General features: G+C 40.8%; 19 protein-coding genes, 2 long non-coding RNA genes and 3 other non-coding genes across 50 annotated transcripts; 16 read left to right on the top strand and 8 right to left on the bottom strand.

The window, feature by feature from the left end:
* Positions 1-11,228: 11,228 nt before the first annotated feature.
* st8sia6 (ST8 alpha-N-acetyl-neuraminide alpha-2,8-sialyltransferase 6) lies at positions 11,229-20,117 on the bottom strand. Its single transcript, XM_034143765.1, has 7 exons — positions 19,794-20,117; positions 17,702-17,794; positions 17,475-17,549; positions 16,642-16,786; positions 12,413-12,525; positions 12,196-12,288; positions 11,229-12,115 (listed from the first exon to the last, which is right to left on the bottom strand). Exons 1-7 carry the CDS (start codon positions 19,892-19,894, stop codon positions 11,638-11,640), a joined length of 1,098 nt encoding a protein of 365 aa, XP_033999656.1. The 5' UTR covers positions 19,895-20,117; the 3' UTR covers positions 11,229-11,637.
* A 15,717-nt stretch (positions 20,118-35,834) lies between these two features.
* Positions 35,835-38,567, bottom strand: rpl19 (ribosomal protein L19). The gene is made up of 6 exons (XM_034143766.1): positions 38,474-38,567; positions 38,004-38,101; positions 37,195-37,317; positions 36,857-36,977; positions 36,202-36,312; positions 35,835-36,024 (listed from the first exon to the last, which is right to left on the bottom strand). Exons 1-6 carry the CDS (start codon positions 38,476-38,478, stop codon positions 35,907-35,909), a joined length of 576 nt encoding a protein of 191 aa, XP_033999657.1. The 5' UTR covers positions 38,479-38,567; the 3' UTR covers positions 35,835-35,906.
* Positions 38,568-43,154: 4,587 nt separating this feature from the next.
* On the top strand, positions 43,155-77,711 carry cacnb1 (calcium channel, voltage-dependent, beta 1 subunit). Of its 6 annotated transcripts, none has more exons than XM_034143768.1 (15): positions 43,155-43,365; positions 48,410-48,496; positions 61,596-61,715; positions 61,914-62,036; positions 63,218-63,354; positions 64,203-64,270; positions 65,845-66,005; positions 68,620-68,700; positions 70,348-70,406; positions 70,518-70,627; positions 71,167-71,175; positions 72,509-72,660; positions 73,251-73,346; positions 73,677-73,862; positions 75,434-77,711. In XM_034143768.1, exons 1-15 carry the CDS (start codon positions 43,276-43,278, stop codon positions 75,974-75,976), a joined length of 2,022 nt encoding a protein of 673 aa, XP_033999659.1. In that variant the 5' UTR covers positions 43,155-43,275; the 3' UTR covers positions 75,977-77,711. The 6 variants fall into 6 exon arrangements, with proteins under 6 accessions (XP_033999659.1, XP_033999661.1, XP_033999660.1 ...); XM_034143770.1 differs by lacking the exon at positions 65,845-66,005 and adding an exon at positions 66,473-66,501; XM_034143769.1 differs by lacking the exon at positions 71,167-71,175.
* trnac-gca lies at positions 47,646-47,717 on the bottom strand. The gene has a single exon. It is a non-coding gene; the product is annotated as a tRNA-Cys (tRNA).
* A 2,141-nt stretch (positions 77,712-79,852) lies between the features above and the next one.
* On the top strand, positions 79,853-84,784 carry arl5c (ADP-ribosylation factor-like 5C). The gene is made up of 6 exons (XM_034143774.1): positions 79,853-80,021; positions 80,720-80,780; positions 80,884-81,031; positions 81,614-81,697; positions 82,732-82,883; positions 83,307-84,784. Exons 1-6 carry the CDS (start codon positions 79,976-79,978, stop codon positions 83,353-83,355), a joined length of 540 nt encoding a protein of 179 aa, XP_033999665.1. The 5' UTR covers positions 79,853-79,975; the 3' UTR covers positions 83,356-84,784.
* Positions 84,785-86,059: 1,275 nt separating this feature from the next.
* trnac-gca lies at positions 86,060-86,131 on the bottom strand. The gene has a single exon. It is a non-coding gene; the product is annotated as a tRNA-Cys (tRNA).
* A 2,340-nt stretch (positions 86,132-88,471) lies between these two features.
* LOC117493287 (plexin domain-containing protein 1-like) lies at positions 88,472-101,625 on the top strand. Of its 3 annotated transcripts, none has more exons than XM_034143775.1 (14): positions 88,472-88,544; positions 95,761-95,924; positions 96,127-96,270; positions 98,927-98,996; positions 99,110-99,232; positions 99,309-99,427; positions 99,531-99,630; positions 100,223-100,318; positions 100,400-100,481; positions 100,561-100,621; positions 100,710-100,830; positions 100,939-100,974; positions 101,070-101,227; positions 101,330-101,625. In XM_034143775.1, exons 1-14 carry the CDS (start codon positions 88,472-88,474, stop codon positions 101,441-101,443), a joined length of 1,461 nt encoding a protein of 486 aa, XP_033999666.1. In that variant the 3' UTR covers positions 101,444-101,625. The 3 variants fall into 3 exon arrangements, with proteins under 3 accessions (XP_033999666.1, XP_033999667.1, XP_033999668.1); XM_034143776.1 differs by lacking the exon at positions 88,472-88,544 and adding an exon at positions 93,536-93,870; XM_034143777.1 differs by lacking the exon at positions 88,472-88,544 and adding an exon at positions 93,536-93,870 and having other exon boundaries at positions 96,130-96,270.
* trnac-gca lies at positions 98,209-98,280 on the top strand. Its single transcript has one exon. It is a non-coding gene; the product is annotated as a tRNA-Cys (tRNA).
* Positions 101,626-102,263: 638 nt separating the features above from the next.
* Positions 102,264-131,447, top strand: lasp1 (LIM and SH3 protein 1). The gene is made up of 7 exons (XM_034143778.1): positions 102,264-102,601; positions 111,187-111,281; positions 116,525-116,609; positions 122,625-122,732; positions 126,183-126,261; positions 127,154-127,251; positions 127,856-131,447. Exons 1-7 carry the CDS (start codon positions 102,533-102,535, stop codon positions 128,027-128,029), a joined length of 708 nt encoding a protein of 235 aa, XP_033999669.1. The 5' UTR covers positions 102,264-102,532; the 3' UTR covers positions 128,030-131,447.
* Positions 131,448-132,688: 1,241 nt separating this feature from the next.
* On the top strand, positions 132,689-134,131 carry LOC117493291. Its single transcript, XR_004556954.1, has 2 exons — positions 132,689-132,980; positions 133,257-134,131. It is a non-coding gene; the product is annotated as an uncharacterized LOC117493291 (long non-coding RNA).
* A 16,709-nt stretch (positions 134,132-150,840) lies between these two features.
* On the bottom strand, positions 150,841-175,619 carry LOC117493292 (alpha-2,8-sialyltransferase 8F-like). Its single transcript, XM_034143779.1, has 7 exons — positions 175,277-175,619; positions 156,821-156,895; positions 156,562-156,636; positions 155,957-156,101; positions 153,925-154,037; positions 153,728-153,820; positions 150,841-153,636 (listed from the first exon to the last, which is right to left on the bottom strand). Exons 1-7 carry the CDS (start codon positions 175,375-175,377, stop codon positions 153,159-153,161), a joined length of 1,080 nt encoding a protein of 359 aa, XP_033999670.1. The 5' UTR covers positions 175,378-175,619; the 3' UTR covers positions 150,841-153,158.
* Positions 165,471-170,475, top strand: LOC117493293. Its single transcript, XR_004556955.1, has 4 exons — positions 165,471-165,953; positions 167,334-167,385; positions 167,899-168,039; positions 168,698-170,475. It is a non-coding gene; the product is annotated as an uncharacterized LOC117493293 (long non-coding RNA).
* Positions 175,620-186,896: 11,277 nt separating the features above from the next.
* On the top strand, positions 186,897-240,147 carry arhgap23a (Rho GTPase activating protein 23a). Of its 11 annotated transcripts, none has more exons than XM_034143787.1 (24): positions 186,897-187,226; positions 214,686-214,886; positions 217,469-217,493; positions 217,865-217,957; positions 219,334-219,412; positions 220,280-220,340; positions 222,151-223,828; positions 227,975-228,130; positions 229,062-229,173; positions 229,278-229,317; positions 229,509-229,646; positions 229,732-230,040; positions 230,125-230,186; positions 230,307-230,431; positions 231,058-231,176; positions 231,274-231,426; positions 231,562-231,640; positions 231,748-231,821; positions 232,245-232,334; positions 232,735-232,860; positions 233,049-233,090; positions 233,842-233,935; positions 236,027-236,058; positions 236,305-240,147. In XM_034143787.1, exons 1-24 carry the CDS (start codon positions 187,173-187,175, stop codon positions 237,745-237,747), a joined length of 5,385 nt encoding a protein of 1,794 aa, XP_033999678.1. In that variant the 5' UTR covers positions 186,897-187,172; the 3' UTR covers positions 237,748-240,147. The 11 variants fall into 11 exon arrangements, with proteins under 11 accessions (XP_033999678.1, XP_033999679.1, XP_033999672.1 ...); XM_034143788.1 differs by lacking the exon at positions 186,897-187,226 and adding an exon at positions 206,000-206,086; XM_034143781.1 differs by lacking the exon at positions 186,897-187,226 and adding an exon at positions 206,549-207,610.
* Positions 240,148-240,763: 616 nt separating this feature from the next.
* hexim1 (HEXIM P-TEFb complex subunit 1) lies at positions 240,764-242,669 on the bottom strand. Its single transcript, XM_034143792.1, has one exon. It carries the CDS (start codon positions 242,318-242,320, stop codon positions 241,229-241,231), a length of 1,092 nt encoding a protein of 363 aa, XP_033999683.1. The 5' UTR covers positions 242,321-242,669; the 3' UTR covers positions 240,764-241,228.
* A 3,092-nt stretch (positions 242,670-245,761) lies between these two features.
* On the top strand, positions 245,762-266,356 carry plcd3a (phospholipase C, delta 3a). The gene is made up of 15 exons (XM_034143794.1): positions 245,762-246,023; positions 255,286-255,453; positions 258,167-258,395; positions 259,853-259,982; positions 260,469-260,694; positions 261,521-261,722; positions 262,346-262,490; positions 262,727-262,879; positions 262,968-263,108; positions 263,211-263,361; positions 263,514-263,630; positions 263,892-264,070; positions 264,385-264,520; positions 264,791-264,940; positions 265,022-266,356. Exons 1-15 carry the CDS (start codon positions 245,933-245,935, stop codon positions 265,162-265,164), a joined length of 2,361 nt encoding a protein of 786 aa, XP_033999685.1. The 5' UTR covers positions 245,762-245,932; the 3' UTR covers positions 265,165-266,356.
* A 781-nt stretch (positions 266,357-267,137) lies between these two features.
* nmt1a (N-myristoyltransferase 1a) lies at positions 267,138-274,669 on the top strand. The gene is made up of 12 exons (XM_034143795.1): positions 267,138-267,295; positions 269,540-269,645; positions 269,988-270,132; positions 270,241-270,359; positions 270,548-270,639; positions 270,837-270,953; positions 271,337-271,507; positions 271,590-271,698; positions 271,794-271,964; positions 272,437-272,601; positions 272,694-272,831; positions 273,101-274,669. Exons 1-12 carry the CDS (start codon positions 267,192-267,194, stop codon positions 273,119-273,121), a joined length of 1,458 nt encoding a protein of 485 aa, XP_033999686.1. The 5' UTR covers positions 267,138-267,191; the 3' UTR covers positions 273,122-274,669.
* An 855-nt stretch (positions 274,670-275,524) lies between these two features.
* On the top strand, positions 275,525-282,007 carry retsat (retinol saturase (all-trans-retinol 13,14-reductase)). The gene is made up of 11 exons (XM_034143538.1): positions 275,525-275,787; positions 276,278-276,460; positions 276,605-276,846; positions 277,730-277,931; positions 278,018-278,215; positions 278,309-278,428; positions 279,579-279,717; positions 280,103-280,212; positions 280,604-280,773; positions 280,977-281,136; positions 281,239-282,007. The coding sequence occupies exons 1-11, from the start codon at positions 275,628-275,630 to the stop codon at positions 281,379-281,381; spliced, it is 1,827 nt and encodes a 608-aa protein (XP_033999429.1). The 5' UTR covers positions 275,525-275,627; the 3' UTR covers positions 281,382-282,007.
* A 623-nt stretch (positions 282,008-282,630) lies between these two features.
* cdk21 (cyclin-dependent kinase 21) lies at positions 282,631-287,212 on the top strand. Its single transcript, XM_034143599.1, has 7 exons — positions 282,631-282,860; positions 283,700-283,832; positions 284,569-284,736; positions 284,944-285,053; positions 285,192-285,242; positions 285,876-286,008; positions 286,621-287,212. Exons 1-7 carry the CDS (start codon positions 282,631-282,633, stop codon positions 286,696-286,698), a joined length of 903 nt encoding a protein of 300 aa, XP_033999490.1. The 3' UTR covers positions 286,699-287,212.
* A 1,253-nt stretch (positions 287,213-288,465) lies between these two features.
* svilc (supervillin c) lies at positions 288,466-313,578 on the top strand. Of its 5 annotated transcripts, XM_034143440.1 has the most exons (34): positions 288,466-288,551; positions 291,443-291,932; positions 293,356-293,505; positions 293,626-293,802; positions 294,711-294,745; positions 296,021-296,082; positions 297,134-297,279; positions 297,954-298,182; positions 298,471-299,012; positions 299,692-299,821; positions 301,262-301,321; positions 301,444-301,506; positions 302,048-302,122; positions 302,208-302,301; positions 302,406-302,480; positions 302,570-302,602; positions 302,698-302,893; positions 303,734-303,900; positions 304,368-304,487; positions 304,578-304,714; positions 305,435-305,582; positions 306,971-307,116; positions 307,241-307,416; positions 308,208-308,352; positions 308,670-308,988; positions 309,132-309,283; positions 309,877-309,979; positions 310,445-310,652; positions 310,753-310,886; positions 310,967-311,122; positions 311,675-311,818; positions 311,902-312,014; positions 312,220-312,336; positions 312,540-313,578. In XM_034143440.1, the coding sequence occupies exons 2-34, from the start codon at positions 291,667-291,669 to the stop codon at positions 312,627-312,629; spliced, it is 4,908 nt and encodes a 1,635-aa protein (XP_033999331.1). In that variant the 5' UTR covers positions 288,466-288,551; positions 291,443-291,666; the 3' UTR covers positions 312,630-313,578. The 5 variants fall into 5 exon arrangements, with proteins under 5 accessions (XP_033999331.1, XP_033999333.1, XP_033999334.1 ...); XM_034143442.1 differs by lacking the exon at positions 301,444-301,506; XM_034143443.1 differs by lacking the exon at positions 293,356-293,505.
* Positions 313,579-314,070: 492 nt separating this feature from the next.
* Positions 314,071-320,592, bottom strand: tmem98 (transmembrane protein 98). 2 transcript variants are annotated; one of them, XM_034143447.1, is made up of 7 exons: positions 320,512-320,592; positions 318,073-318,310; positions 317,184-317,315; positions 316,600-316,633; positions 316,407-316,522; positions 315,503-315,562; positions 314,071-315,114 (listed from the first exon to the last, which is right to left on the bottom strand). In XM_034143447.1, the coding sequence occupies exons 2-7, from the start codon at positions 318,201-318,203 to the stop codon at positions 314,913-314,915; spliced, it is 675 nt and encodes a 224-aa protein (XP_033999338.1). In that variant the 5' UTR covers positions 318,204-318,310; positions 320,512-320,592; the 3' UTR covers positions 314,071-314,912. The 2 variants fall into 2 exon arrangements, with proteins under 2 accessions (XP_033999338.1, XP_033999337.1); XM_034143446.1 differs by lacking the exon at positions 320,512-320,592 and adding an exon at positions 318,828-318,911 and having other exon boundaries at positions 314,893-315,114.
* A 71,514-nt stretch (positions 320,593-392,106) lies between these two features.
* kcnj19a (potassium inwardly rectifying channel subfamily J member 19a) lies at positions 392,107-408,349 on the bottom strand. The gene is made up of 3 exons (XM_034142421.1): positions 407,449-408,349; positions 396,043-396,259; positions 392,107-393,147 (listed from the first exon to the last, which is right to left on the bottom strand). The coding sequence occupies exons 1-3, from the start codon at positions 408,118-408,120 to the stop codon at positions 392,489-392,491; spliced, it is 1,548 nt and encodes a 515-aa protein (XP_033998312.1). The 5' UTR covers positions 408,121-408,349; the 3' UTR covers positions 392,107-392,488.
* A 4,348-nt stretch (positions 408,350-412,697) lies between these two features.
* znf281a (zinc finger protein 281a) lies at positions 412,698-423,081 on the top strand. 2 transcript variants are annotated; one of them, XM_034143413.1, is made up of 7 exons: positions 412,698-412,822; positions 414,484-414,937; positions 416,647-416,748; positions 417,030-417,150; positions 418,077-418,160; positions 418,267-418,385; positions 419,112-423,081. In XM_034143413.1, the coding sequence occupies exons 2-7, from the start codon at positions 414,533-414,535 to the stop codon at positions 420,699-420,701; spliced, it is 2,421 nt and encodes an 806-aa protein (XP_033999304.1). In that variant the 5' UTR covers positions 412,698-412,822; positions 414,484-414,532; the 3' UTR covers positions 420,702-423,081. The 2 variants fall into 2 exon arrangements, with proteins under 2 accessions (XP_033999304.1, XP_033999305.1); XM_034143414.1 differs by having other exon boundaries at positions 416,647-416,742.
* A 3,895-nt stretch (positions 423,082-426,976) lies between these two features.
* On the top strand, positions 426,977-443,386 carry si:ch211-198m17.1 (mucin-2). Of its 2 annotated transcripts, XM_034144038.1 has the most exons (14): positions 426,977-427,168; positions 435,345-437,870; positions 438,309-438,500; positions 438,839-438,937; positions 439,054-439,163; positions 439,250-439,308; positions 439,395-439,528; positions 439,615-439,749; positions 440,540-440,582; positions 440,759-440,796; positions 440,884-440,971; positions 441,387-441,573; positions 442,119-442,151; positions 442,487-443,386. In XM_034144038.1, exons 1-14 carry the CDS (start codon positions 427,117-427,119, stop codon positions 442,613-442,615), a joined length of 3,825 nt encoding a protein of 1,274 aa, XP_033999929.1. In that variant the 5' UTR covers positions 426,977-427,116; the 3' UTR covers positions 442,616-443,386. The 2 variants fall into 2 exon arrangements, with proteins under 2 accessions (XP_033999929.1, XP_033999930.1); XM_034144039.1 differs by lacking the exon at positions 442,119-442,151.
* A 26,770-nt stretch (positions 443,387-470,156) lies between these two features.
* mpp3a (membrane protein, palmitoylated 3a (MAGUK p55 subfamily member 3)) lies at positions 470,157-493,234 on the top strand. Of its 3 annotated transcripts, XM_034142328.1 has the most exons (20): positions 470,157-470,312; positions 478,575-478,640; positions 478,759-478,877; positions 479,097-479,174; positions 479,606-479,686; positions 479,890-480,027; positions 480,340-480,421; positions 481,674-481,759; positions 482,546-482,620; positions 483,420-483,616; positions 484,614-484,678; positions 485,540-485,560; positions 486,552-486,593; positions 487,711-487,776; positions 488,585-488,740; positions 488,910-488,990; positions 489,440-489,533; positions 489,948-490,056; positions 490,291-490,419; positions 491,223-493,234. In XM_034142328.1, the coding sequence occupies exons 2-20, from the start codon at positions 478,604-478,606 to the stop codon at positions 491,400-491,402; spliced, it is 1,836 nt and encodes a 611-aa protein (XP_033998219.1). In that variant the 5' UTR covers positions 470,157-470,312; positions 478,575-478,603; the 3' UTR covers positions 491,403-493,234. The 3 variants fall into 3 exon arrangements, with proteins under 3 accessions (XP_033998219.1, XP_033998220.1, XP_033998221.1); XM_034142329.1 differs by lacking the exon at positions 487,711-487,776; XM_034142330.1 differs by lacking the exons at positions 486,552-486,593; positions 487,711-487,776.
* The last annotated feature ends 1,076 nt before the right edge of the window (positions 493,235-494,310 follow it).

Below are 494,310 nucleotides of genomic sequence, written 5' to 3' on the forward strand. Positions count from 1 at the left end.
TAGATAAAGGTGTGCTCTCCCTAGCTCTCTCGCTCGCTCTCTCGCTCGCTCTCTCTCTCCCTAGCTCTCTCTCTCTCTCTCTCTCTCTCTCTCTCTCTCTCTCTCTCTCTCTCTCTCTCTCTCTCTCTCTCTCTCTGTCTCGCTCGCTCACAGAGGCTGTGTGCTCCTCCGTGGCGATGACGGCTTGCGTTAAAAACAATAATAAACATATTTGTAAAGTGGGGGGACACAAACGGGATTTCGAAAAGAGCGGGGGACATTTCCCCCCTGTCCCAGGTGGAAATTACGCCATGCGTGTGTGTGTGTCAAGTGCAATAAATATATATGCAAGTTGCAACACACAGAGTAAAACTCTGCCCCTCATGTGTTGTATAGATTCTGCCAGAAGGAAAATCAGCGGGGAGGTGCCACATTGCTTTTCGTCCCGCAAATCAAGCAAGAACGTGATTGGTTGATATTCATTGTGGGGGTGGAGGGGTGTTAGATAGATATAGAGTTGTAGTAAGTAGATAGAGTTCGCTATGATTTAGGTTTTCGTTTATGCATAGGGTAGATTCTTTTAATTACATTTCCTTTTTTGTTTTGTGTATTTTATACATTTTGGATTTGCTTGGCGAGCAATTTTTAGAACATGCCCCGCGGGCGACTCACGTTGCCCCTGCGGGCGACCAAGTGCCCGCGGGCACCGTATTGGCTACCCCTGGTTTAAAGCATAATAAAGACAATATATAGAGAGCATAATGTTTTTAATGCAATGCAGTCTCGCAACGTATGCTTCAGCAGAGAATGGCCCGCGGCGGGAAGCATTCGCTCGCGATCTCAAGAAGCCTATGGACATCCCGGAAAGTTGAAAATGTACGCTAAGAGCCGCCCCCCTTGCATTGGAAAAAGACCACAGGGGACCTTGACATAACGTCAACATATGCCGACCTGGGAGTGAGGATGTGTTGATCCAAAATAGGAATCGAACGTGTCCAACGTTCAGGCGAGATATTTGGTAGTGGGTGCTTGAGAAGACTAAATATTTATCTGCAGATCCCTATAAAGTATATTCAATTCTCGTTATTCTCTAATAGTTAATTAAAAACTGTATATAATGGCTATTTTGCACATCCCTTTCAAGATTTCAAAATGTTCTAAGGTTTATTGACATATCATATACACAACTACGGTGTAGTTATGCAATGAATGAAAAACTTGGGTCACAGGTTCCTCAACAGTGCATTACAAGACATCTATCGATATCTGTGTACCTCCACCATTAAACATATTCTGCACATTTCTAATACTATCTACATACATCTTATAAGAGTATAATTAATATGTATAATATCAGTTAAAATAAGTGCTTCAACATAGTTAACATTGCAGGAAAGTTGATTGTCATGTTCCAAAACAAACCATGCAATATATTAGACGTTAAGTACTTTGTCAGGCTTAATATCTGTAGATACCCCCAAAGCTTTTTTCTTATTTAAAAGAAGACCTTAACCTAAAGTATTCTTTAATGTTTAAATAAAGCCTTATTAGTTTGTCTGTTTTGCACATCCTCCTATCAGGCACTAAACTGTTTTATTGTAGAGGTCACTTACAGTATCTTCTTGATATTTTCTATTCTATATTATTTATATCATTGACCTTCCACTTTCCCAATATATTAAGAGTATGTACTCTTAATATTTAAATGTTTTCATCAAATATAACACATTCAAAAGTGCTTTACAAAAATGAAAGACATTAAGAAAAAGGCATTTTAAAACAGTCATTAAAAAGCAACACAATCTACCTGCATTGCAATTACTCTAAACGTGTAATAACGTGCTTTAACCAGTAGGAGGTGCGGGTTAAAAAGCTGTCAAGTTTACAGTGTTAACAAAATAAAATATACTGCTGTTTCTGGTTTAGTTTACGACGGATATATTCTGTTATTGTTTTCAAATCAAATCAAATCAAAGTTTATTTATAAAGCACATTTAAAAGCGATTTTTGGTCGGGCCAAAGTGCTGTACATGTAATAAATACTACAATCACAGAAAAACACATTACTACAATCACAATAAAAGACAATAAATTACAACAGATATATAAAAAAACACAGGGAAAAGTCAGGAGTCGTGCTCCGCTCTGACTAAAAGGCCAGGGAGAAGAAGTGTGTTTTAAGAGTAGATTTAGATACCCCTAGGGTCTGGGCCGACCTCACATGCAGGGGCAGAGTGTTCCAGAGAAACAATTGGAGAAACATCACAGGGATTAATGATCGAGTTGAGGACATTAAAAAGAACCTGAGGTTTATGGCTGTTTTTGGAGATTAACAGAGAAATGTGCTCTGTTTTGGCTGCTTTGACTGCCGTCTGGTAGTCGGAAAGGCAAGCACGAAGGATTTCTAAGGAGACATGGAGCTTATCCTTTTTCCATTTTCACTCTGCACGCCTGCAGCGCGTCTGAGAGCACGAGTACAGTCATTGAGCCACGGCTCTGAGAGAACTTTGGTGCGTCTAAGCGTAAAAGGAGCAACAGAATCCAGTATTAGGGTACATGTCGAGTCAAACATGGAGATAAGCTCATCAGCACTAAAAACACAGTTCACCTCTAATTTACAGATCGGAGAAGCATTAAAAACATCAGAGAACTGTGAGGCAGTCAAGGGGTTAATCAAACTCAGACGACGCGCAGGGGCACGTGATTCGACTCCTGCGGAAGGGATCGAGGTTGTAAACAGAACCGGTAAATGGTCTGAGATACACGTTGCTGCACATATTTCATCCACAGATACAGACAGTCCAAACGATAATACTAAGTCCAAAGTGTGTCCTTTTTCGTGTGTTGGGCCAGCCTCGGACTGAACGAGAGCAAAAGAATCAAGGAGATTTAAAAAGTCCCTAACCAGAGGTTTGGACTCGCAACACACATGGACATTGAAGTCTCCGGAGATCAAAACACGATCATATTTCACCATGATCCCGGACAGAAAGTCAGAAAAGTCATTTATGAAATCCTTATTGCACTTTGGCGGACGATACACGACTGCGCAGAGTATAGGCGAGGCCGGGTTCAGTTCACAAAGCTGCAACTCAAAGTTAGCATAGCTAGTTACAGGGTGAAGCAATCGGCATTGGAGGCTAGCTCTAAACACTGAAGCTATGCCCCCACCATGGCCGGTGGCACGGGGGGAGCTGAAGAATGTACAGTCAGGAGGAGTCCTTATTATTATGCTGTTTAAACCAATTATTTAAATGTGTGTGTTAAATTCGGCATCATGTAAGTTGTGCTGACAGGTACACACACACCCTGCTACCCCGCAGCGAGGCTCCCCCCGCCCTCCTGTTGATAGTTCACCAGCGTCAAGCTCCTCAACCCCCCCCCCCCCCCCCCCCCCCCCCCCCCCCCCCCACGCTGTTAACAATTAATTTTTTTAATGGCACTTCATATCAAAAAGGTTGCCGACCCCTGCCTTAAAGGAAACCTATCATGCTATATTTAAATGATATATTGTAGGGCCATACCTATATAAGGTATATTTATACGTTTCTGTTTTCGAAATACCAAACAGATCATGCATTTTAGCCATGCCTCATTTCGCTCTATGTGTTGTATGCTGTCTACGGGTCTGATTTTGTGAGCTGCAGCTGACCACGCCCCCCTGCAGGAGAGGGGAGCCGCTCTGATCAGCTGCTGGGCTGTCAGAAGAGGGGGAGAAAAAGAGATCTCCGTCCTCCGTGTTTTATCTAATCGATAGATTTATGATTCAAAAATTATAAAAGTAGGGTAGACATGTTGATATTATCCGGCTGAACAAAACGTGCATTTATCTAACAGGTACGTTTATTTTTATACGTCTTATTTACAGCTATTTTCTAAAATCCTATGGAGAAATCTCATTGCTTTTTTGTGGAGGGAAGCCATGCGCAGCTTACTTCCGGGTTTTAGGACGCGTCACTGCAGCTCTCTCGTCTCCTCTTCACACACCACACTTTTCGCGGCACACGTACTTACAGCCGATCAGCTCTGAATTATGTGAGATGACGTATGGTGGGGATGGCAGCTCAGTGCCCCTATGGTCATTATTTTTTTGCCACACACATTAAATAGGAAAATACTCTGAGCATGCGCAGTGTAGTTTTTACAGTCACCGTTCACTTAGACAGTGAGAGGGAGGGGCATGATCAGGTTTTGTCCCACATGGCTCTAAACAGCTCAATAGGCACACACTGTAGACACTAATTAGAAGAACACAGACTAAAACAGCAATGTACAGACGAATCAGATGATTAAACATGATCTTAAAATATATTTTATATATTTTTTTATTATTTTTTTGCATTTTTTGTAATCATTATTTGTAATACTTTCTGCTGACACTGGGTGGGGCTGTGCCTCACCTGCCCCTAATGACCAGTCGCCACTGCATGCGGTACCCGGAACAAAATGGACCAATCCGGAAGAGCTATGGCCACACCCAGCGGCGCTGGCCGCACCCTCTGCCAGCCTAACATTTACTGTTGGAAGCTCTGGTTCAGTTCACAATCGATCCAGTCATGCCAATGCCAAGGACCTGTTTCCTGAAATGTGAGGAGAAATCTGAGCTGTTTGTCCTACCGACGGAAGAACCACGACGAAGTCAGTGGTTGAAATGTCTTTTTAACACTGTTCCTTCAGAGGTTCGAAGAACGTTACTGTGTGCGCGGCATTTCACAGACGAAAGCTTCCAAAACATTGCCCAGTTTGAGGCCGGATATGCGCAGCATTTGAAACTGAAGGACGATGCTATTCCTAGTTTGTTTGGACTGTTTGGAGCAGGGGAAGATTCGGGTACACAACCTGTAAGTTTGCATTGTTATTTGTGTATTTATCAAACAAGACTGTTTAAATGTGTAAACTGTGTCGGACTGCTAAGCCATTGACACAGTGCTAACTGTGCTAACTAAGTTGCTAGCGTTTCCATATATCAACTCTAATATCAGCAGATGGCCTTACATACATGTATCTCATAGCAGGAGAATGTCTGCATTCACACACGAAATACTCATAGACAGTATACTCCGGGTGATTTGCAGTACGGTCAGTCGCGAAACGTAATTGCATTATAGCTGGCGTAGCGTGTATGCTACCGAGCTAACCAACGGAGCTAGACATGGGTTTGCTCGGGAAAACATTTTTGTTATGCCAGCTACAATGAATGTAGCAGACTACCCGTATAAGATTGCAATTGTAAACACGTTCTTGCTAGCCTAATATGAATCACTAGCTTTTGTTCATAGTGGTTTTATTACACTAAACAAGCCCAGCTTACTGGGCTAACGACGTTGCTAGCGTTTAAATATATCAACTACAATGTCAGCAGATGGCCTTACATGTTTGTCATGGCAGGAGAATGTCTGCAGTCACACACGGAATACTCATACAGTATACTCCGGGTGATTTACCGTACATTGTGACAGTACATGTACATACTGCATGTATAGCCAACGAGGCTAGCTATACATGCTAGCGGAAAACAATGTATTCATGCCAGTTACAATGAATGACCGAACGTAGCAGACTACCCGTATAAGATTGCAATTATAAACACGTTATTGCTAGCCTAATATGAACCACTAGCTTTTGTTCATAGTAGTTTTATTACACTACATTATAGTTGCCGTTCCTCCGAGCTAGCGTTCATATCGTGTTAGCTACCAAAGTAAACAAGAAAGCTAGGTTAGCATATTAGCTGGCAAGCTTACTGTGTTGATTATATAGATGGATTAGATAGATCCACACTCCTACCACAACTACTACTAACGAATCTAAAACAACTAAGTTTCTCTAATATTTTGTGATTTGCATTTGATTTCGTCCAGCCAGATCCTGCCGGACAATACATGACGGGACTACCACACTGATGCATCATCCTAAAAAGCCCCGGCTGCGATAGGCAAGATGCCGACAATGGGGAGGAATTGATGATATACCGTGTATATATGTATATTTATGTTCATTTTGTACATTTCTAAAAATAAAGTTTAATGGAAATACTTAGTAGGCCTATCCTTTCTTCCCTGAATTATTTGCTCCTATAACATATCATTCATATATAGCAAACCATGATTTGATTTCTCATCAAACAGTAGTAGTTTATTACAGGTAAAAATAACTTACTCTTTGTTATGACCGGCTCGTAGGCCACAACGGAAAGACAAGGAGACATACACGAGTTTACAAAACCACGGCACATTTATTGTGGTAAATGCAGAGATAGGTGGTCGAGGGGAGAGAATCGCCGAGTTCGTCCTTCTGCAGCCGCTTTGGAGAGAGACAGGGGCCGCCGTGTGACTCCGGGCAGCTGGGCTTAATAGCACCTTGGCTCCGGCCAGGTGTCCGTGATCGCGCTGATTAGCCTCTTCAGCTCCACCCCATCGTAAGACCTGCAACACACCTGCACAAAGGCCCTGGGGCTGTCACACTCTTCTATAACAACAGTTGTAGGTACAGTTCGGTTAGTTAGCGTTAGTTATTTCTGTGACGTCATAGAAGTGTTCAAATCTGGATCAGTTTTTATCAGATCCGTTGCAGCCCCTTTTTTAGAGATTTGGGTATGGAGGAAAATAGAGAGGGTTGTGTTTTCTGACACTTGGTGAGTTCCCTGGAACACCGGGGACACATATTCATGTATAAAAGACGTACAAAAGTGCATTTTGCATGATAGGTCCCCTTTAAGATGGACCACCACGCTTTCCCCATCGTCTAAAGCGCTTTCGGCGATGCAGGATGCAGGGCAACCGGCGCAGGTAGGTGGGAATATCCGACAGTAGAGTGGGGGGGGGACGATTTATGGTTGCCAGATGTAGGTTTGGGCAGCAATATCAACTCCAGTGAGGGTCTGAGGTGGAGGAGAGCTTGGCGATCGTAGACGAGCAGAGCAGAGACATTCTGACAAACATAAAACAAAAACAGGATAGCTAAAGGTAGAGAGCTGAGGGAGCAGCGAGCCGACACAAGCGCCATCTTCCCACACACTGGTCACAGCTGTACGGTCTCTCCGTAGTGACGCGAAAGGCTCGTTTTGATATTTGTAACACAAAAGCGATGTAAAAAATCCACAGCAACACAGAAAAGATGGTCTTAACATGACCCAGCGGTAGGGCTGTGCAATTAATCGTATTTTAATCGCAATTACGATTTTGGCCTGCCACAATTACGAAAACAACATAATCGAAAAAAACTATTATTTTGCTTTGCTAGGTTGTGACTGCACTGCAACATATTTGATCTAATTTATTTTTATTTATCATATTTATATATGTTTAGTAGCTTGTGGAAGTGCGCTCCAAAATATTTGTTGATCTTGTTTATTGGTATTTATTATTTTGATATTATTTATTTAAATGTGAATATATATTTATCATTTATTTAATCATTTTTGTATTGGTTTTTCAGTTGAATTATACATTCAGGGTAATCAACAGTTAAAAATATACTGTTCAAATTATTATTTGTATTTGTTTTAAAGTTCAATAAATGGATGTTTTCAAAGTCAATGAATAATCTTATTTAATAATCGTGATATCAATTATTGACCAAAATAATCGTGATTATGATTTTTGCCATAATCGCACAGCCCTACCCAGCGGTCTAGTAGTTAATAAAAAACAATAATATCAAAACAAATTATTACTACTAACTTTATTGTGAAATTAAAACAGAACGGTAAAAGAATAGTTTCCGGTCTATTCTGAGACCCGATCTCTGTAGATAAATAAAGAACTACGACAGATGTGTAATATTTAATGCAGCCAAACCATTCATTACAATGCATTCATGTGATGACTTTCAAAGAGTAAAGCAAGCACTGCTGAATAAAGTATGATTTTATCTTTTACGAAACGTTTTTTTTCATATGGAACGCAGTTGGAGGTCAACCAATCACAGAGCTTGAGGCAAAGCGAAACAATAGCTGAGGATTCTGGGTAGTGTAGTGTCTTCGGCCATCCTAAACTCTGAACAAATATTTGTTTCTCCGAATCGAAGGGGAAAATTACAAAAGCATTGCACACAATTTAAACCAATCAATGTTGTGTAATTAACAAGGATAATCTGGTGTTTTTGAGTTGATGAGTAGTGCAGATATCACTGTAAAATCAATCGACAGTAAGGAGAATACTGACTTCCCGGTGTAAAATCCTCCGTTATCCAATGGGAATGGACGCTCACATTGCTCTCTGCGTCCGTAATACATTAAAGGGGACATGATCAAATAGTAATATAATTATCTTTTAAATAACGTTAACGACAAAGGAGCCTCATTCACTTTACATTGGGGTTGTTTGCGTGGTGCAGACACGTAAATGTAGCAAAGTTCGTGACTCCACCACGCACTGCGGTGTTAAGGAGTCGTGGTGGAGTCACGCATTCTGGTGAGACCAGGTTGCACCTCTATCAGCTGACGCCAACAGACAGGAACAGGGAGACAAAACACTGAGAGCACAGCAGCCAAGGTTGCAGGTGCCTGTGCTCAGTCAGGACAGTATGAACTGATAAACTGGGTCAAAGTTATGGGCCTTGGAAATTATTTCCCCAACAAGAAACATATATCATGCCTGGGGAAAAACAAACAAAAACCTGTTAAAACAGGTTGTTGGAACAATACTGACACGCGTACCTGTTGTCCACAATGATCCAGAAGGCAGTGGTCAGCAGGCTCCCCAAACAGAGGAGAGTGATCATCAAAGAGATGGATAACTTCTCATGGTGTTGCTTCATCCCGATCTCTTTCTGCAAACACACTCGTCCCCTCACCTTCTGCCCACACACACCTTGTATCTAGATGTCAAACTTTGGATTCTCTGCTCTCCCCTCAGTTTGTAGCCTATCTCTTGCCTCTTTTCTCAGGCAAGTCCTCTGTCTTCTTTGCACTTTGTCTGTGTCTTTCCCCTTCTGTTTGCGTCAGATGGGTATAAGAACTGATATCCTAGTTTGTTGAACTACTTTAGTCTTCGTCATGTGTCTTTGGTCCACCCATCTTCTATATGTCCGCCCCCTCCATTTTTTTGGATACTGGATACTCATGCAATACAATGCATCGTGAGGTGATAGTAGCAATACAGATAGAGGGTTATTAAGGAAAGTTAACCATATGTGGCATATCATTGCCATCAGGCCATCAGGATAACTGTAAATGATTCATGTCAAAATATTATATTCAGGGAATACTTTCTTCTTGTGGAAATTAGACCATACATAACATCTGCCTTAGTGTTGGGAGAAGGAATGGAAAGGAAGTGGTTCCAGACTTCATTTCAGCTCTCTGTTATTGCTTTCTCTTTCCCTCTGGAGAATTGGTGCCCTGGCTCCAGTGATGCTGCTTCCACCCTAATAAGCCACTGGTGATTTACTGAGTTTCCCAGTCAGTCCTTGGCGGCCAATCAGCGGCCCTCCTTTAATTCTTCCAAAGTGCAAACTATTTTTAACTATTTTTCATTGTCTTTTGTTGAAGAGAAGCAAACGAAGCAAGTTATACATGGGTGACAGGCTCAGAGTGATGCTTTACAGTTGGAGCCACTAGAGGGCAACCCCCTGTCAAATGAGGGAGCACTGAGAAGTGAGGAAGGGATGTTTTGTGGAGGGGAATGGGGGTTGATCAACTGTCCAGGTAAAACAATTGCACTGTAGTGACTGAAATGAGAATAAGCCAATAACCAACTAATACATTATGAATCCATGCATTTTAAATACATTTCCCAGTTTAATAGTTAAAATGTGGTTTTCAAAAATGATCTATGTGACGTAAAATAAATTAAATCAAGAAAAGAATGCATATAATAACTTTGCAAAACTATGTTAATAAATCAGTGGATTATGTGGTTTTTCAGGCGAATGTGTGGTTTGTATGCAGAAATTACAATGCATTCCAATGTGAAATCTTGGCAGGCACTTCATTGTGCAAGCTGAGATGTCTGGGGGGAAAAAATGGTTGCCTGGTTAGTTGAATGAATTGAATAAATTCCACTCCAGCAACAACAACAACTTTTTTGTAATAAATATTTATTCATTGCTTCACTTTGACTTCATTTTTCCCTCGCATCACGTGCATTAAAAAAAAAAAAAGAATCACACAATTCTAAAACTGGCTTTCCGATAGTTTTCAAGTTTGGTCATCGCTTGTCAAATGTTAAGACTTCATAAGTATCAACATGAAAGACAATACTCCCAGTTGCATAAGACCCACTTTAGGTTTTGATGCAAATGTGACTTCTTACCCAAAGATGAACATTTTCATAAAAAGTGCACAATTCACAATCATTATATCACCTTATATTTGAGTCAGTCATTGATTTAGCAATTACATAAACTTGAAAAGTATTAATTTCCAAACGTTCATTGTATTAACATGTGAATGTTGCAATCTCATGACCATACATATTTTTGTCACTGTGGTAAGAAGGGGTAGCACATTGTAAAACAGGCTCAGCAGAGTGACTTTTGTGAGGTGGGACCTCCTGTGTTTGGTAGTGTAATTATTACTGTTTCTTTCTGTTGTGTCTTTGTTTAGTCCTTGGTTCTGAGACAATAGGGTCCTCTGATGACCGCAGGTCCCACAGAGGGCAGCCCTGATGGTTCGTAGTTGAGGCTACTGGGACACAACCTATGAGGTATGAGGCTTAAATTGTGCCTTAATACATCCAGCAGTGTCAGTGACGTGTAGAGGAAAGAACATTGTAAAAATCATCTTCCACAACCAGCACCAGACAATCTTCATGTTAAGGAGGTATTTCATTAAAAAACATTACGTTTGATGCAAAACAAGGCACTAAACCCTCCCAAGGTTTCTACAAAGGATTCCATTTAAAGGTCACCTATTGTGCAAAATCCACTTTTTCATGTCTTTTATACATAAACATGTGTCCCCTCTGTGTAATGGGATTCTAAAAGTTTCAGGAAAAAAGATTCACTCACTTTTTGTCCTGATCCATTTATATAAAAACCTGTCTGAAAATGAGCTGATCAGATTTTGGCCACTTTATGATGTCATAACGATTTTTTTGGCTTGTGTAACTATTAGTCAATCACCGTCCAAGGTAACCCCCCCCCCCTTATCACCTGAACCTCCTCCTAGAGCACCATTGTGTTCTTATTAACCAAATATCTCTCAGAGGGGCGTGGGGAGTGGCTCCTTATTTTCATCTAAAGTAACAGACAGAGAATCAGCACTTTTGAAACAGGGCTGAAACAGAGGGGTTTATGGGATGCTACAATGCACGATCTGTTGGGTATTTCAAGCCAAATGTTGTGTATATATCTGAGACCTATTATATATTGATGACAAACAGTATAATAGGGGACCTTTAAATCAAACCAACTCCCTCCAGACTCCAGCTGGAAAAATGTTGGTAATAAATACATTTTTACATACACCACAAGACTGTTAACATAATGCTACAGTCTTAAGATTGTTTCTTTTTTATATCAGTGCAAATGTCCTGGTAAATGACTCAGCATTACATCTAAATTCACAAATCTACCTTGCTTGAACACACCAATTCCATGTTTCAGCCAGAATACATATGTACATTCGTTCAAAATGATATGAAAAACGTCATGAGTGACTGGGCTACAAAAGGCACTTTGACACTGTCCTGCCAGCTAATTTGGACCTGGGAACTACTTTTCACCTGGTTGACAGTCTCCCAAGTGAAGCTTGAGCACCCCCTGACTGTGCAGCTGCAACAAGAGGTCAAACTCAGCAGGCATGGAGTGAAATTTAGTTTTAGTTTGTCTGTCATCGTAGTAGTGGTTAGTCAGTGCATGGAGTCCATGTGGGTGATTACCGAAGGGCCAGAATCCGTACAGATGCACGTTGGCACAGTGTTCCAGCGCTATGCTAGCCATGATAATGCCTGTGCTGAGGCGCACTGCTCGTAAGCCTCGGGAACGCCAGAAGAGGGCCAGGCTCTGAAGGTACTCAGGGTTGAAGAAGATGGGCTGGATGGGACTCTCAAAGTCCTCAATGCTGTATACTGCCCTCATGCACACAGGAGTGTTGTGGCCATAGGAGAAGGCGGGAAGAAGCAGACGGGACTTGCCGTAGCTATGTAGACTCTCCACAAATGGACGCCGACGCCCCATTAGAGCCCCATACCTGAAAATAAAAAGGATATGTCAAGCAACAACACAAGGAGAACACTCTATTGGTGCAGTGAGACTAATTTATTTGCTTACTTCTCTAGGAAAATGCTTGGGTTGGCTGTCACAATGTCAGTCTTGGTGCCCACATGTTTCTCATAGCCTTTTCCTAAAGGAGGTAGGTTGCACCTGAAAAGACAGCAAAAACGATATATAAAGATTCTTTCATAAAATGAATGACCGAGACAAGTTTATTTCTGTCGATGACATTTTCATCAGCCTTTCAGTCCTCTAATATTAATAGCTTTCTCACCTGATAACAAACTGTGCTGAATCGATGATGTCTCCACAGCTGCTGTTTGTCAGAATCCCTCCATTCCCGACAACAGCACACGTGTCCCAAGTTTTATTAGGGAACGGATGCTCCTGGAAATAAATCCAGCAGGAATTGTATTACAAAACAAAAAGCTTTTCTATTTGTCATTAACTGTGGTTGAAGGATGGAATTATATAGCCAGAGGATTAGGATTAAGTACAATTAGATGAAAATGCACAAATTCTTTCAGACTTGAGATAAGTTTAGCTGCTATTAAACCTTTATAGAAATACTGGTTGGATTGTTGGAACTAGTCTCCCCAAAAACCTTCAAGACACCTGAATAAAGGGCCTTTGTCCAATCTGTACCTCCTCGAAACCAACAATAGGTGCGTTCACACCGTAGTACTTTTACCCCGTACTTTTCCCGTTTAGTTCCGTTAGTACCCCTTATGTCGCGTTCACACCAAAAAGAGTACTTAGTGCCGGGAACTTTTACCCATATTTCCAGTGCCTGCTAGAGAGGTGGTACCAAAAAAGTACCAAAAAAGTACCAATTTCTATTGGCTGGGCGAATTGCAAACCACGCCCCGTAAAACTCCCAAAAAGTTTTTGTGAAGCCGCCATTTTATTATCCTCGCATTAGCATTATTAGCATTAGCATTAGCCCAGCGCAGAAACGCAGAGAGACTAACTTATGGCAACACAAAAGAAAACATGGGAGCGGTGGAGATGAGGAGGTGTCGGCGTTCTGGCGATTTACTCGGAAGGCTTCAGTAGAAGCTGCTGGGAGTCCCAGCAGCTTCTACTGTAAACCGCCGTTTACACGAGGACAAAACGGCTTGTATCTGCATAGTTTCGCGTGCGTATAGCCCTATTATTTACACGAGGCCGATAGAAACGGACCCCACAAACGATAACGGGTCCCAAGGTGGATAGATTTGCAAACGAAACTCTCTGGGGGGTCAACCGAGTCCGTGTAATCACCTCTATACGAATATTTCCTGAAAAAATAATGATAGCCCCACCTCTCCCGACCTCTGCTGCTCACTGCTGTAGCATGGCCAGTAGCCATCTGTAACGATCAACTATCAAAAATAGCTGTGTTAATTAAACGCACAAGGGGTTCTTGAATGAAATAATATTATAAAAGGCAAACCAGAATTGTTAACGCCCAATATACTCCTTAAACAAAATAAACAGAGTCAGATTTCATGCATTGATCCATTATATTCAGTGGCGTTTTTATATGTACAAAAGTGGTGGGGCACAAACAACTTAGATGTCTATATATAAGCTTCTGCAGTGACGTGCAGTGAGGTTCATGGCTGGTGAGGCACTGGCACTGACTCTTCAGGTTTACAAATATTATATTTTGACCTAAACCAAAATATAATATTATTTTCAAAAGCTTTTTTTGTCTGATGCTTCGATTCATTTTAAACAGACAGTTCAACAAAAGGATACCCAAAAAATGTAATTTTATCATTTAAATATTGAATTGTTCTCTCTTAGTAAGATCCCATTTTCAATAAAATGGCGGTCTTACCTTGACTTGAAGATGAAGTCCATTTTCCTATCCTTCTGGACAAACATTTCTATTACTTTTTTGTAAAAGTCCTCCTTATCTTCTTGTAGTTTCAAAAGTCTATCATAAATCTAATCCATAGATTTATGATAAAAAAATTATAAAAGTAGGGTAGACATGTGGATGTTATCCGGCTAATCAAAACGTGCATTTATCTAACAGGTACGTTTCCCACAGATCTTATTTCGAGCTATTTTCTAAAATCCTCTGGAGAAATCTCATTGCTTTTTTGTGCTTACTTCCTGGTTTTAGGACGCGCCACTGCAGCTCTCTCGTCTCCTCTTCAAGCGCCACACTTTTCGCGGCACACGTACTTACAGCCAATCAGCTCTGAATGATTTGAGATGACGTATGGTGGGGATGGTAGCTCCGTGCCCCTCTGGTCATTATTTTTTTGCCACACACATTACATTACAAAATACTCTGAGCATGCGCAGTGTAGTTTTACAGTCACGTTCACTTCACAGCGAGAGGAAGGGGCATAATCAGGTTTTGTCCCACATGGCTCTAAACAGCTCAATAGGCACACACTGTGACTGTAGACACACTAATTAGAAGAACACAGACTAAAACAGCAATGTACAGACGAATCAGATGATTAAACATGATCTTAAAATATATTTTATATATTTTTTTTTTTTTTTTTTTGCATTTTTGTAATCATTATTTGTAATACTTTCTGCTGACACTAGGTGGGGCTGTGCCCCACCTGCCCCTAATGACCAGTCGCCACTGATTATATTGACAATTTTCCAGCCAAACAACACAAACAAAATTAAACAGTCCGCTCTGCGATACACCAAAATTGTCTTTACTGCCTAATCCAGGCCATTATTGTTCATTGCTCACCCGGTGTTTGTAGAGAATATCTCTCTTTCTGAGCGCGTCCTCTCCACGGAGACGTGCTTCTTGGTCGGTCGATGCAATATCCACAGATTCGGTTTCTTTCAGTTAACTTCCCCGTTGCATTTATCCATATATTTACATGCTGAGGAAATTACTATATCCCGCTGAATACCAGCAATCGCCACACACAAAATAACGATAGCCCCACCTCTCCTGCTCACTGCTGTAGCATGGCCAGTAGCTACTGTCAGTAGCTACTGCTAGTGCTACTGCTACTGACCATGCTACAGATGTTAGTACAACATCTACAGCTCCTCTACCACAACCATCAGCAACAAGTGGACATGGAGAATTACATTAACTACTACATGTTGCTAAATCCACCGCGGGGCATAAACAGAAGGGTAGCCATGGCAACATTGCTGCGGGGCTGCTACGGGGTCTTCTTCGCTGCTTTTGGCGGAAGTTACAGCGCCACTTACAGTCCTGGCATATGTACTACAGCGTTTCCAGCGGTCTCGTTTGAACAGACACGTTAAATGAAACGAATGCATGTGAACGGAAGACTTTTTTGAAAGCGCATACTGTGCATAAACGCAAACGTTCCCGTGTGCACAACGCCTAAGTGCCGGCACTAAGTACGGCAAAGTACTTGGTGTGAAAGCGGCTATTTACATAATCACAACCATTTCACACCTAAGGCTGAGTGAGAAGCAGACCCTTAAAGAAAGGGGGTAGATATGGTATTGTTTAAATATGGAGATAACGGTCCCCTGTCTCTCCTTGAAGGTATTCTCAGGGTGCACTCAATTGTTCACATGGACATTGATAGAAAATGTATAGAAAAAGTAGATCTAGAGCAAATAACCTTTCTTAACTTTTTCCATCTGGCCAGTCACGGTAAATTAAGCACACTACCACACTTAAACTTTCAGATGACAAAGTTATTTTGAGTCTGCTTGATGACAATCAGTCATCGCTGACTGTTTGTTTATGTATAGTGATGCGTCACTTCCTGAGACTGAACATGAAGAGACAAATAAAAAAGGTCCAAATTACTAGATCATATGAGAAAGAGTTGAGGGTGTCAGTAAGAAAGTCTGTCCCAGTACTTTTCCTATGATATCTCTCTTGTTCCTGAAGCCTATTACCGGGAACCTGTAACTGAACATATACCTGCCCGCCTGCACTCTTTCCGCCTACCAATCCCTGTTAATCCTAGTGTTATTTCTCAGTAAATGTATCTTACTTCATTTTATTAACAAATCCTTTCACAGTTCCTGTCTGACCGATTGACTGTATACACTTGATTCCTATTACTTGCTGCCTCGTCCCCACCCACCAGGACAGAGTTACAAGTAACACATACTTGTGCAGTATTTGACAATACATTGAAACTTTTCTCAAACTTTGATGGATTTCTGCAAAATACATAGATTCCAGAGGATGAATTCTCATAACGTTTAGTGATTCCCTTTTCATCTATCACGACAAGCAATCCTTACCTACTCAGTCACTCAACCTTTGTCTACTGACGTGTATGGCAGCAACAAAGGATTTCAAAGTCCAGCAGCTCAGTTTGAACTTATTCTGCAAATCTAGCTTGAATCTATTCTGTATTTTCACAAATGTGAGCCCCTAACTAAACCAGAGAGTCAACATGTGAGTAAATACATGACTTATGGCAAAACTAGAGCTAAGTAATAAATCATCTCTGAGGTAATACATTTGGAACAATGAAGGCAATAAGCAGCAGATTTTGTGGTTATATTCACAAACGAGAAACAACATACCTTTGCAAAGGTGCTGAAAAGTTCGGGGGTCACCTTGAGGGTCTTCTTCTTATCTCCATCGTACACAATCTTTGATCCCACTGGAGTGTTGGCCTGGGTAATGATGGCCCTGTCCAAACCATGGCACTGACTGCTCAGCTGAGAGCTGGGGAAACACAAGGACTTTGTTAAATAACTTACAAGAAGGTCAGGGGAGTTAAAGACAGAACGCTTCATAATTTACACAAGTCAGGCAGTTTGTTCAGGTTATAAATACGAAGATTCTAATTTCCTGTAATGTTTTTAATTGAATAAAGAGACCCAGGTTGGTAGAAGCAGTGTTTGGTCCTTCAGGGGAAGTCTTTCTGTTTTTCCATAACTCATATGACCTTAAAACATGTAGCTATAATTTCAATGTCATGTGTTCCTCTGCTTTTATCTATACTTCTATTCTCACTTCTTCTTCTTGCTTCTGACTGTTCTGTACTTATTTTTAACCATACAAAGAGCAAAACACATTCTACAAATCTGTTGATTTGTCTGTCAATCTTTGAAACTAGTACACTTTAATTTGATGCATTGCATTTATATTTAAAAGACCAGTTTTAATATTTCAGCTTTTTGTGTAACATGTCAATCAGGTGAGTTGACCCAACAATATGGTGTTGGAGTTGGGTAATGATAGTTTATTGAAGTACTCCTCTTGAGCTCGGCTTAATGTACAATTTATTTGAACTGCCTTTTAAATCATATTGATTGTACATCCCAGGGACATGTATAAAAACATATACATGGTATAGCGGTTGTTTTGTTGTTTCCAAAGTTAAAAATAAAATACCTGTGTCATAGTTTACCTGAATTGTTGGTAATTGTTTTCCTGCTTCCTCCAGGTTTGAGAGTAACGCTCTATTACTTTGTTGATGACCTCTCTGTGTGACCCACACACACACACACACACACACACACAAACACAAACACACAGTCAAGTGTTTTATCACTGTAGTGCTGTTTTGTCTTGATATGATTCAAGCATGAACACAAAGCTCCTCTGAATAGAAACAGTAATGGTTTTTGCCCTCACCTGCAGCCTTTACAAGGGTCAGAGGGGTCAGAGGGGTCAGAGGGCTCAGGGGCGCTTTTCTTTTTAGGATGCGGCCTCTGAGGTTCCACATTACTGCGGAGTGAACAAGAGAGAAACAGGACAGGTAAGGAAATAGGCAGGTGTCAGACAAAGATTAGTTATTTTTCTATCGGTTGTATTGATTAATTCCATGCAACTTTATGTTAAAGGAAGCAATCTTAATTAAAGGGACAGTGTGAAGGATTTGGCATATAACTTCCAGCACCTTTGCCTTGCTCATAGGCCATGGCATCATTACACTCCTTAATTGAAGGCCCTATCCAGAGCCAGTGTATGATTTGTCCCTTTGCTACTGTAAAACATGACAGGTGGAAGAGGACCCGCTGCCTATGGTATGAATGGCCTAAGGTAAGGAAACATAACTACTCTTAGCTGTCTTGATTAAAGACTACTCAAAACATGTTTTTGAATTGTATATTACATTTCTGCCAATGGATCCCCCTAAATACTACACACCAGAAATGTAAAGTAAGGGAGTACAAGCAGTAAATGCTTTTATACAATCAACTAAGTGGTTAAACACAAAGTTCTATGTGCATGCACTTCTAGCTTCAAGCCACATTAATGTTATATTTTGTGTGGTTCTACTGTTGACATGAGGTAGAGCAATGGTAAGTCTCTTCTCTTAATGAACAACCAATGTACACACACATGTGCAGAGACCTTTGCTACTTTGGTATATATTAGCAGGAGATTTGTGCACCCTGGTCAGAGTTTTGTAATGTCTGTAATCTATGGTATGTTTCGCATTTACAGTTATGTGTCCTCTTCTTTTCCTGTTATGAAGTATGCAAAAAGTCTTTGATAGAGGGTGTTTATGGGTATTGGTTGTTGCGCCAGCTCAGAAACAGGACAGTTAAGGTATTCTAAAACTGCCTCTGATATAGCACTTCCAATGAATGAATGAATGAATGGGGTTTCAGGGTTAGGGTTTTGGCCATTTGTTACAAAAATTGCTTTTCACTTTCTTAACATAGATACTTAACAGAACACCATTTAAAAATAAATTAACTTCAAAAGTGACGTTTTGCAAATCAATTTTCCACATTCTCCACTATTATTATTACAATTAGAGTGCTTAATATTTTGAGATGAATCAATTAATTAAAAGCACAGATACACATGGTCTCATAAAGCTTATGACATGCAACAAACAAACATGTACAAATATGGAAATACAAGATTCAAATTGAATCCACATTCGATATTTGTCTTGTAAAATATGACATACAACGTAAAATAATAATATATGTATATATATATATATTTATTGTAGTAATAATGATATAATCTATTTAAAATTGTAAATGTATTGTATGTAGACATACATTTAGATGTACATTTTGTTGAAAGAAAAAAAATATATATGTTAATAATTTAGTTTTTGGGAGAAGGGGTGGGATTAAATAAGTGTAAACTTCTTCCCACCCCTTTTCGGATGTGTAATTAGGTAGATCATTTGTTTATATATAGCCTGTAAGTCAATAATATTTTTGTTTATGAATTTGACACTGCTTAAGTTTGTACAGTATAATCATTTTCATGTTTCATTTAATTATTATTATTATTTTTTTGTATTATTGTTTTACACGTTAGAAATAAATCAAATCAAAATAACACATTGAAATGTAGCCTCTGCATTTACCTTATCCTAGGTATCAGGAGCATTGTGGTGGTACTATACAGCACTAGGGAAACAATGTGGCGGTCGCGTACCTTGCTAAAGGGGCATCTCAGCCTGGAGGTGAACAAGCACCTCTCAAAGTACCAGTCAATACTCTACACCTGGTACGATCAGAGACCTGAACTGACAACTCATTTTGTACTAATACACTTTCCATAGTTTTGTGTCTTTTGACAAAAAGAATTACATGAGTTGTAAAACATGTGTGGTGTGTGTGTTGTGTGTGGTGTGTGTGTGTGTGTGTGTGTGTGTGTGTGGTGTGTGTGTGTGTGTGTGTGTGTGTGTGTGTGTGTGTGTGTGTGTGTGTGTGTGTGTGTGTGTGATTGAAAAAGGTTGGGAAACACTTACTTGTTGTCGACCATATACCAGATGACAGTGGTCAGCAGGCTCCCCAGACAGAAGAGAGTGATCACCAAAGAGAAGAATGACTTCAAGAGCTGTCCCCTCATACCTTTCCACTCCTGCTAACTTCACCCGCTAACCCCCTCACTGTCTGTCTCTCTGTCTTTCTCTCTGCTTCACCTTGATGAACACTCACCCAATGTCTGCTTTCTGTTATCCTCTCTCTGTTTCTTGATTTCCTTTCTCCCTCATTGGCGCTCTCTCTCTCCTTGTCTAAAATGACATACACACACACACACACACACACACACACACACACACACACACACACACACACACACGCACACACACACACACGCACACACGCACACACACACACACTCTCTCTTTCTCTCTCAATAGGTTTAATCTTTTGCCTCTCAGTTTTCTTATGTTTTTTTTTTACCTTACTCCCCACTCTTTATCCTCTTCCTGTCTGTCTGTCTGGTTTGACTCAGTGTTTCTGCTCTTCCTTCGGGTGAGTGAGAGAACGCCTCCTCAGTTGCCTTTCTCCGTTTTCTGCCTCTTGTTCAGGCAAGTTTTCTGTACTCTACTTTGTCCTTCCTCACTTCCTGTTTGGGTCCAGGTCAGCTGAAAAGAAACCAATCTTTTGTTGCTCCACATCCTACTTTAATCCGTGCCATGTCTCTTTAATCCACACATCTTATTTCCTCATGTGTTCACACAGTCAAACTCACAATCCTACAGTACTTTCCACCCTTGTGCCAAAGCTCTTTCTATTCTCCGCCCCCAACCCAGAGCCCCAGACTTCCCTCTCTGCTTTCCCCTCCCTCCCCCAGCCATCCTCCGCCCACACCCCTTAAGCCCCTCTCCCCTTTGCACAAAAAGGAGGCAGTAACATGAGTGCCCAGTACTGAATTAGCCCACAGTTTGCCTCTTGGCAAATGTGTTTTTTGCGTATCAGGAGATGTATAAAACCAATATGGGGCAAAGCAAGTGAGGGGCAGAGACTTCCCATCCAATCAGAATGACTGCTTAAACCCACCAAACTCCTACCAACACACATAAGCTTCTTTTATTCCTCACTTTCTCAGTGAGAAGTGGGAGGGAGTTGGAGGTTGGGGGCCAAGGAAGGGAAGTCTCCTCTCAGCTTAGATGGGAAACTTGCTTCTAACATGGCTGGCTGTATCAAGAGAGTAACTAACTATAGTAGCAGCCGGCGGAAGTGAGGGAAGCAAACATTTATAGGAAGTCAGACAGAAACAAAACCACAGAGAGGTAGGGAGTTGATACCCAGAAAAGTTGAGATGTTTGGCTTTCATTTGGGGGCTGTTGCCAGCTATCAAATGAAAGGGAAATAAAATCAAGGAAGTTGTGCTCCATTGGGATTATGGTAGATATGTTGCGTATATGGTATGCACTTCCCAATAAACACCAGTAAACAGATGGCCACACCTAGTTCTGTTGCATTCATTCCACCTGGTTTTAGTTTCAGTGGAAAACTCCCCGCTGGGCTCCTTAAAATAAAGCAAAAAATGCCTAGTAACTACATGCTGATTAAGCTAGGCTGTGCCACAGCAACCCTAACCCCAACAAACTCACAACACAAAAGAGCTCTTGGAAAGTTTTTATTTTGGCAGAATAAAGGGGTTGGCAGAAGAAAGGGGTTTGTAGAAGACGTGTTTGGGTCGTATGAGGCTGCTTTTTTGCGACCAGACGGAATGAATAATCAATAGAGAAGGTTGTGGAAGTAATGAAATCAGACTAATGGTGCCAATAGAGAAAGTACTTAACCTGTTCCTTACCTCAAACACATAGTCATGTAATGGTACCTTCCCTGACTCCAGTGAGCAGCAAAGCCTCTCGTGGGGATATGTGACATGTTCGTGATAGTACAGGTGTTAATTGTCATAGTACGCAAAAATCACTTTCTGATGTCAGCAACCAACAAGAAGTTATTCTGGAGTAGAAAAAAAAGGAAAACAGACAAGAGATAACAAACTCACCTCTGAAAGGGAGTGAGTGAGTCACACATATGCATGACCTCTCATCATGAGACACTAGCAGGAATGTGGAGCGAAATGTGGGAGAAAATGGCTTTATCCAGAATAGAAATTCCATAAAAAATAACAAGGCTGCAGGCAAGAAAATGGAGCCACTGCCCTGGAACAATTGTAGCTTAGAAGAGGTACAGCAATAAAACCTTTGCTTCTCTGGTCTGTTAAATCAAATATCAAGACGTCTTTCTCCACAAGCCATCCTGCTGCCTCCCAAGCACAACAGTCATTAGTTTATCACAGAAAATGCAATTTCCATCCAGAGACTCCATACGCTACTTAACCACATTAGAGGCAAATAAATGATTTTTCAAGATGACATACATAATCTTGTAACACAGGTGATTTCTCAGTGTTGTGCAGCTCTTGTGTGCCTGTAGGAAGCCCTGGGTCTCTCTTACTCAGCGTGGATAAATCATGCAGGAGCTAACTTTTATCGATTCAGCTGATAGTCAGCACTGAGGAGGCCGGGCAAAGTATGTGAGGTGACTAGGTTTGAATTTAGCATTTGCCAGGGTAACAAACCTTTGTGTGGTGTGTGTGTGTGTGTGTGTGTGTGTGTGTGTGTGTGTGTGTGTGTGTGTGTGTGTGTGTGTGTGTGTGTGTGTGTGTGTGTGTGTGTGTGTGTGTGTGTGTTCCCCAGATGCTCTTGACGGGAAGTCTGATCACACAGCCTGCTTAGGGTAAATAAGTACTTCCTCTAAAGAGCCCATGTGACACCATCACAAGGCAGAAAGCAGAACAAAAGTCCCATTGTCACCTATACAGCATCCACTAAATATGTCATCCCCTCCTCTACCCCATACATACAACCCCCTCCTTCAGCAGTGATGAAGCTGCTGCCAGCTTCTTCTAAAACACAGGTTACGCAATTTTGAATGAAGTAAATTGCACAAGAGACATATCCAGGCTCGCCTCTGTCTCTGCTCAACATCTCTTAACAGCGGTGGTTTCCCTAGAAACGCAGCATGCTTCCTGTCAAGATGTGTGTTAGGTGCGTATTTGTTATTTTTGTAAGAAGAAAAAAGGCAGTTGTGATGCGATTCTCTGTTTTGCTTCTCCCACCTAGTATTACAAAACCCTCAAGTTAGTTTGTTTCCATACGCTGTCTGACTTAGACCTGTTGCCTGTAGGTAACAGGTTGCGTGACCTGGTAAAGTCTACAGTGACCAAGTGTGGAGACCTATCATAGGCAGACCACACTGAACTCAAGTTCGACAGACTTTTGATCCACTGTGAGAGAGGGATAAATCAGCAAAGCCAGGGGTTGTTTGGGAAACGTCTACATGACTCCTCTCTCAGGATCAGATGTTTTAAAACCTTGGGGTTGGAGACAAATCTGTATCCTGCATAATGTGTGACAATGTTGTGCATTATCACCAGCATTTTCTTCTCAATACCCCATCTGATGAGGCTTGTCTAAAATCCATGAGATTCCAGGAGCTCTGAGTTACATGTCGAAATAAAGTTGTAGGATTTCACCAGCTGTGACTCTTTATATTGTCCTCACCCCCACCTCACATAATGGCTGTGACTGGAGAATGGCTTCACGGGGAGGTGTGATGGAGTAGGCGGGCCGGAGGGGGGCAGTAATGGGGTCATGTGGTCAAGGGACAGCTGATCCCGGTGCATTCCTGGGCTGCTTAGCATGAGGCCTGCTGCCCTCGTGCCTGAATGTCTCATAAGAACTCACACAACCAAAACACATACCTGACAAATGTTTTCAGCACAGGAACACTGTGCACAAACCACATTAAGATATGTGGCGCACATACAGTCACTTAAACGGTCTATGTCAGTTTCCAAGAACACAGGATGCTTGAGGTTATTTACTGGCGCTGTCTCTGTGGTTGAAAGTGATACCAGGTTCATCTTCATTGCAAATGTCAATAATTAGCATAAATCTAGCCGTTGGATGAACAGATGTGTTACCATTTTATCTGCGATACCCAACTACTTGAAGGTTACCAGCACGCTCCAATATATTACTTACCAACTTATTACTTAGAAATATGGAACCTACAATTTCAAATCAACATTGCTGTAAAACACTCATTTTAAAGCCAAAATGATTACAACATATTTAACCCTTTTTTCTTACTCCCTACATATCACAGGTGTGGATCACCGTGATTTCTGAAGACAAATGTACAATGCTCATGAGTAGGGTGACCAGGTCCCAACAAACCAAATGTGGGACAAGGAGTATGTTTGTGTGGGACAATGTGGGACACCCTCTCAACACCCCCCCCCCCCCCCCCCCCCCCCCCCCCCCCCCCCGTTGAAAATGTACTAGCGGTGATTATTTGCGGTACCGAGGTGGGCCGGTCGAGAGTCCCGGGCTGATTTGTAGTCCCAGTCCGCCGCTGCCCACGGGTAAATGTCTTCCCAGTCTTTGTTGTATGTGCATCTTCTTCTTTTCTTAGCTGTAGTTTCAGTTTCCTCCATTTTCCATAACCTGCTGCGTCGCCTGCGTTATTGACTTTCATTGTTGTTGATTGGCGGGGCCGCGGCGGTGTGTGTGTGAGTGAGTTACTCTCATTGGTTAACACTTGACCAGCACCCGCCGTGTCTTACAGTTTGATTGACAGCAAACACAGCTCCGTGATGATAGCCTTCCCTGCTTTCTCAACAGCCATTGGATAAATCTGATTTTAGAAAAGCGTTTTAGCCAATCAAAATGAAATATGCGGGACATCGTCTCAATTTGCGGGACGCACCAAAAGTCGTGAAAATGCTGTGCAGTCCCGCGCAAAGCGGGACATCTGGGGCCTCATTTATAACGCCTTGCGTAGGATTGACGTAGGAAGGTTGCTTACGTAGTACAAAGCACAAAAATAGGTACATACATTTTCCGCCATTTTCCGATTCACAAAACATTGCGTACCGGCGAGGGAAGTGCGTACGGCACTCCCTACGCCTGTTTCCCTTTATAAATCACAATCGACTCGTAACGCCCATATTTGCCTATACATAGTCAAAGAAACGCCCATTCATTCATTCATTTTGACTGACTGCATGAAGAAGATCGCAGGAAATTACGATAGAACAGCTAAAAAAGACATCTCACACCGTGTCAGATTTAGGTGATTGTGGGGAGGTGGAGATAAATCATATTGTTTGGTGGATGCAGTTTGAACCAGAGTAGCAGCATGGAGGTCGGATCGTCACCAAAATAAATAAATAAGTGGTCCGAAAAAAGTTAATGACAAAAAAAATACACATAACCTTCCTCAGGCAGTGTGTTTGTCCCGGGGACAGGAGACACCCCCTTGATGAGAAACTGTAAGAAATGATCGGGGAATCCCTCCGGAGTGGAGTCATGACGACTGGATCTGAATTATTTTTGTTGTATTTGGTGGTTTGTGTTCCAGCTGTCGATCAGCAACTATATATCCATAATCCACCAGTTAAAGGGAATACAACTAATGGATTGTGTTATATTAGCTGTACAATTTACCACATATGGTGTTCTTAGTTTCCATACCTCCTGTGTTTTACGAGCGACTTATCAAGTCTTGGCAAACGGCATAAAACACGATTAAACGTGATAGTATATAAAACCATGCTCGTATCTACAACCTATAGAAATGCAAAACGGCGTCAGTTTAGACGTTATTCTGTCCTCCTGCTTACCGCATCATTTATGAGAAAACATTTCATAACATTAACACAACATATTCGAGGTGGTTTTAAATAACATATCCGTATTTATTTATTTCTCCAAGTTATGTTTTTGTGTGCACTGAGGAGTCCCAAACAGGCGTTTGTTTAATCATTTAAAGATTGGCTTTAATCAATGTTTGAAAATGAATTCTTCATATTTGATAAATGAGAGGTAACATTTTATTTATGGTATTATTTCCACATATTTCTCTCCATTCTTCCTTCTGCCAACGGTGTCGCAGTTTCTCGTCTCTCCCGTTTGTGTGCTTAGTGCGTACGCATGGGTTAGAGTTTGCGTGGAGGACAGCACATTTTCCCGTCAAGTTAGTATTTTATAAATCGCAAACATTGCGTAGAAACTGGCGTACGCCATTTTTTGAGCGTATATCCCTTTATAAATGAGGCCCCAGGTCACCCTACTCATGAGATCCATGGCTAATATTTGACCTTTAAACCTTAGTTTAGATATTTTTCATACCAGCTGCAACCACTAGATGGCAACAAACCTTAAAGATAACCGATTACAGTGTGATTTGATGTTCAAATCATTATTACCTTGTTTTAATTAAAAGTGGTACTTCCTTAAGTTTTCTTTAGTTGAATCAACTAAGTTTGAGAGACATTCAAAGTCTCTGAAAGTCATCACAATGTGCAGATGTTCACAGCTACATTTATATTCCTTAGAAGGAAAAATACAATTCATTTCAACTTCCTTGGAATCGGAGGTCTGATTGCAAGGTCTGATAGACATCTTCCTTTGGTGAACAGCAAGACTAGCCCTGTTACCAGGGTCGGGATACCAAGAAAGCCTTTCAACTCAATTTAATATTAGAAATAAAAATGTTGAATTAGTTTAGCTAACCTCACTTTAAGATAGATACAACCACAAACGTCATACTTTTAATAAAATTGGTTTGGTCAATGGAAAATAGCTAAACAGATAAGTAGCTGTTACATTTTCATCTAGCGCAGTGGTAGATAAAGTACTCAAATCTCATATAGAAATAACAATGTCAAAATTGTCAATACAAGTAAAAGTCCTGCTTTCAACTTGACATACTGCTGGGTATAAGTCCTTCATAAAATATTTTGGTTCCCTTGTCTTTTAAAGGTCCCATGTCATGGCCATTTCTACTGATCATAATTCCATTGTTGAGGTATACTAAAATAGATTTATATTGTGCAATTTTCCAAACTCACATTGGTTTCTCATACAGCCAGTGGCGGTTCTAGAACATTTTACATGGGGTGGCAAAGGGGGGGCATGAGGTCATGCCAGGGTGGCATGGGAGGGCGGACAGTACGTGGTATTTTATACTGTATATATAACCTATTTATTGTTAAATCATGCCCTAACACACGTGTTCTTAATGCACAAGAGAAACAAGGTGTTCAGACAAACAAACAAAAATATAGTATAAAACAGCTCAATACTCATGATACCCTATAATTCTGTTTACTGTAAGTACATTAAAAGTACTTAGTTATAATTAAGTAAACACATGACATCACCCATCTCTTAAGAGAGCTAAAGGTGACCTGTGCAGCAACACATTTCAATAAATATTTGTCAATACTAAGAGCTGCTAGATTGTGCTGCTGTAATGGAATATTACAGTGTGTGGTAGTGTTACCACTGAACAGGTCTCTTGAAAATGAGACCTTGTGAGATTTTACACCTGTATAAATAAAGGCTAGATAAATAAAATATGTATGCAAGAAGAATAAAAACATACCATGTGGTCCAGCTGGAGTCTCATCTGCCTCCTGATCCCTGCCTCTGTCCCTCTTTCTGACACTTCATCTTTACACATACATTTCTTCTTCTTCACTAATGTCTTCATTTCCTCCTGGCTTCCTCCTGCTCTGACCCTCCTGGTCTCTTCATCTCTCTTTTCCTTTTCCTCTTTCTACTCATCCTGATCACTTCTCAGATATGTATTTTTGTTGTTGTTGAATCACTCCAGCTACTCTGGCCTGCAAGAGTCTACTTGTGAAAAGCACTGGTACAAATGCTTGTATAACTTTACACGTTAGGGCCATGTAGCTAATAAGTAGCATATCATAAATATAACATCTGAAAGTATTTATCAACGCACACAGGCAGCTGTGTTTAGACCCATTTTGACGGTAAAGGATGTATCCTGGTTTAATTTATCTGGCTTCATAACTGTGATGTGTAATTTGCGTGGATTAAATAGTAGGCCTACCGCATAGTTTAGCAAATAAAGTGATCGATCTCCCAGCTAGCGCTGTCTGCGTAGTATTTTGTAACGTAACGCCCCAAACAGCGACCGTCTGTTAAGGCCCTGACACACCAGGCCGAAATCGGCCGTTTTCGTTAGTCGGACGACGAAGCGTGCCCGGTTGCCCAAACTCAATTTGGTGTGTCCCGCACAAGCAGCAAACTCTGGGGAAGAGCCGGGACGCCAATACGGAAGTGCCACAAACTGCAGTTCATATATTGGCCGATAGGCGATGACTGCAGAAAGGAGCAATTTCCATAGACCCCCATGTTAAAATGCCCAATTTCACAGCAGAAAAAAAAAAGTTTCTAGCCCTGGATGCAATAAATATTATTATGTATATAGTTAGATTCCACCTTCATGATTATGAATCTGTGAGTGAATTGTTTTATAACATGACCCTTTTATTTATATTAGGTCTTAAAGTTTTTGCATAAATTAGGGCGTGGTCACATTGAGTGACAGCTCTGTCAAGTGACTGCTGCTGTTAGCTTCTTGTCTCTCTGCTAGCTGCTCCGTCTCCTTGAAGCTACAGGGACTCTGCCTGCTCAGTTCATCCAGGGAACACAACTTGACCCCGGCCGTGTTTGTTTGTTCTTCATGCTTATATATCGGACTATTGTGACTCGCTTGCGGTTAAAACAGACGGTGCATGAATGCCGTTGTGCGGTAAGTGAAATTCGAGTACTTTATTTATGTGTTTATGATTTCAATCAGCTACGTAATGAATGTTAAGGCTTGGGTTTGCGTGTAAGCGAGTGGTAGCTACATCGGTGCTAACGATGCTAATCTTAGCCTCCAAGTTAACTTAAAACCATAGACTGTATATATAAAGGTTAAAACGAAATAGACAAGTGTTAAGCGTTAAGTGGGATAATACTGTAGAACAAAAGGCTTCTGTTTGAGGTTGATAAAATAAGGTCATCCTTGTAACTTAGAGAGATATTTTATTATGTAGGTAGGAACTGTATGCATCGCTAAGGTTAATTTAAATTGGCTATGCTCAAGTATGTAGACAAGCTAACGTCGAAGTAGTGTATGTGAAATCAACCTCACAATAAGATGTGTGTATATTACAATTATTAATGTCATATTTCAAGATGATTACTTAGATATTACAATATGGTTGGTTGAGCTGGAGTTCATTATTGAGCTTACACGTTAACGTCACAGTCATCTGAAGAACGAACCCAAACCTTGTTGTTTTTATTAATTGCATTACCAAATTGGTATCAAATAAACAGTAAGCATTGGTAACACAACTTCCAAAGTTACAGTAAAATAAAAAGGACCCTGACTCGGACAATACACAATCCAACATGTTCAACAGAAGATAATAAGTTATATTGTTTGTACACATGGTTCTTTACATATATATCTGTTTGTTTAAAGTGTCCAGGTGATGCAGACAGGCTGGACCAGAGAGTGAGAGACAGAACTGGACTCCTCACAGCAGTGAACTTCAGCACAGGTACAAATACTCTTTTTTCATACTGTACAAAGAATCAAGAAAGATATTGGTTTAAATAAATGAAGTATTGACTTTAATACACTGCTATACATTCCATTAAACAATACTAAATACTAGATCACCTACACATCAGTGAAGTTGAGGGTTTTTTCCATGCAAAGGGTTACATTTAGATGTTAACAAGCAATATGACTGTCAGCTTTCTAATTGAATGTATTGAAGGCAAAGATATTTAACGCATAGTGACAACTGCTATTTATCTCTCAATATTGTCTGTAAAAACGTGGTAAAAGTTATTCTTTCAGTGAGACAACAGAGCAAGCTTGTTTTAATAACAGTTAAATATTATTTTGATAATAAAATACATTTCAATGTTGATGAATTTCATACTGTTCATTCATAATCTAATTGTCTTTGTAGCTCACTGTTGAAATAAAAAAAAACATTACAATTACAAAATAATTATATCTACAGCCCCTAAACACAAGCACACCTCTTTCATAAATAACACACTTGTTCTGCAATAATATGTTTTATGTTTCCTGTAATTTTTGTTAGGAAAGGACATGCCTGAAAGACACGACTCAGCATCTCCTCTTTCTCCGAGGGTCAAGAAAAACATCCAATAGGAAAATTAAAAGCTGATGTTATGAGATGTTAAGACCAGTACAGGACATTCACTAAGAAACTATTTTTATTGTGAAAACACAGTCAGCTGATCGAATGCACCTATTTCCACATCTACACTCCATCAGCTGATTATTTCTATTTACCTCACTTCATGAGCTTCACAACATGTACCTTGTACCGCAGAGTTTGCAACACAAATAAATGGGGCCAATCTTCAGTCGGATGTGAATGTGTAATCTAACATTTTCAGTAAGAATAATGGACAAAAGGAGTGCAAATTCAATTTATTGAAATGTGAACCAAAAGTTAATCAAACATGTTTTAAATAAAAAGCACATATAGACAGAAGGTGTAAACCTATTAAATGTATAAGTAAACACATTTAGTCAAATAAAGTGACAGACTAGGCCTGATCAGGTGGTATCAGCTATGCATGGGCTCCTCCATCAGGTCTGGTCCTCCTCACAGAGGAAAGACCCTCAGTCCTCTCCGGCCAAACCAACAGACAGGACGTCCATCACACGGAGGTTTCTCTCTGAAGTCTCTGCAGCTCTCTGGACACCACGCTGTCTCAATCCATCCACACTGAATATGAGAGGGGAAAAATGAAAATAATAAATGCTTTAGACAATAAGAAATATAAAGTTGACTGTTGAGTTGCTCAGTTTTTTTAGATTGTCAATACTATTACTGTATAACTAATATCTCAGGTTAAGAGGCACCTTCAAATAAAGATTGGTCTTTAAATACATTTTGTCTTTTGAATTGTTTGTCTAAAGTCAAGGATCTAGAACTGGTACTTGTAGTTTTAATGATACAGTCTGGTTATAATGCTGTTTGGAGGAGGCCTCACAGGTAAGAGCACTAACTAGCTATCATCACATGTACCTTAGCTTAACTTAAATATATTAAACGTATAATTAAGTGATGGCAAAATATAAATAACTAATGTCATGCAAACATATTAATATTTGCTTGATTCCAGTGTTTAATTTAGCACAATTGCATACAAACGTTAAGGGATTTTAAGATTCTGAAGTATTATGCTAAAAACTAAATTTAGATTATTATTTATAGCTTTGCTGAATAGTCTCATGTCCGCTTACCTTAGAAACGTAAAATGCGACGGCAGTGTGCAGATGGGGAGCAAGTTAGCTTAGCTTGGTAGCTTCAGCTAGCTCTGGAACTTCCAGCCCGGTGGCAGCAGGTCCCGCCTCGGCTCCGCCTCTTTGCCCTTACGGCCCGTCCACACAGCAGCGTTAAAAAAATCTTGGAGGTGGGCGTATCTGAAGCTTGGGGATTTTTTGCGAGCAAGGCACCAACAACCAATCACATGAATCTCCCGCCCCCGACATACGAAGCAAAAAAGTTTGAAGTAAACTGGATATAAACTCCCCAAACAGGCGAAAACATACCACTGTCTCTGCCACCTCCCTCCATGCCTGGCTCCTCCGGTTTATATCCCGGTAGGTAAATAGGGACTGGTCATAAAGCACCGGGTGATTCCCTACCGCTAATTTCTCCTCCATTTTTTGGAATATGAGGAAATGACCTGCGGTATGTCTCTCCCAGCATACATGCGGTTTGATTGGCTAGCGCTTGAACTGTCAGATTTGCATACACGGGATTTGATTGGCTGACGCTTCCACCTCAGCTTCAAAAGTTGAACATTGCTCAACTTTGAATCCTGAAAATCCTGAAAATCTCCGCTCGCCTGCCCACAATGCAGTTCGGCGACAAGTGAGGCAAAGTGACGTCACCCCATTCAAAGTGAATGGGCAGAAGCGTTTCAAGATTTTTTAACGCTGCTGTGTGGACGGTCCGTTATTTGGAGCAGGCTGGAGCAGGCGCGAGTGGAACTCTGACGCCACTGTCGAGCCGTTAGTGGCCGACTCCGCCTACTAAGGGCTTCTCGGCAACTCTGCAGAATCCTATGGGTGACGTCACGGACCCTACGTCCATTTATATATACAGTCTATGGTCCCGCACCGTCGGCCGTGACACGCCTTAAGGCCGCTACACACCCACCTGAGACCAAAGAACGCGTACTTTTCGTCAGCTTCGTCGCCTGCGTCGGCTATGCCGCCCGCTACGCCGCCCGCCTACGAACACACCGCAAAAACTTCAGTCGACGAGTAGCAATAACTGTCCTTACCAGCAGGCAGCGGTAGTGTGAACAGCCAATCAGAGTGATTGCTTGGGCCGACTTTCTCTGACCTCCCGCGGCCGATTCAACATGTTGAATCGGCCGCGGGAGGCATCGGGAGGTGTGAAAAGGTGCCGTTGTAGGTACCATATGTGTTCGGCCTACCAGATGTGTTCGGGGTCCGTTACGCTTACCAATGACGTCACGCATTGGCTGTACGGTAACCCAAGAGGACATTTTACACGGTCAAATTCCGAATGTATTGAAACTCCAGACTCAACGTAAGAGCTTGAGCCTCTTCGGGGGGTGCTAACATTTAATCATACACTTCATTCTTTACTTTGTCCGTTATTATATGTAGAAGATATTACTTTTTTCTCCGTCATGTTGTTTCCATAGCAACAACTTCAAAATAAAAGCATCTAAATAGATTTGTGTTCTACACACCAAAATACGTTATTTGAACACCCCTCTCGATCGATTTACAAGAAAAATTAGTATGGCCCGCCCTAATACACCAACGCAGTTTTTAAAGATATACATTTTTCAACACAGAATCATTTGCCAAATTACACCATATCCAATCATTTTACGAGTCAGAAAATGCTATCTGTTCATTGCAGTTATTGTTTATTGAATTAGATTACCATGAGCTCAACATAATTATGTAGAGTACAAGTCCACAGCCAAGAAAATGTTATTTGCATATCATTTTATTTATGAATATGGAATTATGGAATTCTAACACTGGAATTTGTTATTATTTACTATAACTTTATTATATTATTCGGGTACAGCCCTACTGTACCAAAATATCCGAATATTCGTTCGTTGGAGTACTATTCGGGTTTCAATTTCGTTATTCAGATATTCGTTTTTGTTTTTTTTCCCCGTTTTTTTTTCAAATTGAATTTATTGTCAACGTAAGAGCTTGTGCCTCTTCGGGGGGTGCTAACACTTAACCATAAACGTTATCGTTTACTTTCTCCGTCTTTATATGTAGATATTACTTTTCTCCGTTAATCTCTGTCACGTTGTTTCCAAAGCAACAACAACTTCCTGTCAACTGCGCTAACTCTCCTTCAAAATAAAAGCATGTCCATAAATAGGACATGCCAAATTACACTTAACACATAGCCTATACAACTGCAACGAATGTAACAAACACAATGCGATATCCTTTTCAATTTCAAAGAACACAAATTGGGTTACATTAACAAATAACTATAAAACAATAATACTGTAGAATAACAAAATGAATGCCGTGAATACACTGAAATACACGTGTTGAAGCGGTTCGCTGCTGATTACTACGGTTGCGTTCGAATACTCCAAAAAAACAGCTCCTAAGTTCTAACCCTATCGTCTATTCCTTGACCTCGGAGTGAAACGTCATGGGGTTAAGGAATAGTGGATAGGAGAATTCAAAAGGATTTAGGAGAAGAGACTGCGGCACTTTAGAGAATCCGACTGCACTTTCACTATCCGACGTGTTTATGATGCGCCAGCAGAGGTCATAAATGTGCGCCTGCTGCTGTGGGGAAACTATGGAAACTACAGTTTTCTATACAGCGGACTACAACATGGATGTTTAATAAGAACGAGGGACTACTGTAAACTCATCTAGAGACTCTGCACCGTGCTCTGATGCTGTTGTTTTATGCTTTATGAACGGGGACAACAGAGAAACATATTCTTCATGACCAAAGTTGAAATTGAAATAAAAAAGGAAAGTGAAACTTATGCTCGTCATCCTCTCCCTCCGGTCCACATTAATACAAATGATCCCAATACATATGATTGTATGAAAAGATCTTAAAATCAATACAAATGTATTTATTATAAACGTTAGTCCTTAACATCTATCACTGTGTATATCACCATTCAAACATCTTTTAAAAGTTGAACAAACCCCACACAGCTCAGTAAAGACTGTGAAATGTTGACTTTATTTGATCATTTCAGTAAAAACTAACGTTCATATTTCTCTTTTTGATTATAATACTGATGAACGTTCAAAACAAAGCACTTTGGCAACTTACCACATACGTTTTAAAATGCTTAATAAGCACCGTAACTTTCATGATATCATTTCTCGTTCATAATCGGTTGTTTCCGTGAACGGCCGACTGTTGTGTGACGGCAAATGCTGCGGCTGCAAGGCATTGTGGGGCAGCATTTTCTCCTCTCCTTTCGGTTAGGGAGGTCCAGTGGTTCCTAGGCTAAAGGAGGTTATAAAGGAAGTTTGAAACCTCCTTTCCTTTTAATTTAGAGAATTCGAACGGCACTTATCATGGCTGCCACTGAGGGACTTCCGGGTCATTTCACTCCGTTAGGAAGGTTCCTAAGCTAAATGGACTATTCGAATGCAACCTACGATTCCGTACAGCCAATCACAATGGGTGACGTCATTGGTAAGCGACGGACCCAGAACACATATGGTAGGGCGAACACATATGGTACTGACACCGTAAAGACACGACGGTGCTGGACACACCAACCTGAGTAGGGCGCCGCGAATGCCCGACTGCCTCTGACGGCCTCTGACTCCCAAAATCGGGTTGGTGTGTAGCCAGCTTTATTTGGCCTTTCACAGGCAGTCGGACAAAGAAATCACTCTGATTGGCTGTTCAGCTAGCGAATCAGTGCAGTGGGGTTTGAACCTGTGACCCCCTGATCCCAACACCAAGGCTCTATCCACTGCGCCACACGCCTCCTAACAAATGGAAAAAGAGAAATCTCCAACGAGGCGTTCTGGGGCAGCATAGACAGGTCTTTTCTGTGTTAAGAGTTTTACTCGCTACAGGGTGTACTTTGAGGGTTTTTTACTCTGCAGACCGTTTACATGCATAAAAACCTTCATAACACACAAGGGGACGGGCAGGGGCGTTTCCTGGACCTGGAAACATTCAGGGCTTAGCCCACAGTTCATTAAGGTACATTAAGGTACCGGGCGCTACAGTGGAGATTTCTACTGCAACACTCCCCACAAGCACAAACACAGTGCACCTGCGACTGTTACAATGAAGGCTCGATAATCAGCTCGCCACATATAGGTGTAAGCAGGGGTAAAGTGCTATTTTTTATAAGTGGGGGGCGGACCTAACCTACTCTAGGGGGGTCCTCACCTCCTCTAGGGGGGTCCGGGGGCATGCTCCCCCGGGAAGATTTTGTTTTAAATATTGAAGTTAAAAGCATCAATCTGGTGCACTTTGAGAGCAAAATTAAGAGAACATTTTTTATTTCAACACCAATATGAAACAGAACTGTAAACAGATTTTCTTTTTCTTTATGGATATTTTACAAATCACTCCCCTGTGACTGTGTAATGTAAGGTAGCTTCTAGCTTCATGTCGAACACTGACAGTAAGTCAACATTTTCCAGAGGATTTTTTTAAATCACCAGGTAACGCTAAAAACCTTTAAGATATAGAAGGCAGCCGTTTTCAGTGGAAGATCCACTGAAAACGACATAGTATGCACCAAATGAATCAAGACACAATTAGTGACTAGCTGGTGAACAGTAGATATGAGGTAAACATTAGAGTCAATACAGACTAATAACACAGCTCTGAGTAAATATTAGATTTATTCCAGGTGGCCAAAATATAACTTTTTATTACACTAAAATTAGATTTTTATAAGATGTAAATTAGGTATTTATAGCAAAACAAAGCTAATTAAGATGAGATTAAGCTTTTCTTAAACTAATGTATGATTGTCTCATTCATCTCATGATTACTATGGGTGTCAGCCTTCCAGCTTTTCAAACTATTTGCCCCCGCTAATCAGGTATTCACTTCATGAGGAAAGAAAGTACACATGATCATCTGTGTTTTTATGTACACTTTTATTGTCAACACTTGACAGGTGGCAGTGTCAGGCAGGATTGACGGATCCACATTACTTCTTGGTCTCCTCCTCCAAGGTCTTGATGAACTCCTCCTTCTTGATCTGGAGACGCTCCTCTCTGCGCTTGCGGGCCTCCTTCGTCTTGTTACGACGAGCCTCGGCCTGATCACTGTAGATAGGCAGAAAGATGTTAGTATGTAACCATACATTTTAACATCAACACATTGAGTCGATGGTATAGTCCTTACTGCATAAGTTAAAGATTTTTATCTAAACACTTTCAGAATAAATGCAGCTTTTCTGTGGACAGGAAAAAACAACAACACAGGGGTGGTTTAAGACTTACGACAGGAGCTTTCTGCGAGCCTTGTCTGCCTTCAGTTTGTGGATGTGTTCCATAAGGATGCGCTTGTTCTTGAACACGTTACCCTTGGCCCTCAGATAGAGGCTGTGGTACCTGAGAGACAGCGAGGAAAAACAAATATTAAAATAATACCATAATACACAAACTGATTACAAAAGGGTTGTCAGGTGCACCAAATATTTTATGTGGGCTTGTGTGTAATACCAGCATTGTCAACGAGCTTTACTGAGCTCATCTCATGATTTGCCAACACCTTCAGAGGAATGGTTAGTGTAACATAGGCCCAGGGTCACAGCAGAATGTCATGATTAGAGATTAGTAGTGGATACCAATACCAAGTAAATTTGACAATTTGTTATACCAATTCAATACCATGAACAACAAAAAAACAACAAGCTTCTACATTCCTTTGTTGCAGTACTGTTTGTATACTGTTTTGAAACAGGTTTAATCCCATGTCCAAAATCTATTTCATATTGCTATCACAAAAAAAAGCGGATTAAACGAAACCAGATGTATACGAGCCATTTTAGAAAAATTGAGCCAACAACCTTGGACTTTAAAATAACAAGACATGCCAAGATGCTGGCCACATCAATAAAGACAGACACAACTAGTAAAGATGTCCTGAACCTACATATGCCTGTCGATCTTCTTGGCCTCCCTGTAGCGACGCAGGAGACGACGCAGGATCCTCATGCGGCGCATCCAGCACAACTTCTCTGGCATACGAGCGTTGGCTGTACCCTTTCTCTTACCTGGGAAAGGGGATTAAGTCCAGTCAAGTTACCTTCACTATCATAATATTAAGAAGTCTGACAAAACAATCATTCCACAAGACTTGCTAGTAAATATTAAAAACATTGCACTGCTAATTAATTCAGAAATGTAATCAAATCATAATGTAAATATTAAAATAGAAAGCCTGGTGAATGACTTTCCTCTGCAAAGTATAACATGGCGATTTAAACTCACCAGTTCCCATGTGTCTTCCCTTCCGACGTGCCAGCGTGTTCTTGCGGCAGCGGGCACGGGAGTGGACCGTAACAGGTTTGCGAATGATAAGACCATCCTTCACCAGTTTACGGATCTGCTGGCCTGAAGACAGAAGGAAACAAGTGAGCTACTGGGATGCAGCGATTCATCATCAGGAAAGAGAAAAAAGTATGTTACGTTGCTCATTATTTAACATTTTTTAGGAATTAGTTCATTTTAACAATCAGGAGTACATCATTTTAAGAGGCATGGAGACGCAATTTAGTGCATTTAGAGTTATCGGAGAAATCTCGGTATATCAAATTGAAACAGTACTGTTTTCATGTTAAGAGGGTCCCATGTTATTGAGCTTTTATATGTTCATAATATGGCTTAATGTTTTCAGGAATGTATGTTTCTCTAGGTCAAATGATGACCAGCCACCCAAAGGTTAGGCACGTTATTTTTGAACCATTTGTCTGGTTCTGGATAAAGCAATATAATAACTATTAAAGTACACTTTAGGTATGTTATTACCTTTTGAGCTCCTGTTTAATGATGTTAGCGTCAGTGACTACTTTTTTACTCGTCAAAAAAAATTGTTTTAGTCATACTTGACTCAATATAGTTGTGAAGAAACTTTGACTTGAGTACCGTTTTGTTTACTGCATTTAAATCTGTATTCGCACCATGTAACAATGGGAACATGCATTTATTAAGACAGGTCACCTCCAATTTTTAGTAGGCCTAAGTGGTGAAACATATAATACGACTAGCAAACTAAAATGGTGACTTTTTGCTTTACTTACGAGAGTTGGCGTTGGCGATCTCATTGGTCTCGTTGGGATCCAGCCACACTTTCTTCTTGCCGCAGCGAAGGACGCTCGAAGCCAGCCTCTTCTGGAGCCTGAGCACACACACATAACTCAGATTAGATACCCAATAGTTACATTATCGTATTCTGCTTTCTTTTGTGTATCAAACGTAATGTCAAAATTGAAAGGTTTCATGACTGTCGATGAAAAATGGCAGTGGCTAAAATCGCCGTTAGCCGCGCAGCTGACAGCCAGCCGGCTTTACAACATGGCTTCTCAGTCTGCTACAACGTGTTACACAAGGCCGCGTTAAAATATATGTTTCTGTTTTAATAATTACACCAAAGCTTTATCTGACGATGAAGAGGGAATGCATGTGTCTTATTTTATTGATATGGGGTTTACATATGTGCATTTTAACAGTTAAACGATTAGTTTTTTTGTTCATTCGGCAATGGTCCTACCTCATGGCTGCTACTTCAGTAGGAAAAGGAAGGTTTGAGAGACGGACTGGAACCTACCATTATGGAGGAGAGTCCATCTCTGAACGCGAAACATCTCTGTGTTAACCTAGACCACAAATGGCATTATAAATAATGTTTTCATTAGAAGTAGTGCAAATGTTTGGACTTACGTATAGATAAGATTGGTGGAAAAGGATACCGACAATGGAAATGTGGAGATTTGAAATCTATGATCACCCCTCTTAAATAGAATGGTACAGATCAGTGTTTTTACAGTGCATTATGGGTAAGGTTGGGTGCATTCTGCTGTCTAACACATGAGGACGCTGTTGAATCCAGTTTCCAGTTTAAACTAAAAAACATAACATTACACGTTATCAGGAATATTTACAGTAGGCATATGTTTTATACAATGCATTTGTACAATGAGGGCCAATATTCTTAAATAATAATATAACATTTCTAATTTTACCCTTTTTTTGTGTAATACTTGATGTAAAGCCTTCAACAACCTTCAAAAAGAGATGATAAGGTTGCACAATGTAAATAAAAACACAACAGTATAACTAACAATTGATGCAACTCAATAAACAATACCAAATTAGAGGGTTATTTTATTATTATATTGTAATCTGTGTTTGTTTACCATCATAAATCGATGCTAAATGCCTTCCTGACTGAGAAAATAGCATAACTGCATATTATGATATGCCAGTTAAAATTTAGTTTAAGAAAAAGTTGTGTACAAATTCATAAATACACATGTTAAAAACAAATACATTTAAAATCCATAATATGCCGATATGCTAAGGTGTTAAAAAACAACTTTCCAAAATACGAGCAAACACAAAAAAAAGGACATGCAACTTAAACGGCTTTCTAAAAACACAGTAGATCAAAACCCAGATCTGTTTAAACATTGGAAAAGGACAAATAGATGTTAAAAGCACTAGATTTTTTACCATACATTTGAACTAACTCGATACTGTTATGGAAATATAGGGTGCTATCTAACAAGAAAGTAAAGATAAGACAAAAAGACATAGAGTCTGAACTTTAATTATTTATTGTAAAATTCAGCCTTTAAGAGTGTGAAATACACCTTTTAATAAATAAAGAGATTAGAACAATTAAATATTAGGCTTTCAAATGGCCTGTATTCAAAATAAAATGTGAGTTGGCTGCTAAAATAGGATTAACACCTGACAGTGTTGCATCCTTGGCTCTCCCGCAGCACCCCATCGCCATGGCAACACTGCACGCTCAACAGTGTGGGTGCAAGAGTAGTACTTCTTCACCTCAGGTAACTCAGAAATACCAACTGAAATCATCAGCTCCGGGCAAAGTATTTAACTAAAGTACCGGATCACCTCCTACCACAGCTTAAAAAGACACTGCTCTCCTCTTCGCACAGAAATGTGCCGCTGCGTGAGTGACCAAAAGTATTTAAACCTTAAAGAGGTTGAACTATATGTCTACTGAAGAGAAGGATCACTTAACTTTATTGCATTTTTATTCCTCTTTGAAGAATCATGAATGCAAATTATCTAAATATATATGTTTTCACTGATTACATAAATCTTGGTATTTGATGATAATAATTGAATGGTGCATTTTGTATGTCATGTCATATGTGTAATGTGTCCCGTCCTGTTACGGACCCCAGGAAGATTAGCAGTCCCCAATGTCTCAGCTAATGGGGATTTTGAAAATGGATAAATCAAGCAAAAGGGGTAGCGTGCGCTAGCAGGGGAGAGATGAAGCCACACTGGAGGCTGGGGCTTTTAAGTCCTGTGTTGCATCGGGCCCAGGTGCTCCAGATGTGGCTCAGGGACTGCCATCAGACTCCTTTGATGCCTTGAAAACAACAGAAGCACATTCAGCTGATGCAGTGCACACAAGCAGACTATAAGCAGGGGCCGCTATACCAAAGTGTCATAGTGTCTATTTGAACACTCAAGCTAGCGTAATCAGGTTTACAAAAATAACTGAATATGTTCGTATATATAATGTGCAACACATTCCCAGGATACTCAGAAACACGCATGGAATCATGTTCAATATGATCGAGAAACTGTAGTGTTACATGAGGTACAAATAGCATCACATTAGGGTTTAGGCATGTGCAGGCGAAACAAATTATAGCTACTGCACACATTTTTCATGTTGCTTATTTGGATTTCATTGGAATGGATCTTAAAGTTGAATAGTGAATGATTTAACACTTCAGAGGTGTGTTGTGCTAGTTGTGGATTGAGCCAAATATCTATACAGTAAGTGCAGGTCCCTTTAAAGCTGAATTCATTCATCTATATGTCACTGTGCTGCTGACCCTTACCAAGGTGTTGTGACTTCATTGAATTATGAACAAGTATTTGATTTGATTTGAACTCAAGTAACTTTTTTAAAATGTTGATCAGTCAACTATTGGTATTATTTTATTATTTTGGTTTCTTTTAAAAATTCCTTCTGATCTTATTTTTATGTATATGTATATGTTTTTTTTTCTAAATCTGTATAATTTATGTGACTGTTGTAAACATTTTTACTCATGATGTCATATGCTTATCTTTATGTGTATGGTGCATGTGGCTGCATTACCAGGGTTGCTCATGCATTGTGCTACCACCTGGAACCAAATGTGGTATACAAATAAAGTTCTGCTTACTTGCTTACTCACACTGCATGGTAGGTATTCATCAAAGCATTATGATCTAAGGAGACAAAATCAACAACAAAGATGAGAGAATAAATACAATATTGAAGCATATTTTTTTCATAGTCTTGACCCTTGCATTTCTTGTCCTAATTTCCCATCCTGAAACTTGAGTTTTAATCTATTACAAGAAGTTGCAAAGAAGAGCATCAGCTAAATGCCAAATATGACTGTTTATCCACTTATTTTTCTTTAGTAGCAGCAAAGAAGAGGAAAATCAAGTGAGCAGCTGAGGACAAACTCAACCCTGCACCCCCCTGCTGCACATTATGTTTTTTCTTGGAGGAAGATGTCGACCAGCTGCTGCAGGAGAGTCACAGTGACTCTAATATCATCGTTTTCGAAGAACACCCTGCATCTGTTTCTTTCCTTTCATTTTTTTAAGAGGATAACCATCAATGCTTCCTAGATATACTGATACGTCTGATTGCATCTATAATTAACTTTTGATGTCAATGTTATTACATTGATATATTATCACAGTAACCAAAAGTTATGTTTGCTGTCTTGAGCCACAAAAGCACTGTCAGAAAAGCTGTGGCCCCTGAAAACAGCTCCTCATTCTTGACATGTTAAAGGGACCCAGTCATGTCTGCCCCTGCTAAAAAAACTCAGGCACCTAAGTTAAAATGTCAGTTATAGTGCAGGGTCCTTGGAGTTTGGGTGTTTTGCTCTGGGCCACTTCAGAATGACTGCTGCCACAAACTAACTGTGAATTTGTTCTCCCCCCCATTAAAGCCCCTCTAGGACCTCGAGTTTCTGGATTCCTAATGTGGCGACAAGCGGCTTGGCCTGATGGTCTTTGTACCTCCATCACCACGGCTGCTCTGTTGTTCTTTCATCAATCGATAAGTGAAGGTGGGGTCTGTTCAGCGGGGCGTGGACCTCGACTCCCAGCTGGAGTCCATGGAGCGCACACAGGAGACAGAACCAGCGTCAAGACAGGCAGAGGAAGACTGACTCATTCCGGTAGTAAGAGGAATCTGCCTTCAAAATTAAAGCATGTCTGTTAGAAGACTGTCAATTTGACTTTTGACACAACTGCTCTGACGACTAATGGTTCCATTACTTTTGATATGATGTAATTACTATTACTTAGTGTCACGAGCCCTAGCAGTGATAACTTAAATCATGGTATGAGTTATATAATTCAAAAAAGGAATAGGCTTAGTCCCAATGATTCTTGAAATGTGTAAGTATACGTATATAATCGGCAACAAATAATTCACTGTAAAAGTAATTTATCATGCAATCTTCAAATAAAATTCAGTTTTCGCCCTCTCAAACGTAGAGATTTCCTGCTTTTCTCTGTTTTATATCATATTAAGTAGTCTGCTGACTTATTGTTGATGTAAATTATTTTTGGTTGAAGCCCTATTTGTAAGTCAATTCAATATCATGAAAAGAAACAAGAGTGACATAAGTGGTTGGTTTAGTTTCCTCACACAAATAATGTTAAAACAAAAAAATATTTGCGAAACTGAAGACTCTAAATTGTTAAATGTTTGATGTTAATGAGTCAGTATATTTTTGTGTACACCTCTCGTGGTATAGTAAACTCCACATAGTGACAATAGGTAAATATTATAATATAATATATTTAAACCTGAGGCAGCTTGTTGGTAGTCTTCTATTTATTTGTTTGCAAAAAACAAGAAAATAGAGAACATTTCACCAGTTACAATGAAACAATCTTGAAGTTACAGGGAGTAATGATCTGCATTACATTTAAATAAAGCAGTATTCTATTTAAAGGTTAACATAAACATGCTGACGTTTTTTAAATTATTATATTTAGGCTAGAACAATTAATTGCACGTTTCTCAGCTATTGAGTTTACAATGCTAAATATTTTTATTTTGAAAGCTCCAGCCGGATGTGCCAGTGCATGATTCCGTTGACTTGACTCTAGTGTAAAAGCCTGGTGCGCAAGTGTGTAACGCTATAGGCTGGAGGAAGGCAGCTGTTGCCATTATTTTTACCAGCCAGCTCAGATCAGCGACTCATCACTCCCTGGAAAAAAATGAGTTGGTCCTCAGCATCATAAACACACGAAACTGAAAATAGATTTAAAAAAGTTAAATCAATGGTACAGAAAAGTAGTATGTCCAGGACGCCTTCGACCTCAACCCAGGAGATCCAAATGGACATGTTCGACCATCATCCACACACACAGGTAAGAAGCAAACAGCAGAAACGGAGGCAATATCGTGACAGGGAAACAAAAAAGACTGCGCAAACTAATGTGCATTTATGGGAAAAAGGCGTTTCGAGGACGGTGAGGCTGTTTCACTTCCGAGGATTAACAGGTTGTTCAGCAATTAAGTCGCCTCATTTGCTTTCGGGAGCCCAACATGCTCGTGTTCGCTGCACTGATTGAAAGCCGAATTGTATCCGAGGAAGCTCAAATTGATTACATGTTCTAGTTTGTTTGTTTTGGATTTAGATATTTGTTGATTTCATCCTCGGTCTTGAGTTGTGTTGGGTTTAATTAGTCTCTATGTGTAACCATATGTGAGGATATGATGTAACGCTGGTTTTATTGCCGTGTTATCATTGGGTCCTTGACAAAACCACGCCTATTTTTGATTAATCATTGATTAATCAAGTAGATGGTACACTAAATGTTGATCTGCCCTGCTGGAGGAGAGATGCATCAATGTGGATAGACATGAATCCCACAGAGATGCTATGTATTACGTTTTCAAACCTGACATGACCAGTAAAGTAATCAATTTGCCATTATTTTAGGAAATAACTCTAACACCCTGCATCACCCTCAGAAATTCAACTTGATGAGGTAATCTCTCCATTTATTTTTCAACTTTCGATGGTGTCAGTCTATTTACATCTACAAATATGCTGTGACTATTAGAAAGTGACAGGATATTGTGGGCATGTTTAGTCATAACAGTTTAAATGGATGAAAAAATAAATGATGAGAATATCTAGAACAACACACCCACGCCTGAGCTCAGTCAATGTCTCTTTGGAGAAGGGGAAAAAAACCAACACCTCACCACAGACAACCAACGCTTCAAACCATGCCAAGTCCTGCTCTCTCCTCTTTACTCCCACTCTTCCCAGCTCCTTCTCATCTCTCAGCTCTCCAGATTCCTTCCGCATCCACTTTGAATGTCCCACTATCTCCATCCTGCTCTCACCATCTCACCTCGTCCTGTCTGTTTTAAAAAAATCAGATCTTTATCTGCTGTGAGGCTTTGGTGAGAAGCAGATGGACCCCCTCCTTTAGCCAGGCAGCTGGAAATGGTTTGTTTCATATTTGTGTGTGTGGCAGCTCTGATCAATTAGATATAAAGTTCATCCAGACCAGCAGCAGGTCATGCTGGTATATGTATTTATAACTCTGCTGTGGAGAGACAAGCAGGGAGCGACATTTCTAATATCCTGAAGGAGACGGTTTGAGTTTTCTACCAGAGAAAAAAAAAGATATTGGGCAAAGACATGATCCAAATTCAGCGGCAGTGTCGCTGAAGATTGTGTTGTTGAGCATCGTCATCTTGAAGATAAGGGGTTTATATTTTAAAGTTGTGACATCGTGTAACCAACCAACGTCCAACCAGCTGCATTTGTAGACATGTTTTATTATTGTCTCACAAAATACAAACAGAAAACAGCCGTTTCAAATCGCCTCCAAACCAAACACAGGTATAAACCAACAATTTACTAATGCACCCCTGAAACAATATCAGTCCTTAGCATTATTACTTTCTCTCAATATTCACATAGAAACCATCCAACGTTATTACTTTAGAACCGTGATGAAAAATAGGAGACATAAGATAAATGTGCTTTTCTTCCTTCTCCATTTTTCTTTTTTTTATCTTTTGAAAATAAAATGTTTAAGTGAAATTGAGTACCTTTCCACAGTCGCCCATGTTTCCACATATTCTGTCTTATTGCTTTGCCACATTAAACCACTTTTTCAGTTTAATTACTCCAAATATTATTTTTTTCCAGGTGTGTGTATTTAAACCAACCCAGCTTTTCATGATTACCATTTTTGCGATCATACAGAACTAGACAAAAAGGTATTTTGCCTCCAAGCTCCATGCTTCTCCGTTTAAAGTCTCCTGTTTACACACAACACCCTTTTTAATTGTACACTTAATCTGGGAGGATGTTTACCAACAGGAAGCCTCCCCTCCCTACTTCCTCTGGCATTTCCCTGCCCTTTGCTGACAGTAGCTCGCCCCATCATGGCTCTGATCATAGAGGCATGCACACACATCATATTTAATATAATTGTGAAATTCTGACAGCAGTGCACACGTTTATCTCCGCACAATCACCAGAACATCCTTATAAGAAACTTCATTTTTTGAACCACATAGGTCCTGTTTCATAATTGAGCTCTTATCTATATTGATAACAGTTTATTTGACAGCTTAATAAAAAGATATATCTGGTGGCACCACAAAATCTCCAGCGGGATAAACATTCACTGTGTAATTATCTTATCTATGTCAGTTATTTTCAACCTTAACTTTCCATTGTCAACTCTTATTATACTGAAGTGGATTATGGCTTTGTAACTGCAGTGTGTTCATCTTTGTTCTGAATATATGGCTGTACTGGGAATTTGTTTACAACCTGTTCGATTGCTTGGTCGTGTTGCAACCTTTAGCAATTAGGATGGTGAGTTAGATCCCGTTTACATTAGAGATTTGTGCCTGGATATCTTATCTGGATAAGGTGAAAAACACGTTAAAGGGATAACTCGGATTGTTTGAAGTGGGTTACACGTAGAGTGGATGGCGGTCAGCATGCACCCAGTTTGGAGAAACAGACAGGAGTTACGGCTCAGGATCTAAGCTACCAATGCCTACCTTAAAAGATATTCAACCAATTTAAGTAAAGACTGTAGTTTTTCAGCTTTTCTTTTCTGTTAGACAGCCCTTTCTGACAGGAATCCAAAGCCGTTAACCGTGTCTGTTACCGTGTGACTTTGGTAACCCTTTAGTCCACCAAAATAACCGATTAACCAATCAAAGCAGTGGTTCACCGGCAACACCCGTCCAAGTAATATTACTTTGTTTTTCAAAAGAGACCGGGGACTTTGAAGAGAACAGCTACTGTATACCGTCGGACAGGGGTGTCGGACAGCAAGGTGAAGCGGTGAAGATATTTTTTTTGGTTTTGTCTAATGCTTATATGAGGCAAAATGAGTAATGGTAATTTTATTATAAGATTGTATTGCTAACCCGTTGAGCTGAAAGGGGATTGCTTTTCCTCAAATTCAGACATGTCTAATCTGTACGTTGAAATCTTACCATAATACATGCAGCATCAGTGATGTCCTTAACAAGCTGTGGTTGAATCAGAATCAGAATCGTTTTTATTACCAAGTAGGTTTACACATACGAGGAATTTTCTTTTGTATATATATAGAAAATGTTACCATACCTAGAAATGGTGGCAAAAAGTTAGATATGTTTTTAAAAAATCATCAGATGATGTTATGTTAAAAAAGCACAGAACTAAACGTATCTTAGAATATGTCTAAAAAGCCATGATTCTCTGAAAAGATTTAGTGTAGAAGTAAACTCTTTAAATCGTTTTTTTTCTATGTTTTTAGTATCAGTTGCATCTTATCCATTTACATGTTTACATATGTTCACCTCAAGTCCTTTGATATCATAGCTATTAACTGTACTTGCAGATGTTTTCCACACAGTAGTTGTTGTTGTGTGTATTACTGTTATTTTGCTGTGGAACATCCTGCTGTGTATTTGTCCTAACCATCAGCAGCAGTAAATCAAGCATGGCACACAGGGCTGGATCTATTATTTTAGCGCAACAGGAGGTTTAATAGAAATTCAAAAGGACTCCCAAGCTCCATTTTTGGATGGGAGTGTATAACAGATGTTATAACAGTGTGATTATATATTAGCTTGTGTATATTGGTGCTGATATAACAGGTTATGCATGTTTAAAGTAATCTCAGGTCCTCTGCCTGCCCTCTCTAGGTGACATTGATAACAAAACGCTTAGTTGGAGAGAGCTTACTGTTGGCGGGTTGTTAACACATGTTTAAAGCAGCTGCTGGGTAATATGCAGGGTTGATAGACATCATCATTGTCAACAATTTAAAGTATCACATTTTAGTTTTAATCATTTTAAGGTACTTCACTGTCTTATAATTCCTGTAAATAACATATATTTGGGGTTTTGGATCAAGTTGGACAAAACAAGCAATTTCAAGGATAAAAGCGTTAGCAAAAAAAAATGTAATGTAAAGATGTTACCTTGTTGCTCTGTAAACAGTAGTGGCTTATTTGAAAAATGTTCCATTTAAAAAAAAAATGTTAGTTTCAGAACATAAATAAAATAGTGGCTGTCTTTAAGGAAAATAATTGCAATGTGTATTTATGTATTACATAAAATTGTTATTGTATTGCCTCTTCTACTGGGGCGTCATATGTAATAGAAAAGAGGGGGCATCCGGATTTGAACCGGGGACCTCTTGATCTGCAGTCAAATGCTCTACCACTGAGCTATACCCCCAGTGCTCCAAATATGCAAGTACACAGGTATATAAAGGGCCATAGAGGTGTTACGTATGTTTTGGAAATAAGACACTTTATCAATATCACATTTTCAATTCAAGACATTTGTGGTGTGACACCCCCTCCTGTAAGTGCTGTAAAATGAACACATTTGCCATGTCTATTTTTTAAGCATTATCTTAACCAGCACTTTTTTTACATTGAAAGAACAACACAGCCAGTCTCCTGATGAGCTTCCAACAAATGTAATTAGTCGGGATTGTGTAACCATGGCAATGTGGGTAGGGTGGGCTCATAATGCGCTGTGTGGCCTCTGCCCAACCCGGATAGGCCATTTGCAAGGGGTCTGCCAATCAAATTACAAGGTCCCAGTTTGCATCTGAACATGAAAAATGACGAGTAATGAAGGCTGTTCGTGGACACTCAGGATACATTTAATCTGGTCGACTTCCTCTCCAGTCTGGGAGCAGCGCTGCTCTATCTCTGGTTCTATCTGACTGCCTGATCATATTCAGAAGCTTTAACAAATGCTATGCCGAATGTTAACTGCTGTCATGCTCCCCGGAAACAAGGTTAACTAAGAGATATGTCAAGAAAGATTATTTTGGAAACACTCAATGAAACTTTCTGTGTTTTTCTCTTTATTTCCCAATCCCCCTCTCCCCTGCCCTCCAACCTCTCCAATTGCAGGGAAAGTATGGCAAGAGGAAGAGCCGATTTAAGCGCTCTGATGGAAGCACCTCATCTGACACCACCTCAAACAGCTTTGTCCGACAGGTAACATTTCACACTTAATCCTTCCTCCAGACCACTAATCCAGGTCCTAGACTGAGTCTTAGCTTAATTTTTTAATGAAGACTCGTATAAAATGTTAATGGAGTCAAAGTGAGGTCTTTGATGCTGGGAATTCAGCAGCCCATATAGACTGTAGTTTAATTATTATTTTAGACTCTTTTTCTTTCATTTTAACAACCAATTTCAAGCTTTTCAAATGTCTAGAGTAACTGCTTTTTCGCTCTTTTATATAATTGAAAAAAGTAGTACAACTTTTTGAAGTCTGAAGCATTCACACAGTAGGCTGAAGGAAGAACTATAATCTTTAAATAACAAACTTGCTAGCACCTCTGAACAAAGCAAAACTGATTTTACACTAGAGTTTAAAGGGTTTATTTGCCACATTTTAACCATGAACTGTTATTAACACATTTGTTTTCAAGTTTTGTTTATCTGGCACATGGCAGAGCTGTGCTGATTTCTTACAACATGAAACACTTTTATATTTGTTTCTGTATTTTGGTCGTATTTTTCCCTCTTCACCTGTGTGTTTGTCACAGGCAGCCCACATACCGTACTGTATCTCACACACTGAAATGGCTTTGATAACATTGCTGGTAACAACAATAGAACCCCTGTGACTGCAGTTACACATATATATTGAGTTGGAAATGAGAGACTCATCCGAGATTTCTCTGGGACTCTAAATGTAATTATAATCCCCATGTGTTAGACTCAACCCACACTACGCCTCTCTGACCCTGACTCCACCCTGGTCTGTGGATGTAGATCCATTTATTGGCTCTGTCTTGAGAAGCTAGTATAACCTAGTAAGCATCATTTTCCCGAGCTTTGTCAGACAGGTACACTTTTGGCGCATTTCCACTACAGCGCGGAGCGCGGTTTAAGCGTGCCCGTCTTTGGTTGCGTTTCCACTAGGCGTAGTTCCGGCTAGCGGGTACTTTTTCACAGTTTTCTGGCTCTCCAAAATCGAGGTTCTTTCCGGCCCAATAACCGGGCTGAGTATGCTAAACTAGTGAGAGAATCGCTGGCAACTACAACAAAATGAACATATTTGACCGTGATTTAATTGTAATACACGTTTCAAAATGATGCCGAAGTAACAACATACTGATACCGGTTAGTAAAAACCATGAATTAATGCTTTGACAAGTCTGCAGACAAGACGGCAGGCGAAACACCTTTTAAAATGCGCGTTGTCTAAATGGAGATCGGCTAAGCTAACGTTGTATATGCTCCGACCGTCCAAACTCACAACAACGGCCTATACAGACATAAATAAACCAGCGACTGTATTCTCCATGACACAGGCAGTCTGTGGTTTGTACATGTTTAACTTTTGTCTAGTTTCTGAACAGATATGAGGAGCTGTGAGCTTGAGTGCTAACAGCTAACGGCTGATGTTGGTTTTGTGTTTCGCATTGAAGATTACGTCACGGCTCCGCCTACACTGCGTTACTATTGTTACTACCCCAGTTCCTAAACTGTAATGGAAACGCAGCATAAAGTGAGCCTGGCCTACCAAGGCCTAACTATACCGTACTAAGCTGTGCGAGGCCCTGCAGTGGAAATGCGCCATTTCTCTCCCCGGCTAGTACAGGAGGCGGGGTTAAAGCATCACAGCTCGAGGCCTGAACCACAACCCTGTTTGAACATAACATTTCTCAAAGCCACGCTGCATGGCAGCTAAACGATTCCCCTTTTCTCTCTGACCTCATCATTTGTGAGAGGAAATGATTTGGCCCGTGCTGAATGACATTTACCTGTTCAGTACTGAGGTTGCCTTAAAAGAAAATGAAGAAAAAAATCCCAGGGAGCTGAACTCTCCTGCGGTTTCTAAAGGTTAGCTGCATCTTCGCCAACACACATTACCCCTCCCACTGCCTTGTCCTTCATTAACTCTGAGACTCTGCTTGTTGAAGGACCACGTGCACTGGGGCCGGCAGGTTAGGCAGGAATTATAATCTCTTACATTGTATAAGAAACTCATTAGCTGCATAGTAAGGATGATTTCATACTTCCTCAGATAAAATTCCTTCCTGTGTCTCGTGCTGTCGCACAGCATTTCAATCATAAAGACAAAAAGTGGAATTGTAAACATTTGAAATGCTGTACAGAAACCAAACATGTATTAATTTACTAGTGGGAGTGTTTGTACATTTGAATGTAGTTTCTGAAACCCTGTTAAGAAAAAAAACGTCACAGGAAAAGAAGCACTAAGGCGCCCTATAGGTTTCTGTACATAGCCTTTTTTAGCCTCCCCTTGAACAACGCAAAGCAGAGCCCTGTATAGGCTTTACAGTACACCTACGCCAGTGCAGACTCACTCACCACACACACACAAATACACGAGAGCCACAATCAGCCAACGGTAGAGCTGGCTGGTACACTCAGCCTGGTTTCCATGGAAACCAGGCCACTGAATCTCCCTCTGTGTGCAGGCACAGTGGGATGGAGAGACGAAGGAAAGGATGTTTGGATGGGTTTGTGTGTGTGTGTGTGTGTGTGTGTGTGTGTGTGTGTGTGTGTGTGTGTGTGTGTGTGTGTGTGTGTGTGTGTGTGTGTGTGCGTGTGTGTGTTTGTGTGGGTGCAACCTACATGTTTGTGCAGTGCTGGTTTGTGTGTCCAGTTCAACAAAAACACACTCCGTCTTACGTCAGAGAGACTGTCTGCTGCTGCTGTGTACAATAGGTGACATGTTTGCTGTTGAGTAGAGATGTAACGATATACCGAATATCGCGGTATCGCGATAAATAAACGTCTCAATACCGTCGTGAGACTGACAAAATCTACCACGATATTACATGTTTTTTTTTGTTTTTTTAAACCTTTATTTAACCAGATGGTCCCATTGAGATCATCGATCTCTTTTTCAAGGGAGACCTGTCCAACATGGCAGCAAATAGGTTACAACATGAACATAAAACAACAGATAACACAAAAGGACATCGTATTTACAGGGCTACATTTACATACCTAGAGACATTGACAAGTACCAACAGTATATTTATATCTTTCCCTGTCAATAAGCCTCACCTTCTTGGCAAAAACTGTATTGTTTTTGAAGTGGTGGAGAGACAATGCACAGTTTTACCCACTGCTGTCACCCATGGCCAAAGCATATCTCTCTGTCCCACGGAGGTGGCGTTAGACCTTTTCGCTGTCAGCGAAAAGCAAAAACTCCCAGACATCAATGATCTGTATGGCAAAGTACGGTTTGGAAACTATATCATTTCCTTTTGGAGGGCATGCATAACACGGCAAACACCAGAGCCTCGCTGCGGGGGGAAACTTTGGCGCTGTTCCGAGTTTGTTCTAATCTGTCAAAATGATAGACTGCTTTCCGATTTTTCCGTCATTGTTAAAAAAAATATTCGGTTAACGCGACCACTGCTGTCCCAGCAACATCAGTACCAAGCGAGAGAGTTTTTTTCTTTATTTTTCAATATCACGATAAATACTGTACCGTGGACTTCTTATCGCGATATTATCGTTCCGTGAGTTTTTGGTATCGTTACATCCCTACTGTTGAGTATATGCTGAAAGACATTATTACATTTACTTCAAATTGTATATTTGCTCTATTCAAAATGTAATACACTTTAGAATTATAACATGAAACCAAATCATGTCATGATGAACACATAACAGATGTGTCCCACTTCAGCGGCTTGATCAAGAACATAAAGGAGGGTCCTTCAAAAAGACGCAAAGAGGTAGAAGATGCAAAATTCCTCTTCAAACAAATCACCAAAACAAAATCGATAAGACGACAAAATAAATCAGGGGTAATATTAATCATACAGCATTTAATTAACTTAAGAATGATCTGTACCACCCTGTAATCAGCTTAATATTCAGCCTGATAACATAAACCAATAAACACGCAGAGTTTAGGGTTAGTTGCCATTCATTGTTATCTGCAGTGGGTTATCGGTGGTCGACTTAATCTACCACCATTTTCTGGTTAAATGCGACATTGTCACAGTATATTTGAAAGATCCCCTAAGCGCTCCATCAAAGAACTGACCATGGTGCAGTGGATTATTGGATACTCTGTGTTGATAAGGATGTGTGTACTCTTAATTTTAGCATAAAGCTTTGTTTCTCAGTCCCAACTTTGATTTATCAACTCGAAATATGGAGGATTTATCCTCTAAATTGAGGTATAGCTGTTGCTTGTTGTTTTTCTTCTCTCTCTGCTGTAATTGCTCTATTAAAGGAGTAAAATGCCATGCATTTAAGTTATAGATGTGGTGTGATAAGTGGTGTAATTTATAAGGAGTTTATGTTGTTTTCATTCTTATGTAAAACACAAACGTTTTTGCTTCAATAAAAAAAAAACTCTGGGCAAAGAAGCATTTTAGAAGTCCAATAACTAAAAGTCTTAAGACTCTGAAAACTGTATTGTATTGACCAGATATTTGACCCATCGAACAGTGAAAGATTTAAATTACCAGAATACCAAGAAACATAATTTTGCCTCTAATGCTTTCTAGACCATTATTGCGTCTTGGCTTGGCTGCCATATGTGAAAGGTCTCGAGGTTTTAGATGCTGAAGAGAAGATCAGTCCTCCTGTCAGTCGTGCCATATGAACCTCAGCGGTGCTCCAGTTGCTGCTGTGTCTGGCCTGGCGAGGAGCCAACTGGTCCCCATTTGACTGTCTTGATCAGCTACTAATACAGAGAGGAGGAGGAGGAGGAGGTCAGGTGGTCAGGTGTGTGGTCGTTGAGAAGCCCCATACAATGTGTCAGAGGTCGCCCTCTAGTGGACATACTGTTCCCCCTTCACTACCACCCCTCAACCACACCTATCTGCGTGTTCACCATTTATTTTAGACTTTTATCAGCCTTGATTCCAAACAGTTGTTAGTATACAATAAATAAATGCATGTATTTTATCACACATTAGTAGCAGACCATTCTAAAATGTATGTAAAACATATTGGTGATTATGTACAACGATAATTTACAATTTGAATTCTACAATATAGAATTTAAAAGTCAAGAGATCGTGCATTTCCGTATTTTCTGAAAAAAGTGTGTATATCTGTACTAAATGTTACGTTTCGGTAGGGTGGTTTAATTAGGATTGCATGAAGGGTAAACATCTAGTTTGTGGAAAATGGTAAAACAATTGTTGCAAAACCAAAAAAGGTTATTTTACGATTTTTTCCTTTTTAGGTAACGTAAATGACAGCTGGCTGTAATAGCCGCCCTGATTCGTATGTGAAAAGTTAGGCCAAGTTCCAGACTCACAAACACACGGTTGGCATCGGCATATTGGGTGCGTTATAAATGTACATATACAAGAAACACTCCATTACAGAATTAGGGATAGTACAAATTAACACATGAGATCAGTGGAATGCAAGAATAGAGATTATTCATCAGCCATTAAATTGAATTTTGCTTAATGATGCTGTTCTTTATAGGTGCAGTTTTTTGTGGTGTGTGTGTATATATATATATATATATATATATATATATATATATATATATATATATATATATATATATATATATATATATGAACTGAGGGATCTTAGGATAGAGGGTGTCCCATGCTGTACTGACTGTAAAACCACTTCAGGCCATAATATTGGGCCACATAAATACATATGACTTGATGCATGTAGGAGAAATTCAAGATAAGTTCTGAGAAACAGTTTATGTGACATTGATAGAGTACAACCTTATCAGTTTTTGACTTTGTGAATCTTAGTCTAATCAACTTTGGAGATCAATGCCAACCTTCAGTTCTAATCATTTCTCTAATACCCCTTTTCCGGCAAAGAGACAGAGAGAGGGGCTGGGAAGAATGGGATCAGGTCAGAGGCCGAGGGGAATGAAGCAAAGGGAGAGAGAAAGGGGAGGGGGGTTTCCCTGGGCACTGCCACAGCCCTCTTCCACGTCAGTCAGGGCATTGAATGGCTGACGGCTGCATACCAAGCCTCCTTCTGGGTCTTGGTGCGTTCATGTCCCTGTTTCTGACCGGCCAGGGCTAAATATATTTCCCCAGTTTGCAAATGTAGCACAAGTCCTGCAACCCGACCCCCCCAGCCAGCCCCTGCTCCCTTCCTCTACACAAGGTTCACGTTGGTGGAGGGGTGGCTAAGTGTGTGTGTGTGTGTGTGTGTGTGTGTGTGTGTGTGTGTGTGTGTGTGTGTGTGTGTGTGTGTGTGTGTGTGTGTGTGTGTGTGTGTGTGTGTGTGTGTGTGTGTGTGTGTGTGTGTGTGTGTGTGTGTGTGTGTGTGTGTGTGTGTGTGTGTGTGTGTGTGTGTGTGTGTGTGTGATGTGTGTGTGTGTGTGTGTGTGTGTGTGTGTGTGTGTGTGTGTGTGTGTGTGTGTGTGTGTGTGTGTGTGTGTGTGTGTGTGTGTGTGTGTGTGTGTGTGTGTGTGTGTGTGTGTGTGTGTGTGTGTGTGTGTGTGTGTGTGTGTGTGTGTGTGTGTGTGTGTGTGTGTGTGTGAAGGGGTTGGAGGTTAAGAGAGCGCTCTCCTAGTTTCACACATACTGCACTCTTTTCTGGCTCTCTCTGCCATCCCACCACACAAACATACATACACACACACACATGTACACTTCTGCACTTGACAAGCTAACAGACAGATACACACACCAGTGACTGCTATCTCACGCGCACACACTTACACGCACACCCACATAACTCTGTCTGTGGACTCTGGCGTTGCCCCCTTGGTTTGCCGTGGTGCGGCGAGCGTGGCAAACGAGGTATGGAGCGGACTGAGAGGATTCAAAGGCCCGTCATGGTAAGAAGGCTCTAGATAAGCTTTTTGCTGCGTCTGACTGAACTGGAAGCAGTGTATGTGTGAGTTTATCTGTGAACGTGTGGATCTGGATTGAATTTTGAAAGTTCAGCAGACACTGTTGCCCTGAGATACAATGACAGGAGAATATAACTTGTGGCCCGTATCCTGATAGAGCTGTACCTCCATGTCTGCGTCTTTCTTCGCTCTTTCGAGTGTGATTCCATTTTGGGCCGGGCCGCAGCTGCTGGAAAGGCGCTGCGTTTTTAATTAGACTTCCAGTCCCACCGGTTGCTCCTGCTGCTATTTGCCCTGCCTGCAACATGGCCATTTCAGGGGGCTTCCTTGACTGCTGTCTGCCTGTCCTGGGCTGGACCTTCTTTTAGTTTTGTTATTGCAGTTGGCTGGGCTAAAGCACCATTCTATGTTGTGTGTTGTTGGCTAGAGTTTCAATATTTTTGCAAATATTTAATTCAGGGCTCATTTTATTTCATTTTCAATGGATTCCTATTGTGGTGATTAGGACTGCAATGTTAACGTTTTAATTATTGATTGAAATGATGAATCTATCAATTGTTGTGCAACTATAAGCCTTTGTCTATAAAGTGTTGGAAAATGAGTATATGATATGAAACAGGTAAAACCAGCACATTTGAGAAGCAGGAATCAGTGAATGTCTTTAAACTATTGATAAGTGATCAGTGCAGCAGTGGGGATGATGGAGATTATGTTACATAATTAGTCGTTTAAGTTTCTGATGTATATATTGAATTGTAATCATTCAACAAATGAACACAGTCTTGCCAGTTATGTCCTAAATTAATATTGTTAAGTTGATTGACTGTTCAGTTCACCTCTACCTTATACATGCATTTCCCTACATTATGTATATCATGACTTAATTTGGGTATTGAACATTAGAACATCTTAAATGTCTATCTAAATAAACGTAGACAAATATCAAGTTGTCAATGCATACTTGGTCAGATAATACCTCTTTTGATAATATGAATCTTCTTAATTTGATTTTATAACTTAGGCTATGTTTTTGTACAGCTTGTGTTAACACAACATTAAGTTACTGATGCATTGAGAAGGCTGGAATACCATACTAAATGAAAAAAGTGTGTTGGGTTGGCAGTGGTATCAAAACATTTGAAACGATTCCCAACCATAATCATGACTCATCTTGAGTCCTGAAAATTATTTAGAAGCCCTAACTTTGTTCCTGTATGTTGAATGTAATGAGATTGACTGAAATGTATTTCTAAGGAGCAACTTGTTATGGAGTCCCTCTTTCACTTATTATCTTATTTGTGAAAATGGGGATTTCTAATGAGTTCAGTACATGACTCATCTTTTTAGTTATCTCCACACGGTCCATTTGGTTGCCATGACGCTGCTGTGACTGGAAATAAAAGGACTAGGGCCATTTACAGCCACCTGCCATGAGATTAATGGCAGGAAATATGTCCTTTGTTATTCCTCAGTTTGTACATCTGTCTGCTCCTATGAGGCTTTTTCCCCTTTCCTTCCCCCTTTGGCCCCGTTTTCTTTCCCGTACCTGTCTTCACTGAGCTAATCTCGCTCTGGATGTGATGTGAATACACACAGCTCGACTGGTAATGCGTTCTGGTTTACTCTGAAAAGAGACGTTTGGTTCTTATCCTTCTTCTTCTCTGAAATGTTTGGTGACAGGGGCCAAGATAAAGCAAACAGGATCATTTTCTCACTTTTCCTTTTTTTTCACATGATCTGAGCTGATAAGGATGGAGATATGTTTAGCTGCTTGATTATCAGGGTAGGGGGTTTTGTGTTGTGTGTCTCAGATGGTAATCACATCTTAGTCAAACATTGTAAAGTCTGACAACCACGCTGTGATGCTCCTGTTGTTTATGGCTTTAGCAGATTTAAAAATGTAACCTCTACCCTGTTATCTGGCATGAACATTTGACTAGTTTCCCTCTCTTTACAGTCTTTATAAAACAAATAAATGATCTGTGTCTTCCTGATCTGATTATCTGTTCCTATAACACGAAGACAAGACATTTCTTAGTTTTATAAAGACCTTAAAGAGGGGGAAACTAGTCCAATTTGCATGCTGGTTCAGTATCTTCATAATCATAATCATGTTTATCGCAGCTGTATGTATACGCCAAATTGCAAATCCACTTTACCACATCCAACTCCCTTTTGTCCGCTGTCTCTTTAAAAAAAAAAAAAAACATTTACAAAGGGGCCATTGCATCAGAAGAAACAATGCAGACCTGTCTTTTACTTTATTCCATTACCCCCTCCACTCTGTCGGTCTATTTGACCTTCTCCAATTATTCCATATTAATGCTTAGAAATTTTACACAATATTTGCTGAGTTTCACCTTGTTTATTACTCCTTTTTTAATACTCTGGGGTTTATGACAACTCAGTTTGTTAGGTAGATTAAATAAATTCTTTGTCTACTAACACTCATTGATTTTGTCGACTCATCGACTTGTTGATTTAATCAAGTTTCTTCACAAAGAATCACGCAAACACACCTGTCCTGTGTTTAACAGACAGATTCTCAGAAGGAAATGTTTCAGCATGAAAATGGTACATTAAAATTACTTATTGACTGAAGAAATCTTAGTTCAACTATGAATTTTTTTTATATATTACTCAGATTACTCCACTAAGAACATGGATATTTCCCTTGAAAAAGTGTTATCCTCCAAGTTATTGACCATGCTGTGGCCTCACAGCTGTAACAGCATGGAAATATCATTCATCACCTTTTAAAAAGCTTTTATGAAATGTTCCCCACTGCTGATTTCCCGCCAGGGTTTCTTTTCCACCACTGACAGCGGTGGAAGAAGTACTCAGATCTTTTACTCAAGTAAAAGTAGTTTAAAAACAGTGATAACATACAAGTACAATCCCTGCTTTCAAATTGTAACTGGGAGCGATCAAGACCATTAGCATGATAATCTACTTGATGAACAAAATCAGATAGATTGAACAAAATAAAAAAATACCCATTATAAAAAATCACCCCCTAATTTCAGAATTATATTTATTTGACCATTGAATTATCCTAATTATCGTGTTCATCCCTCCATGACACATATTGCATGTTTGTCCGTCTTATCAGAGGAATCCCTCGCTCGCTCTTGCATTTTTCACTTATTAATTGGGGTTTTTAGGGGGGGGACATTTTCTATTTTGGCTGTAAGGTTCTAAGGACAGATGATGTAGCTTGCTGTATGCATTTGGAAGCCCCCAGACAAGTTTGTTATGTGTAAAATTGGGCTTAATAATAAAAAAGTATTCCATTTGATCACTTTAATGTTGCAGCTGGAAAGTGAAGCACCTTTGTATTACTGGTGAGTGTAACCTATAATAATATGTGATCATTTAGTATATTTTATAATAATAATACAGGCTGTGAAGAAACTAAATCCGTCAATTTGTGGTAAAAGCATGAAGTAACTTGAAATAGAAATACTCATGTAATCAGTTATAGTTATAGTCCACCACTGAATATTGATCCATATAACTGCTTTCCATCTTCTTTACTGATGCAGCTCTCACTGCCTTTTATAAGCCGCAGAGATGGTTACTATGACACTGCTGGGGTCTCTGGTATGGCACAGCCAATAGGAAAGCAGCTCAGCGATCAGATGACCTGAAGCTATTTTGAACAGGAGCTGTATGTGAAGTGAAGCAAGCAGCTAAATTAGAGACACAACCTAATGGCATGAGAGGTGAAGAAGGAGAAGAGAGGGAAGGGAGGAGAGTGTCAGAAATGAAAAAGTGGAGGACATTTTTTCTTGCTTGTTCTGTCCGTCATCGCGCTCTGAAATGATTTCAGGGGCAGGGAGTAGAGAGGTTATTGATCAGTCGCTGTTTTCTCCCCTCGTTCACATATATATTATTTGTATGTGCTGATGAATGCCCCTTACTGTTTCCTTTTCCTCTGATTGTATGTGACATGAATCAACTGGATGACTCACATACACGTATTTGTCCACTATCACACTTACACTCACAAAGGGTAATCCCTCCCACTCTCTTTCGCACTACATGTTGCTGCATCACATGCTGTAGTGAGCTGGTTTGTCACATGTTGTTTCAGACGTCATTCTTTATTCTTCAAACATATTCCTGTGGGTTTCCCATCAAGGTTTGTTAACCTTCACTTAGTCAGCGATTATGGTTTTGATGACTCACAGCTGGTTAATGGGGGCGGCTGTTAATGTGCTCATTAGATGCTGCATGCCACTCATAAGCTCATTCCTCCTACCTGAGGGATGCCTCCTCCAGCATTTGAGTGAATGTAACAGGAAGTGGGGATGGTTTGTGGAAGCCCGAGGACGCCTTGAGTAGCTAGCCATCGCCTTGGCAACAGGGAGTGTCTGCATTTAATGTGCTGTTACCAAGTCACAGAGCCTTGAAGCAACAGGTGGCCGAGCTAGAATCAACATTTGTGTTTATTGTTTTCGTTTTAAATCATACAGAGATGCATGGATGGTAATCAAAGGTATAGAGGCAGTTTCATCACACATACATACATGTGCAAACACGCTGACGCACCACACACATGTTTCACTCATCAACATATGACCAGTCTTTCTCTCTGGATATATTTAGACCTTCAGGCGCACTCGGCTCACAATGTTTCTCTTGAGGAATGACATCAAGGACTCTTTCATTGATTCTTCTCATGGCATTTTACTTTTATCCCACAGTTGGCTGTTGAAATAGAGACAGAAAGAAGGCTGAGAAAGAGAGGGTGATGACCTGCAACACAAGTCCCCCTCCAAATTCCAACCAGGGATATTGCTGCTTTAGTGTATTGTCTTTACCACAAGGCCCCACTGGGACATCTCACATTTCTTTTTATCTTTATAATAAGCATACAAAACAATTCAGACAACAGCAAGTTGGCTGCAATGAACCAAGAGTATGGCGCAGGGCTGGGTATCAAATCTCAGGACTTAAAAGAGTACTGCACTGATTTAGTATCGCTTTAAATGCTCGCTATGACACTTGGGCATGTATACTTTTCCTTTCCTTTAACAAGTCTTGATGTTAATTTGCAGGTTTTCCAATTCAAGATTTTATTTAAGGTCTTCATTTAAGGCGCTGGGCAGTTCGAAGTATTTTCTGAAATGGAAAGAAAACATTAGAACATGTTTATATTAATTTATATTACACATTAAGGTATCAGTAATTGTATTGTTTTGGTATAAACACTAAAACTCATGGTCTCATGCAAAGATTCGTTACAATACGCAGCCCTTGTGCAGAGATATATGTGTTGTACTCTACTGAAATCTTGGTGTTGTCTGACTAATCATGCAATGGGAATTTTCATCATCATTGCATATGGTGTATGTCATCTTTGCGCATTCTCACCTCTATTTTAATAGCCCACACCTAGTGACTCACTTGTTCTGCCTGGCACATTCAGCTGTCCGCATTCTTGTCGGCACCTCCTACAAAGCGCCAGGCAGCCTGTCAGCTGAAAAAATTAAAATAAAACAGCAAGAAGAGAATAAGTGGGATTGTTATATAAGTTGAACACTCAAACACTTGAGAACAGAAGTTCAGGCTGCCTCCCTCTCTGCTGAACAGTACAGTAGGCTCCCAGTAGGCTCCCAGCAGGCTCGGGTTTTTATTGTGGTATGGGTGTCTGGATGAGGGTCAGCAGAGTCAAGTTACTGTACATGAGTGGTGGATGTGTTGGAAACTATAGCCACTTCATGTGAAATGAATAACCCCACTAATATTATAAAGAGTCCACGGGTCATTTTTTTTTCTCTCTATCTCTTTTTCTGTCTCTACTTGACACTTCCACACACTGAATATGTTGTACTTGTGCAAAAAACTAAACTGCTTGGCCTCACTATAGCTGCAGTGGAAATGTTGGCCTGTTGTTATGCATCAGCTCCACCTCAAATTACACAGAGTCAGCTTTCATGTAGTATGAAGGCCGAGGCCCCCTTTGTGTCTTTGTAGGTTATGCTTCTTAAAGCAGGCTTGACATTTTGACCACAAATGAAATTGCAAAGGCAGAACCACAATCGTTCTTCTTCACGCTCAAGACGAGAAAGGTGGATTTAAAGGAACAGGAGAACACTGGGAAATCTTAAAGATGAACAAAAAGGTTGTCGGGTTAGACAGCAGACATTCAAACATATACCCAGACTGCACTGAGTTCATCACAATTGACTCAGTGTACTCCGGTTGATGCTCCCTCCAAGGGTTGATTCCTAACAATGTTGTCCTTTTCTCCTCCTTACCTTTATTTAAACTTGTTATGCATTTCAGGGCTCGGCAGACTCCTACACGAGCCGGCCTTCGGACTCAGACGTGTCCCTGGAGGAGGACCCAGAGGCTCTGAGGAAGGAGGCTGACAGACAGGCCCTCGCCACGCTCGAGAAAGCAAAGGTCAGCGATAAACTGTTGTATCTCCACCCGTAATGGGAAGTATTAGTTTAATAGTCATTCTTATTGCATAATCTTCACATCAATGTTGTGTTTTGACACTAATGAACCTCATCCCCTCGTTCAAAGGGACACTAAACTCTGTGTTGTATTGAGTTAGCATCTGTATACTAATATCTGTGTTTCCCATCACTGCTCCAGACCAAACCGGTGGCGTTTGCTGTGCGGACAAATGTCGGTTACAACCCCGGCCCCAGTGATGACGTTCCTGTGCAGGGCATGGCCATATCCTTCGAGGCCAAAGACTTCTTGCACATTAAAGAGGTATGAACTTCTCCGACTCTCCAAGGAGAACACACCTTGGTATGGAAAAGCACGTTTTGGTACGGAAAAGTATAGCACTAGAGCTGTTACTGTAGTTAGAAGTAAAAGTCTGTACTGATTCATCCTGAACTAAAGGTAAGTCACAGGCTGCAGGATTGTGTAGGGGGAAACAACAGCAGGTCTTGGAGAGTCAAACAATTGGCAGTGATGATGGGATCATGTTTTATTGCAACTCACTGCACCGTCTCCTTCTGTCAAAACCCTACCCAGGCCATGAGTGGGTGTAAGCACTAACAAGAGCTGCAGAGCAAGGAGAATTGAGTAAAACACATTTGGCGGAATAAGGAAAAAAAGTAAAGTGATACAAGTATTGTCCTACTTTCTGAATACAAATATTTTGTTCAATTAGATAACATTAGTTTACTGACATCAGGCATAAAACTTATTTGCAAGAAAGTGTGCCTCATTGTGCTCAGGTTCACATAGGGCTACTACTTGATTCAGCAACCTTATATTGCAATAGTGCAACTGAAAGCCTGCATTCTAACTTTCCCAAAACAGCTTTGAGGGTAAGAGGAAGAATACAAAGCACATTTAGAGTAGGCAGTCATGAAACAAGCAACACAAATCATTGCAGACTCAACATCCTCTCTTCTCTGAATACGAACCTTTGCCACCAGGAGGAAGACTTTGTGTGGCAAAGTGCAAAACCACATCACTTAGCGATGTTTGGTTCATGGTTTGACTCAATGAGGCTGAACCTAAGTGCATTTGTGCAAAACAGCATTTTTGTGCTAAGCACTTGTGCACTTCAATTCTACCAGTTTTTGGTGTTTTCATGTTATTTATGTAATGTTTGGTCATTTAAGGCAAGATTTCCATCTCAGAAAAAGTCAAGTTTACTCTAGTCTAATCTATTCTACTACAATTGATTGTACTTTAGGCTTTCTGTACTATGAACGGTACAGTTCTGTTCTATGTTTTTCTTAACTTTAAATATGATATGCTGTTATTATTTTATTGTTAACGATGTCTACATTTATGAAATTGCATACAATTCATTGTTCCTTGCACTGTCCATGTTATTTCAAATGTGTACCTTTTAATTCAACCCAGTGATAATGCATGTGAAAAGAAAAATGCTGGTACATCATTGGTTACAGATGTCTGTCTCTTTGCAGAAATACAACAATGACTGGTGGATCGGACGTCTGGTGAAGGAGGGCTGTGAGGTGGGCTTCATCCCCAGCCCGGTCAAACTGGAAAACACCCGCATGCTGCAAGAGCAGAGGATGAGACAGAACCGACTCAGCTCCAGGTAACTGTTGAAGTCCCTCAGCAGCTCCAGGATCAGCGTCACAAACAACAACCACACTTTTCAAAACAGGTCAAACCTGAGTCACACATCACCCACCAGGCAATGTAAATCTTCCTTAAATAGACACAAGCACTGCAGTGAGTCACCGTATTCCACTACAACTACAATATGTATATACTATAGATTTCTGAAGTGTAGGTTTTTTATTTTATATTTTCCAGGAATGTATGTGTGTGCTTGACTATCCTTCACACACACATCATCAACACATATAACAATAACAAGGGTTGATGGGATTCTAGTATATCATTTTTACAGGGAGTTCACTTCATTTCTTTAAGCTGGGGGAGGTACTTTATTTTTGGCAGGATTGGGAAAACATTCCTTAATAACCTTTAAGCTTATTCTAATTGAAGTGGTGCCACGGGGTATGTTGTTTTCTGGAAAATAAAGGAGATTTTCTAAAGTCTGAAAACTGAGCCAAGAGGAAATGCAGAATACAAATGTTCTCTCACACAACTTGAATTACAATAATATTGTGGAACTGTAGCTTTATGAAGCATAAAACACGTCGCCTACCCAAACTTTAATTACTTAGATGACATTTTTCTCAAAGTCAGAAGCTCATTCTGGCTTTTTCCAAATGTGTTCTCTTCACTATTTGTTACCAGAAGGCCAATACAGCACTTTAAACTATGAGGAGCCCCCTCCTGGCGGGAGAAAACCTAACATATATTATTTGTTGGTAAAAAATAAACGTCCTGATGATTACTGCAGTATTGTGAAGCTATAATTTGGTCTTTACTTTACCACAAAAATAACTTTCGCTTTTTCTTCTCCAATAATAGTAAATCTGGAGGAAGCTCCAGTCTGGACGTTGCCACGGGAACCCGCAGGCCCACCCCACCTGGCACAGGTGAGGTCAAGGGGGTCTCCCTCTCTTCTGTCAGAATAGTGACTGTGTGCGTGTTTATGTGGGTGTATGTGTGCAATCCTGACACAGCGTGATGAGACAGGCGCCTGATATTTAGATGAAGATTTTAATTGGCTAGTTAGTCAGGCATGATGATGAATCACGGCACATCTCAGTGGGTTGCTCTGTGATGTGAGAGAGGTCTTAGGAGGTCTGTCATTAGCACACAGGACGGCACTGAAATAGAGCTGAGAATGGACCTCACTCATTTAACTTGACAAGTATGTCTGGCTTTTGTGTGTGCATCGCCAGGACGACAGAGAGCTGCTCGATATCCAGAGAGACAGCCAGAGATAGAAGTGCAAACATGGGGAACATACTTTGATAGACATTAAGATTTTAATTAAATAGAGCAACTTTATTGAACAGAAAACCTGTATACCGGAAAGCACATCTGTCTAATATACCTAGTTCACCCTAAAGTAGGTGATCTCACCTAAAGAAACATTTTTGACATTTTAGGAATCATGCTTATTTAGACAATGGATTATATTTGGATAATGGATAGGTGTTTTTAACTTGGCTTTGATGATATTGGATCATTGATCATTAAATCATTCTATCAATCCAGATTGTTGGATCCTTACACACACACACACACACACACACACACACACACACACACACACACACACACACACACACACACACACACACACACACACACACACACACACACACACACACACACACACACAAATAAACAGATGGCTCTGTTCAAAGGTAAATCTGGCTATCAGCACCTCTAAAGGTCACTAATTAAAATAATAAAACACGAAACCAGAGTATGTTTTTTTACACTGAAACAGATGAGATAGAACATGTTCATTATTGAGCTTTAGGGGTGCTTGAAGATAGTATTGTTTTTAGACAGAACCAGTTTAGCTGTTTGATATTAGAGTGGTATAATTCTCCTCATCTCTCAATTTTCACAAAGCAAAAAAAGTGTGTTTCACAAAGCCCTACACACTTCCTTTAAAACTGGACACCTGCCAGCCTTGCCTGCCCTTCCCCCTCCACACCTGACACCCGATTCACCAACTATAATCCCAACACACATCTATTTCCAACACCCATCTTCCCTCTCAGCTTGATTCCTTCTTTCCTTTCTACTACTTTTCTCGATTGTGCAGCCCCTGCTTTACACATCGACACTCCAAGTTCTGTTGCTTTCTGTCCACTGAATCTATTCTGTTCATGCTATTGTACCTTTCATCTGTGCCTTGCTTAATGGAAATCTGGTCTGTTCTTTTTTTAAACTCTTTCTATGTTGTTTCCACTTTAAATCATATAATATCACCTTGTTTTGATCTCAATATATACCATCTCTTCCATGCCTCTTTCTGGATGCATTTCACATTCTCTTGACTCTTTCCCCTTTTGCGTTTTCTCCTCTCTGATGTCTCCTATCTCATCCTGTTTTTACTTTGCCCTTTTTTGCTCTCTCTCTCTCTCTCTTCTTTCCCTTCTTCCTTGTCTGTTTTCGTCTTCTCTCTGCACCATCCCCCCTCCGTCAGCTCACATGGATATGTCCAATATGGCCTTTGACGTTGACCCCCTGGACCTGGATGCTGAGGAGCCCCCTGAGTCCCAGGGTGACCCTCGCTCCTCCAAGGGCATGTCAGGCAGCGTAACGTCCCCTCAGGCCAACGCCCACCGACTGCCCTTCTTTAAGAAGGTAACATTAGGGCTACAGGACATCGCCAGACCCCCTCCTGCATCTGTCCCCTCCAAGATGTGTTCAGCTCTAATCTCCTCTTCCCCTCTCACTAACCGCTCACAACTGAACTTTCCCTGCCTCACCTGTAGCTGGATCAAAACCTGTTTAGCCCCTCAGGCTCTGGTCTTGACAGTAACACTGATATATGTATGTTTGTTTGTTTGTTTGTTTGTTTGTTTGTTTGTTACTGTGCCTGCTAGCTGGGAGAGGCATTAAACTAACTGATACACTCTGAAATGGCTGCTGCTGCATATCCGTCTGAATCTATTTTAAAATGAAGCCACAGGAGGCATTCATTGTAAACTCTGTTTTAATCAATAACAGCTTCTCTCCCCACTAATCCTATCATGTCAATAACTAAATGTGCTTTTGTGTTTTGTGCTTTCTTTTGTCCCTTCTGGCTTTTGTGTGGAATGGTACTGTAGGTGGTCCAGCTAAACAGAAACAGAAGTCGGTGAGTGTGGTTCGATCTTAACCCCAACCTCTCACATTTCTGACTCCTCGTCCTCTGTTGTGTCATTGTCCCATTTTCTTTCTTGTGGTGGTACGCAATCAGTCTGCGGAATATTGGCATATTGGCATATTCACAGGATAATATATATATATATATTGTATATCACGGTTTGTCATTCCCCAGAGCTTGTCTCACAGCTGTCAGTGTGCAGATGCAGGCGCAGCTCCATCCCAGACCCTGTTAGTCAGAGTGTAACAGTAATACATCCTGACATGCTTTCATTTCCATTTATGACGGATGATTTAAGCGACGGTAGCCGACAATCAGCAGTTTTCATGCTTTTCAGCACAATTTGAATCACACGTTAAGGCTGCAGAGCAAAGACATGTTATGATAGGAGTGACAGACATTGGCCTTTAACTCATCATTCAATTACTGCAATGTAGACTGGATATCTGTGAACCACAATATCTCAACATTAGCCTTTTCTAACAGATTTTAAAACAAAATCGCTGTGTTCCCACGGTTCCTTAAAAAGTATAAATATACTTATGTATCTTAATGGTATAGGATAATAGGATCTTATGAATTGACATTTTATCTGCGATTGGGATGTACTGTCTGTTCGATTGCAACAACATTTGGAAATGTTTTACACTAATATTTAAGCAAAACTGTCCATAATTTCCCAAAAATATCTATAATTATGGCTGTTGTAATGTTTAATTACATTTCTTTTTTGAGCAGCAAAACATTAATTTTTGCTGCTCAAAAAAGAAATGTGTTCACTCTGTTTTTTTAAATACAATATCTGCAATTTGTATTTTTTTGAAAGATCTGATGTTAAAGAGTGACAATAAAGTGTAATATTGAACTATCATCCAGATCTATATTATGTACACCCTCCTCCATTACTCACCACACTAAATTGTGCTCCTGTTATTCCGAAGCTATTGTTATGTCCAGTGCTCCTGCTCTGCCCCTTAAGAGACGAGAGCCATTTGGAAACTTTTAAAATATGTATTTTTAGCTTCTGTGAATACGAATGAGGTGAAATTAGCTTCCGTTGCTCCGCTTTATGTAATGTAATGTAGTGGAGCGGAGCACTCCAGCACTATCTCCTGCTTGAAGAGCCTCACAGCGGACATGGACGAGGGGGCGTGCTTGGAATACCAATCTAAAAAGAAATCCATCCAATTTCAATGTTCACAAAGCATATAGGACTGTTTTCACCCCACTCTCATTGAAAACCGACGGCTTCCAAATAGGACAAATGCTTATGAAGTCCTTAAAGATGAATCATTCCTTTCATGTACAAATAAGCCTCAAGTTCATGTGTCGCATTATAGATTGTGTTTGTGTGTGGGTGTTCTATATGAGTCCCTTTCATGCTTATAGGTTTATCAATCTTTTGTGAAAATGGCTTAATGAAATCCACAGGCTGAGGATGTACAGGGTTCTTTAGACGGGATAAAGACTAAACTGAACTATGGAGAAAACACTCCGATTTGTTTCATTGTTTGTGTGTACGGGTTTTATAAAGCCTTCACAGACATTTGTGCGATGAACACATTATGGTTGGTTTCAAGCTTAAATTGGAATTGAGGATAAAAAAAACAAATAGAAAAACATACAGTTTAAATCCAAATGGAAAAGGAAGTGCATTCTTACTATAAAACTCTCAATTCAGCATTTATTGGCAGTAATACATTGACAGGTGCTGATGCACAACAAAAAAAGGAAAGTGTGAAGTGTGACGCCTGTGTTAGAGTAGCAGCTCGTCCACGAGAGCTTTCCTGACACCCTAGCGTCTGGTGGTTTAATTATGGACACTAATTATGTAAGAATGCAGACTAAGAAATAGAAGCGAGTGCTTTCAGAGAGAAATTGATCCCCGTCTCTGACCATTCATAGCCAGTCAATAAAACCAATGGACTCCAGCATCTAAAAACCCACAATCCATCAGTCTGACTGCTCACAGAGAGGGCTTTTGGGTTGAGTTAATGTGGATTTATGTGTGAGTGTACACCTTTTCGAGCTGTTTTAAATGCACGCGCAGACGCAACGTAACGGCCTCGCTCACCCTAATGTTTGTGCTCTCTTTTTTCTCCGGCTCAGATGGAGCATGTTCCCCCCTACGATGTGGTTCCCTCCATGAGACCCATCATCCTAGTCGGACCATCACTCAAAGGATATGAGGCAAGGAGAAAAATAAGCAAAATTCTATGTACCTTTATTTAACACTAGAACTGCCAGAGATTTTTTATACCTAAAACCGCCACCTGGGTCAAATTGACCCGCTATTAGAATGCATTGATTTTCAAGGTAAAATGTTCTTTTATTGAACAGAGAGTTTTGATCGCACAGGGATGAAACGTATACCAATATAATCTGTGGACTCTCAGGGCTCGACATTATAAATGGCCCGCTGGGCAGGAAGCATTATTTAGACACCGCGGCCAGCATAACGTACTTTCAACTCGCCCCACAGCTGTTTGCTGCGGAGCGCAGTGCGAGCAGTCTCCCGTGAGCTATCTCTCTCTCTCTCTCTCTCTCTCTCTCTCTCTCTCTCTCTCTCTCTCTCTCTCTCTCTCTCTCTCTCTCTCTCTCTCTCTCTCTCTCTCTCTCTCTCTCTCTCTCTCTAACTATCTATAACTATCTATCAATATATCTATCCATCTATCTATCTCTCTCTCTCTCAATCTATCTCTCAATCTATAAGGAGGAACCGCAGTAGACAAAAGGCATTGCTATAGCAACACGTCATGTTTATATGAAAAGGGGTGGGGTCAATATGACCCGCTTGGCGGAAATAGGTATAAATGGCAATTTTTTGGGTGATTTCTTCAATCTGACTTCATATTGACAATTTTTAACAACAGAGGGTGGTACATAACACACTTTCAGGAAAAGTCACGGACTGGGAGACTTTAATATTTTATTGAAAAAAAGTTACATCAAATATAAAACAGCTCGGGGTCAAATTGACCCCGTTGGCGGTTCTAGTGTTAAAGGTGGGGTAGGTAATTTTGGAGAAACCAGCTCGAGTGCGTAGAATTTGAAAATACACAACCGGAGAAAATCTGCCACTTCCTTACAGAGCCCCTCCTCCAACACACACGAACGCGCACATGACCAATGAGGGCACGAGATAAGTTTGTGCACAGATGGAAAGCTGACAGGCAGGTAGGCCATCCAGTTATTTTAGCCGGGCTGGCTAAAATGATTGGTCGTGCTTTTTACAGTATTACGGCTTCCACAGATGACATTTTGTTATGGATTTTTTGTCAAAGCACTTAAGATATTCATTGCTATCGGGATGTTAAGAGCATTCCATGGAATATAACAAAAAGTGTATCTCGAGCCGGTTTCTCAAACTTACATACCCCACCTTTAAGTACTGTAATAATTGCAATTTTGAGGTAGTTGTACTTATACGTTATATTTCCTGCTGCTTTGTACTAATACTTCACTACAGTTCACAGGATTTTTATATATATAAAACAAGTAATTTAACAATTGTTATTACAGGTTAAGATAAAACTGAATTAAAAGTCACAAACTACAATGTAGCAACAAGTGATGAACACATTAAAGCTTAAATAATTATTATCCAATTATATAATACTATTCTCAAATTTGCCTTTTTGGTACTTGTGTGAGTTTATTTTGATGCTATTACTTTTGTACTTTTAGTAAAATCTTGAATGCAGGACTTTTACATGTAACAGTGTACTTTTTATTATGCAATTATAAAACTTTTTACACCTCTGCCAACATTTATTTGTCTTACATCAATGTTTACTATTATAGTTTGTTGTCTTATGTCTGATGTTTCGTCTCTAGGTGACAGACATGATGCAGAAAGCTCTCTTTGACTTCCTGAAACACAAGTTTGAGGGCAGGTAAGAGTGAGACCATCTGCTCTCTGCAGCCATCATGTACTGTACGCTCTGCTTTAACTGGTTTCTGTTTGCCAACCCGGTAATGACTGCTGTACTGGATATCCGTTTCAGGATATCCATCACCCGGGTGACAGCGGACATATCTCTGGCCAAACGCTCAGTCCTCAACAACCCCAGCAAACACACCATCATTGAACGCTCCAGTACCCGATCCAGCCTGGGTAAGACTACATACAGCCACTTTGGATCTGCACAAATCACAGCCAAACAAAAATGCCATTAACTTCACAGTTCAGACATTCATTGGACTCTTATTTTGTTGTTTGAATAGTCATAAAGCACTTGATAAAATATTGCAGTGCAGAACAAGCAAACGGAAAATATTTATTTTCCTCACATCATGTTGCAGAACGTACATTTTAAGTGTTTTCAATGTCTGTGTTTCATATGTTTACTGCTTTCATTGTGTTTCTTGATAGAAAGGTGGAAAGATAGATAGATAGATAGATAGATAGATAGATAGATAGATAGATAGGTGGAAAGATAGATAGATAGATAGATAGATAGATAGATAGATAGCAAAGTTGGCAAAATCCTTCAAAGAAAGTGTAAATGTTCCCCCCTTTTATACCCCTTTTTGTCTGAGTCTGATCTGGTCTCTCTCTTTCTTCATCCTGTCTTTTCTGCCCATCACCCAATCTTCCTTCCTACTCTCCCACCTCCCATTTTCTTCTTGTTCTTCTACTCTGTATTGATTCAGACGTACTGGGTACGTATGCTCTCCTTGCAACAAAACAATGAAGCCTCTCCTTCCTCACTTCCCTTTTCTTCTCACTTTATTCATCATTTGCTCATACATCATTTGTCTGCTCGTCTGCTTGCCTGTCAGTTTCTCTGTTCCTCATACTTCTGTTTGACAGCCTGTAGTCTCTAACAAAAGAAAAAGTATTACAAAACCAAAGCAGGGAGAGATCTGTGGGAGGGCAACAGGGCGGCTGGCAACCGCTCTAAACTGAGCGGGAATGAGCAGAGATGGAAGCCGATACTTTCCATACTGCTCTCCCCCTTTTTTTGACTAGGATAATCCATACTGTCTCTGAGCAATCATACAAGGATAGCCTCTATAAAAGCTGGACCTTGCCTCATGCACTCTTTCTGGTCATGGCAGGGGAACATGTTTCTCTGTGAAGTTAAATCCAAATTTGCAAAAGTCTTTGTTGAGGTAATGAAAACCTTGCCAGCTATTTCTTTATATGAGTTAAAGTTCATGAGTCTTATCACTCGGCTGAGGCCCTGTTTTTTTGCCTCCATCTTGAATTCTTTATGCTTCAGCCCTCTGGAGGCTGCTGCAGTGTGTGCAGCCCCGGCTCTCTGCAGATTGCCTTGCCCCCGTTATCTCTCCCTGGCACTGGTTTGGCAGCGCCCACGCCTCAGAGGGGCCGAGGTTTGCCCAGACAGGCGAGGTTTCCAATTCTTGTTTTCAGTTTTAGTCTCTCTCCTTACACGTCAACAGGCTGATAAAAAAAACACGGGTGGGGGGACTGTGCTCAAAATGCTGAATAACAAGCTCTTATAGGCTGTTGTTGAGGAACAATGAAAACAAAACACCCAAGCAGTGCAGAGACTTGAGTGGTTCACCTGATAAAATAATGACTGCTGTGCCCATTAGCGCTAATAACAACTAATGTTCCACCTAATTTGTTTTGAGAGGGTGTTTTTTTCTGTTTTATTTACATGGTGAAAAATCGTGCTCTTATTACAAGTGATTACAAGGCATCTCATTCTTAAGTGCCTCCTTCCTTTGAAATAAAGAAAGATCAGAAGAACATAAGGTAATGTTGAGAGGTGGCAACAGAATGAGGATGCTGCTCTGTTCCATTTAGCATTGCATAAATGGAACTTAACTGTGATCCAATCTAATTCATACGCTTGGAAATGTTTTTTTCTAAAATCTTAATCATGCATGATTTAGTACAAACATGTTGGTTATGTACTTATGGCTGATATACACGGCTACATCTCCTCATAGTTAGCAGAAGATTACACAATTGTTTTGCCTTCTCGCTGAACTTACCTGTGTGTTCTGTGTGCTGGGCCTTCAGCGGAGGTGCAGAGTGAGATCGAGCGTATCTTTGAGCTGGCCCGCACTCTCCAGCTGGTCGCCCTGGATGCAGACACGATCAACCACCCCTCTCAGCTGGCCAAGACCTCCCTGGCTCCCATCATTGTCTATATCAAAATAGCCTCACCTAAGGTATGGCGATACATGAGTCTTAAATCAAAGCCCTATTTATGAGTTTCATTTGTTAGCATTACCCTTGAAATGTAATTATATTCTGTATAAAAGTGCTGTAGGAATAAGTCTTTAACCCAGAAATGAGTTTTTGCACTTCTGGTTTCCTCAACTCAAACGCTCTTGTGTTTGGGATTCGCAAATGTTAAAGGTTTGATGTCTAAAAGAAGGTTTGTGTTTAACACAGGCTTAAGAAATGTTAAGATTTTGTTCTTTTAGATAATATATGTCCATAAATGCCCTTGTGAATGTTGAAGCTTTAAGGTGTCATACAAAAATGGTTTCTAAATTAGGCTACAGAGGCTGTGAGGGTCATCTAACATACTCAAACAGGCAAGGTTATCCACTTAGTGGTGATCAAGTAAAGTCATGCAACCTTTTTGTAGCTTGTTTATAGTTTTTGGTTATTACATTTACCTGTATTGAAGGAACCAGACCAATACTTTATCTCTGCAGCACTATATTTTGTTAGCTGGATTACATTTGCCTACCTACCCCTACCTATAACATTGCTTTATTAGATTCTCTGAAGGGTTTTTGTCTCCCTGCAGGTCCTCCAGAGGCTCATCAAATCTAGGGGGAAATCCCAGGCCAAACACCTAAATGTGCAGATGGTGGCAGCAGACAAGTTGGCCCAGTGCCCACCTGTGAGTATGCTTTGTGACCTGAGTAATAAAATAACACTTCCTATAATATAGATAGGAAAGGAACTGCAAAGTTTGGTGTATGTTGGTGCTATAAGGGGAAGATTTTAGAGTATGAGAAAAACTTGTTTTGTTAAAAGAGCCTTTTAAATGTATTTTACAATTCTACACATTCTGCGATACAGTACAGGTGAAAATAATAAATGTTTTCGATCCCAAATACTCTGCAAGAAGACATTATAGAAACAAAATAATTGAAAAATTGAAAAGTGCAAGAAGATTATGTTTTTGCCTGTATTGTCTCACCTTAATAGTAATTGTATTTCTGTGCAGGAATTGTTTGACATCATCCTGGACGAGAACCAGCTAGAGGACGCCTGCGAACATCTGGCTGACTACCTGGAGGCGTACTGGAAGGCGACACACCCCCCGAGCAGCAACCCCCCCAACCCTCTGCTGAACCGCACCATGGCCACAGCAGCTCTGGCCTCCTCCCCCGAGCCCGTCTCCAACCTGCAGGTACAGGTGCTCACCTCCCTGCGCAGAAATATGGATATGTGGCCTGACATGGACGGTCCTTTAGCCAATGAGAGGAAAGAGGAAGAACATGCTCTCTGAAGTCCAACATAGAGGGCAGGGGGGGGGGGGACTCTGGTACCTCAACCACAACCCAGCAGCCTGAAGGAAAAGTGCATTAAAACCCTGTCGATGCTGTATATAGAAACACATACACACTAGCACACCTGACACGTAAATGAGCCAAATTCACACACATGAACAGCTAGCTTTAAGAACACCCACAAGAGAGATTACATGTATGTTAGCAGGTCAGCGTTACCTTGCCAACGCTGTTTAAACTGTGAGAGCAAACCACACTGGACTTAAAGAGTAACTCAGCTCTGCCGTTGGGGGCCCCTCCATATTGCTGTAATGAAGAGTAAAAGGATATCTGCTGCCCCCCACCCTGCCCTCTTTAGCTCTGTGGCCTCCTCTCGCCGCCACTTTTTCTTCTCTGGGAGGCTGAATCCAGATTGCTGTCTTCCTCCGTGTTGCTATGGTACCGGCCCGAAAACAGCAAGTCATGTCCGCCTCTTCAGACAGAAACGCTTTGTTTCGTTGGAGGCCGTTGCTAACACTGTGTCCACTTTAATCTTTTTATAATCCAAATATTAATTTGGTGTGTCTCTACTCATAAGTTACGACTGGCTGCACATTCATTTATATGAGTTGCACATTGTCATAGATATTTGTGTCACCCGAGCAGCAGAATTTCAACAAATGGCTTAAAACATGTTTTATATTTAATTCTACCATTTTTATTGATGCTGTCTTAGAAGCATCAACAAAAAAGTCCAAAATAACATCCAGAAACCGTTGTTGTATTTTTTAAATTTACGTGAAATTGTTTCAGTCTTAACATCATGTGCTGCAGAGTTAAATTAATAACTATATAATAGTTATTTCTGCTTTATTTCTGCCATGAGGTCAATCTGCCAGAAGGTGGCACTGTCATGTTAGATATTCAGACTGCTTGTGTGTGTGTGTGTGTGTGTGCAAAGTGAAAACCAGGAATGTGTGAGTGTGTGATATAAATAGGTTGATGTCAGTCATGAACACTAACGCTTTCAGAACCACAGGTCCTTCAGCGGGAACATCACGTTCTGTGTTGAATGCTCTGCCTCCTGCTAACTAAAGCTGCAACAAATAGTGGATCGATAGAAAAAGAAATGCCAAATATTTGTACAACCTAACCTAAACACTTTTGCATGTAACTATGGCAGAAAATGCTGTTTTTCAGCCTCTCTAATAAAGAGTTGTTTTGCTTTTCTATGTTAAATGTTATATTCAATTAGTAGCTCTGGGTTTTGACAAAACAAGACATTTCAAAAATATAACCTTTGACCTTTGAGAAACTCAGACTGACCAATTGGTTAATAGATACATCCACAAAAATAATTTGCAGTTTAATCTATAATGAAATTAGTTGGTTTCAGTCTTAATGCTAAGCCTGCCTACTAACCACTGACAGTTTGGTCTTGCTCTGCTGTTTGTGTCTCTGCATGGTTGCTGTGTGGCATGTCTGGCTGCAGGGGCCGTACCTGGTGCATGGGGAGCAGAAGCGAGACGGGCCCCTGACAGAGTGTGGCGGGAGCGGCACCCTGCAAGACTATCAGACAGACCTGGGAGGAAAGCCTCAGCAGCAGCAGCAGCAGCAGCAGGCGTACCTGCGCTCTTCTCGGGGCCAGCTGCGGGGGGGCAGCGGCCGGGGGCTTTCCCGGCAGGACACCTTCGACTCTGAGACCCAGGGCAGCCGGGACTCCGCCTACACCGAGGCCGGCGACTCCTGCATGGACATTGAGACTGACCCCTATGAAGAGCCCGAGCCCTACCGAGGGGGAGGGGGCAGCCGCCTCCACCTGGCGCAGCATCACGGCAGGCAGGCATCCTGGGAAGACGAAGGTGCCGAACCGGACCAGGAGAACCTGAACCACCCTCCGATGCCGAGCCAGACGCAGCCACACGGACGCGCCAAGCTGAGGGAGCGCTACTGCCAGGAGCCTGTGGACACCGGGGCCAACATGAGCCGCAACAAGAACCAGGACGACTGGGGGAGGGACGTCTACATCCGCTGAGCATCACCACGCAGAGGGAAGGAAGCTACTGGACAGACTGAGAGATGGGGGAAGGGTGGGGAGGGTTTCAGGTATTGTGTGGGTTGGGGGCCATGCCAGTCAGGCTGACAAATAAATCTGTTTACATCCCAGTGCAATGTAAAGAGAAACAGATGCCATTCATCAACTTCTTGCAATTCAATTTATTTATGTTTAGAAAAAATTATATTGTTCTGTTTTTTGTTTCCTTACTGCATGAATATCATGTATTTCTATACTGACAGCACGAGGACAGTAATTGTGAATCTCTGATTGTGATCGATCTCTCCTTCAGTTGTAGTGTGTGACGGCCGGTAGAGCTGTAGTCTGTCCTGTCTGTCCTCTGCAGTCTTAAACAGGGTCTAATGTCACTGTCCCCACGTACAGCACAGTGTCAGGGTTTCTCTTTACCTTAATCTCACTCAGTGATTTTGGATTTCAGAAGTTACAAGTCCCTCAGCTCCACGTTCTTATCACCCAGACCTTAAAAAAGAAAGTTGGTGGAGAAGTTGCCATATTTTAACACAACAATTTATCGATGTTGCTATGTTCATGCTTGATAACAACAAAGAGTACACTCCAAAGATGTTTACTTCTTCTTCCCTGACCTGGTTCAGCCACTGCACCCGTCTGTCTGACCTAGTCCTCCCGTTTCTGTTTTCCTCTTCCCTGTGGGTCCCGAGAGCGCCTGCAGGATTCATTTTCTAACGTGGTGCAAATTCAAAGCAGCACTGCTATTGTAGTTGTGTGAATGAAGTGTCCTGCCTTAGTCACTCGCACCCTAAAACATCCTTATTTCAAGAAATCTCCAATCACAAGTGCCGGAATGTCTTGCCAAGCCATGTCCACCCCTGCCACGGTGGGATGTCTTAACTCTTGTTACTCTCATCCCATGTTTGTGTCTCTTCGTGTCTTGTGGCTTCTCTGCACCGTAGCTCATGCTGTGGCTCCAGCACGTTGCTCATGTCGTTACTTTTCCTTTGCACCAGCTTTGTCGTCTGTTTTTCAGGGCTAATGGTTATATATAAAAAAAGTGCTTGTGTGTGTGGTAAATCACTCCTGACTTCCACCCAAACAGCTAGCTTTTCTGATATTAAATACCACTTTCTTCTTACTCTTGATTTCTGACTGAAATAGTGTTGTTTTTTCCTGTGAACATTTGCTTTATTTTTATTTTAAATCTTCAGTTCTTGTGAGGTATTGAGATGAGTATCAAGTGGGGTGGGGGGGTAGGACCAGCTTTGGTCTTCACTCAGTTATCTATAATGGAGAGTCCATGAATGTCTTTGGTGGGCCGCTTGGGCCCGCCCGTCTTCAGTTGAATAAATAAATATTAAATAATGATCAGTAAATAATGTTATTGTTGCGTTATCGCAATTGTTAAAAATATGAACTAACATGTATCATTGGTGCCTGATTGTAGCTACATTTTGCTTTTTCTGCCTTTCATTTTTAATCTGTGGATAAATTCGTATTTTAATTAAAAATGTAATCAGAAAATGCAATTGTGTCACTTAATTGATACGGTGAGATGTGAAGACACACTTCACAGACGCACAACCTGCATGTGTATGTCAACATGTGTGTTTGAGTGATGTATTTTATGTCTTAGAGCTTATAGTTAGGGGAAGTCCATTCGATACAATTGATTAATATTTGTTTCTCTTCCTCGTAAACTGAAACTACATCTTCCTTATTTCATTCACATCATTATTAAAACCAAAGATGGGAATCAAATCATTCTATGTCTGATATAAATCCTAATTTCTCCATGCTCTTAGAACCAGTCAAAAATGCTTTTATTAACTGCAAAACTTAAACAAAAGCCACATTGTTTGATTCCTGAAAACACACAGAACCTTTAACAGAACATGACAAGAACAGAAAATGCTCTAAGATTGTTGTCACTTTATTGTTTTCACATTGATATACACTGAAACTGTTACCTCCTAAGCTCTCTGATTGCATCGATGACACCCGAGAAGTCTTCGGGTCGTGGAGGAAACGCTTTGAGAAAGCCACATAAGTCAAACGTTCTGCCGGTCCAGGATGTGGTTTTATTTTCTCATGTTCAGTGTTTTTGTCATGTTATCTGCAGTGGAGGAAATGTCACAAACACGGACACTGTTTCCATCTGATAACTAAACGTAAGTGTTATTTAACAACATGTGGAGGCTAGAGCCCAGTGTAAAAATACTATAAGACAGCTCAGTGGAAGAAGTATTTATATGTTTTTTCTTCAGTAAAAGTATCAATGTCACACTGTACAAACACTACAAGTAACGTGATTTTAGTGAAGAGAATAAAAACACAGCAAGTATTAAAAGTACTCATCATAAAGAATGACCCCTTTTAAAAATGTTTAATAATATATATTATATTGTGATCTCATATAGTATAAAATGTTCCATGTTTCTTCTGAAATATAATGAAGTAGGAGTATAAAGAAGCTTCAATTGAAATAGTTAAGTACAGTGGAGTTGCTTTCAAGTTTCATACTCATGAGCAAATCAAAATGTTCATTCAGTATTTATTTAGAGTATACAAACGGCAGAGTCGCACACTCACAGTACAATGACTCTTTGTGTACATTGAACATGTCTAACAAATAAACAAAAAAATAACAATATAAATGTAACAATCAAAATCAAAATGTATCAACTGAGGAAATAAACCAAAAACTAAAATGTTATTGTAATAGATTGTGTTTAAAATGTGGGTTAACCTCTTAGGTAGATAAGGAACTGTACAAGTTGAATGTCCTCACTGAACAAAAAAGGTATTCTGGGATTGTTTGGTATTTAATTTAAAGAAATGAAATGGCCACAAACACTTTAAGTTGTGCTAGCTATTACAATGTTTGGTTAGGGTATATTATTTTAGAGTGCAGTAGGTTAGTACTTGGAAAACACCTTCCCGAATGTTGGAAATCACGGGGATTTTCTTTAAATACCAGTTTTGCTTTCTGTTGCTTCATAATACAGACAGAGGAAGGAACCTAGTTTTCCTTCTACTCCATATATGGACAGTCCATGTGTGTCATTAGTTGCGTCATCAGTCCACTCCTGTCGTCGGTGTCTATGTTGCCTTCACGTGTTCCTGAATAAACTCTTACTTATGAGCTACAATGGTAAAGTAGGATTGTTGATACATTTTCTTTGAGTTTAAAAATATGAAACACCTTAAAGGCTATTAGTCAAATAAACCTGGAGGACTGGATCTACTGTATGGATGTTGTTGGAAAAAATATGTTTTAAATGTTCAGTAGCTACGAACCGGTGACGCTGTGATACTGTTGAAGAGACTTTAGAAACATATTTTTCATTCTAAACTGATAATAATTTACACTTAAAGCCTATTTAATGGTTTGAAATTATGTTGAGCTGTCATATAATTTAAAAGAGATGTGAGGTTTTAAATCTAAGCAACATGTGTATGTCACGCCTTGAAGCTAAGTGAGTAAAAAAAGAAACAACTACGCTATTTATAAAATAATATGTATTTATTTTATTTTCAATATCCTATATTTCATATACGACGTCTACATTAATCCTTATTTGATCATATAAAATATAATTAATTACATAGGCTGACCAACTGGTGTGAATACCACCTTTATTTTTAACCAAAATGTTGTATTGTTTCAATCAATATTTATTGCTTTATTTACTCTATCAGCTTTGGCTAGGTATAGCCTACAAAATAATCAAGTTGTAATGTAAAGCCAATAATATTTGTGGTAATTCAGACATTTCCAACGGCACATGAACGCACCATTACTATGCCCTTCGTCCGTGAGTCACATTTTTAAGAGGGTTTCTAGGCGCCACCCACTCACGCAATGGAGCAGTAGAAAGCGATATCACATAAAGGAATTCAGGTTAGTTTGCTAGTCAGCAGTTTACACTGAAGTGTGTCTCCATCAGGTCGGGTTTACTGGATCTTATTGTGTTCGTTGCTCACATCTCACACTTGTTGAATATGGGATTTATTCTGACCAAGATGCTGTCTGTCTTCGGTGACACAGGTAAGATAAAGTTCATTTCAAACGATATTTGGTGTCAAGTGTTGTTACTTTTAAAACGCTCTCCAATTGTTTAAGTATAGCATATCCTGAAATAATATGTTGAAAATTGACTAAATAACTATAAATAACTATTGTTTTCATGTTGCCTATCACAATAACACAATCATTGGTGGAAAGTCAGTACAGTAACGTTACCTTTTAATATACATGATTCAACTCTTAATTATGATGATGTGTTTTTATAGAAAAAGCTACCTTTGAGTCTATAAGGTAATTAAAATAAGCTACACTTTTACGGGTTGCAACATAACAGAGATATCTATATTAATACGATTTTCATAATTCATAATCCTATCCAATTTATTTAGGCCAAGATGTCGTTCAGCACTGGTCACTGGTTAACGTTTCTTCTCTTTTATCACTAAACATATGAATGTTCTTTTATTCAGAGTGACTTACAGTAAAAGTAACTCTGTCAGCAGTTGATACACAGCACATACCTGGTATTGTTGCCATGCAGTGATGTAACAACTTTACTTTGAATAACAGACGTCTGTCTGTCCTTTATCTTATCTGTGTGTACTTTTTCTCTTGTTTTGCTCTGAAATGAACTATGCAACTCAAGATTAGAAGTGTGTTCTAATGAGAATGAAAACATGTTTGCACTGGGTACATATAATCTACTTTTCTTCCCTCAGAGCACAAAGTAATCATTGTGGGTTTGGACAATGCTGGGAAGACAACCATCCTTTATCAGTTGTAAGTGATTTAGCACAATTTTTCGACTTAAATAGTGTCATATAACCATAATATATGCTGAATATCTGTATTTATAATGTGGTTTTTTTCTCTGCACAAACAGTCTGACAAAAGAAGCTGTGCACACATCACCAACCATCGGCAGCAATGTTGAGGAGATCACCGTACGTAAAACACACTTCTTGGTCTGGGATATCGGAGGACAGGACAACCTTCGAGCCAGCTGGTACTCGTACTACGGCAACACAGAGGTACGGATCACTTCCTGTCTACAGCAGCACAGATAAAGGCACTGAATCACAATTTACAGTAACAAATAAATCATAAAGGTCAGAAACATGACATGTTGCTGAGGCATTTATCCAACGTCCCCCCCCCCCCTAAAAACACATTGAATCTTGCTTTTGAACAAGAATTGATCATTGACTTGGTATGATATCAGATATCCAAGTCAGAAAAGGAAAGCATTTATTGGCTTGTGTTGATGTAGCTTTTGCCCATTAACCTATATTTTTTTATTTAATTTGGGGATAAACCCCTTAATGCCTCATCTTATTTCTAACGGTGGCCCTTAAATAATGAAAATATTTAAAACCAGTCAACAACATAACACAATACACATAAGCGTTCTCCTGCAATGTAGAACACAATAATAAAAAAACATTTGTCAAAGTACAGAAAAAGTTACTTATCACCATTACATAATCACCTATAATATATTACATATGTCTGCAGAAGGTTTCTTGTTCCCCCCTCCTGATAATACAAGCTCTGATAATATGAGGTTTATGTGACTGTGTTGCTTAAATCTGATTTAATAACTTCTCTTTCAGATTGTCATTCTGGTTGTGGACAGCACCGACCGTGAACGTCTCACACTCACCAAAGAGGAACTGCACCAAATGCTTGCACATGAGGTACAAATCAAGCTGTGTTGACAGATGTTTGTTATTTCATGAGTAACAATCATTATGGTCCAGATGTTACCACAAATCAGTCTTTACATTAGATTAGATTACAGCAGCACAGAGGTGCAGAGGTACTTTTGGTTCTGCATTCAACATGTTAACTAGTACAAAAAGTCTTGACATCATATTATATGTTGTAAAGTACTACTTATGCAGAATGGCTATTAGAGTCAGGATAATGTATGTTACTGGATTGGATAATATGGATGCATTTTAATGTTCTCATTTTTATTTAAGGTTTTATTTCTTTGCTAATTTGGCTCTTTTATTATCATTTTCCTTTTAGTTTGTTATTTTTGTTCCTTGATGCCTAGTTTTTTTCCTTTATTAATTTAGTCAGATATATTTTTAATGATGTGTTCAATGATATTCTAATTTAAAACAAAGGTTGAATGATATGTGGGTCTAATTTAAATTATTTTACATGCGGCTTGTGAATTTCCAACCACTGATGATCACATGTTATCTTATCTTAATGTATAATGCTACATCCTAATTCATTTTTGTATTACTTATTTGCATTGACAATCTCAATCCACAAGGAAACTTAGACAATCAATGTTATGTGGCAGAGCAGGAAGTTTGAAATGCAGTTAATTATCATAAAGCAGAAAGGAGCAGGAACTTAAATAACTATAACTAACGTATACAAGTACCTCAAATTGTACTGAAGTACATTCCGTGACAGCAGCAGGGTTAATACTTGACGTAAAACCCTTTTGTTATTCTGTCTAGATGTCAGAGATACCCACCTGCTTTTACAGTAACTAATTAAAGCCGTGACACAACGTGATGAGGAAGTTTTGGCTCAGACTTTGTGAGTCAGCGTGTTGACATGTGTCTGAATTTTCCGCTGACGTTTATGTTCTCTGTTCTCAAAAGTTGACGTTGGGTCATATTTGGAGTTTCCATTGGAAACACTTCAGCTCTTTAGATACAAATACAGAAAGCAACATTGGTAACCCTTCTGCTTTTTTTTTTAGGAACTACAAAATGCAGCTCTTCTTATTTTGGCCAACAAACAGGACGTGAAGGGCTCGATGACGGCAGCAGAGATCTCGCAGTGCCTCACACTCGACTCCATCTCATCACACCCCTGGCATGTTCAAGCCTGCTGCGCCCTCACAGGGGAAGGGTGAGTCTGCCTAACGTACCTCACACTTTCTCCTCCTTTCTGCTTTCATTGTTCCTGGAAATGCTTTTCTCAGGAATAACCCATTGGAATGTAACTTTTCAAGAACACAGAATAATAAGACAGTAAGACATTGTAAAACTGAGACTTGTAAAAATGTATAAATATTGAAATAAATGTAGAAGTTGCAGAGAAAAAAACAGTTAACAAAATAAACACAGCAGAAAAAAGTGATGACACAAATGGAACATACATGCAAACAAACACAAATTGTATATCAATTGTTTACAGATAGATTATTTCAAACATAAAAAAGCTTGCTTAGCTAGAGTTAGTCTGAACAACAACATGTGTTTAGAAACATTTCATTCTGTATTAAATATTTCCGTCACTCAAAATGCTTTCTTTCTCTCCGTTCTCTCCCAGTCTACCTGCCAGTCTGGACTGGATGAAGTCTCGGGTTGTTGCAAACTAGAAGAACGCACTCCAATGGATGAAACGTCCTCAATCTGAGCCAACATAGAAAGGCCCTGCAGAGGCCTCAGTATCTGTATATTGACTGTTTTTGGGGCAAAGTCCTCTGAACACGGCATCTGTGATAGAGCCTGCTGCGCCGCGCCACACCTTTACAACCAAGGCTTGAGGGTGGAGGAGCAAAGGAGAACCCTGGGTGATCCTAGAGTCGGTTAATGTTCACCATTATCTATAAATGTGTACTGTTTTTGTACTGTTAAAGAAGTGCTTGGATATATTTTAATATCCATCTTGAGGCAATAAAAGGCAGATTTATTTATGGAACACATTTAAGACACAAAGCAATTCAAAGTGCTTTACATAAAACTTCAAAGCATTAAGACAAAGTGCATAAGAAACATACCACAAAATACATTTCAATACAATTAAAAGCCGTCATTAAAGGGCCAAGAGGATACAAAATAAAACAAACTAAAAACAGGAACAGAATACAACTGTAAATGTAACAGTGCAGTGTGAAGTTATCACATTGAACAAAAGGCAGCGAAACACAGCACAGTCTCCAGGCTTGATCTAAAGACCTCAGGGTTAAAGCGGTCCCAGATATTTGGTCCATAAATCTTCATTGCTGAACTCCAAGTTGTTCTCAGTTGTGGTGACGTAGATGAGAACTACTAGGGAGTGTTAATGTCCTAAAGGGACCCACATAGAGAGGCTCCCTGACCAGATATATCACATTCCTCGTTTCTGTCACAATGGGCTTCTTTCATTTCACTGGGGTTATTTTTAAAAGTATAATCATTAAAGTATCAATAATGTATTCATTACTGGAACTAAACAAGTTTTACCAAATATGTGACAACCTACACAGAGGTTGTAGTCCGGTTTATCCCATATTTTAATGTCATCAAGCTAATCCAGTGCCCTTTTATTCCTCTCGTGCCAACACATTAAGCCTTAAGTGAGACAACCATGATCTCATCTTGACCTTTGATTCTCGTCACCAATTACTTTCTCTGTTAGTTAACATGAACTACTCCTTTTTCAACCTAAATAGTACCTACACTAGTTACAAAACAGCTGCCTAGTATTAAGCCTCTTCCAATGGAAGACTTTTACACAATAACTGTGGTGAAACTTTACAGCACATACCGTACCTCCTGTGGCCAAAGAAAGCCTGCAATATTAGGATACAAGTCTGCCCCTAATGTATACATTGTTATCAAACGCCATTGAACAACAGAAGTATTTTGTCAAGACATAAACATGTTTAGTAAATTATTTCAAGAAAACAAAGCTCTTGAACTGTATATTACAGCAAATTCCTGAATAGGAAAATGAGCTGGCTGCTAAGTACTATGAGTCGTATTTTTCAAGTATGTATACTGTATTGTGTAATTGCCTTTTTTGAATAAACAGTATTACAAATATGCAGTGGATGTGTTTTCTATCTTGCAGCTGTGATACTAGACTCTGGTCTACTGTAGCATATAAGCTCTATTATATATATCCTTTATTTAAGTAAAAAGTCTCATTGAGATAACAATCTCTTTTTCAAGAGCGACCTGGCCAAGAAGGGCAGGATGAACAAAGTTACAACAGATAAAACACAGACAATACAGGCAGACGAATACAGTGGTCGTAAAACACAAATTAAATGGCACATTAGCCAGTCGATATGCAATTAAAAGAAACTATTATAAATCATTAAAAACTGGCAAAATGTAAAACAACTTCAATTATGGGATATACGAGATCACATCGACCAATGGATTCTTGTTCTCTGTCCTTTAGATGGACTTAAACTCCCCCATAGTGATCAAATCTGAGAGTTTCAACTCCTTCTGTATATTATTCCATGCAGAAGGGGCAGCATATTTAAAAGCTTTTTTACCCAGTTCTGTTCTCACTTTAGGAACCAACATCTGAATAAAATCTTGGGAGCGCAGGCCATATAGACTTTGTTTTTTACACATATAAGAGGGAACCAGCCCAAGCAGAGATTTATATAAAACCCAACAAATGGGAAAGTCTGCGTGAAGACAAAGATGGCCAATTAGCAGCAGCATACAAAGTGCAGTGGTGTACACGATATCCACATCCAGTAACAAAACGTAATGCACAATGGTACACAATATCCAAGCTCTTTAGGCACTGGTCAGAGGCATTCATGTAAAGCAGATCACCATAATCCAAAACCGGTAAAAACGTTGCAGAGATCAAATATTTCCTTGTCTGAAAGGAGACACAGGATTTTTCTCTGTTAAAGAAACAGAATTTAATGTTTTGCTTTGAAACAACATTTTCAGTTTGTGACTTGAAAGATAAGTTCTGATCAATAATAAAACCTAGATATTTGTATGTAGTGACTCTTTCAATGTCAGTCCCTTGAGCAGTACAAATCTTGGGGAGAATAGAAGTTAACTTTATGCCATTTGAGAATATCATGAGTTTGGATTTGTCTGCATTTAATACTAACTTGTGTTGAGATAAATGGGATTGAATAACATCAAAGGCAGACTGGAGGAAATCAAGACTTTGCTTTATAGAAGAGGATGAACAATAAATAACAGTATCATCTGCATATTATTTTTGTTTGTGCTACACAACTATAGGTAATCTTAAAGAATGAATAATTAGTCTTTAAGAAATGGTAGCCTTTTTTCTTTCGAAAGTAGATGAGGAGAAAAAAAAATTGACAAAAGAGGGGGCATCCGGATTTGAACCGGGGACCTCTTGATCTGCAGTCAAATGCTCTACCACTGAGCTATACCCCCTTGTGCTCAGTAGATGTGGTGTGTTTGTTATTTAAACACTATTGACATCTGAAATAAATATGACTCCGTATAAATCGTGATCGTTCATATTATGTTTACTTTAACGAACTGATTTGTATTGACATTCGTGTCGTAGTCTTTAAATTGTATTTGTTAAAGGTACAAACCTGTCTGACCACATGGGGGAGAACTGAGCCAAGATTTGTGGCGATGTTCCGAGATGCTGACTTCTTGTCGGAGATCAAAGAATCCACCAAATTGAACGACAAATACGTCGTTTGGTATGTAGCCTATCTATGGAGGACAAAGCACAATAGAAGTGTTTCCTGCTCAGATGCCATCGGAATGACGTAATTGACTGTCCCGTCCACAACGTAGTAATTTCACAGAAAACAATAAATACCTTTTAATGAGACAACGCTATGATTAAGGTTTAGTCAGGTTGAGAAACTAAATGGACTTGGTTATGCTTAGTTACAGATCGTATTTCGGGTTAAATAGGTATTTAGGAAGGGTAAACAGTGGATTGAGTAAATTACACCTTGAGTAATTCAGACTTTTCGTTTGAATGATTACAATTAGGCCTAGTCTTAATAGTCAAGATAGGGTAACCCTACATGATGTTCTAAACATGAACAACATTTGCAACTAAAAGGTCGGTAGCCTACAAAACAACTTGTTGACTAAGAAAGTGGTCAAAACCAATCTAGCCTAGCCTATATGTTGACACAAAATAATCAAAGGCTAACTAAACATTCAAACTAGTGCTGTCATGTAAAAAGTAGGCTACATTTAAATAAATTAAGTAACTAGAAGCTTTCCTGCTGTAGAATACATAAGTACAATTGTGCAGTACTTGTAGGTAGGCTACTTGAACATAAGGTCTAATTTAGTATTTCAATGTTAAGCTACTTTGTAAGCCAACTTTTACTAGGCCTACATCTCAGAGGTAGATAATGAACGTTTTGCTTCACTCCACTTGGGAATTTAAATTACTAGTAAGTCTACTGCAGATTAAATACACATTTTAAATATATGTTAATATAGATTAAGCAGCCCAGCAATTGGCTATATAAAAACAAAAATTAAATCCACCATTACCAGCAGTGCAGTAATCAGTTTATGTCATTCAAATCACTGTCTGCAACCTTTTTTCAAGAACTTGAAACAAAGTAGTATTGCATGTTAACACACAGTTTTACAGTGGTTGAACAACAAATCCTAACGCATAAAGGCTTAAGTTACCACATGGAAAGGGTGATCTGACTGCAAGAAAATGTAGGATAATCTTAATGTAGCATAGAGTTCAAACTGATAGTGACATATTTTAGGTGGGCCTAAATAGACCGCCATCTACTGCAGGTAATACAATCACAATCTCAGAGTGATACATTATTATCTGTTTTTCCACATTTTGGCTTTTATTTGGATTATCCCTATCAGCACATGAACGAACAAGTGATGCTATGCTGAGTAAGTAAATCTAAATTGAAAGTTATTCCAACCTCTGTGTATTTCTTTGTTTGTTTAAAGCCATGACCTAATAAAAATGACACCTGCTGCTGCACATTGTACACTGTGCGTATGATATTATGAGATTAGGCACTGATGGACTTTCCAGCTGTGAATCCAATAAACAGTCAGCTGCCATTTTCTTTGCCAAGGACTCTGTATTTGCTCTCGAAACAGATACAAATTATGAAAGCTGTGGTTGAGTGGTGCAACAGCGCTTGTAACATACATGCCATTTTAAACTAAATGTACTTTACTTCTGGAAATTAAACTGCAGCAAAGAGACGTTTCTGTTCATTTTGGTCACAGAATATTGTTGTTAAAGTCAAGACAATGTATTAAGGAGTCATTTACAGACTTGACATGGAATGTATAATATTATAACTAGCATTTTTGTTTTGTTGTGTATCATGATGATAACCATGTCTAATCTCAGATGTCAGATTGCTCAATCCTCAGAGCCGGTTTGGACAGAAGGAGGCGCCATTCCCACTGCTGACAGTCAAACTCCAGTACATTTTTGAATCCCAAAGAGAGTAAAGCATAATTTTTATCAAATATAAATTAAAACTTGCTATCCAGGCCTTTAAAGTGTTCAGATGAAATACTTTCTCTTTTATGATGCAAAGCCTCATCAGCTGATCCTCGTGTGTTTACAATTACCACGACAGCATTGAGGAGGAGGAAACAGGGGTGGTGTGAGGAGAGAGAGGGAGATTTGGAGGGAGGACGAAAGATTCAGAGAAAAGTTGTTTTTGCAAAGAGAAGAAGAGGAGGGAGAAGAAAAGAGGAGCTGTTATTCTGTTGTTCTGTCTTTTTCTGGCCAACATGTGTTTCAGTTTGGTGATGCTACTTCTCTGTCTCTCCCAAGCAGAGCTGGGAAGAGTTCAACAGCAAACAGGTGAGCCTCCATCATCATTGCTTTAATATCTCCACCTTTCCGACTGTCTGGTCGTCACGGCGTCAAGTCACAGCGTCAAGTCACAGCGTCAAGTCACAGCGATGCTTAGGTTTACAGGTGTAAGTGTGCCTAACAGTTTTCTTTCTCTTGTGCTTAATTGGTACTTCATATTTTAAAGAATTGCAAATAAACACTGCATACATTTAATTTTACCTAATTAGTTAGTTAACATTCTTATTTATCATTTTGTATAATAATGTTGTGCTATTTTAACTCACTGTAGACCGCAGAGGAGTAGGAGTCTTTGTGGAACAGCAAACATGCATGCCATGCCCTTTTTATTTTACTCACAAGAATGAATGACCCAGTTTACAATAAAGTATACAATAAAAAATAACCCACAAACAGCTCGTCTCAGGTTTAAAATTAGATATTGAGTCTGTTTTTCTTCTTGACTCCCGGACCCTCCTAGACTCTGGCATAAAATGTCTGGAGGCTTTTCAAGCTGTCGGAGAGTAGATTTATCAGTTACCATCTTTGTTTTTTGAAATATATATCTATATATAAAGGTAGTTGAGGGGTGCAGAGTGTTATGCAGGAAGTGAGTTTGCTTTGGACATTCATATTAATTTATTTCTAGTTTTGAGGAATTTGACTGGTCACTCTCCTCGTATTGTTCTGCAGAGTGAAATGTGTTGCAGATGAAAACACGATACGACAGGAAGTGGTCAGATATATGCTTGCAGGATAAGGGGTCAGCTGTTCTGTATTGACCTAAAATATCCTCCTTTCCTTTGCCTAATTTGCTCTTAATTGCCTCTTCACTCAACATTATTTACTGCCTAGTTTTAAAAAATGACTCTGTTCCCGAGGGGGCCATCTACACCATCTGAACCAGTCTGTAATAACACCAAGCCCCAAGCAAAAGATAAATTGTGTACCCGCCAATGACCTCAGTGTTTGGCCTCTCATCTCTTGTCCTGCTGAAAGGTTTGCTTAACAAATAGCCTGAAGCTGATCCAGACAAGTTGGAGCTAAACTTGAAAAATGAGAAACAAAGTTAAACGTATTGTATTGTAAGACTGGAGTGGAGATAGGATGTTGTGGTCTGTGGATCTTAAATGTAATCTTTATTTTTATAAAAGTCAAAGGCAATTTAGCTTGTGATAATCAAAACATTCTTGTGTTTAAGGAAAAAGAAAGTGGCAAGAACAAAACGATTTATGTGCCAACAGCCGAGCAACTTGCTCTTTGAATCATGTTTTACTTTGGAACAGTGTTTGTATGGGAAATGGTTTTGGCCTGAACTCAGTCTCCATTTGTTTTATTTGTCTTATCGGACACAACAATTTGAAATGATAATGTTCTGCTTATCCATGTAGAGATATTGTTTCACCATAACAAAAGACATGTGAAGCAATCAGTGTGCTCAGGTTCTCTTAACAAAAGTTGACCGAAATGGGATGTCCATACAGTTTAGTTGTTGCAGTTTGTTAGGGACAACATCATTTAAATTGGTCCTTTTTAAGTTTCCTTATTCATTTATTCTCCTCTCAAATAAATAATGCCATTGTGAGTGTTTCTAGTATGTTACTTAGAAATAATAAGTTTAAAAGTGTATTCAGAAAGAAATACATTGCAGAAAACACGAAAAGAAACACAATATAATTATATACAACCAACTGAGACACTACAAACACCCAAGCGGATAAATTGAGGTTCAATATATATATAAAAGGCCAGGGCATTCCCCCCCTAGAACCAAAAACATAATGAAACATTCATAAAAGAAAGGTTTAAGAACGGATTTAAAAGATATTCACTGAGATTACATTTGAGAATTGCACATCTGCAATTCAACCACATGCCTGAAATGAACTATGCATGTTTATTGCGGGTGATGCTGAGCCTCTGCTCAGGAAGGGTGTGTTCTCTCAGACCGCTCTGTCCTGACCGCTCACAGAAAAAGGCAGCTAAATGTCGTGGTTTAGATCCTAAAGGAATGGGCAGAGGTCAGTTTCCTGTCCAGATCATCTGCCCTTTCATTACATTTGACAAAAAGCATTTCCTGTTTTACCTCACCGGGTCTTTATACTTGTCATCCTTTGCTTCAGTGCTGCCTCAAATCGTTTTTAAAGTGTTTACACCCTGAAACAAATATTTGAATTTTGCAAACCACTAGGCCAAGGGCAGATTTAGCCAATTAAAGTTTTCTCACTTTCTGAGTCAGACCAAAACCATTTCTACACTGTAACAGTGAGGCATGGTTTAGCTTTTGTAACCATATTGTGCTTCTCTTTACATTCATACCCACACTTTATTTTGCTCTTTTTCTCCTGCTCTAGTAAAAAGGAGCAGATATAAGAAACTAATCCAGGTTCATCTTGACATTTATAAACCACTTAGGTTTCTTTTGTTATTTATGTACTAAATATCTAAATATCAAGAATTAAGATCACTCCTATGTCAAAATCAAATGTCAGTTTGAAAGGTGAGTTTCATATCATCAGTTAATGTTGCCTGCCATTTTGTGTGACTTGTTATAAGATACACATCAGTAACATCATTTTTTATGGAAAGAGATGAGTTCAGAGTGAGATTTTATCAGTTTGTTTTGGTCAGAAGAGACGATATGACTCCCATCTCACTGTTTTGATTATCTGCCAGGGATTGCAATACTATTGCCTGTGAGACTGATGGCCTGAGTAGATATTAAAGCCCCAGCTTTATGTTCAGCGTCTGCACCCCTCCCAGCTTTTCATTAACCAGAATAATGTTTATCTGCTGCACTGCAGACCATTTATCCTCTTACCTCATATAAATGCCATAACAGGGCGGACCCAGCCCTCAACAATCACACATCTAGGTTTATTATATGAGCTGCCACAAATGCATTGACGCACCACTTAATTGAATGAAAGGGTGGAGAGAAACAAGGATAAATAAAATAAGCTCCCTATGAGGTAAAGACTTGTCACTACAGCCACTTGTTAAATGACTCATTGTAGTTTTGACGGCTGGAAGACATCAGTGTTCTAATTGTGTGAATTCAGAGTGATGTTTAAAGCAGGCATCACCAGCAGAAGTCCCACACAGTCTGAACTCTGGGGGTTTGGCACAACGACATAGTTTAGAGACCAACCGGCCTATGTTTCCCTACCACACTCAGAAATGCAGGCATCAAACCAACTTCAAATTACATTGCAGTGGCAGGATGGGAGCTGCGCAGGCTGTTGGAACCCATAAGGAGTTGTTTAAAAGCTAAATATGTCAGATTGTGTACTCGTAAATGTGTTTTCTTGCCAATGATAAGACAAATGCTTGAATTGAGCTTAGGCCTCCTGATTTGAACTGTGTTTTTTTTAATAAACTAGGATTACGTTCTAGTCTGTTAAATTGGCTAGTGAAAGAGTTGATGGAAGTATGTATGCATGTGAGGGAGTTTGCTGTTTTCTTTTTAGGCTTGACAACATGTGTAAAATAGCTGAATTTAAAGCAAATGCCTAATTCAGATGGCAGGTCAGTCTGGTCCTAACCTAAAAAAAAAAACTTGGTTTCTCTTTATGTCCCTTTTGAGAACACAAGACACCTTGTATTGTAGGTTTGGTTAGAGGTGGAGTTCATAGTCATTTAATGTTTTTCACACCCATGAGCTACACCCTCATCCCTCATATAATTATTTTATACTCGGTTCAACAAAACCTCAAGATCCAACTTAAACACACTTCAATGAATGTGCACTCACGCACAAGACTTTACTCTTTCTGGATTCGTGTTTTCTTTTGCATGAAATGTTAAACAGAAATCTGTGCTAGCTGACTTTTATCTGTCATTTCACAAGAAGATTAAATAATAAAAATTAAAATAACCTGAACTATTTCAAGACCAAGAGCATTAGTTTCTTTATGATTGCTTGAGCATTTTGTCTTTTTTTAAACATACACATTTCCCAGACATAAGAACACCTCAGTTATTTTGCAAAATGAAACACTTCATTCCAAAAATCCAATGTTGTCAACGCATGGCTTACAGTTAAACGATCTGATCCTATTTAAAGGACTTACACACTGCTGTGCTCAAACTAAAACACTAAACATTTGAACTTCCTAGCAATAGTCTTGGTTTCATTTTAACATAAAATTGTGAGAGTAAAGTATATGAGTACATTGACCAAACACAACACACATGAGCAGTTACTGCACCCTGGTGAAACTTTATTTCCACATTGTAAAATAAATCAACATATTCATGCATTTAAAAAAGTTACATTGTGCACTTAAAACTCCAATCATCTTTTAAATAGAATATAATACATAAACACAGCAATATCATTTGGGACCAAATAATAAATCATGGGTTATAGTTTTTACTATCAAAACGGAGATTTGGGTCCTGCGAAGTAATAAGGTTGGACTGAAGCATAGGTCTTCTTGATTGATACTCAACAATTAGGTGTTTGCCAGGTGGTATTGGGCATGGCATTTTGAAATGGCAAACGAGTGATCTTATGTCACGTTTGTTGAGAAATGTGTGAATTGCAAAAAGTTCCATGTTGATTTTCAAATTTAGCACAAAAAAATGTTTTTGTTTTGGAGACTTGAGCTAATGTATTGCTCTCAAGAGTCAGAAATCAATTGTTTTTGGTGAATTGAAATAAACTTAGGCAGAGTATGAGAGAGGATGTAATTAAAAGTGATTTGAATCTGGTGTGTGTAATACGAGAGCTGGACAAAGACGTTTTTTAAGTAGACAAACCTGGCAATGGTTATGTTAATGTATGCTTGTTTAAAACACTTTTTTTTTAAATAAATGCAGGCGTTCGGTTTAAAAAAAAAAAATGGGATCACATAATTATGGAGGAATACCACCTGGTAGCAAGAAAGGTACACATGCGTTTGAACGTTTTCAATATTAACGTTAAAAGCCAAAAGTTCTTCACATCGTGTCTAAATCATAGACTATATATATATATATATATATAAGGTCTAAATCTAAATGTTTAGTTAGTGCTTCATGTTCCCTCATGTCACTTTGAGAGAAGCTAAGGGGCGGGTCTTACGGTGCTGCTAATGCTAACTAGCTTTTAGATGTAGATATAAGAAGCTAGCGTTAGCCTGATATCGACAGAAAACAACAACCACAGTGAGGATTGACACGTTTAAATCCAGGGTTTACATGTGTTTGAGCCTGGGATTTCTACTGGACCACTGAGGGCCTGGTAGAGTCACCCTGCTCAGTTTTATTCTGCTCAGTTAGCATGTCCCGACATGAAATCACCGGAGCAACAGAGACGAACTCTTCGCGGCAGCCAAGCTGACCACGGCAGGTGATTCACGGTGTTTATGAAGGGAAACTGAACACGACGGAGTGATTGTCGTGGCTTTTTTAGTTCTTTAACGTTACCAGCACCGCACCAAACACCTCCTGTAGTTCCCTGGAAGCCAGACAAGAAAACAGAAAACGTTAAGTACAGGAGGCCGCCCATATTTAGGGTTAGATGAGACACCCCGCGAAATGTCGACGCTTTCTCGGGGTTTATATAGAGAGGCGAAGTCCCTCCCCTTCCGGTTGAGCTCCATGGGACCTTATTTCGGAAAAGTATGTATTAAATCAATGGAGAGAGAAAGATTATCTTTCGATCCCGTTTGAATTGTGCCACGAATTACACATATGATGTTTGTCAATTTAAAAGATAATTTTGCAAGTCAAAAAAATAAAAATGTGTCGTAAAACTGTGAAGTAACACTTTGTTTGTGTGAAACCGCTCAATGAACTACATCTCCCGTCTCGCACCACACACCAAGACGGCCGTCACGTTGGCACATTTCACTTCTTTCTTTCAGAATGAGGCGAAAAGTATTAAAAGAGGTGAAAATCACTACTCTTGGCATGTTGAGAGCTGTACATACACAAAAGGGGAGTTAGTCGGTTCCGTAAGAGCCAGCATGCGGGACCGGGATTCTGGGATTTGTAGTCTTTCTAGTTGCGTATTTTTCATAGTCTTATATTTCAACAGTTTTGTGACAAACTATGACTTTTTTTACATGGAAATTATTTTTTTAGATTGACAAACATCATATGTGTAATTCGGAAGTAATTAAGTAGATGGGCGGGACTTCGCCGATGTGTGACGTCATTTGTCGGCTACCGTGGTCTACCTAAAAAACTCGCAGCACCATAATACTCCAGTAAGACCATGGATGGATATATTTTAAATGTACTCAAATATTGTGTAATTTATATAAGAACAATTTTCATCTACTTATACTTTGTTTGATTATTGCCATGCTACTATACTTCAACTCAACACTTTGCAAGTCAATATAACACTTAGGCAGTACAGTGTACAATTTTGAGGGACTTTACCCCAGTATTTCAGTTTTTTGCCACTCAGTACTTATCCAACCTCTGCACTTAGGCAATTTATGATTAAGAAACAAGGAAAATATTTTGAAGTTAATAGATGTAATATATCAATAATCCAAAAAAGTAGCTGGTTAAACTGATTTAGTGACCAATTACGTGGTTTCTGCAGACAATTCGATGCAGAAAGAAAGTCCTTGCAATGTAGCCTACAGCTCTATCAGTGACCGAGGTTATACAAGGACCAGGATAGGTCCTTGATGTAGGCCTACCAGCAGTCTTGAATTTTCAACACTCTGAAAATCATAGTGTGATGCTAAAATAAACTCAGAACATCAACTAGGAATATGCGGCTTTCAAAATATGGATTTGAAGAAATCCAAACCATCAATTAAATCACCAAGAACTTTAAAACAAAAGTTACCTACCCCAGTGCTTACTAAATATGATTAACATTGTTTGTAAGATTTGACTGTTCATTCCGAGCTCATAAAATGTTATTTGTATTGTTTCTGTCTTTGTTTATCAGTGGCTTTAACTGACAAGGTCGAGAATGAATATATCAAAACACATTGTAATATCTGATTTGGCTGAGTGGTTGATCCCTCAGCCTAAACTAGTAAACTATTTTAAGAGACTGAATAAAACTGGCATCTGAAATGTATCCCAACAGTAATGCTGCCAGAGTCCAAAAAATATAGGCTCATGTGGGCTTTTCCTTTTTTCCTTTCTCCTCTCTTCTTAGAATTTCAAATGTATCATATGGCATGGAAGAAAGATGCAAGCGATTATACCATCACAATCTATGGTAACGGACATAACATACTAACCTGATATTCATTGTTGTGGACAGATGATTGGTACAGTGTGATCTCAGAGCATAGAGAGTCCACTGGAGGTGACAATCATCCTCACAGAGCGCAGCGGTCATCTTCAGGCCACATGAGGATAAGCAGGGCGGTCCTGGGTGGAGGGCTAACCATCAACATCCTGCCAGACAACACGACACGTGTAGTGGTGAGAGCTGAACCGCAGTGTTTTATGACTGTAATGGTTTGTGGCATAGATTATGTGTTTGGCTTTTTGACATGTTTTATTTGTTTTGGTTGGAGTTAAACACTGCCCTGTTTTGGAAATAGAGTTTATGACAGCATATGAGTGAACTCTTGATTGTCACACATTACAACTTCTAATCCTCTGTGTTTTTCTTGTGTGTAAGGAGGATTCTGGGAAATATTACGCATGGCGTAGCTTTGGCCCAGAAGACCAGCGCTCACAAGAACTATGGGTAGATATGAGTGACGTCCGACATGGTCAAGTAAGAGTCCATGGCATTCTGTCAAATGCATACAAACAGGCTGTGGTGAGTACAACAGACAAAAAACACAAGCATATTCTTACTTTTTCTGTAGGTTATTGGTGAAAAGTATACATATTAATATATCCTCTGTGCAATTTGCCTTTTATATCTGCAGTCGAATGCTCTGCCACTGAGCTATACCAACACAACTGAGGTGCTTAGTGATAGGCTTGTAATAACCTATGGTTATTAATGGTTATAAATAACACAACACATTTAAAAACAATTGTGCATCTCTCGCTTCTTCTCATCAACGTAACATATGAAGGTAAAAGTAACACAGGTATGACACATTTTGTAGATATGACCATTTTTTTAGATATGACACATATATGGGAACCCTGATTTTAGGGGATTTCTTCATCTGCAGTCAAATGCTTTTTCACTTGCATAAACCCCCTATGACAATGTTAGTCTTTTCAACTAACATTGGTGGCATGGTACATTTAATTGGAATGAAAATCAATCCGTTTTTGTTTTTTTACTTAAACAGTACAATATTAAGAGTAAGAAAAGGTTTGTCTCCTTAATTCTATTTGTTCACACTTTTAGAAATGTCATACCACAGCTATTTCTTCCCACACAGTTAACGGGGCACCCAGCGTTAATGGGGACCACATGCAGTCAAATGCTCTACTGCAGAGCTAAAGACCTGCTATGAGTTAAAATTATTAATCAAAATTGTTTTATAAATGACATATAAACACATTCAAAGAGAAGACCTTCACATAAATGCAAAATGTGTGCAAGACCAATACATCTGTATTTAAAGGACCTGTGTTCTTGTGACATATTGGTAGAAAGTTACTTACTGTTGTTCAGTTAGTTGTCAAACATTTATATCCTTATTGTACTTTTCCAGACTGACACGAATTAACAACTGTCACAGGGATATGGCTGAGTGGTGGTGACTGAAGATCAAGACATCTAAAGTTTAAATCTGGTGCCCCCTACATGTGACATAATGCAGCATCTACTGCACAAGTGCAGCTGCATTTCAAGTGTGGAAAAAGCAGGGGGCATCCAATTATGTGCAAAATTTATAATACACCAATACATCTGGTCAATTCATAGAATCTGGAGACACATTGGGATTTATCCAGATACCACAAAAACAAGTACACAGTCAGCTTCTGATTGTACATTTCTCAAATGAGAAAATCCCAACATTTTCTCCCAATACTTTATTTTTAGGGTATGTCAGGATGTTCAGTTTGAAATATAAGGTAGGGGAGCTAATGGACCAGGGAAATGTCGTTACTTGCCGAGAGCTTCAGGCCTGCCAGAGGCTGTCAGCACCAACCGAGTTCTGACCTCTCGTTGTCCAACATCTGGCACCTGAGCCAGACATACATCTCACTTTAATATAAAAAGATGTAGTGGATCCAGAACAGGAAAGGAAAACTCCTAAACGCTAAAACATATGTAATGGAAAAAATGTATTCTCCATTTGGAAAGAGCTTTAAATAAAACATGTTCAGGTTATACAGTTTAGGAGTAAACTGTTTTTACATTAGATTTATACATATTTGAAGCTAAGAAGAAAAATGTGCTTGCCTTTTTGGAAAACAAAAGGTACTGGTCATGTGTTTTTATTATATTAAATTACAGCTAGAGCTGCAGTCGAGGGTTATCATTTGTATCAATGGTAACAGCAGGGCCAGTATTCCCTTTGCTCTTTTGATTATTGACACTCATAATAGAGTTTGAATATCTGTTTTGAGAAATTCACACTCTGTTACCTCAATGACCTGCTCCTACGTAGCCAAGTTGTGTCTATGTTTTAACAAGATCATTGCAGTTGTTACATCAGATATTATGCTGAGGAGAGTGTTAGTCACAGCTGTCTGCTTTTAAAAGCTGAGTCAGAGCCTCCTAACGCAAACAAGTGCCTGTTCGTTTACAAATGCTAACAGTGATAACAATGTGTCAAAGAAGCATGGGGGTATAGCTCAGTGGTAGAGCATTTGACTGCAGATCAAGAGGTCCCTGGTTCAAATCCGGGTGCCCCCTCATTTTCAGTATGAACCGAGTATTTGATAAATACATTCAGTCAGTCAGATTTCATATCAATTGTTCTAACACGCATTATCAAATGATATTCAGTTCAGTATTAACCCTGAAAATTGCAGTCAGGCCAATTTGGCGTTACATGGTTGTTGATGGTGAGTGTTTGCTTTTAAGGCTGCAGGAAAGTTGACAGTTTTCGGATAACAATGACATAAAAGCAGCAACATTGGATAACTTGCTTCATTGTTTTCTGTAAATCCCCCCTGTGTGCGTAGGCATTTGAATTGATTTGAAAAATAGAGAGTATTGACTAAATGTTGATGTTTCTGAATGGATTGATAGTATAAAAAAAATGGTGGGTATATATTAATATAACTCTTAGGGATATAACAAAACTCTTTACATAAAGGTGTTAGTGGAGTAATTAAATGAGTGGTGCTCTACTATACAATGAGGGAAATCAAACAAAACATAGCGCCTGCAGCCTCTTTATTCTATCTCAGTGCAATACAAACTTGGTTTTCTCCTTATTTTCCTCCTTGAAGAAAATTATTAGGATGCTTTCAACTTTAAAACGCTAGCAAACGTTTGAGCTATACCCCCAATGCCTCATTTTATCTCTGACTGCTTCTATCCACTCTCTTTGCAGAGGGTTGCCCTGTCGTTTGACTTTCCTTTTTACGGACATTACCTGAGGCAGATCACCATAGCAACTGGAGGTACTGTTTTTTTCATTTTATAACAGATGTGACCTTTCCTGCATGCGTTCAGAGCAGAGAAGTGTTTTGCAGATCATACTCAAAATCTTACATCTTTGTCCGGCCATGTTCAGGCTTTATCTTCACAGGGGACATTACTCACCGTATGCTCACGGCCACACAGTACATCGCCCCTCTAATGGCAAATTTTGACCCCAGCTACGCTAAAGAATCTACTGTGCAATACCTGGACAATGGTAAGATACGACCACATATTTGATCATGATTGCCCAGTAACATATCTGACACATTTTTTACGTTCCCTGTCTTCAGGTGAGGTGTTTGTGGTCCAGTGGGATCGGGTCAGACTCCTGGGAAAAGAGTCAGAAGGAGATTTTACGTTTCAGGCTGCTCTTCACAAAACAGGAACCATCACATTCAGCTACCGAGATGTGAGTGAGACACATCTCTTTTCTGCTCTCAGTAGCTTTCTAAAATGGTGCTCTTTCATTTTGCTGCATGCATAAGCGGTTCCCTTTTTCGTCTGTCTGTCAGATACCTCTGTCTTTAGATGTGATCGGTTCAGCTGAGCATCCAGTAAAGGCCGGTTTGTCTGATGCTTTTATGGTCACGCCAGTTTCTCCTCAATCACCAGGTCGGCAATAAAGTTTATGCAAATACGTTACATTCATATTTGTATCTGTTTTCATGATTGTTTTGTGTTATCCTGCCATTGAACCAAACCAGATTAGGATAATAGAGTTGACGTTGAACTTTATCTCTGTCCATTTAAACTCTTTATACTGCTGCAACTAACAATTGTTTTCATTAGTGATTCTTCTGTGAATTATTTCCTCCATTGTTTGGTCTTTAATACAAAAAAGTAAGAAAATGTCGATCCCTGTTTCTCAAAGTCCATGGTGATGTCTTTAAAGGACTTATTTTTTCATTTTGAAACCCAAATATTTTTACTGTAATATGATATAAAACAGATAGAGAAGGCAAGGCAAGTTTATTTATATAGAAATGTTAGAAGGAAATGATTTCAGAGGGTGGAATCAGCATTATTTATCTGTTGACTACAACATAAATCAATTATAAAAACAGATTGCTATTTTTTTTTAAGACTGTCTTATCATTTTTTGACTAATTATTGCACGTCTACTTATATTAAAGACATTAACCACATATTCTGGATACATAGTACTGTATGTGAAAACCTGACAACAAACCTGTTATCGATTTAGATGCCAAGCAACGGACAATTTATGAGTACCATCGGGTCGAGATAGACACTACAAAGATCACCAGCTACTCTGCTGTTGAATTCACTCCTCTGCCTAGTAAGTGATTATTATTAAATATAAGTCTCTGTTCAATATGTTGGATATGTTATAATATGTAACCTCCTTCTCTTTATTCAGCCTGTCTACAACATGATAGCTGTGAGCTCTGCCACTCATATAACCAAACCTCTGGTTGTAGCTGGTGCCACGTACTCCAGAGGTGAGCAGTACATTGCGATAGCCTAAACATTCATATAGTGCTGTTTTACCTTTATAAATATACATCTGATGCGTTTTAGGTGTTCAGATGGCATGGATAGACACAGACAAGAATGGTTGGACTATGCCTGCTCAGAGGAGGTAATGTGGACAACAAGAATAAATATCTGCTTATTTGCCATTTTTAAGCCTCATGCATAAAACATATTGCATTATTGTATATGGGCAGAGCAAAAATGCAACCTGTGAGGATTACTCCAGGGTTGACAGCTCCACTGGTTCCTCTATCACACCAGAGATCGAGAATGTCACCTCACTGACTCCTCTACAAAAAGGCTGTGAATGTGACGGTAAGGCTGAGCTATTCTTAGTATTTTTCCCCCAGATTTTGTCGCTGAATAAGAATAGATTCAGCCATGAAATAAGTATGGAAATGATGGCTTTCTGTTTTCTCACAGATGAGACCAAACGTCATATATTTAAGACTGGCAACGGTGAGTTATTATTCTCAGAAACAGAATGAGAACAAAAAACTAAAATATAGAGCCCTTTGAAGAGGTATAATAATGGGGTTTCATCTCTATTACAGATGTGAAGACAGATTCTTCAACCAAGAGGGACAGGTTGGCTAACACAGGAGTGATAGCTGGTATAGCAGCTGCACTGGTTTTAGTGTTGGCTATGGTACTGGTAGCTCTTTACATCAACTACCATTCAACTGCTGCATCACCACTTTACCTCATCCAGGTGAGCACTGAATGTGTCCGACACCTGCCCTGACAGGAGCCATGTGTGCTTAAATTACACATATCCACCAAACATAATTTTTTACGTTTCTTTTTTTTTTAGCGACGCAATAACTACTGGCCATCCTTGAAGTTTCAGAAGCAACAGCCTGGTTACACAGAAGTGGAAGGGGAAGGTCATGATAAAGACAGCATTGTTCAAGCCGGGCCATGTTGAAATCATGGATGGAACCTAAAATATTCAAATTGAACTTATTTCTACAAACATCCAAATATATACATTTGTGCAAAACCAGTTCAAGTATTACATTCATATTGTTGTTTTTTAAGATGTCAGGACAACATTTTTGCAACAGTTTTTGTAGATTAAAGCTGATTTTTAATTATTTAACGATTTCATTAAACATGTATGTCTCTCTGGGTGTGCTTCAGTTTCAATTCCTGTTGCTTTTGGTGGGGAATTTTGAGTACCTTCAACTTTGTTTTGCAAGAACACACTGCACAGTTCCTGAAAAATACTCCAGTTTTAATGTCTGCAGTATTTTATATTTGATTCTGGAGTACTTGATGCTGTACATAAAAAGGGTGAAAATCCTTATAGAAAATACCATGCATGAGGCATATTTAGGGAAACAGACAGTACAGCCTTTTTGTCAGCAGGTGTCCTCCTAACCACATATATGACATGGACATCAACTAGGACACGCAGTGAACGTGGCATATGTGTACAAATATGATTTGAGATCACTGTATTGGTAAAGCCCCAAAAATCTGCAACAATGAAGATGATCGCATGCGTTTGCTATGCGAGCACAGATGGGAAGAGGACAGTCGTGTTGAACATGCACAAGGGTGGATCTGGATTACAACACAGAACTTGGACTGTGTTGCGATGGTATTTCAGTTTCAGTTGAATATGCACGATTTATAGGTGATGAAGTTCCTCCGAATTAATGACCAAATTATTAAAATCTTTCTTCCAAGTAAAACATTGAACCTCCCACACTGCTTCTTCCCTTTCTGCTCGGACACGCGCCGCCGAGGGAGGGAGAGAGAAATAGAGAGAGAGGGGGAAGCGGGAGTGCGCTTTCCGTGTCTGGTTAGTGGACTGACAGCCAGCTGTGCGGCTACAACGACAACAACAACCTCCTGGATTTTCTACATACAACTAGATTAGTGTTGGTCTGTTACTGATCATTATCGTGCACTATATCTAGTTTTTGAAGTGAGGACTCGACAGCATAAAGCTAAAAGCAGTATCGTCGGCGGTTTCCGTGCTAACTAGCTAGAAGAGCATTCCTCCAACATGAATCCGTTGTGTGGCAGATGTAATCTAGTCGTATACCCCACGGAAAAAGTGAATTGTCTGGACAAGGTAAGAACGTGAAAATGTCGCCTTACTTCTTACTCTTTGTTTAAAAATACTCCTTACACCCCTACATTCTTTTGTACGTTTTCTACACGCATTCTGCTCTGCTAAAATGACACCCTTCACGTATTTTTGTGAATGAATCGAACACCCCAACAGGACAGGTATTTCGCTAGCAAGACAAGCTAACGGCTAGCTTAACGTCTGGGAGGCGATGTCACAAGACCCGAGCGCGGACTAGAAGCAAAATATCGTGTTGATAATGGACAACTTTAACAAAACAGAATATATATATTTTTTTCAACACGACAATGATTCAAGGCTACGGTATTGATTCGCCCTAAAACCAGCGTCTCACGGTGCTTCCGACAGCCTGGTTTGGGCCTGGCTGGAATCACTGCTTAGAAGAAAACTGATGTTTAGCTAACGTTTCTAACCTCAACACATCTAGTTGTAGGATTTACCTTTACAAATACTTAACGATTCATGACTTTCGATGGAATGAAATAGTCCAATGTCGTGGGCAGCATGGACAGATTTAGACATGTCTGTGTCCAATTCACCGGCTAATCCAAGTCAGGGATCATTAGAGGAGCCGCCTCGATTACTTTTCAGTCAAAAGCAGATTCCTAATCTCAGCCAAGGTGTTAATCTCATCAATATTACCCGTAGGGACTCCTATGTCCAGCTCATTAGATCACATGTGAGCTACAATTCCAGTTAACATTGATACATCACAGCTTGTCATTGGAGGGAAATGTGAAATAAGTCCTGCATTTACTGAATGCTGTTGCACTCAGACTGTAACTTTGCAACAACATACATGTAACACACACTCACTTTACTAGTTGGGTGGGGTCTATTGTTTGTCATATGAAGAGTAATGTTTATGTATTTTGGCCAAAGCAGTGCTTTGGGCAAGTAGATAATTTGTCTAATGGACGTCTGAATGGCTATTGAAAATCAATCCCTGTTGAGACTTGCTTATCTGACAGGGAAGGTGGAGAAAGAGCACACAAAGCACATTATCTAAAGTAACATCACTACTTGATTGAATGCAATATTTCTCTCTGCAAAGATGTGTTCTTGAATGCACCATGAGTAATGTTCTCCCAAATTGCTCTGGACTGGAATTGATTTATCTCAGAATCCCTCTCACACTTGAAACAAATACAAGTCATGTTAGCATGTTAGAAGACTGGCATTTATGATAACCAAATTGCCACAAGTACAGCCTGAATGTGCGTTGGTATCTGGCCTGAAGTCGAGTGCATTCCAGCAGACAGACACTCCCATAAAGCGTGCTCTTGTCAGGGGCCTGCTGTGTCGTCTCCCTGCTGCTCTGAACCCATACAGGAGAGTAGCCTGCCGTCTGTCTTCGCTGCCATTCTGCATCAGTGCTCACCCCTTCAGACATGCCAACAAAATCACCCCTTCGCCATCTCCGTGGCGCGCACACATACAGACACTACCTTTCTCCTTCTGTTAAAAGCAGACAAGGCTACATTGGCTGGGGATTTTTCCATGTGCTAGGCTAGCTCAGGTGAAGGCAAAGGGGAGTTGAGTGTTCTGCCGCTTCCTCCATTGGTATTCTGAGCTACTGATGAATGGGTACCTTTACCTGACAGTGTTCTTCTATAACATCCCCCTCTGTGGGGCAGAGAGTTTGAGCCACAGAGGCTTGTTTGTCTGTCAGCTGCATTCCACTATAGCAGGGCTGGGCCCAGCAGAGGGAGCGGGCAGCAGAGCACATGTAAAGACAGGAAGTGAATTTTGGTTGAGCTGTTTGCCTTGTTATTTGGCTTTCCTTTATTTCTTAAGAGACTGTTGATAGTAAGGAGTTTTAAGCTGTAGTTTTTGGATAAAAAATCAGGCTCATATCAGTTTGGTTAGTTTTTGTTGCTTTTGAACTCCAGCCAATACAAACTTGTTACAAGGAAGTGATAAAGTAGTTGTTTTTACCAGCGCCCTTAATGCAACCCTTCGAAATAAAAATGGTCATATTTAGGTTAATGTGCATTGTCTGGAGGATTGCAATGATTTGTATGTGTGTCACAAGATTAACAGCCATTTCCTGCACTCAGGAAGTGTGTATTTTCAAGATAAAGTGGTTAAAGCTTAAAGCTGATCTCTCACTGAAACACTCGACTCTGCTCGAGTGTCTGTGTACTCACCATCTCTACGAGCTGTCTGCCTTTTGCATGTGTGAATCACAGAGCCTGTCCCTACCTGCAGGTGAAGAGAAACAGATTTATTAATATTTAACTGTGCTGTCAAACTGATTCCAGAGTGGGTAAATCAGCTACTATTTCAAGTGAACGTAGTGTTTTCAAAATCTATAAATAATGTGAGAAATGACTTCTTCTGAAAGCTCATCCTTCAACAAGTATGAAGCCTAAACACAGTTGCTTCTGGCTCTTGAATTCATGTTTTGGCTTTTGAATATGTTAAATGTCAAAACATCTTGATAAGTGTTTAGACACACTATTGGTAAGATTCATTCTGAGGCAAGACCTGTTTGCTTGTTGCAGACGCTGCTTTTACAAAACAAAATATCTCCCACATGGCACCAAGTATCATAGATAAGAAGATACAATACAAAACAGCTTGTCAGTGGAGGAGAAGGTCAAAAGAAATATGGATGAATGGACAAAAGCCAGCTGGAGGTTATTTTCCTCATATCAGCATGTCAGCGGTGAAGGCTTTTACAATGCAGACAGACAAGAAATATCACTGTTTTCATGATTCTGCTGTCTTGGTTTTCTTCACTTATGTTGAACCAACAATTTCAATAGGCAGGTTTTTTTTATTTAGTCTTTGAGTTGAGCTGGTAGCAATAAAAGGGACTGCACTTCTTGGTTCACATGATCTTGAATGTTCAGACACAGCTGGCATTATCTACAAGTGTGTGTAGAAATCAGATTTCATACACCATTCGCTTCACACTCTGATGTACCTGACACATACGGTCATTCTGTACTCTAGCTTTCACAGTTACAATTGACTCGGGTTCATTTTTATTATTTAGCTAACAAATTGGTTGCTGTGTTATTTGGCTTCCATGTGGGGTTTCTGGTTAAGATGTGTGCCCCAATTGTGTTGCTGCCTTTCAATCCCAGGAAATTGCTGCACAAGAGGGTTAAAGGTCAGAAGAGTACAGTATGAGATTTGTGCAGCTCAGAACAGTCTTTACAGCACGAGTGATTACATCATGCTTAGTCATGTGAAATAAAATCCTTAAAATGGGCTTATTCGAAATCACAAATGTTTTTATCTCATCGTACGAGTCCTTCATATATTCCTTTCTGTTTCTATTTTAGTATAGTGCAAATAGAGCTATTTTACAACCAGTATTCCTGTGTAAAATGGGGTTTTGCCTTCTGCTGATCCAGTTCAAACTCATTTCCTCTGACTCCGGTTTTAGAGGAATTTGTCTACCGCCTTGCCTATGTTTAGAGCTGATTCATGTTGTCCTTAAGCCTCAAGAGGTGAGGAATTTATCCAGCCACTACCAGGCACCTCCCTTCAATGACTCACAGTCACAAACTCATATGACTGTTAAAATCACCTGACGTGTTGACTCCACAGTGAGCAGCCAGGTACTTCTCCTTTGTGCCTTTTATCAGAAAAAGGAACTCGTCGACATGTTTGCTTTCCCAGACCAACAATCTGGCCTCTCTGTTGCTTTGCCTTAAGCAAATGCATAGAAGGCCAACGGAAAGTGATAATTTAGCCAAACGACATGGCAATATGATGCCATGTTTTTTCAAATGAATTCATACAGATAATTTATAACACACCAGAAGTGATTGACATTTCACCTTTACTGTGCTTATGTGTTATTTTTCTTCTTTTACTAATGTTTTGTCTGTACGGCAGCAGGATGTGTATTTTACTAAAATGCACATCACAGATTGGAGTGGTTTGGAAAGTGTGTTAAGTGCATACTCCACTCTTTCCTAGTATGTCTGTTCAAATCACTGTCTGCCTGCATACCAGCAACCATGCCTTTGGCATGGGTGGAAATGAATGGCATCAGGTAGGCTAATAATGAACCAGCATGCTTTAATGAGTTAGTTTCCTCTATTAGCAGCACCAGCCAGATGTGGCTACTTTGTCTTTAGGCATGTACTGTCTTACGCAAGAATAAACTTTCACACATACACATAGTAAGCTGCTGTAATGCCTTACTGTGCGTGTGTATGCTGATCTTTTGTATGTATCTAGCCACCTTTGGTTTAAAATAAACTTCTGAGTCCAAGAGCCATGAGAGCCTCCTTTGAGCATTGGGCCTAATAGCCTCTTAGAGCATGAAACAAAGTGATTGAAGGGAATTGCTACTGATCTAGAAAAAAGTAGTTATTAAACATTTTCATGAAGGACCCCTAGGGATGTCCTTCACTGCTATAAGGCGCTAAGTTCCTCTGATGCTTAATTTGGTGACTCACAGATGACTGGATCATGAAAATCCCCTTAACACAGTCTAAAACTTCAGTCCATTCTTTTTTTATCTAAAAATAAAACAATATTGGGAAGGGGGCTTCTGGTCAAATCAGTACGCCTTCTTCTTCAAAACAATGCTTTGTTTTGCTGTGGCTAGTGCACTAAAAGAGGTAAGAAATCTACCGTGTTTGGATTCGACACTAACACAGATAAAGGAAGTGGTAACAACCCTGCATCATTTGAATGCCTTAAACCAGTCCCTTTATCAGTCAGTAGTTAGCGTGAGACTATGCTTATTTTCAGACTCTTATTAACTGTAGCTCTGTGTGTCTGATGTGTGTGCACACAAACATGGTGTCTACAAATGGCCACAGGGCTAACTTGTATTTGGTTCTCACCAAGAGGGAGCGATGAGGCTGACTGAGCATTTCTGCTCTTGACTGGAGTCTTGCATCCCAGCTTACATGCATGCATCATGCAGCGAGACTCATAACCTACATACAGTACTACACACATGTACACACACAGTTATTACTCACACACGTATAGACAAGCGGCTACACATGTGCCCTTGAGCTGCGCTGATGCAGGGAGACAGTGCTGTTTTGTTTTTTTATGGGTGTTTTATTTCTAGAGGACTCTGCAGTGTCCTCATTTTCCAGCTGAATGCCAGATCCTGCCTCGGCACCCAAGGGCCAGGTTTTCCTGGATCTAGAGGAGGATAAGTGCTGGATGGCCTCTGGAACACACATTTGGGATGTTTCCCGCCCCTACATTGCTGCTTGTCCCTTCCTCTCCCTTTGGCATCAGTATAAGTCCCAGACCATATTCCTACTTGATACTGTATTTTAAGATTGTATCTAGGTTCAGATGAGATAATTAGCGATTCACGCTTGGCATTAGATTAGTATTAAATGTGACAACGTGTCCTAAGGATTGCTGCGGTATACTGGTTTCGATGATGATTCTGATATTTAATAAATGAAATAATGATTTAATTTGAATGATACACATAGGAAGACATGAAGAGCCTCTTACATCATTTGTTATTTGTCTTTATCACACGCAATTGTACCCCAGTTGCTAAAAAAAAAGAGACAAAAGGCAGAATTGACTAAATAAGTTAGACGGACAGCATTATTATTATTTCAACATTTCTATAGGCACTTCAATAATATCGTCGTCTTAAATTCTTCAAGCAAGAAAAATTGTGTAGTGAAAATCTGATTATATTTGACCTCCCTCCGAATACAAAAAAAAGAAGTGGCTAAATACTGACTGAATAATACTAAGTTCACCAGGAGATCCTTTTTTAATTTGTCAGTGAAAATGCACTTACAATTGAATATAAACACACTCCACCAGATGTAGTGACCACATGTGGCCTGAGTGCATTTTGGCACCTGTGTTTAGCTTGTTGCTTCTTCCAAAAGGCTATTTAGCCGGATATCTGTTCACCTGAGAGGGCCTGTGTTATCAATGTGAAGATGACGAGGGTTGTCCTGGTAGAATGTGGGTTAGCAGGTTGGAATAGTTTGCTAAACAGTTGACTTCAGCAGGCTTGGTCACTGGAGTAAACCTAAGGTCAATATTTAATTTAGGGAAACAACAAGAGTGCCAAAGTCCAAGCTCACTCAGCTGATAGGCTCACATTTCTTCTAAACGCATTTGCATCCACACTACTCCTGTTAGCATTACACTGTGTTAGCTTATCCCTGGTCATCATTGAGAAGGGGCTAATAGTCTGTGGAGAACATTACGCTGTGTAGATGAAGCAGACGGTTTGCATGCAAAGAGGGCAGCGACCACAGCTGCAAATGAGCGTGAAGCTGGAGGAAATGGAATCTGCCTGCACTGTGCTGTTGTTTGTAGAGATTTGCCATTGCAGTACTGGCCAGAACAATGGAGAGGGAGAGCAGTGGAAAAAGTAACATGATGTGTCCATCTGCAACTCCCTCAGGCCCCGATGGGTTGTAGTGGGATAAGGAGTTTGGATTTGAAGGCTTGGCCCAGTGTGTTTGGCTGTTGATCACAGCTCCACTGAACAGTACCCAGGCTCCTCTTGTGTATGCATTAGAACAATATTGCTGGCCCACAGCAACAAACACCCAAGTCAAACGCGCAAACACTTGCCTGTTGTCATTGAACACCACCTTGGGTGGTCTGTTACAACCAGACAGAACAGACAAGACTGTTCTTAAAACCAGCCTGAAGCCATAGGAAAAAAGTGTTATGCCCATTGTGCTTTGTGTTTGGTCATGTTTCCATAAATAGTGCTGCCATCATTGTGTCCATATAGGCGACTTCACAATGGAGCAAGTACCAGCTGCAACCGCACTTACAGATTTGGGGAAGCAATCATGTGTTTTGGCATTCTCACTTCTTGATCATACAAGTACAACAAACGTTTGAGCTAGTCTGGATCAAAAATAGTTCCATCTGGCTATAGCATACGAGTTAAACATTACGTTTTCCTGTTGTTACCTGAGCCGATTACTACGAACTCCAGACAATGTCCAGGGAATCAAGTGTTGACATATGTTTGGGTTGTCTAACCGCATTGAGGCTAACTACCTTATTCCATTCTGAATATCTGTTTCGCAGCTTTGCAATTCCTCTTGAAAAACACATTGACATTATACACACTGAGATAATGCTTAAGCTTGATACGTGGTACAATATAAAACCAGCTTTATAATAAAAGAGAAGCTTTATTGGTCATGATTGAAGGCTTTATATTGCAAAAAATGACACTTTGAGGTGTTAATTAAATGAAATCTTCCTTCCACACATCCCCTTGTCTGTCACTTATTTTGCAGCCCCACTTTTACTTATATCTAGTCCACCATGATTGTGTCTACTGTCCATCTGCAGCTTTCACAGTCAACGTCGACATCCTGGTGATTTATCCATGCTGTAAAACATACTACAGTCTATCACTCTATGCGGGGAAAACGTTTGTAATTTGTATTATCATAAATGGATGCGTCTTACCCCAGGAACACTGTGTAGAATCAAACATGCATGTGTTAGTTAGTGAGTGAAACATTGAGAAAGTGAGCTTGTTCTTTGATGTGCAGTTTCTCTGTTTTGAGTCATATTGTCTGTGCTGTTTGGAAAATTGTGTGTGTGAGCAATTGGTGTAGAAGTTAATAAAGAGCGGGAGAAAGAATGAGCGTAATGCCCGAGCACCCTGAGGCCATGTTAATAAGGACTCTGTCTTGGTTTCCCCTCCCATTTTCTCTCTTTCGTTGTCTTTGCACTCCTTTCTCCCTTCCCTTGACGATAGCAGGAGCAGCCAGATCATTGCTCCACTCTCTGGCAATTTCTCTCTTTTGCCCACCCCTCCCTTCCTCTTGCTCCTTCCTTTCATGTTTCCTCTCTCCTTCCAGTACTTTTCTTTCTCCGATCCTCCCTCCCTCAATCCCTCTTTGAACCCTCAGGCCACAGAGCAGCCCAGTGCCAAGAGAGAAAAGGGAAGGAGGCGAGAGGGCCTGCGGGTGGGAGGAAGGGAGAAAGGGTAGTGAGAGAGATAGAGGCATGGCTTCTCGTGAAGATGGTTAGAGCAGCTACAGGGAAATGCAGGCCTGCAGAGATGAGCATACAGAGTCCAAAGGTGCTAAATTCAGAGCTAGCACAGTCCCTGCATCACCAAGCGAAAGTAACTTCTGCTAATCTGTTTGTTTTCACACATACAATGGAGCTCAGGCAACAACAAAAAAAGTGTGAAAATGGATAAACCCCAGATTAGATGATAGAAGTAAAGATTCATACTTGTTAATCACAAACTTTACAGCTACCTCCTTACCACAAACACCAGCTCAGTGACCTAATCTACTTATTAATAGTAACAATTCAAGCAACCAAAAGCGGATGTTCAACGGCAGCATACACAAACTACTGTGTTTCCACTTTGCTTAGCTCTTTTCCACACAGTCTTAACAGTCACTATTCTTTCTGTCTTCTGTATCAAGCTCACGTCCCTGTGAAACCTCAAGGGAATAGAAAAGAGTTCTGGCCTCACTCACTCACTCACTTCGCTTTCCTTTGCTGTATGGGTGTTCTTATGTGTGTGTGTGTGGCCTTTTTTGGATCCAAATGAAGGTGAAATAAATGTCTAAAATCTCTCTTTCCTTCGTTTCTGACAGTACTGGCATAAAGGATGCTTCAGCTGCGAGGTCTGCAAAATGACTCTAAACATGAAGAATTACAAAGGCTTCGAGAAGAGACCTTACTGCAATGCGTAAGTTGTCCCCAAGTTGTCATTTTGTGTATGTCAGTGAGCATGTCTCATGTTTTCACGCTCAAATGGTTTATCATGCATCCCAAAGCCGCAGCAGTGTTTAATCTGTCCTCAGATGGAAATAGGACTCTCCAAATGTGTGTGTGTGTGTGTAATCATGTTGCAACCCAACTAAGGCCCCTCTATCCCTCCTCTGCTGTTTATCAGTGACTATTCCAGCCCCCCCCCTTAGAGAGAGGGCCTATATGTGGTGTGGGAAAGTGCCTACCTCCCTCCTCCTCCGTGGGGAAAGGGGGGGTATCAACAAAGGAAATTCCTTAAGTTCCTCTACAGTGACACGGGCAGAAACACTGAAAACTAGCATGTCCACTCACGCCCCTGCACTCACACTAAAGACTCATCTGGAATCCATGGAATCCCCCTCTGCCATTACGTGTGTGTGTGTGTGTGTGTGTGTGTGTGTGTGTGTGTGTGTGTGTGTGTGTGTGTGTGTGTGTGTGTGTGTGTGTGTGTGTGTGTGTGTGTGTGTGTGTGTGTGTGTGTGTGTGTGTGTGTGTGTGTGTGTGTGTGTGTGTGTGTGTGTGTGTGTGTGTGTGTGTGTGTGTGTGTGTGTGTGTGTGTGTGGTGTGTGTGTGTGTGTGTGTGTGTGTGTGTGTGTGTGTGTGTGTGTGTGTGTGTGTGTGTGTGTGTGTGTGTGTGTGTGTGTGTGTGTGTGTGTGTGTGTGTGTGTGTGTGTGTGTGTGTGTGTGTGTGTGTGTGTGTGTGTGTGTGTGTGTGTGTGTGTGTGTGTGTTGGAAGAATGCAGAGAGAAAAAGGCGTTCATGTTCTGACAAGCTCTTTTGCCTTTTCTCCTGAACTGCCATTTTATTGGCAGTAAATTAAATCAAGACGTCATGCTAGCATTCTCAGCCCTAGTGGAAACTCGAAGTATGCTAGCATGTGGTCAGCTGTTTTTTATTGGGAATTTGCATCCTTTCAGATTAAAACCAGGGATTTATGATATGTGCCAATTCTGCAGAAAAGTTAAATGTTTTAGGTAACTTTAAATAAATAAATGTTGTCCCTGGTTAAGTAGCAGAGATACTATGCAACATTCTTTTTATCTTGCTGAATTGACCAATTTTTAATTATTTACACCGTTGCAGTTGACTTTGACATGTGAAATTGTCTCCTGGGAAAGGGCCAACGGTGCTTTATTATTGTAGAGTGATTCTATTCGCTAATAAGCGCCCTTAATCTTTTAACAATAAAAGCCCTACACCCTTGGCTCACCACTTACAGGTGTTTATTTAGTCGCTTTGACATTTCAGTTAATGATAAACTTGAGTGTTACCACAGCAAATTCTCAGTGTTTTTCCACCCATCCTCACCTAAATAAAGCATAAAAGCTCAATGACCTATGTGCAATTATAATAAAATATAAAATGATGAAGTATTTTAAATATGATTTGTAATAGTAACCATCTCTAGCCTGAAATCTCTCTGTGACCTTCCTACCTCCGTTCTTTCACTTCAAGGTGTTTCCCTCTACAGCAGGTGTCGTCATACTGTCACCTTTGTTTCCACAGACTACAGTTTCTTCCTCTTCTCCCTTTCCTGCCTCCAATGCTTCCTTTGCTCCCCGCGCCAGCAGAAGCAAGGCCCTTCAGAGCCTGTTTATTATGCCTCCTTCCGTTTGTTTAAAACAAGCCTTGTTGGAGTAAACATCATAAGTGGAAGAGCCTCCCGCTTCAGGAGAGGAATTCAGGCTATGGTCTCTGTCATTATTCTGTGGGATAGCTACTTTACCATTACTCTTCTATATTTGTCCTCAGTAATTGATATAGGCGTTGTTTGTTTTCACTGTATTCCCACCCACCTCTTCCCTGATTGTCCCATCCCCGTTTAGATCCTAAAGTCACACCGGGGATTGTGGGAGATTTAGGAGAAGAGATAACATTCTTCATTTCCCAAGGAGACCGTGGGAGATATTGGCGGGCGCTACCTTAATCACTGATAGTCCAGAAATTAATTTAAACATCAATGTGGTGTTATTAAAGCTTGTCACAAATGTCTTGAGTTAGTGTTATCAATCAGACGATGCCTGCTGGTTTTATTCCATTTAACACAGTCTTGAATCATTTGTTGATAAATAGTTAGTCAAGATTAAAGCCACTTTTACAAGATTACCGGACAGCGCTTCCTGGGCTGTGCTGCTGTATGTATATAATTAGCCTGAGAAAGAGCTTTACATCATTGAAAGATATATGAGCCTCTTTGTATAATGGATATTGCCAGTCACTGTACAGCAGACAGTTCTGCCTGTTGCTTTCAACGCTGCCTCTACCAACTACAGCTCCTCTGCTGTGATGTGTGGTTTTTTACGAGACTTCTGTGCAGATTAGGGCTGTGCGATTATGGCAAAAATCATAATCACGATTATTTTGGTCAATAATTGATATCACGATTATTAAAAACGATTATCCATTTACTTTGAAAACATCCATTAAAAGATGGACTTGAAGTATAATTCAACTGAAAAACCAATAAAATAAAGAAATAAAATAAAAAAAACAATTACTTTTAAAAAAAAAAAAAAAAAAAAAGAAAGTTTATGAAAATAATAATCGTTTTTATTTCGATTACGTTGTTTTCGTAATCGTCGCAAGCCAAAATCGTAATCGAGATTAAAATACGATGAATTGCACAGCCCTAGTGCAGATTTGACATGTAGATGAAATGTTCCCGCTGAATGATGCATTACAACCTTTCCAGGTCTCACATGGTCAAGCCAGCCTCAACATCTCCTGGTCCCTCTATGCAAACAGGCCTCTCCTCCTGCAAAGTAGGCGGTTTGTGTGTGTCTGTGTGGTGTGCGATTACACATGCGTGCCCCACTCACCCCTCCATTTTGATCACTCCCTTTTAGCGTTCCCAGGGCTAACTGAGTTTGTGCATGTGTCACCCACTCACGTCTGCAACTTATTACCTTGTTATGCAACCCGACAGATAGATGAGTGTTCTTGTGACTCACACATTGCCTCAACCAAAACGCAGGCATGGTCGTTGCAAACACTCAAGACACACACTTCACCATCCCACTTAGTCATTAAATGTAAATCTTCAACCCTGTTGTGTGTTTGTTTGTGTAGCAATTTACTGACCCGTAAGTGCTATGACGGTTTCCAAGGACACATCGATGATGACAGGATTGCTGTTAACATATATGCGGGTTTCGAAGGTGTGTACCTTGAACGCACACCCCTCTGCTTCAGACAAGTGGGGGTTTTAGACACAGTGATGCTCTGTGAAAGGAAGTGTGTTTCCACCACAAACCAGACACACCCAACCCAGATACATATTTACATCATTATTAGGTAACTGGCTTTGAAAAGGGGGATCATACCCAAATAATTGAGATAAAATAGACTTAAGGAGCAACACTTATGGAAATCATTTAGAGACTTTTGCTAAATTTGAACCATTTAGATTAATTTCGTGTTGCTCTCGAGTCTCGACACAAATATGTATATATTAGATGCATCTATAGTGTTCAGAAACGGCCAGTGAGCATTGATAAGCCTTTAGACTTAAAGAGTTGGTTCTTGAGAATCAAATCACCCTCATTAATGAATGGAACATGGGAAATTGACCTGCCTAACACACATAAAGATAACCATTCATGAAGTGTAGATTTGTTTGCCATCTAGCCTTGTTTTGCATGATGTAATATATCCTTAAGACAGATAAGACTTTGATGTTCATATAAAACAGAGTGGTGTGTCTGTTCTTTGAAGCACCTCTGTGATTAGATATGTCACCACAATAAAAGAGTAGCTTCATTTGCATTATTTGATCAGCTTGCTCCAGCCTGCCCTGCCTCGACAGCTAGCAAACCACCACATCTCAATGTTGCAGATAGCTTCCCTTTCAGGAAAATAAGCGTTTGAGTGTTAGCAGTTGTGAAAGACGAGTGTGAGCGTGCACACACCTGCATGCGTCTGTATGGATGAAAGCAGGGATCAAGTGCTTGGGTTTGTTGTATATCACAGAGCTTGAACACTTCAATCATCTTCTCCAGCTGCATTTATGTTCTTCTCCCTACTCTTTGAAATGTTTTTTAGGTTGTGGCTCCTCTCTTTTTTTTTTAACAGTACTTTAAGTAGAATATGACAACCACAATCCCTTTGTTAAAGTTGTTATATCCCTTAATCACATCAGGATGAATGCTAATTCAGTGTTTTGACCATGTAAACATATTGCCTAAATGGGTTACATACTGTAACAGGGAGTGGTTGAGGATTTTTGAGGTCACACAGCACCCTGAGGCATGCTGGGAACTGCAGTCCATATGAGCTGTGAGGAATATTCCTCTCCTGGATTTAAGCCATGCATTTCTTTCTGCCTTAAGGATCATTCTGAACTGGCAGGCAGTGTTATTTGTGGCCTTGAAGGCTACTCGTGCCCAGAAGCCTCCAGTGTTTTAAATCACTGACTTATGCCTTACACGGACAAACCACTGACAGCATTTAAGGCAATCGATATCTAAACATGCAATGAATGGCTTTTGGAAGCATGCTTCTTGTACAGTGGTGCATGATTGCTTACGTGTGTGTGTGTGTGTATATAATACATTTGTTTTTCAGGCAGAATTTTTCCTCCCAAGTAACACAAGGTTTGGGTGGTTATGGTTCCGTGACTGTCAAGAACATTCCCAGAATCCATTCAGAAAAAAGGCCGTGCTTACACGCTCTGCTGGAAGGGGCTGCCCATGACGTCATTCAGCTCGCCTACTGTCTCTTTGACCCTGTTGCTGTGTCTGTTGCGTGCTGTTTCTCTTCCTGTGAACCCCCATAGGGCTATGCCAGTGTGTGTGTTTGTGTGTGTGTTTGTTTGTAAGCACGGAAAGCCTTTTCCACACCTGCTATGGCTCGCTCCCAAAACTCTGCAACATCTCATCCCCCCACCCTGCCCCTCCCTGCACTTCCTCTTTCTCAGGCTACCTTGGCTCCCACTAACAGAGCATTGTATGTTATACTGACATGCTTTTTGTCTACAGGGGCTCCTAACTCAACCTCAGGACCACCTTGAATAACAAATACCCTCACTGTGGGGCCACAGACTGCACACTGCTTGAGTTATGCTGTTTTTTTCTCTTAGAGGCTTGGGCGTCACAGTGGGAGTCTCGGTAAAAAGCCGGCATCTGCCTGTATGTGTTTACTGTGTACTGACATTCTTTCCCTTTTTGTCTGCTTATTTTTCAGACACTACCCCAAGTCAAACTTCACCTGTGTGGCTGACACTCCAGAGAACCTCCGCCTCAAACAGCAGAGCCAGATGCAGAGCCAGGTAGCTTTCTTTCTCCCTCTGCTAGTAGCCTCTCGTGGCTTTGAAACAGATACAGACACACACACCCGTTGTTTCCCATAAAGGACGATATAGAAGGACATGCTTAACACCAATTGCATGACTTAAAGGTAGGGTAGGTAATTCACTTCAGAAACACTTGTTATATTCCATGGAATGCTCTTAACATCCCGATAGCAATGAATACATTAAATGCAGGTAGGCTGGATGGCCTATCAGCCTTCCATCTGTGCACAAACTTATCTCGTGCCCTCATTGGTCATGTGCGCGTCCGTGTGTGTTGGAGGAGGGGCTCTGAAGGAAGGGGCAGATTTTTTTCGGCTGCGTACTTTCAAATTCTAGCGCGCTCGAGCTGGTTTCTCCATTCTTACCTACCCTACCTTTTAAGTTAACCCAAAACATTTATCTGGGAGTAATTACTTTCTAAAAGCCAACTTCCAGATAAAACAATCACTATAATTAAGTAAGTGCCTGCACACAGTTGGAAGATGGACCCAAGAAGTCAAATAGGAAATTGATTCACGAGACTTGTGAGAGGGAGGGACAATGATCATGTAATAATAGGATAATTAGGATGTTTTGGAGACAAAAATAGGTAAACATTTCTACCAAGAAAGAATAAAATGTGGCTTCATGTTTGTGACACAAAACCCCAGCGAGGAGCAATCCTAATACAATAAGGTTGGTTCAGTTACTGTAGCTTTGGATCCCTAGCCAGCTTCCTGTGTTATCTGTTCAGTCTTTAAATAAAAACACTAGAATTGGAAATATCAAATAGGATATTGCTTAAATGTGTTATGCAGTCACTTCCATTTCCTTTTAATCGCCAGTTTAAAAAAAAAAGAAGAACACTTCTTACGTAAGAGTTGCAGCATAAATGTTCCTAGTTTCAAGCCCATTTACATTTCTACTTTGAATAAACTGGCAGAAGTCTTGCCTTTCAGTTGAGTTCAGTATTCTGCCTAAGCACAGAATTTAAGGTGGGGTTTGCCATTTATATACAATGGATAATTAATGATAATTTAATAATCCTAGTTTAAACGGTACTCTTACAGCCCTCGGGTTTCACTCTGCTGCTCTCAGCGGCGTTAAACTGTCTGGCGGTTATTCAGATGTTTTTTTATGATGGTTGCAAACTACATTATGGCCTTTAATAAATGTTGTGCTGTTCATACCATACCATGTTTGCTGTGGCCCTGTACAGATGCACTATTACATTTATCCGTTTCCTTTTTAATGTGCATTCTAATGCAGGACCACCCACGTGTACCAATCATGGATCCTCCCAAATTACCTCTAAACCTATGTTTCTTCAAATAGCCCCCAGTCGTAGGTCCCCGGTCTGTTTTGTAACCACAGAAAACACTGCTATGGCTCTCCAGAAGCTTTAATAACAAAGACCCAAATATATATTATCCAATTTGTAAAAAAAATCTCATCAGACCAAAATATCCATCTGAACTGGGTCATGTGTTCTTGCCTTGATAGAAATGGCTCTGATGGAGTCAGAGAGATTTGTACTCACAGACTTTCAACAATCTTTTTAGATAAAGATAAACTGTATAAGATGTTATAAGAGCTGGCAAAGTTGTGGCAGCCAGGCTTCAACACTGAAGGCAGTTGGGAGGTTTCACTTCTCTGTTTCATGCCAGAATGTCCCTGGTGCGTTCCTTTAGTGTTGTAGGAACTTATCTACTAATGTGATCACTAAAGTAACCACAGAAGAAGAAGCCACATGCAGCATTTTAATGCAAAAATCCACACAAATCTTGGTTTTAGCACAATTCAGCAGAGAGGACCCCTCAAATTCAGTCATGTTTGACCTCATTAATCACTCAAAAGCTCAGCAAGCTCCTTGAGGGACTGATGTATAAATCTGGATGTTGGAAGCATCCTCTGGGGAAAGCTGAAGGAGAGGCTTGTTTTCTCAGCATGTCGTAGAAGAGAGTGTTACCCAAAGAACAGGCAGGGCTTATCAAAGAAAGCACATCCCCTCGTCTTATCTGGGTGTCGGTGTCAAACATTACTGATGAACCTGTGTGTGTGTGTGTGTGTGTGTGTGTGTGTGTATATTGGGGCTGGGTCAGTGGTCATGTGGGGAGGGGGATAACTGAGGGATTGAGGGCCAGATGGTGTTTTTCTACAAGCATCCTAACAGCCCCCAACAAACACTCGAGCATGCACCAAGAGACAGTTATTATACTAATGGTTTATCGTAGTCACAGGCCCAACACTGAGATTATCAACACACAGAAGATGTTTGTGTTTGATGAAGGATTTGTGTAATCATGAATCAAGACCTAAGCACTCTCTATAGCAGTCCTGTTAGCACAGTGGTATTTGTTGACAGGAAACTATGATGTCACTAAAAATAACATCAGCATTAAAGGAGTAGATTAGTCTCAAAAGATACAAAATCTAGAAGTTCCCTTCAAAAAGATAACACAGTTAAAGTAAACGGAGTCCTCGCTTGATAAGAACGGCTCAAAGATGATTTTGGGGATACAGAAATTGATTAATAATGGGCTGCTTGTTTCAAATAGACCCTTAACCTGTTAAGCCCCGAGCCTGTTTTCCAGGTCACAGGCTCGAAAATGACATTCCCAGAACAAATGACTATAACTTCACTTATAAAAGGGGTACATTAATAATCCTTTTTCTCAAAGCAATGATAAACCTGTGAGTTGGATGTAGAAAATTCAGAATCAATATAGTATAGTGTCCGTCCAAAATAAAAACATTACTTATAGTGAAAACCACCCTTGAATGATGGGATAGTAGACTAAACGCTTTAGGAATCCAAACTATAACATATAATAAGTACCCTGTATCAAGATTGATGCAAAACAAGTGACATTTGACCTTTTTAGAGAGGTTTAGAAAAAAACAAACACTTCTGGGGTCATTTGGGTGCATTTTCCATATCTATGGTCCCCCTTGGTCGATTTTGATGATTGACATATCTTTTTAACCGCTAGAGCCAATAGAATCGAGGGGAAGTTCCACATACACACACACGTTATCAAATAAGGAGTGAGAGTGATGCGTAGCCAGAATACCCAAAACAGGAAGCTGTCATACACTCTCGTAGCTATCATAGCAGCTAATATAAAAACTCAGTTTTTGACATAAAAATGGAATGATGGATTATCAGTAATCATTTCAAAGTGACACAGACACATTGGATTAACCTATGGATTAACCTTCAGCCGCGTTTTTCTCGTTTTAATGCTATTGAACACAACTTTTGATCAGAAACGGCAAACGGTAAGACATTTCTCCCGTTTTTGCTCCATAAAGCTACGTGTTGTGATGTCTGTGTTTGCTTCTCATTCGCGAGTTCTGATCGCTCAGTGATGATACTAATACCTCTAGAATCTGTGGAATCTCAGCTTGCTAGCTGATATCTTGTTTGTGCAGATCCGATAAGTAATAAAGTATTTATACCTAGAGTTATGTGCTAAGTGCGGTAGCATTTTTTCGCTCAGGGCTAATTTAGACGCTTCTTGTTTCGGTAAAAATGGTTCGTATTGTCAGTTAGCTGAGTTTCTTCCCGTTAAGTGAGTATGACACATTCATAGTTTATTAAATGTTAAGAAGCCCTGAGACACAGTTTTGTGAAAACAAATATGGGGCTTAACAGGTTAAAGAAAAGTAAATTTTTAGAAAACGTCCCGTAAACTATAGAAGAAGCGTTTTTCAAAATCAAATCAAATTTGTTACACTATTAACGTTTCTTTGAGTTAAGTTGTGTTTGGATGATTTAAGCCTCTTGAACCATGATGCTTGTGTGCCATAGTGTTATGGTTATTCTTCTTGAATGTGTTTGTGTCAGCGTAAGGATGTTGAAGGTGTTTGTGGAGCAATGTGGCCATCTAACCCCTCACCAATACAGCCGCTGCGTTGCTAGGGGAACCCTATTGCTATGGTAGCAGGGTAGAGGTTTGTCACACCTCATTACAAGACTTTGCATGAGGAAACGGAAAGAAACAACACGGAGAGAAAGACAGAGAGAAATAAAGAACGAATTTGGGAGGAGGAGAAGGGAGAGCAATGAGGCCCACATGAGCGAAAGAAAAAAAAGAAGAGACAGGAAGGCACCAACAGAAAGAGAAAGGGAGGAGTGCAGGGTGAAAGAGGAAGAGATAAAAGTAAATCCCTAGAGGAAGGAAAGCTAGAGGAATGCAAATAGAAGCAGAGAGACTGATTATAATGAGGAAGAGCTCCAGCTCTATCGACTATTCTGTCGCTGTTGAGGCAGTAAAATATGAATGAATGAAAACGGAGCACCGAGAGAAGGCAATGTGGGTGGGGAAAGAAGCAGAGGCATGATTGGAGGAGAAGAAGCTGTTGCATAGACCTCAAAAAGACAAAGGAGGTAGACTGAGAAATACAAATAGGGGGAGGATCATACGCTGACTGATGAGAGCGGAGCGAGAATGAAGGACAAAGATGTGTCATGGCCACATTAATCTTCATCATGACTTATCTTTTATGCGCAGGCTTGAGGGCCGTGTATAATTTCCCGTGGAATAAGGATCAGCCATAGTTTTAACCCAATTTCTCAGTGGTCGTCACGTGACGGCACATATGAACGTATCACACACCAACACACACATTATCTGTGAATCACAGCCCTGTCATGTCAGGAGAGGAGAGGAGAGGAGGATTGGTCAGCAGTCTGTTCAGCAGTGTCAGGCATTATGTGGACGGCAGGGAGGGGAAAGCAAACAGGGAGGGAGGGAGCTTTGTTTCCTGGTAATGCTCTGTGCAGGCAGACTACATTCTGGGAGGGGAGCAGGAAATTGGTGCAGTCACCATGCAGGCGGGAGTAAGGGTTAAGTTGGCGAGGGGAGGTAGAATCAGAAGATTTGTCATGTTGAAATGTCATAGCACGTGCCAGGGAGATGAAATGTGTGTAGCTGTTTTCTTTCAAAATAAAACCTGCACCTGACTTCCTGTTTCAGGTTTGTAAACTAGTGTGTGAATATGGAGATCAGCCACAGGGCAGCGGTGGGGGGGGCTTTGTGCATTGTGATACTCATCTTTCGCTGCATGGGCTGGACATTTCCTCCTCTGCCCTTAGGTCAGGATAGGGTGGGGAGGTTGGGAACAAACACACATAGACAGCGTTTGTTACACACTACCTCTCAATATGACCATATATGGTTGCTGGTACCACGTCCTGTATGTAAGGCCCTCACAGCAAACAGGAAGTGAACGTTGCCACAAAAGACTACGCAATAGATGTTGGGCCAACCTTACTTTGCTTGCAATCTTATAACACACACTCACGCACACATACATTGCTAATTCCTACTTCAGTCATAGTTTTTTTATAAGAATTGTTCATCTTCTGTGTCTTTGAAGAAAATTGGGATTGTAAGGTCAACATGTTAATAGTAGCACAAGTATTTTTTTCATTAAATATGGGCTGGAATTGTATGGCAAACCCCAGTCAAGGAAATACTTGCATAATGAGAAACGTGCTTCTTTTCACTAGAGTTGATGTTTCAGCATGTTGGTGTAATTGTTTCAACTTGTAAAAAAGATAGCCGTAAAACTTTTTTCTTCCAGCTTATTTATTCCCTTTTAAAAAACTTTATTCGGCTAAATATAATCCTTTATAGTGTCCAATTAAAACTCAGGTTGATTGATAAGCTGGACTATTCTTCTTTATTATTTATTTATATTTATATATTTGTGTATATACTTTTATTAACTACATTATATATTATGAAGAGCATTACGTAATAATACATGTATTTCAAACAAGCAGAAAAATATCAGTAAGACATGATTTCTAATCTGTATATGTTGAAAGAATCTAGGTCGGAGCATATATAAATAATCATTGCGCGCGTTTGTTGGATTTTCCTTGTTGACTCTCACAAACGCATTATAACTGGCTGTACATATTTATTTCAGCTAACATATTGCACACATGTTTTTTAAACACTTGTTTTGTTTCTAACATGAATGCTGTTTGTTCCGCAGGTTCGCTACAGGGAGGATTTTGAGAAGAACAAAGGGAAAGGTTTCAGCGTGGTCACAGACACTCCAGAGTTGCAGAGAATTAAGAAAACGCAGAACCAAATCAGCAATGTAAGTGTCAGCAACACATTCATCAAGTAAATGAACCCTCATTCGTAACAGAAGAACTTCTTATCTTTAGGTATTTTGACAAAGACTAAACATTGGTGTGTGTTTATTAGTTTCTCTATATCACTTGTCATCTCTTTGGCAAAATGGTCCTTAACATTTGTTCTGAGGAAAACAACTGGTCTGTATGAGTTCAATACAAATGTATTTAGCTTTCTGAGATTGGCTGAACCTGTTTCACCTCATCTCTGAGAGCTTGAGCAGAAAAAGATAATCATTTTCATAATATTTTTCATGTTGCTTTTTTTCATGTATCTTTCATCCTCCCACTTGGTCACAGTGACCTCAGTAAATGTCAGGCTTCCTCTGCTCACGCCGCTTCTCATTTATAGTAATGGAATTCTCCTCAAATCGCTCTCCACATAGATGATTCTCCTCCACTCTCCCTTCCACTCCCCCTCAGCTCCAGTTATTGATTTGCCATTTCTCTGTAAATACAGAACAGTGATGTAGAAAGGCATGCAGTGTTTACTTTTTTTCCCTTCAGACTGCTTAAGTCAGCTGCAAAGGCCTTTTCCCCCCACATTAAACAGACTCTGACACAAAGCGTACGTCATTAGACATAGCCAGCTTATTATTAATGGCATAATTAGTGTGGAGGGTGATGGGTAATCACTGCTTTCATGTGATGAAAGACTTTACCATGTCTAAGAAACAAGGAAATGAAGACAGAGAAGGCATCGCATGGAATATAATATTTATGGCGGTGTGCACAAATGCCACATCAAGATAAGATGAAGGGCATTATTGTGGGATGGATCAGGCGCATCGTGATGCATTTGCAGTCGGACTTGATAAACGAAAACCTCTGCTTGCGGTTAGTGCATCACGACAAACATTGAGCCAGCCCTCCAGATGAATGCTACATCTTTCTCACTTTTCTTTCTCTTTCCTGCACACTTAAAGAAATGCAGCACATCACTCTTCAGAATGTCAGCAATGTTAAGCTTTTCACTTTACTTGTCCTAACTTGCCTCTCTTGTTAAGTCTTTTTCATGATTCTTTACTCTTGGTCGACACCTGGGCTCCTTATGATAACTCAACTATGAACAGTTATGTCGTCAACAACCTTTTGTCCCCATGGTTAAGATGAGAGAATACACAAGACGGCCCTGACGTCACAGAACACCAACTGTGACAACATCAACATGCCCAGAACAATTTACTATAACTTCACTTCTAAAAGGGGTACATTAATAATCTTTTTTCTCAAAGCAATGATAAACCTGTGAGTTGGATGTAGAAAATTCAGAATCAATATAGATTATTTTTATTTTAAAGTAAATTCAGATTGAACATAGTAGTGTCCGTCCAAAATAAAAACATTACTTATAGTGAAAACTACCCTTGAATGATGGGATAGTAGACTAAACGCTTTAGGAATCCAAACTATAACATATAATAAGTACCCTGTATCAAGATTGATGCAAAACAAGTAACATTTGACCTTTTTAGAGAGGTTTAGAAAGAAAAACCCACTTCTGGGGTCATTTGGGTGCATTTTCCATATCTCCGGCCCCCCTTGGTCGATTTTGATGATTGACATCTCTTTTTAACCGTCAGAGCCAATAGAATCGAGGGGAAGTTCCTAAATCCACCTACACGTTACCAAATAAGGAGTGAGAGTGATGCGTAGCCAGAATACCCAAAACAGGAAGCTGTCATACACTCTCGTAGCTATCATAGCAGCTAATATGAAAACTCAGTTTTTGACATAAAAATGGAATGATGGATTATCAGTAATCATTTCAAAGGGTCAACAACCTTTTGTCCCCATGGTTAAGATGAGAGAATAACAAGACGGCCCTGACGTCACTAAACACCAACTGTGACAACATCAACATGCCATATTATAGAAAAATGTAGTTTAAAAGTAAAAACTTTACAATAATCTTTCTTTGCTGCAGAGCTCAGTCCATCTCTCTCCATCTTTCATTCTGACAATTGTGCTTCTACAATGTAAAAAAAGCTTTCTATATGTTTGCAAATTGGGCGGTGCATTAACTTTAAAACAGGCACTCTCTAGAAATAGCAAAACTGCATTCATAATCATTCAACCTGTGTTTCACCAGATAATGATAAGATCAAATCTTATGCAGATCTGATGACTCAAAAAGGACACCGGACTTGGTGACTAATTCTGTAATACTGAAAATAACTAAAATGTGATGACTGATTGAGTTGTTATCTAAAACCAAAAAAGCATATTTGACGGTCACCAGAATGTCAGCAATGTTAATCCTTTCACTTTTACTTGTCCCAACTTGTATGTCATTTGTTTATTTTTTTGCCTGGTTTTCACTTCTGGTCAACTACTTTTTATTTGGTTCATACAGCTAAGATTGAGAAGAACAATAGTATGGGGGGTTTAGTTCAATCAATAGCCTGGGCACTTCCTGTAAACACACCAAACACACATATACACACCAAACACACACACACCATCTGTTCGATCTGCGCCTTCAAAACAAACCAAAATAATCTCCCTCACACACTCTCACTTAGCATATTGCACTTGAGGACAGTCACTGTGTTCTCTCAGTCCCTCGCTTTACTGTCCTTGCACAAACACTCAGTCATCCATTCTGAGAACACACTCCTCACACTCCTCGCTAACGCCGGCGGCACAGTGGGCTCTTTGAGCGCGGCTGTATGTGTGGACAGCATCAGGGTTGTAAATCTTGACCGAGGCACTGTAAGTCAGTCTGTTATCAGCCTGGTAATAAGGGGGACGGGTTATTTAGTGCAGTAGAGCAGTCACTTTGTTTCAGTTTCACCAGTGTTTCATGTTGTAACTCTGGGAGCTCAGTTGGAGAGGTTGTAGGTTGATGAAGAACTTTGTAGCTGGAACTGTAGTGCAGGTGCTTTTCTGTTAATAACTTCAGGATAAAAAAAAAAAAGAAGCTCTAAGGACAGTTCCACTTGAGAGGGTAGTAATGAACATGATTATAGTTGCTTCTTGCTATGCCTAGTCATATGACCCGCCTCCTTCTTCTCCTCTCACCGTTTCCTCTTGCAGTCTCATTCTCACCCCAAGCCTCAAGCTTCTAGTCGTTTCCCTTTTTTCACTTCACCTGTTCTTCCTGATGTGTCAGCGAGGGTTGCTATGAAACTCTGAGCTCGCAATACTTCCGGCCGCTGAGATGTCATTTCCTCTCGGTGTCAAGCTGCTCTCCGACTCCGAGGCTATGCTTGCACACGTAGGGCAAGGCGCCCCACCTTTCACCACAAACACATGGGTGCTGGAGGGCAAGTGGGAGACCTCTGGTGGATGAACAATGAACTGCAGACTGTAAAAGCTTCCTGGAAAGATATTCTCCTCACCTGTAGATTTGAAGCTTTGAAGATTTGTGTATTCTCCATCTTTATATGTGACCCGTTTGTCTCCTGCAGATTAAGTACCATGAGGATTTTGAGAAGAGGAAGATGGGAGGAGAGGTTCCATTTCAGAAGCCGAGCAACCCAAGCCCAGGTATCCCTTCTAACACACACATTATTAATATTTAAAAATACCAAAAAACATTTATCAGCATGCATGTTTAACTTTCACTAACCAAACAAAACAGAATTTTAAAGATGACCAGGACTTTCTGTATAAACATTACATTATACACAATTCATACAAGATACTAGATGGATTCTGATGTAGGCCTATCAGGAGGTCTCTGTTTTCAAACCTCGAGGAATGGGCCGAATGAGTGCTTTCATGTTCTGAGAAAAGTACAGCGAGTAGGCCTATCTACATTTTTCTTTAAGCCTCTTGCCTTGTCTGTGCTTGGCTCCAGCCCGGCCACAGGCTGAGTGAGCTCCCAGGCTGGGTGTTGCCTCGTCACACCGCTTAAGGATCTTGGTTGTAACTTGTTCTCTTCCCTCCTCTGAGTTCACTATCTGCGTTGCTGCAGAAATTGCTTTATTAAAAACTCATGAAAGTCATTCTAATGAAGCATAATCTGACGATAAGTGTTTAATCTAAGGCTATCCCTCAAGCCAAAAAGATGGTTTGCTGAAAACTGGCATATTTTAAGTCATAATTATGAATATTTTGTTAGAGTGTTACTTGAGGTATAAGGAAGGCAGTGGAAAGGTTACAGCCAAGTATTTGAATGTACCTGCTGTTTGTATTTAGAATGATACACTTCATTTTGAGAGATATTGTTTAGTAGGATGTGTTACAAGAATACCCAGAGTCACTGAATGGCTGTCGAAGAGTCAATGCAGTGCTCAGACAGGACTAAATACATGCTTATGCTTCATATGAATAGAAATCCTTATTCTACTACGAAAAATAAACGGTGTAGTTCCCAGTACATCAGATTTCTGTGCAGCTATTGATCTGCCCTCCACTTTCCTTCGTGCTTCACCAGGAGCTTTCCAGCCGCCCGCAGCCTCTCAGAACTTCCACTATGAGCCGGCTCCTGAACCCGTGCAACCGGCGGCCGCCGCCCCCCCGCCCAGCTCTGGGGTAAGTCCTCCATCGTTCTCCCGTCTTTTGCTTCCGGTGAACTCTAATTACAAACTGACACCTTGATGAATTCAAAACCTGAACAGAATGTTGTAAATAAATGTTAAACAGAAAGAAATCTCGCCAACACTTCATCATTTGCATTGATGAGTAGAGCTGAACCGATTAACTAATTACTCGGTTGGCAACTTTTTATTGCTTTTTCAATGCTTATTAAACTAATGAGCACTTATTTGGTTAACACAAGACTGTTGCATGATTCTTTCTGGAAAAATGCAGGTTTACAGATCTTCCGATTAAATCAACAAATTAGTTTGTCAAGAAAAAGTTGGATGTGTTTTAAATTGTCTTTATTCAGGGATACGTTTTGGATAATCATCTAATCCTTAAGCTTGTCTTGTCGAATATTGTTTTAGCCTTCTATCCCTTCTTGTTTTGTACTATTAAGCAAATCATAATGGATTTCTTTGGGCAATTAACACTTAAAAAGTATGTAAGCCATATTTTGAAGGTACAAAAAACACTCTTACATAGAAGATTCTAGCCGTAGCAGACCATACCTGTGTCGTGGGGAACTAACTGAAGTACCTGTTGTTTTCCACAGAAGCGATACAGGGCAGTGTACGATTACGCTGCTGCTGATGAAGACGAGGTTTCCTTTGTGGACGGAGATGTGATCATAGATGTGCAGCAGATCGACGAGGGCTGGATGTACGGCCGCGTGGAGCGCACCGGCCAGCAGGGCATGCTGCCCGCCAACTACGTGGAGGCCGTCTGAGTGAAAGGGAGAGAAAAAGAGGGAGAGAAAAAGGAGGAGGTAGAGAAAGGGAGGGAAAGAAGGAAAGGAAAAGCCCAGTGCCATCTCATCTTAACGCTGCTTCCTCTTGATTTTACTCCTGTTCCCTGATCTGTCCTGTGAGACCCTGAAACCCCCAACCCCCCCTTCTGCGTCCCTGCTCTACTCTCACTGTTTCACCACAGACACCTTCTACCTTTGGTCTGTCTGTCCTTCTCTGTCTGTCTGCCTGCCTCTTTGTCTGTCTGTCTGTGCTGAAGTCTGTCTCTGTTTGGATGTTCCTCATCCTCTCTTGTCTTTTCCCAAACCTGGCTCCGCTCTCAAGTGCTGTCTCAAGTGGAAAAATGAAAGTCTTAAGGATAAAACACACAGTTCATTGCAGTATGGCAGGGGTCATGCCATGCCACACAGCTCCATCCTAGCTATAGCACTTAATCCTAGCACAACATCATGCAAAACTTAAGAGGAAGAAACAGTAAAATATCCCCTTTTCCCCCGAGAGACAGTCGCCACAGCTGAAGACGTTTATTCTGTAAAGAAATTAGGTTTAATAAATGTGGATGGGTGTGGCATATTATCACAGGCTTGTTTTTTTTTTTTTTTTTTTCTCATTTAGCATCTTTAGATCTTGGCCAGACTGGAAACACAGTGCAGAATCTCTGTGTATCAGAAAGAAGCTTGAATATGTTTGACTTGTGTACATTCCTTTAACCTCTAGCCCTGTTGCTGGTGCACCAATCAGCCAGTTATCAGTCTTAACAGAGAGGTTTTTAATATATTTATCGATTGACACACATCTCGCCGTTGTGTGCTCGGGTAGGCACCCTCGTGTTCAGCACTGCATTGTGGGCATCGTTGTACAACTGGAATTGTAGCCTAACTGAAGAGCACCTCCTGTAGTTGCCTTTCTCGGGCTCGTCGGATACAGGAGGGATCAGGGACAAGTTAGGGGACATTATCAGTCCATCTCTAGCAGCCACACTGAATACTTCACCTCAGTCGGCGTGGATGCACCCTTATTCCTGTTTTTTGCAGCCTGAATGCCTTCAGTCCTGAGTGAATCACAAAGTTAAGGTGATCAAGGTTATACTGTTAGGAAAAAGGAGATGGGAACATGTCCTTCCCCCTTTTTTGCTACAAAATCACCAAGAAAACACATTCATAAAAGAGAAGGCCAAGCACAACTCTATATTGTGATTTTTTTCCTTTTCAATCATTCCACTGTTTTTGTGAGTGAACATTCCAACCTTTGTTTTCCATTTAATGTGAGAGAAATTGTCGAATCCTTGGCTGTGGTAAATGTTGTTTTCATGCTGTTCTTTCTTTTTGCCTTTCTTTTTGCCTTTCTTGTTATTGTTATTGTAAAATAATTATTTTCAAAAAAAAGTCAGTGTATCAAATTAATTAACCTGCAACTCGATTTATGAACCAAGCCAGACTTGTGTGGTCGCAGTATTAGATCAGTTTTGGGATTTTTCAACCTGCAGTTTCAGGTCAGACCGGTGCTAGCAGCCGGAATAAAGAATCATCCAAATGCTTGCATGTTCATGCCTGTCTCTGATAAGTGGATTCTCGTTTATGCTCTTTAATATTCTGGAGTTTCAAAAAGAGAATCATGTTACCAAATGGCGTTTAAAATCAGCCCTGGTCTTTAAAACTTCCTAAAGCCAGGCCTGTCACCCGCCTGTCAGGGTTTGAGCAATGATGTCAGACACAACGTTTTGTTCTGTCCACCTGCCAGGTGAATCCCAAAATCTGATCACTGAATCTGCCGAGATTTACGAGCATTTGGTCAGTGTTGGTCAAAAAGATTTAAAGGATGTTGGTTCATAAACACAAAATCAAGCATTTAAGTTGCTGGCTATTACACAGAAATGCTGTATCATTCCTTCACTCTAAATACTTTGTTTCTGTGAGGACCTTTTTTATATGATTTAAAAACAGATATTGACCATTACTCAGTGGTGTAAATAATCTCACAGGCCCCTGACCATACACATCTCTCCCCGTTTTCTTGCTGTTTTCTTCTCCTGTGATGCACTGTGACTGTCACAGACATGAGCGATCAGGGCGGTTTCTAAGGTGGGTTGGGGGTGGCGGAAAAAAAGTTCAGCTTTATTAAAAGAAAAAAGGCTCTCACTATGTAGCTAGATGGCATTGTACAATTGTATATGTATCATAAAGGTAAGTTAGGGAAATGTTTTTACAGGTCATGGTGCTCTGGGAAGTAGCTTGCCTGCAGATTAGAGTGGTTCATATTTTTTTGTGAATGTGGCTGAGGGGACGTAATGTGAAAAAATACAGTTTGGTGCAAGTTGGTGTTGAACATTAATAACATTCTAACTTTCTAATGTGATTAATTGTGACAGTGCTGAACAATAAATCAGAAAAGAACACCTGACAAACACACCAAACACAATGAACACACTGTATGTATGCCTGTATTTTGCATTGACCTACACTTGACAACAGGACAAGTTTATTTGCAAAACAGATGCTTGATTGAAAAGCTGTTTTAGAGCTCATGGTTGTGTTTTTCTCTTGAGTAAACTGAAGAGTTGGTGGTTGGGCTTCAAGTGAAACTATTGCTGTTCCTGGCTTATGATGATGTTTGCTCAGATATATTTAAAAACAAAGCTACTCGGCGGATTACATCCAATCAAAACGTTATTTTGTCTCAAGGGGCTTGGATTTGGACACTTTGTTTTCTGGATTAAGTGGAAAAAGTGGCCAGAGACGGGCCAGTGTTGAGTAAGTGTCGTTAAGGATGGATTTGTTAAGTCAAATATGAGCATTTGGGGATGTAAGAATGCGGGGCTGGGGGTGTGACAGAGCGCTGATCCAATGCTCTGTATCTCCCAGGCTGTGAGGCAGGGCAAGTTGTTTGTCTGACCTGGATATTAGTCAGGGGTAACCACTTGCGCCAAATACTGCTCTTCTGCTCTGGCATCACTCATCTACTGAACTGTAACCTCATATCATAACCCTGTTTCCATTCAGTTTCTGTCTAGTACCCTTTCCATCTGTCTGCTGAGACCCCTCTTTACTTCAGCCTTCATCGTAGGCTCCTGCGCTTCTGATAATTCATTCCCCGCTTCTATGATACTGGTTATATACTGTAGACTTTGCGGAGTGAAATCATGTAATCCACAATCGGGTTTAGCATTCAGACCATTTTGTGCATTCCATCTTAAATTGTTTTGTTTTTTGTATAATTTTGTTATTTTTTAAATAAAAAAATAAAGATACCATATGCACATTGACATACACGTGTATTTAAAACTCATTCTAGATACATGGTCAGAATTAAGGACCTGATATCATCTTGTTGCCCTGTTACAGCACTTCAAATTGTACTTATGATTCTGCAGATTCAATAAAATGTCATTTTTTTCTCAAACCGTTTATACTACGTCTATTGTTGTACAGAAGAATAGTCGGACAAATGCAAAAGTCTTCTGAAAACCTGTTCTATGTCTATTAACCTTTTAGTGATAATGCTGATTAAAGACACATTTATTAAGAAATATGAACACAATATAGAAAATAAGAGGCCCTCTACAAGACAAGAGCTAAAGATAAGGTCATAAGGCAGTAGGAGCCACCTTACTTGATATTGTGATTATTCAAATGTGCTCAAATTTACAATTAATCAAATAATAAATACAAAAAAACACAATATACAGTGAACGTGGAGCATTTTGGGCCCCTGGGAGTCTATGGCTCTTTGGCCAGCTGCCCACTAGTAAGCCTTGCTTTGGACCAAAGCTGTTTGTAAGCCTCCAGTCCCAAGATGAAGAGTACAAAGAATATTAGGGATAAGTTTTGTTTAAAGATAAATCCGGGCAAAATAGTTGATTTTTATGTAAGACTTGCCCTGGCAAAGCTAAGAGTGATGCGTTTCACTGAGTTTCCAGTATTGGGTACAGCCATCTGAAACTCATTCAGCCTACTGTAATGCCAAAAGTCTTCATTGAATCATTCATTTATCAAGGTTTAAATGTTTTAAGTGAGGTATTGATGCAACTTTTTAAAACAGTTCATGGAGTTATGGATTTATTGTTTTACTTTGTTTTAGGCCTATAGCTTAGAGAAGGGTCTACAAATAAACTGGCAACAGGAGTTTTTATTTGTATTGTCAGTTTTTTTATTGTGCCAAAAAACGCTCCCTAAAAACTTTCAAATAGGCTTCGGTCAAGATTAATTTAAGAGCCAAAAGAATGATCCCGAAGATTCAATAACAAAAGAAGGGGATACATACATGAATAGAATAACGGGACATTGAACAAATATTACATTTTGATTAGATAATATACGGCGACAAAGTAAATTAGAAAGATATCATGTATAACAAGAAATCCCCCTCCATTCATGGGAAACATCAAACCGGAGTTTAGCCTGTCAGGTCATACTTGTTTTTTCTGGTTTGTGAATTGCCCTAAAAAAGGACTCTTTCAGGTGACAATATCAAACATTGCGGTTGAATTGTTTAATGTTTATTGTGAATTGAATTGGGGTATATAACATCTCGTGGAAAAAATCTACCTAAAAGCCCAAACGCGGGGTGAATAAAACCCTTTCTCCCTACCTTCGCTTCCTGCTCTGAGGGGGGAGGGGTCGACTGAGGCTCGAGATCCCCGAACGGTTCCGGAAACAGCCGATCTCCTGCAGCGGTGGTAGTGCTTCTGTTTTGCTGCGTGTCATTGCGTCTTCTCCACCGTCTATCTCTGACAATATTTCAATCATGGTGGACATTTTGTTGTTGATGTTTTTCGCCATCATGGGCCTCGTCTTCCTTTCCTACATTATCTACCTGCTGTGATGATGAAGAAGATGAAGCGTCCTGCTCGGACACACAGGCGGCCGGTGCACAGGCTAACACAGGATGTGTGTTTTTCCTCTCCTGCATCCATGGTCTTCATCATTGACACTGGTAAGGCAGCGTTTCATAGAATATAACAAATGTGACATCATGCATATAATATCAAGCGAAAATCGTACACGGTGTGGTGCTTTCAGAAAAAAATACAGGGAGGATATTCCTTGGGAATGTATGGTTATCCATGCATATGATAGCTATAGCAGCCTACTGTATCTTTAATATATTGGAAATTATCACACAATTTTAATAAAAAAGGCTAACAATGTTATTCATCAACAATAATAAACTAAATAAAAAATGTCTGATATCAGCTGTCATCTGTTTCAGGGAGAAGAGCCAGGGTCCAGCCATGATGGCCTCCCTATTGGAGCTCTCATGTAGGAGGGAAGAGCAATCCAGCTGAGGGCAGAAATAATGGACTGAAGTGGAAGCTCTTTTTTTCCCTTCTCTGTCTCCTATTTGCACTCTACCATCACCACCCTGTTCCTCCTTTAACCTCCTTTTTATGTCAGGATCCTCCAAATAAATGTCACTACAAGAGCTCCCATTTACCTTGATGCAATCAGTCCAACCAGTGTATTTTTTATACTTACTGTTGTGCATGTTTCTCTTTAAAGGTGGAGAAATATTACCTCTGCACGTCCAATGAATCCGTAGACATGGATGCAGGACAGTTTGTTGGATTGAGTGTAATACAGGTGTAGAATTTGCCTTTTTAACAACACTGTGAGCTAACTGTTGGCTCTAATTATAATATGTTTCATTCAGTATTATCATATTATCTTTATTTTTGTTTTGTTTTGCCAACTCTTGTTTCATCAAACAGTTGGAGAGCTTATGCCTTGTTGAGTTGCCTATTGGCTCAGCCTTGATATCAGTGTGTTACTTTAAATGTGTTTACAATATGTTCTGCTCCTCACTACAATCAAAATGTCCCGTCAGGTTAAAAGGGAATGTGCCAGTTATACTACTCAAACTGTTTTGTAACTGTTTTTGTATATACTGTACATTTGGCTGCAAATTACATCCGTGAGGAGCAATGGAGTCATTTCAGAAATACATCTACTGTGTATGCTTATCAGTTTTATCACCTCTTATACATTATGTTTCACATATAAATTATGTTAAGTTACTGAAGCACTAATGATTTACTTGATGAAAGTATTTAACATGATATGTCAAATAAAGATGATTTCAGTAAACCCTGTTGCTTCCTGCTTAATTCATTAGATATTTTTTATTTTGCTAACAAAATGAATCAATCATTTCTGTCAAAGGACACATTTTGCTGCACAAAGAACTGCTCACCTTTCATGCTTTAATGAGCCATAAAGTCAGTGTGATCCACTAATAAATGCAAATATATATTTTTGTTTTACTTTTCCGGCATTTTGCCATGTTGGAAGTGACATTACAGATTTCAACACCAAATACGTGGGGAAAGAGGCCAGTATGGCTTTCATCAAATGACATCATAGAGACTGCGAAAATATTGCGTTTGAAATTACTCTTGTGTGTTTATAGATAGCGAGACTATTGTGTTCAAAATCATTTCTATTGCACTTTACAGCCACAAATTAATTGATTTCTAAAGGCTAAAATCTGCTCCAGCAGCTTTATGTTTAAGTCTTTTATGGTAGTTATCATGTCCTGTGTAGTGCTGTATATTTGGTGATATCCAAATTAAAGACCTATGAATTAAGGACTATTTTTCGCACAAAGCAGATGGTTGCCTCTATAAGAAAATGAGAAAAATAACTACCTGGGACATAATCTCTTCAAACGAGGGCTGATGCATGTTTGTAAAGGAGTACACACAATGCATTATATTAAATATGTAAGTAATCTGTTTAATATTTCCTGTCAAATTAACGCACTGGTGTGGTTGTGTGAGCAGCCCTTGTAGCAGGTTCAAAGCTACATGCTGTCCTGCAGATGGTGCTGTTTATCCATTGTAGGCAGTGGAGAATCAGCTGATGGCATTGTGTCCATACAGTAAATAAACGTGTCTCTTTCCAGATGTAAGAACAGGTGAAGTAAGACAGGATAAGAGCAGTGCGATTTCAATTCCGCAATCACAGTTAGTTAAAAAAACGAGTTTATTATGTTTATTAACAGTATAGGAGCACTTGGAATGAATGTTTTTGTATGTATTTAGCTTAATAACTATTTCTTATGACTCTTTTTGTATAGTATTTTAAATAGATATATTTTGTATACTACAATACATCTTACATTCCCCTTTTTTCTTTTATACCCATAAAGACTATTCAACCTAAAGTCAGTTTTATTCTGGCTCGATAAGGAGATCATTTTATCACCATTTCTTAGAGACAGGTTGCCCCTCTTGCTCTCTGAAGACTCGCCAAATTGACAGTACAGCTTCATTATTTACATTTTTTGCGAATTTTATACAAACATACTGTACTTCTAACCTTTAAAAAAAATGCCTTAACAATACGTATTCTGAAAACCAAATTTTCCGTAATTATATTGTTACACATTTTACTTTCTTGCCAAGTTAGAGGAGAAGATTGATACCACTTTGCAGTAGCAGCTGGTTAGCTTAGTTAAAGACTGCAAACAGCTCTGTCTCACGGATATAATCCTGCAAAGAACACCCCACACAATTATAAACTTTGCTTCAGTTTACACTTACGTTTTAAACAAACAAGATATAACATGGAATCATTTGTTAAATAGTACTTGTTTGAGCTGCTGTGAGGCGGATTTGGTCACCTCAGGGCAGAGCCAAGCTAGCTGCTCCCCCTTAGTTTCCAGTCTTTATGCTAAACTAAGCTAACCAGCTGCTAGCTTTAGCCTCATATCTACCGTACATACATAAAGTGGTATTGACCTTCTTATATCTAACCAAACTCCCTAAATCATGTTACCAAAAATGTTGAACTATTCTCATTATGTGTATGTGCCACCTTCCTCCAAAAACCACTTAGCTTAAGTTTCTCTCACATGTGTGCAGTCAGACCCACTGTGGGAAATAATCGGAATTCCTCTGGTGCTGATAGTATAATCTACTACTCTCAGTTTTACAATACACCCGCTGTTCTATCAGAGCACACACACACACACACACACACACACACACACACACACACACACACACACACACACACACACACACACACACACACACACACACACTCTTTAGGTCGATCATATCAAATAACGCTGCAGAATTATACATTTGAGGGTGTTCAAGAAAACTGAAGCTGCATTTGAGCTGGACTAAAGAAAGTAGGCCAGGGTTTTGTTTGGTTGTCCACATGTTGCATGACCTTGCTGCATTGCATTCCTGACCCCCCATTCACCCACTGGCCTGTCACACTGTTCCTAGCCACTGTATTAGATCAGTGCTATGTTATGCGTCCATTGAATAGAAAAAAAAGCCAGAACAGGTGCTCTTTTGTTTTTAAGCTGCAGGGACTTGGGTTTCCCCCATGAGCAGTATTTTTAGGTAGATGCGGTAATACGGCATATTTTGAATTGTTTATGATTACTTTAAAAGAAAAATTCCACCCTCAGGACACTCTGGTCCTGCTGCAACCGTTGCCTTGCATTTCTGATCTGCTTCCAATTTCTATCCCAAACAAAGAAATCAGTGGATCTTCCTGGAAATAAATAGAGTTAGGTATATTCAGTCACTGAAACATACCTAAATCTATAACAATAATAATAATTGTAAACAAATAATTAAATAATCTTTGGATAACAACTTCGGGACTGCACTGAACCTTACAAACAATTGATATTTAACAACCTAAGACAACTATTGTGTTTATTTCCCTTTGAATTGATGCTGCACAATGCAAGTGTTCTTGACGCATGCTGAAATTCTGCCATACCATCTCACCTTTGTGGCACCTGTAACCTCTTGCAATCTTTGCTGGAATGCCAGTGAGATGGAGTTGATGGGGGATAGAGCAGCAAGGAATTGAGTGTGATACAATAGATGTAGGGTGAGGGAGTGGCGGGGGGCATAGAGGATAGAAACAGAGCAAATAAAGAGGGAGGCAATGAAAGAAAAGAGAAATAGAGGGAGGGATGTAGGACTGGGGGGGGGGGGGGGGGGGGGGGGGTTATATGTGCTTAGCAATGGCCTTCAGCAGTGGAGTTCCTGTTGTTGTGGTCAGGGAGTTTCCCTCCATGTGGCCCTGGAGGAAAACGACAGAGGATGTCTTTTTCCTGGCTGACCAAGAATGCCCGGGCCTTGAGGTCTTTCCTCTTATAATTTGCGTTTTATACAAAGTTCATCCCACAGTTTCAATCCTAAATAAACTAGCTGCTGTCCATCTCTTTCACACTGGAGCTCAGCCAATGTGACACTAATGCATAAACATTTCAGCAGAGAGGCGAGCACAGGGGAAAACATTCCTCCCAGGGACACAGGGATGTATGCTCTTAAACACCACATCCACGCAGATTGGACTACACGTCCCGACATGCTCCCCCCACAATAGGGGGTGGGGGCCATAAATCCTGGCAGCCAATGGCTTTGTGTCTTAGGATCTGTGGTTGGTGTGTTGCACGGCAGCTGTTGTCAATGGCAACAGAGGTTTTCAGGGAAGCATGAGCTGGACAGCTGGTAGAGGGTCCCTCAGTCCTGTACTGGGAGTCACATGATCCCCGCGGCAGCCAATCTCAGCCCTCCGCCCTCCTCCCTCCCTCACTGCCTCTCTCTCATTCGCTGACTCTGGCTCTCTTTTGGCTGCAGCAGGAGGGGGAGGGGAGATGGAAAGAGAGGAGGGAAGTGGAGATAGAAAGGGAGGGAGGGGAGGCGAGGCAAGAGGCCAGCTCAAACAGGGAACGAGTGAAAGAGCTTGTGAGGGAAAACGTAGAGCGGGAGTCTCTTCCCTCTGTGTGCTTATCAAGGAGAGAAGTGAAGATCCAATGCACGCCCTGTTTGCCCTCCATTCTCCACCCTGAGCAGCAGGATAAGAAGAGAAGACAGAAAAAGGACTAGAGAGGAGTGTTTCCCCTTGGATGTATCGGACTGTCACACTCAGACACAAGGAGGGACAGGACCATGCCTCTGAGGAGAGGTGCAGGCTGCCCGGCTGCCTCGCCTGTGTGAGCAGAGCAGGGTTGCATTGCTGTTGGGAATACTGAACAAGGACAAGAAGAAGGAGGAGAAGAAGAAGAAACGGGGGCAGGCAGCCGGCGATCTCGTGCCATGACTGGGAACAGGAGAAGGGAGGAGGCTTGCTGAAATCATGGACCAGGTGAGGATGGAGAGGAGGAGAGTAAGGGAGGGACTGAAGGGGAAGTGAAGGGGACACCCACCTTTAGTGTGCTTCACATTCACACCTTGCTTGCTGACACAAAACACACAGAGCATAACATCCATCATCCCGCTTTCCATTCCCTCAAGGCAAAAACAAACAGCGCAGCATGCTGCTTATCCTGCGATATGTTTGCTGCCTTCACCCCACTGCGAGCTAGCTTTTACTCTGGGGGAGGGGGCCGGTTGAGGTGTTGCCACCGGCGAGTGGCAGGCCTCTGGAGAGATGACACAGCTGAAAACATCCCCGGCTTGTCCCTGACACCGGGCATAAGATCAACACTTTGGGAGAGGAAAGAGAAAGCGGCATAAAAAGAGGGGTGTGGCTCAGTTTTGTGGGTTAACAGGCATCCCCGGTCATGATCCGTCTTAACATGTCATGCGGAAATTGGCTCCCTTGCCAGGAGTCAGGACACAGGCGGGAGACCGGGATGCCATGCAACAGGGTTCACATCCAGAGCTGTGTGTTTCTGCATTCATTCATTCATAAAGACTCAGATAAGGTTTGTAACACTGTGTTCTCGTGTCACCAGTCTCTACAGGGACTGTCATCCACAAGCTTACTGTGAGAGCGAGGAATATACCTCCTTCAGTTCTTCAGACAGTTTTTCAGGATTGTTTTTGAATACAGCCGGGGAAGCTCTTGGCTCCTGTGGTTTTATCAGGTGTTATATCCATGCTTGAGGCGACCAGCTGCTTGTAGTTGAGCGTGTGATGAATGGCTTTAAAGGAAGAGAGAACGCATACACCTTCCTTGTATCTCACCCTCAACGCACTGCCAGTGTGTGTCCTGCTCATTGATTACCTCATCCCCCCCCCTTACCTCCCTCCTTCTCCTCTGTTGCTTCGCGTGTTGTGAGCATCAGGTTTGTGATTAAGGACGAGGAGAGGGGGGGGAGATTAGGAGGGGTGTATGGGCGAGACAACCCAGCCCAACCCTTCATTTGGCTGAATAATGCATGTTGTCCATAAGGGGAACCTGTCTGTGTCCACTCAGGTCGGGGTGACGTTAGCGCCCCCAGTAATAGCAGAGATGATGTCATCCCTGCTGCTGGTCAGACTGTGTGTCAGTGTATTTGGGTGTGTTTGGTCGAAAGCATTTGATTGTTGATTGCTTTTGTTTTCAATCAGTGGTATTGACCTTCTTATATCAAACTGTGTGTCTGTGTATACGTGTTTTTGTTTTTTTCTTCCTAACTTTTAACCATATTTTCCTAAATGGGAAGCCTCAGGCAATAATAAAGAGCACACAGAGTCCGAGTACATAGGTCATGGCCTCAGTGTGACACACGCACACGCACACGCACACGCACACACACTTTCAGTATCAGTTAACATTTCTGCAATAATGGTGTAACTTACAGCACAATAGCTCACAGGAAACAGAAAACTATTTATAAGCAGTGCTGCAAAATGCTGACACAGCATGGCCTTGGTGCAGTGTTAAGGCTGGGCCGGTGTCATTTTAATATATGGGCCGTATTGTGACGTAACAGACAAACATGATTATAGCACTTCCTGTTCTTCACGTGACTGTGTATCATTGTCGTTTTGTGCTTTATCGCTGCTTGTGTTTCCTGCTTTAGGCCTCTCTCAGCCTGGTGTTTCAAGATGATTCTGGGTATACAGTCTGAGAAGAGGTTTAAAGGATCTACTGTCATTTAGCAGCGTAAACATGCACTAACACGGCTGTGTGAATGTAAACAGAGTCATCGTGTTTACTATAGTCATGGAAAGAATGCAAGGTTTTAGAGAACATCACCGCGCAGTATCTGGGTTTCTCTCTGTCCTCATTATTCTGTTCTATGCAAGGACAGACACACACATGTTCAGAAGCACAGTGATAATGAGGGCAGGGCCTCGGGGAGGAACAGGAGAAGGCAGGATACATTGAGTGTATGTGAGAGGGAATCAAGGGCAAGTGTTGGACACCTTTTCCTCTTGAAGTCTCTTCCTTACTCATCCTTTGTGGTGCTGTCTGTTTATGATACACACTCACAACCAACACAGTTCTTTTTGCAAAAAGGAATGCCTGCGGGTGATTCAAATGCCATACTTATTGAACCTCATTTTGGGTCATTAGTGCTTTCCAATCAATAGTCATTAAGGCAGACCTGGCGGTGCTGCTGCCTTCTGAGCCCTGAAGCATCGTGACCACATCCATCAGACAGAAACAAGCATTGCTCTTTGCTGAAACAGCCTGTGAGTCCGGGAGAAAAGTTAGTGCCAGATCGTTAAACACAAAGGTAGAAAAGAGCAGGGATAATGTTATCTGCAATCTACTACTTTATTACCCTCAATTAACCCTATAACTCCTGCTGTATAGTGTGTTGGAGGGGATCCCTCATACTGCTGGACAAGCCTCAGTGATGTGGACAGGTTGCTGTGTTTATGCTGCTGTCTGTACACTACTCCCTGGAGGCTCAGTTTAGGCGGCAAGGCGGCATATGTCTAACTGTACTTAGTGTGTGTGTATACAAGAGTGTGTGTGTGAGTGCTCGTGGCTCTCAGCCAGAGTTATCTTGCAAATAGCTTTGTCTGTTTCCCACAGATGTGACTGAAGTGGAATGCAGCTCAGTGCAAAGCAGCCGTGGAGGGAGATATTTGATGAGAGTGAAAGTGTGTGTGAGAGACAAGAAAGGGTCTTATTAAGTTACAAACGAGATAGTGAGAGGGAATGTGAAAGACAACAAGTGTGAGAGAGGGAAGGATAAAGGAAAAGCCTCATGGTGGAACAGGTGGTCTAATCTGACGCCCCACCCATGGCACCCCAAAGCCCCCCCGCCTACGCCTATCCAATCTTAGGACTCTTAGGAATTTCTTGTTCTTTTGTCCTGAGCGGTAGAGACTGAGAAACTCTGAAAGAATGAATTTCGTATGCATATTTGCATCTAAATTGAAATTAAACACCCATATAAAAGCATAAATATCAATCTTCTCACCCATGCAGAGGGTGTTGCAGCTTCTCTGACCTGCTTGTCAGTTTTTGCACTGCAGGGAAGAGGGGAAATACAATGAAAATGAACAATGCTATAGGGGGAAAGTAGAGTTTTTAAGATGGATTTGCATGTGGTGAGCGAAACATGCAGCTGTCATATGGAGCGGTGGGAGTTGTTGATTGACCCTGGCAGCCATTACAAGGTCTCTGTAGCATGAAGCATGCAGTCTGTATGTAATGTATATATACAAAGAAGGAGTCGTACACTGCTCTTTCATTTTCTCTTCCTTATATGGAAAAGAGAGAGAAATGTCCTGAATTCCAAATATTTGCAAATGTACATACAATTTTGTGCTGTTTTTGCATTTCAAATTATATATAAAAACATATTTAGAAGTAGCTGTGAACTTTTTATGATTTCTTTCCCCCAAGTAGAACATGTCAAGTTTAAGATGAGGATGTGTTTGTGTCTGAAGGATGTAAGTACAGGGTTCATGTTCTTAATTCAGGCTCAATTGGATTGTCAGCCCGGCGATTACTAAATGGTAGATGCCTGCAGGCGGACAACGAGCAAATTGTCCTGTGAAAGAAAACTAGGACACCCATCTCCAGGACGTAAAGAGCTCCTGTTCAGCCCAGGACGACTACTTCGGACCTCAACCTCAATGCACTTGAGGGGCGAGTAATGAATGAATGCAGATGGCGGGGGCGGTGGGGGTTTCTCTCCAACAGGGGTCAAAGGTTAGCCTGTGTGGCTAAAGCCCTTCCTGTCAGCAGCACTTTGTGTCAGTCCAGCTAATGTCATGTCGGGGATCTGCGGGCTGATGACACAGGATGAGCAGGGCTAAAAAAAAAAAAAACAGAAGGATGGGATTTATCTGTAGCATCCAATTAGGAGGCAGTTTGCTACTTAGTTTGTCCAATTTAAGCTAATGGGCCTGTTTGGCATTTGAGTTTGACATGTTTTTCTTTTCAACTTATGCCCCCTGCTGTCTGTCTCTATGTCTTGGTATCAGTTTTCCGACCTCATTCTTTTCCACTTCTTTCAGTCTTGACTTTAGTGTACAGGTTTTGTGGGAGGATATCAGTCTGGAATGAGCAGCTGTGCAGCTGATGCCTGCTGTTTCGTTACTTTGATAATCAAACAGGCCACGGAGATGCCCTACTGTTAGTAGGCACCACAGCTGCATGTCAGTAATGAACTGCATGCTTACAGAGACACTGACCTCTTGGCCTATATTCCAAGACAAAAACACGAGATGCCTATTTAAGCTACATCTGAGTTGAATTTGAAGATATTCCATCCAATGTTGGGTATATCAACACTCCTCTGTGTACCATCTCCCTGTTTCCCCCATCATTCAATCACTAAATCGACCCTGTGTGTGCATCACAAAACATGTCAAGGCACTTTTAAATTTGTGTCTCATCCAGAACAAACTGTTCTTTTAAATATGTCTCAGTCAGCCACATTTTTGTCATATTTTGTGCTCACATTGCATCACTATCATCGCCGTAAATCCTGCTAAATCCCACTGATGGAGAGAAAATGAAAAACTTGCTGCAGAGCTCTGAGGACAACTCCTCCACCCTGACCCCGCCTTGTCCTGCAGTACAGAACAGAGCCCCCTTGTGGCCTCCAAATGCTACTTTAGCTCAATTTCTATAGTTGTAGATTGAGGATAATCTATTTAGGGAAATCTCTGCAAAGTAACAGATGGTGTTCTTTTAACAGAATAACATAGAATAAGTTGTTTGTTTGGCTGATGACACTGCACATTTATGTTAATTCCACATTGGAAATACAAAATCCTCCCCTCTTGGTGACCTCTCACCCTCATCCAATACTGTAGCAACATTTTTACTCATTAAAATATAATGAAATTATAGTTTTGATCAGTGTTGTGTTAAAAAAGGTTTCTGTGATATGTAAAGGCTTTATAGAGGTGAGCAATGCCAGTTTTTTTTTCTTCACTCTGTTCTTATCTCTGTCTATGATTTAGACTCAAGCGTGACATCTAACACTAGAATTACAATCAAGAGACGTACAACAGCCTTTCAAACGTGTGACATTAGTATTTTTGCACTGCTGGTTTGTTGGATGAGAACAGGGACCTTTCCTGTCAATCTGTCAAAGCATTTCCTTCCAAAAGGACACACAACACCCTGCTCTAAGGCCATGTCTAGACAACTTATCTCTGAGTTTTAAGGCTGGCAAAATGCCCGGATTAGGATATGATCCTTCACGAACATGCAGGATTATTTAGTTTACTATATAAACTGTGAGAGGTGTGGCCTAAAGCTTTTGTTGTACCACTAACGCCCAGGACATCTGACGTTGGCCATCTTTTATTTAGATCCGTAATCTTTTTTTTTTAGGGAGAAGATGCATGAATAATTAATGACCTAGCTAGAAAATGAATCAGCCTAAGACTGCAGTTTGGGTTTTTGTACAAACAAGTGAAAGTCTAACTTAGATGCAAACCTCCTTTTTGAGAGAGACTTGGCCAAGAAGGCAGCATGACATCTGACTGATAAATACTTCATATACAGTAGATCTGTGCGAATAACAATGCAGTGCAATTCAAGCAGGAGACTCATTTGATGGAGCAAATCTGCCGTTGGACATGATAGGAAAATGCCCATTACAGCCGAAACGCCTCAAGTTACTGCTAACATGAAGCAAAATGATCGATTTAACTGCATAAAAAAGCCTCAAAAACAACCTGCATTGACAAGATTTACGATGTACGATCAAATGAAGTTGCAGGGTTTTCCCAACAAAAAAATCGTTCAATTGTCCATTGTATGTCTATTTTCAGGCTGGCATATTCGGGGAACATGCCACCTAATCCAATAATATGTCATTCTAATATTCCATGAGTTATTTATATGTTCCTGACTCAACAGTGACCAGCTGAAAAACTAATGTGATGCTGATTTTAGATCAAATTCCCGAATCTGACTCTTAGATCACATTTCCGATTGTGACTCGAAGACATATTTTATACTTAGAGCACATTTCCATTGTCTTCCCTACCATGCCCCAGGAAATGATGCTAGACTAGAGGCAGGAAGTGGATCTGTGAAAAGTAAAGAGGCGGCAAACACATTCAGATTCTATGAAGTGGCGGTCAGCAGGAAGGAAACGTGAAGCGCTGCTACTGGAACTACTGTTTATTTTCCCTCTCTGTCTCTCAGAAGAAGAGAAACGTGAGTGTGTGTGTGTGGGGGGGGGGGGGGGCTCCTACAGGAATTTCCTTAGATGAATGTGTGTCAAGCATTTATAGTAACAGCTATCATTTATAGAAACAGTGGAATACCCTGGATGTGATTCACTTGTTGTTTCACTTAAATGAATAATATCGATGGAGACAGACCGGAGACTTTGGAGAGTTGAATCAGTGGTCATTTTGTGACACCTGAACATCCACTGCTCCTTCTTAGACAGGGGGTATTTCCCTTCCTTTGTTCCTTTATCTCTAACACTGCCACATGGCTGCTCTAATCAGCTCTCGCCATGTTAAGAAAACCTCATGAAGTGGAGCCTCAGTAGTTCTTGTTTGGGAATAAGATAGTGTATCAGCTTGTACATGTAGATAGGACATAAACTGCCTTGAGCCAGTTTTGACGATAGTCTCACTTACGTAGCAAAATGTAAACATTGAGAAGGTGTTGATACTAATGTTTTTGTGTCAGTGTAAACAGGGCTAAAGTTAGGGTTTAGACAGTTGTTAGGCATGTCCACCAAGAGCTCCTTGGTTTGAGTGTGTGTGTGTGTGTGTGTGTGTGTGTGTGTGTGTGTGTGTGTGTGTGTGTGTGTGTGTGTGTGTGTGTGTGTGTGTGTGTGTGTGTGTGTGTGTGTGTGTGTGTGTGTGTGTGTGTGTGTGTGTGTGTGTGTGTGTGTGTGTGTGTGTGTGTGTGTGTGTGTGTGTGTGTGTGTGTGTCTGCGTTCTTGGCCTCAATGAGTAATTCTCTCCAGGATCTTACCCAGACGAACGGTCTCCCTACTCTCCAACTTAAAGCTGTGCTTGCAGCCATGCAGCAGCCAGTCATGTCCACAGGCTCAGAGTTGTTTTCTGTCTGAGTTACTGCCGGCGGCCCGCAGAAGAATGAGCGAGGCAGCTGCAAGAGAGGAGGGGGATTAAAATGAAATGTAGTGTGGGACAAGGGGGTCAGTGGGTCAGCAGAAGAACAGAAATGACACACAAAACAAAGTAAAGAGAGACGATAGTTAGAATGCAATATTGTCATCTTTAGACAGTATATTTGAAGTTCCTTTCTGCCCATATTCAAAAGGAAAAACATCACTTTCTTTTACAGATGAGAAGCCTTTAAGTTTGCCTGCTTTAACCAGTTTACTTCAAATCATGTTTATCTGCATTACAGCTTTTAATTAGCTTAACTATGTGTCTGACTAGTTACCCAGACGGTTATTGGTTTCCGTTTGAACCTTAAAGCCTGCTTGAGTTCTGTTACCTTTTGCAAGTCTCATTTCATTTGCTATGAAGTGCAGACTATTTCAATTAAGCTAAACTTAAACCTTGTTAGCACTCAGGATAATGAATGCAGACTTTGATGGATTACAGAAGTCAGAAGTCATATCGCAGGGAAAAGATCACAAACCAGACATGAATGTTGTTTCCACCTAGCCACACAACGAGTTTGGTGGAAACACTGCATCACTGACATTTTGTGGAATTTTGTGGCCATGTAATCAAAGTTCCTCAGACTCTGAAATATCATCTCTTATTGAGAGAAGAGAGCAATTAGAAATGATGTGTCTAATATTCATTCATTTCAGGCTAATCGAAACATTTTGATCAAGTTTCACAATGCCTGTGCAGTAAAGTGAGGAAACCCGGCTGTGCTGCCCAGTCAGCTGTTTCCTCCCCTCGTGCCAGTTGTCCGGCCAGACAAAGAGGACTCCTCCTGTCGCGGAGAAAGGGGGAATTTACAGCTCTAACCCTCAACCTAACCTCCCTCTCAACCTTCCCGCAACCCCCTTCAAAGGAGTGCCAGAGGAGCCTCTGTGTCAACAGGCAGCCAAACACAACCAGAACAGCAGAAACACTCACACATCTCATTCACAAGTACACAAATATCCAAATATCCCTCCCTCATCACCCACATCGACATCGTAATCACAGGCGTGCAGTCATGTATGTGTTCATACAAGCTTGAGCATATGCCAACATACCAACCTATAAGCTCAAAGTCCACATTTTCCATGGCTCCCGAGTGCGAACCGGACACATTTCACACTATCAGGCCCAGACAGCGACAATTTTCTTATAACATCTGAGGCCTCGAACGCAAATAAAGTTACTCATTATATTAAATCAACCTAGAAAGAGAGACAGAGTTCTTGCACATTGTGTCTTTTTTGGCTCTTGGCAGTAGGAAAACCATCCTTCATTAAATGCAACTGTATCAAGTAGTTGCCACACTCTAGAGAGGATTCAAGTACATGATGTTGAAAAGATCTGGCAACACTACTACACTCCTCAGAGTTAAAGTATGTGTGCAGAGGGGGGTGACGGACATTTACTGAATGGAGAGACTCAATAACTTGAGGGAAGCGGATTGAAACAGAGGAGATATGAAAGAATGAGGGAGGGCAGAAAGAAGCTCAGATGGGGCTAAGTTGGAATAAATGGAGTGATTAGTTGTAGCACTTGTAGTTTGGCCTACAAGGCGCTGGGCTGTGTGAGTGATTATGTAATGGCCGAGGGGAAGTCTCTGGATGCTCCCAGCCCGTCTCCTGCTGGCCCTCAAGGGAGAGAGATCGGGGCCCGTCGCCTCATTCAGATCGGGGCCGGCTCAGTCAATCACAGGGACGCACGCACTGCCTGAGGCTGTGTGTCAGTGACTAATGGCACATTTCCACTACACGGTCGGCCTCGGCCACACTCGGTACGGCTCGGTACGGCTTGGCCTTAACAGGGCCGACTCACTTCATGCTGCGCTTCCATTACAGTTTAGGAACTGGGGTAGTTACTATAGTAACGCAGTGTAGGCGGAGCCGTGACGTCATCTTCAATGAGAACTCCAGAAACACAACACAGCCGTTAGCTGTTAGCACTCACAGCTCCTTATATATGTTCAGAAACTCGACAAAAGTTAAACAAGTACACACCACAGACTGCCTGTGTCATGGTGAATACAGTCGCTGCTTTATTTATGTCTGTATAGGCCGTTGTTGTGAGTGTGGACGGTCGGAGCATATACTGCGTTAGCTTAGCCAATCTCCATCTAGAAAAACACGCATTTTAAAAGGTTTTTCGCCTGCCGTCTGTCTGCAGACTTGACAAAGCATTAATTCATGGTTTTTACTAACCGGTATCAGTATGTTGTTACTTCGGCATCATTTTGAAACGTGTATTACAATTAAATCACGGTCAAATATGTCCATCTTGTTGTAGTTGTAGCCCCCTTGCCAGCGCTCCTCTCTCTAGTTTAGCATACTCAGCCCGACTCAGCCCTGTTTGTTGGCCTCGATAGAACCACAATTTTCTCGGGCCAGAAAAGACGTGAAAAAGTGGCCCCGGGCCGGGCCGGGCCGGAACTAGGCCTAGTGGAAGCGCAACCAAAAACGGGAACGGCACGACACGGCACGCTTAAAGCGAGCTCCGCGCTGTAGTGGAACTGCGCCATAAGGCTGACCCAGAGACGCAGTACGAGGAAAAGAAAGACATCAAGTGCAGTACGTCAGAAAAAAAAGCCTCTTCTTTTGGCTAGATGTGGATAGATTACAGCTCTTTCTGCATTTCTAAATCAGCATTTTGAAATCTGCTTACCCACCTGCTCACAAATGACACACACAAGCTCCTCTCTGCACCTCGCAGTCTCAGCAGACCAGCAGGACATCAATAATAGAAAGCCCATTTTGATCGCCAGACATGCAAATTGATGCGTAGCGTGAGTGTGTATCTGCATGCAATATGGGATAAGATGTGGACCAAGCTCCTCACATGAGGGGTTCACTAACATCGGACCCTTCCTTCCACAGAAAGGTGTCATGCCACACACTGATTTATTATATAATAAAAAAACATGTGTGCTGTGGAAGGATAGAAAGATCAAGACTTGAGGTCAGATAAAATGTAGAAAAAGTCCAGCTGTGACAGCCCTCACGCTCCTGGACCCCCCCCCCCCCCCCAAAAAAGCCAGCTCCAGGACCCCCACTGCCTGCCTCATCACCCTTCCTTTTCTTAGAGACCATCTGCCCTCACCTTAAGACCAGAATACTGCCGCTAAGCCTCTCCGGGCTCTCACTCTGACACGGTGGATTTCCAAACAGCCGTGTGCTCACACAGAGACTTCTCTGGCTGCACTATAACAGTAACATGGAGGGAGGATTTGAGTCCCACATATGGTAATTATCCGTCTCAAATTAGGGATGAGTGATGGTCAAGACTAGGACTTTCGGAGAGTGTCCTCTGTAAGCCTTTGGCTGGAGTATTATATGTCTCAGAGCGGGCCCAGGCTGGAGGCCGTGGAGAGAGAAGGGGCCGACAGGAGACATGTTGAGGTGGAGGCTGAGTTGGCAGCTGCAGCTCTTGGCGTGGGAAGGGTCTCGTAAGCTGCTTTTCCCCCTATGACTCCGGTCTGTTTCCCCATAGTCAGGCAGGCTTTTGAAGTGGCTCTCTGATTCTTGCACCCCTCACTCGGAATAATAGCAGCCACATGGGCCTCCTCCAGCTGTGAGCCATCACAGCGGCTGAAGCCAGCGTCGCATTTTTGATCTTCTTTCAATGTTTTTTTTTAATCTCGAAGTACATTAAACAAGTATTAAACTTAAGTTGAATTGAGGTACTTTTTTGGTATATTACTGCTTTTTCCTTCTACTAAAACTACAGTTTGTTCATCATTCTTAATGTGATGCCTACTGTATAGGGTTGATGCCTGTCCACACATTCAGACAGTATATTAGTGACGCACACGTTGTTTAGTCTTTCAGCTGCGGGAAGCTGTGATCTACTCCGATTAAATTGTGATACCACTTTTGTAGCCCAGCAGTCATGTTTTATTTTAAAAACAAGGCCTACTGTACATAGCTTTATCCCTCTCATCAAAACGTTACACTTTGCAGCACTTATCCAGATTAGATGGGACTGTTAACTCTTGTTTTCCAACGATAGCGACATAAATGCTATTAGCGGGGTTACGGGGACATTCCGACTTAAGAATGTTCCAATGCTTGATTATTCATTTTGGTTTCAGCGGAGATTCTAATGCATCTTCTAACAAAAATATTATCCAGTAGCCTACCTATCAACATAAAAATAACAAAACTTCTCATGCTGGATTCAAACCAAAATCCCACTCGTTACCAGCACTCTAGCCCTATGTGACATCGCAAGGCAACAAAATCATTATCACTGCTGTTTTTATTCACATTAATATTGTTAAAGGCTTTAACCCAAATTAATTTATAATGTGAGCGAGTTGATGCAGATTTTAAGCCATGAAATATAAATATTATAATAGGCTATTGCTTTGCAATCTCGTTTACCTTTTGTATCTTGCATCATTAAGGGAGGGGTAACACATCTAAAAAGCTAGCACAATATGATCATGATCTATACATTTGATTCTGGAAAGGATCTGAGACTTTGCCCAGCATCTATTGACTAGTAACTAAGTAAACAAACCATCACACTTCAAAGGTGTGAAGTCAGGATGCTGAACTAGAACGAGTGTCCTGGTTGGGTTGTTCTCTTGGCTCCAAATTTGTTTAACAAGATGATCAGCTGCAGGCTGCAGTCTTCAATCATTAGAAGAAAGACGTAAAGGAAACTTAGGCTGGAGCCACACGAGGACGATAACGCAAACGGACCGCAATCGTTATCAAAAAAGTCTTCCGTCCACACGCAACAGGCAGTTTGCTTCTTTTTCCATCTTTTTTTAATTTACGTTTCCAGTTAGTTGGAATAGCTGAAAGCAGCTGGTTAAAATGAAGGAAATCACATATCTGACCATACATACAGCAAAAACACTGATATAACATTAAATTACCTGTGCTATCTAGTAAATCATTCATAAAAATAATTCCTTTTCTCAGGAGACTTTCCCATAATAGTGGTTTCCCATCTATTAAAACTTCTGAGTTAAACCATATTAATTGATTTAGGATTTCTTCTGGTGTATCTGGGGGGTAATACTGGAAACTCAACCAAGCCTTCAATGCATCTTTAACAAATGGTGAGATTTCTACTAATATTTCAATCAGGAGAGACTTTGTTTTGTTTAAAGAACATTTATTGATACATGTCATGTGATAAATGTTAAGTCTTTGGCGATTAGACCACGATCCTGAAATCGTATATCTAAAGGGGGAAATGCAGCCGTGAGCATATAGGTAACCCCCCGGGGTCTAGACACTGGTGGTGATGCTGAAGATCTGGATTTGATGAGGAGATGGGATGAAGAGGAGGTGTGATGAGGTCTTTGGATTAGCTCTCCTGGCACTGGATATGAGGAAAGGAGGTGGATGGGGAGGAGGCGGGCGGCAGCATGAACACCTGAAATCACAGCTGACTGCAGGAGAGAGGTGAACCATTTTAAAGTTTGGCTGCAGCACGGTGATTGGCTGCTGGAGAATTAGGTGAAATGTAATAGGTGAAATGAGCTGATTATAAGCAGCTGCGGAGTGAGTGTATATATACCCAGTCTTCCTGAAAGAACTTGCGCTGAGCTTCATTTCTTTGAATAAACATTCAAAGTGGTGAGATTTTAATTGGAAAAAAGGAAACAGTTTACAGTCAAAATATAAATGCCGAAAATAAGTTCTGACTTGTTCTCCAAAGACTATTATGGTAAATCTTATTAATCCAAGATGCTTTTAAGGATGAATTCATTGCTGCCAATTTTTTTAAGTTTAGTCCACCATTTTCAAGTGTATTATATATGTATTGCCTTTTAATCTTGTCAGGCTTATTATTCCAAATAAACTTAAACATTCGTTGTTCAAAGCTTTTAAAAAAGGACGCCTCTGGGGAGGGAAGTGCAATTAAGAGATAAACAAACTGGGGAATCACAAGAGCATTAATTAATGTAACCTTTCCCTGTAATGAGAGAGTTTTCCCTTTCCAAGGTTGTATTATTTTCTCAGTTTTCTGCATTTTTCGCTCAAAATGTACCTTAAGATCTTTTTGATTTTCTGGAATATGGATTCCCAGAACATCCACTGAACCATTACACCATTTGACTGCAGCTGAGCATTGTAGCTCGAAATATGTGCCTCTTAATGTTCCTATTCCCATAATACAGCATTTATCAAAATTAGGCCTTAGCCAGCTAATTTTGAAAAGTTATTTAAATCAGCTATGAGGGCATCTAATGAAGTTTTTTTTAGGCTGTAGAAAGAAAGTTATCTGCATATAATGTTACTTTTGTTTCAATACCATTTGATCTTAAGCCTGTTCTACATGAATTGTTTCTAATTCTGATAGCAAGAATTTCAATGCATAATAGAAACAGATATGGAGACAGTGGACACCCTTGACGTATGCCTCTGGACAGGCTGAAGCTTTTTGATAAATATCCATTATTAACTATTTCACTGGTAGGTTGGTTATATAAAACCTTCACCCACGGTATAATGGTTTCCCCAAAATTAAAGAATTGGAGGGATTTTTGAATGAAATCACATCTTACTGTATCAAAGGCTTTTTCAAAGTCAGCAATAAATAAAAGCCCTGGTTTTCCAACCTCTTCGTGATTATCTATCATATCAAGAAGATGGTGAATATTATCTCCAATAAAACGCCTTTTATAAAACCTGTTTGATCATGTTTTATTATATTCCCAATTACTATTTTGATTCTCGGTGCAATACTTTTGGACAGAATGCGGGTATCGCAACAAAGTAGTATCAGTGGTCTCCAATGCTTCATATAAACAGGATTCTTGTAATGCCCCTCTGGGTCTTGCTTCAGTAACAATATGATGATGCCCTCTTTCTGTGTGTCTGATCATATTCCTTGTGTAAAGGAGTAGTTAAAAGATGCCAATAGAGGTTTTCTAATTTCTGTGTTTTATAAACTTCAACAGGCATACCGTCAATCCCTGGTGATTTACCAGGAGCGAAGGAATTAATAGCATCCAGTAACTCTTCTTCTAAAATGTTTCCTTCACAACTTAGTTGCTGATCTACTGACAGTATCTGATCATAATTATTTTGAAAAAATAACTCAATATTGGATCCTACAGGAGACTCTGGAGCCAGAGCATAATAGGTTTTAAAATAATCCACCTCTTCGGCTAATATTTCCTGTGGAGATGTAAGTAAAGTACCATTTGGAGTATACAAGCTCATAATGTTTTTTTTGGCAGAATTTCTTTGGTTGAGTGTTAAAAAATGAGCCGTGCACTTTTCCCCTTTTTCCATCCATGTGGCACGGGATCTATAAATTATACCATTTACACGCAGAGTATACATTTTCCAATTCTAGTTGTTTATTTTTTATCAAATAAGTTGTTTCTATGCATAACAATTGCTTTTCATCCAACGTTTTAGTCAATTCATTCCCCTCCTCTATTAGACTCTTCTCCTTTATCAAATATTGTTTTTGTTTCCATGACCCCATCTTAACAGCGTGTCCTCTAAAAACACACTTAAAGGCTTCCCAGATGTTGTGAGGGTCCGATGAATTAGTATTAATTTGAAAAAAATCTTTGATTAGTTATTTCGTTTTTTCAATAAAATCCGTATAATTTAAAAGTGATAGGTTGCATTTCTAATACCCCCGATCATAATTATTTATCAAATGTATTAATTGGTGTAAGTGACAATATATTCTATTGCACTTTCTGGTTTAGCCCTCTGCTCAGAGGGTCTAGGTCTAGGAGCTGATATGGGGGGCGAGTGAGTGGATTGGATTGAAAAGGCATAGTTTAGAGACAAATTCTGAAATCAACCCTCAGTCCACCAGGAAATGTCCCGATTCTCCAGATGCCCAGTCTCCTCTATCTCTGGACCTGGGAACTAATTTTTACCCGGTCGACAGTTCCCCAGATGAAGCCTGAGCACACCTTGACTGTGCAGCCGCAACAAGAGGTCAAACTCATCAGGCATGAAGTGGACAGCCCATATAGCTTTTTTATCATCATAGTAGTGGTTATTCACCGCATTGAGTTCAAATGGATGATTACTGAAGGGCCAGAAACCGTACAGATGCACGTTGGCACAGTGTTCCAGCGCTATGTTAACCATCACTAAGCCGGTGCTGAGTAGGCCTCTGCGTAGGCCTCTGGAGCGCCAGAAGAGGGCCAGACTCCGGAAGTAATCAGGGTTGAAGAACATGGGCTGAATGGGACTTTCAAAGTCCCTAATGCTGTATACTGCCCTCAGGCACACCAGAGTGGTGTGTGCATAGGAGAAGGGGGAAAGAACCATCATGGATTTGTCGTAGCTCTGTAGACTCTCCACAAATGGACGGCGTGGCCCCATTAGTCCTCCATACCTGAAAATAAAAAGACACAAATGTCAAGCAGTCAAGCAACAACACCAAGGGAACACTCTATTGGTGCAGTGAGACTCATTTATTTACTCACTCATTCAGCAAAATGCTTGGGTTGGCTGTCACAAGGTCAGTCTTGGTGCCCACATGTTTCTCATAGCCTTTTCCCAAAGAAGGTAGGTTGCACCTGAAAAGGCATAACAGACGAGTCAGAAATTATTATTTGGAATTATTCTGTTGATTTATGTCGCAATCAGCCTTTCAGTCCTCTGATCTTGACAGCTTTCTCACCTGATAACAAATTGAGCCGAATCAATCATCTCTCCACAGCTGCTGTTTGTCAGAATCCCTGAGTTCCCAACAACAGCACACGTGTCCCATTTTTTCTTTGGAAATGGATTCTCCTGGAAATAAAACCAATGAAAAAATGTATTACAGAACAATAACATGCATATGATTATATCATGTTTGTGAATGAGTAAGAGCCATGGGGATCTTTGTCTGGATCTTGTTCAAATCCCTTACAACAGTACCAACATGTGTTAACATGTGTGTGAGTATTTATTTAATGTACAATTGAGGTGTTTGAGTTGTGTTATTGATTTCCTACATTCTTTTACGATTTTAAACGTACTGAAACAGCGCACAATTCTCAAAAATGACTGACTATTGTGTATCTGAGATCAAAATAAGAGAGTTTGAAGCTACGGTTTGAGCTAGGGCGCAGGTAGTAGGGGGTTTGGACGTGTGGAAGGGGCCCCAACTTTACGCCCCTTGGCCGGATTTGGCATCTCAGCTGATCTCACACAGTGAAATGTAGCCTCTGTATTTAAACCATCCCAGTATCAGGAGCAGTGGGCTGTTTCCTGGAACCTGAAACCTGAAACGTACCCCTCGATTCCACCGGGTCCGTCTGCGTCGCGTCACGGCTGCGCCGCGGTTTTGGTCCGGCCTCCCCCGGCGTCATACCCTACCGGGCGCGTTTCAGGAGCATTTCAGAAGTGGAGCGTCTTGCGTGCCGGCTCGCAGTTTTTGTTGATTTGGGCATATTTCCTGGACAGGCTACTTTGTACAGACAAAGTTAATAATAACTGTAATATTCCAGTTATAAACGACATGAATCAAAGATGTGTTGCTGTATTTTAGTGGTAAAAAAATACATTCATCATCATAATTATTCTATATATATAATTTACACAGTGCCTGTAAACCGGAGGAGAACGCTGGCATTTCTCCTCCTACTTGAAAGACTACGGAGGGATAGGGTCTGCAAAATTTGTTTATTTTGGGGATTGACTGGATGCTCTGACCGGTCCACTTCCTGCCCGGCGCCTCTGCAATGCCTCGCGTCGCGTCGAAAATAGACTTGCATCCTATTTTGAGCGGAGCCCAGCGCTGAGATGCTTCTGGGACGCTTCTGAGCCGCTTCTGCCCATTCACTTTGAATGGGGTGACGTCACGCTTTGCCGAACTGCATTGTGGGAGCGTCGCTTCGCTTTGCTCGCGTTGCTCGCTTCAAAGGTTGAGCAATGTTAAACTTTTGAAGCTTCGACGGAAGCGTCAGCCAATCAAATCATATGCCAGTACAAGCTCTAGCCAATCAAACCGCGTGCTTGTGTGTCTGGGGCGGGAGATTCATGTGATTGGTTGTTGGTCGAGCTTCAGACAGGCCCGCCGGCAAGCTTCAACGCACGCCACGTGTGGACGCTGCATAACGCGATCTTTGGAACGCCGCGGCGCAGCTGTAACGCGGCCGTAACGCGATGCAGACGGACCCGGTGGAATCTAGGGCTTACTCTGGATCTGTGACTGTTTTTTTTTCTGAACTATTCCGGTTAGTCCTGACAAAGTTGTTGTCTCCATGGATCAGACAGTTGATATCAAAATAAATGCAAACTTTGTAAACTGGTGCTCTTTTTTCTGGTGTGAAGCCAGTTACAAATTTGAGAATGAATGAAAATCAAAAACCGAGTCAGTACCAATTTTCTAAAAACTAGAACTATTTCACATTTACAAATGTGCAAATATATCATTAAAAGCAGGTCATGCTGTATATTGAAATAAGATTGTAGTGTTTTTTTAGCATTGGTCAGATTAAGAGGTCCTCACTTCAAATCTCAGTTTTTTTATAGAAAATCATAATTCTGTGTGTGTGCGTGAGTGTGTGTGTGTTTTTGAAAAGGGTGGTCATCGGTGGTCGTTTGTATCAACCAGTCACCATGTAACTAAACACATCATTTATAATCTCTGAGCCATTTAAGGAACAATAAAGACAACAAGCAGAAGATGCTGTGATACTATCCATGAATGAAAAACGACATACCTTTATGAAGGTGCTGAAAATTCCTGGAGTCACCTTGAGGCTCTTCTTGTTTTCCGCAGCGTACACAATATTTGATTCCACTGGAGTGTTGGCCTGGGTAATGATGGCCCTGTCAAATCCCTGGCACTGACTTCTCAGCTGAGAGCTGTGGTAACACAAGGACTTTGTTAAAAACATCCAAGTCAGGAGTTTTGTTGAACAGAAAGCTTTATAAGTTGCCAAACACAGTAAGTGGCAATTAGTTCAGATTATATTTAAAACGTATCTTCTTTCTTATAAGGATTTTAATTCCATAATCATCAAGGTGAGTTAAAGTTATCTTCAGGTGAAGTTGCTCTGTTTTACCAAACTCTCTGACTCGTGCTATACATTTTTAAGATTTTTGATTACATAAGAAAACCAATGGATTCAGATGCAAATTGTTGAATGATGTGGCACTCCTGGGCGTTGCTTCATGGATCGTTTCTTTTAACTACTTTTAAAACCAACTCACTGAATAGTCCCAAACTGTGGCAATGTTTAGCATTTATACTCTTCCGCTGAGAAACAACAAATCTTTGCCTGCATGGACTATTAATTACAATTCTGTAAACAAATACAATTACCTGAGGTTTCTGTAATTGTGTTCTTGCTTCTTCCAAGTTTTTGAGTAGCGTTCTCTTACTTTTTCAATGATCGCCCTGTCACACACACACACACACACACACACACACACACACACACACACACACACACACACACACACACACACACACACACACACACACAAAGTCAGGTGTGTGACCCCTCGTAATAACTAGATCTGATGAAGGCATTAACAGAAAGGTCCCTTCAAGGAGAAGCATGGACAGTGTTTGCTCTCACCTGCATCCTTTGCAAAGGTCAGAGGGCCAAGGGGGGATTTTCTTGGGTGAAGGTGGTCCACTTGGTACAAGATGGCTGTGCAGCAAACAAGAGAGAAACAGCACAGCACATTCATGTATACATAGTGCACACCAAAAGGAAAATGAGCTCTATGATGACAGGTGTGGTTTACCTAAAACTACAAAAAAAACATAAACTAAACTCATTTTAAATCAAAGAGAAAGCAATCCAACAAAAAATAAAGACTGAGAATAACAACTGATTGACATTGGAGTGATTGAATGTTGTCTTGCACTAAAAAAACTAAACGACTGTGTCATTTAATCAAAGTACATTTTTAAATGGTCTAATTAGAGATCGTGGTTTCTTTTTTGAGCATGATTTTTCACTTCAAAGAATGTCACATGACCACATGATGTGGACAAAGCAAGGTCATTGCAAGATTAACCCACTACCCACTACACCGCGCTGTCCGTGAGAAGGTCCGATCCAGGAACACTTAAATAAGGTAAGGATTTGAAATGGTGTTGTTTTAAAGGTGAATTAGTTTTTTTCAGTGTACATTTAGTGTCAAGATAGTTAACTAATTTACCGCCTGTCTTAGTATTTGGCTATGTGTAAGCAAAGTTTAGCCGCGTGTTAGGTACTTTTTTAAGGCTTGCTTAACCAGATCATTTTTATAAATGTATCATGCAAAGGGCTAACTTTGTTGTTTCTGTTTGACTAGTGAAACGTTGACATTTTTGCATATGTAATGTTGGCTTCACATAAGGTCTTTGTATAGGGCTATTGGTTAGCAAGTTTAGCCACGTGTTAGCTAGTTTTTAAAGCTAGTTCAACCAGGTTATAAATGTCTCATACAAGGGGCAAACTTGTTTGAGTTTGACAAGTGAAATGTTTAAACTGATATACAGTCTATATATATATATCTGTTGAGGAGAAAACCTTTAGGAACGCGCCCATTTATCAAGGCCAGGGCTAGTGTCCTCCGACAGTGAATCTTAACCTAATAATCCCAATGGCAGTTTTAACATTTTGGAGATGGCTACAAATATGTGTATAAATGCTTTACTTGTGGTTAGTAAAGAACTTCAATTTAAGTTTTTTAATGAGATTTGACTGAGATAATTGTTTGTGAAGATATTCTTTGTACTACATCAGGCATTGGTGACATCAGAATAACGTTCTAATTCATTTCTTGTTTATCAGGATTCGCAGAAGGATACATCTGACACACAGTGGCGGAGCCAGGACATTTTCAGTGGGGTGGCCAGGATGGAACCAGTGATCATTTTGGGGTGGCATTGAAATCACTATTATATGAACATAAAAAGACATCTCATTAGAAAATAAGGGGTTATTTAAGGCACCTACAACACACCTCTACATTATTTGGGATTAAGCTAGTGGTGGAATAGATCAAATAATATCCAGTATATCTAACTATTTTTTTCTTATTCCCGCAGGCAAAGTATCAACGAAGCTTATTATTATACAAATGTAGTACAATATACAGACTGTTTAGCTTATGGTGATCAGCAGCCCAATGAGCTCATTCTCTCAGTGTATCATCAGGAATACAGAGACACACACACATAATTTAAATAAGAGTTTTTAAATAAAATTATTGGTTAAGAATAAACATCTTAAAGTGGACCTATCATGCTATATTTGAATAATATAGTGTAGGACCATACCTATATAAGGCATATTTATACTTTATTTTTTCAAAATACCAAACAGATCATGCATTTTAGCCATGCCTCATTTTGCTCAATTTGACACTGACGATTCAGTGAGAACAGCACCATTTACTGGCCTGGCATATGTACTACAGGGTCTCCAGCGCTTTCGAACGGCAATGGCCGTGGCTGTCTCCTCCTGATTGGTGGAGTTGGCCCAATAGCCGTAGCGCCACTGTCCTGACGTCAGGACAGTGTTCAAATCTGGATCAGTTTTTATCAGATCCGTTGCAGCCCCTTTTTTAGAGATTTGGGTATGGAGGAAAATAGAGAGGGTTGTGTTTTCTGACACTTGGTGAGTTCCCTGGAACACCGGGGACACATATTCATGTATAAAAGACGTACACAAGTGCATTTTGCACAGAGGTGGGGACTCGAGTCACATGACTTGACTCGAGTCAGACTCGAGTCGCATATTTTTTGACTTGAGACTTGCTTGACTAACATTGATAAAAGACTTGACTTGACTTTGACTTGGTATTCATGACTTGAGACTTGACTTAAGCTTGAGACAGATGACTTGATAGGACTTGACTGTTTAAAATTAAATATTTGCGTTTGTTTTTGTAGTGAGATATTACGTATAGTTTTTTCGAAAAACGTGATTGGGTGATTATAGTTGCCAAACCTGGCAACCCACTAGACGGCAGGTGTGTCAGTTAACATGGCAGCGGCTAGCGTTACTCCAAAAATAGTGAAGTTTGGATTCAAGGATTATGTTGTCGATGACGCTAATAAGAAGAGAACAGCGGTATGCAGGGTCTGCAGCATAAAGATCAGTGACAGGACCACCACAACATCCAACTTCATTCGTCACTACAAAAAAACCCACAGAGTAAGGTGCGTGAATGTGTTGTGTTAGCTAGGAAGCTAACGTTAATTTTAAGCTACGTTCGACTTGGTTTCAAATCAATTAAGCATTGCAAAGAGAAGACAAAACGGTAAATGAACACTAGAACCGCCAAGGGATTCATTTTGACTAACCCTGATACTGACGGGCTGTCAGGAGAGGGAGAGAGAGAGAGAGAGAGAGAGAGGGAGAGAGGGAGAGAGAGGAAAAGAGATGCCTCGTTTATTTCCCCTGTGTTATTATCAGAAGTTACTGTAAACTTTTGAATAATGTAGTTCATCTACTTTTAGTAGTTTGTTTAAATGTTTTAATTATGTTGTTTTTGTTTGTAGAAGTGCATCATTCCTTGATTTATTGTAAAATGAATCTGAACTTTTTGATCTGTTATGATGATAAACTGAAGCAATTTCTAAATTAACCCAATTAAGTGAGTTTTAAATCGTCCGACTTAGTTTATAAGGAAATTATGAAGAGGAACAAATTAAATGATTTGAAAATGATATCTATGTAGGTGCTGATGCTGTTGGCGGTTCTAGTGTTAACAGACATTTAAATTAAATATGTGTAATGGCAAATGCCATATATGATTTTCTTACCTGGAATTCTGCCTTTTTGAACAGACTTTTTGACTGAGTCCTAGCTTTATTGTCTGCAGTTCTAGGGTTAATATTAATCTAATATGATTGTCATCGGTCTAAATTCGATTTCAAATGATTAACTGTGTATGTAATGAAGATCATAGTGTGGGTTAAATCCATTTTCATAACCACTGTCTTTTAACTGATTTAAATGCGGAAACTGGGCTTATTCATCAGAATTTTGTATGACTTGACTTGACTTGCTTGACCTGAGCAATGACTTGACTTGACTTGCTTGACTCTCACCACAGTGACTTGGGACTTGCTAGATACTTGTAGGTCAAGACTTGAGACTTGCTCATGACTTGCACATGTAGGACTTACTCCCACCTCTGATTTTGCATTATAGGTCCCCTTTAAAGTAAATAACAATAAACAATAGCCCTTAACCCTGTAAGGCCCCCGGTTGTAATTTTACAACATTACTTTAAGCTATCCAAAAAAGTCAGTAAATGTTTTTGTTTTTTTAAAAGACTACATTTACATAGTCAAAAGGTCCTTTTGTTCAGCCTCACAATGCTATTGGGTAGTAAATGTGTTTATAGGTCCTGCCCTCTGGCCATACACTCACACAATCAGGGGCGCCGCCAGGGATTTTGGGCCCCATGAAAAGATATCACATTGGGCCGGGCCCGGCGCCACGAGGGGGCAAAAGGGGGCATTGCCCCCTCAGTTGTCTTATTTGCCCCCTCACTTTGAGCATCATTCATCCATCGAAAAGTTAAATAAATGTCACAATTATTAAATAACTTTAAATAATTATTTTCCCCAACACACGATACTATGTCTAGATCAGATATGTGGGCAGGCAGTCAAGCAACGTGTACAAAAGCCTCAACCCCAAGTGAGCTTGTAGTCTTAATTAATGTTAGCGTGTGCTTAGTTGTAAACACAGTCGGATGGGTGACCAAAACGTCCCCGTTTTCCGGGCAAAGTCCCCTTTTTCGGTGGCCGGTACCCGGTTGAAACTCCCGAAAATGTTCCCGTTTTTGGATGTGCGTTAAAAAACATAGCAATGTGAAATAAAATGTTGCATGTCAGTAAAAACAGAGTAACAATAGGTGCGTTCACACCGGAGTACTTTGGTGTACTTTTCCCACAATAGTTCATCAGAACTACGATATATTTGCGTTCACACCAAAAAGCCCCAGGAACTAAAGTAGCTCAAATGAGTTCGTCCGACCCGCTTTTCAGTCCCTGCTAGAGAGCAGGGACTGTCGTGGGAGAAAATAGTTTGTACGTCTGATTGGCTGTGCGGAATGCAAACCACGCCCGTTTGACTCTGAATTTTTTTTTGGAAGCGGCCATTGTATTTGCTCGCTTCGGCCAGCGCACCCGAAGAGATTACTTTTGTGAAAGCAGTTATTATAGCAACACTAAATAAATCATCGGAGCGGTGGAGTGATGAGGATGTGTCGGCGCTTCTCGGCGCTTTACTCGGAGGACGCGAAGCGCCGCATTCAGAAGCTTCTACTGAATGCAGTTTCCGTCGCTCAGCAAATTAGCAGACCTGTCATGTCGGGACGACTACGAAGGTAAAATAAAATACATGCACTGCACTGTTTTAATCTGCACAATACTGGTCTTAGATGTACTTTTATTTGCTCAGTAGATCGAGCTAGCCATGCTAGAACTTGCTATCATAGGTCCAAGCTGGCTAACAACATCTAGCTAGCTAGCTATTCTCAGCCGTGCCCGCTATGAACACGTTTTGACTTGTGAATAAGTGTGCAATGTTCTGTAATTTGCTTCACTAACTCATGGCACTAATCGTGTGTTTCAGGCGAGGTGTTTCTCTCAGGATTAGAAACTAGTTTTCCCCTCCGGGATAAAACGATAATATAACGTTAGCAATTAGCATGCTAGCTGGACATAATGCTACCTCTGTATTGTTACCTCTAACAATACATTGTAGTTGCTATAATTTCAAGTAATTTGCAACATTCATTCTACATGTTAATGGTAAAAGCTTAAACAGTTGATTACCTGCATGCCACAAAGACTGATGTTCTAATATTTTTGCACATTTAAGTAGAAATGTAATTGAAATTCTATTTACTGCCTAAACATTGTTCCTTGTCATAGTATTATCCTAAATAGTTTGACCTTGTTTCCTCAGAAGGCTTCTCAGACTACATGGAGGATCCCTCAGAGAAACACAGTTTCCACGTTCAGCTCCACACCCTGTGCCCGGTCAGCGGACACCATCAGGACTACTATCTGATCACAGAGGATCCCATCCTGACCGCTGCTGCCATACTGCAGCAAACAGGAGGGAACGGAGGTGAAAACACACTTTATACATTTAGATATGTGGAGCACAAAGAAAAGCATTGCTAAAAAACATTTAGCAGCTAAACTGTGGATAACAAGTAAACCACATTGGTTTGTTATTCAATATTCAAAAGCTTTTTGAATCATTACATATCACTTGTTAGACGCTTTTATCCAAAGCTTACATACTCAATACTGTGGGCAATCCCCACAGGAGCACTTTGGGGTGAAGTGTCTCAGGGACACAACGACATGCTGACTGCAGTGGGGTTTGAACCTGTGCTCCCCTGATCCGAACACCAATGCACTTATCCACTGCGCCACACGCCTCCCTATCATGTCCTGAGAGCCCTCCATCCCCCAATTGCTAGTGCCTTCACCATTTAAAATGTTAATAGTCAAATCAAAGGTGTTCCCCGTGTTCCTCCTGTTGTGTGCCTGCAGAGACAGACTCAGAGGTGGAGATCGCCCACAGTGATGACTCTGACGTGGGGGGGCTCTCTGTTATGGGCTGCTCCCCTTCCGGTATTTGGACAATGTTGTCTCGTTGTTGCGATTAAACTGATCTTGTATCTTGCATATTTCACCTTAGGAAAGTGGGCGCGCGATGACAGCTTCCTTGACACCATCATGGCGATGGACCGCCGTGCCATGGTCAGCAAGGAGAATGAGGACCTGCGTGCCAAGGAGATGCACGACGAACGGCTGCTGCATTCACACAAGGCCCAGGAATCGAGGTGGAGCAACAAAATACCTTTCAGGCTGGGCTTCTGGCAGTGCTAAGCGAGCTGATTAAATCCAACAGGCCTTCAATACAAAAATTAAGAAAAACTTGTCGTTGATAAACTGTACAATGACTTGTTGGGAGGCGTGTGGTGCAGTGGTCTGGTGCGTTGGTGTTCGGATCAGGGGAGCACAGGTTCAAACCCCACTGCAGTCAGGATGTCGTTGCGTCCCTGGGCAAGACACTTCACCCCAAATTGCCTACACCTGGGACAGTTAATTTTGTATTATTGTGATTATATATATATATATATATGCCACTGTTATTAATACTGACACCTAACTTTGCACTAAGGTGTGTCTGCTGCTGAGCCTACCTATTGTTATTATATATATATATATTGCCACTGTTATTATATTGTGTTGATACTACTGACACTTATTGATCTGCTGCTGATAAATAAAAGAGAACCTACATGCACGGCACTAGCATCATGACTGTCTTTGTTTAAACCAGCAGCAGTGCACAGACTAACCTCTGTGTGTGTAACGTAGTTCTTCAGGTGTGTATGCTTAACATGTATGTATTTATCACAGTAAAGATGGTATACAACAGTTTTTAACCTCATCCCATTGTCTTTAACACACATTTAACATAATAATATACTCATTAATATACAAATATACAGTATGAGTACTGTTTTGATACTGACATTTAATCTTTGCACTAAGGTGTGTCTGCACTATTGTAATTGTGTCTGTTGACTGGTAAATAAAAGAGAACCAAATGCACTACAAAAGATCAGCTTTATTGTCAATTTACAATTTCCATGCTGTTCAGATGCCTCTCCCCCAACGTTGCTTCCAGGCGAATACAGTGGAGTTGAAAAGAGCCCTTGGACATTCGGAAATCTTTGATCCACTGCACGTTGGCACCACCTCCCACCAAGCCGATGTTCTATTGTTCACCCAGAGAGAGCGCGGGACACGACGCGTTCCGTAGTATTCGCATATCTGGAAACACATACAAAGACACAAATTAGCCCTACATAACTCCATAAATCCAACATTAGATAGTATTAATGTAATTTAATGAACGTACCATTGCTGTTCTTTGGGCGTGATAACGATCATCATGCTCAGCTCTCCTACGGCGAAACATGTCCATAGCGTGTGCTTTTCGTGGTCCAATCCTTTTATTAAGGCTTCTAATGGCGCATTTCCACTACAGCGCGGAGCACGGTTTAAGAGGGTTGTGACGTCAGCGGCCCGTCTTTGGTTGCGTTTCCACTTGGCCTAGTACCGGCCGGCGGGTCCTAATTCACAGTTTTCCTGGCCTCATAAAATCGCGGGTCTAGGGCCAGAGACAACGAGGCTGAGTCGGGCTGAGTATGCTAAACTAGAGAGAGCATCGCTGGCAAAGGGGCTACAACTACAACAAGATGGACATATTTGACCGTGATTTAATTGTAATACACGTTTCAAAATGATGCCGAAGTAACAACATACTGATACCGGTTAGTAAAAACCATGAATTAATGCTTTGTCAAGTCTGCAGACAGACGGCAGGGGAAAAACCTTTTAAAATGCTTGTTTTCTAAATGGAGATTGGCTAAGCTAACGCAATATATGCTCCGACCGTCCACACTCACAACAACGGCCTATACAGACATAAATAAAGCAGCGACTGTATTCACCATGACACAGGCAGTCTGTGGTTTGTACTTGTTTAACTTTTGTCTAGTTTCTGAACATATATGAGGAGCTGTGAGCTCTGAGTGCTAACAGCTAACGGCTGTGTTGTTTTTCTGGGGATCTCTGAAGATCACGTCACGGCTCCGCCTACACTGCGTTACTATAGATACTACCCCAGTTCCTAAACTGTAATGGAAATGCGCGATAAAGTGAGCCAGTCCTAACGAGGCCCAGCCATACCGAGCGGGGCCGAGCGAGGCTGTGTAGTGGAAACGCGCCATTAACCGCCTTCGCCTCCGACTCAGCATTTCTATTGCATTTGAATGGTCTATTTGTATTTGTGGTTATTGGCTTAAATAACTCAGTTACGAAGCTGTATAACACGACCACCAAAACGTCAACTCCATACCGTGCCTGAGGTCGGAAGGTAAACAGAAGCGGAATTTTTTTTTCTTCTTCTTCTCTCGGTTTTTTGGCGAATTGCAACTTTAAGGTGCATACCGCCACCTACTGTACTCGCCGTGAAGTTGTTTGCGGCCTGCCAGTAAACCCAAAGCAGAAGAAGAAGAAGTGACGTCAGCGGCTCATTTGCCTAATCCACCCCCAGGAACTCATTTTGGTGTGAACGCGATCTGCTTTAGTTCATCAGAACTAAAGAGCTCTCATGAACTAAAGTTCTCATGAACTATCACTCAAAAAACTAAATCATTGGCTTTGTAGATATCACAATAATAAAAAGCTATATTACCTTAATAAAATCTCTAAATATCACCAAAGTAATTGTTTGAGTCGGACATACCAAAATAAATGCTTACAAATCCAACAGTTAATTTTGTCTTAAATTATTACTATCATTTAAGTTGATGACACGAAAATAAATGAGTATTTGACTAACAAATTATATTTTTAAGATATCCTTAATATCTTTGGCAAATTTCAGTCAAAATATTTGAGAATTGGCTAATTATACTGATCAGTTTCAGGAACAGCAATTATTACTCATTCCAAATCAATATTCTTCATCTTTAACAACAACTTAAGAAATTGAGTAAATTACACTAAAATGTCATGAGTGGACCCCATTAACAATCGCGCGCAAATGCAGTGTGCTCATGGGAAATCTACTTTTCTATCTGCGCCACATGTGGCAACCGCAACAAGCAAGGAAACACCACGACGAGAACCACCAGGAAAACTCCCTGCAAATCCTGGTAAGTAGCCAGCTAGCAAAAGTTAATGAAATATTGACCCTGACTTTGTGCATATACAACTTTATGGTGTGTAATTATCTAAATACTGTCACACTTGCAGCCATGCTGTCATAGGTCTAGCTAGTTCTCTGTCCGCTTCTACACACGCATGGTGGACACAGTCAACCAGGTGAAGTGAAGCTAACGTTTTACTCAAGTAAAAAGTAGAAACATTAGCACCTGCTTTGTCCGCAGTTGTTGTCTTAAGTACCTAATCAACCAGCTGTCTGTATGTAGCATAGTTAGCTGTTTGTTTTAAGCCCCTTTTACACTGTTATTCAGAAATGCTGTAGTAAAGAAGATCCGCCATTACGTCGACTTTTTAATACTTAACCAGACAATGCCAGCATAATGCTGCCCCAGTGTGTGATATTAGACAGCATGCCGGCCTGACGTGTAACACAACAGCGCCGGCGAATATGTGTGTCTGCATGTCCCGCCATGCCGGAATAACGGAGCAACAGTCTCGCCTTGAACAGGCTGTGAAGGGGGCTTTGCCGCCACACCCGGTTACTAAGCAACGCTTATCGTTTAGGTATCCCTGATAAGGAGGCAGTCATATCATTAACTAAAACTAGCTAGATCTGATCGATATGGACATAAACACGAGTGAAGTATAATCGGGAGAGTGATCAGGTTCTGCAAACTGAGACACGCAGCTCTGCATGATCACCTGCAGCTCTGCCGCTGTGAGGGGACCGGTGAGCAGAGCACACGCTTCAAGTTAGACCTAACACATTTAGCAATCTTATCTACCTCTGGAAGTAACCGAACTAGTTATAAATATGTTTATTCTTTACTTTTGGGTCACTCATTACTGGATTAGCGAGCTGCATGAGACTAAACTGACGGGCTGTCAGGAGAGGGAGAGAGGAAAAGAGAGCACCCTGTTTATTTCTCCCGTGTTATTATCCAAAGTTACTGTACATTTTTGAATAATGTAGTTAATCTACTATTAGTTGTTTGTGTAAATGTATTACTTATATTGTTGATTTTTGTAGAAGCGCCGATAAAAGTATGGATAATACAAAGATAAATGCACCTTGTTTGTGTAAGGTGGCTATTAGTTTATTTGGGTGATTACTGTATCGTGCGAGTGATTTCAGATAACGTCTGCCTACTGCATCCGCGGCCCAGCAGCTGTTACTAGTCTTGCCTATATGCTTATGAAACTGTTTCATCTTTATTATAATAAGGCATTGCATTTTCTTAAGAGGAGTGGCCTACCTGCCCAACTTATGTGTTGTCATATTTATGAGGGAACACTTGATGATGGCTAGAGCAAGTAAAGTTGAATTATTTTGTGAAGCATGTTAAATATTTTCAATATTTGTTTCACAGCACCGACTGCGCTAACGGAGAGAAGTTGAACGAAGATAACAAAACAGAGGAGGTAAATTTCATTATTTTATTAAACACTGAAACAACGGTGCCAACATATTAGTTTGCTTTATACAAGTTTAAGAAATCGGTGAATAAGCTAAATGAGTTGCACCTTGATTTCGACCATGTTTGAGTGCAAAGGCCAGGAAGCACTTGTTAGAAACATAAACAGTGACTATATACAAATATCTAGGACTTGATAATACAAACTGTTACTAATTATTATTATTATTATTATTATATACTACTCCTGCAATTGAGGATCCTGGCTCTGAACACTGCAACTGCAATCGTTTTTATTGACTGTTTTCCAAATGTTTGTGCAATTACGGTAGATGTTCCATTAACTATAGTTTGGAGTAGATGTAATTATTAGCATCAATGAGTAAATATAATTGGGTGTCATTTTTAAAGCTCTGTATGATAAAACATATTAGTCCAAAAAGTATGTAGGTAAATGGAAGTAGCATTAAACCAGTCTGTTCGCTCCATGTGATAACACTATTTATCCTCACTTTTTTAGGTTGCAGCTTATGGGATGGCAATGTAAGCTCTGCACATGTGTGGCTTCAGCGAAAGGGTCACTTCTCAAGCACTATCGATTGAAGCACGGTACCTTTGGAATCTGGGAGAAGATGCGAGTGCCTTGATCAAGGACTTTGAGGTTAGTACTATGGCTGAAATGATTCCTCAAGTAACTCGATTACTAAAAATTATCGGGCAGTGGGACAGACATACACGCACTCAGTCAAGCAGACAGACAGCGTGGCACAGAGGTAAGACCGAGGCCGATACAGATGTGCAGTGATCAGTTACAATTATAGTACCCTTATATGTGTAGCCCAGAAGACGTATACCTTTTTTTTTTGAGTTCTTTGAAATAAAAAAACAATAATTATTAGTTTTTGCATTTCAGAAAATGGGTTCTTTAAAACTTAATGCACTAAATGAGTCTAGTTTTGACATATTATTGTATGCAATTTAAACAATAACAATGTGGATTTTTGTTGTTGTTCATTTTGAGAGGCCGGTCTTATTTTCTCTTTTCTATATTTACTATTGCTCTTTTAATAAAGCAAAATAATGTATTATCCGATTAATGAATTCATCGTTAGAATACTCTATAGCTGCAGCCCTAGTTAGTACAATAGTTTTCAGGATTTTTAACAGTGTTAGTTTTGAAGTTTTAAATAATGTAATCATGGATGACTGTGATGACCATGAACATACATAGAGTGAGCAGTGAGGAATTGCTCTTTGTGTGTCTTGTAACATGCAGGCTGAAAGTAAGCACTAACCAGTTATCTTTTCAATGTCTGCAGGATGCTGCTGATGCACCTGTCAGTGTACAAGAGGAGTTGGCAGAGGAGGTGATGAAGATGTACCTGCTGCAGAACCAAGATGGGTCAGTCGATGAACCTACTGATGTAGGGATTGTGATTGAGGGCATCCCTGTCCTCGGAAGTCTTAGGGATCTTAGCAGAGCCTGCTGCTATCTGTTGGGACTAACCTATGCCTTGGATCTGAGATACCCCAAGAATCTCAAATATAGTTTTGAGGTATTCCAAAAACTACTGTTGGAGCTGGATCCTGGCAACCTTTCAACCAAGGTTCAGAGACTGAAAAATTGCCTGCATATGTAGTTGCCGACTACTGTTCAACAAGATGCTAAAAGGTACGAGTTGAGAGTTCCATTGATTGAATTGCATTTTGGACTGGTATTGTTGTAAAGTGTCACTGTTCTTGGTGCATTTCAGTCATATGCAGAGTTCAGTTCAGCCCGTTGCTCCCATAGCTCAATGGAAATGTTCACATGCTCATTGGCAAAAATATACCTGGTTGAAAGTTAAGCTAGATAAAATGCCTAAAAGTTTTATTGCTAAATAATCAAATTTGAGATTTCCATTGATGCTAAGATGTCTCTGCTGCAATTGGTCTTGTTGCATGTTACCCGTGTTTAAAAGGACCGCTTAGTTATATGCAGAGCTCAATTCAGCTCATCGTTTTTATAGCTTGGCCATTGTTACCAGGGCTCTCCCTTCTTAGTCGATTAGTTGACTTTATTTGTGGTTTTGGTCCATGAAGATTTCTTTAGTCAATTAGTAATATTTTAATGTATTTTTTTTCATGGTGAATGACTTATTTGTAAGAAACGTATATCTATGAGTGGCCGTTAGGGACATTATTCAGAAATACCATTCACATACACATGTGAAGCACTCTCATACACACAACTGAAACCAAAATCATTTACAAACATATGTAAAAATCTCTCATATACACATGTGAAACGCTCTCACACACATATGAAACAATCTCTTATACACAAATGAAACGCTATCATATACACATGAAATGCGATTTCAGTATGTTGTGTGAGAGGGATTTCAGTTGAAACGAAAGGCATCTCAGTTGATAAAGGAAGTCGATTTCAGAAAAGCAAACGCAATATTATGTCCGTTTGCGATTGCTCCATCATGTCTGCTCAGCAGCATGCACAAAGCTTAACTGAGGCAGCAGCGTTGTTAAATAATATCCTGGCCTCAGCGGGGTGCACAGTCTCTCCTAAGGGGAGCTGTAGTGGGCCATTGCCTGCCGCGGGACGGGAAGAGGGACGATACATGGTGTTGAGGCCAGGATATTATTTAACAACGCTGCTGCCTCAGCTTTGTGCATGCTGCTGAGCAGACATGATGGAACAATCGCAAACGGACATAATATTGTGTTCGCTTTTTTAAAATTTGCGCTTCTTCGCTGTTTTTTTTTAAACGACTTCCATTTCAACTGAAATCCCTCTCACACAACATATCGAAATCGCATTTCATGTGTATATGATAATGTCCCTAACGGACCCTCATAGATATCTCTGGTAAACACAAGGATTTAAAGTGGTGTTTTTGTGTGATTCTTTGTGAAGAATATGTTGATTTAATCGATTAGTCATCAAATGTGTACGAGTGTTAGTCGACTAAAAATGTATTTTGTCAAGAACAGCCCCTAATTGTTACAAATGTAATATGCAAACTAAACCAGGTTGAGACTTAATGTGATGTGTTATACTGGTCAAATTTGAACAATAAATATGTAATTAAAATGTCAATGTGTACAATTGCTCTTTTGGTTTTATTAGATGTATTGACCTCAGGTAAAGCACTCCTGGAGTAAAGGGTAAATACAGTTAAAAAAATAAGTAAATGTAACACATATATTTATATAATTAATAGTCCAGTTTTAATTAAATGTAGTTAAAAACATCGAGTAAATTTCACACATTTGTTTTGTTAAATAATAGTCTCCTTTTCAGTTACATCTACCTAGCATTTAAGTGATATCTACTAAAAAGAAATAGTGGTTTTGGCTTAGGGTTACTATTGCATTGACTTAGGATTTTAATTATATTTACTCAATTGTATATGTTATGGTACTAAATGTAGTTATTTAGACCCACTTGATTTTTTTACTTACATTTACTCAATTCATAAGGTAAATTTAAATGATTTCACAGCTTTAAGATTGACTCAATATTTTTAAGTGTAAAAATGTTTCACCAATTAAATTGAGTACATCATCGTTTTAGTTTTTTGAGTGTACTGTGGGAAAAGTACTTGGTGTGAACGCCCCTAATGTTGTGCCTGTTTGTAGCGTTAGCGTATTTCTTCTTCGACCTCTACTTCTTCTTCTTCTACCTCTACTTCCTCTTCTTCTACCTCTACTTCTTCTTCTTCTTCCTCTACTTCTTCTTCTTCTACCTCTACTTCTTCTTCTTCTACTTCTTCTCCTTCTTCTTCGGCCGTGTCTCAATTCAGGGGTTTCATCCTTCGAAGGGTGCATTCGTAGACCGCATACGTCACTTCCGCCGAAAGAAGGCTGTCCCAATTTAAAAAAAAGACGAGACTCCTTCGAATGTGGCCCACAAATGCAGCCTACTTTTCCCCAATTTGAAGGATACATCTGATGTACACTCCGCGGCCTACCATATCCCAGGGTGCAATGCACGCAGGGAAGAGTGAGTTTTTTTCAAATGAAATGGCTTCTGGTCTCCCCAGCAGAGTGGATTTAAAAGCAACAGCAAGCGGAGGAATCACTAATAAATGTGAGTATTGGGTTTTAACTTACTTTAAATTAACTAACGTCACACACGTCAAACCCAAGGGGCATTAAAACGTACATTTTCGTTAAATAATACGGATAAATATGTGACGCTAACTATCTAGCTGGACGTACTGCACTGTTGTTTACACTTATTTTTAATTCAATTCAGAAGTTTACTAAAGTCATACAGAGATCTTGGCTCTGTTATAGATAAGTTATACTTTATATTACATAAATAGACCAAAGTGACATTTAGACCGGTATAGCCTACAGTACGGTGGGATTTATAAAAGGCTACCCTGACGTGTAGCTGCTGTTTGCTTTATTTATTTCTCTGACATGTAGCAATGTTTTACTGTTTATTAAACTTTGGGACAACATTACAACCTTTGTGTTCAGCTCATGCTGCTTTGAGGTAGGGCTAAAAGAAAAGCCTATTTTAAATATTTCCACCAGATTTGATCATCTTTTATAAGGTTAAAGTTTATTTAATTTATCCTAATCCCATAATAATAAGACAATCAAAAATAGACAGCAGCCTTTTGCTTGATGTTAGTTTGTGCCGTGCTGTCAAAGGGATGCACGTGTGACTGTCTTCATCTCTTTAGTTTTTTAAAAACCAGAATAGTACATAATTTTAAATGATCCTTTAGGGATTGTTTGTCTGAAATGCTTAGAGTTACATTTTGCAATAATACTTCTACAACCCTGTGTTTAATATGATTAATTCACTTTTTTATTTTTCTCTTGTTTTTCTCTGTAATTAGTAAAATTCTGGAGAAATGGATCTGCTGGAGAAGGACCCCTGATCTGAAAAGTGCACAGCGGATCATCAGGACAGAGCTGCCATCCACCTGGACCCCGTGGTGCTGGAGAAGGACCCCTAACCCCAGCGGATCATCAGGACAGAGCTGCCATCCACCTGGACCCCCCGTGGTGCTGAAGAAAGCAAAACGGCGATCAGGAACATCCTCCACCCAGACCTCTGCTTACTGCCGTCCTACAGACTTGTGTCTTAGTTTCAGAATATGATTTTGCATGTGTCCTTTCTTTTAATAGATATGTAACGATTACAGCTTGAGTCTGTCTGATTCCCCAAACAACTGCTTCTATATACTTGCTGCACATATAATACAAATAAACAACTGCATAAACACACTTTTGCTGATATTTGTTTTACTGCTGATGTTAAATAACATGATTGATTTCCTCTGTCTCAATGATGAAAGTTATAATAATAGAAGACATGAAGCTGCAGAGAGAGGATGGATATATTCTTACCTCTACTTTGTGATAAGATGAAAATACAATATTAAATTGTAATTGTTAAACACATTGTTTATTTCATTTACTGAGGTTTTAACCATTATTTCCAACATGTACACATAAGCAGTGGAATAATAGGATATCTCTAGGTCATTAAACTGTCTTCAGTTTAATTTTATTAATACAAAAAAAAGGTCATAGAAAATGTTTAATTGTGTATTTCAGCAGAGCGGGGGGGTCACGGTGCTGCTGGACCTGGAGGTGCTGACCTGGGGTCAGTGGGACATCATCTGGGCAGGTTTAGGGGAAGAAGGAGAATATAAACTGTTATGATCACAGCTATTAAGATTAGAAGACTAATATTGTTAAGAATCAATCTATACAACATGCTTTTGTTCATTTAAAAAACATATTGTTTTATTAGTACAGAAAAATTAAGACTTATTTTAAATATGAAATAATATGATTAAATTACATCAGCTATATATAATTTACTTGTTAACTTACTAATGTAACATTACTGGGGGCTAAAGGAACAGCTTCATCTTATTTACCTGGCCATGGTCCTCTTTAATTCATCGCCGACGGTGATCTCCAAAAAATGTAAAAGTAGTAAAGTTTCTGGATCCTTTTCAGCTGAGTTAGCTTGTAAGCTAATTTGCTAGCAGGCTGCTGGAGCAACGCAACCGAACAGCGCGTATCACGTGACATAAATACGAAGCGCTCCGTAGGCTAGACCAGTGGTTCTCAACTGGTCAGGCCTCGGGACCCACTTTTTACTTGGTCAATACATCGCGACCCAACATTTTGAAGCACTCAAATCTATTCAACAAAATATCGTGCTGTAATATATACGCTTTTGAGCATACAATATTAATAAAAGTGAAGTACAGTGCATATATCCCTTATATCCCTTCACAGAACTAAAGTATGCTTTTAAAAAAGGTTTAATGTGATGATGGAATCAAAGCTGAACTATATAAAAAGGCACACATGCTGAAACCCAACCCCAGCAGGGGGGTCTGGGGGATTCTCCCCCAGGAGATTTTTAGAAATACTAACATAAACTACGCATTCTGGTACACTCTGAGAAGAAAATCGGGCCTTCAAAATAAAAGTTTGAGTTTTTCCCCAAAAAAAAAAAAAAAAAAAATTCAAATTTTTTTTTCAACTTTTTTTTCTTCACTCACACATCCGCGACCCACTCGAAACGGGTCCGCGACCCACTTTTGGGTCGCGACCCACCAGTTGAGAACCACTGGGCTAGACCGTCTCATTTCGTAGGCCGCTCGGTCCAGCCTACCCGGTCTACGTGGGCTGGGTCCTCCGTGGACCGCGTAGGCTGCGTACTCCGAAGGGTGCAGCCCCTGAATTGAGACACGGCCTTCGTCTTCTACCTCTACTTCTTCTTCTTCTACCTCTACTTCTTCTTCTTCTTCCATACCTCTACTTCTTCTTCCTCTACTTCTTCTCCTTCTTCTTCTTGTTCTACTTCTAATTCAATGATCCTCTCCTGCCACCACAGCACATTGGACTCATCGTTGAAGGTGTGGAAGTGTTCAATAAGATGCCATCAGTTGCACATGCATGTGCCATGTTATTGGGCTTCATCTTTGCTCTAAACTTGAGCTATCCCAGTGAGCTCAAATACACCTTTGATGCACTGCAGAAAACGTTCATGGCGATTGAACCAAAGAAAATGACACGCAGAGTTTGCAGTCTGAGTGTCAAGCTTTAAGTATTGGATACATGAAAGACTTTTGAATACAGCATGTTTTTTGTTCTAACGCTTGTATTCAAATACAGTGTAATGCAAGGGTTCTTTGTTTAATGTAAAGTTCCAGAGGATGCGTAGTCAGCAAAAGAAAATAACTGCATTAATTTTATTTTTAAAATGTTGGGAGTTTTTTGGGAGGTGTTTTTTATAATAAAACATAATTGTTATCGTTTATTTAGCAGGGATAATGCACTGTAATGAACACTTAAAACATTAAAATGTGTCAAGCGTAACAGTGCCAGATTTAGCTTTGAGCTCATTTCCATCCGCAGTCCCTCAATAGGTGATGCATATTTTAAAGACACCTCAATAAATGTTAAGGTCTTTTGAAGAGAATATTCCTGTCTTTAACTGAGTGTAACGAAGCGTTTTAAGTTTAAAAGTCAAGATTCTTCTTTGATATAGTAGTAAATGTAATTTATTTACGGTAAAAAAAAATGATGTTCATTATAAAACGTTTTTGCTTTTAACTAAATAAATTATATTAATGTATAATTAAAAACTTTACTTTGATCTAATAATAAACATGAACTCAGTCCAAAAGAAGAAATGTAGGTATAACAAAGTAACACATGTTGTCTTCAGAATGAATAATCTTATTACTTTGTGTGAATGTACATTTCTGTCTTAGACATAATCAATATATTTTACTTACCTTAACTTACATGTTTGAGGTTCCACCAAATCAGAACACTTAACAACTAAAACAAATTATGCCTTGTGAGGAACATATACCAGGTTGTTGGAACAAGTATGACACGCTTACCTGTTGTCCACAATGATCCAGAAAGCAGTTGTCAGCAGGCTCCCCAAACAGAGGACAGTGATCACCAAAGAGATAGATAACTTCTCATGGTGTCGCTTCATCCTGATCTCTTTCTGCAAGTCCTCTGTCTTCACTGCACTTTATCTGTGTCTTTCCGCTTCTGTTTGCGTCAGAGTCAGATGGGTATAAGAACTAATATCCTTGTTTGTTGAACTTCTACTTTAGTCTTCGTCATGTGTCTTTGGTCCACCCATTTTCTATATGTCCCTCCCTCCTTCTACATTTTTTTTTAACACAATGCAATACAATGAATCGTAAGGTGACAGTAGCAATAAAGAGGCTTGTTAAGTTAACCCAGAGGAACAAATTGTCCTTTGTACTTTTTTAGTTATACTTTGAAGATTTAGATCAATTATAGAAAAAGATAATCAACAAAAACAAAATCAAACAAAACTGATTGAACCCTAGAATATGAATAGTGTGACGTCTTGGCAGCAGTTGGAAGTTCCTGTTCTATTGATGAGTAAGTTCCCCCTTACTTTGCCATTGACAATCATAAAGTATATGAATAGGCTATGAGATTATTATATGCATAATGATTAATCATTTATTTGCCTATGTTGCTCTTGTATTTCCATTTTAAAACATAAATACATCTTAATCATTTGAGTTTCCACAATATTTAAGTCACCTAACTACATTTACTCAAGTTCTCTACTTAAAGGTAGGGTAGGTAATTCACTTCAGAAACACTTTTTGTTATATTCCATGGAATGCTCTTAACATCCTGATAGCAATGAATAAATTAAATGCTTTGACAATAAATACATTAAAAAAATGCATCTGTGGAAGCCGTGGCGCTGTAAAAAGCACGACCAATCATTTTAGCCGGCCCGGCTAAAATAACTGGATGGCCTACCTGCCTGTCAGCCTTCCATCTCGTGCACCAACTTATCTCGTGGCCTCATTGGTCATGTGTGCGTTCGTGTGTGTTAGAGGAGGGGCTCTGTAAGGAAGTCTGAAGGAAGGGGCAGATTTTATTCGGCTGCATACTTTCAAATTCTAGCGCACTCAAGCTGGTTTCTCCATTCTTACCCTACCTTTAAGTACAATTTTGATGAACTTGAGTATTTCCATTTCATCACATAATTTCAGAGTGAAATATTTTCCTTTTTACCTGACATCTATTTGACAATTTTGTTACTTTTCAGATGAAAATATGGTGACCATATACATTATGATATAGTAAATGAAAAAATATACTTAATGGCAGTGGTGTAACTAAGTACATGTATTTAGGCACTGTACTTAGGTACAGTACTTAAGTACAATTTTCATGGACTTGTACTTTACTGAGTATTTACATTTTTTGCTATACTTTGTACTTCTACTCCACTACAGTTCAGAGGTAAATGGTGTACTTTTACTCTACTACATTTATTTAATACCTTTAATTACTTTGTAGATTTTGTTTAAATGACGTGAAAATATAATCAACACTTAAGACTTAAGTTTGACCCGTAGTAAAATCACAAGCTACACTGCATGATGTAATTAAAATTAGCTTCACCTTTACCAGCTTTGATAAACACTTGAATGCTTTGATAATTATAGTCAAAACATATCATATATTATTCTGAAATGGGCCAATCTGCATAATAAGTACTTTTACTTTTGCTACTTTAACTAGGCCTATATGTTGAGGCCAATACTTTTGTACTTTGACTTAAAGGTGGGGTAGGTAATTTTGGAGAAACCAGCTGAGTAAACTAGAATTTGAAAATACACAGCCGGAAAAAATCTGCCACTTCCTTACAGGGCCCCTCCTCCAACACACATGAACGCGCACATGACCAATGAGGGCACGAGATAAGTTTGTGCACAGATGGAAGGCTGACAGGCAGGTAGGCCATCCAGTTATTTTAGCCGGGCCGGCTAAAATGATTGGCCGTGCTTTTTACAGTACTACGGCTTCCACAGATGAATTTTTTTTATGGATTTTTTGTCAAAGCACTTAAGATATTCATTGCTATCGGGATGTTAAGAGCATTCCATGGAATATAACAAAAAGTGTATCTCGAGCCGGTTTCTCAAACTTACCTACCCCACCTTTAATGTTAGCGTGTATGCTTAGCTGTAAACACAGTCGGATGGGTGACCAAAACGGCAGAGTCCCCGTTTTCGGTGGCCGGTACCCGGTTGAAACTCCTGAAAATGTTCCCGTTTTTGAATGTGCGTTAAAAAACATAGAGCAAGGTGAAATAAAATGTTATATGTCAGTAAAAACAGAGTAACAGTGTTGTGCCTGTTTGTAGCGTTGGCGTATTTCTTCTTCTACTACTTCTTCTTCTACCTCTTCTTCTTCTACTTCTAATTCAATGTACCTGCCCGCGAAATATTGGACAAAAGAAACTCGGCTAGTAGTGTCAACTAAATTCATAGTATTACAACAAAAGTGCTTTAAACGAGGTAAATTACGAATTTATGTTCTCAATCGCTAAGTGTGGGATTGAATATTAAATTAGTTTAGATTAGATTTATTGTCCCCAGGGGGAAATTCATTTCCACAGCACTGTTGTGGTAATCTGTATTATATAAACCGTATTGGTACAATGAGCGACATCTAGTGACGGATTTTGGAACATTGATTTGAATTGTCCCCAGGGGGAAATTCACAGCACTGTGAAAACAATATGACATCAACAAAAAACAAGACAGACAACTACAGATAGCACCACACATGATGGTTACTTGTTATTATTTAGGGCTGCAATGCCTGTATGGATCAGGTTTTTGCCAAAGCGAGCCCTTTTACTAGAATAATAATATGTTATGTATTATATCAACCGTATTGGTACAATGAGCGACATCTAGTGACGGATTTTGGAACATTGATTTGATTTTTCTCATGGCAGTTAGACTCTAGAGACAAACCAGGGGACTTCCATTTGTCCATTTGGTGTGGTATTTGATCCAATATTACATTTGGTTTATATATTAGTCACTTTCTTATGAAATGCCAGGTTTTAGGCCTTGATTTGAACATTCAATCCTGAAAATAAAAAATCAACCAGATTAATGTTTCTTTAATCCTGGCCTGACTAGAGGTAAGTAAATCTGTATAGGAAGACGAGTTAAGGGATAGAGGAGAAAAGGTATTATGGTATAATTACAGAGCCTGTCCATTTATAAATTGAGGGAATCAATATTAGTCTGTTAAACAAAGTGCAGCCATCTAATAATGTACTATCTATTATTAAAGATCAGAGGAAAAGAACAGAATGAGAGGGGTAAATCCAGAATAAAAATAAAGAAGCAAAGAGATTGTAGAGCAGTGAGAAGGAAAAAAGCTTGGTGTGTCAATTAATTACATTGCCAGTATTTTTCGTTGTTGTGAAAAAAAAATCGCCCCCTCGGATTTTTTAACAGCCCCCTCAGTCATTTCATCCTGGAGCCGGGCCTGCCGCACGCTGTGGGTTTACAGGGCGGAGCGCACAGATTTACCCAACGCACCCTCTTTTAATTTGACTCGGTTCAGTATCAAGTTAACGATAATACAGATGTATATCTTCCGGTAAAGGTATCCACCATAAAGGCTTAGACTTAATCTGCAAAGATAAGGAGCACATGTATTGTGAATTAGCCAACGTATACTGATGAACAAATATTTCATCTGTGGAAGCCGTGGCGCTGTAAAAAGCAAGTCCAATGATCTGCCTTGGCCCGTGGCAGATAATTGGATGGCCTACCTGCCTGTCAGCCTTCCATCTCGTGCGCAAACTTATCTCGTGCCCTCATTGGTCATGTGCACGTCCGTGTGTGTTGGAGGAGGGGCTCTGAAGGAAGGGGCAGATTTTTTTCGGTTGTGTACTTTCAAATTCTAGTTTACTCAGCTGGTTTCTCCATTCTTACCTACCCTACAAAAAGTAAAAGTAATTAGTAAGTGCTGTCATCAAAGTACACTAAAAGTATTCAAACTAAAATACCAATTCAAAAGAATATCCCAATCAAAAATAATAAATATTGGATAATTGAATAATTATTATTAATTAATAATTAAAAACTTCATAGTGCCAGGCTGTCATGTTGTATCTTCGTAATAATCCACATTACTTTCTGAATTATTCATCTTAATCTGCAAAACAATTATAGGTAGGCTAGTAAAGAAATGTGGTGGAGTACACAGTGGATATCCTCTGAAATGTAGTGGAGTATAAAAGTAGCCGTCATTTTTAAAAGAGTTCAACAAATTAAGTACAAGGTCAAGGAGATTAAAATGGCACTTAAAGGAGAGGTGTCATGGCCATTTCCACTGATCATAATTCCATTGTTGAGGTATACTAAAATAGATTTATACTGTGCAATTTTCCAAACTCACATTGGTTTCGCATACAGCATCTCTGTAAAGTATGTGTATTCAACAGTATTCACTCTCTCCACTAAACGGCTCGTTGGAGCTCTTGCCCCCCCCTCCCTGTGAGCCTAGTGTGCTCCGATTGGTCAGCTCGGCCACTCTGTTCTGATTAGTCAACCACCAGAGAGGCTCCGCCCATGTCTAACAGTGCATTTTTCGGCTCGCTCTCAGCGGAACAACAGTCTTATAATGGCCTCGGTACAGCCGTATATTTTATACGTTAACTAACCGAACTGTACCTACAACTGTTGTTATAGAAGAGTAAGTTATTTTTACCTGTAATAAACTACTATTGTTTGATGAGAAATCAAATCATGGTTTGCTATATATGAATGATATGTTATAGGAGCAAATAATTCAGGGAAGAAAGGATAGGCCTACTAAGTATTTCCATCAAACTTTATTTTTAGAAATGTACAAAATGATCATGCGTAAATATACATATATACACTGTATATCATCCATTCCTCCCCTTATAGGCGTTTTCGGCATCTTGCCTATCGCAGCTTTGCAAGCGGCTGCCGGGGCTTTTTAGGACGAGGCATCAGAGTGGGTCATCCCGTGTGTGTGTTGTCCGCCAGATACGCCAGGAGTTTCCTGATCTGGCTGGACGAAATCAAATGCAAATCACAAAATATTAGAGAAACTTAGTTGTTTTAGATTCGTTAGTAGTAGTTGTGGTAAGGCAAGGCAAGGCAAGGCAAGTTTATTTATATAGCACCTTTCAACACAAGGTAATTCAAAGTGCTTTACAAAAATGGAAGACATTTTAAAAATGGCATTTAAAATCAGTCATTAAAAAGGAAAGATAATAAAATAAACATTAAAAGAAAAAATACATGGATAAAAGTTAAAAGTTACAGTGCAGTTTAAGATGTGAATAGTTCAATTAAAAGCAGCGGCAAAAAGAAAAGTCTTCAGCCTGGATTTAAAAGTAGTAAGAGTTGCAGCGGACCTGCAGGTTTCTGGGAGTTTGTTCCAGATATTCGGAGCATAATAACTGAATGCTGCTTTACCATGTTTAGTTCTGACTCTGGGGACAGAAAGCTGACCAGTCCCTGAAGACCTGAGGGTTCTGGATGGTTCATAATTTAGCAGTAGGTCAGACATGTATTTTGGGCCTAAACCATTCAAAGCTTTATAAACCAGCAACAATATTTTGAAATCTATTCTTTGACACACAGGAAGCCAGTGTAAAGACTTCAGAACAGGAGTGATGTGATCCACTTTCTTAGTGTTAGTGAGGACTCGAGCAGCGGCGTTCTGAATCAGCTGCAGCTTTCTAATAGATTTTTTAGTGAGGCCTGTAAAGACACCATTGCAGTAGTCGAGTCTACTGAAGATAAAAGCATGGACAAGTTTTTCCAAATCCTGCTGTGACATTAGTCCTTTAATCCTAGATATGTTCTTTAGGTGATAGTAGGCTGATTTAGTAACTGTTTTAATGTGACTGTTGAAACTCAGGTCAGAGTCCATGACTACACCTAGATTTCTGGCTTTATCTGTTGTTTTGAACATTGCAGACTGAAGCTCAGCGCTAACTTTTATACGTTCTGCCTTGGCTCCAAAAACCATTACCTCAGTTTTATCTTTGTTTAATTGGAGAAAGTTCTGACACATCCAGTCATTGATTTGTTCAATGCACTTACTCAGTGTTTGAATTGGAGCATAATCTCCTGGTGAAATTGTTACGTAAATTTGTGTGTCATCCGCATAGCTATGGTAACTTATTTTGTTGTTTTTCATTATCTGAGCCAGTGGTAGCATGTAGATGTTAAAGAGAAGAGGCCCCAAGATGGAGCCTTGAGGTACCCCACATGTCATATTTGTCAACTCAGATGTGTATTTACCTATAGAAATAAAGTTTTTTTCTGTCCTTTAAGTAGGACTCAAACCAATTTAGAACTGTTGCCGAAAGTCCCACCCAGTTTTCTAGTCGGTCTAGTAATATGTTGTGGTCAACAGTGTCAAATGCAGCACTGAGATCTAATAATACTAACACTGAAGTTCTGCCACTGTCTGTGTTTAAGTGGATGTCATTGAAGACCTTTACAAGAGCAGTCTCAGTGCTGTGGTTTGGACGAAATCCTGACTGGAACACATCCAAACAGTTATTTAAATGCAAGAAGTTACTCAACTGTTGAAATACTACTTTTTCAATGATTTTACCTAGAAATGGCAGGTTTGATATTGGCCTGTAATTGTTCATTACTGAGGCATCTAGATTATTCTTTTTTAAGAGCGGTTTAATGACTGCAGTTTTCAGGGCCTCTGGAAAAATACCTGAGTGAAGAGATGTGTTTACTATATGAAGTAGATCTGAGGCCATGCAAGGAAAAACATCTTTGAAAAATCCTGTTGGAATAATATCAAGGCAGCAGGAGGAGGATTTCAGAAGTTGAATAATGTCCTCTAAGTTTTTACCATTAATCTGATGGAATTGTGTCATGGTGTTTAAATTGATATTAGGTGGACATAGGGACAAAACATTTGCTGTACCTGATGTAGAGGCACTGACTGCTTGTCTAATTTTCTGAATTTTGTCAGTGAAGAAGGAGGCAAAATCATTGCACGCCCTGGTGGATAGAAATTCAGAGGCTACTGACACTGGGGGGTTAGTTAGTCTGTCGACGGTAGCAAACAAGGCACGTGCGTTGTTTTTGTTTTTGGTAATGATGTCAGAGAAGAAAGACTGTCGTGCGTTTTTCAATTCCAAATTATAAAGGCCAAGTCTCTCTTTATAGATTTCAAAGTGAACCTGGAGATTTGTTTTTCGCCACCTACGTTCAGCTTTTCGACACTCTCTTTTTTCTGTTCTCACGGTCATGGCCTTTCTCCATGGAGATATTTTCTTGCTAATCACTTCCTTTACCTTAGTTGGAGCAATGGTATCTATAACATTTTTAATTTTTGAATTAAAATGATCTACTAGCTCATTTACTGAGATGTTAGCAGGGGCAAGTGTGGATGAGAAATTATGAGTAAACATTTCCCTAGTATTTTCAGTTAAATATCGCTTTGTGGTTACCTCTTTCTGAACATTTTTGTGAACAGAAATAGAGCTCTCAAAGAAAACACAGGAATGATCAGAGAGTGCAACATCAGTCACCACAACCTTTGAGATATTCAGACCCTTTGAGATAATTAAGTCCAGAGTGTGCCCCTTATTGTGCGTGGGCTCCGCCACATGCTGAGTCAGTCCATAGTTATCAAGAACACAAAACAGTTCTTTAGCTCCTCTGTCCTGGGGGTTGTCAACATGGATGTTAAAATCACCAACAATGACTAAACGGTCAAAGTCAATACACACTATAGACAGCAGTTCAGTAAAATCATCAAAAAAGCTTGCACAGTATTTGGGTGGTCTATAGATATTTAGGAACAGAGCTCGAGAGGAGCATTTCAGCTGAAGGGCCACATATTCAAAAGAAGCAAAGTCCCTATAAGATGTCTTCCTGCATTGAATGGAATCATTGAACAAAATAGCAACTCCACCCCCTTTCTTATGCATTCTTTCCTGACTCATAAAACTAAAGTTGGGAGGGGTTGATTCGATAAGAACAGCTGCACTGTTATTTTGTTCAATCCAAGTTTCCGTTAAAAACATAAAATCGAGATTGTGCTCAGTGATAAAATCATTGATTAAAAATGTTTTTCCTGCCAAAGACCTGACATTTAATAAAGCTAGTTTAAGTTTGTTAAATACACTATCAGTAAAAAAAATTGTGACAAGCTGTGGCTGACATGGAATCACTGCTAAATTTGGTAACCTCACACAAACGTTTGAGCACTTCCTGTTTCTAAGCTGATTTACCGCTCTTAATCTATTACCTATCAACACAGATATCGGCAAAGCTACTGGCAGGCAGGGCCCCGGCATGTGCTGGAAAGAGTTGAGAGTGCCATATGCCCTTGAGCCTGGACCCAGCACATATCAGTAAAAGTTTGTTGCGTTTTGTACACACACATCCTTATCAGGCTTCGGAGACTGCAGATGCTTTCTTGAAGGGATGGGAGGTGGTTGACATAGGCACAGTGATGAAGACGGGGGAGATGGTGCGCGTCTCTGCTTCGGTGATTTTGGTGGGCGTCGTTGAGGGGCGGGGGTAAAGGACATGCTGCCAACCCTGCATCTCGCCTTCATGCGGTCATCGAACTCCAGGGGGGAGGGCGAGGGTGAAAGGGTGAGCGGAGAGTAGAGAGAGCTGGGAGATGAATGAAGAGTATCCTCCAAGGCGTTGACAGGGGGGGTGACGGGTAGTGGAGACTCCTCCATTTGTGTCATAGGTCTCCCATAATCAGAACATTCCTCAGGCGGGTGCAGTGATACTTCTTCAGGGTTTTCTGCGCAATGTGTTGTGTCTTTCTCCTGTTTTGATTCCTCTTGCCGCTTGTCCTTGGCAGAGGGAACAGATTGCTGACGCAGGCAGTTGAATATGTTAGAGATAAACAATTTCACTCCTGACTTGTTCAGGCAAACTCCATCTGCCTTAAAAAGATGTCTGCGATCCCAGAAAAAGTTAAAATTGTCAATAAAATGGACAGAATGGTCAGTGCAGGCAGCTGAAAGCCACATGTTCAATGCAAACAGTCTGCTGAATCTCTCCACTCCTCTTCTGACTGGCGGTAGAGGGCCACTGATGAACACCTCCGCATTTAGAGAGCTGACAGTTTCCAACAGACATTTAAAGTCTTCTTTCAGCGCTTCTGACTGTTGTTTCACAACATCATTTGTTCCAATATGTAGTACCACATTCTTCACAGTCGGATGTTCAGCCCCAATATGCAGGATCTTCTCAGCCAAGTCGGAGACCATATCCTTGGGAAAACAGAGTACTTTGGTGTTGTTCTTACTACACAGACCTTTTACATCTCTTACAGCAGAGTCACCCACAATCAGAGTTTCAGGCCCAGCCGTTAGCTTTCCCTCTAGCCTTTTACTTTTGGAGTAGCTATTGGTCCTTACCCTGCTGTGTGAAGAGGACGGGTTATCCAGGTCATCAGAAAGAGATCTCCGGTTCTCGGTCAGCGGAGCGTATCTGTTCTGGATTGGCACACTTGGTGGTTTAGGAGGATTGTTTGTAGTTCTCCCTTTAGCAGCTGTCCACGGCTGTTTCCTAGTATGAATAGGGGTTGAAGAGGCACTCTTCCTGGGTGATAACAATGCAGGCCAGCCGGTCGCATCACAGATTTCAGAGCGCTGGGCTCTGCCTGTTATTCGTCCTCCCAAATCCCATGGAAATGATTTACTCTTAGGCTTTGCACCCAGAGAGTTCCAGGGAGGACTACCACTTGTAGATTTATTACCCAGTACACAGCCCTCCTGTTCCTTGGAAACCTTGTAGCTGCTAACTAGCTGTGAGTTAGCATACCCTTTTCCATTATCTTGCAACACTGGTAAAGTGGTGTTATTCCCACAACATAGTCCATTCACTTCCACGTTAACTTCCAACCGTTGCATTTTCATTTCCAACACAGCCATCTTCTGTTGAAGTTTGTGGAAGTCATCTGTAGAGAACGGAGGCATTTTGCTACCAACTAGCTTAAGCTAAATAGCATGCAGTAGCCTACCAGGCTTTAGCTGTTGCTAGGCCACGCTACTGTAAGACTGAGGTCGTCGTAAAAATGTTGAAATATGGCTGAAACCCTCCGTCTATTTACGATGAATAACTGTCCCAGTGATAAGTTAATGTCCAGGAGCCGCTGCTCGAAGTTTTCAGAGAATAAGAATAGGAAAATCAGCATAAAAAGTAAGCAGAGGCAAGAGCAAGCAGAAAAGCGTCTGCACTGTAAGAAAGATAACAGTAGTGGTAGGAGTGTGTATCTATCTAATCTATCTATCTAATCAACACAGTTAGCTTGCCAGCTAATATGCTAACCTACGTTTGCTAGTTGTTCAGTGTAATATGCCAATCTACTATGAACAACAGCTAGTCTAGGCCAGCGCCATATAGATAGATCTCTCTATATGGCGCTGGTCTAGGCTAGCAAGAACATGTTTACAATTGCAATCTTATACGGGTAGTCTGCTACATTCATTGTAGCTGGCATAACAACAATGTTTTCCCGAGCAAACTCATGTCTAGCTCCGTTGTTTAGCTCGGTAGCATACACGCTAGGAACGCCAGCTATAATGTAATTACGTTTCGCGACTGACCGTACGGTAAATCACCCGGAGTATACTGTCTATGAGTATTTCGTGTGTGAATGCAGACATTCTCCTGCTATGAGATACATGTATGTAAGGCCATCTGCTGATATTAGAGTTGATATATGGAAACGCTAGCAACTTAGTTAGCACAGTTAGCACTGTGTCAATGGCTTAGCAGTCCGACACACGTTTACACATTTAAACAGTCGTGGTAGATACCTTGTTTGATAAATACACAAATAACAATGCAAACTTACAGGTTGTGTACCCGAATCTTCCCCTGCTCCAAACGGTCCAAACAAACTAGGAATAGCATCGTCCTTCAGTTTTAAATGCTGTGCATATCCGGCCTCAAACTGGGCAATGTTTTGGAAGCTTTCGTCTGTGAAATGCCGTGCACACAGTAACGTTCTTCAAACCTCTGAAGGAACAGTGTTAAACAGACATTTCAACCACTGACTTCGTCGTGGTTCTTCCGTCGGTAGGACAAACAGCTCAGATTTCTCCTCACATTTCAGGAAACAGGTCCTTGGCATTGGCATGACTGGATCGATTGTGAACTGAACCAGAGCTTCCAACAGTAAATGTTAGGCTGGCAGAGGGTGCGGCCAGCGCCGCTGGGTGTGGCCATAGCTCTTCCGGATTGGTCCATTTTGTTCCGGGTACCGCATGACATCATGCGGTACCGGAAGAATCAAATGGACAGTGACGTATCTCCAACGAGGCGTTTTGGGGAGGTATTTTCTGTGTTAGAGTTTTACTCGCTACAGGGTGTACTTTGAGGGTTTTGACTCTGCACACCGTTTACATGCATAAAAACCTTCATAACACACAAGGGGACGGGTAATAACCGGAAAAGCATGACACCTCTCCTTTAAATACAAGTAGTTGTACTCATGGTCATGGATGTATAATAACAAGGTTGTACTACGCCACTCCACCCCTTCACACAGAAATGTAAAACACTTTTCCCCTGAAATTCAAACCCCCACGCCTTTACTCTGAAGGCACCGCCTCTTGATTTCCGGTGTCCGCCATGTGTGTTGACGCTGCTGCAGTGAGTTTCCAGGCAGGCACAGAGGGATTTACTTATGTTCAACTGATGCGGTCTGGCGGAAGAAGGAGAAGATGAGGAGGGGGTGAGCGCTTTGAACTGCCCCAAACAACGGGAACAGAGTGGGGTTTTTTCGGGAGGAAGGAAGCCGGATAAGAGTTGAACCTATACGTTTGTGTTTGACCCGAGTGTGTTCCCATCAGAGCTGCTCGTGTTGCCGCTCTTGCAGCAACAACTCTGCCTCTCCTGGTTGCAGCCAAACAGTCTCTGCTGTCCAATGAATGGAGTTGCCTTTTGCCTTGTTGGAATACCACCCTACTCTGAAAACAACGTAAGTATACGGACGCCGCTTTTATGTTTATAATTATAAGTTACCATGCCTGGCCGTTTTTGTGTTTGGACAGGCTGAAGTGGTCAGAGAGCGTGATTTCCTAAGAGGATTAACACTAGTTTACATAGCCACTGTGTACACACACTCTCGGTGACATACTGTACAGAAACCAAGTGTTTGATCAGGGTTTTTCTGCAGCTTTTGTCCGCTATTGTTGACGGCAAATGGTGCGCAACCGAATGAATTTAGCGACTGCTTGACAAAAGTGACCTAGAGTCACATTTAACGCCCGGGTTGCTTCACTCTTTGTCCGCCCCTCGCTGCATATGGAGGCGGACAGCCTGTCAATAGAGCCCGAACGTCCCAAACAGGGATGGCTATATGTTTGTATCAGTTGATTTCTAGTAATCAAGTCAAATGAGTCAGTTAATAAGCTCTATATGAAGATCAACTCCTTCTTTGTCCTATTTGCTGTTATTATACTCACACAAACCAGCCATGAAATAGTACTACACATGGAAGGTGGATGTTTCTTAAGTGGTGATATAACAGAAGATGAAAAGATGGGGAAGTTTGACCTTTAAGTCAATGAGCATCACAAGGCTTCACTGCCAACAGAAGAAAGAAACTCCTTCATAAACTGTGCATACAACAATGGTTTGGTCCATTTAAGTCAAAAAGATTTTGCACATCTTAACAGCTGCTTATATTCAGCAAAGATGTTGGATAAACCTGGTTTTCATATGTTTATTGTGTCTGATTATCCAAAAGTCGATTTAACAATTCAGGTACATTAAATACTACATACGCTGACCTGAGGAATGTGTATTGAAGCACTGATGTGCTATAGTGAAGTGTGTGTGTGTGTGTAACCCCTGAGGCTCCATGTGTGATGTGGTTGTGTCAGGGAGTTGCTGAGATATTTCCTTTGGTCTTTTACTTTTGCCAGTATCTCCACTGTACTTTCACCCGGAGTATACTGTCTATGAGTATTTTGTGTGTGAATGCAGACATTCTCCTGCTCTGAGATACATGTATGTAAGGCCATCTGCTGATATTAGAGTTGATATATGGAAACGCTAGCAACTTAGTCACTGTCGTCCTCGATTGTCACTCTTCAATATAAACTGACAGTTAGAAAATGTGTAGATTCTTTCCCCAGTTTTCCACTACCGTTGCTCCCTTTTCATCTGTTGTGGTTGAGTGTATATCCCCTCCAGTAAGGTATAAAGCTTCCTCTTCAGTGGTCACACTTTAATTGAACCCCTCTGGTAACATTTCCTTTAAACTCGTTAAATTCACTTTTCCATTTGCACTTACACATCGTTTTGTAGTTAAAAACTGCCTTAATGAACAAAAAGTCGTTAAACAGCATTTCAAAGTTTCTCAAATCCACTAGTATGACTCTCTCTAAACTGTTACTTGTAGTAGTATCTCTTTTTACACAAACTTCTATGCTGACCCCACTTCGCTTATCTCTCTTTCATGCCTGACCTTTGACCTCATGTCTCAGCCAACACCCAGCTTTCATGTAGCTTCCTCTCTCTGGATGTCTCGCTTGTCTTTGGCCACACCGAGGAGTTCTTGATGGCTGTTTTATTGTTCTGCAGATAAGCGAAAAAGCCAGAGAGATGCAAAATGACACTGTAAATAAGGCATGAAATACATTTTGTGTGTTAGTTCAGCATCTGAGCAGAAGAGAGAGGAAGGCCTGAGAGTGTCTAGCAGTTATGATGATGTCCAGTGGGAGTAGTTCAATGTTGTTAGCAGGCCTGCGCTAATGTAGCAGTGCAGGATTTGTGGGTGAGATCAATAGAGGCAGGGCGGGGCAGAGGGCAGGACCAGCTTTATGTCTATTGCTGCATTGTGTCACGTGATGCTGGAGTATATGGATGATGGGAAACATGAGAGCGCTTTTATGAAAAATTGAGAGCAAGCCGGTCGATGTTATTTAAGCTCCTCTTTTGTCTGTGTGGCATGTATTTCCCTCTGATATTCTGCAGACTAATGCAGCATCATCCTGCCGTCCCCTGAGTGCAAACAAACATGACTTGCACGCTATTGATGACTACTGCTCCTTTACCATTATCTACTTATCTTATCTGTTTTCGGGATTATTCCTTTGGTCAATAACATTTGATTAAATAGTAAAAAACTAAACAAAGTAATGTATTTATCATTCCAAACCTTCAGGTATCCATATTTAGTATGATAGATAACAGAGAAAAAAGTAGGACATCTCCGTAAATTATATTTTTGATACATTTACGGTGTTGCAAGAAAAAACATGTTGTACATGTTCTCTCTCAGGCACTGAGGAGTGTCTATACACTGAGGTTAAACCTGCTAATAGCTTCCTTACAGTAAAAAATCCGAGCTTCAGACAGAGGCTTTAGTTTCGTTTTAGGCTTTTCGTCCGATCTGAGCGCCAGCTGATCTCAGGACAACCACCTCAGAAAGTTCTCAAAGCTGAGACCAGGGGCCCCTCAAAGTCAGCAGGTCCAGGATCAGCTCCTTTTCAAAGGCAACATTAACTGTAAGTGGCTGTATGATGCTGCAGAGGAGAACCTTACTGTGATCATTAGCAGATGGTTTCACTGCCTGGTTGGCACATAGCTCAGAAAATACTGCTACGCTGGGAATTTATGTGACTCCATGCTGTATGCAAGTGAGTGAGGGGTCTGAACCTGAGTGGTACAGGGTGAATCTGACTAGTTATAAGGCAATTGGCAGTACAAAAAACAAAACATAATTTAACCTGTTTAATTTATTCAAGAATGTAATTCATGAACAATTACTCCTTTCTTACACCACAATGAGCAACTTGATTCTGATTTAGTGAGAAAGTCATTATTATAATCCATTGTGTTCTAACAGATATGATGCAGAAGTTGTGTAACAACTAAAGTTACTCACTTTTTCAATTAACACTTTTGCCAAATCTCAAGCCAAAAAAAGCCAGCCCGGTTTGCATTGCATTGTGGGACAGGATTGCTCACAACCCTGAAAAACCCAATAAGCACACGCAATTGATTATTTCACAGGGTTAAACGAGCAGCATTCCCAAAACATGACAGGTATTTGGAGCACACACTGTCTTTTTGCATTGAGTGCATTGGGTGGCGCTCCACCGCAAACACAGAAATCACAACAGTAAAGTTTGTGTATGTGTTACAGAGTCCCTGCAGTAGTCCGTTAATGCAATTAAAACGTCTCTCACACCGTTCCACCTCGACACCGTCACCCCTGCTGCATTCCTCCACTCCGGGTCTCAAGACGACAGCTGCACCACCGCTCAAACCTCACATCCACAATCATTAACCTGGAGAGTGTGTGTGTGTTGACACACTTATATCACACGCACGGCCAAGCACAGGTGTTCACAGATTTGGGCACTCCAGTATGTTTACATCACACTTCACGGGTCAGAGTTACAAAAACACAAAGATGCTTTCTGTTTTGGAGATCAAACTAAGAACCAGCTCCATGAAGTGTCTGATTTGTCCTTCTCTCTTTATTGTTTGTATGAAGTCGTCCTTGATGCTGTACAAACAGCGTGCAGCGGGTGAATAGTGGGCGAAGGACATCAGTCATCATTGACCTTGTTTACTGTGGCAAGAGGGGAGCGGCTGCTGCATGCTGCTCTGCAAAGCAAAGCAGGCATGTTTCTGTTGCTAATGGTTCTTTATTGATCTCTCTTTAGTTGGTCTCTGGCTCTGTAAGACTCAATAACATGAAATGTTTAAGATCTCTTGTGCATAAGCTTTTACTTCCTAAAAATGCAGCCCGGCATATTCGTTATCGCTTCAAACTTTGGGATACTGCCTAGAATTTAAAGTTCTGTTTTGGAATAGCTTGGCTACACAGCATGTGTACACATACGGAGCTGTCCCGTTGGTGTGTTCTGTGTTGATGACGTTTATTACTTTTTGTTTAGGTGACTGGGAATGTGCAGTTGATAGAAATGCATTGTGTTTCTAGAAGGGAACAAAAATGTGCTTGAATAAAGGAGAATGCATGCTTTCTTAGCTGTGAAATGTAAGGTGAATGGAGGAGGATACACAGGAGATTTTATCTGAGATAAGGACTCTGATGGAAATGGCACCAATCCACCCTCTAATGAAACCTTCACTTACCGTTATCTGCTGATGCCCATTACTGATCTAATACCATTTTGATTTTATGTAAAATAAAAGGAGGCCAGAGATTAATGTGGCAATAGTAGTAGTAAGGTTTTAGTTCACTGTGAAGGCAGTCATTCTAAGCAACACAGGGTGAGTAATTGATATACAAATGTAAATGTTGTGACTGGCATTTTCCTTTCCCCTATACTTTTTATTTATTTTTATGTCTCGGTTTTCCTTCTTTTCAACATATTAGCGGCACTTTGAGTGTTCCTGTCTAGAGAAGTGTCAGATCACAGTCCTCCTCTCGTGGTGCAGGCAGCACTGGTCCTCTATCTCGGCTGGATGTGTTTCATGTGGCGTCTGACTCGCAGGCACTGGGAGGTTTGTTGTGAAACAAAGCCTCTCTCAGAAACAGATGAGGGTTAATTAGATTCAGCCTGTTGATGGTCTGGTCTGCGTCAGTGCCTCTTTGTATATGTGTGCCTGCAGAGATGCTGTCGACGTGTGTTGTTCCTGTACAGGAACATATGATATGTGAGGGGCTTTGTGTTGTGTTGTTGCTCTGCACAAAGCAGGAGTGAGGAGCAGGTATGGTCTTGTTCTGAAATGCAGACTTGAGTCTGTATCTGTCTGTGTGATCGGCCTGAAGGCAGCCAGAAGGGGTTTGAATCAGGGTCAAGGTTCAGAGGTGAGGGGCCCCCCTCGTCACACACTTGGCCCCCAGTAAATAGGCTAAAGAGGCAGGAGGGGACCCTGTCACTGTGTGCGTCAGGGTCCACAGGGTTAAGCAGGGGCCGGTGTTTAACTGATCTCCATTCAGAGGATCTAATCCTGCATCTTATTTTGTCTTTCTCGCGTCTAGATATCAAATGTGGAATTTTTTTCTCAGAGTTCTCATCGTGTTTACATTTTTGCGAAGAGGCCCGGACGATAAGAATGTGTGCAGAAAGCTGAATGCTGCACTGTGTCTCACTCCAATCAGCTTTTTAGGCTTTTTACGAACGGCAGGGACTGCACTGGAATGTGAGAGACAGAGAAGGAGGGGGTACGGAGGGAAAAAAGGGAAGAAGATAACAAAATATAGTGAATCCTGATGAGTCAGGGGGGGAGAATGATGCCCGTGTGACATGAAACACAATGAAGCAATGGAAAGTGAAGACGAACAATCCTCTTGCAGGACAGCTGCCAAATTTCTCCCTGCTGTCGTGGCACAGGCGTGTGTTTACTGACATGCTGATCTCGGATGTTAAACTGATGGGTGATAAAGGTCAATTATTTTGTTTCATGTTCATAAAACATATTTGTTGTGTTATTAAATATTATGCTATACAGTACTTTGGACTACTTTAAAGGTCCCATGTCTTGGCCATTTCTACTGATCATAATTCCATTGTTGAGGTCTACTAGAATAGATTTACATTGTTCAATGTTCCAAAATCACATTGGGTTTCTCATACAGCATCTCTATATAGTATGTGTATTCACTCTCTGTCCTAAACGGCTTGTTGGAGCTCCTGCCCCCCCTCCCTGTGAGCCCACTGTGCTCTGATTGGTCAGCTCGCCCACTCTGTTCTGATGAGTCCACCACCGTTACAGCGGAACATCAGTGTTTATGTTTTACAATGGCATTTGTTAGCAACCAGAAAATGACACCAGTAATAACAAACAGATGAGAATGCTGCGTGGGGTCTGGGTGCCGTGTTGGCGGGACGTTGCGGGGCTCGCTGCTCCGCCCTTTGAGGCTCGAGGAGCGGACAGTGTGAGCTGGATTACTGGTGTCGTTTCCTAGTTGCTGCGTGGGGTCTGAGCGGAGCTGTGTGCGGAGCTGTGCACACTCACTCACTCCCGCGGAGCTCCGCACACTCACAGCCTGAGCTCCGCGGAGCTCAGGCTGTGAGTGTGTGTGTGTTTGTGGATTGGTCCATTTGGTCCAGAGTGACGTCAACCTGCCCCGGAAGGGAAAAAAAAGAGGCGTTCTGGGTAGGGCTGTGCAATTAATCGTATTTTAATCTCTATTACGGTTTTGGCTTGCAACGATTACGAAAACAATGTAATCGAAATAAAACGATTATTATTTTTATTATTAAAAAGAAATAAAAAATGTAATTTTTTTTTTTTTTTTTGGTTTTTCTGTTGAATTATACTTAAAGTTCAGGGTAATCAACTGTTAAAAACATACTGTTCACATTTTTTTTTTCAATATATGGATGTTTTCAAAGTAAATGGATAATCGTTTTTAATAATCGTGATATCAATTATTGACCAAAATAATCGTGATTATGATTTTTGCCATAATCGCACAGCCCTAGTTCTGGGGCAGCATAGACACGTCTTTTCTGTGTTAGAGTTTTACTCGCTACAGGGTGTACTTTGAGGGTTTGTGACTTTGCAGACCGTTTACATTCAGAAAAAGCTACATAACACACAAGGGGACAGGTAATAACCAGAAAAGCACGTGATGGGACCTTTAAAGAAGATATTACTTGATCTTCGAGTATGAAATTAGAGTTATGCAGTTAGAAAAGTGTATAATCCACTAGTTCAAGAATAATCACAGCATGTTCTGATTCTGCAGCTCAGCTCAGGAAGTCATTAATCAACAGAAGATGAGTTCTGGCGATGTTTGCTCACTGTACGTAACTTTCCGGGAGGTTCCTCTGGGGTTGTTTGTGGCCGTCGGCCAGCTAACGTCCGTCAGAGCCATTCCATCGGGGTTAGTGAGCTGACACACTGACCCCTGTCTGTACTTCCTAAAGAACCTGGGCAACAGTTTGTCCACAGTCTCGGAGGGAAGGAGAGGGAGGTTGTTTTGACAGTCTGGCAAAATCACGGGATAGAGATTATGGGGAAGCTAATGAGAGCTGTGGATGCTGGGAAGAGATAGGGCACTGAGGCTTTCCTGATGCCTGCTGGTCTGTTTACATGCTCACTGAGACTCTCTTAAAAGATAACACTGTTGTGCTTGATTTGTTTTTGTTTGTACCAACAGTCCAGAATGTGGTCTCTCCTCAGTATTGTACACAAGTTGCAGTTTCGAAGGAATTGTTTGACGTTTTGAGAGATAACTTTTATCTAGTTTTTTGCCAGCTCTAGATATAAGTGCATATCTGTACGCTAAATATGAAGCTCGAGCCAACACATGATTAGTTTAAACGCTAACTTGGCCCTCCAAAGCACCTCTAATTTGATTAATTAACACGTTACATCCTATTGTTTAATATATCAACTGCCAAGTTTAGCAATTGTGGTGTTGTTGTGATTTCTTGATGAAGCACAGTGACTTTCAGTCTTTTTGTCACTGTCCGGAACTATCATAACATACGTGAAAAGTAAAGTATCGAGGTTATGTTCAAATTGAATGTGAAATGAATGTCCTTCACAATGCTAGGTTTTTCCTGCTGAGTTCTGCATTTAAATACTGCATCAAGCTTACAAAATAAACAAAGTGGTTTTGATGCCTAGTTTCCGCCAGGATACTCACACATGTAAATGTGCTACAATCCTTTGCTTGGAATCAATTTGCATTTCACAGCATCAAAGGGTTCCCTGTTTGATTAAAACTTGGCAGTAAGCCCCTCTTTAATTCAGATTTTAAAAACTGGGTAGGTGCTGGGGGTTTCTCTTTTTTATACCCTAACATTTCCAAATTGCGAGCTTTCTGTGAATCTTAGAATCTTGTTTTTTCATTTCCCCGTGACTCTGAGTAATTGCTGTCCTGCTTTGCTCCCTCTCTGTTACCTTCTTTGGTCATCTTCTTTCGGGAAACTCCTGTTTAGAATTGCAGTTGTTACTGTCAAGTTTTATCTTATTATGTCACCGTAGACATTTTCATTTTTACCTGTTTTTTTATCATGGTTTTCTGAGTCTAAATGCCATCTTTAGAGCAGGAGTTTTTCATATAGTACGGTTGTGCCATAAAAGGTTTGTTTCGGTATGATTCTTGTATATCCACTGCTTTCTTCTCAGTTTACAGAATGTAAACTAATGGGACGGTATGTTTCCGTTAGCATTCCTCTTTGTTTTAAGCAGTGCCAGTGAGTCTTTCATCTGAATAACAGAGTGAAACCATGTGTGTGTGTGTGACTCGTGTCAACAGTCCCAGTCCTCTGCTGTCCTCCCACTGGGCGGCCAAAACAGAGAGACAACTGAGACCCAGTCCCCCTCGAGGTCTAACCTTTTTTTCTGGGGTGGAACAAGTCATGACACCAACAGTGGACAGTTCATTTCTGCGGGGTGAGTTTTAGACTCTGAGATGTTACCAACCCTGCATTAAAAGGCGGCTAACACAGAGTGACAGATGCTAAAGATGCAGAAGCATCAGCATATGGATGTCATCAAAACGTTTAATATCATTGAACGCACAGACACCAGCAGCATCTTTTTCCTCTAGAGATGTCCTTCTCTGCTGCCAGGCTTTACAGTCTGCATAGAGTCAACAGGAAGAAGCAGGCAGATGACACGATAGGGTAATTCTCCTGTATTCAAAACATGCCAGGCGGTATCTGTATACCATCTTTGTGCCACTGGGAAATGCCGAAGAGAGTGGGAGGTGGAGGATGTAAATACCATTTGAATTTAATCTCCATGTTTGTCTGTCCACCCAGTGTGAGAAAAGAAGCCTATGTTAATATCAGAATAATCAAGCCTCATAAGTCTTCCTTGGCCTCTTGCATCACATTTAACTTTGATTTGATTTGACAGGAGAGACGGTTTAAAAAAAAAAATCATATATCAATTGATTATGTTTGCTTGAATATCTTTTGCCCACTGGCAGCATGTGCTCAGCACTTAGAGGTCAGAAGGAACCCGAGGCCAGTCATGAGGGTGGGAAAACGGATTCAAATTTGGGACGGTCTAAGAGGAAGATCTTAGTCTTAATCTTAGTGAATCCTTAAACTTTTATATTGTGGATTTGGCCAACTGTCAAGAGTATGCCCATGCTTCAGTAAAAGCAGCGTGTATAAACAAGCAATCCTCAGATATTTTCACATCAATAATCTACCAAGTATCCAGTCTAAACCACAGATAGGATAGGAGACCACATCCTGTATGTGGGCACCTCAATTAGAAGTATTTTTTATTAAATTAAAACGACTCTTCGCTGCTCTAAGGGCTCCCTAAATGGCTCCTCTACACCCCCGGACTCTACTTTGAGAATTGCTGGACTGTACGATGGAGAACTTCCTCAGCGTTGTGTGAGCGGCGGTGCATGGCAGGAATGTAAAAACCAGATGACCTCAAATGGAAACTCCAGGGCTGTTGGAGGCAGGCAGGCCATCTCGCTTGCTCTAATAAACACCCAGACTCCATTCTGCAGTCCTGCTCTGCTTTTTCCCCCACCACCCTCGCTGAGTTAGCCTCCCAACCTGGCTCAGCATCGCCTCCACCACGCCCCAAATGTTGGACCGCTGCCTGGTTTTGGGCCCGAGACACACGCTTCGGGTGCAGCTCCCATCTTTACCCAAGGAGAACAACGACGTCATCCTCCAGTCCCAAAGTTATAATTTTCTGTTAATTACACAGAGGCAGATATGAGCTAAATATATCTGGGCTTGTAGATGGGGAGCTGCCAAGAAAAAAAGGGGGGCTCCTTCTGTCCTTGGCCCAGACGCAGGCAAGGGGGGGTGGAGCGAGTCGAGAGGCCTGCTGGAGCTCTGTGGTTTTCTGCTGCTGAAGCCTGCTCCTGAAAACAACCAGCAAAGAAAAAATGAGAGGGGGGGGGGGGGGGGGGGGCTCTTATTGCAGCGGAGCTCAGACGTGACGCTCTGATTGCTCCCAGCGGTTGTGGTCAGTACAGAGGGGGGGGGGGGGTACAGTGCAAGAGGAACAGGGTTAGCTTTTTGCCAGATGTCGTCATTGGCCTCATGGTATAAATGGTTTACACACATCAAGAGACAGATGTATCAACTCTAGAGAAAGTACAGCTGCGAGCTTACCTGAAAAATCCCAGCCGCCGCCTCACAACTGACACAGCAGCAGGATGTGGCAATCGGAAAGCTTTTGTCCGTCTCTGTGTCCATGTTTTTTATCTTAAAGAGCAACTTGCAGGTTAGAGGCCCCAGTGAATAAATGTTTAGGAAAATGATGTATACACTAGATTTTCAAAAGAATATACATAAATATACACTACAGTGACATCTGGCGTCGTTTTTGTACGATTTTTTTTACTTCCGCATAAAAAAAGACCACCCACGTGTGACGTCACATGAGGGAGAGCGGCCGGTCTAACGTATTAATAAACATAGATCACAATGCTAGTTTTGACACAGAAGAGGTTGAAAATGTATATTCGTATGCATATGACGGACCACAACCTTATAATTATGAGCCTGCTAGGCGGCCAAGAGACCAGGAGCAGCCAAGGATTAGAAGAAATAACGGCCATCGGAGAGAAATGGAGCTGCGGTGTGAGGAGAATCAGTGGAGAACAGGGCAGCTGTCTTGGTGAGTGACCGGCATTAGCTACAGTTAATGTTAGCTAACGTTGGTCACATCACAACATTGTAAAGTTAGCTATCATATATCAGGCTATAACTAAAGTAGTATTGATAATATAGTAACGTTACTGGCAGGACTGTTGATACTGATCCATAACAGAAACTATATCAGCCGTATCTCGCGTTACCTAATGCAACTCCACACTACGTCTTACGGTGCTGTGTACCGGAGGGGAGAGAGAGAGGAGCGAAGGGGGGGGGAGAGAGATGTAATACGGTTTCCTGAGAAACGTTTTGTTTGATAGGCCTCAGCTGTGGAGAGTATGTGCTGCAGGGAGGTGGATGCACCTCGCACAACGCACCCAGGAACGAAAGCTAGCTCTGGTCCTTTTCCTGTTAGGGAAACTGTGGACTCGATGTCCTGACACAGGCTGGAGTTTGTGCAACCTGCACAAACTCCAGCTCACCATGATTAAAAATGGTGAAATGCAATGTAAAATTACCGAAAAAATACCAGCTCACTAAATCACAACCGCTCAAACCAACTACAAACTACTACCACGGATTGGGCAGAGAAGGAGTCCGAGAAAGTTGCTCCCCCATGTGACGTAATATGACGCGCTTGACGTATGACGTAAAAAAAAAGCAGTTTTTAGTAGCAGAGCTCAAAACGGCTCCTTTCCCCTCTGAATTCCTGCCCTTATGTCTCGTGAAACATATCAAATCCTGCATTAACTTTTTTAATTGTAATTTTCAGGCAAGGTTAAGCATAAATCTAGTAAAAAAAACAACCTGCAAGTTGCTCTTTAAGTGTGAGAACGCACTTTGAAAACATGTTGCACCTTTAACTGGAACAGATTGGTTGGTTCTGCAAGCTCTCATGCTACTTCAGCACGATAATAACGCCATCAGTAGTATGTTCACTTTCGCAGTGCTCACTGGTTAAGTTGCCGAATTCATAATACAGTTTTACTGACTAGCTACCGATTTCCAGATTGAAGTAGTCAAAATAAAACATGTGTCAAGGTGTGGGAGGGTTAAGTTCTGAACCTTCACGCTCTGAAAAATCAACTGTGAAAACCAATTTCCAACCTTTTAAAGGTCCCATGTCATGGCCATTTCCACTGATCATAATTCCATTGTTGAGGTCTACTAGAATAGATTTATATTGTGCAATTTTCCAAACTCACATTGGTTTCTCATACAGCATCTCTGTAAACTACGAATTTCACACTCTGCCTTTAACGGCCCGTCCACACGGCGGTGTGCGTTGACTCTTCAACGCTTCTGTCCATTCACTTTGAATGGGGTGACGTCACGCTTCGCCGAACTGCATTGTGGGAGCGTAGCTACGCGTTGCTCGCTGCAAAAGTTGAGCAATGTTCAACTTTTGAAGCTTCGACGGAGGCGTCAGCCAATCAAATCCCGCTTATGCAAATCTGACGGTACAAGCGCTAGCCAATCAAACCGCGTGTATGCTGGGAGAGCCATACCGCAGGTCATTTCCTCATATTCCAAAAAATGGAGGATAAAATAATAATAGCAGTAGGGAATCACCCGGTCCTATACGACCAGACCCTCTTTATCTAACGGGATACAAACCGGAGGAGCCAGGCATGGAGGGAGGTGGCAGAGACAGTGGTAGGTATTCGCCTGTTTGGGGAGTTTACATCCAGTTTACTTCGGGCTTTTTTGCTTTGTATGTCGGGGTCGGGAGATTCATGTGATTGGTTGTTGGTCGCGTTGCTCGCGAGAAATCCCCAAGCTTCACACACGCCCACCGCCAAGCTCCAACGCACGCCGCCGTGTAGACGGGACATAACGGCTCGTTGGAGCTCCAATAGCTCCAGCCCCCACCCTCCCTGTGAGCACAGTGTGCTCTGATTGGTTGGGACGTTGTGAATCGCGCTGAGCTCCGTGGAGGTGTGGTTTCCTTGTTTAGCGATACACAGCGAAACACAGCCAAACTCATCCTGAGCACACACAAACTCACAGCCAAAGTAAAAACAACAAGTGTGGCTTGATATTGAGTAAGAAAAAGGTTGATAAACGCTGTGAGAATGGGTCTGCAGAGAGAATTTCGCCGTGATCCCAACTGTCTGTTATCAGCTTGCAGCCAGGGAGGAGAAAACAGCTGAGCTGCCTGCACTGAGTGTGTGTGTGTGTGTGTGAGGAAGTCCGTGGATTGGTCAATTTGGACCAATCAGCAGGGGCTTAACGTAACGGCTCCGCGGACGTAACGTAACGGCTCCACGGATTGGTCCATTTGGTTCCGGGTACCGCATGACCGTATCACGTCATAGCTCTGGGCGTGGCTACTGGGTATCCAGACGTCACGATGCCCAGGAAGAACATGAGAAATCTCCAACTAGGCGTTTTGGGGAGGTCTTTTCTGTGTTAGAGTTTTACTCCCTACAGGGTGTACGTGGAGGGTTTTTGACTCTGCAGACCGTTTACATGCATACAAATCTTCACAACACACAAGGGGGCGGGTAATAACCGGAAAAGCATGACATGGGACCTTTAATGAGCGTAAATGTCTCTGGCGTCAAACTTGTCACCCTGCAGGTTTTTTCTCATGCTCGAACAGAGGCACCTTGTTGGTTCCCATGGCAACTGTCATTACGAAGGTGATGGGTGACAGTGATTAGGTGGACGGCGGGTGTCAAAGTGCAGACTGACAACCCAAAATCTGTATTTGTAGTAAGAAGGCCAATCTCCCGAAAAAAAAGATCACTTAGCCCTATTAACATAAAGGTCACTTACCTAGCAGCAAATAATCATGCAGATAGTTTGGATTAGAGTTATTATATTTGACAGATATACCGCATCAGGATCATTTTCGGGTGAAAAGTACAGCAGTACAGAAATACCAAAATATTAGATCTTTAGTGGATGGAAAGAAAAAATATTTTAATAATTTATTTAGTCATTTCTCATGCAAACAGGACAGAAGTTGCTGTTTATTTTAAATGTACATTTTCTTTTCTTTTGCAATGCTTAAAACCAAAACTAACTACAGAAAATAAGGTGAACAAAACAAGTAGGTTTCTCTCCTTTGAGTTGTTTTCTTGTTAATGTGACCTGAACATAGCTCTCCCCTGAAATAGACACTCCCTGCTAATTATGTTAAAGTGGAGCACCATCTCTCCACTTACTGCAGGGGAACATAATGGGTGTGTTATTCAGATGTGGTTCTCTGTGTCAACACTGATACTAACAGTTCTGATAAGTCTCTCTTGAATATAAAATGTTGCTACACTTTATGAAACAGGGTCAAAGGCTTATGCTACATTTCCTCCCCCAACATAAACATGCCCACATACACGAATGCAAGTCTAATAGCATTTAATCATTTATCATCATACCATGATTTGCATGAATGTGACCGACACGCATGGTACACATGTGTGTTAATGTCCTTAAGCCTCAGTCACAGTGCCTTTATGAAGTCAGTGAAGGGGCTCTGATGATACAGCGACGATGAGGAGGTAATTAGAGTATCTCTGAGTAAATATGTGTCATTTCTCTTTCTTCGCCATCTGCTCCTTCAAACTTCTTCACTCCTCTGCTTTAGATCACTCTCTGCCCTCATTTTTATTTCTTCCCCTGGTGTTCACTTTCCAACATCTGTTACCAACCCACCCTCCCATTCCTACTCTCTATCTGACTTTTCTTTGCCGACGTCGATGCTTTTCTCGCATATTCCACGTTCCCTTGGGGCATATTTAGTATGATGGAAGCCGTAGGTTTTGTGTTATGAATGACAAACGCTTTTTTGGTTGTTCTTGCAGTTTGCTTATCCAAAAAGATGTGGTCATGACTGAATTATGGCTGATTATATTTGTACTTTATAGATATATATTTGAAACAGATCAGCACATTAACTAACCAATACTTCTAGTATAACCAGTATTTCTAAATAATTTAATAAATGTTATTAATTGATGGTATGGCAACATCTCTGGTTTCAGCTTCTCCAAAGTAATGATTTGCTGTAATCTGTGCTGTTGGTCAGACAAAACAAGACATTTGATGACATACGCTCGAGAGAAATTGGTACTTCTGTTTGCCCGACAATCCACAAACAATCTGTGTAAAGCAATTCTTCACTTTTGAGAAGCTGGAGACTGCAACATTTGGACAAACACTGCTTTCAACTTTTCAAATGTGAATATTTGCTGTTTTGTGTGAGGAAAATATTTGGCTTTTCCTCAAGAGAGGGTCACCTTTTGTTGAGGAAGGTTGTGACCTGACAGCTATCTGCTATTTGTTGACATATCATGGATCTAAAACTAAATAATCAAGAAAATAATTGTCAGATTGATAATACAAGTGTGAAAGTTGACTGATTTACACCACAAATTAAAAACACGTGAGGTAAAGGTCAATGAAGAGTTATTTTCAGATATGTTGGGTTTCCACGCTGACAGGACTCACATGGCATCGTGGCATTAACACGCTCATGTGAAGAATGCATGCATAATGCTTTAGCTTCCCAAGGAGGAACACAAGGTCAGATGAGCTTCTTCAACCGCTTTAATCCTGTGGTCTGCAGCAGTAAGCTGTGCATTGTTGTTGTTGTTGTTGAATCAGTCCCGGTCAGTCAGGGAGGGGCGGACCACCCTGCTCCCCTCAGCTGTGGGTTGATGGGATATCTGACCCCTTGCACATTTTGTCTGCTAGTCCACCTGCTCTCGTCTCTGAACTTCCCAAGACTGTTTCCACGTCAAAGCCCACAGCAGGTGTGACCTCTCTGATCTGCAGCCGCTGCCTCCCACCCCCCACTGATGTTATCAATTAGTAACCGACCAAAGAGCACAGATAACTGCTCAGAGGTCGACTCACCCTGCACACACTTTCCTTTGCCGCTGCAGCAAAACAAAAGGGAATGCACAGGAAAGATGAAACTGGACGGGTTTTTGTTAGAAATTACTTCGAAGCTCCACAAATATTTTCTGCTTTTCTCTGTTTTATATCATCTCATTTTGAATATCCTAGGGCTTTAGGATATTCAAGGCTGCATGTTTACGCCCCACCCTTTGCCTTGTCCCATGTGTCTCTGCGCCCCACCCTCCTGCTGTCAGTGTGTTGTAGCTGCCCTCTAGTGGCTGCTGACTAACCTCTGACAAGCCAAAGACCCTCATAGGTTCTGTGGCAGGGGGATTTACAGGAGATTATAGTTCAAATAACCTGCTTAAAAACACCCGTGTCCATTTTTTCACTTTTTTTGTAGAACCCACTCGTACAAATGATAATAACTGTCTAGACAGAGAGACTGACTCCATCCCTCCTTCATACAATGCTTCTGTTTCTTGATTCTAAATCTGAAAACTTTTTACATTTTGGATTAGTGATTATCCATTATCTATGTGACGTTTAGGAATAATTATCAACTGTTTGATGTTTAAAAATGTCCAAAAATAGTAAAATGTCCGTCCAAGTTTGTTAAAGCCCTAAGTGATGTCTTTAGATGTCTTGTTTTGTCAATCTGAAGCCCCAGGATATTCAAATTAATATGATTTAAAACAGAGGAAAGCAGGAAATATTTGACGAGCTAAAACCAACTATTTCTGCCAAATTTGGATTATTATTGTCTATTTAAAAATTAAAAATAATTACTATCAATAAATGGCTTTTCAAATAATATTATTCTCCTTTTTTTCTATTTCCAATGCATTTTCTGCCTGTCATCAGAAATAATGGTTGCAGCTGTACTTTAGAATCTTTTTTTTAAATCAAACGATGCCTTAAAAAAAAATCTAATTACTAAATTTGAGTTATCCTTTGAACCCTTTTGCAGGTTTGAATGCACATGTTTTTTTATAGTGTTTTATAACCGCCTCATATTTTTGTGGTTCACCTATTTCACTTATAGCAACAATGTGAGGACACATCGTTTATGTGGCTGCTGCATCAAGCTTATGAAACCTCACATGCCACATGTTGAGTCAGGAGTGATCAGTGTTTCTCTCACCAGTAGGGGACATGATTCCCACAGAGAGCTGAGAATGCTTCTCCACTTTTATAGATTCAGATAGGAGTATAAATGTAGTCTTTCAGCTCTTTCTTTGTTTTATGTGTCCCTTTTTAGGATTTTCACTGTGAGCATCAACCGCAGCCTGTCCTTCACTGACCCGCACTTTTTCTGACTTGTTGCAGCCTGTGTTTAGAGAAAACAACCCATCGTTGTGTCTGCAGCCTATATTGTTGACACGCCAACTAAAGGCTCTTCTTCTCTTTCCTGTGTACTTCCTATCAGGCCTCAGCCTTTTCCTCCTCCTCACACCTCAGAGGAGAGAAACCTTGTTTTGTCTTGTGAGCGACCCGCAGTGGAAAAAAGGAGGGAGGCCTCTGTGTTAATCTGTTGGCCCGCAGTTATGTTGTGAGTGTAAGGGGATTAAAACATATCACCAAACTAATCTGTCCGTTACACCGACAACTGCTTTACCTCCTTCCTCACCCCTCCTTCCTCCCTCCTCCTTCCTCACCCCTTTCATTTTTCCGCTGATGTGTTTGTTGTCAGAGAGCAGAGGGGGGCTGAGACAGGAGGCAACGAAGCATCTCTCCTCGGAGATTAGCAGCACGTGTCGGCCCTTGATTTCCTGACTTGAAGAGCTTTAGGCTGCTAGGTCATGATAAAATAATAATTACTATGAGGTCTGTGACGTCTCCAGGGTGCAGGGCGTGTTTACTCGGCAATCTAATCGTCAAATACAGACTACGTGCTGCAGGGATGTACATCAGACAGGCCCACATGCAGGTGATGGATGTGCGGCCTGCTCGGGCGTGTTTCAGCCGAACAGCAGACGGTGTGGGTCACTGCTGGGAGGGGATGCTATTGTCACAACTCCTCATGTGTGTCCTCCATGTAAACTGTAACCAAACGCCTTCTTGATCATTTCTCTTTTGTCAACCCCTCTCTTCACTCTCGCCCTCCTCTTTTGGTAAATGCCTCCATGGTTCATGAAGAAGAGAAATAGAGGGATGGAAACAGACCCTTTGTTTCCAAATTAGGCCCTGCTCCCTCCTTGCCAAAACTATCTGTTAGTGTAAAAAAACGTGATGATGAAATCCCAACTCCTTGCTGCCACTATGAAATGGAGCACCGATGAGATTTCAAATAATAAACCCTAGTCTGGCTCTCCACCAGAGATGCACTATGATCTGACTGCTGCTGCCCCTCTCACTGGCAGCCGTCTGTGATTTCCTCTGATCTCGCGTCTCTCCCTGCATGAGGACAATCGGACCTCCTCCTGCAGGGTGGTTCTGCCCGGTAGAGAGAAGAGCACGGAGCTCGGCTCTGACCCAGAGAGAAAGCAGAGAAACCCCCACAGCCTCATGACTTTATGAGGAAACCTAATTACATAGCCAAGTTTATTTATAACCAGTTGTGACTCAGTTGGACATGTGGCGTGTGTGCGTACGTGCACGGGGCAAGCAGCCATTGTAAACGAGGATTCTGAATGTGTGTGTGTGTGTGTGTTGGTGAAAGTGTGTGCTACTATTCAAACCCAAGTTAATGGGGAGTGTAGATCCACCTAAACCTAATATGTGATTATTACAGAAAAGATTAAAGTGACGCTGTGTATCTTTCGAACAGAGAAATATCACGATGTTCCACGATGGTTTTCATACTACAGCCCTATTTGGGCAGATATAACCAGTTGCTTTTAATGGCTGGTTTTAGCTGATGTTGAACTTTAGATGAAAATGTCAGTTATCTGTCAAACCAACTTTTGAATTGATCAAAGCAATACAACAAGAGGCATTCAGGCAGCTCTTTATCAGGCACTTTCTTTTCCAGCTTATGTTTGGCTCAATAACGCTTAAAATAACGTCTTGTGAGTATCTAGAAAACGAGAAGACATTTTATTATCTTCTAGACTCTTGTAAATTAATATTTATTTGATTGAAGCAAGGAAGATCAAAAATAAAACAATGCAAGTTATAAGATGAAATCCTGGATTCATGGATCTTTTTGATTTAATTAAGCTCGCTGGAGCCTGCCGTTTTTAGCTCTAACATTTATTTATGTATTACCTCATCAACTATTCCAACCTGCAGTGTATTTAACACAACGTGCAGCATATCCAGCGGGTACAGTCTCTGCCGGATGACGGCTCGCTTCAGTCAAGTTGGAACTTGCCCGCTGTGCAGCAGGTGAAACCTGTCTAACCTCGTTGGTAACGGATGTGTGGCATGTTAACAGCGATGAGCGTTGGAGGGGAAAGTCTTCATCAACATGGTCACCTGTCTGCCGTTCTCGCATGGATACTGGACGCCTGGCTGTTTGGTGAGAACTGTGTGGCGTGGGCAAGGTCACCTTTCTGACAGCTTTAGTGGTGTGTGTGTGTGTGTGTGAGGGAGTTGGATAGAGAGGTCATGTTGACATCCAGTAGCAGCCGTTTTATTTTTGAGAGCGCTCCTCTTTTTTCCATTTTCTTCTCTCATTATCGTCTGCCCTCATTTTTTCCTCTTAGGCAAAAAGAGAGAGAATACAGCAGCAAGGCAAATGTTTTCTTTTCTCTTTGTGCTGGAAATTGGCCTCTTTCTCTCTTTTTTTTGTCTCCCCTCTGGGTGGAGGGGAGACAGCGAAGGCAGGGCCGGCTTTTGTGGAGTTTAGCGCCGGGATCACAGCTTTGTCACTTTTGTTTGTGCCGCTCGCGCACACACATGCTGCACACGTGCGACCACCAGGCTTCCTCTACAAAGATCTAGAGTGGATTTAGTCTGCCGGAGAGATCTCCATCTGGAGCCCCCATCCGCTCAGTGATGACCTGTGTTCTTGGATTAAAGTAGTTTACTGTACATTACAGTTGTTTGTTTGCTGATGACTGTCGGACCGGTTCATTCAGAGGGAGGGAGTGATTGTTTGGATAGGGATTGAGTAGCAAAAACAAAGGAGAAAGAGAAAGCTAAACAGAAACGGAGAGACAGAGCGAGGGATGACATAGCTGATGCTCGCTGAGATAAGGAGAGTTTTGGGTAGAGATGACAGTTAGGTGAAGGGGTCGGTCTTGAGAGAAGGAGGGAAGAAAAGAGAAAGAGGAAAGAGAGAAGGCAGTGGGAGGGAGGAGAGACAGAGGATCCAGCCCTCTGGGACAGCAGTGTGTGTTTTGGGGGTGGACAGAGTGGCTTTGTATGCAGAACATCACCGGACACCAGCGGGAGGGACGCTGTCAGTTGTTCTGTGTGTGTGTGTGTGTGTGTAGTGAAATCAGACCTACCTCTGCTCCCTGCCACACACACTCCTCCATCTGTTGCCCAGGAGCCTGCCGTCTGCTGCCTCCGGTCTCCTCTGAGGGTTCGAATGTGTGTGAGAGTCTCAGAGAGCTGATTCCCGGAGGTCAGGAGGAGTCTGTGATGTGGAACCTGTGGGATTAAACGTTCTGGAGTGGCAGTGTCAGAGATGGATTGGAGCCGGGAGACGAGAAGTTCAGACTCTTGATTGACTGGAGGATCCCAGAGGAGGATTTGCAAGCTCCACGAAAAAACGCCCCGTCTTCTCTTTTTGCTTGATTGTCTCTTTATCTGGAGGTTGTCCACGAGCGTGTGTAGAGAGTGTGTGTAGCCCATGTGGGCGGGGAGGGATGCGGATCTGAGAAAACGGCGCGCCTCGATGCCCGCTGCTATGCTCCCTTGCGCTGTGCCGGCCGGGTCCGACTGGAGCTTCCAGAACCCGGTGGGGGTGGACTGCAGCTCGCCTGAACCCCGCTGCATCTGGGTGGCCGTGCTCCGCAGGGCCACGGGCTCAGGGCCGCCGCCCGCCATGCCCACTGAGCCCACTGGGCCCATCCAGAGCTCTCATCAGCCCCGGGTAAGGAGAGCTCAGCCCAACTTCCTCTAGTGGCCCGACGCGGAGTCTGTGATTTAAAGCATGAGTCTGTCGCTGCAGTTCAATGATCTGTGGATTCACTCGTTTATTTGCAGGCCATAATAATAATGAAAATAGGACTTCAACTAGAGATGATTTCAGGCTTAATCGTTTGATCTATGACATTTTTTGAAAATTGTGAAAACATAGCCATCTCAGTTTTTCAAATCCGAGGTGATATCTTTCATTTCAGTTTGTCAGTCCAAAACCCAAAGATGCTCAATTTCCAGACTTAAGTGGATGAAAGCAGCATTTTTCTGCTATTTTTGCGCAAATAATTACTTTAACTTGATAGGATTTAATCAAAAAATACTTAGTACGTTTATTTTTCTTTCGATCGGATAACTGAAAGATGGACTTGCTGTATGCATTGCCAAAGTAGGTAATGATTGGTTATTTTTCAGATTCATTGTTTTGCATTTTTAAATGTACGCCAATAAGGCAGATTCATTTGAAATGGCTTCATGCAGTGCAATAAAGAAAGAAACTCTCAACTAACCGATTAATCATCAAATCATCATAAATTAAAAGACCTTGTAAGCAGCCAAGATGATTATGCAAATGATTTGTTTTTGATTTGTGTGGTTCTCCAAAAATGAGATTGCACACACACAGTGATATCAGCAGAATATTCTCAAGAAACCGCTCTGTGGGATGGTCTCAGCCACGCCTGTCAACATCTGTGTATCTGTAGCCATTGTTTGAAGTGTGTTAACCACTCAGCTGTCGACAGGTTCGTTAACCTTTCAGTGTCACAAAGTTGTGTTGCCTTCAGGCTGTTTCTGTTTTACTCACTGTGGATTTTTCCTACTTTTCAGAAAGCTTTGTGGCGTCACTTGTGGTTTTTATTGATTAAAATGCATAGTTAGATTATTACTGTATATATCTAAAAACGCGTATCACTTTAACATTTCCGACAGCTGTCACTTACCGACTAGAGTGGTTAATCCACCGGTAGTGGGTAAGTGACATTTTTTATTCGGATTCATTTTTAGTTTGGCATGAATTGTTGTGATGTAGTGGTAAACACAGGTGTGTCAACAATGACTCAATGCATATTACAAGGCTAACAGCCACCCGTATGAAGACAAATCAGTTACATATTTATACAAAAAGCAAAATATTACTTTATTCTTCATTTTATTTCTGTAAAGACCGTTTCCTTATGAAGCTTACATTATTTCTAACACACTTTCAAATAAATATATGCCATAAATAATGCATTGATAAACATTGTACGCACACTGTAACTGAGGTCGATTAAGCCTCCTCTACACAACAATCTATATCTCTCTGCCGCACTTCTCTCTTATTTTACCACAGCTGCCGTGTGCTTCCGTCTGTGTGATTCTGTCCTGGTGGCATATTGACCCTCTCCTTCCTTGGAGGGGTTTCTAATTAGTGGCTTAAAGACAGATGAAGGGGGGCTTCTAAGTGCCACTTTTAGCGAAGTGTTGTGGAAAGCTGTACATCCCCCACCCCCCACCATGCCCTCGGAATTCAGGGCACCCACATGATCTCATCTCCGTGTGTGTGTGGGCATGTATGTGGAATATTACCTCCTCTTTTTTTTGTACCCTTTTTCCCTGGTTTTACCATCCCCTCCCCCACCCGGATGACTCGATGACACAGTTAAGAAATGCCACAAACAGGAATGTGAGTGTTGGGGGTGGGGGGGGGGGGGAGGCTGTACGGACACAGCTGGGACAAACACTCACTGTACACGCAATGTGTTTAAGGAGAGAGGTGTTTGTTACCGTAAGACAGATATTTGTAAGTGAAGAATCAAAAGTTCCATATTGTTAAATGCATCATCATTTCATTTAACTCTGTTTGTGGCATGTTCCCGTCTTTCCCGACAGTATAAGCGGGAATGAGGAAAAGTCCCTGGCCAGATTTAAAGCCATGTCACGCCACACAACTAACTACTACATGCCACATGCATCTGCCCACCAAGCTACCAAGTCATCCTGTAAAAGTTATTCTAAAACTGAAGCTCCTTCCCTTCCAGGGTTTAGAATTTTAACCAGAACAACCACCACACATAAATAAAATATTTCCCAGGCATCATTGGCAGTGATGCAGGTGTCTGTTAAACAAAAGAAGTACAATATGTTTTGCTCTTCAAGTTGCAAACCCTGTTTAACCGACCTGTTCGCCTTGTTGAACTGACAATAGGGTGGAACTTCTTTTTGAGCATACATACTTTATTCGTATTGACATAGGCTCATAAAATATCTTGTTATGTAAATTCAAAGGGGTGTACTGCACATATTTAGTTTGAATCCTTGGTTCATAAAGCAGGTTGGAGTGTAAACAGCACAGCGGGATGTTCATAGACTCATCATGCATTCACAAGGCATCGGATGCATTTTGACCTACAGACCCTGGATGTGGCCGGTGAGTCCAGGAATTATCCCCGACCCTGTCCTGTTCTCTCTTGGCAGCCTGGCTCAGGGGCCGCAGACAGCTACGGCTATCAGGATTAAAGGCTCGTCAGCATTTGTAACGTGCGTAAAGCTCCACTTTTCAAACAGGTTGCAGCTCTCAGCTGTTTAAAAAGAGCATTATTGTTCTGCCCTGCTGGGGTTTTAGCAGGAGCCCAGCCCTGCGTACTGCTTTGGAAAGTGAGCGAGGAGAGGAGTGACAACCCAGCACGTACACTGTTACTGATGATTATTACTCACTATATCATCATGTCCTAGAAAAGCCTCTTTCATACTGAAAATCCAGATTATGAAAGATTATAACTGTCGCTGTTTATTTTTTAAACTATTTAAAACACTTCACTCTAAATGTTGGCTCAAGATGTTATAGATTTACATTTCTAACTAAACAGAAGTGTTGTAATCCTGTCAGCAGGAGGTCTTCTGCTCTCCGCTTACACTTAGTCATGCATCTTAATGATATGCTCTCTAATTGAAAACAGGAGGGGAAATATCCACAGGGAAGAGCTTGCTTCTGTGTGGTGTGTGTGTGTGTGTGTGCTCTCATGTGTGTGTACACTACTTTACACACACTCAATGCAGGAAGCTGTCGCGTGGCATTACAAGCTGCTCTGCATATTCAAATGCAATTGTCTCTCTGGGCGGCTTTTTCTGAGTGTTTTAATGACATCATTCAGGTGGTAATTAAGATCCCTAAAGGCTCTGTATTATCTGAAGAGTTTGCTGTGTCATTGTAATTGGCTTCAAGAGGCAAGACTTGTCAGGCGAAAATCGTTTTTGAACAGATCATTCTCAGTAGGAGAGGAGGAAATACCAAATGTCTTCTTTTCTCAGCAACAACAAGAGCAAGGTTTCTCTTTTTTTCCGCGTCTAGCCTGCGCAGGAAGTTTAGACTTAAAAACCCCAGGAACATTTTTCCCAGTCTGTTGTTGGTTAACGGAGTGTCTGGAGAGGCCAGAGCCTTTTTTGGGTGAAACCTGTAGAAGTCAAGAAGTCTTATCAAAGTGACAGTTAGGACAGGATTTTATTCTGGCTTCAGGGGAAACGCTGGACTGCAGATAAGGCAGAATAGTGAGCAGAGACTTCCCCTACAGTCCCGAGCAGCCGAGTGGGAAGCAGCGCTGGCTCGGAGACCCAAGTCAGACCTTGTGTGTTTTGGGTAATCACAGGGTTTGGTATTCTCAGCGCCGGGAGGGGCCATGCGGTCGAAACCGGCGTGCTGGAGCCTGTCCCTCGCAGGGGCCCGATACTCCTCCTCTCCGTCCTCCTCATCCTTCTCCTCTCATTCACTCTCTCTGCGCTCCCCCCCCCCCCCCCTTACAGTGTGTGCTCCGACTTGTCCAAGCCAAACCGCTCCCTCTGAGGAATTCACTCGGTCTCTTCCTCCTTTGCTCTTTTATTTCCTATTTTTTTTTATTTACTCTGTGCCTTTTCTTTTTCTGTATCATTCTTATTTGGCGCCTCAAGCATTCCTCCTTCCTCACGCACCTCTTTATGCTGCTCTCATGCCACATAAAAGGCCTGAATGCTCGCTTGTTTGAGAACATAGCAGGGGTTACTTTACATTGTTTAGACTGCCAGACTGCAGGTCAGGCCTTAAGCGTCACAGGGATTTATGTATCTGCAAAATATACACTTCATACATACTTCAGTGTACGCCACGGACAAAACAAATACATACTCTTTAATGCAAACATGTTTCATTAGGAAATCTCAAAGTCAGAACTTATTTTGTTATTGGATGGAAAGTCTGAAGTAGAGGAGGAAAAAGAAATTGTGGTGAATGTCAGCACAGCCGGATTTCCATCACACGAAAGCATGTGGTGAGAGAGGAAGAGGAGGTGGAAAGGAGGAGAGCTGATTGAAGGAAACGTGGAAGGAGAGGAGTGAAGGAGTGGAAGTGCCTCCGTGATCCATGAGATCTCAGAGCAGTTTTATTTATAGCAGCATCTGGTTATCCCGCCCCACAACGCTACCACACTTCCTGCCTACAGCCTGCCACTTCCTGTTGTTGTGTGGCCTCACTACAGGCCTGTCAGGTCAAGTCTGTGTGTCTGTGTTTGCTATATATCAGTGTGTGATTGTGTGTGGAAGGGGGACGGGAAGTGAAACGTGGGGTGCGCATTTCGAGGGGGTTGCTGCCTGTAGTCTAGACACCTCTGGCGCACTAACATTAAAACACACAAACACACACATTCTCACAATTGAACCTGAATTTAGAGAACTAAAAGTTAAGGTGTGACTTTTTAGTGAAACACATGAACCAGACTTTTGTCTCATCTATGGGCATGTCCACACCTATCTCCTGCACCTCATTTGCTTTTGAAATAACAGCCCTGGAGCGTTCTGTTTTATTTTCAGCTAAATGACGCTGTCTTGTAACAATAAAACATGCAAACTGAGGTGCACCTAGACCGCTGTCTGACAAATTCCTCTTAGACCCAGTTGGTGTTTTCTAGCTTCTATAAATTCAGATTTAGCTTCTGATCATAGCAATGTTTGAATCCATCATCATACTCATCATTATCATAGTATTTCTAGGGTAAGTCAAATCAAGTATGACTCCATTTAAACCATTTCCTTGTGAGCAGTTGGCGAGTTTCACCAAAACAGAAGGCACTGTGTACGAGTGAGTGCAGCCATTGGTTTGTTTGATAAAAAGCGGTGTAAGCCCTAAATTTACAATATAAAGTTTGTACTAATGGACAATAAAGGAAGTTAAAATAAAGCTGTTATTGCAGTCTTGGATTATTTACCATTCCTCTGTGTAGCATCTTGAACTCTACTAATCTTATTATGAACATACCATTCAGTTATACTACAGTGTGCAGCTCTGGCAGTTTCAGTCACTTTGCTCCTTGGTACTGTTTGCTAATTCTTAGAAATTATACTTAACATGCAGGCATCCGTTTTGGTTGGAAGATTGTTTTAATTATTAAATAAGCTGAAAAGGATTTTGTATTTTGAATAATCTCCTAATCATTCAGTCAAAAAATGGAAGAAATATTGAAAGAACTTTCCATTTCAATGTGCCCAAGTCGACCTATCGATAGTCCAAAACCCAAATATATTCAGTTTACTATATTAGACTAAGAAGGGTTATTATTTTGCACTTTGCTTATATGATTAATGTATAATTAAAATGGTTGTGGATTCATATTCTGTCAATCGACAATTGGCTTATAAAATAAGGTAATACAATAATATACTGTTAAAAGTTTTAACACTTGCTGAAGCTTTCTTAGTTCTGGTTTTAACATGCTGATTTTGTAAATGTTTCTGTGTGAATGCATTTAAAAGATTCTGAAGACCCAGTTGCAATAATAAGTTGCTTGTGTGGAATTTAGTTGCATCTCTTTTTACAGCACAATGGCACACTGAGGCGTTAGCACGGCGCAGAGGTTGATTGATTGATGGTTTGGGATGAGACATGGATGATTATGAGCTGCCTCCTAAATGAATAATGATATATGATCAAAGATTTTGGCAGTGAACATGGAGTACAAGATAACTAGACCTGCTCCCTCTCCTCACTCCCACCTGTTTGGTCAGGTGATTGTGTTTGACTGACAGATGTGGGTCGTCAGAGCAGCATGGGGGTGATAGTTCTCACGTGTGTCTGTCAGCTGAGCGAGCAGGGCTTATTTACTCAGCCTCAGGAATGAGATATTTAGAGAGCGGGTGGTCTGTCTTTATTCTCCTCTCAGAGTTCAAATTCCCCCTGGACCTTCTCTCCCTGTGATAAGAGCAAGGTCAGAACTGGGGTTCCCTCCTTCTGCTGTCTAGACGTGGCCCTCCTTTAGAGCGGACCCCCCCCCCAGGTGTGTTTATGGACTTTTGTTCTGAGGAAGATGCAGGACTCCATGAGGAAGCTGCTAATGTAAAACCCACTGTTTGCCTCGAGTTGCCTCACCAGGGAGTCATAAAGTGTGTTGCATCTGGAAAAGTACAATACTTCTCCAGTGTTGGTGGTCATTATGGGAAAATACAGTAGATTCTCATGTTGATTCAAAGAAAAACTGATATATGTTATCTTTGTAGTTTATAATAAAGAAATCCCATGTGAACACTTTCTGAGGATTTGTTAGCATGGTTACGGTATGCATGGTATGCTTGTCTGTTTGTCTGCAGCAAAAAAAACACTGGACGTGTTTCCTGAAACTTGATATAAGGAAGAAGTCTAACTGTATCTACATCACGGGCCATATACACAGGCCCTTTGTCACATTCAATTCAATTCAATTCAATTCAAAACCTTTATTTATCCAGATGAAATCCCATTGAGATCATTGATCTCTTTTTCAAGGGAGACCTGCAGCAATAGGTTCCACATGAAGACATAAAAACATGAACAACAGAACAACAAAAGGACATCATTTTCATTTGCAATGTTGTGCATTGGCCTTCGATTTCTGAGCTCTCCAAGTTCCTTACTTCTTTATTATTTTCTCAATGTATTATCGCCAGTACTCTTATTTTACCCTTTTATAACGTCATATATTCCTTGCTTTGAATAACCTATTTTACAACTTTTCATCTAAGCCTGAATCTCTCTCTGTCTGTGCTCACAGGGTAAGGGACGGAGGGATGGTCTCTCAGCCGGTGACAACCCTCGACCGCCGATGGTTACCCGGCCGGGAAGGGAGGGGGTCGGCGTGGGCTGGAAGGGTCCCCGGACGCTGGTCCTCCATAAGAACTCACAGGGTTTCGGCTTCACGCTACGCCACTTCATCGTTTACCCTCCAGAGTCCGCCCTGCACACCAACCTCAAGGTGAGACCTGCAGAAAGATTAGAGTATCAAGGTCTTGAATTATGTTGAATATAAACAGTCTTATGGACCGGTCTAGTGTTTCTCTGTCTTTTAATTTAGTTTAAGTGTCCTGAAGTTCTCTTTTTAACCTCCGTGTTTGTTTTTACAGCACACCTGGTCTCCATTTTATCCTAGCTGGCATTTAAAGGGTTTTTTGAAAGCCTTGTGTTTAAATTGCTGAAGCAGCGATAGAACCAAATTGAGCTTGGAGATAAAGCCAATCTAACTTGAGTCAAGGATCAGTGAGGTTGAGCCGAGCAGAATAAACTCTTATACAAAAGGAGATTACTGGCTGATTGGTGACAGCATATTGAACAAACTAAGCCCTTTTAAAAGCCTATTAAAGGTTGGAGGTACATGGTGTGGAGAAAAAATAAAGACATGGTCTGTTAATTGGTGAGACCAGTGTAATTTTACATTTTAAGGATATAAAAAGCACCTTCATAGCATGCCAAAGAGAATGAAACTACTAATTGTTTTTCACTATCACTTCACAGGCCTTGTTTTAAGTATTTGGTGAATTCAGGATTGTTCTGGTGTTTTGTAATGAGCCTCTATGTGAGTGAGTGGTTATTTAGCTCTTTGAGGTGTGGGGGCAAACGGCTCCAGATGTGAAATTGAGGGATAAGGAGGCTGGGGTGGGGTGAGCCAGCTGAAACAAGGCCTCTATTATTATTATTCTACCACCCCACCATCCAGCAGCTGCAGATAGGAGCACCGATTGAATGGGATCTGTTGTCTTAGCCTTGTACCACTCCCTGGCAGTCAGGCCGTACCAGGCCGGCGCCACACAATAGGCCCACTCCGGTTCTGTCCTCGTCTCCTCTGCCTCAAATGTCACATGGCGTTTTGGGACAATCAGACCCATAGATCCATCCGTTCTTATCTGAAGAGCGACAGTGGAAGTCTCCCAAATTACCCTCATAGTGTCTAATTATTGGAGGCCTACCGGGTGCATGACCTAATGGGGCATTTATTTCCTTTCATGGTGTCTGCAGGTCCTGAAAGTCTTAATTATATTATCTCCTCCTGTGTGGTCCCAGCAGGATTCCTTTCTGTCTTTAAAACAGCTAGAGGACCTTCTGACCTAATAATCCAATCTAACATGCTCCACTTATTATGTATCTGTTTATGTGTAAGCCAATGTAGTGTACTCCTGTATAAAGCCAAAGCTGATTAAAGCCAGGAAAACAACACAACCGGCCATGGCAATACACCAACAAGACGAGTGACACAAACAACACAGATAGAAAAAACGACTCACAACAGCACAATAATATTATATGGTGTCATGGTTACAGTTTTGGTCTAAAATCTAAATATGGGAATACCCCCTTCCTGCTTCAGACTGTACAGGTGTGGACTGACAGTGTGAAGTATTTGACCCAGATGCCCAGAGTCTTGTGTCCAACTCGCACCATTCCTCCTCTGTCTCGAATGCATTCAGACCGGGGCCGCTCCAGTTGAGTAGTATCCCCGGCTAGAAGCTCCATTCTGGGGTCAGCAGCTCTCCTTTCTCTGCCTCTAAACCCCCCACCATTGTCTGCAGAGCCAGGAATGAGCCTACTCAGCGTAGCATAAAGCCAGGCACCAGTCAGTCCACCCTGCCCCTAACCCAAAACTGTCCACTCAGCTCTGTGTGTGTGTGTGTGTGTGTGTGTGTGTGTGTGTGTGTGTGTGTGTGTGTGTGTGTGTGTGTGTGTGTGTGTGTGTGTGTGTGTGGTGTGTGTGTGTGTGTGTGTGTGTGTGTGTGTGTGTGTGTGTGTGTGTGTGTGTGTGTGTGTGTGTGTGTGTGTGTGTGTGTGTGTGTGTGTGTGTGTGTGTGTGTGTGTGTGTGTGTGTGTGTGTGTGTGTGTGTGTGTGTGTGTGTGTGTGTGTGTGTGTGTGTGTGTGTGTGTGTGTGTGTGTGTGTGTGTGTGTGTGTGTGTGTGTGTGTGTGTGTGTGTGTGTGTGTGTGTGATCAGACAAACTGCAGCTATCAGATCTCACCCACCAGCATCCTCACTGCTGATAGCTCTGTTGCTTCAGAGTGTGAAACATAACGTCACAACAAGCGCCTGCAGACGGTCTAACCTGAAAGTCTCTCTAACATTAAAAGCTCATAAAACAAACAGGTCTGTCTGTCTCGGGAGATTTGGCTCGAGACCCGGGAAGTCATTCCTATTTGTGGAGGCGGATTAATACTCACTTCCTTTTAGCCAAAACTTTAGGGAGGTGTTGATATTTGATATGAAGTTTTCACTACTTTAAGTCACCCATTGGACACACTGCATAAACTGCTAAATACACAGGTTATAATGGGAAACTGAATGAATGTGGTTATGTTAAGGTCACAACCTTAAGAAATTCACTGTTTAAATCTGGAGCACAAGCACTTCCATGAATCTCATCTTTTTAAGAATGATTTCATTGTATTATAAATTACTCTATTCAGCACTTTGGTCTTCATTTGTTGTTTTTTAAGGTAGAAGAGACAAGTGCTCAAAAAAATACATTTAACTTAGAATTTGAGGAGTAATGTTGTCTGTTTCCGTTCTTTGCAGGATGAAGAGAACGGTAACGGAAAGGGTAAGTGCTTCTCTTTTTCATCAGGCAAAATATTATAATCTTGCACAGTGGGATAAAGATACTTAATCCCTCCTGTCACCTCTGCAGTCTGCAGCCTATTTGCGCCCCCTACAGGAGATTTTGCAGCACTGCATCTAAAGCAGCCAAATGCAAAGCACTTAAACACTCATATAAGAACAATTATAGGCCTGGCCAAGAACGTCATTAACACAAATACTCCACATTTTGATCAAAAAGGTCCGAACTTTAAATACCAGGACCAACCTCCGGCTTTATTTCAAAAAATCTCACACACATTTTTACAATTTCAGCACAAGCTATGATCTTTTTACCTCTTCTTCATTGTATGTTGTATTTGTATTGTCATGCAGGGTACCAGAAAGGTCGTCTGGAGCCGATGGACACCATATTTGTGAAGAGTGTGAGAGAAAAAGGACCGGCCCACCTGGCGGGCTTGTGCACAGGTAAAGGGACGATGCAGGAACCATCCTGATTTGCATTGTAAATCTTTTGGGGGAGAGCGTTGGTCATGTGATGCTGCAGACATGAGCCGTTTCAGAGAAGGACGGAGGAAGCAAAGAATAAAAACCACATTTTCTCTTTAGTACTAGATCATACAAAGAATTGATTTTTCCCTGACTAGACATTATGTCTTTGGCTGATATATTTCAGATACCAGTATGACAACTCAAATGTTCAAGTCCATTTGGATGTGACGGGGCTATTGAAGTGTTCCAGTGTGCATGCTTTAACACAAGGTGTCACATCCAGAAAGTCACATGCATACTCATACACTCTGAGCCATTGTATGTGTTTCAGCTTGCATGAAAGTCAACATGAATGCACACAGACTTTGAACACGAAGTTATCAAACGTCTTTTTCAAGGGCCTCAGTTTAGGACACACTGAGCTGTGCTGACATCGCGCCATTTTGTGTTTTAGATACCACAGCTCTGCCGACCGATTCATACTGACTGCATATCTGGGGACAAACTACTGATGACTTGATAGATATCTTGATTTCATAAATGTTTAGAAGTTCACTAAAAGACACTTCCAATCTTACAATAATCCTTGTTTTTTATTATAATAATGAAAACTGTAACACTAACTTTGAATTGGCCTAGGCTGAGGTAAAAAGATGGGTTTTAGAATGTATATATTTCTTTCCCGCCCTGTGATGTAGGACATTAATAATGTTATACATCTAATAAAAATATATTCTCACCACATGTCTTTGTAAAGCTTTCCCACAAAAATAACATTACAAGACACAATTTGGTCATCTTAAAATAGTAAATTATCTTCTTTAATTATTCATTCAATGAATATTGAGGAATTGTAAAACCTGCTCTACTGCTTGCCCCCCCTGTACATGTTTCCTCCTTGTCTCCTCACTGCCCGTTGTTTGAGCCTCCCTCAATCATTTTTAACAAGAACATCTGTACAAATGTAAACACTTAACTCCCTCACTACCAAAAAACATGTCTACTGCAATTCCCCTTCAGATAGAAGATGTGCTAACACCCCCATGTGTGTAGCCCAGAAGTGCTTTCAACATGACATCAGGACTCATAGATTGCATTATGGTGGTTGAAATCATGTGTCAGTGTCATATCTCCTGCAGCACGAATGCGTAGTCTAAATATAAGGATTCATGTTTTGCTTAAGTTAGACACACCTTGGCCATCATTTTAAATAAAGAAAATATTGAAAAATGATTTTGTAGTGATTTGAAATATACCCTTTACCACGCCTGATTTTAGAGTTGTGATAGCCTTAGTCCCTTCTTAAAATGTCCTGAATATAATTGTATGATATGTGATAATCTGTCTTGCAGGGGACCGGCTGGTGAAAGTGAACGGAGAGAGTGTTCTGGGAAAGACGTACTCGCAGGTCATAGCCCTCATTCAGAACAGGTGAGACCTCCTGCCTGTCAGCACTCTGAGCCTTTGGTGTGTTCATCTAGTGTGCTTTTTCTTTGCAAGCTTACCATCGAGATGACAAACACATAGTTGCTAGTACTACTTTTCTCTGCTTTTAAAAAAACAGTAGCCTGAAGCAGTGTACTTTACACTCTCACAATGATATACACCGTCTCAAAGATAAAGCCTTATAAAAGGGACACTGTACTCTGTTGGAACAGTAGTGATATTTATCTCTTATTTGATTTAAATTAAATTAAATTGCTGTACCTTACGGCATCGCACCACAACGTATTTGATTAAACTATTTTTATAAATCCTTAAATATTATGAATATTTATTCAAAACTAAATTCAGCATGTTATAGAAGTGCACCTATGTAACCATTTAACATATTGTATTTATTTTGATGTATATATATTTTGTAATGTCTGTGTAGTAACACACATACCTAACAGCATGGATATCATAAGGGAGCATTAATCTGTAAGGTGACATATGGCCAGGGAATTCTGTCGTACCAAAATGTAAACGATAGAGGAAACACTGAATTATATGAAGACATTGACGATTTAAGCAATGATGACGCGGATCACTTTTATATGCCCAATTATTGAATCTGTGAATACCCAGCTGATCAGCACTTCTACAGGACTGATTCTGTTGATATTTTGAGCCTGGTTAATTTCAACCAGAGAGGATTCATTCAAAAAATATGCTGACACTTTTTTTTCTTTGTCTTCAACTTTGTGTCAAGAACGAAGTCAGGACATTTCATGTGAATCTGTTTTTCACATAATTCTAAATGGTCTTAATTATTCCGGCCCTCCCCTCTTCTTCCTCCCTGTACATGTTTTACAGTGAAAGTGTGTTGGAGCTCTCCATTATGCCAAAAGATGAAGATGTGCTTCAGTTGGTAAGTGTGAGTATGGGATTTTTCACGCACCTTCTCTAAACAAACTAACCCACACACACACGTTTGATGAACTGCACACTTAATAACTTAGTCACCTGACTCGTCAAGAAAAATATAATATTTGATTTGATATTTCGTACACTTCAGGAATACTCTGTGGTGTTTGTCTGCAGAGTTCAACCTGGATTCTGACAGTCATTGTAGAAGAATGTTGAGATTTTGTCAGAATGGCTGCGGAGTGACTCAGACTCTTGCTCTGTGTTTAGATCACAATACGCATTCATTAAAAGCCACTGGTATCCCGACCGCCAAAGCATGTGAACAAAAACAAAACAACGCATGTCCGTGCTCTTTCACACACCCATGTACAACACATTTTTGTCGCTCACATGATCAGACATGCATCACCCCTCCCCTTAACCTGGAGCAACATGTCAATATTCAAAACCCCATTTCACCGGATTTTTAGTGATCCTTTCTCTCACATGCAGAAACACCTGGCCAAAAGAGTCAAACACTCAGTTCTCCATTTACTTATAACTGCCATGTCTTAACATTATAAACCCACTCTGTCCTCACACTCCTCCCCTCGCTGCTACGCCTGTATCTGCTGCATTCCTAGCATGACATCACCAGAGCTGCGCCTCCTTCCACACTCCCACAGGGTGGAGTAAGGCAGAGAATGAGAGGGAGGAGAGAGGGAGTTTGGAAGTATCCGACACAGGAGAAAACAAGGAACAACAGATAGAAAACTATCGGGAAAAAAGGAATACAAATATAACTAAACATTGAATATTTCTGGGAGAAGAACAGCAGGTTCAGCAGCAGGAAGTTGGTAAGGATCAGTCTTCTGTTTGTGGTGACGACAAGCTTTACACGCAACTTGAGGAAAGACTCCGGATTCTGTTGGCCGGTGTAGGTAAACCTTTCAAAGTTTTTCGAACTACTATATTTGTTTACCCCGAGAGTGGAAAAAGAATAGTTTGCAAGTATGTTTTTGTTCTTCTCATGTTAATAATAATATTACACTTTAATTGTTAAACATTCTTTTCTCACAAAACATGAAGCTCAAGGTGCTTTACAAAATTGAAATCTGAAAGAAATTGAGCCAAAAGATATGTGATCAGCTTTGCAGAGAAGGCCAGCCAATTAAATGGTGCTTCACATCGTTTATTGTTATTCATTTAAAGGTATAACGGGTCATTTAAAATTTGACTTCATGTAACACATGTACATTGTAAGATGTAGTGCTGGAAACTGCTTGGTTTGTGATACATGTTTTTAAAAGACATAGCAACTAAAGCTTTGGGAAATCTGCTCCAAAGTTTTGAAGCAGGGCTGATAAAGCTGAAATAGTATTTTTGGTTAGGTTTTGAGTATCTATGAAACCACCAGTAGTTATTTCAAATGGATAGTCTCAAAGCTACGCAGTGTGGATATATATCCGGTATGCATGTATACACAACAGTGCCGAGGACATTTGCAGATGGCTGCTGTTTGAGTGAGTGTTGTGGCTTCTGCTCAAGGCAGTTCATGCAGTTTGCTAGCTAGCATGTGTTTGTGTGGCTGAGGCCCTGGGGGCAAATTGTGACAAAAGGGGGTTGAGCTGAGAGGCTGTTCCACTGTAAGGCTTGTTGTGTAATGAAGCAGCATGAAGATGTCTTACAGAGTTATGGTTATGGTGTGTATTGTCGTCAAGCTTGTTTACCGTAAGAGCACATGATTTAAAGTCCCCACGGCATCACACACCCACCTTTCCTTTAAGCATTTGTCCTGTCATATATTAAATCACTCTCTTCTGTCTTCCCTCTCCCAGGCTTACTCCCAGGATGCCTACCTGACAGGCAACGAACCCTACTCAGGGGGAGCTGAGTACCTCCCACCACCACCCCCCCTCTGTTACCCACACACCAAGGCCACGCCCCCTGCTGGAAGTCCTCTGTCTGGCTCTATGGGCCAGAACCAGCTGGATAACTGGAGTCGCTGGCCAGGATCTTCAAGCCCCTCTTCCCCCCTGGACAACCGCTCCGCTGTGGGCAGCCCCGCCAGCTGGCAGGAAGGGCGCGCAGGTGAGCCTGGCGGCGTGGGGCACAGCAGCCCGGCCCACCGCACAGAGGAGATCCAGTACGGTATGACCAGCCAGCAGCCTCAGGGCCAGACCAGGGGACGCTCCTACTCTTCCTCTTCCTCATCAGGAGGCCCTTTGTCCAGCCCGCTGCAGGTCCACTACCCGAACCACCACGCTGCCAGCTCCTCTCAGGCACCGCCACGCAAGTCCAGCTCAGCCTGGACGAGCCCCCCCCTGCCCCAGGTCAGCCATGGCCGCACGGAGCACCGGCAGCAGGCGCTCTCTGACTGGTACTACAACCAGGTGCCTGAGCGCCCAGGACGCAGCATGCAGACCCGGCACCGCAGCTACTCTCAGGACCGGCTCAGCGACTCCCGGAGGCAGCAGCAGCGGACGGGCGGCTGGCCGCACAGCGCCTCTCAGGACACTCTGATGTTACTGCAGCAGTCAGGACCCGGGCCCCATGGGGAGCCCTACTGGTCCTATGCAGACTGGGAGGGGGGCCAAGGTCCCGGCCACCCTACCACTAACTATACCCGAACCCGCTCTGAAAACCTGCTGGCCCAGTACGATTGCCATGGCCACTCGTTAGAGATGCTGGACCGAGCAGCACCTGCACTGGTCTCGCCTCGGTTTGAGAGGCCGTCCTGGGTTCAGCAGGCTCCCCCGCCGCCCCCCAGGACTGACGCCTACACAAGGCAGGGAAACCATTACGGTGCAGCTCAAGCTCCTCCAATGCCCCGGCAGTCACATTCTAAACACCACCCCCAGACTCACCCCCAGACTCACCCCCAGACTCACCCCCAGACTCACCCCCAGACTCACAGCCAGGCCCACTCCCAGCCTCAGCCCCAGCCTCAGCCCCAGCTGCCTGCTCCCCAGAGCAGGCGGCTCCCCTCTGGGCAGAGCATGGACGACCAGCCGGTGGGCTACCGCAGCTACAGCCCCTCTTTTTACCGGAAGACGGGTCGCATCATGCAGCAAGCCCACTCTTTCAGGGACCCTTCGTACTCTGGCCCTCACATGAACTGGAACCCAACGCCAAAAACGAGCCCCCCAGAGGGCACCACAGCACCCCTCCCTTCTTCTGCTGCGTCTCCACTTGCCTCTACCACTCCCGAATCCCAGGACCGAGCGTACAGGCCGACAAACCACGAGAGGGAACGAGGGTCAGTGGAGGCAGAGGTGGCACAGACCCAGGAAGTGGTGCTGAGGCAGAAACCTCCTACTGGGCGGAGGAACGCCCATGGCATGCGTCACCCTCACTACGCCCTGCCCATAGACGGGCTAGAACCCTCTTTGTTTTCTCCCGATGCCCAGGATCCTGCCACTAGTTCCGCGGGAGATGTAGCCCCTCGGAAACCAAATGGCAACCTTGCCCCACTCCCTATAGAGGACGACTCCCTGGCCTCCATCCCCTACATAGGTAAGCTAAGAATATCTAGGCTTCATCCCTTGTCTCTTCTCTTACACCTTAATTAACTCTAACCTCCAACTAACCTTGAGATTGTATCACTTCCTTTGAAACTGTAACTCACACAGAGTGTTTATTGAATGTTAGTGAAAGCTTAACTAAGAGGAAATGCAAAAACCATTATGCAGACAGAATTATGAATTTTGGGGGAATGTGTGTTTCCTTAATTTCCTTCTTGTCTGTCCATTGAGGCTCCAGGCTCTTCTCAGATGCAGTTTCCATTCTCTCATAGAGACACAGAGTGTGCATTGGGTAATACTGGCGCTTCCCACTCGTACAGACAGTATTAGTAGTTTGATTGAATCATTTTTGATGGGAGTTCCCAAATCCTGCTGCTTGCCCCTGGTCTCTAAGGTCACCTCACCATTCATGTCAAGTCAGGACTTCCTGAATGTGTGTTTTTGTTTGTGTGTGAGTATGGTAGTGCTCCAGATCTACTTTTTTTTCTCTCTCATTTTCTGATCTAAAAGTCACTGAACACATTATTTTATTGCACTCGTTAGCATGCTTTGGTACTAAACTCGGATTGTTACCAAAGTGAAAATTGTTCTTGTGAAACATGTTACCATGCTAGCGTTAGCCTTTAGCTAAAAGCACCAAGTACAGGCAAGTTGCAAGCAAGCAAGTTGCAAGCATAGTCTTGTAGCCTTGATTACTTGTTTTTTGAAAGTGGGCTGTTTATAATAAACAATGTCTGCATCTTCATTACAGTTTGGTTCACTTGGAACCTAAATACATTTCCTTATTTACATTAATATTAGCATATGATTAAATGAAAGCAGTGAAATACAATTATGCATCTAGGAAAACCTTACACAAAGTAAAGTATCCTAAACACATATTCTGTAATAGCCTCTGTGCATGGAGGATGTGCAGTTCTGTGTCTGTGAGCTGCATGAATATGTTCCGTACAGTTATGGCCTACATATGTTGCTGTCAGTGGGAGGTGATTGTGGTCATGCCCCGGCTTGTTATCTGCTCTGAAACACTCGCAGAGAAGGGGCTCTGTGGCCTTCGTGTTGGCTTGTATCACTTCTCATGTACAGCAGCCATTAAGTCAAGCCATACGCAAAGCAAAGTTATTCAATCAGGCGAGCCGTGCCTCGGTCACCCTGTCACAGCCTGAGGAAAACAGCCGCTGCTTACCATAACGCCCAATAGATTCAAATCAGCTGACAAGGACGCCTCGACCCAACATGGATCAACTTTACATGTTTCACCCAAGCCACGCTCAGCCAGAAGAAGATCATTTCAAAAGAGTAAAACCAGAGGATTCAGTAGGCTTCTCTCTGAGTCCCTGTGTCAGAGCACATTCTTGCCTCGTACCTTCACATGAAATAAACGAAACCAGGCAGTCGGAGCTGCAGGCCGGGGCACGTTTGGCGGCCATAAACTGAAACTAGGCTAGCTTCTCCCCATAGACAAGGACGTGGTTTTTCTCTTTCCTTTCTCTTTGACTCTGACAGAGATGCTGATATGATCTGGGACTGTTGGGGAACATTTCATAAGCTGTTGTCATACTTATCTGCAAAGCACAATATCTATGAGGTAGAGACAACAAGGAGAGGCTCTGTCTGACAGCAGATATGTTTTTTTCAAGTCTAGTATAGATGTATATTGAACACATTGATATTATTCTTTACAGCTTATTCAATGTGAATTAAACAAGAAGAGGCACGTCCACAGATGCAATATTTAACTCTGGAGTCTTACGACATGAATCCTAGCTGTAAATTACCAGGAGGTCCTTGTGGGGAACAGTAGGGGCCCATACTCTCAGCTCCCGCCCTCAATGCTGCTATTGTGCTGCTGTGGAAGATGAAGGGGTTTGTGTGGGTGTGAGGAGGTTCAGTCTATGACTATCTTTACTAGTTGGACCCAGCAGAGCGGGACTGAGACCTTCTGTCCCGCTCCCACAAGCCCTCTCTCGACCCCTCTCCGTCTCGTTTTCTAGATTCCTGGATTTCTTCTCTATGTTTAACTCTCTCTTACTTTTTATACCAACCACAATGCAACCGCAGCACCACGTTTTAGAAAAGTAGCAAAAGTTGCCATCTCGTGCTGGGTCAGATTTATAGTATTGTTTATAAAGTTGAAATAATTAGCTGATCCATATCAATGATTGATCATTCACTAGAAAAGCACAACTACTTCAATAACCAGTTAATCATTGATGTCATCTTTCGAAGAATAATCTGAATATCTGAGGGTGTTGAACTGCTGGTTGGGTTAAACATGCAATTTGAAGTTATTACCTTTCGGGAAATTGTTGTTTGCATTTTCATTCTAGCCCAACAATGAATTCCTAATGAGGACAGCAATCAACACAATCATTGTTAAGGAAAATGCAAGGTGCAGGCTGCCTGTTTTCTTCAATATGACTTTACTGATTTAAAAAATACTTGCCAATTGTTGGCTACATCATTTAGGTGAAGTTAGTGTACAGCTTAATATACGTTTGGCTTATTGTGTTTAATACAAACAAAGATTTGCAGATAATTAAGTTTATATTTCTCAAATGTAGGTGTGAGAAAGAAAGAACGTTTTGGTGATGGTACCCTAACTCAATCTTTAGTAGGCAAACACAGCATTGCTCTATGCTTGGTAAGGAGTTTTGGAGGAATTTGAAATGCAGGGAAAGTTAGTCAAACCTTAATGCAGCGTGTAATCACTTATTTAATTCACCTAAAATAAGTAATAGTAACCAATTGGGCGATGCAGTGTATTCTCACACACCTGCTCTGTCCTTCTTCACCTCTCTCCCTCTGTATTCCCTGAGTGCTGAGCTCTGATATGTCCTCCTGTAGATTCGGGCAGTGTGCTGCAGCATGCTGCCCCCCCCTGCTGGTCCCTCTCTGTTTGTGGCTCGGAGCTCGCTCCCCGGCTGCCTGTTAATGACGGCCTTTGTTAAACCCACAGCCCGGCTATTTCTGGGCAGAGCTGTAAACAGGCAGATTCCTCATCCCAGATTGGAAATGTTTTCCGCCTGATGTCGGACTGTAGTATGCGAAGGAGTAAAGAATAGAACAGAGAGGGGTGGTACATGGAAGAAAGCCAGAGGGGAAAGAGACACAGAGAGAAAGGTGAAGGCTGATTACAGGGAATTGCAGAGACAGAGGGGGAAGAAAGGGGGAAATCAATCAGAGCAGGAGTGAGATGAAACACTTGCAAGAATTTACCAGAAAAAGGATCTTTGTGGGGGTGGATCCCAGAGGCTGTGCTGCCCTCTGTAGTTTCCACACAGAACACACCGAAGCCTTGCAGCTCTTCAGTTTAAAATGTCACCGGCAAATCCAGCTTCTTCTCACTTTATGCAAATATTGGGCCAGTCTAATGCGACAGTCAGTCAGGAAGTGCGAGTGTGTGTGGCTGTTTCACATCCCTTTCCATCAACTGTAACGGATAAAGAAGTGTTGTCTGAGTGACCTATACAAACTGCTTTTAGCTTTTTGTCTTGAACATTAAAGCTTCATTTTTTTGCATAAGAACTACCACAAAATATGACCTTCAATTAAACACAATATTATTTTTCGTCCTTATTTGATTGTGACATGTTCACTTGTGTGTATGCTCACTTGTATCGCACAATATATTTCATAAAGAACTGAAACCTGGAGCGAGTACATCTCAAAGCTCTCTTACAACCCCCTCATAGCGACTGAATAGGTCTTCCTATGGCAGCTGGAGACGCAGGTAAATCGTTATCTATCAACTATTTGCTCATTTTGGTTGCATTTGTATTTTTTCTTCTTTAAGGAGATAGATGTAGAGGTTTTGAGTCTTTTAGCTTTGTTGGGATTGATAAATAAGCATATTTTGGGGAATCGAGAAAAGCCTCAGCGTGATTGTCGTATGCCTGGACTGTGCAGTTGAAACACTTTGAAAATAGGAAGAAATGGAGAGTCTCTCTGACATAACCCTGTGGTTCCTCGTCAAATCCTCTCCCTTAAAACCTATCCTCTTCCTCACTTAATCCTAATCCAACCCTTTTAATATCCTTCTCTTTCCCTTCTGACATTTTTCTCTTAACACGTTACCCTATCCCCCCCCTCCCCCCCCTTCCTTTCTCACCCGCTCCTTCCCTCGACCCTCCCACAGATGAGCCGACGAGCCCCGGCGCAGATTTACGCGCCCGTCACGTGCCAGCGTCCTCGGTGGTGTCCAGCGGCATGAATTCTGCGCCCGCCGTGGTTACCAGCCCCGCCTCCCCCACCTTCACCTTTCCCCTCACTAGGCTCTTCTCACACGACTGCAGTGAGTGCCCCCTCCCTCCCACCCTCCCTCCCCACTGCATGCAGCTGGAAAAGTATCTTGATTGTGGTTGATGCTCCCTCTTTATACAAGAGAGGAATTTATCATGCATGGGATTTGAAAACCCTCCTGGTTCGTTGTTGTCCTAAATTATATCTTTTTAAGTATTTTTGCCTTTTACTGAGTCTTAAAAGTATTTTTTACTCAAATGAAATAGAAACCTTTACCAATTTCTACCAGATTCAAATTTAAATGGTTTTCTTTCTCCACATTTTTTGTATCATTCTACCAATAAGGCTGTTTTCCTTCATCATACTGATTCTAATCCCGACACAAATCTTTAACCTTTGGAAGATTTTCTTTAGAAATGTGTTGTAATATAATTAGACTTCAAATCAAGACTTTCAAGGCTCAATAACAGACAAAACTCTTTGCAAAAATGAGGTTTTAGCAGTGGTGTAACATATGTGCATGCTCTTTTTGTAGATTGCATGTTGGAATGGACTCAAAGAAAAGCATACTGTCTGTTCAGGTTTGTTTGGTTGTGCATGAAGCTGAAGGTTTAGAATACTGTTGGGTCAAATTTGACAAATGTAGACGACGTGCATGATACGTTTCTTGAAACAGATGCATGTCAGTCTGGGTCGACAGAGGCTACACCTGCATGCCAGTGGTGAGAGAATTGACCGGAGTTTAATTGAATTGAATCCAACCCACGAGCCCAGCTCATCTCCCCCACGTCCATCCTAACCACGCCACTCAAACTCCCACCCCCTCCTCCACCTCCTCCTGCTTCACCCCTCTCCTAATCCAACACCCTGCCCTCCGGTGATTGGCATTACATCAACATTCTGTCTTTCTGTCTCTCTCTTTCTCTTTGTTTCTCTTTCTCTCTCTCTCTCTCTCTCTGCTCATTCATCCTCTCATCGAGCAGGCAGTATTAAATCCGGTCGCCGTTCCTCCTATCTTCTAGCCATCACCACGGAGCGCTCCAAGTCATGTGACGAAGGACTCAACACGTTCAGAGAGGAAGGCCGAGTCTTCTCGTGAGTAGTCAAACTGGCTGTTGGTAGATTAAAGCAAGCGTTTTTATTTCATATTTCTTTGCAGGCAGACAAGTTGAAAGTTAACACTCAGTTGTGTTTCACAGGAGGCTACCAAAGAGAGTGAAGAGCTTCTTCACCGACGGGGTGAGTTCTTCTTCTTCTTTTTCATCTAATCCTTCTTTTTTATAAATCCTTTCCTTTCTCACTGCTTTACTTGCGCAGGTTGAAGGTTACTGCTTCGTTAAATCACAATCCTATTACCCTTCTGAAAGTCATATATAATGGCTTTTTTCTGCTATTGAAATTCCCCTGAAATGTCCCTGGTTTTGTTTCAGTCTCTGGACAACCTTGGGACAGCTGAGGAGGTTCGATCTAAACGCCACTCCACCTCAGAGCTAGGAAACATCATTTACAGCGACGTACGACAAGAAGGATGGCTGCACTTCAAACAAATCCTCACAGAGAAGGGCAAGGTGGGCACCCCAGGCCTGATGACGACACACCTGAAGGCAGAACAGCATTCAAAGCTATCACTCACATTTCATCTTTCCTCCACAGAAGGTTGGCAGCGGCATGCGTCCGTGGAAGAGAGTCTTTTCTGTGCTGCGCTCCCATTCGCTGTTCCTCTACAAGGACAAGAGGGAGGCGGTGCTCCGCGGGGCCACCATTGGCGGAGCGGCCGAGGACGAGCAGCCAATCAGCATCCGGGGCTGCCTGGTGGACATTGCGTACAGCGAGACCAAGCGGAAGCACGCCCTGCGGCTGACCACTCAGGACTTCTGCGAGTACCTGCTGCAGGCGGAGGACCGGGAGGACATGCTGGAATGGATCAAGGTCATCAGGGAGAACAGCAAGACGGACAACGAGGTCAGAGGACGCACCTTCACCTGTCGGACTGTAACCTCTGCTGTGTGTTGTTCTAACACCACTGTGTTTGTTTGTTGGTTGCAGGAGCTCGGCTTCTCCAGGCAGGCCCTCATCAACAAGAAGCTGAATGACTACAGGAAACAGAGGTGAGTCACCTAATGATACATTTGTAAACTGAACATATTGAAGCTGCTTTTACCACCGCACTCATCTGTTGTCATGCCTGACAGCTGGAGTTAATCCCGTCTCTCTGTCTCCCTCTGCAGTCCAACAGGCAGCAAGCCCGACTCCTCTCCCAGGATGCATCGCATGAAGCCTCCCTTCATGCACACCAAGGCAGAAAATGCTGCCGGGGCGCCACGCTCTCCCAAACCAGAGGGCAAAGGTCAGCGTAAGGGAAATTAAAATTAAACATAACGGCAGTATGCTCCTACCACTCATTGTGCGAAAATCAAACTGTTAAATATCAATAATAAATCAATGAATTAAGAGGGAGCTGACTTTTTAATCATTCACGAGTTGGAAAAAATGATGGTAGCACAGCGCAGGGTAATTATATTTTATGCTCATAAGGAATGAGTACAATTAAAGTCTTAAATAATAAGTATACATTGTCACTCCACTCCAGGACACAAGGAACGTACCTCTGACTTACAGCCAAAGTTCAGCAGTGATAAGGTGTCTTTTTATATATTTTTTAGTAAGACTAAAAATTAACATCCCACCAAATATCTTTGTTTTTGATGCAACCTATTTTCCTTTCAATTGTACTCTTTGAAATTACTTCACTTGTTTTCTAGAAATGATGCATTTTATATTACAATCTTTCTGCATGTAGGTATTACCTCAAATCAGTTTATGTCCTCCCTTATTCCTTTTCAGCAACATTTATGCAGCAGTAAGACTAGTTAAGTCTTTTTTGTGTCAAAGCCTTTTCTCTTAAGTACTGGGTGCACTAAGAAGCAAATGCGGAGGCCTCATGTGACACAGCTAAAGTTTTTGTTGACCTGTCTTTAGATGAGAGCGCCCCTCCGAAGTCTCCGTGGAGCATCAACATCATGAAGAAGACGAAGAAGTCTGGCCCTAAAGCTTTTGGTGTGCGCTTGGAGGATTGTCAGCCAGGTGTAAATAACAAGGTTAGCCTCAAAATCATCCTTCATACCTGAAAATAAGAAAACAGACTTTCTAAATAAGGTTTCCAATGGGATTAAAACCTGTCTGTTTCAATCCCAGTTCATCCCGTTGATTGTGGAGATCTGCTGTGGGCTGGTGGAGGAGATGGGTCTGGAGTACACGGGGATCTACAGAGTCCCCGGGAACAACGCCATGGTGTCAAGTCTTCAGGATCAGCTCAACAAGGGCGTCGAAATCAACCCTGCAGAGGAGGTGAGGAAATACAAATACACCTGTACTAAAAGCTACTTAAAATATAAACTGCTAAAGTGACAGTTTTCATTTAACTTTACTCAACAAAGCTGAAGCATTAGATAGTTGACCATCTCTTTCTTTTGCTGTCAACAGAAGTGGCAAGACCTCAATGTTGTCAGCAGTTTACTCAAATCCTTCTTCAGGAAACTTCCAGAGCCGCTCTTCACCAACGGTGAGTCCTAACATGTCTCAACGAGCCGTCCAAACACATACCTGAAACAGCCAGGCATTCATATCAAACCTTTTACTTGTATTCTAATATTTAAACTTACTTTACAGACAAGTACAATGACTTCATCGATGCGAATCGGATAGACAGTGCATCAGAGAGACTCAAAACCATGAATAAACTGGTACGTATTTGTCTGTGTTCATGAACACATTTGAACAGGATTGTGTGTGTGTGTGTGTGTGTGTGTGTGTGTGTGTGTGTGTGTGTGTGTGTGTGTGTGTGTGTGTGTGTGTGTGTGTGTGTGTGTGTGTGTGTGTGTGTGTGTGTGTGTGTGTGTGTGTGTGTGTGTGTGTGTGTGTGTGTGTGTGTGTGTGTGTGTGTGTGTGTGTGTGTGTGTGTGTGTGTGTGTGTGTGTGTGTGTGTGTGTGTGTGTGTGTGTGTGTGTGTGTGTGTGTGTGTGTGTGTGTGTGTGTGTGTGTGTGTGTGTGTGTGTGTGTGTGTGTGGTGTGTGTGGGGTGTGTGTGGTGTGTGTGTGTGTGTGTGTGTGTCTGGCAGGTTGAACAGGCTCATCACTATTTTCATTCCTCATGTTTGTCGTTCTCAGATCAGAGACCTGCCCGATTATTATTACGACACTCTGAAGTTCCTGGTTGTTCACCTGAAGACTGTAGCTGACAGCTCAGATAAAAACAAGGTGTGTGAGAGAACACTATGACAGTGTTTTTGGGCCATTGTAGGTCAGAAACTAAAATACCTGGGGGGTGGGTAATTATCTGAAGAAAATGGTTGAGCTTTCCTGAGGATAACATGTTTAATTTACAAGAGAGAAAGTGGTAGATTTACGAGAACAATAGAGACAAATGTACTAGAATAAACATTCATTGGAGTTTTTTGGTAAAAGAAACCACATCCCAAACATTTCATGGCAATCTTTTTTTATTGTAAATATGTATCTTCCATATCAGAGAATTTCTGAGTTTAGTTAAAAAAATGTCACTTACAATGACCCTGTTACACTGTTTTTTTAAATGTAATTTAAACGTAATCGCTTATCACTGTGATGTCCTTGGTATTAACATTTGATCTTGGCGTAGATGGAGCCCCGTAACCTGGCTCTGGTGTTCGGGCCGACTCTGGTCCGGACGTCTGAGGACAACATGAAGGACATGGTCACACACATGCCCGATCGCTACAAGATAGTAGAGACACTCATCCAACATGTGAGACCTGCAACAACACACACACACACACACACACACACACACACACACACACACACACACACACACACACACACACACACACACACACACACACACACACACACACACACACACACACACACACACACACACAACCAATGATCATTTTCATGCTAAATATTTCTGTCTCTGTGTCATTTTTAAAGTGCAACTGGTTTTTCGCTGAGGAGCAAGACGAGGATGAAAAGGTATGCATCCCATAATGTTTCTTTATATTTGCAGATTAAAGGTCTTAATAGAATAATATAAAGACTCAGTTTAGGATGTACAGTAGCTCTGAAAACCTGCAAGTCATGTGCAGTGTGTTTTGTGCCACTTAATTATCTGAGAAAGGTGTCAAGTTGGTGTGAAATAACTAGAGTAAAAGCTCAAAAACTATTTGAAGATTCTGTCACGAGTTGTGAAATATAAGTAAACTCTCCTCATATTCTACTGCTGCAAACCGCTTTATTTTCTCTTGTTTTAAGATGAGGACATTAACAAAGTCTTATAAATATGAATATAACAAAATACAATGCATCCACAAGAAAACTTGCCACAGTTACATATTCTTTCCTCGTGTTTAAAGGAAAACAATTCTTGAATCTGAGATCAAATGACTGTTGTAGTTTATTTACTGTGCTGAGTAGTTAGCCGGCAAAGGACACCACTATAACTCAACTATTTACAGTTCATTTAAAATGTTTTTTTAACATTAGTGCTGTTTAATAAAATCAATAAGTCACTCTGTTGTTGACACATAACCAACGTGGCTTTACATTTTAATTGCTGTTTTAAATTTGTGGTTGAGAGCATAGACAAAACATTGCTGACATCAAAATCTGTATCTGTAAACATATCACATCTTTTAGGACGTCAGTTCCCTTCCCTGCACACTGTAAAAGTGATCTGCTTAAATTCTCAGTAAGTCATCATTTTCTTTCTTTCTCTTCCATCCAGACGCCGGTGGACACGCAGGACGTGCAGCCCGCCCCCAACATCGACCACCTGCTGTCCAACATCGGCAGGACGTGTCTGCTCGGGGAGGCGTCAGGTGAGCGCTGCTAACTGCTCTTAGTCAACAAACGTACAACTTCCAACAAACCGTCCAATAGCATTGTGGGCAGTTATAATCACAAGTATTGCTGCTTTCAGTTTATAGCTGTAAGTAGGGAATTTCCCAGTAGTGTGCCATTATTACAACCTTTGGCTCCAGTGAGAGAAAACAACTGTCAGATCTTATTTACGTTTATTCTGAATTGAGACTTAATTCTTACGAATCTTTGAAACCACTGAAGATAGAACTCTTTAAAAAAAACCTGTTTAAAAAGAAGTTATCTCTATTGTCGACATGTTGGCCTGGCTTGAGAATTCTAGAGCCTCCTTGGAAGATTGTCCAAGTTTAAACCCAGAATTCCCTTCTTTTGGACAGAACTTGAAGGCAGCATGAGCAACAGAAGTCTTAGACCTGTTAGCCCTCGTAGTGTTCTTGTGTTTAATAGTGTGCCTACACTCTCCTCTCTCTGCTGACCTCTTTTTTTCCAACACGTTGCTCACCTTTCACTTTCTCTGTACGTTTCTGCATTTCCTTCTCTTAGCTGAGCCTGTGGAGCAGCCACTGCGGTAGGACGGGAACTCCCCTGGCAATGTGTGTGTGTGTGTGTGCGTGTGTGTGCGTGTGCAATCAATCCGTGCCTCATATTGTGAAAGTGAAATAATGTGTGTTTGTGTAGGTGAGAGAGACTGTGAGTGTTGGTGATGGTGTGTGTCTCCATGGTCTCCGTTACCCTCCTTAAAGTCAGCGTCTCCTCTCAGGCTCTGTAAGAACACGCCACTTCAGTCTCACTAATGAATTAACGGCTGACTGGATGCTCTCCGTCTCTTAAAGCTGCTGTATCTGACACTGGAGTGTAAACTGTGGTCTGTTACTGAGAGACCACCCCCTCACTATGGATCCTGTAGTCAAGCACTGCACTCCACTCACATTTCAGTCCGATCATCAGGCTCCTAACACACGCTGAGCTCCAAAGGGACTCTAGGTGGCGCCAATTCCTAGAATGACATCAAACTTCCTTCATGTTTTTTTATTACTGTTGAATTTCCAATAAAAACTTAAGTTTAGGTTCAAATTAATATTAAAACTAGCTCACTTTTTATGTCTGCAAAGAAGAAGTCAAGTCTATTTAATTAGCCAAAGATCCCGAGCAAATATATGCCTGAAAGGGCTTGACAATATCCATTTGTATTTTACATTTTTTGGTATGGCACTTTATCAAAAGGTGGTTACATACAATAAAACCCAAAAGCAGCAACAATATATAATGTAAAAATCAAGGGGTATATATTATGTAAACAGATGTAATTAACCTACCGACAAACAGAGATATCATTTAGATCAGATCACAAGAAAAATATAAAAATAGGATTTAAGGGGTATACAGGAGAAACGCTGGTAAATAAAACCGTTTATCAGAATATGGGTTAGGGCAAAATCCAAATACCAGAGGGTGCAAAATAATGATTAAAGGGTGTCAACTGTCATTGTTAGTACATGAGGAACCAATCTAGAGCCTCTTAAACTCCAAACATGTTCTAATCATGCACTTAGTGAAAGAAAACCGCTTTTATCCTGTGTTGGCGTGTCTGTGAGGGAATGTGTGTCAAAATGATTTCTGCCATCACGCCTCCAATCTCTGCCTTCTGTCACTGATTGATTGTCATCAGTGTGATTTCGGTGTTGTCATCGGTGTGTGCCGTGGTTTCCTAATGCCTCCAACACCAAACCCTGCTTCCCCAATCATTGTTTCTCCTTCACACGTCTACATGTGTGTCTTGGTGTCAGTCATGATCGGAGGGCACAGAGGAAAAATGAAGAGAGGAATTCATCTTTTCATTTATATTTTCTTGCAATCAGGGAAGGGAAAAAAAATACTGAGACTTGCAAGCATGCTCTGATGTCACAGCAGGTGCTCTCCTATTAACAGCTGATGGAAAACACCTGCTGCCACATCAACAATTAAATCGTGCAGAAGCAGTTCCCTTTGATTTGTGATTTATTCTATGCACCACCTGCCTCTGTGCCCTCCTCCATGATTTGCCTTTAGTAAACTTCAATGGTTCTGACCTATTTTTATTTCGTCCCCAGACTCAACCAACAGTGACTCAGCGAAATCAAAGGTAATGTCTTTTACATTATGTTACGCTGAAAAGTTAGATCCTGCAAAAATGAAACCTACATGAAAATAAGTCTTTTTTTAATGTTGAAATACACATAAGTGATCATTAATATAATAAGTATGATTATATTGTATTTATTTGTATTGCCTTCCCATTGATGCCATAGTAGTTAAGCATATACCAGTATTGAGAAAATGTAGTGTTATGTATCAACGTGTCACAGTAACCTTTTTTTTTTTTTTTCAGGGGTCGTGGGGGTCAAAGAAAGACATCACATCCAAGGACTTCCTGGCTCTGTCCATCATGTCAGCTGTCACGGGCCGCAAACGCAGGAAGCGCCATAACGCCCGCCGTGTGGGCAGCAGCACTGACGACGACTCGGAGCACGAGCCAATCAAAGCCGGACATTTAGTGGCGGGGGGGGAAGAGGGGGCGCGCTTGCCGGAAGGAGACACTGCGCCTCGAGCAGAGGGAGAGGAGGACGACGATGAAGAGGAAGATGAAGAAGAGGAAGACCAGGAAGTTGTAGAAAGCGGAGTGAAAGAGGTGGTAGGAGAGCAGGTGGTGACGGTTGATCCCGGTCGGACGTGCAGTACAGAGGAAGAGGAGGCAGGAGGAAGGCCGGCAGCCACGTTGCTGCAAGAGGAGGAGGAGGAGGTGCGGGTGGAGGTGAAGGGGCCGCCGTGGAGAGCTCCAGAGGACGCTCGCTCTATTGTTTCCGGTTACTCCACCCTCTCCACGTTGGGGCGGAGCCTGGGGTCCGAGGGGAGGGGGGGCGATGCTGATGACGAGCACAGCGAGCTGGTGAGCGAGACGGACAACGAGAGCGGCTTCGCCTCGCGCTCCCTCACCCAGGAGAGACCGGAGAAACACCCGACACCACCCGTGAACACGCAGGCGGCCCCCCGCAGCTTCCTCTACACCCACTACAAGGCCCCTGCCCTCTCACCCACAAACCTGCTGGCCCCGCCCACAGCGCTCACACACACGCCAGACTCTGCAGACAGGAGTGAGGGAGGGGCGCGGTCCACCACACCTTCGTCCTCCTCCTTCTCCTCCTCCTCCACCACCACTCACAGACTGCACTCGCGGCCTTCCTTCAACTCCCACAAGCTGATCCAGTGCGACACCCTGGCCAGGAAGAAGCTGAAGTCTGAGAAGGGGAAGGCCCGGTCCCTGGACCTGCTGGAGCTGCAGGCCGCCACGGCCGAGGCCCACGCTGCTGGCTCTGGGTCAGATGGTACGTCCAGAGCGAGGAGAGAGACCTCCAGAACTAACCCCTCCTCCGGCAGCAGTCAGGAGAGCCTGCACCCGGCCCGGCTCAAACCCTCCCTGCCCCCCAGCGAGGCCTCCTCCTTCACCCCCACCGGCGCTGGGGGCAGGTCTCTGGCGGATCAGGTCCGCGCCCGCCTGCTGGGCTCGGCCGACGACCTGCGCAGCGTGGGACTGAGGAAACCACTTTCACCAGAGACCAGGAGGAAGAGGAGGGCCTGGCGCAGACACACGGTGGTGGCCTCCCCAACAGAGATCTCTGAGAAGAGACCCCCGCTGACCGTCAGTGACTTCCCCCTGTCCCCCATAACTCAGAACCAGGTGAAAACACTGGGGCTGCCTCGGGACGCAGAGGGGCTTGAACAAGAACCGGCTACACGTCAAGCCCCCACCTCCAGATTCCACCAGTACCTGTGAGCCCCTCTAGCCGAGCCGCTGACTGCAGGTCAGTAGGCCGGCAGCAGCGTCAACACGGTTGTGGTTAATTGCCAGGTGCAACACAGTGTACCAATGAAGAGCAGCCCACCTTTCTCTTTTCCATTAGCTCCATGTGCATGGCAAGGGGCATTCCAGTGTTGCCAAAGCTTTTCTTTCCATGTGTGTGCTTTTATAGAAATAACACGGAAACAGACCTCACCATAATCACTGTCACAGCCAAGAATTCCCATACTAGTAATGACCAGTCATCCTTCCCCTCTCCTCTAGCGTACTTCTAAAAAGACATACATTCATTCAAATCCAAGTGGACGCTGAAAATGCAACGTCCCACTGGTTAGAAAATGATGCTTCTGGTCAAAGAAGGGTTTAACAGTAACTGTTACAAAATCTTCTCTGAACCGACTTCAGTGAGCCATACGAGACAGCCTCACACCTCTAATTACAGAAAAGGTAATTGGTTGTTTAAAAAGCATTTCAAGAGGGAAGATTTTTTTATATCAGTTTTTGTATTTTGTCTCTCCTCAGACCACGGACACTGTAAGACATTTAAATTCCAAACAACAGACACAGTCGGACACAAACACACTCGTGTCTCTTTGCTTGTTAATACTGTTTATGTGTTCATATCTGAGCGTGCAGGTGTTTGTGTTGAACAATTTTGTAACATTTGTACAAAGCCTTGTTAAGTTAACCTTGTAAATATAAATATTATGTTATCATATTTGTTTTTTTTAGTTCCTTTTTTATGGTTTACAAAAGTGCTAAAAAAGTGCACAGTCATTTCTTTCAAGATGTTACTTGAAATGTTTCCCTTAATATATTCTTTTTTTTATATTCAATATATATATTATATATATTTTGTATTAAAGTTTAAAAAAAGTATGTTTATTGTGATTTCACCTCTTGGGTGTACCTGTTCACAGGAAATAAGATAAACCTGTTCCTTATTTCCTCAAAGATGGCCTTTCTCTCTGATTCTCAGCACTGTGCAGCAAACCTTTATATTATAAGATAAAGTCTTATAAATAAAGTTCTCTGGTGACTATACTTCCAACAATGTTGCATCAACATGTACTCAAACTATCTACATGTAGCAAATAGAAATCTGGTCATTATTACAATATCATTTGAAGGCAGCTACACTTTGATAGCTGACCTAATTGTTTCTGTTCTGTATGTCTGGGATTTCTGAGCATTGCCTCTTCAGATCTGCTCATATTTGCTGAGCTCAAGACAAAGAACGTTCTTTCTTGTTAAAGAGAAGCTTCGGGCTGTTGAGCAGGCTTTGGAAATATTGTGTAGGACATACAAGTCGCTACATTTTCACCTCTGTTAATGGTGATCTTTGTGTTTCTCACCACATACCCTCCGAGGGTTCATCTCTCTGCAGGTGTATTACCTTGGGGTTACATGAGGAGGAGTCTTCCATAAGGTCAGGCTCTAATAAATCCTCCCTGACTGGGGAAATGGTACATTTGAGGAAAAGGAGTACAGAATGAATCTATTGTTTTCATCTGTCATCTCCATTTCCCATTCAAACAGGAGGCGCAACTTCCAAAGTCATGGGACTCGCTTTCATCTGACCAAATAACCCAGTGAGAAATAATAATAATAATAAATGATGAGTTATAGTCTTGTCTTACCTCAAGATTTTTTCTACAAAGTGCCTGATTTCTGGAATGTGTTTTTGTTCTGCAGTGCCATGGTCTGTTCTTATCTTTCCGTTTCCTTTGGTTCGTTCCTGGGTCTCCGCCCTCCTCTCCTGTGGTTGATGGTATAAGAAAAGGCACTGACCCAAAGATGTGTACATTTAATACAAGGGGTCTAATTGTGAGGCTGTTATTTAAAATGAAATAATTAAAAAGCACACGTCAAGCCAAGGACATGTCTATGTACTCTCTTTGCCTTTAACACAGGCATTAACAGCTATCACCACTGCTGCAAAGAGGGAAGATGCATAGTTCTCTCTCAGCTGCTTTTTTAACAGACCTCGTCCTGGTCCTACCTCTCTTCCTAGTTGATCCACAGTGTGTGAATATGGTACACCTTAAAAGCCCTACCCTGAACCGGCATTAGCTCATGTCAGACAACAATTTCTTACAGATAACCCAACAGCCCAAGAAAACTCAACAAGTCAGTGTGTTGTGATTTTTATCTAATGTCTCATTGTTGTATTTTAAAAATCGTTTTTGTACATACTATCTTAATATGTAACATATTGTATTGTGTACATTTGGAATTGCTTTTTGAGTATAACTAATATGAAAATGACTGGACTTAAAAAGGTTGTCCGCCTGAAACCATTTCCCTCATGGCTGTGTGCTTTAAAGCAAGGTTATATGATGTAAATAAACAGAACTATGTTTAAAGAAAAATGTTCACATGTGTATTTGTTTTTAAGGATTTTGTAACACTAGCCCAGGGAGTGAGGCTCATGTTTAGCAGCAGCAGCAGCAACTTAATATAGCAGCTGAATGCCGCCCTCTGGAGGCTGCAGTTAGAAACGTCTCTCCAGGCCAAATGGCACAGATTCCCTCTGCACAAGAAAGAAACTTCATCCAAACTACTGGGGCTCTGCATTTTAACTTATTCATAGGTTAATATGTATACAATCTGTTCAAATTAGTGATACTAGGAATCTATTGACACTCGATAGTTAAATATATATAAAGCTATAAACACAATTTGCAACATTAAGCTTTTATATTTCTCTTGTGTTGCAAAAAAAACATTTATGCATTTCATTTAGCAGAACATCCTCACTGGATTAAACTCAGAGTGGGTTAACCTTCATAAAGAGCATCTCCATCATATCCCATCCCCCCATATGTCCGTGCATTATTCTCTTCAAGGCCCATATCTGCCTGGCACATTTCAGGATCCTTTAAGGAAAGCTTTATGATTATTGGTTTTGCTGACAAAGGCAAGTATCTTTGCACACTGCCGCTTTGAACCACTTCCTGTGTTTTAGAGCAGCCTTTACAACACAACAAAAGACATTTCACGGTTTTATTGAACTTATGTTAACACACAAATGTTAGAAATATTAACTCCGGAATTTATTTTTGCAAAACATTATCGGCGAGCTGACCCAATAAGCTGTCATTTGGTATTCATGTTTTGGAGGTGAATGCAACAAAGGATGTTTTTTTTACTTCAGAAACGGAACAGTTTATGTCAATGGACAGCTACAGAGTTGACCCAGGAAACAAACACACATATTCTCGTATTGTCAGATACATTCCCTTTATAAAAAGAATCTTATTTTGAAATATTTACATTTATTTTTGGAAAACAACATTTGAACAGGACCAAACAGAAAATAAAGTATTGCATTACAATGCAAGGACACGTCTTCCAAATGACAAACTGATTACAGAAAACTGATGACAAAAAAAAAATCAGCAGTCCCATATGTTACCTTTTTGAGGGGGGGTTTTCCCCACTTCAATTGTGTCCATTACTTTGTAGCGACCCTGTCATTGCTGGGCTGGCTCTGAAGGAGCTCCATGTTTTGGGCCCTCAGTCTCTCCAGCTCCTTCTCCATGTCTCCCAGCCGGACCAGGGGGCTCTCCCCGGCAGGGCCCGCGGGCTCCACGGCGCGCCGCAGCCGGTTGTTCTCCTCCTCCAGCCGGGACATGCACTTCTCCAGCTCCAGGTACTCCTGCACCAGCTCCTGCTTGGTCATATTCTGCAGGCTCTCGACGTGGTACATCTCGTAGGTCTCAGAAAAGTCTCTCTGGAGAAACTCTCCACCTGCGTTTCCAGGTCTCCCGATACCGTCGCTGCCTCCCCCGCTGCCGTCATCTTCGTCCTCCTCCTCGTTATCAAATAAGTCCTCCTCGCTGCCCGTGTCCTCCATGCGGGTCCCGACCCCTGAGGTCCGTCTGACCCCGGTCTCGGTGTTGAGGTCGGGCTCCTCTCGGTCATGCTCGTCCATCAGGAACTGGGTGGTGTTATAAGGGGCCACTGGGAGCCCTTTGGCGAACATCTCCTCTCTCAACCGAGAAGCTCTGGCCGTCTCTTTCTCCTCCAGGGCTTTCCTTTCGTCCCAGTTAAGTTTGTAATAAGGCTTCCAGTTGCGCTTCTTCCTGGAGGTCCTGCGCCTGTGCCTCTTCTTGCCCAGACGCGCATCCAAGCCAGTGTCAGAGTCGATATGACTATCATCTTGCACCTGGTTTAAAGTCTCTCCCAGTGGGCTATCTTCGCCGTTTTTCCCCTGCGCGATGTGATTACCGTCACCCGCTGCATGAACATCGGGTTTCTGATGAGACTGGGCAGCAATCGGGCACTTTGAGAGCTCGTTTCCGGCAGCTGAGGCAGGGCACACCTCCCTCGGTCCGCCTTTCATTTGCCACAACTTGTCTGTGTTGATATCCCCACACTTCTCCGCCCGCTGCCGCTGCTTTTGGTCTCTCTGTCGCCCCCTGTTGCCGTTCTCTGGTCCACCACGGCTTCTGGCTGGGAGATGCTCCAACGCGTCTCCGCTGCTCCCACCTGATGGGCTGCCTAAAGTTTTCAGGTGATGGGTCTGCTCCGCTCGATCTGTCATCCTGATGTTCCGCTACGATGGTCCCACTCTAGCACATTTTAGATCATGTCCTCTCCCTCAAAAATGATCTTCAAAGTTCGTTAAAAGACGTTAAACTAAATTTTAACAAAAATGTATGTATTCCAGAATCACCCAAAAATCATTAATAAAGGAAGTTTACGTTTTGACGTTTCAAAACAAACTCTCGCAAAATTAAAGGAAACTTCTCGACAGTAAACACTTGTTACTCCTCCGAGGGTTTGTCAGAGCAACTGTCGCTAACTACCATTAACTGTTTCGATGCTGTCAGGGCTATCTTTCAGCGGGAGACGACGTTTCACCGTCACAACAGTGTCCAGTGTGCTGCTCAAGAAGAGGGAGCTCGTGTTTTTATAGCAGCTCCGCCTCTTGCCGTGCGCATGCAGCTGTTTGTAACGCGCGTTGGATTGTGGGATATGTTGTTTTGAATTCAATGTAGCACTGTCGGAGGCCCACAAACCAAACTACATATTCCACAAGTCTACGATAACTGACGAGGATTTTAACCAATCATACGGTAGACTCTTGAGCATGATAAAGCCCACCCTTCTCTTTGTTGATTGGACAAGAGGGTAACTTTGCTGTTGCTAAGCTTTAAGTATTTTTTGATTCGACAATCCATGGGTCAATCATAAGTACGTAATCCACACCAAGAAAGCAGTCCGGTACATTTTAAGGACGGTACCATCTACACATTAAGGGGGTAACAATACTTAGTAATAACATATAAGTTAATTTAAATAAGTTTAAATTACATGTTTTAGTCGCTTGGTCTAATTAGAATACGTTAGACGTAACTACATATTTATTATATGTCCTTGCTGCCCACACAGTATAAAGCCGAATTAGAAATGAAATAAAAACCCTCCTGCATTTAAAGCAAAATAAAGAACCCCGCTTAGGGAAACTAGTCCGTGTTAAATGTTCACACAAGGAAATAAGTAAAAAAACAACTTGTGTTGAAAATGCAAGTATTTTTCATGTTTAAATGTATTGAAACGCGTCGTTTTGATGACATTAGAGCATTAAATGATTCATTATGACAATTCTGTGTGTTGTGCGGAGTGATACGTTGTGGGGCACAGTCTCGGCGAACTCGGGAATCAGCGTAAACAAACGACATTTATTGTCAAGCTTCTGCTCCGAGTACATCTCCGAGCCCCTCATTGTTAAAGGGTGGGTCAGGCGATCTAACTCTTGCTCAATAATCCTGTTACCAGTGGACGGAGTTGTGTAGATCAGTTTTGAGTTTTCCTGTGCAACCCACCCATGTTTCTGATATGCAGTGTTAGTTTTACACTGGTGTGTCGTGTTAAAAGCTAAGGATAAGCTAGCTAGCTAGCTAACGTTAGCCGAATGTTAACGTTAGTTAGCAAATTATAGCTGCGTTGTTTCGTTCCCAAACTAAACACTGCCATAATTATAAAGTGTGAAGCCATACGCACTAACGTTAGAACAAAAAAATAAACGGTGTTAGAGCTCGACGACGTTACAACGCAAGTTATTTCTAGCCAGGGCCAGTGCTACGTTAACCCAAACGCCATAATGTACATAAAGCCAGGCTAGCTAATGCTAAGTAATAAGCAACAATGGATCGACAACCTTAAAACAATGGTTCCTACCATCAATTTTTTTCGATTAAGCTTTAGCGAGTACGCAACAAAGTATATAAATACCAATACAACCAGCTATAGAAGTTGCTAACGTTAGCTATCTGCTAACTAGGCCAATGTGTTTATCCTGGGTCAGCGTAATTGCTGGAACGTAATGTATCCCGTGAGGGTTCCTTACTACAGGATTACGATTGATTTCAACATTTTAATTATGCCATTCTGTCAGATTAATATATACTCCAGACTCAAAAGAAAAGTTCAAATGAAAAAACAGCATTTGTTCCTTATAATCCGTGAACTGGAACCCTCGATGAACTAGTTTAGCTTCAGGAAGTAGACGGCCCCCAGATCTTGCAAGGCAGCCCTGAAGCTTTCCTTTAGTTTCAAATTTAGCAAGCCCTGGTTGTGATTTACACACAACTAACAATTGAATCATACATTTTCAACAACTTTTCTTTATAACCTTTGTTGTTCTGTGTAAAATAAAATAAAACCTGAAATGAATTACTGTTTGAATTTATTTTGTATGGCAACCTTGTGGTATATGTAGCCTATTTTATGTATTTATCTATGGTCAGTCCACTAACTTAATATTTCGCTGCATTTGTCACTAACTATATCCTGCACACACATATAGTTTCTTAGCCTAACTTTTAGGCTATAAATGGAAGAAAATGTTTTTTTTCGTCTGTGACCCCTTATGGTGGGTCTCCTAACACAGATTGTAATGACTTAGAATCCAATGGCTGCAAACAACACAGGCCTACTGTTTCTACTAATAGAATCAGGCAGGGTTTCAGCTCTGGCAAATAAGCAAGCTGAACTGGGAATCCTTTCAGGAAGACTTGATAGCCTATGTTCCAGTCAATATGAAGCCTAACGACTGTGGGGATTAGGAAATCATACTAAATTATCATGTTTTTGTTTTTTTAAATCAAGGAGCATTGTGCAGCTTTAGAGCCATTGGTGCTCCTGCATAGACCAAAGCCTGTGAGGATTAGCAAGCATGACTTAATCTCTCTGTCTAACATGGTTGTTGCTGCAATTGAGAGATGAAAGATATAAATTGTTTTAGGCCCACGGATGGCTTTGAAGTCTAAATTAAAACAATGGCTGATATATATCTGAGCACAGGGGGCTATGATTTTAAGATTTTTATGAAGACAGATTTAGTTTACTTCTAGTGTGACAAATACAGACACACTGGATACACAAGCTGCATTCAATTACTTATTGAAATAAACATGTCACTTTAAGAGACTCCCTCCAACCCCACACAACCTGCTTGTTTATGTATGTGTGTTATTTTGTGGATGGCTGTGGATCAGGGCAAAGTCACATGTCATGCTCGTCCTGACAGGACGAGTTTTAGACCGCCCAGCTGAGCTCTGTGTCTCTCTGATCTCCTTTATAACTCCATTACAAGACTTTATTAAGTTTCCAGCCACTGCTCGGGTGCTGTGGGCCCATCTCCATCCACTTACAAATAAGAGTTCATTCTTAGTTTGATTCCTATTTTACAGCACATTACCGTATGGATAAATGTAGATTTAGCTGGTAGAAGAGGAATTTGACGTTAAAATTATTGATTTGTTGTTGAGATGTTTGCCGTTTCCTGCAACGACCAGCAGGGGGCGCTGCACTCTTAGGGATTGAGTGCAAATAATTGAATAGGAAACATTTTCATGTCCTAAGTATTTGCTCTGCCCCAGAAGGAGGTGGGAGTGCGTAAAGTGTGCGCCTTGTTTGGAATCATATTACGCACAGCCTGCATGGACAGCAGCGCCGGGGAGGGACTTGAAACATGTGGGAAACGGATAACTGTTGCGCTCGGCTCTCTCTCTCTGCTCGGACGCTTTTCTGGGACAGCAGAAATCTGCGCTTGCGGGAAACACCTGCACTTACTATTTCCCAGAGTTAACGGGCCAGCTGCGAGTATTAAAGTTGTACCCTCCGGTTATTTTTCGCTGGAGTTGTGATAATGTTAGGCAGCGGTAAGTCAGCGACCAGCAGTCCGAAAGAGCAGAGGAAGAAAGGGGCTGAGAAGCCAATAGACCCCATCAGGAGGCTCGGTAAGAAAATCCAAACTTTTTGAGGTCCATTCTGTTGCTTCAAAGCTCACTGCGCTATAGCTGGGATAAAAACACTATAAGAATGTATGTGAGTATGTGAATATATTTTGTATGAAAGGTTTTCTCCTGTGCTATCACCTCAGTGATGCACAATTATTTAGTCACTTTAGTCAAGAATTAGAGTGTAATATATTTACCTTTTATATAAAGTGACTGTTAATCACCAGATAATGACACATCAACCAGAGCTGAAAGGAACAGTGTTTGTTAGTGAGTGTGTGTGTGCGTGTGTGTGTGTGTGTGTGTGTGTGTGTGTGTGTGTGTGTGTGTGTGTGTGTGTGTGTGTGTGTGTGTGTTCACTCACTAGTGAATCAGGCTGCTCACTATTCACATCCCAGCCTGGTTCTCAGTCCAACTACATTAGGCTGCATGCTGCCACTTTACACAAACCTTCTATGCTCACATTCTAACCTCACCCCAATAAAGACACCTGTTGAGCACCTGTCAGAATATCTGCAAGACACTGGATGTCTAGACATCTGCAAAGAAAACTGCTCTGAAGGTTTTATCTCCGAACATTGAACCCCTGATTGTTGTTTTGCTTTGTTTACACAGCAGTGTGTTTGCAGGGCTCTAAACCGTTAATCCAACAAGTAGACCTCATCATTTTTTAAGTTGACTTAAAAAATACTTTAAAACAGCTGATAACCTGTTTATTTGTTATCAATTACTTTTAGAATTGATACATTATCGAAATGATTGCCAATTTTTCTTTTGTCAACCTACAACTTTTTTAGTTACCTAATCATTATACATTATACACGGTTGCCCATAAAGTTGGAATAACATATTTTGTATACCTCTGCTCATGAAATGATTGTTTGTGTAAATAGGAATAAAAAGAGGAATGTGTCTGAAAACTCCATTATTCCAACTTTTTGGGCAACAGTGTACATCAGTATACGTTCAGATCCAAACAATTCAGTTAGCTCAGCTCCTGCCCGTCCCTGAACATATACCCCAGCTTTTTTCACAGCAGTGTATGTGCATGAATCTAGAACAGTGTCTCGCTAATACCAAAAAATCAAACCAGTGAGCTCACCCACCCCCACCACACCCTGACCTCTTTCAGCCATGTGCCAACATAAATCAGCGAGGTGGCCTTCAACACACCATGCCTTAGCAGCTTTTAATCCTTACTTACTTCAGAGAAAGAAAGAAACACACACAGTGTACTTTCATAATGAAAAAAAATGGAACTAAGGGGGTCAGATTGCTGTGTCATGAGGTGTCACAGGACAAGTTTTCCTTGTTTGTTAAAATATTTCTCATTTGCTGTTAACCTCTTCATTACGATAACGTTTCTGGTGAACTGGAAGTTTGTTAGTTTTGAGAAAATCTATATTTGAATCAGACAAGTCCACACATGGATAAATATATTTTTTGCTGTCACTGACATCTCCTGGGGCGGTCTTGTATTTGGTTTCAGAAACAGACTGAGGTTGCCAGCAGTATTGTGCACTCGGTGCTCTGGGGTGCTGTGATTGTGAAACACAGGAATTAGTTCATTGCGAGAACAAACAAGATTCACACAAACAAAATCCATAAATCTATTCACTTCCAGATCTTAAAACCATTTTATGAAGCCTGCATTTACATTTTCAAACATAGACTCCAGAGTATTGAAAAGTAATTCAACCTTTATATCCACATGACTTTTCTTAATTGTATTAAAAATGCTTTTAACATAATTCTGAACCCATATGAGGTTTCAGGAATCTGCTACAGGGAAATGATATTAACTCATCTGCCAACCTTAGTATCCAGCAGAGAAATCCCAACAATTTAAGATCTTTGGCCTAAAGAGAAACGAGACCCAACTTGCAATTCATGTTCATACCTTTGTTTTTTATATCTTTCTAATTCATGTTTGCGTAAGATACCATTTTGAAAGAAGGTAAAAACACAATCTAGATATTAAAGTTGTAATAGCTGATTACATTTGAGCTGATATCTACATAACAGTTACTTCCTTTAACTATTCCTGTGAATTCATACGAAAGATGAAGAAAATGTGAGTGTTGCTTATTATCAGCTGAATAAGAACCAGACAAAACCATTGAAACGTTATTCTGTATTTTAAAATAAAACTAAATTAGTTTCTAAACATTTTCCTGAGATAACTGTTCTCAGATCAGCCGCTGAGAGTCTCCAGAGTACGGTCAAGCTCTTCCCAAATCATAACTCTAAATACCATATTTATCATTAAAGGTTGGATCTTGTTCTAAGAGTTACCCTATTCGCTGCCTAATCCGTCTTGTTGAAACAGCTGTGGGACAGAATTAAGAACATTTAATTGCCCTGTCACCCATATCATATCTACAACACCCTAACCCTCCATCTTGATGCAAGTGTAGAATCCTTGCTGTCTCTCGTGTCAGTGGTAATGCTGAGAGAAACGTGAACTGTGTCCCGGCAGGAGCTGGTATGTGCGCCTGAATGAAGAGGACGCATGCAGACACACTCTATTACTGACCAGCTGATATGGTTATTTTCTTTCTGATCCTTCTATCAGTTTCAAGGCACTCCTGCTGCTCGTAGTGTGGAAACACCCTTAAAAAAATAATCCATATGAGATTCTTTTGAATGTTTGTTGTTTTCTCACAGCTGATCCAGCAGCTTTCGTCTTTTAGCCAATTCTTTTTACATAGAGCTGTCAGCTATCCAACTGTTTACAATCTCTCTATAGGTCTGTGGATTGGCTTGTCCACAACTTTGGTCCAGAGTGTAAAATCTTAACTATTGGATGGATTGCCATGAAACTGTGTACCGACATTCAAGGCCCTTTAAGGGGTAATTCTTGTTGGATTACTCCCTGACTCTTGCCCCTTCAGCAGGTCAAACGTATCACTTATCATGAGAACATATCATTATCTAGCAGAACAAATTAATTAGGACCAATTTTTAGACAATTCTGGTTACTACTGTAGATGATGAATCACTTTTTCCTCTAGTATGACTTCGCTCCTTTTGGGTTAAATACTAAACACCTTGATAGATTAAATTAGAAATCCTCTATTTGTTCCGGAAACGGGGACATTTACATGATTACAACAGCAGATATTGTAGATATAGTGAGGAAAACATGGGCTAAGTATCACAGTAGGCAGACAGGGCAGTATCTACTTTTACTAAGGTACAAGATCTGAGTACTTCTCCCACCTCTGCTATTTAATGTTATCATAGAGTGAAACATTTATCCGTCAACATCTTTTGTGTATGAACAAAATGATCTGCAAAACGTACGGAAAATCCATCAGGCTCAGCTGTACAGTGTTTATGGCAAATAAGCTAATGTAACCATGCTATTGAGCTAAATAAAGATGGTAAACGTTACAAACATAACAAATGCTAAGGTGCTTTTGCTAGCATAGCTAAAAGCGTTGCGGTGCTTGGTTAGCAGCTAGCATGGTTGTAGACTCCTTTAACCTTCTTTACTTTCCACCATGCCAGTTCTGCTGCTTTTCTAATTACTGTGCAGTGTTGAAATGCTTCATGCCAACTGGCTAGCAGGGTTGCTAGCCAGTTGGAATGCAGGTCTTTGAGCATGTGATGTAGTGGATGTCAACCAGATTTTCTGCAGTAGACGATGAGAAGAAAACACGATTCAGATAGCCCGAAGAATCATGTCCATCCCTCCATTTACGGCCTTATAAAGGGGTTTTCAGGAGCATAGTGTATCAACATGTGAATGTGCTCCTGTTAAAATGCACTGTGGATTAAATCTGTGGGATTTGCCAACACTTTCAGGCTTGTGCTCACTTGTCCGTTTTGGTTAGATATTAAAATGATGCAGGTAGGAAAGAAAGAATGTGGTTGAGGCTTGAGAGGCAATACAAAAAGGTAAAGCAGTGTATTGAGAAAGAGGCAGTAAAGGCTGGGCAGTTTAGCGTGGTCAATGACCTGCAGTTAATCAGGCCCATGTGCTCTGCTTGTGAGAATGCCGTGCATGTGGTAACAGCTTGGAAAACAGGGTTGTTATGGATGGAGGGCTGGTAGGGGGGTTTCTTTGTCCTCAACCCTAGTGGGGAGAGATCCTCTGCTGCACCCAGTTTGTTTCTAGTCAGGGGGAGGGAGCTGGGAGCTCAGTTTCTGTTGTGCTGTTGCTTCGGGGGCCCTCTGAGGAACTCTCTCAGCCGTTTGGCACTGAAATTATAAGGACTAGGATTTAAGGGAACGTTAAAGAAAGTATGCCAACAGTTTCTGGTCAAATCTTTAAGGGTGAGCAGATGAGTCCAATCCTAAAGAAATATTTGACAAGAGTTAGAGTTTGTTTAGACCTTTCCTTTGAAAAGTCCTGAAAGAGAAGAATGCTCTTTGAGAGGACCCATTCATCCTTGCAAAAGAAGCAATGAGGCATGGCTGAATGTGCTCTATTAACACTTGTACTGTAAAGCTGTTGCTGCATGATTTTGTTATAATAAGTTACAAAGTAGTCTGGTATAACTACTGCTTAACTAAACCATTAAAACCAATGTTTGAATAGATTTATGCACCAAGTGTGGGACAATTTCAAATTTCCGGTTTTGCTAAATGTAAATTTGCATTATACAGGATCTTCAGACCCATTTTTTGCCTGAATGTTTGAATATTTTCAGTAATTTTCAGATAGCTACTAACCACTAAGGACACATATTCCCCTCTGCCCACCAAAACACTTGACCAAGATTATTCAGTAGGCTTACTGCCTATCAAACCTTTTAAAAATAATGACCCATCTCTGCCACATCTTTAATTGTTTGTTTTGTTCAAAAAAACTGTCCAAACCTTAAATATATTCATTCAAAATAGATTACTTGTTTTTTTTGTCAGCTTTGATTTAGTCCCTTTTTTTAATTAAGATCTTATCAAAACCAGCTCATGTAAACCAAACAACGGTATTTACAGTACTCTGTTTGAGTGATACCACACGACTGGCCTTTAACTTACTGTCAGCTCTCCCTTTAAATCTGTATTGTGTGTCCAACATTTCAATAGATCCCTCAGGCTTCCTGCTTTCATCTTTTATTTTTACTTATAACATGCCCTGATCCATTCAGGGCTGAATACAAATTATAATGTATGCCTCGGTTATAAGGCTCTGCTTTTCTTTAGCTTCTTGATTACATGTCCCTATGTTGAAGACACAAACTTGTTCAATTGTATCATGCTGCAATCACATCTCAGCTTTCCATTACTTTCAGTTTTATTCTTGAAGTAGGCTACCTTATTCATTTTTATTAAGTCCAGATTGGGAGAAAATACACAGGGAAACATTATGTGATTAAAACATCAAGTCACTTTTTAAGACACTCCATGACAGCTACACATAACACCACACTGAATACGCTGAGTGTAGGTGCCATAATGCTACTTAGCCCAAGTTCATTATTTGTATTATTATTATTTGTTTACGTCACTTTTATTTGTTTGTTGAGCACTTCCGGTAATTGTCACATGGGTGTGGTGGTTTGTCTATATAACTTAAGTCACCTGTTTCATGTCGAGTGAAAACTCGACATGAAACCATCGTTTCAATGGTGGGGGGCGCGGCCTTCGACTAAAATGCACATTTCGATCGCTTCTTCTGTCGTTTACATAAATCTTTTGGTATATTTGGCTCGGTAGGAAGACTTTTACGCACATTCAGTACCAGTGTGTGAGGTTGTGGTTACGATGGCGATATCCGGACGCGAACTGCGAGGACTACAAAAAGAAAAACGAGTTGACTGGGGATGTCTGTTCAAAACATTGCGAGCTCGAATAAATCATTTAAACTAGCTATTGTTGCCAGACTTATTACTGAATATCGTTCTTAATGTGATACCAAGTCCATCTGAGACCTGTGTACACCTTCAGACAGCCTCCAAGTGAAGCGTACGTAATTGTTCATTACTAGATGCTTCAGTAATGAACAATTATAGGCCCATATCAAAACGGCTATTTCTAGGTAAAATCATTGAAAAAGTTGTTTTTCAACAGTTGAGTAATTACTTGCATTTAAATAACTGTTTCGATGTGTTCCAGTCAGGCTTTCGTCCAAACCACAGCACTGAGACTGCTCTTGTAAAGGTCTTCAATGACATCCACTTAAACACAGACAGTGGCAGAACTTCAGTGTTAGTATTATTAGATCTCAGTGCTGCGTTTGACACTGTTGACCACAACATATTACTAGACCGACTAGAAAACTGGGTGGGACTTTCGGAAACAGTTCTAAATTGTTTTGCATCCTACTTAAAGGACAGAAAAAACGTTGTTTCTATAGGTAAATACACATCTGAGTTGACAAATATGACATGTGGGGTTCCTCAAGGCTCCATCTTGGGGCCTCTTCTCTTTAACGTCTACATGCTACCACTGGCTCAGATAATGAAAAACAACAAAATAAGTTACCATAGCTATGCGGATGACACACACATTTACATAACAATTTCACCAGGAGACTATGCTCCAATTCAAACACTGAGTAAGTGCATTAAACAAATCAATGACTGGATGTGTCAGAACTTTCTCCAATTAAACAAAGATAAAACTGAGGTAATGGTTTTTGGAGCCAAGGCAGAGCGTATAAAAGTTAGCGCTGAGCTTCAGTCTGCAATGTTCAAAACAACAGATGAAGCCAGAAATCTAGGTGTAGTCATGGACTCTGACCTGAGTTTCAACAGTCACATTAAAACAATGACTAAATCAGCCTACTATCACCTTAAGAATATATCTAGGATTAAAAGATTAATGTCACAGCAGGATTTGGAAAAACTTGTCCATGCTTTTATCTTCAGTAGACTCGACTACTATAATGGTGTCTTTACAAGTCTCACTAAAAAATCTATTAGAAAGCTGCAGCTGATTCAGAACGCTGCTGCTCGAGTCCTCACTAACACTAAGAAAGTGGATCACATCACTCCTGTTCTGAAGTCTTTACACTGGCTTCCTGTGTGTCAAAGAATTGATTTAAAAAATACTGCTGCTGGTTTATAAAGCTTTGAATGGTTTAGGCCCAAAATACATTTCTGACCTACTGCTAAATTATGAACCATCCAGAACTCTTCAGGGACTGGTCAGCTTTCTGTCCCCAGAGTCAGAACTAAACATGGAGAAGCAGCGTTCAGTTATTATGCTCCAAATATCTGGAACAAACTCCCAGAAACCTGCAGGTCCGCTGCAACTTTGACTACTTTTAAATCCAGGCTAAAGACTTTTATATTTGTCGCTGCTTTTAATTGAACTATTCACATCTTAAACTGCACTGTAACTTTTATCCATGTATTTTTTCTTTTAATGTTTATTTTATTATCTTTGCTTTTTAATGACTGATTTTAAATGCCATTTTCTTAATGTCTTTCATTTTTTGTAAAGCACTTTGAATTGCCTTGTGTTGAAAGGTGCTATATAAATAAACTTGCCTTGCCTTGCCTTGCCTTGCCTTGCCTTGCCTTACGTTGTTTACTCACAGTTTGAAAGCAGCGTGGAGAAGCAGTTTACGTAAACTGCGATCCGCCCAGGGAAAAATGGGATCCGCCCAGGTTAAACTGTGTTACGACTTCTGTGGCTATCTACCAGCGATCATGTTTAATATTAAAGACTACACACACATTTATCCCGTATAAAAACAGTATTCTGCAGCACTCATCCAGATAAGATGTGACTGTTAACTCGTTTTGCAAAGATAGCAGCAGAAATGTCATTGCTTGTGCAGGGATATTAACTTTTAAAATGCTGATGGGTCATTAATGTTGGTCTCGGCAAACAATATTAGGAATCCTCTATTCAAACATAATATTCAGTGTCCATCGACATGAAAATAACAAAAAAGTTCTTGCTGGACTCAAACCCGTGTCCCGAAAGCATAAATCACTCGTGCCTAGCGCGCTATAAGTGCGCCACAAATTAATACGACATCTTTGTCCACCACAGCTTGATTTGTTACATTAACATTGTTAAAAAGTTCCAGAAAAATGCAACCCGACCATCATTTATAATGTGAGCGAATGTATGTACACTTTAAGCCATATAATATAATATAAATATTATAGCAGGCATTTGCTTATAAATAGTATAGCTACGGACTGAGATCTGTATCAAGCCTCATTAAGACCTACCCACCGAGATCAGATATCCTAGTTTATCAGCCTGCGAGCCCACATTAACTTGTGATAAGTGTTAATTTTACATATAAATGTATTCAAGTGTATAAAGTTCCAATATGCAAATCAGGCCATATGTGGGCGGATCGCAGTTTACCTGAGCGGATCACAGTTTACCACAGCTGAAGACTTCTCCTGCTGCTTTCAAACTGTGAGTAAACAACGTACGCGTCACTTGGAGGCTGTCTGAAGGTGTACACAGGTCTCAGATGGACTTGGTATCACATTAAGAACGATATTCAGTGATAAGTCTGGCAACAATAGCTGGTTTAAATGATTTATTCGAGCGGATCACAGTTTACCACAGCTGAAGACTTCTCCTGCTGCTTTCAAACTGTGAGTAAACAACGTACGCGTCACTTGGAGGCTGTCTGAAGGTGTACACAGGTCTCAGATGGACTTGGTATCACATTAAGAACGATATTCAGTGATAAGTCTGGCAACAATAGCTGGTTTAAATGATTTATTCGAGCGGATCACAGCTTACCACAGCTGAAGACTTCTCCACGCTGCTTTCAAACTGTGAGTAAACAACGTACGCTTCACTTGGAGGCTGTCTGAAGGTACACAGGTCTCAGATGGACTTGGTATCACATTAAGAACGATATTCAGTAATAAGTCTGGCAACAATAGCTGGTCTAAATGATTTATTCGAGCTCGCAATGTTTTGAACAGACATCCCCAGTAGTCCAGTAGTTTTGTAGTCCTCGCAGTTCGCGTCCGGATATCGCCATCGTAACCACAACCTCACACACTGGTACTGAATGTGCATCACAGACAGACAGACAGACAGACAGACAGAGCTGAAAGGCTTGTTGTGGGCAAGAAAAAATTAATGTGTTGATTTTACGAGCAAACAATGTTTGTTTACAACTTCTTACCAAGTTTCACGATTTCTCAAACTTACCTACCCTACCTTTAAGGTACCGTTTTTTTAAACATGTTTTTTTTTTAAAACGACAAATGGGCACAAAACCAAGACAAACTCTACTTGCTGATGACACAATGTCAAACTCAATCACAATACATTGTTTACACTAAAACCTTATTTTTTTGTGTTTGCTTGTGTGTTCCAGGGCTGCTGGACAACGAAGATGTTCGTGTGATGATGCAGGGCTGCAGCATGGTGAAGGTTCGCTCTTCGAGATGGCAGAAGAGTCGAAACATGCGGCTGATGGATGATGGACTCACTGTGTGGTGTGAATCTACAAAGAGTTCCCGCAAAGCCAAAGCCCAGCAGACATGTAAGTATTGCTGAAATATGATCAGGGAGAGCTAGAAGGAGGCCACGGACTAAAAGTCAGTTATAAGATGTGAGCATGGTTAAAGGGGAAAGGAGCTCTGAAAGTAAGAGTGCTCATGACTAGAACTTGGCTTTAAAAGGAAGGAAATTATAGCAATATCAGGTTAAAGGCAAAGGTCTTTGCCTCGAAGGAAACGTATCTACAAGGGGAAAATGTTGAGACTAATCAGCAGGACTTCCACCAGCCCAGTACAGACTGCAGACTGAGTCAGCATGCTCATTAAACCAGCCTATTGTTCGAAGTTGTTGAGCTGTTTTATCTTGGCTCCATCTCATATCCTCTACTCTAGTTTTTCTTGTTAAAAAGGTTGCTTGTTTGTTTCCATGGTAAGTCAGTATAAAATAAATAAAATATTCATATCATAAATACATTCTGGTTAAACAGTCCGTCATACTTACAATAATAATGTTATTATAGCAAAATAAAAACGTTGCTCAGGCCTAATAACAATACAGTTCTTATAAAGAGATCTTATAATTTCTTGATGAATATTGTTTACTGTTTTATATTAATATTGTTTAGAATTTGCATTGAACCTTTAAACTATATACATATTGTTTCACTTTTGATGTTTTGGTCTCAATGTTAATACAGCTACAACTGTTTTATTGGAGGAAAATAATAATGAAAAATAACTTAATGAAATTAAACGTCTTCAGGCCAAGCAACTATTTTAAATAGAAATAATTTGTAACCACCCTTTGTGTAATAGCTGTAATAGCATACAGTCTCCAAACTACACCAGTGACCAGATTTACAATTACACAAAAGTAATTTCAATAATTGTGGTGGTAATCGTAACAAATTATTAAATGCTAAGAACATTTTGTGTTTTAGTGAGCTTAGGTCTTCTAACCTCCACAGATGCATTTAACCTTTCTCATATTGACACAAAAGTAAAGTATTCAAACAAAAGAGATTAGAAAATACCAAAGGGCACAGTGTTTATTTAAACTAAAAGGCACTGGGAAGGCAAATCCATGGTTGGCTCTTAATCTTTTTTGATACTGGGTTGTAGTAGAGCGTGGCTAAGCAAGGACTTCACAACATTTCCAAAAGTTCTTTAAATGGAACTTTTGCAAACAAATCTATTTTTGCTTGAAGTATCTCCCTTTTGTTTTCCTCCTTGTTGATTGACCTTTAGCTCTCCCACCTCTTCTTTGTTTGTGCTCTCCTTGCCGATGTTATAATGCAGTTTGATGCTCACCCCCTCTAGCCTTACAGAGAGGGGGGGTTGGCAGGTTTATGGGTCAGGAGGTGGTGAAGGCTGTCTTGATTGTGCTGCAGCAGCTCCAAAAATACACACAGAGCGCTCAAGTTGCAGCATGTAACACTCCTTACAATGATGACAACAAGCAGTGTGAGGCCAGGATGGGCTCTGTAGTGTGGACAGTTACTGATAATGTCACACTGGCAGGCTGCTATGTCTAAGTGTTTGTTTGTGTGAATCCAGAAGGAAATACTGGCTTGGTTCCTCTTTTCCAAAGCCCCAGGTGGGTCTCCAGGTCCTGTGTGATCTGGACATGCAGTTCAGTGCAGTGTCTGATGCTTGAAAGCATTTGTCAGTAAATACAAAGCTTTACACATCTGCATGTCTGCCTTTCTAAACCACACACACATGCACATACACATTAATGTCACTTTTACCATGTCTCCGGGATAACCGCAAAGTAGGAATGTGGAGTAATTTTGAAGAGGTGGACGGCAGAGGCTTTATGACCTCCAGCAAGAGAAAGATGCTATTGTCAGGCCAGACACTGCTCATTACTCAACTGAGCATTGTTTACAACACAGCAGGCCCTCAAGTGCAGAAATAGACAACTCCTAACTGTAGTAAATACAATTGATGTGTTAGGACCTGCTGGTAGGTAGTGTGTGTTTGACTGCCTTTTCTTTGAGTGTTGCCCAGACCCACCAGAGCTTTGCAAATAGATTTAAACAGTTGAAATAAAGTACTAAATCTTTACCTTATTGGACTAGGACTCCTTTGACAAAATCATACACAGAGATAAATAAAATTGTTTTGGGGATGACAATGTTGCTCATAGAGTTCAATTTCTTTCAATTGTCTACAAGTTGCAGCCTTACTTTGGATTATGACTTAATACCTAAAATATTCCAATCATCCTTAGCTGTACTTCAGCACTTATTAGGTAACGTAAGCATGCTAACCTTCTTAAGTGATATGTCGAACATTGTAAACATTATATGAGCTTAACATCTACATGTTTGCAATGTCGTTATGATCTTGTTAGCATGGAAATGTTAACATTAAGCTAATAAAGCCTCACAACATGGCTTAGACCTTTTTTTGTTTATATCCAAAAAAGTGAACTTTTCTCCATGTTGCTATAATAACTGCTCTAAAACCCATTAAAACACCCTGCCCTTTAACTGTCAGTAGGGAGAGCGTCTGCAAGTCAGTGCGTGTGCTGTAAGAGTCATAAGGTGCAGGTTAAAATTATCACATTGAGAAGTATGTAATGTGCATATTATATTTTACAATCCTGTTGCTATGACATTCTGGTGTTATTTATTAATCCCTGATGAGCACATGACGTCTGACCTTAAGCTGCTTCGCTGTTGTGATCTCTTTGCAGAGCTTTGTTTACTCAACAACGCAATAACCTTTTATTTTCCTCTCCTTTTCCAGTTGCAGTGACTGAAGTGGAGTGTGTGCGTGAAGGCTGCAAGTCCGAGGCGCTGAGGCGGCTGTCCGGGTCGGTGCCAGAGAGCCAGTGCTTCACGGTGGTCTTCAGAGGGGCCCGGAAGAGCCTGGACCTGCTGAGCCCCTGTGAGGATGCAGCAAGACGCTGGGTACGAGGGCTCCGCACTTTGAAGGAGCATGTGGCCAACATGAGTCAGAAGCAAAAACTGGACCAATATCCTTCCCAAATGTCCAATATGCTAAAATGAATATAGTGCAGCTGAGTCAGCATTGCTATGGCGACTGATTCTGCTGTCACGTGTGCCATCCCACGTCCACAGCATAGCTAAGGTGAGCAGTAATGACTAGGTAAAGGCTTGTCTAAATATAGTTTGACACTTACTGTTAGTCACAATCCTTCACAGCCAGACGATAATATGACTGTCGGTATCAGGTACTTAAAAACATTAACATAGTTTCTGCTTCTCTCGATATATATTACGTTTTGTGAACATATAAATCCTCAGGGCAATTATCTTGTTTATGCTATCTTGTTATCATTTACTATTCTGTATTTCATGTTGTTGACTTTCAGCAGTCTGGGTTATGTTTATCTTAAATGGTGTAATGTGTGGGGTCTGCGTTATAGTTTCCACAACTCCATTAGCAGATGACAACAAACTACAATTAGTTTCTGGTTGCTACCTTTTCTTTTATGCACATATCGTACATTAGAACAAATTGATTTAACAGACGCAAATGTCCAAATAAATGCTAAAGCTAGATTTCATCAAAAAATGTAAGAGCAGGTGCAACAAACCACTCTTCAACAAGAGCCTCTCCACAGGGGTTTACAATACATTTGATATATGAGTGATTCTGAGCCAACAACACAAGTTTTTTGGCTCTCAATATACACTATTGTTACCATTTGGTAGGTTTCCCTAGGTACAATTAAAGTTGTTTGATACAACAGTTCTGCAATAAAATCTAAATTCATTAAGGTTATAACTGTGCTAATTTAACTTTAGGATTATATTTTTTCTTAAATTTAGTTTGTGGTGATGGGGAATTTAATGACATTAGACTGGCAGGTGTTTCTCTTATCTTGTCCACACTTTCAATAACAATGTACAGTGTTTCCCCTAGGATGGAGTCATAGCAGCGGTGCTAAGGCACGTGGGCCCAGCATAATGTGAGCGCGGAGCGCGTGGAATCTTTTAGTGTGTGCACGTGCGAACTGCGCCCCGCCATATTGTTTCTATGTGGTGCGACCGCCTAGTACATACAGTGGCAATGTCTCAAGATTTAGCAAAAATACACCTTTATTGAACATACAGTAACACAAATACTACAAATCCACATAACAAACAATCAAAAATGAAAAAAGGTCGCCACTTATTATTATTTTAATAAAAAAAAAGAAAGTAAAAAAAAAAAAATGTTAATCTTTTTTTTTTTGGGTACCTGGCTGGCGCCCCCTAGCAGCGGCGCGCATATTTCAGCAGCGGCGCTGCGCCGCCACTATTTGTATATAGGGGAAACACTGATGTAGCAAGGCTACACAACAGAAATGGTATAATGCGACAGAGATGTTAAGTGTATCCTTCACATGTGAATCCAAGGACACCCTTAATTGATAAACTATAGTCTTAAGATTTTAGTCTGGTTTTATTCCATAACCCTCTACACTTGGATCCGAGGCTACCTGAGGCGAGCGGATGAGAACCAGGACGGCAAGATGAGCTACGATGAAGTCAAACGTCTGCTCCAGATGATCAACATTGACCTGAGTGAGCAGTATGCCCACTCTTTATTCAAGGTCAGGCTCATCATGTGTGCATTATTAGTTTTTTTTAGCACTTTAAAGGTTATTTATGTGAGCTGAATACTGAAAAAGCATTACATGTAAGACAGGATGAAGAGCCAGTTTACTGTGACACCCTGGAGTCTAGTGTCTGTGTTCAATTCCAGCGTCTACCCTCCACATCTTTATCCCCTCCATCCTGTCTTCCCCACAACAAATCAAGAGCCAGTTATTTCTTTATTGTTTGGCATTACTGCCTGTTGTGTCCCTGCGCTCTCTATTACAGCTGAATTGTTGGTTTGTATACTACTTTCTGATGCAATTTCCTCTAATGACCCTCCTCAGAGAGCAGTATAGTTAATGCACGTATACACAGCTGGGTTGAATTTTTATGGAGATGCTTTCCTTACAAGGAATTTGAAGTACTCCCAGAATAAAAGCATGCTGTGTTTGATATGTGAGTTTGTTTTGTTTAACTCTTCCCTCGTCCCTGTATCCCAGAGGAGTGACCGATCAGGGGATGGCCGTCTGGATCACGTAGAGATCGAGGAGTTCTGCAGGGAGCTGCTGCGGCGGCCCGAGCTCGACGCCGTGTTCAGACACTATTCCAGTAATGGTTGTGTGCTCGCCACTGCTGAGCTGCGCGACTTCCTGGGAGACCAAGGAGAAGACGCCTCGTTGAATCATGCTCAGAGCCTCATACTCACCTATGAGCTTAATGACTGGGGTAGGTCCTTAAAACAGTAATTTAAAGCTTAAAGGAAATAACCCACAACATTTTCATATAAGCACTGTGAAAGTCCCGTTTGGAGTCAAAATACTGATTAAGCGTCTGTTAAAATCTCTGCTGCACAACAATCTGACGCACTTTCTGTTTCTAGCAATGAGGGTCGTTTGATTTGATGAAGAACTAAGAAGCAATAATAACCACCATTGCTGAAATAGAATATAGCAAAATGACACCCACAAAAGCTATACTATGTACTTTAACAGAATATCAAAGGAAAAGGTGTCACATTTTAATGTGAGTTAGATTTTCTTTCAAACTGAAATCCAACCAATATACATGAAAAAAGGGAACTTTTCACTGGGAAACAAAATGTTTATGATTCTCATAAATTAAATGTTTTATTTGAAAGTGAAATAATATGATATTTGTTATATATACAGTATATAATAAAATGTCCTCTTAAGTAAAAAAAACAACTACATTATATGTTTATGAAATGATTTGATGAATAATTATGAATGATTATGATGATTATAAGTAGTTTCCAAAAAAAGGAGTTGATCGGAAAACTGGGCCAAGAGACGAGCAGAACAGAAACTTGATGACTGCTAAAAATGTATAATATCCCATAAAATAACAAATTAAGTCAATATTTTCTTTCCCCACACTGTTAATCTCAAACCATGTAAAATGGAGGATGTGATTGAGGGCTAATCTTCTCTTGACCTGGCTTGTCTGCCATGTACCCAAATGTTAAGGCTTATTCATTTTAAGGTAATGTCAATTTGGTAGTAGACACTAAAGACTTTGCTATTTGTTACAGCTCAGAAGAACCGCCTCATGACCCAGAATGGTTTCACCATGTACATGCTCTCCCGAGAGAATGACGTGGTTAACCCAGACCATGCCAGAGTGTACCAGGACATGAGCCACCCTCTGGCCCACTACTTCATCTCCTCGTCCCACAACACATACCTCACCAAGGACCAGGTCACCAGTGCCAGCAGCACTGAGCCCTACATCAGGTATTCAGACCAAGACATCTACAAACAGCACACATTTTAGCATGATCAAAACATAATATATATTCTTACCATGTATGATCGTCAGACATGTTAAGTGCCCCACCACCTCTTCTACATAAGAACAAGACCCACAAATTAAAATATATATATATATGTTAGGTTGTTTTGCATTTACGCTTGGTGATATATCTGTTTCTGATCGTGTTTTGCCTCTTTGATATAATTGGATATCTCATTTTGGTCTTCTGTTTCCCTTTGTGATCATTTTGTGTCTCTTTGTGATCACTATGTTTCTCTTTGTTTTTGTTTTGTGTCTGTGCTCAATTTATGTCTCTTTAGACATGTTCTCTCTCTCTGGCATTATTCTTTGTCAGTAAGTGGTAATTTCATGTCTCTTTTTGGTAATTTTGTACCTGTTTTTGCGTCATTTTTGTGGTACTTTATGGTCATTTTTGTCGTTATTTGTGGTTGTTTAGTTTGGCTTTGTGCTCATATATTCATGCCCCAACAAGAAAATGTTGACAGTGACTTCAAACAGAATGTCCCCACAACCTCTTGGGGCCATGGCCAAAATCCTTGGATCCTTCTGTGGTGTTGGTTAAGAAATGTGTGTTCTCTGACAGGGCTCTGAATCAGGGATGTCGCTGTGTTGAGCTGGACTGCTGGGATGGAGATAAAGGTGAACCTGTCATCTACCACGGCCACACTCTCACCTCCAAAGTCACTTTCAGTGAAGTCATTGAAACCATCGCCCAGTATGCCTTCAAGGTGAGAGCAACTTGATTTAATGGTGTAAATCCTTAGCTTTGTTGATATGCCTGCTGCTCCACATTACTGCTAATGGAACAAGTGGTCAGTCAGGCTTGTGGTCACATACTTGGCCCTGAGGCGGTATTTTGGTTCTTACATAGCATTACAGAGTCGGGTCCTGGATTGCTATCATGTGCTCTAATTGCATTTTAATGGCTTGGCATACGTTTTTCTCCCTGTGCTTCTCCCTGCAGGCCTCCCCATATCCTCTAATCCTGTCTTTGGAGAATCACTGTTCTGTGGAGCAGCAGGCGGTCATGGCCAAACACCTCCGCAAAATCCTGGGCAGCAAACTGCTCACCAAGCCCCTCAGTGCCGACCCGCCAAAAGATCTGCCTTCTCCTGAAGTACAAAACACACAGACAAACACACAGCACGATCAGTTTTCAAAGGCCTTTACCTGTCTGGATTCCTAATGAATAACCTTCGTTGCAGGAGCTGAGGGGGCGGATTCTGGTAAAAGCAAAGAAGCTGATCCCTCACCTGGGGCAGCTGGGTAAGAATGACAGCTGTGCCAGCTTCTCCTCGAGCTCTGAAGATGAAGTAGCAAGCAGCAATAAGAAGGATCCTGCAAAGGTCAGTTCAAAAAGATTTGTCATTGAGCCTGAGAAGCTGTTAAAGTGAACTTCTTACATTTTTTGAGCAGTTTACTCTAATGTTTGAATTTGCTCTTCCCAGGTCTGTTCTAAACTGAGCCCAGAGCTATCAGAGCTGGTGGTGTACTGCAGAAGTGTCCCCTTCCGTGGCTTTGAAAATGCACCTGAAAAACCTCCAAACGAAATGTCTTCCTTCTCTGAAAGTGATGCCCTCAAGCTCATCAAAGACTCAGGTACAACTGTGCAAATATTTTTATTTTTTATTAATTCAAAAGAGAAGGTCGAAAATATTTTTTGACATTGCTTTCCTGCAGCTGATTCCTCCACAAAATATAATCAGCCTCCAGTGTATCATGGCATGCTACTTTCTTCTTTTCATTTGCAGGGAAGCTTTTTGTGAGACACAACAGCAGGCAGCTGAGCCGGATCTACCCCTCTGGCCAGCGCCTCGGATCATCCAACTATGATCCTCAGGAAATGTGGAACGGTGGCTGCCAGATGGGTTAGTACTTCCAGACGAGAAGCTTTGTTGCTGCTCTGATGGCAGCACATTTAGGCAATTCATTCTGAAAACATTATGTGGACCGTTAGTGCCAAAGAAATGTTACAGTGACTAATTTCTGCAAATTGCCGCTTCATCACAACAACATTGATGTCAACGGCTTTGACTGATTGAGAGAATTCACAGATGCTGAAATGTTTTTCCTTGGCTTGTGTGTGATCAGGCTTGCCGTGTTACTGACTTTCTCTTTGTGCTCTGCAGTGGCTCTTAACTTCCAAACTCCAGGAGAGCAGATGGACCTGAACCAGGGTCGCTTCCTGCCCAATGGTCGCTGTGGATACCTTCTTAAACCAGCTTTTCTGTGCAGCACCACTTCCGACTTTAACCCAGAGAACACGGGAGGAGGCCCCGGTCACACCCCCACCCAGCTGACTATACGAGTGAGTGGTAACCATACACTGTATAGATATTGTATATTAAGGTGGTGACCTATTGAGCAACAGTCAATTCGATTGGTTGTCTCAAATTCATCTTAGAAAACAATTGGTTAATCATAATTAGATTTTTTATGTACTGCAATGCAATTTTGACATACATTGTTGTTACTGTCTACTACGTACACATTACATTCTTTGAAATCTGTTTATTTATGATTTTTTGGCTGTATAAATAAACTGAATTTGACTTGACTTGAATTGTTACTCTCCCATTTAAACTGGATTCGAAAACTGACTATTTTCCCTTTGATTTTTAGATAATATCTGCGCAGCAGCTTCCAAAAATTGACACGGAGAAGGTTAGCTCCATTGTGGACCCACAAGTATGGGTGGAAATTCATGGGGTGTCAATTGATAATGCAAGAAACAAAACCCAACGCATCAACAACAATGGTAATACTGAGATGTCCTTATTCAGTATCAGCTATTTTATGTACAGAATATTGTTTTAAGCATGTAACTCATTTTCAATTTTTATGCAAACATGTTATTGAAGTGAAATGATGTAATGTCATAGGTTTTTCATCATTGTTTTACTTTGTTATGATGTAAATTCAGCTCAGACATTTTTGTGAAAGCCTTTCCTGTCCAAGCCCATGATTGGTTTGTTTGAAAAGTAGATTGTCGGATGATGTATTTACAGCTCTTGTGCGCCCTCTACAGGTTTCAACCCCCGATGGGACTGCACTCTGAGCTTCCAGCTGCAGGTCCCTGAACTGGCTCTGGTGCGGTTTGTAGTGGAGGACCACGATCACACTGCCAAAAATGACTTTGTGGGGCAATTCACTGTACCATTCATCAGCCTACGAACAGGTGCTCATTGAAAACCCTATGCAAATTATAAATCAGTCATTACTGTGGCATGCTGTTTGTAATTTACTCTTTTTTTCTCAGGTTATCGACATGTTCATTTATTGAAGGCAGATGGTTCCAGTCTGTCCCCCAGCACACTCTTCATCCATGTCAAAGTCACCCGCAAAGGAGTACCAATCAAAACTGTGTCCGAGCGTATGGCCATTGCTAAAGGCAAGGCATGACGTGCATCTGAACTAGATGGAAAGCTGCATTTTCTAACAACAAAGGGCTTTGAAAAGGGGCTCTGAGCGTGAGCAGAGAGAGGCTGTCAGTCCCTGTCCGGACCTCAAGTGGTCCAATTTACACTGAGCAACTGCAGGAGGAAAGATGTCGCTTATCAGAGATGAAGAAGCACTCTGGCTCTCAGCAAATGAATTGCCTCAGGCTGGATAATGAATCCATTATACACTGTGGGAGTATCATGTCTTTTTCAGGACACTGAGGATTGTGGTCCGCCAAATATGGGACTTGTTACAAAATCAGTTTTAATGTTGTTTACTCTAATTTTAGGTGGCCATCCCAAATGTGTTGGACTAAAGTTTTTTGTATTTTAGAAATATTTTAACATGTTTACACTTAATTGTTTGGCTAATACTTAAAGAATGAAGATACTTAAAAAGAAAGAGCACTTAATTAACTTAATGAGGGGGTATAAAAGTCCTGTCAGTGGGACTCCCAGCATGTGATTTAAAAATGTATCATTTGTAATGTTTAGGAATGATGATTATAACACTAACTGATGTTATGCAGATGTCAAAAGGTTTTACTGTGATTGTCACAGATGGTGCATGAAGATTATTCAAATGATTAATGTATCTTATTTGATAATCTAGATACTCTAGGCACTTTTAATTTTATGACAATATACAGTATTTCCACAACTTAAAAAATGAACTTGAAATATATGACAGTATTAACTTTAACTTAACTTTCTTAAGAATCTAAATTGTTGTATTTACCTCGTTTCACAAATGTGACATTTGTTTTGTTTGATATTTGTTTGTAGGCTTATTAGCTCTGTTCTGTTAACAACCTTGCAATTTATTTTTGTTGCCAAATGTTGTGTTACATTCTTCTATAAAACGTTTGGTTAAACATGAATTGCAAATAGCAAACACAATACCAATTAATTTGAGCTACTGCAAATAATTTGAAACTCATAGAGCTTCCTTGGGATAAAATGGTGCAGTAATGAGAGGTGCTGCACATGGATTACTGTAATTACAGTGCATGTGATCTATATGGATTTCAGAAGCATGTAACAAGCGTTGTATTATGCATTTGCAGTGTTAAATCATATGTTATATGAATGGCAGTTGGTGTTATTTATGCAAGAGAAAATACTGTTTTCATAAAAGCACTAATAACACTTCACTGTGTGAGAACCTTTTGTTATTATTGATCTTTCTAGAAAGTGTGTGTGTGTGTGTACGTACCTTAAGTACATTGTGCTTATATAGTATAAGTAGCCTTTTTTTACTTAAGTAAATTATCTGAACACCCTGTTCATCACTAAATATGTTGTTATTTATAACAGCAATCAGTCTAGGTTATCCACCAAACATATCCTCTCCTCGCATGCCTCAGTGTTTTAAATTCCCATTTAGCTAAATGCAGATCACATGGCTCATATCAAGCTGATGTGCATGTAAATGAGAAGAATAATACTTTAAATCCAACAAATTACAAATGAATGAATATTGTGAAATAAATGCTTCAAAACCAGGAGCATGTCTTAATTATAAACTCTTAGATGTTTTTCTTCTCTTTATTGCAAAAAAGTGCAAAAACAAACACTAGACTTACAGTATTTACGACGGGTTAAGGGGTACATTTGATATTATAAAAGTTATATCATGAAAAATAAAATGTTTAAGTTGAGGGGTTTGTATAGTGCTAAATAGTTGGCATGTTTTTTTTCGTCACATGTTTTTTTTATGAATTACTCATTACACATTGTTTTCTTCTTCTGTGTATTCATTTAGAATTCATTTCGTTTTGTTTTTTTCCCCTAAGATAATAAAACGTGAACACTTATTTTCCAAAGGGGAGATCTAAACCTGTGCATGTGTTTATTACAGGCTCTTATACAAAACAGCCACTAGAAGACAACAGTGAAGACGTTTCCATCAGCGCCCTCAGCCAATAGAATCAGAGGAGCTTTAAAGCCGTCGAGGGCACGCGGTGGCTCCTCACTTCCTGGTCGAAGATGGCGGATGAGAATGAGACAGCACCGATGTCGGAGAAAGAAGATGTAGAGGACCACGGACACTGTAGCGACTGTGAAAATGAAGAGCACCACTCAGACGATGGGTAAGGAGGCAGGCTTTGCAGCAAAGCGGTGTAAAATATGTCACGTCGCTGAACACTTTATCAAAGCAAGAACAAACTTAAAAGCCTCGGCGAGCTGTCGGCATAGACAGCCATCGTTGGAGGTTGTCCGGTCCATTTGCCTGTATCCTATTGGTTAGAAACACCGTTTGTTTGCCCGTTCTCTATTGTGATTGGTCGAGAGTGCGTTCTATCCTTCGTGTGGGCGGGCTTTAGCGTCGCTCACATAGCAAGGCGTAGTATGGGGGTAGCAAACTCAAAGTACGCCTAAAAGCTAGACATGTAATAAACAGTATACGATATTTGACTTTTATAACTTACAGAAAAGGCCAATCAGTTTTATTTAGTGGACAGGGGGATGTATTATTCCCACCTACTGATTGCGTGCAGCCTTTTACTGGTGCAATTCATGGCAACCCCAGTTGACATTAGCAAGTTAGCTTGCATGCTAATATAGCTGTCAAACGTCCTATTGTCTTGTAAGGGGATCTGGGTGCACACAGTGGTATAATCAAAAGTGAAACAAGCAAAACGTGCATGTAACGCATGCTACTTGATCGTACAATCCCTCCGTTCGGAGTTTTTGATCTGGGGAGTCAGAATGGCTTTTGATTCACACATATTAAACATCCTAAATCACTCTAGCTCTCTTGTTGAAAACATGCTTGAATACAAATAATGTTTTCGTCATTGGCTTGTGTTAATGACGTTTAGCAAGCGGTGTGACCAAACTAAAAGGACTGAAGAATTAGCTTGCAAATATTAAGGCGTGTCCTGATTACGTTAAATGCGTTTTCTGCAAATGATAAAACAGTGTTGCTCTTATGCAGTGGTTCCCAGGCTTTGTGGCTTGTGACCTCGTCAAAAAACTACGCGTTATGGCCTAATTGTGAGCTGTTTGACTTCAATCTGAAAGCCTCCAATATTTCACAATAAAGCAAAAAGCTGATGAATGTGAATAAAACACAATTTTGTGTATCAAAAGGAAATATGTTGCTACCCTACCTACCACTGCTTTAAGGGTAAAGTGATGACCCTATTTATTAATTGAATTGAAGCTAATGTGAGCTTCACAGTTGCTCTTTTTGAGCAGCATATGCCTCACTCTCAACACGCACAGAAACAAAGAATGGTTCTGGCTATTGGCTGGTCTTCTCTGTTCAAATGGAAGCCTGTGGAACAAACTATTGAATGTTTTGTTGTCCATTGTCACTGGACCTCTTGTACATACATATATACACAAGCACATATACCATACACTCTTCTTCCAGAGGTCATGTGATTCACCATCTGTGCTGGTGTTACAAATACAGGCCAATGCTTGGCCTCTCTCCTCTCTTGGACACTAATGAGATTATCCTCTGTAAGTATGCGGTTTCTCTCAGGGCAGAAGTTGGGATAGCTGGGTGGGGGTGTGTGTCTCTACAGGTTTATGTCACACAGGCTGTGGGAGGGGGTTTATACTGTCAAATGCTTCATCCTGTACCAGCAAAGAAACAACTGATACAGGTGATGCAGAGGGACACATTGCAGAGGGACACATTCCAAATGTTTCTACCTTTTTATATGTTTGACCGTTTTTAGCTATTAGATCAGGGTGTGTTCTTGCTGAAAGACCATTGTAGATGATTAACTAATGGGGACTTTGTTCCACTACTGAAATAGGATGTTAGGAATATGTAGCAGTGAAAATATTTTTCTTGCTTTTGGACTTTATTGTCTAGGATTCATGTACTTATAGCTACCCTACATGTACGCTTGGGTCACTTGAACGTGACATATTATGCAGATTTTTAGGTTTGTTATTTTATTTTAAATGTTTTTCAAATTCCTGTATTAACCTTCAATCTAAAATGCTCTGTCTTTTTAAGCCTCCCTCCTGTAAATCCCTGTCTGCTCAGATTGGCTTGTGAGAAAGACTTGCGAAGATAGTTTTCAAGCCTTCTCAAGATGGGTTGCGGTATATTCCAATGAGCCTGCATGTGAAATATAGGAAGGGGAGACAAAGTTGAGAGGCCTGTTGAATCCCTTGCTTTTAGAATTTGGATTCAGCACACAATATGAACCCATTGACGACTGAAACTTCTCCATTTTACCTTTTTGTGGTCAAATGTGGTCACTTTGACCTTTTTTGTGGTTTTATCAAATATATATACAATTCTACTTTATGAGGACCTGGCTTTTCTCTCAATAATGATATTTATATGTTCTATTTCTATCCTTCAGTGACAGAGGTTTGGGTGACGACACTGGGGCTAAGAAGAAGAAAAAGAAGCAGAAAAAGAAGAAGAAATCTGGTGCCACAGAAGCAGTCCAGGACCCCCTTGCCAAGGCATGAATCTCTAACTTCTATGAAATACCGTGTTTTTAAATAAAAATAAATCAAATCTGGAAACTTCAGGTGTAATTACCCAAAGTTTGGAGTTCCTTTTCATCTACAAGGGTGGTTAAAGCACCCAGACATCCTGATATAGTTTCCTGTTACAGACTTTGCTATTTAGATGTTTGTACCCTTATAGCTCACAATGCAGCACTCTGAGTTGCATGCTTACATCCACATGATTAAACATTGTACATCTTATTTATCTTGGCCCTCGCATATCGCACCAAATGAAATAGAAATTAATAATTAATTTGGCTACATTAGCCCTTTAACACTGCAATTTCCAAACAGGTGAATTCCTTGCCAGCTGATAAGCTACAGGAGATCCAAAAGGCCATTGAACTGTTCTCTGTAGGCCAAGGTCCTGCCAAAACCATGGAGGAGGCAACTCGGAGGAGTTACCAGTTCTGGGACACGCAGCCGGTGCCCAAGCTAGGTATGACATCTGTCACAGCTGTCAGTTCTGCCCTTGGACTTAAAACCCATAACCACAGTATTATAGGTCACCGACCTTCATGTCAGAATCTGTTTTGTTTTCATTCAGGAGAGACCGTGACATCACATGGCTCCATTGAACCTGACAAGGACCACATTCGTGAGGAGTCCTATAGCCTCCCGCAGGGCTTCAGCTGGGACACCCTCGACCTGGGAGACGCCGGCGTGGTAAGAGAGTGTATAAACACACACTTTACAATGTTAAGTTTGGTACTGGTTATTATGTGGTAAAGGTTTGCTTGCCTTATGTATCGTTCAAATAATTTTATATTCTAATCAAATCGGTTTCTCGATTTTTCTTCATTACTCTCCTGTGTCTAACTTAATGTCTGCTTTTGTCCCTTCTGTAAAACCAGCTCAAGGAGCTTTACACCCTTCTCAACGAGAACTATGTTGAAGATGATGACAACATGTTCCGGTTCGACTACTCCCCTGAGTTCCTGCTCTGGTATTTTTCTTAAAAGTTGTTTTTCTTCTTATTTACACTTTACAAGTATGTGTAGAGCTAAGGACTTACCAATATGATATATCACATGGTAATACATCTATGATAAATATATGGATAAGGCTCTATATTATTTCTACATAAGGAATTACATTATATTATGGTAATGTGTGTGTAAAAATGACTTTTCTCTTTCTCAGGGCCCTGCGGCCCCCCGGCTGGTTGCCCCAGTGGCATTGTGGGGTCAGGGTTAACTCCAACCAGAAGCTGGTAGGCTTCATCAGTGCCATTCCGGCTAACATCTCTATCTATGACATGTAAGTGGATTGAATTAAATGCGTTGATCTCAGGAAATCTTCTGTTCTTACTCCAAAATACATACACTTAATGACCAGTTTATTAGGTAAACGTGTGCAATCTAATGCACTCCACTGAACTATTCTGCCCTTTCAACTGTTATAAAGCCTATACTTTTCAGTTTGTCAAACTGTCTTGGGTCTTATTTGAATCATATTTTCAGAATTGTGGTTAGTTGTTTTGCACTGGTATATTTAGAAGCTTTTGTTATATTCTGTCTTATCGAATTCTAATATAAAAAGTATTTAATTATATCAAATCAATGCCCCTTTTATAAATGTACTGTCATTTTTTTTGTTTTAATGTGTTGCCCACATAATTAACTATTTTCCTTGATCCTTAGTGAGAAGAAAATGGTTGAGATAAATTTCCTCTGCGTCCACAAGAAGCTTCGCTCCAAACGAGTCGCTCCAGTTCTGATCAGAGAGATCACCAGACGGGTCAACCTGCAGGGAATCTTTCAGGCTGTTTACACTGCTGGAGTGGTCCTGCCCAAACCTGTGGGCACATGCAGGTGGGCCTGACAGAAAACCCCCATACTCTTCTAAATCTGCTTTTGCTGGGCCTGAGTACTCACAAATCTTCTCTTCTCACAGGTACTGGCATCGCTCTTTGAACCCACGCAAACTAATCGAGGTGAAGTTCTCCCACTTGAGCAGGAACATGACCATGCAGCGCACCATGAAGTTGTACCGTCTGCCGGAGGTTTGTGAAAAAACACGCATATTTGCGAAACACAAATACACCACATTGCCTTGCCACGCCTTAATTCTGAGACTCCCTTGTCTTCTCTCCTTCAGGCTCCTAAGACTCCAGGTCTGCGGGTGATGACCAAGAAGGATGTGCCATTGGTGCATCGCCTCCTCCGTGGGTACCTGAACCAGTTCAACCTGGTGCCCGCCATGACACCGGAAGAGGTGGAACACTGGCTACTTCCCAGGGAGAATATTATCGACACTTACCTGGTGGAGGTAAAAAGAAAATTCCAAATATTTTTAACAGTTAAATCTTCTAATGATTCTGTCTTAAAAGAATACTTCACCCACAAAATGATCAAATGTTTGCATTGAGTCCTTGGTTTTCTTGTATGAAAGAAACAAAAAAAATGAAGAAAAGTCTTTAAGAATTCATGCAAATGGGCTGGATTTAACAACACGTGCATTTCTGCTTAATCCTTTAACTGGCGCCAATGCAGACCTGCAACTGTTTATGCAAAGTGTTGTAAAGGGTAATGTATTAGAAAAGAAATTATTTTTCAGAACTTGCGAGCATGCCTGGTTATACTGCACGAGTCATGTGTGTGTTTATATATATATATGGATGTTTTGCTTTTAACATTTACAAATGGTGATTTTGTGGGTGAATTATTCTTTATAAAAACATAATTTAGTTTAGTTTTTACACTGAGAAACGTTATTAAAAAGAATATTGTTCCCTTCACAGAATGATGGCAAAGTAACGGATTTCCTAAGTTTCTACACACTGCCCTCTACCATTATGAACCACCCTGTGCACCGCAGTCTAAAGGCAGCATACTCCTTCTACAACGTGCACACCACCACCCCCATGCTCGACCTGATGTCTGACGCCCTCATCCTAGCCAAATCGGTGTGTTCCTCTCTAACCAATGTGTCTGTTTTCTGAAATGTTTATTCTCAGCGAACTTTTGGGTTTTTATTGCTTCTCATCTCATTATACAGAAAGGGTTTGACGTCTTCAATGCACTGGATCTAATGGAAAACAAGACTTTCTTGGAGAAGCTTAAGTTCGGCATCGGTGATGGAAATCTACAGTATTATCTGTACAATTGGAAGTGTCCCAGCATGGGCTCAGAAAAGGTACATGTCCCAGGTCAACTTTTATTTTCTCATTTTATAGTGGCATTTTGAAAACCCGGTATCTGAGCGTCTTGAAAAGTCTGTGAACACATTTAATTTTTTTTTTTCTCTACCAAAGGCTTAGAATAGATTGCATTTTTCAATTTAATATACACAAGTCTCAATCTTCTTTCTTACTTGTTCGTTACAAAACGTTTAAATCATTTTCAGTGCTTGGATCTTCAATCTTCAACTGTTCTCCTAATGGCTGACGTTTTTTTTTTTCTCAGGTTGGGTTGGTACTGCAGTGACGTCCCTTTATGCCATACACAAGTGTCACCAACAGGCCAGGAGACAGCACCATCACACTCACCACCTGACGGATGGACTGATGACTTCCTGCTTCAGGAAAGGAAACCCCCACCGCCCATTTTTACTTTTTGACCTTTTGAACTATGACCTGCACTACCGCTGCCAGGCAGGAAGGCTGGGAGAGTTTACTGCTCTTCCTCCTCCCTCGATCACATAGACCTTAAGCCATTGTTACCATCCCAAACAACTGTATTTCATCTGATAGCTGTCTTGTACCAAACATATAGGAACAGTTTGCATGGTGTATGGCATACCTACAAAATGTAATACAGGTAAATAATACCAAACTTTACTGCAGATTATGCCCTAACACATGCAGACTAGAACATACTTGTTTTGTTTTATTCCTTAATGTTGGAAGTGCTTTTTGCAATTAAAACAAATCTGTCATTCTTAAGTTTTAGAGATAAAGAAAAATCAAAATGATCAAAAAATATTTTAAAGAGAAAAAGGGTCAAAAGGGTGAGGTAATAAATACCAAAAGTGGAAACCAGGTGCTGGCTTCTTTTAAGATTTCTCTTGTCATGTTTGGCACGTGTCTTTTTGGATTTTTCTTATCAAACCTTTTGTCTTACCAATCGTCATGGAGAAGATGTGTATGCCTTCTGGAGTTTTTAATCATCTGTTTAAATAAATTGACCCTGCTCCCCAGCTTACTGCACTAACACAAGGCCTGACACACAGCTTGATAACAGTGGACCACCTCAGTTGGAAGGAGATGAGAGGTTGATGCGATTCTGAGGTGGGGGTTACACAACACAACACATTTATCAATAGGGATCAGATTTGTAAGAATACTTGCAAAGGTCATAAAGAGCTTAGGTCAAAATGGAGAGTGCTTGAGTGTTTTGCTGGACTTGGAGCTCATTCTGTAATTTGCCTGAGGAAATCATACAAAGTCTTATAAATATTAATATAACAAAATACAATGTACCCACAAGAAAACTGAAAGATGTGGCAACAAGTTTTAATACACAAAGCACTAACTGTGTATGTCTTGACTGCATAGGGAAATAATCTTGGTTTAATTTTGTGTCATTGATGACATAAAGTCACTAATATTATGCTCCTATGAGCTTAATTCAGTGAAAGAAAAAGAAAATAGACACAATATGAACTATGAGCACAGCAAGTAGCATTTCACCTCAAAACAGTATCTGGAGCTCTACACTAATCATGCAGATGACATCAAATCAAATGAAAAGGTGTGTTTCTCATAAATTGCCACCTGAGAGGATTCAGAGTGCATGTTGAAACTGGTCCTGTGAAAGGCCGTCTGGACTCCAGGACATTGTGCAGAGTGGGTGATGATTGCTGGGGAAATGCCCCTCTTCAAAGTGTTTCTTATGTAAAATGTTGGTCGAACTTGGAAAAATATGTAAACAAATAATGGGTCTTGTGGTGTAATGATGCAGAAAAAAAAGAATGTGAAGAAGCAGATTTCTTTTTTTGAGCAAAGAAATAAAATCAAGAAATTGCTTAAAGTCGCTTCTTCGTCAAAGATCAGTTTACAAGTTTACACAGCAAACTAAACTCTTGTCAAGTTACGTTAAGGCATTACAAAAAAGACTAGCCTACCTCAAGTTCCTTTTTCTAGCTTTAAGTGAATGTCGGGTTACGATGTTTTTTTTTTTTTGTAAAACCACTGACCGTGGCCAACAATGAGCAAGTGATATTTAGTGCTTTACTTTTCTTTACTTTTGATTCAACTGATAACCTTCATTTTTAATTTAATCATACATTTTACATGGTGTTTAACAGGTGTGCAACATGGGGTATTCTTAATCAGATTCATGACTCAATGGGTAAAAAACCTATATGAAAAACACGTCAAATACGTATTTCTGGTTTCCTGTGCTGTATTTACAGTAGGCCTATTACTATTTATACTATTATATAATACTACATTTTATCTTTACAGCACTATTTAAACGAGAAATATTAATTGGTTTCTGCGATTTTATGAAAGTGTAGAAATAAAATAAAAATGTAACTCAACAAATGTATATGAAAAAAAAATTAACAAATAAAACACAAAAAAACGTGAATTGTAAAAATGAAATAGGTACACGGCATTAAATGTATTAAGGAAGATAATTCGTAGTGCTATCTTTTTTTATAGTTTTTTTATATATAAATAAGAATGTTTTTTGTTTATGTTCATTTCTTTGCACAAGTTACTCTGGGGTCAAGCTTTGTTACGCATTATGTAACACAGTTGAGGCACACAGGTCGTCTCGCTTTTCCTTTAAAACGAGGAGTCGCTCTCACACAGCACTGCACGTTGATTGGTTGAATCTGCCTGACGTGTCCCAAAGAAAGGCTCTCATTGTCCAGAATCATGTCGCATGTCCTGTCACTCAAGCAGGCCGTATTTACACCTTGATTTACACGCGTGAACGCGGAACTGAACGCCCGCTGGATAGTGTTACACCAACCGGCACGATGTTGCTTAGTGTTGTGATTATTTGTGTAGCTTTAGTCATATTTGTATTAAAGTATGTCTTCGGCAGCTCCGGGCCTAACCCCTTTGAGAAGGACACTCGTGAACCGGTGAAAAAGATGGTTCACGACAGGAAAGAGAAGAATAAAGTGCTGAAGCAGGGTGAGTAGGCTACAACACTGCCAAGGTCGTTTCACAGTATGTTCATAAAGTTTGTAGTTGAAAAAAACTGACGTGAAGTTCTTCTATAAACTGTTTAAAGTAATATGTTTTCTGTGTTTCTGTCCTCGACTCTGCAGGGCAATGTTACTGAGAATAGAGAATGTGGTTGTGCAGGAATGAACATTTGTGGCAACATGCTTATTGGGAATTTTACTATAGACTTGACACAATCAGTTGTCATTCAGTATTTTATACGATGAAATTCAGTTTTCCACTCAATTTAGCATTGGCAACACTTTGCTGCTTCCTTTTAGAGATTATGTCAACCAGGGCCGTCCCTGGCCAACTTGAGGCCGTCCCTGGCCAACTTGAGGCCCCACGCAAAGTTATATGATGAGGCCCTCTGTTTCGACGGGGGCCGTGCCGTGCCGTTCTCCTCTGAAATTCCTCAGATCTTTTGGTTATTTTACCATTTGTGCAACTTCTTTAGGATTTTTGGCCAGTAAAGTACCTGAAAACCTGGATGCGGTCATCATCGGCAGTGGGATTGGTGGGCTTGGGCTTGCAGTGCTGATGGCCAAAGTTGGAAAGAAGGTCCTGGTGCTGGAGCAGCATGACCGGTCTGGAGGATGCTGCCACACGTTCACTGAGAAGGGCTTTGAGTTTGATGTTGGTGAGAACAATGGCTGCTCTTCTAAAATCTCACACCTTAAAAAAAATGGATAGTTGAGCACATTTATAAGATGAGGGGATAATTTTCTGTATATTGCAAAACTCAAAGTTTAACTTTCATTGTTCTCTGCTCTTCCTCCCGCAGGAATCCACTACATCGGGGACCTGCAGGAACACAAGCCGTTCCGCTGCATGCTGGACAACATGACTGATGGACAGCTGCAGTGGGAGCCTCTTGACAACCCTTATGATCAGGTCGTGCTGGGACCTCCAGAGAACCGCCGCAGGTATCCCATCTACAGTGGCAGGACCCGCTTCCCAGAGGAGCTGAAAAAGTGCTTCCCTGGAGAGGAGAAGGCCATCGACGATTACATCAAACTGTGCAAGGTTTGTTTTGCTTTACAGTTTGTCATTGGGTGGTTTAAAGTAAGACTACAGAATATTGACTACATGCAGATGCAATACAACAACTTGTTCCAGATATAGACATTTAGAGTCAAATATCTTTCAGTGATATTCTAGCCATTTCAATGCCTTTTCCCCCAGTGAACTTGTGATTATAAACTGTACTTTAACACAAAGAGGCTTCATTATCAAGTTTTATATTGGTGTTATCACTGATATTTTTCAGGGGCTCAAGGGTTAGTAAATCAAAGGTCAGAGTAACTCTCTGAGATATTGCAGACTGAGTTGCAACAGTGTTTTGCTTTGCCAGACAGAGGCTTGTCACTTTCTTTATCTTATCTGTCAATTTTGTACAACTTTTTACTTCTTCTTATGCTTGGCCCGCAAGCAACAGCCATAGCCTGGAAAATGTTTTCGGGTTTGTAATAGAAATTCTTTAAAATCTTTGGCACAAATGTACTCCATGGTAAAGGTCACTGTGACCTCCCACGTTTTTGGACACTACACAATAACCAACTTTGTGATGTGTTTTGGTCAGACTAAAAGGTCCATTCTAACCATTTTCACACAACAAAATACATACAGTGTATATAAATTGTATTTTCTTAACTTCTTGTCTGATTGGTTTGATTTTTTTTTTGTTTTGTTAAATGTCTTGTGCTTGTCTTTTCTTCTAAAATCCCATGTTGGAAATAAGAATTTTTAATCTAACATGTTTTCCTTTGGACACTTTAGTTTTTGTCTGAATAACCATTAATGCAATCAATCAATCAATCATATAGAAACAGACTATTATGATTGCACTCGCGTATAATTGTGTGTCAGTCCAGCCCTCATCTGTGTGTCTTGTGTGTTCTGTCTTCAGAAAGTTGGGCGGGGCATTTGGCTCCTCGCCATGTTGAAGATCTGCCCCGCCTTCCTGGCAAAGTTCCTGGTCTACACCGGTCTGACCAAACGTCTGTCTTACTTCTTCAAAATGGCCTCCCGCAGCGTGACAGAAGTAGTCAATGAACTGACAGAGAATGAGGATCTCAAGGCCGTCTTCACCTACATCTATGGCACCTATGGTAGGCCAAGCCACAGTCCTAATGGCTTAATAGATGTATTCTTTAGTATTCTGCTTATCGCCTTTGTTTATTTCTCTGACCTGCAGGTAACATGCCAAAAGATACCAGTTTCTCTATGCACAGCCTGCTGGTGACTCACTACCTGAACGGTGCCTGGTACCCAAAAGGCGGAGCCAGTGAAATTGCCTACCACATGATCCCCATCATTGAGAAGGCTGGTGGTGCGGTTCTAGTCCGAGCTCCAGTCAACCGCATCCTGTTCAATGACGCCAAGGAGGCTTATGGTGGGTGTGATTTCCTCAGTGTTTCAATACATAATCCCAGCACGCAGCTCCAGCTGATCAGAGATTCACTGCTGTTTTTTTTCATGCTTTTAGGTGTGAGCGTCATGAAAGGCCAGGAGGAAATACATATCCGCGCCCCCATGGTCATCTCTAATGCTGGCATCTTCAACACCTACGAGAAGCTGCTGCCCAAAGAGCTCCAGGCCATGCCAGGTAGGGAATACATGCTTCAACTAATGATTATTTTCAGTTTCTACTTAACATTTATTCATTAACAATGATTGTTTTATTATCAGTTAATCCTTTAGTCTAGAAAATGCCAAGGTGACAACATCAATATATACTTTCTTTTTTTGGTCTGCCAAAAATCCCAAATGACTCAATTCAAATGACATAAAACCGAGAATAGCAGCACATCTTACGAGAGACTGGAGTTTGTTTCCATGATGGATAAGTTGAGCAATAATTTCAGTGTGAGCTGCAAAAGGTATGGTTCAGTTTTCTCCCTTTACTCAATGACTCGCGGCTTGTTTCCACCTAGCTCTGTGCATGTAAGTCAAGCGTAAGGTAATTCATTCTTAAACATTTACCATTTTTATATATTTTTTTCGGAGTTTGCAAAGTACGGTGAGATTTGTTTCATTTTGCAGCTGATTTCAGACCGTCTGTATGATCTGTATGCTGTTGTGGAACGTGTTAATTAGCCATCAAGTTATTAAATTTAATTTAATCAATTGCTTATGTTATCCAAATTGTGTAATTGATCATTTAAAATAAGCTAGTCCAGCTAGTTTACATATAGTAAATTAAAAAATGTATGGTTAGCTACACCACTGATTTTGAAGTTGAATAAAAGTAGGAGAATTCCTTATTACATTCATATAGTACATTCATTGCACTATTGGACCTATTACTGTCTCGGCAATGCTCCTGGAGCGTATCCTATAATATCGGACAGCAAAAATCACATAAAATAAATTGTTTTCCCATCCCTGCAATGGCGTTTTTCTCCATCAGTAAAAAATAAGCATTTCCCTGCTTAGGGCACTTTGTTCCTACTGGCTCAAAATTGTATGGAAACAATCCTTCCCACATATAGATAACATTTGTATGTTACTTATCTCTGAGCTGTTGATAAAGTTGTACTGTATGATGTGGATCTCCTATATATGCTTTAAAACCCTGCTCCTTATCTGTAGATATAACCTGCCAGCACCTTTTCTTTCTACAGTATACTGTAACCCACACAAGTTTATGTACTGTAACCTCACCTGCAGCATATCTACTCTGTGAACTTCATGATTAGATGCAAACTGCATTATTGTGCAATGTCAATTAAGTTTAATCTGATCCTTTCATCCAGCCATCCAACAGCAGCTGGGTATGATGAAGAACGGTGAAGGAGGCCTGAGTATTTTTCTGGGTCTTGAAGGAACTAAGGAGGATCTGGGCCTCAAGGCAGACAACTACTGGATCTTTACCGAGAACAATTTTGATGAACTGTATGTTGACTTTTGATTTTCATTATAATAATTTTGAGGAATAGCCAAACACAGACCTGGCAACTTAAAAGCTTCTATTTTATTTAGTTTGTAAGGACAGTATTTTATTTAGTTTTTGAAGTCATGGCAACTTTAACACAAACTGCATCTCAAAATCCCTAATTTATTTTTTCTAAAACTTCACATGGGCTTTGATTTTATGTAAAACACTGTCTGAAAGAAACATGAAGATATACTACACATGGAGATTTAAGTCACATACTTGTACTTTCTTTACTATTAGAAGATATCTTCATTTAGATATGTAAAGTAAGAACGGAATAGGTCTACTTCAGCTATTTTGTATCTGTGTGAATTCACCAGAACTACATCATTTCCTTTACAGGACGGAGACATATTTGAATGGAAAGAGGGAAGAATCAGCTAAAAGTGTACCACTTCTGTTTGTTGCGTCTCCATCGGCTAAAGATTCGACCTGGGAGGAAAGATCACCAGGTACAGAGGCTGTGATGCAGTGTGTCAGTCTTTCCGTTTTTACAGTGAAACTATGTTAATGCACGATTCAGAATGATTGATGTATAAAACAAAACATATCTTTAATCAGAACTTACTTATTGTTGTCTCATAGTGTCATTAAAACCAACACTAATCCATTTAGTTAAAAGAGCGATAAGATTTGTAAAATGTTTGGATTATTGCGAACGTATTGACACACTATTTATTAATTTCCAATGCTTTACAATTCTCTGGTATAGTTGATCTTAAACTGCACAGATAAAGTGCATAGGTTGTTTAAAATCAGAAGGGTCTAGTATGACTTAGGGGAATACACCCGCTTGAAAGAAAACTTTTATCTCAAATATTCTCATTTCTTTCATCACATTAGGGAAGTCCACCTTGAGTCTGGTCAGTTTTGCAAAGTACGAGTGGTTTGAGGAGTGGAAGGATGACAAAGTGAACAACAGAGCGCCTGAATACAAAGAGCTGAAACAGATATTCATTGACTCGATTCTGGAGGTGCTGATGGATATCTTCCCCAAGATAACCAGAGACAAGGTATTTTTTATGAATCTGTCCCTTTATATTATGGAGATTATTGCAAACGGTATTCTCTGTAGGCTTTCACTCTCTTTGGTACAGTATGCACTTCTACAATTTGTCTGCATTAAGTATTTTACTTTAAAGTATTATTTTTCCTAATTATAACACCACCATTGTCTGAAACTAGGAATTCATATGCCTGTTTTCTTTTGGTATAGATTGAGTACATCGACGCTGGCACTCCCATTACAAACACACACTACATCGGATCCCCCAAAGGTGAAATCTACGGAGCGGATCACGGCATCGCCCGATTCAGCCCTGAACTCAACGCTACAGTGCGACCTCAAACTCCTCTGAAGAACCTCTATCTGACAGGTGAGCCCATCCGTGCAGCACAGTATCATCAGAGGTCACCTGTAATTCCTCACAACACTTTACAGTATCATCCTAATGAGTTATTTACATTTTGTGTTGCAGGTCAGGATGTGTTTCTGTGTGGCTTTGCTGGCGCTCTTGCAGGAGCTCTCACCTGCGGCTCCGTCATTCTCAACCGCAACCTCCATCTAGATGCCATCTCTTTGGCAAAGAAAATTAAATATGCCAAATCGAAAGAAGATTAACTGCCTGAACGTATTCAGCTGAGTGCGGTTATACTGTAATTATTCAGTAACTGAGCTAACCCCTCACTCACAAAAAAAACGTTCGTTTTATGCGCCCTAGAAAAAAGACTTCCACATAACATTGAACAAATGAAAAAAAAGTGGAAAGATGAGTTTTCCAACCCGACAGATCAACACTTAGCTGTGCTAACACTTACAAAATATGCTTAGCCTACCTACATTAATTCATGTTTGAATACCTCCGTTTTGATAAATTGTGTGTGATGTAAGATTTGCAATGCTTCAACAGCCAACCTGCACTTATCAGAGCTAACAAGACCTCAATTCTTTATGCAAACCAAAGTTTGAAATCATAGCCTATGCAGCTTGTTGTGTAATATTTTAATCTAAACTGCCTTTTTAGATTGCTCTGAGTCTAAACACTGTGCCTGAGTTGTGATGGTTTTGCAGTTTGTAACACGTTTACAAAGCTTCTGTGGTATTTACTATTAATTTGTTGTGGTTTGGTCTTTGTTGTATTAATTTCTAAATCCATTATTTAAATATTTTGAAACCTGTCAATATTATTAGCAATTCACGTTCCTGCTAATAACAAATAAATGAACTACATATTTGTAAACGTCCCATTGACTACAAAGCGTGGTTATTGTCGTTGTCATAAAAAACCTGCCATACTGTTTTTTTCTGTTTATTATTTGGAAACCACCCTCCTCACAAACAGGACTTTTTAAGTGTATTTGTTATGAATGTGCAGTGAAGGTGAACGCAGCACTAGTTTACACTGACTTTGACAGCAGCAGGGATCACGTGTAGGAAGTGGCCTTAACAAAATGTACATTTTAAGCTATCTGATTGGGTGAATTTATAATAACGTTTCTAATGCTGCCTGCAGCAGATGTGCATCGACATTTCCCTGTAGGCGGCCACATGGAGGGGAGCGGTCAGCAGTCTGAGAAAAGGTAAAAGCAGCAGATATTGTACCAACAAGCGACATTAAAAGCTTGTTTGTATATCATTTATATTGTTTTTACTTGTGGTTCGCTGCTGTGGTGTCTATAAACATTTGACCTGCTAGCTAACTTGCAAACCTCACTTTTATTCAGAGACGAGTTAAGTTAGCTAGCTTACTATGACTTGAAAAACGTGTTGCGAGCAGCTAAGCTAAATGCAACATGTTTAACTTTTTTGATCCTTTTAATAGACATTCATTTAGAAAGTTTAGGTTTATTTATACTGCATCTGAAAGGCCATGGACATCCGCACCAAGCCTTTGTGCTACGAGCTCCTGGCAGAAGTTGGGGAAGGCTCCTACGGTAAGGTGTATAAAGCCAGAGAGCTGGGGGAGAAGCAGCGCTTCCTGGCGGTGAAGAAATTCAACATCCGCGGGGACACGTTCGAGATCGGGATCCCTGCCTTCATGATCCGCGAGGTTGCGCTGCTGCGTCAAATGAAGCACTTCAACCATCCCAACATAGTCAAGTAAGTTTATGTTTGGTATACAATGCTAAATACAGTTTAGACTGACTTACACTTTAATTGAGTATTTGTATTGTGTGCGTATACACCTCTACATGTCAGAGTAAAATATGTTGTTCTCCTCTACATTTACACACGGCATCTATTGCACTTCTGTCCGTCCTGGGAGAGGGATCCCTCCTCTGTTGCTCTCCCTGAGGTTTCTCCCATTTTCCCCTTTAAACTGTGGGTTTTCTCCAGAAGTTTTTCCTTGTACGATGTGAGGGTCTAAGGACAGAGGGTGTCGTATTGTCATACTGATATTCTGTACAAACTGTGAAGTCCACTGAGACAAATGTAACATTTGTGATATTGGGCTATATAAATAAACATTGATTGATCTGACACACCTTTTACATAGAAAACATATGATATGCTTATATAATTTAATGTGATGTTATATATTTGTACCCAGTATTGTACTTGAACCCAGTATTGTATGGCATCTCAATTAGAGAATAGAACTCTTTTGTTGACTTTGCAAAAAGTACAGCAAAATTAATAGCAACACTCATGGTGCATTTACAAATATCAAACGGTAACAATGATAATAAGTAGTATTAGTATATATAGTATAAGTTTAAATAATTTAAAAAGAATATGTGGCTCCACATTCAGGAACTACAACAATCAAATACTTTTCTTCCAAAAAAAGAAAGTAATTACATAAGGGTCAACATTAAAACGCGTGCAATCTAGACCAAATAGTGTAGGTTATAATCACAAGCATTGCCTTTCTATTGTTGTTGTTGCTGCTGCTGCTGTTGTTACATGTGTAATCCCCTGTTCATTTATATGCCCAGGCTTTTGGATGCATCTGCCATCCCAGTGGGCAGGAGCCTGGATCTCACTCTGGTGCTGGAATACATCGACCAGGACCTTTCCACCTACCTCTCCAAAGTTCCTGCTTCTGGACTGAGCCATGACTGTATTAAGGTGTCAACTCACCACCTGTCTTAGCATTACTGCAATGCTAGAGAACAGCAGCAACAACCTAGTTAAAACAGAATTAACATAATACACATAAGATAATGGCTCAATCTGGTGGAAAATAGGAAAAAAAAAACAAGCCCTACACTAAAACACAGGATTAACATTTTCCCACCATCTTCTTTCCTAGATTTGGGCCACCTGTAAAGATTAATTCTCTCTTTTGTGTAGCTGAATTGCATTTGTGGAAGGTATACTCCAATGATTCTTCTGGTCAAATATATCAAGAAGTTACTTCCATCAACCATGATCAAATTCTGCTGAACACACTTACACACTGTGCAACAACGTAGGGATATATGTTTGTCCAGGATCTAGCACAACTGTACCTTTTCAGCCCATGCCTCAGGGAAGAAAGCTATTGGTGTGTTCCTTGTTAACTTGCACAACTGGCATTCCCTGTTTTACCAGCATAAACATAAAACACCTGACAACCTGAAAAAGCAGAAGTAAGCGCAGAAATTCCAATTTCCACCCAATCCCAGAGTGAAGTACATAACGGATGACAACTTGAATGTTAACATAAGCTAAACATGCTGGTTTTATAACACATCCTGACTTCACAAGTTAATGATAATCCCCTGAGTGCACAAGTGAACAAATTATGGGAAATACATTTGAGATACGGAGATGTATGCATTCGGACACATCTCTTAAGCCATGCTGCTGTGTGTCTGTACAGGATTTGATGTGGCAGCTGCTGCAAGGATTGGACTTCCTACACACCCACATGGTGCTGCACCGTGACCTGAAACCAGAAAACATCCTGATCAGCAGCCGCGAAGAAGTCAAGATCGCAGACTTTGGCCTGGCACGCATCTACACCTATAATATCGCTCTCACTCCAGGTGTAAGTACGGCAACACATGAAGAAAAATGATTGTACTATGCTAATTATCACTGCAGAAGTCTATCCTTTGTTGTTTTACAGTACATTTTTTCCTAAATATAGCCCTGTATTCTGTTTGTTCCTAAGCCTGAGGTGAAATATGTTCTTTTGTCACTTCCCCCGCCCCGGTTGTGTCCTCATTATGTTTGGCATCCTCTCTCTGTTCAGGTGGTGACGCTTTGGTACAGAGCTCCAGAGGTGCTGCTGAACTCTGTTTACATGTCCTCAGTGGACATGTGGAGCGCTGGCTGCATCTTTGCTGAGCTCTTCCTCCTGAGGTAAAGAGTCTGGTCTGGCTCGGGGAAATATGTGGCACTGGAGACTAACATTTAAGATGTGAAACATTCTCCACAGTCTTCAAAAATCGAGATATCGTTTTATTTTCCTTTTGCATTGTTCCTTCAACACTCCCACAGACCACTGTTTAAGGGATACACAGAGGTTCAACAGCTGCAAAAAATCTTTGAGTGAGTATTTTTCCTAAATCTAGATACTGTAGACTGTAAAGAGTATATTTACAGTTGTATGCTCATACTATCAAAACAGGCATTTTAACTCAAACATACTTTTAAAATTATTCGTTTTGGCTGTTTAAAACAATGCCAATATTCACTTTAATGTCAGCAAGAATGTTTTCCATTTTTGGATTCTTCGTTCATTTTGCAGGCATGTAACAAACATTATTTTTGGAAGGCTTCAGTAGAAGCAGCTGGGAGTCCCAGCAGCTTCTACTGAAGCCAGTCCCCAACTCCGGGGACTTCCGGCCGGGGACTGCCGGGTGGCAGTATACGCCGTGAAGTCGTTTGCGGCTTGCCAGTAAACCCAAAGCAGAAGAAGAAGTGACGTCATCGGCTTCATTTGCGTAATCTTCCCCCAGGGAACTTATTCCGGTGTGAACGCGATCGGCTCTTACTTCCATGGGGTTACTAAGTGCTGGGAACTAAGTACGGCAAAGTACTTGGTGTGAAAGCGGCTATAGATGATCTTAGAGACATTTGCTTTTCAATGTTAATAAAATAAACCTCAAAAAGAGGCTTGATAGCAGACACATTGGTAATAGCAGCATGTGCTCAGTTTTTCTTTTTTATCCTATGTTTTAGGGTGATTGGTTTGCCCAGCGAGGACGACTGGCCCAAGGACAGCCCCATCCGATACTCAGTCAGCTGGGGGCCAAAAGGCTCCAGCAGCAGGCTGCTGCACAACCTCAGCCCCTACGCCAACGACCTGATATCTGTGAGAAAATCTGTGTTTCTGTTTCCATGATACGTTGCCATGCTTCACATTTAACACCAGCAGTTATAGCCTGCACTCGCAGAGAGAGGCTCAGTTCATTCTGAAATCATTTTGGATCAGAATGCATTAGAGCACTTTTGAACAAATATATAAAATAAAGAGACAAAATAGACATACATTTCTGAGTAATTCTGATGGATAGTAGGGTAGTCGGTCAATCTCACAGATATTTGACATTGTTTTTTGTAACATGATTAAGAGTGCACAGCCATGATAGCAGCTCTGTGAGGCTGTACTTTAGCACCGTGTAGTCCAAATTTCAGGTGATAAACGTATAATATCTATATTGTAGAATGTTGTTTAAAACACTTAGTGATGTTCTGAAAATATTCTTTTAATCCTTAAAAAACTCATCTATCCTACTTGACAAATAGCAACTCCAACTTTGGTTGGTGTTTCAGTACAATTACTTGATACTTTATAGCAGGAGGTTGAAAATGCTCAGATTCAGATTATAAATATATGTTTTTGTTGTTGTTAAAAAGCATTACAGCAGCAGCACTGAGACTATAAACCTTCGGATTGTAAGGTGTGACCTCTCCTTACCTGCAGCAATGTTTGGCATTCAGACCGAGCCGCCGCATCTCCGCTGCCAAAGCCCTGACTCATCCTTTCTTCATGAAGCACTGAAGAAAGGAACTCCTGCTTCTCTACTGTCAGCTTTAACATCAGTTCACCAGCATCATGAAGATCAAGGGTCAGGTTTGAGGAGAAAACGTTACGCCTTTATTAAAACACATTACGCCTTACTGGTAGAGCATGAAACACTTTTGAAGGATTGCTCCGGGACACTTTTATTTACTTATTATTTGGCCACCCTTTATATGAACAGTGTAAAAGTATTAAGGTTCTTTAACATTTTTTAATTTTAAGTATGCTTTGTAATTCCACAAAACATAGTCCTGCTTTGTTGTTGATGAGTGTTGATGTTGTGTTGCAAATTACCAACTACACTACATATTATGAGCACCCAATGTTAATGGGTTTATGTTGTTTAAACAAAGCTTTTTTATTTCTGGGCGTGTATATAAAGTCATTTATGTTTTTTATTTATGGTGTTATCTCTGTAATATTACACCTGTATTTATGTTTGTATTGAAAGGTTTTACAAGATATTTTTCTACATGAGTTACACTGTTCATTAGAGAAGCATTGCTATAAATAATTGTCACCCAAACTTGTCTCTGCCTTTGAATACAACACCATCAATAACTGATACATCCGTGTGTATGTCTGCTGTGCAAGTATTACACTTTTTTTTATATATTCACTTTTATATTTAAGAGCCACATTAGCAGGTTTAAATGACTGGTGGATGAACAGAAGGCATATTTTCTCTTGCAACTACAAAGTGTGAACAGGAGGGGGCACTGCTGAAATAGTATATAATAAAGGGAAAAACCAGCAGCATTATGAGTCCTCACATAGTCCACAATCCCCAAACATTTTGGTATATTTGCCCCCCCCCCCCATTTATAAAACCTATTTAATCTCTAGAAGTATATCGATGTGCAGACAGCTTTGGTTTTACTGTACTTGCTAAGGTTTTTTGAAATATGTGCATGTGACATATACATTGTTGAGTATGGAATGTGCAACATGTGAGCACAAAGTAAAAAAACAATACAGTTTACTTAAGTACTTTTTAAAAAGGACTTTTACATGAGTATTTGCTACTTTGTACTTCTACCCCACGACAATTCAGAGGTAAATTGTGTACTTTTACTCCAACATTTATTTTTTCCCTTTAATTGCTTTACAGATTTTGATAAATGGTGTGAAATATGATCAACACTTTAATCAGACATTATTACACCTGGAGTAAATTCACAAGCTACCCTGCAGTACACAAAGGAATGAAAACTAGCTTTACCTTTACCAGCGTCGATAACACTTTAATGCATCAATAATTATAAAACATATCATATATATTATTCTGAAATTGGCCAATCTGCACAATAAGTATTTTTTGTACTATAAGTATATTTTGATGCTAATACTTTGTACTTTTACTTGAGTAACATTTTGAATGCAGGACTTTTACTTTTATCAGAGCAATCATGCTCTTAAGTACAATATATGACTACTTCTTCCACCTCTGGATGTTGACACAGCAACACAAGTTTAGTCTAATAAGTGTAGGTCTTGGTTGATGTTGTTTTAGGTGTGCACACCTGAACACCTTCGCAGTTAATCAAATTCCTCAAAAAAACGGAAGTGAAGTGAACGTGGGCTTTGGGAAGTTATGTTCCTGTAAACCCAAGCTCTTGGAGAGCAGCCTCCGTCGGTTGCTATACTGACGGCTGCTTCCTGGTCAGTGGCGGGGACGGGGTCGTCCCATGGTTTGTCCATCTATTTATACCCTACCCCTCTTAATACGGAGCCCTCTACAGCTGCCAGTGTGACTACATTTGGAGCGACAGTCCGGTGGGGAGGGTCCGCCGTCTGAAGGGCAGCGGCACCACTCCTGCGGCGCAGTGCATGTAAGTACTGAATTCTTCATTAACGAATTTTACAACCCAAAATGTAACCGGGCGCATCCGACCAAGTTCTGAACTTGTTATCACAAGCCACTCATCTCGATCCCTGAACTGTTGTTTGTTTTGTCTGTCTGTTGAAGTTGGGCATTGGTCACGGGAGTGATGGTGTACACAGTGACTCTGAGCTTGTGTGTTCACAGTTTTATGGGGTATTGTCTAAAAATGATATAGAGGTGGGGACGATTTGTCAGTAATGCCCGCACATGTTTCACGCGCAATTTACGCACGAGTTACTAAGGAAAGTTCAAGAATCTTTAACCTTATGTGTGTGTATCACTGTTTCCCTTTTGGTTGAATCCTTTATGTATTTGCAATGTGAATGACTGTAAACAGCCGCAGTTAAATAATTTAAAAGTAGTTTGTTGACAGTCATTCATAATATACATTAAACCCTAAAAAGCAGCCAAAACACGTTGGAGGATGTAGGCAACTGTTATGTGTCTGAAAATTAAATTGTGATTTTAATACATTTGGAAATGTTCTCCATCCCTTGTTATTCTCAATCCATTTGAAATATAAGCAGTTTTAAAGGATCAATGGCTATTTGTTGGACTATTTTATCATACATAAACACAAAACTGCCACAGATCAGCTGTTAGTGTGCTACAACCCGCTGAGGTTAACTAGTGGATCATGGTGATTGCATTAGGCTGTCCTTACTCTGCCCTGGCACATGCCTTTATTGTATAAGGCTTAAGGACAATGCATTGCTATGTGTAAACCTATCCAGAAGCAAACATTTCACTGCCACAACACATGCCATCTGTTAATGGAGAGTCAGTTTAAGTGTGAAAGAAGGGCCTCTCAGAATGTATCCCTGATTTATGGTGCTCCGTGGGGGGGTTTCGTGCGGGTAGCCCAGGACAGGTGTAATTGGTCGGAGGCTTATTCTTGGATAGCCTTTTAATCAGGTTTACTCTGCTGCTGCGGGACACGGAGGTCCTCTAGTTATGCAACATCTGACATGTCTGCCCCTTGAGTTAAACCAGTCTGGTGGCCTGTACAAAATATCCTGAAAAGCCTGTAATAGGGCTGGAACTGACAATTAAACTAAACTATACATCTTCCAATTATTTTTTTATTGGTAAATAAAATGTCAGAAAATAGTGAAACATGTTCAACCCAGTTTCTCAAAGTCCAATGTGATGTCTTTAGGTGTCTTATTTTATCCGCCACAACTTAAAGATATTACATTAAACAGAAAAAAATTGCATTTCTCAAAATGTTCATAAAATTAAAGTATTGTTATTTAAATTGCAAATGCTTTTTCTATCAATCTACCAATCAATCAGTCAACTAAATAGTTGCATCTCTAGTCTATAATGTTACACTGTTGTTTGAGTTTGAGTTGTGTGAGTTAGTGGAGAATGGCTCCTGTGTGCTCATCCACCGGCTTTATTTCAGAGCTAGTGTCAACGGGTGTTGTTGGATTAGAAGCCCATGATCCCCCGTTGAGCCTCCATGGCATTTTCCCCTCCAATTGACAATCCTCTAGCTTGTCACATGACTTGTTGCTCTTTAAACAAGCGTGGCCACCAGCAAAAGCATAAAGGGGTGTGGCGTCGGTGGGACTTGGGCTGCTCGTGGCTTTGCTCTCTCTCTGGGTCCTGACAGGGAGGTGAGTTCTCCTGTTCTAGGTTGGCTGACGACAGTGTTTGTTTTAAAGCACTTGCACACGTGTTTATGAGTTATAACACAGATGCTCATAACGCAAATCTTTGAGCTACTTCTCTCATGTTGGGATCACTGAAACGTACAGTTCAGCTCATTAAAGCTCTCTGTGGCGTCCTCATTTTGGACTCCTGCTAACAATGTCTGCAAATGTGGCCTTCAGTTTATTAAATAGGACATTTATATCTATAAAGTTTGGATGTTTCTGATAGATTAAAGTCAGACCTGATGAGTAATTATGCAGTCTTTAATCTTATCTCTCTTTAATTCTCTCGAGCAATCTAAGAAAAGCAGAAATCATGATAAAATGAACTTGCATCATTTACTTTGTCAACTTTGCTGCCACCAGAAGCATTCGGCCCTGCTGCAGATCTATCTGCTGTACTAAGTCCGAGGCTCACGTTTTTGTTCTGGCTCCATTGTGCTTCCTGCATCAGGAATGCTGACATCCACAGTTTTGAAAAGCAAAGAGACACATATGCAAACACTCAATTATGTTTGTACATATTTGTGAGCCACATAGTCATTCATTTGTGAACATATGATGGTAAGCTGCTGCCTTTAAATGCAAATTGTATCATATCATTACTATTTATATGTGGCTTACTGCCTTATGCTTTGTTTGTGTTATTTATTCACTTCCAGGCAACCATGACGTAGCCAACAGGGACTTTTTTGTCACTTCTCTCTGCGTGTTGCCAAGTCATGTCATAAGTCAGATTGAATATGTATTTAAACAAATTTTGATCCAATCATTTTCGACAGATAACGCTCTGTATTGACACACAACAGACAAACTGTCTATGTGGCATGTTAGATAACATTTGAACAGGAACACTGACTTGTTGGGCTTGAGTTACATCCAGGGTTGTGGAAAAGACCAGAAAGTGTGCAGTGCCATCGAGGCCAGGACCCAGAGTGGAGCTGAGCTGCTGAGGTGTTGAGTTTCAGTGCAAGGGGAGATTCCTGCATGGCACTGCAGCCTGGTACAGGTCATCTTACATGGACTGTACAAGAGGAGAGAAGAGGATGCACTCTTACAAAGTCAATGTATAAAGAAGGCTAGGAAGATATCAACAGAATAACCAAGAAAGGGATGTCAATGTGTGGAGTTAGCTTCTCACCGTTTGATCTGTGTTTTTGTTTGCTTGTTCCTTTTACAGGAGCAATGTCTCACCCACCAAGGAACAACATTGTCTGCAACCTCTGATTGGTTGGCTCTCAGCAAAGAAAGTCAATAGGTCCAATGGAATCTGAATCGCCATTTCACTGGAGAAAAGTTTGACTCCCGTTTTGTTAAAAAGTGGAACAAAAGCAACCCATCTGTTTTTATATGCTTTTTGAATAACTTGAGTCGAAGAAAGTCAACTGAATCATCCTGAGGGACATGGACAGCATGGAGAACCTAGTCCTGGAGCCCAGATCAGAGCGGATCGCTCGCTACAAAGCAGAGAGGAGGCGAGAACTGGCTGAGCGCTTTGGCAACCTGGAGGAGCTACCTACCAAGTGGGTGAGGAGGGATGGGAAAGAGGTCCACGACCCAGAGACCCACAACCAGAGAGGGACTTTAGACTCAGATGGCCTCAGTGAAAGAGTTAACGGCAGGACGCGCAGGGTTGCTAACGGAATAGAGGAGTCCAACCACTTGAAGAGGTGAGTTATTACTGCACAAATGGATGAGTCGATTGAGTGTGATACCATAGAATTCACCAAGAGCCAATTTAAACCAAATCCAAGAGCGATTTTTCTTGTTAAATACAAATCAAATATCTGAATTCATGTCTGTTTACTGATACACACATTTTAGGTGCATAAAATATTTATTTTAAAATAAAAAAACATTAAGTTGACCCTTCAGAATCAGGACACGGCTGTAGAAATCTGTAAATTATGATAATCAATAACTGAAAACGTTAGATGCAGCACATTGTTGGAGTCCCTACAGTTTTCTGGAGCTTGATGTGAAAGGAAGGGAGCAGGTGTGAAAGGCTTAATTTGTCGCGACAGCAATAAAGCAACGTGTCTACTTCCTAACCCTATGACACCTCGACATCAGTACAAACTGTAGGTGTTGTACTGAAATAGAACAATGGATAGTTAGTAAGTATTTTGGTAACAGTGTGCGGCTTCATTCACTGAGGAAAAGTCTAACCTGATCAGTGACAAAAAAGTACTTTGTGTAGCTGTACAAGATAGATGTGGGACACTTGATCTACCCTGTGTACTTTATGCCAAATATGCAAACAAGTGGACTTTCTTTATCGGAAGCTGATCCACTTAGCTTTGTTTCAGATTCTCACTGAAACTTGGGTTGAATAAGACTTCAAATAGGTCTTACTTTAAGACTCAAAAGAATGAGACTGTTTATTGGGAAGTGTTTTAAATAGTAACGTTTTTATTTAAAATGCTTGTGTATTGAGCATATGACTGGATACATGAGATTTGGATTATACTGCAATAGTTGTATGAAAGTTAATGAGCAAGAAGAACAACAATTCCCTCCAAAAATTCAAGTCAACATGCGGTTAGCTATTGGTCAACAAATTATCATATTGGGGGTAAAATGATCATTTAGGTAAAAGTAGATTGTGAGAGATCAAATACATGCACATTTATTTATCAAACATTGAAAATCAAATCAACGTTTTCTTTTTTAGAATGTAACACATTGGAATATGATCAAATTGGTCCGCTACTTACCAGCGACCTTTCAGCAGCTTCAGATCCTTGACTTCACCAGTTGCTCTACGGACTTTGTTTGTAATTCAAACTGAGAGGTCTAAATCTGTGGCTCACAGCTGGGAGTTAAAGAGCCAGCCTGATGCTTCTTTTGTATTTGATTGGTACCCTTCCAGCCTGACACTGGGTACTTTTCCTTTGAGCTTGCACTATGGAACAGAGACTGGGAACGTCTTTAGTGTCAGAATGCACAACATTGCACCTTTCTCTGTTGGAGCTGCACATTTTTGTTTGTGTTCTCTTGACAGTAAAGGTTTGGTTGTATTTGGTTGTTTCTGAGAGCGTTCCCCACACCTGCATCCTCAACTCCTTCCCCCCCCACTCCCGCCCCCTCCAGGCAGGGTTCCCCGGGCTCTGCCAGCATGCTGGGTGGGGAGGGGCACCCCGTCCCTGTTGGACTCGATGCCCCGCAGCTCCACACTTGGGTGTCGGTGGGCCAGTTGAGAAGTTCTCTTCTGCAGCAGACTGGGAGCGGAGCACAGAAAGTGTAGGGTCGCCTGCATGAGTGTGGTCCAGACTGTCACTGTCAGCCTGTGTACCTCTGTGGCCATTTTCACCTCAACATCTTCTTCCTTCCCTCCTCCTGCTCTGTTCGCGTGGGTACCAGTTGCCCTGACGCTGGGCGGTCCACCTCCTCTTTGGATCTGGCTGTAAAGCCTGGCTCTGACGGGGGGCGGCGACGCACCCGGCGTTACCTCCCCAGCGGGTCAGGTGGGGGTCGCAAGACCAGCGAGCGCTTCAGGACACAGCCGATCACAGCCAATGAGATGGAGGAGAGCAGCGGGTAGGGGCTGTGTGCTGTGGTGCAACGTTTGGCAACTGGTTTGGTTTTCACAAAGAAGATTCTGTTTGCAGTGTTTTGTGCCCTGTTAAATTGTATTTTTAGTCTTGTATGTTTTTAACAGAGACATATGTTAAGGATTTACATTTCAGGAGGGCAAAAAGAAGCATAAAAGGTGGATTTGCAAATGGTTAAGGACTGGGGTGTTTTAGGGTTTAATGGTGGGGATGTTAAGATAATGCCCGAGAGAATTTAAGGGTGGGACCAGTTGGCTATTCTCTCTACTATATAGTGTGACTGTAAGCTGTGTTCTGGGTACAGAACTTATTTTTTCCTCTGAGGATGAAGTTGCTCTGTTCCTGCATTTGAGATCGATTTCACTTGTATATTGACTTTCTTTATTACTTTATTAAATATAACAAAATACCAACTTTTTCCATGAATCATTTATCAGTTTCTCTTAAGAATTTTCTCCACATTTTGCTGATATCATTTAAAAATGTGGTTTTACCATTTAACAGTGAAGTGTATGACATCTGGGAACTTTGAATAATATTCAGACAATTGCTGATGGTTTTTGATTTATATCTGCTTCTCACTAATACAAATGCAGTCACACTTGAGGTGTGACAGCTGCAGCACCTTTACATATATGTCCACGGGTGGTGTGGTTTGCATGTGTTTGTCCTCCTTCATGACCTCCACAGTGTTGGTCTACCGAGCATGCAAATATGACACAGTATCTTGCTTGTTTGAAGCTGCATACTGAAGCACAAAGACATGTATTGTGAGCCCACATCTAGATCTGAAATGAAACGCATGCATAGGAGCTGGAGTTTTTAAGTCCACATAATTTCCCTGTTTGTTTTTCACCTGTTGAATTCATTCTTTACCTCTTCTCACCCTTCTAGGGGGTTGGATGCAGAGGAAGAGGAGAATTGCAAAGGTGATGCTGTGTTCCCGCCTGGCTTTAATCATACAGTTTGCTATTGTCTTTGGAGACAAACGGCTTTTGTCTGCTAAGCTGGTACACTGGTGGCAATGTGATGCAGAGAGGGAGAAGGTCAGAGTATCACAACACTGGTCACCACTGACAATGCAATGATGTGAACATAATGATGGAAGGAGGAAAAAGTTAAGGGGCAACAAAAGAAGACCAGAAAAACCTATGATTCTCTTCACAAGCTTCTTACAAAGCAAACATTTAGAGCGTGCATCCAACTTGCACAGGTGCTTCCACAAACTAATATAACAGCTCATGAATCGGGTTATATTTTTAGGCTTGCAATATTTAAACTCCTCTTTGATGACAGTTTTACGTCTCACTAAAACGATTTTAGCAGTGGAGCAATGTTATGGCAGTCCCTCTCTTTACCTCACCATAAAACCTTACAAGCACGTTTTACAAAGATTGACCCACTGAGAATTCACAGCATGTCTGCGGAATCAAGCAGGCAATGTAAATCTAGCTTTATATGCTACTGGGATTCATTTCAGGCCATACGTCTTCTGCCTTCCACTTTGCAGTGGATTGAATCCCCAAATTCAACAAAAGTTAGGGATTTATCAAGTCTCACCGTTTCCTGTTGGAATATTTAAAAACTCTATTTTATAATGCTAAAGTGTACACAACATTCAAATGACAATATGTCAAGAAATGGGGATAAAATGTGTTGTTTAATAATACCTTTCAGGTATTTTATATACAGTTGGAGAGTTTCCTGTTTCCTGACCTAGTGGTCTGGCCCCTTTAAAAACTCACAAGATGAGGGGTTATGAGATAGTTAATGGGGTAGCAAAGAAAAATCTTTTGCCAACTTAAAAAAAAAAACCTTTATCTAATCTTTGCTTCTTTTTGTGCTAAATATTGGATAGTTTTTGCTCCAAAAAGTGGTATTGTATTATCCTTTCTTATTTTATGCAACCTTGATATGAAATTCGACTAGTCACTATTGCTAGTATAGTAGTATAGTAAAAAGTTGTTTGTAGAGTAGAGAAGTAGAGAAATTGACAAATTATTTGGTAAAATACCTCATTTAATAATCTACTAAATTAGTTTCCACCTTTTTAAGAATCATCACGTGTAAATTACATAATGTAATTTGTGAGGATTTCGATGCCTGTTTGATCACCAGTTCTGCTGATTGCTGACATATTGCGTCTGAAACGTGTGATGGATGGCAACTGTTAATGACTGAATTATATCTCTTTATTCTCCCAGCTGATGTGAAAACAGATGACAGAGCCAAAATGAGTGTGGCAGCCAAGATGTCTTTGTTTAAAGTGAGTCTATATAAGTCTTTACCCTGTAACCAGATCCATATTGCTGCTCAGGACCTGCTTAATTCCTTTTATGTTACGTGCTGTTTGTCCTATTGCAACAATCTGCCCGTAGCTATTCACTGCTCCTCAATCAAATGTGCAAGGCGACAATTCAGCTGAATAATGTAAGGTTTTCTGAAAGTTACTCATGACAATCAAGCATAGACAAACTTGTCTAACCTGAATGGCTTACAGTATGTAACTGTCTACTGAAATTTGTAAAATGCAATATCCTATATTAGATTAAAACTACCATAGCTCAGTTAAAAAGTTGGGGGGAAATGTATAGAACAGCTAAGGGAATGCTACACTTATCATCCTCCGCTGCTCACCTTACAGTCTGAGAATCATGGTGAGCCAGCGCTGAGCATGCAGAACACAACCTGAACATGCGGATAGATATGAACGGTGAAACAGGTGCAGTCTGATGCTACAGTTTGTAAAGAAAGACTGTGTAGGTGTAATGTAGTGTAATGAAAACACCGTTTGTGTCTCTACACAGAAGAGCAAACACCTTTTTGGATTTTCATTTCAACAGTTGCATTCTCCGTTTCTAGAATGAACCCTTCTACAACATTGCCATAGCCATGGAGCTTCAGGTGAAAATGTGCCAGACACTGTATTACTATTAGCAACCATGGCAGAGGTGTGTATAATTAGCCTGCTAGCCTGTGAAGGCAGGCTGAGGTAACTGAAGCAGGCAGCAGAGCTCTGGTTACACTGCGACCAGTTGAGCTGGCTGGCATTCTATCCATGTAGCCAGCACGCTCCACCTTACAGCGAGCTGCTTTATTCACCAGCTATCTGACCCCCTCCCTCCATCTGTCGATACAAATAGAACAGGAGACATCTGCAGGGGAGAGTTTTCACTGACATGTTTGTGCTCTCATTTATGAGTTATTTAGCAGGTGGAGGCTGTGCATTGAAGCTGCTATTTGACCTATATGTTGGGCTCCACCTGTGATGGTCAGATGTTGTGGGTGATATTAACATGTTTCCTCCTCCTCTGTAGGAGCTGGAGAAATCAGCTGCCCCCGAGGCCTCGGCCTTCCTGAAGCCTCGCTCAGGCAGCGTCTCTCATGAGCGCAGGACGCGCCGTGGCAACGATCATCGCTTTCTTACTCAGCCAATCACCTGTGAGGAAATCGTGGCAATCAGGTGGGGAAGCTTAGTGGTCAGATGGAGATTTTAGCTTCATTTCTAGGAATACAAATACCATACAGAGGCATATTTCTTGGCCATTTGGTTGGATTCAAAACACTTTTATGCAACTCAACTCCACTTTATTTATAGCACCTATCATACAATGATGCAAGCCACACAGATAACTTTATAGTCAACTTTAGATATCTGTTCCATTGCTGTTTCTAATAGCCAAGTAATTTGGAAATGATCTACGTGTTAAAAGGGTAAAGCTGGTAATATGCATTAGTTAAACTATTGTCATCAAATCCCATAAAGTACACCAAAACAAAAAATGACAGGATCATATAAACTGTAAAGTACTGAGGAGGACAAGTCACTGTTTCTACAAGTTTGTGTGTGTGTGGCATAAAGGTTGAGAATCAGTCTAGGGAGCATGTTAAATAAGGTCACAAATATTTGTTAAATAATATAAGTGTCCAACTATGTTCATAGTTATAAAGGAACATGTCACCAAGTACAACAGTGTGACCCTCTGATGTAGTTTTGGTAGAATTTGAACAATGGATCTTTGCGGCACTTACTGTATGTAATAGATGTATCCGCCATTGGCTATTCAGGCAATACTTGTTAACAAGATCAAATCACTCTTGGCTTTAGTCTTTATGTTTACTCGTGTTTTCCCGCAGCGCCCCCAAACCAGCCCCCCCAGTGGAGCCCCAGTCTGCGCCGGCTGAGGCGGTGGAGGATGCTGATGAGAGCTGCAAGCTGAGCATGAGTGAGAAGCTAGCACTCTTCAACAAACTGTCCCTCACAGGGAAGCAGGAGGGCGGCCCCGCTGACGGGCCCCCAGATAGACGGAGGCAGAAGGGGGCCAGGTACCGCACACAGCCCATCACTGTGGAGGAGGTCAGCCTGGTGAGTACACAGACCTTCAATGCTCAAAACTAAACAAAACATGAAAATGAAAGAATGTGCTTTTGAAGAAGACAGTGGTGACTTTTAAGCTTCAACATGTGTAAATAATTAGTGGAAAAGTCTGAAACATGTGTCTTTGTCATCTTACCTATTTATACACATAAGCACAACAACCATTATACATAGTCCTACTCAATTTCTTGCCCTGATGAAAGTTTTCTACTGTGTATTTAAATTTGAACAATGATCTATACCTGTGTCTCACCCTTGTGTCTTGTCTCTTTTCAGCTCCAGAAAGGCCCCGTTCAGCTTCCTGCCTTCTCTTTGTGCCCTCATCTGTCCGACAGACAGCAGGACTCGTCTGTCAATCTGAAACCCAGTGAGCTACGCCACTCCCAGCTTAGACCTGACTCCGGCCCCGTGTCTGGAGAGGGTCTGCAGCGGCACGACTCTGAGCCCATCCTCAGAGGAATCCTGAAGAAGAGCTGCTTCGGAGGCTCCGAGTGGAGCAGGGCGACCTGCCATGAACAGAATGGTGGAGGTTGTGAAGATGCAGGAACACAAGGGAGGATGGAGAGCACAGAGCGGCAGGAAGTGCCTGCAGCCCCGCGGAGAGAGAGGCGCCAGGCTCCAGGTGTGGAGGGGGGCTCGCTGCCTACCGCTCCCTGGAGGCAGAGGGCTCGCACCAGAAGGGAAACCATTGCCTGTACACCGATAAGAGCCTTGCCAGAGCAGGACGCTGCGCAGGGGGAGAGGGGGGGCCAGACAGAGCTGCAGGAGCAGCTGCTCTCCTCTGTGGAGCACCGCTCAGATACTACTGGGAGAGTTCAGTGAGTATCTGAATGTGCTGATACATGCCTCCTTTATAAGAACAAATATTTAATTTAGCAAAAGTTCATCAACTTACTAGCCGATGCAACTTGAGCTATCTTGATATGTTTAAAATGGCTTGCAGGGATTTCTTTAAAATAAAGAAAGTTTCTATTACACGTCTGCACATTGCACATCCTACTTTAAACATTGGTTGTTGACTTAATTTTGTGAAATTATTTCTGTCTTTACATTTTAGCAGAGAAACAAATATGTTACGGTTCAAGCCTGCTCTGTTTGTTACATCTAAATATAAGAACAGCTTACTTTTACATTTGCATCATAATATATTAAGTGGCAGCTTAAGCCATAGACCAGAAACCAATTATTGACAATTTCTGTCTTTTAACAGAACTCATTTACAAAATAACATCATAATATTTTAAGTGGAGACATTGGCTTTTTCACTGTTTTAGTGTTACAAGTACTGAATTAATTGAAACTACATTTAAGAGAGGGTAGGCAGGTACAGACATTATCTTTGTAGGGCAAACCAATAAAATACTGTAATGTTAAATAAAGGCACATATAGTGTGTGCAAGTGTAATTTTGGAAATCTATCCATTTACTGTTGTAAACAACACGTTTGTCCTCCACTGTTCTATGTTTTATATTCTGTATATCTGATGTGACCAAAAGGCAGCAGAGTGAGGAGAAGAGTGAGAGGAGGAGGATGAATGAAGAAACCCCAGCCGTGGGACATGTTGAGGTCACACTGCTAGATGGCAACAGTAACATGCAGGAGTCCACCAACACCAGCAGAAGAAAGGTAAGAAACTAAAATTCTTCACATTGTAAATGTATTGGTCTGCGATGTCTTCAGTATGTAGAATGAGACTCGCAATGGATAAAAGCACAGCTGCAGAATCAACAGCTGCTGCGCCTGTTGTCTGTTAATGGGAAACTCTTTGCCCCTCAATAATCTCTAATCCTATGGAGCCAGCGGGCTTCAGACTGTCAGCAGTGGGATAACGTTTAATTTCACTTTTCAAAATCCCATTTTTGGAGTTGCTGATACAAATCCCAATATGTTTATTTACACTGCTATCAAGTATTGCCATGCAGTGACAGTGTTACAAAACTGCAATCCTACAACTCAATTTTATGAACAGGAATTACATTTACTTCGACTCATTTTGACACAAACACAACGTTTTTGCAACATCAGTGTAGTGCACGTTTGTAGTCCAACATTCACAGTACTTTTTTATTTTAGGTTCCCAGCTTATGTTCTGTCAAATAGGGAAATGATCTCGTCCCACAGTGCTTGTTTCAGATGATATAACCAAACATCAGCTGTCGGCAAACACCTTGTCACTTCAATGGTTGTATAAAACACATGCTGCTGTCATGCCATGTCATGTTTGTTGGTGAGGGAGATTCGGCCCAGGGCACAGAGCGACACCTGTCAGTAACTGGTTTTTTCATTTTATTTTGTACATATACACTTATAAAAAGACAGTAAGAATTTAAGAAAAGTTTGAACCTTGCGCAGGAGAATTAAAAAGCAAAAGTGGCCCCAAAGGATATATCCCGTTGTTGAGAATAATAATCATACAACAAAAATTAAAGAATCAAAAGACAAAAATACAGATTGCATAATTCGTCAAAGTTCCAAGACCCTAGCAGTAGGAAACAAATATTTTTTGAAACATCCAATTTAGTTGTAATTAAAAGTCAACATGCATATCAATGAAATTCATGAAGTGATAGATATCTTTGCTAATGAAAGTCCACTCAACGTTTTCTGTTAAATTATCCGTGAAAGGAGCCTCGGGATGTTTGCAGAAAGCGGCATGTAGAGGTTGTTGTGTTCATTCTCCTTGCCATCCTCAAATCCATAATGAGAAGAGGCCGCCTGTTAGATCGGTGTGTTTGTCATTCCAATGAAACCAGATATAGCATCTCTTAGCAACAGTGCTCTGCATATGGTAGGTGCTAAATGTCTTGAGATCAGACTGAAGTCACTGAGATATATCTCCAGACTACCAAGTGTTTATGAACTGAGAAGAGTTTGAATGTCTCGGGGCATTATGTGGAATGTACACAGACTAAATGTTGACCCTTTTTATAACCTTATTATCTCACAATTCATATACTGTATTTTGGTGTTTTAAATGTATTGTTCATTCTGTTCTGTTTCTGTTTTAATTGTACTCTTCTAGCAACACTTTAATTCGTTTTTTCTACCCCTCTGTTCCCCCCACAGTGCCCTCTGCAGGAAGAGACAGAACACCTTCATGTGGACGCTGTCACCCCTCAGTGCTGGGTAAGTCTTCATCTGATGCTTTTAAGATCCTTCTAAATCTCCATTATGAAGATGATATTCATTACTAATTTGACCATAGCTTTAGCCTGCCCGTCTCTCTTCTAATTCCTCTTCTCTCCCAGGATCCCGTCTTTGCCTCTGTCTTTTCTAGCAGTACCCCCCAATATATCATATGTTTCAATCAGGTAATTGTTTGAGCCGCTGCATGGCAGATAATTTGACGCCTTTTTTCGGGTTTGCAGTGTTTTGTATGCAGTGAAACGTTTTTGTCCTCACACAGTTTCACACTATGACACTGTGATTTTGACAGATGATGTGTGAAGTTTCACTCGTGCTAACGAGATAAGTCTGCCACCTGCGGAGTGTTTCTTTAGTTAAATAAATCATCCTTTTCCTGTAATGTAACATCACGGCTCTCACTATGCAGTGTCTGTAACACTTGTGTCATACCCTTTTTTTTTTTCAACCTGCAACAATATTGGAAAAAAGTTTTGCTATAAAAAGTAGCCGAGCTTCGTTTAATATTAAAGTCATGTTTTTCATAACTTCTGCTGCTCAAATAGTTTGTACACATACGCAGTCTCTCCTGCTATGATACTGATATGTTTCTTTGTCTACCATCACATTTTTGACAATGCACATGCACGTCTCCAAAGGGGTCTCTCACCACTTTCCTACAATTAAAACTAACCTGTTACCTGCATTCTCTATTTAATTCATCCTCAGACAAATTTGTCTTTTGAGGCACAAGAAGTCTCCTCTCCTACCAAGGATCCGATTCAGCCTCAGCGGAGACAGAAGGTGACACAGGCCGAAGTTTTCTTTAAATCTTAAAGTTTATTTGAATATATAGACAAGCTTGACATCTGTTTTTCATGATGCCCAGGTTAATGGAGTTGAGGATGAGAATGGCCAAGACGAGGACATGAATACAGAGCAGGAAAGGAAAGAGAAACATGCTGGATGTTTAGCCCTGAGAGGTGAGTTTACCCAGTTCACTTGCTCTGGTTTACTCTTTATCTGTGACTCCACCTCAGGAGGATTGTATATCTGACTCCTGCTCTCTGTGCGTACTACCCGTTAGGATCTCCAGAATCAGACAGAAATGAAACCTCTCATTACAAAGGACTCTCTGAAGCTCCAACACGCACATATGAAGGTAAAGCTGCATTAGATGTAAATATACACTTTGTTTTGAGACCTTTCCTGTTAGATTTCTCTAAATAGTTTGTTCTATTTCCTCAACAGAAATCTCCCCGCAGCCTTTAACAGAGTTTGAAGGTAAGATCATGTAAACTAAAGGCTTATAAATATATGTTCATCAAGTCATTACAAAGCATTTCAAGTAAAGTATTTTGTGTCCTGTGCGCCCGCAGATCCACAGGGCTCTCCGCTCTCGGTGTGTCCACATAAGGTGAGGGAGGAGACGCCTGTGGATGAATCAAACCCTAATGGAGGTTCCTACAGAGATCAGTCAGCTCCCTCGGCCTGTGCCCCCCCACCCTGTGGAGACGCTGCTGCCACAGAGAGTGAGCAGGACCTGGGCGTCCTCTGCCAGACCAACGCACCCATGTGAGCTGGTTTTACTGCAGATTGTAAGATTATTGGCCTTTCTTATCGCTGTAATTTGGAAATCTGACATATTCAGGGATGTGCTAGAAGGACCCATCTGATTGTAGGTATTTTGCTTTTAAATAATAATCATCTAGAGAATGCTATGGTCTCTGACAGGTATGCAAATTAGATTGATTTAATTATTATTTTTTCCTATAATTTAACTTAAGCTTTAAAAATCTTGTTGCAAAAAACCAAAAATGATGTGTGTGTCTAAAAGGTTTAATTATTACGTGCCCGCTGCAGTGGCCTAATGTTATGTTGACAATATTACATTTGGAATATTATGGTATTATATAAAGAATTTAAAGAAGGACAAAACTGATTTGTTTTGTATTAACGCTCTGTAGAAGTCCTACATAATGATTGCATGTGAATCAAATAGATACTATTTGGTTTCAGGTTTTCTAAAACACCTAATTGTTTATGTTTTTACATTGAGTCATGTCTATGTTTTTTAATTCAGCGTTGCTTATTGAATTTCACATTAGTTTTCTATTTTCACTCCCGGCCAATAAACGTATCATCATGATTGATTTATTTAATATAGATGTAGTTTATGTGCAGAATCCATCTTGGATTTCAACTTCTCTAAGTTCGTTATATATTGAAAAGTATAGCTATTTGCAGGTTACTCCCAACAAGGATAGGACACTTGTGGAGCACACTTAAATAATAATGATAATAACTGAGCAGCTTTTTACATTCTGGCTGTGAGAAAGATTATGTCAAAGTTTATTGACACATCAATAACTAATCAATATAATAACTGAATTCTTATGTGTGTGTGGTGTGCAGACTGACATCAGCAGTAGCGGAGCACAGGCGGTCGGTGCGTCCGTCCCGCCGTACGCAGGGCTCCAGAAACCCTCTGAGGGCCCTGGCCGCCCGGGAGGACATCCGGCAGGACTACATGGGGGAGAGAGTGGACTCAGCGTCTGAGGAGAGCAACCAATCAGAGAAGAGTGAGTGGGGATATTTCACTATCTTTAGTCTTTAGGCAAGGCGAGGCAAGTTTATTTATATAGCACCTTTCAACACAAGGCAATTCAAAGTGCTTAAAGACATTAAGCATTAAGAAATAGTGCTGCAGAAACATATTATCAAATGGCATTTAACATTTAAAAGCAAAGATAATAAAACATGAATAACACAGGTACATGAATAAAAGTTACAGTGCAGTGTGAGATATGAATCAAAGCAGTGGCAAAAAGAAAAGTCTTCAGCCTGGATTTAAAAGTAGTAAGAGTTGCAGCGGACCTGCAGGTTTCTGGGAGTTTGTTCCAGATATTTGGAGCATAATAACTGAACGCTGCTTCTCCATGTTTAGTTCTGACTCCGGGGACAGAAAGCTGACACGTCCAAGAAGACCTGAGAGATCTGGATGATCCTTTTTATTCAGCTTAAATGTGTGTGTCTTCCCTCCCCGTAGAGTCCAAGAACCCGCCTGTGACAGAATCAAATCTTTCCAGAGCAGAAGACGTCCTCTCTTCCTCAGACACAACCAAGTCTTCTCCTCCCTTCAGCAGCCTCATGCTCATTCACATCAAAGGTCAGAATATAGTTATCTGTATGTACGAGTGTCCCAACGATGACGTGTTTGTATTCAGGTTTTTATATTAACTTGGGCCTGTGGCGACAGGTAGGCGGCAGGTCCAGGTGCGTCTGGTGGAGCCCTCAGCACGCTCCCTGAACAGTGGAGACTGCTTCCTGCTGGTCTCCCCGCAGCACTGCGTCCTGTGGAGCGGAGAGTTCGCCAATGAACATGAGAAAACCAAGGTACCACGGAACACAATTCAGTTCAATTCAATTCAAGGCTTTATTGTCATGTGCACATTAGCTACAGTGTAGATATGGCAATGAAAAACTTAAGACACAGGCTCCTCCAACAGTGCAACATGAATATATATATATATATATATATATATATATATGACATAAAATACAAAGAGAATAGAATATAACAGTAACATATGTAATGTTATTATTTTCTATGGTGGGGATCAAAACTGTCTCAAATGTAAAGGGTGCCAGGCTATAATAGATGTTCATGGTATAAGACATGTTGTGCTATAAATACGAATTTGATGAAAACATGTAGAAATGCTCACTTTGAAATACTTATCACATGTTCTACAAAAGGTTAAAACCTTTTGTAGAACATGTGCCACAAATGAAATTGAAATGTCAATCACTTTCACACCTTCACTTTCCTGCTGTCATCACATACTGCATTTTGATAGCTGTGACCAACCATGGTGAAACTACAGTTTCTGCCTTCACACATATCAAAACGTGTGACTCAATCTAAATACTGGCATTGGCACTGGCAATACTGCTAAAATGTGTACAGTATCTGATAGGGCACATTATTTGGTGCAGCACCTGTTGCAAAACTCTTTCATACCAGAAATCACATTTTTAAGAGTATTCTGTTACCAACTAGTTCCATACGCCTGTTTGGACGCGGTATTAGAACATTTTATTTTTATTTTTCAGGCCTATGAGCTGGCATCATCCATCCAGAGTCAGAGGGGTCTGGGCTGCCAGGCCTCCCAGGTGGTCCACCTGGAGGAGGGGGTAGACTGTGACGGCAGCCTGGCAAAAGACTTCTGGGGCCTTCTGGGAGGACGGACACAATACAAAGGTTAGAGGTCAATGTGTCTTGCGTAGATCATTTATCCTTAGATGGTTTTATATTTTATGTTTATCATTTATTAAAGGGCCCATGTCATGCTTTTCCGGTTATTACCCGTCCCCTTGTGTGTTATGAAGGTTTTTATGCATGTAAACGGTCTGCAGAGTCACAAACCCTCAAAGTACACCCTGTAGCGAGTAAAACTCTAACACAGAAAATACCTCCCCAAAACGCCTCGTTGGAGATACGTCATTGATCATGCCGTACCCGGAACGAAATGGACCAATCCGTGGAGCCGTTACGTCAAGCCCCCGCTGATTGGACCAAATTGACCAATCCACAGACTTTCTCACACACACAGGGAGCAGGCAGCTCTGCTGATTTCTCCTCCCTGGCTGCAGGCTGATAACAGACAGTTGGGATTGCGGCGAAATGCTCTCTGCAGACCCATTCTCACAGCGTTTATCAACCTTTTTCTTACTCAATATCAAGCCACACTTATTGTTTTTACTTCGGCTGTGACTTTGTGTGTGCTCAGGATGAGTTTGGCTGTGCTTGGCTGTGTATCGCTAACAAGGAAACAACACCTCCACGGAGCTCAGCGCGATTCACAACGTCCCGACCAATCAGAGCACACTGTGCTCACAGGGAGGGTGGGGGCTGGAGCTATTGGAGCTACAACGAGCCGTTAAAGACAGAGAGTGAAATTCAGTGAATACACGTAGTTTACAGAGATGCTGTATGAGAAACCAATGTGAGTTTGGAAAAATGCACAATGTAAATCTATCCTAGTAGACCTCAACAATGGAATTATGATCAGTGGAAATGGCCATGACATGGGCCCTTTAAGTCAGAATAGAAAATTACCTAATTTTTCTCTTGAGACATTTACCATTTAGTTGATCAACTATTTAAAGACAACAAAAGGGAAAATTGGAAAAATAGGATTTTAACATCATTTTGTGGAAAAGTAAGTCAAGTAAAAGTACGAATGCCACATTATGAAAATACTCGACTACAAATCCAAGTACAGAAAATGTACTTGTATCAAAACATATTTTGAAATAGCTAATTATTGGAATATTACTGTATACTAATGCATTTATGTAAGCAGCTTATACGAATGTTCAAGGTAGAGCTTCTTCTTATACTGTGGTGTTGTTTAATTTATAACACATTACATTTTTACCTTTTCTTATTTTTTCCCTAATATGTTAACAGTAAATGTAGTTATCAGAAAATGATGGTGGAGTAAAAAGTACAATATCTCTCTCTGAAATGCTTTGGAGTAGAAGAACTGAATTGCAAAATAGGATTGTTTAAAAAGTAAAATACATGCCACCACTGATCTGTGTATATGTGGACTGAGCATTCTGTATGTTCTTGTGTTTGCGTAGGAGCCAGTGCAGAGGAGGAGGATGAGCTCTATGAGCGTGGGGTGGTGGAGTCGAACTGTGTGTACCGGCTGGTGGAGAACAGGCTGGTGCCTCATGAGCAGGCCTGGGCCTCTATCCCCAGTGTCTCCCTGCTGGGCTCCACTGAGGTCTGAACTCTCTAAATATGTTGTCCCTTGCGTGCTTGTTCTAAAAAAGTCAGACAGTTAGTTTAAACATCTGATCATGTCTCAGATTAAATGTATGCCCATTCTGTCATCCTTTTTTCTCCAGGCCCTGGTGTTTGATTTCGGCAGTGAGGTGTACCTGTGGCATGGCCAGGATGTCTCCCTCAGTAGGAGGAACGTTGCCTTCCAGCTGAGTCACCAGGTGTGGGTCGGTCCTTATGACTACAGCAACTGTGGAGTGAATCCGCTGGATCCCACGCAGTGTAACCCCAACACACCGCTGTAAGTTCACACCGCAGGCGTAAAGCTTTTAGACCCTACCTTACAAAGGAAAATCATCATATCAATGTTGGGACACATAACAGAAACAGAAGAGTACAGCTGTAAGTATGACCTAGTTTGAACATTGCTGTGCACCCAAACAAGTGTGGATGTAATTCCACACTGGACACAGTAAGCACAAGACATTAAGTTTACTGTGCATGCAGCAGCCTAGTAATATGCAGTAAAAGTCTTTAGTGCATGCTGTTAAGCCAAAGCAAATGGCATTTCATTCCAAACTGAAACCCCAGGATACAGCATTGTGTCCACATGACATGCTGTTTTATGAATACACTTCGCACTGACAGGCTGCTGCTGGCAAAAGACAGTGGAAAGTCAGAAATTCACAAAAGTAGCAGGACACCTGTTGAACATGTAATTCAAAACTAATGGGCTTTAATGCTGCTATAATAGCCATTTATCTTTTATGATGATTTTTGGTACAAAGTTGGAGGCACGCTAATGTCTAAAACTTGAAAATAAGTGGGGAAAAAAGTGCTTTATTTTTTATATGCACAAAAATTACAGAAATGATTCGTTGATAAAAAAGTCTGCTAATTTATAATGTATGAAAAAGAAATGTCACAAGTAAAAATAAAAAGTGAGACTTATACAATAAGGACACTGCAAAGCCCAATAATTTACCACAATGTGCAAAAATATCATTTAAAAGTTACATGATTGCAAAGCGGTCATTAATTAGGGTTGGATTCGGTGTAAAATTAATTTGTTTTTGATGACTCTGTCCTCAGGAGGGGAGAGGGGCGTCCCAGCTGGGCGTTGTTCGGTTGTGTCTCAGAGCACAGCGAGACTGCTCTGTTCAGGGAGAAGTTCCTGGACTGGACAGTCAGGAGTGGAAGCACGGAGGAAGCTGCTGCCGTGAGCCACAACACACAGGTTTGTCTGATAGAATGAGTGTACACACACACACACACACACACACACACACACAATCATTTAAGATCATCAGATTTCCCATTTTTCTCAGATGATTTAATCTTGACCTCTAATTTTCATTGTTATTTTTTCGATTCCATATATTTCACTTTCAAGATTCTGGGTTTAGTTGTTACCAATACGTCATTTGTTTAATCATTGCAATCAATCAATCATCATTATCTTTGTTCCAAATATAATTGTTGCTTTTATTTAAGCTTTAAAGGTATTAAAGGTATTCTGATTCTGATTCTGATTCAACTTCTATCCGTCCACAGCCTGTCCCAGTTCAGTCTTCCGAGTTAATGCCCCCATCCTCAGACATCTTAAGTGCCTGTGATGCCAAAGCCTTAGTGTCCGGTCAGTTACTAGAAGGGGATGGCTTGGTCCATAACGTGTTAGCTGGGGTTGACGTCCAGAGGGGGCACGGGGTCATCATGCTGGAGGAAGGACGTCAGATGGAGGTGAAGACAGTTGCTGTGGACATGTGGCACGTCCAGGAGTTTGATGACAGCGAAGTTCCCGTGGAGTGTACCGGGCAGCTTCACGAAGGAGACTCCTACGTCATCCGCTGGACTTACAGTATCAACACTGTCGGTCAGAGACATTTATCGCGTCACCCTCACATTCCTTACTGTGGCTTATTCTGTCCTTTTAGTCAGTGTTATTTGATTTAGACAAAAACATCAGCTATAAAAATACCTCAAATAGAAATGTAAATATGTTATCCTCTGCTGTAGATAAGATGAACAGCACTGATGAGTGTAGTGGAAGTCCCGAACAAAAAGAAAACACTGCCTTCTTCCTGTGGCGGGGCCGTCACTCCAGTGTCAGCGGACGGGACACCGCTGCTTTCCTGTCCATTGGGACGAACAACCAAGAGGAGTCACAGGTGAGGCCTTCAGAATACCGTTTGTTGGAAATAAAACCACACCCTAAAGTAATTACTCTGTAAGAACGTTTACTGAAGGAGCATATTGAAGGACACCTTTGGTGTGAGGGTTTACTTTAAAAACCTTCTTTGAATTGGAGGGATGAGACCCTCTTTAATGGTCACACATGCAGCACACACAGTGAAATGTGTTCTCTGCTTTTAACCCATCCTAGTACCAGGAGGCTAGTACTAGGAGCAGTGGGCAGCTATTGCACAGCGCCCGGGGAGTGAGGGGGGAAGGGGGATGTCCATTGCCTTGCTCAAGGGCACCACGGCAGGGCCCTGTAGGTGAACTGGAACCTCTCCAAGTAGCAGTCCACACTCCATACTTTAAGTCTGTTCGGGGACTTGAACCGGCGACCCTACGGCTCACAGTCCAAGCCCCTACTGACTGAGCTACTGCTTGATTGAAATATACTTTACTCTATTCAATTGATTGCTGTATTTAGTAGATACAATGCAGTACAAGGGTTTACATGCAAATACACACTGTGTGTACTCAACAGTTTGACTGATTCAAATATGGACTTTTTGTTGTGTTGTCTCTGAAGGTGGTGGTTCCTCAGGGAAAGGAACCTCCCTGCTTCCTGCAGCTTTTCCAGGGAGGCCTGGTCGTTCACAAGGGCAAGAGAGAGGAAGCCTCCACTAATGCAGGTACTGTACAGTAAGGGCCTGTATCTGTTCTCCTGGTTTAGTCATCAGGCTCAGAAATACTTCATTTATCCGTTCTAGAACATAAACATAGAGAAATGATAATAAGAAAGATGTATATAAATAATGTGCATATTTATATTTTTTAACAGGTTGAAAAATATAATACTAAAAAATGCCATTTATATTTAAGTGTGTTAAAATACAGGAAAAAGTGTTAATAGAACAATAATTGAAAAGCACATTTGAATTCAGTATTAATAACCAAGCAGACAAACAGAGCTGCCGATGGGGGTGAATTAAGTGCAAGAGCCAGTCTACTGACTTAGATGATGTGACACTCTGAAGGAGAAGATGAAAAGTTTGATGGCCACAGAGAGGAATGGACTCCTGTGGGGCTCTGGTGCATCTTTGGACAGCACGCAATGTCATGTGATTTTAAAACACATCTTTTATTTTATTTTGTAGCAGAGTGGCGTCTCTTCTGTGTGCGCGGAGAGCTCCCTGAGGAAGGCTCTCTGTTGGAAGTGGATTGCTGCTGTGCAGGTCTGAGGTCCAGGGGCTCTGTCGTCCTGCTCAGCAGCCAGCAGGGGCTGATGTACCTCTGGACGGGCGGTAAGGCTCACAGCGGCTCCAGAGAGGTCAGCAAGAGGGCAGTGGAGCATCTCACTCAAACGTGAGTCAAGTCAGTGGGTCGGCTTTTCAAGGATTCAGTGATGTCTTTAACATAGAACGTTGAAATCACTTTCCAGCCTTTGAATTGTTTGTGTTTTTAGGTGTCCACCAGAGCTGGGTCTCAGTAAAAGCAGCCCTGTGAAGGTGCAGGTAGTGGAGGAAGGCTCAGAGCCGGCAGAGTTCTGGACAGCACTGGGACAAATGGACAGGAAGGCGTATGACTGCATGCTGCAAGGTAAAACACAACTCAACGTCTCTTCATCCAGGACCTTCTCTAATCTTCTAAATCACACTTAAAAAATATTTCTTTGTTAGATCCCGGAAAGTATAACTTCACACCTCGCCTCTTCCACCTGAGTGCCTTCTCTGGGAGTTTCCAGGCTGTCGAGCTGCAGAGTCCAACTCGGCTGCCGGGGGTCGTGATGCCATCGCCCTTCATCCAGGAGAGTCTGTACTCTGTACCACAACCAGGTGACAGCATACACATGCACGCATGCACAATACACAAACATATGTGTCTCTTTCTCTGTTATATTTGTATGTACATTCATTGAAAACAAGAACCACATTACTTTTGAGTCAACCATTTACTTTATCACACATTTACACTGGTTTGTTGTTATCAATTTCTAAAATTGTTTTAGCAGTATCCTTTTTTTTCTTTCTGCCAAAATCCCAACATCAAAAGTTAACTTAATTTTATTATCAATCTGATATATTTCCTAAAAATCCCCTTTGTGGTCACATGGTAAATACATATTTGTAAACCATGCCCTCAGATTCACATTCCATACACATGGAGCACATAAGTTCATTTGGCTTGCATACATTTACCTAAATAAAATGTTTTCTGCTAATGGTAAAAAAAAAAGAAGGATATTTTATTAATGCTGTTTTTTGGTATATAAAGTATCTGACTTCTTCTTTTCACCAATGAGAAACGTTTGAGTATATGACTCCCAGAAGGGCTCCGTAATTCACTTTATTGTCTCATATCCACTGTCTTTCTTGCCTGCCTGTTAGCCTTGTTCCTGCTGGACAACCGTCTGGAGGTGTACCTGTGGCAGAGGGGTCAGCCTGAGCAGACGGAGAGCTCAGCCTCAGCCTGGAGCTGCTGGCATGCTGAGAGGAGGTGTGCCATGCAGACGGCGCTGCAGTACTGCAAGGGTACGAGAAGGCTGTTTAAAATGAATTAGTTGCTGATTAGTTGAAGTATTTACATTTTTCAATGTTTTTTCTCTGTAAAACAGAGATGAAACCAAGACGCCCACCGCAGGTTTACCTAATTTTTGAGGGTTTAGAACCTCTTACCTTCACTAATGTGTTTCCCCGCTGGGAAAAGAGCCTGGGACTCCATCCACAGGTAAAAACCCCATGCACTTATCTACACTTCACTGTTTCTAGTGTAGATATTCAAAGTGTAATACGTAACATTTCTACATTAAAATGTTTAATCTCTAGACCTATCTTTTATATTTTGTTGAGTTTTGTTACGTTATCCAAGATGTCATAAGTTGTTTTAATCACCAGCTTTGTTCTATGTATTTTTCCATGAATGTCTGTGTAAGGGTGATGCGGGGCGGGTGAAGACCCAGTACCCTCTGGAGGAGCTGCTGCAGAGCCCCCTGCCTGAAGGAGTGGACCCCCAGCGCCTGGAAGTCTACCTGTCTGATCAGGACTTCCAGGTAAACTGATGGAGCAATATGCAGTGATGTCTTTTAACCAGCAGGCTGCAGTGTTATCCAAATGTTTTACAAATAAAAATAGATGCTCTCATCTTTTTAATCTGATAATAAATGATTTAGAAGTTTTGTCTAAACTTTAACATTTATATTTTATTTTATAAAATGATTTCCCCAGTAAACAAATCACTACAATTATGTTTCAGACTATTTTGCAAATGAAGAGAGATGAATACGCTTCCCTCCCAGACTGGAAGCAGATTGATCTGAAGAAAAGCAAAGGGCTGCTTAGCTAGACAGCGAAAACAAATGGAGGCTGACTGATGCTCCTGCAGCAGGGACTTCCTCCTCCACTGAGAAGAGAAGATGGCAGGGGGGTATTAGCACCGCGTTGCTGCACAAAGGACTGCTCACACTGTTATTAAAAAGAGGAAAGAAATTAACTTTTATTTATGTCAAACTAGTATGAGTGTTTGGACTTTTTATCAGACATGAATTTCTCTGTAGCTATTGTTCAGAGCAAAAAACAACACACATTTTCCTATTAAAGTAAACTTTATCTGTACAAATCATTGAAAGATATAAAGAAAATGTGTGAGCGAAGGACATCAGTAACAAACTGTGGAATAAGGATAAGAAAACAAAGGAATACATACAAAAAAATCAAGAAAAAAAAGAATAAAAGGCTAACTACTTTTAAAAAGGTTTCCTCCTCGATTGAGATCTTTCCATCAAAATATCTCTGCATGCTCGGAACTAAAGTTTTGCTTAATTTCAGTTTATAGATTTTCAGCTGCTGCTTCTCTTCCTGATTGTCACTACAATCTTAAAAACAGTGTATTTGACTCCTATGATGTGTATTATACAGTCGTAAGAGCTACTGATGTGTTCATTTGTCTGCCTGCCTTGTGTGCACAAAGGTTTGTGCCATGTGTATTTTAGCTTAAGCCCATGTGTTCATTGTTGCTGTGGGTAATGCCTTATTAGGACTCCTTGGGGATTCAGTATTAGCTATGCATGGGGGAGCAGGTAGACATGCTCCAATAACATCCCTCTGGCCCCAAACACCACGCTAATTCTGCTCCACCTCAATCACCACGCTGTTCACAACACCCCTCCTAACACAAAAACCTATAAAGACATACTGCATCTCTATTGTGTGTGAAAGCTCAATATTTCTGATAATGGTAACACTGAGCTGATGGTGATTAAAAATGTGTTGATGTACTTTGGTGTAATATCCTATTTCCTGGATGAATCTAAATAGAATCTTTAGCTTAAATTCGTATAAAAAAAACCCACCTTTTTATTGTCAAAATAAAAAAAACAAATGTTTCTTGGCTCACTGTTGTCTGCAATCATTTACAACTTAGCTGCTCTGTGAGGCTAAGCTAAATGCTAACATCAGCATGCTAACATACTCAAAATCAAACTGATGTAAATTGGTAATGTTTACCGTAGTTGTGTGTTAGCGTGCTTACACATGCTAATGACAAAGTACAGGCTGATGGCAATCTCAATACTTTTCAGGTATTTGATAATAAATACTGGAAGTATTTAAAATCAGCTTGTCTACTAAAACGTATCTGATTAATTGTTTGTGGTACATGGATGTCTGTTCCAAATGTTGTAGCTATCCAAGTTGTTTGGATACTCAAAACTACAAATGTTGACCTGCTTGTGGCGCTAAAGAAAAGGTCAGGGGATCAACAAAGTAATTAGGATTCATCCTCTGGGAACCATGATATTCTGTCCACATTTGTATCCTAATCCAGGGAGTAGATATTTCTATGTGCACCAAAGTGGTGGTTATTCATCCATCACAGCCTCAATTAATCCTAATACAATGCAGCAATGGGACAAATGGGCTTTTCTCGAGTGGAAAAAAAACCTCCTGTGTTGCTGACGTGGCTAAAACTGATGCTGTTGTGTGATTACAACTCTCAAACCGGCGATTTCTGAGTTAGGTAAGACGATCTGAGGGATGTTTTAGATTTAGAGCAACCACAAGTCATGTGTGAGCTCGACAAATTGTAAATAGGTAAGGTTGTTCTTCCATTGGTCCACTGAGTAGGAGCCCCTTTGGGTTCACTGGCTAACTGGATGTTATTTTTCTCAGAATGGATTAGCTGACTAAGCCTTCATGTGACTGTGCAGTGCTGGCAAGATTGGATTTAGGCCCACTGCTGGGTGATGGCGCACTTGAGAAAGACATTTCCAAAGGCCTTTTACTTGCAGGCATCTAAAACAGACCAACTCTAGAAAAGGGTTACATACTGAAAACTACCTGAATCCTAATGTCTTTGCAGCCATTATGTAGCTGGAGTGAAGGCACACATTGTATGCTGTTTTTGGTGAAGATGTGATAAAGAAACGATTTCCAAGGTGCTTTTTCTAAAGTTGAAATGTAAAAATGAGGAGTCCCTGCATCAATCAGCGCAACCTTAATCATTTGGGTTTGATGGTGAGTTTGTGAATCGTGCCTTTCCAACACTCATATTCAATATCAAGTGAGTACGGCAGAAAATTGACATATTTTCATGCCCTTCATTTTTATGTCCGTTTCTGTGTTTAGATGTCTAAATGGCCTGTTCTCTTTGTGCATCATGTCCGAGTATGAATCGATCCGGTTCAGAGGCCAGTGCCGCCTCACGCAAAACCACCATGTGATCTTCGGCTGCGTTGAGTGACTGGTCGATCCAGTCCATACTGCCGGACATGTGACAGGCGTTGCGGGTGACCAGCACCAGGTGGCTGACTGAAAGAAGGAGAGCTGTAGCCCTGAGGAGGAAAATGAAAAATGGGTTTGATTTAACTTTTTTTGTTGCTGGGTGAGATGCACTGATTCCCAAAATCCTTTTTAAAATGAAGGAAAACTGGATTAGAATGGGTCTGTTGGGCTGAGCCAGATTGCATAACTTTACATTTGTTTTTTAAGGCACAAAATATTTGATTTTGAAGGTTTTTCCCATAGCATCAATTTGCAGTGACACTTCACATTAGCTGTCCCTATCGCTGCATAAATCAAAGGTTATTTCATTATGGATACATCGAGTCATGTGGTCTTCTCCAGCTCTTATAGGTCAATCACGGTCACAGGCCTTTGCATAAGGTCATCAACGTCATACAAAGAAGCTGATTTTATGGATGGGAAAACAAATGTGATTACCTGGCGTCCAGGAGGATTGGATCCAGAGGCGGGTACATGGACCTGACCACGTCGTCCACCCTGTGAGGAAAGGGGACAGAGAGGATGTGAGGTTAGCCGGAGCCAGTACTGTGTTCATAGCAGAGGTGGAAGTAATACATGGAACATTTATTGAAGTAAAAGTACAGTCCCACAGTGTAGAAAAACTATGTTAAAAAGTCCTTAATTAAAAAGTATTATCATCCCAAAACACTTAAAGGTAGGGTAGGTAAGAATGGAGAAACCAGCTCGAGTAAGCTAGAATTTGAAAGTACACAACTGAAAAAAATCTGCCCCTTCCTTCAGACTTCACACACGAACGCGCACATGACCAATGTGGGCACGAGATAAGTTTGTGCACGAGATGGAAGGCTGACAGGCAGGTAGGCCATCCAATTATCTGCCGTGGGCCGAGGCAGATAATGGACTTGCTTTTTACAGCCCCACGGCTTCCACAGATGAAATATTTGTATATATTTATTGTCAAAGCATTTAATTTATTCATTGCTATCGCGATGTTAAGAGCATTCCATGGAATATAACAAAAAGTGTTTCTAAAAGTGTTTCTATCTTTAAAATATCAACAGTAAAATAACAAATGTTGATGTATATTATGATACTGAATCACAATTATTGAAGCATTAAACTGTTCATTACAGTGGGGAAATGTTTTGAAACACTTCCAGATAGTTTGTGAATTTACCAAAGGATTAGTAAAGTGTTATCTTACTTATTCAATACATCATCATTGAGTTGATGAAAAGATTTTGTATAAAACATTTTGAGTTTTCAAAGTAACTAGCAACTGAATATATTAAATATCATACCAAGTACCTTAAAATAGTTTTTAAGTAAATGTCCTTAATTACTGGTAAATGCGCGTTACCTCGGGCTGATGCGTTTGGCCACACTGATGATGTCACTCAAGCTTGCCGGTGCCTTGACCTTTGCCCCTGAACCCATTGTCATAGCAACCAGCTTTTCAGTCAAAGTGTGGCAAATCTGTAGATGGAAATATAACGTGTTAGTTTAGGTAAATAAATAATATAGACTAGAAGTAAAGTAAAGACTTGAGTTACCTTTAGGATTGAGATACAATGAGAGACCAATCCACTGTGGGAGAAACATTCAGAGAATTAGGTAGAATCAAATACTCAGGTAATTTACTTAAAAAACAGCGATACCAGTGTACCACAAAAAAAATACCCTATTGGAGTAAAAAGAGTAACCTAAAGTAGGGCTGCAACTTACAACTTATTTGCTTATGAATTGTTCTTCTGAATATTTTAGAATTTAATCGATTGGTCTATAAAATGTTTTAAAAAAGTGAAAAATGTTGAGGCAAAAACAAAAATACATTAATAACAAATATAATTCCCACCTGTGGATCAATTAAGTCTGATGTTTATCTATAATAACATAACATACTTTATTTGTTGGTTTAGTATTGTATTGTTAATTGTAATACTCAAAGTAACTAATGCCATGTAAAATATTTCCCTCTGAAATAGAACTGAACATGCAAGTACTCAAGTACCTCAAAACTGTACTTTTGGCAGTACTTGGGTAAATGTGCTGAGTTAGCAGCAGCATTTGAAGACTTAACCTAAATGTCTAAAACTTTAAACTTATGTCATGCCACAATGGCACCAGTAAGACGTACGAGGCGTCCTCTATCCAGTCCTCGTTCTCCAGGATGGCCTCGATGTGCGGGTTGGTGATGACCACATCGTCCAGCTCCAGCTCCGACTGCTCGCTCTGGGTCTCCATGGCTCCAATCAGATCCACTGTGGGTCTGTAAAACAGAACAGGGAAACCAGAGGAGGCACGGCTGGATTACCAACCAGCAAGTCACAGTTAAATTACCTTTACATTTGCTGTGGTTAACTGATTAAAAGCAAGTTTATTGACTGGAAATGTGCATGAGGATATCACGTTTTAGTGTTTTAACTTGTTATCACATAGTATAAAGGGGTCTTTGAGCACACAATACAGGTTTCTGTTCTAATTTCAATATTTGTCCTGGCAGGTTGTGGATATCAATATTTAAGATGATTATCTTTTATTAGCACAACAGGTGTATAATAAACAAAGCTAACAAAACAGCCTGATTTTGTTGTTGTTGATTGAACAAACACTAATCAAGGTGTAACGCATATCAATTAGATGAAAAAAAACACTGGAAAAAAGAAAATGAGATGTTAAATGTTGAAATAAATGAGTCCAACTGAGGTTGAATGGTACACAAATGGAGTGCCCCTGTGGCTTAAAGGATTTAAGAAGCCAACCATGAAGTGCAAAGTCCCTGTTTGAGGTCTTTGTTACATTTCTCTGCCTCTTTTTGTGGCATTTCTCAACTATTGCTAATTAATAAATGCCCATAAACTACTAGTGCTAAAAATTGTGAAGCCAACCCTAATCGTTTAGTACAAACAGTATGTAGGCTAGCAGTGGTTATATTTTATACTAACTACAATTTAAGACTCTAAAATCTGATAGAAGTTAAAACTCTTTCTAGTTCAAATGTCGAGGCTTTGTATTGATTCACTGACTTGGTGTCGAAGGGGTGCAGCAGGTGGTGAGGGTGGCAGTAGCGATGTCTGCACACCACCACAAGGGCGACGAAGGAGGCCAGGAAAATGGTGGCCAACACCCCAATTGCCACGATCACCACTGTCTCCATGGCGACTCCAGCTCCCACAGCAGCTGCAGGCAGCAACTTGTTTGAGAGGAAGAAAGTCCAATCAGGGTTGGCTGATTGTCCGAGCTTGATTATGGATGGCCGCTCATCTGTCGAGGAGAGAAGAATGGCTGGTTTCAAAGTGATTGGGTGACATCAAACTGGAGAAGAGGAATATCATCCCTGTACTTGAAGATACTTGCTAGATTTCTCCTGATTTTCACTTCTGTTGAAACACAATTCCCCTCTGAGCCAATGGAAAGAAGGATACAATCAGCAGTGTTTCTGAATGTGGCACACCTACAACACACAGCTGATCTTTATCTGAGTACATAAAAGCTGAAGTGCACTTGCTCTTTGTTTGCATGTCATACGGGGTAATGAGAACACAGTGTTTGCTATACAGAGACTTTCTTTGTGAAAGCAGGGCAACGACAACTCACAACAAATATTATACTATTATTGAACTTTAACAAGCAGCCAAAAAGTCGAAAAGTTTGAAAACTGTGTGAAGATTTCCTGTTTCCTCTCACTTTGATTAACAGCTCCAACAATACACACACACATCTAAACCGCCTGTCTATACCTGAACAAAGAACTAAACTCTCATAAACTTTGACCTCTTACCATCTGATGTTTTCAGTCCTGGCTGAAGTATTCTGGATTATCTGCAGTTTAATTCAGGTGACATGTTCCCACATTTACCCTTTCGTTGAGAGTGTAAAGTATAGCTGCCCTCTGCTCGGTTTTGTCACTCATTAACCCGCCCTGCCCCACCTGATCACTCATAGAGGATGGGAGTAAACTCTCTGCCAGAAAGCCGTCATTGGCTCCCCGTTCTCAAGGTACAGTAAAGTATAATTGATTTGTAATGATGCCTGCCATTATGAACAGTGTTCACTGTTACATGACTGCAGGGCAGCTGAACTTTCAACATTACAACATTGTAAACCTACATTTTTTTGCCCGGATGATTATGTGAGATTCTGCATTGGAATGCTGTAATTCTTTAATCTGATTAATTTGTGTTACACTCGCCGTAACGCACAGAGCTTTCTCCTGTCTCTCTCCTGCCCCAAAGCTTTCCTGACTCCCTTTTCTTTTCACAGGCCGGAGTGTAAGAAATCCTGAAATGTCTCTGCTAAAATAAAACAGATACAAATGTTTCATTGATATATTTCAGGAAACAAAAAACAACAGGGTTTCACCTTAAACCTAACTAAGCTGATTTCACTGCAGAGCAAACTGCTTGTCTTAAGTTGTTGAAAGTAACTGAGTGAATTTAGTTAGGTCCAACTTTGAGGTACTTTTTGCCTAATTTACATGCTCTGCTATTTCATACTTCTACTTCTCAACATTTAAAAATGAAATAATATACTTTTTACTCGACTAAATCTATCTGATAGCTATAGTTACAATGCAGAGTCAGATTTGACATTAAACACATCCCTTATGATCTGATTACTCGCTTGACCATTGCACTAGATTACATTACATTACATTGCATTTAGCTGACGCTTTTATCCAAAGCGACTTACAATAAGTGCATTCGACCAAGAAGATACAAACTTGAAGAAAACAGAATCATATAAGTACATCAGGTTTCATAGAGCCAAAATATTTCAAGTGCTACTCAACTAGCTTTAGATAAGCCAGTCCTTTATTAGTATATAAGTGCTTTGTTAGATAAGACTAAATAACAGTAAATACACTATTACAATTCTTTAGATAACTTTTTGTCCATTATACATCTGAGTATAATAATTGTAATTGTATGTCTTTACTGTTGCTACTAAAGGAAAGTATCTTCATAGTTATCAGACCATTTCAAGTACTGATCACAATAGTTTCTGCAAGAGGATAAACCACAAACTAACATAAAAAACGAAAGGTAAAAAAGTTAAAGCGACTAAATCATCAATGTATTGGTTTTAATGGTCTGTATGCTGAGTATTTACCACACACAAAGGTTTATTAACGTGGGTCTAGGTTAAACAAATCCCTATTCTTATCTCTACAAATTTGCGGAGAGCAACAACACAGGCACAAAAAAAGGGGGCAACCAAAGTTCATTATTTCCCCTAAAATTGTTTGTCTAATAGAAATACTGGCGCTCGCTCACAGTAACGCATCCGCACATATGTAAAGTTTGTATCTGTACTTCATGAACACAGGCAGTTTCTACACTTATACATCAAAACCATAGCACACAGTTTTACTTAAAGTCTACTGAACTTTTCCTAACGTTACATTTAAATGTACAACACGTTACTTACACGTTGATAAAGCAAAGAAACAATCGATTACTTACCTAAACATTTTGTTCTTTTAGTTGAATTCCTTTTAGGAGACAAAATACTTTCCTCTGCGCCACTAGGCGCGCGGAGACGGCACCGACATCTCCCAATCTGGGGCGTGGACGCGCACGGCTGACTGATGATCAGACCAAACCTCCCAGCGCGCGCCTCTCCAGTCCATCCATTATGCTGGAGCTGTGTGATTGAAGCATGCCTTCGCTGCTATGTTTGTTAATGTTGCTAGTACATTACAGTGTTCCAAATAAAACACACACAGGTGGATACAGTTAACGCTAGGTGGCGTACGCTAAACGCCATAATGCTTGGTTTTCATCATATGTGGGAGAAGGTAAAGCCATAATGTCAGTTCTTAATGTTTCAATGGTTTACTGAAGTTACATGTCGAGCAGGTGGCAAATTTAAGCTAAAGTAGCAAACACATGCTAATGCTAAATGTGACATGTCTAAGTAAATGCGACTATCAATGGAGGGAGAAATAGTTATTCTCTTCTTATACCTAATTAAAAGTAGCAATACTGCTCTGTAAAAATACTTTTGACATGCATTTAAGAACTTGCTTAGGTAAAATAAAAAATAAGCATAAACGTCAAATAAATAAAGATGAATAGCCTACATGTTGGGCAAAGATATACAATTGTATTTATCTTACAATTGAAACATTACTACTGATGCTTTAAGACTCAAGCAACATTTTACTGATAGGTAAAGGTGGAGTACCTTTTTAACTAACTTTGAACACATTGAACTTTTTACATCTACAGTTCCATTTAAACAGGGTAACATACTACATCTGCCTGTGATAGTAGGATATAAAGCTCAAGAACAACTACTATGTAAATGGCCAGTAAGTTAAGATGGTTTGGCCCACAATTTTCCTCTCAGTAACTCAAAAATAAATAAATAATAATCACATTTGTGAATATAATTAGTTTGACATGCAAGTGTGTTACAATGTCCCGTTAGCCTGGTGTTAATGTGATATTCCTTCTATTTTGCAGAGCTTTGAGCATGGGTCTACAGATGGATGAGGTGCTGCAGGAAATAGTCAGGAATACATCTTAAAGAGGTACAGTATGACCCTTGCATACACTGTGCTTTTTCTCATACTAATGCCCTACATCCTGGTTTCCCTGCGTGTGCCGCTCTGCTGAGGCAGATCCACACCACCCGCAGAGATAATTATCCCCTCTTAAACTGAGCATAAAAGACGGGTACCTGAGCGCAGAGCCTGCACAAGCTGCTTACTGTTTGAGCAGTCCTGCCAATCTCAGGGATGCATCATTAGGTGTGTCTGTGCAGTATTCTGGAGCAGGAGCCCATTTTTGAAGTTCGACTTGGCACAAGAATGGATCCCAGAATAAAAAATATACATGTCTTTTTAAACAACGCCAGCTTGGATTGAGAACAGAGGTCTAGATTCTCAAAGTTCCACTGAAACCTTTTCATCTCAAAATCGTGACCGCCATTATAAATATTTCTACTTTTGCTGCTCACAGAAAAATTCACCCTTTCATCAACCTTACATGAGGGTAGTAGGGTATCTTTATCCATATATAAATGCAGTGCTCTAACATCTACATTATATTTTAGAGGGAACTTGACAGAGTCTCCTCTATTAGTCTCTGCTCACCTTTGTTAATCACAATAAGAGCTTTGCATTGCAACTAGGTAAGACAGGTGAGTGCTATCCAGTAGGAGTATTGAGCAGAGCAGGGCTATCAGCTGGTAATGGTCGATTCCTCCTGAGAGCGATCCTGTCATGCTGTAATTCAACTATTAGCTGTCCTTGATCCTACCGAGTTGGCCGTCAGGAGTCTAGGTTATGAAAAGGAATGTATTTATTTAGTACACTGAGTTCACAAAGAAACACTTTATTCATGGTAGAATGTTTTTTTTCTTTGTAGAAATAGTGGCCTTAAACAGCAAACACACAGGTCTTTACAAGTCACCAAGGATGTTTTCATTGAGAAATACTGCAAGATAAAGGAATGATTGACACTTTTGGCAGCATCAATTGTTGGATCAGGAACTGTTTGAATTAGCTGATTGTTAATGAATAAGAATGCAGAGGAAACATAAAACCCAGCACCAAAGCTATCACTAAAACATATGTACAAATTATATAAACAGCAGAGAAACAAAGTATTAATAAAAATGCTTAGGGTTGTTGCATCTCCTCAGGATTTTTCTTATTGTTGTAAGAAACAAACAACATTAAACACCAAATGTAATGAATAATATAAACAACATAATTCTGCATATAGCTATAGCTGTGATGATTTGATACTGAACTGAAAATCCTTAATTGGGTGTTTCACTGTTTGACTAAATAAGTTATTTAATTATGTGAGTGCTGGCTCATTACAATCCGTGATTTCTGATGTTTTACAATAAAAAGATTACATATGAAATGATTTGGCAGATTGATAACATGCATGCGTGATATTATATTTATGTAATTTGTGCACAGTAAAAAAAGAAATCACAACATAGTCCTTCCACTGAGGGGCAGTGATATGTAAGTTACAGAGTTTGGGGAAACATTCATTATAAATAAGGAAGAAGCCAGTGGTCCTATGGCTACGTAACAGGTGGAATTTTCTTGTTGAATCTGATGTTTCCACACCAAGCAGACACAGCTTAACAGGAGCAGCCTTTAGTATGTTGGCAGGTTTACCCACCAGCCATAATTGGAACCAATGGATTGTATAGTAACAGAAATGTCCACCTGTTGTCTCCTCCAGAACCTGTGAGAGACAAACTGGTGTGCCAGCTGCTGAGAGCTGCTGTCGACAGGATGCAGCAAATGATGCATGGTTTCCCTACAACTCTTTATTTCACTTCACATTATCCTGGGCATGCTTCTCACAGCATGGGTGGACTCATGACAGGCTGAGTTAGTGCATGTGCAGCTTTGCTTTGCTCTTAATATGGATTGCTTGAGTAAATATCACAGGGCCGTGTGCCTTTTGACTGATGGATGTGGAGGGAGGAAGCGGCCTGGTTTACCGTCCCTGTGGCCTTTCATGACATCTGTGGCCCTGTGCAGCTCCGCAGGCGGCAGGGGAGTTTACACATCAAGTGTGTGTATGTGTGATGGGGTGTCTTTCTTTAACAGATGGCTGAGGATGGCCTTTGAGAAGCGGTGGATCTAGATCAGCACTCAGATGATTTATCTATTTCTTGCTTTCTCTTAATCAGAACCAGTGGCAAACATTCTTTTCTGTCAGTGCTTGACAACAGTCTTTGCGTTTCCTGTTGTTGACAGAGTGGCAGGCAGCACAAATGTATTTGTTCTCAGCCTGCCTGGCAGGTGTGGTCGTTTAAGCGGAAAATCAATCAACTTTAACAATTTCTTCCCATCTTATTTCACATTATTTTGATGACTACGGTTCCTATTTAATTAAACGCCCAACGCTATATAAAGTGATGGTTCCAGCCTTCAGATGTTATCAAGTGTTTTCTATGTTCTTCATTCACCTTGCCTGAATTCACCCTCTCTCTCTTATTCTCTTGTATGGGTTTTATGCTTGACTTATTAAAACAGGAGACAGAAAAATGAGAATATGTTTGTTTGAAAATAAAAATGTAGGAATTGTTGTCATCTCTTCCAAACAATATATTGGAAAAATATTTATCGGCCAGTCTGCAGAGAGAATTGTTGTTCAAGCCCATACAGTATACAAGGTTCAAGGTAGAATAATAATGTATTGTCAAGTCTACACAACAAAATGCATTCTTAGCCTATTGCAATATAGCTACACACGAAGGCATGACAAAGTACCCCCTATTGTATTCTCTTTGCCCATCTTGTGTGTTTTGCGTGGGTGGCTTTGCTTCCCAAATTTGAAAAGAAAACGTTTTGTTGTATCTGTTTTATCAGCACTCACACTGAAGCTGGAGGCAAACCATGACAACACCATCTGTATCAGAAACTCAGGAGAAGCGCAGAGACAACAGATGCGGTCCAAGGCAAAGGTAAGATAAAAGTACTAAAAACAGAAACGGGTAAAAAAATCAATTTCTTGTTTCTAAATTTGGTTTGGTTTAGACCAAAACTCTGACGCCGGCAACATCCCCACATGGAGTGAATTCTCTGTGCCCTGTTACATGAAATTGATCTGGAGGTTAGCACGAAACATCCCTTGTTTGATTTGTATTTCACATGTACAGTTTTACACCTTGTGGTTTGTCGAACATCGATTTTCTGCAACATCATTAATCTCGAATGAGCACACATGGCTAGAAACAAACCTCAGCATGCCTGCCACAGATGGCTGCGCTATTATTCATCTACTTCTCCATAATCCAATAAGATAGGATTCAAGTGTAGCATAAGTTGAGTGATGTGTGGAGGTCGGAGAGAGCGGAGAATGTGCCTAGGGAGATGATATGTGACCTGTATCCAGATAATCAGAAATTGAAGAAGCGCACAATGCCTACCAAAAAAATGTAGTTCTTTACAAGAGGAATCATTATCCATGTAAAATACATGCTGACCCAAGCCTTTTTGGAAACTCAAAAAATGGTAAGATAACCCAAATCTCTAAACTTGGTATAATGACTCTAAACTATAATGACTATAAATGTGTTTCATATAACATATTTGGTGAAGTACCCCAGATTTTCCTTTTGTTAAAGAGCTGGGTGACCCAACTGCCAGAATGTCCTCCCAGCTGACATGTTGTGCTTTTGGTCACGACAATAAAATAAGTCAATGTTTGGGTGTACCCCAGGAATATTTCGCTCTAAAAGGATGTGGGAACAAAATAAAACAATACCCCTATTGTGGAAAGTCTCTATAGGAGTAGACAGATGTTGAACTGTTTTCCATGGACATCTGACCTTTACAAAATGAAATACAGATTGTTGTTATTTTTTGATGGTGCTAACAGACAGCTGTGGGGTTGTGAAGTATGGTTGCAGCTCGCCAGAAACAAATCAATCAAACAAATCAGCTTCGGTGACGAATGGATGGCTAGTTACTATAGGTAACTTCTCCTTCTCCCGTGCGGCTGTGAGTGACCGTAGCACCCGCTGCTGTTGCTGGCCATAAGCTTGCCGTTGGGCTCATTTTCTTGAACATGTTTAACATTACAGCATGGTGGAATTAGCTAAGTGACTTGCATGCAGCTGACTATTCCTATTCTATATCTATGTACACTTCTTTTGAGAAAAACACTGAAAATGTCATAAAAGATCTCTGTAACTAAATGCATTATGTGGTGGCTTGGTTGAAAGGCTGCGATCATAAGAGGCATCTTCTGTTTATCGTAAGTTTCCTTTGTCAACAATACAGCAAGCAAAATAGTTTTTTATGATTGTTTACTAAAGAAGTTCATGATATGACTCGGAATGAATGAATCACCATTTTTTGTTATTGCATAAATGGATGAGTCTGAAGAGATCAGCCAATGAGTTAAAAACACGAATATTTAAATACATAATTGTTCAAGGTCTGAGTGCCACTTATGATGAAGTTTGCTTTTGAGGACCCTATTTAGGCCCTGTACTGCTCGTAATGTTCTCCGGCATTCAACTTTTTAAAAAGCCAATTTTCTGTGAAGAGCGATTTAAAGTCTGTCTACTTTTAGAACGGGGCTCAGGAAAAAGAAATCCTAAAAGGAAACTAGAGAGTTTTTCTGAATGTATCCAGCTTTACCCCAGGGAATCCAATCCCTGTGGCTCCGGAGGCTTACACGACTTCCTATTTTATAAGCAGCTGGGTAAGAATTGCGGGGAGGCTCTCTGCAACTGAGAAAAAAACAATGATGCTGGGTGGGGTGGCCTTGGATAAATGGTGGGGGGACTCGGTATAGTGTAGGACGCATAAATGTCCTTGAAAAGGAAAGAATCCAGCCGGCTTTCAGCCAAACGGCTCTGCTTCTTTATTTTGCTCGCCCTAGTCTCTTCAGTACTGCTCAAATCCCCGTTTTGGCAGGCAAACAGAGAGAAGCCGCAAACATTTTTCTTTTGTTGCAGATAAAATGATGGTGTTGGCTAGTACAGCCCCTCAGTGTATGCATGCATAGTATTATAGAATTAACGGATTATTATGTGTATAGTTCATTTAGAAATACAATCATATGAGTTGCAAAATACCGAAAATTAGGTTTGTCCTGTTGTTTAAGATATCAGTGACAATGTCATTATATCTCCAATATCAGATGGTTAGAAATCAAGTACAGTATGTGAAAGTTGTTGGAGTGAAAGTCCATTTCTGTGATGATGATACACTGATGATCTTTCTGTCTTTCTTAAATCAACCATAATGAATATAACAGGTCATTTCCCTTTATTGTTGCCAAAGTTGTCCAGGCTTTACGCTCATAACCAGCAGAACACATCTTACATCCAAGCATTTCCCCTGTCACAGTGGGTTTCAGACTTTGTGGAACTCACTGAAGTCTTAAACATCATGGAGCACAATGTGTCTGTGAGCTAGAGGCAAGTCATTCCAGATTTGGTTTGGAGTTTGGAGTCTAGACAGAAAGACCACAGTTCAGAAAACACTTGCATATTTATTATATTAGGGCAGAGAAAGTAAGGAGTGAATTCACCCTGAAAATAAACTTTTGTTTAGCATCATGCAGAGCCTCTGGCTGAGTTTAGCCATCCGTCTATGTGCTCCACCTCTGTGCTCGGTTTCTTGTCAACATGAATTCACCAATGAGAGGATTTCTTGGTCAATTTTGCATTTTATAAATCCTCCTAAATCCTCCTCTGACTTTTGTTAGACAGTGTAATGTAGCTGGAAGCTGACTTGGATAACAAATGAATATTCTCCTTCCATCCATATACTGTCCTCTGTTTGCAAAAGGCATTTCTCGTTGCCTTATAAATATATTCCTCCATCTACTTAATATTGCTGATGATATAGCCTATATTTCTATTCCATCTCCTCCCCACATTTCTAATTTAGTTGAATTGAATACAATTTGATTTAAGGGTTTACTACCCTGTCATTTCTTATCGCTGAACCGTAGAGCTGAGAATTGCTTCCTCCTTGGCGTCTAATCTTTACGCAATTCCTTACTTCCTAATGGCCGGATAGAGAGCGAGAAGATGTGAGAGAGTCAACATTTGTATCTTTGTTGCAGGTAAATTAAAAGATCCAGGGCTTCTCGCTATTCACACAGAAATGTTGAGTGCATGGCCCTCTTCATGCAGATTGCAGATTAAACTGAATTAAACTCTTACCATTTCGCCCCTATATTTAGAGGGGTAGGCAGGGTGAGGGATGTTCAGGGCTAGATAAAAAGTCAACAGTAAATGCCACATAGAAGTGGTGTCTATCCTCTAACAGCCTTAATGTTGAACGTTTACAGTGTATTAAAGCTTAGGTTATAATGTCTGATAAGTTGTTGCAGTCATTTTTTGTGTTTTACGCTTTGTTGCACAGGTTTGGTGCCAATTTAAAAAAATAATGTAGGCAAGGCAAGTTTATTTATATAGCACCTTTCAGCATGCGACAATTCAAAGTGCTTTACAATATAATGGCATTTTACAACAGGCATTTAAAAAGCAAAGATAATAAATGAAACACAACAGTTATACAATACATGAATAAAATGCATACTGCAGTTTGAATATGAGCAGCTCAATTAAAAGCAGCGGCAAAAAGATAGGTTTTCAGTCTCAATTTGAAAATACTAAGAGTCTCTGCGGATGTGCAAGTTTCGGGCAATTTGTTCCAGATTGTCGGGGCATAAAAACTAAACGCTGCTTTTCCATGTTTTGTTCTTACTCTCGGAACCGAGAGCAGACCCGTCCCAGAAAACCTGAGACACTTTGATGGGTCATAATTATGCAGGAGATCGTTAATATTCTTTGGTCCTAAACCATTTTGTGATTTAAAAACTAGCAATAATACTTTAAAATCAATGATTTGGCCGACTGGAAGCCAGTGTAAAGATTTCAGAACCGGACTGATGTGATCCACTCTTTTAATGTTAGCAGCAGCGTTCTGAATCAGCTGCAGCTTTCTGATGGATTTTTTTGTCAGCCCTGTGAATACACTATTGCAGTAGTCGCCTAAAGAATTGCTAAAAATAGTTTAAAAGGCTTCCAAAATGCCACATTGAGAAACCAAGACTCTAGAAAAATTCCTGTTGTGATTTAATATGAAAAAGAAAATGTGTTGAGATTACATTTTGTTGTGATTCTTCTGGAAATTACATGCATCCTCTGAAATCCCTCAGTCTCTTGTCCGTGGTTGTACATTTGTATGAGGTTGTGATTAACCATCTTTTACATCAGGTAATTTTATACGTTGAGGTCAAAGAAAAACAAATGGTCTTCCCACCGAAAAGGCCCTTATGGCGACTTACGTTATACGACATGAATACAATTTGGCTCATTGAATCTACAAGAGTCAAATGATGAAATCACAAGTCCTTTTAGGGGCCCCAGCATGCAGAAACCAGTTTTAGAAAAGGCGACGGGGGCAAACGGGTCCAATCACTTCTCTAATCAACCATCTGATTTTCATTTCCCCTTCACACTGTGATTTGTCAGCTGTGTGTAGAGGTTAGAAAGTGAAATAAATGTAAAATGTTTCTTTTGGCCATAGTCCCTTGACATTTACTTATTAATTATTTTGATAATGTCCCTTTAACAGGAGTTCTGTCTCTGTGTAAATGCCAGCTTTCTTGGAAACACTGGCATGACATAGATAGACAGTTCCAGTCAGCTGTGTTTCTGATGAGGGTTTATGTCCGCAATGACCTCAGTGTTTCGTCAAACGATCCAAATCAGCGATGGTCCATGACCACTGTGGTGATGCGATGAAACGACTTAATCAACCATGTAGGGTCAGTCAGTCCTGTGCAGGGGACACGCTGCCACCATCAACACTCCCTAATCTCTTTAATCAGATTCTATTACTGACAGACATGCCTTGGTTTTTTTTCTCCGCTCTTGGTCAGCTGCCGCGGCTTTACCCAAAGCCGAAGTGAAGCTCATTGAGGTGATAGGCTGCTTGACAAGACGCTCGAGACCTCGCTCGGCAGTGCTGATGAAATCCACTCTGTGGTCTATTGATTTGGCCTGCGGTTTGATTGATGCTGTCTTTAAAAATGCATTAGTGTGAGGCATGTGGGAGCTGCAGGGTGGCAGGCGCTCCTGTAGGGCACATTTGTCTATGTTTACAGAACCAGGAAACGTTCAGGCAGCAGCGAGGAAAGAGTCCTGACAGGGCCACCCAGGGCCCAATGAGTCACACACACACACACACACACACACACACACACACACACACACACACACACACACACACACACACACACACACACACACACACATACACATACACATACACATATACATATACATATACATATACATATACATACACACACACACACTTGTTCTGGAGCAGCAGCACCACAAATTGTTCATTCTAATCAGTTATTAAATGCATGCACTTAATTGAGAGGCTGTGGATGTTCAATTAACTCTTTAAGGTTGGGTCTGGATCATAAATCAGCTGTAAGGCATTTTGTATGGGCTTCTATAAATGATTCATAGTGGCCAAATGGCACCATTTATAAAAATGTAATTCTTTCAAATAATCCCATATATTTTCAAAAGGGTGGAAGTCAAACACTAAGAGAAGGCAAAATTAAAATGGTCATCTTTATCTTTTATACAACACTTTTTAATTAGCTTGTTGATGTAGCTGACAGACGCACAGGCTACAGATCAGACGCTATTCCTTATATTACGTTTTTTTATTTGGAAACATGGTGTGTGATGCCAGAGCACTCGTACTCCTGTATAATGTTTTCTTATTATGATTAAAAAAATTCACGGATATCAGTGAGACTGATTGCTCTGTCAAAGCAACACAAACAATCGATTAGTAAATGGAAAACTATAGGATGCAATTTCTCAATCTAAGGTATTTTAAATCTATAAATACTTACCATTTATTAGATTATCCAGTTAAATATTCATATATGGATTGTTATATTAAATATATCAGGTATCTCGACAGCAGGTCAGATGTATGATTGTGAGTTGATGATATTACAAGAGTGTTTTCTATTTCCATCTATACCTATAAAAGCTCAACACTGAACAAAAAGACAGTGATTGAAAACTGCAGCGCTAAATTAAGGCTTTGTCAACAGATTCAATAAAGTCAGCAGGCTTATCTTAAATGTGTGTGTGTGTGTGTGTGTGTGTGTGTGTGTGTGTGTGTGTGTGTGTGTGTGTGTGTGTGTGTGTGTGTGTGTGTGTGTGTGTGTGTGTGTGTGTGTGTGTGTGTGTGTGTGTGTGTGTGTGTGTGTGTGTGTGTGTGTGTGTGTGTGTGTGTGTGTGTGTGTGTGTGTGTGTGTGTGTGTGTGTGTGTGTGTGTGTGTGTGTGTGTGGTGTGTGTGTGTGTGTGTGTGTGTGTGTGTGTGTGTGTGTGTGTGTGTGTGTGTGTGTGTGTGTGTGTGTGTGTGTGTGTGTGTGTGTGTGTGTGGTTAATCCCCTGAAGCACATCACGCACTGTGGAGAAAAAAAACCCTACTTGATAAGCAGTGCCATCAAGATGTGCCAATTAAGGCTTGTTGTTAATTATAGCTGTGTTCTTCAATTAGTGCAGATTGAAGGCAGGTCCGGCCTGTACTTAATGATGAGCAACGGGTCAGCAGGGTCGAGCTCTCTGATTGATGACAAGTGAGGCGGGGAGGATAAATGATGCTTAATAGCTGCGAAGAAGGAGGAACTGAACGCCAACAGAGAGAATAAAAAGGAGTGAAACGTGCCGAGAAAAGAAAGGAGAGAAGAAAAGGGCTTTCTTTAGCCTAATTATCCTGCTGCTGTAATTGTACTTTTAGCGAGTATCACGGTAAAACCCTACACCCACTCAGCTTCCACCACAGACAAATGCCCACAACGCTCTCACTTCCACATGAAAGCAGAGGCTGAACAGAAGGCAATCCCTGCAGTCTGTGCGCTCCGCTCCCCCGCAGTGGATTCTGGGTCAGGTTGTGTTTACCAGCAGGGCAGAGGGACATGAAACACGAAAGAGCTACTGGCTTTCTGAAGCAGGGAAGTGAACATTTGTCTCTTCTGGCAGAGCTTGCATCACCCCTGCTCCTTGCCCACTCCCATGATGGAGAGGGGTAAAGTTCAGACACACCGTTCCACACGGGCTTTGTCAGCAAAGACCAGAGCCCACGCTTTTGTCCTCCATTAGTTTGTGGATGTGTCATTGATAGTCATTCTACATTTTATTTTTCAGAGGATGTGCAGTTATTTATTTGCATGTTGCTCCGCTGACATTCATATCGTAGCACGTGTGATGGTGAAGTGATGAATGTGCATGAAAATGCGTACGCTACGTGTGAGAAGCCCCCTCGGGTAACATCAGCTAACACTAAAGACTTCATCTTCGTGAGTCAGTGGAATAAGAACGCTCTCCTGGCTTCAGCTTGTTACACAAGAGGCTTGTGTAAGAACATACAGGACTGTAATGACTTCTGCCTTCTGCAAATATGAACATGCACACCATACTCTGAAGGTAGCACCGACGCCCTGAGGGGGAATGAGTCTGTATGGTTTACATATTAGCTGATGTGGAAGGGTCAGGATGCGTGGCGTGTCGTCTCATGCAGGTCACAGATGAAATAATGGTATCTGAGGAGGACTCCTCTTGACTATAATGTTCCTTTATGCTACAGTGAGCGCAGATTCATTTCCCTGTCATGGTAATTAGAAATACAACTGGACATTTTCAGGCATGCATTGTTCTTACAGTCATAGCTGTCCCCTGTCTCGCTGACCAATTACAAGCCTTAGATAAATAAAGGAACACCTTCATGCTCTTATCACCACTTTAAAAACTGACAATTGTTAATTGAATACATTTTCAGTACGAGAAGAAGTACTCTGATCCGTTACTGAGGTTGGAACTGACGTGATTGATAAGCAAGTCTGAATATTTACTGCGCCATCTTTGGTGTTTTATTTGACTTGTGTACTTAAAATTGTAATTACCAAAAAGAAGAACATTTTACGTTTTCTTTTTCTGCAGATAGTGTGCCTTACTATAGAGTTTTGATAGCTCACAACAATATAGTATATATACATTAAAAAAAGGAAAATAATTCAAACTTCAGTTTTTGTATGGAGTAATGTTTTAGCAGTGGGCCCCCTTTTATGTTTGTAGTGTGCACCATCTGAGCATGAGAAACATAAGAATATTATCACTGATACTTTAATCAGTACTTTGATATTTTAGGATAGGTTGGACTTCAATAGCAACCTGTTGTATAGTTTAAGAAGAAGACATCTTTTTATGAATCCCTCACAGGGACATTTTTTACATTTCTTTACGTTTTCTTTAGTCTATTGAATCAAAGTTTTTTTAAAGGGTTTTTAATCTATAAATCTGCCATTTAATTACATGGTATTTTATTCATGAAGCATTCATCTTTGGGCCACTCACACTTCTCTCAAATGTAACCTATATTTGTTTCCTAGTTGTATGCTACCATTGACACAAAAGCATTTTCATGTGGTCTCTTTGTGTTCTCCATGAGATGCATTCATTGCACTAATTGAAGCGTGTTTGGTGATGCGTGTAAAAAAAGACTTGGCGTAATGTCGACGAGGACGGAGGCCTCATTTGTTTGGAGATTTTGCTCATTGATTCCCAGAGCAACTAATGAAAGCTGGAGCACAAAGGTGAGTATCTCCCAGTATCTCACTCTTTGTTCTATAGAAGAAAGTAAATATAGTCTTTAGATTTGATATTCAATAAAAATGTGCATATTCATTCTGTCAGGGATTTAAGCACTTTCTACTTAATCTTAGGTTGGGCTAGTTGATGTTTTAACAGCTCTTAACATTCCTACATTTCACCTAGTTTCATCTCACAATTTCCTCTTTACAATGGTTTATCCCCACCATATGTCTAATATGGTGTTAGACATTCAAGGAAATCATGTTGCACTTGCTTTTGGCACTGTACAAAGTTCAGAGTACGTGTAAATGTTTATGTGCAACTCATTGTGTAGTTTAGATGCTTTTATTTTGCACAGATGTGGTTAGAGGTTTGTTGTGGCTCAGAGGTGCAGTTGCTGTGGGAGGAGAGAGGCGCCCTGATAAATCACATCTGTTCTGGTGACGTGAGCCTGATGCCTGAACTGAAGCGTGACCAAACGGAGAGAGAAGAAGAGGCGAGAAGAGAGGTGGAACATTTTAACCTTACAGTAGACTCTTTCCCTTCCCTTTTTCTTCCCTTCTTGCTCTCTTCCTGTCTTTTTGTGTTCTTTTGATCTCTTTACAGCTGGGGAGCTACTGTAGGTACCTTTTTTTTGCTTGAGTAAATTCATCTCTTTATACAGCGAGGTAACTGAAGGGAACAGATGGAGCATCAGGGACCGTTACATAACCACTGTTCTGATATTGACCATCACCAAAATGCTCTGTGTATAAAAGAGAAACATGAAAGTAACTAGGGGATTCTGAGCGTGTGTTTTTCCATGGTGCCTTTTATTCAACTTGTGAGCAGATAGATACAAAATATGGACATGTTGTAAAGTGTATGTCTCCTATAATATATGCAATATACACCTAAGACTTTCCCAGCAGAAACACTCTACATTTCAATCTAACACCTGTTTAATGATAGTGTCTCGTGGCTCCACAGGGAAGCCATTCAACATCTTGTGTGAAGATGTCACAAGTGGTAACATTTTGTGGGATGTGGTACTTGGTTGCTCTGGATGTGCTGTGGCTGCCGTTAAAAGCCGTGGCTAATTACCATACTGCAGGGGCTCCCTGGGGCTAAATGATCAGAATTGCCGTCCTGTGGTGTCACATTTAATTGTGAAGCAAACACTTGTCAGTATAAAAGTTCATTTAAAAACTAATCTTTTTGAAGGATACATGGAGTGGGAGGGAGGCGATGGACGGATGAGGGGGCACGCTGCCCGAGGCAGACCTGTGAGAGGTAAATGTGCCTGAACTCTCTAATGGTGCCGCCGTGCATCGCATTTCTAATCAGGCTGCAAACAAAGAGGCAGGTGAGCCTCTGTGCCTCTGCTTTATTTTATTTTATTTATACATTTTCATGTTGATCCACATCACTTTAAATGTGCCAGACATATCCATGTGGACAGTTCTCAACAGATGTTTGATTATATATGCAGAATAACAACATGACGGATCATTTCAAATCACAAAAGGAGTTAGGGGACACAAAAAGAAGACACAGCTTAAATGAGAACCTATAACATAAAAGAATTAGCACGTCGAGCCACAACTTCTGGTTACTTTCATTGATCTATTTGATTTTTTCTCAGAAAATCATTTGGTTTATTCAACGTTATAAAATAGTGATGCAAAATTCCTTGAGGTCTTCAAATGTATGTTTTGTTTGTCAAATCCCAATCCCAATATATATATATATATTGAGTTGTAAATAACAGCAAATCACTGGAGAAGCTGAAACCAGAAAATGACTTTTCTGCTTGAAAAATACTTAATTAATATTTTAAATAGTTAATGAATGTTCTATCAACTCTATTGACCCCTTGAATTATTAACTAATTTCTTCAGCTCTCCCGGCAACAAGAATAGTAAATATTAGCAATGCCAAAAAATTCTTCAAACTGCAAACAGGAAACAAAGCAATGCAGAACAGACAAGGCAAGCACGCCAATACTGGGCATGATGACAAGACTTGCTGCTTTCCAAACAAGTTTGACTTTTCTTTCTTTACCGAATAGTGTCTCTGGGAAGTTCTTCCTGCACACACTGTGCAGCCAAAAAGCGGGATATATAGCCACAGAGGCAGCGAAGATGTTCAGTGTGAGATGGAGTGTGTTGAACCCGTCACAGTGTCTGTTGTTTGTGCTGTGCGCTCAGCTGTGGTAATTAAAAGACTCACCATCGTCCCCCACAGTGCACTCTGTTTCCTACACAACTTCTCTGCATTACCAAACATCAGAGTCAGGAGGAGATGAACACTGTAAAAATATTACTTCCATTGAAATCCACTGTAATCACAATTGTTATAATTGTTATTATATGAATCCATTCCCATTGAGTTAAGGTGCTCTCCTCTGGTCACTTACTCGTTGGTAATTTCACCTCAGACATTTATTATCAAGAATTGGTAACACGAACCAGGCTTTTATTAAACTCACGCGTATTGCCATATCCAGTAATAATGAACATTTCATAAAAACTCTCCTTCCTTCCAGTGTGGATTAAGTTACTGAGGCTTGTTATGAACCCATCTTGGAAACAACTTTTACAAATTAGATTTGTTTGAGATAGAAGTCTAATTTCTATCTCAAAGAAAACAAATATCACGGACTGAAAGGTTGTTCCCACTCAAATGCAGCACATATTATCCATCTATTGCAGTTGCATAAACTCAGTATCAAGCTGCATATTTTTGCTATGGGTCGTATAATTGGTATATAAATTAATTTAACGGATTCATCTAAAAATGTCAATTTAACTAATTAGATTTAGAAGACTTTTCATCTTGAAGTCGAGTAAAACAACAAAAGCTTCAGTTTGTCTCCTTTCTTCCTCGCCCCCTTTACCCTAGAAGATGAACAGGTTGCAGAAACAATATTTTAAAACAAACTGTATTTCCTGACATTTTGTAAAAGAACACTGAGTTACATGAGATCTAGGAGGTTGTTTTTCTTGTATATTCAGCTAGACTGTGACGTCTATTTTCCATGTCTGGGGTCTCGACTGCGGGCGTTTCCAAATACTAATTCATTTATTCAGCCTTCCTGGAAGCACAGCTGATCTGACGACAGCATCTGACCTTGTGATGTAAACGAGAGAAGGCTTAACAAAATGTACCTGCATATGAAATATTACTGTAAGCTCTATCTATGGAATACACATTCATTATGAAGATGGAATGGAACACATAAGTGAATCTATTTCCTGATACGGAAATATGGTTGCTCTGCTCATTTAGGTATAATGCAATGGTGTCTTTACGGAAAATAAAACCTTGGAGAATGAGCATAAGACTCAGCAGAAATAATCAAATCTGAGGATATTTCAGTTGACAGTGAGGGTAACAGTTTTTGACAGAAAGCCAGACCCGGCTGCAGCATTTCCTCTGAGGCAGGGTGCTAATCTAGACGTTTACCTCCATGCAGTTTAAACCCATCTGATGTCATGTATGTGCACTTCCTCTTGTCATTACTCAGACATCTGACAGTGTGTCCACTGTAGTTTACATCTGCAGATCTGTGCAGAGAGACAGGAGAGGAAGGGCTGTTCACACTAACAGAGCACAGTATACACATGCATTGTCATTACATAAAAAATACATCTCAAGAGTATTACACTGATATTTTCCTGCCTCTCATGGTGTCCTGTGAGCTTCAAATATGGACATAGTGCATTGCATAATAATTTATCATGGATATTTATTTACATGTATTTAAGCCTTTTGGTGGCTGACAAATCACCTGAAGCGTTTCATCTAATTTCATGCAGCTCCTTCTGGAGACACAAAACATTTTCTAAAACGTTTTTTTCACATATTCAGTAATACTCCTGGGAAATGGACAGTGATGTATACTGTACAATCAAGTTCCCATTTAACCCAAGATGCCTTTACTATAAACTAATAAATACTTCCCTGTAGGGAAATTTGCTCTTGACTCCATCCTGCCGTTCCACTGAAAGGTTTGTTTTGCTTGCTCTGAGAGTCGTCATCATGGGACAATAATGCTTGGCCGATGGCCACCTTTCTTTTATTAATATAACTTGTGGAGTTTTTATGTCAACAAAAATGTGTTAACATTTTCCGTTCCTCACCAGAAACCATTGGGGGCATCCTTCAGGCCAAGCAAACATTATAATATACATTTGCAGAGCCAATTTGTGGAAGTATATTAACTTTTTTTACTTGAATGTTTGCTTGCCAAACATCTTCTTCCTTGCCTTGCGTTGCTACATTGCTTCTTTTCTTTGTGTTTTAACTCCACCATCTGTCAATAAGTGAAAGAGTGAGAAATCAATGGCAGGAGTGTCCATGAAGTCACCCGCCTGCACTGCATGGGTGTTCTCATGGAGAACCAGCCTTATAAAAGAAGATTGCTCTGTAGCCAACAAGATGCACCGACTGTTCACATGCCGGCCTCATTTGCTGCTGTCATTCTTCTGGTTGTTAAACACACCAAAACCTGCTTCACCCATTACAATTAGTTTGGTGTATTATATATTCTCTAGATCAGGGCTCTCCAACACGTCGATCGCGAGCTACCGGTAGCTCGCGGGCAGCTTTTCAGTAGCTCGCCGCTCGATTATCGATTATAGCGTAGTAAGGTTGCTTATTGATTTTTCGGCCGCGGCTGGACCATAACGTTTTTTTATTTTAGAATTTTTTCTGTCACATGAATATCAAATGGTCGGTGACGCAGAGATCAAGGAACAGACGTGACAGCAGCACAGCGACATCACACACGGAGCAGTCTGCTTTCTCCACCAACACCAGTCCAGAACCAACAGCAGAATGACCCGCTCTGAATCAGGCCCTGTCGCTGCGCCTCAGAGACACACAGGGAGGGATTTGTGTTTTTTGAAAAACACTCGTTATCGTCATGTCAGGTTTTTGGTGGATTTAATCAAGTCTTGGATTGCAGAGTATGAATGTCCTCTTGCTATTTTCAGTTGATAAATACTTGTGTAAAGTTTGTGAAGGCAGGAGGAAAGCTTCCGCGATCACCGTCTCCTCTCCGTTCCTCCAAACCCCGCCCCCTCCCTGAAAATAATGAGTGACAGGCTGATAGTGACCCGATAGAAACTTTATTATTCACTTAATCACTGATTGAGATATGATGAAGCTAACTTAATCTCATACATTCATGGGATTTATGTAACAGTAAGACAGATAATGTAAGTGTGCACCCACATGCACTATTTTTGTTTTTATAATGCTATTGTAAATACTCCTGCTGTTTTCAGACTCAAGTCATGTGTGTGATGCCACATTCAAGACATTCAGTGTCTTTTTTTTAACAGAAGACCGTAGCTAGAAGCTGCAGCTAGACTGCAGAAGTATTAGTTTTTTGTTTTTGAGAATGGAACCATTTTCACACACAGATATAGGGAGGCTAGACCTATACAATTGATTTATTATGGTTTATAATTTAATGTCAAGACGAAGAAGAAGAAGAAAAAGATGGCTGAACAACTGTTCAGTGTCAATCCTGTGGAGATCTCCAAAATAATGTTCAGCTTAAGTCTCAGCAAAACTCACAACATTTCTGGAGCCTTGTAGACCCAGAAAATTATAAGAACATTCACCAAGCAGCACTGAAAATGTCTGCTTTATTTGGTTCTGTTCTACATACCTTTGTGAAGCAGCTTTTTCTGACATGAATGAAATCTAAATACAGAACAAGACCGACTGATGAACATTTAAATGACTCTATTAAGTCAACCTTAAGTGGGTCCAGCATACACCTCTATGGTGGACTGCATGCAGTGCCATTCATCTCACTAACAAAAGAGTGAAATGCTTGTAAGGTGGTGATTAAGGACACTTATGTGAATGTTCAGTGATGTACTTATTATGTGGGCCATAATAATATGTGAGAAATCTTCGTTTTCTTGGACCTTATTTTTGATAAGCTTTAGGTATTGCAATTTCACACGTGTACAAAAGTATAGCTTAATTCAACTGATGAGGGCTATGTGAATAAATGTAAGCGATGTGATGCAAGTAGCTCTTGGCCACTTTCATTTTTTGAAAGTAGCTCTCAGATGAAGAAAGGTTGGAGACCCCTGCTCTAGATGTTTCATGGGTGGAGGAGAAGCAAACACTCTTATTGACGTGTACAAATAGATTTTTTTTAATAATGACTTTTACAGGTTATTCCTCCGCTGTGATGCAGCTCTGATAAAAAAGGAAGACAAAAATCAATATACACCAGCAGCCTTCCTCTTTTCAGATTATTGCAATTTGTCCTCACAAAATACATCTACACATACTTAATAGACAAAGACATAATGAAGCACTTATTCCCACAGTGATTGTAGCTGCTTATGGTGACTCACACAGTCACAGTAATGAGTGAGACGCTACATAAACAGGAAGAGAAAAGCGTGCAGGACCCTCAGCTGTCCTCGGGCCCATCCTCTGCTCCACATGCTGCTCAGCATGGGAATTTAAGCTCTCTAACGTTATGCTTTTGTTGGTGGGAGCTGAATGGTTGTGACACACACCTGAAGACACAGACTAACAATCGGACTGGATTCAAGAGAAATGTTGTTCTTTTAATCTACATCATCTCTGCCCTTCTCCCGTTCTTTTGACCTCCGGACCACCAGTGAAGTCTTCAGTCAGAGTGTATCAACAACAGCTTGTTGGTTGCTAATGTGATTGTGCTCCTTTAAGAGGAATCCTGCAGGAGAGCAGTGGTTTTACGGTTTGAGTTTTAGATGAAAGGCTAACAGTGTCTTGTGTGTGGCCGTCCACATGTGTGTTATAGCTCTGCCTCTTTCACATCAATTACCAGGGGGATCTGAACCCTGTTCATTCCTTCTTTTGTCAATTCAAACCAAGGGTTACTCCCTGGTCGTGACAATTCAGATACGATTTAGGTCACAGCACGGAACAATGCATACCAATTACCTCAGGTGCTGGAAATGAGGTGGGGTGGGGAGGAGAGTGGCCTCTGCAATGGTGTTATAAAGTGCAATAAAGTACATACATCATTTGAACCTTATACTGCTCTCTTCTTAAAGAGATCCATCTGTCCGCAGAGCATGGAGGCGAGAGGCCAAAGACTCAGGTACAAAGCGTTCAGTGGAGTAGACACTGTGTGGCACCTTGACTTCCTGATTCTGCTTGTGTGTTTTGAGTAGATCTGTTTGGCCTACGTGTGTGTAGTCCTGCTCCTCTCTTTGAAACTCTATTAACAGCAGAGATGTATGTTTATTTTTGTTGTAGTGCTGTGTCAAGGCTGATACGTGTTCAGTCTGTCACTGCAGAGTTCTCTCATGAATGAACTGTCCCAGAGGTTGTTTCTCTGGGGATTGCCACTCTGACGGTGGGTTGCTCTTTCAAGCTGAGCCCAGAGACTCATGGGAAATGGACATAGTTTTCAAAAAGAATTCCCAAGGGTTTGTCAAATGTAATAGTAGTAGAATACAGGCCATAAAGAAGGAGCATTCCAAGTCTATCTTAACAATTACAAGTTCAACGAATTCCCCCAAAACAAACACGTTCTTGGGATACCTTGTTACACATGTACAAAATAAAGCACAACTCATCATGACTTTTACATGTGTCCTGGTTTTAGGAGCTGTTTCCCTCTTGCTTTCAGTGGCATCTAGCCGTGCATGTTTGGTTTAATTCGCTCAAGTTTTTAAATATCTGATTGCTAATTTCCATACAATGCACTGGAGGTAAATGCAACTTGATAAATGGCATAGTCTTCTGCTCATCTTATTTTCAGGTTGTAAGATGTATCAGTCTGCCACCTAAAAAACGTTTCTGCCTTCTCTGCAAATAAAGATTAGAGTTATAATCGATCTGAATTTGACAAAATGCTATGGAACCCGATCCCTAATGCAGAGAGCAGGTACTTGTTCCTGGGAAGGCATGATGGTGCCTGAAATGTTTGAATCCAAAGGATAGAAAAAAAAGTGAGTTTTGAGACTGCTTACAAATGTAGTCAGCTGTGCGCCCCCTGGCTGTGCGGCTGATTCATTTTAATCATAGCACTGTTGGCTTAATCCTTCCCTTTATGCCTCGTATTTATCAAGATAAACTGACACGTGTCTCTGTAGTCCAAACTCTCTGCCCATTTTAGCATAAAGCGTCGCTCCAAGTCAAATTTCAGATCTGTTGAAAACCATTTAATGATCCCACATTTGGACCAACGCTGCACAAACACCGCTCAGCTCTGCCAAGCCTGACTCTCTGGTTAAATTGGGTGGCTGTTTTATAAGAGGGAGGAATCCACCACACACTGCAGGATTCATTGGACATGTACGTACTGGCTGACAGCTCTGTTGACTGAATACTACAATGAGTTGAATCCTTCCAAACATCCTGGTGTTGTGCTATCATGACTCCTCAGGTCATGGGGGGTCGAGGGATTCACCAACTGAGGCACACATGACTCTCTGTTGGGCGCTGCTGCTGTCGTTTTTCAAGATGAGTTTTGTAATTTTTTCTCAAAAAACTCTCGTCACAATCAGAGAACACTTACTGAGCTGGCAGAACAAACGAGCACCAGCTTGCTGTTTCAACTTTCATAGCAATTATCAGATTTTCTTCCAGGAGTCTAAGCCAGGTTTATCCAACACTAAATATTACACACTTGTGTTTAAACACAAACAGAAACCATATACATATTCACTTTGATACATTGGATACGCACACACAAGTATACACACACTTTATTCTATATTCTTTGGTTAAAGTCTCCCTTAACTGCTTTTTGTGGATTTCCATTTCCTGTAGTGTGTTATAAAGGTTGTTTTAGCATGTAAATGCTCTGCAAAGACTATAATCCCAAAGTTCCCTCCGTTGGACATGGGGAAAACATTTCGTAACATTCGTATTTCTGTTGGCTAGCGGCTCGACACATTGTACGTGATTGTACTAAGCTGTTGACCTATCATTAAAGAGTCGGCCAGCTAACCAATCAGTGCAGACTGGGCTCTTAATTCAGACAGAGGTGAAAAGGGGTGCTGTAGCAAAGGCAGTATGAAAGACCTTTTTGAACATTAAAGCATTCCTCAACCTCAAAACAACTATAATAACACCCCTTTTATCAGAGCTTTATATGCATGCATTGTCTCACGTTTAAACCTTGAGATTTTTCCTACTCCTTTATGATAATATAGTCCTATAATATAAACCTTCGTGTGGATTACGATGTTATATTTGAACGGTAGTCATACAGTATTTGTTTTATTGTTATAAGGATACAAATTGAGGCTATCCTCATTGTTTCATCTGGCTGTAGCCTCAGGACAAAACTCTCAGAGGACGTCACAATGTGAAGGGTCTGACGCTCTCCTCAGAACTTAACTAACTGCTTTGTTCCACGGTGAGACAGAGAAAAATGGAGGAAGGAAGTTTCTGTGGCAGATGCTGGGCTGTCTAATATTGTCTCACATGGGATTGAACACATTTAGCATCCCGCGGGACTCCACAAACAAACAACACCTTTTCTACTGACACACAGTCCCTCAGCTGCAGCTGTTTTTTATTTATAATCTTTGTGTTTGGGATATTTTGAGATGGATTCCTGTCATGCCTTTGCCCTGCCACCTGAGGCTGACTGTTCACCGGAGAGATCGGACGCAGCGAGCCTACAGAAGCCCGTTAGCAGTGCCCCTTCCACTCTTCTCCATCCCACTCCACGCTGAAGCAGCCTCGACCAGCTGGTGGAGCTGGGTAGCTGCAGGCAGGCTTGGACACTGATCAAGTATTGGTGTCTGGCTTTGCGTGCTGGCTGACTGACCAAAGAAAAGCTCAACAAAACAGAGATATAGAGAGAGGAGCTCCAGAGAGGATGGTGGTGTCAAATAGTGGCAGGCATAAAAAGTGAAGAGTTGGTTTCACACCGAGAATGTTAAATTTCTAACATACATGTTGGAGGAGAAACTAAATCCAAATAAACACATTTACGGAAAACATGGGATCAATTCTGTGTGGTTGGATTTAACACTTAACTGAGAAACAACATGAGAGTGTGCCTCTGTGTCTAGCCTCATCAGTGACAGGTGCTTTGGTGAAGCAGTGTTAGAAAGTAATCATAGTTGCTGACCTTTCCAGTCCCATCCTGCTGAGTATGGATAATCTCCATGCAGGCTGTTGTCAGTATGTATTGGTCAGACAATGCAGCTAAAGCTCTCTCTGATGTGTTTGGGTCAGATCGCCCCTAATGTCCTGCTGTGAAGTGAAACAGTGCTACTGATTTCTGTTCTCAGGTCTGCTGCCTCTTCAATACGGTTAGTCAGTATTGCCGTATATTCAGTTAATGTTTACTGGTTGTCTGACTCCTGCTAAATGATTATGTGAATTTGATATATGTTGTCATGAAGCAAATTGACTTTTCTCTGTGTAAAGGGTCAGAATGCATTTGCAGAAGGTGATTGACCTTTTCTTTCAAAGGAAACGGCAGAGTGGTTTCACAAAGTGAGAGCAGTACATGTCTTTGATGTTATTTGTTTTGGGTCAAATATCCGGAAAGCTTTCTGTTTCCAGCACTTCTCAAATTGGCTGACGTGAGAATATGACAATGGCCGGGTGATGCTATAAAAGAAGGTCAAACCTCAAGAAAGCTGTGCTGGGCTCTCAGGAGCTGTTTGATATGAGTGCTTATGCTAGCATGGCAACAACTTACCATCCAATACTAACATGCTGATGTTTAGCAGGGATAATATTTACTCTTTTATTTTATGAATGAGTAATAAACAAAAAGTTAAGTCCGATTTGGCGTCACAGTTTAGCTTGTGTGATACTATCGCAAGATGGATGATATTTTTGCTTGTTTGGTTTTTAACCTTATTCATAATGTTTTGATATGGAAATCCAAATGTTCTTACTCATATTTGTTGGTTGCGCTGTGTTGTCTTATTTGTGTACTCCAGTACCAAACACATTTCTTTACTTTCAAGAAATGTTATGAATATTCCTCATACTTATATTGTCCACATTTCTATTACTATATCTCATCGCTTCTTACTGCTGTAGTTTTTGCACATTCAAATTGCATTTACTTTCCACCCTGTTTCCCCCTAATCCCTCAATTCTTAATTACACCATATATTCTCTTTCTGCTATGCAGGAGCAGCAGTCCATTTGGTCAAGGAAATGATGACATTTTCATGCCACAGAAATCTGATTCAACATTTTAAGTCCTCTTAACAAAACCATTTAACCTGCAAACTGAATTCACTTGATTGTGTATTGGCTAGTGACACAAATGCCGCTCTCAAAATGCTTGTAAATGAATAATTTAGTAAATAAACACTGTTATTTTTTAACAATCAAGTATTCAGGGTTTATTGCTTCAGTAGTTTATAGATAGGGGTTAGTGAACATGGCAGATTATTGTGTTGCTTTCAATGTATTGAATAAGCTTAAGTGTCAGATTGTGTTTGTGTTGTCAGCCGATAGTTATTTTGTCCGTGTTGTATCCAATGTCCTTGAGCCCTTTTGGCAGACCTTCTTCAATGACAAAGAGCTTGATTTTCATGGTGACTCATTTCATCGAGATGGAAATCAAATACTTGGACTAAAGGCTTTTCTTTTGGGCCTCTCATCTGATGCTTCCCAGGAAAAGTATTTTCCAAAGGCAAAAATAAACATATTGACTACTGCAGGTTATAATAATACTGTAGTTTCTTTATGGAAGTGACTTGAAAGCAGAGAGTAGCCTTTAATAGAGATGACTCAGAGAGGTGAAGAAGATCTGATCCAAACAAACAGCCTGAGGTAGAATAGGAAAAAACAGAGAGAGGCATCCTGTGTGCCTGGAATACAGGATCTGATCTTCTCCTCTACACAAATTAAGACAAGGCTTAAAAGCTTAACCTCTGCTTCATTGTTCTTAGTTCCATTCAGATAGCTGCATTCATTAAATGGTCTAACTTTCAGTAGCTTGAAAATGGGAGAACGTGTGATTACCAAGAGATGATATGCACCTCCCATTTAGCCTCGGAGCTCCCTTCACCTCTTGAGGTTCTGGTGACACACACACACACACACACACACACACACACACACACACACACACACACACACACACACACACACACACACACACACACACACACACACAAACACACACTTGCTGAGATTCTAATGAAATATTTCTGCAGTATGTGAAGGCTGTGAAAAGATTTTGTAATGTGGACACATACATTCTCAAATAGTTGCTCAAAGCTTTACCATTGACACACAGGACTTTCTATTCCTTCCTTCTAACAACTTTTAATCTGGTGTGGTGCTAGTTGTTGGTACTACAAACACCACTTGCCATTTGTTTCACAATGAAACCACGTTTTTAAGCGGTTCATTAAATGCATGTGTTGCATAAATACAGTGAACGTTCAATAACAGCTAGCAGCATCAAAGCCCCCCAACAATCCCTTGTAAAACATTTCTAGAATGGCCAAAACGTTAACATTTCAGTTTCCAGAGATTAAAGAAACAAGATGTCAGATGTTAATGATAAATGAGGGTCCGGTAGATGGATTTAGTTTATTTCCCCCCCAGTCTTCATGCTGAACCAATCTGCTACTGGCCTATAATGTAAGACTTCTCTTTTGCAAACCTTTGCCAATGTACAGTATTTAGAAGGAATTAAAAACGATATTCTGTCTTTGTGAACATCCTATGACATCTTAGTTTCCAAGCAATATCTCACTTCACAGTCCGTTAAATTCCAAACATCCTCCAAGATGTGGGTCTGACGTTTCCTTCGATGGGCTGAATATCATCTCCTTGAAATCTGCAGATGAAACGTCTCCAGTGATGTTTATGCTAATACAGGAGGAGCAGTGGATCCACCGAGCCGCTGAGTGTCTGACTCTTTACGTAAATATTAGAATCTCTTTCAGGTGGCCTGATGGCATAATATAAATGTGTTTTAATTGCTGTCACAAGTGGAGTTTTCTCCTCCCTGCTAAGGATTTCATGAGGCTTGCTAATGCTCCTTAGGATGACAGCTGATAGTAAATCTGAGCTAAGAAATTTCACATGTCATTTATTTGAAGAGGAAACGTATCATTCCCTCTACACTTGAGATGGTGAGTCACACTCGACAAAGTGATCAAAATGTACAAACATACATACTTCTACATCGAACTGTCGAGGTTTAATCTTGTTCAAGCTCCCAGCTGAGTGTACATTTTCCACCACCATACAAATAATCCCTGGGGTTGCAATAATTAAACCGGCAGGGGAGATAGAAGATCGGTGCGACCACATCCACAGTGGGAGAGTGAGTGTTAGTGCTCCCAACATGGCAACAGAAGCATCCCCTCTCCTCTCACACCGGCTGACCGCAGCAGTGAAGAGCTTATTGGCAGCATTTATGGAGGTTTATCGAAACACACACTGGCTTTATTCTGTGCAAAGGACATCCTGTTGTTGAAGTGTCAATATGGCGTTGGAGTGTTGTTAGGTCGAGACACAGTTACAGTTGAGGAAATATGTCTGACAACGAGAATGTTTGAAGGAAATATACAGCCATACAATACAAAATAATATTTCCTTCAGTGTACATCATATAGCTTCAATGAATAACTCTAGCTACAGTAATGCAGATCATTTATGATTTATATATGAAAAACAAGTTGAAAACACAACACTGACATATTCACTCCTGGAGTAGATATTGCATACTTGTTAGCCAACTTATTAACCAATTAAGATGATATACTACTTGCTGTATTTCATTTAAATATCTGACTTTGCTTTACAACATTTTCTCGTAGTGACAACCACATTATTATACTTTAATGGTTATCTCTATGCACTTGGTTAAGGAGCGGGAAACATCATAGTCTTGGTTTAACACACAAAGGGTCCACAGTGATTTAAATATCGAGATAGAAGGTAACCGTTAACATCTAACTGAATTAAAGTTGCTTTGCTGCCTGAACCTCATCACAGAGGAGACTCCGGACTCAATAGTCAGTCTTATTCTCATTAGGAGTCATGTTTCCGGCCACCTGACGAATGCAAATCCAATATTCACTCTCCTTCTTGCTTTGTTTTTGACTCCACCAACTCCTGAGGGAAATATCTGGCTAAATGCCCCTCTGTGTTCCCCAGTCAGCTCGCTCACATCGTGAGCCTGACTTCTGATGCTAAGCAGGTAGCACGTAGTGGATCTATCAAAGCTTTAATACTGAAAACGCTGACTGCTGCTTCTGAAGATGAGGATGCAGAGACGCTCAGAGTGAAACAAAAAGCACATTTGGGGCCCGTAAAACCGGAGAAATTAGCAATAAGATGAAAGAGTGAAACTCAGAGCTAAGAATAATTTGTTCTTCAACATCTTTCACCTTAAAAGCAGTACATTTTCAATTAATAAAATATAAGATTATTCATTAATGCGTCAACACTGACATACAGCAATCACTAGGGAAGCCCTGTCTTTCAAATACAGATGATCAATATTAGATAAATGGCTCTACATTTCCTTATTTCACTTAATTTATTTACAATTTTCTTCCCATTTCTTCTGGGGGCTTGCAGTACTTCACATTCTTTTATTGGTTCATCTGTTTGTTTAGTTGACATTTGGAACAAACAGCTGACTCCTTAACTCAAAATATAATAAATATATTTATTTGACTGCAAATCAGCCTGTATAACCGTTCTGTTTGACTTTATTATTTGACACTAGTAAATGCTGCGATAAAGGTCACAAAGAGTACTTCTGTGAGCAATGCTGATTTAAGAGTTGTTCATTCAGGAAAATGTACTTGAAAGCACCTGTTAGCCTGCAGCTACTTTACTGTCATATATACTTGTTCTGGTGGCACAAGGGATCAACAGGCGAAACTGTATACCATGTTGAATCTAATCTTCTAAGCCATGCATGGCAGACGAGCAGGAAAACTAAAAAGACAGACTTGCAGAGAAAACAAGAAGCGGAGAGAAGGACAAAGAAAGGCCGTCTGACTGTTAGTCACTATACATTGCATTTTAGAGCTTTCATTTTGCTGGGTTTATGAAACTGCCACAGGTATTTGTATTTAACTCTGTTTCCTCTGTGTGAAGGGTTATTCCTGTGACCAGGAGAAAGCTGAACACCAGGCATTACCTTTTATTGAAAGTGAAAGCTTTCTATAATATGAACTAATGGCATAAAGTCACCACCAATAACTTCTAACAATTCCCTCACAAAGAGAAACCCTTGGTCCTTCTTTACAGTCCATTTGTTGAGTCAAATCATTCATTCATGCCATTTAGACGTCCATCCAGTGGCCTCTGCTGTGACTCACAGGACCTCCGAGTGAATCCTAGAGAAACAGAGAGAGGGGGTTTAATCACACCGCCTGGAGTCATAACCGTGTTTACTACACGCACTTTATTGTGGCCTCAAAAGGTTCCTTGATGACGGCAGTGCAGAGTCAGGCGGTGAATGAGCGACTTTGCTGGATAAGTCAGCAGGGTCCGACGGGGAGGTGACTGAGCCCTCCTGTTAAATCTGAGCCTCCATTAACCTGTTTGCCTGCGACTTCATGTCTCCTTGTTATCCTGTCACACTCTCGTCCCCGAGGGCAGGTGGGAAGCCCAGGAAGGGGTCCGGATGACTGATGTTGACAGAGGGCCAACCCCTGCATGTACCCACCATCCGGCTTGTCCTCCTTCTTTTCTCAGCCCCCCTGGATCTACACCCAGCTGCTGAATCACTGTGGAACAGCATGCTAATGGGAGCTGACAGCCTGTCTGACTGACTGCCTGTGGACATGCTAAGTGTACTGACTTTCACATACTAATGTTGAGGTCAGAGGTCATATGAACACTCACAACACGTGACTGCCGGGGTGAGCAGGGAGGATTGTGCAAGTGTGCATGCATTTATTCTCCTGGTTTACAACATATGCCTAATTAAACCCATCATCACTAGGAACTGTATGCATGTATGCGCATAAGTACAACTGTGAGGTACTCGTACTTTATTGAGTCTAATGCTTCTATTCTGCTACCTTTTGTAGCAGTTTTTTTACGTTATCCCAACTGTATTTATATACAGTTAAATACCTATCTCGCAACAAAGGCTTCATTGGTTGTTACTTACAAGATGTATTGTTTTACACTACATGAAACTCACCTATATTATTATAACATAACATGATGAGGGAACATTTTCACAAAAAGACTACTTTCACTTAAAGTGGACCTATCATGCTATATTTAAATGATATATTGTAGGGCCATACCTATATAAGGTATATTTATACGTTTCTGTTTTCAAAATACCAAACAGATCATGCATTTTAGCCATGCCTCATTTCGCTCTATGTGCTGTTTGCTGTCGACGGGTCTGATTCTGCTGACCACGCCCCCCTGCAGGAGAGGTGAGACGTGCTCTGATCAGCTGCTGGGCTGTCAGAAGAGGGGGAGAAAAAGAGATCTCCGTCCTCCGTCGTTTTAAAGCTCAATAAATAACAAAGAAGACCTTTGACCGGCACTTTTCTAATTTTTGACATCTTGACCGGCGAAAGTAACTGAAACTGAAACTCTGCCGCATAGTCCCCTCGTTCCTTGGAAGAGGCGGAGAGGTGGGTGTTTGTCATCTGCTGGTGGACTAACCGGAGAGAATTACAGTGCTTGCCTCGACGGGGAGGGATTGCATTGAGCAATCCCTCCCCGCAAGCGTTTGCAGCGGGAGCAAACGCTTGCCTCGGGGAGGGAGAAAAAAAGCCACAGCGGAGAATAAACAGAAGGGTAACCATGGTAACTATGGGCGGGAAGTCTTCTTTGCTGCTTTTGTGGCAGACTACAGCGACACTTACAGGCCTGGCATATGTACTACAGCATCTCCAGCGCTTTCGAGCGGCAATGGCCGGCCGTGGCCCAACCCCACATTCCCCTGATAGATGGAGAGTTGGCCCAATAGCCGTAGCGCCACCGTCCTGACGTCAGGACAGTGTTCAAATCTGGATCAGTTTTTATCAGATCCGTTGCAGCCCCTTTTTTAGAGATTTGGGTATGGAGGAAAATAGAGAGGGTTGTGTTTTCTGACACTTGGTGAGTTCCCTGGAACACCGGCAGAGTTGGTTGTAACGCGTTACAAAGTATTACAGTAACGCGTTACAAAGTAACGCGTTACTGTAATAATATTACTTTTGTCGGTAACGGAGTAGTGTAACGCGTTACTTTTATAATTCAGTAATCACACTACAGTTACTAACATTGCCCCGACACGCGTTACTTCGTTACTTTTATAAAATCAGTCATAATCACACTAACAGACAAGAGGGGTTTCCGCCGCAGGTTTATATGTACGTAATCTGCGCGACTTGCGCGTCCACATCTTCACGTGCAGTGCTGCATAAACATGGCTGAGTCAGCGATAACTTTCGAGGGGTGGAGGTATGACCATTATTTTGAGTTCGTCCGAAGAATAGACAGGAATGTGACGGTGAGGTGCAAACTGTGTCCAGGCCAGAAGCTGTTATCCACTGCTGTAAACACCACGTCAAACCTCAACAAACACCTGCAAAGAACACATGCTAAGGTGAAGCTAATAGCTAAGGACCGGACCCCCGAACCCAGAGTGAGGATGTTGTGAGTGCGCCGCCGCCGACTCCGAAGCGGCACAAATTAGAATTTGGAGGACCGGTAACCAAAGCAGAGATGGACAGACTTGTAGCATCCTTCATAGTAGAGGTAATGTTGCCCATTTGCACAGTGGAATCACCATCGCATCGTTCAGAGATATACTGCGCAAAATACAGATAGCAGGAGACAGAGGACAGCCATAGTCAGAGCTATCTGGATCAGTCTTATGCGACAATGGAAACTGAACTAAAGAGAACATTTGAAACTTTAGCAGTCTGCGTGATTTGCCTGTAGGGAGGGGCGGGCCGGCCCTGCGAGTAAAGTAACGAGTAAAGTAACGAGTTACTTTATGTAGAGAGTAACGAAGTAGTGTAATATATTACTTTTTTTTAAAGTAATATGTAATATGTAATATATTACTTTTTTTTAGTAACAACCCCATCTCTGAACACCGGGGACACATATTCATGTATAAAAGACGTACAAAAGTGCATTTTGCATGATAGGTCCCCTTTAAAGAATATTTTGACGCCAAGACGTTTCTTTTGTTTCAATCTTCTAGGTATTTCTACACTTTGCCATTGATTACCCGAGTACTACTTCAACCTTTAGGTCTCAACATTAGCTATATCTTGTTCATCGTTTGTTTGCCTGAGCTGTGATCTTACCCTAATTATCTGTTCAGATACTTAATACTGTAATTACTTGCAAAGGCAAGACAGTAGGAAATGAAACTGTTTAACAAGACCCTGAAGCGGTGCGTTTAAACACTGAATGATTGTAGGGAGTAGAGAGAGAAAGAGGATGTGTGTAATGAGGCTCCGTGTGGAGAACAGGATCTACTACGTGATGTGGAGTGACAGGTAGCTTTTATGTGATGGCGCTGTAGTGGCAGCACCCGTCGGTGAGCCTGACACCCTGCTGCATGTGAGACTGCTGTAAGAAAGTGAAACTGGGCTGGCAGAGGAAGAAGATGAGGGCTTGTTGCCAGAACACACTCAGCACTTATCTCTTTCCCAGCCGCTTCGTATAATGGGTTCATCTTTTTCAATTTGTAGTTTGATTAATATCCTTATCTGTCCATTTGTAGAATGTAGAGAATCAGCCCAATAACTGGTTTATATTTGTTATCTATAACCTCTTAACTCAGTATCTGCTGATGTCAACACTTTTATGAAGCTATGAAGGAAAGAAAGATATCCTCAGAAACTTCATCTCATGCTGAAATGTTTTTGTTTTGTTGACAGCAGTAGAGATGATAGCTGCTGTTAGTTATAATCTAAAATTGCATAACAAAGCTATTGAACTTTGAATGGCAGCAAACATTTGCAGCAGCTCTTCTAAATGCCCCAGCTGTCACCTTGATGGTGAGAGAAAATGTGAAATGATACATCTAAATGTCTCTCTGAGAACGTGGCTCTGTCTGTTTTGTCACATGTTCCTTTATGATGCCCTGCTGTGAGGCTCTGTTGTCTGTGACAACGCTGAAGGTCAGTGTTTCTGTTCAGTTTGAGTGTGTTTGGGATCTATTTTCAGTAACTCCTGTCCCTTTTACCTAAGTGCACCATGATGTCCGTCTCACTTCCTTCACTAAGAAGGTCTCCTGCTGTGATTTCACCGCAGATGTCAAAAACATTTTAGAGATGAAGCCAAATAAGAGCACACAAGTCATTTCTTTCACCTGCTTTAATATAAATATTGTTAAGAAAAAGCCGCTATGGCTTTTCCTGTGATATTCACCATATATATAGTGTAGAGCTTATTCTAAACATGGAGATGTGCTACTATCTTCTCCCTGCCCATGTGAAAAAACCTCACTCAGAAATAGATTAATCTGAGGCAGCCCATGTTTTTGAACAGATGTCCACTCAGTAGAAAAATGACTTGTCAAAGCTAAATGCTTGCTGCCTGTTGTGTCATTGTTTTTGTTTCTTTTCTGCTGATCATGCTGTTAATCTGGGTCTGCTCGCTTATCAGCCACCTGTCCTAAATACAGAGACACATTAAATACTCAGCCCTCGGCCTGGCTGAGATCATTTGCACCGATCCTCAAAGTTGCTTTTAGTGAACATTTTTGTATTTGACAAATCGCAGCAACAACAACAACCTATTCTGTCTCTCACATGTTCAAACCTGAGTTGACATATAGTTGAATTTCACAAAGTAAATTAACTCAAGAACTGTACGTGTAGTATTTACTTGAGTGTATTTTATTCTACTGCAAACCAAATCCACTCATATTGTACTTTTACTTCACTACATTTGTTACAGCTCTGCATAGTTTTGGGATTATACCTTTACAAACCTTTTCTTCAAATGCATTGCTCTTGATTAAATTACCAAATATGTTTTATTTAAATTAGTTTTAAGTGAGCACAACCCAAAACTTCTACAGTACATTTAGCTGAAAATGCTCAAATAAGGTTTTGAATGCAGCAATTGTACTTGTGCTAGCTAGAGTATTCTTTACAATGGGCTTTAAGTACCTTTTATTGAGTCAAATATCGAAATATTTATTTCACTGCTGGAGTGGAAAAAAACCTCTTATTCAACCAAAGAAGGCACTGCTGCTCATTCTGTGAATGAGCGGCAGTAAATCAATGACATGAAGTATGGGAGAGAGCTTCATTTTTAATGCGGTCAGTGAAGCTGGGGAGATGAGATGTGACCTTCACAGTAATGGTGTAGGTGACCAGGTGGATCAGTGAGAGTCTGAAGCTGTGATGGAGAGCAGATTGATGGCTCAGCCTCAGGATGGAGAGGCTTCAGAGTGTGTGCGGGGGCTTTGTGACCATTATCGGAGTGTAATGACCAAACTGAGACCAGATGAGTGATGCGTATTATTGTTTCTGTGTGGGATGCATTGCTGCTAAACCTGACTGATAGCATGGGGAAGTAAAAAGTTCAACAGATATTGATAACAGGTTTTACTTACTGAGAGTGATGCCGAGCTGGTTTTATGCCCTGGCCAATATTTGTGGTTTTTAAAAACACACCTAATTTCATTTCTTTCACACATTATTCTGGACTCACAGGTGTTACAAATTACAAGCTTTTTTGCTACTCTAGCTAAAGGTCTTTCAGCATAATGTGTGTGATTGTGTGTGTGTGAATTCACTGTGTGCCGCAGCTGCCACTGTGCACAACGTAATACCATCATTCTGCACCTATATGTACATTTGACCGCCACAAATCACATATAGGATAACAATCAATTGATCGGTGCATCTAATATTATCTGTCGCCACCCTTGCACACATTCCACCTTTTCTTGCTCTGTGTGTATTGATGGGGCACTGAGGTCATACTCCTGTGGTGAACAGTGGGGGGTGAATGGACACTACAGGGACTGTGACTCACAGTGAAGTTAATATGACTAATAATTGCGTATTAATCTGCATAGACAGTAAAACTTGCAGGAATGATCACATTAGGACAATTTAGATTGAATGAAATAAGACGACAGAGTCAGAAATTGCCGGTTGATTTGCCGCTCAACGTCCAATCAGCCACAACACTAACTTGTAAAATGCTCTGCAGTTATGTTCACAATGTGGTCTTTGTTAGACATTAATTCATTTAAACTTTACACTTGACACTTTTTCATTATCTTCCATTAGATTATAATAGGGTGATTTTGTGTGACTGAGTTTATGTGAGTTTCATAGTGATTCCTGGCTGGGACAGCTGCTTTAATAACACTTTATCAGCACATGCTGATGTGGAAACCAATAAAGCAAAGTGGGAGATACAGTCACACAACTTCCTGGGACAGTGAAATACTGTATCGACTCGCCAGCCAGACAGTCACCGCAGGCAACAAGATAAAGTAACTTAAGCATGAGTTATAGGAAAGTAAAAGTGTTGTGAAGCTTTACAGTCTATAGGTGAATTTAATGGGACAGGGTGATGCCTCACATCAGCACGTACCGTTTCCCATACATCCTTTTCCCCCCCTGTTTTTTCTCCGTTGCTCTTACCAGTTGCCAGGGAACAGTATCAGATGAACGTTGGGTCTTATCTTGTCACACTCCTAATTTCCTGTGGACCGGCTCTCCCCTGTGGCTGCTGCTCCTGTGACGATGGAGATGAAGAAGAAGAAGGGAAGGGGGGGGGCAACCGCTAAGACAACAGTGCAGTAACACGGGGTGGAGAGGCCTGTAATGACTGGGTAAACAAATGTGGAACATATTGAGCCCTCCATTGCCAGGGACACCTCCTCCTCAACAAACACCTCTCACGTTTCACATGGAAATTCATCAGGACAAAGGATGTGTTTTGATGTGCGTATTCAAAAGGCTTCTGAATAAAATGCAGGTTTCACAGAGCCATGACTACTCAGGCACATCCCTGAATAGTCCCGCTCCTCTCATCAGTGCCGCTATCGCAGCGGGTGTTTTGTTATTGTCGGGGATTTTACAATGGGCGGGTGTGGACATTTTTTTACTCAGTCTCACTGGAGCTGCACGGGGAATAGTATTTACACCTCGGTATAAAATAGATAGCCGGAGCAATTTTAAATCCAGCCAGAGATGGATAGATAGCAGCGGCTGTTTTCAGAGCAGGCAGAGGACGAAGTGAGTCAAGAGTTTGGTGATAAAACAGAGGAATGGTTTCTGCCTCTGCATCAGCAGCAGGGAGTCCATAGTTTAATGAAATCCATCTACTTAAGTCAGATAGTCTCAATCTTTACTGGGAGAAATTAGGAAGATTGTGGGAGAGCTGCATGATTGATATACTCAGCTGGCCAAACAAGTAATGAACATAATATCATGTTATTATTGTTACGAACTCAGAAACTCAAGGTATAGGACCCAATTGCACGACCCAGGAGACAGAGGTAAAGTATTTGTAAGATACTTTATTTTCAAATAGATGAACAAAAATAAACACTTTCTAATCTCTTGGTGAGATGACGAAAGGTGAACAAAAGAAAATCGCTGACGTAGTGAGGAACAAAAACATCATGGTATCAAGGAGAGCATAGATCTGACCTAGGCATGAGACAAGACGAACTGACAACACTGGGAGACTTTAAACACACGACAACAAGACACAGGTGGAAACAATCAGGGGCGGTGCTGATGAGTGCGGGAGACACACAAAAGGTAGGGACAATCAGGCAGCCTGGAATGACAGGGTAAACGGTGAGTGACAAAACAAAACAGGAAGTGGAAGACAATACAACCAAAAACCAACATAAAATGTGACTATCTCAACATTTCTGTCGGTGCACAACAATTATGGTTCTTGCTTTTCAGTATTTATGTTTATGCTTCTTAAAATGTACGCCACTACATTTCATAAGGAAATATTATTTAATTTCTTGACTGACTGTGCAGCTATCATTACTTTAAATGAGATGTTGGACACTAAACTTAACTTCAGCTTTGAAAATATAATGCCATATTCAAGATTATATGGATTATACGGAAGGAGAAGAGCAATTTGCGAAAAAACCCAATGCCTTATCTCACATGTTAACCAAAGTTAAACAGAATTTGTGTGTCCGCCCTTTGCTTCGGATATGCTTCAAAAAGTTCCTTACTTCTTCCAAGGGAACACCCTTCCACCAATTTTAATAAAAAAATGTTCCCCGGATTTTTTCTCTAGTTCTGCTGACAGACCAACAACCAAACAAACCCAACTGAAAACATTACCCCTTGGTGGAAGAAAATGAGAAGTAAAGCCACCGTCTGAAGGAGTATCTGCAATCTGTGGTGTTGCTGTGGTTACTTCAGAGCAATATCTGAATATTTACTCCACCCCTGATAACACTTTAGACACTAAATCGCACCCTCACATTTATTTATAAAGACACCTAGATGTGAACACACAAATGCATTCAAGCTCATTTATGCACATGCATGCTCAAGCATTAGCTCTTAACGTGACCTTCCTTGTGATTTTACTGTTAGCGTGCCCTGTTTTTAATATCATTTATATGCAGAGTATCCCCTGGATTGGTTCTGAGCATGATATAAACACTTAACTATTTTCTTGAATGGTGCCTCTTCTTGATTATGGAGGACCTGAAAACCCCTCAAACTCAGATTGGCATATGTTAGATTGCCATGAGCATCAAACAAGAAATCATAAAAGCTAGGGTTAGTGTTCTTCAGAATCTATGTTTTTATGAACCGGAGCAGTCTAGTGCATGGGTTTTTAATCGTTCCTCCAGCGATCAGATGTGAGGCCTGGAGATGTATGGGCGTGCCGTCAGTCTGTGTGCTGACTCTCTCGCCTGATTAAGATCTGTTACAACGCACACAACACAGCAAATTCAATTAGTCAAGCCCTATGATAACCAGTGAACTGTACATGAAAGCAGGCCAGCCCATGCACTAAGTAGCACCATGTCATTAAATATGAACAATCAATCCATCCTTCATAAAGACTAATTGCAAAACATTTTCTCTTCCTTTCTCTTTATTCCACTTAATATAAAAATGAACATCAGCAGGCGTCATTCAGCATGTTCGTTTCCATCTCGTTTTTTATATATGTGTGTTTGCTTGCAGAAGCATTTTAATAGCTTGCTCAGTCTAAATGTAAATAACTGCTGGCTAATGTTCCATCCTATATCCTATTGTCTCTCCTTAACAACTGAAAGCTGATATAAGTACCCAATGTCTGTCCCATACATGAGGGAGCAGCTTGCATCTGAACACATCTTTAAATCATGAGCTTGTGTTGAATAAGCAAATAGTCTTTTTGAGTTTAAGCTAACATTATGCATTTTCCTCACATGCGCCTGCTTTAAATTCACACCGGCACTGTAGCAGAGCACTGTTTCTGTGAATGTGTTTATGTGTGACCCCCTCAGGACCCCTTATTGTTTTTCCCCTTCTAATGCCCATTGGGATGTACACCACCATATACCTTATTATTGTATGCACTGGGAAAGCTGCAATGCTTAAGCTAGGGTTCAGTTCTAGCCAGCTAAACCTCACTAGATTATATATCCAAAGAGAAATGCTGGTGCATAAAAAATATTTCTTCCTAATCGCTTCATCTTGGGAGTTCAGCTTGAGTTTAGCCTGTAATTAATTTTGTATGGGATGGGAGAGTAAAGTACGGCATGTAATCTGAATGTTTAACATAAAGAGAGTAGACCTCCTCATGGATACAAATATTAATTGGTCTTCTCCAGACTTCACACACGCACGCACACACACACGCACACACGCACAGACAGTATTAAAGAAACAAACAAATACAAAAGTTAGTAAATTACATCATTGTGACATGCACAGCTGCATTTCTTTGCCAAAAAGAACATAATTGGTTTGGTAACTTGGTCTCCAAATAGTGGATAAAGCATCCCCACCATAGACTGTATGCCTCTAGTAGATTTGGTTTTTTAGATTTGGCCCCCAGCCTGCTTTAGAGGGTTTTCAGCCATTTATTAAAAGTTGGTGTTTCTGATTGTTTTCCATCAGATAGCAATCCAATATTTGTCGGTAAGATACAAAGGCAGACTATTGTGGTTTCTTCCTCCTGTTGAATAAGCAACATTCTTGTCAGGTAACGTGCCAGCTCCTAGACAGAGAACACATTATCAGGCTGACATTATAAATATGTCATTCAGCCTTCTTTGTTATTATCACATGCAGTGACAGCGTGGTGAATCACACATCTTTTGTTTCCAGTTGAAATTCTAAATTATACATGGCATTGCTGTTGGTTTGTAATCCCAGGACCCCTCCCTCCAGCTCCAGCAGGGCCTTAAATGGAGCAGAGATAGTCCACAGACATCCTCTACCTCTGCCTCCTGCACCACTGTGACAGGCCTTTTAATTGTCTCATTCAGATAACATGTCACGCAGGGCGGAGATTGCATGGTGACATCTGCTAATCATTTGTCCAGCGCCCTGTTCACACATCCAGCCGAGGATCTGATTGCCTCTTGGTGCCCTCTGTCTGGCTCTGATTCATGCTCACCTACTCTCTGTATCAATGCCCCTCATTCACGCCCACTTTTCACACTCGCTGTCCTCCCCCGATGGCACTCAAAGTCTCCCAGCTATTTCAATTTCAATCTCCACATCACATTTTTACTTCTATATGTCTTTGCATCTAAATGTTTCACTGCAGCCTCTTATAACTACCATCTCTGGCTATTTCTGTTTTAAAAAAAGCTGATCATTCCATGTAATTATGTGTGTTTACAACTAACAAAGCGGTTTCTCTCTTTGTTTACAACTCGTCTGAACAGATGTTGACTGCATGTTTCTAAGGCCCCGTCCACACGGACACGAAACGGGTTGTATCCGCTACAGTTCTTTATCTTATAGACGGTTCGTCCACACGAGGCCGACACGGAGCCGCGGCTTCGGAGCCCTCAAACGATACACTTTGATAACGGCTCCCAAAGTGGGTAGGTCTGGGGACGAAACGCTCCTGCTCACCCCCGCGTCATTGCTGATGTGTTTCGCCAACAACAACAACAATGGCGGATCACAGGGTTGCGCTCGTGCTCCAGATGCTACTGACCATGATACAGATGTTAGTGCAAAATCTACAGCTCCTCTACCACAACCATCAGCAACAAGTGGACATGGAGAACTACATGAACTACATGTTGCTAAATCCACCGCGGAGAATAAACAGAAGGGCAACCAGGCAACCATGGCAACCATGGCAACCATGCTCGGGGGGTCTTATTCGCTGCTTTTGGTGTATTTTGTGGCGGAAGTACAGCGCCACTTGCAGGCCCGGGATACAGCGGGTCGAGCGGTTTCGTGTGGACGGACACGTTTCTTGAGCCGATTCCGTGTGGCCGGAAGACTTTTTTGATATTGACTTTGGTTCGTTTTCGTTTTCGTCTCCATTTCGTCTCTGTGTGGACGGGGCCTAAGTTATCGTGGGAGTTGGGGAGACATCTCAAAGAAGATAAAACCAAACATAAACATTTGTTGTGGCAGTTTGAAGGACGTCCTTTTGCACAAGTATATAGCAGAACTCTCTGCCAGTACACAAGAGTAAAGTATACACATTTCTTGTAAAATGACAACCAAAACATTGAAGACTTTAAAGTCGGAGAATGAAAAGCTGTAGTAATTGCAGTGCGCTCAGCAGATGGATAAACAAAGAATCTATGGGACCTGATAACACTAGAGAGACTCTGTCGTGGTTGGAAGACATTGTCAGCTCATTTCCGAGAGAGTTGTGCTTCCCTTTCTTCAGGGATGTCCTCCACTCCTCTCCGGTATATTACCAAGCTCCATATGGTGCTGTAGCAGAACAGAATTAATGTAATGTTTGCTGGTGTGTGTTGTGTTTGCACATGGACACGCGACTCAATTGAGGTCAAACGATTGGTCTGGCAAAGCATGAGAGAGTACAACTTTGCCCTGCAGCCCATTGCTCACATTTCCCATGAATGTAGAAGGTGAGTTGGCACAGTGGAGCGGGACGGACCGGTGTGTTTCCTCAGGGTCAAGGATACCAAGTAGCTTTCTCTCTTCAGGTCTCTAATCGTCATTGTGTCGTTTCCAGTTCACCTCCATGTATCAGCTCTTCTGCTCTGCCCAGTGACACATCCGGTGACAAATCACACTCATTCTGCATGAATCACTGCTCCTGTACTCTAACATGGCTCTGAAAAGGCACAGGCATCGTTGCAAAGACTTCTTGTTCCTGCAAAACATTTTTTTTTGTCATTTTATAGTATTTTGATAGATATTCAATTATCTACCAGAATGAGTTACCAGTTTTTGCTTTATCCAGTTCATAAAAAAGTCCATTAAAAAAACATTCGTATCCATAACTGCCATAAAGCAGCCAAGTAATCTGGTGGAATACAGTTTTTCCCCAACCTTTTTTGTTTTATGGCCAATTAAAATTATCTATTTGTGATTGTCAATTACCCCTTTTAATATAATAATTTCCAGAGCCTTAAGGAGCTAAAGTTCTCCAGTAATCAACAAAAAACAGATGAAATGGGGAGGAACTTGGAATCTTTCTTTCTGCTCTCTACTACTATACTATCTGTATACTAACCTCTTGAATTTCGGCATTTAAGAGATATCCAAAAAGGGAACCATTGGCCCATAATATTACGCGCATATTATCTGATTCGATTGTCTCACGTTTTACACAAATCTGGAAACCTCCATCTAGCGATCCATGCGCCTGAGCAGTCTCCTGAAGTGCAAAACCTGTTTAGGCAATAAACGTTTTTGGTAAGATTTACATAAAGATTAGGGTTGTTTATAATATGTTTGTTTGAAATTCTTGGTTTAGATTAGGCAAGAAACTTTAATTTGAAATCTTATGACGGGTAGGTAATGTTATCCATGTATGCCCAAACACCGTTTAAGCGGGTTACATTTTTTCAAGGTTGGTAATATTGGTTAATATTGTTATAGTAAATTACTTTTCGTAAGTACCAACAGTGTATGAGAACAGCCTGACATGATAAGAATAGGATAGAATAATGGTGAAAAAGACTTTGAAAATAAAATTCAGACTGTTAAGAAACACACATACCTAAAAGAGGTTTTAGGAATTGTCCCTCTAGTTCACAGTAATTATGCAACATCCGCGCATAGATGCAGGGAGTAAATACTACCACTTGTTAGGATTGCAACACAAAGAAGATAGTTTAGTGTCTGCTGAACAAAAAACATCAAAAGCAGTCTGGTGGTAATAAGAGACCCGACCAAACTGCCCCCTTCGTGGTCTTGGTCGACATTGTGTTTCAAAGGGACACAGTGCAGCCTCCCACAGTAAAACACAGAGAACAAAGACACCTCTTCGAGACTACACTCTCCTCATCGAAGCCTGATTTCCTGCATCTGTCTGAGTGCTGTACCAGTCTACTCTGTACCGTCTTACATTCTGCGAGCTCTCACTACAGTACTCTAGTTAACTCGGATTGGCAATTAGGGACTCCTGAGGCTTACTCGCCTCCAGCAAGAGCAGAGAGAAGATGACAGACAAGATTGGGTGATTATGTCTCATCCTTCAAACTGCAGTTACACATACAGGCAGGGTTGTTGTGTTTCTAACCTCTTTGCTGACATATTAGCATATGTAGCACAAAGAGACCAGCCACAGGTGAAGCTAATGATGGAAAACACTCTCCCCACCCGGGTCGTGATTAGTTGTGGGCTTGGGAGACATTGTTACTTATAGGAAACATGATGAATAAAACATAAACTGTCAACCGATGGTAATGTACGATGTTGGGAATCTGCCATTAGAAAAACATGCATTAGGATGGGAACTGGGTGGGCAAACATGGGGAAGAGGATATGTACAACCCAAACCCTGGGAGGGTGCGTTTCCTTGCCTCATAATACATGAGGCAAGATGTATGTTAGCTCAGCAAATATGCATTCAAATATATTCAGATGTTTCAAAAGAATACAGAAACAAAAAGCCATTCAATACCTAAAACCTCTTTTAGGTATGTGTGTTTCTTAACAGTCTGGATTTTATTTTCAAAGTCTTTTTCACCATTATTCTATCCTATTCTTATCATGTCAGGCTGTTCTCATACACTGTTGGTACTTACGAAAAGTAATTTACAATAACAATATTAACCAATACTACCACCCTTGTAAAAATGTAACCCGCTTAAACGGTGTTTGGGCATACACGGATAACATTACCTACCCGTCATAAGATTTCTAATTAAAGTTTCTTGCCTAATCTAAACCAAGAATTTCAAACAAACATATTATAAACATAACCCTAATCTTTAAAGGTATTTTTAGGTAGGTTTGTTATATTCCATGGAATGCTTTTAACATCCCGATGACAAAAAATCCATACAAAAATTTCATCTGTGGAAGCCGTGGCGCTGTAAAATGCACGACCAATTATTTTAGCCGGCCCGGCTAAAATAACTGGATGGCCTACCTGCCTGTCAGCCTTCCATCTCGTGCAGAAACTTATCTCGTGCCCTCATTGGTCATGTGCGCGTTCGTGTGTGTTAGAGGAGGGACTCTGTAAGGAAGTCTGAAGGAAGGGGCAGATTTGTTTCGGCTGCATACTTTCAAATTCTAGCGCACTCGAGCTGGTTTCTCCATTCTTACCTACCCTACCTTTAAGTAAATCTTACCAAAAACGTTTATTGCCTAAACAGGTTTTGCACTTCAGGAGACTGCTCGGGCGCATGGATTGCTGGTGTAGAGGTTTTTGTGAGATATCATACAAACCCTTATGGCGCATTTCCACTACAGCGCGGAGCGCAGTTTAAGCATGCCGTTCCCGGCCCGTTTTTGGTTGCGTTTCCACTAGGCATAGTTCCGGCTAGCGGGTACTTTTTCACAGTTTTCTGGCTCTCCAAAATCGCGGTTCTTTCCGGGCCAATAACCGGGCTGAGTATGCTAAACTAGTGAGAGAATTGCTGGCAACTACAACAAAATGAACATATTTTACCGTGATTTAATTGTAATACACGTTTCAAAATGATGCCGAAGTAACAACATACTGATACCGGTTAGTAAAAACCATGAATTAATGCTTTGACAAGTCTGCAGACAAGACGGCAGGCGAAACACCTTTTAAAATGCGTGTTTTCTGAATGGAGATCAGCTAAGCTAACGCAGTATATGCTCCGACCGTCCACACTCTATACCGTACTAAGCCGTGCGAGGCCCTGCAGTGGAAATGTGCCATTACATGCTATGTTGTTAGTGATCTGGAGACATGATGACAGTTCCACAGCACAATGTTTTGCTGTTTGTGACTTGGGCTAACAAAACAGTCCGGCTAGTGTCCCTGACTAATATTCTGTTGGGCTGTGTTTCCTTAAAGCACTTTGCATAAAAACAGTTTAGCTGAGTATTGTGTTGAATTAGACACAACACTACAGCCCTGCCAGCAGGCTTAGCATCGCAGTGGCCAACATCACCAGACAGGTTGTTAACATGTTCCCACTTTATTTGTGTTTTGCAAACCAAATTACTTGGAAGCGATGTTGGCTGCTTCCCCAGATCTCAGTGTTTAAGTTGGCGAGCAAAAATGTTATTAACAGGAATTATGCAAAACCTACACAACCAAAACTGTGTGTATCTGCAAAAAGAGATTCAAGTTTTAACAAACCATACTTCTGATTGTACTTGCTCCTATTGAAACACTCACCAAATCACTCACCAAATCACTAATGAGATATTAGGCTTATATTGCACAGACAAAAATTGTGGAATTGTCGATTAATAATCAAAAAAGGTACCTGAGATATTCTTGAAGGAAAGCCTTCAAGACTCCTGGCTTGTACATTTAAACTGTATGCACTTGTTTCCAGCTGAAGCACTTCCATCTAACAACAGCATTAATCATGATGTGGAGCGAAAGGAGAGACAATAATAAACAAAGACTTATCTCTACTTACTGAATATATTTTAGACAAATTGACATAGATATGATGATGAACTCCAATCAATTTCTCATCAAAAGCTGGATTCTGTATAAAGTTTAGGTTTATAAACCACTTACCTAAACCAATCCCAGACTGGAATAAAATAACATTTCACTCAATGACCCACATTTCAGTCATGTTAAATCATCAATAATAAAAGTGGAGTATCACATACTGTCTCCTGGAGAATATTTGAAAGAAGATACCTTTATATACGCAAAGAAGATTATTAAGAGCGGTGGGAAGAGATTCAACTGGGTTTATTCATGGGAGAGGACTCGGCTCTGCTAATCACATTGTGCTCCGTGCCTGATGCTGTAGATAACGCTTATATCAGGCAGGGATTAATATCCAGTTCTCATATTAAACAAGAAATGGTGCTGTTGGTGGCGAGTGGGTGGAAGAAGATCAAACAACTGCCATGGTGATGGTTAACTCTACTTAGTCTTATTGGGAACTGGGGTTATGGGATTTATGTGTATCTAGGCACTGCCTGGAAAATCCAATTAGGTCCTGATTATATATTCTATTAGGCAGAAAGATGCACAAAGCGCTCTCTACCTTTACATTTACACACTTACAAACTTCCACCTATATTTATTAATATTTGACAGTTGCTTTTAATTAGATACTTTTTGGTTATTAACCTCACAGTAATTACTGCAAAATGCCCTATCCAATTTCAGTGAAGCAATATTAACAATGGAGTGTATTAAGAGTACAGTAGCCTTCGTATGACAGCCACAGCAGTACGTGACTTCTTAAAATAAGCAGGCTGTTCATAAATTGTTTGCAGCTTTCCTACGAAAAGTTTTGTTCTGTAATTTGTTTATATTCCAAAAAATCACTTTTTGTATATATATTTAACTTTGTTGTGAAGTATAAAAAGCGAAGAGGTCTGCCTAGGGAGGAGGACTTTAAAAACACCAGACTTTATTCAAGAACACAGCTGTTCCCGTGTGAAACTTCACTTTTGTAGTTATTTAAACCCAAACCGTGATCCTAAACCTAACCAAGTAGTTTGTTACATTAACCTTACCAAGTTTTTCTTGTGTTTATTTTGAAAATACCTTATGCTTATTTCAATAGATATCTCTGCCACACTAAAAACACATCTTTCACATAAGATCAACACTGTTATATTACACATTGCAACTTGAACTAACCCTTCACATCATATTAGATCGGTTGACCTTTCTGCTCACTCCCTTCTCAGACAAATACACTTTAATACTGTAATTATTAACTTGTCTTAGCTTCAGCAACAGTGACATCCAGCTGTACATTTGTATGTAAACTGTACGTTGTTCATTCAATTACACTGAGTTGTGTATATGTTATGACAAAAAACCTCAGTAATGTCAGTAAAAATCGCTATGACTTTGGGTTAATCCTTCTCTGAGTTTTCTGTACATATTCCATAAGGCCCTTGTGATTAATTAGTTATTGACTGTGAATCTTTTTCCTTTCAATTTCGTCAATATTTCATTGGTAAGGCAATGTGCATATCAACAGAAAGCTTTAAACGTACTGTAACATGACAGAGCTGTGGTTTTTCTCACTTCAAAGGCATTCATAGATCAGCTGTCACTCGGCTCACAGCCTGCAGCTGAGAGCCACTTCAGCCCGTCTGTCAGAGCGTATACGACAACCAGCAACAACGACTTTGGCAGGATTTCACACAAATCGCCCCCCGAAAAGAAGTCTTCACTAAAAAAAACTAATGAATTCATACATGTCTGTTTTCATCCTTAAGGTTCTTGAACTGTAAATCACAAGTAGAAAGCCTGCAATGACGCCAGCGTGCTGAAGATATAGAGCTGTGATATCAATACACATCAAGCCTCCTACTATTTCAAGTACCCATAAATTAGAAGGCTGGGTCACTTTTCCGCTGTTAATTAAAGCCTATAACATAATGCAATGGCACAGTTCACTGTAATTGAGTAAATTACCGCTGGTGGCTTGACTGTTAACACACCTCCCACACACACACTCAGGGGTTGAAAGGTCAAAACACCTACGCCGCCGTCATGGAGAGCTCCCTAGAGAGGGCTGCTCGGGCGGAAGAGGACGTCACTGTGGCTCAATGTATTGAATACCCTTTCAGCTCAGGTTGAAAGAGTAATTGAGGGTGGGGATAGACAAGTCAGTCTCACATTCATCACACCAGCTAACATACTTGTACCTTAAAGCGACAACAAACTGAAGCAAAAAAGTATTGAATATCTGAAGCTTGCACATTTGTGCATCTTGATTCCTTTAGGCAGTCATGAAAAGATCTATAGCCAAGCAGGAGAATAAGGAACAAGTCCAACTCTTCTGTCTCATGCTTCTTTAATGTATTAGCTCTAAAGTTCTCTTTTTCTGCCCTCACTCTTCATCTAGCTGCTCTTTTTCACTCCTCTCCTCACTTGGGACTCACTGAGCTCCAGGATTAGATTAGCTATCATTTATAGCAGGCCTGGGAGGCTGTGAAGAGCAGACTCCATCAGATGGAGAGATAATGGTGCTTTATGATAGATCCTGGCTAATGAAATGCCACTGTCTGTAATGAGATCAGTGAAAAGTGAGCTTTTGACCCTGTGAAAAGAGCAGGCAGCATGTTGAGAAAGTCTACTGACGATGCTCTTGACGTCTAAGATTTCTGCCCTCCTGTTCATGTCCGATCCTTCTGAATTCATCACAGTACAAGCTTTTTTTCCCCAGAATAAAACTGTGAAAATGTCTCACAGCACTGCATTAGTACAGACTACACATTCGAGCTGAAGCTCAACACGAATCTCTCATGCAAAAAAGTACAAACAGTGTAAATGCCAAAATGCTAATGCCAACATTTACCAGAGGCTTTGAGGTGGGGCTGTGAGGTGGGGCTGTTCAAACTGCGGGGAACGTGTAAGGTCAAGAAGGTGATTACTCATTCTCCGTGTGCCTCAGAGGTCTACGCATCTGTAAAACAGCACAAATACACAACATCATTCCCAAATGCAGCATGAAGTGTGAAAGGCTGAGCCTACTAACAATACAACATTTAGTGTCAAGCATAACTACCTAATAAAAATAAATAGATAGATCTTCCAATATCAATGTTTAATCTTAAACCCCCAACATAAAAAAAAAGAAACTTTGTTAAACACCTATCCCATTTTTATCCACATTTTTTATTTAATTTGTTACCATATAACAGATAAATAAATAACAGAGAAAGTTGGTTTATCATCCCCCAGTATACATGATCATTATTATGAAACTCCTGAAACATTATCGGTCTCATGATGGAAAGATATAGATTTTGCTCTCATTAGTGGTTTATGATATTTACATTGGGTATGTTTTACTCTTTTGCTTGCCTAACTTGTCTCTTTATCCATCATAAACACACTGTATCTCTTTCTTATCTCAAATGGTCTCATATGGATACTGTTCTGTAGGAATAAGAGTAAAATGAAATGAACACAATATACACAACATACCAATTACAAACCGTATGAAAATACAATGTTTTTATATATTGCCTGACATATCTTTACCTAATTCATAAGATCTGACCTATTTTTTTGAAATGCGGCATTCAAGTAACTAACGCAACATAAATGTTATAACTTATTTTATACATTCATGTATAAATAAAGTGTTTATACTTCTTAAATGTGACAAAGTTCCCCGTCCTCCATTGCCAGACATGAGCACCAGACCTCACACAAGCACCGCTAAAAATCTATTAATAAAAAAACAGATGGTTTTCCGCTTACATAAAGACAATTATCTTAATTGCATCTTCCTCCTACTCTTATTTCATGAAATATTTCCTGCTTTCTCTTTGTTTTATTGCTTCCTACTTCACATGCCGTCAACATCTCCTGTCCCCTTCATTTTCTTTCCACTCTTCACTTTGCTCTCAGTAAGCCGAGGAGTTGTGTGACATCAAAACAGATCTGAGAGCTGTCATCTCCCCCTCTCTCATCATCCCAGGAGCTCAGGCACATGTTTGAGTCTCTGATGAGAGGTCAAGGGTCAGGCGAAGTCATCTATAGCTTGGGGAGAACTCAGGAGGGGGCTTTTATGTGACTGACAAGTTTTCATTTACACCTTCTCCGCATCGCCTCACTCGGCTTCATTTTTCATCTCTGCTGTCATTCCCGGGGGAACAGCACATACTTGCTTCCCCTTGGAAATATGTTTTTTGCATCTCGGAAAGAGAACGTTAAAAAAAGGAATAGTGTTATAATTCTTTCCTCATATATTTCTTTTTAAAATAAAAGGCATAATGTGGCATTTTTCAGTGATTGTTTGTACACGCAACATACAGAGTTGGCCCCTCCTTCAGCTCAACAAAGGTTACGGTGCTCACTAGCGGATGATACCATGCTACATGTCAGTCTTTGTCCACTTGGCTGTTTCCTTGCTATTTTTACATATAAAATACCATTGTCCAATGGTATGTCCACCATAGTTGTAGCTTCTTCTACGATGCATGCTCACTATCTGGCTCCTGGTTACTTGGTTTTGCTACGTTTTTATAGAGGTTGACACCCAGAAACACCTTGAACACAGCAACATGTAAAGTACAGATAAAAACAGGCAGGTTCAGGATCTGTCCTGACACTGACACTTAAAGGGCCGGACACAAATCTGACAACAAAGAACTGACACAGACAGACCCCGACTGTTGCGTCGCCTCGCGTCTCTGCGTTTTGGCCATGTGTCGCACTGGAACACACCGCAAAGACTTCAGCCGACGGCCAAGAAGCACGTACGAACTGCGCATGCGTGAGTGGCAATAACTCTCCTTACCAGCAGGCGGCGGGTAGTGTGTATTCGTCATTCAAAAGAGGCAACAACCGGAAGACAGACTGCGTGATACACCGAGAGAAGAAGAACAGACTGCGTGATATAAACAAACAACAAATAGCGTGTGCGTTCCATTTTCACTCTACAGCGAGAAGCTCATGGGGCTTTCCCGAACCTGTGTCGAGAGCTGGAGTTAAATGAAATCTCAGATTTGCCTTCTTAATAGTTTGTTTGGGTCCCTCACTTCCGTTTCGCTTCTCATGCACTGATTCGCTAGCTAAACAGCCAATCGGAGTGATTTATTTTGCCGACTGCCTTTGGCCGACTGGAATCGGCGGGTTTTCGGCCGAAAAGGCGTCGGCCTGGCTGAAAAGACCCGACGGTGCGGGACACACCAATCTGAGTAGGGCGTGTCGACGCTCATCGTCGGCCTGACGCCCACCGACGCCGATAATCGGCCTGGTGTGTCCGTGCCTTTAGAGCTGACAACTACAAATGGCCTTTGCAAAAGCCTTTGCACGCAGCTTCAGATTTTCTTATTATAAAAACTGCTGTTATGTTAGTACATTTCAACCAGTACATGTGCTGTGAACTCAATCTGATTGTGTAAGCTAACTTAACACTATTGACTAAAGCCAGAACGAAGAAGGAACAATGCTTGTGTTTATTTATGACTGACTATAACTGACGCTTTAAGTTTTTACTAAGATATAAATCACCATTCAGTCCAAAAATCGTGCTCACTGTGTTTTAAGGAAAATACAATGCATTGCTCATTTTAAAAGCGTTTTATTATTTATAGCCATTTAATCATGCCGGTCACAGTGGCTGTTTTCCTGCAGAGATGTTCCTAAATCTACTTGGCTGTCAATATAATTATTACTTAATAAGGTTGACCTGTAACGACACACTAAATTAATTTAAAACATCTTCAACAAACATCAACTTTCCCAGTCTGCCTCTCGCTGACAGGAAGCTCGCCCACTGGCTGCAGAAGAAAGACCAAAGTGTCCTCTTCTACTTTCTAATAACAATTCTATTATTGTCAAGAAGTCATTTCCATGGCTAATCCCCTTTGGAAATGGAAAGAGAGAAGTCACAGAGAGTCAAATGTTTTTTTTGCACTTTATTTTAATTGAGGAGTCATGGCAGGATTATATTTTATTTGGTCTATAGGGGAGCAGCCGGTCCTGGTGAGGCGAGAGAAGAAATTGATTTTGTGCCCCACATCCTTTCCTGCAGTCACTGGCACGCGTTAAGATTGCACGGCACATTGCCATGTCAGGGCAGGCGGGGATGCAATATAGCTTCATGCATTTCTTTATCTCTGAGAGTGAGAGGGCGCTTGGCCGTTTTAGAGTAGTGAGAGTGGGTAGGAAAAGACTGATCTGCTTTAATGGATTTCTTGACTGTGGGTGTAGTTTATAGGCTAATCTAGTTCCTGCCAAAGGTCAGCACACACTTGGGAAACAAATATAAATGCATCATTTGGATATGAACGATTAATGTGCTAACATAAGTTAGAGACTTCGCCAAAAGTGATTCAAATGCTCAGAGCCATTCAGATTAGACAGGGTTCAAATTCTATGTAAAAAACAAAACAGAAAAAAGTTGTATTGATGTAGTATAATTAGGCCAAACATCAGTGGTAGCAGTTAATTTCAGTTCTGTTATGAAAAGTAGCAGTCCCATTAAATATTCTCTGTAACAAATAAAAGTCCTGCATTCAAAATTGTAAGTAAAAGTAAAAAAGTATCAACTAAAAGTACCAAAAGAAAAATAACTAATTATGCAGAATTGTAAAATGATGTTCACCGTATACTATTATTTTATCAATTATGTGAATTACCTTGCTGGGTAAAATGTGAGTTTCAGGGCAGAAACAACCTTCTAGTCTAAAACGGCACATACATTATTTTGCACAATGAAGGTCAAACAGTAAAGTAACAATTAGCAAACCACCTTTTTGACTGGATAGAGACATGCTTTTGTACGGAAAATATTTTATAATCTAACATCGGATGTAAGCCCTTTCCACCTCCAAATACAGATTTGTATGTGAGATAAACACAGTAGCTTTGTGTTACACCCATACAGTTAAAATGCCAGAGAGTGGCATTCAAATATCTCTGTCACACTTCCTATCCCGAACAACAAAGCTCCATCAGCTGCTCGGCAAGTTTATTCATGTTCATTGCGGCCAAAGGACTGGCTTTGAATTTCAACTACGGCCATATCTCTGGATAGGAAGCCCTTTGAAGATCCACAGAGCCTGAGGGAACACTGATCCCGGTGGACACCTCCGGTCCACTTGGCATGCTCTTAATATCATGACCAGTGATCGCCTCGGGTGCCGCCGACAGGCCTAAATGTGCTAAACTGACCTTTTGCTTCTAAATTAAAGTGTGCTTTGTGTGGCCAACCAGCATGTCTGTGGAGAGGGTTGCATTTCCTAAAGCTCTTCTTCCTGTAGCAGCACATCACATTAGCTCATTTGCCTAACCGTCACCTCTTTAGCACCATGTTTAGAAATGTGTAAAGCCTTGACCAGTGGCGAGCCGTCAGGGCCCTCTAGGCCCTCTGTGAGGGCCTAAGATATTAAAAAAAATAATATTTAAAAACATTAAAAACAATTTTTTTTTTTTTAAATATATATTTTTTTAATATTATTTTTGTTATATTTTTCATTAGTTTTACCGAAAAAAAACTTGATTTAATAAAATAACATTTCCAAAGAAATAAATCCTTCGAATCTGCCTGTTCAGTCTCTGTTTGAATGTCAGTTACTATAGCGGGCCTCTCTGCGATTCACAGAGGGCCCGCTATAGTAACTGAACGAGAGAGTAATGTCAAATGACAGTACAATTGACCAATCATATCTTCCCTCTAAATGGGTGGGTTTTATAGAGTGGCGAAGTCCCTCCCACTTACTTCCGGGGTATGGGACCTTATTTCGGAAAAATTATGGGGAGAGAAAACTTTTCTTTCGATCCCGTTTGAATTGTGCCATGAATTACACATATGATGTTTGTCAATCTTAAAAAATCATTTCCATGTCAAAAAAGTCACAGTTTGTCGTAAAACTGTTGAAATATAAGACTATGAAAAATACGTAACTAGAAAGACTACAAATCCCAGAGTCGCGTAAGTGATGTCACAATTGTTTACCTCCACCATTCAGATACCTAAGATCAGCGCAATATAGATATAATCTATCTATATGGCGCTGGCTAAGATAAGATAACTTTAACAAGATGCCTGTGTGCTTAGTACCAGGTTGTTATTATACCAGCAATGGGTCTTGCTCGTTCTTTTGCTTCCCGTCTGATGAAACGACCAGGAGTGGCTTGATCAAGTTAGCTACCTAGCTAGTAGCTAGCACGTTAGTTAGCATTACAGCCTTGTCATTTTTATTAGCCTTAACATGAAGTAACATTAAGTAACCCAAAATGTTAAACAGTAAGAGTAGTAGTCATATTTCGTGAACCCTTTGAATAGTACTGTCACCGGTGTGATCATTCTATAATACACCATTTAATTCCGGGGGAGAAATGCTAACGCTGACGTTAGCATCGGCGATCTTTTCTACTTCATGCTATCTGCACAAATGGTTGACATTAAACATTAAAACGACCAGGCAGTTCAGAGAGAATCAAAGGAAGGCAGGCAGGCAGCTTTGCATGACATTCTTCAGGACGTGTTTCATTGTGGTGATAGTCAATCGTTTGTTGACAAGACAGTAGTGACGGCCATCTTGGTGACGTGTGTGGTTGACCAGAGATGTAGTTCATTTAGCGTTTCACACAAACAAATGTGTTACTTCACAGTTTTACGACACATTTTTTTTTTTTTTACTTGCAAAATTATCTTTTAAATTGACAAACATCATATGTGTAATTCGTGGCACAATTCAAACGGGATCGAAAGATAATCTTTCTCTCTCCATTGACTTCAATGCATAACTTTTCCGAAATAAGGTCCCATGGGGCTCAACCGGAAGGGGAGGGACTTCGCCACTCTATTATCGCGGACTTTATGACGAGTTCCGCCCGCTGTGAAACTGTTCTTGTTTCCATAGCAACAACAACTTCCTGTCAACAGCGTGAACTCGCCTTCAAAATAGAAGCATGCCAAATTACACTTAAGACATACAACTGTAACGAAAGTAACAAACACAATGCAATATCATTTTCAATGTCAAATAACACAAATTGGGTTCACAGGTGTTGTTTTGTGTGGTAGAGGGTCGCTGTCATTGATGCGTTTTGCACCCTGGGCCGTTGTTTTGATATTCCGCTGAAGTATACGCTGTGACGTAATAACTCTTTTTTTTTCTTTTTTTCGAGGGAAGGGGTGGGGGTCAGAGGGCCTAGGTATAAAGCTCACGGCTCGCCACTGGCCTTGACACCCAGCTGATTGCTGCATGGGCTGCTGTCCTTGAGGAACGTTAAGTGCCCCAAAAACACTGATCCAGCATGTCCTTCGACCCGAGGATGAGTGGAAAGCTATACACACAGGTGACAAACATACAGTACACACAATAATATACACACATACACATGTTGGCACACCAGGGACATTAGAAGATGCTCTACTTGTCTTTCCATTTATTTTTTTGCACATCACCAGGAGCTGTGAATTGAAACATTTCTCACTATGGGCACCGTCATCCTGCAAAAATAGTTTTCTCTGGAAATGATCTGTGAGTTCAGGGAAAAACTGCACTCACCGACAGTACTTTCCAGTCCATTTGGTATGTACCATTGAAAAAAGCTAGAAAAAAATACATAGACAAAAGAAAGGAAGAAAATACCACTTATTTAAAAAATGTTGAAACATGAAACCACCAAAGCGTTGTGAAATAGGCTTTGATCAAAAGTAAGGCAGGTCTCTTCAGTTTGCTGGGAATAAAGATCAAAAGTGGACACTTCATTATTTCTTGTATAATGAAGAAACACATGCGAGGTCCTCAAGAGCTAATGTTAATTGTCTCTTTCTATTAAAGGTTAAAGCGTCTCATGGTGGAGTCAGTATATTTTATTGTGGGGAATAGATCAAAAGTGCCTGTGGTATCTCCAATTCCTCTGAATAGAAAATCTTTTCCAGCATCCCTTTGTAGTCCTATCGGAGATATTGGCAACACAATACAGTAAACTGTTTAGATAGCAATTATTGACATTCACATTTACCTTTTTTAACACCAAGCTGTTTTTTGCGGCACAAGATGAGATGATGTTGAGACAAATTGCATTTTGTTTGTTGAAAAATTGCAATCCAAGCCTTGGTGAAAACTGCACAGCACATCACGGAGCTGCCATCCATGGAGGACCTTTACTCCCAGCGGCTCAGGAAGAAATCACTACGGATTATCAAAGACCCCCATCACCCCAGCCACAAACTGTTCTTTCTGTTGCCGTCTGGCAGACGTTACCGCAGCATCCTGGCAAGGACAAGAAGATTCGGAGACAGTTTCTTCCCGCGGGCAGTGAGACTGTTAAACAATTGAACTGTTGAAACAACTTCAAACATTCATCTGCTACTCAGTAGTACAGTATGTATCTAATACCTAATATATATATATCACTCCAATAACTTGTATATAGACTCGTACTGCATCACTTTATTTTATTTTATAACTATTACTCTTTTTGTATTGCTCTTGCTCTTATTGTTATTATGTTATTATGTTGCACTGTTGGAGAAGCCTGTGACATAAGATTTTCAACTACATAATTACTCTGTAGCTATGTCAGATTGACAATAAAGAACCTTGAACCTTGAACCTTGAACCTTGTGCAAACAGTGTTGAAAGGACAGTTTGTGCTTGTGTTGTTGGGTGCGTGTGATTAGTAGAACAGCCTTATCGTGTTGTTTGCAGGAGAGCAGAAGGGCGCAGGCCAGTGGGGTCTCACAGGGAAACTATCTCAAGCTTCCAACGGTGGTCGTGCTTGTTGGCTCTTGAAGGCGTCAGGGGAGAGAGATTACTTTAAAGAGTCCTCACACATATTACAAAGCTGTCGCTGGCAGGAGTGTTGACAGCTGATCGCTCCGTGTGACGCTCAGGGAAACAGAGGGTGCTAAGATAGCAGTTGTCAGGAAGGTTAGGGGTGGACAGACTTTCCCACCGTATGATTACACTGATACCTCCATCTGTCCTCCTCCTGCAGCGCCCACACAGACACTGTTCGGAGCTACACCTGGCATTTAAAACAATCCTGGATGATTGGATTATAATCCCACAAATCCCATTTTAGGGAGTTTAGATGTAGATGCAGCTCTCTCCAGATCACATATTAATTAATGGGTACATCATTTGATAATTCGAACTGAAGATATCTCTGTTTTGTAGTTTTTGGAAATATTTTATTAAAATGGAAACTAAAATAGCATCAAATATGGATATTCATTTTCTTTTCACAAAAAACAAGTCTATTTGAAAAAGAGGAATTTGTGACGGTTTTATTTGGATTGAGGTTTTATCATTTATTATTGCACTTTTACAGCAATGCAAAAAACCACTGATATCTGTGAGTTTTTTGGTAAATTTGACAGTAGCTATGGAGCTAAACAGCATCATAACTGAGTGTTAAGGGGAACATTGATGGACTCAAATTCACTATTTAATCACATACACTAGGTCATACTCATCTGGTGTATAGTGCGTTTGCATCTAGTATTGTACTGTCAGCCACAAAACAAAACAAATATTATTCGGATATGAACCTTTTACACCCTGTCCGTCCCCAAAAATGAAACCTTAATCCTAAATTATAAGAATCTCGAGCTTAACTAGAAAAACAAAAGTGTTTTAAGCTTTAACTCCACAGTAAGAGTTTCCACTCCTGCCTGTATGGACCAACAATCATTCCTTTGGTAAACCAAATCAATCCATCTTTAGTACTGGGAACACACTTGTGTTTTTGTTTGGGTGTAACATCACTTTCCATTCTTGCAGAGAATCTGATAAAAAATGGAGCACAACAGATACAACTATCCCCCTGGGTTTCTAATCACAGCAGGAACACACAGAGATACATACAAGTGTTACGTCAATCAACTTGAAAATGGAATCTATGCTTTTTTTTGTGTCTGTCTCATCATAACACCGCTCAACATCACTTCTCCTTCACCAACAGTCAGCAGAGTTTAGTTGGGTGATGGCCTTTTTGTTATTATTAGCAGTAAGGTCATACTGTGGCAGTTCGTGGCAGCCAACGGCATGCCAGGACAGTGTTTCAGGTCGTCTGGAGGCTCGAGAGGCTGACAGGAAGGGCCAAGCTGACAGTGAGCAGAGGACGATCACTGACTCCTACACACACACACACACACACACACATACACACGCACGCACGCACGCACGCACGCACGCACGCACGCACACACACACACACACACAGAGGATAACTGGCTGCATTATCTCTGTCCATTAGTGGCTGTCTCTCAAAGGCAGGAAGTGACTGATTGAGGCAGATGTGTGGGATTTATTTATATCACAGCTTATTTATCTCCTTTATTGGCTAGTTAGTTGTCGGGCACCATTTGAAATAATATCCAGGAGATCTGTGACAGAGGAAGATAAGCAGACTGTGTGTATGCATGTGATTTACATGTTAATGTGTATGAGCCTTTCTGTGTTGTTGTGAGTGAGCCAACGGGTGCTTACTGCACCAAAACAAAAACAAACAAAAAAGCTTTTTGTTTCAGAGCTCTGTTTTTACTGTTTTCTGTCCCAATGTATCTGCACAGTGCAAAGCCTTGATTGCTCTCACACAGAAAATATACAGAAACAAAAGGGAAAAAGAGAAGAGATCCAGCAAATCAGCCAACAAAGAGAAACACAATTGAACATACAATGGTTAACACCACTTCATTTGTTGCAGAATTATGGGAAAACAAACAAAAAGCGGTCATGCCAATTACTCCACAGTCTTTGTTCAGGTTTTAAATGTGCAATGACTCACATCCCATTAAAGCTACAACAAGTACAAACAAAAACTACTCACTGATCAAAGCCCAGATTGTGAAAATGATTGGCCAAATAACAAACAAGACACAAACCTCACACAATCTAACACAACTAAGAGCAAACTTAAGTGATATAATAAATGGAATGTTACCGCTGACAATAGTACGTGTGAGAGGAGATACACATGAGGCCACAGAGCGAGTCAGTGATGGCGATGATTCCATTTGCTCTATTCATCTTAAGGATTTGGAGGTCATTATTTGTTTGTTTATTTAATGAAAACCTCCAGTGGTGGAGGTTTTTTTTCAGGACCACAGCCAGAAATAACGGACCTCGGAGAAAACTGATGAAAAAGTTAATAAGAAGCAAGTCACCATCAGGAATAGAGCTAGGGCCTTACTTTTACAGTATATTGGGATGTGGTGTGGGCTAATGTTCTGTTGCCTTCTTGTCATCTTAATCACCAACAAATCCACCTGAATTATGCTACAGTTTGTCTTACTCCCCCTGATTGGCTCTCCTGGCTGACTCCCCATGTACCCTTTGTTCCCTGGGGTCTCTTTGCTTCATATTTGTTGGCAATGCCTGCCTGTTGCTTTTGGAACAGTCCTTGACTATGCCCCGTATCTGTAACTGTTTTACTCCTGAATAATTTCTGTTAACTGCCATTTTGTGCTCAAAACAATACCTTATTTATGCAGCTCACTGCAAAGACACTGGTATCTATGGAAATACCCAGAAAGGTTATCTGTGAGCACCTGAATCCTCACATGTCTTGATGTTTTGTACTGAAAATGGTCAACTGCTCTCGTGATCGGTGTTAAGGAGTCCAGTATTTCTTTGGGGGTATCATCAGCTGATAAATTGAAAAAGTTGATCTAGACATCTATCAACCTAAATCAAATCATCTTCACATTCACAGTCCTTGGTCCAGTTATACAACAGCTAGATGCGCTGAAGTTGCAAACTCAAGTTTCCACCTGATGGATTTGTTTTTCCTTCCCTTCCAAAGTGTTTTCATTACAAACATGTTACGAAGAGCTTGAAAGGAATTTCTAGTTGCAGTTCGCTGTTTAATATAAAACCACATTTTTCAGTATTATGTTTCTTTTGCTTTCTTGTTTTCTATATATAAGACATTAAGAGACGCTGAAATCTCCACACCAATATTTACAAGCTGTGCAACTATGACAAGCTTTTGGTAATATTCTGCCTCCCTCCACTCTGCCTGAGGTGCTCGCTCTCTCTGTCTTTCCTTTAGTCTCTTAATCTCTTTCTGAAGCAAATATTAACCAAGCTATAGTTTTCTGACAGCTTCTTCTTTAATGTTTGGCATGCATTACCAGAGATGAAAAGTTTGTTAAAAACAAAACTTCTCCTCTCTCCCTTTCTGTCTTCTTACAAAGCAAACTTGATTATCTTAAATTCATGTTAAACAAGGTAGAAGGGATGTCATGGTGAGGACATCTTTCCATCAGTTACTTAACTTAATTTGTCCGTTAGAGTGTACTGTATTCATTCATCCAGGTTTCACAAATGAGTCCCTTTTATTTTAGCCTAACAACACTATGTTAGCTTTGTCTATTGAACAAGTGGGTCACCTCTAAAAGGATGTCATCCAAATGATAGCTGTTTTAAACATTTGTTTTCCCTTTTAAATTATTTAGTTGCCAAGTTTGTGTTATCATCACATTTTGTAATTCATTGAACATGAATGAATGAGTTCTGGTTAGTGTGTCCTGCTCATCCTTAGCTTGATATTGTGCTGTTGTTCTCTTTCTCCATGAAAAGTGCAGAACCAATCATCCTGCACTTTAGGGTGTTCACAAAATGACATGTAATAACGTTTGATCACAGAGTTTGGGTCCAATCCCTTTGATCTTATAAAAGCTGCAGGTCTACCATGGCATGGCATGGTAGAAACATTTTAGTTTTTAACAAAATCTCTGTCCAACATAAATGCTAGCTTTCCCCACGACCAAAAGCACATATTGCCTGTACCACAGGATGAAAACATGCCCCTCCTCTGCATTCTGCTCAACTGTCTCTATACGTAGGTGGATAGAGATCTTCGGTCCTTATGTTATAGTTGCTGTGTTTGCTAAATCTGTGTTGTGGCTGATACATATATATATATATGCAGCAAATGTGTTTCATGGCTTTCCTTCGTAGTTATTTTGCAGTCCCGACTCTCTTTGAACTGTAAAGGAAAAGATGATTGATTTAAGGAACAATAAGCCAATTACAAAACAAAGCTGGAGACGTACAGAACGCTGTAGTTGTATGTCTCCCTGTGCTCAACAGCCAAATCCCACACATTCATGCTTTAACATAATTTTTGTCTTCCTAATTGTTGTTGCTTAATATTGTCCAAATGGTTACAGGTGCCTCAATGCCTCATTTGTATCTCTATTAAATGCATAAGCCACTATTGTTGTTGGATTTGAACTGTGTCCAAAGTAATACAGTAGATGCAGTATAAAAATGTTTTCACTGCAACTCACTTTGTTCTCTAGAGACAACAAAGGGCTCACAATACTTTTATAACAAAAAGCTCTGTTATGAGTTTCAGTAAGGATTATTTGGATGTTCCCAAAAACAAAAACTTTTAATATAGTATATCACGAGTTGGTAGAACATCAGCTTAATTGGCCTTTCCACAGTTTTGTCTAAGCAGCCTTCACTGATGGAAGTGAGCACCAGGGGAGCGTTTCTACACACAGTGTATTAACTGTGTTTGACAGGGCTAAATGCAGGAGACCTGTGGTTGTTCCTCTCTCCACACGGAGCTGTCAGCATCATTTGGTTTGCAGCGAGACGCCTTGTCATCGACTTGAACACTGCATTTGGCTTCTGCTCCCAAAGGAAGCATCCTTCCAAATTACATTTGTCGAATAGATGCAATAATTAAGTATTTGTTTACTTTAATCTGACAATGGCTTGTACATTGACTAGAACAGCACAAACCGAACCAGAGCTTGTTATCCGAGACTCACTTTGCTAAATAGATCTGATTAAAACTGCCTCTGATCTGATACAACAGATCTACCAGATATCAGAGAACAAATTAGACCGGTGCACATTTTGCTCCCTTTAGACACACATCTCATCGTGGAAGAAATTGAAATAAGCACTTTATTTGATAATGAGTCTGAGATATTCACAGTGACTATTTTGTCTTCCTGAGAGAAAATAGAAAATGCATAGTTTCATACTTGATGATAAGACCCTTAGACCTTTGGAGAGATGCTTTTCGAATGTTATCAAATCAGAGTATATCCTCCAGTGAGCCCTTACGGAACCCAGAAGAGGAGAGCAGGAAACAGACCTGAAAACATAATTACTGTTTTGATACTTTTGCGAAGTTTTCAAAAAATGTGCTAGCCCTTGAAAATTAAATGTCAGATGTATAGAGAGGAAGTGGCGTACGGTGCCACTGAAATAAGGCTAACTGCTCCGAAATGTAGTTGGTTCTTCCTTTGGACCATGCTACAACCTTTACCCAAGTTTCATTAGAATAAGCTGACAAACAAAAACAAAAGCATAACCACCTCAGGAGTAGGGCTGGGCAACACGACCAACATCTTCCATCCCATTATAGGTAAATATACTAGATGTTAAATAGACTAGACAATAGGTTATTACATTAAAAACTCGTTATACACTCTCTTTGAAATTGAGGCTCTAAATATTTTACTTTGCTTTTAACTATCAGCTGTGTCATCTCATTTTACAAATGAGTGAGCCCCTATCAACCTTACAATTTAAATCCAATCAGCCAACATGTCTAATTAATCTGTGTTTGCCTTTCTGCTCAGCCTCTCACAGGAGCATCTCTAAAGCAAGGCCTAACTAAGTCCAGCATCAACAATTAACCTCTGCAAATGAAAGCTGACAACAGTCATACTCATTTACTATTAATGACTTACCATAAATTAGAGACTGTCAACTCATCTGAGGCAAAGATTAACACTAATATACCTAAATCCACTCTGACCGTTCTGAAGCTCGCTAAAGAAAACGTATGAATCAAAGTTGCCACTAGATTGCTTGATAAGCATAAAAGTCAAACACAGCATGTTATAACTGTTTTTATCATGAAACAAATGCAAATAAAGGTTATCTTTGAAACAATTAAGATTAATCATAGATGAATATAAGGCCCCGTCCACACGGAGACGATATCAGTTGTACAGCTACAGTTCTTTATCGTTTAGACGGTTCGTCCACACGAGGCCGAAACGGAAACGCGGCTTCGGAGGCCGAATCCGATACACTTTAGTGATGTGTCGGTCGCGAACAAGCAGCAGCGAAAGCCAGCAAAGACAACACACAACTTCACTTTACGTGGCCAAAACGGCAAATATGTTTTACCTTTGCTGTTTTCTGATCAAAGGTTGTGTTCAATGGCATTAAAACGCATATAAACGCTGCTGAAGGTTAATCCAATGTCTCTGTGTCCCTTTGAAATGATTACTGATAATCCATCATAACATTTATGTCAATTAGAGTAGTTTTCATATATAGCTGCTATGAGAGCTACGAGAGTGTATGAGAGCTTCCGGTTTTGGGCATTCTGGCTGCGCATCACTCTCATTCACCAATGGTAATGTTTAGATGGATTTAGGAACTTCCCCTCGATTCTATTGGCTCTAACGGTTCAAAACAGGTGTCAATCACCAAAATCGACCCCAGAAGTGTTTTTTTCTAAACCTCTCTAAAAAGGTCAAATTTCACTTGTTTTGCATCAATCTTGATACAGGGTACTATATGTTATAGTTTGGATTCCTAAAGCTTTTAGTCTACTATCCCATCATACAAGAATGGTTTTCACTATAAGTAATGTTTTTTTTTTGGAAGGAGACTATAATTTACAATGTTCAATCTGAATTTACTTTAAAATAAAAAGATTCTATATTAATTCTGACTTTCCTACAGTACATCCAACTCACAGGTGTATCATTGCTTTGAGAAAAAAGATTATTAATTTACCCCTTTTAGAAGTGAAGATATAGTCATTTGTTCTTGGAATGTCATTTTCGAGCCTGAGACCTGAAAAACAGGCTTGGGGCTTAACAGGTATTAAGTAATACAAGACATAATGATATGATGATCTCCGCGCTACGGGTACTTCGTGCATGCATGCATGCAGTGACATGTAATATCCAAGGATTAGAGACTGTTGGATGCTGCTGTTTTGCACATTGCAATATATTTATTTTCACTATGTTATTTATTTATGATTATCTTTAGGCTCAGCAAAGATTTGATGTCAGCTGTTGCTGTCTTTTTTTCTTTAGTCAATACTGAAATAGAACCCTGCTGTTTTGTTAGGGCTTTTTCTTTAAATACAATTTTAAAATGTCGATACAGTAGCTGTCCTTTTTTTAAATGTCTATGCTTAAGTTTTTATAGGTGTTGCTATCTGCTTTGTGTAGTGTGGTTCTACAAGCAAGTCAGTGCATTCATTGGGTGGTATCAGAGAGTTACAAGGGTCTGTAAATACAATGAAAACAATTGGCCACAGCAAATCATTTATATTAACATTTTTATTTTTACTTTTGAATACTTCTGTTACGGCCTAGAGATATTGGACCCCAAAGCAAAAGACTTAGAGAGAGAGATGGTCAAAAACAAAAAGTTTATTTTAAGCAGAGGCACAGAAAACGGCAGTGGAGGCAGGAAGCTGGCTGGCACGGAGACGTCAGGGACAGGAGGCAAAAATCCAGGCGAAGAGATCACAGGGACGAGGAGAGCAGCGAGACACACCTGAGGGTCGAACACAAAGGAATTATCTGGCAGGGAAGTGGCAAGAGGACTGGGCTTTTATGTCAACAGGTGAAGAGGTGAGTGGAAACAGGTGTGCCTCGTCTGCTACTGGGATGAGCCAGCCAACTCCCTGTCACACACCAGCCCAGGAAAACAGAGAAGGGAGGGGGGAGACAGAAGAAAACACAAAAAAAGCACACAACAAACTAAACAGAATCATCACAACTTCAGTACAAAGGATGTATTGAATAATTTAAGTGATATATGTGTACACATATAAATCATTAGTCAAAACAAGGCTAAATTTGACTGAATTATAAAAGGTATATGTGGTAAAATGAAGAGCCGTTAGGCAGCCGAAAGAGCCGGCTCTTCTTGGTGAGCCGAGCCAAATAGGTTGCTAATTTATACCCCTGTAATTATGTTGTATGATGTCCTTTTTGTTTTCTGTTGTTTTTATGTGTAACCAATGTGCTGCAGGTCTCCCTTGAAAAAGAGATCGTTGATCTCAATGGGATTTTCACCTGGTTAAATAAAGGCTACAAACAAACAAATGATCCGGCTCACCAAGAAGAGCCGGAATTCCGATCACTACCCACTTTGATAACGGCTCCCAAAGTGGGTAGGTCTGGGGACGAAACGCTTGCGGCTCCGTGTGTACGCCCTATACGATCATAGCCCCGCCTCTCCGCACCTCTCCTGCTCACCCCGCGTCATTGCTGATGCGTTTCGCCAACAACAACAACAATGGCGGATCACAGGGTTGCGCTCGTGCTCCAGATGCTACTGACCATGATACAGATGTTAGTGCAAAATCTACAGCTCCTCTACCACAACCATCAGCAACAAGTGGAGAACTACATGAACTACATGTTGCTAAATCCACCGCAGAGAATAAACAGAAGGGCAACCAGGCAACCATGGCAACCATGGCAACCATGCTTGGGGGGGGTCTTATTCGCTGGTGTATTTTGTGGCGGAAGTACAGCGCCACTTACAGGTCCGGCATATGTACTACAGCGTCTCCAGCAGGTCGAGCGGTTTCGTGTGGACGGAAGACTTTTTTGATATCGACTTCGGTTCGTTTTCGCCTCCGTTTCGTCTCCGTGTGGACGAGGCCAAAACCAGCGACATTAGAGCAGACTGGTGTTTCAGTGTCCACATGTTCTTGAGCAGATCTTTCTTTGCACTAGAAGCAAAGGAAGTCTATAAAAACACAATCTAAGAGGAGTTTTAAAATGTAATGACCAGGTTAATATATCCTAGGGCAGGCCATTACAAAGCTACTAGAGCAAAATTACACTTCTGTCACATCACTGCTGTTGCCGCTTCCATTATTGTGACAGGAACACGCAGTTTTTAATTTTTAGGAGAGAGAGAGAGCAAGAAAACAGCTAAATCTGCTTCCTCAGCACTTTAGCTAAGTGTCCATTATCATCTCTAATGAACTGCTTTGTGAAACTGAAAGAAAGTTTGTCCGGCTTTTATTTCACACTGTCTGAATACCTATTCTTTGAGGGGCTCATTATATATCAGGACAGGTGTGTGTGCATGTGAGAGTGTGTGTCACTGTTGATAAACGTCGGCCCTGTCTGGCACAGAAAATGAATCGTCTGGAAAGCCATCTGTCTGTCCGTCAGTCATGTTTTCTCGTCTGTGTAAAACACCAAAATAATCAAAAGACTCGTTCCTCGGCTGAGCGAGGTCGAACCCCATCATCATGCTTCAAGTTTTTCCTTCAAAGAGGAAGAAAAAGCATTTGCTTCTTTCTTGGTTGATTTGGAACTAACAGGAAAGAAAATGGCAGTAGAAAGATTAAAGTGACTTGGCATTCAGTAATCTCTTTATTTCTTTGTCTGTTTTGCTTTAGGTAGCATGGGGATTTATCCAGGTAGTGTTTTGTCCACTAACAGCGTTTGTTTTCTCATCCCGCTCTGAGACAAGAAACCATGAATGTCAAAGAAAACCTTTGCATCCTTATCTGTAAACCTGATTTCTCTTGCAGCATTTACTCAAAGTAGTTTTCTCTGATTAATATACAATAATGCCTTCTTATGTGCCTCATGAATTAAACAGAATAGGAATAAAAATAAGTCTTCCCCATTTGATTTCCTTTTTTTTGCAGACCATCAGATGAGTAAATTGATGACGTCGTCAAATCTGTGTTCTCATCCAACTCTTTGCAACTAGCGTTTCCCCTAAAAAGTATAACGAATACTTTAATGGTCTCTGCTAAGATGTATGCCAAGAGAAGATTAAGAAAAAAAAAACTTTGAAATTAAGAAAGGTTGGCTGGCAATAACTGATAAAACTTACAATTACAATTCTATTATATATAATCATCTCATACATACTGCTACTAATCATAAAAAAGTGTAAGCGTAACAAATCCCCCTGCGGTGATCTTTGCTATGCTTACAGAGAATATTGTTTCCCGCCCCAAACCTGTGCCAAACATACTGCTGAGAAGAAAGCAAAGGTAAGAGGCAAAGACATAAAAGGTGCACGTGCAGAGTGAACAAAACGAAATAGGATGATTTCCTTTGTCATTCCTCTCTAGTCTGCTACAATAAAAATGGTGTTGGAGAGGAAGTCACAAGGAATGAGAGGAGGATAATTAGAGAGTATCTGACATCACGCTGTGTGTCACCAACCAGGCTGACATTTTACAGACATGTTGCTGACATATTTTGTCAATGGTGTCAAACTTGCAGTGTTGTAATGTGTCAATGAGATGACAGATCTTCTTTCTTCTCTCTTCAGTCTGTGAGTCATGTGTGGGTTTAGAGCCCTCATGCTCTGATCACATCGTTGGCAGGTTTCTGTGTCAGATCAGTGGGCTGCAGGCTGAGGTCTGACCAGAAGCCAGAGCAGCACAGAGATCTTCCTGAATCCAAGAATTGAGGTTAATGTCGGGAGTCTAGATTTATGCAGACTTGAGGGTATTTCTAGGTATTTCACTTTCAATTTCCTATTCAATGATAAACAACCCCAGCCCCCTGTAGACACCGTTTGAACGTTTCAGTTGCAACTGGCCTGTGTGCTCTTTACAAAAATGACTGCAAGTGATATACAGCATCTTAAGTCTAGTCCATAGATACATATATCACTTTTTTTTAAGTAGGAATATGTGTCAAATTGTCATGGTGCTACTGTACTGGAGGCCAAATGAGGGCATGCTGATTTGGAAGCACAATTCACCTTAAAATGAAGCAACATTAGGAACAAATAAACGTCCAATATACAGTCTTTACCGGTCCAGTGTACGAGCTTAAACGGGTTTGATTTTGTGAAAACAGGCTGAACCAGCATTTGTCATTTTTACCTGTGGCAAATGTAAAAGAAAGACTACATGGACCGCCGTATAGCATTTTATTTATTTTTAAACTGTGACCACATTCAATTGGAATCAAGTAGATTTGCCGGATCAGATTTTCTTTTGTGTGTTTTTTCCGTACGACCTTGTCTAAAGGCCAAGTGATAGTCCATTTTCAAATTAGGCAACCTTCTGGTTGCATCCCAGAGATTCTCTTCAAGAATTGTGTGTCTTTTGTTTTTGTATTCTTGACACAGTGAATTGTTTAAATAGGGATAATGGCTTACAGCTCCGAAAGGGGGGTTTCTCACACTAACAAACACTTAAGTCTTACATCCCGCTGGATCTATGCATGCTTACCAAAACACCATGTGGAGAGCCTGTGATTCTGCAGATAATTAACCTGCTGGTGTAAAATGCCTGAAATCGTCCAGGGCTCCTTTAACAGGCGAGTTGGCTTGCTGACAGACAGGCAGATGTTCAAACAGAGTGTGCATTCTTCTTTTGTGAGGAGGGGTCTGCTGTGTTTGGACGCTTTTAAAGCAGACACGGTGTGATGGAGATTAGGAGCAAGCTGTGCAACCGGTGTGTAGTGGGTCCGTCGGGCAGGCAATCAGGGGACAGAATTTACATTTCAAAGCCAAGGAGGCAGAGGGACGAGAGGGAACATCAGGCACGGCCATTTAGGCTCATACGTCATACATAAGTCAGGCCGGAGAAGAGAGGCTCTGTGAGAATATTGATTCAAACGAGAGAAAGTCTCAGGAGAGCAGTGCTGAAGACAGTTTTTATAACAAGAGTGGAGTGAGCCTCTTAATCACAGATTGACTTATTTATATTTGGTCTTTATCTGGCATGAAACACCCTGTTGTCCACACTTCCTGGTTGTTAATGAAAAGAGCTGATCTTGGTATCTGAGTTACTCAGATACAACAGCAACCTTTCCCAAGCTTGTTTTGGTAAATTTAGTACATTTCTTAATTTTTTGAGTGGGGAAAACCAGAAATATACTTTTACTACAAGACGTTACAGTTGATTAGGAGGTAACATTAAGTAGTCTGCTGAAAAGAACCATAAACAATTCCATCAGTCTTGAATACCTAACTAGGATGAAGCTGGCACACTGTATAGCGTGCTCCAAAGACTTTGAAAAAAGCTTTAGTAATTACTTTGGCCCTGTCTGAATCTGCAGCAGGAGGCAGTCTGAGTGCTGTGAGGAGAAGTCCAGTCTGTTTTTGTTTGGCTCCGCTAATTGACACATTTGGGTGATGCCGTTATAAATTAAATGTTTGTAGTGTATCCACAGAGTTACCTGACTTAAGTTTAACAGTGTCGGCATACAGTTTGGCACAAACTGTTGTCCATTGAGCTTAATTAGACCTACTGAGTCCATACAATCTAAATTCAATCTAATCCAAACCAGCTGCGACCACAGCTGTGTGTGTGTCTACTTGGTCATTTATTTAACCACACACAACTTCACAACATCTTGACCTGTTCCCCTGGTCACATCTAAAAAAACAGCCAACTGAAACCTCACAGCAGGACAAAAACATGCATAATAAAATCGAAATAACGCTTATGTGAACACATGTCAGCGGTGTCACTACTCTGTTTCCAGGCAAACCTCTGTGACTCAATTCTTTTAAGTTGTACTGAGATTCAGCCCCTGTCTGAGGTGTTTTCAGAGGGTTTCAGCCTCTGCCATTATGACCCTGTCACTGACATCTCCACAGGTTAAAAATACCTGGAACATTAATACTTTATAACAAGACAAGGCATGGAGAGGCTCATTATTAGCTCGTCTCTCTTTCTCCCTCTCACTGTCCTCCAACTCAAATCTACCTCTGACAAGGTAATATCAGCTCCGGGATGAGGGAGTTGAAAAAGTTCTAAAAGAAAGGACATCAGTCTTATCTCTGTAACAAAAGAGAAGAATAATCTGAACATTTGATCAAAAAAAAGAGAAGAAAAATCTGAGTAAATTAATTTCCCTTTCTTTCCCATCAGATAGAAAGCGTTGGGGATGTTTTGATATATAGCTGATTCCTTTGTAAAGAACAGTGAGCCACTTCTCTGTGTTGCTTAGACTGTAAATTAATGGCTAATTAGGCCACTTGTGGTGACTGCAAGGGAAATTTGCCTGACTGAACCACCTTACTGAGACACACACGTGCGTCTTCAGGCACACACACAAAGGGATGCTTCAGCCGTCAATCACAAGTAAGCCACTTCTTTGCACCGTTGTCACCACGGCAACATGGGAGTCTCTTTGCAGTGGGGGCTAAGCATTCAGCTGAGATACGTGTGTGTATGTGTGTGTGGTGTTCATTCTCTTGTTTTCCCTCTCTCCTTTAGCAAATTCAAAATGAGTGTGCCTCTGAGTTGGACCTCCGATCTAAACTGCAGATATCAAGGTTGTCATCGATGGTTTATTCCTTCTTACTCATGCAGAGTTAGCCAGTAGGAAACAGAGGGGAAAGAAAGATTGTAAATTACATCAGTGCTCATCTGAGTGTATCATTTTAATTTCAACATGTGTGCTTTACACTGGAGACAACCACTGTTGACGTGTTTTGAAAATAATGAATGGCCGACTGCATTGATTTTTTTTTCATGCATATATTACCATAATACTCCCCCGTGGGCCGTGTGTGGGGAGTGTGTCAATATTGGTTATTTAAAGCCAGCATCTGAGACTGGACTGAAGTGCCGGAATGAAGCGTAGTCGGAGCATCCTCTGGGGACGGCCCTCTCATTGCTCCGCCTAACGCAACTAGGCTAAAGATCGAAGGACCAATCAATGCCTTGCTGCCACAAACCGACCCATGACCCGCAGCACAATGCGATGCTCGGAGGATAATCACTCCGCTCTGCAGGGACAGGTTTTTTTTTAAGAATGAGGTCCATCTAAAGATCAGAGAGAAGTTTGGTACAAACCTCGCACAATTACCTCATGTCAAACAACACAAAATCAATAGCTGTGAGCTCCATACATCACTCAGACACCTACAAAGGTACTATTTTCTTTGAAGACATTCATTTACTCTGTACAAACTGAAAATGTGTAACGCATCTCTTCATTAGGGCTTTTTGTATGGGAGAGACCAAACACCAGGGAATAGCAGTGCGTCCATTACAAAAAAGCAGCTATGTAACTGAGAGAATCACACGTTTGAACAATTTGGTTGATTGTAAACTTAGAAAACACCAAAAGCTGTATAAAAGGATTGTTTTATCTCATTAATTCGAATTTTTGCCTGTTAATCAAAGGCTTGCATTTCTGTATAATAACCAATAACGAATCTGAGTTGTTTTAGCATCAGTGGGATTTGAATTCTAAAGCAACTGTTGAAGGTTTGGTTAGTGATAAAAGATCAAACCTACGGTAAAATAAAACCACATTTAGGATACGCACGCACGCACGCACGCACGCACGCACGCACACACACACACACACACACACACTGTGTGCTTGTCCAGAAGTCAAAGCATGTAATGGACACAGCTTCTTGTCTGGAGTTATTACATAATTACAATAACGTGAAGGTTTCCCCTTCTCTGAATGAAAACCTGGAGTCTCAAACCTGTACATATTTATAATAGTTTCCTTTATGCACCATTTATCCATTCAAAATGTATTTCTTTTTGGTTCCATCTGGCTGTTTAACGGCTGCACACTCCTGGCTACAATGTGCCTGATAAGCACTTTTTCTCCCCGGCCGCATCGTTTGTCTGACACTACCTCTTCTGTGAAATTGTACTTGTCACACGCAGGCGTGAACATTGACGATATATGATTACACAAAATCAAACGCACATGCATTTCAACATCACTTGACTGCAACAGAGAGCGCTGCCCCCCCCCCCCCCTCACTCGCCTTGTTTCCCACTTTTCATTTAATCACTTCACAGCACTCAGCAAAATCTGAATAACTTTTTCTGAGACCTTATTTGCAATCCATCTTTAGACACTAAAAAGTCTTCTACTTTATAATCACACTCTCTGTAAGCCTTTGAATCATACTGCTCCTGCAGCCCACTGTATTGTACTGATGAAGATGAGGGGGTGACAGTGATGTGGGCAGTGAGTGAAAGCCTATAGAGAATAAAAAGAGACCCGATCATTACGTGCAGCCGTTCTGTCAGTCCATTAGAAAGAACAAAATGACCCTTATCACCCTGTCTTCCCTTCACAGACATGATTGGGTTTTCAGGGGAAAATGTCTTAGGACCTAAATTGCATTTGTTCAGTCCAGCCCAGTGCTGCTCAGCCCCCCCCCCCCCCCTTGCAGCGTACAGTCTTTGTCGGCTCCACTGGGAATGATAATTCCTGTTGTCACACACTAATGGTCATTGCTTCATAACTGCATCGCTGCCATGAAGAATAATGACATTAATTCGGTGGCAATGGGAATCGTCAACTTATATATGAGGACAATTTCTTGGGATGTAAGTAGGGTGAGGTTGTGAAATTATTAAGGAAATACAGAATTAATCATTGGATTGCCTTATTGCTTTTGCCCTTTGGTAAGACTTGACACATAGGTGTGTTTAATCACTTCAATTAAAGTGCTGCTGCTGTAACTTAATCATTTTTACCAATTTGGGATCAATAGGTATTTATATATCATCTATCTATCCAAAATAACAGAATCATTCTTTGTGAGGTCGCCAGGGTAAACGCTAGCTGAAACTGTTTAATTTACTTCCCACATCTTCATGAATTATTGGCCGTTAAGAAATAGATTTGGTTTTATGAGCCATACCAAACATTGTAGGTGACAATACTTATGCGTTTGCGAATCCCATTAGCCTGCGCAAATAACTGCCTCAAATGGCAACATGCGTGTGATATTGACACAGTGTTGTCCACATATTAAAGTAACACTCCATGTCAACTTAAAATGACGTTTGTGGGAGGGATTCATCACAATTGCTTGTTTAGAGACAAACCAGATCACCCACCAACCTCTTGTCAGAATGTTCGGCATGATTGATGCAAACATTTAATGCCTTTGTTTAGTGTATTTTAATCCGTCACATGAAAAGCTATGCATCGAAATGTAATTTCTGGTTGAAGCTGTTAAGAGGTGCTTTACTGGCACATTATGGTTTTCTTAAGCCTGATCATTTTGGCGTCTTAATGTGTAATCGATGTTGGGTACCATCATCACACTTACCTTCATTATTGACTCTCCCTGTTTCAGCCGAGGTTCTGTGGCTTCTAATCTTTATTCAAGTTTGTGTCATTTGGTAAATTATACACAGCATGAAAACACTGACAACCATGTGTGTTTTGATGAAGTGTACAAACACACAGAGGAGACTATATTAGAGGAATAGAGTGTGCGGAGCAGTTCTGAGTAAAGTGAAAGGGTGGTCGAGGCTGCAGATGCGTAATGAGAGGGGGAGGGCTCCTGCGAGTGGGCTGTTGGGGAAAATCTCCCTCTTCCATTGATTTCCCTTTCTTTGTGCTTTCATAGTGGTGGAATTAGGGTTTAGGTGATCTGAGTACCTCAGGTTATGTTTACGCTGTGATGCTGAAGTAGATTTTTGTGGAGGTACATTTGCAAATTCTTGGGTGTTTACTGTGATTTTATTTAGCCCTGTGTGTGTTGCTTTAATCTCAGATTGTTGTTTTGAATTGTTGGAAGACATTTTGATTCTGGTCAGGAACAGAGGATTGTGCTTTACAGTAGATCTCCATTACCTATGTTGATACAAAAGCTAACCAAATATGATTTCAAATAATGTGTTTACATTCCTGTGCTTGTATTAATAGATACCAAGCAAAGGTATTTAGTGGGATAAATGTATTGCAAACGAAGACCATACTGTTTTGTCTGTGAAGAGGCTTCAGTATACACATTATTTATTTGTATTGAACCATGGGTTGACTATAACAAAAATCTGTTCTTCGCAAAAAATGCTTCATATTTCTCTTATTAAAGTGCCATAGCTCTCAATACACTCTCTTGCCAAGGGGACACAATTAGACCATTAACATCAGCCTATTAAACTGCAGTGAATTGCACTGTTGAATTAATTATTGACTAGCAACAACAACTCAACCATTTGTGTGACAATAACAACACAGGAGAGAGAATCATCAAACAGCATTTATTTTCTTTATTTAATAGATTTTTTAGATAAAACTAAGAATTACTATTAAGTGTAATTGGGCATACATATATTTAGTGGTTACATGCAATACTCTTGCAGAATGATCAAGTTTGCATTAGGCATGAAGTTTGTGTTTTTGTGTGATTTTCATGTGTAACGAAGCCGGCATGAAGCTATAAAACACATCAATCACAGTAATTCCAATAATGGTTGTGTCTCAAAGAGAAAATCCAATCAATAAATTATCGGAAAGACCATCATTTTTTTATGATAAAAGCCTCCAAAGGCAAAGTTAATCTCTGTCCAAGCTCATCTCCTCCTCCTCCTCTTGTCGGAGGTCAGTGGGAATGTGGGACTGTCTATGGTTTTCAGCGGTCAGCGTTCATCCTCCGGAGCTTTGCTGGCAGGTTGTCCTCTGGCCTCCGTCCAGCTGACAGCAGAGGGCTGTACACGGGCACCGGAGCAGGGGACAGCGTTGGCGTTAAGCTGGGTTCATACAGGTCTCCAGTTGACTGGGTCATGGGTTCGAAGCCCACCTTGAGGGCCTTGAGTTCCAGCCGGTTTGCCATCTCGGGTCCTTGCGAGGAGCTGAGGCGTTGCAGCTTCAGGGGCAGGTCTCCTGTGCTGCAGGCCTTCTCCGAGTGCTGGGAGCTGAGCCGGAGCACCTTCCTCTGCAGGTCATCCTTCCCCGAAGAACTCATCCTCTGAAGCTTGCTCGGCAGTCGACCCACAGCCCCTCCCCTCCTATCCTCAGATGTGTTTATGCAATCCACGGAAAACACCCGGTCACGCCGGGCGCCGTGACTTTCATTGAGTGTGTGGGTGGGAGTGGAGAGAGGTGAGGGCAGTGCATTTTTCTCTTCATGCTCCTTGACACTGTACGGTGGAGTCGGTACCTCAAACGTGCTGTGGAACTGAGAGTAGTCTACCCTGAAAAAGCCCTCCTCCAGGGACATCACCGGCAGGAAGCGATGACCCCATAAAACCTCGTCCTCGGTATATGATGTCCGTGCCTGGCATGTCATACCTAGGAGAGAGTAACAGGGTAGTAATAAGTAAATGGAGTTTAGCTCCATTAAAACAATTATTAAGTGTTAGGAGGAATGTGAAAGGGCAGCATCCCCTCCCATTATCTCTTTTTCCGCTCGGCTCGTCCTTATTGCTTATGGAAACACCGCTTCATGCTCCTGCTTTTTCAATCTACCACCTAGATGCATTTAGTCACATACTGGAGATTGGGTAATGCAAATCCACTTGGAAGGATTCCTGCCATTTCCCAAATGGTTCATGCAAGATGATACACACAGATATTTCAACTAACAATTATAACTATTGTCTGTCCAAATCTGTCATCACTTCTAATGCACTCAAATGGAATAACTTTGTTTTGAAATTAGACAAAGGACATCTTTGTATAGCATTTCACAACGGGATGTTAATCTGCCGCTAAATGTTCCTTCCTGGAGGCCAAATTAGTGCTATTTGTTTCCCTGTAATGCTAAGTGATTCCCATTGTTGCGTGCTGTTAATGTGGGTTAAAGGTTAGTGGGGCTTGTTATCAGTGTGGCTCGTTGGTCGTGATAATTGCCTGTCAAGTCTGGACAACAAAATAAGCAGTCCCCCAGCACCCTCCGTACATCAATACATCAATGTCAAGAGCCATGGGTCCTGTCTGTACAGGTCTTTAGTGTCTGTAATGTAGTGTCTGTGTGTCTGATGAACACAAGATTACAACCTTGAGAACTTATTTAAAAATGTTCTTGACATTTTGATGCTTATTGTAGGTTTTCCGCGATCCGTAACTAGTTCATATTCTCTCTGTTCCAGTGGCTCAGCTTCTACCTGAGCCTTTCTGTTAAAAACGACAGTAAGCTGTAGAGTAGGAGTCCGTCCCTCTGAGGGAGTGTTATGTCATAGCCTGATGCTATTCCAGGCTCACTACTCATCTTTATCCATAGAAAAGTCAGTTCTACATTTACACAAAGGTTGTTTTTTTCTTAATTAGCCCAGAGACTTGGCTTTAATCACAATGGGGAGTCTAGGGTAAATATTGAGCTGAGTTCTGTTCTTTCCATAAATATCTGTTTATCTGCAGACAATACCGGTCAATGGAAAACCTTGTGGGGTTAGAGCCCGTGTTGTTTCATCATTCAGGCGTCATATGGGTATTCAACCAGCTGGTTAATGTTTACTTCATCTTGCATACAAATAAAAGCCCTCAGCACAACTATGCAAACACTTGGCAGACGGCGAAGAGGGTGTCCCTGAAGGAGACTTTATGTAAAATTGCTGGCAGGAGCTTTCACTGGCACTGTTTACAGAACAAATTATTATGCTTTGCCTTTCTCATGAGAGTCTATTTTAATCTGGCAATGTCAACTCAAAAATAAGTTAAATGAACAGAGAAAGAGAGAGACATGTCATCTGCATATATGTGTAACCTTCATAGAGAGTTAGTGCATTAATTGTTGCTCTTTCGGCATAAATCGCTTGTTACTTGGTGAATCATGCTACTATCAGCATTACTGTGCTCTTTCCATTTGTGTCCATTTGTATTGACAGAATATGAATTTGGTCTAACAATCATTGGGTGTATTTTGTAAATTGATTTGGTCTTCGCATGTTTTCTGAATTGTCGATTTTGGATTAGGTCAAAGCCTCCTGTTTTTTAGATTAAACACATTTATTTCAATACAATGAATTATACGAACAGGATTGATTAGAAGATGGCTTGAAATTGTTTTATTGTATTGTAGTCTATTTAATACAGTGCTGATGTTGGGTCTAGTTTTTGCCAGATTGATGAATCATTAAGCATAAAACAATAAACGCTGTCCATGAAGTTCCATAGACACTATTTTCTTGGTTAAATAATTCGTTTTATTTTATGAATAAAATTGTCCCCTGTCTCAAAACGCATCTAAAAAAAACATCAGTATTTATCGTATTACTGCCTCTAACACACTAACTATTCCACTAGTATGCATTATAATGTTGACAGCTGTATCAGCAGCCGCTGCATGTGGGGAATACCTGTTAATGTGTTATTGGATTAACAGGGTTAATGGGATGTGTGTCAGCATGAGGATGATGGGATATCGTGGCCCATTGAATGCATGTGACACTGCCAGGGCTTCCCTTCTTTATTCCTCGGCTCCGAGGGCCACAGCACTGCGGCACTAAACTTCTGGCTGCCCTCTGATTTAATGGCATTATCAACAGAGCACAGACTGTGCCTTTACGCTTCCCTGCTGAATCCTCCCTCCTGCTCTAAGACTATTCAGCTCTGTGGTTTCTTCTACAAAAGAAGCACAATGAGGGTTCTAGGGGATGGATAGAAGCGGAGCTAATAAGAAAGGAGGGATATGGATTTTTCAGTTTTGGACTTAAGGGAAGAATCATTCTGTTACATGTGCCATAGAGAGAACAGTGAGAGTCCTCCAGCGGCCTGTAGTTAACAGCAGCGGCTGTATAACAATGTCTCACAGGCTCAGAGTTACCTCTGCTCTCAGTCGTCATCTGAAAAATGTAGTGGAACTTCAACCAAGACCCAGGGTCATCCATCAAAGTGACACGCGCATCCATGACCACAGGCTTTTATTATGCATAGGGTGGGCTTAAACTGATTCTGCGTAATTAAATCATGGTGTCAGTGTTCTTATTCAATTTTTTTCAGTTCCTGTATTCTTCAAATATGCAAAACTGAGGCAGGGAAATGAGATTTCTCAGAGTTTAGATTACGTGGTATCTATTATACGAGAATGTTTTGTGGGTTCATATTAATATAGGAATTTACATTTAGATTGAGAGTAAGGAGAGTGAAGAAAAGAAGAAATGAGAATGGCATATAAGTGGATACACAAAGCATCAAATGAAAGAAGTGCAGTGAAGGGAAAGGAGTTTAATTCAGGAAGAATCTCACCAGTGGTTTCCACGATGCCTTCGAGGATAACGACAATCTCAAACTGTTCGTTTATGAGGGAGCGCTGGGATAAGTCGAAAAAAGGGCTCTTGGGATTGATTTCGTGGCAAATAGTGAGAGGTGAAACCAAGAAGAGCTGGTCTGCTCCTGTCCCAAAACCAACATCCAGTTCACACTGGTCCAGAGGCAGGAACTCGCCCTCAGGGGTCTGACGAGACTGAGAGGCAGGAAAGAGAGAGAGAGAGAGTTGAAAAGAGTCAGATTGTTAGTACTGACGGATCAATACATAAGCAGCAAGGGGTAATTATAAAATGTATTTAATATGAGGGATCTTAAAGTGATTAATCAGAGATTCTAAGTTTACATTTTTTTATTTTGTCTTAGCTTTACTTTCTTGTGAATGATTGGATACGTTTACCACTGCTTGTCTCAAACTGCAACTTAAATGAGAACAAGTAAGAGAATGAGAAGTTTGGTAGAAATTATGATAACTCATAGACGGCTTCAAAGCGACAAGAATCCCCATCCAGGCATAGGCACTGGATATTTATGCGTAACAGCGCATTTAATTTAGTTTGCAATTTGTTTTACGTATAAGGTATCAAAAAATGGGACTGCAATGGTAAAGTAATAGAAGCACTTCTACATTAACATTCAGTCTCAAAGTGTGATTACTCAACATATATCACCCTCCTGGAAAGCTGATGAAAGATATTTTCTCTCCACATATCTTTGAATTTCATTGTTTCCATTTTACCTAGAAAGAGATGCAACAATCTAAGGATTTATGGATTGACTGGGGAGGTCGAGATTGGAAACGTGCAAAAGTTTATTGACCTGTTTATTGGAGGATTTTCAAACGTATCCGCTGAGCTCAATTTGGGGATCTCAAGAGCCAAAACATGGTGCTTGGAAAAAAATCTACTTTCAAGGGAAGCAGAGGAATATCATGCTCAGCCTCTTCCTCCAGAGCGGGGTGATGGTATATAACTTAACCTCGGATGCAACAGTCGGCCTGCACGCTAATGGACGCTAAAGTCCCTCAAAAAAAGCTGCATCGACTTTGATACAACCTTTGTTGACTTTTAAATCATGTTTATAGTATCCCTGACAACATATGGGAATATTGGAGCAAAAATGGGTGAGGTCTGCAACACTAAACATTTCTAATGATCCCCTGGATCTAACTAATGAATGTATCTGTGATCTGTTAATTACATCCAGTAATTTAATGTTTAGAATCATGTGTTTTTCTTCTGCTTCGTTGAATCTTATCCTGTCTGATTATACATTTATGATAAGACTACTTATATTTCTTAAAAATGAAAAATACATATATATATTGGTGCCCTGTTAGCAGTGGCCACAGAATATGTGCTTCACTCACATTTTTAGAAGAACTTGCATGTATGAAATAGCCATGTTTGGACAGGAATGGCCCACCGAGTGTTAACTGGTGCAGAAACATTTAATTGCCCAGATGAGGCTGAAGCACCGCACCAAAGCCCTGAATGTGTTTTTCTTCTTTCCTGTCTTATTCTGTCTAATCAATCTGTTCACCTGTTCTCCTCGTTTGCCTTAGCTGCCTGTGTTACCCTGCACTCACCCTTAAATGTTGGGCCATCTTCTTAAATCTGCTGTCAGAGAGAGGCTTGTGGATTTCCTAAAAGCTATGTGAAATATTTAATGGAGAGGTGTCATGCTTTTCCGGTTATTACCCGTCCCCTTGTGTGTTATGAAGGTTTTTATGCATGTAAACGGTGTGCAGAGTCAAACCCCTCAAAGTACACCCTGTAGCGAGTAAAACTCTAACACAGAAAATACCTCCCCAAAACGCCTCGTTGGAGATACGGCATTGTCCATTTGATTCTTCCGGGTACGGCATGATGTAATGCCGTACCCGGAACGAAATGGACCAATCCGTGGAGCCGTTACGTTACGTCCGCGGAGCCGTTACGTTAAGCCCCCGCTGATTGGTCCAAATTGACCAATCCACGGACTTCCTCACACACAGGCAGCTCTGCTGATTTCTCCTCCCTGGCTGCAGGCTGATAACAGACAGTTGGGATTGCGGCGAAATTCTCTCTGCAGACCCATTCTCACAGCGTTTATCAACCTTTTTCTTACTCAATATCAAGCCACACTTATTGTTTTTACTTCGGCTGTGAGTTTGTCTGTGCTCAGGATGAGTTTGGCTGTGTTTCGCTATGTATGCTAAACAAGGAAACAACACCTCCACGGAGCTCAGCGCGATTCACAACGTCCCGACCAATCAGAGCACACTGTGCTCACAGGGAGGGTGGGGGTTGGAGCTTTTGGAGCTACAACGAGCCGTTAAAGGCAGAGAGTGAAATTCAGTGAATACACATAGTTTACAGAGATGCTGTATGAGAAACCAATGTGAGTTTGGAAAAATGCACAGTATAAATCTATTCTAGTAGACCTCAACAATGGAATTATGATCAGTGGAAATGGCCATGACACCTCTCCTTTAAGTATAAAAACTTGAAGGAATGGCCGACCCCTTTTTAAAGAAAAAATGAAACTGGTTGCCATGCCAATAAAGAGAAAACATCTGACCTGCAAAGGTCATCTTTGCAAATCAACACCTTTGAGATAATGAGGAGCCGGTTGGATTTCCATAAGCATAAGATAAGTAAGTTTATTCTGTGTTTTCAATGTAAGCGTTTATTTTTTCTACTTAAAATAACATCACAAAGATGAAATGACAACAACAAAAACAGTTTATTTTTCTAATAATAATTTTAAAGCAAAAGATTTTTCCTAAATCACATCCAACCATTAATTAGTGACTAGCCACCCACCCACACATACATTCTCACAACAGTTCATAAAAATCTCCCACACAGTCCCAACCCTCTTCTATACAACTCTTTCTTTCTTTTTCTGGATCTTTTGTTCTTGTTCATGCCAAAATACTCAACATTTGAATTTTTCTTTTCTACGAGGTGTTCCTTTCTTCCACTTTTATTACTGATCCATTTTCATTTCGATTTTTTCCTGGTCCAACATTGATAAAAAAAATAAAAAAAATATTATTAGTAGTAGTCAATAGTTTTGAAAGAGTGGAAGATAAGAAAGATAGAGATTCATGTGAGGTTTCAGAGTGTGAGCATATGATTTTAATTCATAAATAAATTGGCTTCTCTATATTTCTGGTTCTGTCTTCTCTTTGTACCAGATCTGACTGCCGCAGCTAACACAACTACACCCTGACCTGCAGTGACATTACCCCCCCTAGCGTATAGCTCCCTAGAAGCTAACTGTGAATGAAGTGTGACTAAACAGGCTTTGCTTTCCCAGAAAACAATGCTTTCTATTTCTATCTCCTGTGAATATCAATGAGCTGCTCTCCTGGATTTATGTTGGAAAACCACTCTCACGTCAGCGGGGCATTGTTCAGGCCAATGATTACTCTTTAGGTGGATGTGGGTTATGTCATGCTAGCTCAGGGAAATTCTGCTTTTCTCTTTCTGTCTTCCTTGCTTAAGATTAAAATGATGGATGACTGTATGCCAACATTGACAGGCAAAGCTCCTTACACAGACCCCTTTGGCACTCTCCTACGCTTCTCTTTCACAAAGATCCTTAGAAAGCTGAGCTTGTATACAGTTTTTTTTTGTATGTAAATACCACACTAACAAATGATCTGATTTATCTCACTGAGCTCTGATGAATCAAAACCAACTTGTGGAAAATCCATATTTAATTATCCTTTTGGGTAATATTGCTGCAAGAACACCTGTACACAATAACTGCTCATTATCATTAGAAAGGCATTGTGGCTCTGATTCATGCTCACAAACGACGTGTTTCAGTTGTGTGAATGATGCTCATGGATGAAGACAGGTGATAAATACAAATTGATGACAACTAAAGTGGCCTGATCTTCCTACCCAACTCCACTCCATGCTCTGCCTGGCCTTCATCAATCAGCAGCCTGAGAGTGGGTGGAGGTGCTTGTAGGCAATCAGGTTGGCTGACAAGCTAACCGCATCTCGTGGCTTCCCTTCTGCCAGATACCCTCTCGCTGCATTTTAAAAAGGTGGGGCCATCTATTTCAGACAATTCAGGCAGACTAAGTGAGATTTATTGGTCAAATCAGATCAAGAGCGAAATGAATTGGACAACTCAACATGGGATGCAATGCTCATTTTTCTACTGATCTCTGAAAATGGAAATATGTAAACATATACATTTTACATTTGCGTCAAAGAATTGCGCCTTCATTTTTTTTAGATAGGTGTACCTAATAAACTGAACAAAATACCTTTTAGATAGGTGGAATTAATTGCAGGACTCTTGTATTAGTTTTATAAAAACTTTTTAAGAGATTTGTTTATTTAATACAACAAGTTCTATGATTCTTTGGAGGATGTAGTTTGTCGTGCTGCTGAATTGTTTTTTGTTAGACTGACATAATTGTTCTATTATTTGTCCACCCCATTTATTTCAATTAGGGTGGGCTAAATAACAGAATCTGTGCGATGTAATACAATTTAACCCTCCTGTGGTCTTCGGGTCAAATCTGACCGATGTACTACTTTCATCAATCATAACTTTTTTGTTTTACATTCGATTGCATTAAGGCTTTATGATATCCTTCACAGTAGACATTTGAACATATACAATTGCTGATCACCGCTTTCATTGAATTTTGGATGATTTAGTCAACTTTGTAACACCCATGGTGTTCCCGGTCAAAAATGACCGCCATAAAGAAAAGGAATTAGTAACCATCCGAATCAGATAAAACACACACACACACACACACACACACACACACACACACACACACACACACACACACACACACACACACACACACACACACACACACACACACACAACAATTTGATACATGTCCCGCTCTTATGTGCCCATCCCCCCACATGGATCACACCTGGCACACGCAATACATGTTCAGTGTCTATTCTTTGTATATTTACTGCAGTTTTTCATGTATACCAGTAGTCTGATACAATATTTACAGTTTGAAAGGGTGTTAAATGAAATTTGGTGATGATTAATGGTTTTTGTGTTAATGTAAAAGCAGTTAAAACAGGACCGGTCAAATTTGACCGCGAACACCAAAGTAAGGGGGGGGACAAAGAAGACAATAGGAGGGTTAACAGACCCATCAAACTACAGCATCTAAAATGATCATTATACCAACAACTCATTATAACCTTCTTGAAGCAGATTTGTGCAGTTGCATTTGACCAGTTTATAAGGTCAACATATTAATCTCCATACAGCCAAACTGACAATTTAGACGCAATCATTCGAAATTGTTGTTTTAATTGTTAATAGTTTTTTGTTTTCAGTCAACTGAAAACCCCTGGTAGTGATCTGATTACAGTTCATTCGAGCTGTCTGTTTACCAGGTGAACAGCAATTCCTCTGCTACTACAATCTACTGTTTTACGATATCATAAACTGAAATACAGCTTATTTACAACACATAGTCTGATTGGCTGTTCTCAAAATTAAAATGGGCGATCACAAAGAGACACTGAGGCAAAAGAGAGTCTGTCTCTTTATTTTCCTGCCACACAGGCTGGAGGGAGCATGCTGACCATTTCCCAGTTATCATGAGGCCAGTGTTGGAAATCTAGAAAGCATATCTAGGTTTTTTTGGGTGTGAGAATGTTTGGAGTGTATAGAAGGCTAAAATTAAAATTAAAGATTACACAGAGTCAGTGTGGGCATGGTTAGTGTTACTGAGAACTGGACTTATCTGTTGTCCATTATCCTTTCACAGAAACAGCTGACAGAAAGCAGGTAAACATATGAAAGAAAGACCGGCAAGCTGTTTTTAGGTTCACGTGAGTAATAATGAGCTGTTCACACACATAATTCAGCCTTCTCTTCTGCTCTTCTGCTGTGAAAATGTCTGCCTCAAGGAACATCCTAGTTGGAAAGACCAATTACTGTTCACATGCCTAACTGCTCCAAGTCAGAACCTGATATAGATGGTCCATAAAAAGTTTACAAAAGACTACCTGAATTCATATTAAATGATGGATGACAAAATGAATATTGCAGTTATTAACCCCTGCAATATGTGCACACAGCAATTAGGGATAGACAACAGCCCAAAACTGATTAAATGCAATCTCAAATTTCTGTCAAACAAATCAAACTATAAACCAATCCAACAATTTAAACTCCACACTCTTAACGTGCCAAATGTGCTATATATAAAGGGAAAGCTATAACATAAATAATCTGCCAAACTGTATTGTTACTTAAGATATTTTTATTTATACTATAGGTTCTCTGAAAAATAAAGAAAGATGGTGAATGACAAGTGAAAAGCTGCTAGATACAATTGTAAATCTGGTAAGGATGCATGTCAAACTGATTATGTGGCAGTAGAGGCTTATGCTCACCAAAATAAGGTGGTTGTCAGGTCAGTCAAACCAAGACAAAACTGGTTTTAAATGTAGTTTGGTGCTACTTTGCCTGAAATCTAGTTGTTATGCATTATGCTCTGGTTTCCATGTGCCTCCTTGGAAAGAGTTGAAAACCTCAATGTGACATTTAGGGACTTTAGCGATTGTTGTGGCAAAAATGGTGTCACAATGTTCTTGGCCAAAAATGTTGCTATGACTGTGCCGCCTCTACTTGGGTGTGGAAAATATTTTAACAAGGCTCATACATTGTTATTGTCAGTAGCCTGAAGATATAATGTTTATTCAAAAATAACATTGCATTATCTAATTTAGTCTGCAGCCTTCACATAATGAACACTTCACCTCCCCCAGGCCTTTTTTTGGAATGCCTTTAAACAAAAACACTCGAGATTTTGTGTGCGCTTGTTCATTTTGAGCATGTATTCTCCAAGTAAAACACTCTATACAACTGTGAAGACTCTGAATTATTTAAGTTTAGCATACAAAGGTGAAAGTAGCGTGAGGAGTCCAGAGTCTTGAGGTTTTCTGGCTCTAGGTCTTTCTCATCAATGCAGGTTTTCAAGGCCTTTCTGCAGCCCTCCAAAACCTGATAGTATAATTGCATCTCTATTCTTATTAGATGAGAAATGGAAATCAATTCCAGTTTTGTTGAAGAGTGTATGCAGCCCATCCTGCAATCCTCCAAGGAGATATAGAGGATTTCTTTCCCTTGTATGTCTTTGAAATAGGAGGCACAATGAAAATATTAAGGAAGAAATGCTGTAATTTGTCTATGCATCCCCTCTTACTACAAACGTCTCTCCAGCTTTTTCACCACTTTCAATCACTTTCAATCAATTCCTCCACCCTCCCAATACTCGATTCATATGTTCAGCTAGGATGTTCCAGCAGGAAGCCCTCTGAGGCTGTCATGGAGGCTCTGAAAAGCTGCATTTCAACTGCTCGTGGTGGGACTCTGTATGACAGCTTTGATTGGTGTATTCCTCTCCTTTCTCCTGTGTGCTGCTACCCAGTCCAAGACAGTTCAGCAGAGCTCTGGTGTCCAAACACAGCAGAACCAAGTGGCTCCAATTTGAACAGGCCCTATCATCTGACAGGGCTCTGTGGATTGAAGTTTTACTGATAGAATTTAGACTGCACTAAATAACACCTGCAGCTTCATCTGACGGCTCAATTGTACATTTACACTTGTAGCTTTGTCACCTTGTATGATTCCAGGGTTACTGAAACAACATGGGGATATGTTAAATTTTCCGTAAAAAAAAATTGAATAAATATTTGACAGATTGTAAGGACTACAGAACAGGCTGCTGCTTAAAGAACCAGACTGCACTTGCCAGGATGTTGTTGATATATGTTTTGCTGCCACAAGGAATTATTGGAATATTTGATCATTTCATTTTGGTAAATGATGGTCCAGTGTACTATATGCTCAATGGGATAAGAAATAAAGCACCTTTCCTTTAAACTCTTATCATGGCTCCACGTAGATACTTCTGGATCATTTACTTCAGTTAGGAACCTTACCCAAGCAAAAAATAACATATTCGACCACAGCCCAAGACACAACAGACTAATAAGCCTTCAGGAATTAATGGTTTTCATCATTGCCCGTGTTGGACAAATATTATATTTCTGTTGTTCTTCTTGCTGCAGATATGAAGGCCATGTCTTTGTTTTCTGTCTCTATTGACCTCAGGTGGCTAAAAGCTTTCTCCTGTACCTCCACTGCGGGCCAAATTACCTCCGAAAAGAGTTAATGAGCAGTGTGGCCCTTACATGCCCCTTTCACACCGGCGCTTTTCCAGCTCCTGCTGGGAGCTAGAGCCTGAAAAGCGCCGGTTTTTCCTGTTCACACCGCAGCGGCGGCGCGTCATAGCTCCGGAATGCGGTTCACTTCCAGCTCCAAAAAGTTGTCGGTCCAGAGGCAAGAGCTTTGGAGCTATGACGCGGCGTCGCTTACGTCGAGGCGTGCAGGAAACCTTACTTTGACCATCCGTTCGCTGTTATTGATCATTGTGGAGAGCAGGCAGACGTTTTGTTTGTTATTATAGCAGCTATCGGATGGAATTAATACATGGGCTGTACAGGTTGTCATAATGAAAAATACGCCGGTAAAATGTGCCTGTATAAAACGGCTTGGCAAGTAGTCAGTTTAGCTTCGGTTGCTATGCTAACATCACCCATGTTATACCAGAGAAACTTTCATAACAGCGTTGTGATGCCAAACAGCGTCAATTCAGACTGACACACATTCACTTAAGGGGAACTGGGGATATGTATCAGCTGCTTGTGTGACAGTCAGACAGTGAATACTTTAGAGCCGTGTGAGCTAACGGGAGAATAAACTCCCGTTGAAGAGCAGCCAGCACTGTAGCGGTCGGTAAATGCCGCTGAAACACATTAATAAACAATGAACCACGGCACTCTGGAGAAAAGTATAAGGTTGGAGAAGTCGTTATTTAATTTAATCTGGCTTCGTATGATTAAAAGCAACACGATCGTCGACCCGACGTAGTCCCCGGCCCGTTGTTGTTGTGGGAGAAAATCTCTCGGCAGCTCTGGGCGGTGTGAACAGAGCGGGAGCTGAAAAGGGAAACCGGAGCTGAACCAGAAAAGCTCTCGCTAGGAGCTAGAAAGGGAAAAGCGCTGGTGTGAAAGCCGCATGATGAGAGGAAATAAAGACTTAAACTCTGTACCTGGTTGTGGGCAGATGGCCAGAAGCCCACTTCAAATCAAAGGTCAGTGAAAAACTGCTACTTTAATCTTACGCTGCATTGCACTAAACTATATTTTGTGTCAACATCCCCAACACGTGAACAGGGTCAAAACCAAAGGTGCTACTGCTTCCTTTCACACATAACCTATTTGGGTTGGTTAAAACTAACTCTTGCATGTGATTCATTTGAGATTTTATACCATGAGATGGTAGCATGGAAGTAGTTAAGTTGTAGAAGAGATTAGGAGCATTTGTTTAGATGTTGTGTCAGTGAGCTGTTTATCCTATCTGTTTTTAGATACAGCATGATGTACAAGTCATCATCACTACAATTATTTTAACAAAAAATATTTTACACACACACAAACACACACAGTGGATATTTAAGTTAAAATGCTTCGTCTGCTAGTCATCCTGAGTATTTCATATACAAGGTATGACATGAAGAAGGTAGCAGTTCAACAGCACCACCAGCATTTCTACACCAGGATTGCACTGAAAGCATTTAGTCAAAAATATGACTACTACTTTATTTATTATTTGAGGCTTTTTTTAAACAATTTATCTGATGTGTAATATGACAAGATAAGATTATTTCAGCCTCAACATGCTTTTGTGGTTGCACAATGACTTGTTCATTTTTCTGTGCCCTGAAAGAGCTGCTGAGAAAATTCATTCTCGGTAAGAAAGTCTTTGAAGCGAAAGAATAAGGTTAGACCACAAAGCCCTGGAGCAAAACTGTGAAAAAAGCCACCAAGGAGCACACAGTGGATGCTGTTTTTTGTATTGTATTTCACAGAGAGATAGTGTAAAAAAGATGTGGGCTTGGCAGAGAGGTCTTGGAATTTATAGAGATTGTATTTCTTGCAGTTCAGTAGGAAAGGTAGATAGTGGCTCTTCAATGCGAGACAAATCCTGAACCTTTTATTTGATGCCTTGCATGCCTTTGTCTTTTTAATCAACACAAATCTAGATTATTCCTGATTATGATTATTATTGAGTTCATGTGTGGCGATAAACTAAAATGAACAATTATGATGGAGATGCTGATAGCTTACATGTCACAGTTGAGAGGAGGGAAGTTGGCATAGACTTTTTGTCAATTGGGTCGTTAATTTCCTCTGTGCTTTTAACTGAGGAATAACTCCTTTCCTGCATGCATCATTAAGCTGACCAATCATTGCTTGGTGTGACTGTGCAGATGAGAACACTGACATAAACAACATCCAAGCACCTCACCAATGCTGTTGGTCTTCTTTATGGCCCTGTTTGCACATTTAACATGGATTTACATTACATCGCATTGCATTTAGCAGACGCTTTTATCCAAAGCGACTTACAATATATGGCTGAAAGAAAATCTATTACCTTAATGATAATAGGAGCATGACCTTCAAATTGTTTGTGGTCATTTTCTGCATTTCTGCTTGTTTCAGTGTGCGAAGTTGGTTTGAAAACAGCTGAGGTCATCCTTAGTAGATAACCACCATAGCAAAGTGTGTACAGCAGATTAAAAACCTTTCCTTTTTTGGTGTGTAATTGTATCTGAAGGGTTGAAAACTTAATAACATAAATCCCAAAGATAAACAAAATAATAATTTCTATATGAGGTCACATGTATTTACTGATACACATCTTTCTGTCCAGGTGTCACCACTGGCGCTGGTCACTGCAGCGCTTCCAACAAAGACCTATACCTCACTGTCTTATCTCAGTGTTTGAGATGCACCTGCTGACACTCAGCCTCACCACCCTGCAGCTGGAGGATTATGGTAATGTTACCGAAGCTTGTTTTGTTTAACAAGTATAGTGTGAGCCCTGCTTAATATCAAGCTATGAAAAACAAAAGGTTAATTTAAACCGGCATTATGCAGCTATTCCTTTTCCTGTGGACTCAGATGAGGAAGGTAAAGGGAATGAAGATTATTCAGAGCTACCAGCTGTCATTCATTCCTGCAGTCATTGTGCATACAAATAAATTGCCTTTTTTATTTTACTCTCCCTTAGCTTTCACTATTTTCAGAGGTCTACAGTAAATAATACTTTGATTATCCACACTAATGCAGCAGCATGGAGTATCATACATTGTAGCACTGAATATTTATTTACATGTAAGAATTTAATCTTATTGAAAGAAGGTATGATTTATGGACAACAACATGTGCTTAACTTTAACTCAACTTCCGCACTTCAGCAAGTTTTTCTGAAGAGTTATTATCGTCAGACAAATCTGGTGCTCGAGCTTACCTTTATGAGTTTGCACCTGATCTGAGCGGACACCATGTGGCTGTTCCTCAGGTTGCCCACACGGAACATGAGGCACAGCTTGCCGTCTCGCTGAGAAATCACCGCGTCCTGGCTGAACATGAGCGTCTCTGCACGTTTCTTAGGTTGGGACATTTTTATGAACATGCATCCGATGAGAAAAGCGTCCACTATGGAGCCCATCAGTGACTGGAACAAGAAGAGGATGATGCCTTCCGGGCACTTCTCTGTAATGTACCGGTAACCGTAACCGATCGTGGCCTCAGTCTCGATGAAGAACAGAAAAGCTGAGGGGAAGTTGTAAACATTGGCCACACAGGGGGTGTAGGAAGGGTCATGGCCATGGCCATGATGTATGTCTCCTCTGATATAAGCGATGGTCCACCACATAGATGCCATGAACAGCCAAGCGATGGTGTAAGTTAGGGTGAAGATGAGAAGGTTCCATCGCCACTTTAAGTCTACCAAAGTGGTGAAGAGGTCAGAGAGGTACCTGCTGCTCTCTCCCCCGAGGTTTCCGTGCTGCACATTGCAGCGACCGTTCTTGTCCACGAAGCGCTGGCGTTTTTTCTTAACCGGAGCAGCAAAAGTGGTAGCCCGGTTTGTGTTGACCACCTGGTAGTCTTCACCAAATTTTCTACGAAGTGCCGCCATTTGAGCTCTCCTAAAGTAAAGAAAGATTACCTGCTGTTTAATCCATGTTTACGATAGTTTTAGGCTCCAAATCATTGGTTACATGCAGTGCGTAAAAAGCGCCATGGGCACTTCAGCGCGCGTAAAACGTTGAAAAAAAAATTACGCGAATGTCAGTGTTTTTTGAAGCCCCTGGTCCGTTTTCATAAATACAAATATCCAATATTCTTCCAGTTGTTTCATATGACATCAGAATATCGCTGACTGTACTGTGCGCTCTGCTTAGTCTCCACTCTCGTTGACTGGCGTGTCCTCACCAGCAGAGCGAAATACGAGGATCTTCCATTGACAGCTTCTGGTGGGCTGTGGAGGATGAGGAGGGGAGTGGGAGTGTGTGTGAGTGAGAGAGGGAGATGCGAGGAGAAGGGGGAAGGGAGAGAGGAGGGGAGAGTTACACAAGACTGCGTTTGTGTGTTAAGTGAGAGAGGTGGACAATTTGACTCGTCTTTGTAGTTCTTCTGGGAAACTGTATATGGCTTGGTTTGTATATTATATAATACCAGTAAATAATGTTTAAATGAATAACTTATAAGTGCTCACATTCTCTTCACATTGTAGTTGCTCCGTGGTTATAAGTATGAGCATGTAGGGTCACAGAGATCCCGAGTAACTAGATTGGAGTTGTGCTTTTAAGTCAAACTTTGCCATCTACTGGAGAGACGATATATGTGCATATTTGATCTAAAACAGGGGGATACAAGGGACAATGACTGATTGAATTGCAAATGGGCTATGGTAGTTATGTGTGCCTCTTTTCACCTGTGTCATATTAGTAAAGCTTATTAAATGTCCCAGTAACATTCAAAAGCTTTGCCCATTTTAAGTCGTTGCTTCTCCTCTTTCCTGTGAAGCCTTTCTATTGATTTAGACATTGGATTGCTGCTAGAGAGGACGAGGATATCCTGGACAAGTATCCTCCCAAAGGACACCTTAAAAAGGATGCAATGGGATCTCTTTGCCCTTGTTTCGATTAGATATAATACAACGTCTTATGCATTTCATTATTACTATTATTAACTAGTATAAAGTTAAAGTTTCTCCCGCAAAGTTAATAATAAATGGTGTAATGAACATATCTTTGATATTGGGAAACATGTTTTTTTAGGTGCTTTTGGGGAAGTGCAACACACCAGCAAGTTAAAAAAGAAACAGTTATGGGACATCATTTGAAAACCCAACAACAACAAAATACAACAAATAAAAAATAGATAAGAGCTTATGATGAACCATGCTTACTATGGGCAGTTTTAGGGTAAATTAAGTGCACATTTAGTGACTACAAAAAAGTTATAATCATGTTTCTGAGGTTAAATTATTGGCAGCAATAGTTGCATAAGTTCATAAATCTGGTTACAAAAGGGGGCCGAAGGACTCATAATTGTGCAGATGACAAAGTTACTTACTCATCAGCACCCTCTACTGACGAAGGTTTGTCTAATTTAAAGTAATTTTTTATTTTGTCCTAATCAAAAGGCCCTGATATAATACTAAATATCCCTGTCGCAGTTGGCTGCATGACAACCACACAACAACCATTCCCAGATTTTCTGAGGTTTTTCTGTCCAAATAACTTTATGCAAGAAAACAGTACAGTATTGTATTTTTAAAGAAAAAGGAATGTTTTATAGCCTTTTCTGCATTTAACAACAATTATAAGCGCAGTCGAACCTTATGAGGTAGTAGTTTATAAGCTTTTATAAGTGTATAGTTCCTGTTTACTGTGTATAATACCAAATAAATAGGTTTATTATTGATAGAGTTTCTTATTTGTTGCTTATGGCACCAAATATTATTAAACCAAATAGAATCATTTCAATTGTATTTTAATCCCCATGGTACAAGTCTAACCACTGCACATTTTTTTAATAACTAAAAGACTTGTGTCTCAGTAGAGGAACCCAAACACGGCTGTGATCCTCCTGACAATTGAGGATTAGAGGTAGACGGCCAGGCTCGCCATCTGTTATGTGAAGGCATCAGGCTTTCCCAGTAAGAATACAAATCAGCACGCAGGCAACCACCAAATGTGGCTTTTAAAACTGTTTTGTTGGCCTCCAATTTTAGATGAGAAAGCAAATTGAGCGTTCACAATCAAATTATTTGTTGTGTGTGTGTGGTTACAATGGATTCAGGAGAGGAGGGAACAAAGGCATGCTGCACACAGGCTGAATTATTAATGAGGACTTGATAACCGTCTCTGTTACACATTTTGCCATACAGAAGTAGAGAAGTAATCACTCCTCTGTCTCCTTCGCAATGAAGGCAGATTACTTAATTCAAAGTAGAGTCAGTGCTATACGACATGACTCAAACTGCAGGAGTCATAATGTCTCTGACCTCCGTGTCCCAAACAGTGGCTGAGTGTGATGGAAGGTTGAGACAGGCTGTGACATTTACGAATATTAGATTGACACTAGACTCAGAACAGGACATTGAAATAACACCAGGAAGGTCCATCTTTATATGTGCTTCTGTGTGTTTGTGCGCAGGTTTTACAGGATTACAAATGCTACATGAACATTTTTATACCAACAGTGAATCAAACGCCAAGCGTAAAAACCAAATAGAATCGTTACTCAAGTTAATTCCTTCCAGCCCATTGTTTTGGTTTTACAGCCTGCATATTTACTGGTTTGGTTCACTCTCACGGCTTTCATAGTGTCATTTTTGGTCATAGCATACAGCTGTTTCAGTAAAGAGCTGTAACAACAACCTGCTCAGTACCAAACAGCAGACAGACTCAGCATCTATCAGGTAAACATAATTTAGCAGATAAAATGGGATATTTCTCTAAGAAGACTGAAACAGTTCTTGGAGTAGTGCATATTGGATGAGGTGGCCAGAAACACAACTCAAAATAAATAATAATGTTGCTCCATGTCTGGGTGCAAAGGCAACTGTTTGTTTAAAACATGCAAGCATGAGCACTTTATTTACTTTTATTGGCCATGCATGACTGCAGCCACACATTTTAGAAATACTAAGATCGAGTTCAGCCATTCATTCAACACACACCATTTTTGAGATAACTAAGTGTTTTCAAATTTGTAATATGACCATGAATAAAACTATACTTAAATACAGAATATTTTTAGTAGCCTAAGAGTTGTCAAAAGCTATATGGTAACTCTTAATATGCAGTTTTTAAATGTAGAATATATTATATGGAGATGCTTAAAGCTTTTAATTTCTCCTTACACCCTCTTTAACAAATTCCTTCCTTTAAACATTGTTCATTTCTTCATATCTGTTTTTTTGGTTACGTTTAAATAATAAGATGATGAACTGTAATCTGATTACCATCTAGACTTATCCGGGGACCATCATACATATTTAAACACTGATGAGAGTGATTTCAAAGATATCACTGATGTCAGCTGTGTGGGTTGTCATCGTGGATGTGTGAAAGGAGCGAGGACATAAAAAATTCACTCGGTAACCTTTTTTGCATTACTCTACTGACTGCATTTCCATTAGTTACTGCTTTCTGAATTAATTGGTTCATTAGCAAAGGCAATTAGGAGTAGGGGGTGCAAGGCCTGACTGATGTGCTCTTAGATGTATACATAGTCATTCATCTGGCAGATCTAAGGGCTTCTGAATACATCTGATCATCTGAATGAATGCCTGGTCCGAGACTCGCTCTGCTGTGGTTTGAACCATTCAGCTGTTTGAATTTGGGGATCTTTATCCACTACTGCCATTCAAGCTGGATTGTTCACCCTTTCCATGAATGTGTGAAGCTACATTAATTTGCGAGACTGAACAGACATCCAAAAAATAAAAGTTATTTTTATTTGTATTAATAAACTACACACTAAACCTAAATAAGACACTGAAAAAAACCTATAGTTGCTATTTGTAGAAATAGAACATAAGATAAACTTTAATTTAATTATATTATCTGATGTATGCAATAATGTTTTTATTTTATTTTGTGATTTAAAACTATGCTGTTTTTAATTTACCTTTTTAAGTGATGCATTAATGTGTTCATTGCTTCATGTGGCAGCTGGTAAAGGTGGAACTCATTTGATTTAATGTATTCAGAAATCTATACTGCAGGGCTGCCTAACCAATACAATGATATGTTCAAATTAATTTGATGGATTTGTATTAGTAATTACAGTCCCTAGTAACAATACTATTTAAAAATGTTATGGTGTAAAAAGAACAATATTTACATCAGATGTAGTAGAGTAGACGTTTAAAGAAATATAAAATAGTACTTCAAAAGTTCACCTCAGTACAGTACTTGAGTATGTATACATTCTTTGTTAAACTTCACTCGTGAAAAAGAGTAAGGTATTTTAAGATGTATGCAAATAAAATGCAAGAATTATAAAACGTGCAGGAATAATAGCCTATTGACGATGACTACTTAACTATGAAACGATGTTATTAAAATCTGGGCATTTTTTAAAGTGTTAATATATGTATATATCTGGATTTCACGATTGCCTTTAATCAAACAACACAAATCAAAAAACGTTTATTTTATGTTACAGGACGCATCCGTCTTCAGGACCCAGAATCCTCAGCGCCGAGGCAAGATGGAAGAACCCAGCAGCTGCGGGAGAACAATGTTTTGGCTCTAGATATTGAAACGGACAGCTGAGGGTGAACTACGCGAGCCAAAATACCAGGTCATGGTCCTGCAACGGTAAGATAAATTCATAAAATCAAGTTTATCGACCTATCCGGTCGTTGTAGCAGTGAAACCCGGGACGGGACAGACAACAAAGCACGGAGCTCTAGCGTTAACGTTACCGCTAGTTAGCTGCTAAGTTAGCTGTCTCGGCTAGCCGGACGAGCATCATTGTTCGCTGGAGTTGTATGGGCCGTTTGTTATGGGTCATGCTTGTGTTGTCGTCCCGTCACTTACAGTCGGTCCACAGCCCGGAAAACGAAGCCAAACAGTTGGAGATAACAGCCAATAATAAGTTAAAACAATGTACGATAAGTGTTTAAATTTAATTTTGCATGCGCTAACTAGCATTTGTCCTTGATCATTTCTCCAGCTCGGTGATTGTGTGCGTCTTGTGTAATGCTAGTGTGTAATGATATCTCCCTCTTATTCTTTAATTTCATCTCAGAAAGTACAAAACTTACTTTGATTACTTGTCTTAAAACAGAATAGACTTCTCTCATGCTTTTGTTGTTTTTTTCTGTTCATATTTGCTCGTTTTTTTGGTGTTCATCAAGCGCAAGTCTGCTGCTGTTATTGCATGGCCATATTAATTATTGCCTGATCCTGCATCACAAAGGAGAAGGGCCCCGCAAGAGTGGTTAGCCAAATGGTTAGCTAGGTAGCTAATTGAATAGCCAACAAGCTTGGTAGTTTTTCTTAAATGCACGCAGACCACGGGGTCCTCTCAACGCACGCTTTGTGTGCTGAAACAGATATGACAAAGATGAAGTCAGTCGGAGTGGCAGAAGTCTTATTCTTTTTTATTAAAAGTTTGCTTTTTGTTAGCCGGGTAGGTTATTTCTGCTAGCTCGCCATCAGAGCTGAAGGCATTTGTCAGCAGTCAGATGGCACTCATTAGCTGAATGGGTCGTTCATGTGGCAGCCAAAGATATCTGTAGAGCATGTACAAATCATTTAATTTGAAATACTAATGTAACTTCAGTCTAAATTGCCAAAAATAAATAAAATAACACTTCAAAGAGTCACATGTCCAACATTTGGATACCTGCATGCATTCATACATTTTATTTAGATATGGACACGTTATATACAATTTTCAAATATCATTAATAAACATCTCGCTCGGAGCTCAAAACATGCATTTGATTATCCTGTAGCTACGTAATTAAACCAACAGCCTTTCTGATGCAGTGTATGTGCACTCTCATTGGCAGATAAGCTCATGCAAATAGGATGACTGGGTCAGACAGCCCCATCAAACAGATTAACACAACTTCAATCCTCTCATTCCTCCTCTTGTGTTGTGTCTAGCATTGAGCCACTTTGACCTTTTTGCCTTGTAAAATACTGTAAACACACAGTGCAATCAACTAGAGATATATTTGGTACTCTGTAGCCCAAGTGTTGTCTGTTTTGCTTGTTTCCACTTGTAAATGTGCCAGACTGCAGCTCTTTTGTTGACCCACAAACCACCAAATGTAATCCGACTAAGCGCCCAGTTGTGAGATCACAGGCCGTGACACTGATTCCTGAAGACCGAGATTAACTGGCTCCGTAATTGTTGTCTATTATTTGTGTGTATCGCCACCGGATTGTTTTTCCTTTTATGTCTCCCTTGATGTGACCTTTAACTGTTTTAACGTTGAACTTCTACTGTTTTTGTTCCCTCACAGAATGACACTAATTCCCACCCTATAGTTTTCCTTCCCGCCGGCCTCCATCATGAACATCGTTCAAGACAAACTAGGCAATGAATACCTGCGCTCAAACCAGAGCATGGACTCCAATTTCGGCCCTGGTATGTTAATGTTCAGCCACCTACCCCCGGTGACCAGCTTCACCCGGCTGGCCGCCCACTCCGTCATGCAGGACCTTCCATCGCAAGAGATGATCCTGAAGAAGGAGCGTGACTCGCCTGACTGCAGCATGGGCACCCAGGGTGGGCACATGGGGTGTGCAGGGGTGGGAGACTATGTTCACGCCATGGGTATTAAGCAGGAGAAGATGTCAGAACACGATTACCGCCTGCCAGTTTATCCCGGAGGGCTGGGGAAGAGCACAGAGCTGCTGGAGGTGACAGTCAGTAACAACCAGAGCCTGCTGGTGCATGATCTCAACATGGGCAACGTAAGTACCACTGAAATCAGAATGTGAGTGGGAGTTATAGCTGAAAAAATAGCTTTGCTCAAGTTGAGAGCTGAAACAATAAGTTAAATAATTGATTAATTAATCACAAATAAATACATTAATATCTCTTATATATCATACATTATTCATTAAAGTTAATAAAACACGTCAGGTATCATTCATAGTGTTAAAGAACACATGATGTTTTCGATCTTCTTTTGTGGCTAGCAATATTTTGCAGTAGATCCAGCCAGCTCGTTGTCATTATGACATAATATGCTTGTATGTATATATATATATATATACACATATATAAAACCCATATATACACATATAAACCCCTTCATTTTATAAGCTTTTCCTTCAGTGCATTATTGTGTGGTTAGCAACAACATACACCAAGATTATTAAGAACATCTAAATTAGTGAATGCTTTTTTGGTTAGTATATGTGCCAAAAATCCCTGCTGTATTGTGAAACAGCCAATATTTTTAAAAGCCTGAGAGAGGGGGACCTGATAGAGGATGGGTGCGGGGAAGAATCTGTGTGAAACTGTTTATGGTGACATAAATCTACTGACGGCTTTAGATGCAAAATATAAATGAGTTCCCCCCCCATCACTCCCTCCCTCCCTCCCTCATCACTCCCTCCCTCCCTCTGTTTCTCTTTCTGGGTAAAAGGGTGATGTCATACTGCTTCAGCATGAATGAAAACGTCATGGCAGAGACACAGCTGTCTTGTTTGAGCTTGCCCTTCATTTCAGACGTCTTTTGTGAATATTCAAATAGAAATACACACAACCACACACTTCTAACAATAGCCACAAATCCTAGGTCATCAGGGCTCTCGATGCAAGTTTGTTGACATTTTTTTTTAATGATTGTCCTCACACTGCCAGAAGGAACATTTTTATTTTAAGGATTTAATTTGAACAACCCTTAAATGTTTCAGTCTGGCTCTCATTATTACTTTAAGGACATCTATGTTAATAAGCCTTACAGTCTGTATTCTTTTGTCGTGCTCCTAAATTGTTGCATTTTCTCGCACAGTGATGAGACCTTTTGGAAGTAAAATAGCATTTTTAGCCCACAAACTGCTCAAATCAAGTTGGTCTTATTTTATTTTGGCTATTCTGTCTGCTGTTCTTGCCCTAAACATTGAGCTAATTTTGAGAACAGCAGGTGCACCCACATGTACCCTGTCATTCTCCATATGGCACTGAGTTGCAGCATGTTCACTGGGAAATAATGGGCAATGCTGGAAGACAAAAAGGAAGCAATCGGGAACCCATTTTTTTTATTTATTTTGCGTAAATATGCAACACAGATTGTTTGTGATAAAGTTTAGTGAAGCGTAATACTTGTATTGTATAGTTTAGTATGCGAGGTGTTCAGTTTGTCTATTTCTTAGAGACAAGAGGTTAGACTAGTGGATAATGGCTCTCATTGAATTACAGACTGCTTATACAAAGAAAGGACGTGAATTTAAGGCATTGTTATTTTACCCACTAGAACCACAGCGTGCACAATGGGTGCTCAGCAGACAATCACTAGACATTGTCCAAGTGTTTTGTTTGTTTGAGCAAAAAACAGACTTGTTTGCTGGATAGTTATTTTTTTTAGGCTTCGGCCCTTAACCTGCAATCAAATAATTTCCCTGCCGCAGCTCGCTCTCACGGCCCTCTCCCTCTCCCTTTGTCATCCTCACAGCTGCCGAGTCAGTTAGGAAAGGAGCCCACTGGGAGGAAAGGTCGAAGGTCAAATGGTGATGGACAGGATGGTAAACCAAGAAAGAAGAGAAATGAGGCAAAGGTTTGACATATATATCTGTGAATGTCATATTTAGCAAATGTAGATCTATTAAATGGATAAATAAAAATCATTACAAATATATACATTTGAAAAATAAATATGTTTAGGTAATTTTTTTTTAACACCGAAAACATTGTCCAAATAGATTATCAGCGTCATCTGTAGAATAATGCTTTATTATTTATTCTACCCAATATGAACTGATCCTTTTGAATAATGAAAGATGATATAGAGGGCAGCTGACTGAACCTGACCCATGTGTTTCTGTTATTGTTCCACAGCAATCAATGATGCTGGAAGGAGGCAACATGTCGCCGGGGAACAAGCCTCACATCTGTGAGCACTGCGCTGCATCCTTCAGAAGCTCCTATCACCTACGCAGACACGTCCTCATCCACACAGGTATTTTACAGTGCACGTTTTACCATGATGCTCATCTTTTGTCATTTGTGTTTTTTTTAATCATGTATTTTGATAAGGGCAAAACAAACGTTATCTTAGAAAAATAGCGTGGCAGGCTGTAAACGTTTAGAAACTGAGTGTTGCTGTGATGGAAACAGGGAGGGACAACTCTTTTTTTTTTTTTTTTTAAGCCTCTACTGCAGCGTCAGTGCTGAATGTTAGCCAAGTCAGCTAAAACACTTTTAAACCCTACGGTACAACATTACGATAAACACTTTTGTTTCAATGTGAGATGATCTGCTTTTGTGACCAAAGCAGTTATTATGAAACGGCTAGAGTTCAGCATTTCAGAAAATTATACTATCAGCTAAAGGTAACCTAAGATTAAAAAAAAGTGTACTTTCAGAATGATATAACATCTGCTAAAGTTTAGTGATTTCAGATAATTTATTTTAAAAGTATACGATCAGCACGATTAAACACTTAATTTGTATTAATTTTTTTGCCTTTTTAGAATGATGATGAATCTGCTGCATGGTCCATTTTAGTCTGTGCTCCTTTCAGAACGGCATGTGTTGTGAATGTTAATGTACCAAATACTGCATTAGACTATTGATATTAAATTTAGTTGTGTTTTGAGAAAAAGGATGAAAACTCAGACTTCTGTCGAATCATTAGGTTTACCACTATTTAAAAATAAATAAAAGGTATGAACACAATGACATGACCTGTGAAATAAAATACAATCAGTCGCCTTACCCCCGAACACACAGTGCTTTTGTGAAGAGTGTGCAAAGTCAGTCAATTTCATTATTGAATACAGGTGCTTCTAATTTTCAAAAAAGTGAACCATACATTTGGCAATGACCATTTAGGAATGACATTTTTTTTTACAATGTATATATATCTGTGATTTTTCCTTTCAGGTGAAAGACCCTTCAGATGCAATCAGTGCAACATGAGTTTCATTCAGAAATACCTTCTCCAGCGACACGAGAAAATCCACAGCGGTGAGTGTTTTGACGAAAACCATCCGTATCATATCTGATTTAATTCTGAGTCATTGTGTGCTTCCAATAACAACTAACCTTGAGCGCTGCTGTCTTTGTAATGCAGGAGAAAAGCCATTCAGCTGTGACCAGTGTAACATGCGTTTCATTCAGAAGTACCACATGGAGAGGCACAAGAGGACTCACAGCGGAGAGAAGCCCTACAGATGTGAGACCTGCCAACAGGTCAATGAGCTGTTTACTACCCTGATTATTTAATATGATATTTTATAAATCGGTAGGGTAGGTAATTCAATTCAGAAACACTTTTTGTTATATTCCATGAAATGCTCTTAACATCCCGATAGCGATGAATAAATTAAATGCTTTGACAATAAATATATACAAATAATTCATCTGTGGAAGCCGTGGCGCTGTAAAAAGCAAGTCCATGATCTGCCTCGGCCCGCGCCAGATAACTGGATGGCCTACCTGCCTGTCAGCCTTCCATCTCGTGCACACACTTATCTCGTGCCCTCATTGGTCATGTGTGCGTTCGTGTGTGTTGGAGGAGGAGCTCTGTAAGGAAGTCTGAAGGAAGGGGCAGATTTTTTTCGGTTGTGTACTTTCAAATTCTACCTTACTCGAGCTGGTTTCTCCATTCTTACCTACCCTACCTTTTAAAAGGGTGTTTACACACACTGCTTAATTTTGAGGGAAAATCAAAGTCATTAAAATGTAAATGATCCATATAATGCTATATAAGTGTTGTGAAAAATAAATATGTGGAGTTTTGTTAACTATGTCTGCCCAGGCACTTTGTCTTCAACACAGACGGACATTGATTGATATATCTATTTTTAAGCCTAGACTGAGTCATTGAAAATGAATGAATCTTAAATTCCTTTTGTGATGTCTGAAGTCGCTTCTTAGAGTATCTATAAATAAAACATTTGTTGTTGTATCTTTCAGTATTTTTCTAGGACAGACCGACTGCTTAAGCACAAGCGAACCTGTGGAGAAGCCATAAAGAAGGGGCTGGATCCCGGGATGATGGATCTGGGTTGTGTAGACTTGGGACATGGCAGCTATGGAATAACTCAGGAAAACATTGGGAATATTGGTAGGAAGAGAGGAAGGTCCAAAAATAATGGAGAGGGAGGGGAGCGCAAGAAAAAGAAGGGGGATGGAGGAGGGTCGAGGGAACAGCACATTCACGGGGCTGTACCTGGGGTCTACAACATCCATGATTACTCTGTAGAGAATCCAACGGTATCTTCCTCAACTGAGCCAGGACCCAGCATGCAGCAGGGCCACCATGCCCGGGCTCCAAAGATGGCATTCAAGAAGGCCAATCGTAAGAGCCTTGAAAAGGGGGGTTTGGGACAGGCCAAAGCTGACTCGTTGGAGCAGAGCGGGGGCATGGATGGTCTTGGCCTCATGCAAACCAATGGAGCTAAAGTAGAGCCCACCAGCAGCAACTACGACGACGCCATGCAGTTCATCAAGAAAAGGCGCTACCTTCACGCAGCAAACAATGCAAACTCATCAGGGCCAGGGGTTGCTGGGATATCCAGCAGTGAGTATGATGTCGGTGTCGGCCACTTGTCTTCCCAGCATTCTGTAAATCACGGCGTCGTTTCCAGCGCCATGGACGGTGACGCTCCTCTCTGTCTCGACAAGTCGGGCATCCCAGACGAGGTGCTGCAGAGCATCCTGGACCACTACACTCAGAAACCAGAGGGCTCGCACCACGACGTTCACTTTGACATTGGCGACCATCACGTGGATCTGCACCCCGTCTCGATAGACGGCGCTGACATCGGCCACAGCGCCGACACCCCCAGCCCGTCTGGAGAGAAGACGGTCATGATGCACGAATACTCTCGCTTCCTGCTGCAGGCGTTGGAGCGCACCAGCCACAGTGCCAGCTTCCCTCTGGGTCCTCCCGCCTCAGGACCCTTCGCCAGTTCCCACCAAGGAACTCCCATCTACGCTGACAAGAACATCTACACTACGTCCCCTATGGAGTGTGGGTACGGCCAGTCGGTGGCCTCGCCTTCGCTGCCCTCCTCTGTGCCAAAGTCTCACTTTGCGATGCTGACGGGGTCCTCACCACAGCACAGCTTCCACCTGAGCGGCCTGGAGACCTCCACCCACCAGCAGCTCACCCCTTCTCAGGAGCTTACCGACCAGATGGAGAAGCAGCACTCCTCCACTCCCACTTCCTATCAGATCAGCCCATCTGACCTGAGCCGCCATAAGGAGCAGCTGCCCGGCAAGAACGGCACAGTGGTCTACCCTCTGGCCCCCTCGCAGGATCTGGCCTCTCTGGACTCCTCCAAGCCTTCCTACCAGATAGAAAACTTTGCCCAGGCCTTTGGCTCCCAGTTCAAGGCAGACGGCCGTGGCTTGTCTTACGGCACTGACAATGGCGGGGAGGTGGATCACAGGATACGGACGCCTGTGTCTCAATTCTCAGGGTATAGTAGTTTGTTATCTGATGTCAATGAGCCAGTAAGTACAGGTTCCAAAACTACAACAAGCCAAAGCTACAGATGAGAGCCTGAGAGGGAGAGAACACTCGTTAAAGTGGATGTTCTTGTTTGAATTTTTTTAGTGCTCCTATTTTGTTATTGTTATTGTTATTATTATTATTATTATTATTATTATTATTTTTTAAGTGTCATCTTTCTTTTAATTATACTGATGCTCTATTTTTGTGTGCCCAGTCCTCTCCCAACAATAAGCCTGCGAGGCTTCTTGCAAATGCAACTTTTTTTAAGTATCTGGTATTTTTAAGTTAAATATGTATTTACTGTGTATTGTCATATTAGTGGCATTCGGACTGGTCAAGAAATAATGAACTGAAAGAACTTTTACTAAGTAGAGTTGCTCCGGACTTTTTGCTTTTACAATGAGCTGAAGTGCTTGAGTCAACTTTTACAATTGTAAAATAATAATGAACATAACAAGGATGGCAGGGAATAGCCCAGAGTTGAAATCGCAAAAAAAAAGTTGTTGTCTGTTACAAGGTTTAAAGTATTACTCAGGAAAAAGTGAAAAAGGAGAAGCCTACGAGGTGCAGTGAGCGCTCTTTTCAGAAGTTAGTTTGCGACTTCAAAGAGGATTCTTCTTATGTTTTATTACTTGTTGAATGAGTGTGACATAAACAGACTGCTGCCAGCTCACATGAGCACTGATAACACTTTCTACTTGGCTATATAGAGATTATGGTACTTTCGTGTCAATGTGAAACTCATGTTTTCTTCAATAAGGGCCATATATATATATCTATATATATTTATAAGAATATATATTAATGTAAAAACAGATTTAATCATTCTGGGGAACTGCCAGTTGAAGTAGGGGAAGAATGAGGGCGGGATTGGGGGCTAAATGTTGTCCTTGCTATATTTTTGGAGAGCAAAAGTGATGTTGGGCTTTTAATTGGCCAATAGAGGTTGCTGTTGGACAGTGATAGAATGGCCTTCCCCTTTTCCTGCCCCCGCTTCTTCCTTGGTTCTCTTATTTCTTTAAAAGAATCCAATTAGCACTTTGAGCCGTTTTTTCTTACATTGCGTAAATTACCGTGTCAGATCAAGGAAGCTCAAACGTCAGGAATGGACTGGCTTTTGGACAGAGACGAGTTTGGGCATATGCAGAGGGGGTTTCTGGGTTGAACATATTTTCAAGGGGGTATGATGTGGATACCCTTCGTTTTGGTGGCATGGTTTCTATGGGGATGGTGGGCGGGGGGAGGCGGTTGCCGAGTTGATATGGAAAAGTGGGATTTTTCAATCACATTTTCTCTTTCTCCTTACTTTTAGGGAACATTTAGATTGGGGGGAGGGGGGACTTTTAAAATAAAGTAACATTTAATCGGGATAATGTATATGTAATTCAAACCTCTAGTTTTAGTTTTGACTTGTTACCCAACTTAGAAGCTTTTGCTTTCTTATTGAATTTGATGACAAATGTGTTAGTGATTAAGTATTTCTCAAGCTGTTACTGAGAGGCAGCCATATGCATTACGAACTAAAAGGTGGCTGACCCAAATGTTTGTAAGCGTTTAGATATCTCACATGTGCTGGCATTACCGAGCATATTTGTCCCAATAGAAATTGGGTGCCTATTCCTGAGCAGTGCAGGTGCAAAATATTGTCTAGTAAATGTAAAATGTAATTTCTCGCTGATTTTTAAATGTATTTATGCTGTACGATTATTTTGTAAAGACAACAATAAGTATGCAGTCTTCCATAGCTACAAATGGCCTCGAGTGCTGGACATGATATCACTCTGCTGAATGAGTCTTTGAGCCCCTTTATGCCCCAATGGCCTGTTGTTTTAAGCAATCATTGAACATGGCAGAGTGAATGCAATGCTGTAATATCTTAAATAATATGTTGCCATGCTGAACGGTTGAGGTGTGAACAAGAAGCCGCCTCACATATACCTCATATCACAGTAACCCAGGGACGCAGGAGTGAAGGTTTGATGTATGTAGCAGAAATGCTGTTGTTTGTGTGTAAAAATAAGTCATGTTTCTGTGTGACTAGTTTTAAACATTTGTGTTCATGACATTTATGTGACCCACTAAGACATGATGCTTAAGGGTTTCTGTAATTGTCTGAAGCCAGCTAGTGTTCAGTCTCTTCAGTTCGACCTCTCTCCTCCAGATCTGATTTGCCATATTGTTTCAATATGCTTATTGTTTACAAAAAATGTACAAAACACTAAATCTTAAATGAATTCTGACCCCTGTATACATTTTATTTTAGTATATATTTTCCCTCTTTTTTTTTATCACCGCCAAATTTTGTAGCTGATATCTTCCATTTTTATTTTCTTCCAGCTTCTTGTGACACGTTTCACAAGACTACTTGTCCAATGAATTTAAAACTGATTAGGGAGAAAAAAATAAAAAAAATACTGTTATCAAGAGCTGTTCTGTCATCCTTTTTGTGAGGAGTGCCGTTATACATGTTGAAGCATATGCATGTCTACACTAAAATGAATGTATCGGAGGCTGATTAGGAAAAACTCACTACAGCATGTATTCATTCATGTTTGGTAGCATAACGGGCTTACTGTATCTTAGCTGTTTATTTTCACCACATGGTGGTGTCTGTGTTCTACAAGTGAAAAGTCCTCAGTTATCAAACCCTAATTCCGCTCTAATATGCTTTGGTGCTTATCCATTCATTATAATTCCCTTTTAGCAACTTTGTCGCTGTTTTATAGATTTGTATTAAGAAAGCATGGACTTAAACTGCATCTCTGCTTGAAATTATATTAAGTTTGAAATGCGGCCTGCTTTACTGGCAATTGCAACACCCACTTGGCTCATTCAACAGCTCATCTTTGGATTCTAATGCTGCTAATCTTTTTCTTTTAAGACCAGGGCTTAATAGACTGGTTTACATTCACTCGTAAAATGCCATCACACCTCATAAAATTGCAAAAACATTGCATGTTTCAGGATGCAATACGAAAACTAAAACGTCATCTCTCAATGAGTCGTTCCCTGTCCCGGTTTACTACATTTCACCCTGTTTCCAGGATTTTAAGAGCACATGAAGTACATCACCATTAATGTAACATTAACACGGTAAATGTTAGTTTATATATAGGTTATTTAAGCAAACCATATATTATTCATTTAAGGCAAATCTTAGTCATTCCTGCACTGCTACTGCTTATAAGTTCACAAATCAAGGTACATTTGCAAAACAAACAAAACGGAAATAAAAGTAATATTAAAGCAGGCAACGAGTGTCCTCGATACACAAGATGTCAATGTAAGTTATCGATCAAGATGCAACTAAGTATTTCTTTAGTCCCCTCTATCAAGACGCTTCCAGCACGGCCACCACTGCACGTCCAAACAAATGTAACCTTTGATATTCACATCAGTGATTTCATATTCTCTAGTTCCCATTTATTATCACTTCAGGGAATTAATCTTCTTCCTCAAAGTCATTCAAAAAGAGATGTAGGTTGTCTTCCCGTCACCAAAGAATGAAACCTGCATTTCAACTGTGCTTATCTTGCAAACATTAACTTTCAAATCTTTCCACAGCTTCTGTTATCCACACCCAACACCTGCATGATTCAGCGCCAATCCCATTTTGTCCAGTGAATAAATGACTGAATAAAATATTGACCTTTGTGATAATGATATGATCAAAGATGTTGTGGATTTGGTATTTCTAAACATTCTAAGAAGTCTGTGCATCATGTGTCAGTAAGCCCATTTCACTCATTGTTTGAAAATGGGGAAGCCATAAAAGTTTTGAGCAAGAATGGTCAAGGTGTGACGTGGGGATTTGATTGCCTTACCACATCGTTTTGATGCCAAGATGGTGGCAGTAAAACAGTACGCCTTAATTCCTGAGCTGAATGTCTAAGAGGTGTTTTTGGGTGAACACACTAAGACAGAAGCCGAGTTAATTCTGAGGGAGGTGAACTGTTATTAGTGAGGCTTCGGTCTCTTTCTCCTTCAGAGGACGCAGGTCTGTTGACAGGGCGGATGCGAGAGTGACGGGAATATGTTCTTATCTTCAAAGCTGGGAAGAAGCTACATATGGGGTTGTGTACACAGAGAGATAGTGAATGGGGAACAGCAGCAATAAAAAACAGGAGTGAGTTTTAAATGCTGTAGAATGAGTCATTAGTTAAATTAAATACAGAATGCAAATAAGTCTTTTTAGGCACACTATTGTTGGCTACAGGAGTAAAAGTATATGTCTGTTGGTCAGTAAGTATACCACTTTGGTTACAGAATGAAATATTTCAATAACTACTTGATGGATTACATTACTGTTATATTGTTCACATATATCTAGAAGACGACTCCTAGGCTTTGGCCACTGCGTGATTTTTCGTATCGTGCCACCATGAGATGGACATCTGTGGTTTTGAGTAAAACTTTTCAAAATCGATTTAAGTAGACAGATTGGCAGGACTTTGTTTGAGACTTAGATGTCCTTTCTAAGATAAATATACATTTCAATTGGTTACCCCTTCACCTTTACGGCTATTGCCAATGCCATCATAGGTCCTACTTTGTATTTACCTTCTCATCTGCCTCAGCTGTACTTTGTGTTTATAACAGCTCATAAGCAAATGTTAGCATGCAACATTGCTCAATAAGAACATGATACGTGCTCAACATCAGAATCTTAGCTTTCAGATTTGAGCATGTGGCTTGAACACCACTGTGCTTTAGAGCCTCAGAGAACTGTTTGCACGTTTGTTTGTCTTTTTATTTTATATTGGGATAAAAATATAGTTAACATGTCAAGACTTTGATGTGGTCCACTTAGAACATTTGATCATCTTTATCCAATGTTAATAATTATGACGTTTTTATTATTAAGTTTGTCTCTTTCTTTGGTTGAACATATATGCTCATCTAAAAACGTCAATATTAAGCCGGACAAACATTTTGCTCAGAATCCAGTCCTGAAATAAGACACATGTGTCAACACTAACATTAATATTGGTTGCCAGGTGGAAAAAGTCAACACAATGTATTGAAAAATGGTGCAATGTCCCAAAGCATTTGCATGAGATAAGAGTGAGGTCGGCTAGGTGCATGTGTTTACACTGCTGGACATTCGTTATGTCTCTTATGAAGGAGTGTCCCGCAGCAGAGCCATAAAAGCTGTGCTATGGCAACATAGAACATGTGAAAATATAGTTTGTGAATTTGTATTGTTTTATATGAATAAATGAAATAGTTGAATTATAATGTATTCGTAGGAGAGCAGTTTTTTTTATTGAAAATGTTACTTCTTAGTATTATATTATTAAGATGTAACAGTTTCATTTAAAATTGTCATTTTCAAAGTTTAGAAAATCAGTTTGCATCCTGAAAACTTACCGCTGACTAATCCATTTAATGAAAAAATCAATCATTCATTTGTTTCAGCTTTTGATTAATACACATACAAATAGTTTCTGTATGACAAACATGTCATTGATAATGACATGTTTGTCATACAGAAACTGTACTGTAATTGATCCTAACAAAGCCTATTTAGACTGAAATGGTTTAGCCCATTTAGAGGATAACAACAGGAAGAAGAGGGATGACATTGACATTTATTATGTTTGAACTCTTGTGCTCTCATTTTCGGACCAGAGTCCGCCGGAAAACAAAAGACAAAACCCTTACAAGAGATATTGACAGCATTGAATGGCATTTAAACTTCACATTTATTTAATAGTTGAGCCGACCTGGCCATCTTTAAGTTCTAACACAGTTGGAACCTCAGAGGACATGGTAATTTAGATAATATCAAATCCCCAAAACTAAGTGAATGTTGATTTTAGTTTTACATTGTGGGAATTTAGGGCAGAATTTAATTGAGTCCTTATGATATGTATACTAAAAAAAAGTGTGTCTGCAGCTAAAAAAGTAGCTGGATGATGTTTAGGTGATGAACTTTATTTAAACATTTGAGATTCACCAGGAAATATTCTCAATATAGGCCTAATTTGATTGGGTATGGATCATTGTGTGGTGGTGATGGTGAAGCCTAATGATAAAGATCCCTCAGGATAAATAGTAAATTGCTAGCCCTGCCCAACATAACATGAACACGTTCCTTTTTGTTCACTCTGTGTGTAAACAATGAGCTAAAAATAGACTTTTCGTGCGCATATAGCTTACTTAACTTCTGTATTGTTGATGACAGGTTCAAGCTCTGGTTTATGGGTGAAGGCAGAACCTCTATGCTCTGAGTGACAGGAGAGCCGGCCAATCAGAGGAGGGACTAAAGCTTTTAATGCTGTCACAGGCTGCAGCTTTCAGTCTGAGCCACCTGTAGCAGGCAGCAGAACAGCCCGGGGAAACAGCGTCTGCACAGCACCGTTATCTCACCGTTATATCCACCGTTATACTTACCGTGACACCGGCGGGACACGGAGCTTCTTCACCGGCCGGTCCTTACAACCGAAGACCGTAAAGATGGTTCTCAGTTATCTGCCTTTTGTGTTTCTCCTGGGCGCTGCCGTTAAAGGTGAGTACAGTTTACATCCCCACTGGTCAATAGACTGGAACACTTTTAAGTGTGTTACTGACTGTGTATTTATGTTTATTTACCGCATATTTTATTTGGAGTAAGAGTTGAAGCCTTGAAAAGTAAATTGTTCATGTTACTTTTTGGAACTAGTATAACTTTAATCGGTACAGACTTTATATAGATTGTGACCAGTGGTCCTTTCAAGCAATACTGTTACTACATTATAGTAAAAGCTCTGCATTTAAAGTAAACGTACAGAAGTATTAACAGTTAAACATATTGTAAACTATTTAAAGTAAGTGTTAGCAGTATGTGTGAAGAATATGTGAAATGTGGTTCTTATTTAGCTACCTCAGTCAGAAAGTCTAATTGCTCATCATGAGTTATGCATGTATAAAATATATATTATACCCAAGTATAGAAACGATATCTTAAAATATGTTACCACAATTTCTTTCACTGGCAAATATCCTTTCATCATATGATGTATTAGTAGTCTATGTATGGAAGTGTATTATCTATTGTAATACAATATAAAATAAAATCTAATCTAGGTAGATTACCGTGTATTTATTTGTCTTTGTTGGCTATGAGAACAATATAATTTATTTATAAAACATATGAGTCTATATTTATATAGTATCATAAATGGCCCCACTGTTTACCACCTTTTATCTAGACAAAGTTTTACATAAACACAAAAGTTTGACATTAACAAACAAGAAGATACAAAAAAATGTTTTGCATGGCGACAAAAGCTTTTTTCAGAAAACCGACCAGGTAGAAAATTTCCCTACACCTGATAAAAGACATGCCTTGGTACATGTTACAAAATGCAAATATCAATTAATTAATAAGTAACTCATAGACAAAATTACAAAGATACCCAAATTAAGTTCCAGAATAGGTGGTTTAGCCTTTGCCTTAAATGGACAAGCATTTGTTCAAGTTCCTTCTTCTTCTTCTTTTTTTGTATTTCTACACATTCATGTGGTCTTTTCCCCAAATAGTCCTAAACTGACTCACTGGTCCATCAGTGTGACTCAAAGCTCTTTGGGGGTGGACAGATGCCAGCGAGGAGGCATTGGTCAGACAACAGCCGGCTCCCTGAAGCACAACACACTCCTCACACAAAGTTGACTCTGTGTGCGCATGAGAGGACCCCCTCGACAGCGTGGTGAAGCTGCCCTGAGGAATTTTGATGAGCTCTCCACTGTACAGACTCCCTCAGCTTAGTTGCAGTTAAATCCATTGGTTATCCTTTTTTCATTATTTTTGACAAGAGTCTGTGTTTCAAGGTTTTATGTATGAAGACTGAGATTCAGTCACTGTCATGTGTCCGAGCCTGGGGGCCATGTCATGTGTCTTCAGTGGAGAAACACTGGACTGGGAGGCGATGGACGCTCCAGTTTGTGGCAGTTTGAGTGTGTCTGAAGTAGCAGTAAAGAGGTCCAGATGCAGAGACCTCCTGAGGCTGGCAATCCTCCTCCTCTGAGTCTGGCGCCACATTTTCTTCTGCCCTCTGTAAGAAATCTCCAAGGGAGAGGAGCAGAGCACATTAATGGCTTCCTCTGCCCTCTCTTTTCTCACCGTGGCTGTTTCCTCTCTCAGATCGCATTCAGCTTATCATGTGTCATGTTCTGCTGGTTAGTCATCGTTAAGTCATGATTAGAGCATGCAAGGTCTGCTCAGGAGTTAACAGGCAGTTGTAGGAATGTGAAAGGACACAGGCTCATGTCGGTTGGCAACTAACGGTTATTTTAAATATCAATAAATCTCAATTTGATTTACTTGATCAATAGGTATAAACGCTTATTCTATGGAAAGAGGCCATGGTAATGTCTTTCATTTGTCTGTTTTGTCTTACAGTTTAAACAACAAGATATTAAATGTAACTCCCATATATGACAATGAACAACTGCAAATTGCTACAGTAGAGCCGCAAAACCAAAAGAACATTTGGCATTTTTTCCAAGTGACAGAAACAATTACTCGACTATCAAAATAGCTCCCGCAAAATGTTCTGTTGATCAAGTAATTGTTTTATAATTTTAGCTCACAAACATTAACAAACCTTTTGTGGTGATTATTCTATTCTATCAGTCGGAGCAAGTAAGTAAAAATAAGGAAAACAATTTTGCACTTTTTGGCTCTCTATGCATTTCTTCTTTTGTTTAGGTGGCGTTTCGGCCCTCAGTCCTTCTTCAAGATTGGGAGAAGTACAAACCATGTTTAGTGTCAGTGAACACAAGCATTGTTTTTGTACCAGTCAGTTCCTCCATCTCATCTTCCTCTTTTGATGGACTCTCACCTCGCACGTATTGTTTCTACCTCCACTTCTCATGCACACTTGTTGCTGTTTCCTGCCTGTCTTTTCTGCTTGTGTCGCTGCGTCCTTGCTTCCTGTTGGATTAGACCTGCTCTGGGCCAGTAAATCTCACTCTGTAATTGGAAAGCATGTGCTAGCAGAGCTTTAATTGGATATGATATGTGCAGAGTCCCTGCTCCAGTCAGGGAGCGGCCATCTGTTGCATCCGTGTTACAGTAAGACGTCTGCTTGCTCAGATACAGAGAGCTAATTTGGATCTGCTTTGTCCTATTGAGGACTTAAACTGGGTACCCTCTGAGGGGAGGGAAACAGTATAAGTACCTACAGTATTACATTATCAGCTGGAATAAATAGAGAGAGAGAGAGATATCTGCTAAACTTCTTTGAACTTGTCTGCTGTGCTACAGATTGCAATATTAATTGTGCATCAGGCCTATTGCATCAGCAGCAGGAAGAGCTGTCAGTCTCAGCCAAGATGACGTTTTTCCAGATGGGAGAAAGAGAGCAATTCCATATAGCAGGACGAAGAGTGTGGCACTTTAATTCGCTCAGTCAGCTTTATTTCTCCTCTTTAAAGATACACCCCATTGTCTCTATATTGATAGATCAGATTATCTAACTGAAATTAAACACAATTGTGTGACAATTTAATAAAGGCAGTACTCTTAACACCTTATGTTAACAATTTACTATTAAATGTTTTTGTGACATTCCTTATAAATAAGTACACAGTAGTTAAGCTGAACAAGCAATAATAGTATTTTTAAAAAGCAAGCAATATGAAAACATGAATTGTAATATATATATAGTTTCCAATACTGAATAAATTAATTCACACTTTCTTGGGTTTAAGTTGGGCAATCCTTTCTAGAAATCTCAAATTCTAAATTGTACCACATTACAAAGATCTTTCCAAGAAACATACTAGATCATTATTAATACATTAAAGAACCAAAGCAAATACTTCTTGTGCTTACAGAAAACACAGAAAACACACAGAAAACACACAGAAAACACACAGAAAACACACAGAAAACACACAGAAAACACACAGAAAACACACAGAAAACACACAGAAAACACACAGAAAACACACAGAAATCAATGAAATCAGGAAATGAATCTGTAGAAAGGCAACAGCTGGCTTTGATTATGGTTTTAAGACCTTCCCTTCCTCTTTTTCTTTTCTACCCCCCAGCCTTTGACTGTAGGTACTGAGTATTTCCATTACCTAGATTGTGAGAAAAATAGGTATTAATGGGCACCACCATTTTATAAAGCCCATGGGATCATGATCAAATGTCTTGTTTTTTTATAAAGCCTAAAGATACTAAATGTGCCAATCACATGAAACAAAGCAACACATCCAACCAATCTACCATGCAGCTCTTACTGAGTAAATATACCGATATACAATACAAATAATACTGGCACATTGCCCAGCCTTTCACCTCCACCATATGTTGCACCAGTATATCCTCTGATCAGGACTGTGGACACGGGGCACAGCTGGATGACAGGCTGTTGTAGGGGGGGGGGGGGGGGAATAAAAGCTTCCTCTCTGTGTTGTGAGGTCGCTCCTGGTGACCGGCTGTGTCGCTTTGATGTAACTGTCCTCAGGACTGTTTTCCCCTTAAGGAGACTGACCTGTGTGTATCTGTTGGTCTACCATGCCTCTTTTTTTTCTTCAACCCACGATGAGCACCATTAAATAACAGGAGGTCATAAAGCAGTATGCAATAATAGTTGACTCTCATTAGCTGGCAAAAGGACCTTAAGTGTGACCTCTGATTCGCTGCTGATTCAAGTTTGCCTGCAGCATTTTTGTCTTGTTTCGGATGTGGTACTGCATGATTTCTGAGACACACATTCTATAGGTCAGCTCTTCACATGACTCGCCTGTTTCCTAATGAGATGCTGCCTTTGGCCTTAAGCTCTTCCTGACTGCCCCTTTCAGTTCATCTTCTGCTCTGTGTGCCTTCTTGAATCAGGGCCATCCTCCTTGCAGTGCTGTTAGTTCAAGAGAACAACTATTTCAAGAACGCACTTTCCCCTAATCTTAACAATAAACATTCAAAAATATTTAACGGCAACATTGAGATGCCAGGATAACTTTTGTCTACAGCTCTCCGTACTTCACAGGAATCATGATGGTGTGTAATGAATACAGGCTTGCTCAGGAGGAGTGGCAGTGTGAACGGGAAGTTGCGTTGGGAAACTGGATCTGACGGTCACTTTTTGAGCAGGTACTACACAGGAGTGCTATTGTCTTACATGAATAGAAATCATCTGAAGTGCGGCACTGCACTGCAACACAATCATCAACACTAACGTCTTTCTGACTGTTGGCTTTGACAGCTAGAACCATACATCTCCTTGGCAACAAATACACCTTACTTGATGTCAATGTTGAGAAAGACAGAGGTGGAAAGGCGTGGCAGCTTTAGGGGGCTTCAGTACAGTTAGAGATTGTCATACCGAAGAAGAATGTTGGACCAAAGGTTGGTAGAGCCGGATCTTCTTATCCTCCTGAATACATGTTTGCATGCCGACCTTAGACCCACTTGTCACCTTGTCTGACCCAGTCATCCCTTTTGTGTCTGCAGGGGATTATCCGGCTGTAGGATAAGTCCTTAGAGACAAGGCTTTTTGTGAGACGTGCAATGCAAAGTGTGCTCTTAATAACTCCATTATTTCAAGTATAGTACACAAACTGTTGGTTTACACTGTCTCATACGGGTTTCATTGCTTTTCCAGTAGGGGTAACCCAAATTCTTCAATAACAGAAGATTGACTATCAGCCCTGTCAAAGACAAAAAAAGGAATAGGGCCTCTGACATTAAGTCTAAGTCTAAGACATGTGTTGAAGTTTGGACATCAAGTCAATTGTTGCATCTTTTGTTGTATCAGTCTTTGGTTAGGGTGTCATAGATTATCTGTAAAACTTCACGTTTGATTTTGTGTATGTTGTATATGGCTCAAATGTCTATGTAAATGGGAATAGAGAAGCAGCACTGACCTTTAAAAGTGGAAGCAATTGTGTCTTTGAAAAATAGAGTGTACCTTTTTGTTTGTTAATATTAATGCCATGCAAGCTAATACTCTTATTTCACTTTTGTTCATCACTTGTTTTCATAATCAGACTCAACATTTGCTCAGTATCATTATCTACTTTAGGTATGACTTGTTGGTATATCAGGAATCCCTCAGAATGATAAATATCATATCAGCTTTAGCCTTCTTCAATTAGCCAGCAATCATTGCATGTGAAGGCTACATGGAAAACAAAGTCAGCCTTTACTCATTGTTAATGACATTGTAATGCTCATATCAAGAATCTAGCATAATAAGATTCTCGGAAACTTTAGTATGTCGACATACCTAAACAAACTCTCATATTTGTTTTCCACTGGTCGTGTTCGATGTTCCATTCTTCCTCTCTGTTGCGTCCTACTTGTTATCGTGTTAGCTGCAAAAGAAGTAGGTGATAAGCATGACACTAGTTTACTGATTGGGATTTCATTGGATTTCACAACTCATCAATGCTGCCAAGATATTTATCTCTCTCTTCTTGAATGATATGGTTAGAACAATATAGCAATTAGGGTTACTAAATCAAAGGTACCAACTTTCATCCGTCTGTTGGAGTGAGCTTCTGTTTTAATCTTTATGAGAACTTTTTAATTTCAGGAGTCATTTTTGTGTTAGCCAAAGAGAAGAGAGTAAGAATGATTATTGTGTTTTTACAGGGGAGGATTTTACCTTCATAAACTTCTTGTGGGGTTCCCTACTTTAGTAATTAACAATCGTAAACTCCGTAGTTATCACAATATTTTCTTCACATTAAATTACTTTTACACACACACACACACACGCACACACGCACGCACACACACGCACACGCACACGCACACGCACACACGCACACACACACGCACACACACACGCACACGCACACGCACACGCACACGCACACGCACGCACACACACACAACCACATACACCTGGCTACAGATTGACAGATTGAGAGTATACTAGAGCTGGCTGCCCAGTTTTTATAAAGCACCAGGAATCTAAATAACTGCTAAAATGTGGTGTTTTCTTTTAAGAATCACAAAAAACTTTGACCTTTGACATTTTACAGAATGTAAAGTATGCAGGGATTAAATCAAATGCCTGACCTACAACTTTGTAATTCCTTAAAAAATACAAGTCTTCAGAGTTGTTACTCTTCTAAAATGTAACACAGGGCTAATAAAGATAGCGCTGGCTGGATCTGATTGAAGAGGTTTTAATCTTGATCTTCGGTCATCCAGTAAGATAAGTCTATTTCCCTTAAGTCTTAATCAAGACCAACGAGTCATAAATTCATACATGTGTGTTTTAGAGCAATGATCTCATGCTATGCTACTTAGCTAGCATTTCCCAACTTTCCACAATCATTGTTGATTGCTTAATATCTTATTCCTGTTCCCAATTTTCGATTTGTCATTGTCGTCACAAGGTGGTTCATTTTTAAATGAGTCTATGATACTTAACGATTAAGAGATAAGGTCACAAAGGGCCGTGTACACAGAAAGTATCCAAATCACGCCCAAGATGTAATATCTGTGTTGGTTATTCTTACAATGTGCAATTACTTACTGGAAAATGTTCTTTGTGCAAGGCATCCACCTGTCAGTCATATATCCGGGTTTAGAATATAATTATTCAATGCAATTATTCAGCTCCCACTGTTTGTACGGCTCGTGAAGCTGCCCTCTGGCCCCCTCTCTTCCCTCATAAATACAAAGCGGAGAGTGGGAGCAGGCTAAATGGGAACAGGCGTCACTTCACCACACTGAAGGCAGCTCTTTCCTTTAAGAAGTTCAAATTAAGTTGGCAGCACTTGTGATTTCTGTGTTGTAAACATTTACCTGTTTTTTTAACTGCCGAATCACACCTTGTGTCTAATGTAAAATATACATTTAACGGTCTGTCATCAGAGCTCAAACTACTAAGATTTTTGCAATATCACATGTTGGAAAAGTTGTCCTCTTATAAATTAAAGACTAATAGCAGCAATACTGGGGGAAATGAACTTTTGTTTCTTACCTCCTGTCATTATAGTGGACAAATATGTTGGTATTTGGCACATTTGAGTAAAATCATAAAATGACATAAACATCACAGTACACAGCAAGCTTCCTCTAGAAAGACACTAAGCTAGTGTTCAAGGTTCCCATTTGATGTTAATGAAAGCATGTGATTATATTAGTATATTGACATGGAAATATGCTAATTAATGCATTTTTTTCCATCAGTAATTAGCATGCATATCTTAAGCTGCTAGACTGTGATATGGATGTTACACAGCTTAATGCAGTTATAATGAGTATTTGTATGTTAACAATGGATCAAATGATTACTTGTATGTGAAAGGTGTTGCTTGTCGTTACGACCCGCATAATCAACTCTCAGTATCTCTCGTCTCTTTGGAGCATTTTAGTGTATTTTAACTAATTGTTTCTAAATTATGGTCCACAGTTTTTTTTTTTTCTAAATGTACTTTTGGGGCTTTTTTATTTAATTTACTATTCAGTACTCTAATGTTACACATGAAAGGGGTAGAGAGGGGGAAGGACATGTACCGCCAGCAAAGGGCCACTAGCAGCTATAGTAAGTACTCAGCCTTAGTCATTTTCCCCCTACTTTACAAGGTGAGCTACCTGGCACCATCTCAGATGTCTGGTTCAATCTCACCACACAGCAGCAGCAGACCTATAATAATCCACCACCTCTATATTCTTATTCTAATGCTGTACAGCACACATTGATTCTTTTTGTGCTTTATTTTTTCTGCAGGAATGACAACAACAGATCCCATCACACAAAATGTCTCCACCGATGGAGGAATGAGTGATAAGACATCCACCAGTCCTGCAACATCACACATGAGCTTAACTGAAAGTTCAAATCCGAGCAGCAGTCACTCAACCAGCAGTTTTGTAACTTCACCACCATCCACTACAGAGCACTTCACAGCCTCAGTAGCTACTGTAACTATAGAAAATGCCACTGCAGAATCTACTACTATGGAACCAGACTCCACCCATGCAGAGACTACCTTCTCCCAGCCCTTTACTGAGTCCAGTACCTCCACGGCAGCAGTCAGCAGCACCATAAATGAGAACAGTTACTTTACCACCGGCAGCCCAACTGACTCTCCATCAGCTCCAACCAGCAGTACAACGCTGTCCACTACAAGCCCTGAGACAAGCCAACCCACCAACACTAGTGAGACCACAAATTCAAATACCACACCTGCTTCAGATCACACATTGACATCTAGAACACAAACCACAAGCACCAGCAACGGACAATCCACCATTTCACCAATTACAAGCATTGACACAACTACACTTACGCCGATCACAACAAGCGACACAACTACAATTACGGCAATTACAAGCGACGACACAACTACCATTATACCAATTACAGGCGACGACACAACTACCATTATACCAATTACAGGCGACGACACAACTACCATTATACCAATTACAGGCGACGACACAACTACCATTATACCAATTACAGGCGACGACACAACTACCATTATACCAATTACAGGCGACGACACAACTACCATTATACCAATTACAGGCGACGACACAACTACCCTTATACCAATTACAGGCGACGACACAACTACCATTATACCAATTACAGGCGACGACACAACTACCATTATACCAATTACAGGCGACGACACAACTACCATTATACCAATTACAGGCGACGACACAACTACCATTATACCAATTACAGGCGACGACACAACTACCATTATACCAATTACAAGCGACGACACAACTACCATTATACCAATTACAAGCGACGACACAACTACCATTATACCAATTACAGGCGACGACACAACTACCATTATACCAATTACAGGCAACGACACAACTACCATTATACCAATTACAAGCGACGACACAACTACCATTATACCAATTACAGGCAACGACACAACTACCATTATACCAATTACAAGCGACGACACAACTACCATTATACCAATTACAGGCAACGACACAACTACCATTATACCAATTACAGGCAACGACACAACTACCATTATACCAATTACAAGCGACGACACAACTACCATTATACCAATTACAAGCGACGACACAACTACCATTATACCAATTACAGGCAACGACACAACTACCATTATACCAATTACAGGCAACGACACAACTACCATTATACCAATTACAAGCGACGACACAACTACCATTATACCAATTACAAGCGACGACACAACTACCATTATACCAATTACAGGCAACGACACAACTACCATTATACCAATTACAAGCGACGACACAACTACCATTATACCAATTACAGGCAACGACACAACTACCATTATACCAATTACAGGCAACGACACAACTACCATTATACCAATTACAGGCGACGACACAACTACCATTATACCAATTACAGGCAACGACACAACTACCATTATACCAATTACAAGCGACGACACAACTACCATTATACCAATTACAGGCAACGACACAACTACCATTATACCAATTACAAGCGACGACACAACTACCATTATACCAATTACAGGCAACGACACAACTACCATTATACCAATTACAGGCAACGACACAACTACCATTATACCAATTACAAGCGACGACACAACTACCATTATACCAATTACAGGCGACGACACAACTACCATTATACCAATTACAGGCAACGACACAACTACCATTGCGGCGATTACAACTGGAGACATGACTACAAATCCGCCAATCACAAGCAATAACACAACTACAAACACGCCAATTATGAACAACGACACTACTACCAATATGCCAATTACAAGCAGTGACACAACTTCCATTACGGCGATTACAATCAACGACACAACTGCAATTAGATCAACTACAAGCAACATCACAACTACAATCACAAAGACTACACAGTCTAGCCACAGTACAACTTTCATTACAACTACAACACAGCAGAGCAACAACACAACAACTCCAGCAACCACACAAACAAGCAAAAGCACAGCAAGTACTCCTACAGAAGCTTCAGAAAGCTCTACAGCTGTGCTGACTACAGCAACACTAACAAACTCTACTAACACCTCTCCTGAGACTCCTGTGATGACCACCACACTCTCACCCTCCCCTTTCACCACAAACCCAAACCTAACAGCCGGACCCCAACCCTCTTCACCTACCTCCATCACCACCTCCAGTTCTCTCCCTACCTCCCCAAGCAGTAGCACTGCAGCCCCCACTGGAAATACTACCACCCTTAGTCCCTCAGCAACAAACCCAGGAGGTAGGAACAACGACATGATGAGTGTTGATTTGTGTTATTTAATTCTTACAAAATAAACTTTACAAAAACATGCTGGTGAGTAGTAGGAATTCAGCAAAGACCAGGAGTTAGGCTGCATATTCCATCAGTTTGCCAGGTTTTCAGGTCTCTCAATGCAGACTTTTGAATGAAACAGCGATTTAATCTTTATCTTAAAGTTTAAACACATTTCCTATAGGCCTAGTTGATAAGGCTAATGTCTAATTTACACTGAAGGATTCAGCTCAACTCCATTTGATGCTGCTCAAAAGTATTCAATGCTAGCATGGCGATGCTAATGAGGTTTTTTATCATGTTCACCGTTTTAATTTAGTATGCTAACTTTTGCTAACTAGCTCTGTTGGATATTCTCTTATCTGTATCCTTTAACGGATTTTCACATATTTTTGAATGTTACAGTGACCATATATACCACTATGACTCAATCACCTGAACCATCAGTTGGCGATGCATCAGCTTCATCCACCACCCTCCCAACCCCCACCTCCACCATCAGTACAGGCACCATCATCACTGACACCACCCTGCGACCAACAGAAGTCACTACCACTAACTCCACCACAGCAGCCCCACCCATCCCTCCAGTCATAGGTTAGTATCTTCCAAAAGTTCCTGGTGGTGCAGAACTTCATCAATTACCTCACTAACCAAATGTATTCTATTTCTTGGTTGGAATTAAATCCTGCATATACAAGCATCCAAATTGATGAGATGATTGTTTCAATGTTTTGTTGCTAAAACGGTTTAAATGAGAAAAAAACTTTTGCTGATTTGTTGCATTCAATGCTTATAAGGCTATAATCAATATCATAAAAACAACTATTTCAATGTTATGTAAATTCTTCAAGTTATTTCAGGTTAAACAAACTCAGTTCACATAAGAAAAAAATCTGATGGCTAGTTTTTTACAAACCATTTTTCTCCATTAGTGTGTCCTTCCGTCCCATGCCCACTTGAAAGCGTTTGTCTTAATGGCACTTGTCAGTGTCTCTCTGGTAGCTTCCTGGTAAATGGCCGCTGTGCACAAGGTAAGAACATAATAACATTTATTGTCTGGTCAGATGAGAAATGCCTAAAATACAAATCATTACAGGGTGTTGGTGGTGAAGCTTCCACCTTATTTTCTCCTCTCCTCTTCATTCAGCCCAAGTGTTCTCAGGCAAGCTTCATCTCACCTCCTTGACATTTAAAAATGAAATGAGCAACAGGTCCTCTGTAATATTCCGCGAGACGGCATCTCAGATCTCAGCAACGGTAGGTTGGGATCCCACAAAAGCATTTAGAATTTCTTTGACACATTATTTACAGTACTTTAACCACATGCTTTTTCGGTTGCACAGCTCAGAAATGCCCTGAAGAATCAGCTGGGGTATAAACAGTCTGATGTTGTGCAGCTTAAGTAAGTATTTGTTTTGTCTCCAACTGCTAAATATGATATGCCAAAAATAGTTTAACATCTTTTGATGCATTTCTATATTCTTTTAGACCAGGAAGTGTGCAGGCAATTGTAAATAACATCTTTGAAAACACCAACACCAATCAAAAGTCTGTTGATCAGGCCATTCAAGAGGCTATAGCCAATCCAGAAAATACATTATTGGCTGATGCTACGTTTATAGGTAAGTAGTGCTAGTAACAGGCTACATTAATTAAAGAAGAGAAGAAAGGTATTTCTCTTACATTTGTTTAAAATCTTCTGTTTTAGGTACAAACCTGTGTGTGCAGGAACCCTTAGCCTGTGACGTCTCAACTACAATGTGCACAAATACAAACGGCCGGCCTTTGTGTTCCTGCGGAGAGGGCTACATCTCTATCCTGTACTCAAACAGCAGCTGTAAAGGTTAAAGCAACTACTAAATATTCTTTATTCTCATATTGACTAGTGTTAGGTTTCAGTAAGTAGACTACAACATACTTTAGCATTTATGTTGTCATGTTAAAAAAAGGTACACTTTACAATGTGCTGCTACATTGTGGATTATTAAAGCCTCATGTAAAAACTAAAAATGTTTAGGTAAGAGTGCTTCCTGGGTCCAAATAGAGCTGAATTGAAGTCTTAAAAACTGCGCTTCAGTTTAGAAAACTGTAACAGAGCCTTCTTATCCTCAGTGAAATACTTGTGTGTGAGAATGAGAGGGAGAAACAACAGGGAGCCAGACTTAGAGACAAGGTCAAGAGCTGTAGTCTTTTCTCTATGTCGACCCTTGACCCTTACTTCATTTATCTCTCTAATTTACTTCTTTTTAATAGGGGGTTGTTTCCCAGGAAACACATTGAAGAATCACATCTTTCTCTGTCTTTTTCTTTTGAGGGTTGTGACCAAGGAGATGAGCTCTAGGCATAGTAAAAGAACGACAAATGCTGCATGCATTTTCTTTCCCAGCAAAGACATAATGTACCATGATGTGCTTATTTAAAATGGTCCATATGAAGAGGCTTTTATTATGCTCATGCTTTCATTGCGTGTGCAGCCAGGCGTACTGTACATCTCCTTCTACCGTGACTCTGAGTGGGAAACTGTATCTTGTTATGTTCACATTTCATTCTCATTTTGTAAAAACATTGTGTGTGTGTGTGTGTGCGTGTATTTGTTTGATTGTTTGTTTAATCATTGTGTTTCTCTTTTATAGCATGTCCAAGTGGGCAAAGGGCAGTGGGAGACACGTGTCAACCGTGAGTATACATTTTGTTTAAAGGGTATGTTTAGCATGTGCAGGTGTGGGATGTCTGTGTATTACTGTATGTTTGGGACATGTGGATGTGTAGGTGGCTCCCCCATGTGGATTCAACGCTAAACTTAATTGATATTCAACAAATCTTGTGTTCAATCGCTCTGTTTTGTCTCTTAGATGTGCATTTGGATATGCTGGCTTCAACTGCAACGACTGTGAGTAACAAAGGACTAAACAATGCAGTAGCAACAGTCATGTGTGGACCCGTAAACATCTAAATGTCTTTATGTGTGTATTTACAGCTGCTCTGCTGGCAGTGGTGGTCATCTCCTGTGTACTGGGAGGAGTTCTCATCATCCTTTTGCTGGCTTTTCTCATATACTGCTTCCGGTAAGGATATATATAAAAAAGTCCTTTACATACACTTTGACCAACATTAGCCCTGTAATTATTCCGAAAAAACGCATTGGGTAATATTCATGGCAAAAGACAGAAAAGTAGAGTTTTATTTTTGTTAAAAAGTGTTTTTGTTTTGTTTTGTTGTCACAGCATCACTTTTGATAAGGCTGGCGATATTCCATATTTTTGTATTTGTAAAAAATATATTTGCAATTCATTCTATCTTTCAGTGTACTTACAACACGTTGGTGGTAAAAAAAGACTCTGTGGATATGTATATCGTTTTTTTTATAGTTTTTGAACAACAGTGTAGCTCTGTGACACAGGAATAATTTAAACAAGCTTTGGAAACAAAGAAAGTTATTATTGCATGACCATTTTACATTTTCTGTTATCTGTACATCAGTATGCGAAGCTCAAAGAGCAAGCCAGACCTCAGTCGCAGTCCATACTCATCAGGGGACTTAAACCATCCCTGGCCCACTGGCATCACCCCCATCCCCCGAGCCACCTCTAACTGGGATGCCGCTACCCCCATAGAGATGACAGATGGGGGCAGCGCTTGTGTCAAAAAGCATCAAACCAATGGATTGGTGAGTTATCACATCTATCAATCACTTACCAATAATCCTAAACTCACAGTCTTGCATAGTGTCGATCTACCACTAAATCAGCCTTTAGTTTGTTCAATGTTGCCCCAACATTTTACATACAGTTTGCATCTGCTTCTCAACCCAATGAGCATAGATTTGATAATTTTACAGGATAAAAATACATCTAGGTGAGGTGAATATCTGGCTTAATTAGACATGTACATTTCTAGAAACATATATATTGTTTCAATGGCTGTAGTTGCTACCCTAGATACGCTGAAACATGTTTTGTTGTGCACACATTTAACTCAGTCTTAGCCCTAAAGACCTGGATATTTTTGACCTGCAAATCAACACATCCCTGCTCACTGGGTATATAATCATCTCATCATTTCAGAGACAGATTCGATGCTTTGCTGATATGTTATCAGTCCTACCCACATCACAATGTTCAACCCAGTCATCCAGAATGTATATTTATAGTGGTAGCACATAGCTCCCTACCATGCTCCCTGCTTTGCCTGACTCCCAGTGTGTTGCTTTAGGGGTTTCATCCGAAGCAGAAAGGATGGAAAAAGGTAAGGCATGGCTTTGCTTTTAGTTTCTGATTCGCCTTGATTCCCCCTGCTGATGATTTAGACAGAGTGAGAATAACGGTGGAAGGATTCCCGGGGTGATGGGGAGCTTCATGAGAATCTGATTGTTGTGGAAAGCCGTGTGCTTTCATCTACATGTTAATGTAGTGAGTGACAGTTCAGAGAACCTCAGCTGATGCTAGGTGGGGGAGTAGTCATTTTCACTGCATATTGGTGAGGGTTACTTGTGTATGTGTGCTTGGCTTTGGTGGGTGTTTGTGTATATATGTCTTCTCTGAAAGATACTAACATGTTGACTGTTTCCACTGACGTTTCAGTCAGGATCATACGATCTCAACCCAGATGGAATGAACACCTTCACAGGTAAAAATCCCTCTCGTTACTCCTATCTGGTTCAAGGACATGAGAACCCCTACTTCTTACCAGGAGAAGGCAGTCCAAAATGAGGAACACGGATCAAAGAGAAGCCACTGATTTAAACTCTGGGACCAGGAAAATGTATCCGTTCTTGAACTTGCTTTGAGTAAGAACAATTCTTTATTGATAAACAGCCACCAAAGATTTTCCTTCATAAGAGGATGACATTTTGATAACATTTTTATTTGAGGTTTTGTGTTCTTTGGGAAAGCTGAATGTTGCGATTTATAACCACTAGGTGTCACTGTTGCTCAGGGACATTTTCTTCTGAATCTGACTTTTTAATACTTATAAGAAATCCTCATGTTGACTTTATAAATGAAGCTTCTTATATTGATAATTGCACTAGAGTGTATGTTAAGTTTACGACCAATTGTTAGCCTGGAATGGAATGTACTTTAAATATTGGGTTTATTGACACTTTTCTGATGTGTATGATGATGTTTTAGACACATTAATCTTGTAAGACTAAAGGGGCTGGATCCCTTGTTCTGGGTATTTTTAAAGGGATTTCTTTTATCGCTTCTACAGCTAAATATTCTCTGTATTTGTTTAAGCTGCATTTGCAAAATGTGCCTGTTTGAATAGTCTGTTTGACACAGGAAATATGCAAAGCTGGTGATAAAGTTTGTCTTATGGATGTGCCAACGGTCACTTTTATACATTTAGTTTGACATTTCTTAAATATATATTTATCCTTGTGTGTCTGAGACAGTGCGCTATTTAAGTGTGTAAAGGCTATGTAAATAATTGAATATCTTTGGCACAGAATGAGTGTGTGTGCGTGTGTGAATGCAAATAAATTAATGTAAACACAACGATCATGTTTCTCATCTTTGGTGGTTTTGTTAATACTGCTTACATTTCCCGTTATTTAATTATAATGCATTTCTGTGTCTTTTACAGCCTCTCCCTGTCACTAATCATCATTATAGATTAGGATGACACTGATAAATTAGTATTTTTATATTGTGCTTTTGAGGTTGAGACCCCAAGCCATCTTAAGCACCTTTAAATCATACCATACCTTGTTTGTTTGCCTTTATACTTCTTGACTTTTACAATCAGATTTTCTGTCAAACTGAATTTTAAAACACATTTAAAATAGAGCAATCGGTTGATTTAGCAGATATTAATCACACACATGACAATGCCAACTGTTCTTTTTTCTTTTATCTAACGACCATTCTACTAGCATTTACTAAACTGACCAACAGGTGGCGATAAAATGCCAGGATTGGCCAGCAAAGAAAAAGAAGAAGAAGACTACAAACTAGGAAAAGTAAAGCAAATAATTCTGTATTTATAATCCTTAGAAATGGGCTTTGCAAAAGATTTCTGCAGAACATACTTCCAAAACGTTTGTTAGATCGCAGTCTTATACCCTACACGTGATTTGGTGAGTAACATTGACTGTTAACAAAACTAGACAGGGCACCTTTAGTTTACAGTAATCAAAGGCATCAATTTTTCCAATTAAACTACATATATACACATGTGAATCATACATGCTTTAGCAAGAATCGACCTTCATTTAAAGGTCCCATGACATGCTTTTCTGGTTATTACCTGTCCCCTTGTGTGTTATGTAGCTTTTTCTGCATGTAAACGGTCTGCAAAGTCACAAACCCTCAAAGTACACCCTGTAGGGAGTAAAACTCTAACACAGAAAATACCTGTCTATGCTGCCCCAGAACGCCTCGTTGGAGATTTTTATTTTTCCATTTTTTTCTTCCTGAGTATAGTGACGTAACGATACCCAGGTCCAAATGGACCAATCCGCGGAGCTCCTCACACACACACACTCACTCAGCCTTATCTTTTCTCAGCCGCGGCTCCGCAGATCTCCGCACACACACACGCAGCAACCAGGAAACGACACCAGTAATCCAGCTCACACTGTCCGCTCCTCGAGCCTCAAAGGGCGGAGCAGCGAACCCCGCAACGTCCCGCCAACACGGCACCCAGACCCCACGCAGCATTCTCATCTGTTTGTCATTACTGGTGTTATTTTCTGGTTGCTAACAAATGCCATTGTAAAACATAAACACTGATGTTCCGCTGTAACGGTGGTGGACTCAGCAGAACAGAGTGGGCGAGCTGACCAATCAGAGCACAGTGGGCTCATAGGGAGGGGGGGGCCAGGAGCTCCAACAAGCCGTTTAGGACAGAGAGTGAATACACATACTATACAGAGATGCTGTATGAGAAAACCAATGTGATTTTGGAAAATTGCACAATGTAAATCTATTCTAGTAGACCTCAACAGTGGAATTATGATCAGTAGAAATGGCCATGTCATGGGACCTTTAAAAACTGAATAATGTCTCAGTGTTCTTGTTAGTTCCCCATGAATCATATGGGTCATCATGAGGTTATTTTTGGAGGTAGGGTTGATGTTTAACCCAGAAATCCTGCATCTGCTGCTGTGCAGTTTTGAAGCCCTCAGAAGTTGTATGTAGCTTTTTGTGTAAGACTTTGCTGGCAGTGTGTTGGCATTAGAGTTCAGAAGTGTGTTCCTCACAGGCTCTGAAAAGCTGGGATTTGGTCTGCCGGGAGGCTAAATCTGGCTTTGCCAGGCCTTAATCTTGGGCACTAGGTCACACTGTGACTGCCATACTGTACAGGGGGTAAATATCGCATGTTAATTTGTGTTTGCATGTAAAGAGTGACTATGGGCATGTGTTCATGTAGCATCCTGATCTCTAGCTTAATATTATTTCCATTTGCAGGGCTTGATTTGAACATGTGTTTGAGTAAGATCAAGGAAGCAGATCTTTACAAGAAACAGGGGAAGTTGTATTTGGTTTTGTGCATTTAGGAAAACTAGAAGGAGATATGTGTGATCTAGTTATCCCCGGCATTCATTAAACTGATTAAATGTATGTGATGATCATAAACTTTTAATCAGAGATTTTCCAATTTTGGATCCAATCTAACAAAATAAGATTCTATATCTAATTCACCTGCTTATGCCATATGTTATACAATTTATTGTATTATTTTATTGACAAGAATACCAAAAGTAACATATTTTAAACTCATATAATGTTGTAATAACAGTTAAGGGATTCCTCTATTATCAGCTGCAGTAATATTGCTAGCCTATTGATGCATTTTCTCCAAAGTATTGGCACGATAAGACTGAAAGTCACTCATATTCACACTAAGATAAGAGCAGCCAAATATTTTTATTTGAGATTAAACTACTTTGCATCATGCTATAAGGGTTCAAGGCAAGTGGGTTCAATAAGAATATTTGCTTAAAGCACAAAATAAATATGGTACTACCAGCTTTTTCTCTCTATTGTTAAATGTCCTCTTGTATAACCTAAGTTGGTTTCAGTGGAATACAGGCAAATGTTATAACCCTAAAACTCTCAAAATTCATAAAACACCAAACTGGTGGGCAAGATAAAAACAGTATTCCCACATTTCAAGACAGTAGTAAAATTGGAATGTATAAACTGTGTGAAGAACAGAATTTCCCCATTAACTTGAGTTATACTGTACACTTGATTTCCTGCTGTAATGGACTCCTCTCTCTCTCAGCTGTGCAGGAATGCATCGTATTTCGTTCCCATTACCAGCCTGCCAACTGTCTGCGGCAGCACCTCCCATCAGCCCACAGGCTCAGCTGACTGATCGATAGACTACTTAGCGGCCGTGAGTTACACATCCCAGTCATTTGACCCGCTGGAGCTGTGGGAATGGGCACGCAATCCAATAAGCATCGAGCCAATGAGACAAGCGAGCTGGACCACCAACTTGAGGAACTCCCCCCCCCCCCCTGAGAGGCTGTTCTCAGGACAGGAGGATACAGTTCTCTGCAGATCAGGCCGTCCAGCTATTGTCTCACACTTATGGTGAGATAAAGATGTGGCTCCCCAATTAGTTATTGATTTTGCCTTCCTCTTAATAGAGAAATGGTCCACTATGGTCATCTGCAATTGTTTCAAAACCCAATTCTTGAAAATAAGTGCAGGGAAAGACGGAGTCTCGGAGACATTAAGTTATATTGGTCACAATTTGCACATATTGCAGCAATAATATCTTTGTGCCTTTCTCAGTTTTTTATCATTATAAATATGGCTTATGTTTTAGTCCAGTGGCTGAATTTGTCATCTTCGGCTCGGCTAAAAGTGATAGTTAACACAATAATCTTTTATTTGAGATAAAAAATCACCAGATGAATCTGTTGTGCAAATAATTGCAACAGTAATATAACGTACAGAAATAATAAACATAACATAAAATCAACAATAAATATGACAGTAAAAGGGCCATTAATTATACATGACAATAATATATCTCTTATATATTGCTGAAGCATAATGAAAACCTTCTTTCTGCAGCTTTGTCGCTTTTTCAATTTCAATATTTTCGACAAGTAAATGACAAAAAGTTATCTTAAAGTGACAAATGCACAGAGAATCGTCTCCCAAACAGCAAACTAACACAGTTATGTTGACGAAGGAAGGTGAACATCAAGCAGCCTAAAAGACAAATATTTGTTCCCAGGACTTAAATACAAATACATGCTCAGTGTCTGCTGGATGTGTAAATAGGGAATTAGAAACTGTCAGATAAACATACAGATGAAATAAATTAAATGCAGAAATGATTAGATTCTTAAACATGCATAGTCACAAAGCTTTTGATTTAAGGCGGTTTGTCTAAGTTAATAAAACATTGACAATTTCAAAGTTAGGTTGTTTTCACAAAGCTGATTTTAATGAAGAATTAGCTTCTATTTCATTTAGTTGATGCCCCTGAGTTTAACAACTTTTTCCGACTTTCTGAAAAATAACAAAATTCCTGTCTGAGGATATGACATTGGGACATCAGAGCCGAACTGCAGCATGTGAAGCAGTCACAGACAAAGATAATAGTTCTAAGACTTCTTAACTGCAGCATATTGAGACCATAGTTTGCGAACATTGAAATGTAGCATTCACGATAATACATTTCTGCATAAGGGCCACAAAGGGAGCAGAAGCCACCCGCTCTAGTATTTACTCCTGTGAATGAGTGAAACACGCCCCCGTCGTTCTCCCTGCCTTTCTCCTCCTCAGATTTCTCTCCCTCCCTCCCTCCTTCTCCCTCGATTAAGTCACACAGAAGGCCGTAATTCATTTTCGCAAATGCCACTCTGCAGCCGTGAGGGAAGTACCGAAAATGATGAGGCATTTCCCTGCAACCTTATAAATCTCAACATACAGCTGCCCCATGAAAACCTCCACACTCCTCTTAGGCTTCACACCTACTCAAATGATTCGTAAGCAGAGATGTAATGAGGGGTAAAGCCTTGAACTTGGCTTACCAGTCAACTTTTATTTTCACAGCTACTCAACAATTTAAACTGCCATGAAGCCTTCATACTTAATAAACCATTTTTAAGGCATGTCAATAATAATGACTTTTTACAGTAATTAAGGAAAGCAGTGAGGGTTTTAAAAACACTTTTGGCCAACTCTATTATCCCAGAACGTGAAAAAGCGCTCCGACCCAGCTGTGTTCAGCATCTTATGGGACATTTCCACCATGGCGCGGAGCACGGTTTAAGCGTGCCGTGTCGTGCCGGGCCCGTTTTTGGTTGCGCTTCCACTAGGCCTAGTTCCGGCCCGGGGGTACTTTTTCACCTCTTTTCTGGCCCGACAAAATCGTGGTTCTATCGGGGCCAACAAACAGGGCTGAGTTTGCTAAACTAGAGAGAGAATCGCTGGCAAGGGGGCTACAACTACAACAAGATGAACATATTTGACCGTGATTTAATTGCAATACACGTTTCAAAATGATGCCGAAGTAACAACATACTGATACCGGTTAGTAAAAACCATGCATTAATGCTTTGACAAGTCTGCAGACAGACGGCAGGTGAAAAACCTTTTAAAATGCGCGTTTTCTAGATGGAGATTGGCTAAGCTAACGCAGTATATGCTCCGACCGTCCACACTCACAACAACGGCCTATACAGACATAAATAAACCAGCGACTGTATTCGCCATGACACAGACAGTCTGTGGTTTGTACTTGTTTAACTTTTGTTTAGTTTCTGAACATATATGAGGAGCTGTGAGCTCTGAGTGCTAACAGCTAACGGCTGTGTTGTTTTTCTGTGGTTCTCATTGAAGATGACGTCACGGCTCCGCCTACACTGCGCCATTATAGTGTCCCCGTTTCCGTTGTGTTTTGAGCATCTTGTAGCGTTTTTTTACTTGCAGAGTTTTTTTTAGGCAGTGCTTAATGTACAACCTGCGCATGTTTTGTCAAGTTAGTGAATGTTTTCTAAATTATGTGTTGTCAAGTTGGTAAATATGTTTCTTCATTTGCATGTGTTTTGGCACATTTTATATCTGCATTGTTTCTGAAAATGCAGCGCATTTCTCCTAATGTAAGTGTTTTATACCATTGGAGCGCGTTTGGCCCTGTCAGCCACCGTACTTTGTGGTCATTTTTGCATATCTTTGTAAAATGTAGCATTTATTTTTGTTTGTTTTGTGCCTCTGTGCTAGTTATGTGTCACTTTGTAGTGATTTTCATGTCTGTGTGGTCTTTTAATTTATTTTGTTGCTTTGGCTATCTTGTTGTTTATTTGTCTATCTCTTTGGTGATTAACTTTGCAACTAGGAATATGAGCAGTCACTGCATACGTTTGTTCAGATTCTAACAAGCCAACTATCACCTTCCACTTCTGGCAGGGGAGACCCCACCCCCGGCCCCTGTGGGACATCCTTACATTTCTATTAAGAAACTATGATCATTTATATGAAATAAGAAACAAGCTCAAGTGTTCGAGAAATAATGGACCTAAGCTGGTTTTTGATACCTTACTTCACTCTACAATTCTCTCTGTAATCTGATTGGATGCAACCTGATTTGTTATCCACCCATCTCCACCTCATGATCTCATACAGCGGAGAGGAAAGAGCAGTCGGAGGCTTGGAGGAGTCTGAGTGCCAGCAGATAATGCAGTGAAGGCCAGACAGACCATCATATTGATGACTCCTAGAGGCTGAGAGAATGGTGAGAAAGTCTTGGCGCCAGGTGGACATTAGTCTGAGAGGACATTAAGCCTACTTAAAGAAAAACAGCAACGCTCTGATGAAAAGGAGAGCAGAACATATGAATGCAGTTAATATCATACAAAGAGGTGATTTTTTTAGTTATTTATCAAATCATAGCTTGATCTGAAAGTACGTTCACAAGGAAACTCCTTCTGCACTTTATCAGATACCTTCATAAATGCAATTTAATTATTAAACTTAAAGCTCTCCTATTATACAATTTGTAGGCATATATTATAGGTCTCAGATAAATACATATATATAAAAAACATGTCTATGAAGTGTTTTGCTCAAAATACCAAACAGATCACGCATTCTAGCCGTGCCTCATATCCCTCTATTTCAACCCTGTTAGAGAAGTGCTGATTCTGGGTCAGTAGCTACGGGGCCACGCCCCCTTTGGAGCACACATGCAGCAGAGCTGCACAGAGTAGCAGATTCTCAGCTAAATGCTGCCGTGATGAAACGCCATATCATGTTTAAAACCACATCAAGGATTATTTCTGAAACAGTATGGAGCTCAAATGCTTTTTCTCTTGCGGGTTTAAGGTGGGTGAGTACCTTTTTATATCCTGCTTTTTTACACATACTCTCTCCAGTACAGGTTAGCTCTGAGTGTTAGCGATGCTTGCTAATGTAAACAAAGACGGTATTACTTCCAAAACACGTCGCGCATTGTTTCTGATAGCGACGTTTCTGATAGGGCCGTGGGTGTAAAGCCAGCCCACATTTCCGATATTACGTCATATCGGACGCACATCTGGATCAGCTCCGTTGTACTCCCGTTTTTAGAGATTTGGGTACGGAGGAAAAGAGAGAGGGTTTTGTTTTCTGACACTTTGTGAGTTCCCTGACACACCGGGGACACATATTTATGTATAAAATACATAAAAAAGTGCATTTTGCATGATAGGAGACCTTTAAGCCGAAGTTCTATTTCGTCCCTACTGACCGCTAGAGGCGGTGCTTTTAGCACTGGATATGTCCATCGTGCGCATGCGCAGTACGAGTACCAATATCAACAAAGTCACCTGTGACCCACGTGACACCGGCTATATCAGCCCGTGTCATCAGAGGATCTGTTCCTTTCATCTTCTCGCTGCGCGAGAGTACCGTGGCTACACTATTGTAGCCTACAGCGTTCAGTTGGAACGTTTGGATTTAAGGATTTCTCTGCATCCAGCTGGCTGCGTGTAGCTTCGCGACTGATCCAGTCGGAGCCGCGGGATTACCCGTCCTCCAGGAGCTGCGGCCGGCTGCGCAGAAAACTTCAACGGACAGGTTGGTGTCGGCTTGGTCGGTGACGGCAGTGTTTCCACTCCCTCTCCCAGCTAGGTTGTCGTGATTTCTGTCTTGGTTGCTACCTGGCTTGAACTTTCTGGTGACGGTAGCGTTTCCGCCCCCTCTCCCAGGAGTTGCCCTTGTTGCGTTCTCTGTACTTTTCTGATAGCGCGGCGTTGCGCCAAGCTATCATTAGCATCCTGAGTTCCAGCTTGTGTTGTGTCCTCTTGTTTAGCTAGTTAGCAGTAGCGCGGCTCAGCCTAACTGTGTCCTGCCTGGTCAGCCACTTTGGCTGACGCTTGAGGTAAGCACCGGATTACCCGTGCTGGTTTTTCTTTAGAAGGCAGGTAACTGGTGAAGGCTGTGTTCTCGCACCCCGCTCCCGGTTACGCTGCATCCGGCTACCTACATGATGGCTCATCCATGTAGCGCCTGTATGGCTTCTCTCGAGCCCGAGGATGGCCACGACCGCTGCCCCTCTTGCCTTGGTCTCGAGCATTTGAGGGAGGGTCTCATGCAGGACGCCTGCATGAACTGTAGCTGCATGCCTTGGGCGCTTAGAGCGGCCAGAGTCGCAGAGGTGGAGCGTCTGGCAGAAGCCAACGGACACCTCTCCTTGTCGCATCTTCCCCTAGGTCAGTTTGGCCGTTCCCGGCGACCCGAGGGAGCGATGGCTACGGGTTCGCCCCCTAACAGGCTGTCCTCTAAGGTGGATCGGTTAGCCGCCGACATGGACATGATGAAGTCGCTCCTCTTAGCCCTTCAACCAGGGGCCGGTATAGGGGCTGCTGGCTTGCCGCCTGCCCCTCCTTCGGTTGCCGCACCTCTGCATGAGGATGCCATGTCACTAGCGGCCTCGGCTAACCTCTTCAACGAAGAGGTGGAGGACGAGGCCCCGCTCACTTCCGGGGAGGCTTCCCACTCCTCTGCTCAGGGCTCTCTGCAGGGCGTGGAGGACGCCTCCATGGCGGCCATTATTCGTGCGGCCCTGGCACACTTGCAGCTTCCTGTTCCGCAGGCCGACGCGGCTCAGGCTAGCGCCTTCTTCAGGCGTAGCCCTACCCCTGTCCCCCTCATTGTTCCTCCTTCGGAGGAGTACCTGAGGGAGCTCCATGCATGCTGGAGAGACACTAAGGCCCTCTCCCGCTTCAGCTCTGATAGCCGGACCCTGGCTGCCATGCAGGATCCGGCGAGGGTGGGGCTGGGTCGCATGCCACCCATCGAGCCTGCCATCGCCTCCCTGATTCTGGCTCCTGATGAGGCCCTAAGGCCTGACGCCAGGTGCCCTCTGCCTCAGTGCAGGGTCACTGACGAACTGCTCTGTAAGGCCTATGACGCAGCGGCACGCATGGGTCGTATCGGGAACTCTCTCTCCCATCTAATGCTGGCCGCCTCCGCCTCGCTGCAGCAGGCTCCGGCTGAGCCTTCTTTGCTGGGCCTCAGTGACGCTTCACTGCAGGCCTTTGCCCTAATGACTAGGGAATTGGGACGAGTTATGTCCCTACTGGTGCAGACTCGACGCCAGGTTTGGCTGGCTCAGTCACCACTAACGGAGACATGTAGGAGTGTCCTCCGCGGCGTGCCGGTCGAACCAGGGGAGCTGTTTGGTGCAGCTGCCCTGGCGGCACTAGAGGGTGCTGCCCAAGCTAGACAGACCAGGCAGCAGCTCTCGGGTCTACGTAGGCCTGTGCCTACTCCCAGCAGGCCCAGGGGCCCCTCTAGCAGCCGCACTCTGCCACTGGCTTTCAGTGGTGGTCTGCGGAGGTCCCAGCAGTTTACTCAACCGCCTCCTAATGACTTTCGTGCCCCCGGTCGCCAGCCCTCTAGGCAGCCCCGGGCCCCACAGCCTTACCGCTGCCCCCCAAGGGGTCGGGGGGCTAGGCCCTGAAGTCCCTGGGCCGGTCGTCGGCTGCTTTTCCCAGCAGCAGCTCAGCTACTGGGCTGCCTGTACTACCGACCCTTGGGTGGTTTCCACCCTAACCCAGGGATACGAATTGCAGTTTCGACGCCGGCCCCTAGCCTTCGGCCGGGTCAAGATGACAGTTGTCAGCGACCCGGCGAAGGCCTTAGCTCTGGCCCAAGAGCTGTCCGTCCTCTTGGCCAAGGGCGCCATCGAGCCAGTGGACCCCCTGCTTCAGTCCGGGGGGTTCTACTCGGCGTACTTTCTGGTGAGCAAGAAAGTCGGCGGATTTCGTCCAGTACTGGACCTCAGAGGAATCAACAGATTCCTGAGGGTGCTGCCCTTCCACATGCTGACCACAGCAGACACCCTCCGTGTTGTCACACAGGGGGAGTGGTTCACAACCGTGGACTTAAGGGACGCCTACTTCCACGTGCCGATTGCGGCCCACCACCGGAAGTTCCTGAGGTTTGCCTTTCAGGACCAGCATTATCAGTCGGTCGCCATGAGGGCTTGCCTAACACCTCGTCGTGTGGACGACATTTCCCACCTTCTCCCCCTCTTCAGGCTGGGCAAGAATGTGCCTTACATTCAGTTCCTCCGGCTCTTGGGCAGACTGACGGCTGCCTCAGCCGTTGTGCCCTTAGGTCTGCTGTCGCTGCGCCCTATGCAGATATGGCTGAACAGCCTTCACTTGGACGCCAAGTGGCACAGGCACAGGAGGGTCAGGGTGTCGCGCCAGTGCCTTCACTCTCTGTCACGCTGGAGAAACAGGGCCTATCTTCTGATGGGAGCGCCCATGGGTGCCATCCCATCCCGCCGGGAGACTGTCACCATAGATGCATGTCTCTCAGGGTGGGGTGCTGTGTGGCAAGGCAGGACTGTTCAGGGTCTGTGGTCCGCCCAGGAAGGTGCATATCACATCAACGTGCTAGAGCTTCGCGCTGTGCTGCTTGCGCTCAGGCACTTTTTACCCCAACTGACGGACAGGCATGTGCTTGTTCGTTCGGACAACATGTCCGCGGTTTCCCAGATCAACCACCAGGGGGGCACCAGGTCCGTCACAGCTCAGGGGTCAGATCTGGCATCCCGACCCTCACCGCCTCCAGCTCTGGGCTTGGCCTCTGCAGGGCCCAACCCACTGTTGAGCGCTTTTTCGGCATCGGTCAGGGAAACTATCCTGAATGCCAGAGCACCATCCACTCGAGCACAGTACGAGTGCAAATGGAAGCTCTTCTCCCACTGGTGTTTGGGTAAGGCTGAGAATCCGGGGCATTGCTCTGTGGCCACCATTCTGGAGTTCCTGCAGTCCCTTCTGGATAGTGGACGTTCTCACTCCACTTTGAAGGTATATACGGCTGCTATCTCTGCCCAACATGTCGAGGTCGACGGCGCCACGGTGGGGCGCCACAGGTCGGTGTCCCTCTTCCTGAGGGGGGCCTTACGGCATCGTCCCCCTAGTACCCCGAGGGCTCCGGCTTGGGACCTGCCCCTAGTGCTAGATGCCCTATCATCTCCTCCCTTCGAGCCCCTGGCCCATGTAGGGCTTAAGTGGCTGTCCTTGAAGGCAGCATTTCTGCTTGCCATAACCTCAGGGAAGCGAGTTGGGGAGTTGCATGCCCTCTCCGTGAGCGATACATGCCTGAGGTGGAACTCCGATGGCTCGGGTGTTGCCCTCTGGCCGAATGTGGCGTTCCTGCCCAAGGTGCTTCCACTTGCCCACTCCAATCGGCCCATCCAGCTGGCACGCTTTAACGTCCCACAGGAGAGCCGCACGCCCGAGTTGCTGTGCCCTGTGCGTGCCCTGAGAGCGTATGTCGATGCTACGGCCTGTGTACGGCAGTCAGAGCAGCTCTTCGTTTGCCACGGCGGCATTAGGAAGGGTTGTGCTCTCTCCAAGCAGCGGCTGTCCCACTGGGTTGTCGATACAATCGCACATGCCTATGGGGCCAGTGGCCGCCCCCTGCCATCAGGGGTGAGATGCCACTCTACAAGGAGCGTCTCAACGTCTTGGGCCGCCCTGAGAGGAGTGCCCCTGGAGACCATCTGCGCCGCGGCGTCTTGGGCGTCTTCCGGCACATTCTCCAGGTTCTACCGGGTCAATGTCGCCACTCCCCATCCTTTGGGCGTGGTCCTGTTGCCAAGCTCCGCTGCTTCCAGCTAGGTGAGTACTTGGTTTCTTCATGACATGGTTGGTATAAGTCATCCAGTGCTAAAAGCACCGCCTCTGGCGGTCAGTAGGGACGAAATAGAACGATAGTTACGTCTGTAACTACGGTTCTATGAGTCCCGGATGACCGCCAGAGTTTCCTGTCACTCAGAATTCTTGTGTGCTCGCGAGAAGATTCTGGGAACAGATCCTCTGATGACACGGGCTGATATAGCCGGTGTCACGTGGGTCACAGGTGACTTTGTTGATATTGGTACTCGTACTGCGCATGCGCACGATGGACATATCCAGTGCTAAAAGCACCGCCTCTGGCGGTCATCCGGGACTCATAGAACCGTAGTTACAGACGTAACTATCGTTCCTTTTGAAGACACTTTTTACACTCATCATGAGAGAGCAGGTTGACACTGCTTGTGTAGAATTTGTTCTTGTAAGAGATGTGACTGTTGATGCACATATTGGTACTACTGGGTAAATAAGCAGAATAAATTGCCATTACTGGATGACAAAAGAGTAGTACACCATGATTCCTAGGAGGATATGATCCTTTTATCAGCCCTTTAAAAAGCATTTTTTTTGCCATGAGACTGTTTTTGTCATTTCCCACTTTCTTTGGAGAATAAAATGCTTTATACCCTCTGAAAGGGTCATAGAGTGGCATCGCCGAATGTAGTTCATACGTTACACACGCATTGGCAGAGCAGTTCCCCAGTATCTAAAGTATGTGTTCTCTTATTTGAGCTTAGTTCTGTTCTTTTTTTAAGAACTACAAATGTCCAGACTCAGGGGCACAATAGAGTGTGGAGAATAAAATAGTTTGGAATTTATTTGCCGACATTTGATTTAAAAAAAAAAATAATCTTAAAGGAAACCTATCATGCTACACTGTAAAACCTGACAAGTTAATAGAACTCAAAAGTTTCTTTGAAACTGATTACATACACATTTTTGAGTAATACTTATACCTTAACTGAAATGTTTTAAGTTAAAGTATAATCTTATCAATTGAGTTCTATTTAGTAGTAATTTTCAAGGCACACAAACATATTGTTTGTAAGTTAAAGAAACATTATATATTAAGTTTCTTTTAACTAATAATTTGTGTTAACACTGTACATATAAAGATCAAGTATTGTTGACTTAAAAATGTTCATATCTTTTCAACTAGCTATTTTGTTAGCACAGTACATATGAAAATCAAATATATTTAACTTGAATATTTTTATTATCTCTAAATAAAAAACTTTTCGCTGTATAAAACGCGATATGAATTAAAAACGTCAATTGATTAGTACTCAAAACTGACTGAATGTAGAGTACTTAAAACATTTTTTGAAACCGATTACATAAATATTTTCAGATAACTGTAACTCAAAATCCCTAAGTTAACATTGAGTAAACATTCAAAAGCACTTTTACACTGACAATTTAAATGCAAATCACTGTTTTATTAAGAAACAATATATATATATATATATATATATATATATATACACATATACACATTATAGCAAATAACTCTTTTAAATAAAAAATATACCTTAAAAACAGTGCTAGGGCCTTTTTAACCACAATAGTTTCAAAAGAAACAAACTTTGGCTCTAAAAGTTATTATGTGAAAGGCTCCTCCTCAAGTTAAAAGAGACTCTTCTATGAAATCAGTCTACCACGAGAGACACACCAGGTTCAGATGAAAGATCACTTACACATACAGGGTCCAATGTCTTCAAGCCTACCAAGGCATATGAAAATAAATAGGTACTGAATACATTTAACAAAACCAGCATAGACACATAATGTGCTTGTGTTGGCAAGAATTAAACACAATTTTCAGGAACAGTTATGCGTATTAATTTAACACATAAAGACCCAATACATATAAAAGTATAAAACAACATCTACAAACAGTCCTTCAACTTGAAGCTGAACAGTAACAAATCTGTCAATGCAATACAGAACACAGATGTAAAGCAGCAGGATGTAAACAGGAGAACAGAGTGTGTGTGTGTGTGTGTGTGTGGTTTTTTCTGAGAAAAATAATGTTGGCAGTTTGCATAGGGGCGGTACCCTTGCTCAAATCCACTGTTGTCAATAAAGACACCCCAATTTCACAAGGCGTGACCAGGACACTATGACTGCATCTTTAGTTTAAAGAACTTTAACTTTTGAACTCAGCCGAGAGCACAGCTTGCCAGGTGACTACGAACAACCAATCACAGCCGGAAGATAGCTTGCCTGTCTTCCGTAAATACAAGTCTTCGGTAAAGAAGTTGTTTATTTTAGTGTGTGTGTGTGTGTGTGTGTGTGATTGTTAAAGTGCAACTTTGCACGTTGGTAGTATTACACTGCCAAAAGGTCATTTTTCAGGCTCAACACCCTGGGCTTCAAATTCTTCAAGTTCCCCTCATCAAGGCCCATCAACACTTTCTGGGTGAAGTCAAAAGTGTTGGCCAAGTCTTTTGGATAGCTCAGATGCAGGGCAAAGGTCAGTGCAAAAAGCAGGATGAATGTGTCAGCCAGTGTAGGGAGTTCGATAACTCTGTTACCCTCAATGACAACAGCGATCCTCTCTGGGCAGAAGAGCGTGGTATCTGTTGACCTGGCACTGATCATGAGAAGTCCGACCGCGATGTCCTCTATGTCTGGATCATCAGACTGCTCCACCTGATGACAAGAACAGATAAACGTTACCCATTACCCCAAATTGCCTTGGCTATCTCAGAAATCTGTTTTCTGAAAAATACATCAGTGACATATCACATCAAATAACCTAATGTTTTGTGCATAATGTGGCTTTAACCCTTTAACTGCCAGACCAAGAAAAAAGCTATGGAAAAATTATTTGTTTGCATTTTTTTTTATCAAATGGGCCACAAATTAAAAAAAATGTTTTGACTGACCCCACAGTTTTGTTTTTATGAGCCTCTACCAACTGGTCGAGCTGGCCTTTTATGGTAAAAGTGCATTTTCAAGAATCATCATATACAGTACAGTATTTGTACGCATCAAACTCAAATAAAACACAAACTGAAATACATTTGTTTCTTTTATGGAAAATGAGCAATATATACAACCAGATATATTCATAAAAGATAATACATTATAATTGTAAAAAAAAGTGTTTTTCATAATAATAAAAATAATTGCTCATCTTACTGTAGATGCTGAATTGGCCTAACAAGAAACCACTGGCTTAACAGCAAATGTCTATATCCTGTGTTGGCCTAACTTGCTCATCTGTGAGCAACTTTGGGCTGAATGCCATGCATGAAAGGTGCTATATAAATTATTATCACTCTTTCACTCTGAGACTCATAAGGCAGTATTAGATTTAGTAATATTACCATGAATCTAGCCATTTATTTACCATATTTTATTGGAAAACATCTCTGAAACTCTGAAAAAGTCATATTGCTAGTTTACCATAAAAAGCCAATTCCACCGATTGGTTGAGCATATTTTCCAAAAAATAATTACACCCTTGTTAAAACTTTTTTTGTGCATCAAGTTATCTAAATATGTTCAGTCAGTCTCAGTGGAAGCTAGCTGAAGGGCTTTCTATTTGAACCACAGTGACATCTAGAGGTTGTTTTGTGCATAACACGTCAACCAGATGGTAGAGCTGGCTGAATCAGATGGAGTTCAACTTCTTTTTTTAAACAAGATATCAAGACACAAAATGTGCTCTACCAAATGGTGGCGCTGGCAGTTAAAGGGTTAAGGAAACACCTATCAGCATTGCACAACATAATGTTACAGCCCCAGAAACTTCAGCCTCCAAAATACCCAATCAGTTGACATAAATGCTTTCTACAAAAAAAACATTTATAACCTTCATAAGGGTAGGATTTATTTTATCACTGTATTAGACTGTGTTACTATTCGCTAGTTGTACCTAATAAACTGGCAACTGAATATATATTTACAGTATAATCTCTCCCTACTACACATACAAAAATATGGGGAACACTAGAGATTCTTTTGTATTGAACACTGATGCTGCAGGAAAGAAAGCCCTCTCTTAATTGTATATTTTATTAAATCACGTGAGCCCATTTTTAACACTGAAACCTAAAGAGCTTTCAAATAAATCCTAAAGTAGTTAAGTAAAGGGAGATTATATTCAACATATCCATTGTGTACCTTACAATAATTACAATTCTTATGGCAATATTCAAATCTTGGAACTAGAACCTGAATGGGATGTGAGCAACACAAGAGATAATGTTTGAGTAATATAACCTCAGTGACAGAATCAAGCTTTGATGACACCAGGACAGTTCATACTTTTTCAAACTAAATCTATCATTTATTATAATGTTTTCACTATAAAATTCAAATAATTGTCTTCCTGCGATAGAGCTCCTGAAACAATGTAACAAGATAAACTATATTTTTTGATGATCTGTCACATACATTCAAAACAGTTATTATGCTGACTTACATGCCACAGCCTCAGAAACGTGGAGTCATCTTCATGCAGATATGCAGGCAGAGCACGGAGGACAGCAGCACGTCGGACATAGACGTCACCTTGCTCCTTGAGTGTGAGAACATATCTTTGTTTTACTTTGGATGCTAAACAGTATAGCCACACAACAATTGATATCACAAGAAAGGGCTCTTCCATGACTGAAGAGATTACCATTTTGACAAAGATAATCCACTCTAGTATGAGAATAAAACACCAAGAGGCATAACCGACTCACCTGGAGGTCATAGGAGACGAATAGCTGAATCAGAACTTCAGCTACCTTCCCTTTGCTTGCCGCCTTCTTCCTGAACAGGCTCTGAAGACGGGGGGCATGTCTATCCAACTCCGCATAGAAGTGGTTCTTCAGGTTGAGGTTTGTTATCCTGTGAAACTCTGCACAAATCTGCCAAAATATAAAATGACTATTTAATTCACAGTACAATGTAGATGTGGACTGAAGGCAGCAGAGATAAACACAAACATAACATGCTAAAACTGAGTAAACATGTCAAAGTTATCAGTGACAAAGGCACACAAAATAATTATATAGTGGTAATAAATACAATATTTTCACCTGTGACTCCATTTTCATGGCAGGCCAGCGTTCCAGGATCTCTCCAACAGGTAGCTCATCATTGATGATCTCATTGCGCCGCAGGGCAAAGGTAGTCTGCATTAACTTTTCAATCAAGGGAAGGTTTTTATCACTCCTCGTAACTTCATCTACGATTTGGAGTCTCAATCGCTCGAGGCTTGTACCATCTTCACCCAGTGGGAAATTAGGCAAGAAATTCACCTCTGCCCTCTTTGGTCTTTTGATGTTAGAGTCAGATTGAAGAAGCCATATATCTGCCAGTTGCTTCAGTTTCCTAAAGAGAAAAAACATTGAAGGTTAGCTGGGTTGCAAAGTTTTCACAAAATGATCTGAGAAACACTATTTTCGAACCTAAAATGGCAACACAGTCTCACGGCATTTCGTGTTATAGTCACGAAATTAATCTATTGATTCGTGTTCACCAACACGATTTCGCCATTTTTTTCGTGTCACACAGAACGATTTTAAAAGCAATGTAAATAATATCAAATTAGAAGGAAAAAGACATTTAAAAATACAGATTTCAGTATTCTGACACAGAACAATTTTAGAAGCAATGTATTTATATTGGTAGTATGTTTCGTGCCTGCACCAAATAATAACAAATTAGAAGGAAAAAAAGATGACATAAAATACAGATTTCAGTATTCTGAGGCTCTGAGCCATTTCTTTTCCTCACTGACGGCAAAAAAACTCAGACATTATACAATTTAAAATAAAAGGGATAGGGTTAGGCTTAGGGTAAGATATTGAGTAAGAACATGTTTTTATGAACCACACAGCTTCCGGTCTTCCAAGACCCGACCGGACAAAAAGACGTGTTGCAGGCGAAACATACTACCAATAGAAATACATTGCATTTAAAATCGTGTTGGTGAACACGAATCAATAGATTAAATTAATTTCGTGACTAATAACACGAAATGCCGTGAGACTGGGTTGAAAATGGCGGCAGGACGCTCGCTTTTCTTCTTTTTTGTTACCGCATGCATGTCTGTGCATGTTTTATTAGCTTGGAGGCATAGAGGATTTACGTTAATTTTATCCACTAACGTTTTAACATAACCGTGCATTCTGAATGTTTGTAAAAAGCAAGCTAACTTGAAACACTAGACTATTAATCTGTTAAACCGGGCAGCCACCGGTACAGAGGGCTTTTTGTTCAGGAACTTTGTCTCAGGGCTTCTTAACATTTAAAAACCTATTAATGTGTCATACCCACTTAACGAAACTCACCTAACTGACGATACGAACCATTTTTAACGAAACAAAACACAAGTCTCACAAATTAGCCCGGAGTGAAAAAATGCCTAACTCACGGTAGAAATACTTTATTACTTATCAGATTAAAGCTGAGATTCCACAGACTCTAGAAGTATTAGTATCATCACTGTGCAATCATTACCTTTGCTAAGTTACATGTAATTGAAAACGCTGGGGGGTATAAATTACCTTGTAAAATGAATAGTCTATTGTTTCAAGTTAGCTTGCTTTTACTAACATGCAGAACGCACGGTTATGGTACATTGTAGTGGATCAAATGAACGTAAATCCTCTATGCCTCTAATGGCGCGTTTCCACTACAGCCCGCAGCCCGGTTTAAGAGGGCTGTGACGTCAGCGGCCCGTTTGTGGTTGCGTTTCCACTTGGCCTAGTACCGGCCGGCGGGTCCTAATTCACAGTTTTTCTGGCCTCATAAAATCGTGGGGCCAGGGCCAGAGACAACGAGGCTGAGTTTGTGACGTCAACGCTCTCGGCTGCTGATTGGTCGGAGAGAATCGTCACAATCTGCGCGCTAGATAATCCATTTTTACAAACAGCATTTTTGTTAACAGAGGAGCTACAACAATGGCAAAGAAAAGCACACCATGGTCGGTCGAGGAAGTGACGACGTCCATTATATTGCAGATGATAAGGTCCAGCGGGTGCTCGACGGGACAACTCGCAATATCAAAGTCTTTCAGGAGGTCTCTACACAGACACTGGCGTTACTGGAGTCTGCATGGTACGTTTTTGCTAACGTTCTGTTATTTGCTTGAAAGCTTTGTGTCCCTATCTGTTCTAAAGCTCACTTCTAACAAATAAGTCTATTTTATCCTTACATTTATGTTCGACAACCCATGATTTTATGGAGCCCCGAAGGCTAGCTAGGCAGATAGCATTAGCGAGAGCTATTGTTTGCTAACACCATATGTGCCATTGTTTACGTTCAGTTTGTCTTTTCTATAGTTGTTGTTGCTATTTATAGTATTGTGCTGCAGTAGTTTGTGGAATTTACAAGTCATGTTTCTGTTCTAGATGATTACATTGGGACTAGCGAGGAGGAACAGTTCCGAACAACGTCCTCTGCATCAACAGCACAAACCGAGGAGGAGACGATCTGGCCCTGCAGGAACGGCAACTGGCCCAGCAGAATCAATGCCATGTCTTATCTTATTGCTTGTTGATAAATAATTGCACCCACCAGCGATCACACAGAAAGATGGCATCATCTAGGCGTCCCTCTGCAGTCAGAAATATCATAAACACCATCGTCCACAAAGCACTGTACAGGGGTTTATGGATTTAAGAGAATATTTATCACAGTGAAACCTTTATCATCTGTTGCAATTAAAGCAAATAAGAGAATAAATACTTGGTTAAATAATACATTTTAACTCTTTAGCAGGACAACTCTGCATACTGTTTGAAATTGAGTTTGCTAGCTTGAGGTCCTCCTCTAAAACATAACATTACATAATGGTATTAAGAATACATGATAAATACATGTAGTAAAAATTACTCAATTGTAATACCCTCGTTGTGCTAGACTCAAACACATTGCTTATATATTTCAAAGAGAAGAGAACAAAATAAAACACCTATACAAAGAGAGCGGTGCACAGCGCTTAATATTTACTTGCACTATATTTCTGTTGATCTGGGTTATTGTGTTGCACTGTTGGAGGAGCCTGTGACCTAAGATGTTCATTGTCATAACTACACTAGCTATGTTCGTATGACAAAATAAAAAACCTTGAACCTTGAGGCTGTGTCTTTCAGACAAACCATCATAATCATATTATTTTATGCTGTGGATACTTTAGCCTCCATCCATGTTAACAATTTTTTACACTTGCATTTATGAATATAGTTCTGTTGTGTTTTACACTTTTGTATTTATGTTTATAGTTTGCTTTGATATTTGCTTCATTTATTAGATTATTATTATTATGGGGGCAGTACTGGTGCTTGAAATTCAAATATTTACTAAATAGTCAATTCTGATAACATTTTTTTGGTTTAAATAATTTGACAAACATATGTATGTGAAAAAGAAAAGATGTATTTATGTTCAATACAATGAATATTTAGGTATTACATTATACATTCTAGGTATTCAGGTGCGCATCAGACCCAAGTAACATGTAATGTAATGTTGACTAACTTATAACGAGCAAAACATTCCGGTTTTTAACATATATTATACAATAATGTCGCTTTCTCACAATGTCCTCAGTATTTATTGCTTTTATCACTGAATAAACATGTATTACATTTTGCAAACATGAAAAAACACATCAGTTTTACACATTTTTAAACACCTTAATTCCTGAATGACAACTTCGCTGTTTTCTGTTCATAATGCCCTCTTTTGAATTCATGTAATGAACGTAGGTTTTCCTCAGGCATCCTGAAGTTCTCCACCCACTTTGTGTGTGAAAGATGGAACAATCACATTCCACCACTCGGTAGCTCGGTCGGTAACTTCTGAAATACACAAACAAAAGCATACATATTTTAATACGTAAAAGTGGTAGCTACAATTAATTAAATACTTGAAATACTTTGGTCGTATAGGGAGCGTGAGCCTAAACACATTGCTAGTTAGCGAACGTTAGCTTACCAAGTAGCATCGTAGTTAGTAGTGATTCGAGTCGTCCTGTAGTCTCTGCGGCGTAGGAGGACTGCCCGAACTCTCGCGTCAGCTTCTTCTATACGTCGCCTCTTTCGAAACAACTCTTGTCTATTTCTTGTGATAATAAACCACACAGCAAAAAACAAGCAAACGATCGCTTTCACATCTTCACATCCTCCATTGTTGTGTCGCATTGAAGATGACGTCACGGCAGTTTTAAGCAGCGTCGCTCCGCCTATACTGCGTTACTATAGATACTACCCCAGTTCCTAAACTGTAATGGAAACGCGCCATAAAGTGAGCTGGTCCTAACGAGGCCAATCGCGGCCCAGCCATACCGAGCGGGGCCGAGCGAAGCCGTAGAGTGGAAACGCGGCATAAGTTAATAAAACATGCCCAGACATGCAGTAAAAAAAAAAGAAGAAAGAAAACGCGCGGCCTGCCGCCATTTTAGGTTCGAATTTTCCAGAGAACTTTTGCAACACAAACGTTCCACTTTGAGATATAACTTAAAACAATATAGAAATACTGTCTTACACGTAAGTTAAATCATTTTTCAAGTAAGGCAGATATTAAATGTAGGCTAGCTAACAAGAGCTCAAATCAAACTAACACACCATGCGACACAAAGTGCATTAGATGCAGAAATTAATAAAACATCATTTAAATACTGTGCAAAGGCAAGACGTAACTCACCAGAGTAGTGCGGCCAAAAAAAGGATCAAGATTCCGGCAGTGAGTGCAATCAGCAAGGTGGGGAAAGTATTCTTAAAAGTATGAGCGATTTCAACCGAGGCGAGGAGCTAATGGCGGACTCTGGTGAAGGCATGGGCAGTGTAAGATGTGGCACGGGGGAGAATGTGTTGTCTCCGTCGGAGATGGCGGAGCTGATGAAGTTGGCATTTGTGGTTTGTGATGGATTGTTATTGTGGAAATGAAAAATGTCTACTTGTTGGTATTTATACTGCCCCTGACGCAACAAGTGGGTTACAGGTATTTAGAAAACTTGGAGAGGTTTTAACGGTGGGTTATAGAATTATATTCGGTGGAGATTTTAATGCAGTAACGGAAGACATAGATAAGAATGTGATATAGATAATTACAGACGTTTAACTATGAATACTGATTATAATAAAAATGAATAGATTAACAGATATATTAGATAAAATAATAGATAGAGCAAACAAGTGCTGTAAAAGGTCGCCTCATGTGGGACAACTTATCAACGAACTAAAAAGGAAAACCTTTGACAAATGTTGAGTCTCTGACCGAACTCGCTGGAATATGGACGTGCTCTCTGTTTATGTTATTTATATATGTATGCATTGTGAGTTATGTGTATTATTAATGTAACTTGTGTATATCATGTACTGCCAAATAATTTAAAATAAAGTTTTATAAAAAAAAAAAAAAAGTGAAGGCATGGGTGAGAGAACGTCTACGCACGTCGGGGGCGGAGCACATACGTGATGACGTCAGACCAGCGTCAGACAGATTCAGTAAAAATGTTTGAGTACAATCACCAATATGACCCAAAGTGGTTGAACACTGTATACACAATATTAAAAATCAGTTCATAGTCATCAAAACATTAGCGGTGAATTAACTTTTTTAAATGTTTGAGTTAAAACAACCCATTTTCTTTCAGAAGCTTGTAATGTTCGGTCTTACAGTGTATATTTAAATGATATATTGTAGGGCCATACCTATATAAGGTATATTTATACGTTTCTGTTTTCGAAATACCAAACAGATCATGCATTTTAGCCATGCCTCATTTCGCTCTATGTGTTGTTTGCTGTCTACGGGTCTGATTTTGTGAGCTGCAGCTGACCACGCCCCCCTGCAGGAGAGGGGAGCCGCTCTGATCAGCTGCTGGGCAGAAGAGGGGGAGAAAAGGAGATCTGCGTCCTCCGTGTTTTATTATAGCCTATATAGAGTCGTTATTCATTTGTTTTAAAGCTCAATAAATAACAAAGAAGACCTTTGACCGGCACTTTTCTAATTTTGTCCGGAAGATTTAAACTTTAACGGACATCTTGACCAGCGAAAGAAACTGAAACTGAAACTCTGCCGTACGGTCCCCTCGTTCCTTGGAAGAGGCAGAGAGGTGGGTGTTTGTCATCTGCTGGTGCACTAACCGGAGAGAATTACAGTGCTTGCCTCGACGGGGAGGGATTGCATTGAATTAAAGCAGAAGGAGCAAACGCTTGCCTCTGGGAGGGAGAAAGAAAGCCACAGCGGAGAATAAACAGAAGGGTAACCATGGTAACCAAGTCTTCTTCGCTGCTTTTGTGGCAGACTACAGCGCCACTTACAGGCCTGACATATGTACTACAGCGTCTCCAGCGCTTTCGAGCGGCAATGGCCGGCCGTGGCCCAACCCCACATTCCCCTGATAGGTGGAGAGTTGGCCCAATAGCCGTATAGCGCCACTTTCCTGACGTCAGTAAAGTGTTCAAATCTGGATCAGTTTTTATCAGATCCGTTGCAGCCCCTTTTTTAGAGATTTGGGTATGGAGGAAAATAGAGAGGGTTGTGTTTTCTGATACTTGGTGAGTTCCCTGGAACACCGGGGACACATATTCATGTATAAAAGACGCACAAAAGTGCATTTTGCATGATAGGTCCCCTTTAAGAATAATAAAATATGTTTTTAGGCAATTTATGTTTTTCCCATTCTGCTTACATAATGAGGCATAAAGAAGAGATGCCAGAGGGACTGACCTGAAACAGAGTTAATGAGGCGGGGAACATCACTAAGGGCCATGTCTGGCTTTGCTGCACTTTTAATAGTAAGTAAGCTCTTTGCCTCATCAGTCTGCGATACAGCATTATTTTGTAGTACAGCACATCTGTAAAAAAAATGCTCCCCGAATTCTAGCATGTGCCCTATTTTCTGATGACAGCTCCATCCCTCTGGATTGAACACACAGAGATCTAGTTTATGACCTATTTGTGAGGTCAGAAGACAGCTCGGACCTCCTGCTCCCCCCCTCACCGGGCCATCGGCTCCCCAGAGGTGGTGCAGATGCCTCGTAATCAATTTGGCCAAAGACCCATAACGACCTCGGCTGTAATTATTTAGTGTGTTTGGAGATACTCCCTCTGTCCCCATCCCAACATCACCGCTGCCTGTCACTGCGCTGCCAGTAGGTGAGGCCTCAAAGGCTTTTTATTACTTGATATGTTTATTTTTAACTTTTATTTGACTTGAGCGTTTGACGTAGATTGCTTTTGAATTCAATTTAATTGAATGAGCACTACATGTTCAGGGCATGATTGTGTATGCAGTTTATTTCGCTGTATCCTGAGGTCCTCCTTGGTCTGGGGGCACCCAGGCACAAAGACAGACTGGAACCACCCACAATTACCATGTGAATGAAGGGGTGTGTATGTGTGTGTGTGTAAGGGGGTGAACCCCTCATTAAGATGCTGTGTGTCCGCTGCATGAGCTACATGCAGCGGACAAAGAGGGTGCAGCCGCTCTGCAGTGTGAGGTGGGCTGTCACGGCCTCAGCTTCAGTCCTGCCAGGCTCAGGGAGGGGGGGAGGGGAGCTCTCTCTCAGCAGCAGCCTATCAGATCCAATTAGCCACCACAACATGTTGGAGGGGAATCAAGCCAAAAAGAGAAGATTTCACTCTAACAGTGGTGACCAATTCTACTACATCTCTTAGACTCAGTTTTGAGCAATGTTATCATGACATTATGTCTAATGTTATGTTGGTGTCTCGTTTCGGTCATAATGCCATTTGCTGGTTTCAGAGTTATCTAACCGACCGTACTCAATGCGTCGTACTGTCTCTGACCCTGTCACCTTGGAGAAGGGAGTTCCACAGGGCTCTATTTTGGGGCCCTTGCTCTTTTTATTATATGTAAACAATATTTGTAATCAGATGCAATTTTCTACCTATCATATGTATGCTGATGACACTATTGTATACTCATGTGCTCCTTCTCTGGATATGGCCGTTTCCAATTTAAAATCTGATTTTATCACGCTGCAGCATGCACTTCTTGATTCCAAACTGCTATTGAACAGTAAGAAAACCAAAGCAATGCTTTTTGCTCCCAAGTCAGCGTCCTCTTGCCTCTCCATTGACACCCTTGATGGCGTTTATGTTGAGTTTGTCGATACCTACAAATATCTGGGCTTTTGGTTGGACAGTAATCTGAACTTTAAACACCATATTGAAGTTTTAACAAAGAAATTGAAATTCACTCTTGGCTTCCTTTTCAGACTTAAATGTTGTTTTTCAATTTCATCCCGTAAAAGGTTGGTCTCTGGCTTATTCCTGTCCCAGCTGGACTACGGTGATACCATTTATAGATTTGCCTGTCCCACTGTTTTGGCCAAACTTGACCCACTTTACCATGCTGCACTGCGTTATATATCAAATCCACCCTATAGGACTCATCATTGCACACTGTATAGCCTAACTGGATGGTCCTCACTTACTATGCGTAGGATGTAGCACTGGTTTTTATTAATGTATAAAGCCATTTTAGGTAAGCTTCCACTCTACATATGTGCCAGATTTGCCCCAGTTTGCGACTCTTACAACCTCAGATCCAGTGCCTGGATACGGTTCCAGGTTCCTATTGTACAGACTGAGGCTGGAAAATGGAGTCTTTCTTATTATGGTCCTTGGTCTTGGAATGACCTTCAATCACGCCTCAAACTGATGGCACTTGTCTCAATAGCATGCTTTACATTGAAGTTGTCTGAAGTTCTCACCACCAGCTGCTCTTGCAGTAATAAGTAGTGTACCTTTCTTACTGTCCTAATGTGCACAATGTAGTGACTGCTTTCTCGTCTTTTGTTTTCTTAGTTATGTTCTCTGTATTTTATATGTTTGTGTTATGTGTTATGTGCAACGTTGCTGCCTTCTTGGCCAGGTCAGCATTGAAAATGAGATTTTATCTCAATGCTTTTATCTGGTTAAATAAAGGTTAAATAAAAAATTAAAAAATAAAAAGATTTGATGTACAGAGCTATACAACTATTTTTCTACAAGGAAATTCATTGCAGATAATTATATGTATTTCTTTTTACCTGGTTTTCAAGCTTTAACTTTTTTCTCTAATCCAAACAAATGAAAAGAGGTTTAAAAGTTTGATTTGCTTGAAATAATCTGTATTATTATTTTAAATCATATTATTATCTTAAATCTTAATTTTAAAACAGAATGATAGCTTTTTCTGGACACTTAGGGGAATCATAACAAGCAAAACATAACTATATCACTTTCTAGAATTGATATGGCGAAAGTGTTAGCAATAATTTGCCTATCCCCAAAACACAGAGCAATATATGTCTTTACGTTAAATCATGTTTCTGTCAACTTGACCAATGTAAGGCCAATTTCCCAGCTTTGTGTAGCTCTGTTTTGGTCTCCATCAACTCCTGAGAAGCAATATATTTGTACATGCTAATGTCGTTTGTCTTTCATTTGCTTACTACGCCCTTGGCAGGTAGTGAAGAGAAACGTTAAGTTGATATGAGATGGAACTGAAACTGTAAAGCTGAAAAACCAAAGCCGTAACCTAAAAAATGCTAAACCCCTAAATAAAGAACTTTAAAATATGGTAAAATATCTCAAGGAGCGATGCCTTGCATGTCAATGATCCCTTTGTTAATATAAAGAATATCAATTAGATCATGTTTAATGTTGCTTTTCATTGTTTACATTGAAATACACACGCAGTCAAATTAACCTTCATGAAGGTTAGGATGTTCAGCTTTATGTTTAAACCGTTTAAGAGAGGTGTTAATTCAACTGTAAGATCATTCAAATCATTTTAAATGGACACGTTTACTTTGTGTGTGTGTTGTACTAAACTAGTCAGGTGATATGTCGGAATTGGCTTCTGTCTTTAGAAAAAAAAGAACATCTTGTTTCAAAAATATCTTCTGGTGTGCAGCAGCAAAACAGTGATATTATTGGCCCTGTAGGTTTCACTTTCAGACAAATAAATGCCTAACCACGTGACTTGAATTCAATGAAAACACATGAAGTGCACAAAATGGAGATATAGAATCTCACAGGCAGCAAAATACAAAATCTCAGCCTTTCTATAGCATTCTTCATCCACTGATGTTGTGACCGGAGAGAGCATCAGAGCATATAAAGGGAGGAGGGTGGTTAGGGGAGGAGCTGAGAGAGGGAGAAAGAGAGAGAGGCGGACACTCAGCGGCAGCAGCAGGTTTGTGAGAGCAGTAGAACAGAGGAGGAAGAAGAAGGAAGGAGGAGGAATCAGAGCGAGAGAAACCGTGTGGCTGCAGTCAGGAGGGACACACACACTGAGAGAGCGAGAGAGGAGGAGAGACAGAGAGAAGGTAAGCAGGCCATGTTTGTCTGTTTAACGCCTTTGTTTCCAGGCTGAACACGAGGAATTGGACAAGCTGCTATCCATCCAGGGTGTGTTTTCCTTTTTCTTTCTCCGTCTGCCAGCTGACGGCAGGATGTATGAGAGGAGAGCAGAGAGCCGTAGCACTGCAGAGGGATGCAGTGAGATGGAGGAGAGAAAACAAGGGAGGGAGGGAGGGAGGGAGGGATGAAGGGCCGGCATTATGCTCCATAGACATTAGGAAGTAAGAGAGGAGAGAAAAAGAGCAACTGAAGGGAGTAAACATCTGCCTGTGCTTTGATGTGCAGCAGTGAGGGAGTGGGTGTATGGAGATTGGGGAGAGGGGTTTAGCATTTGAGTGACAGTATGCAGGAGTGTGTCAGCTGTCAACATAATTATTTTTCCCTCCGTGTTGGGGATGATATAAGTTTCTAATGGACCACACCCGGCCTCTGAGATGATACGATGGGTGCAGCTGGGGAAGGTGTGTGCGTGCGTGTGTGAAAGGCATGTTGGGTGCTGGCCAAACATGCTTACTGTTGCCTCCCATTACTGTCAGGGCACTGGATTAGCAGCGTGAGAGCGATGTTCATTCTCGAAGCAGTGAGGAGTCGAGCCAAGACACTCCATGTCCTGACCGAGATGTGTCTTTGTGTGTGGACACGTATGTGTATATATACCATCCACCAGTGTGTGTTATTTGCCCGTGTTGTGTAAGTATGCAGTGAAAGGCTGCAGTGCAAAACGATCATCCAACCTCTTGCTCCTTTCCTCACTGCTCGGTTAAATTGTTTCCTGTATTGTGACTGCAGAAATAATATCCTCCACCATATTGTAAAAGCATGTCGCTCAGACAGGAGCAGGGTCTCGTCGTCTTGGCGAAGGGAAACAGTCTCTGAGATGCAGCCTGCTGAGAACAGCTTGACCAAGCATTTGTTGTTTTACCATCTCGATGCCAAGGCACATTTTCACAGCATTGTAGACAATACATTTAAAAAAAGAGCTGTTAGGATTGAGAAGGTGTTTCTGATGAACCCTCTACCCTCACAGGCATCACGATAACCGGCACAGATGGCACATTTTGTCTTCAGCAGCTTTTCGACATACATAGAGGGCTGCTGAGGCATATTCTCCCAGAACATAAACAATGGAGACTGTCTCCCTAACAAGAATAACAGTCTGAGTTGTTTCTATAAAACAACACATGTTTATATTACTTGGCGAAGTGGCTGTAGTGATTGTATTGGAGAAAAAGAGGAAGTCAGCTGATGGTGTTACAGATCAACACATATTTGTTAAGAAGGGAGACTGTTGTTCAATTTGTGTTTCCAACCAACAGACAGCGTTGTTTTTAAAGCAAGACTGCTCGTCCCCTACCCTGGATAACATAGTCATTAAAACCCAATCCCTTGGTCTTTCATAAAACCTTATGAAGTCTTGTTTGTGCCTTAACTTTGTGGGGAAATAAAACTGCTCTGTTATGGTTAGACACAGATTATCATCCACCAGAAACGTAGACACTTAGTATGTAGAAGTAGACCCCAGCCTCTTCTATAATTATCCATCCCAACGTCCTTCCTAAAAGCTAGAGTAGGATGAAGTAGGATTTTGTTGGTTGTGTGTTCCTATTGGTTGATGGCTGTAAAACTACTTATCGATATATGCATAATCACATGATGTGTGGACAAAACAACTGAGATTTACATGGTGTTATTTTGGTTTACAGATCTCTTATTTAGCACAGGATCATGTTATTAATGCACTGACAGCGGTACTAATGGCTGATCTGTCTGCAATTCAGCGAAATGAGTCTAGATGAACGTTGTATGACGCAGGCTGTTATCTGATCAGCTGACTTCTTCTGACCTCACTGAGGCTCCATCATGTTTGTGTGATCTGCAGCTAAGCTCTTAACTAGATTTGAACTGAAAAAGTCTTTTTTTTGGCTTGGATGAAATGCAAAAAGTGTGATGTCTGAGTTTATTTATGGCTCAGTGACGTTTTGTTGATTTGATGTTTGTAGTCATGTTTTTGAAGTGATGTAAGATAGCAGGAGTGCTGTTCTTTCTGAAGGACTGTCTGAGCAAGATAAGGATAATGGGGACTTAAATGTCATCTATACAGAGCAGTAATACATAGAGAAACAAAATTGTGTTTTCCTCCCGGTGCAAGACATAAGAGCATCAGCATGAACTGCAAAAAACAAGATTTAAAACGGGTACAATAGAATCTCAGGAAACAAATCATTAGGCTGTGAATCTATGTTGAATGGTATGTGGATTCCAACTTTGATACACAAATGTGTATTACTGATTAATTTGAAAACTATGAAGAGAATCTAGCTTTTTTGTACCATCAATTGTATACAACTCTTCACTGCCCCACTAAAAACGACAGTACAATAGAGCTTTGGGATGTTTGTACAATCTACTTATGTCTCTTTACTGATTCCAATAGTGATTCTTCCAACAACCTATAGTTGTGATCAAACTGCAACTATGGAAAACGACTTTCTTTTCTTCCCCTAAAATGAAAAGAGTCGACCACAGTTACCTCAATCTATCCCTTTCTTCCTTAATATAACCCCACTCAACTTAAAAGTTCTCCCACAATGCCCCTCAGTGATGACATCACCACGTCGTCATAAACTCAGACGATGTTGTCATTCTCCCAGGACAGTTAGTTGTAATAAGAGATGTACTGTAATAACCACACACTTTTGATTCTTTAAAACCTGCAATTTCGAAATGCATGTAATATCAGTTGAAATGTAAAAAAAGTGAATTTCCCTGAACTAATCCTAAATACATTTAAAAGGGTTTTCTCTTCAGTTTCCTTTGTTTTCTTCAAATCGGGTGGTCCTCCTAAGGCATCAAAAGGTCAGGAACTGTCCAGTGCTCACAGTCATGAGTCAGGCCCTCATGTATTTACCCTGTAGTAGCAATACATTCAAATGTATTCCCAAAAGAAAACGTTTTGTCCCGATATCCCTTCCCTGGGATATGTAAAATGTCCTCATAAATCACCAAAATCAGATTACTCCAATTGAGTCCATGCATTCTATATATTACAAGTTTATTCCATACTAGTTATCTGAAGAGTTTTTTTTAACGTGTTTTGGCCTAGATGTGTTTCCATTGTATGAAAAGCTTCTTATTTTCTCAGATTTTTTCTCAGAGCTGTGGATGTTTATTTGCAATTCACTTCAAAAAAATATTCACAACAAAAAGAATATGTGTTGGAAATAAAGGAGGATAGTGGCAATAAATATGATAATGAACAACATATAATGAGAAGCACAGAGCTCTTAATAACATTCCATTAGTGTAAAGTCCTCCAATTGTGATGACAAATCCATTCACACAATATCTTTAAAGTACTATAATTGTGAACATTACAGTGTGAGACATCCCATTGTATTGCCCATTTATTCCACTCAACTCTACAATTTCATAAGATGGGTGGGAGAAGATGGTAGGAAACGTTTGAAGGGTGTCTTTGCTGAAGATGTTTGTTATTGTTATAAAACATCAGTGGAAGTGATTATTGATATGCAGAGTGAAGAACTTTGCCATTCATAGAGGCACTGTATTGACAACGATTTGTATTCCATCCTCTCAGAGTAAAATATAGTGAGGTTTTGTGGAGAAGATCCTTGCTGACACTTGAAAAAAAAGAGACTCTCTCTTGTGTGTTGAACCCACTGATTCTCCTGACAGAACAAAGACAGAAAAGAAGAGCATCCTCATCTACTCCTCATCCCTCTTTCTGGCTCTGTAATAGTTCTCTGTGCATTATTCATGAGCTCATTGCTGTCTCACTCTGTCTCTGCTGAGGTTAATCATATTCTGATTATGTACCTTCAAAGCACAAGGATACACTTTAGAAATGATTTGGGAGGAGAGAGAAAAGTGCATTCCTGCAAAATAGAAACACATTCTCACCGACAATCTTAAAAAGATACAAGTGCAATTGTTTGCCTTAAAGCAGCCGTATAGGATGCCTTTTCCCCATCTTTCACACATCTTGATAGACTGTTTGAGATAACCTTTCTTAATCTTCTCTGTCCTTCTCTTCTTAATCTTACCCTGTTTTGTTTAGTTTGTCTGTGTTTCCATTATCAGTCTTGCTATCTCTCACCTGTTGTCTTGCTGCCACTGCAGTCTGAACACCATGTGACCTACAGGCACAGATGCTTATCATTAGCCCCAAAATAAACAGGATTTTCTATATCATTTGTTTCCAGCCGTGTTCCTGTCCCGGCCACCTGCCTGCCTTAGCCCTTTGCTCTTGTACCTGATCATCTTGCCTGCATGTTACTGACTGTAAGCTGCCTGTATGCCACTGCTATACACCTGTTTCTCCATACTGTGCATTAGCCCATGTCGTGTCATACAAAACACTGACAGTTCACAAACCTGTTCAGTGTGGCACTTCTGTTTTTTTTTCTATGGCTTCGGTAACCAGCAGTTCATGCTTCTAGATTTATTGATTGAATAGTGGCCACTGAACACAGAAAATCAGTTTTGTAAACATTATTATTCATAAAATGTAGTCTGTATGCAAGGAAATACACCAATACAAGATGCATCAGCATGGCAGGCCTCCATAAAGTGGCAGACCCATAAATAGCCCTACACTGAATTAATCCGTTGTAAAGCTTATGTTTATTTTATGTACACATACTAAACAGACCACACTAAATAGATTCAACACAATACATCTTTTGACAGAGTAAATATGTGTAGAATATGTAATTCTGTACATAGATGTGTTTTAAAATAATCTCAAACAAGCCCATAGTAAACTATGTCCTCAACATTATTGTAGACCAAAACTGTTTATTTATAATTGTTACCACTTCTTCCAATATGCTAATACTCTTTAGCAGCTTTGTTTTTTCCGGTTTGCTGCATTTTTGGTTTTGCTGCTGTTTTTCATCGGTTCCTAGCGTAATATGATGAAGTCTGTGGTTTATGTTATTGACTTGTGTTCCCAGTGGCAGGAAGTATGGAGAATATTGATTGGAGTAACGAGATATTGATTGGTGGTGGCTGAAATAATTCAGCAGTGCTTTAGCTGACAGTATCTTTTGACTCACTCCTATATCTGTCAGCATATGAATACAGATGTGTAAAGAAAGTTATTCTCCAGTGTATATACTGCAAGAAAATGTCCATTATACAGAACTAAAATGGTGTTCTTAGTATGCAACTATATAGATAACTGTCCCATACACATATAGTTGTGTGTGAGAGGGTCGTACGTACCGCTGATTTATGAGATGTTAGTTATTCAGAAATTATTTTTACCGCAGTTATCTGTCGTACTGTGTGATACACAGCTTTTTTTTATTTCCAGGGCTTTACCAAATGTCATTGTTTTTCATTTGAAGCTCCTGTTGAGGTATTCAAAAGAAAAAATGGTATAGCCTAAATTTTGTTGGTATTTTTTATAATGTGATACCACAAAACATTTCAAAACCCTTAAATGAAATTGTTAATTAAAATATTGTGGTTATATAAATGTTAATGATGGTGCTGTGAGATTGTTGCTTGATTGCGGCATTATTACAGGTGCATGCCTCCCTCTGTGTGCGGAAAGCAGGAGAGCAATATTTTTTTCTCTTTTTTTTAAAAGTCCAAACTCCAACAATCTTGGATTGAAGCAGAATATTTAATTTCATAATAACATTTTGTGAATTTAGGAAAATGTTTTTATTTTATACATTTTGACTTTTGGACTTTGCAATGCACTGTTATTGGACATTTTGGAGCAGTCAGAAACAATCCTGCGCAGCCACCACCAGATTCTTATTCTACAAAAGGTATAATACTCATAATATTATATTAATATCTATATAATAATAATATATTATATCTTTATCTGCAAACAGCATAAATACAGGGTTCAATCGGAACAAAAGACTTACTAAAGAGCTACCTCCTTGCCTTACCACAGCATCTGGCACTATATCGGACAGGGTACTATGTTAAATTGTTTTGAGCATTTTGTGTCCTGTGGCTCTCTGTTTGATTCTGTTTCTAACTCTGCTACTGTGAACACCACAGTCTGTGACTCTTTCAGTTGTTCTCCTTTTTCTATTGAAGTCGTTCATGAAGCGTTAACCAAGTTAGATCCTAAAAACCCGGCTGGTCCGGACAACTTAGAACCTTTCTTTTTAAAGATAGCTGCAGATTTTATTGCACCACCTCTTACTTCTCTTTTTAACCTCTCCCTCAGCACGAACACAATTCCAAAAATATGTCCTTCCTCTACTAAAAGGTGAGGATTTATTAAATAATTATAGGCCCATCTCTAAATTGTCAGTTCTGGCCAAGGTTCTTGAAAGCCTAGTGAGTGAGCAGGTAAAGGTGTTTTTAAGTAACAATGACCTACTATGTAAACATCAGTCAGGCTTCAGAAAGCAACATAGCACCATCACTGCCACAATGAAAGTGGTGAATGATATTGCTAATATCTTAGACAATAAGCAGAGTTGTGCAGCTCTGTTTATTGATCTTTCCAAAGCTTTCGATACCGTCGATCATCATATTCTGAAGCAGAGGCTAGTCAGTATTGGCTTATCCAGCCATGCAGTGGGGTGGTTTGTGAACTACCTCTCTGAAAGGTCCCAATGTGTTCAGTTTGATGGGCTCACTTCTGAGTGGTTAAACATTACAAATGGTGTACCCCAAGGTTCTGTTTTAGGTCCACTTTTATTCTCCATATATATCAACAGTTTAGGTGAAAATGTGGATGAAGCAACTTTACATTTTTATGCTGATGATACCGTGATGTACTGTGCAGGTCCCTCCATCAAGGAGGCTGTTGTTAAATTACAGGCTGTTTTTAATATTATTCAGACGCAGCTCTCTGAGCTTAAGCTTATTTTAAATGTGGATAAAACTAAGGTAATGCTATTTTCAAAAGCCAAAAAGACTCCAGAGACTGCTTTGGATATTTTTACTACGCAAGGAAAAGTGCTTGAAGTGGTTTCCTGTTATAAATACCTTGGTATCTGGCTTGATGATTGTCTCTCTTTTAAACCTCAGGTTAATAATCTGCTTAGAAAGCTGAGGTTTAGACTAGGTTTCTTTTTCAGAAACAAGTCCTGTTTCTCACTTGAGGCCAGGAAAAGGCTAGTCACTGTGACCTTTTTACCTGTGCTGGACTATGGTGATCTGATCTATATGAATGCACCTGCCCATTGCCTGGAAAGGTTAGATGCCGCCTATCACAGTGCACTGAGATTTGTTACAAACTGTAAAGCACTTACTCATCACTGTACCCTGTATGCCAAGGCAAGTCTGTCATCACTAACTGGTCGGAGGCTCAGTCATTGGTACATATTCATTTATAAAGCCATGTTGGGTAAACTACCAACTTACATCTGCTCACTGATCTCACAGAGAGTCGCAAGTAGCTATTGCCTAAGATCCCAGGATGTGTTTTTATTACATGTGCCAAGTGCTAGGACTGTTTTAGGCACTACAACGTTTATGTGCGCAGCTCCTCTAGCTTGGAACACCATGCAAAACATTTTGAAAATGAAGATTTTGGTTCCCCTGCATCATTTTAAAGCACAGCTGGATGAAATTATTTTTGATACTCCTGGTACCTGTCTTTGTGAATTGTACCCCTGTCATTACGTTGTATGTGTCCTTTTTGTTTTCTGTTACATGTGTAACCAATGTGCGGCAGGTTTCCCTTGTAAAAGAGACCTGGATAAATAAAGGCTACAAACAAACAAACAAAGTATGAAAGCTGCACAGCCTTAATGTTAAAGTGATGAATGAAGCTTCAACACCTCCAATTATTTATTACAGCTCTAGTATTTCCATGTAGGTTTTGTGCCAGATACAATCCCACTCTCCTGCACTCATACACACCAACACAACGCTCACAGGGCCCGCTGAACCTCGGCGTGATTAATAGTACCAGCAAGGGCTGTTTATCTTGGTAGTATGGCTCTATAGAGCCAGCTGACTTGCGCATACACACCTACACGTGCGCATATGAGGTTACTGCACTTCAAAATAGAAAAATGTTGCCTGGATTTACAGCATAAAGCCTACAAGGAGATGATATACGGCTATAATTATAGCACATGGGTCTCCGGATGCCTTTACATCAGTTGTACACGCTCACACAATCAAAAATACCACTACCTTTTTGTAAGTATATCGTCTTGGACTGAAAGCATTTGTATGGAAATGCTGATAATACTTTTTCGTTCTCCTCCTCCCAGGTTTCCTCCCCTCTTCACCTCACTGACCCATGAAAGAAGCCATGCCGGTCCTCACAGCAGGAGTGGGTGAGAGGAGTTTGCACAGACGCTCCACACATACTGTCCCGTACTGCTGGAAGCTTGCTGTGGTCCATCTGTTTATGTTAATGAACATGTTGTCTTTTCTTATTCCTCTCCTCTGCAGGGCTTCATGAAACGTTGGCCCTGCTGACCTCTCAGCTGCGGCCCGACGCCAATCACAAAGAGGACATGGTCTTCCTCAAAGACGTCTTCAGTGAGAGGAGCTTGGGATACCTGATGAAGGTGAGGAAGTGTTAATACTCAGTGCCAAAGTCTGATCTCACAAGTAACATTATTTACATTTAGACATATTATACAGCTTTCTACCATTGTTTTAACATGCACAATTTGAAAATATGTTCAGGAAAAAAGTTTCTTAAGTGGGTTTTGTGGTCCTTTTTAAACATTGCATTCATTCCTGAAACCCTCCCCTCTAATAGACAACATGTCATTGTGTTGCAGATCCATGAGAAGTTGAGACAGTATGAGAGACAGAGTCCAACCCCCGTCCTTCACAGTGCCTCTTCTCTGGCAGAGGATGTAAGTTCATCACACACACACACACACACACACACACACACACACACACACACACACACACACACACACACACAGACACACACACACACACAAGCTAAATTACTTTTCCCCACTTGGGCACAGCAGTCAGTCACAATGAGTTAGCCCCGACAGAGAAAGCAATGTAGGTATCACAAGTGAATTTTTATGTTCTCAAAGTGCTGAATCATCCCGATGCCCATCTAATGAAACTCCATATCCTGCTGCTCTCTCGCTCTTACCAGTTATCAGCAGGGAAACTGCTGACCTCAGCCGCTACTTATCTTCCCCTGTGTTCACGTCTGCCGTCGATCTGTCTTCAATGATTCTCCAGTAAACTGCAGTGTGCATTACCAGTATACACATGCACAGGTTCACACCAGGTCACAGCTTATTTGGTTTGTGATTGGCAGGTGACAGAGGAGCTGCAGAGTGGACCAATGAGCACAGAGGAGAAGGAGCTGCTGCACCTGCTGTCCTCACCACATCTCAAGGTAAACACAATGTTATCTTTTGGTCATACAGTAGTATGAAAGTAAGGAGATGTTGTAATAGTGTATATTCATGTGGCCAGATTTCCTATAGACAATACTTTTCCTCTCTGAAGGTGTTTGTAGACATCTGGCAGCAGTCCCTGCTCCTATGCCGCTTAATGTCAGAACCGTATTCTCAGCACGTCTGTCTTATGTCCCATCAGGCCGTGCTCTCGGTGCATGACACGGTGGCGCAGAAGAACTTTGATCCTGTGCTGCCACCGCTCCCCGATGACTTTGAGGACGAGCTGGACGAAGAGTCGGTGAAGATTGTGAGGCTGGTGAAGAACAAAGAGCCTCTGGTGAGTTACATTACATGACATGTTACTTGTTAGACGCTTTTATCCAAAGTGACTTACATACTCAATACTGTGGACAATCCCCACAGGAGCAATTTGGGGGGAAGTGTCTTGCCCAGGGACACAACGACATGCTGACTGCAGTGGTGTTTGAACCTGTGCTCCCCTGATCCTAACACCAACGCACTAGTCCACTGCGCCACACACCTCCCCCTGAGTTGTGAAGGTTTAGAGTGGAGAACTGGATGAAAAGGATTATGGGATTCAGACCTTCTGCTTTTTACTGATCATAATGTTGTTTGATCTGTTCCCTAGGGAGCAACCATCAGGCGGGACGAAGCCACTGGGGTGGTGGTCGTGGCTCGGATCATGAGAGGAGGAGCAGCCGACCGAAGTGGTAGATGATGCTTCTTTTCATTTTGTCCCTCTGGGCTTTCTACAAGCTGTGTCTCAACAATAGACTAACAGCACCTTTAGTTCTAAACCTTAGGGCTTAAACAAAGACAAGGGGTAGTTCAATTAAAGTAGTTAAAGTAATTAAATACATTTTACCTCCCTAGTGCTTTAAAAATGTTCCAATAAAACATTCTGTGCAGGGTTAATAACAATTTAATCACCACATTTGTTACTTACAGTTTAAGGACGTGTACCATATGACGAGGTGGCCCTAGTAGATATTGCTTTGTGTTAAGGGGCCACGAGCAGTAACGTTTTAAACCCTTAAAGGTGTGCAAATCCTTATTTTATTGGTAAATGTTTTGCTATTGCCCAATCATTTAAGAAATAGAAAACGCAGAAGCAGGAAATGCAAAAAAGTTTACAGCATGAAAGTCGGCCAATACGCAGCCTTCATGAAGATGAGCTGCCAAAACACCTCAGGAGGCTCCTGATTTTCCCAGCAGTGTGATGGCATGTGCCTTCTTGCAGCCAGTGGAAGTCAGTGACACTTTTTCACACAAAATATACTGTATATGTAAGGAACAACAAATCAAAACCTGATACAGTAATGAAAGTGAGACCAATGTGAGAGCTACGCAGCAGTGGGAGAGATAGTGCCGTTGTTGCTGAAACACAAAGCTCTCCACGGGTCCCTGGAGAATCAATCACACTACACAGACTCAGCAAAGTTCCTTTCATGGGCGTTACCATGGAAATATCGGAAATCTCAGCGACATAAAGGTGTATGTTTGGCATTGGAAACGGAAATATGCATGATGGACAACTGAACCAATCAGTGTTCGCATACATCGATCATTTATGTCTTCCTCTGTTTTCTTGCTGCGTCAAGTGATGGGAACAGCTCTTGTCAGTGTGGAGACAGAAGCTGTAGAGTGATTTCAGAGTCAGCCTCAGGTCTCTTTGTAAATGAAAACTATATTTGAGTTTGATTGTACAATAGTGTGTCTGCTATGTTCTTCTCTGTCCTGAGGGGAAAGCGTATTGATCTGACTTCACTCAGCCTTTGATTTCATTGTTGTGGCTGCAGCTAAATAGATCACAGCTGATGATAGACGCGGCTCGTATCTGTGGATCTGACAACGATTTTTAGATACGAGTGAGAAACCCCAAAGACCCAGTGAAGACTCTTCTGTTGTCATTGATGTGTCTGTCTGCGCAGTCTGTCTTCATGCGGTCCCTCGTCCTCACAGGGTTGGTGCATGTAGGAGATGAACTCAGGGAGGTCAACGGAGTCTCTGTCATCCAGAAGAGGCCCGATGAGATCAGTCAGCTGCTGGTAAGGCCCAACGTTCTGATGTAGATTTTAAGAAAGGCTGCTGTAGATTGGCAACATCAAATATAATGAAAGAATTATTTTCAATTTAAACTGGGCACTTAAAACAATTGTATCTTCAAAAGATAACAATACTGGTACTTATCTTTATTATAATCAATGTTATCTGTATTATTATTATGTATTATATATGGGACAGAATCAAATCAACATGCATAACATCAATTAAAATCAGGACTTTTTTAGTTCAAAGTAGTTGTTTTCAAGATATTTCTGGTGTATTTAATGCCATTAACATTGGATCACCATACCATAACTATTAGTGTTCAATGTAATACTTTTGCCAATCGTGACAGCCTTATTTTAAACCCAAAAATACATCTTCAAAAAACACTTTTTACACCAGTTCTATACTTTCAAATATTAAAAAACGATATTATTATTATGTCATTGTAATAAGAAATGTCTAGTATATATAAGTAGGCTGAACTAAAAAATGCTCTGCCCAGGTTTTGTATATTTGTAAACAAGGTATTTGTCCCAGAAGGAAGCACAGGTAAATACTATACAGTATAACTATAAACTAAAAAGACCTTAGGACTCGATTAAAGTAAATCCTCACCTAAAATGTTCCGATCATCTTTTATTTATTCATAAACAGGGTGCACTGTTAGTCCATTAACATTTTAATCCACCTCAGGGAGCCTTTTAAGTGAAGTATACTTAGTGTCTGTCCTTAATCCCAGGCTTCAGTCACACCCTCCTCTACTTCCTCTGTCTGTGATCTAGTCCCAGTCCCAGGGCTCCATCACTCTAAAGATAATCCCCGCCATTAAAGAAGAGGACCGCCTGAAGGAGAGCAAGGTGAGAGGAAGAGTGACCGAGCATGCTCTGTGAAGCTGCAGCTGAAAGGAAACAGTTTGAATGGGGAAAATGTATTGTAATCTGATATTTTATAACATTTCTTCAGTGGCACTACAGATACATCATTTTTAAAGTATTTTTATACAAATATATATGTTTTCTATACTCTTAATGTCTATGCAGGCCTCCAAAGAAATGTTCAGAGGGTTTTATACACAATGATGTGTCCCCGGTGTGTAAGGGTACTCACAAAGTGTCAGAAAACAAAAAATGTACATAATATCGTAAATGTGGGCTGGCCCACGGCCCTATCAGAAACGTTGCTATCAGAAACAATGCCCGACGTGTTTTTGAAGTAATACCGTCTTTGTTTACATTATCAAGCATCGCTAACACTCAGAGCTAACCTGTACTGGAGAGAGTATGTGTAAAGAAGCAGGAAATAAAAAGGTACTCACCCACCTTGTGGTAAACCCGCAAGAGAAAAGGATTTAAGCTCCATACTGTTGCAGAAATAACCCTTGATGTGGTTTTGAACATGATATGGCGTTTAATCACGGGGCTGAAATAGAGGGATATGAGGCATGGCTAGAATGGGTGATCTGTTTGGTATTTTGAGCAAAACACTTCATAGACATGTTTTTTATATATTTGTATTTATCTGAGACCTATAATATATGCCTAAAAATAGTATAATAGGAGACCTTTAAGCAATTAATCAGGTTAAGAGCTTTATCCATTTTTAATTACCTAAATAAAATAATCATCTGAACTTGGTGCTTCATGTTTTTGATTACAGGTGTATATGAGAGCGTTGTTTGACTACATCCCTTTGGAAGACAAAGCAACGCCTTGCCAAGAAGCAGGACTTCCCTTCAAGCGGGGGGACATCCTGCAGGTGGTGACCCAGGACGACCACACGTGGTGGCAGGCCAAGCGTGTGGGAGACAGCAACCTGCGGGCTGGACTCATCCCCTCCAAACTGTTCCAGGAGAGGTGAGGGCGGGGTGTCACATCATGTGTCCCAACGACCTGTGGTGTGAATAGATAAGTGCCAGGACCCCACACTGTGCTGGTATCTATGTTATGTAATCTGTCAGATCCACATTCATGTGTTCCACTTTGAAGGGTCAACCATGATTACATGGAGCATCAAAGCAGTCGGGAAAAAAATAAATCAAATCACTGCCTTGAATAGGCGCGTGCTGATGCTGTTAGTGTCATAATCCGTCAGAAAGATGATCTCAGCTGGCTGGGATATCCCTGCCAAACACTGCAGAGTCTGTTGGAGTAATAACAACAGCTTAAACACAGAAAAGACACAGGTCAGAGAGCTATCCAGGCTCTGATAAGCGTATATGGGTGTTTTGTTGTTTAAATAGATGTTCAACAAGTGTGATTGAGAAAAAGGTTTCAGCTTGATTGAACAAAAATAGCATATGCTTGGGTCTGCTTACTGACATTATATCATCATTGATAAATTACGGAACAGGCCTAACCGAAACAATGCTTCAGCTTGAAGTGACAGTATAAAATGATCTCTTCGAAGTCAAAGCGAAGTAAAACAAAACCAGTGTATAGTCAAGAAAAACACCTGGACGAGACATAGAGACGTAAAAAGACCACTGAGACCCAAAAGCACAACAAGGAGACAGAAAACTACCAAAGAGAGCAATCGCAGTCACAAAGTGGAGTCGGACCACGAATAGATGGCTAGGACCCAAAATAATCACATAGATGAAAAAAGAAGGCAGAGACCTACATCTGTTTTGTGTTTTTCTCAGTTTGGGTCCTTCCTCTTATGGAGGATGGACAGTGGGTCTTTACCATGTTTGTGCCCAGGGGCTCTCATGATCTGTTCATTTCTGTTGTATTTTCCTCTTTCATGTTGAAATCTTTTGTTCCGACTTTCTAACATACCCTCCCCATCTTTTGCTTGCTGATGACTCTCTTCCTGCCTCCATCCTCTCTGTTCTGCCGCACATTTCTCCAGGCGACTGGCCTACAGGATGAAAATGGGCACACTCCCGAATCCAAAATCCCCTAAAAAGCCTGCCTGTAAGTTTCTGCTTCTCAGGATTCAACTGCATCTTCAGCATTAATTCATCAACACAGTGTACTACTTGCAGCCTCTCTCTCCTCTCCTCTCCTCATGTACTTGGTCACTGTCATTATGGGACAATGATATCTCCACTGGATAAATGCAGCAATGTCTTCATTGACATTTATTGACCTTTTCTGTTGGTAATTGGCATACTCAGAGGCATTAGTATTCATTGACCGTCTTCTCCATATTGCTATGTAGACAACGTTTTTGAAAGGGATGCAAATAAGATGGAGGGGCACAGAGACGGAGGGACAGATCACACACAGTTATGAATTAATCTCTTTCATGGTCGTCCATCTGGCCAGCGAGCAGCTTAAGTCGAACCAGACAGCGTTAGACATCACGCCCAGTGGGAAACAAAGCCTCAACAATACATAACGCTCTCACTTTATCGGCATGTAAACCGCCAGGTGAGTGGGTAATATGAGTGGTGGCTCTTCGTGGCGTGTAAGCTGCTAACGATCCGATTAGGTCTGAGCCAAGGGAAGACAACAATAGCTTATCAGTGTGTTAGCTAGCCCTGCTACGCCACGCTACAGCGAGCCTGGGGGACTCTTCTCTCTCGGCCTCCCTCATGCTCCTCCAGCTCCCTGATTAATTCCCCTAAATCCCTGCGGGGGCCCTTTAAATGTGACCCGCCCCTCTCCCCCTCTCCCCTCATTTCTGTCGTCATACGCAATGACAATAAATCTCTTCAATAGTCAAATCCTCATTTCATAAATATCCAAATTCTCATTCTTCCATCTGCTACCTTCAGCTTTACCTTCTCTAATGTGTCACACTTTGTGTCTCTTTGTTGCAAACTCTACCAGATGAGCAAGGATGTGATAAAGGTGGGTAACTGTGCAGCAACAAATATGATTGGACTAGAACACAAAGACACATTTTTACACAAAACACTCAAAAGGAAACGTTCATAGAAGCATCACAGCCTCAATGTGTGTGTTTGTGTGTAGATAACTTGCATGTGTGTTAGTAAGGGGCCCATTTGGGATTTATTTTGCTTCCAGCTTAATTCCTCCCCTCCTGCTGTTAGTGCACCAGACTAGAATATAGAATAGACGTTCTTGCCTAGTGTGCGTATACGTGTGTGTGTGTGTGTGTGTGTCGCACCAGGTGATGTGCAGGCAGAAAAGCATCCCAGGAGACTATAGCCCAACCAAGCAGAGGTTGTTAAAGATAACAATAGCTCCTCTTTTCCTTTGCGTCATTCTCTGTCCCTATTCTCTTTTGTTCTGTTTTCCTTCTCATCTTTATTGTATCTGCTGCAGTATCAATCTGCTGTTTACAACGTTCTTCTGTGTTTCTTATTCTCTTAAAACAATGCATATTGTCATACACAAAATGAGTTGAAAGGACAGAATTCAGACAACAAGTAGTGTTTTTTCTTTGTGAGACTGTTTGCACGTCAGCTGTGAATCTTTGGGAGGCGAGGTTTATTTACATGTGTGTGTGTTTGGGGGTCACAGCGACTCGGCTCACAGCTGGCTGCTTCCAGATGATGGAAAGCCAACTTTTTCCTCCTCTCCTCTCCTCTCCTCTCCTCTCCTCTCCTCTCCTCTCCTCTCCTCTGGTATTTTTCTTCCTCCCTTATTAGTTAGTGGCCGTTGCCTCGAACGACGTTCCTTCATTGTCTCTTGGCTGCCCGTCGCCCCTCGCCTCCTGCTGTCTGCCTGCTTGCTGCCTGTCTGCCCCGCCTGCCCTACCCAGCGCCTCCATGGCCCGCTCCCCTCTTTAACTCTTCCACCTCCCCCCTACTCCTTAACTCTTCCAGGTCTCTTACCCTGTGCTTACCCCCTCTTTTCCCTGCTTGCCTCCCTACAGAGGACTGTGACTGTGAGGGCTATTTCAATGGACAGTACATAGGTGAGAGCGTGCACATCTTTCTCCACCTCCTTCTCCCTGTCAGCTCTTTGCCTGCTGCAGCCTGGCTGTGCGCTGGTTCCCTGGGTGCTTCTGGGCCGGGGGGGTTAAAATCACTGCTTGTGTAGGGTTGACCTGTCTGGGGCCGGGGGTTGAGGGATAAGAGGAAGTTGTGAAGGTTTTAAAGGTTCAAGAGACAGGTTCGAAGACAATGCAAGAGAAGGAGGATGGATGAGAAAATTAATATCTCAATTTATTTTGGCAGAGGAAAGACATGTGTTATTGTAGAATAACATGACAGGTGTTTTTATTAAGTATAACATTTGAGTAATGTAGAAAAATCTACATCTAACTCTTCTGATGGTGCCAGCAACACATCTGCCTCTTAAGTGGCTGCATCAATAGCATAAACAGATGGTTCAGGGACACCTCAAAATGTTAAAGCAATCAAAATTAGACTGTCACATTTATAAATAAGTGATTTCTTGTCATCATTTTGCGCTGGTGTGCTACTTGGGTAAAATGACGGTGTTCAATAGATACACTTACCTAACACCTAGTAGAATAAAAAGTGTTTTTGTAAGGCCCCACATAGAATATGAATACATGAACATGTACTAAGGTTGTAACAGACATGTTTAAAAAAAAAAGCGCCTTATTTAGGACCAAATAACATTTATTTACAGAACACTTCCAGTACAATAGTCCACTTTATCCTCAACCCCTCTCTTGCCTTCAACTGGCCGTCCCTCCCTCACCCTTCTTCAGACCCCATTTACTCCCCCACATCCTGTGAGCTGCTGGAATGGTGATGAGCACAAGGAGCGATATAAACACACCTCTCAGCAACTTCTCCCAAACAAAATACATTATTAAAACGGTATTTGTGCTTCCTATCATGCACTCTGCTTGGAGCTGTAAAACCCTTAAACCCTCCCCTTCATCCCTCCGCCCACCCCCCTGCATCAAACTAACCGACCCTGCTAACCTCCCCCCCCCCCACACACAAGGGTCCTGCTGCGTTGTACGCATTTCACACTCAACCTGGCACGTTTGCTGCTCGTTCACCCTGTGTGGAGCTGTAAGGCTGGGTTGTGTGATGCTCTAACGCCAGTTATAGTCTCTCCTAAGTGTAAAGCAGTGGCGCCCTCCTGTGGCCAGGTGTTTTCCTGGGAATTTTATTCAGGTACAGTGCCCGGCTCATTCCCTCCTCAGGTACACACCACTGGTGGGGGAAACAGACAGTACTGGCCATGGGAGACCCTGATTGGTCACTCTCTGCTCTGACGCGGTGTTTCTCAGGGCCAGGCTGTCCTGTCTGTCCTGCCTCAGCACTGTAGCCTCGCTCAGAGCAGCATGCCTTGTTTGGACCATTATGTTGGAAAATGATGTCTATTCCGGGTCACTGAGATCAGCTTTGAACCGCTGTAATGGTGTTTATACTGTATGCCTTTTGTACAATGAATTTAAAGGAATACTTAACCCACAAAATGACCATTTGTATATCAAATACTCACCTGTGGTACCTTGGAATTATGGAAGCAAAGCTTAGTTTCTTCGCATATCTTATTTTTTGGCTTGTGTAACCATTAGCCAATAACCAACCAAGGTAACACCCTAGCAGCTTCACCTAATGCATTTACTATCGGCTGCATGTAATCCAATTTGAAGCATGAAGTACAATGGCTCTGAGTTCAGCTCATATCTCACACTATCAAGTATTTACACTGCAAATAAGAGTGAGCTATTTTTATCCCTATGCACTATTTACAAAGGTATTTTTAATGCATGATGTCAATAGATTGGCCTTGAATTTATTGTAAATATTGATTTAGCATTTGCCCGTTGCACTAATCTCATAACATTTTTCTAAGCTTTAAGATGCATCATGGCAGTGAAGTTGTGTACCGATGTTATCTAATCATGTGTAAATAGTAAATCTGACAAAATACTTGTTTTTTCTTTCTGCTCCTTCTGCCCTGGCTTTCCTGCAGCTGGTTTACGGAGGAGTTTCCGGCTGAGTCGTAAGGACAGGCAAGATTCCTCCGGAGAGGGCTCTGATTTTGGGGACAGCGACTACACGACTTATGAAGAGGTTTCCCGCTACCAGCAGAGGCCCAATGAGAGGCCCCGTCTGGTGGTCCTGATCGGTGAGACCCCGAGGCACACATGTCCTGTAACAGCAGGGACCTCTAGTGGACAAAAGCGTGTGTTACAGCATACTGATGACCTAGTTGTTGGAGCTTTTTTAACAAAATGATCCATGTCAAATCAATGTTTTGTTTATTTTCTTTCCTTTCAACACACAATCTTGCAAAGGATCCCTTGGAGCACGAATCAATGAACTCAAACAGCGGGTGATTGCTGAAAACCCACATCGTTTTGCAGTGGCTGTACCACGTGAGTTATACACAAACTTAATGATCAATTAACCCATATTATAATGATTGATATGACAACATGCATACACATTAAAGATCCATTGTCATCCGTAACTGAGAAAATAGTAAACATACGGCGTAATACTTGTATCATGCAGAGATCACCATGCGGTTTCTTTGCGGTGGAACATTATTTGCCCTTCCACTCATAGTGAGCACCTGTTAACCTTTCCTAAATTAAAGGGCCAAACCCACACCTACAGTATAAGTAATGTCACTATAATTCATCATCAACATCAATCATAACAATAATAAATATAAACACAAGTAAATCCATTACATCCTCTGCATAGTAAAATAACACTTACAAAACATTAATAATATTTAATTATAAATATAAATAAGGTAAATATGCAAAATGGCTTCAACAGTAAACATTCAAGTAAATTCCTTTTTGTGTTCCGACAGATACCACCAGGCCCAAGAAGCCTCATGAGAAGGAGGGTGTGGAGTACCACTTCGTCACCAAACAGCAGTTTGATGCAGATGCTTTAAACAACAAGTACGTTTACACCGATACTTTGTGTATCGTATACTTATACATAGAACATTGTTGATGTAAAATGAAACTATATCCTTTAAGAAATACTAAATGTAACCTAGAACTAAGCAAAGAAACTGCTAAAAATAATGTGTAAAAAATATATTTCAGTTTTTTAAGCTATCAGCACCATAAAAAAGGGACACGGATTTCTGTCAACTCTTGTGACATTGAAACAGAGGACTTGAACAACTTAATTTCTAGGATACTACTAATTATTTTTGTAAACATACATGTGAGAAATGATTTCTGGCCCTAATAAAAATAAACCTTAAACCTGCTTAGTATAGAAAATATGAAAGTTTCATAATTTATGTGTAAACAACATATAAGATTGGTTCCCTGCTGATGTAAATGTTTGTTGTTTCTCCACAGGTTCATAGAGCATGGGGAATACAAGGAGAACCAGTATGGCACCAGTATAGAGGCTATCCGCTCTGTGCAGGCCAAGAATAAAATGTGTGTGGTGGACGTTCAGCCTGAGGTGAGGGTCATGCTGCAACAGCTGAGCACTTCCTGTTTGATCTTCATCCACATGTATCATGTCATGTCCTGCGCTACAGATCCTGCAGGCAGCAGCAGTTTGCAGAATGCAGGCAGTCACATCAGATCTGCTCACTGTGTGAAGTGTCTGAGGTTTCTCTGTTGACCCTCTCCTATCATGTCTGATTTGTGTCCGTTCTGTGCTCTATTGTATGCAAATCCTCCATCACCCCAGGCCCTGAAGAGGCTGCGGACAGCAGAATTCAAGCCCTATGTAATATTTGTCAAACCTCGTGTTCCGGAGAGCAGACGTCGCCGCAGCGCTGCCACTTCACCAGGAGGGGGGGAGCGCGGCCGCGTAACAGTGAGTCCTGCAATGTCTCTCTGCAGAACTGTGTCCCCATTCAGTGGCTCAGAACGATAGCATATATTTTACACCAGTATGTAATGTGTACTGTTTAATGTAACACAAATTATATTTAGATTCAGATTCATTAGTGCCAAGTGACTCCTACTGTTGCATTGCTGTAATTTAAATGTCCCAACTGTATTTAAAGGAGCTATAATTAGCACAACCTTAAACATCTACAACATTAAAATGCAACATGCACAGCACTGATAATAATCAGAAAAAACATCATAAATACTGTAACAGTTAACCTTTGACAGGAACCTATTGGAGGGTCTAAAGCAAGGGTGTCAAACTCAATTTCATTGCGGGCCACATTAGCATTAAGGTTGCACACTAAGGGCCAGTTGTAACTTTAAGACTATATAAATATATAATATATATAAATAATGTAATATATTACATTTTTGCCTCTGCATTGGATTATAATCGGATAGGGTAATAACTTCATAATTAACTACGTCTGAAAGCAGAAGTCTAGGGCAAATAATTGCAAGTCTCTTCAGTGCGCATGTCACAAAATGAGATGCATTGTGGGACATGTATTAAATGGGCAACATGCTTCTGTAAAGCGGCATGTAACCGTATAATAAACATATTATATTCTTTGCAAGCTCTTGCGGGCCGCATAAAATGAAGTCGCGGGCTGGATTTGGCCCGGGGGCCTTGAGTTTGACACCCCTGATCTAAAGGATCTAATTACATTGTTTTTGCCACCTGCTGTAACGACCAGCTTTTACCTTGTTTTTCTGCAACAGGACGAAGACCTCCAAGAGATGCGTCAGTCTGCCATTCAGATTGATCAGCAGTATGGACAACTGGTGGACCGGGTCCTGATCAAGGAGGACTCAGCCAGTGCCTGTGCAGAACTGAGAGGTATCTTGGAGAGGCTGGAGCGAGAGTCCTTCTGGGTGCCTATCAGCTGGGTGCGGACCTAAACCTAACTTCCAGAAGAACTTCACAGCCACTTCAACCAAATCCTGCACCAGTCCTCTCTTAATGAGCCGATACCCCTCCCCTAAAGACCTGCTCCCCTGCCTCCGGGGGCGTTGAACTCTGACTGATGCAGGATCAGCCATAAACTAATGCACAATAAGGAGAGGATGAGTCGGTGGAATACCTCGTTGTCTGGGGTTCTGCAGCAGAAGATAGCTCTCGTTGCCCAGAAATCACAGTCTGACTGTCACTTCAAGTAATATTTATTATTTTTAAATTATTGATCTACTTCAAAGACAAGGGAAAGATGCAAGTTTGTAGTTTTAGAAGTGTTTTAATTCCCCACGCTGTCACAGAGAGTGGCAGGTTTGGGGTGCCACTCAGAGGATTGCTCAGTCAGTCAGCTTTATTGTGACTCTTGTTGGAGTACCTTTAGTAGCATGTTTTTTTTAGGTTTGTTCAACTCAATTCATCACAGAATGCTTCCTCTTAATTCTTACTGGTCATGCATCCTGTACAGTATTATATACAACGAAACATTCAGAAAAACAGGAGAAAATTATATATAAAGTTAAGTTCATGTAATTTTAAACTACTGTGTTTTTTCGCTGAATATAATTTCCACACATGGACGGAAACAAAATATTATCCAAATGGAATGTGAGAATTTCATTTTCTACAGAACAGTTTGTTTATGGGACACGCATGAAAACTGATTCCTCAGTCTCAGATGTAAATATTGTAAATGTGACCTCCTCGTGTGCCAACGAAAGATGTCGTAGCACTTCAATGCAACCTGTTTACCTTTGATCCCTGGGAACCCACATCCGTTTGTGTGTAGAATAATGCCGTGCACAAAGTGTGTGTGTGTGGATGTCACATTCACTTCCTGCTTTCAAAAACAAAAAGGCGAGGATGACATGATATCCATGGATTGCAAATCCTTTGTCTTTATCAGCAGATACTTTAATTAAATCAAGCAAACATGCCAAACCTTATGTGATCATTGTTTTTCAAGAGACGCAGTTTAATAACTAATGAAAACACAACCCAGGAACAGATTAAAGGCCTGACTTTGAGATGATATACAATATACATTTGATGTCATTATTGATTAACAGTGGCTAGTAGAAAGTTATTTCACCTGCTGTATAAAGTCTCTTCCTAGCACATTTACACATTTGTTGTTCTGTGTAAAAATGTGTTCAAAAGTACCCTGAGTTATTATAAGTTAGCCAAATCAAATGGTTTTGTTTCAGATGTATTCTTTTTGGTACAAAATGTTCAGTTTTTGTTACTTTCCCTTCGATGCAGCTCAGCAATGGACAAGAGGAAAGTTAACTGAATCTCTTCTCTAGGTGAATCAGACTGTTGAAGCCTTTTCTTTGCGTCAGCTGAACTTCAAATGTTATAATTTCACAGAACAAGGATCTTGTCCCTTTGCAATTATTTCTGAAATGACTTTAGGTGAGGATATTTACAGTCCGCAGGGAGAGGAGCGACGATTACGAAGAACATTAGCTCCTTTCAAGTACATATCAGCATGTGCGTATCATATCAAAATAGACTTGTAAGAATGTAAGTCTACTTTATTGGGTTTATTGACACAAAACCGATGATCTATGTGGCTTGACAAAAGTATGGAATAACGTAACATTCTACACTGACATTTCTATTGTTTGTGTGGTTAAAATGAAGCAGCTTGTAGATGCTTTTTTTTTTTTAAAGATGCCATGTTCTCTTGATGTCTTCATGTTCTGGACAAACCCAGAATATTGAGTTTATAACATGACCTGTACAAAGTGCCATAATTAAAGCTAGCTGAGTCAAATAATTGGTCTGTCATAAGATTTATTTTGTATTTGTTTCCTTTTCTATGATATACATCCTCATACTTGTATCAAATGTCAAAATGTTTGTTGTGTGTGTTAAAAATTCTGCCCGTGTCCACAAAGCCCTTCACGCATTACATCTCTATCAGTGTTGTTTTCCTTTTGGTCTGCACTGGGGAGAGATTTGTGTCACATTGACAGATTAGCTGAACACTAAATAATTTAATTGCACTTCATAGGGAAAAGAGCCTCAAGTTCAAACATTTTCATTTCCTTGGTATAGTGAAAAAATAATCATCAGCAGCTATTTTAGAAGTTAAAGCCGTTTTGACCAAACACAACAAATGATATACTGTACCAAGTACATTGTTTTAATAATGTTCTACTCTTTTTAGACTAATAGCTTAATATTTGTGTGTGTCCTTACAAAACATAATGTTTTGTTAGCATTGAAATATTTTTTTATTATATATTTGACGTACTACACTATTATTTTTTTCATTATATTTTCGACAAATTATACTATTTTGTCACAACATCTAATTATATCAAATTGTTCGTGATATTTTCAATACTTTCTATACATCATACTATAGTATTTAATTTCAGACATTCTATAATATGATTATAAAGTCAGTCCAAATCCACATGCTGGACAAGTAGGACACATCTCTTTTATTTTGAGTTTTGGATTAATCTCTTATAGCAAATAATTGGAACCAACAGAGACAGGAGAGCTTCGATCTGATTTTAGACCCTGACATTCATTGGAAGTTACGGCTTGGGAATTGACAAAGACATTTGCTGTTACACAACCTTTGCCCAACCAGCTCTGAGATTCTGTACCCCAAATTGTTGAAAGCCAGTAATCCAACATTCCATCAGCAATACATATCAGATACGTTTCTTACAGGGAAGCAGGCCCCATAGGTCAGCGATCAGATAAGATTGACATTCTGACTCATTGCATATCATTACCTGAAGAAGAGACTGTTTCCAATCAATCAATCAATGTTTATTTATATAGCCCAATATCACAAATGTTACATTTGTCTCAGTGGACTTCACAATTTGTACA

This window comes from Trematomus bernacchii, unplaced genomic scaffold, assembly GCF_902827165.1.
Source record: "Trematomus bernacchii unplaced genomic scaffold, fTreBer1.1, whole genome shotgun sequence".
NCBI lineage: Eukaryota > Metazoa > Chordata > Actinopteri > Perciformes > Nototheniidae > Trematomus > Trematomus bernacchii.

Excerpts from the sequence above, each read along its gene's own strand:
- st8sia6 (XM_034143765.1), bottom strand. The coding sequence starts at position 19,894 with ATGAGGGGACAGCTCTTGAAGTCATTCTTCTCTTTGGTGATCACTCTC. Across the intron at positions 17,795-19,793 it reads TGGTATATGGTCGACAACAA|TAATGTGGAACCTCAGAGGC; the intron begins GTAAGTGTTTCC and ends TTCACTCCGCAG. Across the intron at positions 16,787-17,474 it reads AACAATTACCAACAATTCAG|CTCTCAGCTGAGCAGTCAGT; the intron begins GTAAACTATGAC and ends GTGTTTCCCCAG.
- rpl19 (XM_034143766.1), bottom strand. Across the intron at positions 37,318-38,003 it reads GATCGCCAACGCCAACTCTC|GCCAGCAGATCCGTAAACTG; the intron begins GTAAGTAAAGCA and ends TTCTGTCTTCAG. Across the intron at positions 36,313-36,856 it reads AAGAAGATCGACAGGCATAT|GTACCACAGCCTCTATCTGA; the intron begins GTAGGTTCAGGA and ends GCTGTCTCTCAG.
- cacnb1 (XM_034143768.1), top strand. The coding sequence starts at position 43,276 with ATGGTACAGAAAAGTAGTATGTCCAGGACGCCTTCGACCTCAACCCAG. Across the intron at positions 48,497-61,595 it reads CAAACAGCTTTGTCCGACAG|GGCTCGGCAGACTCCTACAC; the intron begins GTAACATTTCAC and ends TATGCATTTCAG. Across the intron at positions 72,661-73,250 it reads TCAAAATAGCCTCACCTAAG|GTCCTCCAGAGGCTCATCAA; the intron begins GTATGGCGATAC and ends GTCTCCCTGCAG.
- arl5c (XM_034143774.1), top strand. The coding sequence starts at position 79,976 with ATGGGATTTATTCTGACCAAGATGCTGTCTGTCTTCGGTGACACAG. Across the intron at positions 81,698-82,731 it reads ACCAAATGCTTGCACATGAG|GAACTACAAAATGCAGCTCT; the intron begins GTACAAATCAAG and ends TTTTTTTTTTAG. Across the intron at positions 82,884-83,306 it reads TGCGCCCTCACAGGGGAAGG|TCTACCTGCCAGTCTGGACT; the intron begins GTGAGTCTGCCT and ends GTTCTCTCCCAG.
- LOC117493287 (XM_034143775.1), top strand. The coding sequence starts at position 88,472 with ATGTGTTTCAGTTTGGTGATGCTACTTCTCTGTCTCTCCCAAGCAGAG. Across the intron at positions 100,482-100,560 it reads TGGTGCCACGTACTCCAGAG|GTGTTCAGATGGCATGGATA; the intron begins GTGAGCAGTACA and ends GATGCGTTTTAG. Across the intron at positions 100,975-101,069 it reads TATATTTAAGACTGGCAACG|ATGTGAAGACAGATTCTTCA; the intron begins GTGAGTTATTAT and ends TCTCTATTACAG.
- lasp1 (XM_034143778.1), top strand. The coding sequence starts at position 102,533 with ATGAATCCGTTGTGTGGCAGATGTAATCTAGTCGTATACCCCACGGAA. Across the intron at positions 102,602-111,186 it reads AAGTGAATTGTCTGGACAAG|TACTGGCATAAAGGATGCTT; the intron begins GTAAGAACGTGA and ends CGTTTCTGACAG. Across the intron at positions 126,262-127,153 it reads GCCGAGCAACCCAAGCCCAG|GAGCTTTCCAGCCGCCCGCA; the intron begins GTATCCCTTCTA and ends GTGCTTCACCAG.
- LOC117493292 (XM_034143779.1), bottom strand. The coding sequence starts at position 175,377 with ATGAAGCGACACCATGAGAAGTTATCTATCTCTTTGGTGATCACTGTC. Across the intron at positions 154,038-155,956 it reads TTTTCAGCACCTTCATAAAG|GAGAATCCATTTCCAAAGAA; the intron begins GTATGTCGTTTT and ends TTTTATTTCCAG. Across the intron at positions 153,637-153,727 it reads CCAAGCATTTTGCTGAATGA|GTATGGAGGACTAATGGGGC; the intron begins GTGAGTAAATAA and ends TTTTATTTTCAG.
- arhgap23a (XM_034143781.1), top strand. The coding sequence starts at position 207,368 with ATGTGGGCGGGGAGGGATGCGGATCTGAGAAAACGGCGCGCCTCGATG. Across the intron at positions 214,887-217,468 it reads CCCTGCACACCAACCTCAAG|GATGAAGAGAACGGTAACGG; the intron begins GTGAGACCTGCA and ends CGTTCTTTGCAG. Across the intron at positions 217,958-219,333 it reads CCTGGCGGGCTTGTGCACAG|GGGACCGGCTGGTGAAAGTG; the intron begins GTAAAGGGACGA and ends TCTGTCTTGCAG.
- hexim1 (XM_034143792.1), bottom strand. The coding sequence starts at position 242,320 with ATGACAGATCGAGCGGAGCAGACCCATCACCTGAAAACTTTAGGCAGC.
- plcd3a (XM_034143794.1), top strand. The coding sequence starts at position 245,933 with ATGTTAGGCAGCGGTAAGTCAGCGACCAGCAGTCCGAAAGAGCAGAGG. Across the intron at positions 262,491-262,726 it reads TCGCCCAGTATGCCTTCAAG|GCCTCCCCATATCCTCTAAT; the intron begins GTGAGAGCAACT and ends TTCTCCCTGCAG. Across the intron at positions 262,880-262,967 it reads AAGATCTGCCTTCTCCTGAA|GAGCTGAGGGGGCGGATTCT; the intron begins GTACAAAACACA and ends CCTTCGTTGCAG.
- nmt1a (XM_034143795.1), top strand. The coding sequence starts at position 267,192 with ATGGCGGATGAGAATGAGACAGCACCGATGTCGGAGAAAGAAGATGTA. Across the intron at positions 270,133-270,240 it reads GCAGCCGGTGCCCAAGCTAG|GAGAGACCGTGACATCACAT; the intron begins GTATGACATCTG and ends GTTTTCATTCAG. Across the intron at positions 271,699-271,793 it reads AGTTGTACCGTCTGCCGGAG|GCTCCTAAGACTCCAGGTCT; the intron begins GTTTGTGAAAAA and ends TCTCTCCTTCAG.
- retsat (XM_034143538.1), top strand. The coding sequence starts at position 275,628 with ATGTTGCTTAGTGTTGTGATTATTTGTGTAGCTTTAGTCATATTTGTA. Across the intron at positions 275,788-276,277 it reads GAATAAAGTGCTGAAGCAGG|GATTTTTGGCCAGTAAAGTA; the intron begins GTGAGTAGGCTA and ends CAACTTCTTTAG. Across the intron at positions 276,461-276,604 it reads GGGCTTTGAGTTTGATGTTG|GAATCCACTACATCGGGGAC; the intron begins GTGAGAACAATG and ends TTCCTCCCGCAG.
- cdk21 (XM_034143599.1), top strand. The coding sequence starts at position 282,631 with ATGGACATCCGCACCAAGCCTTTGTGCTACGAGCTCCTGGCAGAAGTT. Across the intron at positions 283,833-284,568 it reads TGAGCCATGACTGTATTAAG|GATTTGATGTGGCAGCTGCT; the intron begins GTGTCAACTCAC and ends GTGTCTGTACAG. Across the intron at positions 285,054-285,191 it reads GCTGAGCTCTTCCTCCTGAG|ACCACTGTTTAAGGGATACA; the intron begins GTAAAGAGTCTG and ends ACACTCCCACAG.
- svilc (XM_034143440.1), top strand. The coding sequence starts at position 291,667 with ATGGACAGCATGGAGAACCTAGTCCTGGAGCCCAGATCAGAGCGGATC. Across the intron at positions 293,506-293,625 it reads GGGAGCGGAGCACAGAAAGT|TTGCCCTGACGCTGGGCGGT; the intron begins GTAGGGTCGCCT and ends CGTGGGTACCAG. Across the intron at positions 312,015-312,219 it reads GCCTGGGACTCCATCCACAG|GGTGATGCGGGGCGGGTGAA; the intron begins GTAAAAACCCCA and ends TGTCTGTGTAAG.
- tmem98 (XM_034143447.1), bottom strand. The coding sequence starts at position 318,203 with ATGGAGACAGTGGTGATCGTGGCAATTGGGGTGTTGGCCACCATTTTC. Across the intron at positions 316,523-316,599 it reads ATTGTATCTCAATCCTAAAG|ATTTGCCACACTTTGACTGA; the intron begins GTAACTCAAGTC and ends TTCCATCTACAG. Across the intron at positions 315,115-315,502 it reads CCAATCCTCCTGGACGCCAG|GGCTACAGCTCTCCTTCTTT; the intron begins GTAATCACATTT and ends TTTCCTCCTCAG.
- kcnj19a (XM_034142421.1), bottom strand. The coding sequence starts at position 408,120 with ATGGCGGCACTTCGTAGAAAATTTGGTGAAGACTACCAGGTGGTCAAC. Across the intron at positions 396,260-407,448 it reads TCAGGTGCAAACTCATAAAG|TCTCGTCAGACCCCTGAGGG; the intron begins GTAAGCTCGAGC and ends CCTGCCTCTCAG. Across the intron at positions 393,148-396,042 it reads AGGCATCGTGGAAACCACTG|GTATGACATGCCAGGCACGG; the intron begins GTGAGATTCTTC and ends ACTCTCTCCTAG.
- znf281a (XM_034143413.1), top strand. The coding sequence starts at position 414,533 with ATGAACATCGTTCAAGACAAACTAGGCAATGAATACCTGCGCTCAAAC. Across the intron at positions 414,938-416,646 it reads ATGATCTCAACATGGGCAAC|CTGCCGAGTCAGTTAGGAAA; the intron begins GTAAGTACCACT and ends TCATCCTCACAG. Across the intron at positions 418,386-419,111 it reads GATGTGAGACCTGCCAACAG|TATTTTTCTAGGACAGACCG; the intron begins GTCAATGAGCTG and ends TGTATCTTTCAG.
- si:ch211-198m17.1 (XM_034144038.1), top strand. The coding sequence starts at position 427,117 with ATGGTTCTCAGTTATCTGCCTTTTGTGTTTCTCCTGGGCGCTGCCGTT. Across the intron at positions 438,501-438,838 it reads ACCCATCCCTCCAGTCATAG|TGTGTCCTTCCGTCCCATGC; the intron begins GTTAGTATCTTC and ends TTTCTCCATTAG. Across the intron at positions 439,529-439,614 it reads GGCTGATGCTACGTTTATAG|GTACAAACCTGTGTGTGCAG; the intron begins GTAAGTAGTGCT and ends CTTCTGTTTTAG.
- mpp3a (XM_034142328.1), top strand. The coding sequence starts at position 478,604 with ATGAAAGAAGCCATGCCGGTCCTCACAGCAGGAGTGG. Across the intron at positions 488,741-488,909 it reads CCGTCTGGTGGTCCTGATCG|GATCCCTTGGAGCACGAATC; the intron begins GTGAGACCCCGA and ends AATCTTGCAAAG. Across the intron at positions 488,991-489,439 it reads TTTTGCAGTGGCTGTACCAC|ATACCACCAGGCCCAAGAAG; the intron begins GTGAGTTATACA and ends GTGTTCCGACAG.